This window comes from Python bivittatus, unplaced genomic scaffold (assembly GCF_059951505.1).
Source record: "Python bivittatus isolate LINGU-HERP-01145 unplaced genomic scaffold, Pbiv_v1 ctg000980_np1212, whole genome shotgun sequence".
Classification (NCBI taxonomy): domain Eukaryota; kingdom Metazoa; phylum Chordata; class Lepidosauria; order Squamata; family Pythonidae; genus Python; species Python bivittatus.
The window spans coordinates 60,932,830-61,384,298 of NW_028277125.1; the positions used below are offsets into that span (position 1 = coordinate 60,932,830).

A 451,469-nucleotide genomic window follows, 5' to 3' on the forward strand; every position below is an offset into this window, starting at 1 on the left:
CATCTATAGTAGAATGTTTCTCATTTAGGTAGAACAAGGCTTTTCCATTTGTGATGCTGGTAGCTTCTAACTCAAGGACTTGTTCTCTCTTTCCCATAATTCTTTTTTAAGGTATAAGACTACCAAGGTTTTAAAATTTTATTGTGCAATCATCACTGATAAATGTGTGAATGTCAGAAAGTTTATTGTGAATGCATTGATTTAGAGAAAGCATACAATAAAATAGTAATGCTTGAATTTTGGAACACTATACACAAATATGAAATTCTAGGTTAGTTGATGAATGTGATAAGAATGGTATAAGATGGAAATAAAGCATGCATGGGAGTAAAAAGTATGGCTAGCAAATGGATGAATACTGAGTAGGGAGTAAGATAAGTATGGTTGTTTATTTATAGATAAATATAAAAGGAATGCCTGTGGGTGATCTTAGAGTTTTGTTGGTTGGAGATGTGAATACAGTGGTACAGTGGGGCAAAAAAGTATTTAGTCAGCCACCAATTGTGTAAGTTCTCCCACTTAAAAAGATGAGAGAGGCCTGTAATTTTCATCATAGGTATACCTCAACTATGAGAGACAAAATGGGGGAAAAAATCCAGAAAATCACATTGTCTGATTTTTAAAGAATTTATTTGCAAATCATGGTGGAAAATAAGTATTTGGTCAATATCAAAAGTTCATCTCAATACTTTGTTATATATCTTTTGTTGGCAATGACAGAGGTCAAACGTTTTCTGTAAGTCTTCACAAGGTTTTCACACCCACACTGTTGCTGGTATTTTGGCCCATTCCTCCATGCAGATCTCCTCTAGAGCAGTGATGTTTTGGGGCTGTCGCTGGGCAACACGGACTTTCAACTCCCTCCAAAGGTTTTCCATGGGGTTGAGATCTGGAGACTGGCTAGGGCACTCCAGGACCTTGAAATGGTTCTTACGAAGCCACTCCTTCATTGCCCGGGTGGTGTGTTTGGGATCATTGTCATGCTGAAAGACCCAGCCACGTTTCATCTTCAATGCCCTTGCTGATGGAAGGAGGTGTTCACTCAAAATCTCACGATACATGGCCCCATTCATTCTTTCCTTTACACAGATCAGTTGTCCTGGTCCCTTTGCAGAAAAACAGCCCCAAAGCATGTTTCCACCCCCATGCTTCACAGTAGGTATGGTGTTCTTTGGATGCAACTCAGCATTCTCTCTCCTCCAAACACGACGAGTTGAGCTTAGACCAAAATGTTCTACTTTGGTTTCATCTGACCATATGACATTCTCCCAATCCTCTTCTGGATCATCCAAATGCTCTCTAGAAAACTTCAGATGGGCCCGGACATGTACTGGCTTAAGCAGGGGGACACATCTGGCACTGCAGGATTTGAGTCCCTGGCGGCATAGTGTGTTACTGATGGTAGCCTTTGTTACTTTAGTCCCAGCTCTCTGCAAGTCATTCACTAGGTCCCCCCGTGTGGTTCTGGGATTTTTGCTCACCATTCTTGTGATCATTTTGACCCCACAGGGTGAGATCTTGCGTGGAGTCCCAGATCAAGGGAGATTATCAGTGGTCTTGTATGTCTTCCATTTTCTAATTATTGCTCCCACAGTTGTTTTCTTCACACCAAGCTGCTTGCCTATTGCAGATTCAGTCTTCCCAGCCTGGTGTAGGTCTACAATTTTGTTTCTGGTGTCCTTCAACAGCTCTTTGGTCTTGGCCATAGTGGAGTTTGGAGTGTGACTGTTTGAGGTTGTGGACAGGTGTCTTTTATACTGATAACAAGGTCAAACAGGTGCCATTACTACAGGTAACGAGTGGAGGACAGAGGAGCCTCTTAAAGAAGTAGTTACAGGTCTGTGAGAGCCAGACATCTTGCTTGTTTGTAGGTGACCAAATACTTATTTTCCACCATGATTTGCAAATAAATTCTTTAAAAATCAGACAATGTGATTTTCTGGATTTTTTTTTTCTCATTTTGCCTCTCATAGTTGAGGTATACCTATGATGAAAATTACAGGCCTCTCTCATTTTTTTAAGTGGGAGAACTTGCACAATTGGTGGCTGACTAAATACTTTTTTGCCCCACTGTACCTCGGAATACGAACTTAATGCGTTCCGTGACTCTGGGCGTATCCCGACGCAAATTTCCCCATAGGGTTCAATGTAAATCCAGTTAATCCATTCCGCCCTCCGAATTTGGTCGCACCCCAAAGCAAATTTTCCCATAAGGTTCAATGTAATTACCGTTAATCCGTTCTGGCGTCCACAGACCACGCGTCAGGGGTGGGAGAATGGCTGGGCGCGGCGGGAGAACGGCCGCACACCACGCAGTGCGGCCGGAGAACAGCCACGGACCACGTGTCAGGGGCGGAAAAATGGCCGCGGACCATGTGTCAGGGCGGAAAAATGACCGTACCCCGAGGCGGAGTTCGCACATCGAGGTAAATTTTTGTGGCCGGAGCTGGTCGTAACCCGAAAAGTTCGTTAGTAGAGGCGTTCGTATCCCGAGGTACCACTGTATATATTTATTTTTATATGCCAAAAATTCTGGGCTGTTGCTGGAGAATCTAAGTGATTTGCAATGAATTTTAAATAGACTGTATCATGCAGAAAGGAATATGACACAAAAAGCAATACATGAACAGGTGTGTGGACATGGTGGAAATAAGGATAATTTGCAAAGATAGAAAGGTGTGGATACAGTGAAAGTATTGGTGAAAACTAGATTTAGTTTTATTTACTTCTCTTTTTCTTAACTAATGCCCTCAATTTAATTGGCTTACTATTCTTACTCTTTTTTTGTGCTCTGCTTCCCCAAAATATAGCCTGATATATTTATTCAACTATGCTATCATCTATTTTTATCTTCTACTAAGGAAATGTAAAAGCATTATTTGAAGCTATGATTCAGAATTTTGTGAATCATTAGTTTTCATTAGTTAGAATACGTGTCATATAATCCAAGTTAGCGTGTAGCAGTATTTATCACTGCTGTTAATACAATATAAAAGTGTTCAAAACATCTTACAAATCAGAGATGTATACTTCCAATGATTGCTAGCAGTAACCCAACATTACATATTAAAGAGGTATCTTTAATTTTAGAAATATTACTGCAAATTACATAGTCTTCAAATGTCTTACAGCTGGAGACATCTTCTAAGTCCAGTAGCAAGATCCTGGGGGGTAGGGCTACTGGCTGTACAGCTTACTAAGATTCCTTCAGCTACAAGAGCTTCAGCTGTTGTTGGACCTATAGCAGCAAACTGTAAAGAGAGCCATATTACAGAATAGATTTATTTATCATGCATGCATAACAAAACAATATTTAAACTTAAAAAATTAGAAAAGAGAGGAAAAAAACAATAAAATACAGTAGAGATACCATTCTTGCTTTGTTGGTCATCAGCCTGATTTAAAAAATGTGCTCAGTGAATAATCATCTCTATAGCTTTCAGTTCTCTTTTGGAGCAATAATACAGATATTATCTGTCAAATTTATGAAGTAAACCTTACCTTAATTTGGGAAATGAGATCACCTGACAATTTCAAAATTTGCTTCAGACAGTATTTAACACCAGAAGGACTGAAGAAAGTAACACTAGCAGGAACACCCTGATCAAATAAAAATATTGAGAGAGAGAACAGATATTTATTTACATTTTTGGTTCCAATATTCATAGATCTTATGATTCTTTAAAAAGGTAAGTTGCTTCAGAGGTTAAAAGTTATCTTCATTCTTAACCTAGGCAGATGGCTACAATGGAAGCAACTAAACTAGATCATGAGTCATCAATATTTTTGTCCAAGAATTCATTAATGTAATCCATTAATTAGATCCTGAAAAGGCTGCTGGAAGGTCAAACAATTTGTAATCAGGAACTAACATGCATATTCCTAGGAATATGTCTTGACACAGAACGTGTTATTCATAGAGAAATAAATAAAATCCTGTGTAAGGAACTGTCCACCATCCTTTCTGGGAAGACTATATATTTTTCTACAAAGTACAGCAAAGCGAGTTCAGATGGAGGCTGCAATGAAAGAAAAAACAAGAAACAAAGCCTGCAACCATTATTTTTTAAAAAAATATCCCTTTTAATGCAGTATTTCATAATATTCTTTAAAAAAAATTAAGTTGTGATTTAATCTACTTACCTTAGGCCACCAATTCAACACAAGCTCTAATGTTTTACAAATGGACATTCAAATATTAAAGCAAACAGTTGTGTGCAGAGAGCCTATTAGCACTGACAAGAGTTTGTGAATAAGGAATTAACCTCAAGAATGGCTTCTGAACAGTAACGGTACAGGTTTTTGAGCCTCTGAAAACTATACACAGGATCATCAATAAGAAGAAGCCAACAATACTTTTCACATTCTTTCTTCCCAAAGCATTTTGGGGTGATAAGACAATGAGGACAAATGGTATTCCATAAACATGTTAAACTGCTCAGATTTTAATGGAGAAGGAAGAGAGGGAATGGTCCTCTGGTCTCAGAACCCTACTCCTGTAACTTATTCCATGATTCTGATACCTATGAGGACTGAGTTCCTGAAGCATTCCAGCTGGTCCTGTTTGCACCTGAGTTATAGGCGGCAGGTAGTTTATCATACAAATTGATAAGCCCATCCATTACTGGAGTTAGAGGAATGGGGTGAATTAATTGGACAAATTAATTTCATGGACAAATGCCAAAACAGAAGAGAACAATAAAATCAACCTGAAGGAAAGGGGAGGTGGCTTTTCTAGCACTCCATCTCAGTAGCCTCTGTTTTACTTTGTTCTCATATGACAATGGGATGGGGTGAGTGGGGATATAAATTCCTTCTGTAATGGCACATGCTGCAAGTGGGCCAACCTTGTGTTTTTTAAAAGTCCCAGTGGCTCCTCATTTGACAGAGACATCAATGATGAGTCATTCCCATTCCATGGAAGTGTTTACTTGAGGGAGCAGCTGACATGGTCCCTCAAGGTAAACTGAATCAGAAATTAGTATTCTATCTATTTCAGATACAAGGGCTACTCACATAAGCAAGAACCAGGACAAGAGTAAAGATGCTAAAGCACTTATAAAGAAATGGATGTATTTATACCTTTATTTTGCTGAATGTACTCCAGAGTTAGAGGTAAAAGGGCTGCATGCTATGCTCAAAACCTTGGATGCAGCCCACCACCTCAAAAGTTGTTACTGAATTCTAATGTTTAATTGGATAGAAAAGGGAAATCCTTAACATGAGTCATGTAAATTTAGTTATATTAAATTTTAATTAAATGTCAATGCAATAGTATCAGATTTTTATTTCTGATCTAAAAATCTACTTCCTCACAAGTACTGTACTAAAAAAAACAATATGGCTCATATGTTATTAAAAAGTCGCATATCCCTGATGTTTCATGATCACTACTGGGGTATTCAGTGTAAAGAACCTTTATTCTTGTAGGAAAAAAACCACACACACACACACGAGAATACTAGCTTCAATCTGCACGGTTTCATTTTGTTTAGCAAAATCTCTCTACTTCCAGTTCAGGAGTGGGCACTCCTTTGAGGCTGGGAAGCATATCTGGCATGTTGATTGTGTGATCTGAGTGCTGTCATATAATGGCTGCCAGAAAGCTTGTCAGTTCACAAAGCCGTGGAAATTCTCCCTCAGGAGCAGGGCAAAATATCTCCAAGGGGTTTTCTTGGTCTAACCTCTGTTCAGTGATAACTCTTTATCAGATAAATAAGGAAGACAGTATCTTCTTGAATTGTAACATGACTCAGAAAACAAAATACCTCTTGCGAGAAGTAATTCTTCAAGGATTCTTGGAGGTCAGGATGTTGACTGCTTTGATAAACAGTAACAGATTCCAATGCAATATCTGCAATATGAACAGTGAAATTTATTTGTGATTAAGAGATTTTTAAAATCAATTTCAATTAAATCAAAACATGAATAGAAATACATTTAAATCAAAATTAATTCTTATCTATTACCTAAAATGCAGATAAAACATTTTCTGAAATGCTTTTTATGATTATGAAAGCAAAATTCTTATGAACATTTTAAAGGTCTATTGTCACAGAGTATACTAATTCTGAATGATTTAAAATGTGCCTTTAAAGGAAGCAGTAATGCCTGATTCAAAATTTGGATTACAATTGATCAAAAGTAACATCTTAAATGAACAAGATATCTGGTTAATGAGAGCTGTTTTTTTTAAATTAAGTGGACTTATGCATGTGGATGAAAATTTCCTTTCTTGAAATTCCAGATGATGTAGCATTTGAGCATAATAAAACATCAGATGTAGCAAGAATTGTGTCTTTAGGAAGTAAGAGAACAAAGCAAGATTTGAAAATAGTGAAAGAAGTGTTGAAACAAAGGGATAATTAGGTCGTTTTCAATGGGAAAGTAAATAAGATGTACATTAAATGATAATGAAGTATAAGGCATCATATCATCTATTATACAGGAATGTTCTCTGTATCTATGCTCTGCACCTGAAACAACTGATTATGTACTATGGAAGAATCCTAACTATAGAGCAGAGGGAAATTTTCTAATATAGAATATTGTGAGGATAGTATCACAGGTTTTTCACTGACTGGATTTTTCCAAGATAGGAAGAAATGTGACACAGTTTTGATGGATCTGGAGAGGTTGTTTTTGTTTTAGAACAACTAGATTACATGGCACTGTACAGATCTTGGGGCTGTGATTAGTTTATTAGCCAGCAGATGGTAGTCATAAAGCCTATTTAGGCTTTGCTCTGCTATTTAAAAAGGATAAAACCAATTAACTGAGCATTATAAGTGAGATGACAGTCCAATACTCCTTTCCAGTGTCATACATATTGATATAAATGGCACACGATTAACTTTCTCCCATTTTTTATGTTGTCCTTAAAAAAATTAATAAGCTGCCCATTATTCAATGTTTTACTTGTCAATGTTGTGAAACCAGGCATCTGTGCAAGATTAATTATGTGTAGGGTGACAGAGAAAATACAAGTGAATGTCATCTCAAATATGACCATGAAACTCCTTTTCAAGATCACTGTCATAATTTTAAAAATAATGAACCAATCAGGACATTCTCTATGCCAAAGGTACTGGGTTAATAAAAATAAAAAGTGGTCCATCTTTGACAGCGGACATCCTATAAGTGTTTGAATGACAAGTACACTGCAAAGATAATGCAAGCATGGTCACTCAGGGCTGTTACTAAGGATTGTTTGCCTGAGATGGGGATAAATCCAATAAATAAACAATCAATTAACAGACTCTAGGCACTTACAGTAAATTTTATTTATTTGATTTTATGTGTATCCCATCTTTCTTTCAGGAACTCAGGATGGCTTACATCATGCTCCCTTCTTTTTTCCCCACAACCACCACCCTGTCAGGTACACAAAAGGATGACTGGCCCAAAGTTACCCAGGGAACTCCTGTGACTGAAAGGGGATTAGAACCCTGGTCTCCCTGCTCCTAGTTCAACACCCAAACCCCTACTCTCACTGGCTCTCATATAATAACACGAATACAACAATGATAACAACATAAGCTAAATTAATGACAGATTACAGTAACAAATTAAACTGAAATGGCACCAATCACTCAGTGAATCTCCAAAGGCCTTCCAGAAAAGCCCAGTCTTTATCAGCTTCCAGAAAGCTGTAAGGGGGTGGCATCCTCATCTTGGGGAGCAAGTTATTTCCAAGGGGGGAGCCCTCAGAGAGAATGCCTGCCCTCAGGCCCACTCCCACTGTACCTCCCAGCAGGTAAAGAGCCTTAGCAGGTACTGTCTCACCATGTAGGTCAGGTGGACAGAGACTATTTGGAAAAAGGGGACTAAGTTTCTTTGCATAAAAACACAGGAAAAGATCATAGTTCAATTCAACCCATTCTAGCCAAGATTTTTTGACCCTAACTGATATGGGCTCTTAAAGGTATCTGGCAGGATTTTCTTCCAACCCTATGTGGAGACGCTGGGGATTGAACATGAGACTTTCAGCATTTATTCTATTATGAGCCTGAGTTCTGAACATGTTTGTTCAATTTATATAGCTGTCCACTTGCCAGGCAACTCTTAAGCCTAGAAGACATGTTAGTCTTCGCAAGATCTTCTGAGTCAAGATCTTATTCCATGTGTTTTAAAAAACTGCGAGCTTTAAAATGGCAATTTTTTTGTTTATTTTATTTTATTTTTTTGTCTCATAGAAGTGAGGTGAAGTTGCAGTGGTTAAGTTGCATAGAAATATACAAACCTGTGATGGACTGGAATGGGGGAAGGGGGGGGAGAATGGTGCTCCCGTCTCCAGAGCAACGCTCTGGAGATAAGCGGAGAAAGCTGGCGCATCCCTAAACATTCCAGAAGATAGTAGAGACTTGTGCATGGGAACTGCTGGTCAGTCTGAGAAGATTTCTGTAAACAGGTGCTGGCAAATAAACCTTGCTGATTGAACTTGCATGGTCTCCAGTTCTTTGGGCTAGGCCTGACAAAACCACACCTATGTCTTGCCTGCAAGCAGATATGTTTGGTCCACAGAATGAGTAATGGAAAACAACAGTTGCTCATCTGTAACCGTGGTTCTTCTAGTGGCATCTATGAATCACACATACGGCTATTCCTGTGACTGTGCTGACATTGTTAGAACATTCTAGGGCTGAGCTGCATTCTGGCAGACCCAAAAGAGTCCCACCCACTGTATGTGCTTGGCTATTTAGCACAATTTCTTGAGACCCACACAGAACATTCATAGCAATTAGAATATACAGCTTTTTTTTTTAATGGAGATAGTTGGGATCAAGAAGTATATGAAAGTCAAGTCTTTGGGTAATTTCCAAGCTTTAGATGTTAATGGTAGTAATGTAGAAGATCATTCTGGCATGATTAACTTAAGGCCCCACCAGGCCTCTCTCTGCCTATGGGCTCCAAGGTAGCCACTTCCCCTGCCTTCATGATATTTATACCACTGGCCTCCACATTTTTATGAAGATTCAGAAGAACTGGAATAGGTATAGAGAATGATAACCAAAGGACTATTATAAAGAAGAGACAGGGGACAATGGGTAGCTCAACCTTGAGAAAAGAAGACAGAGGAGAATATGACAGTACTTTCAAATACCTACAGGGGTATCATACAGAAATAAGTCAAGATCTGTTATCTAGCAGCCCAGAATCTAGAACACCAAGTAATGGTCTTACATTACAGAAAGGCAGACTCTGAAAAAACTTTAAGAACCCTAAAAGTAAGAAGTGAGACAGCAGAATCAATCACCAAGGAAGATGGTGAGTTCCCTTAACTAGATCTCTGCAAGCGAAAGCTGGACAGCCATCTGTTGGGCATGTTTCAATTTTAATTCCTGCACCATGGAGGATTGCATATAGTGGCCCAAGTGACCCTTTTCAACTCTTCAGAGTCTGTAATTCCATAATAGTCATTGTCTTATTTCCTCTGAGCTTCTTGGAGTGGAAAACTGCTGCTTAAAAATATGTTTTATATCAAACCTTTGTCCTTGAGCATTGTTGGAAGTGTTTCCCTTTTTAGAGCACCACATGGAAAAAGTAGAGGCAATGAATTGGATGACTCTCCTGTTTAAGAAGTAAAAATGGATTTAATTCATCATGGCGTTTTAAGCACAAACAACACAAAATAATGCTTTAAAATGGCCACACTCTAAGACACTGTAAGAAGTGCAATATATTTGACTTGTATGCTTACAATTGCTGAAAACATTTAATGCTTAAAACTACACAAGCATCACATATAGTAGAAGCTCTTTAGCATGTAAATTAAAAAAGAATCCATTGCCAAGTTATAGATATTTGCCTAAAAAGATCTGGCAAAAAGATAAATTACCTTGCTATTCTTGAGCTATTCAACAGAGAGCTAGGAGCACAATGCTTCCAATCATCTTAATACATTCTCCTCCCATTCTGACATTTGGCATTCTTCAGACTTCACATATATGCACACATCTAGCAAGTTAAAGACTCAATTCAGCAGAATAAATTTATCTGACCTTCTACACAAAAGGAAAGGTCAAGACAGTCACAAGAAGGGACAGTATGCTTTGAAAAAGAGCTCCCAATTCTACTTGGTGCTTTTGTTGTTGCTAAACTACAGCAGCCATCCTAGGAGAAACTGTTAATTGGAATTAAATCTTTCATTTTTCCATCTTTCAAGATGATGCTCCCATAACTAGTCCTGCTCGAACAAATACTGTTTGGAGGTTAGGGAAGAGGGCTTCTTTAAGGAAAACAATTCTGTTTATGCATTTCCATGACAGTTTTCTTCTAACATTTTCTCATTAATTTTTAGTATTCACTACCACAAACCAAGATTATACCTACAAGCTTAGGAGCATTAAAATGGCTAAATTGCACTTCTATAATCAGAGCAGGTATCATCATTCTAACTTGTGTTTTGGATGTTCAAGTATACATACCAACACTTTTTGCAGTCAGAATGGCACCACTCATGTAGAGAAGGCAGATAGCAGCCTTTTTTTGCTGGAGTACAAACTTTGTTAGAGTACAGATAAATATTTAGGAGGAAAAATGAAAGGTAAAGATAAAATTAGGCCCATGCTACCTATTTTACAGTAGTAGTGGAAACAGAAAATTGGGAAGGAAGAATGATATGTAGAGTTAGGGGTACTGAGGATGGCATGAAAAGCAGACAGAGTGGGCAAAAGCCTGGCAACCTTTTGTTGCAGGTTCTCTGCTATATACAAACAGGAATTTCAATTCTACAGTTACTGGTCCTCATATAGCCAAAATGGCATCAGCTACACAAAAAGGGGAGATACCAGCACACATCTTTAGGGGAGAATACTTTGGGAGTCAGCCCAAAGGAAGCCTATGCATCCACATGAACATTGTAAGGAGAGCAAATGGACGTACATTCTTTTTATTAGATTCTAATTATACCTGAATTCCAGGATTTCTATCTTTCTTCCGTGCTTAGGAACTTCCCAGAGGAATATGGCCATATCTGCATATTAACTATACAACCCCACAGACTGATCCAAACAAGGTTTTGACGTTAACATCAACTATTAATTTCCAGTATTGTCCTGCCCCATCACAATGGTCTTCTGAATCTCTAGCAAGAGAGTTAAGTTATCATACCTGCTCTGCTTATAGCACTTATAGCATGTTTCTTTATAAGGGATTTAAAGACAAGTGAAGATATTTTGGTTTTGTTAAAACCTGATTTTCTATTAGCATCCCAAAGGCACCTCTTGCTTCCCAACAGCAAACAGTGTCTCCTATCTAGGGTGTAGATGTTTCTACTGGATTTGTATCCTTTTGCTTACAGTGATTTATGTGTGGGAGAAAATGGGAAGGAGAACAGACCTGCTGTTTTAAATGTTATAAAATATTCTTGCCCTTTAACTTTAAGATCCTTAGCTGAAGAAAATACAATAAAATTAAATGGAAGGACCTTATTAAAAGTCTACTCAGATTTATCAGAATAACCTTACGTTTTATTAGGTATGTCAGGTATGTCAGTAACATGAAGCAACAAAGATCTCAGACAAAATGCAGAGATAAAAGGAAAATACATTAATATAACTGCTACCTAAGGCTTAAGCCAATGTGATGTCTGAGAAGGAAAGCCAATCTTTTTAAACATGTTTAGAACGAAAGAATCACATCTTGATAGCAGTAGACAATATAATGAGGACTGGTCCTACAGCATTTTCCTTCTGTATAACCACCTATATATGGTAATTAAATTGTAAAAAATCTGTAAGATTTGTCTTGGGAAGAAGACAAATATTGATGCTACCTATTTAATTAAGGGATCAACTAATGTTTTCAACACAGTAGATCAGCCAAACCCAGTACCAAAGACAAAGCTACTTGAACAACAGCAACTGCCCTGGATCCAGATCAATATAGTTTTACTTTGGTCCCACACAAATCAGTGGAATAATTTAGGTGTATTGATTTTAGTATGACTAAACTGCTGTAGATGTAAAATGCTGTATGAATGATGCATTTTAAAGGTTCTAGTATCAATTATCTTTGTTTTAATTCACATGTAGGTCTCTTGTCCTCATGTTTTCATAAGAATTTCAGGAGAAATTGAAATAAAAATTAAATGGGGAACTGGAATTTTGTAAAATGAGGCGCCAGCGTTTAGCATTAACGTATACATCATCTCCATATGCCATGTAGACCTGCAGATCCAATAGATGTTCTTTAAAAATCAAAATAATTGATGGTTATAGCTCATGCATTGTGTGAAAGTATATTTCTGAGAAAAAGCTCAAGAAAAAGGGAATCTTAGAGTGGTAGAAAGTATTATGGGAAATTAAAAGGGGTAGCAGGGAACAAGACAAGTTTACTTCTGGTAAATGTATGCTTTGGCACTGGCCATATCCACTATGTTGGGTATTACATAAATAATATCCAACCCCCACCCCCCTACCCCATAATAGCCATTTTGGGGAGTGACCCACTGACATGCTCTCAAAATGCTAAATGTGACATCTACATATACAGAAAGTAATCAATCCCTCTCTTGCAAAATAGAAAATCTTGCTGCAACATCCAATAGCAAATCTGCAGTATTGGCCTATGTGACTTCTCTTTCTTGCAAATGTTTTGTCAAGAGAGGATTAGAGATTTTAATTCTGTGAAGAAGAGGGTTTCTCCCTCCAAACAAACACTATATTTTAGCATTTATCCTTCTGTTGCAAAATCCCAACACAATGCTATTTTTGTTACTGCTGTTGATATGTATTTCAAAGCCAATCACAGTTGCACAGTATAATGAGAAGTTTGTGAAGCTGTTTTCATTGTTACCCAGGGGAGAAAACGTTCTGTATTTTATGTAGACCATAAAATTGAGTTCATAATAACATATACATATTGCAGACGATAGTCATATACCAGTCATCGAAAAATAGGTTTCCACTTACGGGAGCAAATTAATCCTGCTAGTTTCTCGGCATTTCCACAGTCTTCTCCTTGTGGTTTGAGACCTATTTCAGTTACTGGAGGAGGAGGAGGAGAGATGAAAGTTCTACTGAGTTAATAGAAAATGAAGGTTCATCTTCTGGACATCTGAAATTATTGTGCCATTTTTTAAAAATAGAAATATGTTTTAAAATTAGAATATACAATCCAAAGACTTGATCAACTGTGCAGGCACAATGAAATTGTGTAGCAGCATGGCCAAATTATGTTAATTGTTCATCCTCTGATTCTGGTAGCCAGATCACTGCAATTAGGAGGTAAATTACTTTTTTGACATGCCCTATGAATAAAAGTATATTAATATTATACTTTTGGCAAAAAACAATGGTTGCTGTCTCATCTGTTTGGATACTAACCATAGTAATGGACAAACTGTATCAATTAATACACATAACTTATTTTATACAGCCCTTATGTAGAGTACAATCATCACCAAAAACAAGCCACCGGTTTACAATCTAAGGCAGACAACGAAAAATATGAGATTATACTGCTAGAAAAGAGAAACCTTTTCAGATGTTGCTTAAAGTAAGTCTGAGCCAAATATTTCATGCACACCCACAGCTGTAGCACCATTTATTTCCAGTGGAATTGAAGGGGGAATATTTGATGGTTTCAAGAAGTGGATATACTCAATGTACTTTTAAAGCTGAAATTGTAGATAGCCAATAATTCTTATTTGCCTTGCCTTTAAAAACAGAAGTAAGCTGCTTCAAAACAGCTTTGTCTTTTAGGACAGAATGCCTGCATTGAAGCTCAAAAGTGGCAATCAGATTAAACTGCCTAGAGTGAATTTTATTAAGAATGTTTATCATGGACCAACAAACAAAAACACCAATCAAACAATTCTCCCATAAAAAATATAAAAGCAAATGTTCTAAACCAAATCAGTCAGAAAATCACAATTAACTACCCAACTGGAAATGATCTAATCAAGAATTATTACTGTACATAGTATAGTGAAATATACACATTTGGCATAATAATTTAACTAGGAAATACTTAACTTTGCTGTCAAATTATCCCTACTTTATTTATTTATTATGTCAATCGTTATGGCCACCCAACCTGTGACTCTGGGCAGCTAATACTAAAAATCACAATAAATAGCAAATGAATTGCAAAAAATAGTATAAATTTAAATTGCGCTCGAGGCCCATAATCCAGCTTCCACAACAGGAAAATCACATAAAACTGGCGCACCTGACATCCTGGCCCCATTTCCAGAATCTTTAACAAAAACAAGCAGGGTCGATCTCAGAGGTGGTATGCTATTCTAGAGGGCAGGCACTGCAACCAAGAAAGCTTGGTTCCTGGGTTTCACCTGTTGGCAGTGTTTAATTGATGAGACCTGGAGCATGCCCAGTCTGTCAGATCTGATGGGGCAGGCAGAAATAACTGGAGACGGGTGGCACCCCAAATAACCCAGCCCAATGTAAAAAAAGGCTTTGTAGGTGAAAGCCAGCACCCTGACTTACAACCAGAAGTGTACTGGAAGCCAGGGCAGCTCATGGAGCACTGGGTTTACATGGGTGTACCAAGGCAAAAAGATGAAACTTGACAAGATGAAAGTTGTACCGAGTCAGTGAAGAAAATGAAGGTTCATCTTCTTGACATAAATGACTGTTTTATTGTTTTTTTAAAAATAGATATATGTTTTAGAATTAGAATGTGCAATCCAAAGACTTGATCAGCTGGTGGACCCATAATTACCTATGGCATTGCATTCTGGACCAGATGCAGCTTCTGAGTGGTCTTCAAGGGCAGCCCCATTTATTTATCACATGTATTAAACCAATTTATATAGCCACCCATCTGTGATGGAAGGCATGAGCGGGGAGGATTCTGGAAGGGAGCTTCAAGGTTACAGGGAGCGGGGAGAGACATTCCAAGGAGAGCATCTCCTCAGCCCCCAGCTGGACCATGTGAAAGTCAAGAGAAAGAGACCGGCCCCTCCCTAAGGGCATGATGGTTTTAGTTGCTGTCGTTGGGGGATTAGTCTGGCGAGATTCTGTCTATTAGGTGCAAGCTAATAAGGAAGCTGAGCTGATTTCTGGATTGTCTCCTTGTGATTCTTGGGCTGAACCTGACACCATCTCACCACAGGCGACTCTGGGAGGTGTACAACAAAGCTAAAAACAGTGAATAAATATACTAAAACTATAAATGGATTGTTATTTTTAGGTTTGTTTTTATGTTGTATTTTAATGAACTTTTATCTTGTTGTAAACCACCCAGAGTCGCAGTGGGCAGTGACAAATTTGATAAATAAATAAATAAATAAATAAATAAAATCAAAATAGAACAGAATAAAAGGATGTTAAAAATAAGGGAGCCACCTCACTAATTCCCCCGTCCCCTGGGGTCCTCAGTCCTGCTGGCATAACCAAATCTTAAGGGACCTCTGGAAGCTCAACAATGACGAGGCCAACCTCACCTCAGGGGGGAGAAGATTCCACAGCACAGGTGTCTTGCATTGCAGTAGTCTACCCAAGACGTGATCAAGGCATGAGTAACTGTGAGTAGTGCCTCCCAATCCAGAATGGGCATAATTGGCACACAAGATGGATTTGTGCAAAGGCCAAAGTAGTTAAAAATATAATACAGTTAATGTTATATGGAGTTATTAAGCACTGGCAGCATAAAACCTGCAAGCTGTGAAAATACTTTGGAGGCAGAGCTAAGATGGCGACAGAGCAGCAGTTTCCCTGCTAAGTTCCTTATGATATTTTGTCCTATCCATTTTTATTAATAGTCTAGCTACAATCTTGATTTTTATCTAGTTTTATTTCATAAACACATTCTCCGCAAGAGATATTCTAAAACTGAACACCAAGTCCCTAAAACATCATAAAGGCTTCAGTCACAATATGCCAACACTGAAGCAACAGGGGAGAAAAGGAAACACAACAGGACAAGCCCAGGCTCTTGGATTCTACCCAAACCAACAAAGCAGCCAAAAATTGATCACTACATGATGGACAAGAAAACTGTGTGAAAATATTTCTAAATTTTACCATGTTTTGATGAAGTCATAAGAATCTAACTTAGAAAAGAGAAGTATGGAAAGCAGACTTCCAAACATTCTTTTCTTATGAATGTAAAGAAAATCAGAAAGATTGATTCCCAAAATTGGTAAATAGGTAGACAGACACAGAGACACACTAATTACAATAGGGCTCTCAAATCTCATGATTTTAATTTTTTCCTTTTTGTAGTCCCATCTTTCCAAAAATAAAATGGTGATTCACAGCAGTTTATAAAAGAAAATGGTCAGTCATAATATATATCGTGTCTGTGCCCATGCGTACATACATACCTAGTATAATAATATCTGTTCCCATTTTTCAAGAGTAAGTACCAGAAATGATTAAAAAATAGGTCATATGCTCCTACTGGTCTGCTTTGATGCATATATATGTTCATTAATTAATGTTTGATCAAAAAAGATGAAATGCAAATACTTAAAAAATAATTGTAAAAAATCAACCTACAGCAAGGTAATTAAAATGCCAGACATATTTCTGCAAATGCTTGACTTAGTAGCAATCAGCTACCATTGCAAGATCTTTTACACAAGTACCATTACCAAGCTAGGTATCCCTCACACTATAGCAGTGGTTTTTAAAACTTTGTTCCTAAGACATTACATTTAAAATGTGTATATTACATTTCATTCTGTTATTTCTGGTCCATTTTTCTAATCTATCAAAACGTTTTGAATTCTAATTTGTGTTTCCTGACCAAATTCTGTGTCATCTGAGACTTTCTTAGTCCTACCTATGCACATATGCCAATGCTTACAGCCTGTCACCAACTTTAGCTGAGAGGCTAGGTGGGGAGGGATGGGCCTAATTAAACTTGACATTTGTGGTTACTGATAACAACTGCAACTGCTCTTGCTTGTAAGACTGATTACTCCCCTGTTGCGGGATTCCCCTCAGGACTGAGTTCTTCTATTACTTCTCTAGCTACCTATATTTCAGAAACACGTTTGGTTTCCACTTCCGTCCATGATTTCCAAATCACAGAGTACATAAGCAATTTTAAACACAATAAATGCATTGCAAAAGAGTTGTGGTAATTCTGTAATTTAAGTCCCAATCTTACAGGGACATTCACACTGGCTTCATAATATGAGAAAAATAAAACACATACTGTATGTACGAACAAGAAGACTCCTGTAAATAGATTTAGGCTCCAATCCAAATCCCAAAGAGGCTTACTTCTACATAGATGCATATAGTATTGTACACTATCTTTCAGGAGCAGTAAAATATTAAAAACTTGCCCCAAGAAGGAAACAAACAAACAAACAAACAAAATGAGGAAGCCGCTGTTTCTAAGCAGAACATCTAAGTTTCACCCTCTCAGATATCTCCACTGGACAACACTGAAGAGTTGTTTTCAGCTGGCCTGTCAAATGGATTTTAATGCCATACTTTGTTAGATACACCAGATGCCTTCTATCATAATTAAGGGGAACACTTCTCCAAAAACCATTTTCTAATGCTATAATAATTATAAAGCAGCTTGCATATGCATAATATTGGGGAACATGCAACATGCTTCATACACATCAGTGTATCTTCTCCTCTAGCATATCCTAAATGGATCTATAAGTATGAGCAGTTTGACCGCCTCAATGCCTTATTTATTTGTTAGATCTAAATCCCACCTTTCTTTCAAAAGCTCAGTGTAACTTCCATTTTATCCTACCTATGAAGTAGCTTAGATTAAGAGAGAGTGATTGGCCCTAACTTACCCAGTGAGATTGCATGGCTAAGGGAGGACTGCATTCTGGGAGTCTCCAGCCCTGGATCACTGCATTATACTGAGTTTTAGATAGCCTGATTCCTTGATCTGCACTAGAGGATTAAGGAGCAGACAGTAAGACAATACATTTGCTAATCTTGCTTTAACATGAAGACTTTTTGTCCTGCAGCAAAATAACAGTATCTGTTAAAAGGCATGATGTATACTTTTCTTAAATGTTTTTACATGAATCTAAAAATGTGGCTTACCTAGTCCAGCAGTAGCTTTCCCTACCACATAAACAGATTTAGTATTCCATTCTTTTCTCAGATAATTCTTCCAAGCTATAAAACATTAAATGATATGAAATATTTTGGCAATTAAATGCAAAAATGAAATGTTTATCTGGACATTGTCCAAAAGATGTCCTGATTTGAAAATATCTGAGCTTAGCCAAACATTATAATATGAATTTCAATGATTAGGCAAAGCAAAGTTATTACCAGCTCCCACATATTTCGAATACCTGACTACTCAGATGAAATTCCCATTACATAAATGTAAACTCTAAAACTAGTATATCTAGGATTGCATACACATAGAATGAAACAATGCATCTTTCACACATCATGCTATGTTAAGATATAAGCCATAGTGTACAAACCACAATAGGTGGGTTCATACAATCCATTAAAGTAAAACCATGCAAACAACATTATGCTCACCTTCTTTTTTACAACTATCCACTAGGCATAATCTAACAGCTTCTACTGCTCTTGGACTGGTAAAAATTAATCCATGATATTGTTCAGGATGAAGAAGCTATTTGTCGGAGACAGAAATAAATAAATAAAATATTAACAGAATAGTCACCATCAAGAAATCTTAAAAAACAAGATGTAGGGTACTTTTAATGTTATTTTCATCAAAATCTTAATACACGTGAAAGCACTAAGATCCGTCATTTTAAACAATAATGGGATTCCATTATACCAAATCTTTGATATAGACTGACACATGGGAAGATTCTAGGGCAGATAATAAAGAGCTAAATCAATAAGCACCTTGAATATAATGCACTGATCTTTAGAGGTCAACATAAAAGCTGTCAAGATTAAGACTACCAAGATTTTTTTTGATTGGGTAACTTCCTTTGTAGATTATAGGAATGCTGTGGACATTATATATCTTGATTTCAACAAAGCAGTTCATGAAGTACACGACACTGTTACTAATAAACTAATTAAGTGTGGGGTTTTTAGAAGTGTGCCATCAACATTTTGTTGCCAAATTATAGGGAGGTACCTAATTTTTCAAGACAAATCAACTGGACTGGCAGTTGAACCCTTCTTCAAGACTGGTGATCAGACAGCATCACTCACCACATTTGAAGAAAGAGTGTAATGTATGAATGCTGCTCTCTCTCCTCTTACATTTTGCTGCTTTTGTCTGAGACAGCTGCCTTATTGTGCTTACTAGTAGAGCTCACCCTACCCCTAAAACAATGTGAAAAGGCTTCATCTGAAATAGTAACATGACTCATGTTTAAAATCCAATTTATATATAATTCAAAATGCATATAAATATGGTTGTATAACCTCATATCAGCAGATGTTTACAACCCTATTAGCAAGTATATTTACTGTATCATATATATATTCACAAGATGCTGTTTCTTTTAACAACAGATCTTTTTACCATCTGCTTTGAGTACTATTTATAAAATCAAGTACCATTACAAATAAAAAAAATAGCATAATCCTAGCTCAAGAGATTAATTCTAGTAATCAACCATAAGTCATAGCCCTAATTTTGGCACAATCGGACTTATGGTTGGCTTATTTATTCATTGGTATTTTTTCTCCATCTCAGAACATTGGTTCTGCAACGACAATTTATGGTAAATGAAATGAAAAGGAAAATAAATTGCTGCAGAACAACCTCCAAAAGCATTTGAAAATAAAACAATGTCTAGGCACTTATAAAATATTAAGAAAGATGCACCTATTTTTATATTTTATTTAAATGGCTGTGGATCATTGTTGACTCACCTAGTAATCAGTTTTAGCTATACAAGTTTACATCTAATATAAAAATAAAGGCCTTTTGGTCCTCAAACTACCACCTTTGTCAAAATGATAACCGAGAAGTAAACTCACTCACTGGAAGTATAATCCTCTTATAAGACATTAAACCAATTATAATACCATGAAAGTGCTAACTCATCTAGATAGAATCGTAACGTTTTTCTCTTCCACTGATTCTGAGTGAAAAAGTCTTTAGAAAATAAATATGAAATAAGTCAGCCAGGGCTACTTCACTTTTTTGGTAAGGAAACACATCTCTGCTAGATATTACTGAATTAGCAATGTCACAGGCAGCATTTCCTGCATGCACTGATTCTTAGCAATGGGGCATTTCAGGAAAAAAGTGTGTATGGTATAAATAGTTAAAAGGTTTTAAACAATGATTTCAGAGGTTCTTTGGTCCTGAACATTGACCAGTTCCAGTAATACTGGAAAAAACACATGGTACACTTTGAAGGTTTAGTATTATACTAATACATATATATTAATCATTAATATATGTTTCCTGACTCACAAAGCAGAGAAACCTAGGTAGACTTCTTCCTTCTATGCTTTGCTCATGAGTTTTCATTCAGAACCTGCTGAGAAACATTTTTTTAAGTTGGTGGCCTTAAAATCACTTAGACTGCTTATACTAAATGTGTATTTGAAACTCTGTCTCTCTGCCACACTTCAAAGACGCTGAACATGCTGCTCATTGTTCAACTACAAGTTTACGGTAAATCAAATACCCAACAATAAACTATTTTAAATCAGTCTCATTCTTCCCCCCCCCCCTTTCAACAGTCAGGATGGTAAACTTGCTTCAAAGATTTAGAATGCAACTGTATACAAATACAGTTGGAAGCAAGTCTCTTTATAATCAGAGAGACAAACTTCCAAATAAACATACAAAATACTGCAATACTGAGATTTACTAAATAGAATTCGATGCAAAATCTATAAGCTTTTAAAATTATTTTCAATCTGATTGCTGTTTTTAATGAATGTGAGCTGTCCAGAGATGTACTTGAGTGGGTAACCATATAAATTGAATGAATAAATAATAAATAAATTTAGAGTTAAGACATCCTTAGGTCTATACTTTGTTGTGACTACCAAAGTTAGATGGTAGTCATGGTACTTCAATTCCATGATAGTAATTACCCCCCTCTCAGAATATTAGAACGTTAATTGCAAAGCACCAATAAAGAAGGAATCATTCTTCATACAAAGAATAGAATTTGCTGCCATCAGAGATGCCAGCCACTAAATGATTTTAAAAGAGGACTATACACTTTGATGAAGGATGGGCCTGTTAATACGGCCATCAACATGTATGACTGTATTACTTCTACAAGCATTATGAAGATCACTTGTTAGAAAGCAACAGTGAAAAATGTTTTGTGAGTTTTCATAATATATATAATAAAATAACATGTGCTCAGAATGTTGGATTAAGACTAAGTATTGGGCCTGAATTAGCAAGGCTGTTCTTAAATTCTTAAAATCCATTGCAATTTGCAATTAGGCTTTATAACATCAAAATTTGAATGCCTAACCAAATTAACAGAATGAAAGGAAAAGCAAATGCATACTTTCAGTGGGATGGGATATTACTAGAAATATAATTTAAAACTTACTTTTTCAAAGAAAGTTTGAAGAGAAATAAATTCAAACGTTAAAACTGGGATCAAAGTTGCTTTGAGTCCATGTGAACCCAGTTCCTATAAAGAAAAGTAGAGAGTTTTATGGAAAAAAAGAATCCCAATGATTACCCAATGAAACACCTAAAATGTACAGTGGTACCTCGGTTCACAAACTTAATTCGTTCCGCGACTCTCATCGCAAACCAAATTGGTCGTGAACCGAATCAAATTTTCCCATAAGGTCCAATGTAAATATGGTTAATCCGTTCTGACCCCTCCGAATTTGGCCGCGACCCAATTTTTGATCGCGTCCCGAATCAAATTTCCCCATAAGGTTCAATGTAATTACGGTTAATCGGTTCTGAACCATATGTTTTTGGTTTTTTTTAACTGCAAAAATATGACACAAAGTACAGTACGAAGAGAGAGAAAGCTAACCTTGCTCGATGCAACTACTGGCATGGAGGACAGGAAGCTGGGTGGGGCGGCGGTTACTGCTTGGAGGGAGAGTCCCCCTCCCTACAGGAAGCCGCGACCACGTGTCACGGGAGGGAAAATGGCCGCGGATCCTGTTCGTCACCCGATGCGGAGTTCGCAAACGGAGGCAAAATTTTGCGACCGGAGCTGTTCATGAACCGAATTGTTGGTGAACAGAAGCGTTCGTGAACCGAGGTACCACTGTATAGGTTTTCTATAGAAACACTGCAATATTTTTTTATTTCTGTTTTTTGACCAACCGGGAACCTGTGAGCTTTAATCATGGCAAAAGACTGAATGCCCTTTATTAGAGCTGGAAGAGCAACCATCTTTTTTATCCATGAGTGCAGCGTGATACTAATATACTTTCACTAACAAATGCCTCAGCCCACATACCTGTCTGACTCTGACCTGCAGACCTCAGCTCTAACATGCAACCTAATATGCGGGATGTATTTCATCCCCGTTCCCTGCTCTTTGTAACATCTTGCCTCTGGAGAAGTGCTGGAGAACTCTAAAGTTTGTGTCATTTTGCTGATCTGGATAAAAGCACTGTCCAAGTATGGATTTTGGAAAATTTTATGTGAGCAGAAAACATTGGCATTTACATTTTAGAAGTATTTCTGTAATTCTTAACGTATTATAATGAGACCATTTAAAAGCTATATAGACATCAGTAAACAGCACTGAAAATAAAGAGACTTATGATAGCCATGTGCAGATCTGCAAATTATTTAGCAAATAACATCACATCAGGGAAAAAGGTATAGTTTGGAAAAGAGCAGCTAAAGGCATATTTCATTTAAAAATGTTCATGACTATGGCATATATGACTTTGGCAACAGTTTCTCTGAAATGTTTTTACTGTGATATGGAAAAATGGCTGAATTCACAACAAGAGTCCTGCACATGATTATACATGCTAAGTACTTTATTAAAAATGAACTTTAATGCAGTTAGTCCATATAGAAAAAGAAAAAAGATCCTATATAGACATTTAAATGTTTTTAAAATTTATTTTAAAATAAAATGTAGATTGATTTCCTTATAACATGTGGAATGTATCCCATGGATATGTCAGTACTTTGCATGAACCTCTTACCTGGTGGGATGCAGGCAATGGTAGTGTTTGCTTACAAAGTAATCTCTAGATCCTAAGTTGTATAGAATAGCACGAGTATACTTGGGATAAAACTTTTGTACTTCTGGCATGCTGGCCAAAATAATAAACATAAGTAATAATAATGTATTAAATGTACAAGGCTGCTGTCAGGCCCAGCCCAAGAACAACGATGAAACAGTCCAGGCGAGTACAGTTCCTTTATTTGCTTAACCCTTATAGACAGAATCTTGCCAGACTAAATCTATACTACAGCAACTAGTGGATATACCCTGGGAGATTCCAGGGAGTGGCCATCCTGAATCTCTTAGTCTTCCCACACTCCCTCTGAGGACTGTGTTGTCTTTTGCTTCCTTTCCCCTCCTGGAACGCGCCCCCTCCTTCCTGATAGCCATGATCTCCCACATCACTCTCGTCCCTGTAGATACATTACATCACAGCTGCCAAATCAAAAAAACTTAAAAGTGCCATACGGAGTTAAAACCATCATAAGAATATACAACCAAATACTAGCAGATTGGGATTCTTTTTGTATATTTCCCCAATCACCCATCATTTATCAAGCATGCTCATAGACTGACCTGGCCTTTGGCCTGTTTGAAAAGCCAAGGGTTTAAACTTTTCTAAAGGACAGCTGGGATAGGGCCAGACTAACCTCAGGAAGAATGGCATTCCGTAGGGCAGGAACGATGTACCAAAATTTATTTTGTTCTTACCATTAGCAGAGAATGCTCCATGTGGCACAGTTGTGATTAAACTGATAATCTAGTTTATATTTTTCTATATTACAAAAAAAACAAATGAAAGCCTCACTGGACCAAGTCATAATGGCTGGCAGAATCATATGTATGGACCCATCTGGTGATAAATATAAGCTGAATGTAATGGAAATGAGGTACTTAAAAATATGTGTGTTAAGACAAGACCAGACAGAATCAAGAATGAAGGAAATTAATTATGGACTGAATATAAAGCACAAGAGACTCTGAAGGGCTTTGATCATATATAGAGAATGAGTGAAGAGACTGAATTGCAAAATAAACATATGGAAGAAGAGTGAATGGGTCTAGAAAAAAGGGGGAAATGAGGAAAACATGGCTGGATGGAGCTGATAATCTCAAAAAGAAAGAGATGAATTATTTAAAGAACAAAAGGCAATGTACGAATATCATAATTAAATACTGTAAATAAATATTTCATGAAGCAATATAAGGATGTGGTAGAAGCAATAATAATCTGCAAAGGTAGAAAAGTATGGAGAAGTATGATAACTGGTCTTGGTATAAACAAAAGATATCTGTATTTTCTTTTTCTTATCTAATGCCTTAATTCCTTTGGCTTACCACTGATTTACTCCATTTCAGTGCTTTACATAGCATCACATTAACCGGTAACAGTGTGGTATCTATATACATATCATGTAAAATGTGGAAGCTTGCTATAAAAATAAAACCTACATTTCCTTTATATCGGGGAAAAAAAGTATTACAAGGAAGTCAGACATTAAAGACATTAATCATCCATTTTACCATTCATTCTAATTTAAGCAACGGAGTAGATGCCTATAAGAAATAAATATTCAGTGTAGTAGCATGCCAAATAAATCTTGGATATTAGCATCCCTTATCTTAAACAGTCATGTATCCATCTATTTCTTGTTAATATGTGTCTTACTTCATAAGGTGCTGATAAATTATTGTGATGGCATATGTGGGTGAAGGCAATTTTTTTTGGCACTTTGGTTCCAAATCAAAGTAGACTTCTTTAAAAACTAATCTGTATATTATTCACCTAAGGTACATCAATTTCATACAATGCCATATATTTCATTTTCAGGAAATAATTCCTGTAAAGTTGAAAAGAGAGGCTACAATACATAAAAATGAGATATATACTGTATTACTTCTGGCTTACTGATCTCACACAGCAGCCCTTAATTCACAGCTATCACAGACTGTAAAATATTATTTCCAAAAGACAACTGAAAAAGAGGCACAAACAACTTGCATATTGTTTGAACTAGCCAAAGCTGTTCTTTTGTTTGATCATTCAATTCTTAGTGAAATGTCATCTGTCCAGCACACCCATTAGGCTAAAATGAAGAATTAAATTTTGGATGAGCAGGAATGCGATTCAAATACAAATTTCTAAAATATTATAACTTTGCGTTTAAGTTACTCACATTTATATATGAATCTGGTCCACCATCACTTTCCTTTGGATCCTTCAGTAACAACACTTTCATTGTATACTTGTGAAATGCCTTGTAATAGGGGAACACAAAATGGAAATAAATCTAAAACAGGATTCTTTTTTGTACAAGAGTAGTACTGGTTAATGATCACAAGAAACAGGATAATTAACAGCAACACAGAAATGCTGTTGGTCATAAGATGAGTATGCACTTAATGTGCGCCCTCTGCAAATGCATATCAGCCCTGATAAGGTTAACAAAATGCACATTGTTTTTAAATGATATGTCTTCCCATCCTGAGATGAAAAGGTAAATAGAATTTTTTTTACAAATATGCAGCATATTTATTGTATACTATAAATTTTACATGTAACTTTGTAACATATAACTATGAAAATTCCATCAGTGTTAGAAGACTCCATGCCGTTTCTCTAATACATACTTTACAAGGCACTTATTAAATATTTGCATGTAGACACCTAAGCAAGCCCATCCCAAATGATTTTGTTGTCCTGCACAAAGGAGATAAGCTATGCCTGCCAAGAGGTTTCAGATATATTCCAAGCTGCTTCTCAGAATAGCACTGCAGCATTTGGGAGATTAGCTAAAGTTCAGCAAGAGACACATCCATTTTGTTTAATGCATGGCGGGGGGGGGGGGGGAGAGATCTTTAAAATCCAAATCTAGGGGATATTCTCTTTTCACATCATGAAACAGCCTCATAAACTACAAATCCACTAGATGTTCCCCTGAGGTCTAAGTATTTATATAGCACGCTTCTCATCTGCCTTTCAAAATGTGTAGTTAATTTACAGTAGAAAACATACAATATTAACACCAGGCATTTTAAATGAGCCAGTTAAAGCAAGTTAATTCTAAAATTTAAATAAAAGTGGTGCTATTTTCTAAAAATGTGTTAATATTTGCATTAGTCATCAGGTTGATTTGCTTGCTTTAGCATAATGTTTTACCTGGGATTATGTGTGTTGTGTGGAGTCCTTGGTGCTCTCTGACCTTGGTTGTTTGCTTGCAGACGTTTCATTATACAACTAGGTAACCTCATCAGTGCTAGTGAGTATGGCGTTTGCTCTCTGCTTATATAGAATATAGGGGTTTGCTTGCTCTGCTGGTGTTGGTGGGGACGTGGTTTTCTCCTTGGTAATTCTTTGATTAGGGTATTGTTTTCTGCTTGTTTGTCTGATGTTAATCCCTGTTTATCTGGGTGTAGGCTCCTGGAGAGGATGTGTTCTGCTCTTTTTGTTTCCTTCTTAGCTTTTTTATTGTCCCTTTTGAATGGTGTATAAATGTGGCTTATCTCTATGTGTCTATTGATGGCTGAATATATGTGTTGTGTGTTTGTCTTCCCTGTACTGTAGGTATATTTTGCTAGGGCTTTTGTATCCATAGGTACAGTTTGGGTGTACATTTAGTTTGTGCCTGTTTCTAAATATTTCTTTGAGTGCCACCAGTGTATTTTGCTATGCTTGTGGGGGCAAGTCCATGATACCTGGGCTTCTACTTGCTGTCTTAGAATCTTACAGCAAGTTTTTCATTTCTGAGGCTCTTCATCTTGCTTTCTATGATATGGGTATTAGAGCAGAACACTGGGTTGGAATCAAAAGAATGAGTTGTGGATCCAAGGACCAACTTCTCCCCACCTTTTACCTTTTTTTAGGCCATTCCTTTCAAGCCACATCTTTCTTGGGAGCCACATTGCAAGTGGGTAGCCTTTATGGCAGCCATTTCTTGAAAGCATCAATGACAATCTTTAGAATAGCATATACCTTCCTTTTCTTAAGTTCTCAACCAGAAAGATACATGGATGTAACAGGATATCATGTGTATAAGGTTCTATATGACTTATGCTGCCTCACCCTCCCTTTGGTGGGGGGATTTCTTAATTATCATCCAAAGGAGCTGTACCTATGAGCTAGTACATTTATTTTTCCCTCATGCCATCCATAAGTTCCCTGTAAACAGATGATCATATTTTCCTTCTAAATACTGGCAACTTTAACAGAGAGATAATATATATTTCTGCTCAATATCAAGGTGACAGAATATATCAAGCACAGAAGCATCCTCACATGGTAGGTGAAAGTCCTTGAATGTTTCTTTCCACATCACTGAAAACTGCTGTTCTTTGCAGTTGTGCATTACAGCAACTGCACATGCATTTACAGCAACTTCTATATGTAATGGTGCATATGGGGAACTAAATGTGCACAAATATAGACAACCTGGAAAAACAGTATAACAAAATATGCTTCTCAATGAACTTCTTCACTAGAATGGGAAAAGGGAATACAATTGCCCCTTCTAAGGAGGCAGGACTTCACCATTTTACATTTTTTTATGTTCTCCAATCAACTGAAAATTATATTCCCACCTTAGTATTTGGCAATGAAGTAAAAATTGCACTATTGCATTAATGTTTATAAGAATTGTAAAAGTCTTTGAAGTATGCAAGATTTCAAATGCTACAGAAACTGGGAAGACATGATAATTCAGAAAACTTTCTAAACAGACCTTTGATATCCACACTGTAAAACAAAGATGGACTTTTCATGTCTTCAGAGATAATCTTGTGAGTATCATAAAAATATATTTAGAAAAAACTGCATGATATTAAAAAGAACAGGTTACAGTTCTTAACAGAAACTTACTCAGATCCCAGGTCAATGCATAACTCTATCTGCTGTCAAAATAGGCACAACTGTGATGCTAATTAAGAGCTTAGTAGTACATCTGCTCAAGATATTTAAGATATTAAATATTCTAAAATATTCATAGACTTGCAGTAAAAGCCACAATGATGTCTTAATATACATTATGTCACTTGCCACTCAGTGCAGATTCCTATATCTTAAATATCATAATTGTATTAAACAAATGTATTAGCTAAACAAATTGTATTAGCTAAACAAAACCAAGTGAGGCTTTCCTAGCATCTAAAACAGTGGAAATATATGAAAAAGATACAGCAGTGACTGCAGTCAACATCCGTTCTCTGCTGCCAATTATACACACATGCACACCCCCCCCCCAGAGTAGCTTCTGACAACAAACTCAAGATATTTATTGTAGTCATAAAATCTTTTAGCAAAATAACACAAGCACTGTACAAGCACAGAGCCTGGTACATAGAAAACAGGCATGGGAACTTATTTTAGCAACAGTTCAAAGAGACAAATCCCAAGTTCAGAAAGATCTAAAAAGTCCATTTCCATCCCAAGTTCTAAATAATCCAGCAACAGCATATGGAGAAAGTAATGGGTAGGAAATTTGAACATTACTTGCCATAAAGAGCCAGTCACAGAAGACATCTCTTTTATATAGCCCTGACTATCAGCTTGAGTTCCTGTGGCACTCTATGGAAGTGAAAGTTGTATACTGAAGAAACAGAAGAAGAAAAAGTATTGACTTTTGAACAGTGGTGTTGGAGAAGACTCCTGAGAATACTGTGCCATGGATAGCCAAGAAACAAAGAAACAGATCATACAACTAATCAGTGCAGACTTTTCATGTAAGGCAAAATGACCTGGCTCAAATTATAGTATCTTGGACACATTATGTAAAGACCTAGCTCTGGAGCTAGGATAAGTTTATAACACTTGGAAAGGTGGAATGTAATAGAAAAAGAAGATAACCAACAGCCAAGGTGGTTGGTCTCAGTTACAGCAACAATGTATGCTCCACTGGAAGATGTGACAGGACCTCCTGGAGAAAATCTATGTGGTTGCTAAGAGTCAACACTGACATGATAGCACATAATCAACCAGTAAATCAATCAGCTTGACTAATTGGCTGAGTCCCACTTCCTTCTTTCAAGTAGATGGTTTTTGACTTCCTTCACTCTTCCGAATTTGTGATGTGTTTCTGGGCTCAGGATCTTGCCTAGCTCAGGCTCTGGATCAGCTGACTCAACCTACACCTGTGTCACCTCAGGTGCACTCTGTTCAGCTAATTCACAGTTCCTCTCAGACTGGTCAAGCTCTTCAGCTTCTGAATCTGAAGGTTCAGACTGTTCCCTAAGAATGTTCTATCCACATATCAGGATTATGACATTACATTTTATCTGGCAAAGCTTCACCCTTCGTAGACAAACCTTAAATTGAAGTAGCAGTACATAATCAAGAGTGCAATACTGGAAGCTACACTAAAGAGATTAGGAGAAACATGTAACTTACTGTCAGCCCCACTAGATAGACCAGGCCATGAAATCAATGCCACAGGAAGGCTACAACTACTTGATATTGGCTGAAACAGAATCTTGCAAGTCAGATTGTACTGTACCTTTTTCTCTTTCTTATCATCCAGTGAATTAGGGAGGTGTCTGCCTGGCCAGCTTCCAAATTTCTCTTGACATTCTGGACTTAAAAATGTTTCAGCCCCTTTTGCCTAGGCAACAGCTTCTGTATATCTCCATCAAGGTCATTTTCTTTACTCTCTACACTCACATCTCTCATCTAAGGAATACAAATCTAAGATGTTTAGATTTAATAAATACTTGGTGATTATATGTAATTGGAAAATTCTGGTCAGTGACCATAACAAAAAACTAACTACCTATGAGCAGGTAAAGAGTCTATAGTACAGATGAACTGGTTCATCCATTCATATGTAACTCTTTGTTATTTCATGAATCCAAGCTCTATGAATGAAAACATTCCATTAGGAAATGTTGTATGTAAGATGGTAACAACTGATGGGGAAGATCAAATTGTCTTTTGGGGGTGTAACATTCCACCTTCCATGATTCATGATTCTGTAGGCATCTAACTGAAATACTTCAATCTTAAACTCTCCCTGACAAACACTGCACTGGTTACATTAATGTACAAGCCAAACACTCTTCAAATCCATCCCTATATTTGATTTTAGTAGGCTTAGATATGGCAGGTAAAATTCAAAATGCTGGCTGCTACCTTTAAAGCCCTATATGGCTCCTGGCCTGGGTAGGTAAATGACCTCTTTCCCAGAAATTCTGCATGTCAATCCAGACAGCCAAGAAAGCCTATCAGGAGGCACAGCAGACTGGGCACAACAGCTGGCATTCTCTGTGGGAGCTCCCTTCCTTTGGAAAAGCTTGCCCTCTGCTCTCATGATTTTCTGGAAGCTTGTAATAACTTGACTGTTCCAAAGCCTTTGGAGCTGACTAAAGTGGAGCCATCAGCATCAGTTGTAATTATTACTATTATTAGTTTGTAAGCTATTTTTGATATCTGTACATAATCTAGCATCTGGTTGGACTGAGGTGCAGATGAATTGCATAAACAAACAAATAGTATCAGGCCAAAAGCTTCCCTATAAAATATTGGGGGGGGGGGAGGAATAGAATTATCTAAAGCTCTTGACTTCTCTAACATGGGAATACCAGGCCACTTTAAAAAAACCTTAAATTACAGTCTGTCAGATTTATCTTGTCTCTCATTTGCCATATGCAAAATACTGGCTTACACTGGAGGGCTGACTTTTGAACATAACCTGACCATAAGCCAGTTTGGTCTAGTGGTGAAGGCACCAGACTAGAAAGCAGGAGACTAGTCCCTAGTACTAGACTAGTTCTAGTCCCACCTTAGGCATGAAAGCTGGCTGGGCAACTGTGGGCCAGCCATTCTCTCTCAGCCCAACTCACAGGGTTGTTGCTGTGTGGAAAATAGGAGGAGGAAGGAGTATTAGGTATGTTTGCCACCTTGAGTTATTTATAAAAAAATAATAATAAAGGCAGGATTATAAAATGTTGATCTTTTCCTGACTTTAGGGGAAAACTATGATAAGAAAGAAAATAATAAACAGAAAACAGTTATTTTATTCCTCCTTTTCTACCACAGAAGAAAGACTGCAAGTTTTTTTAAAATCTCTCTTTCTCTATCCTGGGCAGCCAAACTGAATGCAGTATTTCTCTCCCGCTGTCTCTTTTACACGATGATGCCGTTTCATTGCTGTATATTCTTAACAGTGTATTGCTAACATGAGATCTACCGGCCTTGAAAAAAGTGTTCAGCTCGGAAAAAGCAGAAGCGTTTGTTCCTTCATACAGATATTACAACTCTACCCAGCAATCCAATCCTTTGGGTCAACATCCAAGCCATACACATGGAAAAAAACAGACACGGCCACAACCTGCATTCATTGGAGGTTGGCTACTAACAAAGGCAAAATGTACACAAGAAGCTGACCTGCGTGTGCCAGTAAGGTGTATTTAAACATGCACGTGCAGCAGGCTTACTGCATTCGGGATGCAAAACGCGAACAGCCGCTTGCTGGCAACTAGGCATTAAAGGCTTCCGCAACCCGCGAGCGGTCGTGCGGATTTTTATAGCTGGTATCCGGAGGCTCCGCTAAACCAAGGCAGAAGCCAAGCTCCGCCTACACCGACGCGGACCTTCTGACGAAGGGGAAGCTCCGCTCCCGGAACTGCGCGCTCTACCTACCTATCTACGCCTGAAAGGCCAGTGTAAATTAAAATCGTCTTACGCCACCGCGTAAGTGGCAAACGGGGGTGGGCGGAGGAGGAGGCGGTCGTTGGTCGAGTACGAGCAGATTCCCCCGCACGGCGGTTCCTCCCCCACAGGAGGCAGCGGCTCCAGACCACGCCGGGACCAGCGTTCCGCCCCCCGCCGCGTCCTCGCCTTTGCTTTCTCTTCCCCGCCGCCTGCCTTTCCGGCTCGCGAGCGCATGCGCATAGCGGAAGGGGCAGCATGGCCACTGGGGCGAAGCGCAGGAAGGCGGACGGGCCTTCAGGGCTTCGGCTGGAAGAGGAGGAGGAGGAGGAGGAGGAGGAGGAGGCAGGCAGTGATGGCCAGGAATCTGACTCGGAGTTGGAGAGTGATGGCGAGGAAGACGAAGAAGAAATCAATGAGGTGAGGTGAGCCCACAGTCTGTCCGCCAGCAGACATGACTTTTGGAGCAACTTCGGGTGCTTCGGAGTTGTCCGCAGCCTCGGGTCCGGGGGGCCTCCAAATGGGCCAGTACCCCAGCTGGGTTGCTGGCCTTGGCTTCAGCCGCTGAGAGGACGCCGCCGTTTCCTTTCTGACAGAGTCTGTCCCCCGCCTGGAAATCCCCCTTCGTTTCCCACCTCCTTAATGTTCGTTCCGAAATACTTCTCGATCTCGTTTCCACTCTCGGAAGTTTCCTCCTCCTTTGGGTTTCATCCCCCAACCCATATGAGTGATAATAACCAAAATGGGAGGCCTCTGAATATATACAAAGTGCATTTCCTTGCTAGCTTTGCCACCAGAATGCAAAACCTAAAGAGCGTCCCCAGTTTGATTCCTTCTAAATATGTTGGACCACAACTCCCATCAGCCAGTGTGGGGTAGACTGTCAGCATGGAGCAGCTTGCATGGGATGTGGCAGTGTGGGTTCCATTTATGGGGGTCGCATTCAAAGTCAATTCAAGAAGGAAAAGAAATTCACAGTGGTTTTGTCTTCAGTTGAGACAAAGAATTTGAGGATTAATATAGGCACAAATTAGTGGGTGTACATGATAAACCATATATCTCAGGTAAGTCTTTAATTTTATGGCTAGATTTTAAAAATTGGTAAAACAATATAGACACTTTTGCACATTATTTCTTCCCTCTTTATTCCTAGGAAGTAAATGTTGAATTTGAAGCACATACAATAACTGATGGTGATAAAAATGGAATTAAAAAATTACTGCAACAGGTATGTATGTTTTGTCTTGTAACACTTGATTTTAGTTTTTGTATTTTAAAATTGTTGTGGTTCTTGACTGAGCTTTAAATGTTCCCAGAACATTGGAGCCATCTGGTAGGCATGTGAAGTTTCGTTTGTCACATTCTGAGAACATTTTAACCATATGACGGTACTATTCTATTATTTCTGGCAGCTTGTTTATTGGGGGGAGGGGAGTATAAAGTTTATAATTTTGAATTCTAATTTGATTTAAAAAGTGCATAGCTGCAGGTAATATTTATTTACCAAGGTTATTTGGAATACTAAATCTCTATGAATAAAGAAAATGAGTACAGAATGGTTAGGTATTATCAAATTGAATTATAAGCAAATTATGCTGAAAGTTATATCATCCTTTGAATACTGGCCTAATGTGAATTCCTGCAAATGAATTTTACAGCTCTCTTTACCTGACCAGTACTAAAAGTGGCTATATCTATCAAATCAGATTTCACAAACAGATTACATTGTATTAAATAAAAGTTTCTTTTCTGCCAGCTATTTCTAAAGGCTCCTATTAATACAGGTGATCTGACCGATATATTGATACAACAAAATCATATTGGAAGTGTTGTCAAGGTAAGGTGTCTTTTCATATTCTCTTAACTTAAACACTGTATTTTCAGGCTAGAATAAGATAGTTTGCACTCTGTACTTATGGTGAATTGGCAATATATAAAGGACTCTTTTTCAAGTATAGCATTTCAGGCTGTAGTATTTGTGGTACATATAGACCGTCTACAGCACACATGCTTAAATTGTAAAGGTTACATGCAAACAATTATTTCTGAATGAATGAATTTTCTTTTTACCTTAACTATAGCAGTACTTAATATTGGAAAAATAATTGTTGATGAACTAAAGAGGCTAGAATTGCATTGCCTTGTAAAAGAAAAAACAACAGCAAACCAAAAACTCCACTTTGTTTCTTTTTCCTAACTGTAATGTCTTACCCTTATTCTAAACAAAGCAAGAGAATAGCTGCAAATAGTTTTTAGTTTATTCAGTTTTATTGCTGTTCAAAAAGAAAAAAAAACACCAGAATGTGCTTGAATACCAGTCACCTCTGAAAGTAAAAAAGGCTGAAACTATTGCTATTCCGCCCTTGTATTCTAAAGATAATAGCATTGTTTGTCAACTGTTAAAATAAAAATAGTAAAATATAAAAATACAACTACATTTACCAAAACAAAAATGGGTTTGCCTCTGAGTTTTTAAAAGCCAAAAAATGATTGCCTTAAAGAGAAAATCTTTTGCATTTAATAATGCAAATGCTTGTTAATAAGCAACCTTTTTAGCAAGCCATGAGAGTCAAAAAGGGAAAGAAATTAACTAAATATCCCTGAATTTAGCTTTGTGGTTCAGTCACACTTCCAGCACCAAAGTGGGTAATTAAGAATATACAGTGGGGCAAAAAAGTATTTAGTCAGCCACCAATTGTGCAAGTTCTTCCACTTAAAAAGATGAGAGAGGCCTGTAATTTTCATCATAGGTATACCTCAACTATGAGAGACAAAATGGGGGGAAAAAATCCAGAAAATCACATTGTCTGATTTTTAAAGAATTTATTTGCAAATCATGGTGGAAAATAAGTATTTGGTCAATATCAAAAGTTCATCTCAATACTTTGTTATATATCCTTTGTTGGCAATGACAGAGGTCAAACGTTTTCTGTAAGTCTTCACAAGGTTTTCACACACTGTTGCTGGTATTTTGGCCCATTCCTCCATGCAGATCTCCTCTAGAGCAGTGATGTTTTGGGGCTGTCACTGGGCAACACGGACTTTCAACTCCCTCCAAAGGTTTTCCATGGGGCTGAGATCTGGAGACTGGCTAGCCACTCCAGGACCTTGAAATGCTTCTTACGAAGCCACTCCTTCGTTGCCCGGGCGGTATGTTTGGGATCATTGTCATGCTGAAAGACCCAGCCACGTTTCATCTTCAGTGCCCTTGCTGATGGAAGGAGGTGTTCACTCAAAATCTCACGATACATGGCCCCATTCATTCTTTCCTTTACACGGATCAGTCGTCCTGGTCCCTTTGCAGAAAAACAGCCCCAAAGCATGATGTTTCCACCCCCATGCTTCACAGTAGGTATGGTGTTCTTTGGATGCAACTCAGCATTCTCTCTCTCCTCCAGACACAACGAGTTGAGCTTAGACCAAAATGTTCTACTTTGGTTTCATCTGACCATATGACATTCTCCCAATCCTCTTCTGGATCATCCAAATGCTCTCTAGCAAACTTCAGATGGGCCTGGACATGTACTGGCTTAAGCAGGGGGACACATCTGGCACTGCAGGATTTGAGTCCCTGGCAGCATAGTGTGTTACTGATGGTAGCCTTTGTTATCAGCTCTCTGCAGGTCATTCACTAGGTCCCCCCATGTGGTTCTGGGATTTTTGCTCACCGTTCTTGTGATCATTTTGACCCCACAGGGTGAGATCTTGTGTGGAGCCCCTGATCGAGGGAGATTATCAGTGGTCTTATATGTCTTCCATTTTCTAATTATTGCTCCCACAGTTGATTTCTTCACACCAAGCTGCTTGCCTATTGCAGATTCAGTCTTCCCAGCCTGGTGCAGGTCTACAATTTTGTTTCTGGTGTCCTTCAACAGCTCTTTGGTCTTGGCCATAGTGGAGTTTGGAGTGTGACTGTTTGAGGTTGTGGACAGGTGTCTTTTATACTGATAACAAGGTCAAACAGGTGCCATTACTACAGGTAACGAGTGGAGGACAGAGGAGCCTCTTAAAGAAGTAGTTACAGGTCTGTGAGAGCCAGACATCTTGCTTGTTTGTAGGTGACCAAATACTTATTTTCCACCATGATTTGCAAATAAATTCTTTAAAAATCAGACAATGTGATTTTCTGGATTTTTTTCCCCCATTTTGTCTCTCATAGTTGAGGTATACCTATGATGAAAATTACAGGCCTCTCTCATTTTTTTAAGTGGGAGAACTTGCACAATTGGTGGCTGACTAAATACTTTTTTGCCCCACTGTACTTTGCAAACCTTAAGGAAAGAGTAGGCTCTTATGGCTATGAAAATATAAACTTTTTTAAAAAGTTATTAAAAATCTGCTGCTGGCCAATAGCCCTAAAAGCCTGTAGTAAAAAGGCAATTGGCTTGACTGCAATCTTGGAAATAGTGACTTTCAGTTGTTTTTCTGGTAACCTGCTGAAAAAAATGTATATGATTAGATTGACTAAAAATTGTAGCATAAAAATGGCAAGTTTAGATTCCTGCCTTCAGGTTGATGAGACTCATATCATGGATTATCTGTGGGTAGTTTTATTCAGGGAACCATAAATTACTGAAGGGCCATCTCCCCAATGTTCATGTTTCTAGGTCCATTTAACTCATAAGGTTAGCTCACTGCTCCCCTTATATACTAGCTCTCTAATATGATATACTAGTTCTAGCATATGGAATTTGAATTTCCCACAGCATTACTGGAATGCTAATGACCAACAAGACAGTTCCAACAACTTCCTGTTACGCTTCTAGACAGTTAGATTTTAGGCAGCGCAGTATCATTTTGCACAGGCCTCCAACTATCGGATAGAACAATGGAGCAAATAGGTTACGATTTTGATGTAGTTGTGTAATTCACTGTTACTAATGAAAAAGATGAAGTTGACCACAGTTGATACAGTATTTCAGAGACTAGATTGAAATGTTCAAGTTCACCGATTTCATGTAATTCAGCAGAAAATTGATGAAAGGGCTGTTTGCACCAACATTTCATTTGTAGTTCTAAGTACAGATTAGTATATAAGTAAGTACAAAGTGATACACAGTAGCTTGAAAAACGTAGACAGTACATACATATTTGTGGGATTTGAGCTGATAATGATTGGTCAGAAAGCGTACCTTTGAGTCTCGACAGCTGTCAATCCAATGTGCAGCTATCATTAAAGAAATTTCAAGGGAATTGAAAATAGAACTGCTAATACAGTTATATAAATATATTATGTAATCAGATTGGAATACTGCGTAAAGTGCAATTGTACTTTTGGTCATCTCAAACATGATACTGTATTGTAAAATCGAAATGATGCAGAAAAATGGCAACTAAATGATTAAGGAACTAGAAGGTTGTATTTGCAGATAATGCTCACATGGAAATTATACAACCGAAGTCCATGTGTTTTGTGTGTCTACTGTGCTTAATAGGACATGCTTCTGAATAATGTGGTTTATTTAATAACAGGAATGTATGTGCTCCACTGCTCCCAAAGCTCCAGGCATTTTCCAACATAAATACATTATCTTACAGTCATTTAATGTTTTTGCTCGAATTGTATGGTTAGTCACAAGTTCCCAGGCATTCATTGATGTGATTAACATTTTAATGCTTTAGTTTGGGATAGCTTACCTTAAAGTTTGCCTTTATCAAAATGATTCTGCTTGAATATTAAGATGGACTTTATTGTGTGTGCTGTAAGGTCAATGAAATTGGCAAGTGCAAAAGAGATGGACTTCATAGTGGTGGTTCCACAGATATGGTACTCTGAATTGACTTGTCCTTGGGCCCTTTAATGCAGGTAGTTAAGCTGGTGTTGAAAACTAAATTCTTCAATGCTGCCTTTTCCAATGAAACTAATTCTGCTTTTTTTTCTACTGATATCTGTACAGTATTAGTCCTTTTATGTTATATTGCTCCGAAAAGCAGCTCATATGCTTTAACTTAAATACAGCTAGCCTTTTTCAGCTTGGTCCTTTTTTAATTTATTGGACTACAAATTCTAATGTCCAGACTGGCAGGGGATTCTGGGAGTTGAAGCATGCCCAGTAGAGAAAGCCATATTGGGAAAAAGTCTTCATAAAAATGTTGAAGAGAACAAGCATCAGCTGTATTTTATTGTTTATTTTCTATTTCATAGCAAACAGAAGTTATAGAAGAAAGTGATGATGAAGATGATGAAGAAGTTTTTGGCTTTATAAGCCTCTTAAACTTAACAGAAAGGAAGGTCAGTAATCATGAGCATATATAAATCAACATAAGCTTAATTTGGCAATGAAATATTGAAATGTTTGATGGTTGTTAGAGTTATTTAAACAACTGTTATACAGGTAGTCCTCATTTAGCAATCACAATCGGGACCAGCAACTTGGCCACTAAGCAAAGTGGTCACTAAATGAGAAATCACGTGACTGCAGCTGTGCTTTCCAGCTGGAAAGAAACAAGACTACTCAATTTCACACCTCCAGCTTTTGTTTGCTTCCTAACCACTCCCCTGCCCTTTGGAATGCTTAAGTGCCTGCTTACTGTCTTATACACATCGAAAGCAATGCAACCACATTGGCAGCCCAGGGCTGGGAGTTGCAGGCACTCTACGCAAACAGCTTACTCTCTTGAAATCCCTTCTTCTCCAATCTCTTGGCGTGTGTGTGTGTGGGGGGGGAGAAAGCAATTGATTTCTGTAGCCAATCTCTCCTTTGCCTGATCCCCCCCCACAGAGCAATTGCATCAACAATGCGATTGCATTGCTTTCTATGTGTAGAAGAGCAAATAGCTTACTGTCTTGCAGTCCCTTCTTCCCTACTCTCTCTGTTCTGCAAAGGAGGGGGAGAAAAAAGCCACAGGTCAGGCACAGGATAAGGCGTACTGACTATAATGGTAATCACGTGACTGAGGGATGCTGCAAAGATTGTAAATGGTCATAAATTGGCCATAAAATTATATTTCAGCACTGTGGTAACTTCGAACGGATGCTGAATGGGTGGTTGGTAAGTGAGGACTACCTGTAACTCGAATCACTCTACCCAAAATTTATGAAGGCACAGCTTCTTCCTTGGGAGTCTGGATAGATTTCAAGGGGTCTTTGAATTTGGATGGGGAAAAAATTACAACTTTATTTTCATATATACTACTATATCACATATCTGATAATTTTTAATATTTTGATAACTATTTGACCATAATTGGTTTCCTTTGTCATATAATCTATGTATGTAATACAATCTATATCTTTATAATATTTATTTTATGTATTTAAATACATTTTTCTGAGAAGGGGTATGCAGACTCAAAGAGGTCTATGACGCAAAAAGGTTAAGAACTCCTGTTGTAAGAATTGAGTGAATAATTTTAAAAGAAATCCTTTCAAATTATTAACAGCACAGCAGTGATTTTCCTACTGTCTAGGAAAAAAATGCCCAGTAGTTTGCTTTTCAAGTTGTCTTATGTAAACAATTATTTTGTAGCACAAAGAAGATCTGTCTTTTGATTCCTAGGGTACTGAATGTGCTGAGCAAATTAAAGAACTGGTCTTAAGTCAGTGTGAAAAGAACTGTGAACAGAATGTGGTTGAGCAGCTGGATAAGCTTTTAAGTGACACCACTAAGCCTGTGGGCTTCCTGCTAAGTGAAAGATTCATTAATGTACCTCCCCAGATTGCTCTGCCCATGCACCAGCAACTACAGTAAGTGCTTCTCCCAAATCATTTTTGAACTGTAATTTTTATCCTTGGATGACCTCTGAAACCTTATTTAAATGGAAATATCTAGAATGGGAGAATAGAGAATAGAGCTAGAGAAATGAGCCCATTTTAATATTGCTGTCTAACATGGCCTTTAATACAAACATATTGTGAATAAATTATTTTATTTAATTGCGGAGATACTTTGTAAGGGACATAAATGCTACTTAATATTTAGCAGCAGTATACTGCAGGCAAACAACTGAATTTTGTAATTTTCAGAGTTGAAGTAGTAGCTAGAGAATACATTAAAACAATCACGTTTTCTTCTCAACATTAAAACGATACTGTAGTGGTTGCAGTTTGTGGGTTGAGGGCTGGATATAACAGAAGTGCTTTGTCCTTAATCTTTAATGTCATTAACATGCTTATTTCTAGGAAAGAACTAGCTGAAGCTCAGCGTACAAACAAACCTTGTGGCAAATGCTACTTCTACCTTCTGATTAGCAAAACTTATACTAATAAGAAGAATGCTAAAAAAAAAGGAAGTGGTACCCACCAGAAAGAGGAGCTAATGTTTTCAAATGCTGAAGAAGAATTTTTCTATGAGGTAAAACTATTGTTTAGTTCAATTTCCTGAGTGCTTTTGATTTACTTACTTACTTTATTACACTTATACACTGCCTGACTGCCAGCAACTCTGGGCAGTTTTGTGGATTTAAGCTTTTTATTTCTAATGTGAAAATCACTATTGATTATAGACTATAAATTGTTTAGCACACACAACTGCCATAATGATAACCACATATATAATTTGACAGCTTACCCTCAAGTCCTGTGTCCTTGTTTTGTGGATTACTGCTATAGATCTAGCTAGGAAGCATCTGCCTTGAATAGAAAAGTTGTGGGATTGGTCTCTGGAGTTGGACTCTCCACTGTTTCAGCTCTGAAACAACTGCTTGATCTTATGCTTGGCTAACAGAGGAATGGTACTTTATGTTGTTCTTGCTGCCATGACTATTCATATATACTGATTTCAGTGGAGGCACTTCCAAGTCGTCTTTTAAGTAGGAATTTTCAGTTACAGCTGGTTTTCATTAAAAGTCTTGTTTGGTACTTAGAGAACACAAAATTATATACTTTCTTCCTCTTTGGGAAATAATCTGAATCAGTTTTGTTTTGTTTTTTTAATAGCAATCACTGCTGAAATTCAGTTATTCAGTAGAAGACGACAGTGACTCATGTTTGGGAGGCAGATGGTCTTTTGAAGATGTACCTATGAAGCCTTTACGAACAGTGATAGTAATCCCTGCTGACAGGATGAGTGTCATCATGGAGAAGCTCAAAGAATATCTTTCTGTCTAGACCACTTTCTATGCAAACTATATTGTGAAGTCATCCTTTAAGACTTTGACAACTGAGTCATAAATGAATATTTTTTAAAACTAATTTGCATCCTTTCAAGATTTCCTTCATATTGTAAAATGTCAGCTATACATCTACAACATCTTTATATGCCATGAGTTGTCATTTAAAAATGTGTAATCAGAAGTTTCAAATAATTGTCAGTATTTATTTGCTGCGTACTTTTCTAGTTGGCTCTTGTGTGCTGAATATGATACTGTCTTCATTTGTTCAATTATGATAGACAGAAATCTCTCATGCGTCTAGTTGTAATAAGTGGTGTTTCACCATACATTATACATAGAAAAGAAACATACAGGTGGTCCTCATTTAACGACCACTTGTTCAGTGACCATTTGAACCTACAACAGCATTGAACAAGTGGTAATTACAATTGGTCCTCGTACTTATAGCTGTCGCTGTGTCCTGCAGTCACATGATCGTGATTTGCAACCTTCTCTGCTGGCTTCCAACAAGCAAGTTAATGGGGAAGCTGGCAGGAAGTCGCAAGTCACAGTCACAGGAGGTCCTCACTTAACAACTTGCATGGTCATCGCTTAATGGCGGCAAGTGGGACTGCTGGAACTGCAGCCCAGTCACATGTTTTTTGATTTAAAACCATGTTGCTTAGCAACAGAGTTTCCAGTCCCGATTAGCATCATTAAATGAGGACTACCTGTACTAATAGAGTTTGCAGTATGAAACTTATTGAATAATGCATCATTATTCAGTTGAAATTTCTAGTTCTGTATCATATATTCTGTCTTGATTTTCTGTTCCTTTTCTGTTTCTGAAATGGTTGATAAATGATTGATTGTTTAATGCAGAACAGTCTTATTTTCACTAGCAGGCAAATTACTGAAATAGTATTAATTGAATGTATTTGATTAGGTGCCACCCAACCCATAGTGACTCTGGGCAGCTCACAGTATGGCAAAGAAAATAAAATGCAATATAATTCAAAAAGACAAAACCAACAAAAACAAATATGATAGTACTGAAGTGCCAGCTCTGCAAATCTGTTAAGAAATAGAATAAACAAAAACAATGCATATTTTAAGATTCTCATTCCTCCTCCTCCTCCTCCTCCTCCTCATTATTATTATTATTATTATTATTATTATTATTATTTATTGCTTTATCTCATTCCAAAAAATGCTTAAGAATGTTAAAAGAGCCATGCTGGATTGTGCCAGCATTTTCTGTCACACAATGGTTATCTGAATGTATTTGACACGCTCACAAATCTGGACTGGGTAGCAAGAGCCCCCTTCCACTATCACTTCCCATTAACAAGGGTTTAACACATGCTGTCTAAGATTCAGGAGTTAGTAAAAACTAGCTCCTGAATCAAGTTAATATCTACTGATTGTCTGAAAATGATCCTGTCCAGTCCCCTTTGGAAATCATCCAAATTGGCTGCCAGTACTACAATTGTTGTCAACAAATTCCTCAGTTTGCATTTCCTTTTGTTCTTAAATCTCCCTGCATTTAATTTCAATGGATGACATCAAGTTCTAACACTATGAGAGACAAAAATTTTTTGCTCATCATGTTATCTATGTCATATGTGAATTGATTCCAAAAGGAAATGTACACACAAGTTTACACTCTTAAGCCTATCTACAAAATAGGATGCTTCAACTACTTCTTCTCCTTGTAGAGAGTAGTGATAGTAGACTTTCTTCAGGTGCTGCAAGCTACAAATTAAATATAAAATAGTTCTTGCCAAAAGCATATTCTGCAAAATCTATAAAGCTTTACTGCAGTGTTTCCCTGCTGTGGCAATTTCCAGGTGTATGGACTTAAAATCCCAGAATTTCAGTTAGCATGCCATTGATAAGAATCCTGGGAATTGAAGTCCATACACCTGAAAGTTGTCAAGATTGAGAAACAACTGCTTTAGTGTATGCCTTACTGGCACTCAGGGAAACTAAGAGTTTTTTCTTACTTCAATGGATCCTGGATAGGAATATCCTACTGTCACATAGAACCTATTCTTTCTGAAATGCTCACGAAGATTACTAGGCTATATACAGGTGCATATAAAGCCCACTGTGTGGATAAATATAATAGGAGACATGGATGTTTGATCTGCAGGCATATCCCTGGAATTACTGGACTTGGTGTTTCATCTCTAAAAAGTACCATGGATTTTGTTTCTTTAATCTTACAGTTGCATAGGTTCTGTGTGTCAAAGCAGGTTTTTTGGTTTAAGAACAATCTGTTGGCTTATTTTATTAAGAGTACGTGTTCTGGTTTTAAACAACAAAACAGGCAAACTAAGTTGCAAGCTCATTTTAAAATTTCTAATAAAGATTTTACCCTTTAATTCCCTGTTTCAAAAAATAAATGTATTTTAATAAAAATTCATTTGGTTATACAGAAAAGCATCTCTAATCAGCTATACTGAGCTGCAAGTAAGCCATTTTATAGAAATAGTCCCATCTACTAAATTTATAATGAAAATCTATATGACCATAGTCTGTCTCTGCAAGGCTGTGTTAAATGATGAATCAGGTTCCAGTGCTAGCAATAAGTATTACCATATTTTCCGTTAATAAGACGCCCCCATGTATAAGACGATCCCCACTTTTCCAACCCAAAATTAAGAAATCAATATTTTAAAGATAAAGCAGAACACATTTTTATTTAGTAATTAGGTAACATTTACATGATACACTCAGTGGGAGGAGGTCCAAACTGTCTCTCTGCAGCTCTGTTTCCATGCTCTTTTGCATAACTGATTACATTCAGTTTGAATTTTGCAGAGTAAGGCATTCGCTTATTTATTTTTTTATTTTCTGACATCTTTATGGGCTCAGAATGCTCTGACATTACCGGTTCCTGTCGCACCTGCGCACTGCCTACACGCTCTCCACCTCCAACGAGATGTGTTCCAATTGGTTTGTTCAGCATCAGCTGACGTCAGTTACATAAGGCTCGTGATTGGAGGAAGCCTGTTTGCAGAGACAAAGTATGGGCAGTTTCGCAACCGCGCGATTCTCTCCTCAGCTTACTTCCTTGTATAAGATGACCTTCAATTTTTAGTGTAATGATTTTAGAAAAAAGTATCATCTTATACATGGAAAAATACGGTACTTAAAATAATATTTTGTCTAACGTGGCATCTGACTGGGAGAAGACTGGGAATATGGCTTGGGTTCAAACACCTCTTCCCCTTATTGTGAATGAACAAATCCCTTGGGAAAAATTAATCCAGTATGGATTTGTTTACTAAAGACTACTATAGCCTGAGTCATAGTAACATATACGTAGGTAGTTGCTTTTCCTAAAAAGTATCTGATGGCTGAGCATGTGGATTGGGTGCACAAAGCCCCAGAAAAACAAGCCCAATAATTCCTGGTAGATCCTGATCTGAAATCCCAAAGATCTATCTAGTAGGGGGGCAAAAATAGTGAAGTAGTTGGACCAATAGTCTGAGTAATTATAAAGCAGCTTTCTGTGTTTCTCTTGACTAAAATGAATGTTTACGGACACCCTGAAAGCTTTGTATTTATGAAAACAAGCTCCACTGGCATCTAAAATGGTGATAACCTCAGCTCCTTACCCATTTTTCTCAGGCAGAAAATTGTTGAATGCAATATTGCTATATCTAGATTATATCTTTCTTTTGATATATACACATAGACACATGCACATGTGTGTTAAAATTAGGAATGCTTCCAGTATCCATGCCTGTCATCAATAACTGAATCGAAAAGAGTTGAAATCGAGGGCAATGAAATTCAAAGCAAAACAAAACCAGCATCATTATCCTTTAGGCAGTATTTCAATTTCCTGGATTAAATCAAAATTTAGAATTTTTTCATTAGAAAAACCTTGGCGATTTGAAACTCTCCTAAGTAATATCCAAAGCAATGCTCTGAACTGAGATACAGAACACAATTCATCAGCAACTTTGCTTGCACTGGCTAGATGATCTGATAGACTACTTAAGTAGTATAGAAAAATGAATGAAAAAGATGTTTCCTCTGACGGGTCTGGTGATATTGCAGAGATGATTTTTATAGCATTTTCAGCTACAGTATACAAAATTCGTGGAATACAGGTCACTCTGGGATCCTCATGAAGTTGTAGTATATTTACAAAGGGTGAAGCTGAGATACTTTCCTATGTGACAATGTTAAGTGGTTCCCACATCCATCCATGTCATGAGCAATCTGAAACAGGAAAAAAAATCTGTATGTATTGTAATTAGATGGAATTTATCTGAATTTATGCCTACAATGGTACAATCAAGTCTGCATTCTGTTTTCAAAAGTGCATGGTTTGGTCTATTTAAAAGCTGTGTTTCACTATTAGTATGTTTATAATATTACTTACATAATATCAAACCTAGAGTTTATTTCCAGGTAAATGAGCATAGGAATGTGGCCTAGACACACTAAATGAAAACTAGTCTAAAATAAAGAATTTCATGAATAAAATGTTACAAGCAAAGTAACAAAGATCTCATGATTTCAAGTGGAAATTAAAGTTACGCCTTTGGATAAAATTAAGATAGTAATGTTAAAATACTTAGCTGAAGCTATCCAAATGTTCTCCTTACTTGCATAAAGTAGCCAGATAAGAGGGCTTATTTTTCTGTTCAGTACATTTTCTTTCTGTCCCAAAATTGGTGCTGAAATTGGGAGTTCAATTTGTCTCACGCTGTCACCCAACTCCATTTTGATGGCTTTTGCCATTCTTAATACCTAACAATTCAGAAAATAAACCTGACACTATTTTTCAGTATCATCTGAGAGGAAAATACACAATTACATTTTATTCAAGGATCCCATTTATAATTTTAAAAGATTTATTACATCAATTGCTGGAAGGTATTTATGAGATTAATCTTTGGATCACATTGAATTCTACTTATTGTATATGACAGTTCTGTAATTTTTGTTTGTTAAATGTATAGACCAGAGAGTACAATAATCAGCACACATACAGCCTCATTGATGAAATGTTCTGGTCACAGGGTAGAGAAAATTAAATGCAGTGCTCCATTTTATCTTGTTTTATTTAATATTTTGCTTTTGGAATTGTTTTTTAAGAATTATGTTTGGTCTTGTTACTTAAGAAACTCCCTGTTCTTCTAATTTTTTGGTCAATAGTCCATGTATCATGTCATTACCATGCATTTTGTTCCTAGCATGTCTCTATGACAGAAATTTCCTGAACAAATTCATAGCTATTTATTTTATTTTAAGAAACATGGTAAAAGAACCCTTTTCATTTGTTTTTCTTACTACTAGTCATAACTCCCTAAGCTTTTATTGTAGAGTTTTCTATATTATAATAGTGCGATCCTATAAATGTATTAGGATTGATAAAGCTTATTTCATGACTGTAGTATTGCAATCTAATTTACCATTTTTAAATGTGAGTCTACCACATAAACTGAGGATTTTTCAATGAGAACTGTTAGAATTGTGTCTCTTCCTCAGCAAAAACTCCACTTTAATTATTGTATCCTCTCAAGCCTTCTCTTGTTCTTTTTATAACTGAGTTACACTTCAACTTCAGCTACTACATGCTGTGGTTTTTGATACCCAAGTACGGCACACATTACCTTAATTTAATAGGCAAACTACCTTAATTTAACAGACTAATTGAGGGGAGGGGGTATCAATTGTTCACAAATGTCCATTAAATAAAATATGTCATCACAAATCAAATCTTTATTACAGTCATAGACAGCATGTCATCACAACAGTTTACCTTATTTGAGTGGTGCCATAATTATGCAAATTATAGAAATTACATCATTTACATAATGATATTGCCCCACAGATGATGTAAACTGCCACAGAAATTTGGTCCACTTCATGTGAAGTCTGTTGTACTGAGGTCTACTAGGTTGAGCTTTCATGTTTCTTCAAAAGCAATCCATGGTCATAACCTCCCCATCTCTTAACAAACTGCTCCTATTCTATAACTACTGTGACATGTTCAACCCCAGCAAATGGAGCTGTACATAAGATTCCTGCCTCTTGAAACTATTCCTTACTTAAATCTGGAAGCGCTTCTTTTAAAATTTTGGTTGTTTTGTTTTGTTTTTATTTTTATTTTAATTGTTAGCTGCCCGGAGTCATGTATATGAGATGGGTGGCCATATAAATTTCTTAAATAAATAAACATCTATGTGATGCTGCTTCTCTCTGCCTCAAAAGTACTTTTTCCCTATAGCCTTTGATTAGTTTTTATCTCTGTGTGAAAACAAACCTAAATATGTGTACAACCCAGGGACTATATACAACCCCTAAGCCAGCCAGAGCTCCTACTCCATGGTTGTAGCCATGATTTTCTTAAGATACCCACTATCCCTGCCAGACCCCCTCCCGAACTCTTCAAAACTGGATGTTTTTCCCATCTTGGGTGGAATTTAAGGGGCAGAATGAGACTCTAACCCCCTGAAGGGGCTAAGGATTTTATCTTGAATTTTTATCTTTTTTGTTTTTCTGTTTTTACTTAGTGTTTTATGATGTTTATTGTTTTTATGTACAGTATGCTGCCCAGGGTCACGTATTCTGAGATGGGCGGCTATATAAATGTGTTAAATAAATAAATAAATAAATAAATAAATAAATAAATAAAATAAGGCACCCATTAAATTCTTAAAATATCACAGACAACTAAAGAAAACAGACAACTAAAGAAAATAAAACAAAAACGTTCATTTTCTAATTCTGATGCTGTCATGGCATTTATGTCCCAAACCTTTTGCAGTGCTTGGAGACTCAGAACTTTTCCAGGGCCACAAGAAACTCATACACTCTAGTATCACTGAGCAGAATGCATATTCCTTATTTATTGTTGCTTCCTCAACATATTGTTTTATTGCCTTCTTCTGTTGATTTTGCACTGTAAGGCCCTTACAGAACCTAGTTTTTCCACTGATATTCTGTAAGTTTTATGCACTTCTGTGGTGATGTATACCAATATTTTATTATTTTATGTTATTATTGACTGGTTCCTGTTTTATTTAAAAAGATTGCTCCCAAAATGCCCAATTTTAAAGCTCGAACAATATGACTGTTAAAATCACTTACATTCTGGGGACACTGAAACTGCTAGTCGATTTAAGGAAACTCTAAAAGGATGCTATATTTAAGTATGTTTATTTAGCAGGGTAAAATAATGTGTTTGTTCCACACAGAAATGGTTCTTGCATATAAATAGAATGTACAAATCTTTTTTCTAAAATGCCACATGCATTGTGATGCTGGCAAAGATTGTGCATCCATCAAAGGAAAGCCCTCAGTTTTAATTTGAAATGGTATTATCAAGAAAAGATATGTTTATCACTGATATCTATGTGACAAGTAGGTCTAAATAGCGGGTTGCTACAACTGTGAAAAGCAAGCTATATTCCTATTGATGGGGTTTATTTGCACTTTAAAAAGTGTGCTGATACACTGTCAGGTTTGTCAGTCTTTTGCTACATCACTGAACTAAATCCAGTGTCAGTTGTTCATATAGTATAGACAAACATCTGTAGGGCTGTATGATTTTATTTTCATTAAAGATAATGTGAAAGAAGAAACATTACCCAATCTGAATGTCTGTGTCAAACAGACCTGTGTAAATTAAATCTACATCTCAAGACTACATTAATTGCAAATGTTGTCATTTTTAAGGGTCCAATATGCAATAAATTAGGTAATCTAAGAAATGTTTGGTTGATGAATTGATAGGATACACTGTGAAATGAGAAGCTGTGAATGGCACAGTTGATGCAATTTCTAAGGTATATTTTAATTCATGTGAGTTAATATTTATGACAATCAAATAGTAAGTTAAGCCTAAAATTCCTATTTACTAATGTTGTAAATTTAATAATTGTTTATGAACCAACTTATTTTTTAATTAGTTATCAGCAGTTATTTGTAGATACTCTGGGAATCACAAGTGTTCAAAGCTTACTTGTTACCATGACAGCAATGGTGAGCATTTCCTCGAAGCAGCCAAATTTACATGAAACTAAAATAGCTTTTGACAGCTGTGGATCAATATGAAATTCTGACATCATTGTTCCAAAGTTTAAAAGGCTGGCATCATTGTCCAGGGCAGTTAAATAATCCAGATACTGCAATGCCTGCATTAGACTTTCAGGAGCTAGGATAGGTAGAAATTACTACTTAAGTTTTTTCAGAGGAAGAATCAATATAACTTCTAGAAAGGGATGCCTATTTTTTACCCAAATAAAACACCCTGAAAACTGCAATTAGCCAACAAAACAGAGAATGTAAAATCCATTATAATTACACAAAATACAATTTGGACTAAACTAATGAATCACAAACAACCCCGCAAGTAGTTTAATTGACTTCCAAACAATACCACAAAGGGAATTTTTAAAAAACAATTTTTCATATATTATTGAGAAATAAAAGGGCATCTCCCCACCCCCATCCCCAAGCAAACATTTGGAATGCACTTCTATACCTGGTTCCAGCACACTTTTTTAAAGTCATATTAAAATCTTTTATATAGGATTTTTTTTTTTTAATCCACACTCATTTGTTACCGACTCTATGGCGACTGCTTGGACGAGTCCTTTTGCAGTTTTCAAGGCAAGGTGTTTTGGAAGTGGTTTGCCTTCCTAGAGCAGAGCCCAGCTGGCGAGCGCAGGAGGTGGGGTTTCCGTTGCTTCGTGCCTTTTCCGGGTGAGCGAGGCTTCCACGCTACTGGCAACTTCTCTCGACTCCTTTTTACAAAGCACCGCCAGCATTTTTCCTCCCACCGGAGTGAGAGTACCCATTTATCTACTCATGTAAGTTTTCGATCTGTTGGGTTGACAGGAGCTGGGGAGGAAACAGGAGCTCACTCTGTTGCGCGAAAACTGGGCTTGAACTGCTGAAGTGTCAACCATTTCTGGCTGGCAACTTTCAGCATCATTAAGCCGCTGCGCCGTATTGTCTATCATCTATCTATCTATCTATCTATCTATCTATCTATCTATCTATCTATCTATCTATCTATCTATCTATCAGTCATCTATTGGACACACACATGCTATTTGATTGTTTTACTTCATTTTGATTATGGCTGGATGTTAGGTTGTTTCATGGTATTGAAAGTTTAATTTCAGTGTATATTGTTAAGAACCACTGGGGAGCGAAGGGATGGTATATGCATTTTTAAAAAACACTATATAAACCTTAAAACCGTACTTTTAATAATTAATAGATCAGAATAAAAATGATTGGGGACGTCAAATAATTAAAGGCTATGTCATCATCATAATACATGGCTGATTCATGACACCCTCTTTAAAGCCTCTTTAATTCATTTTCCCTCCACAAAATCCACATCATCACTGTGGAAATCTCTTAATTGATTCTGACTTTTTATCAGAGAGAATATAATCTTCCCAAGTGAGATGAAATGAGATGTTATATTTAATATCTTCTATTTTAGATATTGTGTTTATAAGATTTTCAAATAAAACTTTCTAAAAAGTGGAGTACCAAAAGTCTAAAGCTAGGATACTAGTCCTCCATTCCTGGACTATACATATTCTTGCTGCCACCAGCGTAAGTCTGATTTAAGTCTGCCTTAATTTTTAAGATTTTCTTTTTCTCTTTCAGCCAATGATAAAATATATAATTCTGGTGTTGCTAAAATACATGGTATACATATACATGGTATATTCATTTCTGAATGAAAATGATCAGGAACAAATAAGAAGAAATTAGGGAAAAAATAGCATAGCTAGTTTTGTTCACTTCAGGATACTAATGTTGGGGATTCTTGTATACAAGACTTTGCGGGTATTTATAAGACAGATGCGTAGAGACTTTTGCAAGCCCAAAGAAAACATATCTACCTGGAGAATATATAGTTTATGCTGATTTCTACCTTGGGATTATGCATGATGCTAGGAAGAGACACAGCAGGATCTCAATCTGAAATCCATTTAATTGTTATCTTCTGAAATAATTAAATCACAAAAGATCAGTTTCATTTTAAAGCCATGGTTTATAAAGCATACCTTTATCAGAACTCATATGGCCTCATTCTCTTTTCCACTGCAGTGTCATTTCTAATTTAGCTTAAAGGCTGCTGAGATTTTCTTATCCATTTGCTCCCTTGCAAAAATGAATTTTAAGTTTGTACCAGACCATTAATTAAGTCTTTAAGGTGCAGCTTCTAAATATGCTTAAATAAGACAAAATTCAGTTTTCACTGGGAAATGGGCTTCAAATATGGATCCTCCACCTTAGAATGGTAGTTTGTGGCTGATGTAAGGTTTGCCCCGTTCGACAGAGAAACTCCCGTGACACGTGTGGTTCACAAAAGAGGTTTACTCATGCGTAACGTAGCAGTCACAAGCAAAGCCAGGACTGGCTTGGTACAATTGCATCACTCGTTATATTCCCCCCTTCCCGCGCTTTTTCCTGCCCCGCGATCGCGTTACCGCTGCGGATCATCGGCCCCCCCATAATCCCTCTTGATTGTCCATGATGGCAGGTTCGGTCAGGGTCCATTGTCCTTGATTGGCAGTCCCCTCCGGCTTGGGTTGGTCCCTCCCCGTTACGTGCAAGCCCGAGGGTTCTGTGCTGCGCGGCGATCTTGTTTCGCTGCCTGCGGCCCCGTTCATTGTTGGCTCGCGCCGTTATCAGTGTATAGTTAAAGCTTCCGCTGTGGTTTTCCTGTTTGGCTGGGCGCAGGTGGCCCATTAATTAGCGGCGCTTTCAGTTCCTCTTTTCCTCGCTAGCTACCGCCGGTGGAGTTCGCGTGGTCTGGCTGCGAGCTTCCCGCAGCCCCGTGCTGACCGAACCTGACATACCGCCCCCCTGAAGACAACTCCCCCCCCGACTTTATTTCGGTTTCCCGGGGTATTTATTGTAAAAGTCCCGCACTAGGTCCGGTGCTCTTATGTGGGTTTTGCTTACCCATTCGCTGTGGGACTTGGGAAAATGTTTCCATTGCACTAGGAGCTGGACCTGCCCCTTGTGCCTCCTGGCGTCCAGTATCTGGTTGATCTCGAAATGCTGCTCCCCACCGACCATGATGGGTGGTGGCACCCCCTCTGCCTTGTGCCAGGCGTTCCCCGGCTGGTGCAGCTTTAGCAGGCTGCAATGGAACACCGGGTGGATCTTCCCGAGGCTTTTCGGGAGTGTCAGCCTGACAGTTACTGGATTGATGACCTCTGCAATGGGGAATGGCCCCACAAACCTCGGGCTGAGTTTTTTCGATGTCTGGTGCGTCTTTAGGTTTTTGGTTGACAAATACACCTGGTCCCCCACTTTCCACTGCCCCTCGGGGAATCTCTTGCAGTCCACGTGTTTTTTGTAATCGGCTTTGGCTCTTTGCAATGCCGTGTGCGCCGCTCGCCGGGTGGCGTCGATTTGGGCGAACCAGGCGTCCAGGGAGTTGATTTGGGATTACGGCTGAGGCAACTCCGGCATGGGGACGAAGTCTCTCCCGGTGGCTACTTTGAATGGAGAAAAGCCGGTACTCTTGTGGACGGCGTTATTGTATGCTACTTCCGCGAATGGCAGTAGCTCAGCCCAATCGTCCTGTTGGTGCCCCACGTAGCATCGCAGGTACTGTTCGAGCCCCCCGTTCAGGCGTTCCGTGGCTCCGTCCATCTGCGGATGCGCCGCGGAGGAAAGGGCTTGCTTCATCCCCACCCGCTTCAGGAACTCCCTCCAGAACCGCGCGATGAAGTTGCCACCCCGATCGCTGACGACCCGTCGGGGCGCGCCGTGCAGCCGGTAAATATGTTGCACGAACAGCCTCGCCAACCTCTCTGCCGTGGGGACTCGCCGGCACGCTACAAAATGCGCTTGTTTGGAGAATAAGTCCGTAACCACCCAAATGGCGGTCTTCCCCTTACTCTCCGGGAGCTCTACTATGAAGTCCATGGCGATCTCTTGCCATGGGCCGTCGGGCTCCGCTACCGACTGGAGTAACCCCCTAGGCTTGCCTTTGGCCCCTTTCGCCGTCGCGCACACCGGGCAACCCCCCGAGTATGCCTCCACATCCTTCCGGAGCGTTGGCCACCAGAACTGCCGCCGAATTAAGTGGAGCGTCTTCACGAAGCCGTAATGCCCCGCGTTCCGGCTGTCGTGGGCTCTTTCCATGACCTCCCGTCGGCACCCCTCGGGCACGTACAACTTCCCTTCGTGCCACCACAAACCCTCTTGGTTGGTTAGCGCTTCTCGGTTTTGCTTGAGCCAAGCGTCCCGCTCCGCCGCCTCCGCGAACCCTTGCTTTACCTCAGGTGCCGCGTCCCGTCGCTCCCCCTTGGTCTGGCTCCAGGTCACCGCCTTTGCAGCCAGCCTGCTGGCAGGGATGATGGAGTCCACGATCTCCTCTCGTAGGCTGGCGTGCTGGGGCATGCGAGACAACCCGTCTGCTAGGAAGTTGCGCTTCCCGGGGATGGCTGACCGAACCTGACAGCTGATACATACTTTCAAGAATCATAGCAGTGGGTTCTTGGATTTTTCATTCTAGCAATAGTTCATGGATGATAATTGGCAATGAACAAGCTTTCTCCAAAGAACTGCCAATAGAACCATGAAGAACCATGGCAGATCCTACCAGAGATATTGCTGCACACAGGTGGCAGAATCTTCAGAATATGCATGGGAAGTCAAGAATGACCACATTCCTCTGCTGACATTAGTGACCGCTATGACCATCAGGGCTTCACTAAAATTAAAACTTCCTTTTTCAAATACTGGTCTGGTTCATATATAAAGTTAAGCTATAACATAGTTTGCCTGTTGATGGCTTAATTTGATATGTGACACCATCCACTGTAATTTAGCATTATGTGTAAACTAGTCCCTATGGCTTACTCAACAAAGCATGATTAAAATATCTTGGCTTAGCATGATGTGTGAACACAGTCATTTTATATTGCCTTGTTAGCATTATGTATGTGGAATCATTTCCACAACAGACTTGAGTAAATTTTGGAACCAGTCATATATAAATTTTACTTCTGAAGTCAGTCATGTGAGTATTGCTTCTCTTAATCACTGGCTCATGATATTAATAATGCTGAGTGACAAAGTAATCTATGTGTGATCTCAGCTAGTTTTAATGGTACTAGGCCTGGCAAAAGGCAGATGGACCATAAGTCTTCACTTAAAAACTGCAATCCTGTGTACATTTACTTAAATCTTACAAATAAACATGCATAATATTGAGGTGCATGTTGGATTTGAGAATTATTGCCAAACTGCTTGCATTTTCTAGTAATTTAGCTTGTATTATGCAGCAAATATGCCATGTGTTTATCTAGAGATCAAGTTTAATATAATTAGAATTCAGATCCTTGCCTGCACATCATGAAAAAAGAGAACATTTATTAGCCTGCAATGTTTAATGTGATAAAAGATGAGTCCTTGAGAAAGTCAAAGCACTGAAGAAGAAAACAGGTTGGGTGTCTAAGTGGGAAAAACTTTGAGAGTTTTATCACTGAGCCATGAAATGAAAAGTAACAGCTGATGAATGGGAGAAACCAAAAGGCATTGACAGAAAATAGGGATGCAAGATTTAACAGGTCTGGAACATGAATGGCTACCACGTCTCCAGAGTAATTACCAGGGAATCATGGCAAACTAATTTCTATAAATCAGTACGATCATTTGTATTGTGAGCTGAATATATAATTATTCTCCTTAGAAGCATTTGGGTCTGCAGCCAATTCTAGTCCCTGTACAGTCTTACTACTTTGCATTTGTGTATCTCCAAGTTGGTTGCTGTAAGCCTGAGAAACAGGGGTGATTCTAAGACTTGCTTCAGTGTTATCATAAAAGGAATTACTTGGTGTTTTATTATATTAGAAAGGACAAGTTAATAAATGCAGATTATACAGGTGAAGGAACAGTCATAAAACAAAATCCCTTGAATAGGATGTTCAGATATCACCCTGCATGTGCAGGTACAAATGTAGCTGATAAAAAATCATTGTAAAAATGACAAAGGTTTGCTGGAGGCTTCTTTATGGTAGCGTTCAGAATTAAATAAACTGATCATAAATATGTTTAATTCTGAAAGCCTTCCTTTAAACAATCTTTATATATTGTATATATGAGGTTTTAACCAAGATGACATTTTTATTATGTCTGGCCTTGCTAAAGTCAGTGTTTCCAGGAGTTAAATGGGGAACTTGTTGTAAGGCTTTGTGAATGAATTGTTATCTCTGCTACATGAACAAGATCAGTTATACAAAATTTTAAGCCTACTTTTTTTTTTTAATTTACCTCAACCATTTATTGTTAACAACTTGTTTTTTTCCCATAAAAATTGCTTGGAAATTTGATGTATAAAAATGCATGAATGGGTAAAAAAAAAAAAAAACAACAATCCTGAAGAATCAACTTTAAAGCTTTTTTAGGTGCATACCCTGGACTTCTCAATCACTGGCCTTTAGAAATACAGAGCATGATGATAATGAGTTGATCTGCAAAAATTCAAAAAATTAAATTCGGTTCTCAACACTATTCACAAACAGCACAATCCAATGCATTATGTACTCAGAGGTATCATGGATTCATACATAATACCTTTAAATCATAATTTGATTAATGAACTATAATGGGCTGATTCAAATATAGTGCTTATTCATAATGACTCATTGAACCAAGCTGAAAACAAACCACATTAGTGCAATGTGTAAATGGGGCTTACTTGCAATACAGGTCTTCTAAAATTCCACACTAGCCTTCAAACCTAGTTTAATTCTAGAGATGTCTACATCACCTAATCTTATAAACCAATGGAAGAAAAGTCAGATTCATAACTTGATGGTAACTAGTATCATCAGGCTGTATTTGCATCACATATTTAACATGTTTACTAAATTAAGCCATTTGCTGGGTTTGCAAGTACAGTGAGTCATAAACTAATCCAATGGGCCAGGGGTGTACAACACATTAAGCTACATAAAAATTTAACCTCCTGCATAAAAGTAGCTAAGTTTTTCATGATGTGGAAATGTAACCCCTCCTAGTTAAGTGACCTGGTTATACATGTGTGTACTTAGTCACTGTAAGATGTTTAAATTGTGGAAAGTATACCAATAAAATCATCACTATGATGGGGAGCTGATTCTTAAAGCCATTTTTTAAATAAGAGATGTGATCAAAAACATCTGGAGGACACACTGGTATATTCTACCACTCTGTTGTTCCACTAGGGTATCTCCTAAACTGTAAAGTGACAATATTGATCAACATATTTTTCTTCTGTTAGTAAAATTGTTTTAAAAACAGGAAAGGAAAGGAAAGGAAAGGAAAGGAAAGGAAAGGAAAGGAAAGGAAAGGAAAGGAAAGGAAAGGAAAGGAAAGGAAAGGAAAGGAAAGGAAAGGAAAGGAAAGGAAAGGAAAGGAAAGGTTCATATCCTTTGTAAGATGTAACCAATCTTACAGTAGGGCTAATACTGTTTTATGGTCAACCCAATCTCCTTTCTTTCCTGCTTACTCTCTGCCTCACTAGGCGTGCCCAGTCAAATTATTTGTGGCACAAGTCACCATCCGAAAACTAATGCTTTAGTCAGGACGTAGCATAGCCTACAGAATGTCCATTAAACAAAAAAAGGCACTCACACTTTATAATATCTTAGGAATATAATTGAAGTATACTTAAGGGTGGCAATTGCAGCATCTTGTCTGATGTTCTTGCAAAGAACACACTGCAAAGCAAATGTATTTACCTATCTCATTTGTTCCAGAATATAAACAGTGTATGCCTTATGCTTTGTACATTGTTTTTAAAACTGAAGAGGTAAAGTATCAGCTTAATATTCACCTAAGGCTTAAAGTCTGCATTGTCTGTTGATTAAAATGATCAGAAATCATCATTTCTGTATTTTCTCTTGTGATTCTGTGTCCTTCAGGACCAACAAAGCACAAGAAGTATACACAAATTAACCTTATGCCATTACAATCTTCTTCTTTTTTTAAGCACATAACTAAAAACCTGCATATTTTAGCATGTGGCAGCATCTGTCTGACCTTGTCTGGGCTTGGAAGAGAAGCAGGATCTGGCCCTGTTAATCTTTGGGTAGGAATGCAGGCTAACTGGGAAGTTGAAAAAAAATATCCTGGAAGAAGAAGACAGCAGATAGAATAACTCCAATAAATAAAACCCCATTTATAGATTTAGCCAGTAGTCCTTTTGTATCTTAAGATGTATAGAAGGTCAGAAGCCAAGCAAATTGCATAGAAGTGCTTGTGTGCTCATCAGTCATCATGGCTTGGCTCAGTGGATTTTTTCCCCTTCTTAAAGTCCTGAGTAGATAATATGAGCTCAGCACTTATGATGACTCAGTTCATAACAACCTACTCAGGAACCACCATTTCCAGGTGACAGTGATTTCAATCTTAAGGCCAAATTAGATTTTAAAAAGGAAATATATGGTTGCCATCAAAACAACAGTTATCTTATTTGAATGACATTTCATAACCATCAACTTTTCCTTTAACATTTAGGAAGTGTTCTTTATATGCCATTAAAGATTATTAAAGATAACCTGTCAGCCTTGTGATTTAATGGAAATGCCACACAGAAGAGTAATGTAATCTGCACTTCTGTGAATAATAAATATGGGCTTTTAGAATAATTCCAATAAATAAAACCCCATTTATAGATTTAGCCAAGTAGTCCTTTTGTATCTTAAGATGTATAGAAGCAACAGCCCCTATTTTGACCTTATTCAAATGAAATACATTTTAAAAGTCCTTAAAGTAAGAAAGATTTGAACAGAAAGTGATCTGCCTTCAAATGGGAGTGATAAGCAATGGTGATGCTCTTCTTCCCATAGAGGAGTGCCTCTCAACATTGTCATTCAGGTAATCTGCGTTATAGCTTGCGGCAAGGACTGCATCTCTTTTTACTGCTGGCTTGGATAATATGAAGGTGGAGTTTGTTTTTGTTTTTTACTAGAAACAAATCAATAAAAAAATAAAGGTCAAGCTGGATAATACAAACTACCCACATTTCACACTTTTAAATGATTATTGCTCCCAGCAAGTGATAGTAAAGTAACAATGCATGAGAAAATAAAATTCATATTAGGGGGAGAAATTCACTGCTTCATGAATGCTGCCACCTTGGATTTCTAAGCTGATGTGTTTTTATTGGGCTTTGATATCTGACTGTTCACTGCAGTTTTGTTCTGATTATGCTGCTCTGAGGAAGCATTATTTTTTAAAGAGATATAAATAAATGAAATAATAAATGTAAAGCAATCCAGAAAAAATAGGAAAGGCAATGGTTAGTTTTACATAGCCTGCCTATGAAGTCACAAGGGCCTAAGCCAATCTTTTTAGAAAGAGAACCATGCTGGTCAGGTTAGATTGCTGTATTTTGACTAGTGGTGTTTTGTTTAGTTTTAACCCGAAGATTTGCCCAGAATTTGCTAATGCATCTCAGCTTTGTTTTTGCTAATGGGTTGTATAACCTCAGTATCTGCTCTGATTCAAGGACCATACTGTATATCTTGCATTATAAGAAGGAAATGATTGCGCTGAAAAAAGAAAGACTGATCAAACAAGAAATAGATTTTCATTGAGGGGATTGTGTGTGTGGTAGAGTGAGATTTTTCTCTTCTGTGTTTTGTATAGTGTTTGGCTACAAATTCATTTCCTTCTCCCAGTATTTATTATAGTTTCACCTGTCTTGCAATGGAAAAATGAAAGCACTTGGGTAAATTGATTGAAGTACTGCTAGTTGCTGTCAGAATCACAATAGTTTTCTTGAGATGAACACTGTTATTTTCTAGTGAATTTCTCTTCAATAAAACATGTAAGCATGACCCAGTCCATGAGGCTGCTGTGCTTATACACAGAGTATTACCACTAATTTTACAGACTGTTGTTTTTCCCATACAGACTGTTCCAAAGGATGTCTAGGAATAGAAAGTCTATATGTTCTTCCAATATCTCCATCTAGTACCCACACAACACTTTTCTTCTAAACACAGTGAAGTTTGATTTAACAAACTATCTAGGGGGAAGAGGTTCCATTCTTCCTGAATGTCTCTTAAGTATAAACATTTCATCATCTGTGTTGATCTATACAATTTTCATAATGTTATCATTATGTAAATGATGTAAATTATATTGTTTATATCAATTGCTGTCATTTGAATAATTATGCCATTATACAAAAAACAAAAATAACAAACTAAGAGAGTGACCTGGATAATTTTCCTATATTGGATTTACAAAAGAGACTTGTTGAAGCTTTGAAGAAATTTGTGAGACAGGACAAAGAAAAATGAAAAGAAATCAAGTTCTAGGACATTATTTGAAGGGAGTAAAGATCAAGATTGTTAAAAGTAAAAAAGAAGGAATATAAAGTTGGTTAGATGGCCTAGACATTGGTATTTGAATCTAGATCTTTTTAATATTTATATTTTAAAGTGCTTTTAACTTAGGCTAAAAGTTAGTATTTAATGTAAGTCCATATATGAGATGCCATACGCTAAATAAATAAATAAAGTTGGTTTATTTGATCAAGGTTAAAATAGATATGTTGTTATCTCTGGTAACCCTTAATGGACTTTTGCTGATCAAGTCTGAATGATGAAGCATTAAGGATTTGTTTATAGGTAAGAGATGAGATATGGGAAGAAGAGATCATTTGTTGTACTTTAAGAGAAGGTGATAAGTTACTAAAATTGTTTATATTTGCTGTGATGAAGGGGGAAGTCATTTCTTCATATATTTCTATATTTCTTTATATAAATAGGGCTTGCTCTTGGAACACAGCAGTCACTGGAATTCTTTCATTATGATTTCAATAAAAATTACATAATGGAAGTTCTTAGATTCTTGTGAGCTTGCCTAATTGGTTCCTGTCTGCCAGCTGAAGCTTAACTTCTGAAGTACTTCAGATACAATGGATATGTCTGAGATTTCAAGACAGATTTTTTTATCTTTTGCATCCAAAGTCTACCAAACAAAGTTGTGATAAATCAAAGTTTTAAGCTCTAATGAGAAAATGATAATAATGATGGCACTGAGAAAAACTGTAACTGAATAATGATGCTTAAGAACTTTGTATACCATAATGTAGTATTTGTTTATTTGTCAGATTTATATCCTGACTTTCCTTCACAAGTTTGATTTTAGCTCAGAAGATACTTTTTTCAGTCCCATCCATATTTTCTAAAGTACCATTGTTGAACGGATTTGAGAAATCTGACAATCTATACAGGCTAGACCAATCTCTTCAAGAGGCTCTCTAATATCAGTACATGAACACTATGGGTGTCCATGGGGGACAAAGGGGGTAAATGATAAATTATGTATCATGACTCAAATACTGTGACTTACATACAAATACTGTGACTTATTTACAAAAAAACAAATACTACAATCCTCCCCCTTTGTGTCAGTCATTTGGACACAAATACCTGTAGAGGGGAATTGGCATCATGACATCACCAAATGTTGTCATTTTGGTGTCATTATGGTTTGCTGTGGACACCATTGATTAATATGCTACTAGAATAATAAGGCTTTAAACCTCTATCAATATTCTCAATAACCTGGTCCCAGAAACAATAAGACTTAATTTGAAAAATCTTTAGTTAGATAGTATTGAAAACTGCTATTATATTCTTAGTCTGTAGAATTTAAATGATCAAAACAGCTATAAAACTTACATGAAAATGATGTTTTGTCATTTGTTATAACAACTGAGTTTATAGAAGGACTGTAAATTTACTTTATAGCAGTATTCCCACTGTCAGATATAGTCTCTGGGGAAAATAAAAATCTGTAAAATGTTTTTAAAAACATTCACCAAAAATTAAGTTTGAGAGATTAAAAGCATAGATGTCCAAAAATTCAACAACAGAAAATAACTCCCGGAGTTCTTATTAAATTATATGACATTATTTTTCCTATCGAATTATTGCTTGCAAGATATGGGAAAGGAGTAAGATACAAACGTACTTTCCCTTTTTTTCTGAATTCTAAAAAAATTCATTTGCCTGTTACTCAATTTTCAGATGAGCTTGCATTATTGTAATTATCTGGTTTAAAATATTAAAACCAGAGATGATTCATGTTCAGTTTTTAGCAGTAGTTTTTAAACTGAACAGAGAAAGGTAACTAGAAAATAATTTGGAACTCTGGCCAGGCAAAGGGTGATTTCCCTGCATATGATGCAGCACTTAGAGGTATTTACTTAGCATCTATATACTGCTAAAACTCTCAGGTCTATAACCTTCAACTGGGTGAAATGGTGTGTCGTAGGGCAACAATTTTTGAACCAAGGTACTTCAAATGGGCTAACTTACAGAATGAGTCCAAATTCCAGGACCCATTACTTCCATGGGATTGAAATTTGGGAAATTTGTGGCTGCTTCAGCATTGCACTGCAGCAGCCTGCCCAGGTCACATGATCACCATGGGTGTATTCCATTGGAGTAAGGCAAGGCCTGACGGACAAGCGGTGATTGGCTGCTCTGGAACCGAGACGGAAATCTGAAATCTCTTAACGGCAGTTGGTGGTGAGAGAAGGATGAGGGAGCAACACCGATGCCTGCTGGCAAGGTAGGGCTGGCTGGTGGGTGCTGGTGGTCAGTGGGTGAGCCCTCTTTGTCCCTTGAGGGAGGGGCCCTCGGGAGAAAGGGAGCAGGGGTGCAGTTTTCCTGACAGGCCAAGGAGGAGGAGGAGGAGGGGGAGAAGGCAGCTTCACTGGGGCTCTCCTGAAGGTTGTGAAGGGAGGGCAAATGTCACAAGCCTATATTATATGTGGAACGGGAGGGAGGGAGGGAGGGAGGGAGGAAGGCAGGCAGGCAGGCAGGCAGGCTTCTGCCAGCTTCTCACTAGCAAAGTCAATGGGGAAGCCAGCAGCAAGTTGCAAGTCGCTCCCACTGCTTTTTTATCCTTGGTCATTCTGTTTCTCTGTTTAGAGAAGGAAATATTTCTGAAACGTTGACCCAATGGGTCATGGGTTGTCTAATAAGAACTATAAACCATAACTTTGAGCCAGGAGGTTCTTGACTACGTGTTTCATATGGTAATTGAAAACTACATGCACAACTTTGAAACATTCATTTTAAGTTGCCTCTTTTCATGTTAATTTTTTTAACTTGCATAGGCAATAGCTACCTGTCAAATTTATTACCATGGTACATTGGTTCAACATTGCAGACATGACTCCATTTTGTGTATGATATGAGCATGTTCTAACAATTATCCTCTGGGGAGAGGTTTGTGCTCATAAACACCCTGTGATCCAAAATCTCTTTGAAGTTCACTGTTGCACACATGTCTTTAAAGTCACTGCATGTGTTTAAAACTCACTGACTGCAGTCTTCAATGCTTGTATCTGCCTGAAAACAACCTGGCATATATCTGCTGCAACTATAAGCTTGTAGAGGTACTTGAAGTAAAGCAAAGAGAATTGGAGGAGTGACTGACCACAATTTCACTTATAAAAGAGAATCAAGTTTTACTAGATCAAATAAAGGGATCACTACAACAGGAGCTGACAGGGAAAGTAATGGTCCACAAGGAAGAGAATGAAACAAAGGAACAAATCCAGTGGATAAGAATGCCAATCAGAAATAAAATAGGAACTATTCTGCCTTGCTGAAACTCAGAAATGCTTTCAAGTACTCTCAGTCCCCAGGAAAGAAAAACAAGATCAGGCTGAGCAGGAGGCTGAAGCTTGAAAGGACAAAGAAGAAAACTATGGATTGCTGACATCTTGTTTTGAGGAATGTCTCTAATGTATGCTGGCTCAAAACAATGGATGATGAAATGTGTTATCTCCTGAAAGCATCAGTCAGATATGTGATAAAGCACTTCCCAAGATTCATCAAACTCATTGACATATATCCTTTCATGCTGATCACTAAGGGGCAAACAGTATTACCAAGAGCAGTTGAAGAACCTGACAGCTCAACTGGCCCATGTAGGAGGACTGGAACAGAAAAAAAGAATACTGTAGATGGTGCTAATGGAAAAAATGTTTTATGGGACCATGATCTGCAACTACATTATCTGGATGATAGACTATTAGAACAAGAAGGACTGCAATTCACAAAGGTTGAATTTGATCATATCATATCATACTCAATTACATTACATTATATTACACTAGACTTACTAGGTCATATATGGTGCTCCATTCCAAAATGCAATTGCAGATTAGGATCCCAGAAATAATCCTCCAGGACTCTTGTGGACCCACCACTTCCCCAACAATTTTCCCTAAAAAATAAAAGTTTGAAGGCTGGACAATAGTTATCTAATATCATTGGATGAAGAGATGGTTTCTTCGGCAAGGGATATACCACTGCCCTCTTCAATGCAGGTGGCACCATCCCTGCTATCCAGATGCACTGACCACTACCTTGACCCAACCTCTTCTTACCTACCCAGTGGCCAAAACATGTTGACCAGTAGGGTTTTAAAGTAAATCCTCTGGCAGCTGAAGATGAACATTTGTAAGAAAGATCAGATGAGGACTTGTGCACAGCAGGAAAGACAGAATAGCTATACGTGGGATTATTATACAATTTGGTGAAAAATTAGGGGAAAAAATTACCATCTAAGAGTATGGGAAATAAATAAGATAAGCTTGAAAATTTATTACAGGAAGATCAATATGGCATAAGTGAGCTGCTCGGCGGACATTGATAATCTGGAGAAAGTTCAGAGAAGTATTACCAAGATAGAAACCAAATCCTATGAAGAACACTAAAAGGAATTGGTTGTGTTTAGCCAAACCAAGAGTATAACACTACCTTTATTGTAAGGTTACAGTAACAGAACCTTGCAAGTCTGAAAGCCCTTCTCCCTCTTTTACTTTTACTTTGCAGAAAACAGGAAGGGTCCCTTCTGAGATGCTTCCCACACCTTTTTCCTTCTGTGGGCTGAGATACCTTTTGCATGACAGTTGTCTAGGATGCGGCTCTTCCTCCTGTCTCCCAGGACCACATACCATTACAAAAAGAGACGATTGAGGGGATATATGATAGCAGTCTTTAGATATCTACAGGCTTGTCATATAGAGGAGGAATAGAGTTGTTCTCTGTCACCCTGAAAGGCAGGACCAGTACCAGTGAGTTAAAATTATAGGGAAGTAGATTCAGATCAGGTATTACAAAGAATTTCCTGACAATAAGAGCTGGAATAAATTGTTTCATGTAGTGATATGTTCCTCTTCAGTGGAGTCTTCAAAGAGAGGCTAGGTTGCCATCTATCTGAAATGCTTTAGCAAGTTCTGACTATATGACTTCTGAGATCTTTCTATGATTCTATCCTGTTGCAATGGCAATACTATGGCAATACAAAAACTGAAGGATATAACTTGTTCAAAAAGAACAGAACTAATATAAAAGGATGAGAAGTTACATTATAAAGAAATAGAAAGGAATGGACTTAGTGGTGCTGTTGAGAGCATCTCAGCTAAAATAAATAGAAGAAGAAATAAGTACAGTTGTTAATGTTCATCACCAACTTATCACCAAAAAAAAAAAAAAAATTACCAAGAAGATATTTTCCAAAAGCAAAATATTATGGGCAAATTCATAGAAACTGGAACATGTGCAAAGAAGAGCAACAAAGATTAGGGTTTAAAAATGAGTCTTATAAGGAGAGACTAAGGCAACTGGATATGTTTAGTCCTGAGAAAACAATGGTGAGGGGGCAGACCAGCAGAGACATTTCACAGAAGGCCAAGACCTCTTTTCTGTTGCCTAGAGTGCAGGACACAATGATCTTCTTACAGGAAGGCAAATTTCAGATGAACGTTAGGGGAAAACCTTTCTAATATTTAGAGGATTTAACAGTAGAATCAATTAGTAGGGGAGATGATAAACATATTTTCACATGATCAAGCAGATATCATGTGTAGAGGATGTTTAATCTGGTTTCCTGCAATGGAAAGAGGGCAGGAAGGATTCAGTGGCCTAAATGGCTCTTTCCAGTTCTTTGATAGTAATTATGTTTCTGTGCTATGAATCCTGTTGGTCAGAATAGAAGGAAGGTCCTCCACACACTTACGGTTGCAAAAAATAATGATACTGTACTGTCAACACAGGATTTTTTGCCTTCCATGGATCAACAGCCAACAGGCTAGATCGTCTTTCAATACATTAATATGAGGTATACTAACAATTATGAAACCATGTGGGCTGCTTATACATATGTGTGCGTGCTTAATTATGAGCTGGCCATTGAATAAACAACCTTTTTCTTTCAATTCTGTCAATTCACCTTTGAGTACATTTCTGGTGAAAAAAAAATTATTTTCAAAAATACAAGTCAGGAAATCACACAGATTCTTTTTTTAACAGTATGACACAAAGCTCTAAATTTCCAGGATTTGCTGAACATCAATTGATAGTTTAAAACAGATAAAAAAGGAACAAGGAAAAGGGGGAATTGACTCCTTTTCTTCAAGAATAAATAGTGATCCTGATAGATGACTTATTGAAGAAATGCTCAATATTTGTTAAATTCGCCATTCCCATGCTGGACAGTCATGTAGCAATAAATTTCTCAAGGCTGGGATTAAGATATAACACTTAAACAGCACAGCACAGAAGGATTGGGGCTTCTTTTCCCTATGGGGTCAGATGGCTGCCTAGAAACTACTTTTGCTAAAAGCTAAGGGTACACTTTATTACAGTCCAGGGATATATGGATTGTTAATATGAAAATGCCTGTGAGCATATGTAGAATATAATTCCCTTAACTCTAAATAATCAAAACCTACCCTACATACAGAATTAAGAAGAACGTATCAAGATCAAAAGAGATCTGCCATGACAGCTGGAAATTCTCATTTACAAATGTGCAATTGAGTACATGCCAATCCAGATGTTTTTCCAATTGTTATGCCTTGGATCCAAGATTCCACTACAATAGAAGGAGGCACTTTTCTCAGGAGACTTGCTGGTTGTTTTCTCATCAAACAGCTGCTTTGAAAAAACTGTTAACACCCACAGAACTAGTTTTTTGGAGAATTCTGTTTGCACATGTGCAGGCATAAAGTTGGTATACCATATGTACATACATAAGCCAAAATTCCTCCAGGTTGTGCAGTGGGACCTTTGAATCCAGTCCACTACCTGTGATAGTAGCAGTCTTAGAGGAATGAACTTTTAGATAACCTTGTACATTGCTTTCTACAGTTTGCTTACAGCACTATCATGTGAAAATCTACTCAGAATACTATTTAGGTCAACGGAACTTACTCCCAGATTAATATATAGGATCACATGCCTAATGTAAGTTGAATTTTGTAACAGTTCAGTTTCAAAAATAGGTTATGAAGAGGCTCAGTCCAGTGTAAAAGAAGAAATGTGACAATCTTTCCACATTATATTAAGCAAGCAACTTACTTGTTCACAGGCTAGAAAGTTCATAATATCACCTCTTTCTTTGGAGTTATGAACCTCAAACAACAGCCCTAAAGCAGACACAAAATGGTATTTCTGAATGCTAGAGGTATATATAACTTCTGCCTGATACCTGCTTTTCTCTATTGAGAGACCTGCTGTCAAAACGTACTTGTAGTTTCCCAGATATTTGAGGAGATGTAATTCTCATTAGCTTCAGGTCTGGTCTTCATATCACAACTTCTTTCGGAAGATTAAGTAATATACTGTATGTTGTGAGAATTCTTTCACTTCTTTTATGAGCATCATCTAAAGTGATGATTCCATAATTGCTGAGGACAAGGACTGGACATCCTTTCTCTTTACAGCATGTAATCTGGACAATATCTGTAACCACACATAACAAAGGAAGACCATGATGCAAATAAATGTGATGATTACATAGATTAGAGCAAGCAACCCACAGCTTCTAAGATATGCCAAGCTTTTCCTATTGAATCACCTACAATATTTCCACACAGTTGTGTTCTGTGGGATCAAAACGCAGGACACAAATGCAGAATAATCAAGGCTTCACTGCAGTGTTTATTGAGCAGTACGTACTGGAGGGGGACCCCACCAGAAGTTAGTGGGAGGCACTCCCCTACAGGCAAAATGGATGTTCTGGTATTTATACAGTTCTCCAAGAAGGGGAAGGGAAAAAGAATGTATATGCATACATATTCATATGATGAGGCAGGCATACCTAAATAGGCAATAGTTCTCAAGTTACTCTCTGCCCCTCTGTTATCTGTTAACTGCTAGTAAAACAATAGTGTCACAGAGAAGAAGACACAAATTAGTTCAAGGTGCCAAATGCCAGGAAGAAGGCATCCTCCCTCAGGGCAGATGCCCAGGTTGCTATGGGAATGTTTGTGATAAGGAGTTTACAACCGGCCTGGTTCACATCAGTTTCAAGGATGCTTCCACATGCCTTTATGTTTCAATCTTATTAAGGCGATCCCATTCATCTGAGGCCTCTAGAAACTTGTCTTTTTCACCCAAAGATTCATTTTTCTCACAATTACATAGATTAGAGCAAGCAACCCACAGCTTCTAAGATATGCCAAGCTTTTCCTATTGAATCACCTACAATATTTCCACACAGTTGTGCTGCTAGGGAAATATTGGTGGATTAGAGATAGCCAGTCAAGTTTATATTATATTTGTAAGAAGTCACAAGTCCCTGCACAACTTGTTGGACTGACACTGCAATCTTATATGGATTGCACATGGTCCCACAACATTCAGTAGACATTAATTAAAGGTAAAATCTCCTCAAGTCAAGCTTGAATCATGATGACTTCATCAATACATTCATATAGTTCTCTTGGCAACAGGATAGAAGTATGGGGTCCTTGGGGTTCTCTGAGCTTGGTTGTTTTCTTGCAAACGTTTCATTACCCGGCTAGGTAACATCTTCAGTGCTAGAATAGAATATTCTATTCAGGATAGAAGTAGTTTGCCATTGTCTCCCAGGTTGCTTTTTTTTATTTCCCAGTCTAGCTTATAGCTATACTATTTCCCATCTTAAGTACTAGCCAGATCCAACCTTGGTTAACTTTTTGAGATCACCTAAGATTGGTTTTACTCACAGGTTTAGTACTGAAACCCAAATTATACTGAATGCTACAGGAAGACTAACCCAGCACCTTCCAGATAAATTAGATGATGACTCTCACCATCCATCATTATGGATCATACTCTACTCTGGGCAAAAGGAAGGTCTTAACATTGTTATTGGCAATAATTCCAGGAAATTAACCTGGCAATAGGTTTTAACAGTTGATAGAAGAGATTTTCCATCTGGGGAATATTTTGCTGAATTTGGACTGCTTCTCCAACCATGGCAATTATGTATTTGAGCTGTCTGGCCAGAAATCTGTTCACCTAAGAACTCTACCCATCCAAGGAAAAACAATTCATTTATATGGGGAAATGAAAAGGGGAATTACTTGCATGTGTGTGTGTGTGTGTGTGTGTGTGTGTAAAGGATAGTGGATAAACTCAATCCTTATTCCTGTTGACAGTAACTAGTTTCCCATACTAACTGCATCTCAGAATGCAGTCCTTTTATTTTATATGTAAGCCACATAAAGATTAAGATAGCTGATAGCTTTATAATTCTCTCCATAATGTTCATAGTTCAATAATATCCATAGACTGTGAAAGAAATGCATAGACTATGATCAATAATATTCATACACTGTGATAGACTGCGTATGGAGGTATGTGCATTAAAGAGAGAGGGATAGGAGTGCAGTTTGGTGTAATGGCTCAAGTTGCTGGACTAGAAGACAGGAAACCATGACTTCTGGTCCTCCCTTAGGCATGGAAGCCAACTGGGTGACTTTGAGCTAGTCACACTCTCTCAGTCATAGATTGGGAAGTCAAAAATTCTATCTATTAACCCACACTGGACAGGCATGGTAAATTATAGTCCATGATCTTCAGTGATGAGGTCTTCATAATATGTGTGTGTCATGGGACTGCACTTGTATGTTTCTAGGGATATGACAATATAAAGGATATTAGGGTACAATGCCTATTATTTTGAAGGGATAGGGTTTATCTTTCTTTTTAACTCTGTTAATACTATTTTAGCTTAAGCTGGTAACATACCTAGTCAACTTTAGCTAATCTCAGAACAGCCAAGGAGAGCCAGTTTTGGGCACAGTATGTGGTCTTGGTGCCACAAGTTATCTACCCCTGTATTCAGGGAACAAAATAAAGATGCACAAACCACAGGGTTGCTTCCCTTTTGCAGCAGGTCTCTCATGGGATCACATCTCCTACTTCATTGTGTGCAAACAATTGTCCCATGTTGAAAATGGGCAGAAAACAAATATTCAGCACACTACTGAGGAAACTTTACAGAGAGTGAGAAGGAGAGAGAAAGAATGACTTTATCTACAAAATGAACACATACAGCTTTTTAAAAAAATAAATACTTCAAGCACTGTCTCAAATGAACATCTATAGCTTGCTAGCTGTCTAACTACTAGCAACTAAACAGTTCAATAAATGGAAATTATCAGCCTGGATAAATGTCAAGACCTGGTGTCAGCCAAGTGGTCAAACCTGAAGTGAAAGACAGTTTTGGGAATTTCTTGTTCTGAGCTAGATTAGGCTGAGTATATTGGAGAGTGACAGGAATGGTTTCTAAGGAGGAAAGGACACCAACCCTCTCATTCTTGAAGACTTGGGTATTCCTTTGGTTTAACAATGAGAGGGCATTTATGGTGAGGGTCAGGGCAAAAGCCATATCTAGTCCAATTGGGCTTGTCTAGAGCACAGAGCCTCCTCAGTCATTTTAGCAGAAGCTGAGCTGTCTGCCAGGAAGAAATCAACAGCCAGCATTAATGTTTATTTGAAGCACAAGGATAATTCATACTTAGCCCTGCAACTCAATATTTCTGAGGAATTCCATCATTATCCTATCCTTTGTAAACTGAGCAGCAAAGTGATTTGGGCATGACCTACATGACCATAAAAAAAAATAAGGAAAAGACAATCTATTATTTCTTCTCAGAGGAACACCTTATACAAATTCAGTTTATCTATCATTATGTAATGAATCTTTCCTATCAAAAATGACAGTATAAATTCCTCTATTGTTGCACCACCTCAAGTTCTACCTTCCATCAACCTGACACGTTTTCTTCCAGAATTATTTAATTTTAATAATCTACCATGTCCCTTACTTTAGTACTATACGTTTTGTTTTGCAAATAGGGCCTGAAAAAAAACATTTTCTGAGATGGAACATCAATTTGGATTTCCACCCTATGTTAAGATGAACAATCCATCTTGACAAGCTTTTTTAATCATGTGACCTGGAATATTCCAGGAGAGCCTCTCGCTATCGCTGAAAATAAAAATAGAATATGCTATATAAAAACACTGTATTACTCCTTCATGACACCCCAGATTTACAATTCAGCTACAGATCAGACAAATGGAGCAATAAAGCTTAAAAGACTCCCTTTAATTGGCATCCCATTATTAAAATGCATTGCTGAAAACCCTTTAGAAACATGTTCATTCAATTTTTCTTTCATTGCCAAATTACCGTATCTACTAAGTGTGAATGGGCAAAGCAGCCACCATTTGCTTTCATCTAGCACATATTTTTAAACAACAACAATTAAAAATGGCTAGGTTCCAAAATTACTTACAACAACATTGCAGAGAATCACTTCTTTATAACAAATGGAGTTATTTTTCATTTGTTAAAGTAGGTTCAGATACCAAAGGAAATATTTCTGTTGCTAGGATATTTCATTTTCCACACTCACGCAAAAACCATTTGATGGGAGGGGCAAGGAAACAGTGGCTGCCTTACTAAATAGCATTATAATTGCAAATATGTTTGTGGGGAATTAGGTTGCATTAATTTGACAGGAAACTATTATATCATTTATTGGATATACAACTGATTGGATCTATAGTATCTATGTGTTAGGGTAAATAATTCAATATTACTTAACTTTCTTGCTGCATTTTTTGACATGGCTTTTATTTCATCCCATTTAAAACCTTGATTACTACATGAATACTCTCCAATTTTACAACTCCTGCATCCAGGAACTCAGGAGCTTCATAAATGCACATTGGCTTAAATATGCTGTGAGCATGTGAAAATCTCAGATGTAACCAAGCAGATGGGCATATTAGGGACTGATGTTGCCATGTCCACCCGCATCTTATCCCTGGTTAATGTTATCTCATATTGCTGGCAAACGTCCATATAGTCTTTATAAGCTCTCTGGATGTGGAAGTTGCCCCTTTCTTTCTAATTCTCTAAGTAGCTGATGGAGTTTTGAGATGAAGAAGAGAACAGTTGCATCATGTAGGATAGTTATATAGAAGAGGGAATTTCAGGAGATGTAACTTGCACGATGTTAGTTTTACTGAATTCCCTATCCCATTATTGTAGTTGCAGAAATTCTACCCATACTCCTGCTACGCTAGCTGAAACAGAAACAAACAAACAAAAAACAGCTCATTGGATCTGATGCAGCTTCCCTACCATTTGTGTACGGCTTGAAACCATGGAGATATTTGTTTGGATTGTCTCAAATGACATTTCAAAGATAGGAACAGAGTCCCTAAAACACTGATCATATAATGGGGAATATTAAAAATGAAGAACATAGCAGCATTTACATAGACTGGAGAAGGAATTAACTCTTGTTTTTTTTTAGATAAAAGGAGATACTGTATTACACAGGGCATATACAATGGTACCTCGGGTCACGAACTTAATTCGTTCCACGACTCTGGTCGCGACTGAATTGGTCGTGACCCGAATCAAATTTTCCCATAAAGTTCAATGTAAATACGGTTAATCCGTTCTGACCCCTACGAATTTGGTCGCCAACCGATTTTGGTCGCGACCCCAATCAAATTTTCCCATAAGGTTCAATGTAAATATGGTTAATCCGTTCTGAACCATATGTATTTTTTTTTTAAACCACAAAAATATGAAACAAAGTACAGTACAGTACAGTACGAAGAGAGAGAACGCTAACTTTGCTCAAGGCGACTTCTGGCGTGGAGGACAGGAAGGCGGGTGGGGAGGCGGTTATTGTTTGGAGGGAGAGTCCCCCTCCCTACAGGAAGTCACGACCACGTGTCACAGCAGGGAAAATGGCTGCGGATCTTGTTCGTCACCCACTGCGGAGTTCGTGAACGGAAGCAAAATTTTGTGAATGGTGCTGTTCGTGAACTGAATTGTTCGTGATCAGAAGCGTTCGTGATCCGAGGTACCACTGTATCTTCAGATTCTTCTCAGATTTCATTGTATGGTGATCTTAGGTTGAAGTTCTTGTTCATTACTTTTTACACATTAAAGCAGTGTTCCTCAAACCTCCTGCAATTGTGGGAAACATATGGAAAATGTAGTGACCACCCAGTTGAACACCCTCTCTTTATATTTTCTTCTTTAAGAACCTGTACATTCACATTTTGGGGACAAATGATTACGGTTGCATTTATATATAAGCTCCCAACCTCTCCATTTTAAAGCCCTTTTAAAACTAAATTTTGTGACAAAAATTAATTTAACTATTTTATGTATCCCATATAATGTAACTCTTACCACAAACTTGCTGGTGAAGAATACAGGTAGTCCTTGGTTAATGATGATTCGTTCAGTGACTGTTAGAAGTTATGACAGTGCTGAATGAGTGTTACTTATGACCGGTCCTCAAAGTTCTGGCCATCCCAGCACCCTCATGGACATGTGATTGTGATCCAGGTGCTTGGCAACCGGCTCACACTTACAATGGTTGCGGGACCCCTCCAGTCACGTAATTGCCATTTGCAACCTGTCCTGCTTGCTTCTCACAAGCAAAGTCAATGGGGAAGCTGGCAGGGAAGGTGACAAGTTGCTCCTGTACTCTCTCTGCTTTTTCTTGAAGAGTCTGGCTATGGAGTACGAGATCCTGGGGATCTCGTACTCTGTAGCATGAGCCCACCCACACTCTGTAGCACATGCCTGTCTGCACTCACCTGGTGTCACAGCAGCCACCTGTGCATCCTCCTGCACCTGGCAACAGCCATCCCTGGCCTGGCCCAGCTGCACTTGCGCTGCACTGTGGTGGCCACCAGTGCACCTTCCCACACCTGGCAGCAGCCACCCCCAGTCTGGCTGTACTTACACTGCACTGCAGTAGCCACTTATCTACCCACCAGCCTGCTTGTGAGCTGCCTGGGATGTGCGACTTCCTGCCGGCTTCCTGATTTACTTTGCTTATGGGAAGCCGGCAGGAAGTCACAAGGTGGTCCTTGCTTAACAACCCACAATCCTCACTTAAATACAGCAACAGGGACTGCCGGGATTGCCATCCCTAAGCAATGCAGTCACATGATGTGGCACTTTATTACTACATCACTTAGTGATGGAAATTCTAGTCCTGATTACCATCATTTAGGGAGGATTACCTGTATTCTTCAGTAGAATTCTTTGAGTCCCATTTCTAGGTCATATTTCCTATTTGTACTTTTCATTGGGGGTTGCTTGTGCAAGATCACCATTCCACTTAGCACAATATATGTAGATACACAATTTTTAATTGCACTTGAGACTTGTTCACTATTTTCAAACTTGGCTCTGACCAGCTCACTGGTGAACATGGATAAGCAGGATTAAAGTAGTGAGTAGCTCTTGTCTAACCAGCTGACTGCTGGTGAATGCAGGGAAACTCTGCCAGGGAAACTGAACCAGTTTGAGAATCACTACATTAATTAATTAACTTTAGCTACATACTTCTCAGATATACAGTAGATCTTTACTTAGTTTTAGGAAGTTTTCCTGCTGGTAACAAGACTGAAAGTCAGAGAGTTTAAAAGGATTGTTATATATATCACAACTACGATAAATTAAAATACAGGCTTAAGCTACCGAAAGATTTATATGTTCCAAATTTAGCCACAATGCCACTATTTTGGTGTAGTGATACTAATAATTCACTACTGTTTTGAATAACCAGAATAATGTGATCATTGTTATATTGAATATTATTCTCTTATGTAAAATAAATAACTAGATCTGAACGCAAGATGAGAATCACTAGGATGCTTCAGCTCCTTGACAACAGAGAGCCTTTCATTCCAGGATTAGAGCTGAAGTGGAAAGTTGGTTTCAAATCTCTGTCTAGCTATGAAGCTCACTGTAAGATACAAGATAGATTAGTTACTAAATCTCAATCTAACCTATCTCAGAAAAATGCAGAGTATATATGCCTCCTAAGCTCCTTGGAGACTGGGTAAGATAAAAATGTAATAAATAAAACACCAGTTTTTACACCCACACAACTCCAGCATATTATTGATTATAGGATAATGTGATTTTTAACACTCATGCAGGAAACAGATACCTCTTCCACCTCTTCCTTGTTTATTCTAGTCCCACCTCTCAGTAGCCGTAGAGCTTTTCTGTGTACGCTTTGCAGTTTCCTGAAGATCAGCACAGAAGCAGCGCTAGTTCTCAGGTGCAAAACTACTTGAAGGGGAGGTAATGGGAGAGTGCAAGGGTCAAGTATTCTGGAAGTCTCTGAAAAGAGGCATTCTATCCAGATCCTGATTGTAGATATAGAGTTGTTTCAAAACGTGATAAGGGTACTTATTGGGGACCATGCAAGGTGCCAGTACTCCAAATAATCATGCTCATGTTCAAGATCAGAGCCTGAATGAAGGAACTCATTGCTTGCCCACCCTTGCTAAATTATGGGAATATAATTCTTTGTTGAATTGTGTTTCATTATTCTTACAAACAAATGCTATCAAATTTTATGTGCATAACCTCTCCCTATTAGTTGTGAAAGTATTACTGCCAAAAATTCATGTTTTTTTCCTGAAAGTTTTCTCAGAGCATGATAGGCTAAGACAGGAGAAGCCCTTTTTGTGACAGATCAAAAGGTATAACTTGCATAAGGGGGGATTTTGCAAAAAGGATGGGTGTGACGAAGACCTTCTCTGTGACTCTGCCTAGTTCCCACCACCTTCCAGTTTTAAGCATGGCTGATAGGACTACCTTGAAGGAAGAAGTCAGAAGCTATATAGTTAATCTATCTTTTTGCACATTGGGAATTTCAGTGTCCCATCCAAGGTAGGATACTGTATGGCCACTAGGAGCTACTTTAATGAATAAACTTTAATGTATATGAGAATTATAAGTTTGCTTTAAGAATTAAAGTTTTGTAATGCTGAAAGTTTATTTGTACTTTATAAGATGCAGGGACCGAGATTCCAGAAGTAAAATTTTGAGCACATATTAAATAAATGGCCTTTTAACCTTTTGCTATGGCACTCTTCAGACTGTACTCTCAGTTTTTAAGCACTTAAAATCTTGTAGATGCGAAGTGCCCCATAGCTAGGGAACTTGGATCCATAAATACAGGTTGTCCTTGCTTAGTGACCACAATTGGGACTGGCAACTTTGTCGCTAAGCGCCACAGTCACTAAGTGAAACATCACATAACCACAACGGGCTTATGACCTCACTTCCCCTTCAGTCATTAAGCGAGTCACTGCAGTTGTTAAGTGAAACATCACGCGACTGTGACTTATAATTTTACTTCTGCCTTCACTACATGGGTTTTTAGTTTGACCTAGGACAGTTCTTCTAATGTTCCATGAACTATAACATGTAGGCCAGAGTATCATATGAGATGCTGGACATATTGAATAGACATTACAAATTGGACAGTATTATCAAACAAATAAGATTTTATTTCACAAGTCATACTGTATTGAAACTTTTCAAGCATTATGTTTAGGTTTTCACAAAAATCAGGTTGGAAAAGAAAAATATGAAATATGTGAAAGAAATGGAGTTTCTAAAGACGTGAATGTCTTGTCTGAGGTTCTAGGGCTGCTAATTAAAAATTAATTAAATAAAGATCCACAGTTGAATGGTAACATTATTATGTTGATAATCTAGCATAACAGTTACAAGGAATCATGCTAAAAAAAAATACTAATGCAGATATTAAATCTATATAGCACACTGCAAATCCTTGGTAACAAACACCCATCTGGGCACTCTTGCCAGTTTTAAAATCCCTGAAACAATCACAATCTGATAATAATGCAAATTTTCCATGAATGAATGTTTCACTTGCCAGCTAGGAAGGTTTTCTTTTTCTGGTTACTTGAGGGACCACCTGTCTTCCATAACATCTGCCCAGCTGATTCAATCCAGGGGTGTTCTAGGTTCCTTCAATTAAACAATGTCATCTCTCAGGACCCTGGAAGTGTGCCTTCTCTGTAGCAGTGCCTGCCCTCTGGAATGAGGTTCCCTCCAAGATCTAGATGGCCCCCACTCTGCTGTTGTTTAGAAGAGCTGTGACGACCTGGTTCTTCACCCAGGCCTTTGGCAAGGGACAGTGGGGCCCCTGACTTCATTACACTTGCCATCTTTTCTCATCTATTGATTTTATTGTAATTTATTTGATTGTTGTGAGCTGCCCAGAGTCATTGAGAGTAGGGTGGCATACAAGTTTAATAAACTATTATTATTATTATTTGTAGTGACATGAAGAGAAAGGCAAGTCATTAAAAGGATTCATTTCCAAATCTGCACATTTCATTCTTTCCTCTTCCATCTCTTCCCCATCAATAGAGTCAAATAATTCTGACAAACTGTAAGAGTAAAGGGTTAAGCAATCCAGATCACTTCTTCATATAGTATTCCTAACAATTAAGCACCAGTACTGAGGTTTGACATGACATTAACAAAATGCCAAAGGGTTAGAGTGCAGGTGGAAAAAAAAGTCATTAAAATAATTTAGTTCAAAGGTTATACTTCCCATTCAATTTGAAAGTTTTTGTCCTGAATGTTCTCTTTTTGTTATCACTTTAGACCTTGAGACTCTTTCATCAAAAATATATATTTGAGAAAAGTTCAAAAATCAGAACACCCACATTTAGAATGATGAATATCTGGAAATACAGCTTAGGAGAAACCAGTAGTTTTTGGCATGTTCAGTTAATTAACTTCTTTTTCAGTTTGGACTAATTAATAGCAAGTTGGTTTTGTTCTCCTGCAATGTAGTCTCTCCAGCTTCTCCTTTGCTAATACAGAATGTGATTAAGAATTCTGTTAAATGACTTTTTGCCACAAACTTATGTTTCCTGATTCTTTGTGAGAAAATGATTACAGAATGAGGGTATTGTGACTGATTGTGAAGAGGGTCATATTGTCACTTAATCTCAATTCAATAGTTTTTATTACAGGATGTGAAAGATTGATAAATGTATCATAACAATCTTTAGTTTGGTGTCAACATTAAAGAAAAATCTAGGAGTGCAAGCTGAGCTTTCTGGGATTTGAGAGAGAAATTAAATACTATTTCACTGCACTGTTTAATATGAAGCATCTTGAATCACACCAAGAATTTAAACTTTCCTCAATGTCTTCTTCAGAGTGGACAGTGAAGCCTGCACATAATTTTAATTTCTGGGTCAGGCCAACCACTGAAATCCAGAAATACTCTCAATGAAATCAAGTCTTCTCAATTACAAAGTTGTAAGAAGCCAAGGAATGATCAATAACATCTGTAGGATTTGTGCGTGAGCAAAGTTCCTATTTTATATATTCCTGCTGTCTCGGCTGCTCCAGGGCTGGAACGGGGCTCCGTCGTATTTTCTTGGTGCCCTTGAATTTGCACCAACAGCGCCTAAAAACAAACACATCAAAATACAGACGCGGGAATGCTCATAACGCTGTGAAAATTCTTCGTCTTGCTAAAAAAAAAAAAACCTTGACATTCGGTTACCTCCTCATTCGACTCTTTCCTGGAACGTGGAGACAAACTCGAAACGGTAAAATGGGACAGCTGCGGGTCAAAGACACCCAAGCAGGGTTTTCTCGTGATAAAACAAGGCCCGGTTATCTATCTGAACGCGCCACCTTTCCCCAATTGGCATCCCGGTGAATTGCAAACGGCGACGAATTTCTGGGCGTCCCCCCCCCCTCCCCCACCGCTTCTCCTTCTCCCACCCCGCCCAGAGGAGAGCAATCCGTGAGCTGCGCGCCTAATTGGGCCGTTACGTTGTTATGGCAACAGTATGCCGGCGCGGCCTCGCAGACTGGGCAAAGCTCTAAGGACAGCTGCTCATGGAGGCGGTGAGAGGTGAGGGAGAAGGGACGGAAAAGAGGGAGCCGGATGGCTGAGGAGGGAAACGGGGGCGAGCCCCTTGGAGCAGAGTGAGGAGGTGGAGGGCTGGCCCAGAGACCCAGAAAGAGAAGCCCCAAACGCTTTGAAAGCTCAGCGCAGGAACTTGGGAAGAAATAATACAGCCTCGAATGCTGCTGAGCCTGGGAAGAGCGCGTTCAGAAGAGGCACGTGCAGACTTGCTGGGCCGTCTAGATCCCCAGTGCCAACATCTCAAGAAAAAAGAGCAATTACACACTGCATGGAAAGGGAGGTAGACCAACTGTTTCTGAAAGGGTATAAAGGGACACTAGTATACTGTATTCCCTTGGGAGTAGGAGACTTTAGAATGGGTGCAAAATTTGATCTTTTAAGAAGAACGGACAGGAGGAGGAAGGACTGGTATAAATTATCATCCTTTTTTCTTTTTCTGGTAAGATTTTCTCTGCAATCCATATGGAGGTACAGTGAGAAGCAAGTTTCACCTGTTGCATTTCTGGCTGCTGAACAGCTGTTTAAAGCAGAGGGATCCTGCCAGTGAAAAGGTGGCAATCCTCTGAAGTCATGAGCTTTTGGGATTTTTGGATCCTGTGTGCCTTGACTAATATTTCAAACCCAGAACAATAGAACAAGTGAATATTTGTCTTATGTTCTTTTTGACTCATAGGAATCTTTTGTTTTTTAGATTTTTTTAAAATCCTGCCTTTATTATTTTTTATAATTAACTCAAGGAGGCAAGAAAACCTAGTACTCCTTCCTCCTCCTATTTTCCCCACAACAACAACTCTGTGAGGTGAGTTGGGCTGAGAGAGAGTGACTGGCCCAAAGTCACCCAGCTGATTTTCATGCCTAAGGCGAGGCTAGAACTCACAGTCTCCTGGTTTCTAGCCTGGAGTTTTAACCACAAGACCAAACTGGCTCTTGAAATTAGAAGAGAGTTTAGAACCTTTTAGCTCCCAGTGGATCTCCATTCTGAAATACAAGTTACCATCTTGGAAAAAAGGTCCTGTGGTGCTTAAACTGAAACAACTTGGTTTAATGAAGGTCAGAATGAAGTGAGGAAGGAACAGAGCCTGATGTTATTTCAGGGATCCTAGGAACAAGAAGAATATGATGATGTTGGTTTAAGAAGAAGCATTCAGAGGCAGTCCTTGATTTACAACCATTCATTCAGCTACTGTTTGAAGTTATGAAGGCACTGAAAAAAGTGACTTATGACTGGTCCCCTGCCCCCGCAGTCACGTGATCAAAATTCGGGTGCTTGGCAACCTGCCTCCATTAAAGACTGAAGGGGCACTCCACCCACCCACCTCTCTCCTCCCCCCTGCCCCTTTGCCTGCCCTTCACAGTGGCACTCCTTGGTGGTGCCGGCACTGGGGCTGAATTAGAGGCCCAGGGCCTTCAGTAGTCTTAGCCAGTTGCCCCCCCCCAGGCCCTTACTCCAGCCCCAGTGCTGCTGCTGTCAAGGAGCGCCACCTCAAGCCCTGTGCCGCGGCCAGCCACCCCAGCTCCACAGTGCAAAGCCCCAGCTGTCCATGCTGCCCTGCGCTCTGCAGGCCCTGCCATGCCCAGCTGATGTTCATTGTCTTCCTCCCATTGCTGACAAGGTGTGCCTGGACTGGCCCTACGCGAGGAGCTGCTGGCCACGACAGGCTTTCTTCCCGAGGCTGCTCACACTGTTCTCCAAATCATGCACGCTGTTCTTGTGATGCTTTGGAAGACCCCAGAAGCTTTCTGAAGCATTGTAAGAATAGGGCGTACTGTTTGGAGAATGGCAGGTGCGCTGTTCTCGCAATGCTTTGGAAGATCCCAGAAGCTTTCTGAAAGGTTTCTGAAGCATCATGAGAACGAGGCATGCTATTTGGATGACAGGTGTGCTGTTCTTGCAATGGTTTGGAAGAAGCTTTCCAAAGGCTTTCTGAAGCATCACGAGAATGAGATGCACTGTTTGGAGAACAACGCACGTGATTTGGAGAACGGGGCAAGCAGCCTCGGGAAGAAGGCCTGGCGCGGCCAGCAGCTGCCTCGCATAAGGCAGGCTGGGCAAGCCTCATCAACAGCGGGAGGAAGACAGGGAAAGTCAGCTGGGTGCCAGTTGTGTTGGGACTGAAGTAGAGGCCTGGGGGCAGTGGCAGCCAGCTGAGACTGCTGAAGGCCCTGGACCTCTAATTCAGCCCCAGTGCTGCCGCCACCACCAAGGAATGCCACTATGCAGGTCAGCCAAAAGATCAGAGATGGGGAGATAGGTGGGTGAGAGGAGTTGAAGAGGAGGCATAGGAGGCAGTCCTTTACCTTAGGCTCTGGGCTGGGAGGGAGCAAGCCGGGGAATGGCTTGGATCGGGGTGGGTCCTTGCTTAACGACCTGTGCGTCTTGGGGTTATGACAGCAACTGGAACTGCCCAGGATTGCTGTTGCTCAGTGATGCAGTCACACTTTAAGACCACATTGCTTACTGATGGAAATTCCGGTCCAGTTATTGTAAGGTGAGGCTACCTGTAGGAGTGCAGAAAAAGAATAGAGTATTTTTCTTAGAATATGAGGAGAAAAGAATAGAAAATGAAGGAAAATTGGAAGATGGAATTGTAAGGAATAGGTATTTTGGTTGCAGTGGGGAATGAATGGCCATTAGTGCTGAAATCCTATAGTATGAGGTGTCAGAGAAACTGTTTTAGAGTTTTTGCAAAGATATCAAGAGAAAACATCTTAACAGTTGGATGATATATCATAGAAAGCTCAAACACAACTTTACTGTCAGCTAATAGAGAACCTTTGAAACCTGTAATTTTTTTCTTGGGAAGATTATTAACAAAAATTAGTCATTAATTGTATTATTTGAGAAAATTGGAATTTTTAAAACTTTGATAATGTGAAACTTAGTAATTCTTTACCAAAGAGATCTGCATTTGCCCTAGTAGTACCTGTAAATGTCTTTCTCCTTTTCTCTCTCTGATAGAAACTGCAATTTCAGAAATTTTACCTATATTATAATTCTAATGAGTAATCGATATATTTTCCACAGACCTACTCAAACAAGTAATCTGGGCTCAGTGTTCCTCCCTCCCCCTTCCCCAAACTCTCCAAAAGCATTGAATGAAGAAAAAATGCTTACAGAACAAACAGACATGATCAAACAAGTGAATCATTTAAGTCCTGCATATGGTCAACATTTATCTGCTTTATCATACAAAGTAAAATGTGATGGGATACTTCTCTATATTACCTACAGTTCTGCCACCAGTTGTTAAGAGTTATTTGAGTTCTGGAGGAGTTTGGGGTAGGGAAAGATCATGTTTGTATGCACAAATATAGGGAATTGCCATTTCCCAAACTGCAACATTTGTCTCCCCGCTGATTGCCAGAGGTGATTTGGCCATATGCAAGAAAACAGGACTCTGTCTTTAGAATTTATATAGAATTAAGGAGTTTCATCAGATGTAGTATCATGAAAATTATCTGAAATTTCCTATACCTAGAACTTTTGTACGTTATACCTAGAAGCTATACCTAGAACTTTTGTAAATCCCATAGAAGTTATGTAGAATAAGGAATTTCACCAGATTAGTATCATGCAAATTATCTGAAATTTCCTCTTCCCAGTAAGATGCAGACACCTGTATTGCCTCTGAAGCTATACCTAGAACTTTTGTAAATCCCATTGAAGAGAATATATGTAGCTCAGGGTTGAACTGTGGAATTCTTTGTGCTCTCTGAGCTTGGTTGTTTACTTGCAGAAGTTTCATTACCCAACTAGATAACATCACAGTGCTACCGAGTGAGGTTCCAGCAACCTGGAACACCAGAAAAAGGAAACAGACTGCCTATGCAACATCTTCCAACAAAATGGATATCCACACAACTTTATCAAAAAGTGTCTGACCACTCAACCCACTACAGCACAACCAACACAAGCTATGAAAAGGATAACTACCATACATCAAAAACATCTCAGAAACAACCAACAGACTATTACAACCACATGGCATTACTGTAGCACACAAACCAACTAAAGCCCTGCAAAATATCTTAAATAAACCAAAAGACCCAGTAGCCCAAGAAGAAAAAACCAGGAGTTGTCTACAACATACAGTGTAAGAACTGTAACAGCCACTATGTAGGACAGACAGGCAGAAGACTAGCAGAGCACATCCATGAACACCAACTAGCAGTTAGAAGACAGGATGAAAACTCCTTGTTCTCACAACACATGGGCAGACTCAACCATATTTTCAACTGGGAAACTATGAGCATTCTAGACCAAGCCAAATCCAAAAAATGCTAGGGAATTCCTGGAAGCTTGGCATTCAGACAAATCAGACATCAATAGACACATAGAAATAAACCATATTTACACACCATTCAAAAGAGACAACAAAAACCTAAGAAGGAAACAAAAAGAGCAGAGCACACCCCCTCCAGGAGCCAACACCCAGATAAGCAGGGATTAACACCAGACAATCAAGCAGAAAACTTGAAAATACCCTAAAAAAGCAGAAAACACCCTAATCAAGGAACTACCAAGGAGAAAACCACACCCCCACCAACACTGGCAAAGAGCAAACCCCATACTCACTAGCACTGATGATGTTACCTAGTTGGGTAATGAAATGTCTGCAAGCAGACAACCAAGCTCAGAGAGCACCAAGGACTCCACTTTTGTAAATGTCTCCATATTGGGGGCATTTGGAAAGCTGTGTATGAGCTGTAATTAGCATCTGGAGCAGGAGTCTGTTTAGAACGCCCATGACATGCTTTTAAATTTGTCTCAAATAAATATGTCTCAAATATGGCTCAATGAAGTAGGAAACACCTGTCTCAAAATAACCAAGACAAATACAATGGAGGGAAGAAAGGCTAAATCATGAGACTAGATTATGGTGATTGTGTTTTGTGACTCAGGCTGATGTCATAGTGACAAGCCACACACACATGGGTAGATTCCCCAATTCTGGGAGCATGATGGATATTCCATGTAAGTAGTGCTCTGCCAATTTTCATAGAGTTTTAGGATTATATTTCAATTATCCCTAGTGGGAGATGGAAAAACAGAGAAATATCAATATGTCTATTTCTCCTTTTTGTTATTTTTGCTATTTGTTTTTGCTTCATGAGTTTTACTTTCCCTCAGGAGAAGATAAAGGAGATCTTGAACTGAGTAATTCTTCTTAAAGTAATTGCTTTCAATAATTAAAGCAGATTCTCAAAAAGAAAGCCAATTCTATTTTAATTTTCATTATTCATAAGTTTTAAATGTTTCCAGAGAACTTAAAGTAAACTCCAAAATTGACTTTGTAGCAGGAGATTATAAGGTTGGCTGATTGGGAACTTTAGCTGATTTAATTTGTTTTTTCAATATTAAAAAAAAGATAAAGCAGTTCACTAGCAAAGGATAGTGAATAGAGAGATAGGTGAGCCTATCCTTTTATTTCTTTTGAAAGATATGATCTTACGATAGATCTACATAATTATTTATGTACGTATAATTATGTAGCTGTCTTGCTTACTAAAATTATGAAATCTCATTTTTACAGGCTAATTGAAGGGAGAGAATTTTGTTGTTCATGAATGGTCCATTAAATTGGAGTACGTCATCTTTGCAATATGACATAAATAACTTAATTTGTATCATTTGTATAATAACATTATGCAAAGGTAAAAATTGCCAGAGAATTTGGTATGTTGCATGCAAAGTATTTTCTAGACAGATCCAGTAAATCAAGTTTCACACTATCTGGCTTTGCCTTCTAGATCTGCATTAGGACAAACCTTAGGTATGTTAAACTAATGGTTTGGGTTTCTGAGCACTGAAAATATCAACTTCTTTAACTTTCTAAAGGCAAAACAGTAAGTCTTGGCATAATCCTGCAACACATAATGTTTCTGTTTCCTGTTTTAATGTACTGTAACTATGATGTCATAAAGCTCCATGTTGGTCAAAACTATGAAATGAATATACTATACTGTATCTAAGCTGAATCTAGACCCAGCCATCATTTTTATAGCATCCAGTATTTTTGTTTTGTGCTTATTTTTTAATAGCCAGACCATTCTTACAAGCATACATTGAATCAATATTTATTTATTTATTTATATTTTAGGGCATAAATATCACTATGAAATCAGATAATTACTTACAAGTTGATACTACACTTGATCTTAGCCAAAAGGCCAAGAAGCATAATTTAAATAAGAGAAAAAGAATCTAGGGTTTTCAAGTTTCCTCCAATCATGCTTTTGTGTTTTTTGGATTAATTAGACAAGCACAAAATCATCTTGAGATTTTCCTCATTTCTGCACCATCTATAGCAATAAGATGGAAAGATGGGAAGTCACTAAATACAAGATAAGAGAATAATAATACTAATGATATTAATGTCAATTAAATGTCAGTTAAATCAAATTTAGCTTTTCTTTTCATCTCTCCTACTCATTTTTAGAATATGTCTCTTGACATGACACTGAAAGATCAAATGTAGCCTTCTCCTTGGAAGACATTGCAATGCAAGCTATAAATGGCTGGCAACCAATATACTAAGGAAGCTTTACTAAGGTTTCATTAGCCTAACCTAATTTAAATAATATTTACCATAATTCTAAAGCTCCAGTCTCCATAGTCCAATGGTAAAATTGTCTTTGAAATTGTGTAATGTTTCTATTTATGAATCCCATCTTATTTATCTATAGAATGGGCAAGTTTACAGTCAGTTTTTACATTTGAGGGAAAGCAGTTTTTCTAACAATTGTGTCTGGAAAAAAATATCAAATAAAATATGAGAAATATGCACATGTAGTTTGAGGGGGGGAGGGTTTCCCCCCCAAAACTCCAATCAGAGCTTGTTAACTATACTGTAGGAAGACTTCCTGAAATATGAAAAGCTAAATTCGGTTGTTGTTGTTTTTTAGACTTGGAAAAAATCACATTTGAAACTAATACTACAGTAAATTTCAGATTAGCCTGATCTATGGTTCAGGCAGCAAGGGGATGTTTATATGATTGTTTATGGTATTTATTAGTTCTAGGAATGTTTTTTCTTTAATCTTTAGAACCCACATGAACTTCGTTTACCTTATGTATAGTAATTAATTTTATATTCTTTGTCAGTATATGGGGGATTTAACCACTGGTAATCCATGATATTGCTGGGTTTGTGCTTTGTTCCTTAGAAAATATTTGGGAAATAGAAAAAATATTATTTTAACCTGATGTACCAATTTATTATATTGCATATTAAATATGGGGGACCGGTTTTTGTGGATCAGACAAAAGTGAGACCAGGATAGGAACTTTAGGTGAAAATTCAGTATGCCTCAGCCTGTCCTCTCTTTCCCCTACAATAAGCCTAGCTGTACATTTAAATTTTCAGAGATAGGAGAAGTTGTCTGCTAGATAATAATAATAATAGCATGGAATTCTGTCCCTGTTGGCATTCAAATACAAAGTTAAAACTCTCTTTAAAAGCTTTTATAAGGCTTTTTTGAAGCAAACAACAATCTGTTCTGCTGCTGATATTGTATATTGTTTATGCTGATTTACTCTCATTTATTCTAATTTATAATTTGATTTCTTCAGTTCTTGAAAGTTGTTTGTGTATGTTGCCATACTAAATTAATTTTGATGTGTTCATTTGTAGGAAGACATTCCAAATTAAAGCCACACCCTCCAGTTGTAAGCCATGTGAGCCATCATAATATTGAACTGAGTTGGAATTTGGAAGAACAACGAAAAGGTCCTCAAGAACAATGGCTAAAATTTTCAGTTGAAGCAGAAGATCCTAAGTTACATAAATATGGTTTGATTTACACGTAAGTTCAATTCTACTATTTTGTTTCTACAAGTAAAAAAAAGCCTGAGCATAGAAAACTAATTCAACTGACATACCGTCCAGATCAGTTTCTCAAATCAATTCTTAGCTGTAGCTGCAATGTTACTAGAATATTCAGTTCTTTGGATTCCAGAACTCTATCCCCGCTTTTTATGTAACTCAGTGGAATATTTGAAATGTAATGTAATCAGTGATGGATCAAATGTTACCAAGGGATTTAGTGCATGGGAATGTACAATATTCCCTAATACTTTTACTCTCTTTCTTATTTTGATACAGCTAAGTTCTTACAGCATTTTACTGTTTGTCTATCTGTTCATATATATCCCATCTTTCCACTTACATAAGACCTTAAGTCAGCTTATAACAATTAAATACAAAATATAAAAAATAACAGTACTGTCAATATAATTAAAATCAATTAACAGTTAAAAGTTTGGCCAAAAGTTGCATTTTTACAATTTTCCTAAATACTGAGAATCAGACACAACTCCCTGAGGAGCAGCATTCATAGTGTAAGGCCACATAGGAGAAGGTTCTTGCACATATACCAGTTACTGTTATAGTGATTTCTTTAGAAGTGTTTCTCCCCCTGATCTAAGTAATTGGACAGGTTCATAGAGGGAGATGTAGTCTCATAGATTAAGGTATTAGTCAACACCTTAAATTGTGCCAGGCAGGCAATTGGCAGGCAGTGCAGAATTTTTTATACAGGCACTATGTGGTTCTTGTACTTTGCACCATTTCGTAACCTGAATACTGCATTTTGTATTGATTTCAATTTCCGTATGCTATTCAAATTTAGCTTTCTATAGAGCATGTTGCAATCATCAAGAGAGGTGTAACCAAGACAAAATCACTGTCACCAAATCTTATTTACTGAGGAAATGTCCCATTTGGTCTATTAGCCATAACTGTACAAATGTACTCCTCACCATGACTATAACCTACAATTCCAGTGACAGTTGGAGTTGTTCTTTCTGGGAAAATGCAACTGTGTCCCAAGAAGTTTTCACCTCAGTCCAGTTTTCTCCTTACCAGCAGCATCTCTTTATTAGATTTCATTTCAGATTGTTTTTCCTTACCTAGCCCATTATCCAGATTAGACAATATAAAAGAGTACTGATAACTTTCTTGGAGATAGAAAGAGAAAAACGAAAGAAAGCAGTAGACTTGCAGAAAGTGAAAGATGGCACCCACTTCAAAGCTCTAAATGACCTCGCCTATCAGTTTCATGGAAATGTAGAATAGCATAGGGAAAAGATAGAATTCTAGCAAAACTGACTACCATGACCATCAGCACCAAATTATCATTCTGTATTATGCTCGATATCAAAAACTGCCAAAAAGGTTGGAAGACCTAGCCAAGTTATACTCTTCCCATCTGTTTCTAAAACAGATCATACACCAAGATGACCAAAGCAGTCTCATTACTAGAACCCAAATGAAAGCCTGACTGAAATTGATCCAGATAATCAGTTTTATCCAAATACATCTAGAAGTGCAAGAAATGATTTTCTCAATCACTTTACCCAAGTTTGAAATATTAGAAACTAGCTTATAATTATAGTGATCTTACAGGATAAGGGAGAGATTTTTCAGGAAAGGTCTTGTAACTGCCTATGTTAAGCAGACACAAACACTTTCCACACTCAGGAAGGCACTGATCATATCTCTTAACTATAGAGTGAATCCCAACTTGATTAATTTAATCAGCTAGGAAGGCAAGGGTCAAGCAAGCAGTTGGTAGCTCACATTTCTACATATGACTTGTTCACATCCTTAGTATCTACACATGTCAGGCTCATTGGCAAAACCTCAGCAGAATTTTTCAAACACTTGGAATAGCTTAAGAAGGCTCTAGGCTTGTACTCATCTTAAGACTGTTCAACAAACAATATGACAATGCTGAATAAGAATCTTTGTTGCATTCTAGGAAACCACTGAAACAGTTGATTGCCATCTGTTATGATGAAAGTTCATTTCCTTCTTTATGCTCACTATAATTTAATTCCAATGCTTCTTTCTCCCATACTTCCCATGATTTACAGCAGGAGTTTTCAAATGTTTTCATACAGTAGAACCTGTTAGTTAACAAAAATCCAGAACCCCTGATCAAGAGAAAAAGCTCTAGTGATAGAAGATTGGCAGCTTTTGAATGAACTTTTATTTTTGCCCTTAATCTGTCATGGTACTCCATGGGTTCTAAGCCTTTTGCTTCTCTGCCTTGAAGCTGGACAGCTATTGGTTATTGCCATAATCATTAACTTTTCCTGAGAAATTCCGACTCTCAACTTCTACAACAAGCAGAAAATAACCCATATGTATAGGACAGATGTCAAGATTAACTCTTTTTGACCAACCCCAACACTAGAGTCCAAGCCAAAGACAATTCAATCTACTTTGTTTGCAAAGAACGATGAAAATTGCTCTTGATGATCCCCTGACTATTCCAGCCTCCCTACCCTAACATCTTAATGGAGAAGCTATTCCAGAATATGGTAAACCACTGGCATTGTGTTTGGTGCAGAATGGGGGCAGAGAAATAAATCCTTTTTGCTGCATCTGCTACCATTGGGTATGAGTTCAGATGAGCCTTATGTAGATCCAAATCAGTGTGCGAACTGATCCGTCTTGGAGTTCTTCCACCTTAGGCTCTAATTTTCTACCTAACTTCTTCATTGCTCTCAGTTCCCTGGTAAACCAAGTTGCTGATTTAGCTCTGCTAGAGGAAAGATGTATAGAAATGATTGTATCAACTGCCTGGGCTGTCCCCCCATTCCGCAGATCAGCTAGAGTTTCAACAGTTTCACTGACAGATCAGGTGGGAAATTCCCCAAACCCATTCAGAAAATTGTTCACCAGATCCTTCAGGGATATGATCAGACTCTTTCTACTGATCATCCACTGTGCAGAAATACATATCAACTGCCAGTCCAAAACTGACCACAGTTACAGATCTGTTTTAAGATCACTGGCTAGCCAAACAGAATACCAAATCCTGTGTGCATCCTACTGTATTCATGGGGCCAAATACCAATTAGGACACCTCCATCATTGACATAGGGGACTGGAATCCTGAGTCATTTCTAATTGGGTAACCTTAGTGGAAATGTTAAAGACTCCCAAGACAAGAAGTCTTGAATAGTTCACTGTCATGCAAGAGATTACCTTGCCTGGCTCAGAAAGAGATTGTTGTGGAGCAGGTAGACAGTACATAAACAGTATTGGTATACTGTGCCAAGCCATGGAATCATGGTTGCAAACACTTGAGGCAATTTTCAGTCATATTTCTTATTAATGATTATCAACTATTTTCTACATTTGGAAATTTATCATACAGAGAGAAAGTAAGAGAGAGTACACAGTTATATTGCCTATCAGTGGTCCCCTAACTGCTGTTACTTGCTTTGTTTTGAATTACTAGGTATTTTTGGGAAGATTCTGTGGAGAATTTTTCACTAGGTGGCAGAATTAGACTGTTTCAGTACTCCCTTTTTCATCATTTATCAAGATAGCTATCTGATACCATCAACGGTATTTTAAATTTTAAATTATTCTGAGAGGTCTATGAAACAATCTTAGGAAGATTTTTATTAAACGAAGCAGTAGCACATGACACTTTTGGTGTGATTCTGATGTCTTGGTCTAATCCTAGTGCACACCATTAGCATAATCAACCTTGTCTTTTCGTCCTTGAAAATAGGTTGGAAGTGTATATTTGATGACACTTCTGCAGATGTTCTGACTCTTGTTTTCGAAGATGTTCAGTCCTTGCATCTCTCTGATGTTTTTTTTTACATCTGCATAGTTTAGATATTTATGCAAGGATGAATTTATTCTGCATCTGTCTTGCAGTCATCACATGACAACACAGGATATATAAATATGCAGATAGCTTCATTGATGCATAATAAAGAAAAATAGTAAGTATTTAAAAAATTGATTCACTTTTACTCACTGTGAATTTTTTTCTTCAACAGCATTGACATTCACAGGTATTAAGTAATACATGATATTAACAATGATAATATGTTGTTGAAATTTGTAGAGGATTACCCTTACATTATTGTCTAAAATGTTAGACAATAAAATATTAGTAATAGACAACCCGTGACCCATTGGGTTCAGATTTCAGAGATATTTCTTTATCTAAACAGAGAAACAGAATGACCACAGGTGGTAGGCAAAAAAGCAGTAGGAGCAGGAGCGATTTCTGATTTCCTGCCAGCTTCCCCACTGACTTTTCTTGTGGGAAGCTGGCAGAGAGTGTTGGAAATCTTCCTCCCTCCCTCCCTCCCTCCCTCCCTCCCCCATATCCTTCCCAACCCACACTACACCATCATGTACCCTCCCCAACCCATGTCGCACCCCCACTCACCCTCTCCAATCTGCACCTTCATGCACCCTCCCCAACCTGTGCTGCATCCTCGTGCACTCTCCCTGACCCTTGCCGCACCTCTCAGGCACCCCTTCGCACCCTTCCTGACCAGCGCCGTGCCTCTCGCACACTCCTGCGCACCCTCCCCAACATTGCTGCACCTCTCACACACTGCCTTGCTCAATTCCCCAACCAGCAGCAGCCATTTACCTGCCTGCTGGCCTTGGACTTGCAACTTCCTGCCAGCTTCACCATTGACTTTGCTTGTGGAAAGCTGGCAGGGAACATTGGCAATCAGAATCAAGTTTAGACTTCCTGCCAGCTTCCCCATTGACTTGTGGGAAGTTGTCAGGAAGCACTGGAAATTACGATTGTGTGACTGTGGCTGACTACAGCAGCATGGCGGCGCTGAAGCGGCCACAACTTTGCCAAATTTCAATCCCACAGGAGTAATGGGTCCTGGATTTTGGACACATTCTGTAAGTTAGCTCATTTGAGGTATCTTGGTTCAAAAATTGTTGCCCTATGATGCATTGTTTCACCCAATTGAAGGTTACAAACAAACAGACACAAGAGTTTTAGTAGTATATAGATTGGAAAAAATAACATTGCTTTCTTTTTAGGGGATATGCCCGACAGTATGTTGTGGAAGGTCTTGAACCTAGAACAACTTACAGATTTCGGCTTAAAGTCACAGACCCTGAAGGAGAATCTGTTTATAGTTCACCTGTTTGTGTAACTACAACAAGTAAGTTCACAATACATAGTTAAAATGTTAAATAGTATAGAAATATATGCAAAATGAAGACAGCTTTGGAAGGAAAGCAGAAACTTGTTCATTAAATTAAAGATATAGTAGTGCTCTCATTTAAACAGTATCGTATTAGGGCTATGTTTTGGACTCATTTTGTATTTGCTCTTCCTTGTTATTCTCTGATCTTTTTTTTTTTCACATTACTGAATTTCAAATATTTAGCTCCCCAGACTAAAAGTAGGAAAAGTCTCATCAACCACATGCAAATTCTTCAGTATGCAAGTTCTACTCCTCTTAAGTATTCCATTGGGATTACTTTTTATTTATTCTTGCTTTAATATACAGAAAGAGGCAAAAGAAGAAAAAGAGACAAAAAAGTAACAAATTAATATAATTTTAAAACCTTAATTTTTAAATAAAGCATTATATTTTGATCTGATGGAGTGCCATCAATCAGTCTTTCCATTACATAAGCAGAGATCAAACATATCTCATCAGTTCAAGACTTTATATCTGGGAATTGCACTGTCTTTCCATTATAAAAAGTAATATATTTTTTTCCTGTACCCCATACTCAGTAAATCTGTATTTGTTCATATACTGATAAATTCAAAATCCATCTAAATAATCTCCTTCAATTTTCTGTAAAAATACTGTAGCTTTTAGATTTAGAATAATGCTATAGATTTAGAATAATTCAAAACACATTTCAATGTTGATTGTAATTCAGGAGTATTAGATACTGCTAACTCATTTCAACCAAATGAAAGCAGAAGATGTTTTAATTAAATATACTGCCATTGTGCAGTTTTAGATGATCCACATTCCTCTTGCAATAACTCAAATGGCTTAAAGAATTTAATTGGCAATAAGCTGATAAAAAGTATTAATATCCCTCACAGCCCATGAATTCTAAATAGAAGGTATATCTTCAACATATAAAACAATGTATGTTAAAGTCCAGCTGCTTTTTGGCAGCAGACCAATGTCATAAATTTAGCACATTGCCATCAGGAAGTAAATGTCTGCCATTGAAACTCGTATAGAGAACAAAGCTTCAGCAAATCCAATTATCATATGGCCTGAACTCAATAATAGGCTTCAGTCCCTGGGATTTATTTGGATCCCCTCCCTGGCCTGGTAGAGGGTATGTACATGGGGAAATGGGAGAGAATACATTTGTGGATTGTATCTATTATTTGCTCCACAAGATATCCGAGAAAGAGAAAATGCTCTAGCACAAGGGTACATGCATGTTATATACTGGATATGTAAAAAAGGGAAAATGGCTACTAACATATAATTGTTGTTCTTCCTTTTTATGTAATCCACAAGGAAAGCTTTACTACACCTTACAAGTGTATTACAAGTGTATTATGAAATAAGCTGATAATTGGGAAGGATAAACAAGCAGAAAATTAGTGGCATCCTGTGTGTGTGTAGGTGTGAAAAAGTCAAGATGATGGTGTGATTGAAGCCTCACCCTTTTATACATCCATGCAATGTCAAGCCCACCTGTGGATGCAGCTATAGGAAGTACTTATCTGATAAAAAGCCAACGTAAAGGGAATATCTGTATGCCAAAGTTTTGCATGTAGTGTCAGAGTTATTGTGTACATTTTTTTTTTTAATCCGCACTCAATTGTTACCGATTCTGCGGCGACTGCCTGAATGAGTCCCTGCAGATTTCAAGGCAAGGTGTTTCAGAAGTGGTTTGCCAGTGCCTAGAGTGGAGCCCAGCTGGTGAACGCAGGAGGCGGGGTTTCCGTTGCTTCGCGCCTTTTTCGGGCGAGCGCGGTTTTCCACGCTACCGGCAACTACTCCTGTCTCCTTTTGCAAAGCGCCGCCAGCATTTTTCCTCCCACCGGAGTGAGAGTAGCCATTTATCTACTCACGTAAGTTTTCGAGCTGCTGGGTTAGCAGGAGCTGGGGAGGAAGCAGGAGCTCGCTCTGCTGTGTGGAGCTGGGCTCGAACCGCTGAAGTGTCGACCATTTCTGGCCGGCAACTTTCAGCGTCATTAAGCCGCTGCGCCACCAAGTCGCCTGTCATACATAGGTTCCTATTATTTATCTATTTATTAAACCTTTCCTCCAAGTGCTAATGCATACCTACATAGCATTATATCCTGCAATAACCATGTGAGGTAGGTTTGGGCTAAAAGATAGTGACTGGTCCAGAGTCACCTATTGAGATATCATGACCAAGGGTGGATTTGAACCTGGGACTTTCCAGTCCTAATTCACCATCTTAGCTATTAAACTGTACTGGTTCTTTACAAACATGAGAGTTGTTGTTGTTCAGTCGTTAAGTCGTGTCCGACTCTTCGTGACCCCATGAACCATATTGCGCCAGGCCTTCCTGTCCTTTACTGCCTCCCTGAGTTTGCTCAGTTTCATGCTCATTGCTTCAGTGATGCTATCTAACCATCTCATCCTCTGCCGTCCTCTTCTCCTTTTGCCTTCAATCTTTCCCAGCATCAGGGTCTTTTCCAAAGACTCCTCTCTTCGCATTAGGTGACCAAAGTATCTGAGCTTGAGCTTCATTATCAGTCCTTCCAATGAGCAATCAGGGTTGATTTCCTTTAAGATTGACTGGTTTGACCTCCTAGCAGTCCAGGGGACTCTTAAGAGTCTTCTCCAGCACCACAGTTCAAAGACATCAATTCTTCGGCGCTCAGCCTTCTTTATGGTCCAGCTCTCACAGCCATACATTACTACTGGAAAAACCATAGCTTTGACTATGCGGATCTTTGTCGGCAAGGTGACATCTCTGCTTTTTAATATGCTATCTAGGTTTGCCATAGCTTTCCTCCCAAGGAGCAAGCGTCTTTTAATTTCATGGCTGCAGTCTCCGTCTGCGGTGATCTTGGAGCCCAAATAAATGAAGTCTGTTACTGCTTCCATTTCTACCCCTTCTATTTTCCAGGAATTAATGGGTCCAGATGCCATGATCTTAGTTTTTTTAATGTTGAGTTTCAAGCCAGCTTTTGCACTCTCCTCCTTCACCCTCATCAAGAGGCCCTTTAGTTCTTCTTCACTTTCTGCCATTAGGGTGGTATCGTCTGCATATCTGAGGTTATTGATGATTCTCCCTGCAATCTTAATTCCGGCTTGTGATTCTTCCAACCTGGCATTTCTCATGATGTACTCTGCATATAGGTTAAATAAGCAGGGTGACAGTATACAGCCTTGTCGTACTCCTTTCCCTATTTTGAACCAATCGGTTGTTCCGTGACTGGTTCTAACTGTTGCTTCTTGGCCCGCATACAGATTTCTCAGGAGACAGGTAAGATGGTCTGGTACCCCCATCTCTTTAAGAATTTGCCACAGCTTGTTGTGATCCACACAATCGAAGGCTTTTGCATAGTCAATGAAGCAGAAGTAGATGTTTTTCTGGAACTCTCGTGCTTTCTCCATGATCCAGCGAATGCTGGCAATTTGATCTCTAGTTCCTCTGCCTCTTCGAAACCCAGCTTGTACATCTGGTAGTTCTCGGTTCACGTACTGCTGAAGCCTAGCTTGTAGGATTTTGAGCATAACCTTGCTAGCATGTGAAATGAGTGCAATTGTGCGATAGTTTGAGCATTCTTTGGCATTGCCCTTCTTTGGAATTGGAACGTAAACTGACCTTTTCCAATCCCGTGGCCACTGTTGCGTTTTCCAAACTTGCTGGCATATTGAGTGCAGCACTTTAACAGCATCATCTTTTAGTATTTTAAATAACTCAGCTGGAATACTGTCATCTCCACTAGCTTTGTTGTTAGCAATGCTTCCTAAGGCCCACTTGACTTCACTCTCTAGGATGGCTGGCTCAAGGTCAGTGACCACACCAGCATGGACATCAGGGACATTAAGATCTTTCTTGTATAGTTCTTCTGTGTACTCTTGCCACCTCTTCTTAATCTCTTCTGCTTCTGTTAGGTCCCTGCCTTTTTTGTCCTTTATCATGCCCATCTTTGCACTAAACGTTCCTTTGAACGTTTTCTTGAAGAGATCCAATTTTCTTGAAGAGATCTCTAGTCTTCCCCATTCTATTGTTTTCCTCAATTTCTTTGCACTGTTCATTTAAGAAGGCCTTCTTATCTCTCCTTGCTATTCTCTGGAAATCTGCATTCAGTTGCTTATATCTTTCCTTTTCACCCTTGCTTTTCACATTCCTTCTTTCCACAGCTATTTGTAATGCCTCATCAGACAGCCATTTTGCTTTCTTGCATTTCTTTTTCCTTGGGATGGTTTTAGTTGCTGCCTCCTGTACAATGTTACAGACCTCTGTCCATAGTTCTTCAGGCACTCTGTCTACCAAATCTAATCCTCTAAATCTATTCATCACCTTCACTGTGTACTCACAAGGAATATGATCTAAGTCATACCTGAGTGGTCTAGTGGTTTTCCCTACATTCTTCAATTTAAGCCTAAATTTTGCAATAAGAAGCTCATGATCTGAGCCACAGTCAGCTCCTGGTCTTGTTTTTGCTGTCTGTATAGAGCTTTTCCATCTTTGGCTGCAAAGTATATAATCAATCTGGTTTCGGTATTGACCATCTGGTGATGTCCATGTGTAGAGTCGTCTCTTGTGTGGTTGGAAAAGAGTGTTTGCTATGACTAGCTTGTTCTCTTGACAGAACTCTATTAGCCTTTGCCCTGCTTCATTTTGTGCTCCAAGGCCAAACTTGCCTGTTATTCTGATTACTCCTTGACTTCCTACTTTAGCATTCCAATCCCCTATCATGAAAAGGACATCTTTTTTTGGTGCTAGTTCTAGAAGGTGTTGTAGGTCTTCATAGAACCGGTCAACTTCAGCTTCTTTGGCATCAGTGGTTGGGGCATAGACTTGGATTACTGTGATGTTGAATGGTTTGCCTTGGATACGCACTGAGATCATTCTGTCATTTTTGAGGTTGTACCCCATTACTGCCTTTCCCACTCTCTTATTGACTATGAGTGCAACTCCATTTCTTCTAAGGGCTTCTTGCCCACAGTAGTAGATATAATGGTCACCTGAATTAAATTCACCCATTCCCATCCATTTCAGTTCGCTGATTCCCAAGATGTCGATGTTCAATCTTGTCATCTCATGTTTGACCACATCCAGCTTGCCTTGGTTCATAGATCTTACATTCCAGGTACCTATACAATATTGTTCTTTACAGCATCGGACCTTCTTTTCGCTTCCAGATACATCCACAGCTGAACGTCCTTTCGGCTTTGGCCCAGCTGCTTCACTCTTTCTGGAGCTACTTGGAATTGCCCTCCGCTCTTCCCCAGTAGCATATTGGACACCTTCCGACCTGAGGGGCTCATCTTCCGGCGTCATATCTTTTAGCCTTTTAACATTGTCCATGGGGTTTTCTTGGCAAGGATACTGGAGTGGGTTGCCATTTCCTTCTCCAGTGGACCACATTTTGTCAGAACTCTCTGTCATGACCTGTCCGTCTTGGGTGGCCCTGCACGGTATAGCTCATGGCTTCACTGAGTTACGCAAGCCCCTTTGCCACGACAAGGCAGTGATCCATGAAGGGGAAACATGAGAGAAATAGCCATTATTTCTAAATTGCATTGCAGATGAGAACAGAGGTTGACAATGAGAAAGTTAGTTAAGAAAATAAGGAAGGTTTCATTTCTTTAAACTGAAAAATATAGGATACTCTTTGAATATCCTCTTGAAATACCTTGAAAGGCAATTTGGTATATGGTGAAATAGAAGTATAGAGATTTAATACATTCTTGAGCACTTCGTTACTGTGCTGAGCCATAGCTTATTTAGCAAGATGGTGAGTCATGGTCTGCTGAGTTATAGCTTTTTGAAAATTTGATTAAAACCTGGATCCAAAGTATCAAGAATTTATTTCTGCTTATGTTGAGGCCTTTTCTAATTCTCATCTGGCATTAGCTCTTTGTATCTTCCCTAATGAGCTTTTGGGAAGCACAAGGAAAACAGAAATGAATTCCACTAAATACCAGAGATGAGATTCCATCAAAACCAAAGAGTCTTAGGAAATGCAGTTAATTATTTTTTTTTTAAGTCTCCCAAGGAGTTTAGATTTTAGACAATATGGTTATTAGAAAAAATATTTTAAGTAACTTTCAGAAATTGTGAGACTCAAATGATACAAACAGGGTAGCATATTGCTTAACCAACTCCATAATATACTTTGAAATTTATAGCCACTGAAAATATTTCCTGATATTAATTTTCTCTATATTTTATACTCAGGACATAAGGTTATTGATTTCATTTCAACTTTTGGTAAATGAAATGAGTATTACTGTTTTAAAATTTGCATGAAACATGTATGATCGGTAGTATCATCACGAGTCCTAGCGTTTATACCACAACTTGCCTAATATCATAAGCCTTCTCTCTGTTAACATCTAGTCCCTGGAATGCTCTCCAGAATGATATCTGAGCATTTGCTATCAGTACATCTTCACAAGTGCCTACTGAAGACCCCAATCTTTTCACCCAGGCCTTCTCTGTACGAACTTTTCTCTCTACCCAGAATGTTTAATGTATATTTTTATATTAGCTGGGATTTTTTTACAGACCTAGAAAATTTATTAGTGGCATTTTAATAATCATTATTATCTTTATATGTATATTGCTTTAAGATGTTAACTCAGAAATGTGGTATAAAAATGTAATAAATATATTTACTTCCAAAACCTGGGATTAATTTATAAGCTTGCTATTATATTCTACCCAATTGTAAGTCATCTAAATGTGTCACTAAAAGAAAGTATGCTTGAATTTATGTTACTGGAAATCTTGGTCATTGCTAATCCTTAGTCATCACTAAGAAGTCTTCAAAAGTAAATCCTTAAAGTGAAATATGCTCAGTATCCAAAGTCCAGCATGTATTTATTCTAAAACAGAGTTGAGTAACGGGGATGTTGATAGTTAGTTTAGTATTTCAACCCATACAATTTTTGTCTTCTAAACGGCATGATGGACTTATAATGGTGCTTAAAAGTTTGTGTACCCTTTAGAATTTTCAATATTACTGCATAAAACATGATCTATTATCTGCACAAGTCCTAAAACTAGATAAAGAGAATCCAGTTAAACAAATGAATCAAATACATTATACTTGTTCATTTATTTATTGAGGAAAATGATCCAGAGCTACATATCTGTGTATGGCAAAAGTATGTGAACCTTTGCGTTCAGTAACTGGTATGCCACCCTTGGACAGCAATAACTGCAACTAAATGTTTCCAATAACTGTTGATCAATCCTGCATGTTGGCTTGGAGGAATTTTAGCCCATTCCTCCTTACAGAACAGCTTCAGCTCAGGAATGTTGTAGAAGGACCTGAACTGGCTGCTAAACATTTCTCTAGGATTAAGGTTAGAACTTTGACTTGATTGATTGATTATGTTCCATCAAGTCTTTTTGACTTTTGGCAACCACATAGATAGATTTTCTCCATGATGATCTATCCTTAACCTCTTCTTTCAAGTCTCCCAATGGTGCATCCATTGCCACTGTAATTAAGTCCATCCACCTTGCTGGTTGTCCTCTTCTTCTCTTTCCTTCCACCTTTCCCAGCATTAGAGCCTTTTCCAGAGAGCTGGTTCTTCGCATAATGTGTTCAAAGTAGGCTAATTTGAGCCTGGTCATTTGTGCCTTGAGTGAGAACTCTGGGTTGATTTGTTCAATGATCCATCGATTTGTTTTCTTGGCTGTCCACAGTATTCTCAGGAGTCTTCTCCAAGACCAAAATTCAAAGGCGTCAATACTCTTCCTATCCTACTTCTTTAAAGTTTCACTTCCATAGAGTGCCACAGGGAATACCATGGCTTACACAATTCTGATCTTTGTAGGTGTAGACACATCACAGCATTTAAAGATCTTTTCCAAGGCCTCCTGGCTGTTCTACCAAGTGCTAGTCTGTGGCGTATTCCTGTTTTTTTTAAATTAATATAACTTTTATTATGTTTTCAAAAAAAGTTAAAATACAGGAAAATCAAGAAAAAGGAAAAAAGAGAAAAAAAGCATAGAAAAGAAAGAGTAGCTTCTGACTTTCCTTGGTACAGGTATAAATGTAAAATATATTCACCTCTTACTCTAATATCTGTAAGTTTACATAATAAAATAGTTTTTAATCTAATATTCAAGAAAATTCTTAAAATCAATCTATTTCAATAATACATGTTATTTGTACAAGATATTTCTATAACATCAGTCAACAAATCCTAAAATCAAAATTGCATTTTTTGAGTGTCAAAAAGTCTAAGAGTGGTTTCCAATTAGAAACAAAGCTAAACAGTGCCCTCTCTTTGAGCAAAGTAGTCAGTTTCGCCATTTCCACCAATTCCATTAATTTCAATATCCATTCTTCAGCTGTAGGTATTTGTAAATCTTTTCATTTTTGTGCGTATAAAAATCTTGCCGCAGTTTTCATATAAAGAAATAAATTTCTGTGTTGGGTTTCCATTTGTTTATCCATCATACCTAGAAGGAAAGTCTAATTTCAAAATCGTTTGAATCAAAATATATATTATATTCCGATATTTCTTAGCCATTTCACAAGTCCACCATAAGTGATAGAATGTACCTTCACATTGATTACATTTCCAACAAACATTTGAAATTCCTTTATACATCTTTGACAATTTATCTGGTGTCAAACACCAACGGTACATCATTTTATAAAAATTTTCATTTAACGTATAATTAAGAGTGAACTTTAATAATTTATTCCACATATTTTCCCATTGGTCTAACATTATGTTTTATCCAAAGTTTTTTGCCCATTTAACCATACAATCTTTAACATATTCATCTTCCAAATTCATCTTTAACAAAAGTTTATATATTTTAGCAATAAGATGTTCGTCATTAGTACACAAACCACATACAAACTTAGTTTTCTCAGTGGTAAATTCATAACTTTTCTTATCTAATTTAAATCTTTCCAACAACTGTGCATATGTAAACCATTGGTAAGCACAACCTTCCAGTTCTAATTCTTCTCTCTTCTTCAGGTTAGGTTCTCCTTCAGAAAACAATAACAAAATTGCATATGTTAACCATGGTGCTTACAGTAAGTGAAATTTCTCTTCTATAAAAAGCTTCTTGGGGTGACTACCACAGGAATTTTTGGAAACAGTCTTACAGTAATTGAGCTCCTCCACCTCCTTTTAGCAATAATATAGTCAATTTGATTTCTATATACTCCATCTGGTGATGTCCATGTATAGAGGCCTTGTTTTGGTTGTTTGAAGACAATGTTTTTTACGAATAAATCATTGGAGTGGCAGAAATTGATAAGTTGGTCTCCTGCTTCATTTCGGTTTCCTAAGCCATATAATCCAACTACATTTTCCTCTTTCATGTTTCCAACTTTAGCATTCCAGTCTCCAATCACAAGCAGCACATCTTGCTTGCATGTTCTGTCGATTTCAAATTGAACTTGATTATAGAAGTCATTAACTTTCTCTTCTTTGCATCAGTGGTTGGAGCATAAACTTGAATGATCATCATATTAAAAGGTTGTCCACAAAGTCTAATCGATATTATTTGGTCATTGATTGCATTGTAGCCAAGTATGTTCTTGCTATACCCTTCCTAGCTATAAAAGCAACACTTTTTCTTTTTTGTTTTACATGTCCTGAGTAATAAATGGTGTGATCTTCTGATTGAAAGTGTCCCATCCCAGTCCATCTCAATTAGCTGATGCTTAAAAGTCAATTTGTAGTTGTTTCATTTCATACTAGAAATGTACTGTGTTCAGCTTTTCTGTGTTCCTGCTTCCTACATTCCACATTTCTACTGTAATTCTGTCTTTGCAGCTTCAGCTTTTCTTTTCTTGTATGGCAACATCAGCAACTAGACATCCAAACGGCTTTCATCTAGTCATGCCATAAACATCATTAGTACTCCTAAAGATCCTCCGCTCTTCCTCAATAGCATGTTGAGTGCTATCATTTTATATTTTCTATCCGTGTGGTTTTCTTGGTAAAAATACAGGAGTGATTTACTATTGCCTTCTCCCTCAAAGTATGAATTGATGGTTTTGCCATTGTCACTAAAGTGATCATCTGCCTCTGGCATCTTCCTATATTGCTGCTGCCCAATATAGGTGCCTGCTTGCTTTATCTGGGCAGCTGGGATGACCTTCACACCTTGGGTGACCGTGCTGGGAATATATACCCTTGACATATACTCCCAACGTTCTTCGCTTATCCCTCCCAGGAACACCCCACTGCCACAATTAGGCAACACAGCAGGACTTGAGGGGCAGGGACTTTGACTTGGCCATTCCAAAACATTAACTTTCTTCTGCTTTAACCATTTTTGGGTCATATGATGTGTGATTTGGGTCATTGTCTTGCTGCATGACCTACTTTCCCTTGAGCTTTAGTTCACAGAAAGATACCCTGACATTTGTAGAATTTACTGGTACAATTCAGAATCCATAGTTCCATCAATGATGGCAAGGTGTCCTGGTCCAGAAGCAGCAAAGCAGGCCCAAACCATAATACTGCCACCACATTTCACAGATGGGATAAGGTTCTTATGCTGGAATGCAGTGTTTGCCTTTCTCCAAACATAATACTTTTCATTCAGGCCAAAAAGTTCTATTTTGGTCTCATTCACCCACAGAACATTCTTCCAATAGCCTTCTGGCTTACCCATGTGGTCTTTCAGAAACTGTGGATGGGCAGCAATGCTCTTTTTAGAGATGAGGGCTTTCTCCTTGCAACCTTGCCATGCACACCATTGTTGTTCAGTGTTCTCCTGATGGTCCCATTAACAGTGTCATTCACCAATACAAGAGAGGACTTTAGTTCCTTGGATATTTCCCTGGGGTTCTTTGAGACCTCCCAGAGTATTGCATACCTTGCTTTCGGTGTGATCTTGGTTAGTTGACTACTTCTGGGCAGGGTAACAGTGGTGTTGAATTGCCTCCATTTGTATGCAATCTGCCTGACAGTGGACTGGCGGAGCCCCAACTCTTTGGAAATAGTTTGCAACCTTTTCCAGGTTGGTGAACATCAACAACTGCCCTCAGAAATCTCCTTTGTTTGAGCCATGACATACTTCCACATACCTGTGTGGTGAAGATCAGACTTTGATAATGAATACCCAGAATTCTGTTCTTTAAATAAAGTAGGATCTCCCACACTCAAACTTGATTATTATCCCATTGATTGAAATACCTGACTCTTAATTTCCCCTTCAAATGAAGTGATAATCCTAGAGATTCACATACTTTTGCCACACACAAACATGTAGCTTTGAATCATTTTCCTCAATAAATAAATGAACAAGTGTAATGTTTTTGACTCATTTGTGACAACCTGCTGCTGCTGCTCCATACTGTTCTGGTTATGTGCCTTCTGGATTCAGGCCTTGTTCCTTTCTTGCTCTGCAACCTCTTCATGCTAGCTCAGACAGCTTAATACAAATAAGCTATCTCTTTCCAGCCATGTTAGGTTGTCCAGATAGCCACACTGCTATTCCCAGCCCACAGTGCCACATATTCCTACCCATCTCATAGTGAGCCCCTTGTTAACAAAGTGGAAGCATACTCCTATTTGTAAAGGCAACCTACAATATTGGTGAGAACAACATAGTCTGACTAGAATAGAGATGCATGGCAGCATAATAAAGGAGAATTAAAATATTTTTAAAATCTAATTTTTAACTGTTCAGTGCTTTTGTGAACAATTCTCATACAACAAGTCTGATATAATTAATTTCTCCATATTGTAGATAGTGAAGGTGGCAGAAAAAATAACCGATGACTTAAGCACTTGACTGGCTTTGCCTGTAAATAGTGTTGGGCCTGATTAATACTTGGATGGAAGACCATTAGGAAATATTGGAGCTGTGGGCTTGAATGGGAAGTCAGAAAACATCCCAAAAGGCAGCATTAGCAAACCACTTCTCTGTTATTGTCAGGAAAACTGAAGGGTAATATTTATGTAAATATCAGGAGTCTAACTGGACTTAAGAGGGCCTTTAGTGTTTAGTACCTAAAGCCCTTAGGCATCTCATGAGATGAGATTTGGACCAAGAATTTTTCTAGCTCTTACCTTTTCTAGCATCTCTTCTTTTTATTTTGCTACAAAAAACAAAACAGTGATGTAAAATCTATCTATCTATCTATCTATCTATCTATCTATCTATCTATCTATCTATCTATCTATCTATCTATCTATCTATCTATCTATCTTATCCATCCATCCATCCATCCATCCATCCATCCATCCATCCATCCATCCATCCATCCATCCATCCATCTATCTATCTATCTATCTATCTATCTATCTATCTATCTATCTATCTATCTATCTATCTATCTATCTATCTATCGTATATGTATATACACATACTGTATATGTTAACTGATTGTTTCTTTATGAGTATTCATTGGGAAAATTGTTTCAAAGCTTTCAAAATAATTTTCTTGCATTTCCCAGTAAAAGATTTTGAGCTCATCTTTTGAACAATTCCTTTATCAACAAAACAGGATCTTTAAAGATATCCACATGCTATATTGAAATATGTGAAAACTAATAAATTATTTGACATTTTTAATGATTGACAGAACACAGATAGTATATATATTTTAACTTCCTTTTTTTCTTTAGGTGAACCAATGAGTGGGGAGCAGCTCCACCGTGCTGTAAGCAGAAATGATCTAGACGATGTTACTCGTATTCTTCAAGGAAGGTAGGAAAGGATTCACATTTTATAATACCTGTATATGTGTGATAACAGATTAAAGGTAATAATGAAAATTGCATAAGCTTCTAAATATTGAACCACTTTTTTTTAAACCTAGTAACAAATTTCTAATATGAGTTGTGTTATACAAATCCAGTATAACACTGGCTTGGATCCAGTAGTGTTTCAAATTATCATTAATAATGCGTGCTGGTAAGAAAGAGATTCCGCTTATGGAGGAACAGCAGAAGAAGATACAGTGCAAGATGGCAGGAATTCCATTTCAGCATGGTGCAGCTAGTGGTTAGACTAAGAGATTAGTAGCCTACAGTATATTGCTTCTCGGCCAATACAAAGATGCCAATAAAGCATGCAACTTGAGCATATTAAGGAATTATCTGGGTCTTCCCTGAACATTTTAAATGTGTGTAGTGATGGAGTTGGAAGTTATATAGTGGGTGGAAATGAATGTTATATGGAACAGCAGTAGGACTGACGTGAGCCAAAGCACTTATTGCATTGGTGCTATAAGCCTCCTATATCACTGATCAGTTTTCTGAAAGAAAGAGAGTAGAGATGAGAAGAAAATTAAAGCATGGCAGTGTTTTGGGAGAATACCTAAAAGACCTTATATATCTTATAGTGTGGGAGAAAGAAGGGGGCTGAAAATTGCCACCACAGACAGCGCAGTCCAATAAGGGAAGTAGGGAGAAGAGTTCAAAGACCTTGAACAACCAGTTCTGTGCCACTATTCTTCATGATGGGTGTTTGCTTTTTAAAGAAAAATCCAGAGATAATTTTTTTGCATGTAGCAAATGCAGTTGCAGCAGCTTTTGCCTTTAAAGTCAGGCAGGTTGTAGCATTAGGCTGGAAGAAGCAACCTGCATATGTGATAATACACGCAGTGCTACCTGTCATTCACTCTTATGGCATGAAGGAAGATAGAATATTGTAAAGATCTATCTGGACTGGTCAGTTATCTTAATAAAAATACTTAGTGTTTAAAGATCTGGGTGGTCCTATATTTTCCATTTTGTAGTATGCTTTTTGCTCTTGGTATTGAACATAGTGGCAATTATTTGGAAAGAAGTTTAGTGTGAGGTCCCATTCATGTACTATTTCTAGAAATCATAATTTGGTTATATTTTGGCACTCTGTGGCCAGACTCCTAAAAAAAGAGATTTTGTATTCGATATAATAAACTCAGCTGAGGTTTGGCAAAATTATTATCATCACTTGCTTGCTCTCTTGGAACCTGTTGAGAAACAGTTATTAAAAAGTGATTTATTACCTACAGAAGGTATAGCCCATTGGCCACCAGTTTTAGAAAATGAGATTAAGTCTGTTATAAAAGGTTTGAAGAGCAGTCAAGCCCCTGGCAAGGACTTTCTACTGCCCAATCTATTTAAAAGTTACCCCAACTGGTGGGTTCCTCTCTTGGTGGGTTTATTCACATATATAAATAATGACTGCCATATAAGGTTTGATGGAAGATGGCAATTGTGGTTCCTATATACAAAAAAGGGAATGAAGAGGATCTTAGCAATTATAGAACCATCGATCTAATAGTTTTCGTGGCTAAAATATATTCCCCTTGAGTAGAGGAACCTGGCATATATTTTATTCTATTCTATTATATATGGTGTTATTATTGGTCTGTATTTTTTTTTCTGATATGGCCTGATGGCTAATCAAATAATAATAATAACAACCACCACCATCACCACAACAACTATTTCTAGTGAGGATTAAGCAATTGCCAAATCATGAATGAAACAAGGCAGTATGAAAGTGGTGGAGCTAAGGGAGCAGGGAAAACTAGGACTAGTAAAATGAGAGCAAAAATAACATACAGAATGGCTTCACTTCTGGCTTATCATGGAAGTGAACAAGATACTTTGTAAATTGGATACTGTGTAGATTGGAAGTGGAAAATCTGAGATTCTCCAATTATTGCAATTCCCAGCATCTTCAGTATTTGCTATGTTAACTGAAGTTGATGGACACCAGTTCAACAGCTTCTGGAGGATTAGAAATTTTCCACATGTGCTCTAGGTTCTCCACATTTCAATATAAATTTAAAGAAAACTAATGTTGAACCCTTAGGCACATTGAAAATGAGATTGTTCAAAATTTGGTACTCTCTGGACAATATTATGTCATGGTGAAAATGGAGAAACTAAACAGTGACTTAGTTCAAGGTTCCCAGGCTTTTTGGTTCACTACAACATTACTGTCTGAGTAATTTTTTTCATTGTGCTCTGCAAAATATCCCAGGTGCCCCTCTGAGTTCAATGCAGTACCCCAGGGTACCATAACACACAGGTTGGGAACTATAGACTTAGTTATTATTAGGTATTAGGAATATAAAAATCTACATAAATTCTGTTGGAATCTAATTTGGGTACCTATCTGAATTTTCTTGGCCAGAACAATCTTTTGCATCAGATAAAAATTGCTAACACTCATCTTTTCCCAATCATAAATGGGAGAAAAATACTGTTCTGAAAGTATTGCACAAATAGTGGTAGACACGTTGAAGAATATAGGCTACATTGAAAGAATATACATTTAAAAATCTATCTCTGACCTCTTAGAATGAAATTAAAATGTAACACGTCAAAGAAGACATGATGATAGAAGAAACCAGATTGATCAGATTCCAAGCTTTTTCTTTCACGAAAGCTGCTGTCATACACTGCAGCCATTTAGATAACAGTATTTATTGGGCAAGCCTAAGCTGTATTGTTTGCTCTTGGAATTTCTCCTCTGCAGACCTGCATCTTACATAGACCTTTTGGGTTATCACCAGGCAGCAATTCATGTTCCCTCTTTAGGTATTTATTTATTATTTACTGTATCTATAAGTTGCCTCAATAAATTAGGACTCCTGATGGCAAACAACATAACTGGTATACATAGTTAAAACCATAATATAAAGTGCAAACAAGTAAATACAAATTAAAATTAAATACACAAGAAGCACCAGGACAAATTAGGAGCTGAATGCTCACTATAATAACACAAGTTTTAATTTGCTTCCTAAATACACGGAAGGGGGGCCCATCCTCACTTATGAAGGTAAGGTGTTCCAAAGAACAGGGTCCAACACTGAAAAAGCCCGTTGTCACAGACTTTGCAGAATGGGCAGTGGGGTGGGGCTCTCAACAGGCCCTCTCGAGGTCATACTGACTGGGCAGGTTCTCTCTTCCCCAATATAACTTGGTTGCCTGATATAACCTGGTGCAGCCAATGAAAGATTTTAAAAGCAATTACTAGGAGTTTGAACTGGGTCTGGAATTTACCCAGCAGCCAATGCAGAATAGGTATAATTCTACTCTGATGGGGTTGTTCTATCAGAAGCCTTGTTACCACATTTTGGACCAACTGTAGTTTCAGAGTTGCCTCCAAAAGCAGACCCATGTAAAGCACATTACAGTAGTCTAACCATGTGGATCAGGGCATTAATCACCATTATCAGGGCATCCTGGGGCATAATTGGCACAGCAACCAAAACTGAGCAAAAGTGTACCCAGCCCCAGCTTCCACATGCTGCTTCACGAAGAGCTGTTGAAATTTTTACCATTGTTGGTGATACTGGGATCTATCTTCCCCCCTCCCCTCCCCTCCCCTCCCCTCCCTCCCTCCCTCCCTCCCTTCCTTCCTTCCTTCCTTCCTTCCTTCCTTCCTTCCTTCCTTCCTTCCTTTATTCAGGATTTCAGCTACAAATAACTTCCTATATTTTGCATTGTTTACAAAGTAGGCTTTGCTTTCACTGACTAATAATACAGTGGAACCTCGGGTTACAAACGCCTCTGTTAACGAACTTTTCGGGTTACGACCAGTTCCGGCCGCAAAAATTTACCTCAATTTGCAAACTCCGCCTCGGGATACGAGCAGGATACGCGGCCATTTTTCCGCCCCTGACATGTGGTCCACGGCCATTTTTCCGCCCCTGACACGTGGTCCGCGGCCATTTTCCGCCCCTGACACGTGGTCGTAGGGAGGGGGACGCTCCCTCCAAGCAATAGCCGCCTCCCTGTCCTCCACACCAGAACGGATTAACAGTAATTACATTGAACCTTATGGGAAAATTTCCTTCGGGTTGTGACCAATTTGGGGTGCGACCAGAGTCACGGAATGAATTAAATTCATAACCCGAGGTTCCACTGTATTTTTTATTTTATGGTTCAAAAAGTGCAATAACATTATAAAATATTCTTCAGAAATGTGATGATTGAAACACTATGTGGATAATGAGGTTTTTTTTTTCTTGAAAAGGCAAGTTGTGGTAGATACACTCAATAAACTAGGACTTACAGCTTTGATGGTTGCTTCACAAAAAGGATATACAAGGTATAGCATTACCTTTCTTTTACATTTTACTTCAGTCTACATAGATTTGCATTTTAGTACCTGTTTAGATCACAGTGATTAATGTCTTTTTTTAGAATTATATGAAATTAATAGTGCTTTCAAAACAGAATGGCTATATGGTTATGTACTTGGAGATCTAACTCAAGAGGACTTTGTCAGTTCTTTCCCATCATTCTCCACATGATTATATTAATTTTTCCTTAGTCTTAGTTACAAACAGTAGGGTTTCTGTATTAAACTTGTAGCTTTTTGAATTTTGTATGAAATATACGTAACTATGCACATATACTATAGTACTGGTACTCTTGAACACTTATGTTCCATGACTGTGAACCCATAGGGGAAGATGCAAATAATAAAACTGTTATTCAGCTATTGAAGTCAAATATGAAAACTCAACAGATTGAACAACAAAATAGCCCACTGCTGCTGAATAGCCCATCTATGCTGTCAGATACATTTCTGTCATTTGTGTGTGTGTGTTGATGGACTTTTTAAAAACCTATTGCCACTGTGCTTGGACTTATATATGGATTCAAATAAAAATACTATCACTAGTATACTACTTCAGTGATAGTCCTAAAATTCACTTTTTTAGTGTTCTGATCGCTTTATTTATCATTGTAATATATAATAATATAGTTAACAATTTTTCTATATTACAATATTCTATTGTACATTGAGAATGAAGATGGAATGTCAGTTGTTTTTTCTTGCTCCAAATTATTTAATCAGTTATAGATTAAAATATCTTGAACGAATGGTTGCAATGACTTGTAGACAATACTGTTAGCTTATAAAACAGAGCATTTATGAAGCTGAGATTGAAAGCTATTTTTAATTTGATCCACTTCTTACTAAAGGACTCATTAAAATTGGTGTCTAAATTTGAAATGTATTTTTATAAGCTATGGAAGGAAGCTAGTTTTGGAAAACAATATAGTGCAAATATGAAAGTAATATGATGCTACTCTTTTGTATCTAGTCTTGTACAGTTTTTGGTAGGAAAAGGAGCAGATGTGAACATGAAAAATTCCAGTGGAAAAGACAGGTATAAAATGCAATATATAAGATTATATTAAATATGTTTATTTGTTTGAAGGAGGTAGTTATATAATTGAGACTATCAATTAGGCTATGTAAAGTGTTTGGAAAAAAGTATTTCACAATGCACAGGAATGTTACAAAGCACTTCTGTTTGGATCATAAAAGCAGCAGCATCTTTCCAAGCTCACACAGCTACTTCAGAAGCTGCTCCCAGCTATCTCAGCATTTGTGTGTATATGTTACCACTTCATTCACTATCTTTCCTGCAAAAAGGCTGTGTATGCCCCAGCATGCAATGTCAGCTGAATCACATCTGCTTTAATTATTTGAAAGGAGGTGCTTTGTACATGTTGTAAAGTATCTTTTTTTAAAGTTTTGCAGAGTCTTACTACCAAGCATATGTAAATACTACATGCATCAATATTGCAAAGGGCAGTATAGGCAAAACAAATTGCATTGAGTTCATCCACTCTTTGGGTGGGTGGGTGTGGGGGAGAATCCATATATAATCGGCTTGGTGCTTTAATTCTAGCTAAATCGATTTGCAAAGTGAAAACGTATCCTGGTTAAACCGACATAAATATCAGGTAGCATTTTACAGCATTGTATATAACTTTTTTCCTTTTAATATTAGATATTAGGTAAAGTAATAGTTACTTATTATCCAATGCCAATTTGATATTTACAGATATTTGAGCAGATAATATGTAATTAGAGGTATATAAAGCAAGGGTCCTGAGAAATAAATAAAAGTATATTCAGTTCTGAAGTTCATGTACAATTCACATATGCATGAAGAATGTTTCCTAATGTATTAATGATCTCATTGAACTGAAAATATGTGTTCATTTACTTGTAAAAATTATAATGGAAACCAGCTATACAAAGTACTTACTTCATTATGGTCATATTTATCTAATTTAAGTGAAGTCAATGTTAAGATGATTTTATGAAATCAAGACAGTTATATTGTCCAGTTTCTCAAATGCAAGATTAAGCAACTGGCGTAATTTTTAAAATCTTTTATAAAGTAATTTTTTTATGTCAAGCAACTTTGTTATTTTTATTAATCAAACCACTGCTGTTGTCAAAAGAGAATTCCTTATTAGATCCTTCTCTGAAACACTTTATGACAGATATCTGCACCTATAAAACAGCAAAGTGGGATAGGTTGCAGGGCACCCATTGTTGCATATTTTATTGTTAGAACAGCCTTCACAAAAGTGTGTTAATAATTTTAACCTGTACATTTGAGGGAATATATAGATCTTTTTCAACTCAGAGAACTTAAGACTGAAGACTTGATATACCTCTTGAGTTTGGATTGTGAAAATAAATGTGCTTATTTAACTTTTATTCCCTTTTTAAAATTGCTGATATAGTACACAGTTGGAAAGTTAAGCAGTTTTAAAGGTTTTCCTTTAATCCTAAACTCACCAGATATACTTCTTAGAACTGGGTTGGTTTTATACAAATGTTTACCTCAGTCTTACTGAACTAAATAGGTATATGCAAACATAAAAAATGAATTTTTCATTCATGAACCACAACTACGCACATCAGATTCTCTTGAAAGAGAATCAGTGGCAGTTAAATTCATCCTAAGGTTTTTGAGGGAGTATTTTGAAATAGGAACTCAAACTTTTCCTTGCACTGTCTGGACAAGCTGGTGGTCTGGAAAGCCCAGATTTGTCTGTCTATCTGTTCTGTCTGTCTGACAAAGGAGATTTCACAAAGAAGTCGTCAGACTGGCCTATCTATACCTGTCATGAGTCCTTCAGGGATTCCTGCACATATTTCTTTGATATAGAGCTGAGCCATGAGGTGGGGAATTAGCTTATGATGTGAGTATATCAGGGCATGTGTTTTATTCAGAGATATGCTCTTTCAGCAACTTTAATTTCTAATGAAGTTTGGTCATCTGTTTCTGAAGCTTTGAGTCAAGGATGAAGATAAATGGGTTTCTTATTTGCCCATCTGTGGAAGAACCATTTTCTTACGTTAGTGTGAAAAGGCAAAGGAACCTGATATCCAGCAATTTTTCAAAAAGTTATATAATACAAAATATTTCCTCCTTATCTGGCATTTTGGGCTGTGAAAAATTAATTATTACCTACTCACTGAGAAAGGTATAGAGATGATGATCATCAAAAAAAAAAATTGCATTTGCAAAAGGTGAGGTACTTCTGTTATGCAATATAGCAATATACAATATGACAGAATAAATCTCTTTCAAGAAAACTAATATTTAACTAGAATTGTATGTAGACTAACACAGGGGTTACTTAATTTACTTTCCATTTATCAGTCATTCAAAATAAGTGCTTTGGCTTTAATAAATGCTTTTATTTTGCAGTTTAATGATAGCTTGTTTTGCTGGTCACTTGGATATTATCCAGTATCTCAGATCCCAAGGAGCTTCCTGGCTATCCAGGGATTTCGGGGGATGTACAGCTATGCATTGGGCTACTGATGGAGGACACTGTAATGTTATTGAATGGATGATCCAGGATGGTTGTGAGGTACTGGGGACATTTTTCATAACAGCATTTTATATTATGTTTTCTGATATGTATATACTTGTCTGCATGTAACACTGAAGATGATAGAATAATGCATCAGTAGATACATGTGTGAAAAATATATTATTTACTTAGGGATGCTTTTATAGCAATCTAATTATTGTTATTGTATTGTATCTTACCATTAGATTAATTTTCTTAGTGGAAAACCTGTCATAACTTTTATTAATCATCATTGTTACCAGTATGGAAAAAAATGAGAAGAACAAGCTTGAAGCAAAGAAGATTAAAATGACACATTTTAATTTTAATTTAATTTTAATCTAGCAAGAAAAATTATAAGATGATCTGGTTTGGATTGAATAGAAGCTGCTTATGCAGTGGAGATATTCTAGTCCCTGTTTTCAACCCCTATCGTCTGTGCCTCTTGAAAATCTCTCCACTTTCACAAGCTGCTTCTGCCTAATTCTCCCTTCCCATTACATCCCTTTTCTAGATCCCAGGTCTTCTTTGGACCCTCCCCTCCCCATCCGTAGCAGAGATCTTTGGAAGGGTAGAATAGTGGCCTATAATTAAAAAAAGCAGGGGTGGGGGAGGAAAACCCATAGATCTAAGGCATTTACACACCCCATGCATTTTAAGAAAGAGTATCTACATATATAATTTTAATATCTTCATGAATATTTCAGAAGCCAAACTTGCTATTTTAACAAATAAAATTCTTAATATTTCATTTAATTATTTAAATGATGCTCTATCTAACAAAACTACTTATTTACATAAGTGACTACTTAGTATAGCTATAGGGCTAAGGCTGCAATCCTTTCCAAGGCTGACTTGGAAATAAGCCTCATTAAACTTAATTACCCTTGTTTTTTTTTTAATAGACATGCATAGGATTGTGTTATACATCACAATAACTCCAACTGGATTAAGACTGCTGTATTTCCTTTCTTATTGCTCTGGCAAAGCCTTCATTTGTATGAAAATGTGAACTCAAAGATACACACTTATGTAGATGAATGCTGGAACATTTTCCAGAAGTGTGGCAAACAGCAGATCCATGTGGTATGCTTCAAGAATGTGAGGAATAAGTTATTTCTATAGATACCTAACTCTGACAACACAGGCACCCATTTATTACAGAAGAGGAAAGTAGCATAGTTACTATATCCTTTCTCCTAATATTGGAAACAGGCATGCCAGTTTAACAGACATGTAGCGTAAAGACAGAATGGACAGTTAGTGTTTGCTAAATAAGTGAATGGAAGGGTAATAGAAATGCTAAAGCAGTGGTTGCTTTATGTTACAAAAGCTCTAATGCTCATAAACATGGTGGGCTATGTAGACAAAGCAGGGAGGAAAAGGAGAAAGAGTTACAATTATATATTCTAGAGTAAGATAAATAAAAAGACTTCAGTACTTGATTGGTCAGGGATAATGGCTAGTTAGGTAGAAGAATATAAATCTGTTGCCCTGTTAGCAGTAGATCATCAGGACAAAAAAGCAGGATGGAACAGGGTTTGTCTTCCAGCCTTTTTAAACAAAATCCCTCCCGCTTCAAGAAAATCTTTTGAGTCAGGTGTTACAGAGAGCCATTGTGCCACTGAGTCCCATCATCCTTCTGGCATTGCGTTACCTGTTTTACACCCATCCTGCTATACTTTTTAAAAATCCTTTCTGCATTAAGGATTAAGGGAATGAACCTGATATTTTATTTCTCCCCCTGAGGTTGGAGTTCATGACCAGTTTCAGAGGGGGAAATTCAAAGTTTCCTATATCTCTTTGGATACTTTCCCAAAGTGTGTAGGATTTTCAGCCTTAGAATTTTATTTTTCACTGAAACAATACCAGTTTATATTCAATAACAGTTAAGGAAAGGCAGCTGCCATTCTTCCAACAAAAGCTCAGCGGTGGCATAGTATTGCAGTACTTGACTGCTCTGGGATTGTTGCTGATGATTGTACAAATAGTTTGTTCATATGAGATCAAGTTTGCATATTTAGAAACTATACTTTTTTCTGTATTTTTCTGTAGTATTGCCACAATCCTTTTACAATTATATAATGCTACAGGTTAAATATATGGTCCAAAAGCAATAAAGCAACTCCCTAAATTAAAAAAAAAAGCATGAATGGAAATTAAATTGAACATATGGGTTAAGAATATTGCAGGATCTAATGTTAATATTTGTATTACAGAATCATGTAATGTACAGCAATGTAATAGCAGCACTTTAAAGAATGTAATTACACAAATTTCATCCATGGAACATATTCAAGGATTACAAGAAAACAAATTAAACCCAAGTTAATACTATTACACAATAGTTTTTAAAACTATTACATACATTCTCCAGAAACTTACTACTATTATTTTTACTAATCGATATTTATCAACAACATGGTCTTCTATCTGGAGATAACAGTAATGATACCTCTGTTGCCAACACAAAGGAAAATGGAAACAATAAGGGCGAAAAACAAAGGTTTATTAAAGACAGTAAAGATGTAAAATGAGACAGTTTAACTGCCAGAAGAAAATATTAATAAGTTACAGGAGAGTTTTGGTAGAAGTAATAGATTTTGAGGTAGGTTATAATAAGGAAAGGAGATTAAATTAGTTTAATATAGGAAAGATAGAAGAAGCTGTTAAAGGTAGAGACCAAGACTATGTAAAGCAAATTTTAAAAGAAGATACAAAATATAGATAATATTCAGAATAATATTGTGGTTCTGGCTTTTCTTTCATTTACAGGTTGACCCTAAAGACTCTGGCTTGGAATGGACTCCACTGTTGAGATTATGTGCATTAACAGGAAAAACAGATGTAGCCACACTTTTAATAAACGCTGGAGCTAATGTGAACATAAAAGATAAGGATGGCAAGACACCTTTGATGGTATGTTGTACTGCTAAGTAACATGTTAGAATGTTTCCCAGTAAGGAGAGCAAGAGAGCAGAGACTTCTGGTGGCAGGCATGGTGGTTTGATCGTCTTCAAGATCATGGAGATGGCATCTCAGATGTTTTGCGCTCAGCGGGTACCACAGGATGCCTTTAACTTCTTCCGGATAAAGGAGGAAGCTCAAAATTAACCTATTTGATCTCTGGACGGCCATTCCTTGTGAGTAAATCACAAAAGCAGAGGTTTTTGTGAGAGGCTTGTAAGTGGAGTAGCTGGGAGGCGAGAATTATATCTCTGTGGCTAAGGTACAGCCTGTATAAGGACACTGGAACTGGCTAACCCCCATTTCTATAGGACTTTTGGATCATATCTATTCTTCAGTTTAAGAGAGACCTCTTTTTACAGCAGAAAGTATTTTGCTATTTTTCTCATTTTGGAGGGAGACTATACATTTTTGGAAGATTTGGAGATTTCAAATAATTAAATTCTTGAAAGCTTCGCAAAAAGTGTGATAATTAAAGTGTTACAAGAAAGTTTACAATAGAGAAAGGGATAGATTTTCTTTTTTAATTTTTTTTTAAATTTTTCATGAATCTGTATTGCTAAAACTAACTGCTTTAATGGGATTCCATTCTTCCTTGGTAATGCTTTTTGTTTTCATGTAACTGGCTTGACAATTGGCTGAGATCATATATCAAAAGAACACAGTCTAGCTTATTTTTAGCAGAGCCTCTTTTTAACAGAGACACCTGCTGGCAATTGCATGTAATTACATGCTTGGGTTTTTCTTTCTTTTTCTCTCTCTTTTTTGTAGTTCAGCCTATTTTCAGTGGAGACACCTGTTGGCAATTACTGCCAATTACAGCTCTAAAGGTTTCGTGGATTTGAGTTTTTTTGCCTGGTTCCCCCCCCCCCCCCCATTTTCTCTTTCTCTTTTCTGCTCTACATTTTTACTCTTTGGAGCTTTTTATAATGGCAACACATAGAACCTGACTGGATATTAGAAGAGCCTCTATCAGCTCTTCTGATCAGCTATCAGAGTGGGAAGATAAAGAAAGAGAAGATAAGCCAATCTCTGCTAATTTAATTAAATTAATGTTTGATGAATTAGGATCTAAACTGGCTCAGTCATTGGATGCTAAATAGGATGTTAAATTTATGACTTTTGGGAAAAAAAGATGAAAGAAAAATTGGACAAGATGGATATTTTTGTAAAACAAATGTCTGGAGATATGAAACATGTCTGGAGAAATAAAACAGAGTAACAATAGAATGGAAATCTTAGAGAATAAATCAGGCATTAGAGATATAGAATTTGAAAGAGGAATGGATAATTTGGCTTTGTTGGAACTGAGAGAGAAATAATTTTGTTTGAGATTTAGAGCCATTCCAGAGACTCCAAATGAAGATATTAAGAGAAAGGTGGTCCAGGCATTGTTGGATTTTTTAGACTAGAAAGAAGAAGAGACAGGAGAGGAGATTGATAAAGTGTATCAAATTAATTCATGTTTTGCTACAATAAGACACGTGCCAAGAGATGTTTTACTGCATTTTGTAAGGAGAACAAGAGATCAAGTTCTGCTACAGCATTTTAAAGCAAAATTGAAAATTGTTAATGCAGATATAATTATTTTAAAAGAAATCCTTATTAGAATTTTACATAAAAGAAAATATTACTTTTTTTCTGACTGAGATTTTAAAGCAGAGGAAGACCCCATTCCATTGGGAGAATTTAGAGGGTGCAACTTTTACTTTTCAACAGAGAAGATTTTGATTGAATACTGTTCAAAAGGCTAGAGAATTTCTGAAAAAATATGAAGGAGACTTGGAAGAGGTTCAAATGGAAATTGCAGAGAAGATTGACCAAAAATTACACCAGACAGAAGAACTTGAAAAAAATGATTTGGAGTCTGGTGCCACTGGTATAGATTTTTCTAAATTATTTGCTTAACCATGGATTATAAAGGTCGAATATGGAATAAATGGGGCAAATTCCCCATATAAAAGGACAAAATTAAAACATGATATAATTTGCTTGCAAGATACTCATATTAGAAATAAAAATACAAAGTATTGAATTTGTAAAAATTTGGGAGAAGAATTTATCTTACAGGACCAAAAAAAACCTAATGGAGTTGTCTTATATGTTAACCCCCATTTAAAACTACAGTTAATATTGACTGATCAACATGGCAGATTCATGGGGGTGGAAATTGAATTACAAGGGCTCAAACCTTTTGTTTTGGGACTTTATGCTCCAAATGAAGATAAAGGCAATTTTTACAAACGACTTATGGAACAATCCATAAACCTTTCATATGAGAACTAGCATTTGATGGGAGATTGGAATAGTGGTGTTTTTCCACAATTAGACAGAACATCTGAGAAGAAAATTAAAAATACTCAAGATAAACTACCAATTTTTTTTTTATTTATTTGATGGACAATTTAACCTTAGTGGATTTATGGAGACCAAAAAAAAAAAAGGCAGTTCCAGAAAATATACTTACTGTTCTGAAAGACATAGATCCTTTTCAAGAATAGTCATGATATGTATTTCAAAAAATTTGACTACTAAGACAACTAAAGTTGAGATTTTACCAAAAACTTTTTCTGATCACAATCTGGTGAGCTTGACTTTTAAAAGGAAATCTACTACCTTTAGATGGGAAGTAAACGAAACATTATTACAAAAAGAATGGATAGTTAAAAACTGTAAAAAGAAATTACTAGAATTTTTTGAGAACAATTTAAACAAAGGTACAGATTTAAGAACAGTTTGAGATATTGAATTTGGGAAAAAAGTGAAAACAGAGGCTATTTGGAGATTAAAAGAAAAAAGGAAGAATTAAATCACCAGCAAAGACAATATTTCATATCAAATTAAACTTTTACACCAACAGCTATCCATGTTGACAGTAAGAGAAATGGAAACTAAAATGAACTGTGTAAAAAGAATTTTGAATTTGCAAATAAACCAGGGAAGTGGTTAGCTTATAAATTAAGGAAGGAGAAAGAAAAGAGGATGATTTTGAAGCTTCAAGAGGGAGATACAGTTGTGACAGATAACATGGCTATACAAAAAAGCTTTTCATCAGTATTATTTTAATCTGTATAAAAGACAGGGTGTTTCTCTGGAAAAAAATAGATGATTACTTAAAAGTTCAAAATCTACCATGGCTTACAGATAAAGACAGACTATGAATCGGCCTATAATGATAATGGAACTTTCAGAAGCTATAAAAAAGATTAAGCCAGGAAAAGCACCTGGGCTGGGCAGATTACCAGGGTCTTATTATAAATGTTTTGAGGAAGAAATTTTACAGCCTCTCCAGAAGACAATGAATTTTATTTTACAATGAGATGGGATGCCACAGTCATGAAAAGAAGCTAATATTGCTCTAATACCTAAAGAGGGAAAAAGTGGATGTTAAGTTAAAATCTTAGAATAAGAGTTTAATGTATGTTTTATTTATATCTGCCGTAGAAGAAGTTGGAAGTCATTCTTTTTTTGTATTTCAGTTTCTTTTTCTTTTTCTGCACTTTTGCTTTCTTTCTTTCTCTTTATTCTTTCTTTTATTCTATTCTCTTTCTTGATTCATTAGTTTTTATCTTTCTATTTTTAAAAATTTAATAAAGTTATTATTAAAAAAAAGTGAGAGAGCACAGATTGTTTCCAAAAATTCCTAAGTCTTAAACTCCCCACCTCATTATTCACCATTAATGCAGCCTTAATTCAAGGATAAGTCAGTAAATAGGGATCCTTTGCCCAATCCAAAGCAATACAGGTTTTTGTTTTGTTTTGTTTTTTTGTACTGTACATGTGCCAGGGCTGTCCTGGTTATCACTTTGTTTCCAGGAAAAAAGTGTTGGTTTTTAAATCCTTTAAATCCTGAAAGGACTTTAGTCCAGGAAAACAGAGGGACCTCTCCTTCCTCCTGTATCAGCTTCGGCACACCCTTTTCTTAGTCTTAGCTTTGGTGGATTGATGGAATCTAGAGAAAGGACCTTCTCAGTGATTACACCTAAATTCTGCCATAGGAGCTGGGCATCCTCTAATAGCCTTTCACCATTTTGTGATATCATTTTTATTTATTATTATTTTATTTTATTTTATTACATTTATTTATTTATTGTTATTATGTGGTTGTTTTTAAGCCTACCGAATAGCATGTGAGTATTAGAATGTATAATAGAAATTTGTACATAAACAAGGATGTGAGAGAGTATCTAAAATTAAGGTGCAGACTATGTTAAAACATGTATTCAAATCTCAGTAAGAGTGACCTCTGTGAGATGCCATAGCTTCCTCTTTGGCCAATACTTACTTGGGGAGTATAATGCTGTCAAGAATAGGTGTTTGTGGATGAGTGGGGGAAGGGGCAAATGATGACATGTCCATTATGAAGTTACCACAGAAGTGCTATGACATATGTGCTTCCATCAGATGTCGTTACAATTACATAATTGCATAATTTGGGTGATTATATCACTAGATTTTGACATTATGGATGCCTGTGTTGTTATGCATGGCACTATCATCCAGTAACATTCATTGTAGATAAAACATGGAGGTGTACAACCATTACAAAGCATAATACCCAAACCTCTGAGATGTCCTTTATTAGTGGAATATAGCCATGTCTTACACAATTCACTTGCAGAAGACTCTGTCAAGCATGTAGTTTCACATCCATATTCACCTTAAGAGTTCCTTTCCTTGCTAAGAAAGGCAAAAGGCTTGGAGTATACAGAACATATTTCCAGAAGTTGCCATTGTGTTCATGGCACATTTTACATATGAGCAGAAGTCCCAACACGTATCTCTGGTAATTCTCTGGCAATAGAAGAAATTTTATGATATGCTTGTGCAATATTAATGAGGAAAAAGAACTTATTTTTTCAAGATAGTAATTGTTATCTGGGAATAGTTCAACAAAACAGCCAGTTCTCAACCACACAGAATATTTGGCACCAAGGAGAACGTACACTGCATATTCTTTCAAAGAGTTCCAGAACTCCTAAGTTCCTCAGACTGGGGTTGGGAAAAAACAATTGGATCTCAATGGCAACAAAATGGACAGTTCTTAACCAAGCTCATGAAAAATGCTTGAAGACTATATTACTATTACACTTCTTCATATTCTTGTACTGCTCTTTGCTGCTGTGAAACAAATAGTCTTCAGTCATAACTTACCTTCGATAATAGGAGAAACACTATACTTTAAAAGTATACAGGATCATTTGAATGTCCCATGAATAAGATAATGAACTATAGAGTATCAATTTGCATGCCTAATCAAGAAATGAACATGACTCTTCTGTGGCTATGTTTGGTGTCATTACTAATTAGTGATAAATATAAAATAAATTCCCAAAGAAAGTATTGTATATCTTTTAACAGTTTCCAGTGAACTGCACTATGAGCATATTTACTTTTGACTTGTGCATGTTTGCCAATTTATCTTTACTTGAAATTTGTCATTTATTATGAACTTATAGTCATCATTCTATACTTAAGAGACTATTTGTTTATATACAGAAAGAAGTAAATTTATTTCAAAACAGAAGTAAATACATTTATTTATTGATTTATATGATTTATATGACTGCACATCTCACACAGGTGATCCTGGATGTTTAAAAGCTCAAAAATCATAACATACTAAGACTGGTGCCCAAGGATAAAGCAAGGACCCCACTCACCAGAACAAAACCAACAGAAGCAGAGCAAACCTAACCTTCTGACCCAAATATCTGGGGAAACCTATATAGTAGCAGAAATGTTCTGCCTATATCTATATTTGTATAAACATAGATGGGAAGTCTGCCAGATATCATGTATTATTCCTAATTTGTCCATAGGAGCAGAATTTATAGCTGGATAAGAAGACCATTTCTTACCAGTTCCAAGCTTAAGGCATTTTCAAAGTATCACTTCATTTCCTCTTAGATTTCTCTTTTCAAGGCATTTTATATCAAAATATCGTTTCTGTTTTGTTGCATGAAATAGAGTAGTCTGAGCAGATTCAGATGTTTCTTTAATAGGATGAGGCTTCTTATTCCTTCTTACTTTGAAATTCATCTTTCTGAAGCACTGCATTTGTAGATGTTATAAAGATCAAAAGGCATTCTGTCATGTTTTTACCCCAATCAACATAGAGAGCAAGTACTTCTCTGCACTTAAAAACAGGTGTGTGGGATGCTACTTTAATGATCTAGGGAAGGGGAAGCGTATATAGTATTGCCAAATTCTGATTGCTGATTAATATCCAGTTCCCTCTTGTAGAGGCATATTTTACGGCCTCTATAGAACTATCAACAGAATTCTAAGAGGGCACTGGAATTCAGTATACTTACATAATGTAAAAATGATACAGAGCAAATTCTTCAGCACCTGTCCTGGATGCAGCATGCCAGATCTGCCCAGTTCCTGTTCAGTTGTTTGAGACTAGATGGGTTATGGCCACCTTGCAAATTACATTTTTATGAACATACGTATAACGTGTTTTAAATGTATACTACAAAGATAACATCTAAAGGGGATCAGTGTGTTTGGAAATACTCATATTGGACAAGATAACACATGTCATGATTTCTGTTCAGTTTTCTGTTGAGTGCCCAGATTTGCCACAATGAAACCCTAAGATCCATGATTCTCGCTACTAAGGCCTGCCGGCCTGCCTTCCTTTTATCCAGCAAATTGGCCATCCTTGCCTGTTGCTCTGTCTGTAACAAAAACACAAAATTGAAAGACTGAAGAACAAGCAGCTGTCAAGAATATAATATTTTGCTCATGCCTGAAGTAGACAAGGAAGAAAACTTGTTGGTGCCTGGGTATTTCTTTAATTTCTATAGAATAACATTTTAATATTACGCAATGCCTGCATTACTTAGTCCAATAAATGAACCAAGATGGCGGCCGTCAGCAAACAGCGGTCATTGCCGCTGCATTGGGTTTTTTTTGCAGTTTTGACTCCTCTCCCCCTGGGATTTACCATCTTTTAGTGACTGGGTGAGGAGGAGATTGCGAGGGGTTTTTACCCCTTTGGTGTGTTGACTCGGGCGCAACCCCTGGACGGAGCGGCAGGGTGCTGGTAGAGCGTGGTGGTTCACAGCGGAGAGCAGTGGCCTTGCACAAGCCTCGGGAGAGCTCTGGTGCGGCACAGCCCTGTGTGGTGTGCCAAGCCTCCAGAACGGAGAGCTTTACTGATTCCTGACAAACCCCAAGGGGCACCGGTGCAGCATGGTGAGCCTACTGAGCCCACCTAGTCTTGGGGTGGCGGAGAGAGCCCTTGCAGACCTCAGCATGGGCAGCGACCTTTGGCGAGCCTTGAAATGACGAGGCCCTGCTGGTGTGCAACGAGCCGCAGCGAGTCCTAGCATGGCGCGGGAAGCTCCTAGCAAGTTGTAGCATGGCTCGGCAAACTGCAACAGACCCCGGCGCGGCACACCGAGCCCCAGGCCCAGCAAGCCCCGGACGCAGCATACCCAACCCCAGGTCCAGCAGGCGCAGCAGGCCCTCACATGGCACAGTGAGCCCTAAGGGCCCCTGGAGCAGTGCTGTGAGTTCCAACGACCCCAGGGCCACATGTACCTTAGCGAGCCCCAGAGCAACACGGCAAACTCCAGGGATATGGGAACTTACAGGCAGCTGGAGTCCTGGGAGCTTGGTGGTTTGGCGCAAGGATGCTGGGTGGGTTGGGGGACTGAGGCTGTAGTGGACTTGTAGTCTGACTCTGGAGGAAGATCGTCTGGCTCCAGAGGAACAGCCAGATGGGAGCAGCATACAAAGCCAACAGCCCTGGGTTTTAAGACTGATGAGCTGTGGGTTAGAACCTAGCCACTCCCATTTAACTCCCCCCCCAGGGTCAGTGGAGAACCGCAGGGTCCCTCCAGTGTGAGTCTGGGACTCCCTCCTGGGAGTGAGAGTCTGGGAAGGAGTCTGGGAGTGCATGAGGATACTAGGATCCACCTTCTGGGTGTGAGACAGGAGGTGTGAGGGAGGGAGTGGGATGCCACCCTGCCGACCAGTGAGAGAGATTGTGCAAGGGGGCAGAGGGTGTGAGGGAGTGTAAGATTTGGTGGGGGGGTGGGTCCTGGGAGTGCTGAGAGCGTGAGCTGGTGTGCCGGGGCGACCCTCCCTCACCTGTGAGCGTTTGTGTGTGAATGACGATGACTGGTTGGAAGGAGGGACCCTTGCCCTAGATTAGGGACCCCGGAGGTCCAGGATTGGAGGCATCTGGGCCCGGAACCCCTGGGAACTATGCGGCGGGCTACAATATTAAGGTGGTGATGGATAGGGGACGATATGGCGGGAGCTGGAGGGCAGCCCATCTTTGGGGAAGATGCCCCCAGTATGTGTTACGGTGGCATGTTCTGGCCCTCCTGGCTCATTCCCAGGCCCTGGTCAGCAGGTTTGTAGGAACCCTGGCCTTTGGCTGCTGCTGCTTAATGCCAGGTCGGTTAGCAACAAGGCCCCCCTCATATATGTGACTTGATCACCAAGGAGGGGGCAGACCTGGCATGTATTACTGAGACCTGGCTGGGGCTGGGGGGGTGCCCCTCTCGGAAATGTGCCCACCTGGGTTCACAGTGTGGCACCAGCCGAGATGCCAGGGCAGGGGAGGAGGGGTGGCTGTTGTGATCCGGGAATCTCTAGTGGCCTTCAGGGGCATTGCTCCACAAGTTTCTGGCTGTGAGACACTTCATTAGGTTGGGTTCCCGTGAACAGTTGGGAGTTCTGCTATTGTACCAGCCTCCCTACTGTGTGGCAGCCTCCCTGCCTGAGCTGCTGGAGGCCATCTCAGGGCTGGTGGTGGAGTTCCCCAGGCTTATGGTTCTGGGGGACTTCAACCTGCCATGCCTGGGATGGTTCTCGGACGTGGCTTGGGAGTTCATGGCTACTATGGCAGCCATGGGCCTGTCTCAAATTGTGCGGGACCCAACCCGAGACAGTGGCCACATGCTGGATTTAGTCTTCTTGTCGGAGCAATGGCAAAGTGATCTGAGGGGAGTTTTACAGCTTTCCCTGTTGTCATGGCCAGATCACATCCTGGTGACCCTGAGCTTCTCCTATGCCACCCCCCTCCGCAGGGAGGCAGGACCCATGTGATTGGTCTGTCCCCGGAGCCTGATGGACCTGTCAGGGTTTCAGAGGGAGCTGGGGGGTATTCCCGTGGTTCTGCTGCACAGTCCAGCGGAGGCCTTGGCTGCTGCCTGGAATAGGGAGGCGGCCGGGGCCTTGGACAGGATCGTGCCTATACGACCTCTCTTGCCACATCGGACCCGACACTCCCCATGGTTTACGGAGGAGTTGAGGGTCCTGAAGAGGGTCACGAGATGTCTAGAATGCTGCTGGAGGAAGACAAAGGCTGAATCCGACTGAACAGAGCTTAGAGCTGCTGTCAAGGCCTACATTGCAGCAATAAGAGCGGCGAAGTGCCAATACTTTTCCACCCTTATTGTGTCCGCAGAATGCCACCCAGCAGCCCCGTTCAGGATCACTAGGTCCCTCCTTGGCAAGGGGGATGTGGGGGTTCATTTGCAGGACCATGCAGAGGAATTTTCGGAGCATCTGCAGGACAAAGTCGCTTGGATTCATTCCAAGTTGGACTCTGAGTGTGGGGCAGGGTCTGGGGAGATACCGGGGGGCTGTTCTTACCCAGTTATCTGGGAACAGTTTGATCCTGTTGATCCTGAGGAAGTGGACAGGATCTTGGGGACGGTGAAGGCCATCACTTGCCATCTTGACCATGCCCCTCCTGGCTGGTGAAAGCAGCTCAGGAGGTGATGTGGTTGGATCCAGGCGATGGTTAATACATCCTTGCAGGAGGGAGTGTTTCCAGCTGCCTTTAAGGAGGCGTTGGTGCACCCCCTCAAGAAACCCTCCCTGGATCCTACTGTACCGGACAATTTTCATCCAGTCTCCTACCTCCCCTTTTTCACGGCTCCAAAGGATTCTAGAGGAAATGGATTGTCTGGACCCCTTCCAGTCAGGTTTCAGGCCCAGTTATGGAATGGAAACGGCATTAGTCACACCTATGGATGACCTCTGGTGGGAGTGGGATGGTGGAAGTGCGACCATCCTTGCTCTCCTTGATCTCAGTGGCTTTCAATACCGTTGACCACGGTATCCTGTTGGGACAACTCAGGGAATTGGGGGTGGGTGGCACAGTATTGTGCTGGTTCACCTCCTTTCTTCAGGGCCGATCCCAATTGGTGGTGATAGGGAGCAAGAGGTCCCATCCTTGGCCCCTCCTTTGTGGGGTGCCACAGGGTTCAATTCCCTTTCCACTCCTTTTCAACATCTACATGAAACCGCTGGGTGAGATCATCCACCATCATGGGATGAGGTATCATTAGTATGCTGATGATACGCAATTATACATCTCCATCCCAGGTGAAGTAAGTGATGCTGTGACCACCCTTTCACGATGCCTGGAGGCTATAAGGGTCTGGATGGGGAACAACAGGCTTCAGCTGAACCCTGTTAAGACGAAGTGGCTGTGGGTTAATGGCTCCTCTGTATCCGGGACTTTGTCATCTTTGGTGCTGGATGGGGGAGCACTGCCCAAGACAGGCCCAGTGCGTAATCTGGGGGTCCTCCTAGACTCATGGCTCCTGCTTGAAGAGCAGGTGGCAGCTGTGACAAGGAGGGCCTTTGCACAATTTTGGGTTGTGCATCAGTTACGCCCTTTCCTGGATCAGGATGCCCTTTGAACAGTCACTCATGCCCTTGTTACCTCCCTGATAAACTACTGCAATCAGCTGTACATGGGGCTACCCTTGAAGAGTATCCGGAAGCTACAGCTAGTCCAGAATGCAGCTGCGCGGGCTATTTTTGGAGCCCCAAGAAGGGCCATGTAACGCCGTTGCTCCATGAGCTGCACTGGGTACCAGTTTGCTTCTGGGTCCAGTTCAAGGTGTTGGTTATCACCTTTAAAGCCCTACATGGCATGGGACCAGGTTACCTAAGGGACTGCCTCTCCCCCATGATTTAAACCTGTCCCACACACCGATCACACAGGGCATGCTTCGGAACCCCTCAGTAAAAGAACTCCGATTAGCGGGGTCCAGAAAGCGGGTCTTTTCTGCGGTAGCCCCTGCTTGTTGGAACATTTTGCTCCTGGAGGTGCAATTGGCCCCCTCATTCCTGGCCTTCTGAAGGGCTTTGAAGACCTGGTTCTGTCACTTGGCCTGGGGTGGGGAGGGAATACTTCAAGCATGGGGATGGCTAGCCCCATAGAGGCCTGCTGTCTTCAGCCCCATATTCTTCATCTTCTTGGACTCTCCTTTTCCTCTTTTTTTAAATAATGTTTTGTAAATTTTGATGTTTTATGTATTTATGGTTTTAATGTTTTCTGTGAGTCGTCCAGAGTCCCCCATTGGGGGGAGATGGGTGGGGGAGAAATTTAATAAATACATACATACATAAATTATCTCAGTTGTTTTCCTTATATGGCAGCACTTATTGACAGAGCATAAACACTGGCTTTCATTGAAGAGAGAGAGTTGTCAATTTATTCTCTAGAGTATTCTATTTCTTTTGTATCTTTTCTGTGAGAAAAAAAAACTTTATGCAGAGAAACAACTGTGGGATATAAACCAACAACACCACCAACAAAAAAAAACGGCAATTGATGAGAGGCTCATGAAGAGCCTTTTGGTTGTAAATGAAACAGTTAAATAAAGCCACATAAAAAGTCAAGTCCCATGAGGTGAGATCAATTTCTAGTGAATTAGGTGCACATCCATATAATTTTCTCAGCAACAATGCAGAAGTTGTTTGGCAATGGATTCTTAGATTAAGTTTAGAGTGCTTTTCAGATCACAAATTTGCTACATAAGAAATTGAAGGAATCCTTCATGTAGGAGATCTCATTCAATGAACATATTTATTTTCAACATGTTGGCATCTTTGGATATTTTCATTGCAAAAAGTGAACATATGAGATTCAGACAGTGCTTATATACAAGTGACATTTAGTATGAATTTTGGCTTGTGCAAAAAAGTCCGTTAAAAAAAAGTTCTCCAGTTATTGAAAAACATGTAACATTAAACTGCATATATTTCTTATCTTATAGGTGGCAGCTTTAAATAATCAAGAAGATTTGGTTTCATTATTATTAGAGAGGGGAGCAGATCCTGATATTAAAAATGAGGTATTAATATATATATATATTTTCTCTCTCTGCATACACATACCTACCTACCTACCTACCTACCTACCTACCTACCTAGTACTTAAAGAGTAAATTGAATAAATTATTTGTTTGATGTGTTGTTTTTCAGTTTGGTAAGGGTGCTCTGGAAATGGCTAGAGGCTTGAACAGACTGGTAGGGATCCATATTACTTGAATTACTCCTGATTTCTAGTTTTTTAACATTTTTTGTCCTCTTGTCAATTAACTTGCTAATTTTCTTTTTTTAAGAGTGTGGTTTCAATAATAGAAGAAAAGAAAAAGCAATTAAGCAGTACGTCTGTTGATCTTGCTGCATCTGCCCCTTCAGAGTTATCTGAAGAAAGTGCATCTTAATCTTTCTTGCCAGGAAGGTGAGACCATGAAGATTGATTTCTGCTTGCTTTCTTTTTTCCTGTATGGCTGTTACTCATTCTTGGACAGTTTGATTAAAATGTTTCCTTCTTTGGGAATTTCTCTGGAATTTTACATTCATCTGAATTTTAAAACCATCTTACTTTAATTATAACCAGTTTTTACAGTACTACTATGTTCTTCTGTCCTTTGGAGATTGAATTTAAAACCCATATGTTAATAATTAGCAACACTCAATATGTTGTTTGTCACATGATGGGTCCTGCTGTGCTGAATTTTTGACTAGTTGGTTAGAAACTATGGAATCTGGGCACTTTAACTCTTTTGTCAACCATGATCCTGATTAATGTCAATGAGAGCTTTCTCTACTTGCAAATAGTAGATGCTGGTAAGGGAAAATGACTAGGACACAGCAAGAAAAAGGTTTAAAATCACCCTGCCCCTGCTCTTGTAATATGCTTATTCCCTCTCCCCCCAACTCTGCCCCCTGGATCTTTTATTTTTTAAAGAATCAAGCAGCCAAGAACAAACTGGAACAAGTAGTTTATCAAATCAACCAATGCCAGGGAGTTGCAATGCAGGATTTTAGTGTAACAGGTTTTCTGCAGTAGAACACAGCGAGAATGATAATTGACAAAGTGAGAAATGGATCATGGTCAGGATCTAAAATATAATCCTAAGGACTGCTAATATAATTCTGAATACTTAAGGATAGTGCAGCTTTACACCAGCCAGGACTTTAGTAGTGTAACTTGGCCTTATATTTAGAGGCAGTTGAGGCGAAAGCACCGTTTCCATAATAAGCATGCCATTCTATAGACACTTAAAACTGAGAGAATACTACTGACTACAGTGGGATTTACTTTTCAGTAAACATTCATTGGATTGCTCTGTTAGGGCATTAGGCTGTTTAGACTTATTTATGAATATGTTTCATTGAGCTTAATAGAAATTCTGGTTAGATGTTTGGAATTGTGCTGTGAACATTCATTAATGAAATCAACTGATTGAAAAAGTAAATTTATTTTTACGTGGTCGAACTGAATTTGTACCTATGTTGAGTGTACTCGAAAGGCTATATTTCTATATTCCTGAAAATGCGTGTGACCAACTAAATTCCTAATATTTCTATTAAAGCCTGCCACCTACAATCCATTTGAAACCCGCTTGGATTTCCATTTGGATTTAATAATTATTTTGACCTAGTGAACTGGGAATGGATTCATAACCATTTTTCTTCCTATGCTCTAAAGTCACTGGAAAAAATGCTACCACAATTTTTTCATGGATATTTTTCTTGAGTCTAAAACTTATAAAATTTGGCTGGGTATGTTTTCTACCCAGAATTTTTTTGTTTTGTTTTATGAAATGCAGTGCACAATGCAAACTTAAAGTGTGGTATTGTGGGCCCAGAGAGATTATTCTATGACTATAGAATAGAACAGATCTCATTCTCTGGAGGAGAGGAGAGGAGAGGAGAGGAGAGGAGAGGAGAGGAGAGGAGAGGAGAGGAGAGGAGAGGAGAGGGAGGACCAACCTTGGAGGAGATTCAACCTTGAAACTGCCATATCCAGCCCATGTGAATGTTTTTTTAACCCCAGGTCTCCAGGTTTGAATCTCTGACGTCAGAGAAAGAAAACAGAGATAGATAAGTGGACAAACAATCAGCATACTAGGAGAAGCTGTGCAGATAGGGGAAGGGGGAATTTATATAGCCCCTAGAGCTGGAAAAAATTGCCTGTTGAGGGAAAGAAAAAAAATATTGCTGCTCCCTCATTTCTATTCTGCTGACAGGCTCCAGAAAAGGATTTGGATCTCTTGGAGGTTCTAAAGTCAGAACTCTTTATACCAAGCTTCAGGATTGCTCTGCCCAACCAGAAGACCATAATAATGTAAGGTGGTGCCTAAATATCTCATAACGTTTTTGCAGTAAAATATCCTTCCCCCATTCTCTTTTTGTCTCTACAAAGGGATAGAGATAAATACAGGAAGATATAAAATGGCAATGAAACTGCTGGAAAAATAATGGGCCCATTCTCATTTATCTCCCAATTTAATTTGCTACCTCTAATTGCATTTGCTAAAACAAATTAACATTAATATTACGGCCAAACTGCATTCAACTGAACATCTCTTGTACTTTATCTCTTGGTATTTATTCTTAAAAGATATGCCACTTTTGGAAACAGTTTGAAAGCTCTCATTCTTTCATGTCAGAATCTTGAGCCAAATTTCCATATTACATTATAAATGCAGAGTTCATTAAATTCAAATTCTGCCATAGTAATTGGACATGAACTTACTGCTGTTGTTATTCTTTAACATAAGCAACATGAAAGAATCCTTCAAACTGTCTTGTTATATAAGGATCAATGATGCAAGATAGGTCAGATGATAGAACATCAAGCAGATTAATAGGGAATCAATTCTCAAACTCAGACTTTTCTGATCTTATAAAGACTTAGTTTTCCTGGGCAGGTCAAGATTCATGACTACAATTTAAAACGTGTGCAATGTGACAGAACCAGTGTGTTTTTTAAGAAATATTGCCACGATTTTGAATTTCTTGTAATTGAATAGGTAAAAGGGTTTATTGCTTTGGCGGATCTTTGTAGACAGAAAGGTACAGAGCTGACTAGTGAGTAACAGAAAGCAAACACTGGACTCTCCAAAGGTGTAGAGAACCTGGTGAGATTTATTCTCCCCAGCCCCTTGAGCATTTAGAGACAGGGCTAAAAAACCAAAACAGACTTTTTGGAACCTAAGCAGTTCAAACTAAGAACTCAGAGTAATCAAGCAGATGTCTTGTCACTAGATTTCTCTTTGTTGACCTCTGGTGTCTGCCCTTTCCCTTTACGTTCTTCTCCAACCCCCACACTTTCTCCTTCATCAGAATGGCCTTTGTAGAGGATGGGATTTTCCCTTTTTTCTCTAGTAGAAAAAGTCTCCTTTTTTATTACTGAAGAGAGAAATATTCAGTTATTGCATATCTAGGATCAGCCATAGCATTAGGCAAAGTAGCCCTGTCAAGTCACAAATACTGAGTGATGGGGAGCGATGGTAAGATGTTAAGTGAGAAAACTATGTTTTCAGCAACTCAGTGCTGCCTGACATGATGGATTCTGCCCTGTAGTCAGACTTGGGCTAGAATTTAACTAGACTGATTGGCTTTAAATGAAGAATAGGAATCAGTGCCACTTTGTCCTTCATCTCAAGCTTCAGAATGTCTTGGCCCAGCTTTGTGTTACAAATCTTAAGGTCCAACTTTCTCCACATTCACTATGGCAAAAACTAAACAACTTCTGTACAGTGGCCACACAATAATTTCATTTGAGACTTTATTGTAACAAAAATATGAGCCTAGTCTAGAGATTGCAAATTGGAAACCTTACTAAGAGAATTGTTTCAAACAGTAGTAATTTATGAGAGCCAGTTTTGTGTAACTGTTAAAGGCACTGGGCTAAAAACCAGGAAATCATGAATTTTAGACTTGCCTTAGGCACAAAACCAGCTGGGTGACTTTGAGCCAGTCACTTTCTCTCAGCCCTAGGAAGAAGGCAGTGACGAACCACTTTAAAAAAATGTCAAGAAAACTGCAGAGACTTCCCAATCAGTCACCAGGAAATGAGTGATTCAAAGGCACAAAAAAACCCAACCAAACAAAACAAATCTCATATCTATACTTGAAGTGATTTTCGTTTTTGCTTTTTTTGTGTGTGTCTTTGAGTCAGTTTTTGACTCCTGGTGACTGCCTGGATTAGTCCTTGCAGTTTTCTTGGTATGGTTTTTAGAAATGGTTTGCCATTGCCTCCTTCCTCTGGCTGAGAGAGAGTGACTGGCCCAAGATCACCCAGTTGGCTTCATGCCTAAGGCAGGACTAGAACTCACAGTCTCTTGGTTTCTAGCCTGATGCTTTAACTACTAAACTGGCTCATTCGTTTTTGTCTTAGTTGGGGGTAAAATTAATTGACCAGAATCACAGAATTTGAATCTAAACTTTCTAGATCTATGTTCACAACCAAAAATTACAAGTTGAATTGGTTAATAAATTGTGCATCCTAGTCATATTTAAAATGTGACTGTCATTTTAGAAACTGCATCAAAGTTCAGATCCAGAACACTACTTAAATATATGTAAAGCTTGACAGTATATATCTAGGGTTGTGCAAAGCATTTGATAGAGTGCTTCACAAAGTATGTTGACATGAAAAAAGTGTCCCTCTTCAAAACTCTGAAATAGCACTGTCCTCTAGTAAGCTTAGGAAGGCTGCTTGAAGACTTTTCTAGGTCATCTCTACATGAACTTTGCTTCAGCGGCGGTCCCAGCAGAAGTGTTGTCTGTGAATTGTGCAGTATTGTCTGGGTAAGTCTCCAACAGCTGGGCCCAGCCTTCCAGGGACATTACTACTTCTACCCTTCAAGGAGGGGTGCTTTCACTCTTATCAGTGCACTTTGTATAATATCCTTTTGAATGCTTTGCGCGGCCCTATAAATGACATCCACCATATGGAGATTTTTAGAAACAGCAGCACCATATGGTAGTGGTGATATAAAGCAAGTTCACAACAACTCTGTATAGCAGGGATAGGGAGCCTGAGGCTTTTGAGTTGATGTTGGATTCCAGTTTGATTGCAAAGCAATAAGATGAAATAAATGTAGAGTGGCTGGTTGAAATTATTTTCATGGCACAGAACAGAGAACTTGAGATCCTTCTCAGACTTTCTGAGGTTGAAGTGTCTCTGTAGAAGTAGATGGCTACAGGTTATGGCTAATAAGCAGGAGAGGAAATCCAGTAATGGATTTTTCTCCTTCCACTTTGGAATCCTGTTTCCTACTTCAGAGAAGTAAATGTATCTGATAAATCCATTGGTCCTTATGACTTTAGTAATTAATTCAATCACTGTAGCAAAGTTTGTTACACTTGCTATGACTGAGAGCTTTATTTATTTATCTCTCAGTCAAGATCCTAACAGCAGCAACAAATTTGTATACAATATAAATTATAACATATGAACAGCATAAACAATGTCAGTAGCTTAACAAGCATTTCTCTTCCTTCAAGCTGACAACTCTGTAATTACATTTTAATTTTCTTCCAACGGTGTCCATTACCATCTTCATATTGGATAAAACTTAGCTTAGTGTCTTACCTGTTAGCAGATACCTATTATTTCTCATCTTCCTGCCATTGAAATGATGTGATTATTTTCATGTATTTTTCAGAATGATAAAAGACTAGTAGTTGATTACCAAGGACATATTTCTGAGCTTCCTTTCAATCTTTGTTGTGAACACAGCAATCAGCACTGAGAGTTGGTTTAGTATATAGAACAAATGTATCTTTAGTTCCTAATGAAATGATTCTTCTTGCCTTAGAGTTGTTCTCCATCTTACTTCTAGAGCTGTATATATGGCAGGATTTTCAAGAAGGCATAAAGGAATGTTTTATTCTCCAAACATGTACTGTGATCTAGATCCCTCTGTGCACTCTGAGTTGCATGGAATTTTCACCCAACAAATACAGTCTTATTTATCAAATGAACAATGTAAGAACTGCTCAGTGTGATGTCTACCCTGCCACAGGAGAAATTGATACATTTAGTTGCCTATTTTTTTCCTAACATTCTAAGGCCATGCTTATTAAAATAAATAACTGCAAAGTGTATTAAAAATTACTGATTTTAATGCAATTTATTTCTCATTCCTTATATACACAGGTATGTGTGTGTGTGTGTCTATATAAGATTGAATTCTTAAATGTACTTGTAGAAGGAAATTCTTTATTCTTAGTTAAATATGTTTATAAATTATGCCATTTGAACTGCAGAGTAACTAAACATTTATTTCCTCAATAAATCACTCAATTTGCAAAACCATTTAATAAAACACAGTATAGTACATAACTAAAGATGTTACAATTTATTTGATATAAAATCCTTAAAAGAAAACATAGTGTCCTAATATTGAAACATATTTTCTTTTGACATATTACTGCAATAATCTTTATAAAGTGTGGACAGAAGTATGACAAACTGTAATATAGTGCCGTATATAAAATAAAGCAAATATAATTGTAAGCATTATAAAGATGTGTTTCATAAAAGTGAATGCATCAGATTCTAATAACCATTTATAGTGTATAGAATGATCTGTTAAAACAACCCTAAGCACATAATATGGAATGACGGATTTCATCTAATGGGACTTAATTTCCATGAAAATGTTTCAAGGATCACATTATCAACAGTTCAAATGATACATCAGTCACTCGTCCTGCAGCAAAGAATGAATGGTGGCAGGACCTTTTGCTCATCAGAATGAGTCCTAAAGGCAGTTCACATTGCATTTCATGCATCCTATTTCTTGCTGTAAAGCATATCTGAACAGTAAACATTCAGCATGAAAACTTCTCAAATATCCCCTCTTTTTTCTTGCATTATTTTTAATTTCAAAAATATTTTTTACATTCCTACAGTTCACTTGCTAGAAAGTCAGCATGGTACTTGCAGCTCATAAAATATATAATAACAGATTGATTATTAATTTTGAACTACTTTTTGAACTACAAGTTTAAGATTTGAGTTTGATGGTACCTGAAAGCTTATCTACTCTGCTTCCTTATAAGTTTACATCCACAGATTCTGGTCTTACCCTTTGGGGGAGTAGAAAGTAAATGTCTCCTTTCAGATATCTGAAGAACGCTAGTATATCTCTCTTCAGTCTTTCTCACAACTTTTAACTGTTCCCCACTGGTCTTGTTTCCACAGTCTTCAACATCTTTGTAGCTCTCCTTTGAACTCATTCCAATTTGCCATTGTCTTTTTTTTTTTTTTTTTGAACTGTAGTGCCCAGAACTGGACACAGTATTCTGTGTCTATTGCTTCTTTCTTTTTAAGCTACTTGTAGTTCAAAAAGTAGTTCATAACCATTTGTTATGTACCAGTCATAAAAAATATCCCACCAGTTCTCAGTTAGTAATAGGGATGTAAAACTATTTGAATCTAAAGCAAAAAAGGTGGTTCAGGTAAAGTGTGAGAGTGCTCGTTGCACCTGTTGACACCTTCTTAAAGATGCCACATCTTTTTCTGGGCTCACACAATAGCTACTCAGTCTCAGGAAAATTTTTGCACTAAAGAGGTAGTGACAGAGTGCAATGACCATAAATTAGGATTTTTAAAAGGGGAATGGATAAGTTCTTCAGGTTCCGATGATCAACTGTGGCAATTTACCACTACTACCTGCAGAATCACAGATTACTACTGGAAGCAGCAGTAAAAGAAGCGTGCCACTGACTATCCATGGCTATATGTGTCTTGAATGCATCTGTTGGATCACTTGTGACACAGAGCCATTTTCCTGTAACACAGAGTTAGTAATCTACTCTCTGGCTGGGACTGTCTTGTGACTATTTTTACGTCCTATTCATTCCTGCAAAGGAAATTGGATGGCTATCACTTCCTGTCCCATTCCCCCCCCCTTTTCCCCCCTTCAAGTTGGAATGGGGGGGGGAAGGACAAATCTCTAGTGGCATGATTAGGATCAACAATATTGTAGACCATACTGTACCCATTTCCTTCCCTTTCTGCATGTCCTTCAGTCCTTACTAGGGCTGGGCGCAAAGCAAAGCAAACATAGAGATGGAGTGTTTAGAGAGCTCCTCTTTTTATTGATTTCTCTAGGAGTTAATCATGGGAGACAGAAGGGTTAGTTAATCCCATAGTCATCAGTTCTCATTACATGGCTGATTGGGAGAAGATGGTTTAGCCCTAACCAAGACTGGGTTTCAGGCTACATTCCTTTCCATGGGTTTATTTGGAATCTCTATAGCACAGCCTTCCCTAGCTCAGTTAAATGTGTCATGAGACCAGGGCCAGAATTTGGACCAAATGGGGCATAAATTTTACCTAGCATGGGGCTTACGTTCTTAAGTTAAAGTATAGATTTTTTTTTCTTTCAAGAATAATACTGTATGTGTACTCTTAGTATGTACTGACTGCATACATTTTTAATTTTTCTACTTCAAACAGCATTTTATGTTTGAAGAATTCTTAGGAAATATATTTATGCATGATTATTCATGCCAGGATGAGAATACATTTTTTGTGCTAGCAGTGCTGGCTGCTAGCCAATATGGTGGCATTGAACAGCTAGTCCAGTGATAGGCTAAGCTTAGGAAGAACTTTTAGAGGAGAAAAAGACCTATTTACCAGTATCCTAGGATGGCAACTGGTCACCAGGCTTGATATAAGTCAAGACCAGGAATCCCGTAATCAAGGAATTAATCCAAGGAAAAGACAGGAGACGTGGTGGAGGTAGAATCCAGAATTCTAAGCATGACACAGCAAGGTTAATACAACAGAGCTGAAGCATGAAAAGTTGTTTTCAGCATTTTCTCTCAGAGCAAGGCCAAAAAAATCAGTAATGCTCAGCCTCTACCCAAATGAACAGCTTGTTCATTACTTGTTAGAGCCTACTTTCCTGCTGGCCTGCTTTTTGACCATTCAGCCCTCTGCTGTTGTATCTTTAAAGCACGCCTCTGCTCAGGACTGGGTGAATCAATTTAAGAATTTGAGAGGCTGTTAGTGGGTGCAGGCAGGGATTCTTACTGGATCTGCCTCAGCCAAAGTGGAGTCATTGGCTACAACAGTGCTGGAATCACCCCCTCCAGGACTATTATCCCTAGATGCCCCTAGCTGTGTTTCCTCCCCTTCATCAAAAGTCAAGTACAGCAGGGCCATAACCATACAGAATAATCTTTTGGAAACATGAGGGCAGGAGAACTGCCCCTTTCTAAAGCCATACCCTCCAGGTATGGAGATTATCATGTTCAAACCCACCCATCCCTTTTCCCCCCCAAAGCACTGCTTCCAATGGAGTGAGATTTGCTCTCAAGCTGGAGTAGTTCTCAACTGTTTGGAAAAAAACATGGTGGCTTAAGATCCTGCACATCTTACGATACCTTTAATACACACCAACAGCAGGACAGCCATGATGGTGGGAAGCTCTGCTACCATCCATCAAAAACCTCACAGGCTGATCTATGTATCTGCTTTCATCAGATGAGGTCTATAATATCCTTTTAAGAAACTAAAGAGGATTTTGCCTTGGAAGACCTGGTTTCAGGAATTAGCAATGCACTGCTGTTACAATTCCAGCTGTAAAATTAAAATGACTGATACACTTTGTTGTAATTAAGCAAAAAATTCTCTTAAGTTTACTGATACTTTTATTGAATCCTTTTGTAACAGAGAACGATAGTCTCAGAAACAGATACATAGAAATGTGTTTCTTCTCACTTATACAATGCCAGATAAGATCAGACGGACTGGATCATCCGCAGATTTTTGTTGCTATATGCATTTGATCCCTGCCTAACTTGTGTTATGCACATTGCACATATTGTGAGATCCAATATTAAATGATAACTGCATAGAGTGTTCTTATTTCTTATGTGCTAGCCCCCAACCACAGGTCTACAATGCCTGATAGATTGGGGCACTGCAAATTCATAGTCTTCTAAATGAGTGTTATATTTCTTAAATAGTTTTGCTTCCACTTCTTTATAAATAGAGAAAATGATAGGGAGTTAACATAGTACCAAAGAAAGAATAAATTTTACATAGTTCAGTATTTTTATAAGGCAGTCTCTTCCCAGGATTCTTCCTAGATGAAATAAATGTAATAATTTGTAATAATGTAATTAACAGTCAAATAGAATTAATTTTCAGGAGAAAGGAGGGGCAAAGCCCTCAGAAAATCTACAAACTACTCAAGTGGTACAAAATATAAAGAATCCTAACAGCACCTGCCAAACCCTATTTTAAAAAACTGAGTTCTACAACCATTAGTAACTCCTCTTATTTAGCATAAATATTACATTAACATTTTCCAAAATACCTTATAAATTAAAATATCAATAATTACATAGTAACATATGCAAGGTTTATGAACCAAATTGTTTTCTAGATGATTCCATTTTGCTTTATTTTGAGATATGGATATTTTTATCTGGTTGCTTCATAAGCATCACTACTGTTGTTGCCTAGATACAAGGCATAGTAATTGGAAAAGTTAAATTATGTACCAGGAAAAAAAAATAATAAAGGTCTTCTGATGCTGGTTCTATTAGGAAACAAAGATTAGTGACTTTGGAACACAGCATGTTGCATATACAGCAGGGATGACCCAAAAGGCCTAGGAGCTGGAAGCAGCTTTATATATTAACAGAAGATATTATTGGTCAATGTTCTAATGACAGGATATGATGTAAAGCATGTTTTCTTAGAAGGATTCAACTGGTTAAATAATATTAAAAGAAATGAAGAAACAAATGTAGTTCTGTCAATTAAAAATACAGTTGTTTTTTTTATAAAATTGCTAAACCAAGGACATTTGGTACATTTATCATGCTCCCCCACTGCTGTTTGGGCCAAAATAATTGCTATCCTTTATATGATAGGTCAGTACATCCTTGCTACTAATAAAATAAGCCTTGAATTGCTGTTTTTTTAGTTAGCAAGGGAGAAAATAAATGCTAGGAGACTTTCTGACTATAAACAGACAGCAGACGAAAGACCCCACATTTACACAGAGGCATGGGAAATTCAGTAAATTTTAAGCAGTCAAATTGAAAAAGATCTTATTTCTGAGAAATCTAAGTGATCAGTGTAGATAATACTGGGACAGAGGAACTCACAATTTGCCATTTTCATAAAAGGTACGGTCTGTCTAGCACCAGAATTCTACCTTCTTACATGTGGTCATTTATAACTGGAGATGAAATACATGAAATAATGAAAAATATTTACCAGTTAAGCATGAGACCTCTGGAACTGTTCTGGTTTTTTCCCCAATGCATCCATACATGTGTGTCTGTGTTTAACTGATTTTATTGTGGATTTTAATTTTAGTTTCATTTTTTAATATATTGTCTGTCTGTTGTTTTGAATTTATATGAAGAGAATTGGAACAAAATACAAATCTTATAAATAAATAGTATATTTGGAATTCTAGGATCTTTCACGTAGGCTTCTATTATAGTCAATTATAGAGCCACATATTTATTCACCAAGCCTATCCATGCATATCTATATCGCTGGAAGAATATTAAACCAGTGAACAGAGAATTCAGCACAGTAGGAAGACAGGTAAAAAGTATGTATTGATCTGATCATAACAGTTAATACATATTTTAGAAAAAATTGGGTTTGATCATTGGACTACTGTACTTCATAAAATTAATACTCAAATATTACATTGCAAGTCCTTACCTCATGAACATTTTCTAAGAATATTTCCTAAGAAAGCTGGCTCTACCAATAAGCCCAACGACATGGCTGCAGGTGGAAATAGCAGCAAAGTATTGCTTGATACGTTATAATGCCTCATGGTTTATCCTGTGAACTAACTGAAAATGCTCTTACTGTATTAACCTAAGAAGTAACTGTCAGTACAGTTGGCGCTTTCTACAGCTATATGATAGGTAGTTTCGTAGCCATCTGTCTTTCATACACCTTGCACCAGCTCTGCTAATAACCTTGTATGTAACAGGCATAAAGGACAAGATCACATTTTAGTTTGTGTGTTTTAAATCATACACTGAATTATTTAATATGACAATCTTACTTATTTCTAAGATATACATCTTAATAGAAGAGAATATATGTAGCTGAGGGTTGAACTGTAGAGTCCTTGGTGCTCTCTGAGCTTGTTTGTTTGCAGATGTTTCATTACCCAACTAGGTAACATCCGCACTGATGTTACCTAGTCGGGTAATGAAATGTCTGCAAGCAAACAGCCAAGCTCAGAGAACACCAGGGACTCCACATACATATTAGGTTTGTACTATTTTGCCATAGCACGTCTAGAGTTAATTTAGGAAAAACTCACAGGTGGGAAATGATGTAATTTGGAACAAGAAGTTTTCCTATTCCATGGAAAATAGTTTAAGGAAGTAGTTCTAATCTGTAGCTTATACTAAATATATAGAAATGTTTTAACAGATTCATTCTGAAGGCTGTTTTGAAAATGTTTTTGAAGTGTTGAATTCTTCCGACTTTGTGGCATGCAACAGGCCCAATATAAAAGCTGATTAAATTATTTTTATAAAATCAGTGGACATATGAAGATGAGTAAAAAGTGAAGGTGTGGCTGGGTCACAGGTCTGTGAGAAAGACAAAAGACTGGATGAATGAAGATGTTGGCTCTGGTCCCAACCATCAGTGGTGTGGCCCACTCAGTATTAGGGCTAATAAATCAGGACTGCAAAAAATTGGACAACCACCAGACAGCAGCAGAGAGAGAGAGAGTTGTCTATATCTCCTTGTTACCATCTCGCTGTCATCTGCTATTTTTCAGCCCAAATATGGTAGCTTTACTCAAAACAGGACCTCTGTAGGAATGTGGTCTTTGGAAGTGCTAAATACCCTCAAGTCAGTGTTTTGGGTTTTCCAGAATACTTTGCTGATTTTTTCTTTTAGCACGAAAGCCTAAAAAATGTATTTTTGTTACTGTGCACAGCTTTTTGTAAGAATTTTTTTGGGGAATATAACTTCTACGGTAATATGTTTTTAAAAAGTAAAAACTGTCCCATGCTGAGTTACTTATTATTTTGTATATGAAAACAAGTCCCATAAAGGGTAGATAAGAATTTGAGCTGGACTGGTATTACTGAACTATAAAAATACCTATAACCTTTTGTGGCTATATGATCTGTTACACTGCAGAGTAAGAAAAGGACAAGTGCCTTGTTCTGTATTGTTGGAAACCAATCATCAAAATACATGCCTCGTGTGTATAGTTGTGTGCACACACACACACACACACACACACAAACGTGTGTATATATATGTATACTCATGTACAGATACACACACATACATAAACACCAAAAAGACTGAAAAGCTTGAAAAATGCATTATGATAGAAATTACACACCATTTCTAATTAAAATGGTGTCCGATATACAGTACTTTAAGAAGCTATTTGAAAACCTATACATTGTCTTGAAAAACAGGCATTTAAAATTACAGTACAATGAGATAGGATATACAGTTGTAGGCAACTATAGGGATATTTTTGTGTATTACAAAAGAAATTATTTGTGCTAGTACAATTTATCTGAAGATTTGTCTAAGCCATTGTAATTCTGGAACAGATGATTAATATGTTATAGAACTGAAATAAATACTTCCAAGGAATTAACTTGAGACTCTGTTACAATAAAAAATGGATTGTTGGTGCTGGATTTCTCATCAGAATAAAACTGCTGATCTTGGGATAGATATTTAAGCCTAAGAGATAATTCAGTGTATATTTAATGTGCATCTGTACCATGATGATGGAGATGAGTTTTGCATGCATCACATTGTGTATTATTTTCTCCAAAAACAGTTACATTCTATATGCACAGTTCATTAGAGGTAGATTGGACTTCCATTTGGTATATGCATAATCACAGTGAATTTCTGGTTGCCTCTGCTTACTGTAAGCTTTCAAATCACTTATGAGAAAATCTCACAGTATACCTTGATTTTTACAAATAGTATTTTTTCCATTTTTCTAAGGGAATATCAATTGGAACAGCACTGGCAGCTGTTTACCTCACCTTTCTGTAAATTCTACTCCAAAAATTATGTTTTGCCTCCAGATTTTGGCAAAAAATAGAAAAATAATTGGATTTGAACTTTCATTGATCCCTTGATTTCAGCAATTTTATTTCAGTCCTAGACAGCATCCTGCAAAGAAGAGATCTAAACTGAACAGCAACAAACACTGAGAGGTATTATATAGCCTACAGAAATTTGAAATGAAGGATGGTTCAAGACTGTTTAAACATCATAAAAATGGCTTCCATCCTAAGAAAACTTGATTATGATGAAATAATATTTACCACAGTGCTCTGCACTGTAATAAATATCAGTATAAATTAACAATTTATAAGTACCTGAGCAAGGACGCAGACCACCTTCACACACTATAGCACCAAAGGCAGTAGCTCAGAGTTCTTAAAACAATGGAATACTGAACATTAAAAATTCTACTGGTTGATATAAAAATATTAATTTCCAACTGAAAAATAGTGCAAACTTCTGTTTTTTTTTTTTCCAGAATAAAAATGGTGTTCAGTTTTTTTCATTTCACATAGGCAGCATTGCAGGGCCTAGGCACATGAAGTGGAGGTTTTGGTGCAGGCCTGTTCAACAGAAGAGGGTTAAGGGATAGAAAGACAAAAAAATAAAAAAAAATCAATTGGGGAACTACTAAGATGATATTACTATTTATAGGGTGGGGCAAGCTATAGTTCCAGGTCACATAGATGTCCTGGACCACTTTTTTGCAGCATGTGAATCCCACTCCAACTGCACCACCAAATGTTAATAGTAAAAAAAATCCAGGAGGCTGCAGGTTGTGGTGTGTGTTTGTGTGTATACACGTGCGCGCGCAGCTGAACCTGGGACAAGAGACCTTGCTATAGCAGCAGCTCATGCCCCTATTGCTACCCATTTGGATAACCTTACTATGTTCTAGTTGGGGCTGTCTTTAAAAACCACTCAGAAGCTGCAAATGGCCCAGAATGCTGTGGCCCATGTGTTCTCCAACATCTGGCAGGAGCATATGCCTGCTACAGTGCTTGCACTGATTACCAATGGGCTTCTGGGTGCAATTTAAAGTGCTGGTTTTATCCTATGAAGCCCTGGGCTTGCTACCAAATTAACTTCATGACCACATTCTCCAGCTAGAATCAGCCTGACCCAAATGATCTCTCTAGGAGAAGCAGCTTCTGGATTTCCCAGTTTTGAGAGGTGAGGGGGGCAGAGGCCTGGAGGTGTTGCTTCTTGGTGGCAATGCCACCCTTTGGAATGGACTCATGATTGAAGTTAGATTGGCTCCCTCCCTGCCTTTTACAGGAACAGTTTAAAACAATTCTTTCATAGAACATTGGGACTGAGATGCCATTCATTTTTTTATTGTTTTTCAACTAGGTTTTACTTTTTAATTTTACATGAATATTTTAATTGTATATATCTATATCTGTGAACTCCTGAGAGTCCTTAACTGGATTTCAACTGGATATCAATATACATGTCACAGTATTGGAATATCATATTTAGTTCTGATCATTGCATCTCTAGACTAATACTGAAGAGCTGGGGCAGTTTTCTCTCTTTAGCCCACGTGTTAAATGCTGTTAAAATTATGAGTGATTTGGAGGGATGGGACAAGAAATGGTTCTCCACATAGTGTTAGAACCTGATAAACTAAATAGTGGAGATTCAGGACAGAGAAAAGGAAGTTTTTTACACTGTGCATTGTCAGACTGTGACAGTTAATCAACAAACTACCAATTTATTTCATTTAAGACATTGGATTACTTTCCCTACCATTCTGTGATAGAAACTCAGCAAAACAAAGGAAATATAAAAGTAATTAAAATGTAGATAACAAATATAATATTTATAAGCAGAAATTAAAAATGATATAATTAAAATAATTCATTTTTTTTGAAAAAGTTAAATAGATGAATCTTGATGCCCACCTTCAAATTAGATAGAATAGGGTCTACATTAAGAAACAATATGGTGCTTTCCAGCAGGCCCACAAAATAGGCTTCTGTAAAGCGGGGTCTTTAAAAAGGACATCTCTTGTAAACCTTCTAGACATGTCCATAACAATGTGGATAGTCCTTGTTGTCAAATCCTGAGCTGTCAGAACCAGCATTTGGAATATAACCCAGATAATAATTAGCAATTACTAGAGGTTTTTCAGTTTGGAACTGAAACCAGCTGTCACATTTTGCACTAAATGAAGTTTCTGGATGCTTTTCAAAAGAAACCTCAGGGAGACTGAGCTGCAATGATCCAGCTGTGATGTAAGTAAACATAGATAACCATTATAGGTATGACAAACTATGGTTATAGCTGGTGCACTAAACCGAATTATCCAAATGAGCTTCTTGCTACTGTCACCATTTAGAAGTCCAGGGAGATAACGTGTTCACCTAAAATAATTTCAGTTTTTTTGCTCTCAGCTAGATCATTACTGAATTTTGGCAGCATTTAAGGAGACAAGAAGCAATAGGTTGGAAATTAGACTGTTGGAGGTTTGACAAGATATTACTTCTAAAGATTATGGTTCTAAGGGACCAGTACCTGGGGAACATAACTAGAAAGGTGTTACTGCCTGCTTGTTGGCTTCCAATTAACATCTTATTTGGCAGATTCTGGACAGGATATGTATTTGGTCTGATTCAGCACAGTTCTTAAAATTCTGGTAAAATACACAATTTGAACATTTTATGAAAAATTTAATGTAAATATTTTTTGCACCATTATGGCTCAGATTATCCTGAAGTTGATTCTCCATGGAATGTGTTTATTGCAAAATTAAACAACTTCTTGCATTGTGGTGTTCATAAAACCTATCTTATTTGGATAGCTGATTCCATTAAGAGAATTTAGTGTGAAACATACTAAGAGACAACCAAACTAACCTGACAGGAGCAATTTGAGGCATAGGTTTTGGAAGCTCACACATTGTCCTGGAAGCAGTGTTAAACTGAACAGCTTTGTTCTTCTGAGGATTAGCTGGCAAAGGCTTCTGAGGAGGACTTGGTTTGCAAGATTCCTGCAATGTGGAAAAAAAAATCACAATACCGTTATAATTCAGTGATTTATACAAACATTTCTTTTATAGATTTTTTCCTACGTATAATGCAGTCAATGACAGAACATGGAAGCATGTTGTATTACAAAAGGTATTACAAAGAATATTACTAAACAATCCTTCATAATTTTGTAGTTAATACTTTTATAGTTTGTGATAGTTCAGCCAAAAACTCAAGCTCTTTTTGGGGGGGGGTTTTCTAATGTTGCTATTATCATCCTGCCCATCCCTCAAAACATGCTTTAATTGAAACAAGTATTTGCATTATGTGACTTTCCATGGTTTCTATTTCTAGTAAATAAAAGAACAACATTAAGAAAAAATCAGGAAGGTATTCTTGGAAAGTATTCAGGGGAGCTATAAAAGAGCTGGCAAAACTGAAGTCCTGCAAAAATGCATTGCTTTTTGAAGGAATTTCAAAGCTATCTATCAAAACTTTTTAAATGCTTTACCTGCATAAATCTGTTCTTTATTTCAAAAAGAGAATATGACAAGACTCCTAATAAATGTATCAAGTGCAGAAACACAAGAAGATCATTGTGTCCATCTGTCACTGGGACATCTCCAAATTATAGCAATTTAATATCATTTTTCTGCCAGGCAGTGTACTAAATGATACACTGCCATAGCTTGTACCGTGGTCCTTTTAGTTTTAAATTTCTGGAAAACAAAACCCCAATTATTCTTATCAACTCTTATACACCCCAAAAGGAGGCAAGACCAATAAGCATTTTATCAATAAAGCACAACAAGCAGATGTCAGAAGTAGGGCATAACTTCAAATGAAATGTAAAGTTAAACAGAAGTCTGGCTTTATGAATTAAAAACTTTACTTCTTGGAAAACCGGCAATAGTTACGTTAACCTCTAGATTCAAGAATAGATAGAAAAAACATTAAATGCATTGTTGTTTTTGTTATTTTGATTTATATAAACCCTTTCTGTCCATAAGATACTTAAGTAGCTAGCGTTGGGTTAGTCAAAGTGTATTCTTAAATGAACAGTTACAATCTGCAATAAAGTCATCTATGTCCTCTAATGAAGAAAAGGCTGCTATTAAAAAATATCAGCCTCTGTATCATTTCTTCTGACAGAGACACATGGAGAACAAATATTACTGAAATATTTATTATGTAATAAATTATGGTTGTCTTTTTTTTTTTGGTAGCTTCCAGAGCATAATAGACACTTAAAAATATGCTGTATATTTTGTCATAAAGGAAATGATGGCTCTGTTTTATTATATCATTGTAATTTGTTCATTTTCAGTAAGTACACCATTTCTGAAAATGAAAATGGCAGAGTAATCTGAAGCTCAGAATTACCGACACAGCTAGCAGCTATGTAAAATTGGACTTCTATCTCCAGAACAGTTTGGTTGTCATGCACAACAACAACATTCAATATTTTTATCAATATTCTTGCAGAGGATCAAATTATAACAGAAAGGTTTCATTCATTCATTCATTCATTCATTCATTCATTCATTCATTCATTCACATATTATCAAACAAATAATCATTTATCATTTAAAGAACAAGTTGGGGTAGTGGCTAAGGTCCTGGATTAGAAATCAGGAGATTAAGTTCTAGTCCTCAGGCATGGGAGCTGACTAGGTGACTGACTCACTCTGGGCCAGTCAGTCTTTCTTACCTACCTCACAATTTTTTTTACTGTGAAGAAGATAGGAGGAGGGAGCATTATGTGTGCACTTTCAGTTGTACAAAATAAAAGGCCTTATAAATCAAATAAATAAAGAGGCTTTAATCTTCAATCAACTAAAATCTATATATCTATAACAGAGATGGAACAAGAAGACAGTGGACATTTTTCTTTGTCATGCTTTAAAAAACTCCACATTAGTCTTCATCAGGTATTATTTATTTGCTTGTGTTTATGACATTCATCTGACTGAAACCAACCAGACTCTAGGTAGCTTATAGAATTTACATAGTAAAAACAGAATACATAATTAGAATAAAGTTAATTAAAATAGCAAGTAGAGGCAAAAAGCTAAAATCACAGAAAATAGTGCCATAGTATGCAGTGAATCCCCAAAGCCCCTCTAGAAGCGCCATATTTTCACAAGCTTCCGGAAGGCCATGAGGTTGGGTTGGATTGTGCTTCTGAGGGCAAGTTATTCCAGAGGATGGGAGCTGCCCTCAGGCCCCCTCACCCTGTACCTCCTGTTACGTGGGAACACTTGACTCTCCCTAGTTGTCCAGTTAAGACAGGCAAAAACTATTGAGGAAAGGTGGTCCCTAAGATACCCCCAGGACCCAAACCATATGGGAGGTTTATAGATAGTGACCAGCACCTTGAATTGCACTCAAAAGCCTACTGGTAACCAATGCGGCACCTGCAGCAGAGATGTAATGTGGATGTGTCATGACTGACCACTAAGCAAGCATGCCTCTGTGTGCTAGACCAGCTGAAGTTTCTGGGTGGTCTTCACATGCAGCCCTGCAGAGCAAGTTAAAGTACTCTAATTTAGGCCTTTTTTTAAGACAAGGGCATGATCAACTGTCTTCTTCTGGCTGCTGTTCTGTGTGTTCAGTGAACAGATGCAGGCTAAGACCCCAGGCATCAGGTTCCAATACATTATTATTAGAGGGGGAAAAGAAAAACCTAGAGTAAACTGTAGATAGTGCTTGCAGATATTTATGGTAACTTACTGTCAATTCTAAATCTGAGTTTTGCTGGAGCCAGTCAAAAGCAGGCTTAAGACAGAAGAAACAAGATTTGGAATACTAATTTGCAGGCCTAGATAACAACTAACTGTGTCCTTGTACTGTATAGTTAAACCAGGACTTGCAGATAAGAGAGAGAACATGATCACATAATTTACTAACCTACAGATTTTTTTTGTTTGTTTGTTTATAACAAAGATGGAGGGACAGCTGGTGGGTGGGTCAAACTGCCATAATAATTAAGTACATTAAGCTCGGCAATAATGGGAGCTGGTCCTGCTGGTATTTATTGACTCAAAAAGCAAGGGTTAGCTCATACATACCCACATAAACATCCCATACTGCCTTTATATGAATATAAATACAAACCAGGCAACTAATAATGCTAAAGATAAATTATAAAGGGGGAAAGTGCCCTGCAAGAATCCATCAATTCTCTAGCTTCCCTCTAAGCAAACACGGCATTTTTACAGTCTGGCTCAGACAATACTAGGGAAGCAGATGAACAAAAACAAGATGAAAATAATTTCAGTATAGAGACTATCTGTGGCAACTGCTGAAGAAAAGCTGCCAGCTGCATCATACAGTTCCAGCCTAGTGCTTGCAAAAGATAATGAGGTGGTATCATAATTAACACCACTACATTCAGGAGGTTTGTAAACAGCAGGAGATGGAATAATGTTGTACTATTCATGTTTCTTTCAAAAATCCGGGCTTGTGGTCTGACTAAACAGATTCTATCAAAAACTTATTCTACCGTGTACTGATATTTGAAGGAACCTGAAAGCTTGCCAAGTCAATGCCCAATTTCTTTTCAGATATAAGACCTCCAAATAAATAGATAAAGATAAAACAGTGGCAACTTCAGAATTATCAAAATGTTACAAATGAGACATCAAACTTTATAGATTTCTTCGAGCTAGAATTTATGTGAAACAAAACCAGCAATGTTCTGAGCGTATGGTAGAAAAGACAGCATTTTATAGTCCTTATGAAATGTGATTATGGTAAATCTGTGTTTCAGATGTTATTGTAACCCTCAAAAATTATGCCTGAGCTTTGAGGCTGGCTGTACTGTCAGATGCTTTCAACAAATCAACAGAGTTGTGATCAGAACACGTGAAGTGGGTAGACTACCATGCTAGCAAAAGAGCAACAATAACACCAAGCAACAACAGATGGGAGCGGGCTGGCTCAGAGAAGAATAGCTTTGACCAAATTAAATTGAACAAATTAAAAATGTTTCAATCTGGGAACCAAATATGTAGGAGTCAAACCTATTTATCACACTGGGCACTGCCATAAGATATGTAGTTTTAGACAGTGCCATCTGCATGTGACAGTTCGCTTCCAGCTTCCTTCCACAACAGAAATTTCATCAGTTGCGGTCAAGCCCTGTGATGCAGTTGCTTCTGTTCAGAGACACACAAGTGAGTGTTTTAACACACATATTTTTCAAACTACAATACTCATCCAATACAGTTAAAAAGCTTATCAGCTGCCCCTGCGGTAGGGGTGTCTGAAGAGGGACAAATGATGAAAGGAATATTGTGTCATGATCCCCACCCCTGTTGTATATGCACTATGATGTCACATATGTACAAAAGGGGCAGAGCTTGCAATGCTATGATGTGCCACTGCTTTTGCAATTTTGACAACAGTGTTCAATCCTGCAATGCCTCTACTACATTGGTTTCCAGAAAGAATCAGATGAGAAGAGAGGCTGCACACAACTTCTCATCTGTAGATCCCTGCTAAAACTACTCAAATGTTAACTTCAGTTCTTCAGAGCCTAGTGACATCCAGTTATTCTGACCCAAAGCGAAATGTGCCTTGGAGGGGATATTGGCATGCTCACTGCACCTTTTAGCACCCCCTTAAAGAAGCTACGCCTTCCTTATGTTTCAGTTATGAAGGCACCCATAGAGTGTGACAATGTTAGTGTCACTGCTTCTTTAATGGTTCTTTAGCTCAAACATGTTTTCTGTGAACATGCAGCTGCTGTGCAAACTCACCAGAAAGCACAGCTTTTTAATGAGGTGCCAATAGGTACAGAAAGCACATTCACATTCCCTCCAAAGCACTTTTTCTGCTTTGAATCTGAATACGTGCACTTCCAGACTACAGCTCATCTTGAACAAAGACCCTCCCATTTTACAGATCTGGTGCCAACTCTTCCACACTGACAACACCATTGCAAGACCTAATCATGACATGTACAAGCACAGTCATAGTCTTTTCCTGGAGAAAGAAGCAAAGATGGAAGACAGCCCTGGCATTGTTGCTACCAAGTGAGGATTAGGGCTTTTTAAAATGCAAAAGTGGGGGAAAGGCCAGGAAAAAAAAAATCTACTGCCCTTCCTTGAATTTTAAGTGGACTTGGTTCACATCCTAAGAAAGGTACAGAAAAGAAAAGTTATTTCACAGAAAGTTAAATAAATAGTCAACCAACCAATCTACCCCACTCTGACACAAGGGCCAGAAAATGGCCTAGTGTTAGTATCTAGAATTTAAACAGCTACTCAGCAGTATGCTACAAAAATGTTATTACATTGGCACTGGAGGGAGACTTGCTGAGGATGATTGGGGACGATTGGGTGAACTAGACTTAATTCTGTTTAATGTAGTCTATCAGAAATCAACTAGTAAAGAAATGCCCCAAGAGATCAAGATTGAATCTGCTGAGAGTCTTCTTGATTGCAGCAGGTGATTAGGTAGGTAGGTAGGTAGGTAGGTAGGTAGGTAGGTAGGTAGATAGATAGATAGATAGATAGATAGATAGATAGATAGATAGATAGATAGATAGATAGATTAAAAAATTATAAAGGGATATTCATTCAACAGTAAGCAGTCTCAATTTAGTCTGGGCCTCTGGAATTTGGAGGTTCTGTAGAAGTGGGAGAAGAAGAAAAAAACTCTACCAGGTCAAATTTGAGAGGGGGCTTGGTGGGCGGCACCTTTCCGGACACAGACTGTTGACAGGAGAGTTCACAAAGATGTGGCTGGATCCTCTCTGGTGGGCTCCATTTCAGTATGTCCTGGGCCTTCACAAAGTAGCTAATATCCCTTTTCTGATACCGTAGTAATTGTTGTACGTCATTTCTCTGTAGAGCCATAAAAAATAGTATGCAAATAAACAGCAGTTTAAGTACACTCCACGTGGCCCAACTAAAACTAAGCATTTCAAGTTCAGTTTATTACAGTTAAAGAAAAGTAGAGGGGAAGAACACAAGGAAAAAGAAAATGCTCGGAACAAAATTATTTGTTTCCATTGAAATCAATGTTAAAATAATTTTGGATGAATTGTGCCAATATGCTTTTTCCCAGATATACAAATTAATGGATGAATATCACTCCTTTCAGGGTTGGTTTAAATAGCTCTTCCTTTTTAATATGCTCTCTTTATTTTTTCTGAAGTCAACTAACAACCAATTAACAGCTTACTCAAACACTAATCCTTGGATGTTTAAAAAACATTATTTCTGTCTGAGAGAACTGGCTGCAATCCAGGAACCAGTACATTTATTTGTTTCAACCTTAAAATCTTTATTCATCTAGAGCATGGAAACCAGTATGCATTTTCCAATCTGGCTGTGTTGATTCTATTTCAGTCATTAACCAAATCTGTGTTTTGTTTTCTTTATTTGACAGAGGCTCTGTTGGTGCATACCTTAGTTGTTTCATGCCCAGATTATTGCAGCAGTCTCTTGGCAGGATTTCTCCCTGATCTTAGACCAGAACAATGGCATTCAGGTTATTCTGTGTCCTATGTGTTATTCTTATAGTTCACTACATGGCAGAGGTCTTCATTGGCTCCTGAGAATAGCTGGAACCTGGTTTAAACAACAAATGCTCGTCCTGTATGTAAAGCTTTCTGGTCCATACGTGTTTGCAAAGAGCAGGAGGGAAGGGGGGCAAATGACGAAATGCACATCACTATGTAGCAATGCAAATCTTGCCCCTTATGTAATTCCATTGTGACACTGCAAAAGACATTTTGTCAGTTTGTCGTCAATGGCAATGAGGTTCCAGATACCTATCTGCCCTTATATCCTCCTACAAACCTGTTCATTTGTTATGTTCTCTGGGTAGGTTTTTTTTCTGTCTCCTGCTTAAAATGGGATTAAAATGTCTTTTATTTAACTAGAAGGTCAGGGCTTTGTTTATCCCACCTTGCACTCATTAGGATTGGGAGTTTCAAGTTTAATACCTTTTTTATAGAAATTCTGGATGTATTTGCACTTGGCTGTACTGTGGGGTGCTGCTAATATGCATGGCTGCAGTACTTAGTTTGTTTGTTTGTTTTTAATCCGCACTCAGTCGTTACCGACTCTGCAGTGACTGCTTTTGGACGAGTCCTTTGCAATTTTCAAGGCAAGGTGTTTCAAAAGTGGTTTGCCAGTGCCTCCTTCCTAGAGCAGAGCCCAGCTGGCGAGCGCAGGAGGCGGGGTTTCCGTTGCTTCGCGCCTTTTTCGGGCGAGCGCGGCTTCCGTGCTTACTGGCAACTGCTCCTGACTCCTTTTGCAAGGTTCCGCCAGCATTTTTCCTCCCACCAGAGTGAGAGTCCCCATTTATTTACTCACGTGAGTTTTCGAACTGTTGGGTTGACAGGAACTGGGGGAGGAAGCAGGAGCTCACTCTGCTACGCGAAGGCTGGGCTCGAACTGCTGAAGTGTCGACCATTTCTGGCCGGCAACTTTCAGCGTCATTAAGCTGCTGCGCCACCGCGTCCCCCCTTAGTTTGTATTAGCTGTTGATATTTGTTTAATTGGCAGATTGTTAAGTTGTGAATTTTTTTGGGGGGTGACATTTTTGTAATTACTGAGTTGTACTGCACCTTGGAAAAGGCATATAATACATAAATATTATAAATAATAGCTACCGAGAAAAACATTAACATCATTTTTAATGATATCCATTTAAAAATAATTAGACGTAGGTGCTAACTGGTCCAAAGGTTGCTCATATCTTGGAAGAAGGCAATGGCAAATGACTGATAACAAGAAAACTACACAGATGTGTCCATGTAGACACCTGGATTAGAGCCTGATTCAAGGGAGCTTTTGCCTTTACTTTCATTTACTTCAGCTATACAAAAACCCACCTTGGGTGTGGTTACACTTTGTGGCTGTTTGGCTAGATTTTTACTGTGGACTGTTGCAGTATGAACATGATTAGATTCAGATGAACTGGAAGGCCTTGTTGGACTCACAGACCTGCAACACAAACACACTCATTAAAGGTAGCTACTGCTTGGAAAATAATAAGGTCAGTGTTATATTTTGACATAACACTCCTTTATCTTTATTTTCTTTAGTAACAGTGACTGTAAAATCCATCCAACACTCTTGCAAGAATAAAAATATTGATTTTTTGTTGTTTAGAACCACTAGTCTGTTAAATTAGCTCTTGCAATCTGTGGAAATGCTGCTTTATAGCACCCAAGAGATACTTCTAATGAAGCTGGTGTTTAAGAAGTAATGACCTTCACTATGGATATTGTGCTTCATTCAATGGACTAGAGACAAAAGGCTACTTCCAATCTTTCAATATTTCAAGCAGAGCAAATGAAGGCAAACTCCTTTTACTTTTTAATTGCTTATCACAAAACAAAATGAAAAACAACAAGAACATCACAAAGTGTTGTGGCCTTGATTCAGTACCAGAAAAAAATAAATCATTTATGTTCATCATAGATATTTCACCTCATCTTTCTAATATGCCTACATTATACAAAACAGCTATGATTAAATTATCTACAATAAACAAGAATATCAACCAAAAGGTAACAAAGGTTAAACATTAAACGCAATTTTATTTCAAATATTATATAAGGTTTTCAGAAGGGCATCTGAATGTCCTAAGGCATGGTATTCCGTTCCATGAAATAGCAAATGAAAAGCCTTTCACTTTGCTCAAGTAAGAGTGGTTCCTTTCATCATAGGTGGGACAAGAAAACCTCTCTACTTGAGATGAATGAACAGGAGAAAATAATCCCTTCAGTATCTTGGCAATTTTAGGCTTTAAAAGAAACCATATCTCCAGTGCCACTCAGAAATAGATTATCAACTGTCTCAGATGCTGCAAAATAAGCATAACAATACGAACCCACTGACAAATACAAATACTGATTTGGATATCTATATGCTTTAATTGTGCCTATTTGATTTTATTTTGTATCTTGTTGGTCACCCTGGTAGAATACAAAGGCAGTATATAAACCAAATTAATAAAATAATGTCTCCTTCGTAAGAGAGATTTTCCTGGGCAAGAAAGGAAAGGGTTAATTCCCCCCTCCATTCCAGCTCATTAAGATGGACTTTTCCCAGATGACGTATCTGCATTTTTTAAAAAAGAAGAAATCCAATATGATAGGCATGATTCCTTATTGCTGGCAAAAGCAAATTTTATTCTGTTCAGGGTCACATTCCTGCAGAGATTGTGTGCTGAAGGGTCAAATGCTAATGGTTGGTGGAGCTAAAGCAAGTAGTAGATGGAGCTAGAATCCAAAGTGAGTGACGCTAACTTTTATTTCTCTTTCTGACACCTTTCATTCTCTCCTTCTCCTAAGCAACAAGCTGCAAGGGAAGGGAAATGCAAAAAACTCTTATTAAAGGTGATTTAACAGATTTGAATTTGGTCAATGGCCACATGTGGCTTTATACTGTAGCTACAGGTCATCCATTCCTGCTTTAGTGGATCAGCTGTGCTTTTAATTCCTCTAATAACTCCTCATGTTGTTTCTGTTTTAGGCTAATAGCATCCCTTTTGCCCTTTGACACACACTACACTTGTTCAACTTCATATCAATAAGAACTAATTACACAGGCACACATTCAGGCAGAACCTTATTATTGACTGAATAAACTGAAATGTTTCATTCTAATAAATGATATTAACAAAATAATATAGATGATAATACTCATTCTGGAAGACATGAGCCAACAATGGATAATGGGTAGTTTTTCTCAGGTTGTAGTTTAAAAAAAGAGTAATGTTAAGTGTCATACCTAAGTTTCTCTATTGTAGTCTTCTTATTAATAAAGAATACTCTAATCAAGGTCTTCCTCTTGAAGTATACAAGTAAACCGGCCACCAGAATGCACAGGATGGTTATGAGTATTGCAATTAAGCTTCTGTTATCTAAAACAAACAAATCCATAGTCCTTATTTAAAAAGAAAGTAAAATAAAAGACCAACTTAGGCTTTTTGGTAGCAATATTCCTCATCCTCAATCATGCACACACACACAAATAATATTAAGGACTATTTTTTTTTTATTAGAGAAAAGGCACGGTTGCAGACATTCTGTGCTTTCATCTTATATGGCTCAAATAGTGTTGCAGTGAATAACTGAGACTTTCCCAAGGCAGTAGTCTTACTCCAGTAAGGATCACTACTCCTTATTGACCATGCTGGCTGAGATTATGAAAGCAGAGATCTGGTACATCGGAAGAGCCCCACTTCGGAAAAATTAACATGGACAAGGTGAAAGACCCATGGCAAAACTCTGAACCCTCTTCCAGCTTCTGGCAGTGTTGTAGCCTTTCCCACAAGGCCATCACTTGATTTATGTAAAATTCCTATATTCCTGGAGCAAAGTTGGGCAAAAAGTATGGGGAGATTACAACCACATCTCTCTTTCAGAAGAAATTGCCCTGTCTTTCTAGTGCTGATATTCTTTATCACTATTTTTGCCCCTCAATATAACTACTGAATAGGAGTTAATAAGAGATTGCGTGGATGTGTGTGGATGAGTGAGTGAGTGAGTGAGTGAGTGAGTGAGTGAGTGGAAGGAAGGAAGGAAGGAAGGAAGGAAGGAAGGAAGGAAGGAAGGAAGGAAGGAAGGAAGGAAGGAAGGGAGATGCTGACAACACACCTGAGTATATAGAATAAAAACTCACCAGCTTATTAAAGAATATTCGGTCATATGTTCCCCTTTATTTATTTCTATTTAGAATAAATGTCTCAACAAATAGGTGTCCAAACCTATTAAGAGCTCATCTTTAAATTCAAGCAGTAAGAGGGGAACAATTAGCTGCCAAAAACTCCTGTTGCTCTATTGCCTTACAAAATACTGTGTTGTCGTTTGAAAAGATGGTTAATTTAGGATATGCAGGTAAGCATTCAGGACATTTACAAATTATGTGGGTGGCAATGACATCATCATCATCATCATTATTTACACAACAATGTGAAATCACAGCTGCCAGTTCTTTAACTAATGTTGGCCTTCATTCACATCGAGTTCTTCCCCAAAACTTAGGGTGTCGTAATGTATCCGCATAGTACAGTATATATGCAGATGCAAGCAGTATGGCCTTTTGTAATTGATGGATGGAAATTTTGCAGATTTTCTAAGTGCCGTCCAAGGTTTTTGCTATGATACCCAGCGTACTGATAACCACTGGGATCAACCCTGCCAGTTTATGTCATAATATTTCAAGTTTGGTTTTCAGATCTTGATACTTTATGATCTTCTCCAATTCTTTGTCTTCTATTCTACTATTCCCTGGTATTGCCACATGAATTATCCACACTTTCTTCTTTTCAGCCACAGTTAAATCTGAAGTGTTTTGCGCCAAAACTTTATCAGTTTGTATTAGAAAATCCCACAGAATTTTAATCTGCCCATTTTCGACTACTTTTTCAACTACATGTTCCCACCCATTTTTCATTGGTGGCAGATGATAATTTTTACAGATTATTATCATTATTTATTTATTTAAATGTATTATATATTTAAATATGTATATATTTAAATTTAAATTTATTTCATCTCCCAAGACAGATTAACATCCCTATTATAAATGTATTTACTGGAAAAGAAGGATTGCTTTATGTTCATTATCTGATTTCCCTATATTTTGTTATATTTAAAACTGAGTTAAAAGTTCTCCATGGAACTTTTAGCTGAATTTCTAACATGTATAGTGCAAAAGAGCAGTAACCCTTCTATCAATTTGGGGAGTGGGAAGGCTAATGTAGGAGTCATGAAACTGGAACTGGAAGAAGGGAACGAATTGCTGATGTCTAAAATTCTTTCATTCCCAAGCTGGCAATTCCTATTCCCATTCCTATTCTCCAGAACAGTCCCTGATGATGTTAGTGGACAGCCTTAATAAAAAATCAGAGGCTCCTATAAGCAGCCATCATCTTCCACCCAGAGCAACATCCATGAAAGCCATGCTACATGATCTCAGAGAGTTATTTAGACACTGGAATTATGAAATAATGGCTTTCCTAGCAGCAGTTAGGAAGAGACTGGACATTATTAGAATATATACTGTAATTATATATTATATATATGTAATTATATATAATTACAGGTAGTCCTCACTTAACTACTACAATTGGGACTGGCAACTCCATCACTAGGTGATGCAGTCATTAAGCAAGACATCACATGACCGCAACTTGTGATTTTACTGCTGGCTTCTCCATTGACTCTTGGCCTTGTCGGAAGCCGGCTGTGAAGCATGCAAATGGTGATCACGTGACCTCATTTTGGCACAGGGGAAGACCTTTTTATTTTCCCAGGCTTTTAAATCATAGTTTAATCATAATTAAATTTACATATTTTAAGTGTTTTAGATTTTGACAACCACCTTGCTGCTCCCTAGTTTGTGTGGTATCTTTATTTTATATTTTTGTTGATTTATCGGATATGTTTTAACTCAAATTGTATTATTTTATGTATCTTTTTTGGTGTGTTTATTGTAAACTGCCACAGAGCTTTGGCTGTTGGGCAGTTTAAAAAATGTTTTATATAAATAAAGATTTAGCACAGAACAGTAGATTTCAGCCTTTACTTAAAAACTTTTTGTGTCTACATATGTTTATTTATTTATTTTATTTTATTAATCAAATTTATAAGCCACCCATCTCACTGTATAAGTGACTCTAGGCAGCTTACAAGTAAAAAAGTGATAGAAAACAGTAAAAATCTTTACAAAGATATACAAAGCTAAAAGATGGATCCACTCAGAGATAAACAACACCTTCATGTTTCCATGTCCCTCTGTTAAAGGCAGAGACTTACGTTTCTAGGAAACAGCAGAGGCTACTGCTACCCTATCTGGTGATTGTTAAGGCAGGAGAAATGGAACAGATCAGACAACACTAAGCCTTTGGTGCCATTTCTCATTCTCTTTTGCTCTTCGCACCCTGCACCAATTTCTCTGTTGGCATTATCAATTCTACTCAAAGCATGTGTGAGAGGACAGACTGTGTCCTTCCTTGAATTGAAACCAATGGAGAAAGATCAATATAATACATCAAAGTCCCATTTAAATTACTAGGAAAAAGATTGAGCAGCATACGCCTAGCATTAATGTGATCATATCCATGGATTTTACCAGTTTAGTTGTTATGATAGTTGGATGAAAGAGGCTGCAAATGAAAAAGCAGAATGCATGAGCACATCCAAACTTCACACCGCTGTTGCTTGGCTTTATATAGTCAGCAGGAATGCTGTTGAATATAAGTAGTTTTGAACCGTGATTAGATTCACTGGACTTTTTTTTTTTTTTTTGCTGTTATAATTCCAAGAAGGGATTCTTGTCTGATTAAGAACTCTCTTTTACAGTTTGCTTTAAATCAACTTCATCTTACTGTAGAATCATTATGCCACTGTATTTTTATGGAGATTTGTATGATGACACGAACTCTACCTCACACTTCACTATCTTTGTGGTAAATACCATCTAATTTACTTTGAAAAGTGCTATCCATCCCCCCAAAACTGAGATAATTTCCAAACTGTAATGGAGCGCACAAATGTAACTCTGATTCTGTTCTTACATCTAATCAATATAGGAATATCACTACAGACATCAAAGGTTTGGTTATATATGATTTGCAAGAGGAAAATCAATTCCTATCCAACTTCAGGCACAGATGAACCAATCTAAGATTTGCAGACAGAATAAAAGGAAAGGACATTTTTAGAGGGTTGCCAAAAACTGAAAAGTTAAGGAACTAGAAGACCATTCTTATCAGTCCATACATATCATCTGCAAAGAAGCCTGTGGAAAAATTGGTCATCTTTAAGTAGGCTGGAAAGGACTTTACTTTTCTTAGCAATGATTGGCAATTGCACAGGGACAGCCATTTATTTAATACATAGCTGTTTAACAAAGTTATCTTGGTGGATCACAATATATTTAAAATTCAATAAATTATCAATGTATGGATATGTGCACCCACTCACATGTGTGCCTTCTAAGTTCTTTTTCTTGAATGACAGTTGTGTGGGGTGATCTTGCTCTTGTATGTGTCAGTGGATCTTATTTGAATCAACTTAGTTACTACTAAATTTCCTACTTAATCAATCATCACGTCTTTGGCGAAAAAAACCAAAAGAATGATGTGGAAAATGTTAACAATACTCTAAGGATGTCAAGACTGAAGTCAATACTGTATGTGACTTACTAAGCCAAAGCAGTTGTCTAGGTTAGCAAAGTATGCTACATGTGGGTGAGATTTAGGTGACCCATATAAGGAACCTAATGTTACATCTGCCTTTTTCACAATGGGAATACGTAACAATTTGATAAAGCTTAGGGTTGGGCTGAAAAGGACAGCACGAGGATTGGCTAGCTAGTTGTATAACATCACAGCTGGCTATCCATTCTAATCTCCCTGAACATCTCTACAAAATGTATTTAGCTACTTTTTCTTGATGGAAGGAAAAAGTGAACTTCATTATTCTGCAAGAACAATTCAATATTAACAATTTTCAGAGACTTCTAGGGGTGAAACATTGATATTTACAATTAATATAAATGGGAGAAAATTACTTTTGCCTCTTGGAAATTCCCAAATTTTATGTGGGGTAGTGCTAACAAAAACACCCATGAAGTGTGCCTACAGAATTCAAATGCAGTGAAATTATTTGTTTGAAGTACAATTTCAATAGCACTGACTCTTGAGCACCTCATGACCTCCTCACCACAAAAGGGCAGTAGTGTGTAGATTCAGAGTTAAGGTTTTCCTCTCTTTCCCGCTCCTTCTCCCTGTTCTTTGTCCAACAGCTTGCTAATCAGAAATCACTTCCTTCTTCCTTTCTTCCCAGGCACACATGCATGGCCCTGAGCTCTCTTCCTGATATGATGTGGTTAGCTAGATCCTAGGCTTTACCTATGTATCTCCTGTAAATAAATCCACTTTCTGTTATAAGTATACAACCTATTCCAATATTATTTACTACGTGAGTATCCAACTCTGGCTGTATGGAACAGTGGCTAAAATCCTGATGTTTCAGGACAATGGGGTTTAAAAACACAACATTCAGCCAGGTGAAGGAATGAGTAGAGATGGAGTAGAATATAGAAAACATAGTCCCTCCAAGAGTTCATCTGTGATCTTGCTTAAGTTTCCTCTCACTGCTTGTACCAGTCTGTCACTCATATTAAGCTGCTGTCATTTGCGAGACCCAGTGTTAAGACATAAAAGAGCCAACAGGACAAAGGTAAAAGAGATGAAGATGCGTGCCAGCAGAAAACAATGAAATAGGAAGAAGATTGTATTTTAGGAAGGTCTATGGAGGAGAATGAACAACCTTTTATTACCATAAAGGGACTGAGGCACATTCAATTAATGTAGCTGTAAGTACTTTTGCATTTAAAGTGAAAGAATAAGGCACCACCCTACACATAACTGAATGTATTTATCTTTACAATGACACCTAGAAGTGGATCCTCAGATATAAAAACTGGATCCCTAGGTAATCTGATGCCCAAAGCCAATTCCTCCATTTATTTTCTCTTTTATTTTGGCTGTTTACTCACCAGATTGTCTAACTGGCCCACTGTCAACGCTGCCGCCAAATCCTGCCTTATCACAAAAGGGAGGAGCCCAATGGGCCTCACAGTGGCAATTTTTTTTATTGTTGCAGACCTCAAAAACAGAAGTGTACAAATATGAGTGTGGAAAGCACTACCAAAGATTTTAAAAAGTATAAAAGTAAATAAACTACAGCAATCATGCTTTGTGAGGTTATAAAGATTACACCATTTATAGATTGTTCCAAATGTAACTCCCAGTGGAACCAAAATAATCAACTCCAGATTAAACAGCAACTGTAGGATCACAATTGGGTCCAGAATGATTTTGACAGCATTTTCTCTGCTAGAGTATCACCTTGAAGGAATGTAGACAATTTGCTTTCTTGTTTGGAAGCTGCAATTCCGGCCATATAACCTGACAATACTGTAGCTAGAGAGTTGGAATGCCAGAGGGTTATGGAAAGGCAGCCCATTTTTCAAGGAGTTTATTGGTCCCCTAGAGTGTTACATGCATTATTGAGTATAATCTTTAAGGGTTTCCAGGATTTGCTCATTTCCCCATAGCTTTCTCAGATCAATGAAGATCTACTAAATAAATTTAAATTGCACCTCGTCTCACAAGCCTGAAGAAGTTACAACAAAAAACGGTGACCATTGGGATCTCATTTGAGAGTATATAGGGGGGTTGTGCATACATAGTTAAGTGTCTCATTGAAATACTTGTGGACATTACTGTATGCTAGAACAAAACACTATGCAAAATATTCAAACACAGGTGGCCAAGTTTAGGACTTTTTGAAGAAAATTTTCTGTAGGAGCCTCCACCACTGAAATTTAGAAGGCTGATCATCCAAGACAGAAAGAAATCATATCTGCTCCAGCTTTTCACACATAATTTCTGTCTTGCTTGATTATCTATAACACTGTTTATAGTAATGGTGGATTATGCTGCTTTTAATATGTTTATATTTCAGTTGCATAGTTGATTTTTTCCCTGAACACTTCCTTGGAAACTTGAAGGACTGACTCACCAAATGTTTTAACTTGATTTTTTTTTTTGTAAAACATTTTTAAAAATATTTCAATTCTATTACATCTCCTCGGCTGAAGATGTAAATCTGCCTCTATTCCAAACAGCTGGTTATTTTTGAAGGAATCCTTCCCCCCAGTCTGCTATATCTGAAAAATTAACAAGAGTGTAAGTGAACTCATTCTAGGTTTTAAACTGCTGAATGTTAATTTTTACAAAGATAAGGTCACTGTGACCAGCGATATCGCTTTTTCAAATAAAAGCCACATTTCCTTTCTTGGACACTGAAAGGGCATTGAAAATTGATCTTTCTGGAAGCACAGGCTGAAAAGACTTTGACAGATATATTACAAAGAATCACAGATTTTAAGTGCTGTAACCAATGAATGATTTATTGCTCAGCTGGAGATTGACTGACTATAAAAAATTGAATCTGTAATACTTACTCCACGTCCATGACATTTTGTTGCACATTCATGAACACCAAATACACTGGTGTTTTGGCAGCGGCGATTAAGACAAATCTGTAAAAACATAAGAGCAGGCATAAGATAACTTATAGTATAAGGTCCAAAAGTTGGATTTTTTTTTCTGTATTGTATTTCTAATTCAAGAGAAAATAGCCTATCTCTTCTGGTTATGATTTTAAACTAAAGAATAGGATTTGATTTACAGAGATATGAAGAAATGGCACCTCCTTAAATTTATCAACCAATATTACACCATTAGAATAACATATCAAGATGTTAAGAGTCAAACCTAAAAAGTTCTGAATGAAATACCTGGATAACTTGGAATATGGAGCAGATCTACAGGTATAGAACATTCAGTAAGTATGATGACTGCCTTATTCACAGGCTATTGTGCATACATCAGTCTGACACATTTTCTTTAAAAAATCTGTTTCTTCCCTGACTGCTATTGTATTACATCTTTGGGGAAACTGTACTTCTGTGCTACGTTGAGTATGGGGTATTTTAAAGAACAGAAGAATGTAAAAAGAGTCCTGCTGGATCAGACCAAGGGCCCTCTAGCCCAGCATTTGGTATCACCCAGTGGCCAGCCAGGTCCATCAGGAATTCTTAACTAAACATTTTGGGAGGGGGAGGGGGGCAAGTCACCAAGTTGCTTTCTAAGAATGTGCTACCTGCCAGAGAGAATTTGTTTACCTACATTTACATTCTGTCTGTATTTGCAAGTTCAGCAAATATTAGAAAGATACTGTTAATTTTCACCACTTCCTCCTCTGAAGAAAATGGAACTTTGCAATTCTGTATGTGAACATTACTTTTGTGTGTGTGTGTGTGTGTGTGTGTGTGCGCGTGCGCGCCTTTGAGTCAGTTTTTGACTCCTGGCAACTGCCTGGGCTAGTCCCTGCAATTTTCTTGGCAAGATTTCAGAAGTGGTTTGCCATTGCCTCCTTCCTAAGGCTGAGAGACTGGCCCAAAGTCACCCAGCTGGCCTTGTGTCTAAGGCGGGACTGGAACTCATGGTCTCCTGGTTTCTAGGTAAGCATCACTTAGAGAATAGAAAATATATCTCTGTAGGAACCTGAGGTAGCATTCCTCTTTACATGATGGAGGAATTAGAGGGGTATATCTCTTCTGACAAACAGACAATGTAATAGGTGAGTACTATGGCAATGTCCAAACTTGCAGGGACCTGGTTTGTCCGATTTCTATTGGGATGTGTGTGGGTGTGGGCCTGGGAGACAGAGAAAGAGAGAGAGAACAGAAACTAGATAGAGGGCAAGGGTTCATCTCATGAATTCCCATCTGTATGATAGAAGTCTGCTCTTTGTCTATGTGAAGAGAAGCTAATTGTCTGGATTTAAGTCAGCAGCTTCTTGCTGATGCAAACATTATCTTATCCAAATATACAGAATTATGCAAAATCATGCCAAGGAATTCTGTGCATCCAAGATATTTGTCAAAGTCTTTCTCTTCAACAATAGCTATTAATATTAAGAGGTAAATATTAAGAGGTAACTTCAAAAGCAGTTTGTGATATGGTCTGCTGTGGAGTGAAAGCAACTGCTGAAAGAGACCAAAAATTATTTAAAAAGTCAAAAGTTGAAATGGGCAATGTCTCAAACTAGTTATTTTCTGAAGAAAAGCCCCCAATAACTACATATTTTCAAATGCTGCCAGAAGTTAATTTCTGTCCAACTGTATATCTATCTGGGGGCCCTCACCCCCAAAATCAAACTACTTTCCTTTGTACATACAATGTGCATGGGCTCAAACTTTAAACAGAACCATCAGTTTATTGCAGGGGTAAATTAGCATTTGCCTGAAGAAAATACTTTTTTTTTATTTATAGGAAAATGAATAACAGGGAGTGGCATGTAATCGAATGTTCATTGTTCATGCAATCATCACAGAGAGTTAACTTCACTATTTCACTGAAGCTGAAAGACAGGGACAAAGAAAGATTGACATCACCATAAAAGCAGATCACAATGCAAACTAAAATGACCCATTTACAGAGTGCCTGATATATCATCGGAGCAGAGAAAAGATTATACGGTGCAGGAATGGATATTAGATGCCAGGTCAACAATCAGAACTCTGCCATATAATATCTGCTCTCCTTTAATTTGGGGACTTATTTCAGCAGGGCTGAAAGTCAGACACAATTCTTACGAGCAAGCAGGGGGCAAAATGAAGCAGAACGGAATACTAATGCTTAATCAGGATAGATACTCCCTCTAGGGAAAAGAGGAAATTAGGAAAGAAATGAAAAGGAACCAGCTTCACAACCAAAAAATATACCTCTGAAGCATTTGCCTCACAACAAATGAACAGGCCATTCGGTATCCCATGGCACACAGAATTCTGTTTGTTTTTATTTACTTACTGCATTTATAACTCACTAGTAAGAAGCTCTCAAGGGAGTCTATACTGGGGCCTTTCCTAATTTTGATATCACAAGAACATCCCTATCAAGAAGGCTGGGCTAGAGGAGAGTGACAGGTCAATGGCTGAATGACATGAACCAATTCTTAGTCTAGTCCTTATCGACCACACTATACTATCTCTCTATGGAAATGGCTGCTATTAAAGTAGGAGCTGAGATGTATTAAAAATGGCAATTATGTGGTTTAATTCAATTGATTTAAGCAGATACAACCTAATTTGCAAACTAGTTTAACATGCTTACCAGCTTATGCATAGATATTAAAATATAAAACTGAAAATATCTTAACAGATATCAGGTACTACATTTTATTTTGTTAATTCATTGATTTGTTTAGTCCATCAGACATTCTACAAACAATGGGATTTTCTACTGTTAGCAACCCCTTTTGTAACCTTTAAAATATAGATTTGTAACAGTCAACATTTTAAAATTATTCTTTTCTGCACATATCAAAATCTGCTGTGTTCTCGAACCCTTTCAGTTACTTTAGGGGAGCTTATATTGGAGCAAACCGGAGCATGTAGACCCATAGAATGTATGGAAGGGACCTTGGAGATCATGTAGTCCAAGCCTCTGCCTAGTACACTGCTACAGCATGCCTGGCAGATGGCCAACCAGTCTCTCTTTAAATACCTCCACTGTTGAACAGCTCTTACTACAGGTAGCCCTCGCTTAACAACTGCCCTGTTTAGCAACCATTCAAAATTACAATGGCGCTGAAAAAGTAACTTTACAACCAGTCCCTGCACTTATGACCATTGCAGTGTCCCCATGGTCATGTGATTGAGATTTGGGCACTGGGCACTTTGCAATCAGCTTCTGACAAGCAGAATTAATGGAGAAGAAGTAAAATTGCAAGTCTCAGCCACATGATGTCTCGCTTAACGACTTCAGGTGATTCGCTTATTGATTGTGGTGGAAGTGAGGTCATAACTCTGTTGCGATCACGTGATGTCTCACTTAATGATCACATTGCTTAGCAATGGAGTTGCCAGTTCCAATTATGGTTGTTAGGTGAGGACTACCTGTATTAGGAAATTTTTCTTGATGTCCTTACAGTTTAGACCCCATTGTTTCTTTTTCCAGCTTCTAGAACAATTCTGCCTTTTCTTCTATATGGCAGACCTACAGATGTACTTCAAGCTAGCTATCATCTTTACCTGCAGTCTTCTCTTCTGCAGGCTAAACATACCAAATATCTCCTTAGGTTTTGCCTTCCAGATCCATTGCAATTTTAGTTGTTCTCCTCTTGACATGCTCCAGTTTATCAATGACTTTGCTAAAACACTGTGCCCAGAACCAGATATAATATTCTAGAGGTTGCTTGACCAGTGCAGAGTAGAGAGGAACAGTAACATCTCTTTATCTCGACACTGTATATGACTGTTGATGCAACCTAGGATTGCATTTGATGATGATGATGATGATGATGATGATGATGATGATGATGATGATTGTTTGCAGTTGCATCTCACTATTAGCTCATGTTCAACTTGCAGTCCATCAAGACATCTAAGCCCCTTTTGCATGCACTGCTACCCAGTGTAGTTTCTGCAGTCATATAATTTTGCCTTTGGGTTGTTTTATTCAAGTTAAAGAATTCATATTTATTCATACTGAAATTCATCTTGTGGATTTCTATCCTTCTCTGAATTTGTCAAGATTTCTCTGAAACTTGATACTGTTCTCTAATGTGGTTGCTGCTCCTCTATCATTGTGTCACCTGCAAATCTGACAATCATATTTTATAACTTCTCATCTAAATTGTTTGTAAATATGTTGAACAGCCCAGGACTCAGAATGGAATCCTGTGGTACGTTTCCTCACATTTGACACTAAGCCATTGACATACACTTGCTGGGTATGATGGTCCAGCCAACTCAGTATCCATCTAATCATATCACAAAGCAGCCCACATTTTGCTATATACTCTATTAGAATTAATGGGAGACATTACTGAATACTTTGCTGAAGTCAAAATACTGAGATGCATCTGCAGCAAGTTGAAATTCCACCCAAACAACAAAAATATGCATGGGGACACCATAATCCAAGTGCCATTCCTTATGTACTTGTGTGTGATGTTGCATATGCCCCCTCCCTTCCCCCACCCCCAAGGATGCCCATGAAGGTACTTTATGTCCTCCTCATTCAACTAAATTGGACATTCTACCAAAAAGGAAATCAGATTGGCACAACTTTTTCTAGATAAATATATGCTGGCTCCTATCAAGCAATTTATTATTTCCTAAATATTCACAAACTGACTACTTAATCATCTGTTCCAGAGTTTCAAGCTGACTGGTGTGATTTGCTGTCTGGTATTATCAACTACTTGCTTGTAAGTATATACACTATCTTCATACATAATGCCAAACCTCTTCCACTTTTCTCTGGTTTATTTCAATGAGTTATGCCCTTCAGTCTTTGCATTCTACTCATGAGTTCCATCCACCAGATTTCAGTAATGCCTTCTAAATCATATGGATTAAGACCTCTAGTTTTCCATTTGTTTGTCATACTCTGTGTGTATGGACAGAGGCACTGAAATCCTCAGGTCACAAAACTTGACTTGTCCCTTCCTTTAATTATATGCTTATTGAGTGTCTCCAATACTGGTGAAGGAGTATTGTTGAGCTCTCATCTCCTTCCTGATAGGATTTAGTTAATAATGCTTTGGATCAAGCCCATCTCTTGCCAGAAGTCCCTCAGCTTAAAAATATACTCAGTTGTCAAAGATTCTAAACTATTCCTATTGGTACCATCTGTGTAGACAGCTTTTCATTTCTTTACTCTTTTCTCTCTTTGTGAGCCATGTTCTTTAACAGAAGAAATGAAGAAAACAATGTTTGGCCCATATATCCTTTATCTTCCTGCCCAGTGTTTCATAATCCCATTTAGTATGTTCAGAGATGTGTCTGGCTATGTAATTTGTTTCCATGTGGATCAGTAAAAAGGGATAATTATCAGTGGGCCTAAGGGGTCTTGGAAACCTTCTCATTACATCCAGAATCTGTGCACCAAGGAGATAGTCCTCTGTCTTAACAAATTATCAGGCCTATAGATCATTGCTTCAGTCTCTCTGAGTAGGGAGTCTCACTACCACACATGGCTTCCTCATCTTCAGGGCAGAGGCCAGAATTCTTTCCTTTGCTCAGCATGTAAGGTCCTCTTCCTCAGGTTCTTTGTGGCAGCTGCTCTTCATCCAGAGATACATAAGCATCATCAGTGGGGAGGCCCTGGAATCCATTCTGAAACTCCAAAGTATAAAAACCCGTATCTCACATTCCTCCATCTCTTCATTCCATCCACCTGGTTTTCTTCTGTCTTCTGGGAGACTTAAGGGTACTGTTAACCCTCTGCAAACATTCCCATGTCTGCTGCAAGAATTCCTCATCTTCCCTGATAAGCTGGAGAGTGACTATTTTGTTTTTAGCCTCTTCATCTTCTCTTCCAGGAAGATAATCAGCCTACATTTGCAGCATGTATGATTCTTCTAGTCTTCAGGGAGGAGAACAAATATGGTACATCCCCACCAGATCACAAAAGCAATTATCTCCATTTCCATGTTGCTCAGATATATACAACAAAGAACTTCATCACAAAGTATTTAAATACTGCTGCTGGCTTATGTATAGCTAACACGTGAAGCCTATAGATCTCAAAAGCAAGCATAAGCTCAGAGGCTTAGATACAATATGCCAAAATACCTAATCTTGATCTGTTCTCTGCCAATAGCAGAGGACATTGCTTTAACACTACTTCTCTCAAATTCTCAAGGGCACTGTTCTCATAGCTTTTCATTATTTTCTTTTCTTGGTTGACTACTCTGGAAAATCTATGCATAGATATACTAAGCAATATGCTTTATATATTCTTCTAGATGTGAAAAGCTTTTCCTTTGCTTTGCAGAAACTGCTTTATGCTTTGGCAACTTTCCCAGATTTGACTACACCAAAGCACATAGCTAATGAACAAATAGATGGAAGTATCAGTCAAAAGCCACTAAATAGCATAGTTCCAACTATTAAGTTAAAATGTTCTGCATTCTCCTATCAGACCATAGCCTTGACACAGTGCTAAGACACTGGAATCCATTTTCATAAAGAATCCCACCCTGAGTCAAGGAAATAAAACCAATAGCTCATAATTAAATTCTGAAACAAAAGAGAGAAAGACGCAAGCCCGTCTAAATGAATTCAATTCATTTAGACTCAAATCTGTCTAAATGAATTCAATTCTTATAAATCAGAGGACATAGTGTGGGCTACATGTTACTCATTATTTGTTTTATGTTTTAAAGGCATTTCTAGGTCACTTAAGGGTTAAAGCCCCCCCATGTAGCTTATATAATACAATCTAATAAATAATAAAAGAGCAAAAATTAATAAAATCGATCAATTGTGCAATAAACCATTTCTAGCCTAGACAGTACTAAAATATTGCACAACTAAAGATGAAAAGCAAGAACAATCCAACTGAACACAATCACAAAAAGGCCAAGGAAAACAGATGAGTTGTCAGGACTTTTCTAAAATCCTTTAATGACAGCGTCTGATGGATCCCAGCTGGATGTTCATCTTTATAGGTACCCGCAGGAAATTTTCCAGGGGAAGGCAAAGCTACAATGTATAATTCCACTGTATTTTGCATCTGAAATGCATATCCATAGAAGAAACACTCTGCTACAATCTTAAAGATATCCTGGGTATTTTTTGCAATACCCCCTTTTTAATGAATTTGACCATTTCACATGATGTTTCAGGAAAAGAGTTTTATATTCTGAAACAGGAATATAGGAAATTGCATTAATCATTGATCCATCATCTGTCCATCTCTACCAGCTCCCCTACATGGAGAATTTCTCCTCAGTCTGGAACAAATTTTATGTATTTGAAATCGTTAGAATCTGCTTGTTACAATCCACAAAATAACCAAAGTAAAAGTCCAAAGAAAGTAAAATAAGCAATAATTTACAACATATATACATAATTACAATAATACTGACAGAGAGGCACTTAAGAGATAAAAGTTATAGTCAGGCAGTAGGCACTGATTCCTGAATTAAGAATAAAAAGTTAGATCTTCACTTGACCTAGAAAAATAATGTTGGCTTAAACCTTCTAAGCGGTGTGCAACAGCATTAGAAGAGTCCAGATCTGTCCTAACATATTATCTGAAATAGGACAATGGCTGATATGATAGCTAGATCTTAAGCAGCTCTTGACAAGGCAGTTTTGACATCAATATTGAACTTGTTTAGGACAAGCCTGGGGATTTTCAGTACCATACATTCAAAACTACTTCAGCTCATGTTCAGAAAATGTCAGGCAGAAGGATGAACATTAACAAAATCTCAATCCTGTTTGGCTTCCAAATAATAGATACCAGTCCTGCTGACTATCTGAAGATACAAGACAAGGAAGATGAGATCCCCAGAGATGAGGAGTAGGCAACCATTTTTATGTCTGGCAACTGTACTGAATGAAAAACTTCATCACAAAAAATAGTATTTTAACCTAGATAGTTTTTTAACCTAAAATAGCATTTTAACCTACTGCACCTGTGTATGGTTTGCTAACTGCACAGTGGCAGATAGGAAAGCGCTCCAGAGGGTTACCACCACTGCCCAGAGGATCATTGGTTGCCCTCTCCCCTCTTTGGAAGAACTTTATAGTTCCCGCTGCCTTAAGAAAGCTTAAAACATTCTTAAGGATCCATCCCACCTGGGACATTCTTTTTTTGAACTATTACCATCTGGCAGACGGTACAGGATAATAAAAACAAGGACAAATAGGCTGAAGAATAGCTTTTATCTCAGAGCTGCAACTATACTGAACTCTACTGTATAGTGCAATATTAATGTAACATCAGGGGTTGTGCAATGGTGAACAGAATGTGAAGGATGTGTGTTTTTTATTCTATGGTTTTTATATTTATAAGGTGCACTGGGGATGGCATTTAATTTCGTTGTATGAGGTACAATGACAATAAAGTTTACTACTACTACTAGTTGATTTGCTGCTGGATTTTCAAGGGTGTAATCCTGCGAGGAAGGAGCAAAGATGGTGTTTGAGCTGCCTGTCCCACTGATTGTCCACCCTTTTGTTACATAGAAATCCCAAAGGGATGTACTTGGGAGACATTCACTTTAGTCTTCATCCAACCAGGTTTCATGAAATAACTTAGTAAAGAAGGAAAGTTTATCCATGTGCAAAGTAACAGTTGTTATAACTTCAGATGTTCAACATTTGTTATTCCATGTAAGTTATGGATGTAAGTCCCAATGAGTCCACATTTGACTCATGTCATCAACTCTAGCTGATCCTGCTGGACACAGGAAATACTGCAAACCATATTGACACTAATATTAACTCAAACCACAAGAAACTTCAGGACGTAAATCTTTGAATATAAACCCTTTGCATATTGCTGCATTGCAGACATAGCTCACTATATAGCCCAATCACTGGCTCATTCTCCTCTTTTTTTCATATAATATTCTATAAAATACATAATTTATCAGAAACTGGTGCAACATTAAAACATGGGTATTTCTTTGGCACTATACACTCTTGTTTCAACATTTTTATGTACCAATTTATTGCCAGTCCTTCTGGCTAAACAATAAATTGATTCCATGCATTATCAATAAACTCTGGAGTAACATTAGAAGAGCTATTTGCATAAGCCTTTATGTTAGGTTTGCCAGTCTGTTAGTTCAAAGTACAGAAAGTGAGACTAAAAAAAAGGACTGGTATAATGCATGCATATTTGAAAGATAATTATTGCAAGGACCCTTAGACATTGACTGGGTTGAGGGAAAGGATTTCTAAGCCTTACTTTTTCATCTTCACATTTTGTCCCAGCCAAGACAAGACCCGGATCAGGCATGTCATCCCCCAAGTAAACGTGAGTTCCTCGGCACAGAATTTTGCCTCCTCCTTGTAGTGGGATGTTTGTTTCTATTGAGACAGCATTGGTACCAATTACAGGTCGGCTTGCTCCCCCTTGACACTGAATTTTTCCACACTTTGAATCTCTGAAAAGGGAGGAATAATGTAAACCACTGAAATATCATCAGCCTCTCTATTAGCACTGCTTGAGTTACTTTTGTTCTGGACAGATGCAGAGTTTGTACCTTGGCTCACACTTGGCAAAAGAACTTTTGGAATCCTTGCCACAGTTTCCATATGGATCTCCTGCAGAATTGACTCTCTCAAAGCATATCTCAGGAGCAGGTTTAGCACCTAAAACAGAGGCAAAAATATTTATGAAGGATATAAGAAAGTGGGAACCTGGTAGGGAAGAGTGAAGAAGAAAGTAGAAGAGGGAAATCCTTGGATTACACTGTAGAATCTCCCCCCTCTTCCTTCCAAAAGGCAAACAGGTGCCTCTACCCACCTCTGTGAAATCATGAGATTATCAGCTATGTTCACTGCAGTCCATTGGAGGTAAAAAAAATGTAATGGATGCACTGTAATTGCAATAAAGTAGCCATTCACCCATAGAAAACTTACTATTTAAGATAACTACTCACATTTCACAATTATAAACATATTCTTAAAGGGGTGTGTGTCTGTGTGTGTGTGTGTATGCAATTGGCTGCAGCAAGAAATATTTTGTTCCGGCTTTTAGAATAGACTGTGATGGAATTCAAATTTCATGCTCAATCATCAAGCCATTGTTCAGTTAAACATGGTTTATTAAATAGGCTACAATTCGCTGGGATCACATTAAGCTCAAACACATTAAGCCCAAACCAACAAACCAAGTTATCCCTTAATATGATATATGATACCACCTTCACAGTAAGGTCAGAGAAAATTTTGTCTGCTTCCGACAGATTAATACTGTATTTGTATGTTCTTTTTCAGCTTCAGGGAAAACTCAGTGTGGCCTATAGCCAAAGTACAAAATTAGCAAACAGAAAATCCTGTTTCTCACAATATAACTAAAATACTGGACTTGCATGCTAATTATTCTGGGTTACTAGCAGCCTTCTATACTCTGAGACTTGGACTGACAGCCTTTGCATTTAGTTCTGTACCCTCATAATTCCTATTCAACCTGTACATTTCTAACTAGCAGAAATTTATACACCATCCACTTTTTCCTCTAAATATTTTTTTTCCTGCTCAGATAAAGGTAAGCAAAAGTAAATAGAAAGTAAGCAGATACCCAATTGTCAGCCCTTCAAGGTAGACCAGACATGAAACCAAAGTCATACAGGCTAATATCACTTTTATTATAAAGTTATAGTAACAGAATCTTGCAAGTTTGAATGTGCTTCCCCTCTCCCTTCCTTTATCTTTGTGAGAACTAGGGAAAATCTTGTCTAAGATGTTTTCTCAGGTTACAGTCCTGCTTCAGACTCAGGTTTCATTTATCTGACTGCTGTTTTGGTAGCAGCTCTTCCTCCTGTCCCTCAAGGTTATTCCTTCTTCCCATTACACCAGTATATTGCTAGTTGAGCAATGGGTGAGGTAGAAAAACAACTTCTTGAGGGAAAATATTTTATTTCTGTGCCATAAATTTTGAAGAGCTACATATTTCTTGCATTGTAAATTGGCAGACAGGTAAAAGGCAGAAGACTGATGCAAGATGGATGGATGGATGGATGGATGGATGGATGGATGATTTTAAAAGCTTGGGTATCATTGGGTCTTTACTGAGATTGGATTTCCAATGAGCAGGATGTGTTTGTATAACAATTTTTTAAAGCCTACTAAAATATTTTCTCTTATGAAACTTTTAAATAGTAAGAATAGTAAGACTATTGATTACCTGAATAAAATTCACGGAAAAAAAGTTTAAGTAAATTTTAACTGTTTTAGCCTGTTTGAAGCGCTTGATTGCTCAATGAAAGGTAAATGCATTTGAGTAGATTATGCAGCAGCTGTACTTTTTATGATGAGACACGCTGAGGAGGAATAAAATGTGTGAATATATTTCTAGCCAACTCTTTTCACTTTCAGGCTTGAAAACTGTACCCACTGGAACACTGAGTCACGTACATGCAATCCTTCTTTTTCTCTCTCTGCTTCTCTTTCTCTGCAATGGTTAAAAGAAGCCATTAAATCTGTCTACTCCAGTATTCTGTTCCAAAAACATTTATCTAAATGTTTTTTGATGTCATGGTGCATGAAAGGATCATCTTGTGGTTTATCCCCAACAGCTGAAACCTACAAATATATTGTGTCTTTATAGAATAGAAAGAATAGCAGTGGTGGGAAAGTCTCTTATCTACTGCAGATTTATATGATTTATTTATGTGAACATTAATACCTTATCTTTCTAGTGGTTATGCAACAAATGGCTTCCATATACAAGTATAAATCTATTTCTGAGACAAGAAATTGAGAAGATTTAACTCAGAGGAGAAAGAAAAGAAACAAACTTTTGTTTTAGCTTTTCTTAAACTGTTAAAGTTGGAAATCTTAGCTGATCAATTATAAATAACCTAGCAATTTACCCCAGGCATAAAAGATAACAATCCCTTTGAGCTGATTTCTACTCCTGGTGTCTACTTGGTCACAACCAAGTAGTCGTCTTGGCAATCAATGTGAAAATAGTTTCCACTGCCTTTTTCTGGATTTCTTTTTGATTTAGCCTAGTCTACATCTCTGTACTTCCCACTGGTCTCCAATCCGAAGCATTCCACAATCAGAATGAAGAATTACTCCTAAAATAAATTTAGGAGTATAATTTAATTTATATCCCATTTTCTGGGATTCTTGAGAGGAAGGAAATCAGAATTCCTGAGAGGAAGGAGATCAGAAAGCATGAGCTTGAAACACTGGGTTTTCTGAACCCTGTCCCATGTGTCTTGCTGGAACTTTCTTTAAAATATTGTACCCAAAACAGAACTTTGGAAGCACTGCAGAAGACCAAGTGACTTTTAGGGCATTCAGATCCCTATGGTATTATTATTCAGGTCCTGAGAATAGAAGCATTTTATAGCCCTTAGCTACAAAAAGAGTACAGTAGATAGTGGATTAAAAAAGGAGTACACCAAGAAAATCTGAAAAATAGAACGATACTTCCATTCTCCTCACGGCTTGATTACTGCAACATGCTCTATATGGGATTGTTCTTGAAGACCACCTGGAAGCTTCAACTGGCCCAGAAGGCAGTGGTGTCACTAGTGATAGGCATGCCTCAGAATGCCCATGTGACAATTCTGCTTCTCAAGCTGCACTGGTTGCCAGTTTGCTTCTGGGTGTGATCCAAGGTGCTGATCCAAGGGACTGTATCTCCTGTGGTACCAGCCCAACCAGTTTGATCTGAGAAGGCTGGCACACTCTGGATTCCTTTGATTGCCATCTATTGGGACCCCAGAAGCATGCTTTCTCTGTCATTGGTGCCTGCCCTCTGGAATAAGGTTCCTCCTAAGATCTGGGTGGCTCCCATCCTGAGGGCATTCCAGAGGGCCTTAAAGACCTGGTTCTTCTCCCAGGCTTTGGGTTAGGGTGGTTGGAGTCCCTTGCTGGGTGTATATGTTTGTTGTTGTTGACCAGATCTGCCATTTTGCTACTGTTATATGTAATTTTTATTGTTTTGTTTTTTACACTATGAGCCACCCAGAGTCAACTGGAGTCAGGTGGCATCTATGTCGAATAAAGTAAATAAATAAATTCTATTCCTGTGTTGCTTAATTCTTTCATTGGCACAGTAAGAAATTTCCTTCATAATCTCAATGCAGGCCTATATAACTGAAAGCCCTTATTCCCATTCTTCAACCACTTGGTATGTAGCAGGAATTTATTGTGCTACTTCTATAGAAAATGTATGTGTGTGTTTCTTTTCCCTTTTCAGTTCATCCTATTTATACCTTTCCAATGAGAGCTAGTTCTGGGGATGGAGAAGAGGAAGATTCCTTGCACTGGGGGAAAGATTTATCTTTCTTCTGGGCAAATCTCTATAGATCTCTCTCTCCCACATCTGATATCTGTTGCCTGGATAGCTGGCCAGCCAGCTAGCCGCCACCCCACTCCGCCCCAGCCTCCCAACAAATAGGCATTTAGCAAATAATGGTATGCAAAAAATTGTCTTCTAAGTGACTTGAACTGGTTGTCATTGTCTTTGAACTGATTGTCATTGTTAGTGCACTGGTGAAAAAACAAAACAGCAAAAAAAAAAAAAAAAAGTAACATTTATAATGTCATTCTTTTTTATATGGGATTTTTAAAATCATCTAAACTAAGTTTATGAGCTTTCAAGGGGAAGAATCTTACCTAGTGTGAGCCAGGCTGAGATTTTGGGATAGAGAATAGCACCTTTTACAGAAGAACTTGGCTTGCAAACAAGTCTTACCACCATCCCTTTCAAGTGGCTTTTAAGCCTCAGTAACACAATAATTTGTTACCATCTTTGTTTCCCTGCAGCCCATATGTCTAGTCTCTTATAATACCACAATGTTATTATCGTTCAAGTTATATTTATGTAAAAATAAGGAGAATTGATGGCATGAGTACAGCCTTCCCCAGCCTGGCAATGTCCAGATGTGAATGGACTATAATTCTCATCACTCAGTAGCCAGAATGCCATTCCTGATTAGAGATGCTGCTGGAATTCAACATATTGGAGAGTATCAAGTTAGGGAAAGCTGAAATAGTAGCTTAAAATAAAAGCACAAACTAAGAAACCGTCGGAAAGATACTTAAGGAAACAAACTGTGATATGTTTCTTGAAGAAACCCATTTATCATAATTCTACCAGATAAACTGAAGCAGAAAGCCTTGTCTCTCTCTATTTTGCTACTTGAAGAGGCAAAGTGAAAATGATTTGTGAAGATTTCTAGCAGATTGTTAACTTGCTGAAACAGAATGAATGCTTATCTTACTTCCTATCAGCCATCAGAACTTCACACTCCAAGTTAAGATTTGTCAGCCTTTTTAGCTGAAACCTCCCACCCTATTTCTAAATTTGTGTAAAATAATTTCATTGTGGTTCATGCATCACTCTAAAGTAAGGTTTGCCTAATTATGGTTGAATAATTGAATAGACTACAATGACAACTCACTTTGGATTCCTATAACACACTAAGTCAAATCAAACAAACCATTTTATGGTTTAGCTCAATATGTGAACCCAACCTACTTGTTCTCACACTAAGTGCAGATCTTCTATTGTAGAGCAAACAGACCATTTCTCCTTATTTCCATTTTATACCAGAACACAGAGATTATGTCGATCAGTGTGGACTGAGCAATATAGTTTCCTGAAAAAGTATTACGCCTTTTATGTTTTCTGAATTTTTGCTATCTTTGGCACTGTATCTTATCAGAATTTCATGTGGGTCCTAGTGTGTATGTATATACAGTGGTACCTCGGTTCGTGACTCTGGTCACGAACCAAATTGGTCGTGAACCGAATCAAATTTTCCCATAAGGTTCAATGTAAATATGGTTAATCCGTTCTGACCCCTCCGAATTTGGTCGCCAATCGATTTTTGATCGTGTCCCGAATCAAATTTCCCCATAAGGTTCAATGTAATTACAGTTAATCCGTTCTGAACCATATGTTTTTGTTTTTTTTAAACCGCAAAAATAGGACACAAAGTACAGTACGAAGAGAGAGAAAGCTAACCTTGCTCGATGCGACTCCTGGCGTGGAGGACAGGAAGGCGGGTGGGGAGGCGGTTATTGCTTGGAGGGAGAGTCCCCCTCCCTACAGGAAGCCGCGACCATGCATCACGGGAGGGAAAATGGCCGCGGATCCTGTTCGTAACCCGATCTGGCGTCCGCGAACGGAGGCAAAATTTTGCGAACGGAGCTGTTCGTGAACCGAATTGTTCGTGAACAGAAGCGTTCGTGAACCGAGGTACCACTGTATGTATGTATATAAATGTGTGTGTATGTGTATGTGTGTGTGTGTGTGTGTGTGCGTGGATAGATACATATAGATATATATAGTCTGAGTGAACAAATAGCACCAACTTTTGCTGTTGTTGACATTTATTTCATGAACATATCCTGAAATGTTTCACTTTTGACTTATCTGTCCTTACAACTTTCCTCTAGAAGTCTGGGCCATCCAGGTCTTTTTTGGCAAATTTGGGAGCCATGATTTCTACTTTGCTACTTTCCATGAATCACATTTTTATCTACTGCTTTCCTATGATGCCGATAATAGCTGAGAGCCAGATAAAGTGACCTGGCTATGAAGCTTCCAAACAGCCTTTAAAATGGCCTCTGCCTAGAGAGTCCCTGAAGAGGCCTCTTTATCCAATTACTAAACTAAAAGAGATGTGAGAGAAAGACGGTATAGGTGACTGATGAAGTAACTCTACAGCCAAGTATCTCTTAATTTGGATGACAAGACAGAAGAACTTAGAAGTGTGAGAGGAAAAAACTGATTTTATTAATACTTAAGGCCTTTGTTAATTGTAACATACAAATAAAACAAGCTTATAGAGCAATAAATAAAATTGCTATGTGGACTAGTTTTCAGTCATGGAAAGGAAGTCAGAAAATAGATGGACAAAGTAAAATGCTGATAAAAGGAGTGTGACACGAGGATGGAACAGGGAAGTGTGGTAAAATTAGCACCAAGGATGGTAGCTCATCCTGGGAGTCATGATTGTGGTTTGTGGTTTTGAAGAATAAAAAGGATTGTTGGGAGGGGCTCGGGGCCACTTGGCCAAGCTGTCTTACCTGATGGGTTGTTCATGATGGTCCTCATTGCAATGTGAATCTAAGTAAGTACCTTGTATGCTATTGGATGAATTTTACTTGCTTATTGAACTAACATTTAATAAAGCTTTTAGAACTTTGAAGTGACTTACTGTATCTTCTGGTGTGTCTGTCTCCCGTGTTTAATGAGGTTTTTCCCCTGACAGAAGGAAATTAAATAACACCCAAGAAATTATGATGGGACACATGTTTCAAAGATACTCATAAAAGTCTTTAATATATGCCCTAGGGCTAAGGACAAAATCATCAAAGCCACCATGTAAGTCTTGAATAACCTTACAGTAGTATCTCCAGCCTGCTTGCCATAGGGCATCCAGGAAGTAACATAGCTGAATGACTACTGGGAGATCAGCAGGAAAACTTGCTGACATTGCTTGGTGACACTCTAAGGATTACACTAAAAAGAGTAAACCTTCCATCCAGAGAGATCATCATGACAGTATCTTTTTGCAAGAGACTTGGGATCTAGAGTTGATGGGTATGTGTCCAATCTACCATGGACTACCCTCAGTGTGAGAGCTAGCCAAATTTACATATAACTCAGGATTATAAACTCAGATTAACTTCAAGCAACTAGCACTGGGGTCTCTCCTTGTGCCTTTTTGGGCATGGCTATTACTCTGAAACCTGGAGATCATAGGTTTTTTTGTTTTTTGTTTTTAATAATAATGTGTATTTTCCTCCCCAGCAGCTAATAAGGCAAACAAGTGGTAATTATGACAAGCTCAAAGATGATCTGTTGGCTCTGAGGCTAGGGTATTCTGCCTCAGCACTAATACTATCCGGTGATATTAACACTACATTGAGCCCAAATGATGCAATACTTTAGCTCCATCTCCAAATGGCTTGATTCATCATCTACCCCATTTCTTCAAAGGTAAATAAATTGGTGACAGTAAATGAGTCTACCAGTCCCCTCCTAAAATGAGGTTATATATTGTGGTGGAAGTGGTTTTATCATATTGTCCCCAAATTTAATCACTATACCTATTTAGTTTAAAATTAGTATTCAACCCAATAGTATTTACCTCCCTGTCATTGTGAGATTATGTACCAATACTCTAGTTCGTTGTCTGGAGTATAATAGTTTGGATAAAACTTTGATGGACAGGGACTATCAAATTAGATATACTAGGAAGCTGGAGGGGGCAGCCCTCAATTTTTTTAGTTTATCTATACCAGTGTTTCTCAACCTTAGCAGCTTTAAGATATGTGGACTTCAACTTCCAGAATTCCCCAGCCAGTCATGCTGGCTGGGGAATTCTGGGAGCTGAAGTCCACATATCTTAAAGTTGCTAAGGTTGAGAAACACTGATCTATACCTTCACCATCAGCCCATTCCAGCAGGTAGTAATACGTACTTTCCAACAAATAATCAATAGTAATCCAGAAGCAATAATGGCTAAGGTCACAAAGAAGAATACTAAATTCAAATTCCAGACTAGCTTCAACTGAGAATGTATCAAAGCCAGGTCCAAGCTTGTTGAAATGTACAGGGCCTAAAGAGCTAATATTAGCATCATTTCTGGTGCTCTGTATTTTACAAGACCTTCTTATCTTCCTGGAAAAGAAAAACCAGAAGGCCCAATTGGACAATTGGCGTAAGCTAGCCCTCAATATTCTGATTTCTTGTGAACTACTTTTCCCAGAAGCCACATCTGAAATGGAAAGATATTCTAACTTCAAAGCCTATAAGCCCTCAATATTCTGATTTCTTGTGAACTACTTTTCCCAGAAGCCACATCTGAAATGGAAAGATAAATATCTCCCGAGGTTTGGGCAAAACACTTCTGTGCTCTATTCAGTGATGATTTAAATCACCTGATCCCTCCTCAGTTCACCTGGTATTCCAGGCTAGCTTTCAATGTCTCCTCTGAGATTTCCAAACATATTATCCAGCTGAAAAATGGAAAAACAACAGGGTATTCATGATCCAATTGTGGCTGAACTTGTAAAGGTTAACTCTAACTAGTGGACCCAGTATGGACTTTTTTATTCACCATACCAGTAATTTCCTCCAGCTCCCTTAATGACTGAAGCCAATGAGCCAATTTATAAGAAAGAGGACTAATCTTATCTGGGAATTTTTGTCTAATCCGCTAAGCATACTTTGTAAACTCTGTACTAGGCATTTTGATTGGAAATCAATTGACTAGCTGGATCAGTTTAAGGTACTGGCTGAGAAGCTAGCTGGGTTCAGAATGGGACAGTCAACATTCAATTATTGTATAGTGCTGCATCAATTACTATAATGGAAAAGTATTCTAACCACCACCACTATTGCTTTCATTGATTTAAAGGCAGCATTTGATTCAGTACCTTCTTCCAATGTCCACAGACCATTACTTTTGATTCAATGAACTTGAATAATTCACAAATATTTTATTGTGCTGCCCATTCTTTGTTATCTGGCTCTCAATTTCCTTGTTATCCAATTTTTTTGTAAGTCTGATGAAACAACTACTTCACTGAGCAGTTCTTGGATATCTTCAGAAGAGTATAGAGTTAAGTTGCTCTTTGGAAACCTTTGGTTAATATATGTATATTTACCCATGCGTATTCTGCACATTACAGAATCATCCACTCAGTTTAAGTTCAGTCTGAGTATTTTATTCTTTTTCTTCTCCATTATCATCTTGATCTTTTGTAACTGAAACAAAGACTTACTTACTTACCATGATGAAGACAGCCAAAGCTTATGAGATTTATACAAGTCAGGGCTGGCCTAAATTGCCCTGATTATTTAAAGGCATATTCAATAATTGAGTCTAGTCTTCTGTTTAATTAAACTGATTGCCCTATGGGGGTTGATTACTTTTCATACTTGCACATTGCATGTTAGATGACATAAGGAAAAGCACTCTGCCATGGCAGATGTTGCTGACAGTCATGGTGAAGGGACTTTATCCTCCTGGCTTGCCACGCAGTGTGGGTTCCAGTGTCTGCCCCCGCCAGGGCACTGTAGTTGTCGCCATTTGGCCAATGGGCAGCCAATGCCCAGCTAAGCCACCACCCCACTAGCCACTGTCCTCTCTTCTGCATGTTAGACAGAGAAGGAACTGAGAAACATGGTGTCCTGGGGCTGCTGTTGTTGCCATTCCTTCTCCCATCCCATTTGCTACCTGCTTTGCTTGAAGAATGAGAGGTAGTAGAGGATGGGGATTATTTGAGAGTATAAACAGGCATGTAGATAGAGGTGATCCAGTTGACACTGTATATTTAGATCTTCAAACAGCTTTTGTCACCAAAAATTCTTGAATAGTTATGGATCACAGGTCCTCTTATGGTTAGGTAACTGATTAAAAGGCAGAAACGAAGGATAGGAATAAATGGACACCTAAGATATTAGTTGTAGAAAGACTCTCGTGATGATGGATCTTTTGTTTTTCTGTTTCTTGCTGTAGCATAAATGGGGACAATTGCTATAGCAGTTTGGTATAAGGCAAAGGGCAGAAAGCAATGAAAATAGTATCTGAAAAATAAAAGCAATTTCTCTTTCTCTGCCAAGGAGAGTCTTTCTCCCTCTCTCTCTCTAAAAAGGAAGAGTTTCATTCTTTAAAAATGAAAATACTAAGTATTTTGATTTTATTATTTATTTACTCCTTGAGTCACCAAACTCTAGGTGACTCCCACAGAAAAAACAGTAAAACCATAACAACAACCAATAATATAAAAGATCAAACACAAAATGCCATAGGTAGTATGTTGCTATGCACAGTTATAACTTTGCCATACCACATGCCCTATGGAAAAGAACTGTTTTCACTGTTCCTTTAAGGAAATCAAGGTAAGGGGCAAAATTCACTTGGACAGACAAGCTGTCATTTGAATCCCCTCCCCAGTAATATCCCAGGGGTTAAGTATCCAGAGCAACCCCTCCCTACTAGACCACTTAAGAAAGGTAGATTCTAGCTGGAGAAAATGGTCCCAGAGGAATCATTGTGTACGGTTTTATACAGTAGGTAATGACCTTGAACTGGGGCTGGATGTCTACCAGCAACCAGTTCAGCTCCTGAAGGATACTATTATTTTACTAAACTGTGTGACACAGGTCACCAAATGGGCAAATGGATCCTTCAGTAGCAGCCTCAGTTTCTGGGTTGTCTTCAAGACAAATTGCAGTAGTCTGTTACATCCAATGTGTTTCAGTTAGATACAGCTTTAATTTTTAGTTCAGGTTTTGTGAACTAAATATGAAGTAAATAGTTTTAATATCTCTTCTCGCAGAAAGAGATGGAAATGTTAATCTAGGGTTGTGTGTACAGAGAAGGCTTCAAACCACTGCTGTGGCAATGGACATGGACATTCCTTAAACTCACCCTGATTATGAGATCAACCTCTGCATTAGGATTATTCAACCTGCATTTCTATACATATTTCATCTAGCAATAAGTCCAGTTGAAAACAATTGGACTTAAGTCTAAATACAAAGAACTGCTCTGTAAGATGCCTTTGGAATTTTATAAATGGTCTCCTTTTCTTTCTAAAGGTACTATAGGGTACTTGTGATATTAATTTTCAGAAAGGACAAAAAACCAGAATATAGAGATAGAAAGATATATGCATGTGTAAAGAGTCCTATGTGTATTTGTGGGATTTTATGTACAGTTGTCTTATATTTCTATTCTGACAGTTAATTCTTATGGTAAACAACACACATGGTTCACAAAGATAGTATTATTTACCATTTAACCTTCCCATTTATACCTGTGGCAGTCATCACAATATTGATGACAGTATTTAGTCATCATCATAAGTATTCCCATTAAAAAAATGTACAGGCACCCTCATTCAATTTCATGAATTTAAAGTAAGGATTCATTTATTTGCAGCCTTAGAAAGTTCCAGTTTGTTAAAGGCTGAGGCTTCTTTTCTCTCAGAAAAATCAATGTTTCTCTCACCAATGGATTTATCTGCATATCTAAGCATCTCCTGAAAATGCCAATAAAAGCAGCAGATAATATTCAAATGCATTCTCCTCTACAGAACTATCAGTCATATCACTATACAGCAGTAGGTCACAGCTACAGCAATGTGACTTTATAAAAATGAAGTATTAAAAAGTTTTATTCTTAATTTAAAGGCAGAAGCTGCAGAAACAAAACAAGAATAGAACTTTTCTTATATAACACAGACCCTATCATAAATGTGCCTTGAATCCAGTCTGCTAAATAATATTTCTTTAATATGGGATTCTTTATAGCACTTTAAAACATTCTTTCTATTATGATATTTTATTGGAATAAATTATAATGTTAATGTTATTTTTTTAAAGAGAGATTTAGGATTTGCCAATATTTGAACTAATTTTAAATCACAAGAACAACTGTAAATCTTAGTGGAAATTTTTGAACGTAATGGAAATTTTGGAATTATTTCTTTAATTGAATGCAAAAAGAATTCTCAGATAAATTCTTAACAATCTGCTACATGGAGACTTTCTTCAAAAATTAATTTTTCTACTTTCTCCATTTTTGCTTAACAGCTATACAAAATGACTGGGAGCTTGGGAGGAGAAGCCACCAGGTATCGATGTGTTTTTCAGCAGATGCCAGCACAGCATTCTCAGCTCATTAACAGTGTTCTGGTAGCTGTAGCCGACTTTTTGTTTTATTTATATTTACATTAGGGCTGTGCAGAGATTTGGATTTGAAGGGCAAAATGCCATTTGGATTGCCTATGGGTGGGCCTTCTGCACCTGTCTGGAACAGCTTATACCAAATGCATCTTTTCTTGGGATCACACATCTGTTGCAGAAGCAGCTGTAATGGGACCCAAAAGGAGCTGCGTATGTGCCTACGTGTGCCCTGAAACACATCTTGCCCTTCAGATCCAAATTTCTGCAGAGCTCTAATTTATGTCTTACTTGTCATCCAGTAAACATACAATACAGTAAAGCTTTATTCTGCACATCATCACTACCATCGTTAGCAGCAGCAGCAGCAATTGATAAAAACTGCATTTTAATGTATGCTATAAGAATTGAGGTTAAATTATACAGTGGAATTAATCAACAGAAGAGCTACCTAAAAGAAGAAATTACTTAATTCCTGAAGCCTTTCATCTGACCTTCTCTTGGAAGGACTCTTGAAATCCAGGTAACATCATGTTATTTTAATCAACTTTCTTAATTCATTCCTTATTGCCCTTTTTAGGACCTGGCTACTCTCAGTCATTATTTTGTAGTCTAAATGGCCTATTATGGCAGTACACTGTTGACAAAAATGGAGGCAGAAAAAGTAACATAGCTTATTAATGAAATGCTGGAAAAGGGATGGTGCAGAAGTACAACAGCAAAACATTTTGAGTGAATGGATATGCAGTTTTCTAATGCACTTCCTCTGTCCTTGATTCAGATTATTTTATCAGCCAAAGCCAGATAATGGTTGAAGTCAGTTCCCAATCTGATAGAAATACATTTGATGGTACAATTTCGTCCTAATTCAGCCTCAACTATGACTTATGTTTTTAGAGTTAATGCTATGCATTTACATAGTGGCTCTCGTCCCAGAAATTTCTAAGTGCTTAAGCAAACATAATAGTAATTACTTCTGAGAGGTAGGCAAGTATTTGCATTTTACAGTTAAGTAAATTCAAGCATAGCCTTCATTTATGAAAGGATTCAGCTGTTCTCAGTTGGGGTGGTTACAAGTAAGGACAATGATGGTAAGTGGGAATCTCCATGCTATGTTTAAGCATGTGCACAGTTCTAAAGTGAGACCTATGGCTAGGATCCAGCAAAAAATCTTGCTCATTTTGGCAGAATAGATACTGACAACATATAATGAGCTGCAACTGATATTTCTGAAAGCCTGAGATGAGCTCAGCTCAGCCTTCTCCAGCCTAGAGCCTGTAAGATACAGTATGTTGGAACCACAGGACCATGCTGGTTGGAAGCTGTGGTCCCAAAACATCTGGAGAGAGACAGTCAGAGAAGGATGCAACATTTTAAGTGGCGGCAACAATCACTGCCCAGAAAACTTTAAGCTTAATAGGTTAATAGAGGTAGATGTATATCAAGACAAAGAGGTTAACCTAATTAGAAAATATCATCCTCTGCATATTTTAATTCTATTCTTCTAACATAACCTTCACCAGCTTACTTGCATCAACAGGGATGCATCATTGACTATCAGCTTGAGGAAGGAGTTTGGCGTGTGACGATGAAGTGCAATAGGAAAGATTTATTCTGTAGTCATGAATTCTGAGAGGTAAGAAATCATTACATGTTCTCTCAAAGCCTCCTCCAAATGTCAGAGCTAATTTGTTTGGATGGATAAATATCTAGAGAAAGAAAGAGTAATAAAAAATTCAAGCTCACCTGGCCCCCAAAGGGTGATGCACTGCTGTTCATGAGTCTGGCACATACCATTATAGCAATACCCATCTACCCCATAACAAGGGTGCCCATCATGCAAGTAAACATTGGCTGGGCAATGAGGATTGCTTCCAGTACAGAATTCAGGAAGATCACAGGAATTACTGGTACCCCTGCATAAAATCCCTGCTGGCTTCAGCTGTAGGAAGAAAGAAGGGACTGCAGTTTCAAAGAACGAAATGTATCATATAGTGGCTTTTGTGCTACAGGCTAAAGTTGTCATTCTCTCTTCCTAAGACTCTGTACCAAGCATCTATTAAACACAGCATGGGAAGCGAAAGAGCACTTTATATGCCTCTCTATACTGCAGAACTGTTTATGGCTTACTTTCAAAGGCCTACCTTCATTCCTCATTAAAATGCAAGTACAATGCTTTGATGTTCTGCATCACACAGAAATACACATCTTAAACCTCAAAGAACTCTGCCGTGGTAGGCATACACATATAGGACTCCATTTATTAATACTAGCAGCAAAGGGTATTAAAAAAACACACACTGTCTTATGGGAGAAGATATGCTGGCTCCTTTTTTAAAAAATAGTCTCCTCAAGAACTTTTTCATCATTACAAGACAGGAGCACAAAGAATTCTATTGAAAACACATCCACACCCCAGCCTTGAATATCTGAACTGACATGAACATTATTATGGAATCCTGCCCATCCCATATTAGGAAGATAAAACATTCACCTTGCAGTCTTCACAGCAAAGTCCATGGGCACACACTGCTCCTGGCCTTAAAGTACAAGTTGTGGCATTACAGCATTGGCTTGTACATTCCTAAAAGAAGAAAACAATCATACTGTAGTGTTCCATCAAACAGTCAAGTCTGTATAGAGGTAGACTCAATGTATAAGATGACTTGATTCTCAGGGCAGGACTAAAGAAAGTTCAGGCTTAGTGCTAGACTATATTGTGAAGTTCCATAAATTTCAGGACTGTCCTTGCCTCATCTTATTTTCTCTTTCCTGAAATGTCCTATCAATGATATCCTACCAAAAGATCCTATTCCTAAGGGTCAGCGTGGTATAGTAGCTAGGACTGGTACAGGAAAGACCCAGATCCAAGTCCATCTTTAGCCATGGAAGGTCAGTGGCTAATTTTGGACCAACTTTCTCTCTCAGCTGTAGACCTCACAGTGGAACATCTGCTACGTACACCTCCTTGAGCTTCTATATGAAAGTTAGGCTCTAAATCTACCAAAAAGAAAAAAATAAAGCATTCCTAACATATCTTTATCCAAGCTTTTGAGAAACAATACCATGAACAGACATTGGAAATGCTTGGAGGTGTTGGTGGACTCTCAATATGGTGGGAATTTCACTGTACCACTAGTTCTATGAACCAGCACATGTTATTGAGACTATCCAAGCAGCTCCCACTATTTGTGCAACTATAATTCTTGTTTTGCAAATGGTCACAATCACACAAAGGGCAGAGAGCCAATGAGAGCCAATAAGGGCCAATAAACAGAGGAGTTATTTCTACACAAATCCACTGTATTATAAGCAGGTTGAAATACTATCTTCTTTCGTAAGAGCCTTTTAAAAGTATTAACCAAGGCAATATTTCTGCCACCCTTCTCTAACTCTATAAATCCACCTTAACTAATGTTTATGAGGCTGAGATAATTTAACCTAATACAAATTATTGTTCTTTGTTTACTGGCAACTCATCTACTACCTTTATTTCCTATAATCCTTTTAATATTTTGAAACACTTACTATGAAGCTGTTGTTTTTTTAAAATCTGAGTTAAGCACATTATATTAATTTATAATTTATTTGAACTAGTTCTGTTCCTATTCTGAACACTTCAGGTATATATATACGTATGTATGTATGTATGTATGTATGTATGTATGTATGTATGTATGTATATATTCCCCTTCAGATAAAAAATTAAACTTCAATATGCTTAGGCTACAATGTATCTTCCTAACACCAAGGTTTTTTTTTTTTTTCCAGTGAGAACTAGATCTTCTCTTCTAGAACTTTATCACTATTCTTGTTCTCCCTGAATTGTTTCCCATTTATCTTGTACTGATCAGAAGTGACATAGTACTTAAATGTGATCTAATCTCTGGGCTGAGCAGAGTCATACTATTGGTTCATGAGTCTTGGAAATGATGCTGTTGTTAATGCAACTTGAAAAGACATTACCTTTCTTGCACAGTAACATATTGTTAGGTTTGTAATCTGTTCTAACCTTCACATCCTTAGAAATACTGCTTACTTAATATTATCTTCTCGTCTTCATTTTGCTCTTTGTGTACAATATAATGCCATCTGTTAAAATGCATTGTGAAGTTTTCTATAAAAATATTAGCTACCCATTTCCAAAGCTCTTACAGTCCAAAATGATATTTTTGATGTACTACCATTCCTATCTCTCACTGTAGAATTTTATTTTCTTAGTATATTTTTCACTTACCCCATATATTTTCCTATTAGTTCTTTGGTTAAACAGAAGAGATCTGCTGTTTTGTCTTAACTGAAGATAAATGGAAACATACTATTCAAATATCTCAAATGAAACAGAGAATGGCAATTGGTTTAGATTAAGGATTGGCAGAATCACCTTTTTCCCTTCCATTGAGATTTTGAAGAAGCATAACAAATTCCTTCTGCTCTGCCCAATTTCTGGAGTGGGTAATATAATCTGAAACAGCTTTTATAATTCCACGAACAAACTACCATTTGGGTGGCATCTGAGATTCAGAAGAGAGTGGGTAGTTCTACCTTATTGCTGTTACTTACACCTTCCTCCCTACACAGACATTCATATGTGACAATTTTGAGAGGTGGAGAGAGTTGTAATATGCAATTAATTTACTTCTAGTTTTCTTATCATGAGGATACTTTTCTTCAGACCTCATCTATGGCATCACTACAAGGGCCATCTGTCTCATTGCAGGGGAGAAGAAGATAGCCAAGCAGTCTCTTTGCTAAGATAGTCAGGTAGTTAGCAACCAGTGATGCACAGGTTGGGTTCACCACACACTGAAGTCTTAGTTCAAATTAACAAAACACACAATTGTTGTGTTAAAAAACCCACACATTTTATCCAAATAAAGAAACCTTATAAGTAATGGCTTGAATAACAGAACATACTATATAATGATTAGTTCTTACAACACACCAAACCAGAAGCTTATTTTAGTCTAATTTAATATGTTGTGCGATATGGCTCTGGATTAAAAAGAAAAAAAAGTGCTTTGGAGTATGCGAGGGCTCTCATGGAACATCTATCTGCAACTCTTTAAAGCAGCTGCATGTTTTCGCAGGATTGCATAGTTGCCTGCTGCATGATCCCAGGAAAAGGCACATTTGGTTTAAGAACTTGCAGACAGGTCCTACATTTGCTCTTCCATGAGCTCTGAAGCACCTTTTTGTCTCCAAAAGCATAGCATAGCTCTGTTGTACAATTCCAGCTTCAGTCAAACAATGAGATCAGAAATCACACATCTGATCATACAAGAGACAAGATGGCTGACAGAATCAGAATCTGAGTGCATGTGTCCAGAGACAGCCCAAGGTCAAGAGCCAAAGAGGAAACCTGAATACAACAGCGGACAGAGACAATGTTCTAATATTGAGTGCTAGGAACCAAGGGTTTATCAGATCATTGCTCCTGATTACTTCTGATACTTTTCAGTACTTGTAATACCAGAGGTGGTGCAAATATATGTATAGGATAAAGGATCCCCATGAAGAGTTCCAACTAATTCTAAAATAAATATTTTCAGCTCCATATACATTCACAACACTTAAAAACATAATGTCTGAATATAATTCATTGCTTATTATATACTCACTATACTCCCATTATCAGGCAAAATTCTAATCTAGTCACACATTCATTCTTGTGTGCAACCTATTAAAATACTCTTTTTAAAAAAATGTAGAGTAGCCTTCCTCAATCTAATGGCTTCTAGATGGACACCACTCTGGGTGGAAGTTATGAGGGAATTACGAGAATTATGAGGACCTCAGGTTGGGAAAAGCCATTGTAACTTATAAGTTTCTTGCAAATTAATGAATTAATGAAGGTTTAATAAAAAAATTAAAAAGAAACAGAAATAATGGATGTGGATATAGTAATTGACTTGAGATTGAATCTACCACTGATATGAAATTACTTCAAGAGAACAGTTATAGTTGTGCTCAACTGAGGATTTGCTCTCAGCTGCATAGTCTGTCTACTGTAGATCTATAGTTTTAAATCTTAGGCCTGAATCTAATGAAAGATTAGGTCCAAATATAATCTGCAGTATTGGCTAACAAATACATTAATGACCCATGTATCTCAATTTAATCATGGTACTTCTCCCTACAAATAAGCTCATAAATATTTTGTTGCTTGTAGATGGAACCAACAGAACTCTCAGAAAATATTGGATTTGCTTCCAAGGTTATAGTCAGAAGGAAGTGAATTAAACTGATGGTACCTGAACATCAGGTCCCTGAAGATCTCACCAAAATAGCTATAGATAAAAATGCTCCTCAACTTTTAACTCCATCTGACTGAACAAATAAGAAATCTCTGATACTGAAATCAGAGCATAAAAAAGTAACTAGGTCAGAATGAAGCCCACAAGTTATTATTTTTTTATTACATTCTGCAGGCCTTGAAGAAAGACGATATGGCTCACTGATCCTGCTGCTGATGCTTAAAAGAGTAAGAGACAGAAAATTTCCACCCTGAGTTATTTTGTGAAAAGTCTTTTACCTGGAATGAAACCATCTGTGAGCATCATTTTCAATGGATGTAGATATAGGAAAAAGTTGACTATTCCAGGAGACTTTTCAAGATGGTATGTTGTTCAAATCAGCACACTTGGATAAATGATGCAGCTAAGGAGGTAGTGCTAATGCAAGTAAATAGCTGAAAAGTTGAATATTTGCCTACCACTTTTAAAACTTGAAATCAAGAGCTTAGCATGGATCATTTAATAGCAATAAGGAAAACCCTCTTAAAAATCTCACTCATTTGATAGGATGATAAATACTGTTGGCTTCCAAAAGTTGCAGAATACTAAAATTCATCAGAAGCATCTAAATATTCCTTTAAAAGAATTACAATCTCTATTTTGTCCAGATAATTAAAAATATGGCACAAAGCTGCCTACCTGATCATACAGCAGGATTTTTTTTGCTGCTGACTACACCCAAAAGAGGATCCATATCTGTTGAGGATACCACAGGCAAAACTGCCTTAACAAAAAGACCCACAAAAGCAGCAACACAATTTTTCATCTCAAATCCATATCTGCATAAACTATTTTGTACTAGCTGATGAAAGAAAACTGAAAAACATGAACTCCATTGAGATTCACTGTAATAACTGTGGGCAATAACTCCTTATTTAATGTACAGGAATTCATAGAATTGTATCTAGGTTGTATCCAATATAACATTAGTGAAAAAAATACAGAAGATATGTTTCTTAGTGATGATGCTTCTACTAATGGTTGTGCAAGCATAAGCAGAACTATGAATACAAAAAAAAAATCTAATTCATAATGAGTTGGGAAAACTATTATGCAACTGCTTTTACAAATAGAATCATTTTTTTTTACAGAAGGATAATAAAAGTGCAACCTTTTATCTTCAAGAATACAATTTTACAGATAAAATCCTTATGAGATGTCTTGCTCAGAATCTCCTTAAACTTCTATAAATCTATTAACCTGAAGACAGGGTGCTGTGGGAGTGGGGCATCCAGGGGTAATGGAAATGATGACAAAACATAAAATTGAGTGGATCCCAAAAAACAAATCTGTGACGTATCCTCACAAACCTCATTTGCAGGGATTCAAGTTAGCAAAGATAAGGTGACTGCATCTTCATATACAGAGTAGTCCTATTCATCAACAACAAACAAGGAATTAAACTGTGGAAGGCAGGTGGAAGCACACAGGCTTTGGCTGCTTTTAGAGTTACAGGCATACAGTATTTCTGCAAATATTTAAAGGAGTTTGTAAATTTTCAGGTCCGAGTAGCCTACCTTTTTCAGGAAGAAAAAGCAAACCTCCCAAAACTGGGCATATCATGAAATATAAGCATATTGTGAGTACCTTACCTCTGCATTCTGGGTACTACACTATCTATTAGTGTAGCATCAGCTTCAGTTGACACTGTCAGCTTCAGTTCAAAGTGCTGATTGTCATCTAGAAAACCCTCAACATGCTGGACTTGCACATTCTTGCAGGACTGCCTCCTCCAACCACAATTGACCTACATGATTCAGGTGTCTTAAGAAAGGCTGTGGGTGATAACCCCATTTTCACAAAATTCATAGTCTGGAGGCCCATAAATGTTGCTTTTCAATGGTGACACCTCCGCTATGGAATAGCTTCTGTTAGAGATCAAATCTCCCCTTCCCCCAGACATTTTTAGTCTTCTGGAATCTTTTGAAGACTGGGCTATTGCTGAAGGCTTACAGGAAATGACATGGCACTCTACTGTTTTATTCCTGTTTAAATTGTAATGTATACATTAGCTTTACATGGATGTTTTCATTTTTAAAGCTGCTATTATTTGTTCCTAGTTATTGTAATTGCAGAGAATCTTGCTAATTGCAGCAGGTATTAACTCAATAAATATAGAAATAAATCTGAAAGTTTGGAGTTAAAAGGACCTTGAAGGTCAGTGCAGGCATCTTAACAATGACAGTACGCCTAACAGATGGCTGTCCAGCCTCTGCTTAAATACTATCAGCAAGGGAGAATCCATAAATTCTCAAGGAAATCTGCTTCACTCGAAAATCTCTTTTTATCATTAAGACGTTTCTTCCAATCCTGAGCCAAAATGAGCTTCACTGCAAATTCTACCCATTTTTTACAGAAGGGAAGCAGTTTATGAACATTCAACAACACTTCTGCACAAAGTTATTTATAAGAGGAGATTTTTAAAAAATGCTGAAGAAGTGAATCCAAGATGTGTCTTTTTCAGTCAGCATTCACTTTTAATCAGTCAGATCCACCTAAGGAGTTACAGGAAGAAAACTTTCCTCCTGTTTTATTTGTGATTTTACCAGCTCAAGATCTGTAGGTTTCTCGATCAAATTTTCAGCGAATACCGCCCCCCAGTAGTGGCCCAACTTGGAAGAAATAGCTTACCAAGGTCCCCAGACACCTTTGTTTTTGTTTCGTTTATTTTAAATCTGATATCTGATCTCTGCCAGCAAAACATGCCTCTTAGAATTGCTTAACAATTAATAAAATGAGTTCTGCTTGCAAGTCTTATAAGTACTTCTACAGAGAACAACTTGATCTCTTCAATGATTTGAATTATATTGATGTATAATTAAATCCTGGATTAAATTACTGAGTTATAAATTACTGAGTTTGAATTATACTGATGTATAATAAGATCCTGGGTTAAATTACTGAGAAATGTAACTTCAATTAATGTAATAGATTTGCTGGTGCCACAGATTACAACAGAAAATTGGGAGTAAAATCAATCAGACCTGAGCCACAAGATTCCAAGGCATTTAACAAAACAAAGGGAGAAGCCATAGTTCAAACTGTTTCATGACAATATTAAGTGATTTTACTTGAAAGGTGATGAAATGAAATAAGATGGAGAAATGAAAACAAGGAAGATTTCTAAGTACGAATTTGCAAGCATCAGGCACAAGGAGATGTCTACCTCATGGAATGAGTGGGCTGTCAGGAAACCTTTATGACTTCAATCAATTTAATAAAATATATTGAAAACTAAAGCGATTTCTTGCTATTTCAATGACCCTTAATTTATTATGTATTAAAAAAACAAATCCATCATCTTCTGATATAGTTAGTCTTGATTATCTGAACAATTCCCCTACCCTCAAGTATACTGGCAATGGATGCTAAGATATAAATTAAATAAAAGGATCTTATCAGGCATGTTCTTTATGCTAACAACTCTATACTGAAGAGAATGGAGTCATAAATCAGTGGATTTGGGAAAACAGTTTTGTGCAGCCATAGAAAATAAAAACAGGGTATTAGCAAAAAAGCCATCTGTTCTAAGCCTGCAACTGAATAGCCTCTGCATAATATAGCACAAGGAACATTCTTCTGCATAATAGCTCATCCATCCTTTATGTCAGTGTTTCTCAACCTCAGCAATTTTAAGATGTGTGGATTTCACCTCCCAGAATTCCCCAGCCACCATGGCTAAGGAATTCTGGAAGTTGAGCTCCACACATCTTAAAATTGCTGAGGCTAAAAACGCTGCTTTATGTAATGTTAACTTTGTAGAATATCAGGGTCTTGGGTACGGCCTCTAGGTCGAGAAACACCAGCCTGCAGACTTTTAGAAAGAATATCATGACAATTTTATTTAGACATATTTCTAAATGAAGGACATGAAGAAACTAGATGGAAACACTGATATTTCAAAATGAATTTGCTGTCTTCTTTAAAACAAGAAGCATTACTCCTACCTCAAGTTCACCACAGTCACATTCTTCTCCCTCTTCTACATAGCCGTTCCCACACTTTGGGCCACCAAATGATTCCTTAACTTCTGGAAGGTTGAAGAGACACATCCCCACGCCTTTCTCCAAGCTGTTTTCCAAGTCTTTCTTGCTGCAGCTGCTGAACATCATGGGAAACGGGTAGCTAGGAAAAAATAGGAGACTTCTTGCTATTATCACAGAATTTAGGTGAGACAGATGCCCTAACATGCTACTCTTAGCAAACTGTATAGCATCATAATATGCTGTAATAAACAAGGCAGTAAGATAAGTTTTCCCTGTATTGGAGGTAAATGCAAGTATTTTGACAGTGGCTGATGTTAATGCTTCTTCCACAATGTATATTGTATGTACATTAATAACTATTATAAACACACATAGCTTAAGTAAAACAGATTGCATAAAATTAACCACAGAATATTTTACATATTTCTAGTAAAATAAACATGCTTAGGGATGACTAATCCTTGCTACTGTATCTCCAAGTTCTCCAACCCAAAGACAGATTTTGCAGAGTGGGAAGTTCTGGGACACAGAAGGAGTGGGAAAGGAGAAACAACAGATGAGAACCTACAGGATAGTGAAACCCAGGAAGAAGGTGGCATTAGTACTCTAATAGCAAACAATAGATCAAATGTTTGTGCTGCTTTTGCTACTGATTGTATATGAAGGACACTCGATATATGTTTTTAACATATAGAGTTTTTATGAAGTTTCTGTGTTTTTAACTCTTCATTTTTATGCTCTTGTATGGTTTCTTCAGCTTTCCATTGGATGTTTGCCAAACAGTTAATTGTGAGTGAGGCTCAAAACTGAGTTCTCTTCAGTTGAATGCCAGCTGTATCTGGAAGGTAGCAAGGACATCATGCCACTGCTATGGACACTAAACAGAATGCCAAAACACACACACACTAGCTCTTCTGGGACATTCCTTGTGATTACATTAGCTTTGAATCACAACCATCTGGCAAATAAAAAGCAAACTGTCTTATTTCCTAGGCTCTGGAACCAATTTGCTCCTCTTTCTGCATTCAACCAGCAGCTTCACGCTATAGCTGGATAGGGAGTCAGCCAGCTTAATAATCACTGGAATTTGTTCCCAAAACGTCTTACATCAATCCTCTACTATTAAGGACAGGATGAAGTCTTAAATAGATAAGGCAATAAACAAAAAATCTGCATTACTGAATGAGAAAGTGTAATGGATCATTATTTATTTCTTACAATGCAAACTGAGAAAGAGTCTGTATTCAAACTTGTCAAATAAGGGAGCATTATTAAAGGAATTAAAGAAAAAATTCATTCCTCTTTCTGTTTACAGTTCAGAAATTATTGTTAAATAAAATAGTCTCCTCCATATTGTAGGCTGGAGATCTTATTTGCATAGCATAATTTTATTTTTTGTTTAGGAAGAGCAGCATTTTCATATGCCACTGGTGGAGGTCAATACTACTTTGCTTCATTTACAGTGGCAACCTGGGCCATCTAACACACATTTCTCTTTTCATGTGCTTGTTACCAATTTTCCTCCATGATCCTCTCTCCCCAAAGTCTTTCTCTCTCCTTTCCTAGGTATCACCACTACTGCTTTCCCCATTCTTTTTTTTTAAAAAAAGATTTCAGACAAGCTGAGGAGCAAAACTACTGCTGCACTTGGCCTTTTCCTTTCTCCAGAAACCCTCTAGAAAAGGAAGAAGGGGAGAAGGCAGAACCTTGGCTGAGTTCTTAATGATCTATGTGGTGAAAATGCTGGACTGTGGGGCGCTGGACCTATGCTCAGTGATTATGCAATAGTGGCACATTCATATGTCCTGAGGTGATGTGAACATCAGAAATAAATAAGAGTAATCTGCAAACTACAAGAAATAAAATGAAAGGGGAGTAGACGCATTCAGCATGAAATGAAGACTTATGTGTCCTTCTAAATACAACTCTTGACATCAACAGTCTTTCTTAAAAAGCAAAACAATTGTGACCACATACATGACCAGGGACTGCTCAAATCAATCTCCATGACAAATTTACAATAGGTGTTTCATAATAAGTACCTCCTCCACTGCCCCATGGAGTACAGCAGAATTGTTTGGGATCTATATTTATGTAAACCAATACATTGTACTGAATAAAGTGCTTAGTTTAGGTATGGAAAATGTAGGTTGAGATTTCAGACTAGACACTGTGGGAAGCTATTTCATCTCAGTCTCACAGATGTATTTTTCAGAGTAAAAAAGAAATGAAACAATTAAATATGCATCATATTCATGACTGCATTCAGAAACCACCACTGATGCAAAATGTAGCCTTCCAGTTGCTCTCCCTGTAAATTTAAGAATCATGTTACATTCGTATCAGTCTCATTAATTTACAAGTTGTTTCTTGGCCCATTGGGTTGATACTGATATCCAGCTGGTAGCCAGTTGGAACTGGGATTGGAAGACAATAGGCTCAAACCAGGGCAAATGCCAAAAAAATTTTTTTTGAGTAATATTAAGAGCATTATAGAGAAAAAGGAAAGGTATACCAAACTACATCCCTTCAGCTTGTCAGTAACTCCATGAAATGACAATGGACAGACCTTCTGGAGTCATCTGGCAGCTGAGTGGCACTTTCCCAGGTCTTTAGGTCTATGCTGAAGTTCTAGGTATTTGAGATATTTTGTCACCCTTTATACTTTTTACAAGACAGTAAACAATAGAACACCTGGTGACAACTTGGTGGCACATCGTATCTGTGACTTGGTCACAATTTAGACTATTGACCTACTGCCATAGATATTTTTTAAGTAAGGCATTGTCTCCAGCATGCAACACGTGGAGATAGTCTGATGACACATCTTGTCAATAACTTGAGAATCCAGACAACCTTTTGTCAAAGACATTGTTTCTAGCATACTGCTACTCACCCTCCCTTCCACAGGTGTCACATTACAGAGCTCATGTCCTTCTCTTTATTTTAATTGTTACAAGTAGCAATACAGATAAAAGCCTCAAAGTGAGAGTGATTACATACAAGTTTCAAGAACCTCAAAGTGAAAGTGATTACATTTAAATTGCAATAGCTTGTTAAGTAACCCTTTCTAAGCATAGGTACAGAATGTGGAAGAATTTACAATACAATGATGTAATTTGCAAAGCTTGCTAAATAGCTCTAATCACCAGTCTGGAGGAATTGCATCTTATATATGTAGAGACATAAAAAATGGGCCACACCACTACAGCTCCTCACTAATTCTTCCACCATGACTCAAAATGCAGTTCAAAGTGCTGTTTTTAACCAATAAAGCTCTTAAATAGTTTTGAACAAGGACATCAGAAAGATTTCTACTTTACTTATGATCTTGCTTACTCATTTTAGCAATCATTGGAGGCCCTGCCATACATCTCAAAACACACTCCTCCAAATCCTTCTAAACTGGTGGAAACATGGAATAGTTTCTTCACTTCACCTGCCTCCTAGCAGATTTTTGAAAGTTGTTTGTCCCATCTTTCCTGACTGATTCCTCCCTTCTACCATGATTTTTAACAATCCAGCCTATTCCATTCCAGAGTCCTCCTAGCATTTACAGTAGTTGAGGGATTTGAAGGGGTGTAGAGACTGTAAAAGGAGAAGAAAGGAAGAGAAAGATTGTTTGTACAAGTTGCTATCCACTAGTATAGCCAGTAGAATTCAGCGTTGATCCTGCTGATTCTGCTTTAAAGAATTTTCACTCTAGTCTTTAATTCTTTTTAAGAGAAGCACATCTGAGTTTCTTTTTAATGAGCTTCTTTTAAAAAATAAAACATACCGTAGCTGACCTTTTTTTTCCCTTACAGGTCATTTTTAAGATTGGGAACATTACTTTTGATTCTTTTAAAGATTTCCTATAGTGTGCAAATGCTAGTTTGAAAGTTAAAGGAATTGCAAAATAAAATAAACAGTAACAACAAACAGTTTAAGCAATCACTTTTTCAGAAGAAAAAGAACACTTAGTAAATATTTCCATAATTAACATTCAATATTTATGACCATTTCTCCAGGCAAAGATTTCAAGGGCCCCTCAATGGGATAACAGATGTTTTGGTCTATGTTGGTGGCCACAGAGTGTCACTATTAACTGATGCTATTCTTCTGCCTTCAAAGGACCTTCAAGCTGTTTTCTATTGTGAAGAAATGGAACCATTAAATTTCTGGATTTTCCTGTTCTTGACACTGATGTTCTCATTTGTTATCAGTGTCGCATTCACTATTTACCAAAGGAAGCAGAAAGCCACTAAAAACATTTTGTCTGGAAACAAACAACCCCAAGATAAACAGGAGATGACCATGAGAAATCTGACATAGAAAAAATAGGAATGAAACTTCTGTAAATGAAGAAAGAGTGGCCTTATTTCAACTTAAGCATCTGAACTAAAAAGGAGGCAATAAGAAGCTTCAGAGCCTCACCCGAACAGAAGGGGGAAGATGTTAAAATTAGCATCATATAAGGTGAAATGCACTATTGAGCCAACCAAGCCAAGCTGCTTAACAAAGATGAATATTCAGCCCTGAGGCAATATTGAAATAACAGGCAGTTACAATATTATCAGGATTAACATCAGAAAGAAGCATTTAGACAAGTCTCCTTAGATGTAAGCCCAGATGAAGAAATGTAATCTATCTGAAGCATACAGAAAAGAGTATGACAAGTGGGTCTTTGGCCATTGTTTTTGCTAAATACCTCTAATCACCAGTCTAGAGGAACTGCATCTTACATGTGTAAAGAGAGAAAAAATGGACCACACCAACTAAGTCCCGTCTTTGACAATCTGGTGCTCTTCGAATATGTTTGACTTCAATTCCTAGAATTCACAGCGAGTGTTGTTTTTGGCCAAATCAACTGAGTATTCTCCAACATCACAATGAAAGCTGCCCTAGTATATTTTTCATTTTTCCAATTGGATGCTACATCTTGGATGCATCAAAAAATGCACACATTTTGGGTAGAACACAACATAACTGATTATTGATCTGTATATTACATTTTATATCTCATCTTTCCTCTGAGAACGTAAGGCAATGCACATGGAGATCTTCCCTCATTTTAACCCTACAACAATCTCATGAGGTGGGCTGAACTGGTCTGAAAGAAAGTGACTGGGCCAAAATCCCCCAGTGAGCTCTACAGTCATGTGGATATTTGAATCAGATCTCCCTGACCCAAGTACAGGTAGTCTCTGGGTTAAGAACTCCTGGTTTAAGGATGACCCATAGTTACCTATTGTAGTAAAATTCAAGTTAAATGCACAATGGTTTGAGTTCATTACACAGTACTACTTATACAGTATTATACAATAATACTGTTCTGGCTTACATACAAATTCAAAGACGGACCTCGGGAACAGAACTCGGTCTTAAACTGGGGACCAGCTGTACAACACCACAACCTCTGTGTTATTCAAGTTCTCCCTACAATCCATTTCAGAATGCATCTTGTCAAAATAATGTGAACAGGGATTAAAATTTCCAAGCTAATGAATGAGACACATTTCATATATGCCTGAATCTTATACACAGCTTATCATTTTATGTTGTGAGATCATATGGCTAGCTACAGCAGAAAATGAAAAGTGGAATGGGGAAGATATTATTAAATGCTTTTTGGAGGGGTGAGGAATGGAGAGTTAATGGGTAATTATACAATAAAATATGGAAATTGAGACTGTTGTTGTTATTACTTAAAGCTGGCAGTTAGCCTTGATAAAGCCAACAGAGCTAGACACCCGTTGCAAGGAGATATTACCATGTTACCTAGATCTTGGTGGCCATCTGCAAAAACAGCAGTCTGTACAAGTGTACAGAACCTCAGCTGCACATATTGGCAGCCTGTTGTTGGCTGCTACTGGGCCCCCTGCTGATTTATTTTGCATTAAAAGGGACAGCAAATGAAGATGAATTTCAAAATATATCCTGTTCCAACTACAGCCAAAATGATCAAGGGCTGGAGCAATTCTGCTAAGATGAAAAGATACAATGCTTTGTGCTTTTTAGCTTTTTTTTTTTTTAAGGCAGATAAAATGAGAATATGATAGAAATATAGACAATTATGCAACATTTAGAGACAGTGAATAGGAAGAAATTTTATTCCTTCCCTTGATTTTTGGAATCTGGGATCATCCCATAAGGCAAAATGACAGGTGAGTCAGCACCGATAAAAGAGCACTTAACCTATGGAATTCCCTAGCAAAAGATGCAGCGATGATAACATGACAGCTTTATAAAGGATTTCAGAATTCATGGAGGATAACACTGCCTACTTCATAGCTAGTTGTGACACCTTTATCACCTCCAGGGATGGGAAAAATATTAAGTTGGCCTCTTGATGTCTTTGCTGGGGACATGACTGGTAGGGTACTCATGTTCACCTTGAGGGTATCCCATTGGCATTTGGCTGGTGACTGCAGAAACAGAATCTTGGACTTGAAGGTTCTTGCATTAACTTTCCCAAATTATACATTGATTCAGTTTTCACATCTGAGTCAAATTTTAACATTTATGAACAAGGCTCATTGAACAGTATCAGGTATGTGCAGATTTTCTGAGCTATCAGATCTATTTTGCTATGTTGATAAATGGAGGAAACATGGTTCATATAATTGTGTTTCACTATTACATCCTCTTGCAGAATGCAATTTGTCAAAATAATTTGAATGTGGAAGATCAGGGTACAAATTTGTACTCAGTCACGAAACTCACCCGATGGCTTTGGGCATGTCATTATTTCATAGCCTAATTCACTTCAGAGAGTAAATTATAGTTCCATCTAGGCAGCTCTGAACTGCTTGGAGGAAAAATACATAATATTCATACCCTCTTTGTGGAGACCATGAATGGCATGTTCAATTATGCTTCTTCCTCACATTTACACATCTGTAGTTCTCATTTTTTATTTTAGAACACACACATTTGAGGTGTCTCAAATTTAGATTTTCAATATATCTGTTGATAAATACAAAACAATATACTCATTATAGACCCTAGATCAGCTCATAAAAGTGAAAGACATCATGTGGGACATATACTGATTATATTGTCTGCAGAGACAAGTTTGACAAATTACAGTCAGCTCATATAGTGACAGTGCTGGCTGAGGCTGCTGGGAACTGTAGTTCAATATATCTGAGGAGGCCAATTTGTAGAAGGCTGGTCTACAATATTAACTGTATTAGGATAGGATACATTGTTATTTGGGTATATTAAGAAATCATACAACAATTAGATACAGATTAAAACCTAAGAAAACCTGAAATCAATGAATGACATGCACCCAGTTTTAAGAAATTTTCCCTGCTTGGTAAATCCTCACTCCCCCCGCCCCAAAAAGAAGCCATTGAAATTCAGTGATTTGTATTCCAACTCCCCTTTCTCTTAGGTGAAGGAGGGCTTTCATATTTCACCCAGGCAAAGACTTCTGTGCCCTTGTAGAGAGAAAGAATGTGAATAAGCCACAATTCAATTGCGTTTCTCCTTACTCGCCTCTAATGTACAAACTACCCCCAAGAGCTGAAACTGTATTTATGTTGTCAATAAATAAAGTGGATATTAGCCTAACTTGCTTAACAGGGCTGTTGTGAGGATGAAGTGAGAGGGAAAGAAAGAGAACACTATGTTTATTGAAGAAAGATTGGATATTGATGCAATGAATAAATAATTGAAACAATTTAATTCTGAACAGAGAAGTCTTTCAACCCTGTCTGACAATAATGGAGCTGAAGGGTACAAAGCTGCTATCAAACACCCTCTTTGGTTTCCATGTTCATTTTCTTGTTTCTTCAGCTCTCTCTTCTTTCACTTAAATATAATTATCTTCATTTGCTTCCTCGTTATCTACCAACCAGTTTCCTTTTTGGATGCAAAGTAATTTTTGGTTAGTTCTTTCTATTTTATTCTTTCCAATCCAATGGAATATTGGAAAGAAATTATATAAAGAAGCTTGGGATACTGCCTGTCTGTCTGTCTGCCTGCCTGTCGGTCAGCATAACTGTCCAAAAATAAAACAGAACAGGATCAGATTGGGTAGGTGGGGAGGAGGTAGAGAAACCACCAAAAGAAAGGATCAGTTTGCAAATCGGCTGAGGAAATCTTCAGGCAGAGGAAATCCAAGGCTCCCCACAGGCAGCAGCTTGGAATGCTACTGACTGCTCCATTCTAAGTCCTCCTTCCTCCTGCTCGTGTGGCCCAGAGCAAAGTGTATGTCAGCTGTGCTGTGCTTCTCAGAGATGAAACCCAAGGGGAGAGCAGAAATGCACACACAGAGAGAAACATTAAATATGCGCCCACTCTGATAAGAATCCCTTCTCTCGCTCTCTCTCTTACACACACACACACACACACAAGCTGCACTCATCCTGATCAGACACACACAGATGCAACATGTTCATTATCCAAAAGAAAATACAGATGCCTCTTGCGGCCATTGCTGGTAAGGGACTGGAAAGAATCCCAGAATTTGTGCTTTGCAGGGCATTATATACATCTATGACAAATCTTTTAGTTTACATACATATAAACTGTAGTTGCAATTCATCATCTTTTGTTCTCAGAGGAATATATGATCTGAAGAAATTCATAGCGGCTCACTAAAGTTTCAGACAAGAGCCTTTTCACTGCCAGAACTACTTATATGAACTATAAATTATCCTCTATATATCCTTTACATTAAAGGAACACAAAGCATATGCTTTGCTATAGGGATACTCAGAGGAAACTATTAAGAATTAAAAGTGAGGGAGATGTGCTTGGCCCCTTCTCTGTCTCTCATTTCCTACTTCAGGTATCTACTGTAGGTGGGTGTTTCCATCTTTATGACAGAAGCCAAATTTTGCAATCTTTCATATGAACGTCCACCTGAATTTCAGTAAGGATTGTGTCTGTGCTATTTTTATAACATGTGAATAATCATAGGCAGTCAAGCATCAAGTCTGGCTGTGAGAGCTGGACCATAAAGAAGGCTGAGCGCCGAAGAATTGATGCCTTTGAACTGTGGTGCTGGAGAAGACTCTTGAGAGTCCCCTGGACTGCTAGGAGGTCAAACCAGTCAATCTTAAAGGAAATCAACCCTGATTGCTCATTGGAAGGATCGATAATGAAGCTCAAGCTCAGATACTTTGGTCACCTAATGCGAAGAGAGATCTCTTTGGAGAAGACTCTGATGCTGGGAAAGATTGAAGGCAAAAGGAGAAGAGGACCGCAGAGGATGAGATGGTTAGATAGCATCACTGAAGCAATGAGCATGAAACTGAGCAAACTCAGGGAGGCAGTGAAGGACAGGAAGGCCTGGTGCAATATGGTTCATGGGGTCACGAAGAGTCGGACACGACTTAACGACTAAACAAAAACAAGCATCTGATAATAAAATACAGAATTTAGTACATATTAAGTTGAGTTCTGAAATAAAATGAGTGTTGAATAACAGCTCTATATTTACTCTCCTGGTGTGCTGCTGGGTTAATTCAAGTGAGGTGTGTCATTAATAACTTGTCATGTTATTATGGTTCTTTTTACATTATGACAATTCAAAACATTTTCCAGAAGCTGTGTTAGGAGGTTATGCAGCTATATATGCTGAAGACTGCTACAATGATACAGTTCACCAATCAGGTTCATTTGATATCCTCAGAATGGACGGCTTTATCCTTTTTTCAAATGTAACTCAGATTGTGAGGTTTAATTTGAGAAATATTCAAATAAGCAGCTTTACAATGTAAAATGCAAGATTCCAATCAGAAAGCATTGAAAAGACTGATGGCTGGATAATTTTGAAAAGTACTTCCAGAGGAAGTAACAACTCCTTGGTAGGGGGCACAGCATATTTCCACAATCACAAAACTGCCAAGTAAAACATTAAAAAGTTACTTTTCCTTTGACAAATATACAGTAAGAATTAAAAAAAAATAGAGATCTATTGTCAATGTCATTCCTTATTCCAAAGGTGAAGCAATGCTAACCCAATTTATCAATCTTGACAGTATTCTAACTGTATTCCAGAGTTATCTGCTATGCAGAGCTCTGTGGGCGTTGTATTCAACTACTGTTCCTATTGGAAACTAAGCAGTCAAGGAGAGTACTTAAAATCAGTCTACATTTGCCTCTGGCTCATCTACTATTCCATTTCCTTTTAAATTGCTACCTCATTAATAACAATTAACTTGACAGCAAAGGGTCTGGGTTTCACAATTTACTGTTCAGGACTTGATGTCAACCCAGCAATTTAAGAAAACAACAGAAAGAGAGAGAGAGAGAGAGAGGTCACCCTGGTTTTGCATTTAAGGAAGGAAAAAAAAAAGCCGAAGTTCTAACATACTTTGTAGCTTTTGCCAATGTAAAAGAAAATTGTAGATAAGAAACCAAACTAAATTAGTTTGTACCTAAATTGGTTGCACTGAACATAACATCTATTCCTAGCAATAAATGAATCATGATAAATGACTAACATTACTATTGAAAACACATTGCTTACATTCTGTTTCCAAGTTGCCCCCCTTTACTCTTGTGATTAAAAGGATGCTGCTGGACATGTATTCAGAAAGTCTCCAAGAAGTGTCTAACCTTCACAGCATGGTGAGGGATTTTCATTAGTGTAAAAATTATGTTAGGACTTAACTAACATTTAAAGAAGTATTTACAAAGCTAGTTTTCTTTTCCTTTCCCTTGATGGCAAAGCACTTTTATAATGGAAAACGGGGGAAAGCTAAAATTGAAATCCTAGAGGATAGAACTGACACAACAGAGATGTTTTAACATCAGGTAGAGTTATTAAGGTAAAACAACAAATTGTTCACACACACAGATACTCTAACCCAAGAGATGTTTGGCAAAGGATGGTTCCTAGAGTTGTCAATCAATAGGCATCTTGCAACTATTTAATTTATTCTGGCACCCTGTTATATAAAAACCACATCTGGAAGCACTGAGGTATTTCTATCCTAGGCTGGCTTGGCTGTTTTGACAAAGGTTTTTCCCCAAGATGTCAAAAACATTACTGTCAAAAAGGATTGAACCAGCTTCATTTTTGGTCACTATATTTTACATACATATGGGAATTGTTCTGTGTATGTCCTTGTCAGAAAGGTATATAGAAGAAGTTAGAACACAGATTTTACTATAGACAGAAGACTGATGATAACAATGTGTATGTTGACAATTGCAAAGTTATGGCAATTTGGGAATCATGAATAAGCACTAAAGTATTTGGGGCAGTGATGGATCATAGAGCTGTTTCATGCAGTGTTTTATATTAGCAAATATGCTGACAGAAGAATATGTAGTTCTCACAAATAGAAAACAAAATCATATTAGTCACTGACAAACCTATGTCTAATTACACACACACAGACACACACACACAGATCAACATCAACTAAAGCAACAGTCTTAATACCTTCCAACTACTAATCTGTATGTTGTGGTCTTGACTGTCTCCTGAGTATGTGTAGTACACTGATGTGGAATCCTTGGGGTTCTCTGAGCTTTGTTGTTTTCTTGCAAACATTTCATTACCTGGCTAGGTAACATCTTCAGTGCACTGAGGACATTACCTAGCCGGGTAATGAAACATTTGCAAGAAAACAACCAAGCTCAGAGAACCCCAAGGATTCCACGGTTCAACCCTGAGCTACACATATTTGCTTCTGTTAGTACATTGATGGCTTGCCAGGTAGTTTGCCAGGTAGTTTCTAGATTGGAGGATCTTGCTAACCTAGTTGTGATTGGAGGATCTAGCTGACTAGTTGTGATCTAGTTGTGCATGATTGACATATGACATATGAATTGCACTTGTGGCCAAAATGCGTTTCAGTTGACTGATATTGTGATTTTGGTCTTAGCAAGGAACGTTGCATACAGCACAGGTATGACTGAGGCTGGTAATATAATTGACACTTCTCTATCCTACTAAAAATGTTATTTGAAAGCCTCAAATTTACCATAACCATGATGGACAGTGGATATCAATAACTGGTGACAATTGTGGCATAAGATTATGCATCAGAATGTAAGAGGAGTAAACATAAAGAATGAATGAAATGAAAGAAAAATAGATATATGATGTGCCTATGAAATGAAAAGGAGGAAGGAGGGAATAGATAGAAATGAAGGTAGTCTAGTCCTGTGGAGTGGGGTTGATGAATACATACAAGTAAATAAAGATGTACGTTTAATTATGAAAGGGCTAAAATGTGCGTCTAATAGTATCAATTGGTGTAATTCTTGTGGATGCATATAAAAGTAAGAATCCACAGGTTGCTGATAGTTGTACATTACAGAACTAGAGATGAGATTGGGAAAAACTGTGAAATGTTCTGAATGCATGTGATCCAGGAGAGAAAAGTATTCTGCTAAGTAACATGAATGGATGGGTGGGAATAAGACAAGAAAATACAGAAACGGTGACTGGGTCACTTGGGTACCCAAGAAAAAATAGGAATGACTGGTAAGTATCTGCTTAAAAAAAGTTCTGCTTGATTCAAATATGTGATTTAAGTACATCTATTCATATGCACACTTGAAAAAAATGAATAAAAAAGCATGATTGATTTGAATACACACACACACACACAAATACATACATATATACTGTACCTTGTTAGAATGTTTATGAGAGATGGGAACATGGATGGAGAAATTCTATGATGTGAAAATGCCGGTAAAAAGATAGTGGGTAGTATGTGTGCTGTTGTGAAGAATGAATTCACATCAGAAGAAGTAAAAATGGCTATATAAAATATGTTTTCTGCCCAGTTTGTTCTAGGAGAAAGAGAGTTGGCTATGTCAGAGGAACATAAGAGTAAACTGAATGCACTGGGAATCAGATACTTTAGAAGGATAAGTGATAAAACAAGATGAAATAGGATCAAGAACTAATGGGTGCTAAGTGACTGTAGATTGAATACAAAAGTGAAGGAACAGTATGAAAGAAGTCCATTGTGGTAGTTTGGTCATACAGTGAAAATGAATTATGGCTGAACTGCAAAATGGGTGAGATGGATGAGTGAGTGAGTGAAAAGGAAGAGGAAGGAGAAGACCAAGGAAACTGATTGGGTAGAGTTGATGGGATCCTGAAAAAGAGGGAGATAAGAAGCTTAAATAACCAAAGGCAACATATGAAGTGGTGCATGGATGTGGTGAAAGCAAGATGGTGGCTTGAAAAAAAATGAAAAGCTATAGCGAACAGTATTGATTTAAACTAGATTTAACTATGTTTTTTTTCCTTCTCTAAAGCTTTAAATTTCTTTGGCTTTCTGTTTTTTACTCCTTTTTTGTGATCTGTGTAATACTGCTTATACTGAAAGGCATACATACATACATACATATATACATATAATGTATGTTTGTATGTATGTATACATTGGCTGTTTATCTTTTTCATGTTACATTAAAGAACTAGAGAATTAACTAATACTAATAAAATCTATCTTGCATCAAGAATAAGCAAACAGTAGGGCTCAATCCACCATCTTAAAATAACTTTCATTAAAAAAAGCAGCTGCTTTAAATTTTGATCAATTTATAGAAGGAAAAGGAAGACAAATGGTATAGAGTTAATCAATTGAAGGTCTAGTTTTCACAAAGAGCAAACATCTTTCTAGGTAGTCACATTATATAGCTGGATCCTCATATTACTATATTTATTTCTTTGTTTATTAGATTTATATAGCCACCTATGTGGAGTTCTTGGTGCTCTCTGAGCATGGTTGTTGTTTGCAGCTGTTTCATTACCCAGCTAGGTAACATCAGACTTGCACTGATGATGTTACCTAGTTGAGTAATGAAACATCTGCACACAAACAGCCAAGCTCAGAGAGCACCAAGAACTCCACTGTTCAACCCTGAGCTAGAGATATTCTCTTATGTTACAGACAGTTCCCTACTTACGGACACGTTACATTCCAAGCGGCTGTTCATAAGTCCATTTTGTTCATATGTCCAACCAAGTAAAAAGTAAAAGAGGAGGAGGCAGGGTAGCAGTGTGGGCAGAGGAGCCCTGCCTTCTGCTGCCAATGTGAGGAGCGATAGCCCACAGACTGTGGACAGCACAGTGGGACAAGCTGGTGGGGCACAGAATGCTTTGTTGCTGGATGAGCCAGGAGACCTCCACCCCTTCTCCCCTGTCCTCTCCTGCGTTAGCCAGCAATGGAGCACCCCGTGCCCCACTGGCTTGTCCCTTCGCCCAGGCAGCCATCACCGCCTCTCCTGCCTCATCTGGTGATGGAGCACGCCGCGTAAACTAACCCTTTTTTGGAACTCCAACTCCACTGCAAACCTCCAACCTCTTGGAAGGCATGAGAAGGAGGGAAAGGGTTAGTTTGTGGTGCACTGCAAATAATCTTTTCCCATCTTCTCCTGACTTCTGGTTCTGACTTCCAGGTCCATCTTGTCAGTATCAGTTAAAGTTTGCAAACTCAAAGGTTTGCAAGTAGGGGACTGTCTGTACAGTACCCACCTCACACAAATTTCTCTGGGTGATGTACAAGGATTAAACACACACATCCCCATGACATATAACCTCAAGCACCCAAGGATAAACAATAACCTCACTCACAGGAAAAAAAAAAGCATGCGAACAACAGCAGAGCTCATCTAACCATGTAACCCAAACGTGACCCTCTTGACCCAAACACCTGGGGAAACAGCCCAGTCTTCAGGGCCCTACGAAAAGCTAACAGGGCTGGAGTCATCTGAATCTCCAAGTATACTTTCCTTTAAAAAATACACACACACACACAACGTGTTTACACATAGCAAGTTAGCCAAATACGAAAAAGCTTAGTTAACAATCTTCTTTTGGACATGCTGAGGTTTTGGAGTTTTTGTTTCTTTCACGTATAAGGAATTGTTTTGTTTCAGCATGCATTCAGTCATATGTATTCCACTCTATGACCAAAAGCATAAAAAAAAGGCTAACATCATTAATTGCTCACTGTAACCATTCAACTTAAATTAGATATGCTTTTGAAAAAGCATGTCATAGGTTTTAAAATAAAATAAGGTGGCATGGAAAATCTGGACATTGTTTAAAGTTATAATTATGATTTTTTCCATTGGGGAAAAAAAATAAAGATATTTATAATGATTTTAAATGCTTAATAAAGAATAGCAAATGAGCAATAACTGTCCCTCATCTGCACCTTGTTGATTTCAAGAATTTAAATGAAATGCTGACATAAGGCTATTCTGACATTTCATGCTTGTTTCTTACCAAATGAAAATGGGGAAGCATTGAACTAAATCATGGTATTTTTTTAAAAAATGCAAAGTTACACAGCTGGCAAAACAGCAAGTCTGTCACAACCAATTTATTAGCCACTAGTGAACTTCAGGATTTTATACACACACACACACACGCACATACACACACCTTCAGATTGGACTGGAAACATAGACGTTGCAGAATTTAATTAGGAATGGTTTACCTTGCCAAGATAATTTCATTTTCTACAAATCATTAAATAGATAAATTCAGATGGTTCTGCTGATTCTGCAAATAAACACCTATAAACAGCAGCAGGTCTGAGAAATGCAAAGCATTTCTAACTTAAGAAAAATCAGTCAATCTGGAATTAACCATTCTTGCCTGACACTAATTATTGTTGTGCTTACTGAAGATGTTCAGGCGTATTAATCAATTCTCTCAATTTCAATTCCTCCATACATCCATTATGGCAAACTACTTTGTGTACAATGGACAAAGAGGGCTATTCTTTGCATAAGAAACAGATGGTAGAAATAGAAACTTAAGTTTCTCTTGCTTTACTTCATTGTTTTCTAGCTTTCCACGCAATTTCCTTCCCACCTGGCTTGCTTCCGATGATGATATCATTCAAGGTAAAATACAGAGCACAGAAACCCAACACAAGAGAAACTTGAAGCAAAACACTGATACAAGTGAGCTGGTTGTTTCCAAAGCTTTGAGATATTATTCCTCCATTTCTGCTGGAGCTCTGAATCAGACTGAGGTGAAACCCAAATTCCAAAGTGGATGGGGTAATTTGGAATAGATTTTCATTTGTATATGGTGGGGTGGAAAGCTCTCATTTGCTCCACTTCAAATCTGAGCTATCCCCAGACTCTGATCTGGATCTGTTGCTTAAGATCATGACTATATTATAAATAATGGCACCACTGCCTGTATTTTTTTGCCCATGGGGAGAAAATGGGCTTTGCTGTTTGTGTAAGATGCTGAGGTGGGGAGGAGAGGGAAGGAGAATATGGTCTGCCCTTAAATAAAAATGCTCTTTGCAGTCCCCCTCAATCAGTGCCTTGGGAAGTTGATCAACCTTGGAAAATATTATTTTGCTGCTATATGATGATGTTTTATGATTTGTCTTAACTAGCTGGCTGGCTTAATGGCTGTCTTCTTTTATCATATTAATCTTTTAGATTTCTCCCTACTTTCAGAGTACCACATTTAGGAAGTGGCACCATTGATCTTTATGCAACCCCTTTCTTGCATAAATCCCTTCAGCTCTTGAAATATATCAGATATCAGATATATCCGATGTCCCTCATGTCAGGAACAATTTTTGCTCATAATGTCATGGTAGTCTGCCTGAAAACAAGGAAGATTTAAAAGAACAGACTTTAAAGAAACATAGCTCAAAAATCTTGAGACTGATTTCTAGGAATTTCAGGATACTTCATGTGTTCATATTGGTCTAATTTCATCCCATTCTGATGAAACATAAAACAAATTAAAATCATTAGATATTGTGTTTCCAAGGACTGGATTAGATCAGACTGTTCCTAGAATGACCCAGAGTATATCAGGGCATTTCTGGAGCTTGTCTTCAAAGTGGACTGGATGGTCTCTGTACACTCCCAGCTTCTAACACACATAAAGCAGAAAGGAATGAATCTCTCTCTTTTTTAACTTATAAAAACGTTAGCCTGGTTTTCATTAAAAATAACCCCTCTTCTGGGAGAAGAAAAAATAATCTGGATATTAACATTTATTAAAACTCTATAGGTCTGTGGTGTTTTCCATAGGGGGGAAACATCAAACAGGGCTTACAATCTAAGCAAGATAGGACCTCCTTGAATTTGCCGAACCACACTTTAGGAAATGTGTTCTCTATTGCAATTAAGACAGAGCACCCACATTAAACTCAGTCATCCACAAAGATGGACTTGGATGAGAGCTGAAAAAAGGGCAGAAGCTTAATATTGTTTTTGATCTCACTATGTGTAGAGTAAGTGTGCATATGTATTGGCAATCATCATTCAGACAGGCCCAAAGACTCTCCAGAGAATTAAAGCTTTCAGTGTACATCAATTGGCAGTGTTTAGGTAGGGTACTTGCCAAAACAAATACATTGCTTTAAGCTTCCACTGTGTTATTGTTCCCAAGTTACCCATATGAAATGAATGAAAAAAGAGATGAAAGAATAGTTTCAAGCAAGCACGACACAAATGATGTAAGGTATATTGCTAATGTCATTGCCCTTCAATAGCATCATATGGGTATTTTCCTTTTATCTCTGAATTTCCATTGAAGATCGCTTCAAAAGAGCTGAATTCTTAATTTACCAACTATTTAAATAATCTGGTAAAAATCAGATTCAGGTTAATCTTTAGTTGTTACTGTTGTAGTTGCTTGGTCAATAATTTACTTTAAAAACTTATTTTAATGCATAAGCAGAACATATTCACAGGTGAACATATCTTCTTTCTCCATATTATGTTTTGGAACCAGGAATCACATTAATAAATGAAATAGAGGATGCTCAGCATCTTGAATACAGTTCCATTGTGATTTTTGAATGGCAATATTTGTTTAAATAATACTTTTTCAACAGTATCACTTTTTATCTTTTTATTTTATTTTTTCCTTGTTAGATATATTTAGCCAATTATACTAATTTTGACTAGAAAAAAAGCATCCAGATACTACTCTAATCTCTCTCAAGAGGTGTTATTTTTCTCTTATTAATATTTATCTTATGTTTATGCTATGAGCAGCTGTTCTCATATGTTATAAACACAATTACAGTGCTTTAAGCAATGTCTGTTTTAGCAAGAAGGACTTCAAGAAACGCCAAACTCCCCTACTGAAATCCAAAGAATGGTAAAATGCATCTAGCATTTGGATTGCCACCACTGGCAATCAGCAGATCGGAATTGCTATGGAACTGGAAAGGATGGCAAGGACACCAGTATTATAATGAATCTATACTGGGAGCAAACTTTTTTAAAGTTTGAAGGAGACTTTTCAAAGGAGTTTTCAATCCTAAAAGAAATGTGCCAGAGGCATGTCTGATCACCCCTCCTTTTCAATATCTACACTGAGAAATATTTGATGAACCAAGCACTGCATCAGGACTGAATATGAGATATGAAAATAAACAAGATATACAGATGATATTGTGCTCCTGGTAGAAAAAGAAGAGGACCTGGAACTTCTGAGAAAACAAGTGAAAATTATGATTATATTTAAGTATTAAAAAAAAAAAAAGGAAAAAAACTCTCCAAAAATTAAAACAATGGTCTATGATGCCATTCTTAAGAAAGTAAAGAAGTGTGTTTATCTTGGACACCAGGGAGTGATCTGACCATGGCAGGGGAGAAACTAATATCTCACCCAATTTCAGAGCATCATCCCATTGCTCCAACAGAAAAGCCAGGTCAGGTGTATTACCACTGTTATGTGTCGGACCTTGGATGACCTGGGACAGGCCCATGGTTGCCATAGTAGCCATGAACTTCTGAGCCATCTCTGACCCCATGTTCAGGGAAGGCAGATTAAAGCCCCCCAAGACCATAAGCCTGGGGAAATGCACCGCCAGCCCAGCCACAGAGTCAAGAAGCTCAGGCAGAGAGGTTGCTATGCAGCAGGGAGGCTGGTACACTAGCAACAGTCTCAACTGATTCCTATTAATGCCCAATGTGATAAATAATGTCTCACACCTGGTAATCTGAGGAGCAAGGCCCCTGGAAGCCTCCCAGGTTTCTTGGATGACCACCACCACCCCACCCTGGGGTCTTGGCTGGTGCCACACCCAGAAATCGGCTTGGCACATCTCAGAGAGGGGAATCCCCTCCTCCTGTCCCAGCCAAGTCTTGATAATACATGCCAGATTGGTCTTTCACTGACAATTAAGTTGTGAATCAAGATGGCTTTATTACATACTAATCTGGCATTCAGCAGCAGTAGCCGACAACCCAGGGCCTTGAAAGTCTGCCAGCTGGGGACCGGGAGTGAGTTCCAGAAGCTGGAACAATATACCTGCGACCCAGTCCCTGTGAGCAGCTTGCTACTTGTTTCCCATCATACCTCCCTCTACCTGCCAATGCTGAAATTTTGAAACCTGCCCTCATCTCTTCGGAGCCCTCCTCCTTCCCCTGTCTATATAGGTCCATGTCTCAGCCTGCCGCCCCCCTTCCTCATACACACGATGCAGCCACCGCCCAACCAGGGGTCCTTACTTCTGCCTAGCACTCAGCCCCTCTGAACAGTTAAGAACCCACTTTACTCATTCCAATACCACTCTTGTGACAGCTCCAGCTAGTCTCCTGTCACTAGACTTGTGGTGGTATAGCCAACCAGCCCACAGATTAAAAAACCTCCCACCTGATATTAAATCCAACTCTCCCCCTATCCAGTCCTCTCCATAAGGCTTTCTTAAATTACAGGGTTTGCCATCAAGATAATCAGTGCAGATCCTCAAATGCCCCCCAGCTCCAATCAAAGCGAAGGCAAAAATGGCTACCCAGCTACGTGGGGGGGCGGGGGGGGGGTTTGCAGCAGCAGGGGCTCTGGCAGCCACAACCATCCTAAATCTTCCTGTGTCCGCCACAGCAAACCCTCACCTCGCCTTCCTGCAGCAATTACAAATGGGCAGCCGTCTCCCATGCCTCAGCAGTCCCCTTTGCCTTCCTCCGCAGCACAGCTTTCATCAGTCAGTATGGCCTCTTCCTCGTCAGCGCTGGGGCTGGCCTCTCTCCCATCACACCTCCAGTCTCTGCTAGCCACCCGAAGCTCTTCCCATGCTAGGCAATCAACCCAGAGGCCCGTCGATCCAATGCCCCTCCTACCACCGCTGCCAGTTCCGACCCAGCTACCACCACTGGTTCCAATCTCTCCGGCCCACCTCACCAGGTAAGGGAGCAGGCCCTTGGTGCTGTGTGCGCTGCCTTCCCAGGGTGCCAGGCTGCTTGGGCAAAGTTGTTACTCCTCCGGGCCAAATAATCCACTGGTCTGATTTAGCTCACTTGGAAGACGATCTCTAAGGACTGTACAACAGCTCCAACCACAGCAACACACCCCAAACCATCCACAACATATTAAAATCTATCCACTAAGAGCCCCCATTCTAATTGTATGTCCCAACTCAGTGCCATGATGGAAAAAAAAAAATTGCCAGGAATTTCCTTAGAAAGGAAAACCTTTCCAAGCATGAAGAATATTCTGACCTCAAGGAAATGGACTTAAAATTAAGAATAAGAATGACCAATTGCAACATCTGGTTAATTCTTCTTTATAACTGTAAGACATGAACAATATCCAAGGAGGCTTTGAAAAGTGGCTTTTAGGATGAATCAAAAGATCAATTCCTCAAGTCCCAGAGATAGCATGGGAGTAAAGAAGGCTATCAAAGAAAGAAAATGGAGATATAGTTGGGTCATATACTCAGGCACGACTCTATAAAAAGACTCTGCTAGAAGAAACAGTGAAAAGAAAATGAAGCAAGAGACAACAAAGAGACACTTGGAGTAGCAATATATATAAATTGGACTGGTCTAAATTATGAAGAATGTGCAAGAGTAGCACAGAGGCAGACTCATGGTTTTGCTTGCATCTCTGAATGCTCTGTATACCTTTTTGGAATCAAATCTGAAGTGCTGCACAACCCTAATAAGAAAGATGTCAGGTTCTTTGGCAGCTGCCTAAAACCAAAAGTAATTATTTTCCAAGCAAAGTTTTATTGAGATAAAAAGGGACAGGATTACAAGAATTTAGAACCAATATATCCCTGAATACATTATGGTGGAGACTTTCCTATTTTCTTTCTAATAGCCCTCCTATGATCCTGCAAGGTGGGTGTCTTCACTGATAACAGGGAAACCTGCAGCTGGCTGCTTACAAAACAGTCTCCAGAACCTTTATAAATCTGAGAACTAACTCTTACAAAGGTGTAACTTACATGACTCCAAAAAGCTTATTTGATATCTTAATTTGTACCCAAATGCATGTTTGACCAAGACTTATGTCAATGCCAGCAATGTTTAGAAAAATCTACCATGGGGGCAGTTACAAAATAGTGGGGTGGCCAATCACAACATACTTGTATACCAGAAAGCAGATTGATCCTGTTGCTGTCTTTCAGCCCCAACAGCCTACTAGAATGCTTCCTATTATCCCAGCTCATCTTTAGTTTTTTTTTTTTTTCTGGGCAGGATGACACAACAGAATTCTGGACAAAGCACTGTTTGGCAGTTTCTCAACACTCATTCTGCCCCTGCCATGCACCCCTCAGCCCCCCAAACCATCTAGTCAAGTGCAACACGAATCCAACGGGCATCTCAGTTATGTTCATGAGGCTATTAGCTGAATCTCATGTAACTTGTGCTTTACACACATTTATTTCCTGTTTGCTCTCTCTTTCCATAATTTCAATAACTGGATCAAAATTTTTGTGCTGAAGTGTGTAATTTAATCATGCTCTACTGGGAGGCACACTCTTTCATAAGCCTGTAAACTAATTACTACTGGGCAAAGGTTACAAATGGGCTGGTTTCAAATCCATTATTAAAATAAAATGACACAAGTGTCATGACCTTCTTCCTCCTCCCCCAGCCACAAATCATTTAATAGAGAACCAATCAGACAAATCTTACAGTGATATGATCATCTTCAAAGAAGTTTCTCTTAAATGACCTTTTCCTAGTACTTTGTTTAAGCATTTTGTAAGCAATCACATGATGGTACTGGTGAATGCGTAGTGTTCCAAAAATTATTAAGGTCTCATAAGAGGAAGGATCAGAGTAAAGACACATAATTCTGCCTTTTACAATCATGCAACCTTGATATGTTAATAATATAAGTCATATATATCTGTTATTTCAGAAACATATGAAAATGATAGAATATACTAACCTTGTATCAGTATTTGAATGTCAATATATCGTCACGCATAAAACTCCAACCAATATATTACCATGGGTTACTAATAACATGTAGCTTTCTATAAATAGAAAGAGGCCCAAAAGGCAGAAGGGTTTCTTCAGGAAGATTTCATGTGGAGAATAAAAACTTTGAAGCAGACACAACAAGGCATGGGAGATAAAGTTCTCACAACAAAAGATGGTTCTCAAAATAACAGATGGGCTCCATGTGAATTGGATGAGGCAACAGCATCCAGAGTGAGAAAAATACCAAGAGGACTGGCCATCTTGCTGGAAGGTGTTGAGGAGGGACACCTGTAATGATTCCAAAGACTACAGTTCCCATAAGATATATGGGAACTGTAGTCTTTGGAATCATTACATCAGACAAGATACATGAATAATAGGTGTCCCTCCTCAAGTCTTTTGGAACTCCAACTTAGTCTGGCCAGTTAAACTTTGAGTTGAATAGGTGTGAAAGATGTGCAAATGTGTCAGTGGGCAGAGCTTAGAGTGAACAGGAAAAGTTGTAAACCTACATTTGTTTCTAAAAGTCTCAAGTCTTTTTTTCTGGGAAAAAAAAAAAAGCACTGGGACTGCTTTCTGGCCCTCAGTGTGAGTGGGAACAGCATGAGAAAACATATCTTAAAGTTTTTTTTGGAAATCTCATCTCCTAAATGTTGATAACCATTTCCCCTACATAATGTAAACAACACATTATAAGTACTGCTTGTGATAAATAAGAATCAATCCTAGAGAAGTTGTTCAAAGAAGTAAGGTTACATTTTCTTTTAGGTCACAGGTATCTAGTAAAAGTTTGTTGATTAGCTGGGCTGGTAAACAATTTTGTGAACGAATGATTTTTCTGGACTAATCTCCAGGCTCATCAAAATGTCCATTTATAAAATCACCTAAATTTCCTTTTAAAATTTTGAATAAGTATTCAAAGCCAGTAACTCTCACAGAATATTCAGCATGGCAATACAAGCTCTTGGTTCTGATTGATTTAGAATTAAGCATTTTCAACATCCTGAAGACAACAACATGAGATACAAAAGGAAAAAATATAAGTTATTTATTGCAAAAGGAGCAAAGAAGAAAGAAAGGAGATTATAATGGACTTGACATCTGGATGTGATTGGTAAACCAGGCTATCATTAGCAAGCACTTGTATTACCATCACCACCTGATTTTGTTTAAATAATAGGCAGTAGAGCAGAAAATAAATTCCATGTATATTCATAAATAAAACTGCATTGGCAGCAGTATCTTCAACTAAAGGGCAATGTTTGCATTTATGTGCATGCACACATCTAAAAATAATGAAAAAGAGGTTGAGAACCATCTTCTCAAAAGCAAAAAAAAAAAAAGTAATCTACTCCCTTAAATGGAGCCGTTAAAGAATTATCATGATTTAAACAAATTGAACTACAGTAGTTAAAACTTGATTTTACTCTCAGCGAAATTTATTTTGATTTTGCAGACCCCCAGTTTCAAACAACAAATGCATGCAATAGAAAAAATGAAACAAACATAAGTCACAAACTCTATGAAAGAAGGTGCATTAGGATTAGGATAAAACTATTTGAACTAGCAACAGAATACTACTGGGTTCTGACTGGGGTAGATGGAACAGTTCCCGTGACCTGGACTCTGTGGTCCTATTAATGTACCCCAAGATCGTATTTGAATTTTTGACAGCTGCTCATGTTTAATTTGTAATCTACAGGAGCCCCCAGATCCTTTCCCCATGTACTACTGTCAAGCCAGTTCTCCCCATCATAAACTTGTGGCTTTCATTTTTCCTACCCAGATGCAGAACTTCTCATTTCACTTTGTTAAATTCCATCCAATTCCTTTCAGCCCACTGCTCAAGATCTGTCTAGATCTTTTTGAATCCTCTCCCTCTCCCTCCCAAGTATTAGCTATCCCTTCCAGCTTTGTATCATCCTGGTATGAATCCCCTTAATTCCTCCTCCATGTACTGATAAAAATGCTCAACAGCACTGGGCAAAGGACAGAGCCCTGAGACACTCCACTCAATACTTCCCTCAAGCTGAAATGTATCCATTAATGAACACTCTTTGGGGGCAGTCATTCTGCAGTCATCTAGCCCCAGCTTTACCATTTTAATAAGAAAAACATAATGAGAGATTTGTCAAATGGTTTGCTGAGGGGCAGGTATACTATGGCCTGTACATTCCCTTGATCTACTCAGCTAATAACTCTGTCAAAGAAGGAGATAAGGTTAGACTGACACAATTTGTTTATGACAAACCCATGCTGGCTCCTGTTTAATTTTAACATGCCTATTCAGGTGCTAACAAATATGCCATTTAATAATCTGTTCAAGGATCTTGCCCAGCAGATACCAAGCTGACAGGTCTATAGATTCCTGGGTCTTCCTTTTTTTCCATTCTTGCAAATGGGAACAACATTTGCTCTTGTTCAGGCTTCTGAGATCTTGCCAGTCCTCCAGGAGTAACCAAAATATTAGCAAGAGTGGTTCTGTGATCACCTACCCTAGTTCTTCCAGTAGCCTGGAATGTAATCCCTCTGGCCCTGGAGCCTTACATTCATTTATGTTAGCTAAATTATCTTTTCCTTTCCCAGTGACATACCATCAGCCATCTAGGCTTCATTTCCCTTCTGAGAGAAGTTGAATGCAAAGTGGTAGTTAGAAGGTTCTGCTGAGACATGATCTCCCATTACCAATTCACCTCTTTGTCCTTGCAACAGACTCTTTGGCTTTCCTTTTGTTTCCAACATACCCACAGAACTTCTTTTTGTTTGTAGTGCCTTTTGCAAGCTTTGGCTTGTTTTGGCTTTACCCTTCCTGACACAATCTCCACAGTTCCTTGAGTTGATTTTGCATTCTTCGTTGGTTGTTCTCCTCCTTCCATTTCTTGTACATGTGTCTGTTTCTCTTCAGCATTTTAGAGAGCTCTGTATATATCCATGCTGGCTTCTTTGGAGTTTCTCTTTTCTTCCTTCTGACATGCTTTTGGCATGTAGTGTACCTTAAAGGAAACTGTTCAGGCTGATATGTGAGAGAGAAGTCTTTAGCTTAAAGGAAGACTCCTGGCAAGATATGGGGAGCTTCATCCCCATTGAAAACAATAACTGAGTGTTGTTTAATGTCCCCATTGTACCTTGTTGTTTGTATGCTATTTTCTAATGATATATGTAAAAGCTACAAGAAATTCCCAGTTAGAGATGGGATGTTTCATTTTCCTTACTGGCTGTACAGGGAGAAGGAACTATAGTGCTTTTCTTTTTGCAAAAAATTTCCTTCTTTTCTTCCTTGTAAGTCTTAACAAAATATGAATAAACCATACTTTAATTAACATGTTTTCCATTTCAACTGTATGTCCCATGAATATATTAATTTCCATTTAACATCTTAGTCCAACCCTACAATCTAGTGGCCACCAGATGTGTTAAACTCCAACTCCCATAATTCCCAGTCAGCATGGTCAAGGTCATGCTGCCTGGAAATCATTCAAATTGTAGCTCCAAGACTCTATGGGGCACTGCATGGGGGGGGGGGGGGGGAGCTGGTTTATGCACATTCCTAAAATTCTTACAGTTAATAGACAGCCTGAGAAACATTATCTCAAACTAGAAAAGCTAAACTTGTAAGAAATTGAGGGAAGTTTCCTTTCATGACTGGGATGCTACAGCAACTCTTTCCAATGTTTACTCCACCCAGCAAATCACATATAAATTGAACTCATTACTCTCTTGAGTGTGAAAGATGGCTTGGACTGAAGTACAGGTAGGGCAGTAATTGAATTTTTGGACTAAAGGAGTTCTTTAAAAACTTCAGTTAGCTGAGATAGAAGAAAGCAGATCAGATGTTTCAGAAACCAGGTGTATAAAGAAGCTCTGCAAAAATATTCAGTCATATTTGGCTTCTCTTCACTTGCTAGGTTTTCTGTCTTATGATCTTGTTTTTCTCCATTTTACACCAGGAGGATAGAAAGATATTACAACTTAATAGCTTTGCACACGTGTTCCTTTAATAATGCAGGTGACTGGGTGGATGGGAAGGATCTTTACTGTCATCTTCAAGTGACTAAGATATTTTTTCTTCAAGAATTGAAAATTTAGAATGTTTTTATTTTAACAAATTATGGAGGAGTATTTGCATTAAGGTGTAATTGGTATAAACAGGATGTACTCTTCTGCTTGCGAAGTTTCTGGAGGTATTTGTCTGGACTAAAAGCAAAGCAACTCTAACAGGCAGATATCTTTTCAAATATAACTTGCACTTACCCAGTTGAAGGGTTCATAATGCAACCCCCTTTGTCTGCAGATGTTTTGCAGTTGCAACCTCTTTCCAGTGTATCATGGTTCATACCAAAATTGTGGCCTAGTTCATGAGCCAGAGTTACTGCTGCCCCCAATGGATTGTCTGAATGATCCTAAAAAGAAAGCACAGAAATTGAAAAAATAAATCCCATTGTTATAAACAATCCAATCCTGCCCTCCATCCCAATTTATTAGAAACTATTACAGACCTAGAACTTGGTAATACTACCTAGCTGTTACCACATTACGCAGACACTTGCTGTTTTCTAGACTCATATTTGCTTTATCTTAGCTATGTAAAACTGTTTGAAAGGCAATCATCTGAGGCAATATCAGAAAGTTGTTTTTATATGAGTGGTTATCAATGCAATTTCATAAATGTTGTCTATAGAAAAACATACTGTGAAAAAAGATGAATTACATTAGCAATACAGGACATAATATTACTTAAACAATTTGCAGCATGGAGTTTTCTCCCCATACAGTTAGATTTCAAATGGTGCCTCATCCAGTTGCTTTTGTGTATGAACTGAGCCATATCTCATGTTTGAAAGATACTCTATGTTGGCCCGTTATGTTCATGTACTGTCTAGTTCCCCCTAAGCTAATGCAAAACCACCAGAAATAGCTATCGTGCAAGAGAAAGCACCAATGTCAATGTCTTCTGGAGAGAGGGTGAAAGTCCTAGGTGCTGAGAGGTGGGATGAAATAAAACATGCACCCTCTGGGTAGCCGCCTATTCCACCGCTTCAGAGAAAAGACTGCAAAAATATTTTTGCATTTCTTCAGGAACAGGAGGTGTTCTGATTAATTTTTGAAGTCACTTGGTTCAGCCTTCAAAAATCTACAGAAACCTAATTGCATCATTGGGACAGAGGGGTACAATGTCGATCTCAGATTGGTGCAGCTCTTGTGAGTAGAAAGGGACTCTGTGATTGTAGACTGTATACTCCTATTCATGGTCTGATTCACACGTGAATGTAGACTGTAACATAAATTGATGACTAATGGTCCAAAGACAGAACTTTCATATTACCTTAATGTAATGACTTAAGGGAATCATTTTATATATTCATGAATTGCAAAGAAATAAAGTAATGTAAATCCATGTGTAAATTAGACTTATGTAATTAATCATAAAGTATTATGATGCATCAGATAGTGTAATAGCTTGGTATAAATACAAATTTTTCAAAATGTTGGTAGAAAGCATTGGTATATTCACTACTATATAGTACTATAAAAGAAGTAGCAATTTTCTGAGTAAGTCCTGGAAGAACTCTGCAGTCAATATGAGTAAAGGTACCATTAAGTTTGTGTGTGTGTGTGTGTGTGTGCGCGCGTGCGCGCAACTATATCCCAGTAGAAACTCATTTCAGTGATTGACATCTTGGCTCAAACACTTACACGATAACCTTTCCATAATATTCCCTATGACATCCACCTATTGCATTGCAAAACTAATCTCCTTATACAACCCTCACCAAAAAAAAAGGGATTAGATGTTTAACATAAATGCTTGACTATTTATCAGTCAATAATTATTATATGCATCTTTCTCTAAATGCCTATTCTTCAAATGTATTCTTCAAAATGTATTCTTCAAAAATAAGTCCTCTTCACAACCTCTCAGGCATTCTCAGGGTACTGAGAATAAATGTCCAGAACTGTCTAAAATCTAAAGAAAAGGGCTTGAATGTCATAATTTTCTATTGAAGGTGCTTCTGCTAATATAAGCTGTCACATGAAAGACAAATGAAATAAAACATCCTATCAATTCAGAAAAGCTATTATTCTTTGATCATTTGAATGAATGTAATAATTTTAATGTATTTCATCCAGAACTCTATGATAGTAATTTTTAATACACTCAGTTGTGCCACTTTGCCTTTGAGATTTTTTAGAGGATGGAGCTGCCAAATGTTGTCTTTGGTTGTGGGTTTTTTTGGTTTTTTTGGAGAGGGGAGAGGACTGCTTTTTTTCTCCTTCATTGCATTGCATTGAATAGTATCAGTCACGGATCCTCAAGGTTGTGTCACCCATGAACTCAGTCATCAGCCCCATGAAAAGGGAAAGAAGAGGTCCCATTACCTCTGAGGCTACTGGTTTATGCCAAGTTTGTAAATTTTGTTTATAATACCTATTTTCAATACAATTATTTTCTTTGGTCTACAGACAGGTGTAGAACAAGTAAAACCAGTTCCTATTTTAAAGTACTCAAATGCACTTTTATGTTATAAACTACATTGTATAGTATTATCCTATGCAGCCAGCAGGAAAAAAAAAAAACATAGCAGAGAAACCAATGGATCCCAAACTCTGTTGGACTCTTGTCAGGCTAAAAAAGGAAATTAATATACCAGTTCTAGGGCTAGTAAATGTTTTATTTCTTGTCAACATGCATATGGACGTGCATCTAAAGCCTTGCTCAGTTTACCCTTAATATATCCCATGAGCACCAGTGGCTGAAGGACTGCAGCAAAGGCATAATGAGAAAGATTTTTCAGATGTAACCTGGTTGTGGTCCCAGAGCCCTTCAATATCTGGAGGGGCTAAATTATAATTATAATCTGAATTATAAACTGGTTTATGTGATGGAAGGGGGAAATGATTAAATACTTGGGAGTAATCACATTTTGGGAAGTATGGGCCAAGTTCTCATCAGGCTTAGAAAAGCTGCACACCCCTGACCTGGCGAGATCCATCTAGTGTTAGAAACTCTGAATTTCTGATATATTTAATGAATAGTTGTTAACATTATTCCTTATATAAAGAAGTACAGTGGGAAAATAATGTTGTGAAGCATATCAGCTTCAACAGCACTAGCAAAAAAAGAATGAAGAGATGTTATGTAACTTTTCCATTTGTTTTTGGTATCTACAAAAACATTAAACTTTAGTTTAAATAAACAAACTAAGCCCCAAAACATATTTCATATTTTCAGATTTTTCTTTAATGTAAGAATTGTTATAATCTTAAATAATCACAGGAATAAATAAAAGCAAAGATAGTATTACACCTGGACAAGGGCAATGAATGACATAGCTTGAATAAGATATCATTATCATCAAGCAGGAAATCAGAACTATTTGAACTAAACCTTTCTGAATACAGGTTTAATAGTTATCTAGGCCAAATTCTTCAAGGCAGGAAGTATCACACTGCAGCAAAATAAGTGCATGAAGACATTCTAAAACAAACAATTGAAAATTTCCACATTGATGAGAAAATTACAGGAAGCTAGAAGAATGCTCATGTTTCGTAGTCTGGTTTTTTTCTTCCTTCCATTTTTAAATTGTTTTCATTTGTCACATGTTTTTACAAGATGTTTCACATCAATCTGAAATCATCCATGACTCCAACAACTGAAGACTACAGAGCACAAGATTAAGATGGTTTCAATGAAGCACTGATTCTTAAAGTTTACATTCAAGACAGGTTTTGAGAAAAAAACTAAATCGTTGGACAGTAGAGCCATCTCCACTACCTGGTTTTTCAATCAATCACCTTATGTCTGGATTACTATCAGGTTTAACTACTTAGGTAGTCAAAAAAGTTAAGATGCCAGCCATACCACATGATCACAGTCCTGCCTTCTTTTTACATCTGCTGCATTTACAAAGGGGGCAGGGCTTTGATTGTGCAGTTGCAGTTGCCATCTTAATTTGTTTTGCTTCCCCCCCCCCCCCAGGACACCCCTGATTGCTTCTCTGTCTTGCCTTAAGTCTTGTACAAAACTAGGGAGGCAAAGACAAAAAGGACAGTTCAAACAACAAAAATAAAACACCTGTAGCAATTGGAAAGTGTGGTCCAGGATTCAAGGCAAAGTGTTCCAATATATGTATCAGGGTCCAGAGAGTTAGGTTGGATTATTTCCCTTGAAGGATACTATATCTTTTACATGAGTGTATTTAGGTTTATCCCTACTCTTGCATTCTCCTAAGGCTCTCCTTTCAGCCAACTGTAAGTAAGACTTGTGTCCTTCCTGCTTCCTCCTGCAACTCTACACTGTTCTACACTTCACTAGTGTATATTGCCTACCATTAATGGACCATACACATTTTATGCATTTTAGCTGACAGCAGCCAACTAAACAATGGGGCAGGGGGGTTACTATATAAAACACCCTACAACTGGATTCTCCTTACATCATTATTGCATGTATATTGATTGAATAACAGAGTTGCCATACTGTCACCACAGTATGTGTTGTGGCACTGCGCTCTCACCACCATGAACAGGCTTTGTGCTAAACACTACTAGCCAGCTTCTCCAAGTTGTTTTCTATGACAAAATCTACTCGCCTGGCACCAAGTACACTGATTTAATCAGTGGTGAACTGCAGCCAAAATATTCCATCATTCTTCCTTCCTAACTTTATTAATACTATCAAGTTGCATTCACATCAAAGTCAAGTCAAAGAGCCAGTTTGGTCTAGTGGTTAAGGCTCCAGACTAGAAAGCAGGAGACTGTGAGCTCTAGTCCTGCCTTAGGCACAAAAGTCGGCTGGATGACTTTGGGCCAGTCACTCTCCCTCAGCCCAACTCACCTCACAGGGTTGTTGTTGTGGGGAAAACAGGAGGAGGAGGAAGGAGTTTTAGGTATGTTCGCCATCTTGAATTATATAAAAATAATAAAGGCAGAATAAACAAATCTAAAAAAATAAGTTAACAGCAAATGCAAAAATACATTAAGCTATTGGCAAGTGAGTTTTTAACTGTTCTGTCTCCAACCTGGGCTGGTTTTTTTAGGCCACCTGATGATCATCATCATCCCCAAGGATGACCACACTGATGCCAAACTTAGTCCAGTGCAGCTCAGTGCAGCCTCTTGAGCTCTTAATTCACCAGCCTTTAACTCTACCGGAACTGGAGTACAGACTTGTACCATCCCATCCAGCTGATGGAAGATAATGTGCATTGTACAGCTGCTGGGGTAGCTAATTCTGTCCTTTTCTTTTGTTATTTTTGTTTTTATTTTTTATTGTTTTACCATTTGGGGCAGTACATTGTGTTCCTATTTTATCTATAGTGTTAGTGTTATTTATTTAATATGCACACCCTGACAATACTGAGAATAGAAAGGACAAAAGGTGTGTTATAGAAACTTCCCAGGCTCTTTGATTTCTGCAAAGCCAGCAAAGAAATTAAAAAATGATCTCTTCCTAAACAAAGCAAACTAATAAGAGGACAGCAAACAAAGAAGATAAATTAAATTCTTTTCCAACAGACATGATGTTCTGGAATTGGAATCAGTGCTCAGAACTGTAGAAGCAATGTAAAATAGAGCTTCTCTTTTCTTTCCTGGAGGAATGATCACAAAAGAACAAATTGTCTTCTGCTTCTCTAGTTCTGCCAACTGCTTTGGTGGGTACAACTGAATGACCTCTAATCATCTCTTGGAGACCCTTCTCCCCTCTGTGTAATGAACAGGAAGAATTATTTCTGAAGGAGGATGTAGCTGAATACAGGCCTAAGTAATGCCTTTTAACAGCACAAACTGTAATGGTTATTCCTGAATAATTTGTAGCAGTAAAACAAAAAAGGTAGACTTGCTAAAAGACTACCTCAAAACATTTATGAAAAAGCATTCAGATAGGCTGACAGCTTCTATAAAAGTTCTAGATACATCTTTTGAGGCATTCAGCAAATTGGCACATTGGATAACCACATACTAACTGATTACCAGGCAAGATTGAACCCAGAAAAATAAAAGGAACTGCAAAACAAAGTAGTTGGGTTCAACATAATCAGATCACACTTCAGATTCTAATACAGTTAATAGAAGACACTGGTTCTGAAGGAAAGCATTTGTTCACTATTGTGTCCACTCCTTTGCTGCTAATATCATCACACTGATTTGAATGCAGTCCAATGGTTGCCAAGCATGGTAGGAAGAAAGAGCAATCTTCTCGCATTTAACTGTTCTGAAACTTATATAAAATGAAAACCTTTTTAGTAGTGTTCCCAATTTTTCCAGCATGGGTGTTTCATAATAAGAAAGTAAACCGGTTGATTATTTCAAATGAGACAGCTGTAGCAAATTACACTGATACTAGCTACATGGGTATAGTGCCAATTGATAATGTCCCCAGTGCTCCTGTACTGTGACCTTGACAACCAAGTTTAAACAACTAGTCTGTCTAATGAAAATTCTTTAAATGACACATTAGAAACCAGGCTGATTAACTCTTTTGGCATACCACCAAGACATGAACGATCAGAAATCCTATATAGGCTGGGGGGATTTAAACAACATTAATGTCAATTACTGGTGCAGCTGAATTATTAGCTGCCATTTTGCCTTCAGAAGCCATGCCTAACACTAACAGTTTAAATTAGGAAATATTTCTTCAGGTTGATGCTCCTAAAATGGAGAGTTGTGAAAAGTTGCTGAACAGAAGATAAGAAGAAAGGCAACCAAGCAAAGACCGACTCAATCTTTGCTTGGATGCCTTTGCTAAAAGAATGGTCAAAGAGGCAATCTGAGGAGTCTGTGATTAAAAAGCAGAGTCAGAGAAGTGTTGACTCTCTGAAGATAATAGATCTATCTCCCCTTTTCTCCTCTGAAGGCTTTGTTACCACTGTCTAAATGTCATTTGGGCCTGCATCATCTGGAAGCTCCTGACAATTGTGTCATGGGAAATCAGTGGATAATTATCTATCACAGGTGGAGGATTTACAACTACCAACAGATTAGCCACTAAATTTATCACTGATGCAAAACCTGCCGTTGGAGCTGAAATTTTCTCCCTTAATAAAAACATTCTTGTTTGAACCCCAACTGATAATACAATATTGGATAGGAAATGGAGTGATTCTTCAGAGCACATTAGCATGGTCAACATTATGTGTCACAACATGATGTATCCATACGTTCATGGCAGGACTTAAAATGTGAATAGCACCTTCATTGATTTCATTTTCAGATCTGTTCTCCAGTTTCAGAAAACTTGATCAACAGTACATACGGAAATTAATGGCTTTGCTTTGTATGTTATGAATTCTTCTCAGTGTGTCAGAAATAGTAGAGGTAAAGATGACCTCACAATGTTTTTGACTATAGGCTTAGGTGGTTGAACTTCAACCTTGCAACCACTTTGCAGAAGCTGTTATAGGGAGGTTTGATAGTTGTAAACTGTTGCTTATTAACAATTACCTCAATAAAAGTGCAGGATTATTCAACAAACTTTGTCTCACAACAGGAAAAGTATTATTGATCTTTTAATGGCCTTCTCAAAGTCTGAGATTATAACTGCATGAGACCCTTAATGAAAGAACAGGACCAAATGATCCTGCCTTATTTGTAGCCTTCTATATAACCTGCTGGCTCCATTATAGCTGTAAAGACACCACATGTAAATATGTTACCTTGTGTTTAGTCTTATTGGTGAAGAGACTGTCTATTTTCATCCTTAAAGGGGCAGTAGTCAATGATGCCAATGGCATATGTACTCATTGGGTAGGCCAGAAAGCCAGTGTTCAGGATCATGTCATTGCCTCACACAATCCATTGCCTAAGCAATACTAAGCATTTAACTCTCATCCTTAGGCTGAAAAGATTGTAAATTGATGTTAAAATTTATTTAGTTATTTGTTCATTCATTTAGGCATCTTAGTTAAATTATTGTGTTGGTGATTTTAGTAGGGTATGACATTACATATTTAATTGGTTTTCCCGACTGTAAGCTGTTTTCTGAATTATATATTTGTAATTTTTATTATAGTGTAAAGATTTGTTTTTATTGGTTGTCTTTTATATTCTGATGCTTTAATTAATTTAAATTGATTGGTCATTATGCACCCTGCTGGAATGTGCAATAATAATAATGATAATCTGATTGTCTGTGTAATAGTGGGAAATCCATCTAAAAGTGATCACATGCTTATAGACCACCTTAAACTTGGACTGCATCTAGGTGTGATCTTATACTACTAGAATGAATAAAATCCATTGTGGAATGGTGAGCACTTATGTTGGCTACTTTTTACTTGTACTAATCAAACACTCCATATACCAGAAACTGGGGTTTAGCCATAGGAGTTCCAGTCTATAAAAACAGAAGATGCCCTCATTCAGTTAATTACAGAAGATTTAGTCTACTTAGTGTTAGTAATAAGCTACACCATGTACCTTTTTGTGAACCTATCAAAGTGGATGGACAGGACAGGGAAGAACAAACTGGCTTAATGGAAACTGGGCTCAAGTAGGATCAAATATTAGTCCTGCAATACCTATTTGAAAAATCCACAGGTACTGCTAAACTCTTTGTGCAGTTTGTGTTTATATTAAATCAGCTTTTGTCGCCATATCTAAAGAGAAGCTTTAAATAAAGCCAGAAGCTTCCACAATATATCATCATCCTCTCCCGCTCATCTGTAAGCAACGTGACAATACTCTCCTAGGGTAAGGATATTCCCTAGTGGTATTCTAACATACCAGTTCTGCTCTCATTGCTCTCTTTTGACTAAATAGACCAGGTAGACCCATCACTTTTATACTCATCTTGGCAAATCTAAAGCCATTAATTACTCTCAACATTGAACAATTTTTGTGCTTTGCCTGCATTGACCCAGGGGTTTGACTTGTTAAGTCCCAATACTTAAATAAATGTGAATGGTATTTTTGTACATTTAGCCTGTAATTGTATCCCATGAGGCGTCTGCCTAACTCTCTCATTGTGGTTATTTGATACAGGATTATCCATAAAGATTTGTTCGTTCATTCATTCATTCAATAGAACTATCAAACACATAAGAGATCACAATGCCTGGAAAAGCAACAAGATTTCATTTAAAAATAATAAGAAAATACCTGAATGCTATTTATGTGTGTTATTTACAAATGCAACAAGAAATACTATAAAAGTAATTACAACAGATTAATGAAGAATAATAAGTCTACCTTTAATAAATAATTCTCTCAATTTTTTCTGGATGATTCATTTCTGTTAAAATGAGTGCTTTTCCAAAATCAATTTTCTCTTAGAGAACATTTCAATATTAAAACATCAGCACTGAATGATAAATACATTAGAGGGTATGGAGAGAAAAAGAAAGAGAAGAAGAAGTTGTAATGATACTGAGAAGGAAGCATGTGGGGAGGGAAACTAGCAATTCCCAAAATATGCATGCATTACCCTGTAATCAGCCTGAAGTGTTAATTAGACTCACATAAATGATAGGTATTTCAGAATATATTTAGAAATAGTAGCTTATTTTAGAAATGTATTATAGGCATTTCTGTAGCTGTTACCAAAGGAAATGTCCATTATCAATTTGTTAAGCACAATTCTGGATGTAAATATAAATTTGTCATCTGATAGCTATTTATTTAATTTGTATACCACCAGCCTCAACTGACTCCCTGTTGTTTACATCATAGCCACAAAAAAATAAAATAAAACCACAATCAACATAATAATGATAAAACTATAGTCCCACCATGATTACTCATAAACCATTAACCTCCAAGTGCCTTCTAAATGAGGGGCTTCATTTTTAAGGTCTCTCTGAAGTATGTCAAGATAGATGTACTCTGAATATTGTTCTGTGGATGCCACCATAAAAACATGCTACCTTTTACACCCTACCCAATCTCACCACTGTAACAGAGAGTAGTTAGAGATTAATGAACTCTGAATCCATTAATAGAGTTTTTCAATTTTATAAGTCATTATATAAATTGAAGGAGTAGGCTGATCAATATGACTAATCAATGTTTGTGACAAATTAACATTCAACCATTATCACAAGATAGTACTGATATTTTGGAAGTGCCTCTGTCAATTCAGGAGATACTAGAAATTATTCAATTAGTGAAAAATGGGAAATTATGGTCCCAATTGCAATCATAACTCGAGGACTACTTGTATTCTGTTTCCTTGTCTATAACATCTCTATCAAATTTGGATTAACTGAGCTTTTATCAAACATTCTTTTATATATGGGTTCCTTCACCCTCCAAAATTTTGATAAACCAAACCTTACTGCCATTAACATAAAATTAAGTAATGTTTTATTCTTTGAATATATATATATTTACTCTGCACAGTAATAAAAAGAATATAGTAATTAAATAATAATTTAAAGGGCCCATTTAGGCCACCAATCCAACTCTCTGCTGAGTGTAGAAATCCAAATTAAAGTACTTTGTACAGATGCCTGCTCAAGCACACCCAATGAAAAGAAACCTATTACCTGTTTGGTTAATTGGTTCCACTGTCATCTGTCAGTTTTGTGTCATCTGCAAATTAAATGAGCATTGTATCCACTAAAAAAAAGTCATAAATAAAAATATGAAGAATGAGAACTCCTGACCTATCTTTTTGGCACCCCACACTAAATCACTCTCCAACTGTTTAGTACTCTTTAAGCTTTGTATCCATTTAATTATTATGCCATCTAACCCACACTTAGCTAGCTTGCTAATCAGCATATTACAGGGTGGTTGTAATATTCCTTAACTTCAGCAAAGCATTTGACGTCTATAGCATTCTAGCAACTAAGGTTAGCTTGGCTAGATTTGTTCTTGACGTATCTCTGACTTCTGGTAATTGCCACATTGTTTCTAGGAGCAATCCCTTCCTTGTCTACTCTATAATCTTGGGTATAATTGCCAGGCTGTTTGGTTTGTAGTTGCTGGATCTACCTTCCCCCCTTTCTGAAGATAAGGACAACTTTTGCTGTCTTCCAGTTGTCTGGCAATCCACCAGACTGATACATGATTTTGAGAGATATCAATATGGTACCACGAATTAGTTTCTTCACTATCTGAGGATAGTTTTTATTTTATTTATTTACCTAATTTTTCAACCGTCCATCTCCCCTCAATGGGGGAACTCTGGGCGATTCACAACAAACATTAAAAACATAAATATCCATAAACACATAAAACATTAATTAAAAACATTACTAAAAAGGAGAAGGAGAGTCCAAGAGGATGAAAAACCTGAGGCTGAAGACAGAAGGCCTCTATGGGGCTAGCCATCCTCATGCTTGAGGTATTCCCTCCCCACCCCAGGCCAGGTGGCAGAACCAGGTCTTCAAAACCTTACGGAAGGCCAGGTGTGTGGGGGCCAATCGCACCTCTGGGGGCAGAATGTTCCAAAGAGCAGGGGCTACTGCAGAGAAGGCCCACCTTCTGGACCCCACCAGTCGAAGTTCTTTCACTGAGGGGGTCCGAAGCATGCCCTCTCTGTGTGAACGGGTGGGACAGGTTGAAGTTAATGAAGTTTCTTCATTAACTTAAGATACAGTTCACCTGACACCAGAGATTTAAACTTGAAGTAAATAATTATATTACTAAGTAAATAGTTACTCTCTGATCATCTTAATTCATCCTGTTCTTCACAATTATGTGCTAAAGCACATACTCTCCTGCTGGAGATATTTGAGGAGGTGAGTAGTTTTGCTTTTATTGCCTAAAAGCATTTTACAGTCTTTGCTTTTTAGCTGGAATATCATTTTTTTCTGACTATATCTAAAGAAGCCCATTTTTTTATTCTTAGTATGTTAATCTCAGTTCATTCTATGCTTTCACAATTCTCTTTGAATCTTTTGTAAGTGTCCTTTTTTTGTTTTCAGATTCTCATTAAGCTTTTTGTATAGCTTGATTTCTTCTGCTGTCCTCAATTTTTTCCTCATTGGACTTTTTTTTAGTATTTCTTTCTTTGTGAATTCCCATCAATCTTGAGCTCCTTTTCCCATTAGTTTTACCAACAATTCCACTTACAGACTTTAAAATCCACTTAAAAAATCTAAATACGTGCTTGACTACACTTAGTTTTATTTTCCCTTAAAATCAGGAATTATATGGTCACTTTTTCCTAATATTCCTGCTCCTTTCCCTTCTTCAAACAAGTTTCCCCAAACTAATTAAAATTAATTTAAATGACTAACAATTTACTTCCTTTGCATAAAACCCCAAATCTGGTGCTTGATATTGTTACCATGCTCTCTGAAATGGTGGAGTTATCTTTCTTCATTCAATATGATCAGATCTGACATGTCTGTGAAAGTAAATAGTTTGGTTTAACTATTTAAAATATTTAACAATATTTTTCAAACTGAGATCTCCTTAATATGTCCATCTGTTATCCTTCCTAGTAAAAAATATCAACTGTTAAAATATTCAAATACTAATTGCAGTGATTTCACTATTGTTTCCAAACATGTTACAATCCGATTGCAAATGTTCTCACTTGTCAATTGCAGATGTTTTGGAGGAGGAATAGCTGGGTTGGTTAGATAGTTTAACATCTCTGAGTTTTTCTGTTTTAGCCAATAAAGCAATGAGCTTTATAGAAGAGAAACAGGGAAAAGCGGGAGACGCTCCTGGGGAGACATGATGATGTCTTTGGGGACACAAAGAATTCTAACCATACGAGACAGGGAAGTTATGGTGATGTGATGCTTTTTCTTTCGGTTTTGAAAACATTTATTTTTTTTTTCATGGTTCTTTTTTTGCTTTCTTTATTATTGTAAAAGTCCTCACTTATTTGCTGCTTACTGTGGCATAACTGATTTCTTAGGTGAAGATTTATGGGGATTTGCTGCTCAAAGAAGAGGAAGTTAATGGCACTGGTGCTGTTCTCTCTTCAGCCAGCAAGTAATTTGCATTGCTTTATATTTAAATAAATTTATTTTATGTTCACTGGGAAACATCACAAAGGCTTGATTTAAATTGCAAACTGTTTGTAATCTTAATAAGGAAGGGAGGAAGACAGAGGTTGCCTTCACCGAGTTGGAAGGGATGTTATCCCTTTCCAGCAAGGCAGGGCAGGGCAGGGCAGGGCAGGGCAGGGCAGGGCAGGGCAGGGCAGGGCAGGGCAGGGCAGGGCAGGGCAGGTCTTCAAGAGAGTTGTTGTTGTTTAGTCGTTAAGTCGTGTCCGACTCTTCGTGACCCCATGAACCATATTGCACCAGGCCTTCCTGTCCTTCACTGCCTCCCTGAGTTTGCTCAGTTTCATGCTCATTGCTTCAGTGATGCTATCTAACCATCTCATCCTCTGCCGTCCTCTTCTCCTTTTGCCTTCAATCTTTCCCAGCATCAGGGTCTTTTCCAAAGACTCCTCTCTTCGCATTAGGTGACCAAAGTATCTGAGCTTGAGCTTCATTATCAGTCCTTCCAATGAGCTGATGATACCCAATTATATCATGTCTCATGAATATTTTGGGAGGACTTTTGTATTAAACACAGATAGTACATTTTTAATTTATGAGGCTGTTTTGGTTTTGGTGGAACACTCCAGTAGAAAGTAAAAATAAAATACCAAAATGAAAGTATTTATTTAATCATTTGTAAATTCAAATAATAGCTGCACAAATCTGAAAAAAACACACACAGATTTTGAAGACAGATTCAAGATTGTTATGTTGTTCCTGCTTGTTTGTTTCCCAGCCATACATAGGATCAATCTTGGTACCTATAGTGCTTACCATGACGATACCTCCAGACTGCTCTACGGTGCACATGCTCATTATAGGTGCCATGCCAATGGTAGTACCTTGGAAATAGACTCCACTAATGGAAGACAAGAAACTATGTTAAAAATAATGAATACGGGGGAAAAAAACTATATAAGGATATCTAAAATTCTTAGTGTCCAAATTCTTGTGTTGATAGGCTTACCTCACTAGTTGTGCATTATCATGTGGCTTACGAGGTAGTAGTTTCATCTTTCGCCAGTCCAGAAACTCATGAAGAGTGGTGAAGGGATCTTGAGTTATTGTGCACTTATCCATATCATTCCAGACCTCTAATCCAACCAAGACTATTCTAATATTTAGTGGCCTATAGAACTGATGAGAAAACCAGATCAGTATCGTGGATTATATTTGCATAATTCCTTAAATTAATAAAAGAGAGCAAAATATAGACATATAGATAGTAGGCATGTTATATAATGCATTGGACAACATCCCTCTCAATTTCTTCTCTTAGATGTAAAGATTATGCCCTCTAAAATCCTAGATGGCATACAAGGACGTACCATTTGATTAAGATCTATGTGTCTAAATTCAGTGTACATGCCTCATTGCACAGATAACTAGATTATAAGAGACAACAATCGCATTGATTTATTTAATTTCATTATTTAAATAGTACATATATAGGAGAATACCTTGAAATTATGTCAAGTGTATCATAAATTACCATTGCTACTGTCTCTGGGTTGGGCAAAGAATGCTTCTGAATACCAGTTTCAGAAGAAGACTGATAGAAGTGAGGTACACCTACAACTTCTGCTTGTGAGTACCTAGAGGTATCATGTTGGCCAGTGGGGGGGGGGGAATGCTAGATTAAGATTGGTCATGACCTGATCCAGGAGGGCTATTCTCATGCTTTTGCATTCTTATGTAGTACAGATTTTCTACATACAAGTGTCTTAATATGACCTGACTTCAGTAAGATAAGACCTGATCGCCTAGATTTCAGAAGCAGACTACTTTATAGCAAAGGAAGTTATAGTAGCAATCAAAAACTTACCCTATCAACATAGTTTGCAATTTCTATCAGCCTCAGTTTCACTTTTTCCACATCCTTGCCTTGTCTCTGAAACTAGAAATGATCTTTAAATAATACTGAATTATCAACAGTTATATTTATTATTCTCTAAGTGTAACTCGCCTTCTTCAGAAAAACAGTAACACCAACATCTAGGTTTTACATGAAAAATAGGCCAGAGGCAACCTCCCACTGCTTACAATAGAATTCTTACAGATCTGAAAACAAGCACAGATTGTGTGAAAGAATATAGTTTTTCAAATTTGAACAAAATGTTGTTTTTAATCCTCTTTCTCACACAGTTGTCTCATTGGGACACTTCATGGTGTACAAAAGGAAAGATTTCATTTAGCTGTCTGTTTGCCATGGGTGGACAGGGGGACAATATTTCTATTTAACTAGTCAGTAATTTTGAAATGTGGAAAAATGCAAATGGGAAAATACTGCAAATTAAGATATTTTGTTTTTGATTGTCAAAATTAGTTGAAGCTGGTGAAGTGCACAGTGTCTTATCCATTGATTATGAATCTCTTGCAAAAACTCAGCAATTTATGCAACCTTGAATATAACTTATAACTGGTAAACTACATCTAAAGAACCAATACCACACATTTTTTCTTATTTGTACAAGACGTTTCCATTCCTTCTGGTTCAAAGTTAAATAACGCGGCAAAGATTTAAGTATCCAAACGGGACAGAATGTTTTCTCATCATTATGTGGAAGATACAGCATAGGTTACCCTTATTCCTATTATTCCATTAATTTATAAATATAGGTATTTCTTTACACCCGCAATCATTTTAACTTTAGGTTTTGCTTACCTCACGATTATCAGCCACAATAATGAGCTCCACATACTTGGTGGACTTCAGAGTTTCTCTTTTGTGCTATCAAAACAAGCATCAGATAAGAGCTGTTATTATTTTAAGGAGATCTACATTTCTAGGTATGTCTCTCTACCACAGTGCTATAATATCAAGCAACTTAAATATTATGAATAGTCTATAGATAGAAAAATTGACCAATTGTTCCATAGTGGACTCTCATCTAGATACGAGGAAGATAAAACTTTCCTTAGCTTCAATAAGCATCAGTTTATTTCAAGTACCACATCCTGGATGCATTACTCACTTGTATTTCAGTACAAGATGCAATATTTTCCAAATTAACATGTCACCTCATGTCATTCTATAGTATAAAAGGCTGATATAACAACCATGTCAGCCATATCACACTCTAAACATGAAACATCTCCGTGAATTCTAACAACTCACTCTTAGACTTCATTTTATGCACAAATGGCATCTGCTTTACAAAGCATCGTCAGTGGCTTATTCACTTGTTATATTCAGACGTGTTCTCAGTTACTGAGGTGTCTTTGTCAGAGGTTTTTTTTTTAAAGTGTACCCAATTGGATTGATCCAGACTCAGGAGAGACACAAAAGCACTGGACCCAGGACAGGTGGTTTCTATACCTTATATCTCCCTCTAAGGAGATGTTTTATTTTGTAAAAACAAACATAAAAATAATATGTGAGAATTCCTATATTCTATTGCTATCTCTATACTATTACTATGATAATCACTATTACAATATACTATTACTCTTCAATTACTATTACAATGCTTATACTATACTCTGTACTATTACTATTCAATTCCTCTTACCACTTCCTATACACAGCGCCCTATACTACGACTGGTATGCATCATTTCTTTCTTAAGCCTGTTCTGTCTTAAGTGCCCTCTCTCTGAGATTTCTTCTTCCTTTTTGGTTAAAGGCCAGCCTGCAGAGCCCTTACACCTTTTTTACATTGTGCTTTGTCTTGTTGGGCCTCTATACTTCTTTCCCTCTCTTTTGGATTGGTGTTTGAAAGCAAACACCTTTCTCCGTTTGACTGCTGTATTGTGTTTGCCAGGGGCTGCAGAGCTCTAAAGCACACATCTCCTTCCATCTCCCCCACACCTGTCTCCAGGTTGCAGCTTTATTGACAGCTCTGCTGTGCTGCCGCCGCTGGGGAAAAGACTCAGCTGGGAGGGGAAGAAGGCAGCACAGGTACCTGCAATTTTGCTAAGCAGCCTGCTCTTCACAGTCTTATAAACAGAGCACGCATTAAATGTGTAAAAGGGATACATTTACATGCCTTAAACAACCCCCCAAATGGGAAACAGATATTGACACAAATTCATATCAGATCCTTTATTTTGAGATATATACACACACTCAGTTACAATGGGAAGTATTATATATTCTGATTATATAGTTAGGCATGACCTATTTTCCAGCATTTTAAAAAAAAATTAGGAATGAACTTTTAACAATATGCATTATGTATCACTTGAAGCCTTTATTGTATCAAATTTAATAGTGTATATTGTTGTGAATGTTAAAAATGTAGTTCCTATTGCAAATGACTACAGCAATCCAATTTTGATTTCTTGTTCTAAAATGATGATTTCCAAATCACCTCAATCGGTTATACTAAACTTGGAATCTTTACCAAAGATGTAAGAAGGGAAAGTGTGCTTTGCTAAAAGACATCAGTTTATTCATCACTATTCATCACTTATAGAAAATACTTACTCTTGGCACCACACCAAATACAGAGCAGGCCAGCTTTTATTTTTGTAAATGAGGGGTCTGATCCTGTATTATTATGACAACGGTAAATGCTTATCTGAATATCCCATACTATTCCATGATATTGTCAGTCCATCATAAAAGTGTGTATGTGAAGTGAGGAGGCATGGTGACACTGGGAGATGATTTTTTTAAATATAATTTTAGGGGGAAATTATCCTCTCCTCCACAGATATACTTAATTCAACAAAATTAAACTGCTATTTAAAATGGAAGTGAAGCTGCTTGAGCAGCCACTATGGAAATGAATATTCACATTCTCAAATTGCTCAAATTATTTGTGATATTGTTAAATGTTCTCCTTTTGTTTTTCTTCATCTGCCAGAATTTATTTTGAAATATACTGCTCTGATACCCTGAAGTTTCCTAGCTTGGAGAAAACTCTTTCCATTCATGTATATAGAGGATCTTAGTCAGTTGAATGAAGGAATGTACAGGTATCTCAAGCATGAGGCTGAGATAGAAACTCTGGTGGGCTGTAGAACTCCAGGCAAACATCTGGATACAGCTCATGTTTCCCTGGCGACATATGGTGCTCTAAGACCTGCACAATATGCACAAGCAAAGATTTAGGAAGTAACCAGTTTTGGAATATTTTATCTTCAGAATGAAATTTTGCTAACATTTTCTCAAAATTATATTTCAAATAGCTCATCAGAAACACCCCATCAAAACAGATGAGAGAAAAAAATAAAAAATAATTTATTCAATTCAGAGAAAGATAAGAACAGCTACTTTAATCTAGTTATGTCTTTAAAAAAACTCGGAAAGTTTTCTAAATGCAGAAGTTTGTTATGATAAAATGTAATGGGCAGAAATCTAGTAATACTTCCATGTGGTTATCTAACTGCTTGGAATCAACACAAATTCAGCTCATGAAGAAAGAGAAACAAACAGAGATGGTAAAACTATTCTCTTATGCATTTAGGAAGTTAAGTTATGAAACTTAAATTATAAGTATATATATCTGGCTCCTTGGCTAACATTTCCAAGAAGGTTTAATGAATTAGGAATTCATTGATTTTAAGAGTTAACAAAAACATGCATAAGATTAATTATTAACATAGGTCAATAAATCTGTGGGCAGTTATCCTTTTACAACAATCAAATGTATTGGCTTTGCCCAATCTTCTGTTTTTCTCATGTATTACACCTGTGTTATAGGCTCTGGGGCACAGTTAAGGTTGAGCTGCTTGTGTTTATTTGTTTATTTTTTGTTTACATATTGTTTTTGGAGCCATTCATGTTTTTGTTTTGTCTTTTTAAATTTTTTTTTTTTTACTTTTTACATTTTAAGGCACTCAGAGTTCTTGGGAGTCAGACTCCTACAAATTGTAAGAATAAATGAATGAATGAATGAACAAACAAATACACTTTTATCAGCTGGCACTCAATTTTGAGCCATAATACCACATTTGTCTAAATAAATACTATAAAAACATAGAGAAAACTAAATTTGTCACTTACTCTGCTAGTAAATGTCTGAATAAGCTGTGCAGTATCCCCCAAAGTGACACCTGTAATATTGAGATGATGGCCACATGTACCCAGGATTAGTTTTGGGTGCTTTAGTCTGTAGATTATATGTTCATTCATAGCACCTTCCAGTGGCTCCAAAATGTAGGTTCTATCTTCAAATAAAATAATACCCCTGTGATATAAAATATATAAACGATGAATTCATTTATTGTGTTTAGTTTGATTTGCAACCAAATGATATTTTTGTAAAGATACAACACAGTGTATATTTAGATCAAAGTCTGATAATGTACAAACGAAATTTTCTAAATTTGTAATGTTGGTATACAGCTCATTACATTGAAAAGACTATTATTTCTTTGTATTTAAACACTGGAGACTAGCACCAAAGTATATTTATGCTTTATCGCAATGCATTATCACTGCTTAAGGATTTTTAATAGTCTTGCTTAAGATAACTGCCTATAAAATTAATAAATGGAAATAATATTGTCTTTAGACTTCATCCTGTGAATATTCAGCCCAAGAGTATTACAAAACAAACAATATGCACACAGAAGCATACACAAAGGAATTAAGGAATTTGGGTCAGTTTTCTAAATCAAAGTAACTTAGGACAAATTCAAATTGAAATGTTGAGAAGATGGAGAAGGAACCTGTGCAGATTTTATCAGACTAGCCATACACCTGTCTGCAGTTGTTTTAAGATGTGTCTGCCTTAATATTCAATCTATGTTTATTGTGGTAGCAGCAAAACTGGTTTTAAGATGGTTGTTTTTAATAGCAAGAAACTGCTTATAAGCAAAATAAAAACACATTGGTAGTATTGCAATGAAATAAAATGGAATAAAACTGTAAAACACCATCAGGAACTTTTCCACAGTGACATTGGTATTATGTGACCTTGAGAGAGCCCACTGAGTTTGAACATGCTCTAAGGACTTCTATGTATTTCTACCACATGCTTTTGTTTGTTGTCTTTGTGGTAAGTATGCAATGCCTTGCAAACTAACATGTATAAATCAAAGGAAGACTTTTTTTACCATGTGGGTAAAAGTCCACACTTCCTAAAGTTGCCAAGTTTGAAACACAGTGGGTTAGACTGTAAGAGTCTATCATGTCAGCCATGAAATTAAAGCAGAAAGGAAAGTAGTCATGGGAAGCGCCAGAAGGCCTTTGCTCACATTCCCTTAAATTCACTCTGCCTCTGCATATTAGAAACACTGTGTCCATCCTAATTGAGTCATATCTGTATCAGATGGTTGCAATGTGAACTGATGTCCATTGGGGAAATCAAAGAACAGTGAATGCTATGGTACACTATGATAGTATAAAGATCAAGTGGAGAAACAAAGCAAAAGTGAGATACAGTTCAGGTTCTTAATTTGTTTTGATTGTATTAACACAGATGGGTGAAATTTACAAATCTCACTTTGACTATTGTATTTGAAATTGAAAATAAGAACCATGAACCACTCATACTTTTGCTTTCCCAGTTTCTTAACTCTTTTCCCTAACACTATCATAATCTCTGATTTGCCCTCCAAGTTTATTTTTGGATACTTTATCCAGTTTTGTATGTATTGACTTTCACTTTGTGGTCTTCTATGTACTTCTGGAATAGAGCGCTATGTTCTCTATAGCACCATTACACAAATTAACTTATATTATACAATCTATTTCATGGCTATGCTAGATTGGAGAACAATCCTGTATTAATGAGGCAATTTAACAACATGCGGTATACTTTGTCTTCCTTGAAATGCATTCTTTATGCAATCTATTTACCCTTAAGAGTAATATCTCTAACACTAAACTACCAGCTATGGATAGCCCATTATTCCAATAAATCATGCTTCACTGTGCACAGAAAACAGTATATTGTGTGTTCACAATATTTCAATAAGTTTACCACAATGGAAAAAATGGAAAAATCCAGGTGTCCATTCAGATCTGTAAGCTTTAGATACAGATGTTAGTGTTATAATAGTTACATATTAGAACTGATAATCTAATGCTATACAATCTGTGCGGAAGACTCCAAAATGTCTCTGATTTTATGGAAACCATGACTAATAAACATGATTTGATCTGATTTTATTTGATTTCTTCCTGTTTGCAAACAAGCAAAAAAATAAATGGGAAGGATTATCTATGCATGAACCACAGAAAAATTAAAACCTGAAGTTCGTTATAAAAATAGAAGCAAGTAGACTTACTTTTTTCCTTAGTTCATTTAAAGTCTACTTGCAATGGGAAGTTCCCTTATTAAATGAATGTTTAAGGCCTCATTAAGTATTAATTTCAAATTTGTGTTAGATAGGGTTGGGACACTGGGCAATTTCCTGCAGGCTTTGACCTATTTTCAATATTTTTCTGTCCCTTTCCTGCAGCTGCTCCTTGGAGAAGAAAAAAGCATGTCAGCAAAGGGAAAATTACAGGAATCAGAACATCCCAAGGGCAATGGCCTCACCTTGGGAAAACCATCTTCATGATCAAGGTACCTCTCTTGCTAGGTAAAATAATGTGCTTCTTCTTTCTTGGTGTCCCAAGTTAATATTCTCCCTCTCCTTACTAAATGCATGGATTGCCCTGAAATGAACATTGTGAACTTTCTACTAATGGATTGATCTACAGAGATTTATATGAAATCTACCAAATTCTATTCAGTTGCAATTGCCATCGGAAACATGAGTTTGAATTAATTTCCGTTTAGATGGTCTGGTCACTTATGACTTATGTAGATCACCAGCATTTAATGCCCTCCTCATATATTAATTTCTCATCTTGTTTTCTGGACTTATAATATAATATTGCTTTTATTTTAGTCTTTGACCATGAATGAATGAATGGGATATCAGAAAGAAAAGGACTGTCTGCATACACTTCTGGATCTCTCCACACCTTTACTAAGTTCCTCCTTCCTGCCATGCAGCCCAAACAAATTATTTAAGAATGTACTCCTGTTTAGTGGTACCATTGGTTTACAACTTCTTGCACTGAGTTATACTTGAATTGTAATACAATTTGGAACTCAGTGGCAATAATCGGGCTAATTATGATTTCTCAATCTAACTGATATCTCAGGGCTGTTCCAAGAATAACAGTGAGGGTATCCATGTATATGTACTACATTAACCATCCTTGAGAAAGGTAGGATATATGTATATAAATAATAAGCATGAAAATTATCTTCCTTCCTCACTGGTCTAGAATTGTGATTAGAATTCAGAGCTTTTAAAGAGAATATCTATCTCTTCCCACTTGTCTTTTACAAAAATGGGAAAATGTGTATTGTTTTTATGTGTTGGATGAAAATCCTTGCCTATGTATCTGGAAACATTCTAATAGTTTTATTGCTGTACCTGACCTGGATATGATAATAGCTGTTTTTCTTTAAAAGCCCAATAGTGTTTTTCTCCATCAAACTAGCTTCTCATTCTGTAAGATATGGACAAACTTAGCTCTCTCGATGGGATGTTATAAGGCTGAACTGAATTATTTATGGAAACCATATTTAGGAATAAACATAATTAATTCTTACTGCTTTTATAAAGTTGCTACATTCCAGTTTATGAAATTATAACCATATTGCCAAAAACTTTGTCTTCAGATAAGACATTATTTAATTCCTGTTCCAAGTGTAACATTCTACTAGCACTTCAAGCTAGCTTCTTTTCAAGAAAACAATTACTGTTCCTGTTGTGTCAGACCACTCTGGTATCAAGCCGGGAGGTAAAGTTTTGAAAACATGTCAAGGCTGCACATGAGCAACAGAAAAGAAGGTAATCTGAAGGATATGTCAAGGAACAAGAATCTCTGCACTTTTAGATATAGTCGATCGCCAAATCCCACTAATCTATCACTATTGGTTATGTTGGCTATTAGCAACAATATCTGGGAGGCCACATGTATAAGGATCAAATTTAATTACAAAATCTAAACTGTAACATTTTGTATATAGCATTTCATTTACAGGCTGAAAATCATGATGTTTTTCATAAATTCTGCAATAATAGAATGGAAAGATATGAAATATTAATTTGTTAGACTTGCATCCTTCCTTTCATACAGGAGTTTAAAATGTTGGATATAATGTGTCTTCCTCCAATTTTTCCGTGCAACAATAATCCAGTGAAAGAAGTTGGGTTGAGAGAGAATGAACGGTTCAAAGTTACCCAGCGAACCTCTGTGGCTAAAGATGGACTAGAACTTTGACCTTCCTTCTGCCAGTCATACAGCTTAAGTACACCATATTGGCATTTAAATATTCACTAATTGTCTGTAATTTCTAGGGGCAGTTTTTGTTTACGGCCCTTGTCCCCTAATAATTCCTTTCCCTATTTTGTCACATGCATCATGGCATTATTATGCAATGACACCAATTACTAAATGTAGTTTATGTCATTTAAATAAGGTCATGACACTTGTGACATCACTTATGGAAGCTCAGGTAAAAGAACTTCTAACCCACCTTTCTCTTCATCATCCATTTCGTTACTTAAGGAGAACCTGAAGTTCTGTATGCACTGCAAAGCTGGCATGTACTGATATACAATCTCAAGGGTATTTATTGGCAGTTTTGTGGAATACTTTACAAACAGTTCAAAGGATAGCTGGAGCTGGTAGAATCACTGAGAGAGAAGAACATTGACAATGGCAACCCAATATGAAAGTCCAGTTTATAACTGTCTTCCAAAATTCTAACACGTAAGAATCTTCCAAGTCCATGATCCTTGCCTAGGTCACTCCAGCCACTCTAATGCTACTCCTGAGCATCAGTCCAGTATTTTTTTTCCCCAAGATGGTGACAGGATAAATGCTCTTTCTGTGTCTTTTCTGCCAACTTACATTTTTAATATACTGTATCTATCTCATTGTAGGTTTTTTTTTTTTTTACTTTGAGTTGTCTAAGCAAGGAGGTAGATAGAACACTCAGTTCCACAGGTGGCTGTCTCTAAATAATTCTTGGATGTGAAAGTATGGGCAACAAACAGATAAACAAGTCTAAGAAGTGCATCAGTACAAGTTCAAGCAAACAGCTTCCTATTAATTGATCATAACTAAAAATTGAGAGTCTGCTATCACTTAAAGACAACAGAAGTGAAACAAAGCTGCTAACTGTGCCAAACAAATCAATTTTTTTATATCAACATTGAGAACCCCCTCCCCCAAAACAGCAAAGTCCCAAATGAAGAAAGATGGGGTGTAGAAAGGCCTGAAATAAGCCAGCTTCTCTGAGGCCAAGTGTATCAAGTTGATTTGGAAGAAATAAGCTGGCTATCTTATCAAAAAGGCTGTAAGAGTTTATCATATCTTGAGTGTTAATTAAGATTAATATTTAATTAAATCTAAAACCCAGCATCTTACATTCCAAGTGATGCTGTCACAAGTTTTCGGGGACAGTCAACTCATTCTTTTTTTGTTTTGCACAATGCTATAAGAGGCACTTGTATAAATAAAAATAAAACTCCCAGCAGAGGATTTAGCAGTGATTATGTTTATAAAAAGAAATAGAAACTAATCCTTCACTGAATGTCTCCAAGGTAAACAAACTCTTGATATGTATGGAACAGTTTAGAAAATGGATGGGAGAAAGAAGTTCCAATAAATCATTATAAAGTCCTGCCTCTGAAAGCTGAAGCAGAATTATCTCTAGACTAGATATCCTGAATAACTTGCTATCAGTATCTCTACCACAATACTCTCACTTAAATGGAAGGTGCCTTCATCCAATTCCAATTTGAGGATGTTTCAGTCCCATCATATCCCATTGAAACATTTGATAAAAATAGCAAAATTATTATGTCAGCCCCTAGGCTAACTAATACAAAGACTACAATGATGTAATCCCAGGATGTTCAGAAGAACAAGTTCAAGTTAATGAAGACAAAGAAAACTCAATAAAAGTAGATGTTACCATCAGAAGAAATAATATTAAATGGTACTCTGGAACAAGATTATTTTAAGTTCCAGCAAGACATGAGAGCAACTAATATGGCAATATTCCATATGAGGGTGTAGTTGCAGTCCAGGAGGAGCAGACTTTTTCATTTTTCATTGATGACGTTTATCCAATAATCCAAACATCCAGACACCAGAGGAGGTTCATAATTAAGTTACAGTAGCTATGCATGGTTTAGCAGAAATCTCTTCAGCACAACTGAAGGTCTTCTGTGGAAAATCTGTAATTCACTGTACAGCAAAATACCTTTACAGCAACATCTAAGATGAAAATAGATTCCACTGAATGTACATTTTGGGGTAGTTTTAGTCTATCCACCACAGATTGTGGTAGATAAAGGCACAGAGAAGTGGTCATTGCCTATGTATAGGTCAATCCTAAAATCCTCTAGTACTTCTAGAAGGCTTTGAAATGCTAGCATTTGATATGTTAGCATTTCAAAGCCTTCTAGAAGTACTAGAGGATTTAAGGATTGACCTATACATAGGCAATGACCACTTCTCTTTGGCTTTATCACTTATATCCCTTGAGCCTAAGCCAAATACTTGCCTCACTTGGAATGTCCAAATACAGAAAGCTATGGTGAAATCAATTAATTTATTCATATCCTTTTATGAGCTGGTAGATTTTTTTTTCAGCTACCATTGATGGCTACACCAGTTTTCTAGAACAGTACTAATTATTAATTAGTAAATGGCAACCGCCTTGTCAAGGTTGAAAGAAGTTGAGACTAAATTTCCATTTTCTAGATCTTGGTTGGATGAAGTTTATAGAAACATCAGAAAAGCTCTTCTGGGACAGTACGAACTCTATAGAGAAAGAAACCTAGCCATTGTGCGACAAGCATTAATTACTGTATAGAAATCAACAAAAGATGCTCTCAGAAAGCAAAAGGAAAAAGGCACAGAATGGAATCAATTAATTCAGACAGCCAAAAGGAAAAGCATATTGTTATTTTGATAAATTATTACAATCCAAGCTCTAAGGGGGTTGTCTAGACTGGCAAACTATATTCTACCTATATTCTTCCAATCCACTTTTTGCTTACCAATTTAGCCTCAGACATAGAGTACAGTGGTTAAATACTGTGCAGTGATCTGTAAGAGTAATGAAAAATGTATTGCCATCTCTTGATTGGCACAAAAAAGCTTCCCTAATTCCTTTTATTATATATCTGAGATAAAATTGTTTTTGATTTTAGTTCTGGGGTTATTTTATGCTATTTTATATCATCTTGTGTATGTATTTATATGACTTGGTCACTGACTTGAAAAAATGATACTTATATTGTACATCATAGGTATGACACCATTGTTGATGTAGCTGCTTGCTATCGTTTCCTTGGTAAATTTAATTATTACTATAATGCTTCAATAAGGCTTCTGTCACTCCAGGAAGCACTGCAAAGAAGAAACAACCTGAAATGGTTCAGAATTCTACAAAAACAAGCTGGAGTACTAAAAGCTTAGCAAAAATTTCCATTTGGAATAGTCTGAAAGAAAGAAGTTGACCCAAAGAAAGAAAGCTACTCTGGAGAGTAATATACATTCTAAAACAGTTTAATAGCCTTTGAGTTTCTCACAACACTGTGGAATCGACATCATGCCAAGATCCTGTCTCAAGGGTCCTTTCTGGATGAGGAGGAGAACCAGGAGGCAGCATCCACAAATAAGACATGATGCTTTCAGGCCCTACCAACTATGCTGAGCCTATAACAGATCCCATCATCCTGGCCTGGACCCAAAAGACTCTGACCTAGACCAGGAGCCTTGAGAATGCTGTCATCTGAGGGTAGAAAGTTAGAAGGTGGAGAGGCATAGTTACATTGAGAAACAGCTGCACCAGGCAGAGCAATTCAGGAGTAACCTGCTGAGGGAAACTAGGCCTGATCAGGCCAGCTACACTTGGGTGGAATCAGAAGCTTCAAATTTAGGGAACAATCTGGGGGCGGCAAGCTGCTGGAGAAACACTATTTTCAAGAAGTTTACAGATCAATTGTTTTATGAGCTGTTTTAGATTCTTATCAGTTACCACATCTGCCTGATTAGTTTGTACTTTCCTTTTTCTCACCTTTTGAAGATAGGGTCATTTGCCATCTTTACTACTACTACTTTATTAATTTACAGCTAGAGGCAAAAAGAAGTACATAAGAAAAAAACAGGTTATATAAGGAGACTAGTGATAGCACTCTAACAACTCTATAAAAATAGAATAGAATTCAAATACAGAAAAAAGAGAGAGACATAGACATGAAGATAGATAGACAGATAGACAGACATGGAAGTTCAGTGCCCTTAATCAGCATAAGAGTCAAATCTAGAGCCTTCTAATAGCAGTTGCAATCAAACAAAACTGTGGTTCCTTCCTGGAAATTTCAGAGGAGAAGTTAGAAAGTAAAAGGTACATAACTAATCTGAGTTAATGCAATGGGTAAGGGGGTAGCATTACGAGTTCTGCACACCAAGCACAGTAGAGAGTGCAGTGAAGTAAAAATGGTGTATGGTTTCAACTGCAGAATCAGAGGAAATGGAGAAATGTTTTGCACAAGGGATGTTATTGTATCTCCCTTCAGTCAGATGCTGAGCCTTCCTAAAGTGAATGGTCTTCTATGTGAAATGGAAGTAATTCTATAGAGATAATTGAGGAGTATGAGAAAATTATGGAAGAGGTCATTGAGACAGTAGAATGGGATTTTATTTATTTATATGGCCAACCATATAACAACAGTGACTCTTGCTGGCATACAAAAATGAAAATCCAACAATTAAAACAATAACCCATGGCGTCCCAGGGAAATGACACCTTCTAAACATTAAAACACATCATCATCAACAACAATAGGGCTAGCCTAACCTTTTGGCCTGAATACCTGAGAAACACCCAGGCCTTCAGAGCCTTACAAAAGGCCAATAGGGTCAGGATCTGGATTTCCAGGGGGATGCTGTTCCACAAGACAGGTACTGCCACAGAAAAGGCACAGCTCCTGGATCCAACAAGATCACATTGTTTAATAGAGGGGACCCAGAGCATGCCTCTGTGCTAGATCTGGTGGTTTGGGTAGAAACAATGGGAGAAAGACAGTCCCACAAGTAGATCTGTCATTCTATTTATCCAGGTCAAAGACTGTTTAATTATTTGCATGGCTTTGTCTGTTCTGAGTAAGAATGGGACAGAAAAGTTACAGGAGGACAAATCACTGGCAATGATCTTCCGTATGGAAGTAAACTTATCTGCCAAAATAAGCTGGGCTAGCAATTTACCCAAAGAACACCAAAGAATACTGTCTTTGTCAGAATCTCAGCCAAGAGATCCCCATTTGAGCTGCTATAAAGGGCAACCCAGTTTCTTTACAGGTGTTTAGCAGTACTAGGACTGAGGAAATCATCTTCAAAGCCCACCAACCAAGTTCCAGCCCATGTGTGGGAAGAACGTGTCAGAAAGATATACTTGGAAGTGGGTCAAGACCCTGATATAGTCTTTCTTTTCTGTGCTTGAATGTTGGCCACTAGTCATCTTCTCTGAAAAGCTAAATTAGCAAGTCAGAAATTGCCATGGCACTTACTTTGGATCCCCTAACATGGGTGTGGTACATCTGTGTACGCCTTACCAAGCGTTTCAGAGCCTGTTTATTTGGTGGGATGTTAAGACCAAGTAATCCAAGTAATGGGAAGTGTCACGATCAGGATAAAGAATTAATTCAAAGTCCCCTCTGCCAGTGGGTGCAGTGTATTGTATATTAACACATAGACAATAGTATGGCTCCTCTGGGTCCCAGAAAGTGAATTCTCCTTCTGGTTCACCAGGAATTAAGCCATTTAAGAACATTAGAACATACAGAGAAAAGGAAGGATATAAATGTAATAACTAAATATTGTCCCCAAATGTAAGTTTGATCTGTATTAATGCTTCTTTTTTTGTTAGCAAAAAGCAACTTAAGTAAAAGAGGAAGATAAAAGTGTACAAACACTTACTGGGAGGCAATTCTCTTGAACCCAATGAAGCTTACTTTTGAGTAGGAGTGTATAGGTGCACTGCCAGCTAAATTTCCATTGTGTGTATGCTTCAGTTGAATAGTGCTTTAAGGCAATAGTAGCAGCCTTTCCAAAACTTGTTCCAGTACATCTCAGCATAAAGAAAAAAAGGAAGCTAAGCACTCTGAAGAGTTTTTTAAAATTGTTTAATCAGATGTCACCAATTCTGGGAAGTTAGGTAGACATCTGGAAATTTGAGGGCACATTACAGGCACTCTTACCATGCTTCCTGGCAGTATGGCTAGTCACACAACACTCATTCACCAGAAAGTAAATGGGTGAAGATACTCTCTGCCATCCCTTCTAAGTCACCAGCTTGCTTGCTTCCATCTTAGCTTCCTCCTGTTTTCTGGGGAGTGGCAGATGGACATCATTCCAAACAATTATTGGGAAATATAATACTCATCATAAAAGGAGATGTAAATGTATCCACCCAGTTTCAGGAGTGCAGGATAGGTTTGTCTGATTTCCTTTCTGCTGAATGGAAGGGAAATAAGTAAATCCTTTGGGTGTCTAGCTTCCTTTTTACACTCAGCAAAAGTCAGGAAAGGAATATCCACATCCCTTGGTAGATATTACTGCATAAGACATTGGAAGAATGTCTTTGGAAGAGCAGCATATATCCTATTACCTCGATCTTTAAACAGTTCAACAATATTATCATCTATGCACTGCCAATAAGAGCATCATTCAATGACTCTGTAGCCAAGATAAGCTAGGACGGAGAGAACAGTAATTCCCAGCCTAGGAGATCTCAACTAGCCTTTAACAATAAAGAGTAAGTGGCAGGAGATCTTTTTCAAGGGAGAAGAACTTTCTTGGCTTTGGCAGCCATGACTGAATCATTCTGCTATTTTAATGGATCCAAAAAGAGGTTAGTTTGAGTTGTTGCTGTTGCTGTTATTATTTTATATATTTAAGCAGACTCCTATCTGCTGACAGAGAATTCTGATCATCCTTGACATTACTGCTTCCTAGCTTTTTCCCATATGCTTTATATGGTTTTGTTTCACTGTGCAAAGGACAGAAAAATTAAGGCAACTGCTTAATAGCTTTGGTTAGAAAGTGCCATCATGGTTGCATTCTCATTTTAAATGCCTCTCCTGTTACAAATAATTCATTTTATTTTCCTAAATATATAGTAGACACATTACTATCCTAAAATCTATTCCAAAGTAAAGGATGTGCATATTTATCAAGTCATCCCGAGACACAAGTTACGTATATTAAACTTTTCACACTACAAATCCTATTTATCTAGCATGGCTTTTATGTCTGCTATCGAGGAACCAAACCTAGAGTTAAAATGTGAGTGATAACACTAAATAAGATTAAAGGTCTTGCACTCAGGAGTCATGGTACTATAATTGACTTATCAGCAAAAGATTTATGTACAGTTTTTTCCTGTACACATAATGGATAAAGAACGTAGAACAAAGCAAAGAGAGGAGCTTAGCTACAATAACATTAAACTGGATTTTTCAAATAACATTGTAGATAAAATGTTTATGGAATAAATGTTCTCCTGCTCTTTCAAGTTTAGTATGCACATAGTTCTATTGTCTGAAGGCCTTAAAACAGAGGTTGGCAATTTTTCAGGTATTATCAAATAATTATGCATAATGGAGGGAACCAATATATTATATTACATCACATCTCATATCTCATATCTCATATCTCATATCTCATCATATCATATCATATCATAATGCCAAAACACAACATTTCAGCATTCTTTCCCAAAATTTCAGATAAAGCATTGTTGTTTTCAAAGATTTCAGGAGAGAACAGTGAACTCTTGTAAGGGGTGCTGTGATTTTGAACTTTTATAAAAGAATATTTTATTTGGGGTGGGGGCGGTTGTCACAAATGCCATGAGAGATATGGTGTCTGTGGATGCAGACATTGCTGTATGTCTTTATGAAATATCCAACTAAAAGAAATTCCCATCATTTATTGTGAGGTAATGGACATATATACATGTTCAAAGTAAATAAATAACTGCAACAGTGAATTTTCTGAAACCAGAACATACTTTCCTTAATTTAATAAACTTTTAAAAGCTAGCATTTTATGGTTTAAAATTGTTTTATGGCCTAAGGTAGGAAGGTAGGAAGGTAGAAGAAATGAAATGGTAATTGAGAACCTTTCCCAAGCTGAAGTCCTTCTGTTATGTTGGACTTCACCTTCTAGTTGAGGAAGGCTTATGTGCACAGGATCAAGAAGAAAGAAACATGAGAAACAATCTGTAATCTGGAAGAATCAGCAGTGTCCACAGCAAAGTATATTAACCCCAAAAGGACAACGTATATGTGACATCATACAAATGCTACCATTATGTACTTTCATCTTGATGTCTTACATATGTATGTAAATTTGTGCAGTGTCACTGTCGTTCACCTTATGTGATTTGCCCTTTCCCCTCTGCCCACCCCATGGATACCCATGAACGCCTTAATTCAGAAAATGTCAGTGAAATGTCACATAGGCCCAGGCAAGCTGTAATCAGATAAAAGGGATTTTTAGGTCACCAGCTGAGTCATACAATTTATTGCTCTGTTTCACACTGCTAGAGAGGACAAGTAACCTGCTGTGGATTTATGTAGCCAATTACTTTACTAACCTTGGCCCCACTTCCTCAACAAGACAACTCAACCATATAGTGATTATCCTCCTCTCATTTTTTTTAACTGTAACATTCCTATTATGTGAAGCTTTCTAATTAGTTAATGGAAATAAATTTAAGCCCATCAGAATACATATTAATTAAGCAGACATTAATATAGATGTTAGAATTGCAAATAGCATTTAAAAAAATAGCATTTTCTCCTCAACTTTGCTCTTATACCTATACGTTTGTTTCTTCACTATGTGCTTCTATAGAAACCCTTCACAACTTCTAGCATAACAACAGAAGAATTTCTGGTTCAAGCCAAGGACCCATTTGGTTCAATGTATACCCACAGTGGCCCGCAAATTCTGCTCTAGCACTACATTCTTCTTCAGCTTTGTGCTTTACAAACTGGTATTGGGAGTGCCCTTATGCTGGATGTAATTTATAGCTATGATTAGTGGCCTTAGCTTCATTTATCATAGTCATATAAAGTACATTTCCAAAATAGATCTTGAACTTCTGAAATCAAACAGGATTTTCTCTGATTGATATATAAAGCTGTACTGTATTTGAATGGGAAGTCCTCAAGTACCACAATTCAGATTATACTAAGGACCAGTTTTACTTTTTTTAAAGGATTGTATCCTTATATTTCATGGCACAAACATTTTTATGATTAATCAATCTTTGATCTCTAGCCCTCTTTAACTTTGTACGCCATAGCAACATTTCTTATTTCTCTGCACCATCACTAATCCCTTTGAAGCCTCTGTCAATAACTCTTCCTTTTGTTCTCTGTCTACAGTGAGATATATTTTCTACCCACATTATTGAAATGTGTTTAAGAGAAGGAGTTTTAAGTGTGCTAATATTAAATTATACATCAACATCAAAAGAAATTCCAACTATAATGACAACATAGCATTATGAATATTTCTTAATATAGGAAAGCAAAAAATCCTTCTTGGCCTAAGGCATAGTAAGAAAGACCATGCAATCAACTGTTAAGTCCTAGAAGATGAGTTGTATTACTCACTAGTTTTTATTAACTAGCTTTGATTCTAATACTGTAAGACTCAAGATTATTAAGGATAAATGGTGCTACCAAGCTGTGAATTGAGTTTATTAAATAAAAACAACAAATGGTTCTGTATGACATACCATCTCATATGGATATCTCAGCTGTCATGATTTGGATTTAAAGCAGACAGGATAAAGAGCAGAATAGATACAGAATACTGACCACCAAATGTTTCCTCTTGAGATGACGCCTAAAACACACTGAGAGGAAAATCTAGAATTGTTCATATTGTCTGCTTCAGAATATGTTAAATATACTGAGCTAGCTCCTCAACTGCTTATTGTATACTTGGCAATATCAAAGTGATACTAAAAATATTCAGCCTGAAGCAAATGAAGAACAATGATGCTTAATTCCAACTTTGCTTTTCTAAATATATATCCACAATGCAAACTTACAGCAAATTACAGGATGATAACTCAGAATGATTTAGTGAGCAAACTGCAGTGTTCCCAGTTGCTGGGTATATAAAGTAATAGATTTATGAACGGGGTCCAGAATATAAAAACCACCATTTAAAGATTTCCCAATAGATTTGTGACTTTTCCCTACATTATTAAATTTGCTTAATTTTTTATTCAGTTTCTCAGTTTCCTTTGATTAATAAACATCAGATACTATGTGAACAGTCACATCTACAGTAAGTGTTAATTTGGATTTCTCAGGAAATAACTAGGCTGATTACCTTAAGCAATAAAATGTTCATTCCTAGCTTCTCTTTTTGGGGTGAATTCAAATAATATTTTTTTAGACTAGTGTCAGTGCTCAGATTGTTTGTTCCCAATATCTGGTAAATGGAGATTCACTAGCAATCAATAGCATCCATACAAAACCATGATGGTGTCAAGAAGACAACACGTGCACAATGACATCATCATGTCAATGGCATAATCGTGTATTTGCATCACAATGTTTGACATATGAGTATTGTCATTTTGGTGCCCCCTTCAGCCCATGTTTTATATTTCTACATTCTTAATATTCATAATTTATGTTGTCATTGTAGTTGATGCTCATGTATAAATTAAAACTAGCATACCTGAACTTCTCTAAAAACTTTTCAATAATGCAGAGAGAAAAGACAATTCCTATAAACAGAGAAAAAAAAAGAGGGGATATTTATAGTTTCAGAAAGATTAGTGGTAATGCAGAGAAATGCAACTAATGGACAAAACAGATGGAAGAACAAACAGTAGGACAGAATTCCTGAAGGGATGAAAATGAATCATAAAAGGTTATGATGATCAGGTGAACTCTGTGGTTATTCCAAAGTGACAGAAGGTATCAGGAGGCAAGAGAACAAGACATTCCAAGATACTCGCTTTATAGAAGATCTCTTCTCATCTTTAGAGGAGGCCATCATCTAAATACTGGCAATACCTTCATCTCAGTTTTACTAAACAGCCTCTTAGCCCTACAAGAGCTAGACTAACACATTGATCTTGACTGGCAGCACCTGTGAGTGTATATTACGTCCATGATCTCAAATTCTTTGTCTTACCTGAGTCCAGAACATGTACTCAAACTTACTGCAGATTCAGCATATTCTTGTACATAGCCATGATAGAAGCAATGATTCTAATGAGACAGAGAAAAAAGAATCAATTCCCATATTCTATGTGTAATCTTATTGCTGATGTGTGACATGTTCTGTTCCTTCTTTTATAAAGGTCTTTTCTGTATTCCAGTGATTGGGGAAATAATCATGCTGAAAGCATCCTTCTGCCTAGTTTGAAACAAGGCATGAAAGTTTTCAGGATTTAATGCCAGATTTATATGAGCTCATGGCAATATCTATGCTGTACCTCATTCAGCAAAAGACAATGATCAGACATGTATTTAAAGTGATTCTCCCTGACACACCTGCTCTTTTTGATTATATTATTATTGGAAAACTATGATAGGAACAGTTTGTAAAATTAAACAGCAGAGCAAATTATACTGTCATTCACCTTTAGGAATTCATTGTAGATATAAATTTTAAATTATGCAGATCCATAAGACATAATTAAACATACTGCACAATGTAATAAAACCATTTCCTATTTAACAGCTTCACAAAGAAATTGATCATGAGAAATAGGGTGGAGAGGAGAGAGAATATTTTATCATATTATGGTGACTTGGAAGCAGCATGTTATTAAGAACAGGAATGAAACGGAATTCACTTTCAGAAGCCACTCCTGTTTCAATTTGTGGCAGGTTATTGTATTTCTTTTTAATAAATCCAGATGCTTATCAAAGGAACCATGACAGAAGATACATAGTCAATAAAGTTGTGAATTTGTCCGGAATTCAAGGTTAAAACTATTGCTGATGAAACATAATACCTTCTCCCCCATTATGGACCTGGTTATAAAATAAAGTTTGTGTCACAAGCAGAATTTCTAGCTCCTTTGAATGCCATCTGGAAACCAACTCTCCCCCCCCCCCTTTGTGAAAGGTTGTTATCTTATTAATGCAAAGAAAGCTATCTCTCATATTTCAGCATAACAGTCATCTCACCAACCTCTATTTCTTGGTTCATTCACATCTAAGCTGCATTAATTAACCTTTCAGTATCAGGGCATGGTTTTCAATTACATAGTCTCAGACAGCACCCTTCTAAAGGTGCTTGATTTGGTTAGAGAAAGTAATCATATGAAAATATCACAGTTGAGTTTTAATAGTTCAGGAGTATGAAATTTGGGCAAATTTGATCACCACATAAAGAAAATATTAGCTTAGCACAAAAGTATTTCTTTTTCTCTTCATTTTATGTGAAAAGATGTAAAAAATGACAAGTGCTATAAACTACATGCAGGGCATATCTATATGGATAAAATTAACATTAACTATATGGATAAAATAACATAAAAGAAGTTGGTTGCCTTGTATGTTTACTGAATTATCTTTTAATCTGTTCCAATATCAGCTTAATAAAAATAATGTAAAAGGGGAGAAATTCATATAAAATAAATTATGTGTGTCTATGTTCATGTGTTTACAATAAAAGCAGCAATAACATGCATAATAAAGCAATATAGAACAACAGTATAAGAATTATATTCAACAAAACTTACTCATTAAAAGCAAGGGGTGGGGGAGAAAGAAAAAGAAAGCCCCAATCTTTCAACATGACTTCTGGGAAGGCTAGTGAAGTGGTAAACTTCAATAAGCCTCTAAAAGATAGGATATTCACCTGCAAACAACCCCCAAATGGCTTTCTGCAACTATCATTACACGCAGCAAAATCTCTCCTGGTGATCTCGGTGACACCCCAGGCCTATTATGGTAAATGTGATCTGATAGGTACTCTTGGCCCAAGTTGTTTGCAACTGTACACAACCTTGAACTGGGCTCAGTAACTCATTAGGTAGTGCAAAGAAGTAGGATGGGCATGGCCAGGTACCCCTTTCAACAACCTAGCACTGCATTAGCTTCCAAGCCAAGCACATTAGAAGCCTCACATAGAGTGTATAGTATAATCTAAACATGCTGTTACCTATCCTTGAGCAACCGTAGCTGGGCTATTGCTATCCAGAAAAGGGCACTGTTTGTTTCCAGTGGAAGCTGGCAATATGCATTCCTAAGCAGAAAGGTTACTTGGGCCTCCAGTGACAATGATGACTGTAGAAGCACCCTGAAACTAAGTTCCAGTTCTTTCTGTGAGAATGCTTTCCCATTTTAAAACAGATAAACTGCTAATTCCCAAACCCAGAAGCCCTCTTCTCACAAAATGCAGTTGGTCTGCCCCTGGCGCCTGATGGACCCGTCAGGGTTTCAGAAGGAGCTGGGGGGTTTTCCCATGGATTTGCTGGACGGTCCAGCAGAGGCCTTGGCCGCCACCTGGAATAGAGAGGCAGCCAGGGCCTTGGACAGGATTGTGCCTATGCGACCTCTCTTGCCACATTGGCCCCAAAACTCCCCATGGTTTACGGAGGAGTTGAGGGTTCTGAAGAGGGTTAGGAGCACTGCAGGAGGAAGACAAAGACCAAATCTGACCGAACACAAGTTAGAGCCGCTATCAAGGCCAACATTGTGGCGATAAGAATGGCGAAGCACCATTACTTCTCCGCTTTTATTGCGTCCGCAGAATGCTGCCCAGAGGCCCTGTTCAGGATCACTAGGTCCCTCCTTGGTAAGGGGGATGTGGGGGTTCATTTGCAGGGCCGCACAGAGGAATTTTTGGAGCATCTGCAGGACAAAGTCGCTCGGATTCGTTCCAAGTTGGACTCCAAGTGTGGGGCAGGGTCTGGGGAGATACCGGGGGGCTGTTCTTACCCAGTTATCTGGGAACAGTTTGATCCTGTTGATCCTGAGGAAGTGGACAGGATCTTGGGGACGGTGAAGGCCACCACTTGCCATCTTCACCCATGCCCCTCCTGGCTGGTGAAAGCAGCTCGGGAGGTGACATGTAGTTGGATCCACCAATGGTTAATACATCCTTGCAGGACAGAGTGTTTCCAGCTGCCTTTAAAGAGGCATTGGTGCACCCCCTCCTCCAGAAACCCTCCCTGGATCCTACTGTACTGGACAATTTTTGTCCAATCTCCCACCTTCTCTTTTTGAGAAAGTGGTGGCATCACAGCTCCAAAGGGTTCTGGAGGAAACGGATTATCTGGACCTTTTCAGTCAGGTTTCAGGCCCGGTTATGGAATGGAAACGGCACTGGTTGCACTTATGAATGATCTCTGGCAGGAGCGGGATGGTGGAAGTGCAACCATCCTTGCTCTCCTTGATCTCTCAGCGGTTTTCGATACTGTCGACCATGGTATCCTTTTGGGATGGCTCAGGGAATTGGGGGTGGGCAGCACGGTTTTGTGCTGGTTTACCTCCTTTCTCCAGGGCTGATCCCAATCGGTGGTGATGGGGGCGAGAAGTCCCACCCCTGGCCCCTCCTTTGTGGGGTGCTGCAGGGTTCTGTTCTCTCTCTGCTCCTTTTTAACATCTACATGAAACCACTGGGCGAGATCATCCGTCATTATGGGATGAGGTATCATCAATATGCTGATGATACTCAATTATACATCTCCATCCCAGGTGAGGTAAGCGATGTAGTGACTGCCCTTTCATGGTGCCTGGAGGCTGTAAGGGTCTGGATGGGGAACAACGGGCTTCAGCTGAACCCTGGTAAGATGGAGTGGTTGTGGGTTAATGGCTCCTCTGTATCCGGGACTTTGTCATCTTTGGTGCTGGATGGGGGAGCACTGCCCAAGACAGGCCCAGTCCGTAATCTGGGGGTCCTCCTAGACTCATGGCTCTTGCTCGAAGAGCAGGTGGCAGCCATGGCAAGGAGGGCCTTTGCACAACTTCGAGTTGTGCATCAATTACGCCCTTTCCAGGATCGGGATGCCCTTTGAACAGTCACTCATGCCCTTGTTATCTCCCATATAGACTGCAATGCACTCTATATGGGGCTACCCTTGAAGAGTATCTGGAAGCTACAACTAGTCCAGAATGCAGCTGCACAGGCTATTGGGGGGCCCACATAACTCCGTTGCTCCGTGAGCTGCACTGGGTACCAGTTTGCTTCTGGGTCCAATTCAAGGTGTTGGTTATCACCTTTAAAGCCCTACATGGCATGGGATCAGGTTACCTAAGGGACCGCCTCTTCCCCATGACTTCAACCCGTCCCACCCGATCACACAGAGAGGGCATGCTTCGGACCCCCTCGGTAAAAGAACTCCAATTAGCGGGGTCCAGAAGGCGGGCCTTCTCTGCTGTAGCCCCCACTCTTTGGAATATGCTGCCTCTGGAGGTGTGATTGGCCCCCTCACTCCTGGCCTTCCGAAGGGCTTTGAAGACCTGGTTCTGCCACTTGGCCTGGGGTGGGGAGGGAATACATCAAGCGTGGGGATGGCTAGCCTCATAGAGGCCTGCTGTCTTCAGCCCCAGATCCATCATCTTCTTGGACTTTCTCCTTTTTTAGTAATGTTTTGTTTAAATTTTTATGTTTCATATATTTATGGTTTTAATGTTTTGTGAGAGCCGCCCAGAGTCCCCCACTGGGGGGAGATGGGCAGGGAGAAATGTAATAAATAAATAAAATAAATAAATAAATAAATAAATAAAATCTCTGCCTTGACAAGATTCCGTCGTTGTTTATTGGCCCTCATCTACCCCATCCTTACATCAGACAATGTTTCAAAACATTTATGTTGTAGCATAGGAATTCTGTGGGCTTCATGGTACCCTTGAGATTAAAGTAGCATTGAACTAATGCTTATTGCAGAGCATATCCTAACTTTAGTTTTTATTTCCAGTCAAAATAGTGTAATAGTGTGGCCTTCCTTAAGCGAGGGGGTATCTAGTAAAGTCCTCCCTGTTAGATCTTATCATGCAAGCAGATGTTATTGGGAAAAGATCCCACAGATATCCAGACACTGAATCAGGAAGGGCTTTAAAGATGAAAACCAGCACTTTAAATTGCATTCAGAAGCTGAGTGGTAATTCATGGAAGAAAGCCTTCTAATCCCATTAACTATATATTATGCCTTTGAACACCAACTGCAGGGAATACAGCTAAAAGATTATACTGAATTATGTTGGGGCGGCTTCCCTTTGCCAGCTGCATGTTCATTATGAGAAAGGAAGTGCTGGGAAAAACAGATATATCTATTTGCATTTTTTCCCTCTCACAATACTGAGAATGAGAAACAATACTGCATTTTCCACCACTTTGTCTAATTACATCCATAGAAGTTTCTGCTTCTTGCTTCACCTTAAAATTTGTAGGGAAAACTCTGGAAGAACTTTAGTGAAACTATTGATTATAATATTCAGCTTAGTTACACATTCCAGAATTGCTCATACTGAAAGCCCCAATATAAGACAAAAGTTATTATGTAACTTCATTTATTACTATCCACATGGCTATTATGAAAAGCACTGAGTTCAACAGCTCTTTTAAACATATAATTTTAATGTTGTAATGCCAGTTCAGTTGGAATTAATCAACACATAAAAGACAAATGTAATAATTAAGTTCATCCACTGTGCTGTTTTAATTAAGAAATCTTATTTACAGCTAGAAAAACAAATTGTCATTGCAGCCCTACATTTTTATTGAGAAGAGGATGTAAATGTTTTGTGAAGATATTTGTTAAGATGTTAATAAATATCAGGCAAAGCTTGGATCCTTTTATCAACTCTCCTTCCACACCATCATCTATAATATATTTTCAGGGACTGATCCCATGAAAATGAAAAAAAATAAAGGGGGCCTTCTAGCTTCAGTACTGAAGGAGCCCAGGAAGGCTCTGTGATCTTTTTTCTGAGAGCTTCCGTATCTTGAAACCTGGCTCTCACACCTCATCTTTGCAACAATAGATGTTCTTAGCTTGTTTGAAACCTCTAATAGACACATTTTCAAAGAGCATTAAGTGCACAAAACTTACAGCAATTTAAAACCCTAACATCGTGGTTCCATTGGAGCATTTCCTTCCAGAGATGTGCATTTTGAACAAAAGGGTGAGTAAACTACAGCAGCAAAGATCTAAAATCAAATATGGACTAGCCATTTTATTTTCACGGATCCCTTTTTGTCTCTTTAATTATGAAATATCATATATCGCCTCCAACCACAGGAATTCACAAAGCTTACCGTGTAATTACGTATGACAATAGCGCTAGTACCATCTTCCAAATAATGCATTTCTGTGAAGTTGCCAGCAAAGAGGCCACTGGGGAAAAATATTAAAAGGAAATCTTAGATAACATTTCTGCACCAAATCATTTTGATTTAAGTTACTTTTTCAAAAATGAATGGAAATAAGAGAAGGCTCAATACTGGAACACAATAGATAGAATATTTGAACAATGTCTGTAAGCAAAGAAAAGGAATTTTCCACAGTTAGTCTTTCTTTCTGAATATTAACAAGTGTTCAAGCAAAAATAAATCAGTACTTTTGATAAAGTAATTTGTTTCAATTCCAAATGCAGATCTTTTTTTAAAGCATTATCTTTAATTCATATCTTTCCCTAATCAGATACTTCAGATCAACTGCTCTGGGCTGTTAGGGAAAAAAGTTGATTATACAGCATGTAAAATTAACCCAAATATAAATTATCTGGAATTGTCTCAAAGGATTTACAAGAGACTTTTCCCATTCTGTAGTCCAGATTTTAAAATATTCTAGTGAAAGATGATGTATGGATTTTATAAACATATACAGTTCTATCCTAAACAATCACTAAACTTAGATTTGGTTGTAAGCTTGGAGCATTGGATGAGGGAGGGGAGAGACTGAAGCCCTAGTGAATTCGTAACATTTGCAAGTGAATCACATGGTTGTTAAATGAATCCAGCTTCTCCAATGGACTTTTTTGCCAGAATTCAGTTAATGAGTGCATGATTTGTTTAATGACTGCAGTAATTCATTTAACAACAGTCATTAAAAAGGTCGCAAATTGCGATCACATGACTGCAGGGGGTAGTGTGATGGTTTGCGACAGTCGTAAGCGCTAGTAGAGGTTGTAAGGCACCTTTTCTGAGGCTGTTGTAACTTTGAACCTTTGTTAAACGAACAGTTGTTAAGCAAGGATTACCTGTAAATTAGAAAGATCAGCTATGGCTGTATAATATCTTACTATGTCATGGTTTCTTGAAATGTCTGTGTATAAAGAATCCATTTATCTAACCAGATCGCTCGATTCATGCTAATGTTTCCCTCAAGAGGCACAAGTAAAAGCTTTAGTACTTAGGCCTTGGAAAATATATCCCAACAGCAAGCAACTGGATCATTTGGCTTATCAATAGTCATGGGCATGAGCAAACCAGGAAATTGAATCTCTCAGAGCTGATGCTGCAATCCTGAAAATGTCATGGATTTTTCATTTTTAGCATTTTTCTTCCATTTATTTTAACTCCCATTTTCATAAGCAGGATGTTCTTTTTTATTTTAATTAAAGCTCTTCTGGATGTGGCTAAAAATTATTTCTGTCATTCTTTGTGTCAAAGAATATCAGACCATATTTTTATCAACTTCTAATCAAGCTACTGACAGCACTTGCAAAGCTCAGAAGCTCCGCCATTCTTTCCCTGAATCTTCCAGAAAAAGACCTGCATTTTGAGTTTTTAAAATTTATTTTGCGTGAGCTAATTACTTCCATTTTAGAACTGACTGCTAATTCTCCAAACTAAAATAATTAGAATACCTTTTATTTTCTAATTCCCCAAAAAACTAATGTGAACACTTTGATTCAGGTAAGCTTTATGTCTGTGTGTGAGATTGAGAGAGAGAAAGAGAAAGAGATTGCAAAATTGAGAGATTGAGAGAGAGAGAGAGAGAGACAGACAGACAGGCAGACTTTGGTGTAGTGGAAAAGGTGCTGGCCTAGAAACCAGGAGACTGAGAGTTCTAGGCCTCCCTTATGTATGAAAGCCAGCTGGGTGATTTTGGGCCAGTCACTCTCTCTCAGCCCACAGGGAAAATTGTTATTGTAGGAAAAATAGCAGGCTGGAGTATTAAGTATGTTAGCCACCTTCAGTTGGTCCAATATATATATACATATATACATATAGGCAGGATAAAAATCTAATAATAATAGTAATAGTTGTTGCATGAATGGCTAGCAGGTAGATTCACCAAGAGACATTTAGAGCATGCACCTCAAAGTGTGTTTCTGAATTCAAATCATTCCTAAGGAGAACACTAAATAAAAGAAAATTATATTGATTATCTTGCCATTGCAAAGATAGGTAAGAATCCCAACCAAGATTCCTTCATTGCATCCTCAAGAAGCCAATCAAAATAATGTTTTGACAGTGAAAAAGCCATTACATCTATACTACATGAGAAATCTTTTGAAACACTCAAAATTTGATGTGAGACATTGGTTAAGTCTTTTGGCAGTAAAATCAATTATATATCCTTCAATCTAGACATAAATGTTGTACAATTTCAATGGAAGTGTCCAGTGATCTGGTTTTATATAATTTATTTTGGTTATTTCAGCTTTAAGACACAGATAAAGTACTTACGGAACTATGCGAAATCATCTGTATGCTCACTTTGCTGGGTATTGACTGGACAGGTTCAAGATCTTATTAATGCCATGTTAAAAGAAGAAGGGACTTCGCTTCTTTGAAGCAATAACTGTGACAGCATTCCATCTCACTGAAATGGAAAACTGCAAGAACTATTGCCCAATTCTCAAATATCTCATTTTTTGCCAAGCTGTTGTACAGTTGCTGTTGGTTAAAACACTTAGGCCTATTTAAATCAGGCTTAGACTAAGAAATTGGGTGAGGAATTTTTTTGATCATCCTGTTGGACCTCAGTCTTGAGAGAGAAAGCAAAAGGAGATCCTAGTTATTCATCTGTATCTCTTAGCAGCTTTTGATACCAGTGGTCATGGCATCTTAATGAATCTGCTTTCTGAATTGGGTTGATACAGTTGTTTCACCCTGCAAGTCAGTTTGTCTAAACATTCCCTACAGGTTCAACTGCAAAAGGTAGTATAGGGGGGACTTCTGTGGATCTCTTCACTTTTAAGTTACAGAGTTCTTTGATGCTCCATCCTCCCTCCATCCCTTATAATATCTATATAAATCTGCTAGACAAAGCCATACAAAGATTTGGAATTAAGTATCAAGTATACATTGATGATTTCTAATTCTCTTTTAATTGTTATCACTAGAGAACAAAGTGACCTTAGTAATCTAGAGACCTTTTTTCAAAACATTCAGCCCTTTCTAGACTGAGAGAGCTTGGTTATGTTGATCCAAGTTTCTGGCAATTTTATATGGGAGTCCTGTGATGTAACATGATGGGATTCCATATAAAAATTATTCAGAAGCTTCACCTTATTCAGAATGCAACTGCTATGATTATGATTAGTTTATTACCTAGTTCAGACCTGAGGCCCACAGATGTATACAGCCCACAAACCCCTTTTCCCCCCTGTCCCTAGAGGAACTTCCATTCACAACTGCCAAAATTATAGCATTAAGCAAGAGCCTTAACTAATTTTATGAAACAACCCTTAAAATCCAGCATAACTCAAGGGGGTGGGGGAACATAAACTATTTCTACTCTGCATCACTCTTACCCCACTAGAAATGTTTTATAGCCCCAGCTATCAAAATATGGTCGATTCTGTACATAAATAGAGCTATGCTACAATAATTCAATGTGCTGGTTATTTCATATGATTGTTGTGTAGAAAAATTAAAGGAGGGAATGTCAAGTACGAATGATGTTCCTAGAGCAAATTAAGATATATACTTAACACGCAATAAATAAATAAAAATATCTGAAGGAATATTTCCACATATATGTCCCTGCTCATGTCTTTGATCCTCTGTGATAGCCTTCTCTGAGAACAATCATTATGGTAGCTTCCAAACTTTGAAAAGTCCTCCTAAGGGAGATATAATAATTCTACATTTCAATGGCATCAAATTAAAACACAAGTTTAAATATCTTGGCATTCTGATATTTTATTAATAGAATCATAGAATAGAATGAGCCATTGAGTTCAACCCCATCTTGAGGAATCCAAATTAAAGCATCACTAACAGACTGCTGTCTAGCTTTCATTCAGCTTACTTCCAGGATGATAGAGAACAGGTCTATTCTTTTGTGTGATGTCCTTTCATATACTGTATTTAAAAAGTACTATCCAACTTGCCCCCATCCCTCCAATTCTTTCCTTAAGGATAAACATTCCTAGGTTTTTCAATCGTCCTTCATTGTTCTGGAAGTTATCTTCTCTTGCATACAACTTATGCAAAATTGTACTCATATTTCAGGCTTATGTGATACATCTTCATCACCAAAGATATCACAATGATGTGCATAAATATTACAAAATCAAATAATAGTAAAATCTAACTAAAATTGTCAGCTTTGGCAGCTGCGTGAACCTAGGATTCAGGAATTTCAGCAAATGCATTATTTTCAATTTAGCACAAATACATTTCCATATATATTAGGGAGGGTATGTTCTGCTTCTCTTTCTCACAGCCCTCATCCAATGGCAGACCTTTCCTCTCATATCAGGCAAGCTTGCAGCAGGCAGTTTACATAACAGCTTCTTGAAACTTTAATCATCTGGGAACCAGCTATTTCATATACAAAGTTCAATGGAGATTAAAATTGAATTCATGAAACTGAATGTCGTCAACAGTGAAATAAAGTTTCTAAATCACAAAAGTAATAGTTCTACTTTATACTGAGTTGGTAAAGTCCCAGCTCATGTGTTGTGTCAATGATGGACACCATACTGAGAAACATTCAGACAAACTGGAACAAGTTCTGAAAAAGAAAGTGAGGATGATCAAGGACTAGAAATGATGCTGTGCTGACCAATGTCCAATGCTCAGCTGGGCAGAGCTGAAGCAACTCTGCATATGAGAAACTCATACACAAGTGCACATATAAACTGGGCATAGCAGCATCTCAACAAATCAAACTCTTATCAATGAGAGCTGCTTGTATATACTGTAGAGGCTGTTTTGCAAATAACAACACTGTATGCACTGGAGGACAGGGTTCAATCAGCAACATAAAGGGTTAGGGAAAAATAATCAAACAATTCAAAGATGGGGGAAGCTTTTTAATATTTTTCCTCTCAAGACTCCACATTACTTGGGAAAAAAACTGGAAAAAACATGAATTTTCCATTTTTTAAATGACTTCACATCTATAAAGTAGATTCCTTCCTTCTTTACCTGTGTTAACAATTCAAGGCATCAACCTTGCTTGATTTCTTTGATCAACCTTGCTTTGCTTGATTTCTTATCTAAAATCCTTTCTTAACAAAATTCTGTTTAAAATAATTGCATAATTTTATTGGCTCTTCCCACAGCGGTCCAATCACTACATATGCTTGATTTTCTGACATGAACATTTGAATTATATATTAAAAATCCAGGTAGTAGTATCACCATTAACCATGGATGCTAGGAAAGCAGCATATAAAGTGCTATAACTGGATGCTTGAACGCTTCTTATTTATTTTTAGGCTTTAATTGAACTTATAAAGGAGATTTTTTTTTAAGAAACACAGTTGCAAAAATAAAAGCACTCTTTTATTTTGCTTTTTTCACCTTAAGTCTCTAAAGCAAGGATTCTACCTTTTTTTTTTTTTTTTTTTTTTTGCCCCTTAAATGTGATATATTTTACTCTGCAGGCTTGTTCTATGGCTTTTGATATTGTTTTGACAGCTAAATGAAAATCTGGGTACTGTATAACATATGCCTCTAGGGTCGCTTTCTTTCTTTCTCTTTTCCCCCTTTTTGGCAGAAGCAGTTGTTATTCCCCTTTTGAAAATGCCTAATGCTTTAAAAACTGCCTTGTGGTATAACACTTAGTGTTGATATCAGGCGATTACAAATCATGTGTGGGCATTTCTTTAAAAGGTTATTGACAAGAAACCAGAAGGAAGGTGTGTGCGTTTAGAGGTTGCATTATTCCACTTATACTTAATATTAAACACCATATTCAGCACATGAATCTATGAGATAATTTGTCTCCCTTTCAAAGGAGACATAATTTACTGAGTTGATTTACATGTCTTTTTGTACCTTCTCCCCCTTAAAGGAGATAAACACAGAAAAGCAAACCAATTTAGAGGGCAATCTTCTTAACATAATTGAATCAATGTAACTGAGAAAGGACATGGATTTAAACAGCACTAATCCATCACACTTCAGGATCTGCACTATGAATTGTCACTATGCTTGAGAAAGAGCGCCCCCGTCAACCGCCTTAGCAGTTGGTTCCTGGTCCTTTCCATATGCAAAGTAGGAGCAGAGCTTTTTCAAATGTGTCTCAAGTCTTACTGAATCCATCAACTGATTTAAGCTGCTGAAGCCCAACCTGGCCGACAAAAAAACTCAAACTCAATATTTTGCATGCCTTCAAGACTGCATTCTGATCCAATGCCAAACAAGATCAAAAGTCAAATCTATAATTCACATATAGGAAGCTATTTGTACTGAATTACACCATTCATCTATCTAGCTCAGTATTGTCAATGCTGTGTTCACAAAACATGCTAATTCATGCTGAACTGACTCTTGTTTCATTGAACTAACCAAAGTAACTTCACAACACAGTGAAGAATAAAGTTACCACATAGGCACGGTCTGTTGGGCTAAAATGTTGTTGGCTATTTTGTAGTTTACTCAGCTAGATAGTATTACCTGGTAGATAGTAATACCTACTTGACTGATCTCTAAAAGCTAAGCAGAGTTGTACATGGTTAATAGTTGAATGGGAAACCATCAGGGCATTTCCTCTTGTTGTCAATGGATCTATATGGACATATCCATAAATCACCAGGTGCTGAATTCAACTTAAAGGAAACTGCACTTTACTTTTAATCTGTAGCCCAGTATATCTGGACAGTGACTTTCAGATAGGACTTTTTCTCATCCAGATGGAGATGCCAAGGATTGAAAGTGAGACCTTCTGCTCTGTCCCTGAGCTATTTAAAACTGTAGAGTCCTTGGGGTTCAAACCCCACTCCCTTCTAGCACTAAAGATGTTACCTAGATGGGTAACAAAACATCTGTAGCAAAACAGCTCAGAGAATCCCAAGGACTCCACAGTTCAACCCTGAGCCACATATATTCTCTTCTATTGCTATTTAAAACTTTCTGTGTTTCTTTGTAGCACAGCACAAAGACTTTCATTGACTCATTTCCTTGTTGCAAATAGAAGGAAAAAACAGTTCAATACTGCAAGGAACTCTTCTCCTATTTCCCTCTCCTTATATGGTTTAAGCTGGGTGACAGATCCATCCCCAGCAAGGCAGCAGCCTGTGCATGCTTCCCTAGGAATAAGACAATTTAGCTCAATGAACTTAATGAAAAGTGGCTTTTTTTTTTTGTTGCTGTGATTAGATTTCCAGACTTTCTCTATGAAAGACAAAGCGTACATCTGTATGCATGAATAACTTACATGAGAGTGATTATATGTGCATGCATACACGCACAGGTTTGTGTGAGACTGAATGGTGCACGATTATGTGTGTGCATGCAAGAACAGTTTGTATGCATATACAAAGATAAGGATTTGGTTTTACAAATGGGATGCCTTATTTTACAGGCAATTAATTTTAATGAGTAAATTCATACCTATTAGTTGGTACTTAGATAGTTTGACTGGCTTGGTCTTTTTAAAGGGGAGAGTAGCCCCTACTATCACATGTTACCTCTTTCAAAGTCAACTGGATTAACAATACCTGGCTAAAACTGACATTACTTTTCTAACATATCATCTACACTGAAAATCTCATATAAATCCTCTTTCTGTATAGTATTTCATTCTTGCTAACTTTAGGCCAGTGAAGTATAATAGTTATTCCTTTTAAAATCCATTGATCTTCCTTTGGTTCCATCAGAATGTGCAAAGGCTTCTCCAGTTAGGTTATCTCAACTTTTGTAATAGAGATTGCTATTTTTTTATTCAACTGCTAGCCTTCTGGTTATTAAACAGGTTCACAAGAATAAACAGGTCTCTTATTAAACATGCTGCTACATGCAGGAGCTAAGAACAGATGTGCGCGCATTTTCCAAGTCTTTCGCATTACAGTATAAAAGATGAACAAAGGATGTTCCTGGTTTTCCCATTTCCAGTAACTACAATGAAAACAGAGACAATTTCTGTGTATTCTTTAAATATGTCATATTCCTTCCTGCTGGTTAATTGCCTAATGTGATTTAAAATGCTGTAGGATGTTTCTCCATTTAACATCTTCATTCTGTAACATTCCAGTGGGTAACATACAGCATTTAAATGTCACTTAATAGCATTATGAAACAGGGAGGTAAGGAGAAAATAACTTTATAAAATGGGCAAGGAAAGAAACAATCAAGAATTTTATGTTTTATTAGTGAGTACATTGCTTTCCTTATGTCCTATGTCTTTTGTAAAGGCAATTGTATAGGACATTTTAAAAATAGAGCTGTATTAATAAGGCTCTATAGCAAAAAGAAGCTTCAGTGATGGAGCATTCAGATGGCTGGAGTAAAGATACATGGAAACATAGTCTAATTTTTCCTACTGTCTAACACTTTTGACTTTCTGCATCTTCCATATCACAAACACTTTCCATAACAGTCCTGGATATTATTAGGAAGAGGTGTCTGAAAACCATCTGTCAGATTGGGAAGATCTATGTGATACTTTCAGCAGGTGGCGCCACCTGAGGGCTGAGCTATTTTTCACATCAGGTCTCTGGACTGGCCAGCTCAGATACTCCCTCTGGCATTCAGGGCCATGTAGTGGGAGCAGGGCTCTTGAATTAGGGCCACCCCAAGGATAAAAAAAACCCCTCTGTTTTTTTAAACTGTCATTTCAAACAAACAAACAAACAAAAAACAGTAAAAAACACTATGCAAAAATAAATTAAAAAACAGTAGTATACACATAATCTAATTAGTTATTAAGTTATAAAAATAAACACCCTCCCTTAAGAATCAACTTGCTAAATAGATATGTCACCTAAATATATCACATACATACTTAATAACAGTATATCAATAATAGATACATATATAGACAAATTTGTCTATTTTGTAAAATACTATGAAATTGATGCCAAAGGGAAACATTGTAGCATTTTAAATTAGTAGAAAAAACAGACTTTACAAAAATGTGTAAGTTAAACATTTCTTGAATCCAGTCTTCAATATCAGGAGTAGTAATACTTTTCTGGCTCTCAGTATAACTCTCCTGGTAATTCCCCATGCCAAAATAACCAGAGTTCCTCAAAAATGGTCAGAATCCACAATTTTGGAATATAATGCAAAGTAGCATTCACATTTTTAACATGAAAATATTTACACTTACGTCTGCTTAAGATAAATAGCACTCTGGGTGAGAAATTCCTTTGGTTCCACCACCCACTTTTTCAGTGCTACGTAGAACTATCAAGTAAAGCTGTATATGCTGACTTTTGTTTAAAGTAGATAATATCTGGCTGAAAAATAACGCTAAATGGATTTATTTATCCAATATAAGCCTGAAAAAGGTTGAAGGTTCATATTGCCTTTTTGTCCTAATTTACTACAGACATTGTACTCAACAAAAACTTATTTAAAAAGTTCAGCCATCCTCAGCTCAGCACACAAGGTGAGTGGTCTTAAGGCTAGCTCTGCCTTTGCCTAATTAGCAGGAAAATATGTTACTACTTAACTCCACTGGTAGATATAGGGTATATAAAGAATGACACCAGCACATCTTCTTCCTAGCAATTCTACAAACATTATAATTTTTTTTTGTTTTTCCCAGAACAAAATGGAAAGTTTGCTTCAGTATGTCTAGGAAATGCCCAAGGCAAACAAGCATTAATAAAGAATCATCGCATCTGAACAACGCTGTAACACCATCAATAGGTAATACATGAGAATACAGATTGGAAAGCACTAGAGAGAATAAAAAGAGCTCAATGAAACAAACAGAAGTTGACCTTGGCAGAGGAGTGAGAAATCATAAATATACTGTAATAAATCTACAACGGTATTGTGAGGGGAAAATTATTAGTAGCCTTTTTATATGTTTCAATGTAAGTTTTGAGTGCATTTAATAAGGCCAAGATAACTGAAGTAAGTAGAACTTAGAAGTGACCTGTTTTATGGTGTGTCTGCCTCCCGTGTTTAACATGGTTTTTTCCCTGACAGTATGTAGCCTGCTTCAGCTCCTGTATCTTTCCGTAATATAGTTATTAGGATACCAGCTAGTGGCTGCCCGGCTAGATGAAATGAAAGGAGTGACAGCTGAAAGTGTTTTCCCACTGCTTCCTAATGCTTTTCTAGTCACCAAAAGGATGAAATTTTTTTGACAGCTGCCCACAGTATTGTATTTGAACTAACCCTTTATCCAGGCCCAGGTGATGAGGGGAAGTTAGTCACATCCCCAGATGAAGGATTTTTCAGCAGAAAGGAAGGGACTGACAAACGTTGAATAATTGTTTACTGTTTTATGGTCTAACAACTTTTTACAAAGTAAAGCAAAATTCAAAAAGGAGATAGATGATAGATATTCTAAAAAAAAAAAAAAAACTACTAAAATTACATGTGTCAGCTCCAGGAAAATAAATATAATCAAAGCATTAATGCATACATTTACATCTGTAGCTCAAAGGGTAAAATCAAGGTCAAATCCAAGTCACATCATCATATTCTACACTGCAAATCCTCAATTAGGCAAACCAACTTCCTCCTTCCTGCTATATCCCACTGTTCTTATTACAGGCACCTTACAGGGACTACCGGATATTCAAAAATATAAATGTCTTCTACATAGCAGCAATGAGATACAGAAAACCTTTACTGTCATGTTGTGGTCACGTGGAATTTTGCATGCCAGATTTGGGGGACAAATTCCCTTTTCCAATTTTTTCCCCACAACAATACAACTTCCCCCTCTCCCTAATTAGATGGTAAATTTATGCCATGCTAAGAAACCTAAATAGACAAAATTCATGTTTTCTTCCCATCTGAAAAGCCACACACACACATATAGCACCATAAGTGGTGAAAACAATGTGGCACTTTTATCACTCAATCGCAGGATTATTAGGAGGAATGTGGATTCTGCTACTAAGTAATTCACTTAGATCATGACATCAGAAATGTAAGATTTTGCTGGACTGGGCAAAACAACTGTCAGGTTTCTCAAAGGGACTGCTTGTTATTTACCCTCAGCACCACTTAAAACAGTGAAATTAAGGAAGATAAATGAGCAAGAAATTGGCTATATATAACAATATTCAAGTAAGAGGTCCAGATGATCTCCAACTATCTTTCTTTCTATTTTTCCTAGAGCTGGGCTGAAGTAAGTAGTCATTGGTGGAAGAGCCAAGATTTCTCAACTGGATAGAGCAGGGTATGTCAGGAGGTTCAGCCTGACTGGTGGCAGCCTATAGTAATCATCTTTCACTGGGGATCCCTTGAAAGGACAAAGCTATCAATACACTTTAAGTTATCTCTCCATCCAGCCCCCATCTTGTAACAGTATGGCTGGGTCTAATCACCCTGTGAGCTTCTCTCAATAAGCAAACACCTGAACTAATCCAGCAAGATATATCTCTATATCTGCAAGGAAGCTAAAAATGATTGTTTCCTCTTAGGCTTCAGCATAATTTTATCAGTTTTCATTACATTTCTAGTGGCTTATTATCTCACTTGCTGTTTAAGAATATTTTATCATGCTTTTCCTTGTAATACCAGGGTATAAATTGCATTATGAATCAGTCTAGAAGAATATTATGCTATGCCAAGGAAATGATCAGCTTTCGGTAATGATTGCTAAAAAGTTTCACCCACAAATGGTTACGTTCATTCAAGAGAATAAGACAATTTGTAATTCACAGAAACTATGTCACCTGGTCAGACAGGACTTAGAGATAATTTGCTTGCTTAGTATTTAAATATATTAGCCTAATGAGGAGGGTTTTTCCTTTTTTTGGTTAGAATAATACAGCATAGCAGTAAGGTAGAGAAACCTTTCTAAGGAGGTTTTCAAAATAAATTTAAACTTTTAGTAAAAGTCATAGTGCCACATAACTAATTAGATATTATTGAATGCATAAATTTCACTGAAACTCAGAAGAATTACAATTATAGTCCAAAGTACAATAAACAATTTGAGTCTTGTGGACTCTTGTCTATCTACAAGAACATGTGTTTTACAAAATATGTGGGTTCTCATGAGACATATCTTAAATTTTTTTCTGAAAAGGATAAGATTATACACACACGTACACACAAAGATAATAAAAGCAAAAAATGAGAGTATAATTGTGAGTATATATAAATGCATTTGTCATGTGGAAGAGATATATTAGATATCCAAATTCAGTATGTCTATACAGTAGGACATTAGCATAGACATATATAATCAAATAGGAACAGCTTGGTTGATGACACTAAAAAATGTAGGCTAAATGTGAATAAAGTAATGTTTAATTAAGGGATTCTTCTAGAGTCTTTAATGCTGTGTGAACTTTTAAATATAATATGTACAAAGAAATATGGAATTCAGTTTTCAGTAATTTGCTATTAATTTGCTATAAATACAGTCACTAACAATAAAAATTGAATTAATTTCTTGTATTGCAGCATTTCATACATCCTGAGAAAAATGGATAATAGGGTTATAGCAGCATTATTTTTAAAAAACTGTTCTGTAATCTTTCCAATTTCCATCAAACCTTTCAACTAAACCAAATAACTAAGTAGCATTGCTACTAGAGAAAATAATTTGTACCAGTTTGATTTACAGAATCTCCAACACAATTTAGAAAGACTTAATGCAAGGGAATTTCATAATTTCATATAATATTGAAAAGGTTTCATTGTTTTTAAATGATGTGGATATACCCCATTTTTCAGACATGGTTAATGCTTGTCATTGGTAAAATCTAACAAATTTAAGAAGGAATATGTGTTCTTGCTTCATTTGAAACAAGTTGGAACTTGTGACCAGTTATTTGACTGGAATAAATTTCCTCTAATACTATAAAGTCCTCTATCTTCTGTAGCAGGAGTCAGACAGGAGCAGGCCCCTCTGTCCCTTGAAGTAATGAGGGGGGACTGGGGACCTGCAGGTTGATTCTGTTATAATGATAGTCAGGGGAGGTTGTTTGTGGATGTGTGGGCTGGTGGTGGGGACCTCTATTAGCACATAACCAACTCAGGGTGATTGTTTTCATTGGGGTAGAAGTTTAGGGTATAGAGGGAATTAACTGCCCCCAAGAGGGTAGGGCTGGCAGTTTCATTCCTGTAGTGGTGGACAGGCGAAATATGGTGGAGGGTATCAGGTAGGCCATTCCAGGGAAAGGGAATTTAGTGGGAATTTCCATTTTTGGCCTGTCAATGACATCTGGGTGGTTAGACTGATGGCGTTATTGGCCTCAAGGTGCTGATCATCTGCAAATATGACTCATTTCCAGTAAGTCCATTCTCATCCACAATTTAGAGCTTTTCAGCAGCCTCGACACTATGGCCAGGAAGGTGAGGTGGCTCTGATCATGAGAGACACCTGACTGTGACCAAGAACACTGCTGTGAAGATACCAGGATGTGAGTGTCTATATGTGATGCTGGGTTGTAGAGACAAGTTAGGGATCCTGCTTGATTACCAATCACCCTCCCTGAACTGTTTGATCTGGCCTCGGGGTTGACAGTAGAGTACATGAGCCTGTTGGTGTTAGGTTATTTCAATCTGTTATCCTCCAGGAATTCATGTTCTCCATGGTGACCATGGGCTTATATCATGTTATCTCAGCTTCAATGTGCATGTGCAGTCATATTTTGGATCTCATTTTGCCTCTGAGCAGTTGTTGAAGATTGAGGGAATTTCCATCATCCCATTGCCATGGTCAGGTCATGCTCTGGTCTACTTGGATTGACTGCCTCTTGGGATCTCTGTAGGGTGGTGTGACCAATTTGAATAGTCTACCCCAAGCGCCTAATGGATTCAACTGGTTTTCAGATGGTGTTTTGGGATTTTCTCATCTCTCTGCTGGGCAGTTCTGTTTATTAGCTCTTGGATGGCTGGCATCAGGGAGTAAGCCAAGCACTAGACTTTACTGCCCTGAGCGTCCTCTTTCTGGGGGCTGATCCTGGATGGTGCCTTCATTTGCTGAGGTCTTTGCATCATTTGCTGAGGAGACAAAGTGCCAGAAATGACACCTGGAGCACCAATTTAAGGTGGTAGCTATAAAGCCCTCATGGCTTGGCACCCAGATACCTTCAGGACCACCTTCTCCAGTGAACTTCTGCCTGTCCAATTCAATCTAGCAGGGATCTAACTACAAGTCCCACAATTTTGGGAGGTTTGGTGGGTTGGGGCAAAGGGGTGCTGCTTTTCTGTTGCAATGCTAATATTGTGGAAATCAGGCTAGCTTCTTCTTTGTTGGTTTTCAGCAAGCTTCTAAACTTTTTCAGAGACCTTCTCCCTGATTTGAGTTGTTGTTGCCATCTTTTAATTTCTTTCTCTTTTTGTATTTTTATTGTATTTTTAATTTTATATGGGCTTTTTAATATTTTTTTTATCTAAGCTGCCAAGAGTCATTTGTATGTGACAGCTGATAAAATAAATAAATAAAATGTATTTCTATTCTTTGAAGTGATCAGTTACATTTCTGTGCCTAAACTTTCAATGACCAAGAAATGAGAGAAGAGGGACAGGATCAGATCTCAGAACCTTTTTTCACCTTTTCCAAACCTTTTGGTGTATATTACGTTTGAATTTTGTGATAATAGACACTTCTTAAAATCAAGGAATAACAACTTTGCTCTAACAGTGGTAAAGAAAATCTGGTGGTAATTCAACTTGTAGAGAGCCAGTTTGGGGGAGTGTTTAAGGTACCAGGCTAGAAACCAGAAGACCATGAGTTGTAGTCCTGCCTTAGGCACAAAGCTAAGTGGGTGACCTTGGGCTTTTTCTCAGCCCTAGGAAGGAGGCAATGGCAAACCACTTCTAAAATCTTGCCAAGAAAACTGCAGGGACTAGTCCAAGCAGTCACCAGGATTCAAAAACTGACTCAAAGGCACGATAAATAAAATAATTCAACTTGTACTTATTTAAGGGAATAGGTTGATTTCTGAGTTTGTTGTCTTAAATGAAGAAATTTAAGAATGTTTCAGGTTTGGTATACTGAAACCTCCATCGTATCTCATTGCTGCTAATGGGAACCATAATGGAGAAGCATCATAGAAGAAAGAAGGGAGCTGCAAGTGAGAGAGAGCCATTCACTGCTGTTTCATAGCAAGGTATTCTTTGAATGCTCTTAGGCCTTATACAATAGCTTCATTTTTACAGATGCTTTTACCTTTTTTTTTTTTTATGGCTTTTCTTTAATTTGAGGTTCCCTATTTCTGGAGTTAGTCACAGTAAAACAGCTGGAATCCCCAATGTCCTTTCTAGTACAAGATCTCTTCTTTCTCCTTACTTCCTTAACCATTCTGCTATTTCTGCCCCTACTTGCTTTTCCAGCATGAACAATTGTGCAACAGGAGGTGGCAATCCCCCCTTCATGGATCACTGCCTTGTCGTGGCGAAGGGGCTTGCGTAACTCAGTGAAGCCATGAGCTATACCGTGCAGGGCCACCCAAGACGGACAGGTCATGACAGAGAGTTCTGACAAAATGTGGTCCACTGGAGAAGGAAATGGCAACCCACTCCAGTATCCTTGCCAAGAAAACCCCATGGACGATGTCAAAAGGCTAAAAGATATGATGCCGGAAGATGAGCCCCTCAGGTCGGAAGGTGTCCAATATGCTACTGGGGAAGAGCGGAGGGCATTTCCAAGTAGCTCCAGAAAGAGTGAAGCGGCTGGGCCAAAGCCGAAAGGACGTTCAGCTGTGGATGTATCTGGAAGCGAAAAGAAGGTCCGATGCTGTAAAGAACAATATTGTATAGGGACCTGGAATGTAAGATCTATGAACCAAGGCAAGCTGGATGTGGTCAAACATGAGATGACAAGATTGAACGTCAACATCTTGGGAATCAGCGAACTGAAATGGACGGGAATGGGTGAATTTAATTCGGGTGACCATTATATCTACTACTGTGGGCAAGAAACCCTTAGAAGAAATGGAGTTGCACTCATAGTGAATAAGAGAGTGGGAAAGGCAGTAATGGGGTACAACCTCAAAAACGACAGAATGATCTCAGTGCGTATCCAAGGCAAACCATTCAATATCACAGTCATCCAAGTCTATGCCCCAACCACTGATGCTGAAGAAGCTGAAGTTGACCGCTTCTATGAAGACCTACAACACCTTCTAGAACTAGCACCAAAAAGATGTCCTTTTCATCATAGGGGATTGGAATGCTAAAGTAGGAAGTCAAGGAGTAATCGGAATAACAGGCAAGTTTGGCCTTGGAGTACAAAATGAAGCAGGGCAAAGGCTAATAGAGTTCTGTCAAGAGAACAAGCTAGTCATAGCAAACACTCTTTTCCAACAACACAAGAGATGACTCTACACATGGACATCACCAGATGGTCAATACCGAAACCAGATTGATTATATACTTTGCAGCCAAAGATGGAGAAGCTCTATACAGACAGCAAAAACAAGACCAGGAGCTGACTGTGGCTCAGATCATGAGCTTCTTACTGCAAAATTTAGGCTTAAATTGAAGAATGTAGGGAAAACCACTAGACCACTCAGATATGACTTAGATCATATTCCTGGTGAGTACACAGTGAAGGTGATGAATAGATTTAGAGGATTAGATTTGGTAGACAGAGTGCCTGAAGAACTATGGACGGAGGTCCGTAACATTGTACAGGAGGCAGCAACTAAAACCATCCCAAAGAAAAAGAAATGCAAGAAAGCAAAATGGCTGTCTGATGAGGCTTTACAAATAGCTGTGGAAAGAAGGAATGCGAAAAGCAAGGGTGAAAGGGAAAGATATAAGCAACTGAATGCAGATTTCCAGAGAATAGCCAGGAGAGATAAGAAGGCCTTCTTAAATGAACAATGCAAAGAAATCGAGGAAAACAATAGAATGGGGAAGACTAGAGATCTCTACAAGAAAATTGGAGATATGAAAGGAACGTTTAGTGCAAAGATGGGCATGATAAAGGACAAAAAAGGCAGGGACCTAACAGAAGCAGAAGAGATTAAGAAGAGGTGGCAAGAATACACAGAAGAACTATACAAGAAAGATCTTAATGTCCCTGATGTCCACGCTGGTGTGATCACTGACCTTGAGCCAGACATCCTAGAGAGTGAAGTCAAGTGGGCCTTAGGAAGCATTGCTAACAACAAAGCTAGTGGAGATGACAGTATTCCAGCTGAGTTATTTAAAATACTAAAAGATGATGGTGTTAAAGTGCTGCACTCAATATGCCAGCAAGTTTGGAAAACGCAACAGTGGCCACGGGATTGGAAAAGGTCAGTTTACGTTCCAATTCCAAAGAAGGGCAACGCCAAAGAATGCTCAAACTATCGCACAATTGCACTCATTTCACATGCTAGCAAGGTTATGCTCAAAATCCTACAAGCTAGGCTTCAGCAATACATGAACCGAGAACTACCGGATGTACAAGCTGGGTTTCGAAGAGGCAGAGGAACTAGAGATCAAATCGCCAACATTCGCTGGATCATGGAGAAAGCACGAGAGTTCCAGAAAAATATCTACTTCTGCTTCATTGACTATGCAAAAGCCTTTGATTGTGTGGATCACAACAAACTGTGGCAAATTCTTAAAGAGATGGGAATACCAGACCACCTTACCTGTCTCCTGAGAAATCTGTATGCGGGCCAAGAAGCAACAGTTAGAACCGGTCATGGAACAACCGATTGGTTCAAAATAGGGAAAGGTGTACGACAAGGCTGTATACTGTCACCCTGCTTATTTAACCTATATGCAGAGTACATCATGAGAAATGCCAGGCTGGAAGAATCACAAGCCGGAATTAAGATTGCAGGGAGAATCATCAACAACCTCAGATATGCGGACGATACCACCCTAATGGCAGAAAGTGAAGAAGAACTAAAGAGCCTCTTGATGAGGGTGAAAGAGGAGAGTGCGAAAGCTGGCTTGAAACTCAACATTAAAAAAACTAAGATCATGGCATCTGGACCCATCAATTCCTGGCAAATAGAAGGGGTAGAAATGGAAGCAGTAACAGACTTCATTTATTTGGGCTCCAAGATCACCGCAGACGGAGACTGCAGCCATGAAATTAAAAGACGCTTGCTCCTTGGGAGGAAAGCTATGGCAAGCCTAGATAGCATATTAAAAAGCAGAGACGTCACCTTGCCGACAAAGATCCGCATAGTCAAAGCTATGGTTTTTCCAGTAGTAATGTATGGCTGTGAGAGCTGGACCATAAAAAGGCCGAGCGCCGAAGAATTGATGCCTTTGAACTGTGGTGCTGGAGAAGACTCTTGAGAGTCCCCTGGACTGCTAGGAGGTCAAACCAGTCAATCTTAAAGGAAATCAACCCTGATTGCTCATTGGAAGGATCGATAATGAAGCTCAAGCTCAGATATTTTGGTCACCTAATGCGAAGAGAGATCTCTTTGGAGAAGACCCTGATGCTGGGAAAGATTGAAGGCAAAAGGAGAAGAGGACGGCAGAGGATGAGATGGTTAGATAGCATCACTGAAGCAATGAGCATGAAACTGAGCAAACTCAGGGAGGCAGTGAAGGACAGGAAGGCCTGGCGCAATATGGTTCATGGGGTCACGAAGAGTCGGACACGACTTAACGACTAAACAACAACAGGTGGCAATCCTAAAATGTGAGAGGACAGCACATCTTCAGGCGATGAAATGATAGAACAAGAATTCCAGGAAATGAAATTTAAAAATTAAGGAACTTTGAATCATGGAAATGGGAAGACTTGGCACCTGAGCTTACCACTGGAGGAGTCTATATATAAAGGGTTTGCCTTGAGCCCCAGAGAGCTCTAGCTGTGTTCAGGATTTGTACAAATTAGTCTAACTATCTAAACCCAATTGCCTAAGTTACAAAAAGGAAAATAAGCATATAATCTGCAAACAGGCTCATTACATGATATTCTGGTTTTGCATTAAGATCTTGAATGTTCTTATTTTTCCTATAATGTGTTAATAACTATATAATGAGATACAGCCAAAGAAGGGGAAATGGACATCCTCTTTAGCTCTATTTCTTTGAAAGAACTCTGTAGCAACTCCACTGATGCTAATTACTCCTTGTGCAAGTTACTATAACTGATTAAAGCAATAAAAAGAATATCCAAATCCATCTTCCAATCATAAACTTTTTTTAAAATTTGCAGAAAATATTTAAATCTTCCAGGATGATTGGGAAAATGGAAAGATCATGAAATGAATCAAGTAATATTTCAATGACTTTTTTAAAAACACCATTTGTTTTGACCTTCCTCATAAGTTTATCTTCCTTCCTAATAACTGTGCAGCAACACAGAGATGAGATATTTCCATTAAACGATGCAAGAGTGGTTTGGAAAAAAAAGTCTCAAAAATGACTCAATTTGATATGTTTTGTTCTGTCAAAGATATCATTTTTATTCAGATAAAATTTAGGTATCAAGTAGAAATCAGTACAGTATGTCGGCTGTTTTCAATTCTTGTGGAGAAATGCAACAATGGTTGTAGAAGTTCAAGAAAACCACATGTAACATTAAAAAACTCTTATTATGTAAATTGGATTTATGCATTTTACTAAGCCATAATGTAGTTCAATTTAGTTTAATATATTGTATAAATGTAGCCATTTGCGGTTTATTAAATCAACCCTGATTAAATAAGTAATGGCTTAGCTTAATAGGTGAATCAAACCATAGAGGAGTCCACAATGTATCTTAAAACTGATATTCCAATTCTTGAAAGGATCTTCACTGGCCATTATCCTTCTTTCCTAATTTTGTTTTCATATGGAAAAGAACAGAAGCTAGACATTAGAGCTACACTGGGCATTCCATGTAAACACCAGTCTTCTTCCTACCTGCTTCTCATCCCTTCAAAGACCCCACTATGAAGGAAAGGGGACCCCTGGAGAACAATACTGTGACACGGCATCATAGTATTACCACTAAGAAGTAAACCCTTAGGATATACACTAACTACAAGATTAAATTCAAATCCTGATATGATAATTCAGAAACCAGCCTGATTTAACTCAGACTAAATTGGATTCTGCCCAGTCTGACTTGAGGCCAAAATGAAATTCAGAAACCTGAACGTTTATTCTTTCTGTTGACTAGCAAGGAAATTCAACATGTGGCTACACCGTCCGTATTTTTAACAAAACAGATGATAGTTGCAACTAGAGGAGATATTGCTGGGGGCTCAAAGCTTGCCAAGTAAGTTCAGGAAGTTTGGTGCCAGGCTCCTTTATGTTTTGTTTTTATTCTTTTAAGGGAAAGACATGTTTGTTTGTTCAGGCCCCAGCTCCACTGAAAAGGTTGTAGCACTCCCTACCCAGACATTGACACTGAATTAGATACCATACTCACTAGCCTGTGGGAATGTTCCTGGCTTTGAATAGAGAGCCAGAACATAAGAAGAAGGAATATATAGTATGTTTGTGGAAAGAAGTTCATAGGGTAAGTGGGTCATTTGTAAATAGCATGAGGCACCCATTCAATAATTAGGACTGATAGGCACTGGCTGTGCTTGGATAGAAGCTGAGAGCATATGTAATATCAATTTCCTGTTTCTAGACCATTCCCATGCTAGTGTTGCATTGACCTCTGTTAGGTCTTGATATGTCTCTGTCTCATCCTAGTTACTGTGCTGTTTGTCTTTGGAATCTTGGACTTCTGCTTCACTTTGACTTTGCACGTCCCTTTGAATACAGTTTGTTGGTAAGAACTCCTTACCTTGGTTCAGATTAAATTAGTTTAAGGATTTTGTTTTGCAAATTAGCTGAAAGCATCTTCTTCATTGCAACCATCAGTAAACCCAGCAGGCCGGTATATGAATGAATATGGGCATGCCAGCAACAATTCTGCCTGTACCTCCTCTGTCTCTCTTTTGGATCCAACCCCTGATGTTCTATATCCTGCTGGTTATCAAAGTTACAATCAAAGTAATATCATGCTCTGTAACTTTTGTAACAAGTTCACAAATTCAGTGTAGGTCTATATGAATGTGAAGGAAATATTTTTCATTTAATCCCAACATTCTCAAGGGCTGAGTTTGTCATACAAACTTCTAAACACTTGGGTTGTATTTTGCCTTATTGGTAGATGATTCCCCTGGCTTTAAATATGGTGTGATAGGAAAAGTCAACAGGTTCAGATTTTTGCAACACAGAGAACCAAAGCAAATTTTTCCCAATTTAACATCTATTTGCTATGCAGCTTTTGAAACTAGAGAAATGTAGCCCTAAAAAGGGGCAATAATGATCGTATGCAAAAACCATAGAAAAGGAAATAATTTAAATTAACCAACTGCTAAAAATATAGCACACTATAGGGCAAATATGCCCTATTGGGCTTTCTGGATACTATGCATTATGTTCTTCATCCAAGTGACGGAAAATAATTATATAATTATCTATGCATAACTATATAATTTGATTAAATAAAATAAATACGTAATGCGTGTGCCTTTGTGATTATTACCTTTTCCCTTAAGAGAAGAAGCAACGTCTCTTATTACACAGGATTTCAAAGAGTCATGATGACTTAAGTGCATGCAATTACAGTATATTACAAGTATAGAAACCTAGCTAAGTGCCGATCTCACAAAGCTAAGCAGGTCAAACTTGCTTAGTATTTGGGTAGAACACCGCCAGGAAATCCCAGGCTAGATTGAGAAGTTGAAAAATAATTCTAAAAGAAGAAAATGACATTCCATTTCCAAATTTATGTCAAGAAGACCAGATGGTTGCAGCCATGAAGACAGATATAGAGAAGGTGTGCATGTCTGTGTGTGTGTATGTCTTCCCATGCATGTAGCAAAATTAATAAAATTTCATCTGTTTTCTCACATTTTTCATTTAATTTTCCTATATCAACTGCTAACCTTCAATTTTTTTTGAGCAGGTGATGGACTTCTTTGTGCTAAGGGTAGTTTTTTGTGTGGAAAAATAGACATATAAGGCTGATTGTCACAATGGCTGAATATGTAGCTGTTAAGGAGTGTGGTGAGTCAGGATAATCCCAATCATCTCCCATGAAAAGGGACAAGCAGTAAGAAGGCTCATATGACTCCTTAAGTTATAGAAGTTTCAGAAGAGAACAAAGCAATATTTGCTCTTACGCAGCTCCACAAACACACTAAACTCACATTCAGGAGTTACTGGATGAGGATGACTGGCTCCAAAATAACTTTAAACTAAAAACATAGGAGTATGACTTTGTCTGACCAGTATATAAATAAAACTTCTGGCAATTAGTTCTAAGCAAAGAAAGACAGGCCAATCATCATTAACAGAAAGCCAAATCTGCTGCCAGTAAATAGCAAAACATTTTTGGTTTGATTTTCAAAAATGGAACCTTAGACAGAGTTGAATGTCATACTTTTCTTTTCCAGATGAAAGCTACAATTACATATATTGTGCAGTTCTGTGTATATACCAGATCAAGCTGTGTTTTTGCAGAATGTAAACGTTTGGGCACCTTTCTATATTTCTTTAGAGGTAGCAAGAAACTATACATTTTCTTTATGTTTTGGTTAATGCAATCCTTGCACTCAAGATGCTAATTTAGTGGACTTACATCTGCATCTCAAAATTGCTTTTCAGTTCTATAACTCATCTAGTTCCTGGTGCATAGAAATCTAATTTGTTCTTTAAAATTAACAACTCAAGGACCTTTTAATATAAATCAAGTCAGTAGGAACTTGGTTGGTGAGAGTGACATTAGGTAAAATATATTTACAGCACTGATTCTCCATAGCCTTCCATCTTGCATATTTATTTGCATGCACCTATAAAAATTGATTTTTTTTAAAAAAAAGGCTTATTTTGTGTAAGGCCATTATAATAGAGTCTGGATGAGTGTTTTTGTTAATCCAATTGTTTCTTAATGTGTTCATTTTAATTAGTATTATTAATTACATCTTTAATCTTGCCTTTCTACCAAATAATCTAGATATATATGTGTAGTCCACCATTTCCTCACACACATATTATCCCCATATTAATATTGTTAAATATATTAGACTAAGCTCTTTTATTCATGTACGGAAGATCCAGTATAATTTCCCCTAGCCCAGGCACTGAAGTTGAGATGTCTTCACCCAACATTGAGTTCAACCAATTCAGATCTCAACTTAGAAGTCAATCTCCATGAAGCATTTATTTTCTTTACCAGAATGAGCCAAAGTAGAAGAAACAACTTTACCTGCCCTTTAAGATAGAAGAAAGCTTTCTACCATACTAACCAGCCTTTATCAGCTCACAGAACTTACCACTTGGCTGAAACAACATTTGCCAACTATAACCAAGAAGACATCAGCTGGTGCTCTGTCCAAGGTCCTGAACAGTTCTGCCTAATTCCAGATTGAGTCCAACCTATTTCTAACTTTGCTGAGACTTTCCCAAACTTCCCCTTTTTTCTTCCTTTCAAAGCATTAAAAAAGAAAGGAAGAAAAAGAAAAGGACTAGTTTGGACAAAAATATATGGGTTCTGGAACAGAAAGCTTAATCAGCTATTTAAACTGATATATTGCAGACCTCACTATCTTCAATATATCAACTGACAGTTCATTCTGGATACAGTGGATGAAATAATACAATAGCAGAACAATACATGCTGTCCTTTGCACTATAGTAGGTAATCAACATTTTTGTCTGTATAAAAATTCTAAACTAGCCAAGTCTATCCAAGAACTAATTAAAAATTAAATGCTTGGAGACCTGCTGAAACCTGGGTGTAAAGTTTAACAACTGAAGAGGAATATCACTATTCATCAACTTTTTACATGTAGCATATACTTTCACATTTGTGCTTATGTATGTTTGCAAGTATGTACACACAACTATGTAGGAGAATATTTAATTATATATAGAGCGGCTCAATAGCGTAGTGGTTAGAACACCGCCTTTGATGCAGGAGACCGGGGTTCAAATCCCGGCTGGTACCTACCTTACCAGTAGGGGTCCTTGGGCAAAGACCCCCTAACGCTTCACCAGCCTACCTCAAAAATATGAGAGTGACACGAACTAAGAGAGTCATGCCGGCTCGGACGTCGCCCGGATTAACAAGGTCCACGTCAGATGTTGGGGAACCAGGACAATCTGATGTTAAGTAGGCTACTGGAACAAACCATACATGGATGAGACAAGAGAACTCGGAAATGATGGAATGCTACTACAACAGCAGACCTAATGAGAGGGGATATATGAAACGTATGAGGGAACTATGAATAGACAGAAGGCCTACATCCACACTAACTGAGAAACAACTAGTTACCCAGCGCTACAACATAGTGAAGAGGAAGCTGCTCTCACAACTTGAGATAGATTAACTCCACATTACAACCCGGACTCAAGCAGACCTGGAAGAACAAGCAGATGTGCAACAAATACTTGAAGCTGGAATGTCACTGCCACCCCTTCCATTACAGAGCACAGCAGCTGATATGAGGCATAAGATCATGGATAAACTAGCTACAGTCAACCCTCGAGCCCGATTACCAAGGCTCAGTGGAGAAGTACCATCAGATAGTATGCTAGAAGATGCCAACAGAGCCCTCCAGATAATCCCTTGTTGTTGTTCACTCGTTAAGTCGTGTCCGACTCTTCGTGACCCCATGAACCATATTGCACCAGGCCTTCCTGTCCTTCACTGCCTCCCTGATTTTGTTCAGTTTCATGCTCATTGCTTGAGTGATGCTATCTAACCATCTCATCCTCTGCCGTCCTCTTCTCCTTTTGCCTTCAATCTTTCCCCGCATCAGGGTCTTTTCCAAAGAGTCCTCTCTTCACATTAGGTGACCAAAGTATCTGAACTTGAGCTTCATTATCAATCCTTCCAATGAGCAATCAGGGTTGATTTCCTTTAGGATTGACTGGTTTGACCTCCTAGCAGTCCAGAGGACTCTTAAGAGTCTTCTCCAGCACCACAGTTCAAAGGCATCAATTCTTCGGCGCTCAGCCTTCTTTATGGTCCAGCTCTCACAGCCATACATTACTACCGGAAAAACCATAGCTTTGACTATGCGGATCTTTGTCGGCAAGGTGACGTCTCTGCTTTTTAATATGCTATCTAGGTTTGCCATAGCTTTCCTCCCAAGGAGCAAGCGTCTTTTAATTTCATGGCTGCAGTCTCCGTCTGCAGTGATCTTGGAGCCCAAATAAATGAAGTCTGTTACTGCTTCCATTTCTACCCCTTCTATTTGCCAGGAATTGATGGGTCCAGATGCCATGATCTTAGTTTTTTTAATGTTGAGTTTCAAGCCAGCTTTCGCACTCTCCTCTTTCACCCTCATCAAGAGGCTCTTTAGTTCTTCTTCACTTTCTGCCATTAGGGTGGTATTGTCTGCATATCTGAGGTTATTGATGATTCTCCCTGCAATCTTAATTCCAGCTTGTGATTCTTCCGGCCTGGCATTTCTCATGATGTACTCTGCATATAGGTTAAATAAGCAGGGTGACAGTATACAGCCTTGTCGTACTCCTTTCCCTATTTTGAACCAATCGGTTGTTCCGTGACCGGTTCTAACTGTTGCTTCTTGGCCTGCATACAGATTTCTCAGGAGACAGGTAAGATGGTCTGGTACCCCCATCTCTTTAAGAATTTGCCACAGTTTGTTGTGATCCACACAATCAAAGGCTTTTGCATAGTCAATGAAGCAGAAGTAGATGTTTTTCTGGAACTCTCGTGCTTTCTCCATGATCCAGCGAATGTTGGCAATTTGATCTCTAGTTCCTCTGCCTCTTCGAAACCCAGCTTGTACATCCGGTAGTTCTCGGTTCACGTACTGCTGAAGCCTAGCTTGTAGGATTTTGAGCACAACCTTGCTAGCATGTGAAATGAGTGCAATTGTACGATAGTTTGAGCATTCTTTGGCATTGCCCTTCTTTGGAATTGGAACGTAAACTGACCTTTTCCAATCCCGTGGCCACTGTTGCGTTTTCCAAACTTGCTGGCATATTGAGTGCAGCACTTTAACAGCATCATCTTTTAGTATTTTAAATAACTCGGCTGGAATACTGTCATCTCCACTAGCTTTGTTGTTAGCAATGCTTCCTAAGGCCCACTTGACTTCACTCTCTAGGATGTCTGGCTCAAGGTCAGTGACCACACCAGCATGGACATCAGGGACATTAAGATCTTTCTTGTATAGTTCTTCTGTGTATTCTTGCCACCTCTTCTTAATCTCTTCTGCTTCTGTTAGGTCCCTGCCTTTTTTGTCCTTTATCATACCCATCTTTGCACTAAACATTCCTTTGATATCTCCAATTTTCTTGAAGAGATCTCTAGTCTTCCCCATTCTATTGTTTTCCTCAATTTCTTTGCATTGTTCATTTAAGGCCTTCTTATCTCTCCTTACTATTCTCTGGAAATCTGCATTCAGTTGCTTATATCTTTCCCTTTCACCCTTGCTTTTCACATTCCTTCTTTCCACAGCTATTTGTAAAGCCTCATCAGACAGCCATTTTGCTTTCTTGCATTTCTTTTTCTTTGGGATGGTTTTAGTTGCTGCCTCCTGTACAATGTTACAGACCTCCGTCCATAGTTCTTCAGGCACTCTGTCTACCAAATCTAATCCTCTAAATCTATTCATCACCTTCACTGTGTACTCACAAGGAATATGATCTAAGTCATACCTGAGTGGTCTAGTGGTTTTCCCCACATTCTTCAATTTAAGCCTAAATTTTGCAGTAAGAAGCTCTTGATCTGAGCCACAGTCAGCTCCTGGTCTTGTTTTTGCTGTCTGTATAGAGCTTCTCCATCTTTGGCTGCAAAGTATGTAATCAATCTGGTTTCGGTATTGACCATCTGGTGATGTCCATGTGTAGAGTCGACTCTTGTGTTGTTGGAAAAGAGTGTTTGCTATGACTAGCTTGTTCTCTTGACAGAACTCTATTAGCCTTTGCCCTGCTTCATTTTGTATTCCAAGGCCAAACTTGCCTGTTATTCCGATTACTCCTTGACTTCCTACTTTAGCATTTCAATCCCCTATCATGAAAAGGACATCTTTTTTTGGTGCTAGTTCTAGAAGGTGTTGTAGGTCTTCATAGAACCGGTCAACTTCAGCTTCTTCGGCATCAGTGGTTGGGGCATAGACTTGGATTACTGTGATGTTGAATGGTTTGCCTTGGATACACACTGAGATCATTCTGTCGTTTTGGAGGTTGTACCCCATTACTGCCTTTCCCACTCTCTTATTGACTATGAGTGCAACTCCATTTCTTCTAAGGGTTTCTTGCTCACAGTAGTAGATATAATGGTCACCTGAATTAAATTCACCCATTCCCGTCCATTTCAATTCACTGATTCCCAAGATGTTGACGTTCAATCTTGTCATCTCATGTTTGACCACATCCAGCTTGCCTTGGTTCATAGATCTTACATTCCAGGTCCCTATACAATATTGTTCTTTACAGCATCGGACCTTCTTTTCGCTTCCAGATACATCCACAGCTGAATGTACTTTCGGCTTTGGCCCAGCCGCTTCACTCTTTCTGGAGCTACTTGGAATTGCCCTCCGCTCTTCCCCAGTAGCATATTGGACACCTTCCGACCTGAGGGGCTCATCTTCCGGCATCATATCTTTTAGCCTTTTGACATTGTCCATGGGGTTTTCTTGGCAAGGATACTGGAGTGGGTTGCCATTTCCTTCTCCAGTGGACTACATTTTGTCAGAACTCTCTGTCATGACCTGTCCGTCTTGGGTGGCCCTGCACGGTATAGCTCATGGCTTTACTGAGTTACGCAAGCCCCTTCGCCATGCAAGGCAGTGATCCATGAAGGGGAGATAATCCCTACTACCACCATAACTGAAACCAATGAATTCCGCTGTAATCCTGGAAATGCTTGGCTACACGATCAAGAAGAACAGCATTACATACCCACCCTGGAAAATGAGATTGGAGGCTAAGATCAAGGCAACTCGGAGAGAAGTCAGTCAGCTGGTGGAACTACAGAAGCATGTGGAGATTAAGGATAAGACTTGGCTACTGAAAAAATACATGGGCCTGACTCCATCTGAAGCCCTAGAGACTGCTAAACAAAGGCTGACAGCACTGGCTACCAGGCTAAGGAGATACACTAGAGAAGCAGAGGCCAAGAAGATAAATCCCCTGTTCTCCAAAGAACCATCCAAAGTGTACTCCCAACTGCAGTGCAACCACAGAGTAACAGCTGAGCCCCCAGCAGCGGAAACTGAACAGTACTGGAAGAACATATGGGAGAAAGAGAAGACACATAACACCAGTGCAAAGTGGCTGCAGGACCTGAAAGCAGACCACAGCAATCTCCCAGAACAGGAACCAGTCACCATCACAGTAACAGACATCCAACAGCGGGTCAAGAACATGAAAAGCTGGACAGCACCTGGCCCGGACATGATCCACACCTACTGACTAAAGAAACTAACAGCAGTGCATGAACGCCTAGCAGCACAGATGAACCACCCAGACTGGCTAACACAAGGAAGGACAGTGCTGATCATGAAAGACCCTCACAAAGGAACAGCACCATCCAACTACCGGCCAATAACCTGCCTCCCCACACCATGGAAAGTTCTATCAGGCATCATAGCTGCCAAGCTATAAGACCATATGGGCCAGTACATGAGCACAGCTCAGAAGGGCATTGGGAACAACACCAGAGGCTGAAATCACCAGTTACTCATAGATAGGGCAGTCACCCGAGACTCAAGGTCTAGGCAGACCAATCTGAGCACAGCCTGGATTGACTACAGGAAAGCCTATGACTCAATGCCACACACATGGATCTGTGAATGCCTGGCACTATACAAAGTCAACAGGACACTAAGGACCTTCCTCAAGAACTCAATGGGACTGTGGAAGACAACACTGGAACTGAACTCAAGACAGCTTGCACAAGTGGCCATCAAGTGCGGCATATACCAAGGTGATGCACTGTCCCCACTGCTGTTCTGCATAGGCTTAAACCCCCTCAGCCAGATAATCACAAGGTCTGGATATGGGTACAAGTTCAAGAGTGGGATCACCATCACCCACCTCCTCTACATGGATGACATCAAGCTGTATGCTAAAAGTGAACGAGACATTGACTCACTGATCCACCTGACACGGATCTACAGTGAGGACATTGGGATGTCATTCGGACTGGAGAAGTGTGGCAAGATGATAGTAAAGAGAGGGAAGGTAGTTAAGACCAATGGAGTGGAACTACCAGTGAGCCACATAGCAGACATAGAGACCAGCTATAAATACCTTGGTGTCCCACAGTCACACGGGAACCATGAGGAGGAGGCAAGGAAGACAGCAACATCCAAGTACCACCAAAGGATAAGTCAGGTCCTGAAGAGCCAGCTCAATGGGAAGAACAAGATTCATGCCATCAACATGTATGCCCTGCCAGTCATCAGATACCCTGCCGGTATAGTGAGCTGGCCAAAGGAAGACATGGAGGCTGCCAATGTGAAGACCCGGAAGCTCCTCACAATGTACGGAGGTTTCCACCCCAAGTCCAACACCCAGAGACTGTACACCAGCCACAAAGAGGGCGGGCGGGTCTGATGAGTGTCAGAGCCACTGTCCTGGACGAAACCCGGAGTATCCAGGAGTACATCAGTAAGATGGCACCCAAAGATGAGCTGCTGAGAGAATGCCTCAGGCAGCAGTAGACAAGGCAGGAGGTTCAAGCAGAGGAAGTGCCATGGCAAGACAAGCCCCTGCATGGGATGTACCATCGACAGATAGCTCAGGTGGCTGACACTGGGAAATCCTATCAGTGGCTGGAAAGGGCCGGACTAAAAGACAGCACTGAGGCACTGATCATAGCAGCACAAGAACAGGCACTAAGCACCAGATCCATAGAAGCAGGGGTCTACCACACTAGACAGGACCCAAGGTGCAGATTGTGCAAAGAGGCCTCCAAGACAGTCCAACACATAGTGGCAGGGTGTAAGATGCAGGCAGGAACAGCATACACTGAACGGCACAACCAAGTAGCTGGCATTGTGTACAGGAACATCTGCACAGCATATGGGCTAGACCCCCCCAAGTCCAGATGGGAGATTCCACAGAAGGTCATGGAGAATAACAGGGCTAAGATCCTGTGGGACTTCCAGATCCAGATGGACAGGCAGGTACTGGCTAATCAACCAGACATCGTGGTAGTAGACAAAGACCAAAAGACAGTGGTAGTGATAGATGTAGCAGTGCCAAGTGACAGCAACATCAGGAAGAAGGAGCATGAGAAGCTGGAGAAGTACCAGGGCCTGAAGGAGGAAATAGAGAGAATGTGGAAAGTAAAGGCCAAAGTGGTCCCAGTGGTGATAGGAGCACTCGGACCCATGACTCCTAAGCTGAGAGAGTGGCTCCAACAGATCCCAGGAACAACATCAGAGCTCTCTGTGCAGAAGAGTGCAGTGCTAGGAACAGCTAAGATACTGCGCAGAGCCCTCAAACTCCCAGGCCTCTGGCAGAAGATCCGAGATTGAGGAAGACACGTACTACCCATAGGGGTGAGAGGGGAATTTTTATATATAAAAATGTTTGCTTGTTTTTATTATTGTTAGCCAACCAGAGTCACTGGTCTGAGATGGGCGGATATATATATATCCGCCCATCTCAGACCAGTGACTCTGGTTGGCTAACAATAATAAAAACAAGCAAACAAGCAAAGTATGTTTTTAAAGAGCATGCTTTATACTCTTATAAATTTATATGCCAAAATACCAAATGCCAGGATCTCAAGTATAATTTTCTATGGAAAAATATAGTAAATATATTTTATCAGCAAATTAACATATACTGAATAGAATTGTGCAGAAATCGAAATTTGAAAGGGAAAAGTTGATTTTGAAAGCATGAAGGCACTCCTGTAGCACCTGTCAGCAATTCCTTAAAGCAGCTGTGCCTTATGCATTTAAGGAGGTGCCAACAGGTGATACAGGCATCCTCATTCACATTTCAAATCACCTTTCTCTGGATCACTGCACAACTCTACACAGATCACTGAATCTACAGGTGAAACTCGAAAAATTGGAATATCGTGCAGATGTTCATTTATGTCAGTAAGGCAACTCAAAAGGTGAAACCAATACATGAGATAGACGCATTACATGCAAAGCGAGATATGTCAAGCCTTACTTTGGTATAATTGTGATGATTATGGCGTACAGCTTACGAAAACCCCAAATTCACAATCTCAGAAAATTAGAATATTACATGACATCAATAACACAAGGATTGGAAATAGAACAGTATCGGACCTCTGCAAAGTATAAGCATGCATATGTACTCAGTACTTGGTTTGGGCCCCTTTTGCAGCAATGACTGCCGCAATGCGGCGTGGCATGGATGCTATCAGCCTGTGGCACTGCTGAGGTGTTATGGAAGACCAGGATGCTTCAATAGCGGCCTTCAGCTCCGCTGCATTGTTCGGTCTCATGTCCCTCATCTTTCTCTTGGCAATGCCCCATAGATTCTCTATGGGGTTCAGGTCAGGCGAGTTTGCTGGCCAATCAAGCACAGTAATCCCATGGTCATTGAACCAGGTTTTGGTACTTTTGGCAGTGTGGGCAGGTGCCACGTCCTGCTGGAAAATGAAGTCAGCATCCCCATAAAGCTCGTCTGCAGAAGAAAGCATGAAGTGCTCCAAAATCTCCTGGTAGACGGCTGCATTGACCCTGGACTTAATGAAGCACAGTGGACCAACACCAGCAGATGACATGGCTCCCCAAATCAACACAGACTGTGGAAACTTCACACTGGACTTCAAGCATCGTGCATTGTGTGCCTCTCCGTTCTTCCTCCAGATTCTGGGTCCTTGGTTCCCAAATGAGATGCAAAAGTTGCTCTCATCAGAAAAGAGGACTTTGGACCACTGGGCAACAGACCAGTTCTTTTTTTCTGTAGCCCAGGTAAGATGCTTCTGACGTTGTTTGTTGTTCAGGAGCGGCTTGACAAGAGGAATACGACATTTGAAGCCCATGTCCAGGATCCGTCTGTGTGTGGTGGCTCTTGATGCACTAACCCCAGCCTCAGTCCACTCCTTGTGAAAGTCCCCAACACTTTTGAATGGCCTTTTCCTGACAATCCTCTCCAGGCTGCGGTCATCCCTGCTGCTTGTGCACCTTTTTCTACCACACTTTTCCCTTCCACATAACCTTCTATTGATGTGCTTTGATACAGCACTTTGGGAACATCCAACTTCTTTTGCAATTACCTTTTGGGGCTTTCCCTCCTTATGGAGGGTGTCAATGATGGTTTTCTGCACAACTGTCAGGTCAGCAGTCTTTCCCATGCTTGTGATTCCTACTGAACCAGCCTGAGAGACCATTTAAAGGCTCAGGAACCCTTTGCAGGTGTTATGGATTCATTAGCTGATTAGAGTGGGACACTTTGAGCCTAGAATATTGAACCTTTTCACACTATTCTAATTTTCTGAGATTGTGAATTTGGGGTTTTCATAAGCTGTACGCCATAATCATCACAATTATACCAAAGTAAGGCTTAACATATCTCGCTTTGCATGTAATGCGTCTATATCATATATTGGTTTCACCTTTTGAATTGCCATACTGACATAAATGAACATTTGCACGATATTCTAATTTTTCGAGTTTCACCGTAAGTGACTGTTCCAACAACAGCAAATTGATCTAAATGCACATACCAACTATTTAAAAAAGTTTAAAACAAATGTAATAGTATAAACATTAATATTAATAGTATAAAATAAATAATAAAAAGATGCTTAGGTACCAAGGGAACTCTCCAACAGCGAGGAGAAAAAGTGTAGTAGAAATACAGAAATATCATAAAAATGCAGAAAACAATCTGGGATAAATTGAACATGTGAGCCATACTTACAAATAGTTTTTCTTCAAGATGTTATTAGTATTATAAGAAGCAGCTGGAAAGACACCAAACTGTTAAAAAGCCACATTTTAAGAGAGGGGATTCTTCTTCCCCTTCATATCAAGTTCTCATACTCCTCCTTAGTCTACCTACCTTCATCTCTCTGGGGTTCCCTGACTGGCAAAAGGGGCTTACAGTCTTTCTTTCTTTGTCTTATTGTCTTATACTATTCCTGAATATTTTGAATTGTTTTTATTGGGTTAATATTCTTTGATTGCTTTCCTGGGTTATGTTATATTCTTCAGTATTCCTGAATATTCTTTGATTACTATTTCATGCTATGCTATTGTTATTTTCTTATATTGCCTTGGAATAAAACCTTAAGAACTCCTATTGGTGTAGCCACTTCTGAATCCAAAAGAACCTGTAGAACCTGTGACCCAGCCCTACTGGGCTGGAGAGACAGCAATACAGTAATGAAATATGCTGATTTTGGAAAGATACTATATCATAATGGGACTTTTTACCTCTCAGTGGATGTATATTTTCATTTTATGACTACATTTCCATAGAATACCAAATAAATTTGAAAGTGAGCTAGCATATTTTCTCTACTTTCTTACACTGTTCACTTTTTAATCCAAATCTGGTTAATGTGGTTCAAACTCTTAATACCTGAACCATTGTGAATAAATAGAATTGCCTCTGCATGGTATTTTTATTTATTTATCATATTTATTTATACTGCTGGTATAAAGCAAATGCAAGACAATACTGCAGATTTAAAGCTCTTGTCATATTTCTGTGAAGAACACTACCATTTCAGGTTGCTTCGAGGCAAAAACTGGCCAGGAACCTTAACAAAGTGTACTAACAGCTCAAGTTATTCCAGTGATTGGTCTCTATGGGAATTAACTGTTACAAGATTGCTTCCTGATACAAAATTAGTTGAAATGTTCTGAGTAGGAAAACGTTATCACAGAATGTTATCTAGATCTCTTTTTGTATTTCCATGGAACAAAAGTGAGAGATAACGTTTTTGGGAGACAACATGATGTCTCCAGAGTATTAAAGTGTTTGGCTAAGACTGGAGAGATCCAGGTTCTATTTTACACCCAGCCATTAAACTTATGGGGTGACCTAACCTGTATCACAGAATTTTTCTGAGGAATATTATAAACTCCTATAAGAAAGACAGCATGAACTGAATGTTTGGGTCTGCAAACAAAAAGTTTAAGGGTTACCTCTGCTCTGGATATCTACTAACCCCCTGAAAAATCTTAACACTCAAGAAAGCATGGAGAACAAAATACCTTGGCACAACTAGCATTTCTTTTGTACCTTGCAGGGTCCAATTTGCACATCTATAAGTTCTCCAATATTATAAAACTATTTAGTACAGATATGCCTTGAACTCCAGGTATATTATTCCTCCATCCCCACTTTTATTAATTTTTAATAATCTTGCTTCATTAAAAAATTGTGGAAACTTGAAAACTTGCAACTATTTTGTAAGTTTTTAGTTGAACACCTTCGGTATGGATAATGGAATGTTTTTGTTATGATGGTTAATACAGCTGCTTATGCATTTCATCCTTGTAGTAGGTTATATCTTGGGAGGCGGTAGGGCATTTTTATCCATTTTTTCTACAATTTTTCTACACTAAAAACCATCATTTTTAGGTTCCTTGACTGAAATCCCAACAGTTTAAGGCATAAAGTATTGATCTGATCCAAATATTTTGTAGTCTCAGAAGGGAGAATCAGATGTTCTCAAGGGATATGCCTAGTTCTTGACCATCATGACCTTGACCATCATGCCAGAACAGCAAAGCTCTGTGTAGCACAGTGAATGCCTTTAACTGATTTGGCTTCCTAGGATTAATTTAAGAATATGTTGAAACAGAGAGGCATATAAGGAAATGAGCATATGGTTCTGGGTAGATAGTATTAAAAAAAGTTTTAATGGCTATTTTTTTCAAATCTAAGAAGTTACAAAATGAACAATAGGAGAAAAATGGGGGAAAATGTGTAGTTACACTTGTCTTTTATCTCATTATCAGTGTAGGTTGTTAGCCAATTCTGAAGCAAAATGAACAATTAATCTTCCATTTTTTAGACAACTTTTTCCCCTTTTCTCTTCAGATTTCTGTTGAATGAGATTACAAGACAGTCCCCCCCCTCCAACACACATCTCCACTCCTTGGGGGGGAAAAATAAACCTATTTCAATTTTAGTCATGCTTTGACCAAATTTTCCATCTGGGAACCATCCCTTAAGCTTTGCTAATGGATTTAATGAACCTTGCTAATATGGCTTAAAATTAATGAAAAGTTGTAAGGAGAACAAAGTTATCCATGGTTGTGTCACCTCCAGACGGAACGATTGAAAATTGCTGTTTGGAAGTGACCTTGATACTTGGGCAAAATGTCAATCAGTAGTACCCTATAGTCTGATGTATGGTGCTTCCGGTCACAAGAGATACTTTTTGGGTAATCTAAATTATGCAGGCCACACATAATTTAATTCATCTTAGGTTTGGCCTAACAGCTTTATTTTCCTCTTTCTGCTTCAGTACATTTTCAGGTGTTACAATAGTCAAACAAAAGCCAATTATTTTATCAACATGTTTCCTTTCTGGATTCATGCAGATATGTATTTCTTGTTTTAATTATTGATTAATAAACTGCACATGTCTGATTTCATGTATCTCCTCAATGCAGACCATAAATGTTATAGTGGTAAAAGCTGATGGAAGTAAAACAAATATCCTAACTGGTTATCTTGTGGCATGACATCTTAAGATGTGTGAAATTACATTCCTATGAATGATGTTTGTATTCACATTAAGTCCAAGATGAAGGAATGCATTAAGTTATGTTCACAGAAAAAGATTTATAGAAAATGTTACAGAATTGAAAATTTTATTGTTAAAATGGAAGGTAGGATCAAATGTGCAGATAAAGTGTTCCATCTTTGTTCATATCTAACATTTCCTTGAAGTACAGAAACTATGCTTATCACAAATTGAGGAGTTTTAAATATCACATCACATGATGCTGGAAAGAGAAATGTTTCAGTCATGCAAAACTGTGAAGACAACCAAAAAGTGAAATAAAACAGAAAGTCCTTTTGGTTTTCAAACTCCAACTCTTTGACATGGTATCCCTGATTTTCAGCTAGTTAAGTATTCATCACAAGAACTCATACAAAAGCAATAAACCATTTTCAGTCAATATGTCTTGGTTACTGCACATATTTTTATTCTTATCACTTTACCACAGTGAAAAGAAAATTTAAAAAGACAATAACATTAAAGTTAAAATTCATAATAGCAGATCCAAAGATCTCAGAAACATTTTTAGGAAAACAAGCAAATCCAAATTCCCAAGCAGTCCTCCAATAGGATACAGATAAAATCATTTACAGTAATCTCCTAATTTAATTTAGGAAGTAAATGTTAGAATTCTAATTTTAAAAAGTCACAGAAATGGTACCCATTTTATACATAGAATTCCATTTTGTGGGCTATTTTCAGTTCTCTTAAAATGCCAAAATTATTTTGACTGTACTGAAGCTAGCAGAAAGTAAAATTATGTAGTGGTGAAGTATCTGTAATCAAAAGAGTCAACTTGTTGAGATTTACAAGTTACAGATGACATTTTATAAGATGAACATTTTGGCACACATATCACTCTCCATAAAAATGAGGCAAGTCAAAAGCTTAAAGAATATGCAATCATGAGCAATCTTTCATTTCTGGAATTGCACTATGACTACACCTTCAGATTCAGAAGGCATTTCAATTTATGGATCTTAGCTGAAATGTATTATGCAAATCAGTACATTTATCTTGTGATATAACAATCTGTTTCTGCTTTAAAGTGGACATGTCTGGGTGTGCTAGCATCACTTTTTCAGGTTTTCAAGCTTTATACATTTACTTATTTTTAAAATGTTCTGTGACTGCAGTTAATGATGCCATCTTAACACGCATGAAACAGTTCAGCAGTAGCATGTGTAACTATTATGTAACTATTGCCAAAAGATGAAGAAAATGTAGAAGACACAAAAAATGTAAGTTGCTGGGGGAAATTACTATCCTTAAAATTTGAGTACTGGCTTGGCAGGTCCCATCTGTTCCTTAGCTTAACATCATTTTGAAAACATAAATGATACCAGCTATTTAGCTAACTACTCTCCTGGCTAAATTGATAATATTTTTAAAGTGCTTCCCAGTTCTTAAAGAATAGAATAAACATAGCAATGCTTTTTTTCTTATATTCTATATATTTCCAGGTATGGAAATATGCAGCTGCTGTACAATTCTAAACAGATTTATTCAGGAGAAAATCCCACAAAATGAAATTCAGTTTATCTCCCTCTCCTACCCACATTGTGCACAAAACTGCAATCCTTTTCTCTTAAACTTTAAACAAGTGGTTTGAGAAGGTTGAAAGGCGTAGGGGAAAGAATGAGAAATGGTTTTGAAAATAGAAGTTTTCCACTTATGGAAATAGTGAAAGACGAATTTGTCCGATAGAGGAGAACAAAGGGAATGTGATGCTATTCCAGTCAATGGTTTCGAATAAGCCATGTGGGTCCCACACTCAGCGTGAAGATACATGTCTGTTATCATTTATGTCTGTTGGTGTAATCCTTAGAGGAGAATTATTACAAAATATTTTGAAGATACAAGGAACAGTTTAACTACTAAATCCTTATTAGCTAGCACCAAAAGGACATCATTATTATCCAGTTGCATTATAAAAGTTAATAGAGGAGACCTTTCAACTACCACTAATTCAGAATAAAGAAATTCCCATTATGAGGCATTAGTGCCAGATGGTCACCTAAGATAATGAGTAAGTGAGAAAAAAGAAATTGTCAGCTATATAATTACATATATGTGTGTTCAGAATTATGAATTACTGGACTGGAAGCACAATTGTCGGCTGGTCGTTGTATTCTTCCTACAATGATTGGTTTTAAAGTTTACATCAGTAAACTTTACTACCTTCTAAGACCTTTTACTTCTAAATATCATTATAGCATATAATATTAAAATGTCAAATGTTCATGCAACAATAACTTTACACAATTCCTTTAGGCTTATGATATTCTATTAAAGTAATTAGCAGCAATTACCTTTGAGAGAGCCATATGCACAACACAGTAGGCCCAAAAGGCACTGCAACTGCATTCTCAAACTGCTCTCTTCCATAAGTCATCAATGAAATTCATCTTCAAAACATAGTTTGCTGCTTAACTTTTTTTTAACCTCATCACAGTCTTGGATAATAATGGAACAATATGTGGGATAATTGGGATCTGAGCAGAAAGAGTTAACCACATTCACAATGCATTTTCTTTCAAGTATCAGGTAAGCATCAGATACCTCATCCTACCCTAGATAGTAACGCATCTTTTTTTTCTGTTAAAAGGAGAATAACCAAGGAAAAATAATTTTCAAATACTTTAATGCTCACAATAATACTGTATGAGTCAGTAGAAAGATAGAAACAGCTCCTGTTCTATTCCACTCACCATGACATGGAAACACCAGAACCTGTTTAAGATTGTGGTTTCATTATGTTCCCATATTTCTCAGTGTTCTTCTGCACATATATGACAATACTATGATTTCAGTTCATATATACATATATGTTTCATACCATATAAGTGAGTAAATGAATAAGATAAAATTCTGAAAAGAGCAAATACAGCATGGAGAGATTACCAAGTAGCATCAGATAATCCCAACTTTCTTGTAGGGCATAGGATACAAATAGATATTGTAAGAAACAGAGAACCCAAAGAAATTTGGGGGATTTGTAGGAATTTAGTCCTAAGCTTTAGCCAAACAGACTTCATTATTAGGATCCAAACTTTTCTCAGGGTATTTCTCCAACAATGGATGAAGATATAGGTATACATATTGATATGTATACAAATATACAAATCCCTGTTGAAAAAAATTCCATATTGATCTTTGCCTTGAATCTTTTAGCAACAAAAAGTAAAGAACTGAGACTATCATGTCTGATATGTTAGATTACGGAAGAAAAATACTTCTTTATCATAAAGCATATGGTTACAAGAAGTGGTGGAACGGGAGACAACTTTAAATACCATCCATCATTTAAGAGAAAATTTTGCACTGTTGATAAGGGATAATTGTTAGGTACAGTGGTACCTCTACTTACGAACACCCCTACATACGAAAATTTCGAGATACGACCAGCTCCGGCACCAAAAATTTACCTCTACTTATGAACTTGCCTCATCTTACGAACCGGATCCGCGGCCATTTTCCCTGCTGCCACGCGGTCACGGCTTCCTGTGGGCGAGATCGCGGTAGCAAGGAGACGTTCGGTGAGGCTTGTGGTGTGTTTTGTGGCATTTTGGAAGGTTTTGGAAGGTGTTTGGTGTGCTTGTCAGCATGGCTCCAAAGAAAATGCAGAGCAGGCTTGGCAAGAATAAGGCTTTGAAGAAAAAAGTGATGATCCAACTTAAGAAGGACATTATAGAAAAGCACAATTGTGGTATTCGTGTGACTGATCTGGCCTCAGAGTACAAGATGGCGAAGTCGACCATCTCGACTATTCTGAAGAATAAAGATGCCATCAGAGGAGCTGATGTGGCAAAAGGAATGACAATTTTAACGAGGAAGAGGACACAAGTGGTGGAAGAGGTGGAAAAGCTGTTGTTGGTGTGGCTGAATGAGAAACAGCTGGCAGGTGATAGCGTGAGTGAAGCAATCATCTGTGAAAAAGCCAGGAAGCTGCACAGTGATTTACTGCGGGAAAACCCCTCTACCAGCGCAGCAAGTGAGGAATTTAAAGCCAGCAGAGGCTGGTTTGAGAAATTCCGAAAGAGAAGTGGCATCCACAGTGTGGCAAGACATGATGAGGCTTCCAGTTCTGACAAGGCTGCTGCAGAAGCCTACCAGAAAGACTTTGAGGACTTCATGAAGGCGGAAGGATACGTCGCTCAGCAAGTGTTCAACTGCGACGAGACAGGGCTCTTCTGGAAGAAGATGCCAAACAGAACTTACATCACGCGGGAGGAAAAGGCACTGCCAGGGCACAAGCCCATGAAGGACAGATTGACCCTTTTGCTGTGTGCGAACGCAAGCAGCGACCTGAAGATTAAGCCGCTGCTGGTGTACCATTCCCAGACCCCTCGTGCGTTCAGGGACCACAATATGAACAAGGCCAGACTGCCTGTCATGTGGAGGGCCAATGCAAGAGCGTGGGTCACAAGGCAGTTGTTCATGGAATGGGTGCACAAGGTGTTCGCACCCAGCATTAAAAAAATACCTGTCTGAGAACCAGCTGCCTGAAAGGTGCCTTCTCCTGATGGACAATGCCCCGGCACACCCTCCAGCCTTGGTGGATGACATGGAGGTCGAGTATGATTTCATAAAGATCAAGTTCCTCCCCCCCAACACGACACCTCTTCTGCAGCCCATGGACCAGCAACTTTAAGAAGCTCTACACAAAGGCGCTCTTCATCAGGTGTTTCAATGTCACTGAGGAAACATCCTTGACTCTGAAAGAGTTTTGGAAGAAATATTTCAATGTCCTCCACTGCATCAGCCTCATTGACAAAGCCTGGGGAGATGTCACCTGCCGGACCTTAAACTCAGCCTGGAGGAAACTGTGGCCAGAATGTGTCGCTGAATGTGAGTTTGAAGGGTCTGATGCAGAGGTAGTGGAGGAGATTGTGTCCATGGGCAAGAGCATGGTTCTGGTTGTGGATGATGCGGACATAGAGGAACTTGTTGAGGACCATGAGGAGGAGCTGACCACAGAAGAACTTGCTTAGCTCCAGAGTGAGCAACAGAAAGTGCTTGGCGAGGAGCATTCCACTGAGGAAGAGGAGGAGGGGGAGGAGGTGAGCAGTGATGCAATAAAATCCATCATGCAGAAATGGAATGAGTGCCAGGATTTCATTGAGAAGCACCACCCCAACAGAACTGTGACAACCAGAGCATTGAACATGATGAACGACAACGTGTTCTCTCATTTCCGGAGGGTTATGCAGCACAGGAAAAAACAACTGACTTTAGACAGGTTTTTCCCCAGAACTGAGCCTGCAGCTAAGAGGCAAAGAAGAGAGGAAACCCCTGAAGGAGATCTCCCCGATGTCCTTTTGGAGGGGGACTCTCCCTCCAAACAATAACTGCCTCCCCACCCCATTCTCCCTCTTCATACAGTACTGTGCTTTTTTTCATGTTTTTGTGGTTTCAAAATAAAATGCATATGTTTCAGAATTTTTAACCGTATGTATTTACATTGAACCTTATGGGGGAAATGTGCCTCGACTTGTGACCAAATTTGGAAGGCGGGTTAGCCGTATTTACATTGAACCTTATGGGGATATTTGCCTCGTGGTGTGACCAAATTCGGAGGGCGGAATGGATTAACCGTATTTACATTGAACCTTATGGGAAAATTTACCTTGACTTGCGACCAACTCGACTTGTGACCAGAGTCACGGAACGGATTAAATTTGTAAGTAGAGGTACCACTGTACTTACATAATGAAGTCTTGGTCCAGTCATACCTATGTGTTCTGTAGGCTGTGGCCCTACATAAGCATGCTTAGAATTTGCAGTGCACAACAGAATTCTCCTAAACATACTTGCTCAACACTAAATCCCATGGTATTCAAAAGATATTACTAGTATGTTCAGAATAACAATGCTATATTTTAGGTTTGGAATAAGAGGATAATAATCTTTATATCAGTCAAGTCTACAGTATAATCCTATGTGCACAGAAATCTCATTTTAAATTATAAGATAAATCTATCTAAAAAGAACCAGTTCAGTGAACACTATCAGAAAGTACAAACAAGAAAAAAGCATATGAAATGCCAGAAATGTCACAGCAAATATATTTATATTTCTACAATTGTTTTCTGAGAGGAAAACAGTGGACCCACAAAAATAGATGGTTTGTTTAATAAAACTATTAGAGTTTTCTAAACCTTTTGTGCAGACAAGTCTTTCATCAATTAGAAGTTCCATCTAGATCCTTGGAACATTTCACGAAATAATGTTGAGGTTTATCACATAGAAATTGCACATCCTGGACAATTTTTTAATCATAATTTCTTCAGCAATCATTGCCTCACCCAAACTAAACATGTAAATGCTTGCTGGTCATCTTAAAACATGGTGTGTGCATGCATACACACACACACATACCTATTTAAATTTCATATTCATAAAATAAGTTTAACTCTCTGGTATTTGGGGTAAATGTTGAAAAGGAAGCTGTATGTCACAGATTTATTTCTGCCTGTAGTCTGTAAATTGAAATCCCTTTTTCTCAGTTATTAGGAGGAAAAACTAGAAGGTATATTGCAACAATCTTGTAGCCAAAACAAATACATTCTTAAATTCTAAACAATTAAATATGTTACATTTTTTGGCAGCAACAAAGAAACCCAAAGAGTCTTGCAGCACCTTGAAAACCAACCAGTACTATTATCACACAGGCTTTGTAGATTGTGTTGTTTTTTTAAAATCAGATATGTGGAGACTGGTTCAGAGGGAGAAACATTCAAAGCCGCACAGTTGAGGAAGGAGAAGAAAAAAAGTGATATAGTGAGGAGAGATATAATTATTTTAGAGGTGCAAGATAATGATCTAATCAGACTTTACAGTTTCTTTTCTCAAGTATCACCATTTGGAAGTCAAAGACAAAATGCATTCTTATGTCTATTCTGTTACATGAAAGGCTTTATGCAACAGAATTAATTGATACAAATCTGATAGCAAGAAAAGCAATATCAAAAATCAACTAGGGAAAAACTTCAATTCCCCATGACCTTTTGTCTTTGACCTCAAGATGGTGATATTTTAGAAAAGGAGCTAAAAAGACTCACTTAAATTAAGCTGGAGTTCATTCAATGATTCAATACCATTTTTCACTGATTAAACATAGAACAAATCTTTGAATCAAATTAGGTTAACTCCATTTCTGTGTAAGAATGACCATGTCAATGCAATAATAACTAGGTCAGACTTAACTGCAACTTACGGAGTTTTCTCCCTCATTTTTACTTCCACCATTTATCCCTCCCCTTCTCTCTCTCCAAGCTATATAAATCTGCCTCTTAGAATGAAAAGCTCATTCTTAGTTTTATTGATCTCTGAGATGCTGTAAGATTCATAGTTGTTTTTGCTACAACAGACAGACATACTGTAGCTACTTCCTAGAAACACTACATTTTGTGGTTTATTTTTACTATTTAAACAATTATTTTTTCAACCTCTAAAATAATTGTTTCTGACCCTCTCCTCACTGTTTCATTGCTTCCTCCTCTCTCCTCCAACAATTATCAATGTATAAAATGTTCTTCTCTCAAGCTCATGTTCCCCACATCTGATGAACTGGATTATGATACACAAAATTGGATATGATAATAAAATAGCTAGCCTTTAAGGTGCTACAGTTCTTTCTATTTTTATTTGTAGTTCATGATCACTAAGAGAACTCTGGGAACAAACACTTGTAAATTGATATAGCTCAGAGAACCCCAAGGACTCCATATAGTTCTCTTTTTCCATAAATCCATAAAGCTGAAGACTCCATTAAGGACTCTACTTCTTAGTGAAAGGCACAATCTACTATTTCCATGAGATTTCATCTATCTTTTCCATGTAATTATAAATAATCCATACATAATTCAAGAGAAAGACTTTGAACAAAGATTTTAGGAAATAATTACTACATCTCAGTTACAAATATTTAAACAGTTAAACATTGAATTTTTGGAATGTATAAACATTAAGAATCCGGATTTTATTTACAATTTTTAATTCAAGGTTTTACTTATTTAATGAATTTGTATTGCCACCCATCTCAACAAATGACTCCGGATGGTGAACAGTATTAAAATAAAAACAAAAAACAATTACATCTACAAAAATTAAAATATACAGCAGCTGATAAAACTCAACACTCATTAACACATCCAGAAGGTGGGTCCCTTCACACATTCAGGGTCCTAGGCCTGGGCACAAAACCAGGTCTTTAGCGCCTAATGAAAGGCCAGCAGGGGTCAGGGCCAACCTGATCTTCAGAGGGATAATATTCCAGAGGGCGGGTGCTACGACAGAAAAGGCCCATCTTTTGGGCCCTGCCAGCTGACAACATGAGCATGCCCATCCTGCCCAGCTGGATACAACAGGTAGAAACAATCTTGTCTATTTCTATACTTCCCTTCCTAAAGAGCTCAGCACAGTTTATATTAACATTTAAACCACTTAATTAAAACAAAATAATCAATTCAAATCAAAATAGAAACTCATATTTAAACCATTGTAAAATCATGAAAATCACTAAAAGTCAGGCTAAAAAAACCAAATCTTTAAGATACCTAAAAGCCTCTAAAGAAATAAGACCTCTGATAACTATAGGGAGGGATTTCCACAACCCAGGAGAAATTATGGAAAAGGCCAACTCCCACATTACTACCTAACAGCGCCCAAAAGCCTCTGCTGATTTTCTTAATAAACGGTGGGGTTAATGCAAAAAGAAAAAAAGACATTACAGTATCTCAGGTTCACTGAGCCTAAGCTATTTATACTTCATATTTTGCCTGGAAACCTACAAGAAATCCATGCAACTGTTTATGAACAAGCATAATATGGTATCTTTTAGAGGTGTTGGGGAAGGGTCAAAAAGTGAAGATTGTTCCCACAACCATGCAAATGAAGCCCTGCCCTTTTTTCCCATGCATCGCTCACGCAACACCAGTAAGAAAGGGTAGAGCTTCAATCATGGTTGGAATTGTATGATTCCAATACAAAGGCAGCTGAATATAGAGTGTTTTGTATTAGTCCAATCTAGAGGTTTTCAGCTGATGCCCCACTACACCAAACTGTCCATTCAGAGAGCATATGATGAGACACATTTCTTGCTCATATTCTCAGGGATCCTAATCTGAAAAAGCTATAATACTATAAGAAAGATTGCTGGACATCCCTTAGCTGACTTTGCAGAAATACTGGAGCCCGGGCCAGCTTAGATACCAAATGTTTTATCTGGAAATAAGCATAGCTTCCTAAAACAAGTCTGAAATAGAAGGAGCTTGAATTAAGCCTGTAGCAACCTGGAAATGCTCTGCTGAACTTGAACTAGCTGATACAATACACGCATAATAAAATTTCCTTCTTTGCTGCATATTGCCAAAGCATAGGCTTCTGTGCTATGCCTAATCATATTAGAGAAGAATCCGCCTCCATTTGCACCCTAGTCATTTACTTTGCTACTTAATCAAGGCCCTGATTTTGAAGCACATTGGAAATTATGCTTAGAAGCAATTATGTAAATTGCCCTGGTGAGTTCTCTTGTTCCAAACATTCACCAGGTCACTAAAAGAATTACTAGTAGAAACCACTATAAAACCTTCCAGAATCTCATGGAATCTCCCCTGATCCAGCACTCTTCCAAGGTAGCCCACTGCAGAAGGCACAACATCCCTGCAGAGATCAGTTGAAATTTTAAAACAACTTCAGTCAGGAACTAAACCACTGATCCTAATTTAAACAAAAGACCAAATCTAACATATGGCCAGCAGCATGCATCTCAGGACTAACTGAGATAGGACCATTTCTGTCATGATCCTATAAATTCCTAGGCCACACCAGATAAATCAGTCCCAAAGTGGGCACTGAAAACATCCACTACCAAAACCTTGCATAATTTTAGCATCAACTCAGCAAACTAGTTCTGTCAGCTCTGTAACAGAGCCTGATGGGTAAAACAGGATAGACAAAACAGAATTCCTGATTTACCCCCCAAATCCTAAACAGAAGATTTTGTGTAGAACAAGGCAGGTCTCTCATGGGGAAACTAATGATATATTACTATATATCTTATCTCTCTTATGTATCACAACCACGTTACCTCTCTTTTCACCTATTTTCCCATATCTGTTCCACAGCAGAGTATCTTGGTAGAAAAATGTGAGCCCACAATGAGCCACTAACTCCCCCACTTGTGGCTCCTTCATCCATGATCAAATCATGGATGATTTTACTTTTATTCTGACTGGCCTGGCTTTACAGAAAAGCAAGGTTAGGTTCTATAGGCAGTTGCACTATTCCCCAAGACCTCAGAGTTGCCAGGGCAACTGAAAAGGAAAACAGTTTCTAAACTGAAGATTACCCTTCCCTGTAATAGCTTGCAAACCTGCCAGTGCCACAACTTCTATACCCCACCACTACTGGAACTACTACCCCAGCTTTACAGAATGTGTTTTCCATTATTCCTTCCTCAGTACTCCTACACAAAAGGGCCTTAAAGTCCAGCCAGCTTTGATGGTTGCTTGGAGGCAGCTAATCTACTGGCAATTGCATCAGCCCCTGTGCCGCCAGCCAAAATCAGGAGCAGCCTAGTACCACCTTTTGAGACTAACACATTTTATTAAAAAAGCTTATGCCTTTTAATAAAATGTGATAGTCTGAAAAGGTGCTACCAGGCTGCTCCTGATTTTGGGCTACCATAGACTAACATACCTTCCTTCATACAGTGTGCCATGGCATGTTTCTTCCTTTTGAGCCCAAGACTACAACATCCCACCTCTCAAATAGGTTCTAACACTCGGATGATGGAACAGCCCTTCAACCTACAGCTCATAAAAACATATGGAGGAGGGACAGGAGAGTCAGGACAAAGGCAAAAGTTAGCAGGAGGAAGTTTACAACAGGTTTTCTTTACTTCCTCAAGGCCAAAGGAAGGGGCAGAGCAGCCTGAACAAATTTCCAGGTTCAAACTAGATTTAGATAGCAAGAGTCCCACTTCCAAGGAATCCCTCTGATGTTCTTTGAAACAAAACTTAGTTCAAATATTTCAGATGCTTTGAGTACTACATTGGACTTGTGTTAAGATATAAAATTGCATTGTTTGAGCATGTTGTTTATTTTTTAACCTGCCAGTCAGGTTCCTGGTCAAGTCAAAAAGGGATGGCTCGGCTGTTCAGTGAATGTTCCCTCTCCAGCAGCAGCAACCAGGGAGCTGGTTCCTGAATGGGTTTCTCTTTGGCAAATATGCCTGCCTCCTTTCACAGTTATGTGACTGGCAGGTTATGGAATAAAAGAGTAGTAGAGTCTGTTGGCTTAGCCAGTAACACTCCACTCTCTGCTACCTGAGTGAGCCAGAAGAAAGCATGATGATAGATCTAGTTCTGTTTTAGGTAATCAAAACTAAGGTATGATCAGATTTGGGAACAGTTGCCTGGCAGTACGTCTCTTGCTCATCAACCAGTGTCTTGAAGAAGAGGGTGTTCTCCAGGGCAGTGAGTTCATGTCTACCCGCTGACAGTAATTTATTTTTCCTAAGATGGACCTCTCCCTGCTGGAATTTCCCAATTTGCTACTAGAGGAGAACTGAAACTAGTCCCTTACTTAGCTTTCAGATTATTGGTAATAATCTACGCATTCCCTTCACCCAGATATGGCCAATTATATGCTCTAAGTGCACACTCTCAGGCAGCAGTTCACTGAATAAGTTATACTGGGAAGAATCACTAGATCACATCATCTGATAGATGTGCACTAAATCCATACCTATGAGTCTCCCTGGTCCCCTCCACACTGTCTCAGCATCACTTAAGAGATCAGTGTGGCTGTGGATATCTGCAGGATGGTTGGGGGTGAGACAGTCATGATGCAATTATGTAATATGCATAACGGCCCTTGCAACATCATTTTGATATCATTGTGGCACCAAATGTGTCTCTATGCATGTAGCCCACTTCAGTGATATATGCTGCACTTTCTAATCATTGCATCACCTGAACTAAGATGACACACTGCCACTACTACTCATTCCATGACCCACCCCTCTTTGTATATGGCCAGTGATGATGTTGCTGGATCCCAGATGGGCCATATACCACATAGTTTATGCTGTGTTATTCACACACAGATAATATTCTAGACAGCATCAGAGCCCATCACTTCATGCTATTGCCTGCCTGTCTGATAAGAAAAGTATTGCTGTTTTCAAAGATTCTTTGCTATGGGGAAGTTGGAGCTCATGGAGGCAGGTTGTGTAAATGTAGTCTACAAAAGAAAGCAGGTCAATGCAGACAGAAAGCAGATAAATCAATAATTGTAGCCACAGCCACCATATAAAAACAATACATTGTAACATAGACACTGCCAGCCAAATTAACCACCAAAATCTTTCCAGAAGAACTTCATCAGCTTCTGGAAAGCAATCAAGGCAAGTCTAACTTGTAGGGGAAGATGATTCCATAATATTAGAGGCATTACAGAGAAGCAGTATCTCCTGGCCTGAGCCACCCACTTCCCTCCACCATTCATTCAAGTGGGGGACCACCGTCAGCTTCTCCCAAGATGAATGGTTTGGCTGGGTAGATCCTAGCTGGAGAAGGAGGCCCTGCAGGTACCTAGGTTCCAAGCCATATAGGACTGTAAAACTTAAAACCAGAAATTTGAATAGCTCCAAAAGATCTACTGGCAAACAATGACCTGCAATGACCAGGACCTGAAATGTAGATTCAATATGCTCCTAGTGACTACTGCCAGTTAATGACTAGGTTATTGTGTTTTGTACCAATTAAAGTTTCTTAGTGGTTCCAGGAAGATCCCCAAGTCACAGATCAGCTCCCAGAGGTAGTGTCTCTTTAAGAGACTACTCTGGGCCAACAGAGAACAAACAGCACATCTGTCTTGCTTGGGTTCAACTTCATTCTGTTTCTTCCCATCCAGGGCCCAACAGTCTCTAGACAAAAGGACAAGACTTCAATAGCATCATTGGCTCAGTACAGTACAACTGGGAATTATTAACAAATTGATGATGATGCACCCCAAACTTTCTCAGCAGCCTCTTGTAGACATTAAAAAGTAGCATGAGGAAGGTTGAACCTTATGGCACCCTACAGTGAGCAGCCACTGAACTGATCCTTCCTCCCTCCCAGCTACTGACTAGAACTGCTCACTAACACTGGAGTGAAACTGCTGTAAAACAGTGTCCCCAATCAAGAATCCTCACAGGAAATCCAGAAGGATATAGTGTTCAATACTTACTGAAGATAGCTGAGAGGTCTAATAGAACTAGGAGGAGCATGTTCCACATTGCTCAAAGATCATCCACCAACATGACTAATGCTATGTCTGACCTACACCCAAGTCTGAAACCCAACTGAAAGGGGTCCAGATAATCTGATTATCCTAAAGCACTCTGTAACTTGACTCCCACCTCCATTTTAATAACCTCCAGCAGAAAGGGGAGGGTGATGACTGGGTGACAATCATCAAGTATGGCCAGAACTAAGAAGGTGGCATACTATGACAAGATTTTGTTACTCTGATTGTCTTTTCCTCAACTGGGGTTACCAATTCAAGAGCTGAGAGACAGGTGATAAAAGCCCCTCTTTAGCCAGGAGTATGCATCCTTCCACTGCTTTCCAAGCCAATAATAAAGGGCTGTGGGAGTTGAAGTTAATACATCAAGTGAACACTAGGTTGCTGTAATGATACGTGGGAAAGACTTGGGAGACGGGGCGAAGAGATGCTGCCTAGGGAATGGTCAGATAAGAGACAGCATAGCCCATAGCTGCATAATGGGAGGAGTAAGAGGCTCAGAAGGGACCCTCTCTAAGTTCTCGGGCTATAAAGGTGACGGCGGGAAAATTGTACTTTCAGACTTGCAAGATTCTGTTAATGTAGCTTTACAATAAAGTAGAATTAGTTTATCTAGTTGTGTTTCCTTTCTGGTCTACCTGGTAAGGCTGACAATTACTTTGTGTTGACTTAAGGAAAGTTGTGTTTGTGTGCTTATACATACCTTAATATGTCATCAGAATTTCATGTATTACAACATTTATAGCTATCTCACATGATCATCTTACAAATAATTTTTACAGATACATTTTCTCAGTAATGTGATGCTATGAAGTTCAGCAAAGCATTTAGCAGAGCAGACAAATGCTAATAAAATGTTAGGATCCCCAAGAGAAATGTGATATTACTTTTCTTTTCCTTCCATCCAAATAATTTTCATTTTTCATCATTAACATTTGCCTGTAAAAAAACAAACAAGATGAAAGGTGAACACTTACTGATATGTGGAATCCAGATTCAAAACAGCTAGAAATCAATATGGCCAGTAAAAGCGACGATGGAACATATTTAGCTTACTTTGCATTCCTAGAAAATAATCTGATGCTAAGAATTTGAGCTAGAAATTAGGTTTCCTTTAGGCTCCAAAGGGTAATAAAACTAAGAATTGTAGCTATAGTCTGTTCCAAATTCCCACTGTAAAATTTCAAGCCAAGTCTCTGCTGTGAGTTTCTTTAGAAAAGTATGTATGGGGGGGGGGGGCGTACATGCGTTATATACACAAACATACATGTTGACCAGAACAAAGAGCATGTTAAAAACAGACTGGTCCAAATGAGTAACAAGTAACAATATAACAGAATGAAACGCTTGGGCTCAGGAGATGGCACATTGTGAAAGTAATTCCTACAAAGTTAATTTTTAGAATGAGCAAACCACCTGGTGTGCTCCTTCTTCCACGTATTTTCCACAAGGACCTCAAAAAGTACAAAATGACTAATCCAGTTCATTACTCAACCAGAAGGAAACTGCATCCCTGATACAGGTTTCTTGCAGATGTATTTCCTCCAAAGTCCATTCACTGTAAATCCTGAAACTTGATTTCCATGTAAAATCTATGCCGAAGTTTTAAATAGTACCCACAGATGGGTAGTAATAGAAAACTAAGAATGTGCTGAACCAAACAGTACCAAACTAGTACAAAGTTTTGACATAGGTTTGGGGGTAAAATCAAAATTTGTGATTCATTATTGAGTGGGGTTTTTTCTACATCTGTGGTTTAAAGCAGCAGCATCACCAACAGTTTACAGCTTACTTTTTAAGAATTGAAAGCGCACCTTGTTGTTGGTGTCAAATTTCATGATGGAAATACGAGGTAAATATGGCATCAATGTGTTCATGCATCAAACTATATCGTGTATAAAGTTGGAGCTTAAATGCAAGAATAATACTTTATGGGAGATTGACATTTTGTAATTTTTTGCAAGCAGAAACTCTAGAAGATGAGGATTATGGAATATAGAAAACTTGCAGAGGATCCAAAAATGTAAAAGACATTTCTGAGAACCCATATTCTGGCATGATTAACCTCTGATTCTGAGGCATTGAGAATTATATTTATTATTTGTTCATTTCCATCCTTCCTGGAAGAACTGTGGATAACTTTGAAATATGGGTTGGACTATCAATTCTATAGCAGATGGAAAATTGTATGTGGATTTTTGGAATGCAAATTCAATGCCAGTTCACTTCATTGTAGCAGTTAAAAAAAAATAAAACTTCTGATACATACATAATACATGATTACACTGTTGGTGAATATAAGCATATAACTTTTAAAAATAATATTAATTTTACTGTTAATATAAATACTGTTTTTGAAGCTAATACAATCGTGAATGACAGCATCTGAATCATGGCCAGATTTGATGGGAAATATTGCATAATAAAATTCTCAAGGTGAGAAGAACCTCTCCAGATGTTTGGTTTCTTTTTTTTTTTTTTTAATGAAGGGGTCAAGATCAGAATTGCATTGAATATTTAAATAGGCATATGCTTAAAAAAAAAAAAAAGAAGTAAGCAAGCAAGCAAGCATTTGTAGGATTGTTCTGTCAATGGATCCTCCAAAATTAATTAGAAGTCTGGTGGTTTGCTTAGACCAGTGATGGCAAATCTAGGACACCTGTGCCAAAGGTGACATGCCATGACGTTTTGGGTGACACACCAGCATTCGCCAGCACCCAACAACAACTATTCTCCCTGTTTGAGTTACCAAAGAAACTGAGTTTGTTTTACTTGTATTTCATTTTTGTAATTATTTCACGTTTCTTTATAACACCACACGATTGGACTGTATTTTTTTTTTAAATAAATGAATAAAGAATTGTTTCTCTTTTGTTCGGTGTGTGTGTGTGTGTGTGTGTGTTTGTGTGAGAAACATGCCAGCAGAGTCAGGTTAGGCATTTTCCAAATTTCTGACATGCCGAGCCCAAAAGGTTTGCCATCACTGGCTTAGACAAATGCTCGCTATCTTGCAGCGCTTCCAAAGATTCCTGTAATTACTTTCATCCCAACCATCTACCTTATCCATTCTCATGCCCTTCTACTTTTTTCAACTTTGCCAGATGCAGTTGGTGGTTCTAGGCTGGCTTGTCATTCACTCATATCATATGCCAAAGTACGTGAATTTCATTATTATCCTTCCCCTTGAAAAGCATTAGTGATGTGGCTTGATTTGCCCACACTACAGTTGAATTAGTAGTATTAGCTACAGCAATCATGTGATTCTGCTCATGACCACTGATATCAAATATAATATTAGAAATAATGGACACATACAGTTAAATGAGAGTGTGTGAGAAATAAAATCGAGGACAGTTAGGGCAAGAGAAGAGCTTTACGACATTCATTGAAAATTATGAAAGAATATATAGTTTAAGTTTTATGATAATCTAGAACAATTTCTCTATTGTAAAACTTAAGTCTCCTCTGGGGGTGAGTGTAAGCCACCAATTATACTGGCCTCAGAACCTAACACTGTAACCAGCTTCATAAAATGCAAGCAACTAATGCGTAGCTTTGATTTGAGACTCCTCAAATATCCATTAATCAAGTAAACATCCTATTTTATAATAAACTTGGAAATGCAAATCAAGCACCTCTTTACATAATAACTCTGGCACTGGATCATGGCTGTTGGCTCTGATGGAACAGAACCCTGCAGATATGTACGATGCTATGACACACTGGTTTCAATATAATTTACAAATATTGGCTCATGCAGTATTTAGTCAGTGCTGGCAGATGCCATGTGAAAACTGTGTATCAACAAATGCATTTCAAAGAGTTAATCTCTGCCCTACTACAAATCAGAATAAGTAAAAACTGTTTGGAAACCAGCCTAGTGAGGTGTCAGAATGCAAAATTTGATAAAAATAGGAGTGCAGCCAGAGAAGCTCAACTGAAAGCCTGAACATAAGTGCCATTCCCCCCTTCCCCCATTTTCTGCAAAGAGGACATTAGAAATGGCCAGATGTTCCCTCCAGTGCCACTATGGCTCTTTCAATGAAACGCTAGCCATCTGGTATGATAAGACAAAATGGGTAGATGCATAATTCCCCATATGAGCTTCCTGCATTTTAAAATTCTGTTTGCAAAGGTAAGAAACGTTTGATTGTGGCATGTAGATGGGAGATCAACAGGACAGAGGATGATCCACGTGAAATTTAGCAATCCACCAGTCTAACAAGGAGAAAGATTTCTTCTCCTCTCCTTCCAAGTTCTATTGTTAATTTGCTCTGGAGAGTTGGGCAGCCCATTATAAAGAATTTGGGGGAAAATCACTGGCTGCTGAAGGAGGAGATGAAACAAAAATCCTGTTTCACAAGCATACAACCCTTTTCTTTTTTCCCACTATCTGCAGCCATCTTTAAGACCAATCTCTCTCAGACCAAAGGCCTTACAAGCAGATAAAGAATTACAGTTTTAAATTTAAGGTATGTACGTTTTCTCTTTCCAGGGTATCCATAAATTCTGAGATACCTTTCCTGCACTCATTTCATATAACTGCCAAATTCCTGGTTTAGTTATCTTTACTCCATTCAATACATATGCAAAAGTCACATAGGTCATTTGGAAATATGAGTATTTTCTATGGAAGTCAATCTCTCTCAAATATGTTACATTTTTCACTGTGTTTCCCCCAGGAAAAATGAAACTGAATTTAGAAAAGTCACATTTATAACAAACACTTGTTTATAATTCAAATTCAGTTATGAACTGAGCAATAGCATTTTGTGTAATAATATATACACATATTAAAAATATATTTCAGAGACACTGGCTTAATATACACCTTCACCTATTAGTATTTTTTAAAAGGGTATTTAGTGTCCAAAATATGTAAAAGAAATTACAGGTATTATTTTCCTCTGAAATTGAAACCATGGAGAATCTGGAGAGAAATCTTGTCTCATGTGCTTATTTTTCCACCATCCTCTTTTTTCCCCTGCCATAGATAGAAATAAGTAAACAAAATCTGGTACTGATTTGTATATGGAATTAAATCTCCTGACTCTGCACTGAACACTCTTTAGGGTATTATCTCACAAGTGAAAGATAGCCTCATATTCAAATAATGTATGCTTTCCTGGTAAAAACTTGTAACTCATTCCTCATTGTCTTGAGAAGACCAAGATGGCACAAGATGGTAGAAGTATTCATTCCTGAAGCAGAACTCACTTTCTACCTGGATAATTTTATGTTATATCATCAGCAATGCTATCTTTATTTTTGTTTTTCTATACATCTGAAAAAGCAACTGAAAAAAATGATAAAAATAGACAATGAAACTATAAAACTATCATAATGAAATAGCATTAATTAAAGAGCAAACAAAAACAATATTTAAATGTTTTAAATGAATACAACTTTCTTTAAATAATATAAAAAGTTTAACACACATTATTTAAAAACTAACCAAAAGCAGAGTTCTGCTCAGTGAAGATTTTCTAAAATTTTGCCATTGTGATCAAAAAATCCTCAGTTCTCAGTTCTTGTTTCTGTCTGTCCAAACGAAATCTCTAGACAGGGGACAAAGGCTTTTATATTTGTTTTTACCATCTGCTACTTCTCTCTACATCTGGGAAGGTTAATATGAGAGATCTTAAATTGTTAATATTGGTACTGTGCTTTCACTTCTGCAGAATGAAATCTACCTGTTTGGTCAGGACAATTACAAAGGGCCTGTTCAGAGTGCTCCCTCCTTGAGAGATTCATGGCCCATGGACTAGATGACAGGCCTTCTCAGTGGAATGCTCTCCCCTTTTGAGTCACATAGTTCCTACCCTGTTCTCATTTTGAAAACAAAGTAAAATTGATATTGTACCAATCAGCATCCATTCCAGTCGATTATGAGTCATCGTCTGATGGCTTATAGTTTATAAAACTGTTTTGTTTTTTCCTATCTTTTGGCAAACATTTATAATTTTCTTGATTTTAACTTTGTACTGTTACTGTACTTTGTTTGCAGATTGGGGCCAATGATAAATACAGTAAATAAAAATAAATAAATAAATAAATAAATTCTAAAAATAAATAGGTAGCCAGTCATACTTGAAGATGATCTAAATTCTATAATTGCTGGACAATATAGTAGATGAAATTTCAGTCATTCTGTAAACTGATCTAATTTTTAAAAGCAGCCTCACAAAGGCAGAAGTGCAATAACCTAGCCTGATAGTAATGTGTTTATGAAGGAGAGGTTGATGTTAGACCAGAACTAAGCTGAGCTCTACTTACCCTGATTTTGAAATGTTTAGAATGTCCCTGCCTGGTAGAACTTCTACAACCACTGTTCAGGTAGCTGCTTGAGCAGCAGGCAACCATGCATGATATGGCAAGCACTCAACCATGTATCTTTTCAAGCCCTGCTAGTTTCTGTACCTGAGCCATTCTTTTTCAAAATAAACCTCTTAAGTGTAGAGACAGCCATTCTAAGCCAATTTCTGCTCTTGTTTATTTCCTTAGGAAAATCCTTGTGAATCCTAGAAGAAACTGTAGTCCAAAGATGGCATAGCCTGTTAGTTCACACTAGGGTCCAAAGATGGCATAACACTTACTTCACATGGCAATCATACACTGGCTGAAGCCCTTGGATACCAAGCATGCATTTGTCCTTGCCAGCCAAAACATTCCATTGATAATCTCTACCTAGTTTACACCATAGTTACCATGGTGTAAACAGGCCAATGGAGGAGATGAGACTAGGAAGCACCCTGGAGAAGAGCATGGTTGATCCAATAGATGCTATACCCCAAGCAACACCTCTTTTGTTAGAGGATTCTCTTTTACAGGGCTCAGGGTGACAAAGTTATCTTGGGGCAGCATGCTGGATGGATTGCCAAGGAGGTGTTATCTGGTGACTTGACTAGCAGCACAGGTCACTCTGAGCAATCTAGAGAAAGGTGAGTGGATGGACTCAATCCAGTTTTGGGCAACCAATGCCAAGCTTTTACTTAATGATACTTCTCTTGCTCACTACCCTGAGCAAGAGGTTATCCCTTGCCTGGACAATGACTCAGTAGAACAGTTTGTCTTCCTTAAGTGGTGTTACACCTGCTAGATTTATTATGTACAGTGGGGCAAAAAAGTATTTAGTCAGCCACCAATTGTGCAAGTTCTCCCACTTAAAAAGATGAGAGAGGCCTGTAATTTTCATCATAGGGTTTATTTGCAAATCATGGTGGAAAATAAGTATTTGGTCAATGTCAAAAGTTCATCTCAATACTTTGTTATATATCCTTTGTTGGCAATGACAGAGGTCAAACGTTTTCTGTAAGTCTTCACAAGGTTTTCACACACTGTTGCTGGTATTTTGGCCCATTCCTCCATGCAGATCTCCGCTAGAGCAGTGATGTTTTGGGGCTGTCGCTGGGCAACACAGACTTTCAACTCCCTCCAAAGGTTTTCCATGGGGCTGAGATCTGGAGACTGGCTAGGCCACTCCAGGACCTTGAAATGCTTCTTACGAAGCCACTCCTTCGTTGCCCAGGCGGTGTGCTTGGGATCATTGTCATGCTGAAAGACCCAGCCACGTTTCATCTTCAATGCCCTTGCTGATGGAAGGAGGCATTCACTCAAAATCTCACGATACATGGCCCCATTCATTCTTTCCTTTACACGGATCAGTTGTCCTGGTCCCTTTGCAGAAAAACAGCCCCAAAGCATGATGTTTCCACCCCCATGCTTCACAGTAGGTATGGTGTTCTTTGGATGCAACTCAGCATTCTCTCTCCTCCAAACACAACAAGTTGAGTTTAGACCATTCTAGTTTGGTTTCATCTGACCATATGACATTATCCCAATCCTCTTCTGGATCATCCAAATGCTCTCTAGCAAACTTCAGACGGGCCCGGACATGTACTGGCTTAAGCAGGGGGACACGTCTGGCACTGCAGGATTTGAGTCCCTGGCAGCATAGTGTGTTACTGATGGTAGCCTTTGTTACTTTGGTCCCAGCTCTCTGCAGGTCATTCACTAGGTCCCCCCGTGTGGTTCTGGGATTTTTGCTCACCGTTCTTGTGATCATTTTGACCCCACAGGGTGAGATCTTGCATGGAGCCCCAGATCAAGGGAAATTATCAGTGGTCTTGTATGTCTTCCATTTTCTAATTATTGCTCCCACAGTTGATTTCTTCACACCAAGCTGCTTGCCTATTGCAGATTCAGTCTTCCCAGCCTGGTGCAGGTCTACAATTTTGTTTCTGGTGTCCTTCGACAACTCTTTGGTCTTGGCCATAGTGGAGTTTGGAGTGTGACTGTTTGAGGTTGTGGACAGGTGTCTTTTATACTGATAACAAGGTCAAACAGGTGCCATTACTACAGGTAACAAGTGGAGGACAGAGGAGCCTCTTAAAGAAGTAGTTACAGGTCTGTGAGAGCCAGACATCTTGTTTATAGGTGACCAAATACTTATTTTCCACCATGATTTGCAAATAAATTCTTTAAAAATCAGACAATGTGATTTTCTGGATTTTTTTTTTCTCATTTTGTCTCTCATAGTTGAGGTATACCTATGATGAAAATTACAGGCCCCTCTCATCTTTTTAAGTGGGAGAACTTGCACAATTGGTGGCTGACTAAATACTTTTTTGCCCCACTGTATATTGTTATATCATGGCCCTGTTATAACATGGCCCTCACTACCCTAAGCAAGAGATTATCTCATGCCTGGACAATGACTCAGTAGAATATTTTGTCTCCCTTAAGTGGAGTTCCAACTGCTAGAGTTTCAGGTGGAAGTTTCAGGTGATGTATTATATATATATTGTTATATCATGGCCCCTGATGGTGTCTGGACAAAGCACAGACTAACTCTGCATGTTGGGTGTAATGGGGATATTGGGATTTTGGTGTATATTGTATTCTGTGAATTCTCTTGTGCCCCATTGTTTGTGGAGACTTCAGAGTGTAGTTCAAAGTGCAAAGATTCTATGTTTATTGGCTTGCTGAACATTAGTATATGCTAGTATATGCTGTTCATACTCATGCACTCTGTTGATACAAACTTTGCTGCAGAGACATGTTTGAATTTATTGGTTTTGCTTTTTTGCTGTGGTTGTGGTTTTTTTTGGTGCTTCAAATATAAGCATAAGGCGGGGGGGCTGCTGAGCAAACTTGTAGTGTATGGGTTTTTTGTTCTGGGATGCTGAGTGTTTCATGTTGTAAACATTGATAGCTAAGCAGAAGAATTTGGTGTTTGCTTAGTGGATATCTCTCTCTTGCTCACCACTACTTCTTGTCTGTCTTTCTTTTAGTAATATTCACATTCCTTGTAGAGAATACCCTGATAGCCAAAAATGCAAATGATTTGCAAGGTATAGTAATAAAAGCCAAGGAACAGTGAAAAATGGGACTAAAATTAAATGTAAGGCCATGCTAATGATAACAGGTAGAACAAGCAGTCTTAGAATTGATAATAAAGATATCAAAGTGGTGGATAGATTCTATCTTTTAGGATCAACCATCAACAGTAAAGGAACAAGTAGCCAAGAAAAATGCTACAGACTAGCACTTGGTAGAGTAGCAATGAACACTTTGGATATTCAAATGCTGTAATGTATCTATACCTAGAAAGATCAGAATCATGCAAGCCATGGTATTCCCCATGACACTCTATGAAAGTGAAAGTTGGACTTTGAAGAAGCCGGATAGGAAGAGTATTGATGCTTTTGGTGTTGGAAAAGTCTCCTGAGAATACTGCGGACAGCCAAGAAAACCAATAATGAATCATCAAATAAATCAACCAGAGTTTTCATTCAAGACACAGATGACCAGGCTCAAACTATCCTACTTTGGACACATTATGCAAGGACCTAGCTCTCTGGAGAAGGCTCAAACGTTGGGAAAGGTAGAAGGAAAGAGAAGTAGAGGACAACCAGCAGTAAGGTGGATAGACTTAGTTACAGCAGTGATGAATTCACTGTTGGAAGACCTGAAAGACCAGTTTAGGGACAGATCATAATGGAGAAAATCTATCTATCTGGTCACTAAGAGTCAACAACAACTTGATGGCACATAATCAGTCATAATCAAACAATGTAGCAGAAACTGCAGCCTTTTTTGTTTTTGAGCTTAGTCAGTATCAAGGTTCTCCCGACTCCCAAATCATACTGAATGTGTTTGTTGAATTTGCAAAGTAAGTACTAGACTAAAGACAGAATTCTGCTGACTACAAAGCTTAGACAACCTACACTAAGATAAAAAATATTTTTGAAAGAAATCTTGTCTTTATCAGAAAAGTGAGTAGGATTCATTTTCTGCTTGTCTGTCCAAATTTCAGCCTACTCTAGAGGAGAAAATGTAAAGAAATGTGGGAGATCAGTTTGTTCTTTTAAAATGAATGCAGAGTCTAATCTCTCCTAACATTTCTTTCAGTTAGCTTCTATTAGCAAAGGAAAGACACACAGGTATTTGAGTGCCCACAAAGGAAACAAATTGTTTCCATATACGTTTGGTATAGATTTTTTTAAAAAATAAAAATAATCTGTTTCACTGATTTTTCTGCAAGTAGGCTAGCTAATAGCATTCAGCAGGAACTTTCACCCTATCTATTTTTGTGGCCTTTAGATGAAGAAGAAAAAAGAAAGCAAGAGTTTGTTCTGCTTTCTTATTATGTCTTATGATTAGACTACTTGAAACATGGAACACTTGTTCTGATTAAACATTTGACTTGTTTTGTGTTTTGTTTCATCAGAAAGCAGTCAACTCAAAATATTTGGGTAGGACTATTATCTAATGTTGGACAGAAAGCATAATTTCCTTTCTGTACACACCCCTAAATACCAGCAATGCAATTAAGAGCATTATAACTAACTGATTCAGCATTTTGATCATATATTGTTCATGAATCCTGGATAATCTACTAGTCCCTTGATTCAATAATTTAAATTATTATTATTAGTAATAATAATAAAAATAAAAGAAATGGCTAAAATTTCACAAAATTTCACAACACACACATACACGCACACAGAAAAGCAATACTGAGTAAAAAGCACCATGCTACTAGAAGGGAAAGGATACTTTTGTATAAATATAGTTGCTTAGCAGAATAAATAGGCTTTCAGAAAAAAAATGTTGGCATAAAGTAGTGCCAGTAGTAACATAAAATAAAATAGAACAATAATATATAATTGTTCCTATTGTGCTAAAATCCAAAATGCCTTACCCATGATTTTTGTTTGTAAATAGTTTAAATTTTATACTATGATAATAGTAGCAGCAGGAACAGGTTTCCAGTGGAAATAGCTAATCTGGTTGAATCTGGCATAACTCTTAATTATCATTTCTTGCTTTTTTGAGTGAAATCCACTGAAGCAATAAAATAATTTTAGATATAAAATAAATAGATGAAATCACAGCTCAGCAACAATTATATTTCATTTAAAAGCTTCAGACATTTTTCTTTTTTCTTTCTAAAAGCCATAGCAGTGGAACTTCTTTATGGAATGTCTCCTGTTTGGCCAATGAAAATTATGCTTTTTTAATATACATAATAATGAATTTAAAATCTACCTACCTACCTACCTACCTACCTACCCAGCCAGCCACCCAGCCACCCAGCCATCCATCCATCCATCCATCCATCCATCCATCCATCCATCCATCCATCCATCCATCCATCCATCCATCCATCCATCCATCCATCCTTCCATCCATCCATCCATCCATCCATCCATCCATCCATCCAGGTCTACCAACTTAAAAAATCTATATACAGGAATAGGGACAACAAGGGAGACCACTTTGTAGTAGCAGAGATAATAGGTGAAACACTGAATTCCAACAACACATCTGACACTACAAAGTGGAGTCTTCCAAAGTCTGGTGTTTCTCCTGTTCAGAATGCCAGCCAGTGGGCTGTAATTTTTTATAGGATATTCCATACCTCTTTCCCCCTCATTTTCCATCCCTCTTTCCAAAACTCAGTCAGCATTTCTTGTCCACTAAGCAAACCTTATTCTCATTGGGACTGCTTAACTACCCCCGCCCTTGTTTCTATGTTGGTTTTTGGTACTTCTCTAAGCCTTGTCTATCTTCCCTGAAACCTGCAGATATCTCTTCTTAACGTGTCTGGATGATGCTATTTTGGCTTCATAAGAACCCACACTTGGAAAACAAGTATGAAATTAGGATGCTGGAGATGGGAGGATTTGCAGGGAAGGATCAATGGACAGAAGGTAACTATTATCCCTGCACAGTACAATTTATTGCTTGCACCTTTTTTTCCCCCTCCTAGCGGAGTGTTGAAATTTAAAAATAAGTTTGGTTGAGGAAACAACAGCCAGAAGATAGACATATGCAGTAGAAAAGCCATGGCACTGGAAGACTTAATATAGCCCAATGATCTTTCCCAGTGATTTCCCACCTCAAGATCCCTGTGGTTAAAGCAGCTGTAGGATTAGCAAGTAGGGCTATGCAACACTTTGAATTTGAAGGCAAAAAGATGCTTCAAAATTTATGGGGCTGCACACATAGCAACTCTGCAACTCCTTAAATCAAACACATCTTTCCTTGAATTGTGCTGCAGTTGCAAAGGGCAACTACTTGATTCCACATAGATACTACTAGCCTATCCCCACGTTACTCCCTCTGAAGTAACTTTTGGTCTTCAAACCCAAAAAACCGAATAGCCCTATTAGAAACATTTTTGGTAAAATTATTATCAACTTTCCCCCAAACATTATTAAGTGTTATACAGCTATTGATAATCCTTACTCAGGCTCACAATCTAATTAGAGAGAACACTAAATCATAAAGGAAGGAAGAGACAAGAGAAAGCAGCATCTCATCTTTGGATCAGCATTTTCCACTCTTGGCAACTTCTACGTGTGGACTTCAACTCCCAGAATTCTCATCAATGGCCATGCTGCCTATGGAATTCTAAGATTTGAAGTCCACACACCTGGAAACTGGCAAGCTTGGGAAGCACTGCTCTGGATCACTAACAACCCAAGTCAGTTCCAGTGTTGCTCTACAACCTTTAACCAAGCTTCCAAAGTATAATTTTGCACTGCCTTGTTTGTTTCCTATTTGTATTAGAAGGCAGTGTTCCAGGGTCACACACCCACACCCTGCCAGCAGATATTTTTAAAGTATTTTCACTGCAACTCAGGTATATATACTAATTCTCCCATAAAAAGCTCTAGGGCTGTGCACTTTCTAAAAACAATTCTACCAAAAACAGTATTTTAAAAAAGTAAACAAACACATGTAAAATTGCCTGATTTTGAGAATGAAGAATGTTTTCAAGAATTTACTGCAAGAGTAGCACAATTGCAACACCTGTAATGTTTCATATAAAATGTCATTTTGGAAGCTTGTGTAAACTATACTACCTTTGTACTTTCTCTCTTAAAATAGAAACAAATGTGAAAAGGAGTAATTTAACTTGGCACTTTCCAGATTTGCCATTCCAAACAGCAGTTCAGAGAGCTGCAGACATTTTTTTCTGATTCAGGAGTTAGTTTAGTGTCAGCTGATGACCACATGATTCCTCACTTTATTAGCAAAGAAACTTATCCTTCTCCTTCTTATCATTATACAGTCGTGATTGTGCCATATTGTAGACAGGTTAATTTGATTTTTGTTGATATGTTTACTTAAGCCACTTAAGCCCTTATTATTATTAAGAATAACCAATTCCTGTTTGCTTGAGAAGGGCCATAAGTTAGCTCAGGGGAAGAACACATGTTCTAAATGCAAAAGGTCTTGTGTTCATTGCCCGGTACAAAATCAAAAGCCTCTCCCTGAAAGTCTGGAGAACCGCAGCTTGTCAGGGTAGATAATTGTAAGCTAGAAAAGCAAGGCTTGACACGGTAAAAAGAGTTTCTTACATCCTACTTTTTAGCTCTTTTATTGTTGTCTTTTTACATCCTTTAAAGCATACATTCAGCTCTTCATGTTATCATCCCTAGAGCAGTTTTACCTCTACTTCAATGTCTTTCACCCACAAGTGTAGCCTTCAATTACCAAAGGATGAGCTGAACACAAACAATAAAAAGAACTATAGCTATTCAGAGAACAAAAGTAACATCTCCTGTGTAAAATAAAGTTTGAATCCTTATATTTGCAGCTAAATAAATTCACATGGTTCATCCAATGTACTCTATTCCTTGACTTTCACTATTGATTTTCCAACATGGCTGGACTGGAAGCCAAGGGAGGTTTTGTTTCTGTTTTTAAAGAACTGAAAACATTACAGAAATGGGATTCCTACTTGTGGATGGTGTACACTATCAATCTACTTCCAATTTAGTTGTCTCCCTGCAGACACTTAAGTTTCACTGACATTAAAAAGTAACAACCTTAACAGCTTGATTGTATACTCTCAGAAATTGGGGGACAAAAATGGATATGAATTCTACATACAAATATTACAAACACCTATAAATAGTTTCTCCCCTTTTTCCTTTATTTGTTGTCTTGTCAAATAAAGAATTCTTAGAAATTTAAAAGTTCATGTTAACTTAAAGAGAATTCAGTAACTGTTTACACTGTTTCACAAAACTGCACATTTCCTATAACTATAAATACCAGAAAAACAAAAGAAATACATACTTGTTTGTACCATAGGAAGTTATATTTTCTTAACTTACTTTCTATTTTCTTAAAACGTAATCCTCAGCAAAAACACAAGGATCCATTTTCTTTCTTAACTCTTTTCTCAAGAAGCTAAAACTGTTAGATGTTAGTTGCATTGCATTCTATTTGCATTGCATTCTATTTTTGGAAATGGTGAAATGCATGCACTCAACTATACTATTTGGTCTAAAAGAAGGATTCTGCTTTACTATTAACATTTCTTTAAAATGTTTTTATAAGATAAAAGTGTACAATTTAAACAAAGAATGAATATAAACATTAAAAAAAAAACAATCATAACAACAGTTAGGTTCTTTTCCTCCAAGAATTTCAAAACAGTGTGCATTTTGTCCCCAGAATAAACTTTTGTGGTGCTGCAGATAAAACTAAAAAGATACCATGTTGGTATAATATAGCTCAGAGAGATAAAATCATATGTGCATGGAGATAGGCAAGCAAAATTGCAAATCACAACCAGGTAAGACCAGACAAGACTAGATGACAGCTACAGAAGATAAGGAAGTGAAATCAACTGGTATGCAGTAGATTTTATTTAACCCAGCAACAGTAAGAACCAATAAGCATACAGCTGAGATGATAAATGATGGGGGACTGCTGACATGAGATTAAAAAGGAAGGTTGGACAGGAAACAGGTGGGAAGATCCTCAATTTGTACAAGCAACTATCATCTACTGAGTGGTGGGTCTTCCTCAACACCCCATGCGTTACCTGGCCAGTATGCAATGGATGTGGTTGAGTATGAATACGTAAATGTGTTGTCAGATCCAGCCCAAGAAACTCCATGAGGTGGTCCTGGAATTGCTCCGTTCTTTATTAGCTTGCCCCTGCTAGACAGAATCTCGCCAGGCTAATTCTAACTCCCAAAGTCTGTGACTAAACGCTACAAATTTCTTAGTCTCATCTTCTTTGCTTTCACATGCTCAGTCTGTGGGCTGAGGAGATGCTTCTCCCCATGACCTTGAACCTCCTCATCCAAGTCCTCCATCACATGTGTGTAGCTTAAGCAAATTATATGCAATAAACCTAACAGGTTAACAGAGATAGTCTGTGTGTTGTGTTGATCTTGAGGTATTCAAGTACTCTATAAGATCCTGGGAGTTCTGAGGTGAATGGTGAGAGATCCTGGGAGTATTGAGGTGAATTGGTAAGGAGTATTGAGGTGAATGGTGAGGTAGAAATAGGTATGTCCTATTATAACATCTGCCAATGACCAAGGCTACTTTCCAGGAAGTCTCAGTCTCACACAGTTGTTCCTTATGCACAGTTGGATAATAAGGGGGATTGAAGAGTTACTGTATGTGCACCTCAGTGGATTGTACATGACTGTTGAATGGGTTATAAGATTCCAGATTGCAACAGCAGCATATTAAAATGAGACAACTGCCCGTTAGTCTTCTTTCAAGCCTTCATAGCTGAGCAGGGATAATGAATCTGAATCTTGATAATCTGAGCCCAAACTCTATCCATTGTATCCCTGTACCATTCTCTTTCTATTGAAAAAAATTTGCTGATGTTTGTAGCATACAACTGTTTTCCTTTTTAAAAATATAGGTGTGAGAGTACTTCCCTTATGTGGAATCTGCAAGCTCCAAATGAGTATACAAATTCATGAACCTCACCTTAAATTTTCTATTTCACCAGATGTTGTAAGTATCAGAATTAGCTGGAAATCGATCATGTGATGCTTCTTTACTACTAGTCTGTACCACCTAATATCTCAACAGTGCATGAAGCCAAATAATTTGTAAAGCACAGAAAGATATATGAAAATCATGTTAAATATTTCAGTGTATCATAACACCAGCAGAAAATCAATTTATTGTGATTAGTGTTCCATGAATAATGGCAAAAGAAATTATTGCTAATGCTGTTTAAATGTTTGCTTAAATTGCTGCTAACAGTGGTATCTGATCTCCATTGCTCATTCCAAGCTAATTATTAATCCAGCAGGGAAAATGCCATTTATAGTTAACTAAGCAGGAGATCCCAAATGAGTTTCATTTAGGAGTTGGTGAATAATGCCTGCTTATCAATTATGCCTCACCTATTTCATGTTTACAACAAGTAATGTTTAGGGACTGTATTATTAATTTCTTTATACAAGCCAACCTTTATTATAGGATTATTATCTAAAGATATTTTGTTAAATATTCAAGATTGGCAAAAGTACTGTACCTGCTCTATGTACATATATATTTGCCCATGTCAAACTGTCTTACATTTGAAATATTGATTCAAAAATGCAACTAAGCAAAAGTTAAGAAGAAAAAAAAAACTTATGTTTTCTTAGATTAAAGGGATACTCTTGAATAAGTCTCCCCACTGAGGTTAAAAAAGGGCAAGATTAGCATAAAATTTACATATATTGAATTATATATATAGATACACATTTAGAAATAATGAATTTTAAATAGAGACAGATCTACAGCTAATCTCTGCTTGAGTATTAAACTTATTGGACAACTTCAAGAACTATGTTCTCCTTATCTTTAAAATTGAATTTTGAAAAGACAACCCTTGAAATAGAGAACTTTTTCAAATAGGGGATGGTCTCTGTAAAATAGGAAACCTGACCATCCTATTTCATATACAGTTTTCAGGAAAATCCTGGATTCTGTACTACAAATTCACATCTGAAACACCCATCCAAGTTCAGAGTAAAAGAAAGATTTGGGAATTTCTGACATAGCATATGAGAAATAACTGTTCTAATTAAGGATCCTATTGACCCAGAATTCAGTCAGCATGTTTAGTACTATAACATCCAAGACAAAATATGCATATTAATTGTCCCAACTGTTTCTGTAACAAGGAGAGACCAACAGCATTACACTAACTTTTTCAATTTTTCCATGTCACAATTTTTGAGATTATCTCAGTAATAGAGAGTCTGAACATGTAAGTAATAAGAGTTCAGTGTGACTTTTGTTTCTGTGTTTAACAGTATTTTTTTCCACATTGCTGTTTTTATGGATGGATTAGGGCACATGGCTAAAATGCTAAAAGGCATTTCTTTCAACTTACTGCAGAAGACTGAAATCTTCTATATTCAAATGTACCTAAAACATTCCAATAATAATGTTAATTTAAAAAAAAAAAAACCTGGACATGCCAGGATCATCCATAGAACAAGCCCTGTAAGATGTTGAACTGACCAATAGTTCACAAATTTCAGTCACTGGAAATTTGTTCATGGATTCATAATAGATCCATCAGCGAGGACAGTAGCTATAATACAATATCTAATGCCTCACTGTAATTTAGCTGTGCAAACCATCCCACAGCAACAGCAGCACAATATTGTCTAACCCAAATGTTATTCTCTGTGTTAAATGAGTTAGTAAGATATGTAACAAAGCTGGGAGCAATGTCCCAGGGCACCAAAAGTTTTCCTTTCAAGAAGTTGAAGTTTTTACCTCCTAGCCTTTAACCTGATCTTATACTCTTTATTCTGCTTACCTCTTCTTGTATCAGATAGAGCATACTACACTATGTTCACAGGCTTGAAAATTGATACTTGTTTACATGGTAGACTCTGAAGAGAAGAATGGACCTGGACTTGCAATTATGCATCATTTTGTCTATTTCAAGAGAAAAGATGATTGCTTATTGCTGTTTGGCAAATAAATAGGAGGAAACATGAAAAGTGGGAGGAGGAGAATATGAGACTTTAATCGTGCAATCATTTTGCTTCAAATGTAAAACATTAAGAGGGAGCTTAATCTTCCATTTTTAATCCCCCCACGTTTTCCTACTGCTTCCTCCTCCATATTTCTTATCACAGATATATATGGCAAGAAGGCCAGAGTAGCCATCTTCAGCAAAAACAGACAAAAATAAGTCCACTTTAGTCTGACGTGCTTACATTTAGAGTACTAATATATGTGTGTGAGAAGTGTGTAGCATAACAGCAATAACCTAGAGAGATTTATTGATCTATCTGCCTAGGTTTATTCAAAGGTTAGTGTCAAAATGCTAGATGCGATCCACTGCATTATATTAACAAGTACAGTAACATCTTGAAAGCAATACTTGATATATATCTACAAAATGTGTAAACAGTCTAAGTTATGCCATCCATGAATACAATAATTCTGTATTTTAAACTGCTGGCATCTATACACATTTCACCTGCATTTAGAACGAACCATGCTCCTTGAGGAACATGTGCTATTTTACTGGAATTGTAATGGTTTGAGGGAGCAGGCTGTTTGATTATGTTGATGTGTCTAGTGAATGGAAGCACCTGAGTCTCTGAAATAGATAGTATATAAATTACTTTATAAATAAATAAATAAATAAATAACAATAATCATACAGTGAAAGAGAAAAAATACCACATAACACCACAAAACCTAGTTCAGATAATATAAATATTTGTTTCAGGAGTATATGATGTGTTAAAGTCTTTCTTATGAAAATTATTATGGTGCACATTCTTTCAAGATGTCTGACTCCACACTGTGCTTAGGTCCAAGATATTTTCTCCACCAAGAAAAGATGTTCTTTTCTACCTCTCCCTTTTCTTACTTTTTAAATATTGGTATTAAAATTGGATGCAAAATACTCTCCAGTCTCCAAAAATGCAAATACAGTCCAGCATAAATTCAACATTTCAAATTCTGTTAAGTGTTTCTTATTTAAATCAAGGGAACACTGCACACATTTAATTATGGCATTTAAACAAAATGTGTTTCCAAATTTCTTTTCACAAATGTCAACTAAACAACTATAAAACAATAGTTTTCTAAACCTAATAAAACTAATTTCTCTTACACAGCACATATTTGGACATACAGCTAAGAGCCTCTTAGTCAAGAATGAGTCACTTGTGGATGTTCTTGACACAAGGCCAAAGATAGAGCTATTTTACACCAAATTTTTCATTTGATTTCTAAATACTAAGATGTATATATCCATCTATGCCACTTTTGACCATTTTAGCTGTGATTTCTGTAATTCACTTGACTTGCAAAGGAAATTTCCAATAAGGCATGTCAGGGATGGAGAATACAGTTGGGGGGAAACATCAACCAACCCAACAGGCACCCAAATTTAGTTGTGCAGTTATCTGAAAAAGACAACCAGTGTTAAACCTATGAAAATGGCTGGGCTGGAAGCAAGCAGGCAGTTAAGGTCAGCACTCTATACCATGTATTTGCCACAGTCCCTATTTCTTCTGACTTAAATTGTTAAAAGGTCTTTAAAATACCTACTGCCTACATACAGAACATGAAAACTTGGCATGCAAAGCAAAGTACATGCCAAAGTAGAATCATATTTGTCTCCAGGCATGTTGCTAGGTTCTATATAGAACTGAGGAGCATTTGCAGACTAGTGCTTTCTCCCTAGGACATCCTCCTCCTCAAAATTAAGTTGTGGTGGTAGAAAGTTCCATAGGGGCAATAGAGAGTGATGGGAAGCAATACCTTGTCTTTTAGATTTGTCACTGGCCATTCCCACCATGAAAGCCCTTGATGAATTTGCAATCTCTACAGAGCAGTGATTTTGTGTAGGTGTTCACAACATGCTCTCAAATTTACATATAGGCCTACAAGCTCAAAACATGGATCCGTGTATTTGTTTTTGACAACCAAGTTGATCAGAGAAAAGAGGCAAACAGAGTCAGCAATTTGTTTTATAGGACAACTTGGAACCTTATGGGCCATCTGTGTCACCAGATTATGATGCTACAGATGAATGGTAGCAAAACAATCAGCAGGCAAGTAGCTGCTGCTTCTGATAATCCACCCTAGAACTGCAGAACCCAAGCAACTTTTACTAGAATACTAGTTCAAGTGTATTGAAACCCCTTGTAAAGGCAAAGTCACTCTTAACCTTTTCCACATGGGATTTCTTATTTTATTAAAACATTCCCCTGGATGTGGTCATAATATTCTTAATGCAGGCATGAATGAAATCTAATTTTATACATTTATAATTGTAACGTTCCCTCAATAATTATATTTTTGTATATATTTTAATTGCTGGTTTTTGCCATGGAAGTATACTACTTAATCTGTTACATATTGTTAAACAAACATAGCTGTATGAAAAAAAGATCTAAATAGACAAGAATAAATTGTATTGTTGGAAGTTACTGAGCCATATGCTTGAATTTCTTGACATGAAGAACAGTTCTGATGGTAACAGCTAATTGATATGCAAGCAGACAGTATTCTGAAAGAACCCATTAATTGTATTCCTATCCTTTTTCATGAAATGGAATCACTTTCATTTAATAATTACAACAGGCCAGTGCCGGATTTAGGTACAAGCTGAACAAGCTACAGCTCAGGGGCTCACAATTCGCAGGGCCTCAAAAAATTTCAGAATTTTTTTTTTCTGGCTTTTAGAATGTTATGTGGCTTTTATTGTGCAGCAAATTTTTATCTGCAGTTTTAAAATGGCTTTGTATGTAATTAAAAGGCCTATATACATTTTCAATTTTTTTATGATAACCCAAGGTCCTGTTTTGGTATGCACCTTTGTGAGACCTTCTGATGTAACTTTTTAACAAGGGGCCTCCAAGCTTTATATAGCTTAGCTTTAGGGCCTCACCAAGTCTAAATCTGGCACTGCTGTAGCCTTATGACTTTTTTTGTAAGCCTGGCAAGCAGTGCTAATACAAAACCATCAAATATCACCAGCTTTGGGCATGGTGTGTAATGGGTCATTAATGTACAGAAGACATTTAGGCTAAAAGGTTTGCCATAACCTACTGTGCTGTGGTTATTAGACTGGTAGCATTTGAACTGACAGGGTGCCAGGCTTAAAAGAAGAGCAAATACAGCGTGGAATGTTGGAGTTTCCCTTTCATTCTGTTTTCCATATACTGGAAATGGAGAAAATATTTCACTTATTTGTGCATCAGTTTCCATTAAACCGAGTTCCTTACAGCATGTTCAAAGAAAAAAGTACTTGATTTTTTAATATATATTTTCATCACCTCAGCCCATTTCATGATGACATGCTAGAAAAGAAAACAGATTTCACAAAAAGCACACCTTTGCTTACATTGCAGACCTATCTCTATCACTTTCTTACATCTGTATCTCATCAAGTCAAATAAACAGTAGATATATTTCTTTTTCATGCAAAAGGAAAATGTAACTTGTGCAATCTATTTTCACTGAATTCTTTCTACTGATATCAGTAGCAAGCAATTCTTAGTAATCTGAGCATTACTGAGTGCAGCACTTATCTCCTACTTGGTTCGTTTTAAAATCACCCCATATTTTGCAATAACAATGGAATTTCAAGTGCACACAAGAAAATGTATCTGCATTTTAGGGGCGTATGTGTATGAATGCTAAGCAAATGTTCTTGCACAAATCTATCAAGTGAAGTACATTGGGTCATGAACTCATCAAAAGGAGTGGGCTGCATGAGTTCACTGTTATCTGGTATAAAAAGATGAGTAATTTCTTGGATATAAACCATTTATTGTCCAAAAAAAAAGAGAGAACTACTGAAAAATGAACCAGAAGGAAAGCTGCCTGGTTGGAATCAGAAAAATCAAATTAATTAATCAGAAATAATACAGCTTAGAGCATGATGTGTAAACCGCTGGCAAAGACTGAACAGAAAATAATAGCAAGGTTACCATGTATGTTCTTTTGACCTCAAAATAAATGAGATTTCTAGCTGCTTTTCTTGAGCACTAGGTTGTTAATAATGTTCATTTGTAATGAGGACTCTGCCACTCTACATATTCTTTTAAGTATAAATACCGCAATCCCTCTTGGAATTCATCTTCTGTGCCAGTAATAGATGTATCACATGGGGTAGTGGTTGTCCTAGCAACATGATCTAGTGAAGCAGAATGTATAGAAATCAGTCAAATAGTGACAGAGAGATTAAATGTCATCATTGACAGTATGAAAAAAATAAACAGTTTTCATACCATTTTTTAAAATACTTAAATAAATAGAACAATCTTTAGAAGTCATTAACATGGCGTGGCACTAAAACTACATTGAAAGGTCATTTTTTGTAGAAGGATCATTTTTTATAGACGACATCGACTATTTGGGGTCTTTGAAACAACACTGAACACATATTAATCAGAACACCGTATAATTCACTATATTATTATCTAATGAACTACTCTGTTGAACTGTTATGTGGTAGAGTGAGAGGAGTCACTGAATATCAAGACATAAAATCCCATTTATCCATCCTCAGGAAACAGCCAAAAGAAAACAATTTTCTTCTGCTACTTCATTCACACCTCAGAGCATCAAAATACTTGGTTGTTTGAAAAAGGAAAGGGTGCCAATAACCTGCTAAGATGTTGAGTATTCAGCTATGGTCCCCTCCAATTATTGCATTTCTGTAAAAGAAGCAGTCTGCAGACTAGATGTGGTCAAAAACCATTATATGGAATAAGCTTCCTTCTCTATTACCACCTCTTCCTGAATCTCTTCTTGGTTTGTTCTTTTGGTTCATTTGCAGCCTTCATGCTCTCCCAAATATTGCCATCCTGGTCTCATCACTGCATTTGTACTTTATCACTAACTACATTTTATTAAGTAATCAAGCAAAATACCAACATAATGTGCAACATCTTTTAGTGGGTTCCCAGCTTTTAGTGGGGAAGGAAACAGACATTTGATTTCCCTTCCATGTAAGACTGGTAGCATATTTTAATGTAATTCCCAAGCTTAGATTTTTTCATCTTTTCACATTAGCTTTCTCCTTGCCCAAGGAATTTACCAAGCGTCACAGTCTGATATCACCTTGATCTCTGGAAGATCACACAACTGAGAAAAAAGTTCTGCAGAGGGGAGAGGTCAGCAGCTTTTGCCTCACATATTTCTCTTGATCTTAAAATTGCCTTGACATGTTTTGGGAAGACCCAAAATGAAAAACTAGATGTGACAACAGCAAGCCTGTTTCGCTTTACTTCTAGTCAGGAAGAACTTTTCATATTCAACTGCACCCTTCCGACAGGTGAACTGTTGAACATTATCAGCTGTTTTCTTTCTGGTACTTTCATTCACTTCTTGGTCTAATATTATGCAAGTTGAAAGACTATTTATAAAGAGTATGAGTCTGGAAGGAAAATGGGTCAGCGGTTTCTGCATGCTCTTTGAATGAAGTCCAAGCAGTTCTTGAAAACTGTCTCTCCATCCTGTCTGGACCCCAACACAAAATACCTTTCTACAGTCAGAATACCACTATGACATTATATGGGATGCTTGTGGAGCATGGTTACAAACAGCGGTCACCACCCTAATTTGGTCCCTCATGAATATTGTACTATGGTCAGTCCCAAAGCAAATACAGGAACTGGGCTCTTGATAGGACTGAGAATGTCTGATCTTCACAAAATTTAAAGTTAATAATTCTACCCTGTTTGTGACAGCATTTCCAAGAATTATTTGGACCCAACACTGATGTTCACAAAGACAAAACAATTAGAGCATATTTACTTCACTTATAAAAAGTCCTGCATTAAGCCATCATTTCTGAGGGAAATGGGCAGCATATAAATATAGTAAATAAATAAACATCCACATGTGTTATAGTTAACATTATTTGCAAGATATTGCATAGCTTCTAGGGAATATGTGGACAAAGGAAACTAACAGCTCATTTGCCCTAAGAAAGGCAGCTGATATTATGATGTTTAAATATACAAATGCATTGGCAGATATTTTTTTTTTGTATTGTTGGTTGCATGCAAATGATTCCTTAATAAGCAACTGATACATTATAATGAATTTTGTTCCTCCTCACTCTGTCAACGTAACTATCCACTGGATAAAGGATTTGTTGGAGATTGTGTCATCTCTCTGCTGAGCCATTTTGATCATTAGGGCCAATGGTGAGAAACAGATGGGGGGAAACATCTTCACACACTGCCCATGTCTCTTTCTAACCTGGCCTATTGTTAGAAAAATGAGTCTTTGTGTTTAAGAGGCAAAGGAACTTTCTCTCTCCCCATCTCTCTTCAAGATATAGTTTAGGTGAAAGTGAGGCTTCCTATCCTATGTATTTTAAATAAATCTACATTTGCTTCTAATATATGTATGCTACATATATTATGCTACATATGCTTCTAATATGTGATATGTTTAAAGTATGTCAGCATGCATTGATATAGGCTAAGTCCATAGTCTGAATCCAAGATAACTATATTATGAGCATTTTTTTTAAAATGGGACCTTCTGCTATTTAATTACTTTATACACTTTTAGCAGTTGACATTGCTCAAGAATTTCTGTTGAATTCAGATCTCCAACATGGCTTATAAATTCCAATATCAATAATAATAATAATAATAATAATAATAATAATAATAATAGTAGTAGTAGTAATAGTAATAATAGTAATAATAGCAATAGCAACAATGGTGCATTGGAACATCAAACGCATTGAAGTCAAGAAGAAGGTTAGTAGTGAATGCATCATGAGAATGAAGAAGAACTTAAAGTCCAAACTCAGTGGAGGAAATACCAGCAAGGCAATTAACACCTGGGCAATTCCAGCCATTAGATACACAGCTGGAATAGTGGACTGGACTCAAGCAGAACTAAAAGTCCTGGATAGGAAGACCAGAAAAATAATCTCAATGAATCATGCCCTTCATCCCCACAGCAATGTTGACAGGCTCAACTTACCAAAGAGCATAGATGGGCATGGAATGTTGCAAGTACACCAGACAGTTGAAGAAGAAAAAAGGGCATTAGAAGAATATCTGAAGGACAGTGAAGAAATGCACTGAAACTAGTATACCATGAAGGTTTACTGAATACTGAAGAGACCAAATTGGCCTACAAGAAAGACCAAATGAAGAATAGAAAAGAGACATGGCAAGGCAAAGTGTTACTTGGCCAGTACACACACACACACACACACAACTGGCAGGAAAAGCAGATAGCAACAAGACCTGGCAATGGCTAAGAGCAGGAAAGTTGAAGAAAGAGACAGAGGGGCTAATTCTGGCTGCACAAGACCAAGCCTTAAGAACAAATGCATACAAAGCCAGAATTGAGAGAACAGTGACAGACAGCAAATGCCGCCTCTGCAAAGAAGCTGAAGAAACAACGGACCACCTAATTAGCTGCTGCAAGAAGACTGTACAGACTGACTACAAACAACAGCATGACAAAGTAGCAACAATAATGCATTGGAATATCTGCAAGAAATACCACTTGCCTGCAAGCAAGAACTGGTGGGACCACAAAACAGACAAAGTAATAGAAAATGAAGAAGCTAAAGTGGTCTGGGACTTTAGAATTCATTTAGAATGTCCATTGGCATTGACAAAATGACCATCAGTCAGTTGCAAAAGGTAGCTTTACTTGGAACAGCTTACATCCTGCGACAATATCCTTAATATCATTAAACAGCAACATCTTTGGGAAGGACTCGCTAGGTGGATAAAAATGCCGAATCCAGTCTAAACATCTAGCTGACTCTGCCACCAACCATAATAATTTATTAAATTTATATGCCGTCCGACTCCCAACAACTCTGAGCAGTTATATCTTTACTTTTGCTATATTTAAAGAACAGAAACCATCATGAAAATAAATCAAAATGATTTCTATATTTTAGAGTAAGGTGGAGATTTATTACTTTTTTAAAAAAAGACAGCGACTCACCAAAACTCTCATTCACAGAGATATGGTGTTTAGTTTCTCTTCTAAGGCCCATAACAACAACCTGTAAGTTAAGGATGGACTTCATTCCATCTCTATCATTCTTTAGGAATTCTAGGCACCTATGTTCTCTAATATTCAAACAGAGAAACAGACTTGGTTTTCAGAAGGCACAAATAAAACATGGGAAATCCTAAATGGAAATAGTAATTTGTAGTGAAATAGAAAGGATCTATGCCAGTACCCCTAACCCTAACCCTAACCCCTGCCAGCATGGCTGGCTGGGGAATTCTGGGAGTTGAAGTCCACTCATCTTAAAGTGGCCAAGTTTGGACAACACTGATCTATGCTGTAATCCATTTTGCCTGTGAAACACCTCTGCCTATGTGTTCCAACCATACTCATGACAACAAATGAACTGATTGATGCATTTGTTTGCATATATTGTGTTGCTATTCTTCATACAGTTTCTTTAATAAAAGTATAATTTTGCATATCTAGAACTCCGTATATGTACAAGAGCATGTACAACACTGGGTAAGGGTAAGGAAAAGGCAAACAAAGGGATTACCTTGATTTTTTTCAAAAGAAAGTAGCAGGAAATGAACAAACCAGGGTTGTATAACATTCATAGCATAGAAATGCAGATAGGTCCACAGCAAAAGTGATGAACGGTAAAACAGATTTGTAGGTAAACATTGTGTGAAACATTTCTGGAACCAAATCTCACTTTATTACTGATTCAAATTCTCTCAAGATTTGTTTCCCAGAATCAAAACTCATGGAACTTTGTTTTTATATATGATAACAGCAGCAGGGCTTTTATATGCACAGAGGTGGAAAGATAAAACACTATTTACAGTGGAGGAATAAATGGTGAAGCTGATGGAGTTGGCTGAGATGGTGAAATTGATGGCTTTGACTCAAGATAAGATATTGTGTAATTTTAATGCTAACTGGAAACCTTTTTTGGATTTTTTGCGGGAAACAGAAAAAAATGAAATTATGTTGTATGGATTTGATGATTAGAAATAATATGGGTTAATAGAAATAATGGAAGTTATGTTTTAAATTTAGAGTAAGAGTTTGATGTATATTGTTACTTATATCTGTTGCAAGGAGGGTTGGAAGTCAATTCTTTTTTTCCCTTTTGTTGTTTCTCTCTTTTTCTTTTCTTTTTTGAACTTTTGATCTTTACTATTTTATTTTTTCAATTTTTTTTCTTTCTATTAATATTATTTTTGTTAGTTTTTACTGTGCCTTTTTAAAATTTTAATGAAGTTATTATAAAAAAAAAAGATTTATTTCCCAGAATCAGGAGATCTGCATGTGATTTCAGACATGCCTAGTTAGGTTTATAAAGCCTGGTCATAAAACGAGGGAGCATTGGGGTTGCAGGCTCTTCTTTCAGTGTATATACATTAACAGCAATATTCTCTGTAAATGTTTGTAAATGTATGTACAGCTAGAAAAGAACACTTCTACTATACATATTTCCTTGGATCTTTTAATAAACAAAGTTATTTGGACAAAGTCCTTGTCCTTCCATGTGAATTGATTGAACATGAACAAAATCTGAGAAGGGTCAGCAGAATGTATTCTAATTTGCCTTTACTTCAAAGTCCAGTTTCAACATCTCTCTTGGCACCAAATGCTCTGCAATAGTTTATTAGTCTTAGTAGGACTGTTAAGTGGAGTAGAATGGTATTACAACATCACTTGTTGATAGACATAAAGTCAGAGAACAATGAGGTCATTTAGTTGAGGCTTTCCAAGGAAATGTCCTGATGCAGCAGAACTTGCTAAATGGATGGATGACTCCACTCCCTGGTTTGCTCCCCAGAGTTCTCATATGATTTTCCAAGTGAGCCTTTATAATGAAGTCCAAATCGCTTATTTTACAGGATGGTAATTCAATGGTTTTTTTAGATTTATGTTGTATATTCAGCACTGAAACATACAACTAGGGTCACAATTTCAGATTAAACTGTGAAACAACAGCATTTCTTCCCTGTCTTTTCTTACAAATTATTTCTGTGCTTCATTTTGAAGTTTATTGTTGATGCTTTTTCATTCTTTTTTCTTGATGTCTAACCTTACAGTGTCAGTGTCAGAAGTTGGGTTTTTTTCTTTCATATATGTGTTGCAATATGAAATAGACAGTTAATCAGACTTCTTTCATGGCCAGATATCCATCAAGGATAATGTCCCACATTTAGTGTAGCTGGCACAGATCACAATTTCAAGGAGACAGAGGAACTACTTTAGCATTTTTAAACCAACACCTTATATTCATGACACACTACATAGCTTTCATTTTTGTTTTGTTTCCCCCCCCCTAATGATCTATTATATATTTTCCAGGCTGGCATACCTTTTATTAGCAAACACTATTTTTAAAATATTTCAAGTAGATGTAGTTAAATATGTTTTTCCTGATCTGATCCAACAGCACTAGACCCAATGGAGTAAGACATGGATTTTCCAACAATAACCTAATACACTTTCATTAAAATGAAAAACAGCTTCTTTGAGCCTCACCAAGTTTTTTTTTTTTAGTAGAAATCGCCCTGTCATCTGATGAAATAAAAACAATAAAAGTAGACAAAGCAGGAGATTCATTTGTATTCTATGTGAACTAACTGCACCATCTAAGAGTCTCTGGAGTTTGGCTATCAACCATAAAACTGAAATATTGTCTTAGGAGGGTATTTTTAGAATATCCTAACTAATCCAGGACCATTAATTTTTTTATTCACTACTTTAAACACACTGGAAACAGAGCTTTTTCCCCATAGTTAAAAAACAACTAAACCCCCTCTTCATTTCAGGAAGAGAGACACTCCACTCAAATTCTGTGGGAGAGTGTTACAGTGTTTGGTCTCCTTTGGGAATCAGGCTCTCTAACAGCCAAGACTCCAGGAAAGCAAAAAAGGGGCTTATAGATATCCTCACTGTAATGGTCATATTTTGCAGTTCTCATTGGTCAAATTAAATATTGCACATTATAGTTTTGGATAAATTATTGGAGCTTTCTGTGTCACCTACTGGATGAGTTTCTATTTCCATACGCCCACTTTTTCCAAATGTCAACACTATATTTACATCTCAATGGTGCAAACAAAGGGATCCAACTCACTGACTGCTCTCTTGGACTAACTGAATAGAGGTCAAAGGACACAGATGCTTACTAGCATCCTTAAACCTAGGGAGGAAGCCTGAAAGTTTGAATTGAAGGAAATCTTTGTGGCTGTACCTATGTTTCAGGTTTTTATTCTGAGATTTATTGCTCTTTGTCAAGTTGAATCCATACTGTTATTCAACCATGTTTCACTTGTGCTTCTCTGAGTTTTTATTTTTTATTTATTTATTTCATTTATTATTACATTTATATGATGCCCATCTCTCCCAGTGGGTGACTCTGGGTGGCTCATAATTAAAATTCAAAACAATAAGAACAATAAAAATATAAATAGCCATATTAAAATAACAAGTAACAATTCTATATAAAAAGCCAATATACAATCCAAGATGATGGGGAGAGCAGTATCATCCCACCAGCCAATTCCAACAAAGTGAGCCCCTATCAGGTCCCCAGGCCATCTGGCATAGCCATGTTTTTACACTTCTTCAGAAGGACAGGAGAGTGAGGGCAGCCCATACCTCAGGTAGCAAGCTGTTCCACAGGGTGGGGGCCACAGCAGAAAAGGCCCCCTTCCTAGACCCCGCCAGCTGGAATTCCTCGACTGGTAGGGTCCTCAACATGCCCCTTCTGCTGGACCGAGTGGGGCAGGTGGATATAACCAGGGCAGGACAGCTTTCAGATAACCTGGTCCTGTGCCATGAAGGCTTTAAAGGTAATAACCAACACTTTGAATTCGACCTGAAAGCAAACCAGCAACCAATGCAGCCCACATAACAGAGGTATTATACGTGCCATCCCAGGGGCATTCAGAACTGTCTGCACCACTGCAATCTGCACCAGCTGTACCTTCTGAATACTCTTCAAGGGTAGCCCCATGTAGAGCGCATTGCAGCAATCCAAATGGGAGGTGACCAGCACATAGGTGACCGCATGGAGGGCCTCCTGATCCAGGAAAGGGTGTAACTGACACACAACATGAAGTTGCGTGAAGGCTCTCCTTGCCATGACTGTCACCTGTTCTTCGAACAGGAGTCATGAGTCTAGGAGGATCCCCAGAGTATGCACCGGGTCTGTCTGGGGTAGTGCAACTGTTGTCCCCCATCCAGGCCCCTACAGCCTACCCTACAGCAAAAGGGTAGCCACAACATCACGTAGGTCACCTGGGAGGGAGGGAGAGAGAGAGAGAGAGAGAGAGAGAGAGAGAGTTGAGTATCATCAGCGTACTGATGATATCTCGTCCCATGGTGCCGGATGATCTCACCCAGTGGTTTCATGTAGATGTTAAATAGGAGTGGCAAGAGCACTGAACCTTGAGGCACCCCACAAAGTAGGGGCCACGGGCTGGACCTCTTGCCCCCTATCAACACTGACTGGCATCACCCCTGGAGGAAGGAGCTGAACCAGCACAAAACTCTGCCACCCAGCCCCAACTTCCACAGCCGACCCAAAAGGATACCATGGTGATGGTACCGAAAGCTGCCAAGAGGTCAAGAAGAGCAAGGATGGATGCACTACCCCATCCCGCTCTCACCAGAGATCATCTAAAAGTGCGACCAATTTTTACCAAATACATTCAGGAATAAAGGTCAAACTTCAGACTACCTTTTAATACATATTTCATGTCTGGCTAGCTTCCTCTCCAGAGTACCTATTTAATACAGAGTACCTGTATTAAAGATACAGACATATCTTTAAAAATGGCTCTTGGTGAGTTAAGTCTAGTATTTTGTATACTTTTTTTAGAAAATAGGTACTCTGGAGAGGAAGCTAGCCAGACATGAAATTAGAATCCTGGGGACTCACCTAATTCTTCATTATAAACCAAAAGATAAGATTTGGCCCCTTTTCCCACTCACAACTCATCATGGCACAAGCATGCCCCTAGGGCAATCTCTGTTTTTGCCATGGCCCCATGACATTGCTTTCATCATCCTCAGCCCATGAGGGAGATAGGTTGAAGTCTTCCTTCACTATTCCAGTGTTACACTAGCGCTCTCCCCCACATAGTAATACTGCCCAAGGGCCACCTCCACGCATATACATTTTAGGCTCCAGTGACTTGAAAGACAAACAGTGGTGGAAAGATTGGATCTGGCAATGGAGGCAGCAAATGTCATGCTGATGTCCAGGATGACCCACTCAGGGATGAGTTGAGAGCATTTCATCGCAGCAATGGGAAAAGGCTAATAAGCTTCTGACTGACCCAGACTTATATGTGCTTGAATCCCATCCCATCTGGATTCAGAACTGGGCATGGGATGAAAACATCCCTGGTCACTCCAGTCATGGCCTTGATGAAGTGAGTGAACTCCTCCTGGTTCAGTCCCATTAGACTTCTAAATAGTGTTCAGTATCAGTGATCATATCATCTTTCTAGACCACCTTCAAGGGTTGGGTGTGGGGCACCATATTGCAATGGTTTCACTCCTTCCTAGGCAGGCAGTTTCAGTTGGTCATGACCTGGGGCTTTGTCCAGATTCAGCTGGTGCACCAACTGTAGACCTACTTTATGTGGGACTGCCCTTGAAAACTGTTTGGAAGTTGTAGTTGATGCAGAATGCAGCAGCCAAACTACTATCAGGGACAGTTAATTTAAAAGTATTATTCTACCACTTGGTTGTCAATAGATTTCTGGGGCAAATTCAGTGTCCTGTTTTAACCAATAAAGCCTGAAATGGCTCGGCAGCAGTGGACTCTGCCATCGGATTCAGCCTATCCTGTGTTTTTATCCCAAGAGAGGCTGATTAGGGTCTCTATTCTTCTTTAGGTGAAAGGAATAAGATCTGAAGTTGTGCTTTCTCCCCATCTGCCTTTTGAAAGTCCTTTAACCCATTTTGTTCTGTTGAGCTTTTGGTGTGGATGAGAGACTGGTGCTGCCTTCATAACTGTTTTTAGAATTGATCTAGCTTATTAGCTGTTTGTTTTCTACTATTCATATTATAACCACCCTGACTTCTTGGAAGCAAGAATCTATACTAATATCTACTGATTTGCCCCACAGATGTATTTAATCATCCAACTGTATTCATGGGAAAGATAGATTTATGCTAAAAAAATAAGCTTGGTAACCTTAATATGTCTACAGTCTTCAGTATTGTTATATATAGTCCTGTGTAGTATAATGCTATAGTATACACAAAAATATGAAATTAAAATTAGTCAATCTGAATCCTTGTTTGGGTAAGTTCTTCTGTTTTTTAATGTGCCATGAATTCCCACTTCATTGTTCATACAAAAGAATACTGAACAAAATGGATTGTGGCATATATTTATATGGGAATTTGACTTAAAACTCTGAAGGGCTCATGCTGTATGATGGCATATCTGTTTTGCATACTCAAAATATGTGCCTGCATATCATTCACAGTGATGTAGCATTTGTATATTTTGACCTCAAGTATACATATATAACATAAAACATGGTGAAAATCCATTCTAAGAAATGTTTTCTATGTAGTCTATGGTAGTACTTCTGGAACTGGCATACTTCATGAAAGAATGTCAGCTGTTGATCCAATACATCAATATTTTCTTGAACCTTTGACTCAGGAAAACTTCAAACCAGCACTTGCATGCCAAGTGTTTATACAGTCATATCACAGTTTACGGGCACATGATTGCAATGTAATTTGGCAAGGGCTGTGTTTTAATAAACAGTAAATAGTTGGATTCCATGCTCACTCTCAGAGGACACCTGAATGAGAACACACTTTTCCAATTAAATAAAACTAGCAAGCACAAAATGAGTATTTCGGAGGTGTTTCATATAATTTCTTCCAGACTTGAGTGAATTCCTCCAATCTATTCCTTTTTATGTTTTGTATTCCAAACCATTTCTGCTATGTAATATGAGACAGACTAGTACATAATGAAGAGCAAAATTAATTTAAATCAGCCTACCAGAAACCACTTAATCTTAAACTCATTATGTTAGCTAAATAAAATTATGAGTTTGATTTTTGAATCTAAAATTAAGAATCTAGCTTATGAAATTGCTAAATTGGGATAAGATGCAAGAGATGATTGCAGACTGTTTTTTTGGAGAGGATGGAAAGCAAAATGTGTAAACCCTATCGCATTAGGAGCCAAACACTTCTCTTCAATGGCATCAAACATCCTCAGTTTCCAGCAAATCACTGTTCTTTATGGTGCCTCCTCAAGAAATTATTTCCTAACTATCATTAATGTCCATCCTTTGCTTATTCATTATTACCTCCATTCTTATTTGTATACAGTTTCAAAAACATTCATCCAGGATAGACTGAAAAGACTAAGGTTGGAATAATTACTTGGGAATAAAGCTCAATGTAACTAACTTTTCAATAGACCCTGCAGAATTCAAGTTGTCATCTTACAGTTTCCAACTAAAATCAAGCATATTAACACTTGCAGTTTACTGTAGATAACAATGCTGCTACATCAGACCTCAGCAGCACTAACCCCCAATACATTCTTAGCACAGCACCTCCTGTCTGGATTACTGCAACGCACACTACATGGGGCTGCTCTTGAAAAGATGGGAACCAGAGATATTCTTAGATGGCTCAACTATGATTGATATGCTGCTCTCTCTGTGGGTTTGTATATTTTAAAATTTTTGATAATATTTTTATTTTAATAATTACTTTTTATCTTTTATAATTATTGTTTTTTATCTATTTGCTGTTTTATTTTATTGCTGTATGCTGTCCAGAGTCACTTTGTTTGAGATGGGTGGCTATATAAAGGTGAGAAATAATCCCTTCTCTTAATGATATCTGCCCATCCCACAACCTCCGATACAATGGGCACACTCCAGGTTCCCCTCCTAGAAACAACATCATCTCATGGGGCCTAGAAGGTGTGCCTTTTCCATGGTGGCACCTGGTCTCTGGAACGATCTCCCCCTGAGATACGGCTGGCCCTCAACCTGGAGGCCTTTAGAAAGGCAGTGAAAACCTGGCTCTTTCCTCAGACATTTGGGTCAGGATGCAACAAATTTAAGTTCCTGAACTTCAATCAATCTTTTATGTCCATTTTTAGTTGGTATTGTTTATTTTGGTTTTGATATTTTGGTTTACTGTACACAACCCAGAATAACAAGTTGGGTGGCCACATAGAAGCTATAAATAAATAAATAAATAAATAAATAAATAAATAAATAAATAAATAAATAAATAAATAAGCAAGCAAGCAAGCAAGCAAGCAAGCAAGCAAGCAAGCAAGCAAGCAAGCAAGCAAGCAAGCAAGCAAAAGTAATTGCCTGAAAATGCACAGTGCTCTTTTTCATCACAGAACAAAAATAATCACACCTCTGGGTACCTGGTAAAATGCCAAGGAGGCCAAAGTATAAACAGGGCTGCTTTTAAATTAGGCAGCAACCAGTTCCTGTGCAGGTAACGGGCAGGGCAAGCCCAGTGGCAGGAGAGTAGACAGTGGAATCAACATGCTCAGAGAAGGTTCCCCACTTGGCCCTCTCGGCACTGGCTCCCGCTGTGTTCTTAGCACAGGCAGTCCCCAGGTCAAGAACATCCAACTTGTGGACAACTTGTACTTACAAAAAGACTGCCATAAAGCCTATTATATTAAAAACTTGAGTTAAATACAATGGTTCATAATAATGAACACACGCACTACTTTGTGAGACTCATGACAACATTGTGCGGCTTCAATAGTCTGTCAGCTTGAGGAAGGAGAACACTGTCTGCCATTGTAAGTCGGATCGCGTTGCTGTTAACACTGTGTTGAGTGTGCATTTTTGTATTTGGCTTACATTTTTCTCTTATTTACCCTTGTAACTATGCCTTCAAAGTGTAAATCCAGTGCAAGTTCTAGTGATGCATCAAAGAAAAGGAAAATGATCACAATTGAAAATAAAGGGGAAATAATAAAGTGATCAGAGTGGCAGATGATAGATAGCATTTGAGGAAGAAGTCTGGGACCTAAAAACTCCAGAACCAAAAAGGTTTTTGACAAATGAGTTAGCGGAAGCCTTTTGTCTCACTGAAACAGGGATGCCAAAGTTAGAAGAGCAAGATCCTAATACAGAGAGGTTCAACAAAGTTTATCATACAGTTACCAAAGGCCTCAGCTGCTACAAGGCCATTTATGATGAGAAAAAGAAAAACTCTGTACAAACCTCCCTTGATTTCTGCTTCAAGGTAAAGGTAAAATATATACTATATACTAAGACCAACATGACTGACACTTAATAAGAACCATATGTACCTGTTCTGACTTACCTACAAGTTCAACTTAAAGACAGACTTAGGAATGGATCTCATTTGTAACCCGGGGACTATCTGTGATCAGTATTTCTGGACTGGCATTGACAGATGCCTTTGGTGAAGCTGTGCTGCTGCCCCTTAACCCTCCTAAGCCCACTGCCCACTATTTCCTCTTGAGAGTAGTGGAGAGGCACCCCATCCTAGAAAAAAATTGCAACTGGTTCTCACAAACCGGACCAAAATTGCTAGATAACACCTCAGGGAGCAAGCAAATCCAGAAGCAGCCAATGGACATGCCAATCTCACAAATTCTTAACAGTTTGGATCTTTTACTCCCATGGTCTTTTTCACAGTGTAAAAGTGGACCATGATACAATGTACCGGCAAGTAGTTTCCCAGTACAAGCAGGAAGCATGAGGAGAGATTGTAAGGTACAAGCAATCTAAGATGTAGAATGGACTAAAATTATGTTTTAGGAAAGAAGGGCAGTTTTCAACCAAAACTAAAGAAGGTGTTTAAAATAATCAAGTTTGGTAATCAGATCACAAATTACTATTGGCTTTACTCATATGGTTTTATGAATACTGATCTCAATAATTAGAAAAGTAAGATAGCCATTTGAAATAAATAAGAATTCCAGGAAAAGGTTTGCCTGTCTCACAATAAAACTGAACATTAAGAGTAGTGGAAAAATGTTGAGAAAAATGAAGCTGAGTGTGAAATTGCCGACATATACATTATTTGAGAATGTAATTTTCTTTAATTCAGATTTAATTGGAAACATAGGTTCTACAGCTGTTATATTAGCATAGCTAGGAACATAACAGTTCCAGTTACTGTTTGAATCGGTCACTATATTTATATTATATACTGTACATTTGATCTCTGCAGGGAAATATTATGGGCCTCTTTGTGTACAGATTCATGATTACAAAGTGTGGACTATGCTGTGAGGAAGTAGACTGTAGTACATGAATGCTTATGTTACAATAAATCTCTTAGCCTTTGAAGGTATTATGGCCTCTGCTGTTTTTGCTGCAACAAACACATTACTATATCTTTGGAATGTAAGCAGATGCAGTTTGCTCAGTTGGAAAACATACAAAATGTTGATCATGTTGCAGTATAAATGATACTGAAACACTACAACTCCTGACTTTATTACACAGTTGTAAAAATAATGATAATTTCTTAATACAAAAGGAAGTATGTGGAATACATTTTCAGCAGTGGTGTGTTATTAATAGTGGCTGCCAATGATTTTCAAAGTATCTCTTCAAAGTCAACCTCTGTCAGAGGGGAAAGGGGACTTGCAGTACAAGAAATGTTGTTTCACTACGCCGGACATTTGCAACAACAGCAAAAAAGCATCTACTAAAATCACGAGTCATCATGAACCATTCATTAAACACCAGGTTGTGCTTTTACAACTGGCCTTCATCAAGATTTTTCATCTTGTAGCCAAAGTGTCATCTCTTCTAATGATTCATGATGAAGATTCATTCCAGTTAATTTAATTTTGCTGGGTCAGACCATATTTTTTTAGCATGCACTCTCAATACTAGACAGGCTATTAGCTAATCCATGCTGTCCAAGGAATAATGGATGGTGTGTGTAAAGGAACACAGATCTGTTTAAAATTACCCACTGATAAGGTGTTTATTTGGAATTTTCCTAAAGCATAACAAGCATGAGTTACAGTTAGTTTTATTCTAGACTTATGAGCATTTTAATGCAAAGCTTGTGTTCCAGAGTATGTATTTGACTCATTTTAAGGCAGACCAAACCCTGCTTACATCAACTGTTACTAAAAACACACTATGTACATCAGGTTAGAATCTAAGAAAGAAGCAATTTCAAATCCAAATAATATCCTTATAAATGTGCAATTTTGATAACTACTGAAACGAAAAGACTTTGATATGTTATGGCAATTAGGGGAGAGGAAGCTGCCTGTTTTACTTCAGTCTCTTCTACAAAGCCTTTAGGAGAGGCAAAAAGTTTTGTTTAAATAATTTAAGAAAAGGCCTGAACATATGCCAAAAGATTGTATGGAAAAGGAGACAAATTTTAGAAGAACATACTGTCATCTATCTTACTCAGCAAAACTGGGCCCCAGGGACAATGAATCAAACTGAAAATATCCAACAGGTAATTAATAAGGGCAGGTTCAACCCCACTTTTGAAAATATATTTACAATTCTCTTTGCTGATTTAGAGCCATTATGGGGAAACTGTCATGTATTTGGACTCACAGAGTGAGGAAATCCATTTGGTACTATAAGGTTCTATCACAATATAAGGTATGAAATAGAAGTCCAAGGCTTTAGAAAGCATTTATAGTCAGTTAATTTCCTGAAAAATATGAGCTTACATTATTTTTTAAAAATAAGAAAAGCAATCACATAACTTCCTGTGTTATAGCATTTTGAAACAAAACTGGCTGAATGAAAATCCCTTTTAAACACAGTAACTGTCTTGTAAAGGAGAGACACTTCTACATTTGGGCATTTTCTCCCCTGCTTAACAGCATGTACCTGGCTTTAATATAATTTAGGAGCAAATTATATGATAATAGCAGGGTCATTTCTTTTAATTTGGGCTGTCCTGACCCAGTATAAATAAACAGGAATTGTTCCTTTAAAGAACCACGGGGATAAGGCATGTGAGAACGTGGAATCTTTCCTATAACACAGCCCTCAGGAGCTTTGTTTCTAAGCAGACCAAGTTCAGATAACAGAATACAGCTGTTTGGGAAGGGAATTCATGATACAAACAGCAAGGAAGTATGTTACAGACTGGTAAGATTCACCACTCCCATCCCTGCCTCCTCTGCTATATAAATCATACACACAGAATTTGGAGGTGACTAGTATAGTCAATTTAAACTAACATTTAAAATAATATGATAGCTTTGACCATATGATACCCTCCATATGTGCTGGGACTATGAATTCCCAGAATTTCCCAACAATTTGTGATCCCCACTGGATTTGCTGGCTGAGAATTCAGGAAACTAAAATCCTCACACATTGGAAGACATCAAATTGGGAAAGTTAATGAAGGGCTTGCCTATTCTTTGATGTATATTTGCTTCCACAGTAGTATCTGACTGAACCAAATTAACAGGATTGTTCATGAACATCTACCTGATCCTCCCCTCTGGTACACAAACACCTCACAATACTGATAATGAAATCTACATCTCAGAAGCTTGCAACACCATGTTTGATGGCTCCAAATTGTAACATGCAATATGAAATAATTATATGACTGTCAGAAATCCACAAAAGGAAGTCAAGAATAACAAAATGAGAAATCTGATAATTGTTCACAGCGTCTTGGGTATGTTCTTCAATACTTAGGTCGGCACAATCATCATTAAAGAACATTCTGTATAATCTGAAAAGGATACAGAACTGATTGATCACATTCCCACCTAATTTGTCTAATCATATTTTAAAATTTCATGTACTTTTCATTTCAGCAGTGATTCACACCTCTGGTTTTTCTCTTGTGTAAAATTATGCTACGCCCATTTTAGCTATAGCACAGCAGTTTTCTTGAACTACCAGTTTATCAAAAGGGATTGCATAAGTCTCACAGTTAGAGTTAAGTTAACATGTAGCCTGAATCCCTAGTTGTTCACCTTTCTCTTACCTAGTTTTCAGTATCATATTTCCTTTTTCAGTTTTACTGCTGGGCTTCTGAAATGAAAGAGCCAGACTGTTGGGACTGTAGAATTTCCTGACCTGTTTTGTTCAAAAGATGCTAGCCTGAGGACTTCCGGGGAAGCAATGACAAACTGAAGAGGGCTCTGCTGAGAGCAGAGCCAATGATCACAGCAGATCAAGGAGCTGGTGAATGGATCAGCTTCTCAGAATTCCTCTCTGGACAAGGAGGGGACTCAGAATTGCTCACAAGTGCTCCTGACAGTTGGGTCCCCACGAGGAGATCATAAGACTGTGGTCTCCAGCAGCTTTAGAACTCTAGGAGCCGAGGATTGTCATTTTTGCCCAAGCCCCAGTCGGCACCTTTATGGACACAGGGCTCACATACTTTCTTTCTTAATCACTTCTGAAAATTGCTTGTTAACAGTTTTTTGGATATTAAGAATCTTCAGAATGGCAAGTTTCATTACATTGGGTGAGTCTCCTTCAATTCTTGGTGAAAAAAGTTTTCTGGAAGTTTAAGAACAGAAAAAGAAAATCTTATTTTGGAATAAACAGCAAAAGGATGATTAGTGCATTGATTTTGGAAAGTTATAAATGGACTAAAGGGCCAGATGGATTTGAAATAAGATTTTGAAATTAATTACAAAAATCCTTCCTGTGGGTGTTTAGAATTCTATAAAAAATATATGAAGATTTTGAAATTAGTACAAGAAACCTTCCTGTGGGAAAATGCTGTTGATTACGGGGAAAAAATAATAAGATGGGGCTCTGAAGGTTGGACACTAGAGAGAACCAGAAAGAACTAAATATTATAATTAAAGGAGAAGAGACCCACTAATACAGAATGGAGCAAAATACTCTAACTTTGGAAGAATTCAAGGATATTTGGGAACAATACATTCAGGAGTTACTCTTAAGATTGTGTGATGGAAGGCATGAGCAGGGAGGATTCTAGAATGGAGCTTCAAGGTTACAGGGAGGGGGAGTGACATTCCAAGCATCTCCTCAGCCCCCAGCTGGACTGTGTGAAAGTAAGGAGGAAAAGACTGGTCCCTCTCTAAGGGCTTGAGGGTTATAGTTGCTGTTGTTGGGGAATTAGAGTTAGTCTGGCAAGATGTTGTCTATTAGGTGCAAGCTAATACAGAAGCTGAGCTGATTTCTGGACTGCCTCATGTGATTCTTGGGCTGAACCTGACAGATTGTCTGCTATCATAAAAATGGATTTCAAAGAATTTATAGCAAAGGAACAGTTTTATTGCACAAGACTGAGATTGAGGCTACTTTGAATGTGGATTTAAAAATGACAGGTTACAAGAATGATATAGAAAAAGATGTTACACTGGATTTATAAATGAAATTGGCTGATGTCTTAATAATTAAAAGGAATATACAAATAAATCAGAAGAATGACTTGGATAACTACTATTTTGGATTTACAAAAGATACAAGTTAAGGTTTTGAAGGATTTTGTGAGAAAAGACAAAGAAAAAATGAAAAGAAATCAAGTTCTGGGATACTATTTAAAAGGATTAAGGATCAAGATTGTTAAAAGCAAAGGGAAGGAATAGAAAGTTGGTTTATTTGATCAAGATTAAAATATATATGTTGTTATTTCTGATAACTCTTAATGGACTTTAGCTGACCAGGACCGAATGATGAAGCTTTAAAGATTTGTTTATAGATAAGAGATGAGATATGGGAAGAAGAGATCTTTTGGTGTATTTTCAAAGAAAGTGATAAGTTATTGTATTAAAGTAAAAGAATATAAAGTTGGTTTATTTGATTAAGGTTAAAATATATATGTTGTTATTTCTGGTAACTCTTAATGGTCTTTTGATGATTAGGGCTGAATGACAAGGCTTTAAGAATTTGTTTATAGATAAAAGATGAGATATGGGAAGAAGAAATCTTTTGTTGTAGTATCAGAGAAGGTGAAATTGTTTGTACTTGTGATAAAGAGGGAAATCATTTCTTTATATATCTCTTTTCTTTTTTCTTTACTATATTTTTTCTCTGCACTTTTTAATTTTTAATTGTTATATTTTTCTTAGTTTGTATTAGTTTTTATCTTTGTATCTGTAAACTTTAATCAAAATTATTTTATATATATAAAAAGATGCTAGCCCAAGACTGCAATTTTCTCCTATATGCTAGAAAATGTACCCCAGTTAATTAGTCTGTAACCTATATAAGAATGGTTATTATCTTCATTATCATCATCATCAATATCCTGCCTTTTCTCCAGGGTGGTTGAATTTTCATTTTTTCAGTTTATCTTCATAAATGATGATGTTACATTAGCTCTGGATTTATGTTCATCTTGCATTTAGCACTGAGAGAGAAAAAAGCAAAAACTTTTGAGCTCAATTCATTGCTTCCTTCAATAGCACAGGAGAATTTTAGTTTAGGGAAGCAACAATCATATACTAATAAAAAGGAGTGAAAAATATGAGACCAAAAGAATAGTTCTCTAGATGGCCCTAACCCTGTTGGTCCACCCCCAAAATGCTAACACACAGGTAATAGAGCTATGCAGTGCTTCAGGTTTTATCTTCAAAAGGTGCTTAAGAGGATGCAGAAGCTAGAATGTAGCACCTATCTGTGATAACCTAAAGCAATTGACTCTTTTCCCAGGATTACACTATGGTAGGCCAGTGCTTTGTTTATACTCCCACATACACTCTAAACTACCTTTTGGAGATCAAATCTCAAATGTTACATGGCTCTAATAGATAGATTCCACTGAATACAGTAAGTTCTTAACCATACAGGAATGTATTGGGACTTCACTTTTTATATTCACCTTAACAGTATCAGTTTTGTGATAGTTTATTGAGGCATACATGAATGTGAACTAGTACCTGTTTCATCAAATGCATAAAACTCATCAGGGACACCAAGCCTCTGGAAATAACAACGTTGGTAGGCTGTTAAGAATATAACTAGACACTTGCACACTTTTGTTTTTATTTGTTTGGTCTTAGTAAAGATACTGCCCAACTACTGTTTCACCTATATTTCAACCATTTGCTGATATTTGCAGTTATTATAAATTAGATGAAATGTAAGACAATATTATTACATGAGGGGAAGGATTTTTTTTATCAACAAGTAGTCCATCAACTAGGATTCTTTCTCCTATTAGCACACATATTGTTGGGAACGCCTCCATTGTAAGAAAAGCCTTAAGTTACTGGAGAAACTTGTAAAGTACCAATAGAGGTGAATATGTGTAGCTCAGGGCTGAATTGTGGAGTCCTTGGGGTTCTCTGAGCTTGGTTCTTTTCTCGCAAACGTTTGCAAGAAAACATTTGAAACATTTGCAAGAAAAGAACCAAGCTCAGAGAACCCTAAGGACTCCACAAACTTGTAAAGTAACAAAGGAAAGCTAGTAAGCTTTTTCTTACCTAAAGTAAAACTAATTGATATATGGAGTATTTTGGCTAATCTTTAAACATCAGTTATTCTCCCAAGTATCCATTTCCAATGCCTCTCCCTCTATTCAGAGTGGCAAACAAGACAGCAGGCCCAATCAGTAATTTCTAACCCATATGAAACTTGGAGATGATAGATAAAAGTATACATCAAGGATAGGAAAACAAATGCAGCACATTTTCACAGCAATTGTATTCCCACAGCAATGTGTTAATACCTCCAACTGTACTAAGCTTGATATATTTTCCCTTTGGGAAGTTGATGGAAATAACAGACTCTCTATTTTCACTATTTTCATTCTACTCATTTAAAACACTAATATTTATTTATTTATTTATTATCTATACAAATTACTCCCTACTTAAGGGAACATTTGTCCCTTAAAAATATTAACGTTCCAACTGTCCTTACACTGGTAGAAAGTAGGTTACAGCCATAACTATGAAATATGATTAATTTCAATTCAAATATGCCTATCAACCAGAACAAAGAATAAAATATTGCAATTGCTTCTGCAATTAATTGCAATCATCTTAGAACAGTCTGTAAATAATAACCCTATTTTGTAATTGATCAGTCAATCACAAATGCATACCTAATTATAGAAGTTACCAATTTTTTTAACTGAATCTGCAGTAAGAATGTGACTTTATGTATTAGGACCTAATGGTGAATGGGATAATTCAAAGGTTGGCTACATGGCTAATACACCAAAGGTCATTTCCTCACTAGTGATTTATCGCATGCTATAGCATCACTCTGCCATTGTTGCAGCAAATAAAGCCTGCTTTCATTACTGTTATATTGGGACAGTAGTGGTTGAATGATGTTGTAAGGCACTATAAATCACTAGTGAGAAAATGGCCATAGACAAAGAGAGCATTGTCCCCAGCTGGAGATATTCCTTGAATATTTGCCAATATTTTGGAAACCCAAATAATGCCATTGGAATGTTTCCATGTATACCAGCACTTCCAAGGAAATCTTGGCTCTTCTGAAATGTAGCTTCATCAGACATGAAAAGCTACAAAAAGATTTGCTAAACTGGAATATTTTGGTCCCAAACTATTCTTAACACAGTAGCTCTTGACTTGAAGTACAAGACCAGCTATCTGTTTTCTTTAACATATTTCACACATTCTAATACTTCCTCTCCACAGTTATTCTTTTGCTGCCAATTCTTCTTTCAACCTCTCCCATTTTCACTTGTGGTTGATTGTAATCTACCCTTTTCCCAAGGCATTCAGGGTAAAACAGTGACTGACTAGGCCATGCTTCCACAGTGATTTAGTGATTAATTGAATTCAAATCTCCCTAATCATGGTCCAACACTCTAATTGCTATACCATACAAAGAAGACACATTATGAATATATTACATATTCAAACTCACATATAAAAATATCAACCTTCTGAATATTTTCCTTTTCAAATATTTAATATTTTCCAATTCAATAATTTTATTAAACATCTGGATACTTTTCCTTTAAACAGCAAAGATATCTTCTTGTTCAGTGCAGATATTGTTCTCTTAAGTAATGTAATATATGCTACCCTAGCCTTCTTGATGCTGTGCGCTGTTCACGTGTGTGAATTTTAACTTCCAAATTGGGAGTTGAAGTTTACACATCTGGAGAGCACATACATTGGAGAAGATGCAATGATGCAGACTAGACAGGTTTTTCAGAAGGTCCCTCTCAGTAGAATGAGCAACAGAACCCACAAACACAGCCAGAAGGGGATATTAGTAATAAGTAAATAACACTATCATTTAAGAAGGAGGAATACACCCATTAAATTTCATTACTATCTAGTTTGATAGTAAGAGAGAAACAATGCCATTAACTCCAAAGTCCAACATTAGCTACTTGTACCACTAGAGACACTTTTGATCTTTTTCATATAACACATTCAAAATTATATGCAAAAGAATTCTTACAGAACTAATTTTGACAAGAATAATAGCACAAACTTTAATACAATGCTTGAAAATGGTTGACTCTACATATATTAGCATTGCTGCAACAGTGGACAGCAACTTTTGAAAACAGAACTGTTTATTTTAATTAAAGGACAACTCCAGCTGTCAACTTTCCCTGAAATACTATGGCACAGCTGCTAGTTCTGGGTTCACAGATAAAAACAACTCAGTCAGCAACAGAGAGAGCAATGTATAATATTTTGTGGCAATATTATAGCAATAAATTATATCAGCAAGATACTTCTGGGAGGTCCTATTTTTCTCCACAGGATTTTTGTTGTTTTTATTATTTCATTTATGTTTCTAGACACTGATAATAAACATGTCAAATTATTCACAGAATTTGCCAGTTTAAATGACACTGGAAATATGTTATTCCAGTTATTCCAGCTAACAGTGTTAAAAGCAAAGCAATGAGATCAACCAAAAATATCAATTTACATAAAAGTAGGGGAAAGGACTAGATGAAATAGCCACAGAATATTGAAAATTAGGAAGACATCCTCACAAAAGATATCTTTTGACACCTTTTTGACATGAAAAGATTGACCATATACAGTATGTTGACCATATTTCATTTGACATGAAAAGATTGACCATATACCTTCCAGTAACAAACCTTTTATGACTATTTGAGCAGGAACTGGATAAATACTACAAATGAATCCTATCACCTCTATTTATACATAAACCAAGAATTTTGTATGCCAACATGCCAGACAGTTTTGCAATGAGTACATTACTTGCAGCTTGTTCAAGTAGTTCCTGGTTTTGTTTTGTTGTTGTTGCTGTAACAACTTGTACCTGTGTGGATTAATTAGAGGCTTGGGCAGGGAACTAGATGAAACCATGAATAAGCTAGGAAGCCCCAAGCAAACCATGAATACTTATTTGCTAATTACAACCAAGAGGCCAACAGGCCTGGTTTCAAATTATGGTATTCTGCTCTAAAAACCACTGACCACATTTGCACATTACACTGATCTAAAAATAAACGACATTATGGCTTAGTACAATGTGTGAATCTAGCTATACTATTTAGTATGCTAGGTAAGTCTGTAACCTCATAGTATAACCCAATCAATTGTTACTCTAAAGAAAGTCATATTGGTCAGTAGGCTTTCGTGTATGTGTGTGTTTGTATTACACTATCAGTTTTTATCTAGAAATGTGATTAGCATTGTTTGTATGCAGGCATCTAGCTAGAGATTTCATTTTTGAACCTGTGGACAGTCAAGAAAGGTTCAATTTGTTCTATGCCAGAAATTAAAAGTGCAAGAGGTCAGACTTAGATAAAGGTCTTTATAGCAATTACAAATCCCAGGGCAGGGAAGGTTAGGAAAAATAACCAAGGATACTTCAGAAGCCAAAGTTCCATGCAGATAAATCCAAGATCCAGAAATCAGAACTCAGGGTAGTCCAAAAGTCAACTGGAAAATCAGAAGCAGCAAATTTTCAGGAAATCAGGTCCAAGACTGGAACATTATTTGCCAACAGAAGCCCTTCTTTTATAGCATGGACTCAGGCATGCCTATTTTCCCAAGTCCTGCCTCTTTCTTTTGAGCAGCCTCCTTAAACATCTATTTGCTTGATCTTTCTGCATGTGCAAGGGCTGACAATCTTTTCCTGCTCAAACTCTAGGTCAGGGAACTCAAACTGCTGCTGTGCTTCTGCAACAGGTGGCTGATTACCTGACTGTTCCAGATCTGTAGATTCATTCATTCTCCAATAGGTCCTGCTCTTTCTGGGCCTCATTGGCAGGTATTTAAACCCTGACGGTCTCCAAGTTGCAAAGTCAGAACTTGTCAAGTCCTGCTCCTCCAATTTAGAGTCTGACTCATCAAAGAGCCCATAATATCATCATTTGATGCTGGCAGGGTATTACAGGGAAAGGATGATTAGAAAGGTCCAATCCCTTCTTCTGGCAGGTGTTAGAGAATAGTTCTGGACCCTCAAAAGAACATGATCTTGGTCCTCTTTAATACCAAATTGGGGGGGGGGGGGAGAGAGAGAGAAAGAGAATAGAAGATAAGGCTGACTTGCCTTGTGCAGAGAGGCAGAGGTCTGATATTGGTTCAGATTCTCTTGGCTGGTGACTGTAGTAGAGCAAGTCAAGGGAGATGGGTGAGAAGGTGGTGTGATTGTGATCCATAAATATAATATGTCCCTTGAAAGTATACCTGTGAGAGAGTTGGTTCATGCCAAGTGTGTGTGTACCTTAGTCTTGGGACCACAAATAGTTTGGAGATTCTACCTAACAGAATCCATGAGTAAGATGGTGACTAAAAGCTGACTTCAGGCTTATGGTGCTGGAGTACTTCCATATCCACTGTGGGGGTGGTTTGTTTGAAGCAGCTCTGTAGTTCATAACAGATATTATGACTATTAACCAATAAATACTCACAGCACCCACACATGGTCATATGTTCGATTTGGTATTTAGTTTTGAGCAGGGAGGTGTTCTGTGGGTGGGGATGCCTATGGTTCTCCCCTGTCATAGATGGATCACCATCTGGTTAATGTTGGATTAGTGGCTACAACTCACTTCTGTATGGGCAGTGGGCTTATTAAGATGACCTTCCCCAAAAGGTCACTGGATCCTGCTGGATTCCAAGTTACCTTGAAAAGGGTTGGGGCTGGCTTCACCAGTGATTCTGGTGGTATATGCAATAGAAGCCGGCTTGGCCAGTCAACCAAATTCCTACTGAGTTAGAGTTCCTCTCTAATCTGCTTCAAGGTTGGCCCCAGGTACACAAGTGAACTATTAAAGCACCAAGGTAAATGGCTGGAGTGCAAGTGAAAGATATGGTTACAATCTGATAAGGTTCAACATCAAGTCCCTTTCAAAGGTTATGCTGTGCTGTGCTGTGCTGTAAAGAAGCAGTTCTTTTCTGCTTGACTTGATCCACAAATTCACACCCACTGAACTAGAAGTGTAAAATTTCTGAAAATTGTGAAGCCATGTAAACATTTTTTCTTTTTTCTTTTGGCAGGAGAATAATATCATTTCTGGAAAAACTGTAATGCGTCGAGTGTTTATATTTATGCCGCTGCCTGATCTGTTTGCTATGCTATTTTAAGATCAAACAATATAATATATATGTAGCTTGGTTTACTCATACAATTATCAGCTTTGGTATATTTATTAAATATAAAAGTAAATTTAATCAGATAATTCTTATACTTACTTTAAACTTTAATTTTTGCTTACTTTATCTTATGCTTACTTTACTTTTTGTTACGAATGAAAACATAAGCTGCAGATTGTAAGAAACCTAGAAACTCTTAATTTTGACAGTCTGACAAGTTGAAAAAGAAGTTGAAGAAAGAAGAAACCATCAACTTTGTAATAAAACAGAGTTATGTCCTTTGAGGACTAGTCAAGAGCAGCAGATATAGGCTTGAGACTGCCTGGGTCAGCCTGATGGATATTCTTTAGGAATTAACAGAAGGAGCATAACTTGGTTGGTTCTTCTTGATGTCTCAGCATTTTTTGATAAAATGACCACAATATCCTTCTGAACCACCCGAGAGATTAGAGAATACAGGGCACAGCTTTTTAGTGCTTCAGTTCTTATCCCTCAGGCAAATTTCAGGACATATTGCTTGGAAACAATTGCTCCTCAAAGTGGAAACTATTATAGGATGTTTCTCAGGACATACTGTTTCTACTGCTTTTCAATATCTAATGAAATTAGAGGAGGAGAAGCCAGGAGATTTGGGGCTGAATGCTGTAAGCATGCTGATGACAGCCAGATCTACTTTCCTGTGATCTCTTCAGGAAATGGGGTGGCTCCACTGAATATCTGCCTGTAGTCAGTAACGGGCTGGGTGAGGGACAATAACTGAAATCAAATCCAGACAAGACAATGTACTCATTGTGATAGGGCATAATTTCAGAGACAGGGTAGATCTGCCTATTCTGAATAGGACTGCACTCTCCCAAAAGGAGCAGTTTGAGGATAGTTTTACACCTGAATCTCTGACTCCCAAATTGAGGCAATGGCCAGGAATACCTTTTATCAGTTTTGGTTGATATGCTAAGTGCATCCCTTTCTGGAAGAAAATGACCTCGAAACTGTGGTATGTTTGCTAATAAATTCCAGGCATTACCATCTTAATGGTAAACAATGATGAGGATGAGGATGAAACCCTGCATGGGGTTGTCTGACTTGGCAGCACTGACTTTGCAGCTTCAAGAAGGCTGTTTCACTCATTCTGTGCTTTCAGTAGTCTTGCTGATCAGTAGAAAGAAGGTTAATTTATTCCATTCTTTGTAACAGGTTGGAGGTAGCTAATATTTGAATAGCCATTTGTTCAGCAAGTGCTTCCAACACATTTTAAATACCTGAAGGCCAAAGACTCTATATTTAATCCCATTGTGATTCAAATGAAAATGAAGAAATGTGATTACAATCTAAATTCTGCAGATAGGGATCTATACTTTTTCACCTAAAAGTAACACGTATTTTCAAAATCAGTAATACAGTAGTTTTGTTAATCAGTTCATTTTCGCTGAGGTGAAAGACTCCTCTCAACTGAAATAAAGAGAAATGCCACTCTTTATTTGGAATCCTCTACAGCAGGAATATGCAATGAACTCCAATGTGACCTACTTGGAAGATGATAAATTTATAGTCTAGCAACAATTGAACAATCACAGGTTGCCCCCATTCATTCTCTAATTTTTTTTTTAGTAACATGGCGTGAATGTTATTTATACTTATTTTGGCCAAGTACAAATAACTGTATCAGAAGTTTATTTTAATTTAATTATCTAGCAAAAGCACACACATACGCTTATTACACACACATTTATTACAGCCCTAAGGCCAGATACAGTCAAAGTACACAATACAACCATCTTACATTTATATATACCTATGAAACAAAACAATTGATATTATTTAATCTAATAATTAAAATAACAGTGCTAAAATATATCAAAGTAAGATACCATGTTGTGGAATTTTAACTCTAAATAATGGTGGAGCGTATTGTACAGATGGTACCACAAAACTGGGCAACTTGGGAGGATATTTACGGGTCTTTGTCTGAAAGGAGTAGCATTAGATGGAAGTCACACTCCCTGCCAGGAAATCTCTTCAATATTGGATATATATATTTTTGTCTAGGATCCTTATATAGGGAGCAATATAATAGCATATGGCTTAGTGTTTCTATTGAGCCATCCCCACATGGACATAATCGAAGGTGCATGGGAATGCCCTTAAAACGTCCAAAAAGGACTGCTGAGGGCAATGTGTCCATTCTAGCTAGGGTGAAAGCTTTGCAAAATTTCAGAATTGTAATAGATGTTAAATAAGAAGCTGGAATAAACCCTTGTGGTAGAAACTGACAAATATTGGGGTGCAGCACCTTACTTTTGTTTGTAAATCTATGTCCCAGATATGTTGTTTAAGGTCAGTTCTAGCATTATCAAATCCCAATAAGCACAGAGTTTGCATAGAGAAGCCCAGCAATTGAATTCTATCTAAGGCTTGTTTTTGCCACGATGATTTGAAATGATCCCTAGATACTAACGGGGCTAAACCTATAGGAGACAGTAGCAACTTTAGCCAGAAGGTAAGAAAAAACCATGCTCTGGCATCCAATGAAACTATACCTAATTCTACCCTTAAGATGGCATTTTTGACACTTTTTGGTACCATCAAAATGGCTCTCATAAACTTATTTTGAATAGTTTCAATTTTATTGAGGTTTGCAAGGGAGCAAATCTGAGAGCCATAGAGGAGCTGAGGTATTACTTCAGCTTGGAAGATCTTGCATGCTGCAGGGATATAATGGGCTCCTTTTCAGTGGTAGAATCTTATGATTGCTGATGAAGTGCGCTGTGCCACACTTGCTCAATAAAGGAAATGTGTATTCCAGAATAGAGAAGCATGGAATTGCACTCCAAGGTATTTATAGGTGCGCACCTGTTCAATTGGGGTCCCATTTATTTGCCATTTATGGCTTTTATGATAATATCGGGCAAAAACTAAAACTTTAGTTTTCTGATAATTTATTGAAAGTTCTTGATCTGTGCAGAATAAAGCTAGTGCCCTAAGTGCTCTTCTCATTCCCACTTATGTGGTAGACATAATGACTATAGTAATAAGCGTATAGTAGTGCTGGAATTGCATGGTCAGCCAAAATAGGTGGCTGCAGCAGCAAGCGCTTGAATTATTGGATTATTGGATTCAGATACAGATTGAAAAGTAAAGGAGCTAATATGCAACCTTCTCTTACACCTCTGTAAGTTGGGACTGCTCTAGATAAGTGTCCCCAAGGAGTGCATCTAATTTTCAGGGAGGTATTTGAGTAAAGCGACTGAATAAGAACTAGGAGCCTTTTGTCAATCGTGGTATGTCTCAGCCTGTCCCACAGTCTCTCCCTTGGTATTAGATCAAAAGCTGACTTAAAGTCAACAAAAGTTGCAAAAAGAGAACCACGAGGGGGAGAAGAATATTTTTCTGCTAAATGGTGAAGAACTAAGCAATGATCTAGTGTTGAACGTTCCTCTCTAAACCCAGCCTGTTCTTCAGCAATAATATTTTCATTTTGTACCCAATAACTTTAAATATAGAAATCTGGCATAGAGTTTATTTATTGTATTTAGTAAACTGATAGGCCTATAATTTGTACGGTCAAGTCTATTTCCTTTATTTTTGTATATTGGTACTACAATACCCTGATTCCAATCAGCTGGAAATTGTCCTGTATTGTTAATATGTGTAAATAAGGTAGCCAAAACTGGGGCCCACCAATCTTTATTTTCCTTTATTAATTCTGGGGGGATAAACTTACCACCAGGTGCTTTACCTGGTTTTAGTTGGGCGATAAGATCTTTAACCTCAGCTATGGATACCGGTGGCCAATCTGGGAGGTCATTACAAGGGGAAATCACATCTGAAATTTCAACAGATTCCCTTTTAAAGATATTATTAAAATTATTCTCCCATTTATCTGCAGGTATTTGTGTAATAGAGCCAAAACGTCTATCCATAAGAAACTGATTTATTAAATGCCAGAACCAAGTGGAATTCTTGAGCTTTGCTGCTAAGATTAAATTATTCCAATTCTCTCTTATAGCCTGCTGTTTCTTTGTCTTCAGAAGGTCTTTATAATTTTTTTTTGAGTGTTAAGTAACTTTAGAGCAACTGAAGAATTTTCCTGGTGAAAGGAGTTTATTGCATTTAAGAGAGCCTTTTTAGCTTTAATGCAGTCATTATCATACCAAGATTTAGATCTTTTATGTGCATAAGCGTACTTTGGTGTTGTACGTCTTGTCAGGGGGGCCTGAAGATTAGCAATAATTGATTGATACAATGATATTACTTGTTCATATGAATCAGATGAACAATTTGGGTATGTATCTGACAGGGGAGAACGGCCAGGCACGGCGTGGTGCGGCGTGGTGGGAGAACAGCCGGGCATGGCGTGGTGCGGCGGGAGAATGGCCCGGCGTGGCGCGGTGCGGCGGGAGAATGGCCGGGCGCCGCGCGGCACGGCGGGAAAACGGCTGTGGACCACATGTCAGGGCGGAAAAATGACTGTACCCCGAGGCGGAGTTCGCACATCAAGGGAAATTTTTGCGGCTGGAGCTGGTCATAACCCGAAAAGTTCGTTAGTAGAGGCGTTCGTATCCCGAGGTACCACTGTATATGGCATATAGAGTTCCGGGAGATCATAATATAGTCCACCACACTGGCCCCATTTGGGTGCCAGAATGTAAACTCTCCTTTGAGGTCACCCCTGACAGTGCCATTTAGTATAACTAAATCTAAACTATCCACCAATTGAGCCAAACGAAATCCTGCAACATTACATTTTTGATCTTTAGATTGTCTGGCTAGTAAATATCCTTTGTCATTTTTAGGGGGCATTTGCCAATTAAAATGATTGTGTAAAGAGACAACAGATTGGCCCATGCATGCACTGAAATTACCAGCTATTAATATGATGGAATCTGGGTATTGACATGACAGAAAATTTATGTAAGTATCAAACTGATCCCACAGATTATTTATTTCCCTGTTCCCACGAACTGGGGGCAAATATACATTGACAAGTAATACAGAATAGACTTTAAATTTGAGTAGGAGGGTTAGAGCCATATTTGAACAAGACTCCAGCATAAGTACTGGAACATTGAGCTTAACAGAAATCATAGTACTCAGGCCGCCTGATGGTCTACCTTTTTTGGTACTGGGAATTGCATTTAAAGTGCAGGAAAGGTATCCAGGTATTAATAGATCCTCCCTACCCCATGTTTCTTGAAACAAAAGGATATCAAAAGAAGAAATATATTCCATAAATGAAACATCTAACATCTTTGCTTTCCAGCCTGCAACATTCCAGGAGAGGATGGAAATGCCCCCTTCTATAGGGTAGAGTCATTTAGAGTCTGAGGATACTATCAGTGAGTTAGCCGTACATGCAGAGTTTTCCTTCTGGAATGGGTCCAAAGTTGAAGTTTCCTCTAGTGCTGCCTGGTGTAGCACCACCTGGGTTTGGGGGACAGCTTCCGGTTGGGTGATTTTAGGACTTCCGGTAATAAAATCCAAGTCTAAATTTTGGGGAAGAGAACTAGTAGGTTTCAAAGGATGTGATAAAAAGCTATCATGTGGAGAAGGTCTAAGATCCAGAGAGCATTGTTCAGCATCTGCCTGTGATATGGGAGGCACTTTCTCCTTGGTAGTTAGCAAGGGCTGGTGCTCTCCAGCAGGCTTCCCATTCCTTCCATGGAGGCTGGGAGAATTATTATTTGGGTGGCAATTTCCATCCATTTCATTGTCCATCGAAAAGTGGCAGTTTGTATCAGTATTTGAAGACACAAGATCAATAAGTGGTTCTGCTGTACCAATGGTGAGCAGTAGAGTTTCCTTGAGATTTTCTAGCTTATGTATTATGTAATCTTGTTCCTTCCTGGGCAGACCTCCAAAAGCCTTAATAAGATCACCTTCATCTGAGTCTGGCATATCTTCATTTTGTGAGAATGACTCCCACTGCCTTGCTTTTTCAAGGTCGTCTGTGGGAAGGAGGGCTTGGTGGCCTCTGTTACAATTGTGGAGTGAGTATGCAGTCGAGATGAATCATGACCAGATAAAGAGTTAATTTTAACATCGCAAAAAACTCTGGTAGGAAAACTTTGAAATGTTGCTAAATATGGCCTCATCTTTAATAGCATTAATGGAATGGTAGTCTGGTTAAAGGATAGCGAAATCCGTTTTCAGTTTTGAACAGTGGGAAGCCATTCGATGGCATGTAGGTCTATCTGACTGTAGTGACAATGCAGAAGTTGACCTAAAGAAGTTTTAATTGCTCTCCTAGAGTCCCAGCGTCCAATATTGAGACTATTCAGAAAGATATAGAGAGCAACCTGCTGTATCTGAAGTAAGCGGTTTTGCTTGTGAGGGTTTTCCTCTTTTGTATGCAGAGAGACATTGGTCTGTATAGGACTACCCCTCTTTACCTTATCAGTGAATAAGGATTTACCAGTAGAGTCATTTAATTGTTGCATACTTTTGTCAGCTTTTTTAACTTTGTTGTCTCACCATTTATCAGAGTGCATGCCAGAGATGTCTTGCTTTATCAGAGTTTCTGCATTAGTTTTAATGGATGTGGCAGGTCCAGCTGCATACTTATAAACAAAAGTCTCAAAGTCTTTTTTCAGCAGATCTAAATCATTTTTTATAGTTGACAGGTGGTCAAATAGCGAAATAACAGTTTGAGCTGTAAGAAGACATTGCCTTGCCATCCACTCCGTTGTATTTTCCCAGGGGAACCTCTCCAAGTTTGGATTTTGCATCTTATTTTTAAACTTGTTTTTATTTCCCTTAGAGTTATTAGGAGAACTAGCAAGTTGTACTGGAGACATACAGTCAGAGACCGAAAGGGAGTCCAGGTTTTCATTTAGCTCTTCCCTGACAGATAATGAAAGCTCTAACAGCTGTTGTTTTTCTAGTTCTGTTTGTAAGTCCCATTCAAGTGATTCAAGGGCTGCAAATTTGTTGGAAGAGGAGGGAAGATTTGCTTTACTTACAGTTTCGTTTCGTGTAAAAAGTTCTTCTATCTTTGGTTGTTTAGCTGATTTTGAGGAGGAGCGAGAACCCAGGCTAATTCCATGTTTCTTCTTCCTTTTTCCCATGTTGGGCAGTCAGCTCAGACACTTTTACTCCACAATCGTCTTGTTGTAGAAAATTGTAAATATATTTAAAATAATCTAATAATAAAAATCCAATTTAAAATCTACATTAGCCTAATATACTTGTTTGACTGAAGCTATCTAAAAAGAGAAAAAAATGTAAAATAGACTGTTTAAAATACTATAAAATTAAAAGGCAGGAGCATAGAAAAACGTGTGTTGCTGGGCTGGTGAATAAGACTCCACCCAGCAAAAACAGAAATTGTAACATTTAGCAAGCAATTTTCTTCCATACTTCACAAATATGCTTTTAAAAAAATGATTAAGCAATATAAACACAGATTTTAAATGCCTGTGTTTTGATTCAGTATATTTACTCAGAAACTGCAACGGTGTTCGTCTTTGTATTCTATTCATACTTCAAGCACACTTATTTAAGTTATTTCAACATCTCTGAAGAGTCAATTTACATTTCTTATGCAAAAATGCATTCTTCAAAAAACCATCATCTTATGCTTCATTAGAGAATGGAAGAGTATACATTATAAGTTCATAAATAATGAATCCACTTTAACTGCTACTTTTCAGAGGCATTTCATCAAGAGGCAAACCTAGGTATGCTACTGACTATGGACTTAATGGGGAACTGTACTTGAATAGTGATGAACATACATATATGATGAACCTATATATTTATGCAACAGGAAAATTACTCTGAATTTAAGATGATCTTCATAAAAGAGAGATTACATAGTAAACAGAGAGAGATCAGATAGTAAAAAGTGTCTAACACCACGGTTGTATTATCAATCACAGTAAGATTTACCTACAATTATAAAAGTAAATTGTCTGGGAGGAAAAAATTACTATCCTTTTTTGATAAATATCATCTTAGCTGTTTTATGTATACAGTGTCTTGATAGCCATACCAACTATAATTGGTATGGTGCATTTAGGCACGCTTTGTCCATAATCCACGCTTAAGGGCCAAAGCACTGTGGTAGGTGATTTTGGTCCTGTGGGGAAGATTATTTCAAGCTGAACTGATCAAACCTTAGAGGAGAAATATATTTTTTTCCTTCTGATTTAGCTCATTTATTATATGAACAGAATATTTTTCTGAATCAATGTATATTTGCAAATAAATAAATAAATAAATAAAATCTAGAAGTATAATTCAAATAATAGACTGAGCTATACTCCTTCTTCCTCCTCAGTACTCAAGGCAGTTTTCCCTGATACTCTCCAGGGATGTGCTGGACTTCAATTCCCATAATCACTAATCAATATTATTGAGGATACCATATTTGAGAAATCTACCTTAAAGATCAGGCAGATCATCTTTAGGATCCTTCCTCTCCCACTTAACGTTCTTTTCTGAATATATACCCTCAATTAAATGCTCATATTTTAACTTTGGTATCTCCCCTAATCCATGACAGTGAGCTAAAATCTCACCTAAATAATTTAATTATTAGTATAATCTTGTGTATACTTTCTGAGAAATAAACACCATAGAGTTTACCAGGGCTAACAAGTTTAGGGTTAACAAAAGATAGGGTGCAATACACCAGGGACTTTTAGAGGAAGAAAATAGTGAGCAATAGTCATGAACTTTGCAAGCGGAATTAGGAGTTCTGGGGATTGAAAGATCACCATAGAGTCATTAAAACAAATTTCATTGACCTGTTGTCAATTGTGAGATCTGGGCCCACAAAGGATGCTTTCTTAGCATTATCAACCAGGGACCCATTTCTTGTCTTCAGAATCTCATGTTCAAAATTATGAAACTGCTCCTGTAAATCAGGTACTGCTGAAACATTTGATTGGTTGATTGATGGAAAGCACTTCTGTGAACTCTGTCTATATGTAGAATGAAGCCTGAAAATAGTGTTGAATATATTAAAAACAAACTAATAGAGGCGAATATGTGTAGCTCAGGGTTCAACTGTGGAGTCCTTGGGGTTCTCTGAGCTTGGTTCTTTTCTTGCAAATATTTCATTGCCTGACTAGGTACCATCTTAGCCAGGTAATGAAATGTTTCCAAGAAAAGAACCAAGCTCAGAGAACCCCAAGGACTTTATAAAAACAAACTGCCTCTCTCTGCAGGATTACTAGATGATAGTCTCATATTGTATCAGTAGAGACAAACAATCAAAGGAGAAGAAACACATCTTGATCACAGCCAAAAGGACAGTAGATTGACCATGTCACATTTCATAAGATGTAGTGACTGAGATTGGGGACAGTAAATTAACATAGTTTATAATGGCAAATGTTGGACAGCCACACTGCCAGTTTCCAGAGATTCATGTTTCCCAAGAGAAATTACTGTTTGCAGGAAAAACTAGTATTTTAAATGTTAAACCCCAGCCTTTCAACCCCCTAGCAACATCACTGGTCTCTCTAGTAGAATTAATAAGGAATCTCAATGGATTCTGCTGGGAGCCAATTTGGGTGACTTGCTCCTTTATGACTAACCCTTTGCAGAAAGTACAGCTAGCATTTGCCTTCCTGAGGGAGGATGGGAATTGTGGTGGGGGATAAAGGGGTTCGACCTCTTAAGTGTATGAAATGGCAGAGGATGTGGCTTTTGTTTTTAAACTGTAAAACTATCTCCTATGCTCATATCAGTGCAGAGGTTTTTGCAGAAAAATGTTGGTTTCCTTATCGTTTCCTGAAATAGCTTATGCCTACACAAAAATGCTGGACAAATGAAAGAATCTCTTATATTAAAAACTCTTGTTATATACTTAAGCCAAGGGGAAGATTAACAGATGTACAATTTGCAAGCCCAATTTCATCCTCCTACTATGGTTAGGAAGCTATTTTCTTCCCTCTAATAGAGTCCTGAATAGGTTCAGGTAACTAGTTTCCTATTTTAGCGTTAGGTGCCAGACCCTCATGATCTGACTTATTTTGTATATGTAATGACTTCCATGTACTGACTATGCTGGGGCAGCAGTTCCTTCTTTGGTATTTATGGTAGCTCAAGAATCTTCCGTACATATACCTGAGCTGGTTGTTCATCAAATTCTGCTCCACTCTGTTTATCTGCTTGCATTTAGGGGCAGAGTTCTAGACCAAAACAATTTTTTCTAGAGATTTTTAATCTTGTTCATTCACTCTCATTTTTAATCTGAATAAATGTTTGCACATACTATATATTGGCTGGGTGGGCTACTCATCCACACAGCTTGAGCCAGGAATGTATAAATGAATAACATACAGACCCTTAGCCCAGTCTAGGATGACTCAGTGGTTACAAATAGCAAATCACACATGCTTTATTTTCGGTTTTACAAAGCCAAGGATTCCACAGTCTGTCAGTTGGAGAAAACAGAGAAAAAAACTATATCTTCAGATGCCAACAATAAAAGGTATAGATTTTAAAATGCCAGTGTATTCAGTCAATTAGGTAATGACATTTGGGAGTATCAGACTGATACCAACCAAGCAACTCCTTTATCCCAAAGCAAATTATTGGTCTTTTCTATCCTAAAAGGAGTCAGTGCTCCTGACTGGCACATCAGAAGGATTGTGTATATGCACAATCAATGGTCATGCATATCCTTCTTGAGAAAAAAGGTTATGATAGACCAAGTCCCTGTGCCATTCTCTTTCTAACCTTTGATGAACCTTTGATGGGTGACTCTAAAAGTCTAAGATCACTATGCTGCTATTCTTGCAATGAGCAAGACAATAGATTATGAGTTGGTTTGGTAAAATTTATTATATTACTCTCAGTTTTCCTACCTTCCAACTAGTAGAAGGTCAAACAGAGTTAAAAAGTTTTTTAATTGCAAAAAAGTGAATAGCAAACCAACTAGTGATTGTCCCTGTGTAGGCTAACTCATTCCAAACTATACCATGGTATCAAAACAAAGCAATACCTGTCTAAGATTATGTCTCATAATGTGAACAAGCAGGTCTATTGAAGGGAGAAAGTGAAACAAGCTTAAAGAATTGCCAAAAGAAATGCGTGATTTGTGCACAAACTGTCATAGAATTACCACCTGGTTTTAAGTAATGGAATAAACCTTTAGAAACATGGTTATATAAGCTGATTTTTCCAAAGCTAGAAAGTAGTCAGGGCCATACTTCTCCATACATTACAAATATAACCCATCAGTTTTAACTTGGTAATCCATTCACTTGTACTATTATACTGCAAAGAATACAAATTAGAACCACTTACTCATTTCTCTCCAGACTAATGACAAGTTGTTCACTTTCAGCTTGTATAAGAAATTTCAGCATTGCTGGGTGAGTCTGAAAAATGAAATGGAAAAGTAGTTTCATTACAGCAAAAAGAAACTCTGCAACAGGTATAAAGGCTGCAAAATTGGGCCCCTACTGTAGGAAGACAAGCAGCAGAATGGAATTCAAAGTAAAGATACAAGAAAGTAGTATTCATAAGAATTCTTTTTGCATTTAAATAGAAGCAAGCATCTCAAAAAACATTCATTTTACTTGACACTTATATTTATGTTAGCCAACCACAGAAATCCTTAAACATGTTAAAGGTACTGATTTAGCACTTCAAAGAGAAATTCAGTCATGCGCCTGAACTGGTAGACTTTATTCTGCTACAGACTTTTGTATGACTATGTATTCAAGAACAGGAAATCTGTTCTTAATTAAAATCTTTCCTACATGGGATAGTGCATATATACATATACATACACAAATACTAAGAATCTAACATGACAGATATGCTAGAAGAAAAGTATCAATGTATAAATATGACCTCTGGTCCCAAAATAATATCAAATTCATATTTCATGATGAAATGTAGAGCCTTTTCCCACAGGTAGGTTACATCAACAACAAAGTGCTCCATCAACCTCTGATTTGCACAACATATGCATCATGATATGCATCATGCTACAACCATGACTAAGAATTCTCTGTTCTGTTTTTCCATGTAAATTGCTTCATTTGTCTAGAAATATTTGCCTCTTCCTGCAGGACAGTCCTATGAGATCAGGACCAGTCAGTGTTTTCCTCATGCTGTCCCTTACCATTTCATTCACATCATTCATGCAGTTACCTTAGTTGTCTCCCCTTCCCAGTCCCTGCCCATTCTGAGGTTAGTCACGAAAGACTAGGGTGGGTTTCAAAATACATGTTGCATTTTAAAAGCTACTGCACATAACGTTAATGAACTTCTTCATTTGCTCATACTTCTACCCACCTCTGCCTGAGAAGGGTAGATTGCAATAATTGTACAAGAATCTTTAGGATTTTCTCAGTAGATGTTATGTATGACTGACATATTCACTTACTGATGTACTCTCTATAGTTTACTTCTGTTGATATTGGGTTTCAGCAGACAAAACATGGATACTATGGGAGGAGGGGAGGCACCAGCCTGGGTATACCAGATTGCAGAGAACTAAGGAGAATTGTTGTGTGCTTACTCAGGTGGTAGGGGAGTGATTAGTACAGGGAGGTCAGGGGATGGAGTGGACTGGTCAGTTTTAGACTAATCTAAATTTCACTGTAATTAGACAAATCATAGTGACACAAAACTCAAAAATCAAGGGTGGTACAGATTACTCATTTCCAAAGTCCTTTCATTTTATAATGGCAAAGTCAAGGCAAGGTAGCTATTAGAATAATTTTGGTGAAAAACCCTTTGGTTTTACTTCAATTATCATCTTATAGAATGAAACTAAGCTAGAATAAGCATAGTTTATATTGGACAAAGATGGATAGGCAGCTTATTTTCAAAGACAAAGAGATCTCCCACTCATTCTTTTGATTCCTTTGCTTTTGATAAATAAGTCTTATGCAAGACATATTACACAACAGAACATTTCCCTAAAGAACACATGAGGTATTGAAGACTTTTTTCTTTTTGCTCTTTCATATGCACTAAAGGCTATATTTTTACTCCTCTATTCATGAAGCCATTCTTAGCAACCTAGAGTTTGGTTTAATAACTTTTCCCATGACCTTCTCCCTGCTCTATTGGACCATACATATTCCTTTCTAATGAAGCATACACAAATATTAGCCCTATGAGAGCTTTCACCCCCACACTCAAAGTACTAGCAGCATTAGTGTTGAACAAGAAGGCTCTCTGTTTGCTCTCTTTGGTAAAATCACTTCCCCTAGGACTGTGTGGGAGAAGACAGAAGGTTTTCTTAGACCAGTCTGTCTTGGGATCTGTGAAACAGTCAGTGGGAATAAGTTTGACAAAAGCAGTTACAGGAAGCAACATTTCCCATGAACTCACAGAAGGTATTGTTACAATCAGGAGGATTCCAGGTGACTCAGCCACACATGTACAAAAGTCTCATATTCAAAAGTCACATACATATTCTTACCTTATATGTCAATAGTGAGTTTCAGCAGGACTTCTTTCCATTCAGGTAAGTAATTATATTAACATGCAGCGATTGATAAAATATGCAATACCAGAATCCTAAATAAATGTTTAGGCAAAATCACTGGCATTCACCAGGCACCTGGGTCTTATTTCTAGCTCTATTTAGAAACACTTGATTACCAGTCTTACTTAAAATCATACCTAGTGATTTCACAGACAGCTCCATCGAGATTGGCGAGGGTGGGGGGAGGTCAGCATGGAAATAGATTTTTTTTTTTTTACTTTCCAGTCTAAAAGGCTGATAGTCCCTCATCTAAACACTAGCCTGCTTAGCTTCTGAATTCAGACAAATTAGCCAGTTTTGTTCTAGGTAAAAAAATATTTCATAAATCTAGAAGTAAATACTGTAGAACTTGGAAAGGACAAGAGTTAAGATATTGCAATAGCAGCATAAACTTGGACCAGGCCTGGGACTCTCTTTCTAACACACAAAATAAATAACATGGTTATTCATTAATTCCCAGTAGTTTTCACTGTACAATAATAATTATTAGGTTCTATTTAATATGTATGTCTGTACACGTCGGTTCACGTACACATACCCTTTGGTGACTACGTTGTTCTGAAATATACTCAACTTTTTAGATACTGTACCTCTTGGAATGAGTTCAGTCAGGGCAGAATAATGTACTGCAGCTCCAAATTATACATTTAAACATTATGTTAGGATTAAAGCATTCAACATTTTAAACAGGATTGTTTCCTAGAATATTTGCTTTTTGGAAAAAGGATCTTCAACACATCTCTCTCTATATATGTATGTATGCTAAATTCTTCATCTTACACACACATACACATGTGCACACACAAAGTAGCCCCAAAGAAGAGTGCTAGAGGCAAAGAAATGCTAAGATTTTGTGTCAACTGAAACAAGTCAAGAAATACTTGGATAGGTTTTTTTTCTACCAATTTTACAAGTGACTCTTATATTCTGGCCCAGTAATAAAGAATACTTCTTTCCTTCAACATTAGTATTTGTACAAAAAATTAAAATATAATGGGTAAAACTATTTATAGTACTTCATTAATAGCTAATTCTTACTCATGATTACTCTTTATGATTATGATGGACATTTTCCTCTAATGATACTGATTCAGTCAGATGAGCAAGATACATGTCCCTTTAAGAACTGCTATTAGCATTGCAAATAGAGGGCATATCCACAGTTATTGTTTAAAGTGCTTCTAGCCTGTGCTTATGCCCACTTTACTCTAAACTGGCTTGAGAAAATCCTATTTGACTGGGACACTTTGGCAACAGGCTGCAAAGCATTCAGTCTGAACAGCGGCTACCAGGTCCAACTGGACAGTTCCCCTGCTGCTGTGCCCTCCCACCTGTTGACTACAGGAAAGCAATTGCCAATGGGCTGGTCTTCATGCGTTTATATACTTGTGTGTTTGTGTCTGTGTATGCATCTGTCTGAATTTATACAAAATTAAAGCATCAAGATGCATCTACACGCCCCTGCAAAGCAGCCAGTTAACAACTGGGTTTAGACTGTAACAAACTGAAGTGTGTAATCCAAAACAAAGAAGATCACTTGAGGCAACATAAATATATTGTGGAAGTAGGGCAGAAAAATGCATCCTGAGGTCATTCCGAGGGTGAGCGGGGATTAATACAGGGTGGCATAGTCAGCTTCTGCCCTCCAGAAATAGTTGCCTGCCCATTCTGGCAGTGAGGATTAGCCCATAGTCACCAAAATCTATCTTAAATTTATTCTCATTCTTGGGGTCTAGTTATGCACTTTTTTCTAGATATTTTTCCACAATATTTTTAGTGCCCTAAAATAAGAAAATGGGAGAAGACACTAGAGCAAGATATTGCCAATTATTTTATTTCATATCTCTACTTTTGTATCTGATATATCTATAATTAGATCCACTTTTAGAATGTGACCAGATAGAGATTAAGTTTTCTTAGTAAATTGAACAAATGAAAAAATATTTCAGAGAAGTATGATTCCAAGTTCTTAAATTAGGAACAGGAAAATAATTAAAATAAATATAGGACAAAATCCTTGTTAAAAATATTAGAAGATGAGTGAATTTTGGTCTTTATTCCTTATTGTTACAGAGCTCAAATGGTCCCGTTCATGCACAAGAGGATAACATCAGCGGATTCAGGAAACTGTGATGCTCACAGTAATACAGAAAATCTTGCTTAATTAAATTAGTAAACTGCTGAGGAGTCCACATATTCATATGCATGGAATGCTGACTTATTGTTAAGAGAAAGAACAATAAAAGACATATCTTGCAATTATTGCAACCTCAGCTTCATAGCATAGCCCTCATCCAAGAGCACTCCATGTACATTTTTTTCTCTTTACCATGGACAGCTAAAGATCAAGCAACCATTACATTAATTATATAAATGCAATTGTGTCTGTTTCTTAAAAAGTAAGTAAGAGCCACTGACAGATCACTATAACTGAGAATGTAATTCTTCCCTTTCCATAAACTCTACAAAAATAGATTCATCTCCAAAACAGATGTTTATATGCAGGAGGCATTTCAGTGGGCACAGAATTAGCAAAGAGTACCTAAGAATGAGCCAAAGTTTTTATTAGGAACTTGGCAAAGGGGAAAGTTTAAATTCCCCTTCTCTACTCTGCCTCACCTAAAGTCTGATACATCCTTCTGGGTCTGCTATTTACACTCTTGAAAACCAATATGTTAAATGCATTTATTGCCATGTTAACTTCAACCCTAATCAGTTCTAGATGGCAATAGGAGCAAAGCTTCAGTATACAAACTGTTAGAAAGAAATCTTACCAGGATCGTTTCTGAGCTGGGAATAAAATATGCAGGCAGTTGCTTGAACCAGAGGTGAGGTTTATTTCCAAGAGCACAACATAGAGTCAGCTGTTGGAGGTGGCCACGCCAAGTCATCCCTGGAAGCTCTCTGTAAAGAGAAACCTTGCTTTTGTTCCTCAAAAGCATGTGAAAGCGCGCCCTTTAGGAATTCCGAGAAAATGCACTTAGCTGGCGTTCCCAGAGGGAGCACTCTGCTGAGTCGCAGTTTCCGTTTGTTCAGCATTGCTGATTGAAATGGTAATCTCTTTCGGGGAAAGGATCTTTTCTTATTTATTCAAGGAGACCTCCAGCTAAATTCAGCCTAGAAGGAATATTCTGTAGCCCCCGCCCTTTGGAATATCTTGCCCCTGGAGGTGAGATTGGCCCCCTCACTCCTGGCCTTTCAGAGGGATCTGAAGACCTGGCTCTGCCATCTGGCCTGGGGCGAGGAGGGGGATCATCAAGTGTGGGGTTGGCTAGTCCCTTAGTGACCTGGCGTTGCTGCCTTGAACCATTGGCCTCCTGGATTTTTTTCCCTTTTATTTTTGTGAATGTGAACTGTTATAGGTTTTAATTGTATATTTATTTATTATTTTAACCTGTTGTGAGCCACCCAGAGTCCCCCATTGGGGGGAAATGGGTAGGGAACAAATTTAAAAAATAAACAAACAAACATTCACCTGATTAGACTGGCATTTCCCACTGCATTTTAGTCTTTGTGTTGAGCCCATTCTAATTGTAATGTTTAACTTTTTGCCCTGATTATGGCAGGAAGACTGCATGGTGAGAGGATTTGATTTCTTTCCCACAAACCTTGATAGTTTAACATTATGGTGGATAGATAATTCAATGAAAATGTTCGCCCAATGGGAAGCACTTACGAAAAAAGCAAAGCAAGATTTTGTCAATATCTGCTAGATTCACAATCTATGGTGAAACAACTATGGAATACCATATAAAGTTTTAGTCACCATCTGAAAATGGATATTACAGAGCTGGAAAAGGTCCAGAAAAGAAAACCAAAATGATCAAGAAACTGGATATTACAGAGAACTCCTACTCCCCGTGTTATATTCTCAGAAGTCTGAGACTTCTTCTTAGTTGAAGAAATATAAATAAAGGTGTGTGTAAAGATGTAAAGGCATATAACATGGGTGTACACAGTATGGAGAAAGTGGATAGGGAAAAATATTTATTCCATTTCCATAATACTATCATCCAATGAAATTAGACTGTGAGAAATTCAAGAGAGCTAGAAAAAAAAAAAGTTTTTCACAAGGCATATAAGGAATTAATGTCTTGATTGAGGACATATTAATTACTCAAGTTAGCACAGAGGGCAGCTTCTTTTGACTGGGTATTACCTGTCAAAATATGTACTGTATATGTCAACTCTTACTGATTTCTTACTTATTTCCAAGTACAATTGTATACTAGCAATGCTACAGAATTTAGTAAAAAGTGAAATTCAAAGTAGATCTGTACTTCCGAGCATGATGGAACTGCAGTGAGTCAAGTTAGGAACTTGCATGACACCAGTGGACTTGGATTTGTTTCAAACTCCTCAACAATATATTTTTTTGAGCAATCAGAAGTACACAGCAGTGTAATATAATATGATATAATATTAATATACCTATGGATGTATGTAAGAGCTCTATGATAGTCTCTTAACCATAATCTGTAGCATGAATTTTGCCTTTTTCTATTACTATATCCTGAGTTGATGTTTTAATTGCTTTATCCACTTTAACTTTCAATACATTATTTTTTACAATATTAAGAACTTAATTAGGATTTTAATAGCAATATTTATTGATTTCTTCAATATTCAGGATTGGAATACTTGTTGCAAAAGAGTGATCAGAACTTGTTTGTATTACGATCTTAGAATTTTAAGAGATGTCAAAGGGTCTGATATAACTTTATTCTATTAATTCAGAATATAGTTAGTATGCTGATTCTAATCCAAGTTGAATTTGAAGGAGTATTAAGAGTTTGCTTCTGTGAATTAAAACTCAATGTCAGGCATCTTAATGCACTGTTAGTTGATTACTTGTTTCATTAACCTATTTTTCTCTTCTCCTTTACTTCAAGTCAAATTGGTATGACCCATTACATGGGTTTTATGCCAGTATCCCTTAGCACCAATTTCAGACTGTTTAAGCATCTCTATAAAATGAGCCTCTGGCGACTTTTTTTTCTTGGCTTATTGTAAGCTGCAGTCATTTTGCATGCATGTTCCATTTTTCGCAGGAGTTATATGGAATTTAGGCCAAAGTGAAGAGCAAGCAGTTAACATTTTTCTCTTTTGAATTTTCCATCGTTTTTGGAGAACTTCTGACAGTGATAAATGGAATAAGTAGAAAGCCAGATAAATTGCTGTTAATATTTCAAAAAATGAAAGTAAAATTTCACCTCTCATCTCACCAGTATATTCTGGATAAAGCATGAATCATTCAAAGTCTGTATTTCCAAGGGACACAAAGTTTATACATTGAAGGATTATGTCTACTGGAAAGTTATTTTGAAATTACATAATAAAATACACATAAAGAGAGGATGAATTGGCCTAAAGATAGAACGGTCTATAATACATATTTTAAAAGTACATTTCATCATTGTTTGGGCAAAATAAAAGTCATCAGTAATTCCAAGGCCGTTATTGGAAATTCTTGTTCTAGGACAAATAGGAAATCATTAACAAGATTTCTTCCAGGCCCTTGTTAATCACCTTACAATATTCAGCCTATCTTTAAAAGGCAGATGGTTGGATTTACATTTTGAGAATGTCTGTGTTTTGAGAGTCTTCACATTTAGAACAAAACAATATACAAACTTCATTTTAGAATTGATGTACCATGTATCTACCATCCAAAAAACCTAAATGTTCTGAAAACCTAATTTTCAGGGATAAGTAGTTTAATAAATTTACAACAACACTTGTACAACACTGATATGGCTAAATATTTAAAATGCATAGATCTTTTTTCATAATAATATATCTTAAGGAGTTTTTAAGCACATTTATTAGCAGATAAAAATGATCATACACTTAAAATGTTAACACAACAAAAAGGATTTCACTTGGAATGTAGACAAATAAACAAAATGGAGATAAAATATATTTAGGATTTCTCTTTGATATGTATAAAGGAATATAAGCAAAATGTTAGTTAAATCAATCAGTTGTTATTATAGCTAACATCAGAGTCAAAGCAGAAAGTTTAGTTCTTCAAAAAAACTAAATATCAGTGTAATGCAGCAAAAATTATGTTCTAGAAAGAGCCCCTCAAAATATATATGTAAAATGTATATGAAGGACAGAGACAAGCTCAGTCATCTTTCTACATTTTTACTCAAAGAAATGTGGGAGAGATAAAATATTTATTGAACTAGTCACATTGTAAGATTCCAAATATTTTAATTATCTGGACTTGTTTCTTCAGAAAATCCACTCCTTTTTCCTGCTCAATCTCTAAAATACATTTTGGGAACATCTATTTTTCATACTACAAGCCTTTGTCCCTTACTGGAAGCTCTCTAAAGCTTTCACATGATGGACAAAATCTAGGATTTTTAAAAGAAATTTAAGAAAAATCATATTCATTCATTCATTAAGCCAAAAGGTTATGTTTCCTCATACAAGCTGCTAAGGGAAAAATGTGATTGCACAGCTAAAGAAGGCAGAGCGGCCAATGATGATTTCACCAGATACAAGCAACAGCGTGCTTGCCTATAGGGCCCTACAGGGAATATCTGGGGACAAGAGAGGCAGTATAAATGGACCTTCTTTCTACAAAGCTGATGGTTATGATCCCAAGGCAAAGAAATTCTAGCAACTCAGGAATCAGCACCCATATCTCAAAGGTCACAGAGATCACAGACGTCAGTGTCGTATGTTATGTGCTGCATTGGGACTAGAACATTTTGCTACACCAGCACAGTGTCAACAGCTCCAGTGACTATGCTTCACAGAGGTGTTAAATTTAGTTTGTTGCCTCCTTGCCTGCCACCTGACAGTTTAGTGGAGCCTGGGCTTCATTACATTTGACATGGAAGATGAGGGCCCTAGGTCATAATGTATCTGGCACTACACGCTGCTAATCAAATTGTACAACATACCAATCAGATACTTTTTTCTATTGACCATTCCTCTCTCCTATTTCCCTTTCAAAGATGTTAAATGGAGAAGAAAATAAGATTCTGGGTTAAAAAAAAATGCTTTCAGGGTTTAACATCATCCCTTAAATTACAACGAGAAAGGTGCTTTGTTTTTTAATGCTGGTAGGATGCTTAAAAAGAAAGAGTGATAAATTAAACATTTGGAACAGTTGGACACTTTAATGGGCAGATTTTCCCTCTTTTCCGAGCTATATTTTCTCTGAAAAGAGACAAAATCTGCCTGTTTAAGATATCTCAATTGCTCTCTACTTCTTAATAAATGCATGCCCAAAAAAGCGTATCTTTAGATAAAGAGGAAATGTTATTCAATCTGTTTGCATGTATTAAAAGTAAATCAAAGCTATAGAGAGGAAATCTGTGCAAATACATCATCTTAGTAATGTCCTTAAAGCTATTAAGCCTTTTTCCAACAGGCATCTCAATTCTAGGGAACAATGCTATTCTGTCTCTTAGTGGCAGCTTGGAGAAAAGTAGACATTTGCTCAAAGGGGAAGAAGACTGCTCTACCTTTCTGCTTTGTATATAAATAAAAATTAGCTTCCATGATGTCACTTGGCTTTTATCAAAGACCAACTTCTCAAGAGAGAAGGAAAGCTTCTTTTTAAAAACAGTACAACTTAACACTCTCTAAATGTGTTGGATTACTACTCTCAGAATTTCCAGCCAGTGATGGCCAAAGGCCATGATTGTTGCAGTCTGGCATATCTAGAGGATTATGGTCCACTAGAGAGATGCCATACCATTTTGTTCTGCTCTGTTCAGAATCCATTAAAAGCAAAAAAGCAGATGGAAGCAATCACACTGGTGGTAAATAGGAGAATGTAGGGACTACTTACCTGCTTCAGAGGTCTGATCCAGAATATTGGAAATGTTCTGATCCATTCCAGATCATTCAGACATCAGTTTGTTACCTTGGTTCCTGGTTTTAGAGCAAGATTCAGAAACTTGTTCTCTCATTGTATAGCTACAGGGCTGTAACTTTTTTTCCTCAGACTGGGAGAAAAACTGGCAGATAAGCTAGAGCTTTTGAAGTGCTGAGGTCTGCTCAGTTTAACCAAAGTCTGTGCATGGGTTTTTAAGTTATGCTTACGTATTTGTCAAAGAGCCTATAACTGTTGTTTGGGGCCAAATTTGCAACATAGCAGCCCTTTCTTTAAGGAACACCCATGTCAATTTTTCTTCAGGATGGGGGGGGGTTGATACAAAGAGAAGGGATGCTTGTAAGGAAAGCAACGGTGTCCTTTTTTCCAAATGCTGAGCAGAAGGGATTAACTCCCTGGTCTTTTCCACCTGCTCTTTCTGAAGATGATTCTGTGAAAATGACAGAATGAGGGATACAAATGATTGAACTGAGAAAGGGTCAAATTATTAACAAATATATGAAAGTTGTAGCACTAGAGTCTTGAAGTTCCAGAGATACTAGGAACAGAGTTTTGTTGAAGTATGGAATCAGATTCCCACTAGTTTCTTCTGCCTCAGAACACTACCAATTTGTTCTGAATTCTCCAAATTCACCTTGTCATCTGCGATCAGCCACATCCAATGTAAATCTTGTGGAGTCCTTGGGGTTCTCCGAGCTTGGTTCTTTTCTTGCAAATGTTTCATTACCTGGCTAGGTAACATCTTCAGTGCTAAAAGGGGATGGGGTTTGCTCTCTATTTATATACTGTGGCATGTCTTGCCAGTGCTGGTGGGGGTGGGGTTTTTGTTTTGCTCCTCTGGTAGTTCCTTGATTAGCATATGTTTACTGCTTGATTGTGTGCCTGGTGGTAACCCTTGCTTATCTGGGTGATGATTGCTGGTGAGGCGACCTTCTGGACTTTTGTCTCTTTTGAATCGTATGTAGATGCTGTTTATGTGTCTGTTAATTGCTGCCTTGTCTGAATAACAAGCTTCCAAGAATTCTCTTGCATTTCTGGATTTAACTTGGTCTAAAATGCTGAGAGTTTCCCAGTTAAAACTATGGTTCAGTCTGTCCATGTGTTGTGAGATTAAGGAGTTTTCATCATGTCTTCTGACTGCTAGTTGGTGCTCATGGATATGCTCTGCTAGTCTTCTGCCTGTCTGTCCTACATAGTGCTTGTTACAGTCCTTACACTGTATGTTGTAGACTCCTGTTTTTTCTTCTTGTGCTACTAGGTCTTTTGGTTTACCTAAGATATTTTGGAGTGATTTTGTTGGTTTGTGTGCTACAGGGATGCCATGTGGTTGTAATAGTCTGTTGGTGGTTTCTGAGACATTTCTGATGTATGGCAGTGTGATCCTTTTCATAGCTTGTGTAGGTTGTGTTGTAGTAGGTTGAGTGGTCAGGCACTTTTTGATAAAGTTGCGTGGATATCCATTTTTGTTGGAAGATGTTGTATAGGTGGTCTGTTTCCTTTTTCTGCTGTTCTGGGTTGCTGCAATGCGTTTGTGCTTGCTTACCTAGCTGGGTAATGAAACGTTTGCAAGAAAAGAACCAAGCTCAGAGAACCCCAAGGACTCCACAGTTCAACCCTGAGCTGCACATATTCACTTCTAATGTAAATCCTGTTAGTAGCAGTGCTGAGAGTAAAAAAGAGGTGGAACTCATGGAATCTGTAACAGAAATGGAAGATTTTTCTTTGCCCATCCTCTGTTTTCCTTGCAGAATAGACCAGTAGACACAGAATTTAAAAGTTAAGGCAGGCACTTTCACCCCATTCTTCTGATCTTTAAGATGTCTTCAAAAATATGAGATATTAAGCTACCTAGGAATCTTAGGGCAGTTCAGGCTGCTACTTACTCCAACTTCCCTTAAGCAGCTAGATATATATGATAGAAATTCTGAGTTGTCTAGGCATGTGGCAGCACACAGTTCTTTAAGTATAAAGAAATCCATATCAATGCACCAATCCAATTATAAAGATTTATTGAAAGGGATAGTGTGATGGAATGGAATTATGAAGGCCAGACTCAGGGAGAAAAACATTTTCTTTGATGTCAGGCCTAGCCCAAGGAACTCCAAGAGACCATGTAAATTCAGTCCAGCAATGTTTATTAACCACAACCTCTAGCAAGAATCTTCCCAGACTGAAACCCCAGCTCCCAAGTAATGCCAGCCACAACATTGTGAATTCCTCGGGAGGTGCCAGTCTCATCCTCTTATCTCTCCCTCGCACCTCAGGAGATGAAAGAAAATGTTTTTCTCCCTGAGTCTGGCCTTCATAATTCCATTCCATCACAGATAGAGGAGAATGGTAGCAAGTTATACAATTATAAAAATAAATAACATCCAATTCCTGATTGTCGTTTCAGATAAATCCATATATGTGATAACCTACTCTAGCCAAATCTTCATCAGAATTCCCGATTTAACAATTCATGTACTTCTCTCATTGGCTCAGTGAAAAAGTCATAAAAACAATCAGAAATATCTATGAAGGACCAATAAAGGGATTAGGTTTTTTTCAGCAGAGGTGATTTCACAACTGCCCTTCTTAATCAATAGGCAACAGTTCATGTAGGCTATGGATGTGCAATATTCAGTGGTCAGGGGCTTTATTTCCTTCCCAAGGATCATGGGAAATTTTTCAGTGATTTGTGGCTTGGGGAGTTTAAGGGTAGGAATGGGAGTGAGATGTCTCTAAGACCAATCACTTTAATTCTCATCTTTAAACCCTCTAATCCTCCAAAAAGCTGCTTGAACAACCCTCATAATGGGAAGACAACAATATGGCTGCCTAAAGCCTTTTTCTCCCATTCCACCCTTAACTGGGTAAAGCAACCAAACACATTAAAATCCATTGTTGAAATTTGGTCAGAATTTCAGTGGTACCACCTCATGGTATTGAAGGCCACTAATGGGGTACTGGGGAGTCACACTCAGCCTGTTGGTCACAGGCTGCTGCCCACCTCTGAAGTAGGCAGAGGAACCATTTTTAGGCAATTATTGTCAGAATTGCACTTGGTGGCTGAAAATGACCAAACAAATGGCACTCTTCCTGCTACAGTCTTACGAATTTGCAAAATGATGGCAAGTGGTCCAGGACTAGATGGAGGCAGAAAATGAAGCAGCTATTCCAGGCAATTCAGAAGAGATTTTAAACGTGGCTGACTACTGACTTTGAGCACAGGGTATTAGTGGGTGCCATTTTGTACCTGCTGAAAATGCATGAAGCCAGTGAGCCAGGAAAATGGCCAAAGGCATTAGCTTCCTTCACTTGCTTCTTCTGCTGTCCTTAACATGACATTGGTCTCTTGTGAAGCACTACAGCCTGCCATTGAGTTAGGCTGACAGATAGGAAAGATAGATTTCTGTAGCCAACCAACGGCTTGTGTCTCCAGCCTTCCAAAAGAGATATGAAGAAAGAAATCTAATATACAGTTGTGATCATGTAATGAGCAGTAGCAATAACTTTAAGGAACAGGAGGAAGAGCCACAACCAAGTCAACAATCAGATAAAAGAAATTTGAGTCCAAGAGAGAAATGTAATTTGAGAAAGCATCTCAGACTTGACCCTCCCTAGTTCTCTTGAAGATCAAGGCAGGGAGTGGGGAGGTGCATTCAGACTTGCAAGATTCTGTCACTGTGACCTTACAATAAAAGTAGGATTAGCTTTCATAACTTTGGTTTTCTAATCTGGTCTACCTCAAAGGGCCGATAGATCATTGGTTTTCTTTTCTCCGGCATCAGCTGCTTTCCTACTCCAAGTAAGAAGTGGGGAGAAGCTAAGCATAGTTAGATCAAAAGAAAGAAGGACATTAATTCAGGTTTGTTCTTTTCTTCAGTCTGTAGAATTAGGGTGCAACAACATGAGTACCCGCTAACAAACAAGGTGCCCTTCTGAAAGACTACTTTCTGTTACTACTGAGCAAAATCTAGATATGGAATAGAAAAGACAACCTTTCCCTTTGTGTCAGCCTCACGAATTGCTTGGCTTACCAGTCAAAGTGGACATATTGACTAGGGCTACCCAATAATAATTTAGAAGGCTTTGGAGCTCAGTGAGCATAACACCTCTCTGCTTTCATTACTACAGTCCCTCTTTTGCTGGCTTACACATGACCTGAAAAAAAGTACAGCCTTTTTAAGGGTTACACTAACTTTAATGAATCATCTCTTTAAAGAGGCATCACCTTTCTTTCCCCTAAACACACAGAAGCCCCAAAAAGGAGGAACTCTTTCCTGATGAGCAGAGAGGTGCTGTGCTTGCACAAGGTCCAAATCATTATTTAGCTTTTTTTTTTTTTCAAAGGATGTACAGGCTTAACAGTTACCCTTCTGATTAACAGGCAAAAGACAATCCACCCTAAAGTTACTGCTTCTTCCTGCATTTTTATCTATGCATGCGTGAGTGATCGTTACCAGATGGGATATATTCAATGGAGCTGAAAGGGCACAAATTACTTTCCTACTCGGACATCTTGGTATTAGAGAGGAAAAATTAATAGGGTAACAGAACCCAAAGCATAACAATATAAGAAAATAAGATCATGTTTCATGAGTCAGAGTACTAGCTCTCTTGCAAATCAAACAAATGCTAAGCTCTTCATTGCTATTCTGAAAGAAAACAAAAACAAAAAAGAGAAGGCTGTCAAGAGAAGTATTTCCACCTAAAAATCAAATTTCATCATTAGGTTGTTTGTGGTGCCTCTCTCTCTATTATAACTGTTCTCCAGCGGGACAGTTTCAAAATGGAATGCCCAAGTATTGATTCTAAATGCCTCTACTATAGTAAATTGAAGCCAACATTTCTTGACATTATATGGATAGCATACCATCCAAAGAACATGCATAATTCGTTAGAAACTGGGGGGAAAAACATGTATACTGTTATTCAAAGTATAGAATGTAAGATGTCAAATAATTTTGCAGCAATACCAGAAATGGGAACATTTTGTTTCCCATTAGAACAACTGCATCCACGAATGTTACCTATCAACAAGGAGTGGATTTACTCTAATGCCATAACAGCCAGGATGGGGGGGGCTACCACTTTTAACCCCTCTCCCCCCATTTGTTTAGTAGTTCTGATATCATAGATATGTCATGAACTGTACAGCTGAATGCTAATAAGAGGGAGACTAAGAATTGTAATTCTAAGTGTTTCTTATTGACACAACAGAATTTGATAGATAACATGGTCATCTTAATGTCTACGTTTATTAGGCAATTTAGAACCTTTTTGGAAATGGAAAGATGTGGCATTTACAGTTTATGGGAAGTAGCAGACTTGAGCAACTTGTCAGCAATCTAGGTCTACACCTCTTTAACAAATCAGGGATATAGATAATAGCATTAATTTTAAATGACATCAATGGAGGAGACAGGGCCTTGATTTTATACCCTTTGCTTCACCTTGGGTTGTGGGGAGAGTAATTTAAAAAATAATTAGCCATATTGGAAATTTAACATTCTTTGCACAATTAAGAGAAAGATTTAATACAGATTTAAAAATGATGGGAATTGAACAACATAAGACAGAATTTGAAAATGAATTGTGTACAAATGATGAACATGTGATTGCAAAAATATATAAACTTTTGTTGAGATTTGAAATTGAAGAGGAACAAGTTAAGGATTGCATGATAAAATGGGCTAAGGATTTTGGTTATAACATATGGATGGATCAAAAGGAAAAAATGTGAGTAAATGGATGAAATTCACAGTGTTATAATTTAAAAGAGAATTTTTACAAGATGATGTACCATTGGTATCTGACTCCAGAGAAATTATCTAAAATGTATAAACATACTTCTAGTCAATGTTGGAAATGTGAAAAACATGAAGGGACATTTTGCCATACATGGTAGACTTGTGAAATAGCAAAGAAATTTTGTATACAAATACGTATAATGATACAAATATTTTAAACATTAATATTGAGAAGAAACCAGAACTCTTTTTATTGGGACTTATTGATAGCCAACTAGAAAAGACTCATGTAAGACTGATTTTATATATGGTAACTATAGCAAGATTATTATATGCACAACAATGGAGAAATACTGAAACACCCACAATGGAGAAATGGATTATGAAAATGACAGAACTGGCAGAACTGGCAAAACTGACCTATTTGGTCAGGGACAAAACAGTAAGTACTTTTATAAAACACTAGAAACCCTTTATGGACTTTTTGCTGAAAATGGAAAAAAGTAAAACGATTTCTGGATTTGACGATTGAAAAAGGATTGAGTAAGGGGCTGAAGGGATCTTTGTAATACTTAAGAGGGAAGACGGAAATGAGTTTGTTTATAACTGTTGAAAAGAATGTCAAAGTCACTTCTTTTTTCTGATTCTTGTTTCTTTACCTTCCTTCCTTTCTTTCTTTCTTTTTCTTCATATACTTTTATATTTGTCTTGTATCTATGTAAAACTCTTAATAAAAATTATACTAAAGAAAGGAAGTTTAACATTCTTATTTCCTTTAGTTTCCTGCTGAAAAATAGTGGGAAATCATACCCCTATTATTCAGCACAATCCTGGTGCACCAACAAAAGAAACTCAAGGGGTGCATGGAGTTCGTGGGTTGCTTATCACTTATCCAAAAAAAAGAAAAGAGAGAGAGAGAGAGAGAGAGAAGAAAATGGAGAAAGTTTTTTCTTAAAAAATGAAGAGCTACCAGCATTTTATTATTTATACCAAGCTATATTTTCAAAAATCACCACTTCATTTCCTATCCCAGAAGATTTCTAATACTTGAAGGCTCTGCATGCTTTTCACTATTTGCTATAACCCCACCAAAAACTGAGCCACAGATAGCACATGCTGTAAAATTCCCAGCAAATGAGCTCTGGGACAGAGCATCTCTCTGTGTGAGCACTGCAAATTAAACCCAAATAAGAAGCCCTCTACGTCTCAGCTACAGCTAATTGAAAATAAAACACTGAAGCAACATAGACTCTGTGATCTACCAGAAGGATTTTATAGCCCAGATGTCCCAAAATATGTTTTGAATTACTTCTTGCTTATTGTAAACAGTTACATTGTTACTGTAGAATTTTATATATTGATGAGACAACATATTAGTGCTCTTTTTACCTTCTGAAGAGCACTGTGAACTTGGGTTTCTTTTACCATCAAGCAGGTAATACAAATCATGATTTTCTTTGTCTTTTGCTTGGTGTTTTTGTCACATGTAGATTAGTTTTATTTTATAGCTCTAGACATGTGTCAATGCAACAGCAACCCAGATTTCAAGCTTTCAGAGATTTAACACAAATAACATGTCCCTATTGGCTGGACCAAAGGAATAACCAGGCAAAGTAAAGGTAGATTTGTGATCCTATTTCCATGTGTTCAGAGAAATAAATGTTTGCAACATTTGTGCCTTCTTAAATAACTCACAGTATCTATACCCACCAGGCTTAGAACCAGGGCAGACAAGTGTTACCTTACATTTATTTTATAAATAAATAAATGAAATAAATAATTCACCAAAGCATGCATACCCACAGGATAGTATGATTTTTTAAAAATTTCCAATTCAAATGGGCAATTGATTGAACATTCTGGCTACAAATTCTGAGAGTTGTAGCAGCAAGACTTCTAAAAAGCATACATTGGGGAATCTTCTATAGTTCAGGGAAGTACATTTTCCCCATCTTACATTACAAAAGCATGAAATGCAGAATAAGCTCAGATATTCAGATATTACATTCTGAAACAGCTATTTTCTTCAAAATTGCAAAATACTGATTGGATCAGGAATGGATTATATTCTTTAATATTTATGTCTTGGTTGGTGGCATCTATACCCGCTGTCTCTCCATTTCCATGCTGCTGGTTCCTGTCCAGTTCGCACATGAGTAACGCACTTCCCCTTTGCTTGGTTAGGACTCTAATTGCCTACAACAACCAACAATGAGTCAAAACAGCCTAAAAGCCATTAGGTAGGCAGTTATGTTTATAATCAGGTCAGATACATCCTACGAAACCCAGATGATACTTTATTATGGGGCACAGCCTTGTTTTTCCCATCTGTGTTTCAATTCCTGCTGCGGACAAGATATTGGTATGATTCATTTCTTCAGCCTCTGTCCTGTCCTAGAACTCTCTGGATCATGAATGGAGCATGAATGGGAGAATCAGTGGTGACCCACTACAACAGTCCATAAGGATAGGGAACACACCACACCTGGCTTTTCCTTTGATGAGGCTGCAGAGTTGAGTAAGTATTCAAGGCTAAATAAAGGGAATCACAAGTAAAGTCTCTTTTTTCAGGATGTTTCATTGATTTCTCAGTCAAGTCTAGTCTAGTCTAATCTAGAGCTCTGGGCCTTCTTGGTAGCCTCTCATCCAATTTCTAGCTACCTCTTTATCTTTTTTCTTCTAAGATCTATAGCAATAGCAGCGCTTGCTAGATTGAGAAGCACTAACAAGAGCAGGGAGTGGGGAAGGAGGAGGAGGAACATGTCATAAAAAGGCAGAACAGTAGCTAACAAGAGATGGTTGATAGCTGGAAGGATAATGGCGTTTGTGAATTGTTGTACAGTGGGGCAAAAAAGTATTTAGTCAGCCACCAATTGTGCATGTTCTCCCACTTAAAAAGATGAGAGAGGCCTGTAATTTTCATCATAGGTATACCTCAACTATGAGAGACAAAATGGGGGAAAAAATCCAGAAAATCACATTGTCTGATTTTTAAAGAACTTATTTGCAAATCATGGTAGAAAATGAGTATTTGGTCAATGTCAAAAGTTCATCTCAATACTTTGTTATATATCCTTTGTTGGCAATGACAGAGGTCAAACGTTTTCTGTAAGTCTTCACAAGGTTTTCACACACTGTTGCTGGTATTTTGGCCCATTCCTCCATGCAGATCTCCTCTAGAGCAGTGATGTTTTGGGGCTGTCACTGGGCAACACGGACTTTTAACTCCCTCCAAAGGTTTTCCATGGGGTTGAGATCTGGAGACTGGCTAGCCACTCCAGGACCTTGAAATGCTTCTTACGAAGCCACTCCTTCGTTGCCCGGGTGGTGTGTTTGGGATCATTGTCATGCTGAAAGACCCAGCCACGTTTCATCTTCAATGCCCTTGCTGATGGAAGGAGGCGTTCACTCAAAATCTCATGATACATGGCCCCATTCATTCTTTCCTTTACACGGATCAGTCGTCCTGGTCCCTTTGCAGAAAAACAGCCCCAAAGCATGATGTTTCCACCCCCATGCTTCACAGTAAGTATGGTGTTCTTTGGATGCAACTCAGCATTCTCTCTCCTCCAAACACGACGAGTTGAGTTTAGACCAAAACATTCTACTTTGGTTTCATCTGACCATATGACATTCTCCCAATCCTCTTCTGGATCATCCAAATGCTCTCTAGCAAACTTCAGACGGGCCCAGACATGTACTGGCTTAAGCAGGTGGACACGTCTGGCACTGCAGGATTTGAGTCCCTGGCAGCGTAGTGTGTTACTGATGGTAGCCTTTGTTACTTTGGCCCCAGCTCTCTGCAGGCCATTCACTAGGTCCCCCCGTGTAGTTCTGGGATTTTTGCTCACTGTTCTTGTGATCATTTTGACCCCACAGGGTGAGATCTTGCGTGGAGCCCCAGATCGAGGGAGATTATCAGTGGTCTTGTATATCTTCCATTTTCTAATTATTGCTCCCACAGTTGATTTCTTCACACCAAGCTGCTTGCCTATTGCAGATTCAGTCTTCCCAGCCTGGTGCAGGTCTACAATTTTGTTTCTGGTGTCCTTCGACAGCTCTTTGGTCTTGGCCATAATGGAGTTTGGAATGTGACTGTTTGCAGTTGTGGACAGGTGTCTTTTATACTGATAACAAGGTCAAAGAGGTGCCATTACTACAGGTAGCGAGTGGAGGACAGAGGAGCCTCTTAAAGAAGTAGTTACAGGTCTGTGAGAGCCAGACATCTTGCTTGTTTGTAGGTGACCAAATACTTATTTTCCACCATGATTTGCAAATAAATTCTTTAAAAATCAGACAATGTGATTTTCTGGATTTTTTTTTCTCATTTTGTCTCTCATAGTTGAGGTATACCTATGATGAAAATTACAGGGCTCTCTCATCTTTTTAAGTGGGAGAACTTGCACAATTGGTGGCTGACTAAATACTTTTTTGCCCCACTGTATTGTCCTAAAATAAATATTTATTTTCTTCTTCTTATCTTCTCCCCCCTCTCCCACCCCCCGCCCAGCCCAACTTGCTGAAATTATGCCAACATTCCCAGGAATTGATAAAAGTCTGCTCTTCTATGGTCTGGTGAAGATTTGTTGAATAGTTCCAGGCCCCAATTTAAAGTTATTATTCATGTGTAAGAGAATGAGCAAAGGGGTAGATGAAAAGTGTTGCAGAATCCACATTTTTGATTAGGCAATTCAATTTTCTCCTACAACTCCAAGTACAACTGGAAAAAAAACTGACTGAAATCTGAGAACCACAGCCAGACAGTTTACACATTACATTAAGCCATAATATGATTTGTTTGGTTCTGTTTTAGCACAATCTATAAATCCACTCTAATATGGATAATTCAGCAAGCCAATGTCAAAAATACTAAGCTAAATGAACTAATGCTTTGACTCAGTAGAAGGAAATTTCTTTTCTTCCCATGATAAACTTATAGAATAGAATAGAATAGAATAGAATAGAATAGAATAGAATAGAATAGAATAGAATAGAATAGAATAGAATAGAATAGAATAGAATAGAATAGAATAGAATAGAATAGAATAGAATAGAATAGAATATTATTTCTTAGCAAAATAGGAAATAGGAAAGAAGCTCTTGTGGGTGGCGGGAGGAGAAAAGGCTGCTGACCTCAGGACAGATGAAACAAAAAGTAAAGAGACATAGAGACCTTCAGTCATTCAGTCATTGTATATCCATGTGTGGAGACCCATATATGAAAGAGTTTGGAGAAGGACATTAGCCAGCATCAAAGATTAAGAATACATATCATCTACCCCAGCTTCAGTGTTGCTCCCAAGTTAGACAACTTAGACAGGGATACTTGACTCTAGTTGAGAGATCCATAAGATGAAATACATTCAATGCTTATATGATGTAGAAATAGATGCACACATTAATTTGTTTCCATACTGTTAATGGAAGGAATGCAGCGACATGAAACATTTAATTATCTTAACTATTGTGTTAAATTGATGAACATATCTAGAGGAATCTGCAGAGTTAAATTTAAAATTATGGTTGAAAAAATGTCTAAGTATTGCCATAATTATTCTGCACCAAAATAATCCAAATTATAAAGCATTAAATAAACAAGTTCTATAAACAATGCAAAACAACAACGGAATATATTGCATAAATGCAATCCTTGTTTTTTTTAAATCAAGAAACTGATTTTAAGGCAATAGTACCATATTTTGTACTTCTACAGAAACATGGAATACACTATCATTTTTAAGTCTCAGCAGAGGGAAATATTACTATTAGAATTGCATTGGTAAGTATACTAATTTTGCTTTCCAGACCATACATCTAAGCAACAAATACAAAAAAAAAAAGTTCCATTTTTATATATTTCATATGGAACCCCATTCTTCAGCTGCCTACTTTCCTTGCCAAATCCTCCTACAAATACCCAGAAATGTTCTATTTTACATAGTGCATTCTAATTTTAAAAAGTCACTTACAAATCCCACTCTATTCTTTAAATAACCTTGTCAAAAGAATAGAAGTTGAATGTCTCCACTGCATGTACAGTTTGGAAGATGACAGAACAGAACCAATTGGTTCTAAGAATTATTGTTGGCTTTCCTAGCTTTCATTCTCAGAAACTATTTTCCAATTTTGAAAAGGCAGAACTCATTATTAGCCGCTGAAAGTCAGCTCTCATAGAAAGAAGACTTAGCTAAAATCATTTAGCTCAATGCGTCAAAAGAACCTTTGTTTCATTTATCAAATGTCATCATATTTCCTTTTGTTGCTAGCAAGCAATACTTTCAAAGGGTAGTAGGTAAAATTAGATACATCATTGAAGTATGCTAATTTCCTTATAACAGGATCTTCTAGATCTAAAAGATAGTAAAACCATAGTAAAAATTTAAGCAGAGTTTGGATATTTCAAACAATCTGAAATATTTTTCCAAATCACCCATGAAGTGGAGTGCTTGGGGTTTTCTGAGCTTGGTTGTTTTCCTGCAGACATTTTGTTACCCGTCTAGGTAACATCCTTACTGCTAGAAGGGAGTGGGGTTTGCTCTCTTTTTATATACAGTAACTTGCCCTGTCAGTGTTGGTGGGAGAGTTGCTTTTTTCCTTGGTAGTTCCTAGATTAAGCTGTTGTTTACTGCTTGATTGTTTGTCTGGTGTTAATCCTGGTGTTAATCCCTGTTTATCTGGGTGTTGAATGCTGGCAAGGAGGTGTTCTGGTCTTTTTGTTTCCTTTTTATTGTCTCTTTTGACTAGTGTGTAAATGTTGTTTATCTCTATGTGCCTGTTGATAGCTGACTTGTCTGAATACCAAGCTTCCAGGAATTCCCTCACATTTTTGGCTTTGGCTTGATCTAAGATGCTGACAGTTTCCCAGTTGAAATTATGGTTAAGTCAAAAGAGACAATAAAAAGGAAACAAAAAGATCAGAACATACCTCGCCAGCAATCAACACCCAAATAAGCAGGGATTAACACCAGACAAACAATCAAGCAATAAACAATACCCTTAACAAGGAGCTACCAACTCAGATAAACAATCAAACAGTAAACAAAGGCCTAATCTAGGAACTACCAAGGAAAAAACAGCTCCCTCACCAACATTGAGAGGGCAAGTTACTGTATATAAACAGAGAACAAACCCCACTCCCTTCTAACACTGAAGATGTTACCTAGATGGGTAATGAAACGTCTGCAAGAAAACAACCAAGCTCAGAGAACCCCAAGGACTCCACAGTTCAACCCTGAGCTACATATATTCTCTTCTCTTGGCACCTATGAAATATTAACAGAAAATGAACATAAAGGTTCTGGAATGGGGTTTTCACATTTCCCAGACTTGAATTTTATTGATAATCTGTGGGGAGATCTCAAACTTGCAGTACATGCAAAGAGATTTAAGAATATTTCTGAGCCAAAATAATTTTGCAAAAGAAGAGTGGGAAAAATCCAAAAGCAAGAATAGATTTTTAGTTGTCTATGGGAAATATGCTATAATTTCTGCCAAGGGATGTGTTACAAAATACTGACAAGAAAGGGTGACCACATTTCTTCACTTGCCATATTCATGCTTTCTGATTTTGAATCTGTAAATAACTACACATAATAGTAAGCATGCATTCAAATCTGAAGAACAATGTTATGTTTAACATTGTACCGTGCAGAAGTTATATCAGCTTCTAATCACTTAGGGATTCACTGAAATACATTGGGTAAGGGAATGTTCTCTTGTTTCCTGTCAATCATGCAGCTTCTCCCAACTTGGTGGCCTCCAGTTACATTGGGAATACAAGTTCAGAATTCCCAGCCTAAATGTATTCCCAACATAGCCAGAGACCACCAGGATAGGAAAGTTGCATATTACCCAGCACACCTGGCATTTAGAGAATAACCAGACAAAATACAATAAGCCTGAGAACTGCAGAGATGCAAAATTACTAGTCATTAAATACTGTTCTTAAAACAGTTACCAGACCCTGAGATAAATATTGATATACACTCTCCTTTTGGTGAGGGAGTCTCTGGCCTTCCCAGCAGGCTTTCACAGGCTGCTTTACTAAATCACATTGCTTTGAAAAACATCAGTGGTCTCCATTCTAGCTAAAGCCAACAAGGGGGGTGGGATTTGGTTTGTTGAAACAGCATTTCAATACCTTAAGTGTGAATAAATAGATGTACAATCTGTACAAAAAAGTGGGATATAAATTGAGTAAAAAATAAACAGATCTTGTAAAAGTTAATTTGATTTACTTCTAAATTGAGCTTACTACAATCTTCCCTAACTTGAAGCCCCTCCAGATGTGTGGGAAGTACAAGTCCCAGAACACCAACCAACATTGTTGTTACTGCTTGGGGAATTCTATTGGGACTTGAGTGTTCTTTGGGAGGAAGAACAACCAAATGACTGCCATACAGCCATATCACATGCTCTGGAGAAGAGCCAAATATATATTTTTTATTCCTCTCCCCCTTGGAGAACAGAAAACTGGAACAATGTAAGAAAGATCTTGAGGACAAAGAAAAAACAGACAGGAGGGATAGGAAGAGGTTCATTTTCAATTTCAAAGGTTTTCTTTTGAAAAAAATAAACCCTTTCTGCTTCAAGGTAGTTGTATTTTAAAGATCCACTTGCACTCTGTAAAGCCAGCTCCTTCATTGACTATCCTTACAACCACCATTCCAAAGAAACAGATTCCTATATTTCCACTGCAGTAAAATTGGGTAATTTTTTAAAAAATGCATTAAATATGGCCTGGGAGTTTAAAAAAAAACAAACAAACCAAAATCCTGGAAGAAGGTAATAGCAAATGATTTCTGCTGCCAAGAAAAATTTATGGATGTGTTGAACCCAACTTGGATAAGACTTTATTAGAAGCTGCTATTAGCCAAGTTCCTAAGACATATGATTTACCAGCACAGGTTTTCAGACATGAATACATTCCTTGCAAATGTAACAGAAAAGATCAAAACAGAAAATATATTGAGATCCTGGGAATTTAGGTGGAACATAATAATCTGCCCTTAAGCTTTATTCAACACAGCCAATAAGAACTAGCAGTGCTAGACTACAAGCTATGTATTCAGTGCCCTAACAAATAATTTTATATAGATTAATTTTATTTTCCTAAGAAATGTATAGTTCACAGACTTCTTCCTATGCCAAGGCTCTAAAAGAGTTTCCTGTTTCCAAAATGAAACTATGTTAAGCTCTCCCACTGTTAAAACCTGTTCATGTAGGACGATAAAACATTTTAGTTGTTGGAAGTGCTATATAAATGACAAGGAGCAAGAGCATCAGTTTGCTTTGATGCTAGATGGTTAACAGTTTTTGTATGCATGGCTGTCCAAAGCAGACATGATAGACTCATAAATTGAAATATAGAAAAGTATTATGGTTATATACCAACAGACCAAGCCTTACATCACACTCAACGGTCAGGATCTCCACAGGAAATAACATCCTTAGTAGCAAAGCATTCCTCAAACCATTTATTGCTTTGTGTGTGTGTGTGTGTGTGCGCGCGTGCGCGCATGCCCCCTTGCAGGGAGTCCCAGTGGAAGTGTGGTCACTGAATCTCTGAGTGCAAACATATTATGGTGGGGTGAGCTGCCTGATGGATTTGAGATGATGCAATGGTTTCAAGGTTAGGGTCTTTTCACCCCAATGTATAAAAATCAGGCTCAGGGTCACATTGAGACCGAGAAGCTTCACCTGCCTTATAGCTATGAATGTAAAAAAGGGTAGAAATATTAAATAATTCATCAGGGAGGATGAATCTGCAGTTGGAGACCCAGCAGGACCCAAGAGAGATCTGCTGAGATCTGGCCGTGGAAAGGACGGCAGTTTTCAGAGTTCTGGACAGACATCAGCGAGGGCATCTTGACAAGGGTGGCAGGGTCCAAGAAGCCCAAGAAAGTGTTATTTTTCCCTCTTCCTGTTCTCCTCCTAGTAGAGGAGTGAGCTCAGAAGTCAAAGCACAGAAAGAAGCTACAGGGGGAGTGGAGAGAGGGAGAGAGAGGGGAACAGATTAAGACACTGTAAAAAATTCCATTTGAAATTTCCTGCATAGAACTGTATATGTATGCTTTATTAAGCTAAGGCTACTGCATATATTAAATGTCACTGTAAATAGAGAAGAACTCTGTGTGCGTGTCTAGAAAGATCCTGTCTCTTTTTCCCACCCTCCAACACACACATAGATAACTGCAGCTGTATGAGCCTTCCCGAGTATGCTTTAAAGAGGGGGCATTATTCCTGTTAATATGGTCAGTAAAGTTTCCCTTTCAAATGCTTTGCATAGCCTTAATCAGTAGGGTTGTGCAGTGTTCCAAATTTGATTCCAAAACGATTCTTCAGAATGTGCAATAGTGCAAGCATAACACCTGCTGGTTCTGGAAAAAGACACACCTGTTTTAAAGAGTTGCAGACATATGCTACATTCGTGCCTCCAGGTCCTTCAAAGAACACTTTTGAAACTGAATCTGAAACATTATACAGATGAACTAATTACTAGCATAACACTGTAGATGGTGCATGTAGCAGATCATATGAATATATTGTATGCTTCCTGCCATTTCTAGGGCTGAAAGATTAGACTAAAACTGGCATAGGGTTAGGGTTATGTTTGTCAACATAAAACAATGTTGACAAATTTATCTACTTGTAGGAAAAAAAAAAATCAGTTTACTTCTGTTTTGAAAAGACTAGTCAGCTGAATAAGTTTCCAGTAAATAAGTGACAGTCACAAGTTTCAAACACATTCATTTATTTCAGTAGAGTATACAGTACCTTAAAAAACCAACAAAATTATATTGAAAGTAATTGTATTAATGTAATTAATACATTAACTTACATTAATAATGTAAGTAATACATTAATACAATTAATGTAATGTAATTAATACAATTTATTTATTTATTAAACTTCCAATTTCCAAATGGTCTCATGACAACGTATGATAAGCCAAAAACTGTAATATATAAACAATGTACTATAATACAAAAATAATTACCTTTAAAACCATTTATATCATAAATTGCTATAACAAAATTAATAGGCATATTGATGACAAGTCTTAAATAAATGCCCTTCTGAACAGTTTTGTACTGATGGAGACGTCCAAAGTTCTGGCAGGAGGCTGTTTCACAGGGTTTGTGTCACTGATGGAAAACTGGAGTTTCACTTTCTCCAAAAGGATCCTACCTATTTCATGTGCATTAGATGGGCAGGATATACTTGAAGTAGACAGTCCTGTAAGAAAGTAGGTGCCAGGCCATGTATGGTTTTGAAGGTCAAAACCAGCACTTTGAATTGTGCCTGGAAACTTGTTAGTAATCAATCAAGAGTCCTCAGCCCTGGGATTACTTTCTCATAGTGGCTCCCATCTACCAATAAAAGGACTGTTGTGTTTTGATCCTCATGTAGCTTCAAAGTAATTTTCAAAGCAGCCCACTTCATTAAATTCAATAATATTTTATTTTCCCCAATATTAATAACTCTGTGGGACATATCATGTCTTAGCTTACCTTGGTTTTTCACATTTATCGTCACAGTTTTAAAACTGTTGAATCTTGAAATGCACTCTTTGAATTGGAAAAACGTAAAATGAGTGATATAGGGAAAATAAGGGAGACAAGGTAACCAGTTTAAGTTAAAAATAAACTTCTTTAGTTCCAACTTTATGAAATTATTTAACTGCACTACAGTTCTACAGAGCTGTTTAAATCTGTACCTGAAAGAACTTTTGCAAAACTCAGCTAAACATAATGATCTAAAAGGCTAAGGGGAAATTGAAAAGCTATGGTTTAAAAATGCATTTGCACACAGCTGGCTTCCACCAGGATCTATGGTTACTAAAATTTCACTCACAAAAAGAAGTTTCCAGGTATTTAAACAATTAGTGATATGGCAGAGTGAGTCCAAAATTGTGAAGTAAAGACATCACAATGGTACATTTCAGACGTACTCCCAGATTTAAATTATATTGATTGGATCAATGTCAAATGAGATAGTGCTAGCTCATATACTACTTTTAATACAGTAGAAAATTTGCCAGAGAATGTAAGTAAGATTAACTCATTGCAAATTCAAGGTCAGACATTTGCAGGATTTTTTTTTTAATCCTTATGCATATGGTTGAAGTACAAAGTAATCACAAAGGTAAACAAGGAAATGGTTCATCAAGCATGGAATAGCAGAACTGAATGATTCATCAAGCCCTAACTCAGAGGCATTAAGGACAGTTTATTTGGTTAGAAAAGGCTATTCCCTTAAATTCTTTTAAAACACAAACCACAAAAACTCCATTTTGTCAAAATGACTGAAAAATCTGAGCAATTTACTGGATTCAGAAATAATATTACAAAGTAACTCAGCTATGTAACTTTTATTTTAACAAGAAGCGGGGAGGGGTAGAGTGGTTGGAATAGCTCCCTGGACTCACACACAAGAGTAAGATGCAGTTGAAAGAGATCTTCAAACATTGTCTGTCTGTATTTCTGTTTATCTATCTATCATCTATCCATCCATCCATCCATCCATCCATGGTTAGCCCATGGAACTATCGTTACTTCATGTTGGGAGGTATATATTCTATTTTCATGGGTGTCTGTATGAGAGACAAATAATGACAGATGTGTCCTTATGTACTTGCATCAGACATCAAGATGCAAAAATGGAAATCCATAATCCACTGCATGCATGTCTTCATTCTGGCATCACTGCAGTTTGCTGCAAATGCCACTGTAGGCTATATATGATAAAGGGTATGATACTTTGACTCAAGGAAGATGGCGTCTACATGATTCTTTTTTTCCTATTTTGGGAATATCCCAACTCTTTGCTTTTTAGAGCTGACGATGGGGAATGCGCTGAGAGAATCATTACTTCTTTGGTTGGTTAGTTCTTGCAATATATTCCTCTGCCCTATGAGAAGCCATTCATTTTCTGGGGCCATATAATGTACTTTACATCAAATCAATAAGAGAAAAAGAAGCTTGCTTTAACCTACCAGAATTTTTTTTAAAAATGAAGGAAATATATTCATTTCAAATGTTTCTACTAAAATGTAGGTGTTCATCATTAATCAATAAGAAAAAAATACAACACAGGCAAACCAGATAGTGTAACATGGGATATACAAATAACAAAGACTACAATTTTCAAAATATGGCTGCAAAATGTTCTCATCTTAATTGGTGATGCAATGTTGCCCCATGTCCTTTAGGCTTCTCTTTATTCAATGGTTGGCTTTTGGAAGGTGAATTAACTAACAATATTTTCCCTATGCTTGTCATACATTTTCCTATCTCACAGGAACTTTGTGTTATGTAATTCCATAATAAATTGTGGGAGAGATATTTTTCATTTCAAGCCAATGCATACTTTCTCACAGAAGACCTTTGGGGCTGAAACGTATTATGTTCCTGATACTTTTTCTAAAGTCATGTGTGTCATGTTAGACTGTTTGACTTTTTAAATGTTATTTCTAAGTTACTGATAAGCATCTCAACTGTGAATTTGGCTGGTAACTTAGAGATTAGAAGTGCTTGGACTTTTGAATGCTTAAACCAAGACCAACTAAAAGCATCAGCAGCAGCTAAGATTCTGCTTCTGTGATGGCACATTTAGCATTGCCAAACAAAGCTGGGGGGAAAGTGATATCATATCACTTGGTGGACATGATATCTAAATGGAAAAATATGATTAATAACCACTATTAACCATGATATGATCACACACCTGAATACAATCTGGTATAACAGAGGAGGTATGGGACTGTAAAGCAAATATTCCATTATGAATATACATTTTATGGATAGGCTATTATGCATTGCTGTAAATGGATATTTAAGCATCCCTTTGATTCATTTCCTCTGGTTTTGACTAAAGTAGTCATCCTAATGGCCACTGTCTGTACATCTTTTGCATGTAAACATTTGTAGCAAAGGAATATAAGTGTCATCCTGCATAAAGGATATTTTTATATTGTTAATAAATATAATTTAATGAATACAATTAAATTATATAATTTAATAAATAAATTAAACTGACCTGCATTGCTGATTTCTGCAACTTGTTAAGTGTATCAGCTTTCAGAAAACATATATACCATTCACACAAATTTTCTGAAGCTATTGTTTTTGGCAAAGATTGCAGTGAATGGACAGTTATTATAGACTGCCGTTTGAATTAAACTCCTACACTGCAACCAGGTGATCCTAGGAGATGGGATCAGGTGGGCACCACTTCAGGCTAGTGCAGACCTCGCCCACAATCCCTGAGCAATGTCTTCCAAGGCCACTCTGCTTTCAGTTCTTTCTAACTCATCCTTCCCCACATGCCAGCCAGCTCTCAAAGCTGATCTTTTGTACAGCAGCTAGCCAATAGTGGGGGGAGCCAGCTCTCTCTCTGCTCTTCACAGTGCAACTCTTTCTGTGCCTGTCAGCTGTTATTCAGACTGCTTTTGAACACAGGCTTAGTGCTCTTTTGGAATAGCACTAAACCCATGTCAAAAAGAACCTGTCGATCAACTTTGGTTTGGCACATGTAGTAGGCCACACTCTGTGGAATACTCTCTCCCCAGACAGGTGGGTCCCACTTCATTGACATTCTGGGAAGTAGTTAAACCTGTTTTAATTCAGGGAACCTGTGGCCCAAGCTTGCTGACAGAGGTTCTCTATGTTGGGTTCTATGTTAGATTTTTGCAGAGAACTGGAATACGAATTTAGCTTAATTAAACTATCTTATAATCATTTCTTTATATATAGTTTGCATATATTTTTAATTACATTTCTCTCCTTTATGTATAGAATCCTGTTACAGTGCCAATCTGTTGCCTGTTGGTGATTTAATGTCTACAGAATTTATACCATGAGCAGAGGCAGGAGATTCACAGTACTGCTGTGCTTCCTCATCTCTTTCCATCCTTCCACAGTAAAGTTTAGGGTTGGCTTGTCAGAATAATTAGAGCCTTGACACATCTTGTATATCAAAGCTGTAATGGTACATTCCAAAGAATCTATAATATCTTCACACCCTGAATAATACCAATTTCTCCCTTAGAGTATATTGTACCTCTATTAGTTGTAAAGCAATTCTTTCTCTATTGGAATCTCTTATTAGTATATACACACACTCAAACGGTCTTTGATCAACATTTTATATAAGACTTACATAATTTGTGGGTTCTTGTTCTTGATTCATCTGGGTGCAAGAGGCCAGTGACTCAGTGTTACCTGCCAGCTTTAAAAATAAAACAACTGTTTTGATCCTTTCTAGCTGTTGATATTCTTTGGGTGAGTACAGTTGGCAGGACTGCAGGGGAAGGGGGCAGAATTCTAACTCTTGTCTTTTGTATCGTGTGTGTGTGTGTGTGTGTGTGTGTGTGTGCACACACTGTTTTCACTTTCTGGCACTGACCAAATCTACCCACCTTAGAGTCAGGAGCCCCAACTATACCACTGTTCTGTCACTGGAAAGCAAGGTTGACAGATAGTAGACTGTGCTCCAGCAGGCTATGAATACTTGTTTGTGTGTGAGTGTGTGTGTATGTGTGTGTATGTGTGTGTGTGTGTAAGAAGTTGTTGACCAAGGCTACCAACAGACACACCCAGTTCACTTGGTTAAATTAGTCTAGAAAGCAAGGGAGGCAGAGGGGCTTGGAAGTTTAATGACTATAAGTGAACCATACTGTTACTGTATTAATTTTTTCATAACAGGACAAATTAATACAGTACAAGGAAGCTCAAAGATGTTCCTCTGAGATGTCTACCACCTATGAGATGTTTCCAAAGTATTTATTTCATGTATCTGATTTTCATCTCACCTTTTTATTTTTGGTCAATTCAAGGCAACATACATACTTAGTGCTCCCGACTGCTATTTTCCCCACAACAGTGACCTTGTGAGGTGGGTCTGGCTGGGAGACAATGACTGGCCCAAAGCCACTGAACCAGTTTTTATGCTTAAGGGACAACTAGAACTCAGTCTCCTGGTTTCTAGCCCAGCATCTTAGCTAATACACCAAGCTTTGAAATTTTTGTCAAAATGGCTCCAGTGATCTGAAAACAATAAGGATTTGCAATTTCCTGACTTAGGCACATTTGATGTGAGGAAAATTTACTCCAGGAAAATTCTGACAGAAAAGAAAATCAAACAATGCATTTACAGTACTCTTTTTGAGAGATGGAAGGCTGTGACTGTTACAAAGAAAAAAAGAATCTCAGATTTGTAGTTTGAGAAGCAGCCTGGACAAATACCATGATGGGGAAGAAAAGGGAAAACAGAGGAAGATGAAAGAAGAAATAAGGAGCAGAGACATTCTAATTGGGATATGTTCAGATCAGCTTGGAAATGTCACCACTCCTTATTGCCAAATTGTAAGCCACCCTGAATGTCCTCTCAGGGCCTCCCACTGCCCCATTATGAAAAGAAACACCAGAGGATATTTTACATGCTTCTGCTATAATGCTTTCACAACAACCATGGCAGTAGCAACCATCTGAGCAACCTGCATAGCTAGAGTATGGATAAGACATTTTCCAACCACCCTTCACAGCTAGTAGTACATGAAGATCTAACTAGAGGCATTGAGAGAAGCAATGGGGACAGCCCAATAAGCAGTTGATGCTCTTATGCAAACAGGCACAGCAGTCTGAAAATCCAACAGGAAGAACAAGATTCCACCTGAAAACTACAATCCAGGAGAGCGGCTTCAAAAACAGCTATGTTGCAGTTAAAACGAATGGGCCAATCCCAATCCTTATGCATTGGAGAAACCATGTATGTTCATATTCCCTGGTCTCCTGCTGATCTGAAAATATGGCCACCACCTTTAATTCTTGAGGGCTTGAGAAAATTTTGTAGAGAACTAAATATTGTATTGCAAGCTTATCGCCCTACCTGGAGTGGTATAAATCAGTGATTGGGTCATATTTTGCATACCAAGCAACTTAATAGATTACGAAGGGAAGTGAGGTAGCCAGAAACAATTCCTACTGATGATGAATTTCAGTAAACATTGGGTTGGCATTTATTGTGTGAAGTTTTCCACTATTGTACAGTTTTATTGCTATATTGTTTTGTCTTTTATTTGTTTTTCTTTTTATTGGACATTGCCCAAAGTTCTGGGATTGTGGCGGATTGTAAATACTGTTAAATAAACAAACAAGCTGATACCCTTTTCTTTGGAAACATGTTAAGACTATTCCACGATAGCAGTATTCCAGAACAGTACTAAATTCCTATCCAAAATAAGCCTAACTATCTGTTTCTTTTGAACACCCATGCAAAAGACTTGCAAAAAAACAGAGAATATTGAGAGAGAGCTTAATTTGTTTGTGTAGTCATCTTCCACACTTGCCTTCTCCCTTAGCCTCCAGCCCAAATTAAAAGAGCAATTAGTGGGCATTTCCCCACCAGTTCATGTTGTTTGGTGGGAGGGGAGGAAAATCAAGTCATGCTATCCACCAGTCCTTGTCTCTAAAGTGTCTGGAACGCTATACATAAGGATACCACCATTTGTTGGCATCATGCCAATGGCAGGATAGGGATTGCCAGTGGAGACAGTAGTTTGTATGCTGGTGCAACTTCCTTCTAGCCCAAGATGGAGAGCAATTTAACTCAGCCATGAGGGAGAGCCCTAGGGCAGACACAGATGGAAGGAACTTAACATCCTGACTTTATTTTATAAAACTCAAGGTGGTATACATAACGCTCCATCCATTTTTCCCCACAAAAACAACCCTGTGGAGAGTGACTGGCTCACAGTCACCCAGCCAGCTTCTGTATCTAAAGGAAGGCTAGAATTCACGGTTCCCCAGTTTCTAGTCCAATGCCTTAATCACTACACCAAACTTCATCTGTTTAAGAACAATCATAAGGCTTGATATTGTGAGCATCAACATAAAAGGAACATGGTCTTTGGCAAGGAGTATGGAACAACAACAAAAAAGTTAAATGAATCCTGCATGAGTGAACATTGTACTTTATGGTGTATTATGCTCCATAATGGTATCAAATTATTTCTAGCTTTCAAGCTATTGTTAAGGCCATGGGGCATTCCAGACTTTTGCTGTCCTATTAAGTGAGAGCAAATTGTATTTTATGATAACTAATCCTAAGACTTGAATTAAGAGAACAACATGTATTATGAAGTGCTACAAAGAACAAATCAACTGGCTGGGAATTTGAGATCCTGGTCTAAGATAGTATCACATAACAGGTAGATCAATAGAAAAAAGTGCAACAGAAGCATTCTCATCAGGAAACAGCTTTATATGAAACTCTGAAGAGTTTTCAGCTAGAGCAGCAAGATAGGCAAGTGAGAATGATTTAGCCAGGATCACTCTGAGATGAAGCCAACAATCTTCACAAGCCAAGCTAGACACACTTACAGCCAAATCTCTTTGTGCCACAGAATAGCAGAAGAGAAATATTACTCAGCCTGGCCACTTCAAAGCAACTGGTTAAATTACAGTCAGTCCAGAATATTTTCCCTGCAGTAGCAAACTGGTATCCGAACTGGAGTAACGGATTACAAGTATAATTTACATGAAGTCCAAAGCACCAAAATATACTGCAAAATTTGCAGAGGTTACTGTGACTGAAATCAGTATGTGTATAGCTTAACATCTCAGGGCATCTACAGATGAAGTTTTAGCATGCAACTGCTCTGCCTCATGGAATATTACAGGAACAGCGTTCCAGATGACACCACCTCCAAATTTCCAATTATGAGCTTTCAGGTTTCTCCACTTTTTCTTCCATATAACATAGAAACTCTGACTAGGAGAAAAATATACAAAATGGATGCAGAGTGTCTGGACTGGGCTGATACAAATGGCTGAATTTCTAATGAATTGGTATTTTAGTCATATTGTATACCAGCCTTCACAACCTGATGGTGCTATCCAGATATGCTGGACTACAACTTTAGGGATATTGGCTGGGAATTATAGCATCTGTAGTCCAAAACGCCTAAAAGAATTGGACTTCTAGTATTACATTCTATATATTGCATTCTATAGAGATTACGGTTTCTCTTTTGGGAACTATAGCAGAAGTAACATGCCACTCTATATTTCTGAGCTGTAAAAATCATTGATGTACTCACTTTAATAGCCTTTTAATTCCTAAGAATTAAGGGTTTCTACTTTCTTCTGTTGAGCTTCAACAGCTCTGAGGATTTACAAGCTCTGCTGGTTTCAAAAATGCAACTAGTTAGGTTCTTGTGTTGCTACTCATATTAAAAAAATCTCAACAGTTTGGCAACTCTTTCCCAAGTAAAATTGCAGAATTTTGTACGCAGCTAGAATTTTTTTCACGAGACAATTTTATCAAGATTTTAACCCCTTTGTAATTGGACAGTATAGTCTACAAAGCAACATTTTCACTTGGCAAGCAAGCCTCAGGCTGCAGGTAAATTGCAATACTTTCAGAATACTTTGAAGTGATTATGTAAGAAAAGCTTTCTTGGCCACCTCAAGATTACTGACATGTTTCCCAACAAAACTGCTTTAATATTTCATCTCCAGGCCACATTTTAGTGAAAAGCGGGACTTGCAACAAAGAGGGGAAACCATTTTTTTAGGCTCAGATGTCTTAAATAATATTGTGTGTATGTGTGTGTACTATTTTATTGTGTTAATAAAATAACCTTAAGGAGTTATTTGGAGTTTATGGAGTAAGGTTCAAGACAAAGCTTTGAACATTTACTTCAAAAATTATTATTTTTTAAGTGAAAATAAATTCAAGTAAGTAAGTAGAGCCAGTTTGGTCTAGCGGTTAAGGCACCAGTCTAGAAACCAGAAGACTGAGTTCTAGTCCTGCCTTAACATGAAAGCCAGCTGGGTGACTTTGGGCCAGTTGCTCTCAGCCAAACTCGCCTCACAGGGTTGTTGTTGTGGGGAAAATAGGAGGATGAAGGAGTATTACGTATGTTCACCACCTTGAGTTATTTATAAAAAATAATAAAGGCAGGATAAAAAAAATAAAAAAAATAAAAAAAGTAACAGGAAGAACACACAGTAGTCAATAAACAGTCTGAGAGCACAGGCCAGGAGATCATATCAGTGAAGTAAGGGAAAAACAGGTATCACAACAGTGAAATCGGATATAAGAAAAACAGGACCTAAGATTTAAATCAGAATTTTCAAGAATGAGAAACTGCAGTTACTGAATTTCAGCAATCAGAAAGTTTTTGAAACAGTATAACTGGCAGTTGTCATGCCTCTTATCTATCCCAGCTCTTTCTCTGTTTCTAAACACTTCAGGAAGTCTAGTTCTTTCTTTCTCCCTGCTCTCCAAGCTGCCTCCTCAGGGTCCAACTCTGCTGTCAACACGTATATACCTTTGCTCTCATAAATCTGGAGCGTTCCACATTTTTCCAGCTCCAGGTAAGGTAAGCCACCTGGCATGTTCATAACTCTTGCTTGATCTTGGATTAGACAGTGGTGTTTCTTGAGCACCCTCCTTTGATTCAACTTAATTCTCATCAGAGCTAAAAAATTCATGGCCATCATCAGCTATAGTCTGAATAGTGATCTTTCTGAACCATCTCCTTTTCATCAGATTTGTCTAAATCAAACTGATTCTTGACAAATGCTAGCAGACTAATTTTTGTAGTTTGATAACAATAAATTATTATATGTCCCCCTTGCAATATTGCTGAATTTCTCACAATAAGAATCAAAATATGTTTATATTAAATTTTCAGTTTCCAAGGAATGGGAGCACCATTATTCCATGCAGCTCACTATATTAAACCACATTTTTTATTTAACATTCACCTTGAATTGAAAGCAATTGGAAAGCAAACTAATGACATGAATATTGTTATCATTCTTCTCTGAAAAATCTTATACCTTTCAACATGCTGTACTCACATCATCAGAAAATCTCTAAAGTAAAGATGACCATCTGTTTCTAATTAAACAACCAAAAAAATATAATTATGTAGATATTAAACACATAAGACATCTATGTTAGCTTGCTTACAATTCCAGGTGTAAGTCTTGTCCTTCAGTAAACATTTTATTTTACAGAATGGCAAATATTCCTTTTATCCCAATTGGGAAAAGTGCTAGTGAAAGCAAAAATGATTGGACATAGGAATCTATTTTAATAATAATTTAACATAAACTTCCAGTTTAAGAGACAAATGGAATAAAGGGGTGCCTGTAAAAGCAGAATGTCAATTAATCTAAATGAGATTTTAGATGTGCACATCTTACCTACTTTACAAATGTGTAAAATGGGAATGGTATTATATACACGTGCAGAACATACAGGGTACAGACATTTTATCCATTGCATCCAACGTCTGCTAAACCAAGGCCTTTAAATCAAGGATATGTTGTATACGCACATACACAGACACAGAGACACACTATGACTTAGCTTTGAAAAGATGAATCGCTACAAAGGATAATTGTTTTGTTAAGACTGTAATCCTCTGCAAAATTAGCTAAACCCTATTGAATATACTGGAGTTTATCTCTTGCTAAATATACATATGTTTGTGCTGCAAGGAGTCTTAACTGATATATAAAGATATAAAGAAGCAAAAAAACAGCTTTTGAATGGATGTAAATACTGCAATTGGTTATTCAACCTAACTTATTTTCAGTGGGCTTTTGTTTTGTTCTGGTAATTCCTTCTGCTCTAAGAAATGAAGTTGGTAAGGCAGGAACCAGCATTTTCTAGGCGAGGAAGAATTACTATGTCAACATAGATCAACTGCTTCTCAAGGCCAACAAAAGAATGGCAAAATATCCGTTGACTTGGAAAAGCAGGAGGAAGCGGCTTAGAATTCAAATCCTGGAATACAGGCTTTTATATAGGTTTTGCTTGTTGTGTACTGTAGTACGCAGATATTTTGTGTGTACAACTGACTTTGTTTTTGTTTGCAATAAAAGAAAGAGAACTATTCTAAATGTGTCGTGTCTATGAACCTTTTGCTGAGAAGCTAGATACAAGGTTGTCCAGAGAATTGAGATTTACTGCCACATCCATGTGAAACCTGCTAATTGGTTAACAAATCATAAAACAAAGTACAGTAATGCATTTTAAAAAATTTTTCACCCCAAATCAGAATGCATATGAGAAGGAAGAAAGAGTAACCAACAAACCTCCGTATGACACTTTTACTTGGGCAAGTTAGAAGTCTAGAGCGTCTAAACCCTTAACCAAAAATATGAGCCAGCATAACAAGTCATTCTCCTGGAAGTTTTCTGAAGAAAAATAAAATTATTTGCTATCACCTCTCTAAGCAATGATGGTGATTCTGCACAGCAACAAGTGTTATGTACACCCTCAACCTGAGGTATGCCAAATGTGTTAGATTTCCCTAGATAGCCCACCCAAAAGTCTGGAGGGCTTCAGTTTGGAGAAAGCAGATATAAACACTGCCGTAGACCAAAACAAGATTGCATTCCTATACACCTCTGGATTGTAATCCATGAATAGATGGTACAAAAAATTGCTGAAGGAGAACTTACCTGTGCATAAAGATTCTTTATTGGTTTCCACTGTTTACCACTCAAAAGGTAAGGGACGGTTATGCCATAGTGTTCTAGTTGTTTTCTTTGAATCCACTGCCTAGGGGATTCCAGTTTACTTTCAGCAATTTCTCCTAGGATAATTTTTTAAAAATATTACATGTTAGTGAAAGACTGGCACTGGCAGTACAAACTATTGCTAAGTAAATCTGAAAGTATAAACATAAATCAGTAAATATAAAGGCTTATTCTGATATGTATTTTAATAACTTTTTATGTCTTTCTTTTGGTTCCAGTTCGCAGTGATTCCACTTTGAAAGCACAAACAAGATGGACATACAGGAAAAAAGTGTAGAGAAAAAAGTGTGATAGAGCAACAAAGCAACAATAGAAAATCCTTTTTCCTGTTACTCTTCTGATCCATTTGCTTCTTACATTATGATTTTGGATACAATTTTAGGATACTTTACTGCTGTGTGTTATAGAGGCTATTTTTAAATGGCTTACTATTTGAAGGAGTCCCCAATCTAAGTCCTACTTGACAATGAAGAAGCACTAAGATGGGAGAGCATAGGTCTTGATATAACCCATGATGGAGTTATTGTTTGTCCATCACAGCTTCTTGATATCTCCAGTTACATGTCTTAATGGGCTGTTGCTGCCCTGAAGGAGCAGGTTTGTGACTTCGGGTCCTCATAGACCCAGAACTACTGCCAGATGGACAAGTGGAGGCCATGACCAGTGAGTCTTTTGCCAGCTTCATCTGGTATGCCAGCTGCAGACTTAATGGAACAGGAAGATCTCACGACTCATACTGTCATTACTACTCATCTGGATTACTGAAATTCAATCAGCATTTAGGATTGCCTTTGAGGTAATCAATAAGCTTCAATTACTCCAGAATGCAGCAACCCAGATGTTAGCAGGTACTCACCAACATGAGCATGTCACACCTATGCTCTGGGCTCTGCAGTGGTTATCTATTCTGTGTGCAATTCAAAGTGCTGGTTTTGACTTTTAAAGCCCTGCATGGCTCAGCACCAAAATATATCCAAATTTCCTTTGCTGCTCAGTTTTAATCCGCCTGATAGAAAGCGTGCATGTTCCCCCCTTCCATGAGGTACTGGGGACGGACACCCAGAAACATGTTTTCATAGCAGTTGCAGTATTATGGAACTCTTTGCCCCTCATGGAAGATTATTTTTATATGTGATTACTGCTGCAAGACTATTACATGTGCAAAAACAGAATGACACTGAAATACCCACAATGGAGGAATGGTTGGTAAAGATGACAGAACTAGCAGAGATGGCAAAATTAACTTATTTGATTAGAGAAAGATCAACAGTTACATTCATCAGTGAGTAGAAACTCCTTATGGACTTTTTGCTGAAAAAAAGAGAAAAATGAAGTTGTGATTTATGGGTTTGAAGATTAGTTAGAATGGGTAGCTTATGGAAAGAAGGAAATTATGATGTAACTTTAGAGAGAGAGGGCAAAATATAGATGTACCTATAACTGCTGTCTAGAAGATCAGAAGCTGCTTCTTTATAATTTTTCTTTTCCTTTCCTTTTTTCACTATTTACTATTTTTCTTTACTATCTTTATTTTCTTTTATGGTTTTTACTTTGTTAAAAATTTCTTTAATAAAAACTATTAAAAAAAAAAAAGGAACTCTTTGCTCCCTGAAATTCAATTAGCACATATTAGGCTTTATAAAATTATTTAAAGCACTTTTGGGGATTTTTGATTCTTAAATGACAGCATCTTTTTTCTTTCTTTTTGGTTGGTTGTTTCTATGTTTTTTACTTAAGTTTTTCCCTTTTTATGGCATTTTATAATTGCTTATAGTATTATACCATGACTGTTTTAATGTCATGATTACGTTCTCTTGAGAGTCGCTTAACTGAAACAGGTAAAGCAAATAACTAAGTAAATGTGAAAGTTGTATCATATTTCATAGTTGTTCTTATAAAAGAACCTGTGGACCACATAAAGATAATAGTGCGCTCTCAAGTAGGCATCATTTGTATGAACCAACCCTTCAAACATACATCCATACACACACACTCACATACACACACGTGCTCAGTGAAACTGAAGAGATCTGAAGTAGTCTCACTATATTTTTTTTACATCAATCCACCCACTTCATCCAAATAAAATCTCTTTTGGTCAAGCTTAGTCCCCATGATTTCACGAATATAGCCATGTTTTCATTTTCTGTTTGCCACTGTATTGCTCCAACATGCTTTCTTGCTTTCTTTCTTTCTCAGTCTAGCCTACAACATCGTATTTCCTTGTGGTCTCCCACAGAAGTACTAACTAGGCCTGATCTTGTTCAACTTTTTGAGATCAGCCAACAAAGATACTGATTCACTCAAAATGGGCATGAGCTCTGTAAGTTCAATGGGCAAATTCTAAGAGTTTAAGAAAAGACTACTATCTCAGACAAAGATCTATCCAGCCCAGCATTCTGTTGCCAGAGGGACCAAACACATGCCTATGGTAAGCCAATAAGCGCCCTCCTGCTCATTTTTATCAGCAACTGCCATTAGGAAACATAATGCCTTGGATATAAGAGCTAATGTACATCCACCACTGTTACCAATTAATATTCCCTAGGGGGGACCATGAGAGTTTCAAGCAACTGTGAACTGTTTCTTTGTGTATGAATCTCAAGCATCAGCATATTCCCACATATGGCAAGTATATGCAATTGATTACTTTTTAGAACTACACAAACATCCACCACCAACCTCCTACCCCATCACTTTATAAGAGTTCCATTACATCAGTTGTTTAGTTGAATCACCAAAGAATGAAGTTCAGTTGTGCATTATTAATTCATCCATGATGATCTGCTCAATCGTATGTCAGCTATTCTTAGGACAGAGAAGAGACTTGTTCTGTAATTAAGGCATATCCTTTGTTCTCCCTGTCAGGCAATAAATCCAATTTTACTTGCAAAAGAACCAAATGTCTATTTGCAAATCATAAGGTTAGGTTTCCTGTAGAAAACTTACATATAACCCAGACACAAAACATTTTCAGAAATAAAAAGTTAACTAAGCTGAAAACCAAACTTGCAAGAAAAAATACAAGTTAAATAAATTATAGTAGTAGCTTTTAACATAACCTAGAAATAAATCTGAAAACAAAAGCTGACAGGATATATGAGAGCAATGATATTTATGAGAGACACGGAAATATGCCAGTATGAAATAAAGGTTGTGAAGCCAAAATGGATAAAGAAATATAGAAAGAAGATACATCTAGTGGATAGAACAATAAAACCTAATGGTAAACAGAATTCATGACAACTGAATAAAAATGTAGGGGGAATATAGATGTTAAAGCAAGGAATGAAGAACAATCTCTGCAGTTTAAGCCATATTGTATGTAGCCTTATTTTTTATATACATATGTGGAATGGAATGTAGAAAATTCATGTTTTCATACTCACATATTACAATAAACTATGGTATGTTTCGAGCATGATAGAACAAGCCATAGATATGCAATAACCATATTCTATAAATCAGGGTTCCTCAACCTTGGCGACTTGAAGATGTGTGGACTTCAACTCCCAGAATTCCCCAGCCAGCCATGGTTGAGGAACCCTGCTATAAATGACATCACAATAGTGCTATCTGTTCATTGTGCTAACCCAAACCCAAACAAAACACATTATGAACCCATAGATCCAGCTGTTTATCTGTCAAATCCATCCAGCAATCCCAGCATTACTGGCTGGCAATTTTTGGCATGCCATGTCGGTAATCTTTTGAATATCTATAGATGTATATGTTAGTGACTTTTTATACATAATTTTTAATGTCTAGCTTTTCAAAATGGGTGGCAAAAGAAAACATAAAGATCTATGAGTATGGCAGATAAGGGTAAGCCTAAATCAAGAAAAGATGACAAAGGTTATCTTTTATTATATTTATTTTTTGCCCAACCCAACTTTAATGAAAAAAAATCATGAAATAATTCATTTAACATTCAGAGGGCATGCTCTTACAAACCTTAAATTATAGAAATGGGCTGAAAATACCAGAATGAAACTTAAGACAACTGCACAATTATTCAATTAGGAAAGAAACATCAAATGCAGAGCTATAAAATGGGATTTACCTGGCTTGATAATAGTGAAAATGTGAAATTTTTCATTGCGAAAATGACTTGGAATAATTTGCTTGCAAATTGAGAATGATCAGAATGTGATAGGGTTGGGGGCCGGAAATGCAGTTTTAGGCTGCATCAACAGTAGTTTCAAAATGATGGGAAACAGTAATTCCACTTTATTTTGCACTGGCCACATCCCACCTTGAATACTGTCAGTTCTGGGCACTTCAAGGAGGATGCAGAGATTAGGATAGGTTCAGAGAAGGACGATGATCAGGGACTAGAAACACTGGAGAAAATGGGAATATTTAGCCTCAAAAAGAGAAAACTGAGAAAGATATGATAGTACTCTTTAAAAACTGAAAGAATGTTACATCACAGGGAGTCAGACCTGTTTTCTATCATTCCAGAATGTGGGGCATGTAAAGTCAGATCTTAGGGAGGAAAACCCTAACACTAGCAGCAGATTGACAGGGGAACCAATTACTCGGAGCCATGGTGGTCCTCCCTTCACTGGATACTCAAGCTGAGGCTAGATAGCCATCTATCTTGGATGCTTTAATTTGGATTCCAGCACACAGCTGGGATTGGATCTTCCATCTTAACGATTCTAGTTGCAGTTATAGTCTCTCTTTTGTCACAAGTCATCTGCAAATGGAATAGGGAAGGAATATTTTAAGGAAACACCTTCTATAAATGTGCATATTCAAAATCTTTGAAAGGATTTCCAAAGGAAAACATGAAGGAAAGTATGAAATATGCTTCTATAAAACACCAAGCAGCACTTTCCCTAAGTTCCTGAACACCATAGCTGTTCTGAATAGAGAGTTTCTTTAAGAGGGGCATTAGGGAAACAGAGGATTTCCAGTAGATACAATTCTGTATTTAATATTCTCAGTAGTAGCAGTAGCAGCAGCAGCATTTTTTTCTTTTAAGTCCAGAAAAAGATAACGTTCAGAAGTAGCTCAGGCAGACACTTCCCTGATTCACAACTATAAGAAGGGGAAAGAGGTACAGTACAAACAAACTTGCAAGATTCTCTTATTATAGCCAATCTCAATAAAAGTAGTTTTAACCTTCCTGTGGGGTTGAATTCCTGGCCTGGTCTACCTACTAGGGCAAACATTCTCTCTGGAAGAGCTTGTCCCCGGAGGTCAGATGGGTGTAATCCTATTCTAGGGATATTGAAATTTAAGGGAACTACTCAGCTTTCCCACCACCCTGTAGCACTGGAAATCTGTTTGTGCAAACCAGTGTAACAAAAGCAACAATTTATTCTTCAGAAAAGAATAATCAAAGGTCTTGTAATATCTAGAACTGCCTGTTACCAATACAAATTTAGCATTAGGTCCTTATGCATATGCAAGCCCTACTGTTTACAGCTAAAGTTCCTCTTTACTCCCTCAAAGTATGTATTTATGAATATATCCCTCACTTTCTTTAAATCTTAAGTCTATCTTGTTCATTTATTTCTTATAGTTTACTTCTCTATAAAATCAACAGTCTTGTAAAAATATGTTAGGAACAGTATAAATTAACTAAGTCTTTTGACAGGCCTGAGAATGTAAGAGCAGCTAAAAGATTCCATCTATTTCTGAATGTAATGTTCAGTTCCTTCTGCTTCTAATTAAAATGTATCCTCTCTCTAATTTGACAGGGCTGCCAACTTCAAACTGATCTACACAGGGGTTTTCTGCAAATCCATTTGATCTTTTATGTTGCTCAGATTCATGACTGCTTGCATGAGAAAGATGAGTTCTAACAATTTAGCTAAGTAGCATGTTTAACCAAAAAAATAATGTGCAAAGTTCCAATTCTATAATTCAAAGAAAGCTTAACTGCTGCCACTTTGTGAATTATTCCCTTCAGAGTTATAATGTACTGATAAAATAGGCTGCAGAAAGATCTATTTTTTTCTTCAAATTCTCTACACCTTTTAAAAAGTTACCTTTGACACATTAACATAAGGATGGTAATTTAGCAATGCTAAATTGTCTTTCAAAGATGAAAGTTAAAATGATACAGTCATGATGGCTGATTTCACTTCTTGGCCCACTGAACTCTAAACAACAAAAGCAAATACAACAGTTGGATCTTCTTAATCTCAGCATAATCTCAATTTCTGTAGCATAACTTTTGGAAGGGTGCAGGACTATATACAATAAAGTGCTTCATTCTGTGAACCATATGACTCCATTAGTCATTCAAGCATATATTTGGCATTTGGTGAAAGCAGAGCTTGTTTAAATCAAGCATTTTGAGCCTGATTGTATATTGATGTAAGCATTTTTATAAACTGTTTATTTCTTGTTTACTGTCATTACTTAACTAGATGCCAGAATGTGTTGTGCTTGAACATACCTGGTGTTTTAGAGGACAAGCCATGTCAAAACACAGGATGACTATATTAAAAAGAGATAAAAAATGAGTCCTTCAAATGCATAGAAGCTGTTTTTACACTTTGCTTTCTTTGATTTGGACTTCTGAACATGCAGCTATTTTATAAAACAAATATATTTTAGAAGTGCACATCTATTTATATTTTCAAAATTAAAAAAAATATATTAACACAGCCTTTGTTCAATTGAAGAAGAAATCAGGGCATACAGCCTATATTATATCACATGGACTTGGCAATGCAAATTGCCAGACTATAAAAAAAGCTCTGAGTCGGATGCACCAAAGAAATATGCAAGAAACATTAGGATGATGGCCAGATTCTTTCAGTACTAAAACAGATGTAATCAATCTGGTGCAAAAAGGCTTAGGGCTCTTCCAATATGGGTTTTTAAAAACATACAAATTAATTTAAGATTGATATTGAATTAGAATCTTGAATTTGTAACCTGCAACTATGTTGAAAAAGCCTTTTGTTTCATAACAATATAAGTAATGGTATAGCACATAAGCAGAAAAATCTTATTTCCCAAGGCAGTTGTATGCATGAAACCCAATCATTCACATTATCCCACAAATATATACAGAAGTGGTAAGAAAGCCATGCTGAGGGCTATTAGTATAAAATATTCAGGGAGAGCCTAGTAGCATTGTGAAAGCTCAGACTTTTGAATGTTTTTCTCTTGCATTAGTTTGTTAGATACTGACCTGGCTTAGGAGCCTTTACAATAACTTTGGCAGAAATTCCCTTAATGAAAGGACAATCCAAGTTTTTAAAAGAATAGACCTGCATCATAAACACTGAGGGCTCTGGATACATCTTTCTTCCCAATTAGCATTCTGCTTAGCATGTGAAATCATGCTTGTGTCATGACAGAAGAGTTTCTGCTTGCCACCTTTCAGAGCAAATATAATATTTCTTTGAACAAATCCTTCTGGGTTTGCAGGATACATTATTTACAACAAGCTCAATTCTGCAAGCACTGCACCACAATGCAAATGCAATAGTAGCTATTTTGGACTGAATAGTAGCTCTTATTCAACATTTCACTATAATTATCCCTTTTGAAACTTTACAGTTATAACTGAAAGCAGGTTTTTGGTGGGACATAGAAAGCCATAGTTACTTGCAGTGGATAAAAGCCCATAGTCAGCTTAAAAATATATTTCATGTTAGCGATATCTTGGTTCTTAAGAGGTTCACAGGGTCAAAACAATAGTGCTGCTGAAATGTTGCAATGTACAATAAAAAAATATACTGAAACATACAAAATAGATGAATGCATGTTCATGTCATTAGGACCCAAATATTTCTAGCTCTTGTAAATGCTGATGTCTGTATGTTCATTTTGTTTGCTTAATGTGATGTCAAGCAAAGATTAGGAGGATTTTTTCTATAGGAACTAATATTAAACTATACAAAACTTGTGAAGCAATGCATTCACCTTGGATGCTGGCAGTGTACTCCTGTGATAACCTAATTGGTCATGTAAAAGTTCTTCTAGCCTGACTTCTGGGGAAGAAATGGCAAACTGAAGATGGCTCCACTAAAAATGGAGCCAATGACCACAGAGGAATGAAGAGCCAGCAAGTAGACCAACTTTTCGTAATTCTTCTCTGGACAAGGAGAGGACTTCACATCACCCATAAGTGCTCCATACAGTTGCTCCTTGCAAGGAGACAGCGGTCTCTGGTGGGTTTAGAGCTCTGGGAGATGAGGGAATAGCCGTCTTCCTCAAATCACAGTTGGTGCCTTTAAGGACACTGGGTTTGCATACTTTCTTTTCTAATCACTTTGGGAAATTGCTTGTTAGCTGCTTTTTAGCTATTAGGAGCCTTTGGATCAACAAATTGGAAAACATCAGTGAGTTTCCTTCAATCCTTAATGAAAAAAGTTTTAAATACAAGTTTAAGGATTTAAAAAAATAATTTTGGGGGAGAATGAACAGCAAAAGGGTGATTAGAACTTTGATTTTGGAAAGTTACAAATGGACTAAGGGTCCAGATGGGTTTGAAATAAGATTTTGGAATTAATTATAAGAATGCCTCCTGTGGGAAAATGCTTTTGTTTTGAATTCTCTTAAAAACATGATAGAATGAGACTTTGAAGGTTGGACACTAGAGGGAACCAGAAGGAACTAAAGATTACAATTAAAGAAGAACACTTAAATTTGACTTACTAATACAGAATGAAGCAAAATATTTTAACATTGGGCATATTGAAGGATATTGTTGAACAATGGACCCAAAATTTAATTTTAAGAGTGTCTGCCTCTATAGATAGACTGTGTTTAAAAGATGTTATGGAAGAGGAACAAGTTCTACCTGACAAGATCGAGACTGATTTGAAAGTAGATTTAAAAATGACAGGCTACAAGAATGATATGAAAAAAAGGTGCTACACTGGACATACAAAATAAACCAGCTGATGTCTTCATAATTAAAAGGGATATACAAATAACAAATCAAGAGAGTGATCTGGATAATTTTCCTATACTGAATTTACAAAACAGGCTTGTTAAAACTTTGAAGAATTTTATGAGAAGGAACAAAGAAAAATGAAAAGAAATCAAGTTCTAGGACATTATTTGAAGGGACTAAAGATCAAGATTGTTAAAAGTAAAAGGAAGGAATATAAAGTTGGTTTATTTGACCAAGGTTAAAATAGATATGTTGTTATATCTGGTAACCCTTAATGAACTTTTGCTGATCAGGACTGAAATGACGCGGATTTATGGATTTGTTTATAGATAAGAAATGGGATATGGGAAGAAGAGATCATTTGTTGGATTTTAAGAGAAGGTGATAAGTTACTAAAATTATTTATACTTGTTGGGATGAAGGGGGAAGTCATTTCTTTATATGTTTCTTTCTTTTTCTGTACCATATTCTTATTTTTTCTTTCTTTTCTATTTTTCTTTCTATTTTATTTCTTTTCTGCACCTTCTATTTTTTCTTTTTATTCTTTTCTCTTTGAGTTTGTGTTAGTTTTTATCTTTGCAATTGTAATTTTTAATAAAATTACTATGAAATAATTCTTCTAGCCTTTGTAAAGGAAGAAAATCCTGACATTTTTGTTTTATTTTGATGTTTATTTTCATGTTTTTGGTGAACAATTAAAAAAAGGAAAATACCCATAGTGGCCTGGTTAGGGTCAGCACCATTGTGAAGAGAGTCAAGTGATGCTTACTTTCTTCCACTTTTTCACACACACCCCCAGAGTGGCCATGGTACGTGAGCAGTAAAAAAGTGACTGAAACTAATTGCCTGTAAAATGAGGCACCCCGTTTATAACATTAAAGAATTCCATATCTGCATATACTAACTATTCCTTGTACTAATTATATACTAACCAGAGAAACATATATGCACACACAAGCCCTTCCTTCCAAAGGAAATAATGAAAAAAAGAAAAAGTATGGATATAGCAGAAAGGGCTGCTGTACCACAGTGGGAAGGAGTGCAAAGGAAACAAGCAAACTGCATGTAAATGAGCCAATGGGAAGAATTAACTAAACAAGGAAGGAAAGGAAAGAGAAAGAAGCCATATTTAGGCATTACAAAAAAAAACAAAAACTCACTAGGTAAGTAGCCCCCTCCCCCCAAATAACTAAACTTCAGGCCGTTCTTCAAATGTGACAATGCTTTTCAGCAGCAACAACTAGGTAAATAAGGATCAATTCATATTTTAACAACGTGTCTGAACAAAGTTGCTACAGGAAAAACAGTACTCATTCATCCAATGAAGGAATCATGCTTATTCCAAATATATTGCTGGAATGTCATGGATTAAGGACAGATTCAGAGGTACTTTAATCAATTGTTCAAAATATTCAGTGGCTGTCAGATGATCAAAAAAGTCAAGGTGGCAGTTGTGATGGTGCAATTGAAGCCCTGTCCCATTATAAGTACTGTATGTGCAACATTGATGCATGTACAAAATGGGCAAGTCTTTGATCTTATGATCGTAACTGCCATCTTTATATTTTTTTGCACACACATGCTGTGCATATGATGCTAAAGTATTCCATATATCTTTTGGCAAGAAATCAAAAAGACACCTGACCCTAATGGGCCATTGTGTTGTTAAATGACTTTCTTAAAAAGTTGAAGTAAAATGTTACTGTTTGGATTAAGTGTAGTAAGTAAAGTTGCCAAAATGAGAGCCCATCAGGATGCGACTAAAAGATTAGTCCAAATGCTTGCAGGCTCTAAGTGAAAGTTTCAACCCTAATTCATATTAAGCAAATCCTATTCAATGAAATTCAAAGAGGAAAGAGAATGTATACACACACACACACACACACACACACAAAGTGGTATAACAATAAATAAACCAACAGCTAAAAGAGTTCAGATTAAAGGAGAGCTCTGACAATAAGGAAAGATGCCAATATCGAATCTATGTTTATCTTAAAGATTGTTGATTTTCTTGAGTTCACATAGTTCTAAGAAAAATGGTTAAGATAAATATTTTTCTACAAGCTTAGATGTTCCTTGCAATAGAGACATGGGAGGGATAATTCAAAACCCATGTAGTTTTTAAACCTTACTCTTATAGATTCTTGAAGATTCTCATAGAGCTTTTAGATTCATTATATTATGAAATATCACATATTTGCTTTGTGAAGTGCTTACTCTGTATGTACCACTTACTGTTTGAAGTTTCAATATCTCAGGTTTATATTTAAAACTAATACCAATACCATGTTGATTACATTATGGATTCTGTGTGCTGTTTACCTGGAAGCAGCATACCTCAGTCTGAGATACATTATAAATTGAATCCTACAAGGACACAAGATTAATAAGAGCTGAAAAGATTAAGGTAAGTTTTGTATCCGTCAGCAACGTGCCTCGCTGATGATTCTAAATCAGCTGATATTTTCCCATGCTATTACACAGACATGTTACCTACATTAGGACACCTCTCCAACTTCGGACTGTGGTTACATGGATACTGGAATATAGTATGGCTCCTGACATACCTGTGCAGAGTCATTTTTTTCCATGGAGAAAGAAAAGGTTCCCACCTTAAAAGGCCTTAAAGATATTTGTGAAAAGCCTGTCAGTGTTGTTATTAATAAATAACAAAATATTTGTAAATTCACCATGGCAGTATCTGTCATCAAAAGTCCTGTCCCATTTTTCTCCAAGACCTGCAGCCTTAGAGTTCTGTGGGGAGATGGTGAAAATGACAAAATTAACATTTAATGTTGCAGCAAAGCTTTGCCCCTTTGTACCTATGTTGTGACACTACCTTTATGTAAGGGATGGAGCTTGTGTTGGGACGCTCATTTCATCATTCTGAAGAAACAGGACTCCTCTGCCCGCAGCCTTCCCAAAACTTCCTGTACCTTATTATTTACTTAATGTTATAGGCTATTTTGCTTATAAAAGTGGTATGAAAGCTATGTGGCCAAAATTTAAGTCTGTAAAAGTTTGCCACCTGATGTTTTAGGACATGCCACTTAGTTAGACTCAGGATTCCAACCACTGCTTTGAGCACACATAATAAAGAAGTGACAAGGCCAAAGAAAGATTTGTTCCATTCACTTTTTCTCTTTCTAACTATCTTCAAAGGAGTGGAACAGGGTCAGCAGTAGCAGGGGTATGCACCACCCTGGGGATGGTTTAGGAATAAGGGTTTTGGGTGAGAGAAAAAAATAAAGGATTTGCTTCTCAGCTAAATGTTCATGTTCCAATGCCATTGCATTGACAATGATATTAATCAGAGTTCTCTTTCTTTTTTTAAGGCCAAGGATACAGAAAAAGAGGCAAGGGATGATTTTCTAGATAACACTCTAAATGTCTAAGGAAAGGAGATTATTCTTGAAAGGATCTAAATTGTCATAGCAAGATAAAGAAAAAACAAAAAAGAGCTATATTGGACCAGACCAAAAGATACATTGATGATACCTATGAAATTCCACAAGACAGACATCAGCACAACAGCACATTCCATTTACTTTCCCCAAAACACAAAAGCAGTCCTAAATTACACACGACACATACCTACAAAAGCGTTCAGTTAAGATTGCATGGCTTGATTGTTGGTGTGAAAGGTAAAGGATTGCTGAAGTTTCTTTATACAACTATTTTAAATTTAAAAATCAATGTGGGATTAGCAAATGGGACTTGTAAACTGCTCAGATTTGTTGGACTATAGCAGCATATATGTAACAACACTAACTACTTATACATTAAACACGGAATGACAGGAAAAGTACTGAATGAAAACTGATATTGTTCCAGGAACATCTTTCATTATATTAACATAATTTTTTGTGTGTATGTTTTAAATGGAAAAAAAAACCTCTTCAAAATTAATAATCCCTTCTCCATGTCAAACATAACAATATTATACAGATTTTACTCACTTCCAACATAGGCTTCTTATACAAGGAATCTGCTTTTCCTTCATCTGGTATTATTCCTCTCTCTTCTCTAAGTTGGAATCTGAACTAAATTTGAGGATCCTACAGCAACTACAGGCATCTAAATTATTAAGAACTTTTGGGTGGATAACCTCCCAGTATTATTCTTCAAATTTTCACGAAGCCCTTTTCACTTTTTTCTTAATTCTTCAGATACCCTTTCTGAGAAAAAATGGTGTTAGCATAAGTACATATTATATACATATCAACACAAAGCATGCACATAAAAATAAAACTCAGTTCTCATGTATGTGCATGTTCCACCTTTTGTGCATTATTCCAGCATCACTCACTTCTCATAAAATTGAGATGCAGGTATCTTCAAATGTTTTAGCTATATATTCATTATATTTTTCAACCTATCCCTCATTTCTATTTTGCCTTGCACTGTTCATGTATATATGTCATTAATTGCATTACTTTTCCCAAGATTAGTCCTTAAGTGCCTGGCTGCCAACTGATAACATAAGCACTTCTTCAAATGTTCATTTGTTTCCAGCCCTATATTAAAAACATACATTGCACTGTAGTCTGACAATCCTTAGTTTTGTACATCTTCACAGGAAAACCTGCAGCATGGCAGCTGGCCATCTGGTTCCACAGTCTCAAGCAAGATCTAATTCTTTCTCCCTAGTCCCAGTGAGTCCCAATTCCTTCTCCCTCATCACTTGTAAGTCGTGAATTAAACCAAATTAAATCAATTAAAATTAAATTGATTAAAATAAATAAATGAACTGAATGGAGTTATCTACAAGTATGGTGATGTTTTGGCTATCTTGCCTTTCTCTCCTTTAGGCAAGATGCAAGGCAGCTAAGATCTTGTTATTAGGTAAGTTAATGGTCAGATATTAAAGTGGAAGGGTTATACTCACTGAAAGTGAGATATGATTGCAAAGATGTTCAGAGACATGCCAAGATGAACCAGACTGTGAAGAGATAGAGAATTTACCAAATCCATCATTCTGACAAGTTTCTTGTACTCCCTGAGGTTATGGTATGATCAGGTATAGACACATACAGGAACTTCCTAATTATGCCTACAAAGGCGAATGACCTCTGCAGATTGATGAAGAATCATCAATCAGTTACAACACAGCTATAATGCTATGGTAATCCAACATTGCCTATAAAAAGAAAACTGAAGTAAGGAGAATTAGAAATCCCACTTCCACTTCATTGAAGATAATCTCAGAAAACTTTCCTGGATTTCCCTCACCCTGGCCAATGACAAGAAGGATTTCTTGTTATGTTACATTTCTGTGATTAAAAGTGAATCTTAATTCTGTGAATATGAGATGCTTGTATTCCTAAAATAAAGCTTTTAAAATTTACTGGTAGTCTCTTGATATTGTTGGATGGTGTTCAGAGTTGCTGGGAGTTGGGCGTTAAATTCCTAATTCTATAGCAGAGAGCAAACCACTTGTAAAATAAATTTCTAACAATCTTTAGAGCCATTATTTCAGGCAAGAAGGTCTACCCGAAATGCCTGCTAGTGCAATTCTACTTAATGCTTTCCTCAAAAGGAGAAAATACAAAATATTTTCAAAATATCTGGAGATGTTCTAGTATTTCTCGGTCTGGAGGACCAGCTAGAATAGCTTGATCTTGGCCACCAACACATTCTCTAGAGGGGAAGATAAAAGGCATGCTGAGTTTAAGCTGACCCATTGGTGGAGGTGTTCAACTTGGACCTCGTGCAAGGACAGGAAAGCTTCAGCTGTACTAAATATTCCCCAAAGAAAAGCTATCTATAAACCACAAGAATGGGAGTTTTTGTTCTTGCTCTATCACTGCAGAAACTGTAGTTTTTCTCCATGTTCCAGTAAGCAAAGAGAATGGTTTTCTTCCCTGTCTGAAGCATGGAGAATGATCTCAGAAATGGGCCTCAGTGGGGGGTTTAGTATCAGTGATATCCACTTTTGCATCTTTGAGATAAATGAAAACAGGCTTCGTTGGCAACTAAGTGTTCACAGTCCTGTGCAATGTTTTGTTCCAAAGTTCTCTCCCTGCATCAGCACAATATATTTTTTGCACAATTTACAACTTGTACAATTTAAGCCCAGAGACCTTTAGGTTCATGAGATGACATGAGTGCTCCACTCCAGTCCTAATATTCTCTTCATGTTACTTTCAATGTGGCTTGTTCTCTCTTTCAGTAATGTTACTGTTCATACGTACTGCTTGTTCAATGTATCTGTATGTCTGAATATGTTTGCCTAATTCCAGGCTTCAGATTTAAAAGCTCAGAGATACTCTTATCACTGTGAATGTGCATATATACTAGAGTCTTGGATATAAATTTTCATATAAACAATTAAATAATAGTATGAAGTCCAAGTTACCATTTTTTTCCAGAATGAAGTCATTAATTGTAAGAAGGTTGAAGTAACACTATATAGATCAGTCTTTTCCAGTCTAGATACTCTTCCAAGGTATAGATTTCAGTTCTCAGAATCCTCAGCAATGAGCATATTGATTGGAGAATTCTGAGAGTTGAAAGCCATACATCTGAAGGACATGCCATGATGACTAGGAAATGGTTTTCCCAAATATCAGTTGCTCCACTCCATGAACATTTTCAGAAGAAAGTAAAATATTACTAGTAGTTCTCCCTTAATTGTGTTTGCACAATATTTCACTGCACAACTGGCTGAAACCTATGCTAATGAATTTCAAAATATTGCCTCTATACTCAAAATAGTATTACTTCATCTGTGATTCCTAGAAGTCTGGAAAAGTCAGTATTTATTTATTAATATGCCTCAAAGATAGTTCTCTAGGCACCACCCAACACTTAAAAGAAAACATAGCAAATCATTGATCTCCAGCCCAGACTAGGAATTCAATGAGCACGTACCAACAGTACAACACAAAACACTAAGCTAAAACCATTCCCTAATTTCAGAGTCTAGTAATTAAACTAAAATTCCTAACGGCTAACATAATACAAATGTCTAAGAGAATATTTTTTAAAATTCCTACCATCCAGGCAGCCCCTATCCCAAAAAACGCTACACAAATACTTCCTATAGGAAGCCCCAAAGCCAGGACTATTACTATAAAGCCTATTAATAATTCCATATCATGATTAAGACGTTTTAAAATTCTTGGAAAATTCTACTTTTGTTTGTAGTGAAGGAAAAAATGCTTCTTCATTGTCAAAGTAGGCTAGATAATGAGCTTTTACTAAAGTTTACTTGCACTTGTTCTAATTTTCTATCTCCTTATATTCTAGATGTTTCCCAACTGCCTTCTTATAATTTAGCTCAGGGGTACACCAAAGGAGTTGGTTCTGTTCAATAGGACTGGTCCCTTACTAATGATCTTGCAACTAATGATTTCTGCATTGCACAGATTGGTCAGGGCTTTAATAGGCACACTAGTCACAGTAATCACTAAAGCAAACCAAGAATAGCTCTTTAGGATCTGAAGGCAAATGACCTTTATGTCTTGAACTCTTCCAAAAGAGAGAATCACCATCATGCTAATTTTCCATAAAAAGAGATTTGATCTGAACAAGCAACAGATTCTAAATCCTTCACCTTCAGACCAATAACCTTCTGCCATAGAGAGAGCATTAAATCTAGTGTGTGTCATACAAGAGACATTGGAACAATCACATGGCAGCTGTTATGATGGATGTAAAATCCTAAACTGTCTTAGATCCAAGAAGCTTAGCAGAAAGGAATGTTTGTTCTCCAAGAAAAAATGCTTGGCTGATTCTGCAACATTAGTAATGAGATAGCTTCTATCACTTCAGACTGGGCAACATAACTTCTATTTGTCCTGCTCATTCAACACAAAACACAAATATTGCAAAATGGCATTCAGCTGTGGAGGAAGCCTGGACAAAGAATTTCTTCAGATCATAGCAATTAAATAGAAAATATCCGTGGAACTGGAAAATAATTATTTTATGTTTTGTAAGAAAAACATATCTGGTATTATTCTCTTTATATTAAAGGATTATGCCAATCTGCCAATGTGCTTACCTTTTAGACAGGTCAGTTCAATTATTGATTAATCTAGATTGAGATGCACACATGATTTAACTTTCAACAAGTGCAGTATTTTGGCATACACAAATAGGAATCTTCCCATTTTTCTAACGTATTGTTATTGCATCATACAGCTTACAAGAAAAAGAAAGAAAAGTGTGGATGAAGATCACACCAACTCCATTATTTCAGGCTTGCAGTTAGATCTGATTACAGTATTGTTATGTAGGTACTAGAATCAAAATTTGAGCAACAAAGCTCCTTCTTCTTTCAGTAAGTTAGCATACCCTAACTACAACAGGATACCTAGACTGGGGAAATGTTTGTTCCCAAAGTAATTGTTTTAAATATAGTCCTATTTTGAACAATTTAAAGATTGTAAACCTATACAATCTGGGAGGCTAGTCCTACTGAATTCAGCAAAGGCTATTTCTGAACTTCTGTAGGATATTAATTACTCTCAAATATATCAGTGTATTTCCATCAAAAAAAAGTGAGAAACAGCTTAAAGGTTCCAAACATGCCCCCAAGTCAACATTTTCCATATTCTTGCTGCACCCAACTACTGTATGTTTAGAAATAAATTCTACCTATTTCTATGGAAACAGGCAGAGGATTATAATCTAACAATCCCTTGCCCATGGAAAGACCCCAGTGGCTCTTTTCAGCAGTGTTATTCTTAAGAAGATATAGAAAAAAAAAGAAAAAACAAAACGTGCACTTCTATTTGCAAGTGACAGCAATGCCAAGAGAAAACTGCAGAATGGATTGTGTGAATAATTAATTCGACGTTTTCAGCCCAACATGTAAACAGGTACCGTGATGCTCCATGAAGCTACTGAGAGAGGAAGCATTTCTGCCTCAGTGTCTTTCAGGGAATGACACGGTTCGTTGTTAATCTACCATGGCAGGCAGAAATTCAACGGGTGGGTTTCTCACACCGTGGAGCGACCCTTCACCTGCTGTTACCTGCTTCCTCCTCAGGGCTGTTAACCGGGCTGGGCGGGGGTGGCGAGGAGGAAGAGGGCCCCCCGCTAGAGAACAGTTTGCAAGGAGTCACGGGCAGGAACGCCGAGCGGGAAAGGAAAGCGGAGCGGCGAGGCGAGGCGAGGCGGCTGAGGGAAATTTCGCCCAGGGAAGGCGGGAGGGGGCGTGGGAGGCGTTAGGGCCACGGCGAGCCGGCGGGAATGTCCTACGCGCCGGGTGAGCGCCGAAAGGCAGCTGTCGCCTCCATCCTACCAGGCTGGGAACAGCCACAGCGCTCTGCTGCCCGCCTGAACTTGCTCCCTTCCCCCGCTCGCACAGGAGGGAGGAATAAAAAGTCAGATACGCGAAATAGCCAAAAAAAAAAGAAAGAGGGGTGGTTCTTTGTTTGGCGGGGCAAAACTCTGTGCAACATGTGGGCGCTCGTGACACCCTGGCTCCGTCGAGAGCGCCCCGGCAAAACTTGGGGGAAAGCCGCGGCTTCCCGGCATTTTGGCTGGCTCGGGCGCTCGCAGCAAGAACGAGGCGCTGAGGTTAGCTCTCGAGACGTGAGGGTGGCCGACTTACCTCGAGACCCGGATGGCGGTGCTATTAAGAGGCTGAGCAGCAGACAGAATATCTGGGTCGGGGGGTGAGGAGAAGGAGGGTTGCGTTGTCGTCCTGCATGGAGCCGCTCTGACATCTTAATCCAGACTGAAAGACAAACTTTGATCAGCTGCTCCCAGCCCCATTAATACAGTTACAGAGCGAGCGAAAGAGTCCTGAAACTCAGGATGTGAGATATTTCCTGCATGCAGTTAACTCCGAAACCCCTCCTGCTCCTGCATAGGCTGATGATGAGTTGGGCTTTGGTTTCAGTTTTTTTTTTTTTTTTTTTAATTTCAACTGTTGGTGGGTTGGCTTTTTTCCCCCCTTGGCAAGATCAAATCTGTTGACCGTTGCAAGAACTGAGCAAATCATCCAAGCTGGCAACAGGAGGCACTAAAAACCTTTATTGAAAGAAGGCAGGCCTGTGAAAAACCGCCCTTGCCAACATTTACAGTTCTCAATATAATGGAACAAATTGTTGTCTTCTTCGCTTTTCTCCAGCTGCTCCCCTGCGGGGTCCTAGTGCCCTTCCCACTGGGTAGACAGAAACAATTCCTTTGCAGAGGGGTGACCTGCCAGTTTTCAATCTGTTTGGAAGGAAAGACATTCATTTGGGATTAATTTTAAGGTTGGCTGTAAAATCCCTTTTCTCCTCCAAGGATGATAAATGATCTTGTTTTGTCTCAGACGTCTCTCCTTCTCAAGTCTCAAATAGTTCAGTTGTATGTCGCTAAAATGATTAGAATAAAAGCTGATGGCTTCTTACTCTTAATTGTGAAGAATTTTTTAAAATAAAAAATAGGTATTATAACTACTCATCTTAATGCTAATGCTTATGCTTGGATTTTATTTTACTCTTTTAATGCAAGAAATTATTTTTTTTGTGAATGTTTTCCTTTTTTTAAATCTGCCTTTGTATTGTCAAAAATACTAGAAAAATAAATAGATACTGTATCTCACATCTGCTCACCTGTCATTGGAACATAAATAGATGTTGTTTATTATCTGTTCCTTTTAGGACAAATTGAGGAACATTGCAAATCTACCTTTTATAATTCGAACAATAAACCTTCTGGTAGATACATTTGAAATAAATCCTGAAGGCAGAGGAATTCATTGATCTATAGACCACACAGACACAACTGCTACTTTTTTGAAGGAAAAAACAAAGACTATTTAGTTCACTAAATTTGGAATGACGGAACTTGGCTACCCCTGATTGATTTTCTCTTATTTTTGACATGCTGTGATTGAGAAAGTTCTGTTCGTATGTCTATGTGAAAAAAAAAAATCACCAAAACATTTAACCTAGGGACCTCAATATCTAACAGATCTTTATGGCTTATGGAGGTCAGATGAATCTGTGAACCTTGCTTTTCTGCATCCAAAGCCCTGTGGGTTTAGAACTTTTCCTGTTTATTTTAGTATTTCTCATCCCTTTCCACTGATTTCAGTGAAAGAGTTTACTCCACCATCTCCAAAGCTAATTTAGGTCTGGACCCATTTTATGAGATTTCTGAGAGTTTGATTTTGCTGACCTGTGTTGTCGCCTAACACATCCTGCTTTGGTACCACTTTGTAGCAAAGCACTTCTGGTGATATAGCAGTGGTAGCATATCTTCTGCTGCCAAAACCAGATGGAAATTCTTTGGCACCAAGCTTTCCTCTTCAAGGAGGAAGTTGAATGTCCATAAAAATCTGTTTCATGCTTTCTGAAATAAGTTCAATCTCTATGAATAAATGTAATCATATATAATTAATTGCAACACAAATATTGCACAAGAAAAATATACTTATGGATGCCAGTCCCCTAACATATGAATGTACAGATTCAGTCCAGAAAAATGTTGGGTGTAACCCCCATGGCCTATCTGTTGCCACGAAATTGTAACAATGTGGCAGAAGGTGGAAATTATTAAATATGTAGGAAGTAGTCATGTTGATTGTAATTAATGTAATGTTCATTCCATTTTAATTAATCAAATTTAGTTTTTGTCCTGGTCCTGCAGTGTTGTGCATCCATGCCCTAGCACATAGATTAGCATGTTATTATAATGGATACTGGCAGCTACAGGATACTGAGTGACTATATTTGTACAAAACCGCTACCTTCTTCTAGTGACATGTGAGAGGATCTTATTCAAGTTGGAAGAAGGAACAAGAAGTTTATTTTCCCCCAGAGCAGTCTGCAAATCATGGAAGCAGCAAGGACTATAGAAGCAAATTTTCTGACTAGACCTGGATTCAAGCCATTTGCCCCAATGAGTTAGAAGAACTGAAACCTCTAAGGTAAAGGTGGGAGGGAAAGTATAAGCAGAAGCATCAGGAGCATTTTATTTCTTTTCACTTCTACTTTGCTCAGATGTATAGTTTTACCCGTACTCTCATTTCCTGTAAGGCTCTACAGAAATCCAGATTTGAAAGCCAAAATGTGTTGTGGGCCATGCAGGGATACCTATCTAGTCCTAGGTCAGAATGCCTTTAAGCAACTGTATCTTTTCTTAGGCATGCATGGCTGCCCTCCCCAGGAGTCACATGATTCTGGGCAGTCATGTTCAATTAAAGGAATTTCCAACAGGTGCTACCTACATGCATACTCCAAATCATAATTTGTCCTTTAAATCTGGACCTCTGCGTAGCCCTAATTTCCCATCCATCTGTCTCTATGTCTGATTAATCATTGCTAGCTTTTTATGTATATCTAGGCCTCTTATAATTTGATGTAGCTATAATTGCCCAAGCACTTATTTTATGCCATTTATTAAAACAAACATCCTTTATTCTTTACTGCTACGGGGTTGAATTTGCAGTAATTCCACACACTCTACATTGCTTGGCCGAGCAACTAGTTAAAAGGGGAAACTATAACCATGTACTCAAGAACAGAGTCTTCAGAAGGGGATTGCCTCTTTTGCCTCATCCAGATTCCAGGTGAAAGAGGGGCATCTCCCCATTCAAGATCATGGTAGCAGCCTAATTATCTGCCCCAGGTAATTCCTGGGGGAACAGCTACATGCAGCCACCCCAGAACTCAGGTAGAGAGGATGGGAGGGTAGAAATCCCAGGACAGGATCTAGCAGTCTTGTGCTTTGGGTTTATGACCAGACATCCTGCTTCAACTACTTGTAAAAGTCCTCATGTAAAGATAAAGGCAGAGCTCTGGGAAGGGCATACTAGCCATGGCAAAGAAGAGCATGAAAGCTTCATGCTAGCGTATTCATATGCTGGTGACATTAATGGGCCATCAACTGAGGTTATCTCTACTTGAACATATTGAGGAAATCTGAGATAGTGAAATATGTGTGACACTTTTTTTAGCCTCTGCCTGTGTGCTGCATTTTACTGAGGATTTATCTCAGTGTATTGTTCATATTCAGAGCAAATGCCATCATAGATCTCTTTATCCTAGATGCTGTAATCAACAACAGACCTAATATACAGCAACATCCACCCTCAACTGTGGAAGCTGAGTAGGTGATTTTGGACTGGCCTGTCTCTTTTACTCCAACCTATCTCTTAGGGAAGTAGTTGTGGAGGAAAAAAGCAGGTCTGGAGCCAAATGTAAGTATAATATTAATCTGGTTTAAAGTGAACTAATATAGAGTTACTTGACTTTAAAGTGAGATACCTTGGATAAATGTGGCATGTGAGGATAGGGATAAATGACCTGACATTTCTTCCTTCTCATTTTATGTGAATTCAATCTGAGAAACAAATGATAAAGCGTTATCATGTCTTAGAATTGCCTTGTTTCTATATAAAGGAAATCTTCCTTCCTGGTCAGTCATGAATACTGGAAGCTCACACCAGACACATGTATCATTTTTTTCTTATTTTAGGATATGAGCTTGAAATGAATTAATTGCCTCAACCAGATGTTAGATATGGATTCCATCATATAATTAATAATTACCCCTTTAAAAGGCTTTTTGGATGGAGGAAAAGAGAAACGAATGGATACATTGCTACTGCTAGGGACCTCAGAGCCATTCCATTTTCATTGCAAAAACACAAGTTAATTGTCAAAGGGAGCATCTTGCTAGACAAATCAACTTGCAGCCCCAGGCTACATGTAATTCCAAAAGTTACAAATGACCCCTAAATCTCCTCTAAAAGTTGTGACTAAATTGTAATTTTTGATGTGACAAATTAATTTTTAACTATATAGAATTTAAACATATTCACAATTTATATTAAATATTTGATGTTAATTAAGTATTTACTTTCTTGATGACTGCAATGACATGCTCTAAATTTGCTACTCTTGAGGAATCCATGGGAACTTAAGGTTGTGTAAAATGCAGTAACCAGGCTGGTAATTTGTGCATAACACTAAGAGCATCTTAAACCCATGCTGGGGGACTAACACTGAGAGTTGTTTTCCAGGCAGAATTTAAGTGCTCTTTTTATGTTTAAAGGCCTAAATGTCTTGGGGGTTGAGTATCTGAAGAACTGAATGTCCCAGTATGAACTTGTCCAGATGTTAAGATCAGTGGGCCTCTTAAACGTGCTCTCACTTTCTGAGGTCTCTTTATCAGGACCACAAGAGAAATGTTTTTCCTGGGCTACTTTCAGTGGAAACCCTTCTGCTTTAAGGGGAATTTACAATCAGATCTTAGTTCAGCACTGAACTTCCACCGTACATTGCAGTAGGTGACTAGTTTAGGAGAAGGAGAGGAGAACACATGGAGCCAATGTTCCATTCTCCAAAACATACGCTGTTTCCTGCTCCCATCATCTGCTTCCTGAGCTGGCTATCACACGCTGGTAGAGCTGGTTACAAAGCCTTTTTAAAAAAGAAACCATGTCCAAACAACCTACAAATCTTGCGCTAAGTGCAAAAGGTCTGTTTAGCTTTATTCAGGACACTCAGCAGGAAAAAAACTGCAGACTACTCTGTCTCCATCTCATGTTGAGCCAAGTTAAAAACTCACTAGGAGTTGCTGGGTCTGAGTTTTTGAAAGAGTCACTTACAGATCCACATTTCCAAGAAATCTGTAACTTGGTGAACTGCAAGAAGATACAGAGTTAATTTCAAGCCACCATTATTACATTAAACAAATCCTGCATGTTGCAGAAATAATGTAAAAATAAGCTGCAGGAGTGATAATGACTTTGTTTTTGTCTATAAGAGCTCATTAAAAATATGAAAGGGTTTTTTTGTCAAGCAAAAAGAAACATGAAAGTTTTATCACTTCGATCTTGCCCCAAAAAGCCTTGCCCTCAAAATACAACTGAAATATGTTTCTGGAATACTTAGTCATAGATCAAAACACAGGAAAGCAAAATAAAATAAACACACACACATACAATATATACAAAATATAAAATCATAGCAATAAAAGAAAAACCTGTCTCAAAATGTTGATAGTTTAAGTTTGAGAATCCATGTTAAGTCTTTTTTCTCTGTCATTGCAAACTACTTCACAAAATTAAGCTACATTTATACATAGTTCAGAATTTAGGTTGGAAAGTAAAGTAGAGGCAAGTAATGCTTCAGAATCACTCAGATAAAATGAGAAGAGAGGAACAATTGGGGAACAGTGAATATCTTGAATGAAATGCATGTCTTAACAGCACACAATCTACTGATTGTATTGTCCCACAATGGCAGACTCTCTCACCATATCATATTTTCCTACATTTTTCAAATAGCACAGCAGGGGATAAAGTATTATGCATTGCTAATGGGTACCCTCTCTTCTATTTTGTAATTGTTCAGTTATAAAGATATTTAGTTGGTTTGAGGAAGCAATTTATGCTATCAAGGCTGTAATAGCTTGGAACCAGACATATTTTATTAGTGTTCCATATCACTGACTCTTGCTTTAATTTTTGCTTTAGCACGATCAGGCCCTAAAGTCAAGAGTAATTTTGTGGAAAAACTTATAAACAGAATTTAACAGAATTTAACAGAATTAAAAGGTGTCACTATGGAGATTGGTAGAAATTACTCAATGCTAAATGGACAAGTCCTGAAGAGGTTAGACTGAACTCAAATATTACTCATGGTGACTAAAATCCTAATTTCAACCTACAGTAGTCCAGCCTCAAGTCTTAAAACATTTGGTATATATACATCTGAGGACTTGGACATTAGATCTTAACATTTTAGACTGGATTATTTCTAGAACAGGGAGATTAGACTCTAACAAAGTCAGGCTCCATGTAGTAATTGAGCCAAGGCTTTATTTTCTGGGTAGTTTGAAAGAAACCCAGTATTGCAACAGTGTTCCACTGGGCATTTTCAGATATGTACTTGGCATATTTGGGAGTGGGGGGAGTTCCAAGATGATGAAAACCGATCCCCAGATGTTTGAAATTTTGGACCTGCTCAGTACCTACCTTGGTTGTAGACCATGATGACTTCTAGGTCTCTTCACAAAAACTAGACTTCTTTAGATTGTTGATAATTAATCTCCATCTCATTATCAGTGCTTCATTGTGCAAGTACATTTAATGTTCCTTAAACCAGTTTCTGTTCTACAACAGATGGCAGCCTCATACAGCTTACTAAAAATATTCAAAAGGCTAAAAGGGCAATAGTTATTTTGGTCAATTCCGTTGCTTTTCTTGAATACAGGGATGATAATAGCAATTACCTAATCTCTTGGGTGTCATATTGTACTATCTATATAGGGAAATAAAGAGGCCAGCCATTCTAAGATAGACTTTAAAAATTCCAGTGGGATAAAAAACCTGACCCAGGGCCTTCCCTCCTCTAAGCTGTAAAATGAACTCCTCTATCTCCTTAAATGACATTGAGAACAGTGGGGTAATATTAGTATTCAATATTTTTGTTTTGTTTGCACTTACATCTAAGCACAGTACAAGACCTCATTTTTCCTCCATGATATGTTCCCCATGTCAACAACCCAGTGAAGTAGGCTGGACTGAGCTCGCGTTACTGGCCCAATGTCACCCAGTGAACTTCCATGGCTGAAGATGGAGTGGAACCTGGATTTCCTTAGTCTAACACCTTAACACTATACCACACTGGGTATCTAATTTGTAAAAATGCTTATCCCATATTACTGGTAGAGTACAGTTAGCTAACTTAGAAAGTCACAGACAATAACAATTCACTAGAACAATGAAAGATTGTCTTTTGGCTGCCAAGTCTCCATCATTCCTCTTTTTAGTCTTTCCATTTCTAACAAAACCTTATACTGATTCTTGAATTGATTAGGATCTGTGGGGTAATGCTACAGTTCCCTTTCCTATAGAATTAGAATTCCCTTAGAAGCTTTTTCATTTTGTTTCAGTCTTCGTCAAGCCAAGGTTGTAAAATTAAACTATGGGTATTAACTCCCCTAATTTTCACTCTTATCAAGTCATGCAGCTTATACATTATATTATAGGGACTAAAAGAGTTAATGTTGCAACGATAGATAAAAAAAAGATTGAAAATTCATATAAAAATCTGAACTTCTTCATAACTTCCTCCACCTGAGGATACCACTTGACTCATGAGAAATATAGGTATCCACATCTGCATTAGGAAAGGACTTGACTTTGCATACCCTTGACTTGTATTCTTACTTTAAATTTCAAACCAACAAACCTAAGAACATATAGGACAAAACTAAAGGAAAATTATATATGTCTGGTCTCACATCTATTTTGAAATATTATTATTATTGTTGTTGTTGTTGGATTTCTTTCCCGCCCATCTCCCCTACAATATCCCCTATTTGCTTTAAAAGGCCATGAGATATTATAAAAGTAAGCAATAGTAGATGTATTACAGTGTTTTCCCATGTGAATTCTCCCAGATGGTACTGGTCATAGCTCCATTAAGAATATATAGAACAATATATAGAACAAGGGCATTAATTGTCTACATACTGATCCTTGAACCATTGTAGCAGCAGTGGAATGCCAGGAGTGTATTTAGTGGAAGGAACAAAGGAACAACAGTAATATAGAGTACTACTGTTTTTCTCCTAGACAGACATTCAAATCACTATACAGGATAAATCTGGCATAAGGAAAAGCAAAATAGAGAGGTGCGAGGAAGACTTCTAAGGAGATCCATTTTCCCCTGACTTATGAGTTATGAATGTTGAGAGGGCAGACACACATTTATAATTATGACAGTAAAATTAGTGAATTTTAACAGCAAATACCCAATTATTCTAGAGGTACTTGTTCAATTTTAGCTATATGTAATATCCAGGAACTGAGTTATCATAACTTAAAAGCCTTTGTGTAGTAAGTACCATATCATTCCAATTAGTTGTCCAGTGACCTTTTTTTACAATATTATTTTATCAAATCTCTAGATATTAAATACCAAAATGTATTTAGCAAATTAAAGATATCTTACTTTAAATTTCAAACCAACAATGTTCCAGCTTAGTACTGAGATGCTAGGGATAAGTCAGATTCACTGGACCCATATGATCTTCCACTAAATCATCAGAGTACATCATGCAAGTATGATCCAACTGTATTAGACTGGAGCAGTGATTCTCAACCTTGGCCACATTAAGATATGTGGACTTCAACTCCCAGAATTCCCCAGCCAGCATGCTGGCTGGGTAACTCTGTGAATTGAAGTCCATACAAGAAGAAATTGAGAAACACTGGACTAGAGCAGCTGACTGAATTCCCCATGGTTGAAGGGTAAAGATGGATTGTTCCTTGATCTCTGGTACAGAAAATCCATCTCCTTAATAATTTCATTTATGCCATTTCTTGTGGTGGAACAAGAAATAAGGGATCCAGATGTTGTTTTTTAATGGTGGTGATTAAGTGTTCAATAAATGTTATGAATTTATGATTATGATCCTACTAATGATTTTCCAGATACTGTAGATTACATGAATATTTTGTAATACATATGTAACATACTTTTTTCATGTTTCCATGTTAAAACAATAACATTTTTTTAAGAAAGGGGGCAGGATTCAACAGAAGAAATCTTTAGTTAGCTGATCTTTGCAGATTCCTTGAAGAAAACTTTGCATATATGAGATTTTAATGATTGGTGATGCTGTTGGCTTGTGTTCAGCTGTTGTCAGAAGATATAGATATCCTTGTTGCTTTTCTTTCTGATTCTCCACCATTGATAAACTGCATGTAGATTCCTGTCTTGTTTATCAAAAATCTCCTTACTGTCCAGGATGGACTGTTGGTATTATTTGGTCCCATAATGTGAGATATCACGGTACAATGAATAACTTCCATCTGCTTTTTATTGCTTCAGTGAGCATTAGGTTTAACCTGAATGAAGCCATGGTTTGCAGGCTGCGTTATCTAGGAATTGTTTTCCCAACAAGTCTTCAATCTCATCACTGTGTAGTACTTTTTGATATAATTTCAAGGGTCTCTTGATTAAAATAACTGGGCATTTCCTGTTACTTCTTCACTTTTTTCTTTATTTGGAATATGTGTTCTCTGCTGGCTGTAAAAATGCATCTCATATTCAAGCCTCTACTATGAAATTGTGGACTATAATGCCTCTTTTTTTTAAGTTGCTGGAGCCTTTGTACTATCTTTATTATTATTCTTTATTTATTGGTGTATTTGGTGCTATTTGTTTATCGTAACTTTTAATTGCAATCATCTTACTGAGTATTTCAGTTATGATTACAGGTGTTGTTAATGCATCTTTCACAATATTTAATCTGAAGAAGTTACCTGTTCTGGCCAAGGTAGAGTTTTGAATTTAAGTTCCTTTTCTTCCCTGTCATCCTGCCTCTTGTTTCTAGTGGCAGGCATACTGTAATTATTGTCATTTGCCCATGGTGCAGTCAGACCAGAGGACTTCTTATGTAGTTAGCAGTAAGGCCTCCACCTTTTCTTCCTGCCGATGCTTGCACAGGGCACCTAATTATGTTCTTTTTGTTGTTATAGTTTTTAAATTGGTTTTAACTGGTTTTTAATGGTTGTGTTTAAGTTGTTTGGTTTTGTGTTTTAATTGTGTACACTGCCCAGAGTCACATGCATGAGTTGGACAGCTATATAATAAATATTTGTACATTTCAGCTTCAGTCCTCCTTCTGTCTTCCCCCTCACCTTGTTTTGTATACCCAGATATGTCCCTCAAAAAAGGACATACACAGTCCTGTGTTAATACTTGAAATGGAACCATTTGAAATTTACTCAAAAACCTCATCTGCAAGGTTGTCATGGAAAGAAAAGGCTGCGTAAAAGTTATTATAGTTCTCTTGGAGTCATTTCATTTAGGAAGCCATACAATTTCTTTCAGCTCACTTGGGTTAAGATGTGAGTAAACTCAAGTAGGTTATAATTTGTCTATCACATCATTTCTTTTAATTAATCTCATTTGATGCTATCAATAGCACTACAGTATATTTATGAAATGCTCACAAGTTGCCAGAAGCATCATAATGCCTCTGGGAATCATTTCATTTGGTAAGTTCAAATGCCAAATCAATAAAATACAGAATATCTTTATTTCTGCCTTTGACCAGCATGGATGCCAAATCTGATAAGGCCGGTTTGTGCAGAGGTTGATTCATTTCATTCCTTTCTCGGTGTGTTTGCTTTTCCTCCTCACCAATTTGGCTAGAATTTTCTCACTGTCACTCAGTCCTCTAGCGTCGTAATTCTTACTTATTATTTCTCAGTGATACTTTCATATGCAAAATAAAAAAAAAATCAATCAACAGTACCTAAAACAAAGATTCATCTGACAGCATAATTTCCATACTAATAAAAAAAAAAAGTCTCAACTTTGAGATTAGTTTTAATATTCTCAGATGTGCATATTCTTTTGAAATATATTGCTATTGATGGAAAATGATATCTGGACAAAGAAAGTAGATTCTCAGTGACCTACTTAGAGATGAAAGACTGATTCAGCATTAGAAAGATAAATATATGGCTGCAACTGCCCTGTAATTTGCAGAATTGATGTTTTTAGCAACTTTGAACAAATCACTTATTAATGTAGATTAACTATGAATGATTATAATGAAATATGGCTACTTTTCATTGAAATGCTAACACAGAACCTTTCTATGTGAATGTGTTAATACATTTCCTGTATGTTTTTGTTCTTTTTTAATATTTATTTTGTTCTGTTTTTTTTTCTTTTTCTTTAATAATGTTCTGTCTTTCATAGATAGATGAAATGAGATGGCCAAGCAGATCTCATGAGATAAAGAAGTTATGCATTCTCCAGGTTATAATATGTGAGACTTTACTAAGTAATCTAAGTAAGTATTGCAGAGGGAAGAGTTTGGGTGATATGCATGCATAAGGCTAAAAAAAAAATCCCTCCCTAATTTATTGAGAATTGTTTCAAGGGGAGATGGAAGGTAAAAGAATTGTGCTGTTTGCAGCTGCTTATATATTGTAATCTATAAAGTTAATTTTCCAGTTCAAACTGTGGTTTAATACTTCCCTTTGGAAGTTCTCTATTCTACAGGAAAAGCAAAAGAAAATGTGAATGGAAGGAAAGTGTTTGGACAAAGGCTTGGTCTCAGTCTAATAAACCCTAGATTTTAATCCAGTATTTTTATGTCTCAGCCAGACCATTGCATTATATCAGCATTTGAGCCTAGAAAGATTCTGGAGGATTCCTATCAAACCAGAAATTAATTTCTTTAGACTGATCACAGCTTGACCAATAAGCCTTATTTGATTCTACATGCATGTTTATTAAGAAGCTGTTCCCTTTGTTTTGTAGATGAGCAAAGCTGTGCATAGATAACCTTAGGTTACACTCACCTAGCATCAATGGTATTGATTAGTGCTTACTTCTTTATAGACATGTATAAGATCCCACTATCAATAATAAAAGTAATTGTGCTATATTCCAAAAAGGTTGATTCACGTTTTGGAATGACAGATGTTTGGGGACTTTGTAGGGCTATTTTGCCAAACCACTGTTTCATATTAGAATGAAAAAGAAGTGTAAAATTCTGTATATATAAATATAAAAGCTCCATCATGAAACAATTGTGCCTTATGAAAAAAACAAGTTTCTGCATTTATACTCTTTTATAAGTCTTAAAATGAAATCACATTTGAAATGAATGTTAAAAATAATTAAGCAGAACTTCTAGGATGCCACCAAGCATAATTTAAATTATTCGGTTAAGAAAGGGAACATCATATACACTGTGAAAACGTTATTTTCTACTGCTTTACTGCTGGGCAGTACAATTCATTGAGAAGCAATTTTTTAGATACAATCTTTTTATTGGCTTTCTTCTCCATTACTTCAGAGTTAGATTACAATGGAGTTTGTCTAAATTAATTGTCCAGTCAGGGCATATTTTTATTTCTGTATATATAATGGGGAGGGATGGATCACTTGATGACCTCCAGATGTTATGGATTGCAGCTTCCACAATCCATTGCCATTGGCCATGCAGGCTGGAATTGATGGAATATGAAATCCAAAATATCTGGAGGATACCCAGTGGCCTACCTCTAGACTAAGTAATCAGGTTTGGTTTGAAAACATGACATGGTTTGAGTTGCTAGGACAAACTTTGAATAACACCCACAAGTACAAATAATTCAAACTTTTTCTTCAATGGTTCCAAAAAAACCCTTTCAGTCTAGGTAGCTTAGTGGTCCACATCTGTTTACCTTCAGCAGTCATAATGGTTTCAAAGTCTGTGTTCCCTTGTATCCATTTTTAATATACTTAATTCTCTTCCTGATGACCTTAACATATGTTTTTGAGGATTATATGTACTCATCTCATGTGTTATCATTTCTTTATCCCATGGTGAGCTCAATGGCCAAAAGCAAGATTATCCCATACTGAATCCATAGATTGGGATGGAAAGTCATGTAATAAACTAATAATAGTATTAGTGTGCCTTCCCATTTCCTCCTAGGGATTCTGAGTGGATTAAAACTTCATGTCATGAAATACTTACTCTGGAAGATACCTTATAGCCTAAAGATAATAAATTAAAATAACCCTTTTGGATTTTAGCCTCACCCATTTCTTTTGGATTGCTTGCAGAGCCCTGATTCCTGAAATATTGCAAGATTTCTGTCTGTTCCTTTTCTGTTACTTCCCACACTTTGATTATTCTCCATCATCCATATTCTTCCTTGTGAAGTAACTGCTCAGTTTTGCTACAAGCTCAAATATAACTTTCTTTTCTAATATTTGCTTTCTAATTGGGAAACAGATATGTTAGCAAATATTTCTAGACAGGTCATTATATTTCTATGAAGTACAACTTGAGTAACTGCACTTGTTACCTAATCAGAGAAGAGAGGCACATATTTCAGTGTGAGACTGAGATACTGAAGCCACAGTAAACATGGTTACTTAACCCATGATGAAACACAGAAAACAGTAGTTAGTAAATAGCAACATAAATTAGTGAAGACTTTCAAGCTAGAAAGCTCCTTAGAAAAAATGGTGCATAAGGAATATTCCAGTTTACTCTCAACTACAGGCATAAAAGATTCTGCCATGAATTAATGTTGTTTAACTATTCTGCTCTATCTGGAGTTCACAGCATGAAGTTTTGCTGATTTATGTTGTTCTCCAGCCAAAAGTGCACCAAAATTACAGTTTTGTTTTAATGGATTTTCGTGGCTATTTTTCTGGCAACATATATCCCCACCAAGTCCTGCTATGCTATCTCATTGTGTCAGGGCAGTTGTTCCTAGGAAGGATGAGCAAAGAACACCAGGAGCATATGCCAAGAGCATATACTCACAATAAGGTCACCCAAGGCATGGTCATCTCAGCTACCCAGCTAAAGCAAGCAGACACCTATATCGGACAGCAGCAATAATCAAAGATGCTGGAGGCAGATGATCACTTTAATGAGAATGGCAAAGACATCATTTCAGGCTATGTGGGAAAAGGCAATCACACCTGCATTTTACCAAGAAAACTGTATGGATAGACAATCTAAAGTGATTGATAATATAGTATTGGAGGATGGGCCCATCAGGTCAGATGGCATACTACAAGCTATTGTCAGCTCTTCAAGACTGAGGTCAGGAAACACTGGAACTCTATTTTATTGTTATAGGGTATGATAGAAAAAGCTTGAAAGCTTGACTGAATTTCTCTCTTCCTCTTATACCAAGGAAAATCAAGGCAGGGTAATCCTGAGTTTCTTTCTTTCAGGGCTAAGCTGGTTATATAACTATTCTTGCATTCATCAAAACTCTCTCTGTACTTTTCTACAGCTACTGAGGAAGAGCTGAGGATTTTTTGGAGTGCTGATGGTATTTATGACCTGGCTAGATTAAAGCCTTCAGGACATCTAGTGGCTGATGTTGCCATGCAGGAAAAGAAGAGAAAATCTAAAGCTGCAGACACAGAATTACAGTGGCAACATGAAACATAAGACGTTTGAACATGAGAAAGGTCAACACCGTGAAATATCTTAAGCATCAGCTAATTGAAATGGGCTGGAAATGGGCACTTTTAGTCAGAATATCATACTGTTTACTATTTAGACATGAAAAACAAGGGAATGGAGTTCCTTTTATAGCCAGGATATAGCAAAGACGGTACTTGACATAATGCTATCTTTGACTGAATAATATCAATTAGACTTTACAACTCTTTATCCAAATTTATGTTTTCCAGTGAAGCAGGACAATGACTTAGCAGTTTTAGCCAATCCAATGATGTGTTCATTGCTAACTTATTCTTCAAAAAACCAAAACAGTGCTTATATCCATGGACATCACCAGGTGGAGTACATAGAAATCAAACTATTACTGGTAGGAAGTGAACATGTTCAGTGACAAAAGTAAAGATATTGTAGACAGCAAGGAAGATGACCTTGATGGAGATATGCAGGCTCCATTGCCTAGGCAACAGGGGCTAAAGCATTTTTAAAACTTCAGAACATCCAGATAATATTTGGAAGTGGCTCAGACAGACACCTCCTTGATTCGCTGAACTATAAGAAGAAAAAGTCTCCCTTTTGTCACAAGTCAACTGCAAATGGAATAGGGAAGGAGTGCTTTTAAGGAAAACACCTTCTATAAATGTGCATGTTCAAAATCTTTGAAAGGATTTCCAAAGGAAAACATGAAGGAAAGTATGAAACAGATTTCTAAGACACCATGCAGCACTTTCACCAAGTTCCTGAACACCACAGCTATTCTGAATAGAGGGTTTCTTTAAGAGGGGCATTAGGGAAACAGGATTTCCAGTAGGTACAATTCTATATTTAACATTCTCAGCAGTACTTCCCTCTCTGTGAAGTCAGGAAGATGGCCTTAGTAGAGATATGCAGGAACCATTACCAAGGCAAAAGGGGCTGAAGCATTTTTTCTTTAAGGTCCAGAAAAAGGTAATGTTTGGAAGTGGCTCAGACAGACATTTCCCTAATTCACAACTATAAGAAGGGGAAAGAGGTACAGCACAATCAAACTTGCAAGATTCTCTTATAGCCAATCTCAATAAAAATAGTTGTAGACATCCTGTGGAGTTGATTTCATGGTCTGGTCTACCTAGTGGGGCTGACGATATGACCAGTGGCTGACTGTCTAACAGATCATGAACCATTCATGTGCAAATTCCAAGTTAATCTAAAATAGAACAAGGACCATCCGTTTTTACAATATGATTTTGAGCATATACCCACCATTTTAAAGGAGAATATCAGGAATTTCTTTGAAGTCCTAAACTTCATTGAAAGAGAACCAGAGGAACTGTAGAATGAAATCAAAGAAACTGTTAAAGATGAACATGAAAAGAGACTGCCAAAGACCAAGAAACAGAAGAAAGACGCATTGCTAACGTATGCTGGTAAAAGAAAGCTAAAGAATACAAGAAGGCAAAATGTGCTTATTGATTATAGAAAGACCTTTGATTTACTTGACCATGTCATGCTGCTTTTTTAATAAGAACTTTATTAAGTTATAAAAAGCATAAAAAGCAAACAAAAACTAATAATCAAAGAGAAACAGAGAACAAGAGAGTTAGAAATAAAGAAAATACAAAAGTGACAAAAGTAAAGAAAAGGGAAGAAAGGAAAAATTGTAAAAAGAATGTCTTCCGACTTCTTATACAGTAGATATAGATAAATTATAGAGTGACCTCTTACTCTAAAACTACATCTTAACATACATATTTTGTATAATCTATTATTTTAACTAGGCATCAAATCCATAAATCATAGTTTAATGTTTTTCTTTCTCCTGCAAAAAGTCCAAAAGGCACATTAAAGTTAATCAGTGTTTTTTCTCTAAGCAAAGCTGTCGATTTTGCCATCTCAGCTAAATCCATCATCTTCACGATCCATTCTTCCATTGTGGGTAATGTCAAGTCTTTCCACCTGAGCATATAAAAGTCTAGCTGCAGTTATCATATATAAAAACAAAGATCCATGAGCTTTTTTCAATTGTTTGTCCATCAGTCCCAAAAGGAAAGTCTCTGGTTTTAACTGAATATTAACCTTCAAGATCTTCTGAATTAATATATGAATCTGGGTCCAAACTTTTTTAGCCTTATTACATGTCTGTCAAAGATGATAAAAAGTCCCTTCTTATGGTTCACATTTTCAACATAAGTTTGAAACCGCTTGGTGCATTTTGGATAATCTTTCTGGTGACAAATACCATCTATACATAATTTGGTAGAAATTCTCCTTCAGATTATAACAGTGTTAACCCTTTCATCCACATATTTTCCCTTTGTTCCCTTTGTATATTATGTCCAAAATGTTTAGCCCATTTTATCATATGGTCTTTAACTTGTTCATCTTCTGTTTCAAATCTCCACAAAAGCTTATACATTTTAGCAATAAGATGTTCATCATTGGTACACAATTCAGTTTCAAAAACAGCTTTGTTTTGTTCAAAACCATATATCTTTTTATCAACATTAAATCTTTCTCCATATGAAAACCAGTGGCATGAATGTCCTTGAGATGTCAAATCCTCTCTTGATTTTATTTTAATTTCTCCTTGATGATTATCAAGGATATCGCCATAAGTTAACCATTTCTGCTTAGTTACCATTTCTTTCCTATAAAATGCTTCTTGTGGAGATAACCATAGGGGTATTCTTGGACACAGTCTAGGTTTATATCTATTCCAAGTTCTCAAAATGGCACATCTAATAAAGTGATTCTTAAATCCCCATTAACCTTAACTTTATCATACCATAAATAGCCGTGCCACCCAAATCTCAATTTGTGTCCTTCCAAATTCAATAATCTGTTATTTCACAGCAACACCCATTCTCTCAACCAAACCAAACAACAAGCAGCAAAGTACAGTTTAAAATCAGACAAGGCTAAACCTCCTCTTTCTTTAGCATCTTGCAACACCTTATATTAAACCTGAGGTTTTTTACCTTGCCAGATAAATTTAGTTATATCCTTCTGCCATTGCTTAAATGGTAAGTCAGTAGTCACCATCAGTATTTTCTGAAACAAAAATAGCGTCCTAGGTAACACATTCATTTTTATCACAGAGATTCTTCCCAACAATGAGATTAACACCCAAATATTTTACCTTTTTTTCAATCTTAAAAACTTTTATTCATCAGTTCTAGTTGGTCTTGTATCTTTGTATTTTTTGTTAAGATATTTGTCTTTTGTTTATTAACCTTATATCCAGTTAGTGCACCAAATTTCTTTAATTTTCTGATTAGTATTTCTATCCCTTTCAAAGGATCTTCTAGCACCAACACCAGATCATCTGCAAAGGCTCTCAATTTATATGTCTCTTCCTTGATTTTAACTCCCATTATCCCCTCATCTTGTCTTATATGTCTATTTAAATCTTCCAAGACCAAAATAAACAAAAGTGGGGATAGTGGACATCCTTGTCTTGTACCTTTTTGTATCTCACCTGGTTTCATTAACTCTCCATTGACAATAATTTGTGCTTTCTGTGATACATAAATCAATTTAACTGATGTTTTTCCCAATTTAATCTTTTTTATAGCTTCCAAAGGTTCCATTATTGTTATAGGCCCATTCATTCTTTGTCTTTGTACACCTGTAAGTCATGGTAAGTTTTGCAATTTTAGATACTCATCTATTTTTCCCAGAGGAACGTCTTGTCTTTCATACAAATTAAAATAATACTGATGGAAAGCTTTTTGTATAGCCTAATTGTCTGTTAAGGTCGTATTTCCCTCTTGAAGCTTTAATATCATCCTTTTTTCTTTCTCCTTTCTTAACTTATAGGCTAACCACTTTCCTGGTTTATTTGCAAATTCAAAATTCCTTTGTTTTATGTAATTCCTTTTGGTTTCCATTTCTCTTACTGTCAACATAGACAGCTGTTGCTGTAGTATTTTGATTTGATATAAAATATTTGTCTTGATCAGCAATGTGTTTAAGTCTTCTTTTCTCTTAATCTCCTGTAAAATAGCTTGTGTCTTTATTTGTGCTTTTTTTTCAGTTCAATATTATATTGAATAAAATAACCTCTAATAAAAGCTTTGCTTGTATCCCAGACTGTTTTTAAATTCACGCCTTTATTTAGGTAATTCTCAAAAAATCCCATTAGTTTTTTCTTACAGTCTTTCACTATCCAATCTTTTGTAATAATCTCATTTAATCTCCATCTGAAGGTAATAAGTTTCTTTTTAAAACTCCAAGTCACAGGGTTATGATCAGAAAAGGTTTTTGGTAAGATCTCAACTTTACTTGTGTTATTAACCAAAATTTTTGAAGTCCATATGATATCTACTCTTGAACATGATCTATGTCTTTCAAAAAAATGAGTGTATTCTCTAGAATTTCCATTTTTTTTTTCATCTCCAAATATCCACTAATGTTAAATTATCCATCAAGTCAAAATGGTCTTTGGTAATTTACCTTAGGTAGTTTTAATTTTCTTCTCAGCTGTTCTATCTAGTTGTGGGGAAATCACACCATTCCAGTCTCCCATCAAAATCCAATTCTCATATGTAAAATTTATCAGTTGTTCTGTGAGTTCTTATAAAAACCTGCTTTATCTTCAACTGGAGCATAGAGTCCCAATAATAGAGTTTTACGTCCATATAATTCCATTTCCACTACTACAAATCTACCTTGTTGATCAGTCAGTATTGGTTGTGATTTTAAATGGGGGTTAATATATAAAACAACTCAGATAGGGGTTTTGGGGGGGGTTGGGGGGGGGTTTTTTTGGTCCTGCTGAAACAAATTCTTCTCCTAAGTTTTTACGTATTAAGTACTTTGTATCTCTGTTTCTTATATGAGTTTCTTGCAAGTCATGCTGTTGAATGTCCTTAGGAAAATGGGAATCATAGAACATCTCATTGCAAAATCTATACATGCCTTAATCCAAAATCTATACATAAGACAGGAAGTTACAGTTCAGGAAGAACATAGTGAAAAAGACTGGCTCCAGCTCAGCAACAGAGTGAGAGGAAAGCTATATATTCTCTCCTTGTTTATTCAGTTTATATGCTGAATATATGCTGGAGAAAACTGGTTTGGGAGAAAATGAGCATGGTTTTAAAATTGGAGGAAGAAACACAAATAACCTATGCTATGCCTCTATTCTAATAGCTGAAAATGCAAATTATCTGCAAGCTCTAATAATGAAAGTCAAGAATTGTAATAAAAAAGAGAATATGATTAAATATAAAGAACACCAGACTAATGACAACCAATATAACAAACAGCCTTAGAACTGACAATGAAGACATTGAAGTAGTGGATAGCTTCTGCCTTTCAACAGCAAAAGAATCAGCAGTCAAGAAATACATTGCAGACAAGTAATTGGTAGAATGGTAGGATAGTAATGAAGGCCTAGGAAAAGATATTCAGATGCCATGATATCTACAGAGATCAGAACTGTGCTGGTAGTGGTTTTTATTGTGACACTCTATGCAAGGTGGATGGATTCAATTACAGTAGCGATGGGTACACTATTAGGAGACTTGAAGGGCATACACTGAGGAAAGATTATCCTGGAGAAGTGGTCACAAAAAGTCAATTCCAACTTAATGGTACATAATGAATCAACATCCCTTTGCATGTTTAATTCTAAAGACTTCCTTCCAATAGGTGTAGTTTTACATTATTGTTGGAAGGTGTGACGGAGGTCCGGGATTGTGGGAACTAACCTGTTTTTATGTGTGTTTCCTTGTCCAAATTAGTAGATGGAGAAGCTTCCTGACTCCACTTTGAAGTAATGGGAATGAGGTTTTTATCACCGGGGAGAAAGAAGACAGGCTTTAGATGTTAGTAAGCTATAAACTGTTGTAACCAGATAAGATCTTGTGGAGAAACCCCAGTTGTATGTTGATTTGTAACATTTGAAACCTTTGTTAATTAAAATCAAAGCAGTATCCTTAATTCTCGTCACCTGTGAAGAGGGGTGGAGGCCAGCCTGGAAAGAGTACTTAAGATAAGGCCTGGAGCTATAGAGGGACGATGGAGGGAGCTTTGGAAGAAGACATTGGCTTTGTATCTTTGTTGATCTGCGGAATCTACTTTCCTCAAGGAAGCTGCGGACCTCAAGCTTTAATCTCATTTGTGAGAGGGAGAAATGGCTCGCTTGGAAGGCTACTTCACGTGAGGCTGCTCAGGCGGAAAAGGACTTATCTATCTGCTTTTTACTTCTATGGGACTGTTTGCTTTCATTGAGCAAGTTTTAATTTGCAGCTTAATTTTTTTGTATTTAATCCTTTTTCGAGCAGTAAGTAAAAAAGCCTTGTTTGGAAAGTACTCATTTGTTTCTTGAGTTGTTTTGGCATTGCACACAACCAGCAACGGAAAGGACCCAAAGAGAGATGTACCAGCCCCAGGGGTGGTTGTCACAGAAGGTTATAATGATTCCAAAGCTCAGGAGCAAATGAAATCCTAATAGTTGCATCCATACTTTCCTCGACTTTGTACTCAATCAAACCTTTAATGGCATTAAAAAGACAATAAAAGATACAAAAAAACACACAGTTGCATATTGGAAGTTAATCAAAGGGGTAGCCATACTCATTGTGAAAATTGTTTGCATTTAATTTTGAGTACTTCATCCAAGAATTTAGAACATTTCTGGTAATTGCGGGCACGGCATCTCTCAATAAATTTTGGCAGGATGATACAGTGTTTTGGGGATATTTGCCCTGCAAGGGTTTTAAAAGCAGTTCGTAACAAAGAGTCTCAACTAAGTGATAGTCAAAAATTATTTGGTGAATTGTATCGGGAGTGCTACAAGAACAGAGCCTCTCGTGATTGGGGATGTGTTTGTACCTTCCAAAAAGTACCTCGGAAGGAAAAGAATTTGCTCTGGCCAAAAAGAAGGCCTTACACTGAGATGGAACCTCAAGATCATACAAATAATGCGCCATCTTACCCAAGTAAGTTTCTGTACCTAACATGGCAGGTGAACAAACACAGGGTTGAGAAGGTCTAAGTTTGTGGTATTCTAAACATCTCTGTTTAATAATTCTAAATACATAGGTTTCATCTGATAAATATAAATCATCAATCACAATCACAATCTGCTTGAGTTTAGACATAATGTGCCGAGACCAGGGCGAATTATATTTATCCATATTAAGTTGTAATAGCAGACTTCGAGGAGCAGCTCTAAATAAAATCCTAAGCCAATATTTGATTGTTATTAACCAGGCTTTGATTTCTATCAGGTGTTGGCCAGTTTCTAAGCAAATTGTGAGATAAGGGACACAATTGGGCACCGCCAAAAGTTGCCTCAAGAAAGTTGCTTGAATGCTCTCAATGTTGAGATTAAAAGCTCCCAGCCAAATGGGCATACCATATAAGATTTGGGAAAGAGGTTTGGCATTAAATATTCTAATCGCTGCAGGTACGTATTGATTTCCTCTTGTAAAGTAAAATTGTTTAATCTGAGCAGCCGAACAATTGGCCAAGTGGATTGTCTTATTACAATGAGTGACCCAAAAAAGATTGCAACTAAATGCAATGCCAAGATATTTAAAACTTTTAACTTGTTCAATTTCTATATTACACATAAACCATCTCTGTGGGCACCATCATTTAGCAAAGGTTATTACCTTTGATTTGGAATAGTTGATAGTAAGTGAATTGCATTGACAATAGTTATAAAATGCATCCAAATATCTGCAAACCCACTCTCGTATAAGAGAGAATTGTAGTATTGTCAGCATAAAGTAGTAATGAGGTGGAAAGACCACCAAGCTTGGGAGGATGACCATTAATGGAGCTAAGGGAGTGTGCTAGATTGTTCAAAAAGAGATTAAAGAGATAAGGGGCAAGGACACAGCTCTGTTTAAACCCCTTTCTGGGTGGGCATCCTCTCCATTAGGTGGCCCTTAGGTGAATATTTTACTTGGCAGGGGGTAGCCATGTGGAGTTTCTTTAATAAAAACAGGAGTCTCAGGTCAATTTCTTGATTCATCAATTTGGTATAATAGATCTCTTGGAATTAGGTCAAATGTTCTTTTGAGATCGATAAATGCTACAAAGAGCTTCTTCCTTCCTAGGTTCAAATATTTTTCTATAAGGAAATTCATTATGAGGCAATGGTCGATAGCAGAATTTCCTTTGCAGAAGCCTATCTGTTCAGACTCCTTCATGGATCACTGCCTTGTTGTGGCGAAGGGGCTTGCGTAACTCAGTGAAGCCATGAGCTATACCGTGCAGGGCCACCCAAGACGGACAGGTCATGACAGAGAGTTCTGACAAAATGTGGTCCACTGGAGAAGGAAATGGCAACCCACTCCAGTATCCTTGCCAAGAAAACCCCATGGACAATGTCAAAAGGCTAAAAGATATGATGCCGGAAGATGAGCCCCTCAGGTCGGAAGGTGTCCAGTATGCTACTGGGGAAGAGCGGAGGGCAATTCCAAGTAGCTCCAGAAAGAGTGAAGCGGCTGGGCCAAAGCCGAAAGGACGTTCAGCTGTGGATGTATCTGGAAGCGAAAAGAAGGTCTGATGCTGTAAAGAACAATATTATATAGGTACCTGGAATGTAAGATCTATGAACCAAGGCAAGCTGGATGTGGTCAAACATGAGATGACAAGATTGAACGTCGACATCTTGGGAATCAGCGAATTGAAATGGACGGGAATGGGTGAATTTAATTCAGGTGACCATTATATCTACTATTGTGGCCAAGAAACCCTTAGAAGAAATGGAGTTGCACTCATAATCAATAAGAGAGTGGGAAAGGCAGTAATGGGGTACAACCTCCAAAACGACAGAATGATCTCAGTGCATATCCAAGGCAAACCATTCAACATCACAGTAATCCAAGTCTATGCCCCAACCACTGATGCCGAAGAAGCTGAAGTTGACCGGTTCTATGAAGACCTACAACACCTTCTAGAACTAGCACCAAAAAAAGATGTCCTTTTCATCATAGGGGATTGGAATGCTAAAGTAGGAAGTCAAGGAGTAATCGGAATAACAGGCAAGTTTGGCCTTGGAGTACAAAATGAAGCAGGGCAAAGGCTAATAGAGTTCTGTCAAGAGAACAAGCTAGTCATGGCAAACACTCTTTTCCAACAACACAAGAGACGACTCTACACATGGACATCACCAGATGGTCAATACCGAAACCAGATTGATTACATACTTTGCAGCCAAAGATGGAGAAGCTCTATACAGACAGCAAAAACAAGACCAGGAACTGACTGTGGCTCAGATCACGAGCTTCTTACTGCAAAATTTAGGCTTAAATTGAAGAATGTGGGGAAAACCACTAGACCACTCAGGTATGACTTAGATCATATTCCTTGTGAGTACACAGTGAAGGTGATGAATAGATTTAGAGGATTAGATCTGGTAGACAGAGTGCCTGAAGAACTATGGACGGAGGTCTGTAACATTGTACAGGAGGCAGCAACTAAAACCATCCCAAAGAAAAAGAAATGCAAGAAAGCAAAATGGCTGTCAGATGAGGCTTTACAAATAGCTGTGGAAAGAAGGAATGTGAAAAGCAAGGGTGAAAGGGAAAGATATAAGCAATTGAATGCAGATTTCCAGAGAATAGCAAGGAGAGATAAGAAGGCCTTCTTAAATGAACAATGCAAAGAAATTGAGGAAAACAATAGAATGGGGAAGACTAGAGATCTCTACAAGAAAATTGGAGATATGAAAGGAACGTTTAGTGCAAAGATGGGCATGATAAAGGACAAAAAAGGCAGGGACCTAACAGAAGCAGAAGAGATTAAGAAGAGGTGGCAAGAATACACAGAAGAACTATACAAGAAAGATCTTAATGTCCCTGATGTCCATGCTGGTGTGGTCAGTGACCTTGAGCCAGACATCCTAGAGAGTGAAGTCAAGTGGGCCTTAGGAAGCATTGCTAACAACAAAGCTAGTGGAGATGACAGTATTCCAGCTGAGTTATTTAAAATACTAAGATGATGCTGTTAAAGTGCTGCACTCAATATGCCAGCAAGTTTGGAAAATGCAACAGTGGCCACAGGATTGGAAAAGGTCAGTTTACGTTCCAATTCCAAAGAAGGGCAATGCCAAAGAATGCTCAAACTATTGCACAATTGCACTCATTTCACATGCTAGCAAGGTTGTGCTCAAAATCCTACAAGCTAGGCTTCAGCAGTACGTGAACCGAGAACTACCAGATGTACAAGCTGGGTTTCGAAGAGGCAGAGGAACTAGAGATCAAATTGCCAACATTCGCTGGATCATGGAGAAAGCACGAGAGTTCCAGAAAAACATCTACTTCTGCTTCATTGACTATGCAAAAGCCTTTGATTGTGTGGATCACAACAAACCGTGGCAAATTCTTAAAGAGATGGGGGTACCAGACCATCTTACCTGTCTCCTGAGAAATCTGTATGCGGGCCAAGAAGCAACAGTTAGAACTGGTCACGGAACAACCGATTGGTTCAAAATAGGGAAAGGAGTACGACAAGGCTGTATACTGTCACCCTGCTTATTTAACCTATATGCAGAGTACATCATGAGAAATGCCAGGCCGGAAGAATCACAAGCTGGAATTAAGATTGCAGGGAGAATCATCAATAACCTCAGATATGCAGACGATACCACCCTAATGGCAGAAAGTGAAGAAGAACTAAAGAGCCTCTTGATGAGGGTGAAAGAGGAGAGTGCGAAAGCTGGCTTGAAACTCAACATTAAAAAAACTAAGATCATGGCATCTGGACCCATCAATTCCTGGCAAATAGAAGGGGTAGAAATGGAAGCAGTAACAGACTTCATTTATTTGGGCTCCAAGATCACTGCAGACAGAGACTGCAGCCATGAAATTAAAAGACGCTTGCTCCTTGGGAGGAAAGCTATGGCAAACGTAGACAGCATATTAAAAAGCAGAGACATCACCTTGCCGACAAAGATCCGCATAGTCAAAGCTATGGTTTTTCCGGTAGTAATGTATGGCTGTGAGAGCTGAACCATAAAGAAGGCTGAGCGCTGAAGAATTGATGCCTTTGAACTGTGGTGCTGGAGAAGGCTCTTAAGAATCCCCTGGACTGCTAGGAGTCTTAAAGGAAATCAACCCTGATTGTTCATTGGAAGGACTGATAATGAAGCTCAAGCTCAGATACTTTGGTCACCTAATGCGAAGAGAGGACTCTTTGGAAAAGACCCTGATGCTGGGAAAGATTGAAGGCAAAAGGAGAAGAGGACGGCAGAGGATGAGATGGTTAGATAGCATCACTGAAGCAATGAGCATGAAACTGAACAAACTCAGGGAGGCAGTGAAGGACAGGAAGGCCTGGCGCAATATGGTTCATGGGGTCACGAAGAGTCGGACACGACTTAACGACTGAACAACAACAACAAAGCAGCTAGTCCCATTTACCCTGAAAGTATAATTTCTTTTTCTTTAGAATATAAAGAATAGATATATTTCTCTAGATATAAGCTCTTAAAAACTTTTCTTATATTTTAAAAATTCATTATAATTACTTGCCCTGCTGCTTTATGCAGATGACGCAGTTGTCCTCTCTAGGATACCGATTGGTCTAAGAAGAGCCCTGAGAACTCTGGTCCAATACCGTGCAAACAATCTTCTAGATATAAACTATCAGAAAACAAAGATTATGGCCTTTTCCAAAAGACCAAAACAACACTTCTGGACTATTAACGGTCATAGAACAAGTGAATAGTTTTAAATGTTTAGGAATAATCGTGCATGCCTCTGGATCAAGGAGAGCTCATTGTGAATATGCAGCTGATTTAGGTCTTCACTCCGCCAATGCCATCTTAAAATTTTTTCAAAGTAAAGGGGGGTATTTTGTCCTAGCAGCTCTCAAACTTTGCCAGGCAAAGGCGCTAGCCGAACTTCTCTATGGGTCTGTTGTCGGCTCTCCAGCTTCAAGTGTGACATACTTGGAAAGAGTCCAAGCTAAATTCATTAGGGCGGTCCTGCAAATGCCCAGATGTGTCTCCAATCCACAATTACGCTTGGAAACAGGCACGATAAAGGTCGAGTCGAAAGTGCGTCTAGCTTTGCTGAATTTTTGGCTAAAAATAAAGTACTACCCGCAGGGCCTAGCTCCACTTTTCCTTCAAGATTAATTTCAATCCTTATGGAAAAAGGACATCGAGCTCAACCTCTCTAAGTTAGGCTATTCTACAGCTGGGATTCTAGCAATGGAATATGAGCAGGCAAGAATGGCCATAAAGCAAAGGACAGAGGATGTAGAACGACAAGCAGATTTAGGGAAGATTCCATCCTTTTTATCTCCTCCATGTAGCAAGTTTACTGCCACTGCTGCCAGATATCTAGCACAGCTTGAGCTCCCCAGTCACCAGAAAGCATTCTCCTTAGCTCATTGCCATGCGGTGCTGAACGGCAAATACAAAAAAATTCCATTAGCTGCAAGACTTTGTCCTTGTGATGCCAAGGAAGTAGAAGACATGGGCCATGTTCTCCACTGTATCTTCTACCAAGTCCCATGGAGTAAATTGCTCGCTCCCTTGATCAGCAAGCAGCCTGGCTGTCAAGAATCAGATTACCTTCAAATGCTTCTTATGGATGATTGGCTTTACGTTATAGCGGAGGTAGCCAGGTTCTGCGCGGCAGCAATAAAGATCCATCAACATCGGATAGGAAGTTAGCTGAAAGAATCTGCAGTAATGGATTATAGTCAACTAGTATTTTAGTTTGCATTAACAGGTACCTTTAGAATGTGTTTCAAAAGTGTGACAAATTTTACTAGAACTTGTAATATTTTATTTTTGTTATCTGATAACTATTAGCTTAAACAAGGTCCATAGGTAGATTTTTATTTGTGTTGGTCAAAGACCATATTAAACTTTACTATTAGATCTGCTAGTCCTTAATAGGGCAAGCTCCTGCTATATAGACATATTTTATATAAGTCCAGACATTATTATACTCCATATAATTTTAGATATTATGATTACATTTTAGATATCATCAAACTTTTGTAATTTTAGATGTTATTATATCTTAGGTAAATTGTAGATACTATTTTACTTAGACACGGACTGTTTTGTCTGAATTCTACCTATGATTTTGTGCCAGGTCTTATATATGTATCCTAAATATGTATTAAATGTTATCTAAAGATTTCTTAGTTTTATAAGTGAATATAGGTCACTTATGAACAAACTTCTTGTACTGGTCTAAGACTGTAATAAACTCTGAACTTGAACTTGAACATTATATTTACTAGGATCCCCAGATTGGCATACTTCTTTGAACTTGGATCTCAATCTCTTTTTCCCACAATAGCACTCTTGGTCAAACCTAGTAGAGGGTTTTAGGACTGCTGATTCTGCAGGTTTGGCTTTAGAGCTACAATTACTAATTAAACGAGAGTAAGTAGTGAGAGCTTCTTCGAATTTGAATTGCTTGGCTCTGATCGCAACCTAATAATTGGTTCCGACCCAAGTAAGGTATGAAATTCCCTTTCTAGGGCTGTAGACCAGCTAATTCTTTTAAAATATTCTCTGAGTCACAACTGTCAG

At 37.7% G+C, this 451,469-nt stretch overlaps 4 protein-coding genes, 1 long non-coding RNA gene and 1 pseudogene across 12 annotated transcripts; 3 read left to right on the plus strand and 3 right to left on the minus strand.

Moving 5' to 3' along the window:
• Positions 1-2,012: 2,012 nt before the first annotated feature.
• On the minus strand, positions 2,013-31,807 carry UROS (uroporphyrinogen III synthase). 6 transcript variants are annotated; one of them, XM_088132231.1, is made up of 11 exons: positions 31,671-31,786; positions 28,534-28,626; positions 25,222-25,302; positions 21,437-21,520; positions 18,453-18,549; positions 17,997-18,071; positions 12,915-12,989; positions 9,487-9,570; positions 5,769-5,854; positions 3,502-3,600; positions 2,013-3,251 (listed from the first exon to the last, which is right to left on the minus strand). In XM_088132231.1, the coding sequence occupies exons 2-11, from the start codon at positions 28,534-28,536 to the stop codon at positions 3,126-3,128; spliced, it is 810 nt and encodes a 269-aa protein (XP_087988357.1). In that variant the 5' UTR covers positions 28,537-28,626; positions 31,671-31,786; the 3' UTR covers positions 2,013-3,125. The 6 variants fall into 6 exon arrangements, with proteins under 6 accessions (XP_087988357.1, XP_087988356.1, XP_007434162.1 ...); XM_088132230.1 differs by lacking the exon at positions 31,671-31,786 and adding an exon at positions 31,416-31,552; XM_007434100.4 differs by lacking the exon at positions 28,534-28,626 and having other exon boundaries at positions 31,671-31,807.
• A 74-nt stretch (positions 31,808-31,881) lies between these two features.
• Positions 31,882-41,725, plus strand: BCCIP (BRCA2 and CDKN1A interacting protein). The gene is made up of 7 exons (XM_088132228.1): positions 31,882-32,099; positions 32,833-32,907; positions 33,436-33,516; positions 37,825-37,911; positions 39,179-39,366; positions 39,802-39,973; positions 40,558-41,725. Exons 1-7 carry the CDS (start codon positions 31,938-31,940, stop codon positions 40,726-40,728), a joined length of 936 nt encoding a protein of 311 aa, XP_087988354.1. The 5' UTR covers positions 31,882-31,937; the 3' UTR covers positions 40,729-41,725.
• A 42,181-nt stretch (positions 41,726-83,906) lies between these two features.
• LOC148213602 (U2 spliceosomal RNA) lies at positions 83,907-83,997 on the minus strand (annotated as a pseudogene).
• Positions 83,998-85,432: 1,435 nt separating this feature from the next.
• FANK1 (fibronectin type III and ankyrin repeat domains 1) lies at positions 85,433-126,846 on the plus strand. Its single transcript, XM_088132114.1, has 10 exons — positions 85,433-85,620; positions 90,645-90,769; positions 103,379-103,460; positions 107,736-107,810; positions 108,817-108,882; positions 111,235-111,400; positions 114,158-114,301; positions 126,394-126,471; positions 126,602-126,646; positions 126,742-126,846. Exons 1-10 carry the CDS (start codon positions 85,433-85,435, stop codon positions 126,844-126,846), a joined length of 1,074 nt encoding a protein of 357 aa, XP_087988240.1.
• Positions 126,847-132,663: 5,817 nt separating this feature from the next.
• On the minus strand, positions 132,664-424,237 carry ADAM12 (ADAM metallopeptidase domain 12). Of its 3 annotated transcripts, XM_088131905.1 has the most exons (23): positions 423,624-424,235; positions 405,109-405,242; positions 366,823-366,896; positions 258,839-258,917; positions 252,755-252,831; positions 237,551-237,734; positions 234,264-234,329; positions 233,424-233,495; positions 232,566-232,735; positions 232,373-232,457; positions 218,898-219,046; positions 192,474-192,651; positions 184,725-184,814; positions 183,977-184,172; positions 170,100-170,208; positions 169,802-170,000; positions 160,483-160,560; positions 159,010-159,118; positions 153,229-153,361; positions 151,323-151,434; positions 149,140-149,322; positions 143,357-143,490; positions 132,664-141,058 (listed from the first exon to the last, which is right to left on the minus strand). In XM_088131905.1, the coding sequence occupies exons 1-23, from the start codon at positions 423,736-423,738 to the stop codon at positions 140,998-141,000; spliced, it is 2,787 nt and encodes a 928-aa protein (XP_087988031.1). In that variant the 5' UTR covers positions 423,739-424,235; the 3' UTR covers positions 132,664-140,997. The 3 variants fall into 3 exon arrangements, 2 of the variants coding, with proteins under 2 accessions (XP_087988031.1, XP_087988032.1); XR_015794354.1 differs by lacking the exons at positions 132,664-141,058; positions 151,323-151,434 and having other exon boundaries at positions 143,358-143,490; positions 423,624-424,237; XM_088131906.1 differs by lacking the exons at positions 149,140-149,322; positions 151,323-151,434; positions 153,229-153,361; positions 159,010-159,118 and having other exon boundaries at positions 423,624-424,237.
• A 1,594-nt stretch (positions 424,238-425,831) lies between these two features.
• On the plus strand, positions 425,832-442,659 carry LOC148213603 (uncharacterized). The gene is made up of 4 exons (XR_015794352.1): positions 425,832-425,933; positions 427,054-427,205; positions 434,740-434,833; positions 437,796-442,659. It is a non-coding gene; the product is annotated as an uncharacterized LOC148213603 (long non-coding RNA).
• Positions 442,660-451,469: the final 8,810 nt, after the last annotated feature.

Excerpts from the sequence above, each read along its gene's own strand:
- UROS (XM_025170444.2), bottom strand. The coding sequence starts at position 31,514 with ATGCCTAGTTGCCAGCAAGCGGCTGTTCGCGTTTTGCATCCCGAATGC. Across the intron at positions 3,601-5,768 it reads AGAATTACTTCTCGCAAGAG|GGTGTTCCTGCTAGTGTTAC; the intron begins GTATTTTGTTTT and ends TTATTTGATCAG. Across the intron at positions 3,252-3,501 it reads ATCTCATTTCCCAAATTAAG|TTTGCTGCTATAGGTCCAAC; the intron begins GTAAGGTTTACT and ends CTCTCTTTACAG.
- BCCIP (XM_088132228.1), top strand. The coding sequence starts at position 31,938 with ATGGCCACTGGGGCGAAGCGCAGGAAGGCGGACGGGCCTTCAGGGCTT. Across the intron at positions 32,100-32,832 it reads ACGAAGAAGAAATCAATGAG|GAAGTAAATGTTGAATTTGA; the intron begins GTGAGGTGAGCC and ends CTTTATTCCTAG. Across the intron at positions 39,367-39,801 it reads CCCATGCACCAGCAACTACA|GAAAGAACTAGCTGAAGCTC; the intron begins GTAAGTGCTTCT and ends GCTTATTTCTAG.
- FANK1 (XM_088132114.1), top strand. The coding sequence starts at position 85,433 with ATGTGTTCATTTGTAGGAAGACATTCCAAATTAAAGCCACACCCTCCA. Across the intron at positions 90,770-103,378 it reads TGTTTGTGTAACTACAACAA|GTGAACCAATGAGTGGGGAG; the intron begins GTAAGTTCACAA and ends TTTTTTCTTTAG. Across the intron at positions 111,401-114,157 it reads TGATCCAGGATGGTTGTGAG|GTTGACCCTAAAGACTCTGG; the intron begins GTACTGGGGACA and ends TTTCATTTACAG.
- ADAM12 (XM_088131905.1), bottom strand. The coding sequence starts at position 423,738 with ATGTCAGAGCGGCTCCATGCAGGACGACAACGCAACCCTCCTTCTCCT. Across the intron at positions 184,173-184,724 it reads TTTGCTGTGAAGACTGCAAG|CTGAAGCCAGCAGGGATTTT; the intron begins GTGAATGTTTTA and ends TTCTTCCTACAG. Across the intron at positions 170,001-170,099 it reads TTTGCCAAGTGTGAGCCAAG|AGATTCAAAGTGTGGAAAAA; the intron begins GTACAAACTCTG and ends CTCCCTTTTCAG.